The sequence below is a fragment of the Vanellus vanellus genome, assembly GCF_965231255.1.
Source record: "Vanellus vanellus genome assembly, chromosome: 1".
In the NCBI taxonomy this organism is placed as follows: domain Eukaryota; kingdom Metazoa; phylum Chordata; class Aves; order Charadriiformes; family Charadriidae; genus Vanellus; species Vanellus vanellus.
This window is the reverse complement of record NC_138905.1, coordinates 120,210,952-120,762,177: the sequence shown is the minus strand read 5'-3', so window position 1 is coordinate 120,762,177 and position 551,226 is coordinate 120,210,952. Positions and strand designations below refer to the sequence as shown.

General features: G+C 39.3%; 6 protein-coding genes across 7 annotated transcripts; 3 read left to right on the top strand and 3 right to left on the bottom strand.

Moving 5' to 3' along the window:
- Window positions 1–32,126: 32,126 nt before the first annotated feature.
- Window positions 32,127–52,933, bottom strand: DYRK1A (dual specificity tyrosine phosphorylation regulated kinase 1A). The gene is made up of 10 exons (XM_082479434.1): window positions 52,790–52,933; window positions 43,261–43,353; window positions 42,211–42,399; window positions 41,308–41,455; window positions 38,275–38,561; window positions 35,680–35,826; window positions 35,156–35,296; window positions 34,536–34,842; window positions 34,061–34,185; window positions 32,127–32,984 (listed from the first exon to the last, which is right to left on the bottom strand). Exons 1-10 carry the CDS (start codon window positions 52,916–52,918, stop codon window positions 32,361–32,363), a joined length of 2,190 nt encoding a protein of 729 aa, XP_082335560.1. The 5' UTR covers window positions 52,919–52,933; the 3' UTR covers window positions 32,127–32,360.
- Window positions 52,934–146,998: 94,065 nt separating this feature from the next.
- Window positions 146,999–175,072, top strand: VPS26C (VPS26 endosomal protein sorting factor C). The gene is made up of 8 exons (XM_082497454.1): window positions 146,999–147,068; window positions 155,240–155,383; window positions 156,655–156,804; window positions 162,696–162,776; window positions 165,298–165,372; window positions 171,501–171,651; window positions 172,627–172,779; window positions 174,399–175,072. The coding sequence occupies exons 1-8, from the start codon at window positions 147,012–147,014 to the stop codon at window positions 174,479–174,481; spliced, it is 894 nt and encodes a 297-aa protein (XP_082353580.1). The 5' UTR covers window positions 146,999–147,011; the 3' UTR covers window positions 174,482–175,072.
- A 1,680-nt stretch (window positions 175,073–176,752) lies between these two features.
- On the bottom strand, window positions 176,753–246,495 carry TTC3 (tetratricopeptide repeat domain 3; the record flags this gene model as incomplete). Its single annotated transcript, XM_082489473.1, has 45 exons — window positions 176,753–178,040; window positions 178,592–178,681; window positions 178,899–179,126; window positions 179,279–179,399; window positions 179,863–180,284; window positions 183,170–183,268; window positions 183,787–183,880; window positions 184,540–184,640; window positions 185,585–185,681; window positions 186,412–186,480; window positions 188,972–189,111; window positions 190,389–190,538; window positions 191,235–191,300; window positions 193,174–194,083; window positions 194,447–194,599; window positions 195,361–195,437; window positions 196,036–196,092; window positions 197,779–197,825; window positions 198,247–198,510; window positions 199,332–199,646; window positions 202,359–202,495; window positions 203,898–203,962; window positions 204,668–204,760; window positions 205,454–205,555; window positions 205,737–205,859; window positions 207,475–207,601; window positions 210,682–210,794; window positions 211,508–211,588; window positions 212,628–212,765; window positions 215,537–215,603; window positions 217,996–218,056; window positions 222,732–222,786; window positions 225,956–226,115; window positions 227,168–227,216; window positions 227,335–227,497; window positions 228,169–228,223; window positions 231,581–231,643; window positions 234,839–234,933; window positions 235,690–235,775; window positions 236,735–236,858; window positions 240,252–240,305; window positions 241,552–241,639; window positions 242,048–242,180; window positions 243,794–243,947; window positions 246,421–246,495. The coding sequence occupies 45 exons, from the start codon at window positions 246,493–246,495 to the stop codon at window positions 177,930–177,932; spliced, it is 6,072 nt and encodes a 2,023-aa protein (XP_082345599.1). The 3' UTR covers window positions 176,753–177,929.
- A 1,087-nt stretch (window positions 246,496–247,582) lies between these two features.
- On the top strand, window positions 247,583–252,376 carry PIGP (phosphatidylinositol glycan anchor biosynthesis class P). Of its 2 annotated transcripts, XM_082494841.1 has the most exons (5): window positions 247,583–247,637; window positions 248,156–248,256; window positions 249,510–249,582; window positions 250,106–250,224; window positions 251,657–252,376. In XM_082494841.1, exons 2-5 carry the CDS (start codon window positions 248,175–248,177, stop codon window positions 251,785–251,787), a joined length of 405 nt encoding a protein of 134 aa, XP_082350967.1. In that variant the 5' UTR covers window positions 247,583–247,637; window positions 248,156–248,174; the 3' UTR covers window positions 251,788–252,376. The 2 variants fall into 2 exon arrangements, with proteins under 2 accessions (XP_082350967.1, XP_082350966.1); XM_082494840.1 differs by lacking the exon at window positions 247,583–247,637 and having other exon boundaries at window positions 248,128–248,256.
- A 21,168-nt stretch (window positions 252,377–273,544) lies between these two features.
- HLCS (holocarboxylase synthetase) lies at window positions 273,545–397,722 on the top strand (the record flags this gene model as incomplete). Its single annotated transcript, XM_082479920.1, has 11 exons — window positions 273,545–273,775; window positions 278,871–279,023; window positions 284,653–284,815; window positions 287,539–288,488; window positions 291,889–292,071; window positions 320,277–320,548; window positions 388,597–388,664; window positions 389,664–389,824; window positions 392,922–393,036; window positions 396,783–396,996; window positions 397,478–397,722. The coding sequence occupies 11 exons, from the start codon at window positions 273,545–273,547 to the stop codon at window positions 397,644–397,646; spliced, it is 2,679 nt and encodes an 892-aa protein (XP_082336046.1). The 3' UTR covers window positions 397,647–397,722.
- Window positions 397,723–405,278: 7,556 nt separating this feature from the next.
- Window positions 405,279–466,001, bottom strand: SIM2 (SIM bHLH transcription factor 2). Its single transcript, XM_082493722.1, has 11 exons — window positions 464,332–466,001; window positions 455,544–455,626; window positions 452,526–452,615; window positions 446,037–446,145; window positions 431,022–431,107; window positions 428,574–428,773; window positions 424,728–424,834; window positions 418,613–418,760; window positions 416,557–416,725; window positions 415,012–415,420; window positions 405,279–406,278 (listed from the first exon to the last, which is right to left on the bottom strand). The coding sequence occupies exons 1-11, from the start codon at window positions 464,504–464,506 to the stop codon at window positions 405,551–405,553; spliced, it is 2,304 nt and encodes a 767-aa protein (XP_082349848.1). The 5' UTR covers window positions 464,507–466,001; the 3' UTR covers window positions 405,279–405,550.
- Between the last annotated feature and the right edge of the window lie 85,225 nt (window positions 466,002–551,226).

The following is a 551,226-nucleotide window of genomic DNA, read 5'->3' as shown; positions in this document are numbered from 1 at the left end:
AATCCATTTTTGCTCATCTTTGCAGATAATGAACAAATTCGCACCATCAAATTAATGTCAGTTTACCTACTGTAAAAATGAATAGGTATTAATATTTTTTAACAAAATATACTGCAGAAGATACCTAACAGTGAAGATATCTGCCACCAAGCTCACCCTTACAATATGAGTCCGTCATCACCATGACTCCGATTACAGATAAAATTAAACTATTCCCAATATGACATTCTGTACATTTTCACAAAAATGGACTTGTGAAGAGTTTGGACCAAAATGTCAAGGACCCACCTGGGATTTGGTAAGTGTAGGCTCAATTTCCTGCTGTAACTGACTCAGACAGAAATTTTTAATCTTAGATCATCTTAAATACGGAGTTGCAGAAGCTCAAGCCAGATATCCTTCCTTCCCTGGCAGCTTCCACCCATCAGGTTACAAATTATCAATCTGTTGCAATCTCTGAAGAGCTATCCAGAAAAAAAAAAAAAGGGGGGGGTTAAGTTGAAAAAATTCTGAGCATATTGACCATAAAATTCACAGGGAGATACAAAGACTTTTTTTATTTACTGGTTGAAACTGGAGCTGTGCCTCTAAAGGCTGAAAGGCAATACTCTGTCCTGGTCTACCTGGAACGAGTGGATAGCTGTCTAAGAAATGAATGATTAAAAAATCATCATAGCTGACAGCCTGTGAGCAGCGGGAGAAAGGGGAAGGGTTACACAAGCACAGGAATGGAAATGCTGTCATGTTCCAGCAACGGCCCCTCCGAGTCACAACCCAAACACCAAGGAAGCACCCACTGCTTTTTTTCTGCATTGCAGCAGTCCCACAACTGAAAAATGTCATTGTAGGGCAAAAAAGGGAAAAAAAGACATGAAAAAAAAAATAGAGGGGGTGAAGGGGAAAAAAAGGGGGGTAAAATGGAAAAAAGGGGAAAAAAGGAGAAAGGGGGGGGGAAAAGAGGAAACGGGAAAAAAGGAGAAAAGGGAAAAAAGAGTGGAAAGGAAAAAAGAAAAAAGGAAAAAAGAAAAAAGAACCAAAAGGAAAAAGAGGAAAAAGAGGAAAAAGAGGAAAAAGAGGAAAAAGAGGAAAAAGAGGAAAAAGAGGAAAAAGAGGAAAAAGAGGAAAAAGGCTTGCTCCCACTTCTCTAAACGATGCTCTGAATATCTCACTAACTTGTATACTTTGGGGTTTGGTAGCTGGGGTTTGGTTTTTTGTTTGGTTTGCGTTTTTTTTTACCACCTCAGCCTGATAACTGTGTTCTTAATGTTGCTCTTGACAAAGGCTGTGAGAAGAGAAGCCCGCTTTTCCTAAGGAACAAGCACCCGTCTGATGGTGAACGCTGTGACTCTAGAGTACCTTCTGCAATAATAAATTAAAATTGATGTCAAGGGTTTTTTTTCTTGACAATTCAAGTAACCAGTAGCAAATAATAAACCCTTTTCACGGAAGCCCTGGGTAGAACCCTCCAAACAATGAACATTTTTCTCTCAGCTGACCGGCCCTTTGGTAATCTGCGCTGCAGGCAGCCAGCTGGTAACAAGCCCTCGACATTGCCTTCCTCTTCATGTTTTCCATGTGGCACAAAAATAACCTCACCTGGGTACAGTAAGGAGAAAGGCAAACATTTTCAAAATTATGTGCCCCAAAATCTACAAAGTATGGATCAACAGTGTCCACTTGACACACAAAACCACCTAAAAACACTTTTCTGTTGTTTAGTATGGTCATTTTACAAAAATTAGCTATGAAAGTTAATTTTTATTACCAAAATTATAAATAACTGCTAATTGAACCACCAAATGACAGTATTTTAAAGGTCTGCAATAGTATTTTAAAGTTTCCTGTAAGTAACATTGCATTTTAATATCACCAATGGCTAGAGTCAGAGCCTGAAAGGCAATCACTCCCATCTTTCCTTCCATTTAATCCAGCAAATGGACAAACAGAAATTAAAGCAACTATTTTAGATAAACATGAACAAAGATGTTTTACTTTGGTTGAGAAACCACTTTATTCGTAGTCACAGATTCCAAATTTTTCAAAGCCTGAAGCCTGCTGTATCATTCCCAGTAGAGTAAGAAATAACTTAATCAACACTTCAGTTTAATGGTGTTGGTGGAAATTTTATTCATTTAAAAGTGAAACTTTTCCCACACCTCTTCATTTTGAGACATATTTATAACCTTTGGAAGCTTTTTACTGATAAGCAAAACATGCAGGCAAAGACCTTTTTTCTAAACCACTTCAAGGCACAGTCCCCTTTCTTGTTATTCAAATTTCAAATACATTTTGTCTGCATTTCTGCATCAATCTCAGAACTTGAATGTTAACACAATTAGACTGAGAAAGTTTATCTACTCTAAAATACTTTCATAGAAGTTTATGAATAAATTAGTAAAACTGCACTTGCACAAATCTTCTTAGTCAGTAAATAAGGAGGAATCAGAAAAAAATCTGTGGAAGGTGCAGTTACCTACTTGCTGTCACAGAATTGTCTATATCATTATTGTGTCAGATAAGAGAAGATATGCAAAAGTAATCGTGTGGCTATTAACCTACTTTCACATGCTTTTATCTTTCCCTAGAAACCGTTTCAATACACCTGTGAATGGGTAAGGACGAAAGCATATCTATTAAGAAAGCACAAGAAAATTTGACTATTAATTATAATTTTAAATAAAATATATATGAACCTACTGTCTAGGAAAATTGTTTACTTAAAAAAAAAAGGATACAAATAAATAAATTCTTTCCTCTGGAATAATAAACAGCTTTGGACATTGTCTTGATTTAATTTGCCTGTGTTTAATCCACTGAAATAGCACTGTGCTATTGACAGAAAGGACGGCTATGGGAGAGAGCTCAGAATGAGGATCTGCTTTCCGTAGTTCATAGCCCAGGGTCCAGGCTCCCTTTTTTGCATCTTTGGCTTTCCAGAGTATTTCTTGCAGAATTCCAGGACCCAGGGGAGAAATTCGCACACCGATTTTGAAAACAATTTTTCACTGGACTTTGATTCATTGCAGTATTAATTAAACTTGGTGTGAGTACGACTAGAGCTGGGATTTCTTCCCATCCCTATCGCAGACCAACCAGAGGCTTTGCGAGCCTGCGTTCACCTGCGGGTAGAGTACCTACAAGGCTCCACATTTTGAGAAAAAATGGATGTTGCAGCAGGTGTGGGTGAACAAGGACCTCGCTGAAGCCTCAGGTCTGGAGGGGGGCCACAGCCAGATGCTTTCATTGACCCATGTTCTGCCCACCTCAGCCAAAGGCAAGCCACGTTCCTTGTCAGTACATCGCGTTCTGCTCTCGATCGATTTACAGGCTGCCCAGGGAGGTTGTGGAGTCTCCTTCTCTGGAGACATTCAAAACTCTCCTGGATGCCTTCCTGTGCAACCTCATCTAGGTGTTCCTGCTCCGACAGGGGGATTGGACTAGATGATCTTTTGAGGTCCCTTCCAATCCCTAGCATACTGTGATACTGTGATACTGTGATTTGGCAATCATTTTATTGGGAAATTGGCAAAATGTCATCCAAGGAGATGCATCCAGTTTGCCTGCAAACTTGCTTTCACCTGGCCTGCAAATGCTAGCGGTGTGCACGGCTTAAACACAGACTGCACAGCTCCAGAGGTCTCCACGGGCCTGTTCCTGTGGGTGCCTTGCTGGGACTCCAACCTGCCAGTTCAAAGCTGGTGTAACACATGTAGGCATACATCAGTCACTGCTTTCACGGCACTGCAGGAATAGGCACCAGCATTTGCCTGAAAACAGAGGATACTCAGTCACAGAAATTGTCTGTCAGGAATCTATGTGTAGTCAAAACTGATGAGGTTTGAATGTTGTGCTTCCAGGTCACATCTCTGCTATAACACAGTTTATCAGCAGCAGCAGCCACTGGGGGATTGTACCACTTCACACAAACATTGGTAATTTGATGAAAGAAAAGCAAGGTAGAAAAAATGCGTCACTCTCCCTCTAACATTTAAATAACCTGGTAGTAGATGAAATACAGCCTCTTTTGTTTTGTGTTTTTTCCATTACCCAGCATTGCAAACTCCAGTTTTTAAAAAGGTAAAGAATTACGAACTTGTCTTAACGAGCATAATATTTAAAACGGTAAGACACTTTTCAATAGGTCTTGTGCTCCTGAATTGGTAAGATGGCTATAAAAGATCAGCCTCCAAGCACTGTCCTAGTAAGAGCTTCATTATTGCTACCAGGATATTTGAAATTTAATAATGCTGCATTAGGTTATAGGACAATAGGATAAAGATATTTTCTACAGACCCTATGTCTGTGGAGTTCTGCTTTGATTTATATGGGAAAAACAGCTAATAAACTGTAAATCTAAAATTGTAAATAATGAGGTTTTGTAGGTAATGATCTGGGTCTCTGAGACATTTTGAAACTACTTTTCAACAGTTTCGGTTTCATGTGACACTTTCTTACATTATATCCAAGTATAGTTTCCTTTATAGTTTCTCTAAATGTTACAGCACTAGATTATCCCGTAACATACTATAATCAGATTACAAATGAAGATACTTCTTTAAATGTGCTTTATACTTAAGCAAATTTTAATTTACCAGAACTCAGTTTTCTCACTGAGAACTCAGCTTTCCATTCCATACCCCGTCCCTTGCCTCACTGGTCATTTTGCCATACTAAATCCTGACCACCCACTGCGCCGCATCCCAAGGCAAATCTCTACTTCTCGTTGCTCATGTTCTTTAGAATTCGCTTCTTCTGGAAAGCCTGTAAGAATTAACTCTAACCAAACCTTGTGTGATCATAATTTGGAGAGTGGAATAAACTGAATCAAATTAAAGCCATTTAAATTTTAAGTACTACAAACTGATTCAGTGCAATCAAACTAATCCACTTCAAATTCTACCATTAGCTAATTTAGATTAACTTCCTAAGCAGACAAGTCTCAGCTACGAAGCTAGAGACAACAGACAAACATGAAGAGAAAAGGAAGCGATGCAGCACTATTGTTAAGTTGGATAAAGTGAACACATGGACTAACCAGTATTAAGGTTTTTGTAACTGTCACAAAAAGAATAGAAGCTACAAGGAGGAAAATTAAAGCTATACATAAAACTATTGTGTTACTGTATATGGAGAGTTATTCTCAAATGTAGGAGTGGAACCCAAGGAAAACGAGAAGGCTTTTGATAATTTACTCTTAAATTTATATTTAGAAATTTGCATTTAAATATAAAATTCATTTAAATTTTTGGGCCATGTGTCTGAGTTTTAGTGAAGTTGACCCAAGGGACAGACAAGGCAGGACTGGCACAGAGAGGTAGATTACAGAGTCTTCCACACAGATGGCTGCTGGTTTTTTGTCTAAGTACAGGATGGGACAGAAATGGGGATGGATAGGGAGAAGAGAAGGGGTCCAAGGACAGAGTCCCCGTAATCTCCCACAGAAAGTCCTGGAGGGACTGAGGTAAACCTTTGTAGAAACGCTGAAGAAACAACTCTAGAGACAGCAGGAGGGATAAAACAAGGCTATGGCAGTTTGGCATTTCAAAGGCTACAACGTGCCTCCAACGTGAAGGCTGGAGGCAGATGGAGCACCCTTCCAAGAGCTGATTGCAGAGCAACATCCCCACAACCCAGCAAGGGTGCTTCTGCCTGAGGCCGAGACTGGGATGAGGGACAGCACAGAAAGAAAAAGATGCCAAACAGCGCACTCAGCGAGTCTGGAGATGAACAGAAGGAGGAAGATGGGCGAGAGCAATCGTGCTGTGAGAAAACATTTGAAAAAAAAAACGGTGAGGGAGAAAAAGAGGAAGAAGGAATAAAAACGTGTCTGAGAGATCAGAGACAGGAACCCTTTTGGGGGCAAGGGAAGGAAGAGAACAAAAGCAAACGTCTTTTTGCCTTTCTGTAAGATGTTTCTTCTGTTCCCCAAAGTTCTAGCTGGTTTGCACCTTTCTGCAAATATTTGGTTCATATGACAAGGGAGTGAACTTCAAACCACTTGATAGCATCATGTCCCCTCTAAACCAAATATTCAGATTGAATGATTGGATTCAAAGTATTTTTTTAATAAAAATCTTGAAAAGCAGGTAAGAATTTAAGCAAATTTAATGTACCAAAATGAATGGAGGAGCAAAAAATGTCAGTCCTGGGAATATGAATCATTAAAATACATATCAACTCCCACACCTGACTTCTAATATGCACTGCTTTCTTAAGCTGGTAAATAACTGAAAATCAATTTCCATTATTTTGTTTTGTTATGGAAACAAGAGGGGAAACAGCATTATCCATGATTCAGTCCCCTGCTGGTATCAAAGAACTGAGTATACTCAGATAGATTTTTATATGGTGTCAAAAGACTACTACTCCCTTTGTGCCAATTTTTACATCACGTTAGAAAAGGACCGAGCATATCAAATAAATTATCTAACTCTTGAGAGGAAATTACATTGCACAGACTCAAGAAAACAGTTGCTGCTACACAAACTAACCACGAGCCTACACCCTCCAAACAGCACGCATATTTTATTAGCATAACAGGCAGCAATAAGGCTGTTTGTGTTTTATTAAAATGTGCTGGAAGAAGAACAAGATGGTCACGTTTTCATCAACATTTTCATTTTAATTCTGTGATTTTTTCTATAAGAATTGGAGGTATTGCGACGCCGATGTAGGAAATTTTGTCTTTAAGCACAGGAATGGAGCTGTGCGCTTAAGGTCATGGGTGTGCACAAATACCTTTCCCAAATTAGAGCCTATGAACATTATAAGAGCTACTCAGCACATTGTGGGATCATCTTAAAACCACTGGGTTTTGTAAATGACACATTGTTGAATTCCATTTAACACGATGGGCTGCAAAACTGTTATATTTACTCCTCACTGAACTGTAATAACCAAGGCACACAAGTTACCAGCCTAATTCCAGAGATGCGCTCAAACTGCTGCCTGCATGTGGCTCTTTGTTGCCCAAGAGATCAGCGAGGAAAGCCACATCTCCCTCTGAGGGAGGGATGCTCTTATGCAATGACCAGTAGCCATCGGCATAGGTGGTGGAAGCCTTTCTAGCCAAATTTTCTCCATTTGAACCTGAAAAAAAAAAAAAATTCTTGCTGGTTTGGTAAAATTCTCCTGGTTCTCAGTGAACAGAAGCAAACACGACGAGTACTCATGTGAAAGACCCCATTTCATAGGGGGATTTTTTTATTTTGCCTCGGTCTTGTTGTGATCTATGAAAATTGATGCTTCCTTTACATGTCTTAAGACTCAGGTTGCTTGGAAGGTGAAGGTCCAAGGGACATGTAGGAAGACCTTTATGCCATTTGATACCCTATGTCAAATGTTCATGCTGTTGTTGGTTAACAATTTACCATAATGGCATCCTGTATTTTTATGTTAATACTGAAAAGGAGATGAGTGATTTATATTTTTTTTTTGGTAAATGTTTCTCCTGTAAACTGCAAATCAGGTCAAAGCTGCTCAAATACACGCAAAGAGATTTCTTTAACTTTCACTGTGAAGAAAAGAGGGAGCTATCGGCCATACAGCTCTTCCTTCAGTTGTACTTCATGGAAAAAAAAACCTCAAACCAGTCAGCACGATACCTTTTCCACTGAGCATGCACTATTATTTTTTCCCTCCATATTCTTGCCCAGACTCACTGACTAAGAAAAAATGGTTCCTGCCCATTGAAAATTGTAATTGCATCAGAAAAGTAGATGGATTTCATAGAGGTTTTATTTCTTTATTTTTCTTCTTTTTGTTTGTTTTTTTTTTTTTTTGCTAGCTTAAATTCTTTACTTTCTTTGAGCTTTATCCACTCCGCTTTCTTCCTGTCACGTTCCAGTCTTGACTGATGTGTACAAGTGTTTCTGCTTTCCATGCTATATCAAATGCAGTCTAGCTGCGGTCATCTGATACAGCAGTTCAGCTATTTCTGTAAGGTTTTTTCTCTGGCATGGATTTTGGTTAGCTCCAGAAATCTAACTTGCTTATGGGCCTCCAATGCGCCAGCTCTAGAAACTTGCATTTTATATTCCATTACTCTGCCGACATGACTGAGAAACATCCCCTGCATACATATCTTACTATTTTTACAAATCCTTCTAATAGCATTACGTTCTCAGATTTCTTCCACCGACGGCTGTGGGATTTTTTCAATGTCTCATTATTATTAATAGCTGTTCATCCTTCATATCTCTTACCTCAAATTCACTTTCAGTTATTTCTGTGTTGACAGTTGCAGCCTCTGCACTTTATTTAATCTACCGTCTTCCCTTTCTTGAATTACATTCTCCTGAAGTATCATAGACTGAGTTAGCACTTTAGTCTTTCTGCCTCAGAAATACAGCATAAATTCAACCTTCGCTACTGTGTAGCAAATGGCTTTTTTAAGCCATTTAAGTCAAAATACCCTTTTAGTTTTCCCAAGTTGAGGAATTCAGCCTTGTGAGGGTTTTTTGCTCATGGTATACCTAGACAAAGTCCGGAACTGCTGGACTCAAGTGTACTTTCACTGGTTTCCCCGTTTCTCCAGCTGACAGAGTACTGTAAGCTTTTGATTTGTCTCTTACTTGAGACTGGTCACAAACTACAAAGTGTTTGTCCTGTTTCCAGAGTGAATGAACAGAGATATCCATTCAGGGAATGTATAATATTTTGCCTTATTTACTATGTCAGGTTGTGCCCGTAAGAGAAGTTATTCCAGTTTCATGAAGAAACCACAACCAAAAAGATGCAAGACTGAAACAGTCTTTTCTAAAGAGCTCCATTATTGCAGATTTTTGCAGGGTGCGTAACTCGGAGACAGAAGAAATGAAGTAGCTGGTCTAAAGTTACACTGAAAACCTGGCACAGAGCTGGGTGTAGAGCTTAATTTTCAAGAATCAGCTTAATGCCTTAACCCTCATCCCCCCCACTCAAAGAATAACCAGGGGTCAGCGTTGCTTCAGTGCAGATGGGAAGGGCACTGCGCACACGTGAATTTACTCTCCTGGCTCGTAGCCCGAGGCAGGTACCGCTGTGTTAGCGGGAGAATGAAGAGGTTACATGTCAGAAGATATTTCCTTCCCTCCTCTTCAAACCCATGTTTAAGAAAGATTATCTCCTTCTTCTAAATTAATACTTGAGGCGAAATCACATTGAATTCATGAGAAATGTACTAGATTAAAAAAAAAAATAGGCCTTTTTAATAAACGCATCTTCAGTGTACCGTACAGAAATAGAGTTCATTAAAAATTTCCTTTAAGAGAACATCTTAAAATGAAGTAAAATTAAAAAAAAAAAAAAAATCAAATGCTGAGGCACTTGTTTTAATTGGCTTTAACTTCTGCAGTCTCAATGCAAAGTATGAGGCCCATTATAATTTGGATGGCTGGTGCTTCTAAACATAGTGTCAGAATTCAGTGAATGAAGAGAGGGGTGACAGCCCAGCACACACGCTGCCAAGTGAAACAGCCACTCCAGCCATGCTGCAAAAATCAAACGCACACGCACAGAGCAGTAGCTATAATTAGACATGAGCAAACCATGTCAGATGTGTTAAGAGGCCACTTTAATTCAAATATTTCTTAAGGTTTTTCAAGTACGCCCTTCTACTGAGTTGGACCGAAATCTGTTTCAGATAATGATGAAGAGTTACCTTGTCAGGATTTTCTTTCTAAACTAGAGGAAAAACAAGTCAGTAGAAATGTGCGTGTTTAGATCTACTTTTTCCTGGTTCTCCTATTACCCTCCTAAATCCTTCTCTCTCTCGTTCGGATTTTAAAACACGCCTTCTTGAACTCACAGCTGTGTAAGTTTGGCCAACATTCAAAAAAAAGGGACAAGGAGCTTTTTATGTAATACAGCTGAAGCCGAATGTGGATTCGGCGGTGAAGGAGAAGGTTGCAGGACAGACAGGCTTTGACAAAGCCCTTAGATGGTCACAGGAAAGATCTTCAGCATCTTGTCTCCAACTACAGCAAGCACCCAAGTTTCAGAGAGCGGCTACAGCGGAAAGCAGCACAGGCAGGTTGTTGTACCAAGAAGTAGCAAGGAAGTTTTCTCCTACCTTTCAATAATTAGAACTGATTAATGCCTGTCACGCTGAGGATTCATTTTCCTCTTCAATATCTGTTATTCATTTTGATAATCGTTATCCATATGCTATCTAATGCTTTCTTTTCAGTCCTTGGTTCCAATTAAAGTTATGGAAATGAGCTATACTGGCTTAGCAAGGCAAAAAATAGAAAAGCCTTGACTTTCTCGCTTTCAAATTCAATTCTATTTCAATTTTGCAAGCAAAACAATTTCAAAATACTTCACCTCACAAATAAAAATGTGAGTAGAAAGTTCCACTATGCCACGTTGGGGTCTATTTTTAATTCTTCTACGTGCTTTTTGCCCCTTCTCATTAAATAAACAGCCTGAGTCTTTTCAGTCTCCCTCCATGAGAGCTTTCCCATTCCCTTCATCTTTTCTTCTCATTCCTCTCCAAATCCTTCCCCTTGGACCTTTTTGCTGACCTGCAGATATCCAAGCGCAGGCTACGTCCCATTCAGTGAATTCCCCAGCTTGCCGAGGTGCCTCTCAAGTTTCTCACAGCTTTCATGAACTTTGCCCAAGTTTACCACCCCGTGTCATTTACGGGATTTGCCATTGTGGTCCTCACCCTCTTTCCAAATGCCTAGTAAGGATACAGGTCCTCATCCAGGACCTTTTGCTTGAACTTGAAATATTGTTAATACTTTTATTTGCATTGCAGTAACTTCTGCCCTCTAAAACAGAGTCCTGCTGTCCCTCCCTGCCCTCAGGCTTAATTTTTTTAGCTTAATTTTCCACATGCGTTTGCATCATATCACAGAGAAGGTACCACTTGCTGCCTGAAGGCAGGAACAGAGCCTCTTTGAGCAAGAGGCTCAAAACTATTCAGACCGCAGGTGAAAACTGGTGAGCTCACAATGGAAATACGTCGGGTTCAAGTCAGTAATTCCAAGACCAGTCATCAGTGCTAAGGACATACCATATTCTTTTTGCCTTGGACATCCATATATTTCAACTGAGAAGAGTCACGGAAAAATGTGAAAACCCTGGACTTCAGCACTTCCTAGGTTAGACTATTACAGACAGCTCTACTTTAGACCACAACGGATTGTGTCTCCCAAGTTTTTCCCTGGGCAAGACTGGCCTTTTGCTCAGGGAAGTTCCACATCAGTTCTCTGGGAACAAAGTTCTCTCAGACTTTTTCACACCTGTAAAACAAAATGCTATGCAGACAAAACTGAACAGAAAACAGCAAAATATTTGAAAGAGAACTAAAAAGTGTTAATGAAGCATTTACAGTGCTCAGAGATGGAGCTGAAGTGTGCCTGCACTGGTCAAATTGGCAACACGTGGAGGACCAGAGTCTCACCACTCCCAATCACCCAGCAGTAGAAGCAGGGTTCTTCTCTAGCTAAGACATCTTTACCAGATCTGCTTTCACATAACACCCTGTCAGCTAAGAAAGTGCAACTACCTCCACTTCCCAGGGGAAACAAAAGCATGGAAAGTTTGTTGTAACATAAGCCCAATGCCTTAGACTTTAGGATGCTGCCTGATTGTTTAACCGTTCCTCCCTCAGGGGAAGGAAACTGGGTCCTTTTGGTCTTCCAATATTTACTTTATTAGTTGTCCTTGTTCAAATTACAGCCAGCTGCAGAGGTCATGAGCTACTTGTTCGTACTCTTGAAAATTTTTATTTTCAGAGCAGAAAATAGACAGACAGGGCCAAGAGGAGGGGTGAGCTCAGGGCAGCATCAGCACTCACTCAACCACAGAAGAGGATGTTCCCTCCTTCCTCAGAAGTGACAATTAAGGAAAGGGGTTTTGGATAGATACCAAAACTAGTTTTCTCATTCCAATTTCCTTAGAAACAAGATTTTTAGAGTTTCTTCATGATAAAAGATTACCGTGTAAGTTATTTATAATCGTTTTTACTTCTGAGCAGGATGAAATGGGGTGATTGCTATCAATCCAGACATTACCTTCCAGAAATTACTTGTGCCTTTGCTTATCTTCTAAATCTACAGCTTTGAGTGACAGAAAACCGCCTCTGATAGCAATCGACAGAATTTCTAGAAGCCTCACAGAAATGGCACACGCACAGGATGAGTAGTACAGGCACCAGGAAGCCATGGCGCAACTGCAATAAGACACAGTGCGCGCGATAGAGTCAGTCTTTGCTTAAGTCACTCTGCCGGCCTGAGGCATTCTGGATGCTCTCAGCTTTCCTGTGTACGCAGGAAGAACAGCACAACACATGAAAGCGAATCGACCCGTACAAGCGCGGCAAATCTGATGTGCACGGCGTGTGCAACAGGCTGAAGACACGTGCCTGACCTGCCTCGCTGACTCTTTACAGGCTACTTGGGCAGTTTTTTGTACCAAATCACAAGGCGTATAGTTTTAGTATAGTTTTTTAACCTTCGTCCAAACTCCAGCCTGGAGGCTTGAGTTTCTTTTTCAGAAACATTCGGAAGAAACATTCAGTAAAGAAACAACCAGTAAAACATGATCTGAGCAAGGCAAAGAGACTTCCCAGCCAGACTCCCCTGCATACTAGCCACAGCTGCTTGTGCCTATCATAACAAAAAAGCAAATTATGTACCTCATAAGACAATTGCCACCATGAATTTTTCTTTACTTGGAAAAATAAAATGTTACCTCAACAGAACTGGTAATAAATGATATTTTGGATTACATTGTTGTCTATTTTTTTAACTTTAAACACTGCTGAACGGTGCACTTGTCCCTTTTGGTCTCCTATTTCTCATCCTGTCCTCTCCCTCTATTTTTAAAAGTCTAAAAAGACAGTATATGGTGGTACTTATGCTTAGAAATTATGGATAAGTTTAAATAGAAACCATTTGCTTTACTTGATAATCCATTTTTTCTAATGACTGATTGGTTGGAAGTATTTTTTACGATTTGTGAGATTCAACATTTATTCCAGAATTCTTATTTTATTATAGTTGCTGGCAATGATTTTGTCAAAAAGCAAAGTTGTTGCTGGTGCCATCCATAAGAAAGACCACTTTAAGAAATGTAAATTAATTTCTTGCTTGTAGCAAAGATTTTAAAACTTGAAGAGGACTTTCACTCTTCAAGATAAATGGCTTTACAAAGATACTGAATGGTTCCAACTGTCACGTGTATCTTGCAGCAGGAGAGAAACTATTATATCACTCCTTATTTGAGATTCCCATCTAATTATGGTCACAGATAACACCACAGTGAGCTGTTCTGGACTTCACAGTTGTAAAGCCAGAAATACTAGCTTAAAAGTTGTTTCTCCATTTGTGGTAATTCCTAACATATTTCTGAACATCTCATTAAAAAATTGGTGGGGAAAAAAAAAAAATGCAAACTATACTATAAAGCTCCTCTGGAAATGCAGCTCCCATATAGACCTATTAGCTTTCATGGATGATCTCTGGAGAATCTCACAGCAGCAACTAAGCACCTTTGTTGCAGCTGTCTGTCATAACGCTGCCAAAGCGTTATGTGACTACACATCTGTCACGATTTACTGCATTTAATCATGGCTGCATTAACAGTGTGAGCACAGGTCCAAGTTTCGCTCTGGAAGAAATCTCCACTTTGCCCAATTCTGGTCCAGGAATGCACAACGTCTGGCATATCCTGTGGAGGGGCCATCTAAATTTGGTAGAACTGCTACACGACTCACTAGCAGACTTTCAACAGCTCAGGTTTTCACATACTGCTCATCCGCATGCTATAACATTTATTTCCACAGGCTGAAGAAACCAGTTAACTAATCTGCCAAAGGAGTGCTTAGGGCTCTAAGAAACCCAACAGGGAGTCTCGAGAGAGCCTTACCTTGAGATGCCCCTTTCACACCAGACTGAAAGTTGCTGCCAAGTGCTCTATTTTCGGGGAGAGGCATTTCCCAAAAGCAGAGCAGGCAGACAGGAGCCATGCAAAAGTTTTCTGGAAACCTTTCACAAAGTGAATGGGGTGAGGAGGGACCTCTTGGCAGTAAAATGGGTAGAGTTACAGTCCAAGGGATTGCAGAGATTCTCAGAGGCATTGGCTGGTTTGGAGTTCTCCCTAAATTACACCAAGGACCACTAATATCTACCCGATCCAGCTTTTCCCCCTCTGTAATGATCATCTGCAGGTGCCTCAGTCGGTGTCCTCACCATTTCTACTGCAACAAGTTCATAACCTTGGACACAGATGGCGTGACACAAACACAGTATCGCAATAGGCAGATCGGCAGATAGATGGGTAAACATTAATGTAATTAATGAATAACTGCTTGGTTTCTTCCTCCTTTCCTCTTCTCCTGCTTTCCTCTTTGGCTCCTCAGAGCTTGGGTTCTCTGACGACTCCTCTTTGAAAATGAAAGCGGAGCACTCGGGTAAGTAGATTCATTGTGTCCCTCCATTTATTGTCTTCTGCCAGAACTAGAAAATCTTGAGAACAGGAATCCTTTGTGGAAAGGAAAGTGGGAAGACAGTGCAGAAAGACTTCCTAACTTATAGTAATAAGGAAGAAGATGTGAATGCAGAAATATGATCCAAGTAGAGCATAGTTTTTCCAAGGATGATCATGATACAGTTAATTACATTTTCTTCTCCGTGTTTCTTCTCTTTGTTATCATTCTTAATGCACAAGAAGCATCAGTGATTATAAGCAGCCACAGGAAGGCATAAGTTTTCAACATAGTTAAAGCAAAAAATATATGTATTTTCATGTTTCTCAACCACGTTTTCATTGTACAGCTCAAAGAAGATAAGAATCAAATTAGTACTTCTGCTCATGGAAATTATTACACTACCTCCTCAAGGTATTCTAGACTGTTCCACCAAAGCAACCTCTAGATACCACATATGAGAATATTAGAACTGCTATCAGAAAAGAAAAGCAAGTTTGTTTAAACTCTTCAGGTGCTGAGAGGTATATTTTGAACACACAGTTACAAGTTGCAGTCGTTTTATCAATATGTGTTAAAAACCGCATCATTCTTGGTCATGTTCTTTCAAGTTAATGACTTCTGTTTACAGAAACATTTTTGTATCTTTCTGAATTTAAGTGCTATACTTCATCAGAGAAAAAGTGACTAAACAAAACAGAAAACAAGATGCCATAAAAATTATTTCATCTTATGGCATGATGTATAATTATAGATAAGGTTACACAAATTATCTCTATCCTGAGTTCCCATTTTCAGACATTTATTCAAATTATTGATAACTACTGCATTTAGCAACTAAGCCACTCAAATCACTTCCATTTAGAACAACTAAAATCCTAATGTTTTCCGCTATGAGAAAAACATTTTCTTTAAGCATATGCTTTGCATCATTTTTAAAACACCTATACAGCCAAAAAGTCCAGAGCCAAAAAACTTTGGAACATTGGAACAGGAAACATTTTGACATTTGAACCAGGAAAAGCCCTTACTGAGATTAAATTGCTCATGCTGTACTTTGTGAAAGAGGTGATAAACAGCAAGGCGTAAAAATCACGACATCAGTTCTCTTATCAAGGGAAACTCCTGTCAAACTGGCAGAGATTTGAGCAAATGGATGGATTCTTTACCTGGAGGTAATGTTAAAGTGGAGGACAATGTTAAAGTCACTACAGTCATGGCCCGTGCAACCGGTACTTGGATGAGAGCAATACGTCTTCCAGAGGTTAATCTCTAAAACTGAATGATTTCATTACTGGATACTTTGGGTTTAGAGCTGATTTCCACATGGTATAAAGTAACTAGAGTAAGAACCTTGGCACAACAAGCCTTTCATCATTACAGAGAAAAAAATAGGCATTTTTTATTATTATTATCAACATCAACAGGAAGAAACAGTGAACAGGCAGATTCATTTTCAGAAAGACAAAGACTGGATATGTTCACCTGAGGGCACAGGAAGATGAGAGAAAGATAAAACAAAATGGATTTACCATAGATGCCAAAAGCCCTTGATGAGAGATACAGCACATACAAAATATCAGAATAATTAGATCTGTGTAAATGCCAAAGAGCCTTTTCAACAATGACTTGTTAGATCAGAGCAGAAAACTTGTTTCAGATGATTTCGTGTCTGCTCTTCTTGAACATCCAAGCAATCAAACTTTGTTCCAAATGTGCTCCTGGAAAGCAAGCTTTACGGACATATGCTTAACTATTTGCACAACTTGTTTGAATACTCATCACAGAAAATCTCTCACTCTGCTCAGGGATGAGATATTGTTGCAGAGGCAACACTGAATTCTTCAAGCAGAGACAAAGACTGAAATTCTGTGCTGCATCGCAGAGGCAGAAAAGAAAGGCATGGGCAGGGGGAGGACTGACTCTCCTTTAAATCTCATTAATTCATAGGCTGCCTCAGGTCTTCAAGGTTAAATAAGTTGTGGTGACTTCCAGTACCTACAGGGAGCCTACAGGAGAGCTGGGGAGGGACTTTTTACTAGGGCATGTAGTGATAGGATGAGGGGTAATGGCTTCAGACTGCAAGAGGGGAGATTTAGATTACGTATTAGGAAGAAATTTTTCACTCTGAGGGTGGTGAGACACTGGAACAGGCTGTCCAGAGAAGTTGTGGCTGCCCCATCCCTGGAGGTGTTCAAGGCCAGGCTGGATGTGGCCTTGGGCAGCCTGGTCGGGTGGGAGGTGTCCCTGCCCATAGCGGGGGGGTGGAACTGGATCATATTCAAGGTCCTTTCCAACCTAAACCATTCTATGATTCTATGACTTCTCTACACTGATTATGGGCCATAAAATTCTACATGATCTCTGTATCTCCCTTATATGCGGTATATGCTTTACTAGAAGCTGCACTTGTCATTGAAAGACTGGTACCAAGGGAGGATGCCGGAAGACAGAGAGTGCAAATCAGGTGCATGCCTTAAACCACAATTTGAACAAATACTGTCTTGAATTGTCAAGTCATAATAGATAGGTGAACACCACCTTTAAAATAATCTTACAAATCTATCTAAATAATGGATTTTCTCAGGGTCTTTACACTTCATTGGTAGATATCCTAGAAGAAAAAAATGCAGGATAAACACTATAATACACTATAAAATAGATAAATGTTGACTGGAAATATGGCAGGGTCCTCCAGCATCATGTACTAGTAATTCAGATTATAAATCTGAACTTCAACGGCAGAAAGCTAGTGTAATAATTCAACCACCACTTAGCAGTGCTTACTTCCAATTAATCCAAATATAGTGAAACTTAATCAACAAATGATTTCATTTCAACAACTGGAAGTTGAAATTCTCAAAATCAGCTCATGTTGCCGTCTCACACTCCAAAGATCATAGTGACCCCGTCCTGAATTTAGGTTTTTGTTATTACTATCTCCTATCATGCTTTGCTCCAGCTCTCGGTACTTTCTGCAGTCTAGAGAAAAAGAAAATGTCAATCTACTGACAACAGGCTTGCTTCCTATGGTTAACTTTACAAACTTTTAAGTAGTTCAGTTTCCAGGCATCCACAGGTTGAAAGTCTTCTATTTTAAACACATCAGCCTTATTGACAAGCCTCTCACTCCTTTTGCCTTTTTCAGGTGGCAAAAAAAGACAGTAAGAAAAATGGTAGAAGGTTGAATAGTCTACCCTTTTCTGCCCTTTTCTCTTAATTTTTTGCCCCTTTTTCTAAAGACTAAATTAATAAACAAGTAAAAAATCAACAAGTCTTAGGAATTAAGATGAATACAGGTCCTCTCAGACTCATTCTCCCTTTTACTTTACCATTAATGTTCCTTTATTTATAATTACTCTCCTTTGAAAGTCCTCACCTTTTCTGGTGCATCATCTCAAATTATCATTTTGTCATGGCGCTGTGTCTTACTCCTTCTCCAGTAGTGTTCTCTTTTTTTAAAAGACAAATTATGCTATAATTTTTATTCATTTCATGTTGTTTCTTTGTACTACCTTTAGTTTTCTTTATTCCACCTGTCTCATTCTTCTTCCTTGAACTATATGTTTTATATTCAAGTGTTTGCTTTCAAACTGTAACTAATATCATCTAAGGCCTATATCATGTTTATATTGATCCTTTGATTCCTAATAAAAATAAAATTTTAAAATAAAAAAAAAAAAGTAGAGGCAAATGTATCCGCTGGCTGTTTCATTGCTGCTAGCTTTTGGAATTTGTTGTAAAATATACCTAAAAGCCTTGGTTTAATGTCTTTCCCCCAAAGAAATTATAAATCTGAGAACATGACATTAGGCGTATTGTAAATATCACATGATGCTCAAATACTGTCATAATATGGTCCCTACAAAAAGCCAGCAAGCAGATAGTTCATGATGATATTGTGATGATAGCCAAATAGCGCAAGATTAATTTTTTAGTATGTCTGAAAGGTTTTTTCATTACCATTGCACCGTTTTATCCTTTAACTAGTAACTTGCACCCCTAGCACATTTATAGAAAACACAGTGAAAATGAAAGTTTCTGGCAAATCTTCATGAAACGAACCCCCACCGGTGTAAAACCAGTATGTGTCCGTAGTCCCCACAGAGATGAATCTGCAGGATGCACATAAGCTCTGCAGAGCTGCCTCTAGCCATCGGCACCATTTTGCCGGCAACCCAGACATTTGAAAGCACAAAGCGCTACTGTAGAGAATATCTGGACATTTTCCCTCCCTTCACAACAACCCAGAGTCCTGCATTAACTCCCCACCAAGGTTTTTTCTCTTTGCCTTCCCCACCCTTGTGCTACCCTTCTGTTGTTTTCAGATTAATAGAAGATACTTGATACTCATTTCACATCACTCTCTTCTACATACGGTCTTAATCCTAATCCCTCTCCTTTTCTAGGAAACGCTAGGAGGGAAAGAGGTGGGGTGCACAGTGCCTCTTCTTCCTTTTCTTTCACCTTCCCTTCTATCCTGAAATCACATGAAAGAAGTGATACCCCTATAGCGGTATTGGAGTATTTCTTTGAACCCCCTGCGGACAGGCAAAATTGGAATCCCACTTCTCTCAAAACTCAGCTGAATGCTTTATTCAAGGATGAAACCTTCAGATGTTACATCAGACCTTTTTTTCCCCATGTGCCCGTTTGCAAGTCTGTCAGTATAAACAGCACCATCATATTGTTTCAGCAAACTACAGTATGCGTTCTGACTCCTGAGAGCATCAGCTCCTTGCTACAGTCAAGGGATCGGAATGGATTTCACTGAAGAGAAAGACACAGCAATAGCTTCAACTTGTCAAAGCGACAAAGTAAGATGAGACGTTTTCACAATTATCAGCGCTTGATTTTTCCCTATATACTTCATATCTGTATTTTATTTCCTTTTCCATGTACCGAAGCCAACAAGAGAGGTTGACTGGAATGCTGACGAGGACAGGAGGGACGTGAAAAGGTGGGAGGAAGGAGGGAGAAAAGGAAGGAGAGGGGGGGAGTTGATAAGGAGAAGAAGAGGGGAAGGAAGTGAAAAGAAAGGAAGAGATTACAGACATCAAAAAGTGTGAAAATTGGTGAAAAGAAAAAAATGTTAAAGTGAAAGAAGATACAGAAGTTGAAGTGAGGAGGTGAGACATGAAAGAAAAGAATGTAAAAAACCTGAAAGATGTGAACATTTGAAAAGAGAAGTGAAAACAAAGACAAGACATGAAAAGAAAGAGTAGTGATAAGGAGTGAAAGAAAGAACTGCCAAAGGAAAAGTGAAAAAAAGAAGAAAGAAATGAAAAAATAAAACAGAAAAGGGAGAAACAAAATTGAAAGAAGCAAAGCAAGAAAGGAGTCAGAAGTCAAAGCAGTGACAAGCAGGAAAAGAGGAAAAGGAAGAGACTGGAAAGGCAGTGAAAAGAAATCAAAGCAGTGTGTATCTTGGACAAGTACTGAAAAGGTGAAGAAAGCAGCAAAAAGGCTGAAAGTGGGGAGCAGAAGGGAAGGGGTAAAGCAGGAAAGGAAAAGAAGGGGTGAAAGAAGTCGAGGAGCAGTGAAAAGAAGTCAAAGCCTTGAAAAGCCGGGGAGAGCAGGAAGAAGCAGTGAAGGGAAAATCTGGGGGGAAGAGACAATGCGTGAGAATTGACAACGTGAAGTCACAGCAGGGAAAAAGCAGGGAAAAGCGGTGAAGAGCAGGAAAGGAAAGGGGAAACAGAAGGAAGAGGAAGAGGGAGATGGAGAAAGACTAAGAGGAAGGGGGAAGGGGAACGGGGAAAGATGACAGACAGGGAAGAGTAAAGAAGTCAGGCCGGGGTGGGGGTGGAGGGGGGGGATAAACAACTTGAAAAGCAGTGATAAGAAGCCAAAAAGGGGAAAAAGAGAACAAGGGAAGGGAAAAGAAGGGTAGGAAAAGGAAGGGAGGAGAAGACCTGAAAAGCACCAAAGCAGTGAAAAGTAGGAAAAAGCATTCAAAATAGTGTAAAGCAGGCAGTCAAAGCAAGGAAAAACAGAGAAAAGAAAGGGGGGAGGAACACAACAACACGAGACCTCACAAGACATGAAAAGCAAGGAAAAGCAGTCAAAGCAGTGACAAGCAGGGAAAACCAGCCTTAAAAAGCCGTGAAAAGCAGGAAAAGGAAAAGCAGAGAAGGGACAGGGGGAACAAAACAAAACCCGCCTGAAAAGTAGCAAAAAGGAGCGCATGAAGTGAAAGCAGGAAAAAAAAAAAAAAAAACCAAAACACAAAACCAAAACGAAAGAACAGGCAAAGGCAGCCAAAAGCAGGGAGAAGCAGTGAAAAACAGGGAAGTGGCAAGCTGGGAAGGGAAGCAAAGGAAGGAGCGGTGGGAAAAGATCTAAAAAGCAGCAAAATGGTCAAAGAAGTGAAGCGAATGGAGAAGCAGGGTACGATGGTGGGGGTAATGGCCTGAAAAGCGGTGGAAATAAGTCAAAGCAGTAACAAGTAATAAAAAGAAAGGAAAAGACCCGACAAACGGTTGGAAACAGTCAAAGCAGTGAAGAGGCTGAAAAGCAGGAGAAAAAAAAGAGGAGGGAAAACAGGGGAAAGGAGGAAAAAAGAAAATGAACCCAAACTAAAAAGCAGTGGAAAGCAGGGAAAAGAAGGAAAAAAGCAGAGGGAAGACCAGAAAAGCAGTGAAAGGAAGTCAAAGCAGTGACAAACAGGGAAAAGAAGGGGAGGGGGGAGACTTGAAAAACAATGAAAAGAAATCAAAGCAGTTACTAGCGGGGGGGGGGAAGTCAAAGTGGTGAACAGTGGGGAACAGGAAGGCAAAAGCCGAGGGGCGGCGGGGTGGGAAGCGGGAAAAGCCCTGAAAAGCAGGCACGAGAAGTCAAAGCATTGAAAAGCAGTGAAAAAGTGCCAAAGTAGTGACAAGCAGCAAAAACAAGTCAAAGCGGTGACAAGCAGTGAAAGAAGGGAAAAGACGGAAAAAGAGGTGAAAAGCAGACAAGTCAAAGCAGCGTAAAGCTGGGAGAAGCAGAAAAAGTGTAACAGGGAAAAGAAGTCAAAACATGAAAAAGCAAGGAAGAGAAGTCAAGCAAGCCAGCGAAATGCAGGGAAGAGAAGGAAAAAGCTGGGACAAGAGGCGACACAATGAAAAGCAGAGAAGGAGCAGGGAGGGGGAAAAAAGACCAGAAGAGGAGGGAATAGAAGTCAAAGCAGTGACTAGCAGGGAAAGTAATGGAAAAAGAAGTTAAAAGATCTGAAAGGCAGTCAAAACTAGTCAAAGTAGCAAAAAGCAGTGGAAAATAGTCAGACAACTGAAGAGAAGGGAAACACAAGGAAAAGAAAGGAGGGGATGGGGGGCGGGGGGTGGGGTGAAGAGGCCTGAAAAGCAGGAAAATAGTGAAAGCAGTGAAAAGCAGGAAAAAGGAGAATGGGCAGGGGAGACCTGTAAAGCAGTGAAAATAATTTGAAAGAGTGACAAGTACTGAAAAGAATGGGGGGGGGGGGGGGGGGGGGGGGGAGAAGTAAAAGCAAGAAAAGTAGGGAAAGATCGAGAAGCAATGATCAAGAAGAGAAGGGGAAAAAAGAAAGGAAAGACCTGAAAAATCAGTGAAAAGGAGGTGAAAGCAGTGGCAAGCAGGGGCAGTGGGGAAGGAAGGGAGAAGTATGTAAAAGAGAAGAGAAAAGCAAGGAAGAGACCTGAAAAGCAGACAAAAGTCCATAAGTATGGCAAAGCAGAGAGGTGGTGGGAATAAAAGCGTGAAAAGAAAAAGCTGAGGTTAGAAAAGCAAGGAGAAGACAAGGAGGGAAATGCAGAGGAAAAAAAGTCAAGCTAATGAAAAGTAGGGAAAATGAATCTGGATCATATCTGAAAAGAAGGGGAAAGGAGGTCAAAGCACTGAAAAAAATCCCACAGCAGGGAAAAGAGTACCAAAACAGTGAAAAGAAATGTCGGGGGGGGGGGGGGGGGGGGGAAGATGAGAATCCATGAAAAGCAAGGAGGAAAAGGCAGGGGAAAGGTAAGAAAGCAGAAGTGGGGAAAAGATGAGAAGAGAGAAGGTGGTAAAAGACAAAGCAGTGCCAAGCAAGGAAGAGACCTGAAAAGCAGAGAAAAGGCCAGAGAAGACCACAAAAGCAATGAAAAGAAGTCAAAAAAGGGAAAAGATGGGAGAGGATGTCAAAGCAGGAATAAGTAGGGAAAACAAGAGAAGGAGGGGGTAGGGGGGAATAAGAGACATGAAAAGCAGTGAAAAGAAGTCAAAGCAGTAAAAAGTAATGAAAATAATATAAGGGGGAGGGGATGTGAAGAAACAAATAGGGAAAAGAACTCCAAGCAGTCAAAAGCAGGGAACAGAGAAGTGGAGGGGAATGAAATGACCCCAAAATCATGGAAGAGATGGTAAAAGAATGGGAAAGAAGTCAAAGCAGGAAGCGGGGGGGGGGGGGGGGGGGGGGGGATGAGTGAGGGGAAGAAGAAATACACCCATAAAGCATTCGAAACAAAGTGGAGAAAGAAGGGGGAAGAAACCTGAAAAGCACTGAAGTGAGGAAAGGAAGCAAACACCTGAAAAGCATTGAAAAGAAGTGGGGAAAAAGAAGGGGAAGACACAGAAAGCATTAAAAAGAAGGGGGGGAAAGGCCTGAAAAGCATTAGAAAGAAGAGAAAAGCACTGAAAGTCAGGGAAGGGAAAGCAAAGGCGGGTAAGCAATACAAAGCAATGGTGGAAAAGGAAGTGAGAAAGGCAGGAAAAAACAAGTAGGAAAGATCAGAAGTGGAAAGGGACACACACACATACACAACAACCACCTGAAAAACTGGAAAAAAGAATGGAAGAGAACAAAAATGAAAGCAAGGGGGGAAAGTCAAAGCAGGAAAAAGAAGATAACAGCGCCAAAAAAGAGAAGGGGGGAACCTGAAAGACTTGGGAGGAAGCCGAAAGAGCAAGAGGCAGTGAGAGGAAGGGAAAAGCAAGGGCGGGGGGTGAAAGACCTGAAAAGTATTGAAAAGGTGATGGGGAGACCAAGGCAAACAGAGAAAGCATGGCAGGAAGAACAGGCAGGGAAACAAAAGCAGGGAAGACGAGACAGGAAAAGCTGTGAAAAGACAGGAAGAGAACAAGCAGGAAAAGGAATACAGTGAAAAGAAAAAGCAGAAAGACTGGAAAAACAACAGAGGAAAGCAGGGAAAAGCAGTGTGAACAGCAGGGAACAGAAAGAAACAGAAAGGGCAGGGAAACAAAAGAAAAGCAGGGGAAAAAAATGTAAGGCTGAAAGATGGGAAAAGGAGAGAAAAGCCAACGTTGAAAAGTATGGCAAAGCAGGAGAAAGAGTCAGAGTAGTAGTAGGGAAGGCGGTGGCAGTGAGAAGCAGGGAGAAAAGACGGGAACTTCTGGGGAGAGAAAAGGCCATGCAATGGTATTGCTCCTGAAGAGAGAAATAAACTACAGTTTCTACTGAAAAGAATATTAAAATTATTTTAGCCAAAGTTACTACGTTTGACCTTTTCTTCAGACAAAAAACTGTCATTGTCCCCATGAAAGAACTCTGAATATAGTATTTCTGATTTTCAAAGCTCTGGCTCCTGAGATTCCTGGATTTGTCTTCCCAGGTCACTGAGGTTATGTCAGGACACAAACGTTCACACTGTCACTATATCAAAGTGACCTCTGCGGACACACCTGATTTCAAAGCAGTGACACAGTAATGTGTTCTACTCATAGCATGTTTTGTTTACAGACCCTTCACAAACACACAGAACAGTATAAGCTCTGTGTACTGAAGTCACCAAACTGATGTGAGATAGGATACGTAGAGAAGAGGACAATAAAGCGGGGATTCCCAGAATAAACTTATGTACAGCATTTTTCTTGGAAGAAATACTAACTTAGGTAGTGTACAAAAAAGTGATTAAATTTACTCATAGACAAGGTGAACATTTTATACAGGCAGGAGAGCAACTCAGATGAAAAGAGAAATGCACAAGTGCCCTGGCACACTGCAGCAAAGAGGAGGAATCCCACCGGTACTAAACTGCGCTAGCCCTGCATTGGGAAAGAGGATGAGTGAGACTGAAGCTTTGAAAACTAAATTCTCCCAGCTTATTCTTGTCTCCAAGGTCTCTGAATGGAGTTTCCTTCGAGTCCAAATTATGGAAGGGTTTGTTGCACTGAAAATGCAGAATAGCTCAGAACGTGCTCCATTCAGGACTAGCCTTTCTGCCTGCTTTAGGTAGAGAACCCATCCTCCTCCTCCTCCTCATCATCATCATCATTGCAGTCTCAAAACGATTACCTCGATCTACCAACTGTTGACATTTTATGCTGGGAAGGATTTGTGAAAGGAGTCCTGAATGAGCTACAAGCTGGCAGGAAAAATCTGAAGAGAGCGGCTTTGGAACACGGCAGCAAATGGTACGTGAGAGACCTCTTCTACCGGTGAGGGGGAAGAGAGATCCTGAGGAAGGCAGCCTGGGCAGAGAGGTTTTCTGCTTGACATCTTCAATTAGTTTCTTCAGAACAAACAAGCTCAGCTTTTATTTTTTTAATGTATTCTTTTCCAATCACTAACCAACTACTTGTCTTTTGAAAGTCAACATCAATCACATTAATCTAATCTCTTGTCCTCCAACTTCTCAAGGGGAGACCTACAGGAGGTGGATTTGGTTATTAATTTCTATTGGCTCATTTATGCTATTGTCTTTTTTTTTTTTTTTTTTTTTACTCAAAACCATACGGAATACCTGTAAGATCTGAAGTTTCAATAAATTCTTGAAATCCATGGGATTTTGCAAGAGATTCTTAATCTAGTGCTCAGCAGGACTCATGTCTGTGATGACCACACAAAACTGGATTTGAGAAGCAATGTTTTTAACCCTTTCCTCACTTGTAGTTATTTTTTTTAGGGACCAATGTGAGGATTGCCTTGAAAATTAAGTCAAATTTCTTTACATACACACTGCAGAAAGTCAGCACGGCAATAAGAAAGCCAGAGTTCTTTTTGAAAAACCCAAAAGAAAGCTACTAAGCCAGATCTTCAAAATTATAAGCTTCTGCCATACCATTGCTTTAAGCAGTGCAAACAGGCTGACACCATGCAGAAAAAATAAATGGAAAACCACAATGCAAACATGGTAAGACAACAAGTGTGTCCTACGGTCAAACATACCAACTTTCAACACCCTTCAACAAATGCTTTGAATTAAAATGTTGGTATCGGTACAAATCGTAAACAGCAATGCATACATGATTTAAAAAAAAAACAAACACCAAAGAACAAAACCCAATCCTTTGGACTCAAACTGTTTTTTCTAGAAGGAATAAAATTGCTTATCTGTTGCTCCACTGGTAAAACAATGTCTTCCCAGAAAGTTTTTATGATAGATTCTACCAGGAGGCTGCAACAACAAAGAATCCAAATGGCTCGTATATTCAAGAGAACATTGCTTGTACTATAAAAGCATTCATTTTGGAGACCAACATGTTTCTAGGAGATGCTGCAACACTGCCTTGCAGTGCACAACAATCCATGAGATTTGTCCGTTTGCACGCAAACAATGATGGAAGCAAAACGCCAAAACGGTTTTGTACTTTCTTTGTTAACTGAACAGCTTTAAACCAAATTTGACACGTTAAGATGCAGTGTTCTAGAAAAAGTAATGCCCTTATAACCAACACATATGCCAAGACATCATGACAACTGTATTCCAGGACGCTGGAGTTGGCAGCAGTGGGAAGCAGAAATTCCTGTTGAAGCTGTTCCTATGGAGTACTTGGAGAATAAGAGCTGGACTGCACAACTTACCGGAGATAACAAATGCCTCTTGTGAAGATGTACAGGAAAGAGAAGAAAATTCCAGTGTACTACACAAGAAGTTTAATTGCATTGCCTCGTTTACCTAAAGCCACATTACATTCTGTTGTCCAAAAAGCATGATCTACATGCGAGTTTCTCAGTACTGGCTCTACTGAAATTCAGACCAACTTGCCCCAGCCCAGGATGCATCTGCCCTTTAGGATTACTGGAATTTGGTTTAGAAAGCCAAATCTGGTCCATACACTCCTCCTGAAAGGATTTATGACATTCTTACAGTAACAGTAGTTCTGTTTTACCAACAAGAATGTCGTTAGCCTTTATTTTCAAAAAATAGCTGATGCTTTTTCTTATTTAGGCTGAAAATACTGGGCCCGTTTCACTTACATGCCAGTTTTCTGTTTGAGGTTTGCAGCTTTCCACTATGAGACTGTTTATCATCATTTATCTGGGATACTTTTCACTGTTGCTCACTGCGGAAAAATTGCTTGTTGTCAAACAGAGGATGTCCTGCCTTAGGAAAGAGGACCTAGGTGGATCCACAATAAAACAACTTTTAGGTTATATAGATCCTGTGCCCTTTCTACTCCACGGCAATAATTTTTTTAAGGATGTCTTTGGTCAGTCTCATTTCCATTTTCATCCTACTAAACACACGTACAAGTTTTAATAGATAATCACTCACTTAAAAACATACGCTACTTGTGGTTTGGGGTTTTTTTATTCCTACAGTTCTGAAACTCCATTTATAACATTTGCTGTGGTTTACCTCTTTTAAGGTTTCACTAGGCTCTGCTTTCAGCTCACTTTAACCTATACATCTCAGCCCAATTAGTAAACAAATTAAAATCCCTTCAGTTGCGTACGTGCAGACAATCCACTCTATCCATTACTGCTGCTTCTGCCAGTCTGATCTCCCCAGCATATCCTCGCTTGGTCTGCTGTCAGAAATCAAATCCTCCTCAGTTTAGCCTTTCTATATTGCAATAAAATCATCCCAACTATTCATTTCCGCTCTCTTGCAAATTCCAAATTTGTCCCAAGTCTTGCCCCTTGATAAACAGTCTGGATTCAAACCCACCTTGAAACAAAACACATAGCTACATTCTAAACATCTCTCACGTTAATTACTGGAATCCAACCTGTGAAAAATGCATTTTCCACTCAAAATAGTTCTGTTAAGCCTCATTCAACATGGCCATGAAGTTCTTCATTTAGCTTCCCTCACATGCCTTCCTAGGACCAGGACCACAGAAAAAAAATTTTCGGTCTCACTTTCAGTTAAGGTCTGCACAATTCCACTCCAGCTAAGGGTATTTCTCTCCCCTCCCTATGCTATTATTCACATTGGTTAGACTCCTTCCCACACAGAACATGTTTTCAATTCCAACCCTTACCCTCTTCTAAATCTTTGATCCTCACTTTCCCTCTAGAATCTATGAACGTTGCTTAGAGTGAATTAAATTTTCCCTATGCCATTCAGCAGAGGAGCCTGAAGTTTAAAACTCTGAACTACCACCTTTGTCTGGCTTATAAAGTGCATCACCTTCTCAAATCATTCAGGGCCCCAAAGACAGCCACAGTAACCATCTTCTGATTGAACTCTGTGATGCTCTCTAGCATTTAGCATAAAACATAATAAACAACAGAAACTGCAAATCCTCTCAGGTCTAGGCAGATCATATATATTTGATAGGGCTAGTATGGAAAACTGTTGAAACAACGACAAGGCATCTTAATAAATAAGGAAAAAATAGTTCAGCTATCATCATGAGGTGGAGAAACAAATACCAACTGCAAACTTCTCAACATGAGAAGTTCTGTAGAACCCCACAAACCCAGGGATATATAACAGAAAACTACTATTTTGGCAAGTGAGTTTCTTTGCTTGACAGATGCAAGATATTGTGCAATTCTAATGTCCATCCTTCTAAGTAGAGTAGACCACTTGCCAAAGTCATGTTGGATCACATACAAACTATCCTCATGAGATCAACACTCAGCAAGAACTCTACTTCGTAGTCAGTTACTTGTGTAATCTGGACTAGAAAGATACTTCCATACTACTCCGAAGGTCAGTATAATGATCTTATTGAAATATATCTGTTCTATAAATCAACACAACTTATGCACCGCTCCGTGTCAGAAGGTCAGAGTTTTAGACTACTTCCTCGTTAAAAAAGGATGTTTCTGATGGATTTCAACAGGAACTATCTTCAAAGGTATTTAAGATTTTTCAGTCATCGAGAATAAAATATAAGCACATTGATGGTTTAATGAAAATAACGATGGTAAAGTGATAAACAATGAAGACAAGTCACATCTATAGGTGAATCCAACCCTTCTGTAAACCAGTCCCATTCAGACATCATTATACTTACAGGATGGAAGACTACATCCTGGAAGAGCAGCAGTTCTGAAAAGGATTTAGGAATCATGATGGATAATCATCTAAATTTACAATCTTTTAATGCAAATAACTGAGACTGAAAGATTTAAAAATGCAATCCTCGGAGGTATAAACAAACAAGCGAAGATATAAACTGAAAGGTTCAAGAATGTACCTGCACATACTACACGCACACAGCAATACTGAAATTACTACCAGATGCTGTATGCAGTTCTTATGTCCACGCTTTAGAATGGATTTCAAAATATCTGAAGTTTCAGAAGAGCCGTAAAAGCTTTACAGTTAGAGATTTAAGGAACTCCATCTACATAGGTTATTAAAGTTAACATATTTTTATGTGAATAAAGTGAAATAGTTTAAAACTAGAGTAGTTATTCATTATTCTAATAGGCAGCTAGCTATCTGATGGCCAGCAGCTGTAACTAAACAGTCCTAAAACTGAAGGAGGACTAAGAGTATGGAAAATAATCTAGCTGAATCACTCAAGAGACACGGAAAAATCCTCACACTTGAATAATCTATATGAAAATCAGTTATCTTTTTCAAAAGTATGCTCTACTGCACCAAAAAGATACGGACTTCATGATGCAGAAATAACTAGACTGAATTCTAGGGATAACGGCATGCCAGTCAGATTATTTCATTACCATGGTCACTTCTGGCCTTAAAATCAGCTACTCTGTAATAGGTAGAAAGCTGCAGTGCATATAAGAACATTCAAACTAACAGATGATAATATAAAGAACTCAAACTACAGGTACAGTCCATCAGAATCAAGCAGAGCTGTGTTCATACATCAATGATTTGTATACCTTGCTGTTTCAATTAAAAACTCAAAATTATCTGTTATGCCTCCAACTTTTACTTTCATATTTTTAAGTCTGTTTCAATGTATCTGATATTTACATATTATAGTATAATTATACCTACCATACCATGGCTTGGAGTAGGTTAATTGCATAGGAAGATTTACTATGTTTACATTTTTTCTTAAATTACTCTTTTTTTAAAAAGCACAGTAAAGAGTCTGAGGACAAATTATTCAACTGTTTATCATACATAAGACTGCATGACTATAATACAAAGGGCTTGTCTTTTCATTTAACGTTACAATATACACAGCAAGTCCGGACTAGATCTTACAATCTGAACACAGGTATTTAACCTTTTCCATGCTGTTTATGTTTACAATGCACAGAAGTCCTGTAACCAAACTGTGTAGTAAAGCACACAAAACTGGACTGTAACATAACACAGTATGCAGAAGCACTGGATTTTATGATTTCTTCTTTATGTAGATATTTTTCTTTTAACTGCTTTATTTTTTGGCGCTTGCTAAAGTGTGGCAACCCGCGCACACAAAAAAATACCCAGATTTCATATTACCCTTATATTCCTAGACAGCAGTAAGTACTGGATTCCTTTTTATATTGCTAAACTCAGCATCCTGTTTCTAAGGTGACAGACTTCCAAATCCTGAAACTTCTCTGAATTACTGAGCTTGAAAAAAAAAAAACCAAAACCAAAAAACAAACAGAAAAAAACCACTTTCATCCACAGGGTTGACGTGTCAATACAAAAGAAATATGGATCGCTTGATTAAAAAAATCATGATTTACAAAAAAATGGTAATCCCAAGTATTCGTTCCCATTTACATGGTAGTCGGCTGCTGCGTTGCCACTGTAAGTATAAAAAGTTCCACCTTTTAGTCTGAAAAAATGACTTAGCCGCATGGAATTGACCAGTATGAACTCTGAATTTTCTGCTAAATTAACTTTTAAAAGGGCTTACTGGCAGAGGTAGATCACTGCTTCTGTAATATATAATGGGCAAACAATGTTAATCTGGGATGGGCAATCAATGAATTACCCTTACTCTTTCCAAAGTTTTTCACGGAGCTTTTACTTTTCTTATAAATAAATCTCTTAATGGGCCCGTAAATTTTGCAACTGCCAAGCTGACTGTGTTATATTAAGGCAGCATTACCCAAAAATTAGGCACCTGTTAAATACAGCCTGCTAACCTCAGGTCTCATGTGAGTGTTTTGCTTTACTCAGACTATTATTTTGGACCTGTTCATGCAATCAAGGTCTTGCCTTCAAGTTTACAATTATGTTAATAAGGAATACAAGAATCAACTGCTGGTTTCATAGCTTCTGGATCTAGTGTCCCTTTTACCTTCAGAAGCCTGAACACATTTATAATGTAACAGATGTTATAGTCTCAAAGTAGGTGTCAATCTATTATGTTCAGTACACAGATTGCTGTAAATGTATTGGCTATGAATTCAACAACAGTTCCAGTTTTGTTTAAGCAATAGTACAGCCATAATTTTCAACTGACATTTAAAAATGGTCTAGTTACACCTTGTGTCAAAGTGCAGAACTGCTACATTATTGGTTACAGACATCTATGTGCTATAAAAACAGCTTTGGTACAATAAATTATCAAAAAAGAAAATAAATTTTTGTAAAATTCACAGCATAATTGTGAGGCAAAAAAGCAGTCACATAAAATTCTGCATTTTTAAAAATGTTCAGGATGAACAGAAGACGTCTTTGTGCAGAAGTAATGGTGGAGAAACCACGTGCTGAGAAAAAGCAAAAGAAAAAAGTAAAAAGCAGGAAGGGACACAGTTGTAGCTATTTCCATCAAACGCAAACCACTACTCCTGTGACCTTCAACCAATAAGGAAGTCAACTTTATGACACACGCAAAGTGACCTTGCAATACCTTACAATAAGTGGGTCACAAAAGTCTATTTTAAAAGAAAGGCCTCTTGAATTACCCATTCTCTGTGTTTTCAGCATTAAGGACTGTCTGCAAAAGCATGTCCAAAAGTGATTGCATCTGAAATGGTAGGCTCTTCTAACTTAAGAGTCCAAATCCATAAGGCCAAAGGTTATCCCAAAGACCACCACTTAGACCTCCCCAGGACTGGCCAGGACCGACCCGTTGATTGCTTCTCAGTGCACCTCAGTTATGAAACCAGTCATATTTCAATACTAACTGACTGCGGTCTCCAAAATATGAGACCCAGAGAATCCCATTACAATTGCTGCTTTGATCCTCAGTAGATTCAGAAAAGGAGAGTTCTGATCACCGCCACTTAGCATGCTTAATGTGCCTTACAAACTCCATTACAACCGTCCCTTTTTACAGCTGAAGAATATATATTTGTGTAATCTGAAGGTCCCTCTTTCTTACAGTACTGCATTTCTGTGCCCATGTTTGTTTGGGGAACTAAAAAAAAAAAAAAAAAAAAAAAAAATATATATTACTTACTCCCCTCCCACCCAAAAACTTCAAAGGGCCTTTTTATAAATCATGTGCAATGCCTTTAAAAAGAAACTAGTTTGCAACTACAACTAACATTTGAACAATAACCCCTGTTGAATGAGACCAAAAAATAAACCCCTCCCCCAAAAAAGCAAACTATGACTAGGTCGTGGCAAGTTAAAATGGGAAAATGGGGGAAGCAAAAGGTGAACACCACTAAGCTATCCATTAAGGTGGGTCCGGACATGGCTCTTAAAAAAAAAAAAAAAAAACAACCAACCAAAAAAAAAAACCAACCCCAAAAAAACAACAAAAAAAAACTTCATTGTCCCTTTGCAATCTTTTCAAGTTTAAAAAAATAGTCAGCTTTGCCCTCCTGTAGCGGTTCAGTGAGTTTATCTCCTTCTGATTCAAGCAGCTTTGCACTTTGTTTTTGGAAAAACACCACTTCTATAAAAACACACAAGAAACAAACTTAGTTTCAGTTTAGTCACGAGCTAGCCACAGGACTTTGCTGAACACAAACTCCTGTCATGGGAGACTCTTCTCTATCAATTCCTTGCCTCATTGCAAGGTGTCCTTCAGTCATGTAATGAGCAGGACCTGTATTAGCAGAAAACTGGTATGTTGGATGTCCAGCTATGCCAGTTTCTTGGCGCGGATTAGAGTAGACTGTTAAATTCATGTCCATAGCTCCATTTTGTCCAAAGTCCAAGGTATTAGCAGCCACTGGGCGGTTCTGATAGGCCTGATTGCCTTGGTTACCAGTAGAGGAGGAAGATGTAGAGGAAGAAGTAGTTGAGGAAGACAGGGATGTCATGGAGTGGTGACTGTGGCCCACCTCCATAGAATCCTGGGTGGAGGAGCTGTTTGTTGGAGAATTGTAGACTCTCGGCCTGGTCCGGCTACCCAAGGCTTGCTGTCCATGATGGTGGTGGTGGTGGTGATGGTGGTGGTGGTGGTGAGAGCTATTTCCGTGATGATGATGTAATGCATTCTGTTGTTGAGGGGTTACATGGAAGGTGGTTTCTTGAACTGGATGGTTTTCAACAGTGACCTGTGTAGGAGCTTCAGTAGCTGTCCAACCAATTGGAGGAGGAAACTGTTGTCGAACCTATGTTAATAAGCAAAATAAAAGTAAAAATGCTTACTCAAATCTGTCCATTTGCAACATATGAGAGATTAGGTTATTAATGTTTATGCTAACTTGTAAAAAAGTTAACCAAACCTTGCAGTTGCAAAATTATTCTAGAAATGTACACATGTAGTTAACAAGCATTTCTAATACACTTTTCTAAATATACCTTAAGAAAAACGAGTTCACATTCTGGATGCTTTTTTTCAAACAATTGAAGTAAGTCCAATATGTGACCTTACTGTCAAAGTTACAGAAGCAGCTTTATGTAACAGTAGTAATAAACAACATAATATTTGTACAACACTTAGAACAATAAGGCCCTGATCTCTGACTCAGGCCGCTGGACACAATAAGCATACTAAGCTAAATTAAATATGTTGTAGTTCATATCTTGAACAGTGTCAACAGCATTACAGGAGTACTACCCACACCTCTGTAAAAACACAGCTGATTAAAGGTTACTAAAATAGCAAGATCTAGCTACACACCAATTTGTTGCCTAAACTAAATTGTCTACTTGGAATAATTTATATTTTTATCTGTTCTGTACTAAAATAAAAATATTACTTAATTATTTGTAGTTAATAAATGAGCTGTTGCTTCTTTCCAAGAAGAACTATTGAATAAATATCACCCATGATAATGTTGATGAGGTACTTGAACACCGTAAAACGGAAGAACTTCAGCCAGAGACCACTGAAGTACAAACTAGTTCTTCACTGGGTTGGAAGATGGATAGTTATGTGTACCCTTATGCCCCGTGTAAGGTGAAGCACTGACAGCTCCACCTGACTTACTGCTACTGATACAAAACCTTAAGCTCTACAGAATCTAAGGAAATGTTTACAGCTGCCTGGAGTACTTTTGCCTAAGTGACTGACCTAACATACAAAGGACTATAAAACAGCTGGGGGGTAAAAAATAAACCAAATCTGTCAGCTAGCTCCATGTCTAAACCACTGTAGTCTTGAAAGTGTTAATTAGTTTTAGGGATTTAATATTCTCAGAAAATTCATATAAATCAAACAGACAAAAGCACTACTTAAGCATACCTGCGGGCTGTGTGTTTCACAATCCATAGCTTGAACAGCAGCAGTGAAGTGTCCACCACTATGCCGATGCTGGTGTGTAGGATCTGACCGTGCCCTTCCACTGTTGCTTGTTCCAGAAGATCCACCTATAAAATCATAACATGCACAATAACTAAAGAGACACAAAATTTAAAGTAAGCTGTAAAACAATGACAGCATGAAGATATTTAAAATGCTTCAAAGTAAAAATACAAGACCTATGGTAATCACTCACATTTTTGCTTATCTACTTTTTAGTTTTTGTTGGAGCTGTTACCTGTTCCAGATGATTAAAGTTTGGGTTTTTTTATGACCATGACTAACACACTTGTTTTTCAACACAAAAAAAAAAAAAAAAAGAAAAGAAAAAAACAAAACCAGACCATTTATCTGGGAAAGACTCCTTTGATGTGATTAGGAAACAGAATTTTGTTATTTGTTACTGAGAAAAACTTACCTGAGCTTGAAGACGTACTAGAGGTGGTTCCTGAAGACTGTGACTGCTCCATGGCAGGACTCGTAGACACACTGTTACTTGTGTTTGTACCTTCGTCTGCTGTTTTCTTAAAGAAACTATGCTGTAGGGCATAATAAGGTTGAATTCGTGTCTTAGGGTCATAATCAAGCATCCTTAAGATGAGGTCTTTGAACTTCAAGTAGTCAGCTACAGTATGACCCGATTCCCCAGCACGGCGTCCACCTGGTCCTCCTGTTTCAACTCCTAGTATATTGTGAAGTTTACGAGTTCCAGGTGGTTTGTATTCCTGTTGGAAAGTCAGAAATTGCTTTAAGTCAAGTTATATATTAAGCCTTGGATGTGCATAGTTTAAACATGCCATAAAAGAAAGTAGGTAAAATAAAAGTAAGAAACTGTTCAATACTACAGAAAGTGTTATTTAATCAACTGTCTTACAACATGGAATAATAATAAAAATAAAGCTACCTTTTCAGTAAGGTGAGATGTAAAACAAAGTAACATCTCGCCATTTTTTATGGGTTTTTTTTGTTTGGTTGGTTGGTTTGGATGTTTTTTAATAAACAGTCCATGACAATTATCATCCCAGTTATGTAACCTACCCTTTTTCCATCTTTGGTCTTCTTCAAGTTCCAAGTGCCCTCTGGCAACTTCTCAAAGAACTTTCTTGCTTTTGGTGCTTGGTCAAGGATGTGGGTAGGTGGTATCCCCAAAACTTCCACTATTTTATTCATTTGATCCACCTGTTCCAAACAAAGAATATTTGTGAAGAACATGTGACAGACAGCTGAGCAGCGTAACAGAGTGAGATTCTAGTCATATGGGAAGCAAACATTAACTACCCAGACAAGTTCTAAAGTAATTGTTAGATTATAAGAAAAATCCAATAGGTACAAAACAAATTAGTGAATAAGGAGGAAGAGGGGGGGACCCAGAAACAGAAAATTATTAACAGGCAATTTAGAGTTCTGACAAGACATTGCTGTCATTGACATTTATTCACTTTAGAATTACTATACTTCCCTAATTTATGCATTACAATTAAACAGATGAAAGTCATGGTGAGAATGAACAAACAAACAAAAAAAAAAAATCAAATTACTTGTATCGTAACATAGCTGCATACCTCATTTGCCCCACTAAAAAGAGGCTCTCCAGTGTGCATCTCAACTAAAATACACCCAAGGGACCACATATCAATTGCAAGATCATAAGGCATTCCCAGTAGCACCTCTGGTGATCGATAAAAACGACTCTGGATATATTGGTATATCTGAAATAAAAGCATCTAAAGGTAATACACAGCATCCAAAGAGCGCTATTATGATTCTGTATTACAAAACAGAACTACCATGAAACACATTTTTGGTGTAGCGAAAGCCTAGGTATCGGTGATACTAAAAAGTTATCTATACATTACATTAATAAAAATATGTAAGTGTTAATTCTTAAGAAAATATTAGCATTCACACTATTTCACAAAAAAAAAAAAAACAAAACACCAAAAAAAAACCCCACCAAACAACCAAAACCAAACAAGTGCAGATTCACTCATGATGACAGTATTTTACACGTTAGGGTTGATGAGTGTAATCTCATGCAATTACAGGTAATCATACAAAAAAATTTGAGTCTGGTATCACCCTAAGAAAACTATTCCACAAGCCATGTTGGTAACACATTCAGAAAAAACTGATAGTAAAAGATCAAAAACCACAATTAGCATATGATGAAATGATTCTAAATTATAAGATGATTCCAGGAACTAGTAAACAACTAGAAAAAGCAACCTCCTTCCACCCCCAACTATCCTGCCCATTTCACAAGATAATACTATCTCGATTCTAAACCTGGAGACTGGCTTAAATGTAGGCATATAAAAAAAAAAAGCCAACCACCCAACCAACCCACCCACCCAACCCCAAAAAGCTTAACAAAAAAACCCCAAACCAACTCCAAAACCCTTAACAAAAAACCAAACAAAAAAATACGCCAAACAGAACCGTACTTTATATTCTAAGTAACATGCAATTTTATCCAGCACTTTCCACAAAGGTGCTGATACTTCCTTACCACTTTTAAGTTAACTTCAATGCGTAATTACACTAGGGGTTTGTATTTGTGTTTCTTAACATCTCAAAATTGTCCTATTATTGACCTAGACAATCCAGATCTCATTTCACCTCCTGGTGTCTTCCATCACCCCAGGCTGAAAAGTTTCCAGTTTACAGCAAATAGTCCTTTTATTAATCTAAATATATGTATCACCACTGCTTTCAATACAATATTCAATATTCTTACCCAAACCTATTATTGGAAAAAGGGACAAGGTGCTACTAGCCAGTCCCAACTCCTCATGAGAGAATTAGGGGCTTTCTGTTAAAGTTAGTCCACCAAGTTTCTTAATTCTTCTCATATAATGATCCCATCTGCAGTATTAGGAGTCATACTTCATCTCTTTTGCAAATTTTGCATATTTTGGGGAGGTTTCTTGGTTGGTTTGTTCATTTTTGTTTGGTTGGTTGGTTTTTTAAATCAAGCTTTCTCAAAGCAGAAAGGTATCATTCACAAAGTTATAGGTAAAACTGCCAAAGGTACAAAACAGACACGTGAAGGTTCAAAATCCGTTTTTCAAATAAACTAAAGTCTAACTTTTATCTATAAAGTCTTCCTTACCTCTCCAACTAACAATTTGTTTTCAGTGCAGACAACTAAAGCAAAGGTACCCTGAACAGAAGTGGTCATTTGCTCAGCCAAATAGAATTCTTTCCACCAGGAAAGAGTCTCTTTGTACTAGGACTATAAGGCTCAAGCTGAACAGGACATCCTGATAAACTTTTCGGTGAGTAAATTGTCAGTACAAATCAAACACTTGAGGAATATGATTCAAAGCTTTTCCTAAAGAAAACAAGCTTTGGCATCCAAGTGGAATTATTTATGATCTTATTAATAGTTATTGAATGTATTTTAACATTTCTTAAAGCAAATAGAGCTGATTGGCTATGTTGGATTGACCATGTTCAACAGATTCTAACAACTCAAATAAAAAATGCACTCATTTTCAAAGTACATGAGTAACGGGACATAATTACAAATTACAGATCTATCCTAATCTGAAGAACTGTTGACAGAAAGCAATTCGGCCCTTCATCCTGGAAATGCTTTGCACATATGCATCTTTACTCATAGTAATACCACCACTAAGCCCAATTTAGTCTTTCCACAGTTGCTAAAAAGTGTTTGTAAAAATGGGTTAGTTATAAACGGTATCTGGTTATAGTGCAGTGCAGTGTTACTGCACTGCCTCAATCCTCAAATATCTCCAAGGCACACTAAATAGAGGACATGAAGTGAAGGAGTAATATGTATGGAATAAGAAAATAATAAAAGAGTGTTTTATTTAATAGCACTGCAGACTTCTACAATCAAGTGCTCATACATTCTGCATTAACATAGCATAAAAACACAACCAAGGAGAAAAGAAAGATGGAAAGTTTATCACTATGGTGAAAGTTTATCTACTATGGCACTAAAATCCATATTTAAAGGTCCAGTGGACTGTCGATCTCTAAAACCCTATGTAAAATTTGTTACTATTTCATTTCAGTCATCATTAATAAAGTTTAAATTATCTATCTAGCTATTATGACTTAAAAATATTAAATTTTTCATATGTATCCAACAGAAGCATAAAAAGAATTTTTACTAATACTCAACTCACCCTCTGTCCAAGTTGACACGAACTGCCAAAATCAACAATCTTGATAGCGCTTCGTTTAGGGTTACAGAGCAGTATATTCTCAGGTTTTAGGTCACAGTGAATGATACTAAGTTCAGGAGTCGCCAGAAAGAGCAGTGCAGTGCACATTTGCTGTGCAAATTTTCGTGTCAGGTTCAATGAGACACCTCTGAAGTTGGTGTTCCGCAACAGATCATACAGATTGTAGGACAGCATTTCAAAGACTAAGCAGAGATGGTTTCGGAACATGAAGTGGCGCTTCAAATGCACTTTAAAAAGGGGAAGAAAATAATTAACACGTATCCTGTGTGGTAAATCTTAAATAGTAATTACAACACAATGCTTAAATATTTTAATAGACACATAGGAAGCTGACCTGTAAGATAATACAGTGTTACTTTTTTTTTTTCTGGATCTATGGATATTTACAGAATATTGCTCATGCCTAGGGTAAAGGGGACATGTTACACATCTGAAGTGTCCTCAGGTGTGACTCACTAAAGCTGTATTAACCAAAAAAATTATTTAAAAGATAGAAAGGATAGCTTTTCAAAATAAGGTATCGTTCTCCTATTAGCAAAGGTAAACACATTTGTGGGTAAATAAAAATACCAGCAAAAAAGACAAGTGCAAACTGTGCATAACGCAACCTTTGTCAGAACACTCGAGCTTTTGCAGGGGACAGTTCATTTCTCTACCCTCCTAAAGCTAAAATTGTATTCAGGTCCAAGCAGATTGGAAAAAAGTGCACATACAGTGACATTCTCAACAGTAAAGCAGGTATTGCACTTTAGACTGAATTATGTATCAGGAATTTCTCTTACATTTACAGAGAAAATATTTGACTGTCAGATTCATTTAAAATCTACTAAGACATTACTGCAATTTATATATATTATCCATTGTGACTTCAATGGATTACTTCAATTAATAAAACTGATGAATATCCCAAAGGCATTATATTCATTTTAATCAGGCATAATCTCAATTTATGAAAGCAACCAATCCAGTCCAAATCCAATGAATTTTTTTCATGATATAGGTGAAAAATTCATTGCATTAATCTGTTTAGAGGCAAGCAGTTTGCCAGTCTGTCAATCATTCAGGTTGAAATTGAAGAAATACTTCATCCCTCAGACAAAAACCAACACACTCCACTTTAACAACACACTCCCCTTTTTGTCATAATAAAATCTTGAACCAATATTATCACAAGGAGAATTCAGACTTTCAATTAAGGTCATTACTTGGTGTCCTATGGATTTTTTTTCCTCCATTATCATAGGCCAGTTCTTCACAACTTACCTGTACAATACCATTTGCTTCCACCCTGATGCCAAATTCCTGCAATACATCACTGTCTAGACCTTTTATATTTTCTCATGTTTGCCATATTTCCACTATCCTCCCACCATGAAAGTATCAGCACTTATTCATGTCCTTGTGGTCTTCCTACACTTGATTCCAATTCCTACCCACACCACCTAAGCTCACTGGACCTGCCAACTTGACTAGAATCACTACTTACTCCACCTGATTTGTAACTGCCAGCATGCTACTGTCCAGCTAGTACCACCTGCAACCACCACATAGCCCAAACAATTTGGATAAGAGCTGGACTTGCCACATCTTTCCTTCACTGAAGACATGACATTTGAACATTTCTCCTCCAATTTTCACAAAACTTGAAGACCTTAACACATTCTTACATTTGTGTTAGATCTGAAGGAAACTGGTCAGAAGGTTTGAAAGCACTAGAGGACATCTGACAGAAATGTAAGTATCACAAAATCATAGAATGGTTTAGGTTGGAAAGGACCTTGAAGATCACCGAGTTCCAACCTCCCTGCCATAGGCAGGGACACCTCTCACTAGACCAGGTTGCCCAATGCCTTAAAAAATCAGTCTATAGCGTATTAACCATGTTCTCCCTGAAGTCTACATTTTACATCACATGATACATATTGTAATACTTGCAATGATTTCAGCATTATTCAGCTATTCTCAGCATCATTCCTCTGAAAGCCTATGAGAGGGTGAATTATCCACATCCTACAGATTTATTTTTTACATTAATATGCTGAATGCTTCAACTAAGTCTTGTTGCAAAAGCATAAGCAATTGTTCCTATACATATAAATATTTTCCAGTGAAGTGCCTAGAGATCTCAGTTTTCCATGGTCAGCTTTTGTACAGCATGCAATACAAGGTATGCATTCAAAACAGTTCCATTTTCCTTAATCACTCTTTTTCATACTTCTCATCTCTCTTTACACCATACTGTTGCTCTCCTTCTATCGTCTTTTTGCCTAATTCCTTCACTCCAGAGGATAGACAGGATTGAATAAACTTTAACATGAGCTGACTTAATTTCAGCATTATTATGAAGTTTAAACAGCATTATAATAACTGAAGGGAATAGCATTCCAATCTACAGGAACCGTCAAAATTATAAGCTTTAGAATATTCCTGAGCTATAAATGACTAAGTCTTAACATTTACACAAGTCTTACCTCAGCTCTGTTACACAAAGTTTTGAGCTTTTTAAACACACACAATCAAAAAATAATGATTAAGCTAGCCATAAAAGTACCGTATAATGCTGGTTTACATTAAATATGCATGCTCTTATCCATGACAGTTTTGAGATCACTTAAAATATATTTGAAGTAGTGAAAAGAGATGTAAGCTACCACAGATCACAGCTTCTGTGGAAAAGCTGGTCCATGGCATGTTCTTCAGGCATCCAAATCATTAACTGGAAAAAGAATATTCTACAAAAGATCTCAACGCTACAAAGTAACAAGTCTTTTATCCCAAATAATGTCATAAATTCTTCTGGATCTGGTCCTGTCGCACAGCAAACTGGAAAATTTGCAATAAATAATATTAATAATTTTAAAAGCTGTATCATTCTTTTGTTTCTGTAGCACCACAAGCATCCTACACTATATAGCAAGATCTAAAATATTCATAATTTGAATAAACGAATATTAAGAATAACTATTCAAATACCTATGTAGTACTTCATTTCAGTGTCATGTTTGTTCATAAGCTCGAGCAGTCGCACTTCAATCTGGGCTTGGTTTAAGAAAGCCTTCTTGTTTTTTATTATTTTGATAGCCACCCACTCCTGTTCCACTCGATCATAAGCCTTTACAACCTGAAAGAGAAAAGTCAAACGCATCAGTAACATCTCTCAAGCTTTCAAATTACAGTAAAACTAGCTTTCTAATCTTTCTTCACTTTCTAAAGTTTTCTCTGAATTCAGAGCTTCTGTTCTTCCCAGTTATATTTCTTAAGTTTCTTCTCTTACTTGATAGTACAATAAAGCCACAATTGATCACGTGACATTTATTATAGTAATGTTGCAAAACAGAATGGAGGCTTCACTGAGCTTCGCTGAGGCTTCACTAAGGCAAGCATTATATCCAAATGAAATTATCAAATCATCAAAAACAATACTGTAAAACGGCTGACAGAATCCAAGAAAAACTAACAAAAGCAACAAAAGAAAAGCTCCATCCTCCTTCCAGCCTTTGTCTCAAGCCTTGGCTACAGCTACGAAAAGTCAAAACAAATGTTACTAAGTAACATTTATAATGGGTAATCCCCAGCGCTAGACTACTGTTTTAATTTAAAAACCCAAGCCAAACAGCTAAAAATGTGAACTGACAGCAAAAGGCTGAGGATTTGCTCATTGCAAAATGCCTTACCAGATCTACATACTAAAGTATATTCAAATGTTATCTGTAGTAACAAGCAACAGCACAAAATATGAGTGCCTTGAGCAGGCACTCAGTATAATAGGATTAAGAAAAATGAGTTTAATTTCAAAATGAAAGAGGAATACCACTTCAAATGAAATGCATATTATGATTCAAATGAATTATGGGTTGCTCAGATCATTCACATTACCTGTCCAAAGGATCCTTTGCCTATTAAAGAGTCAATTTCATAACGATCCATCCACTTCTCCCCATTTTTTACAATATAGTCATAGTTGTCATCATCATAGCCATCATTGTAAACTTTTCTCTCCTTTTTGTGACTGGAATCATCTCCTTGTCCCTGCTGATGCCGCCGTTTTTTTTTTGCATAGTAAACCTAAACATGAAAAGTAAGAGCGCTTTTTACAACATCCGTTCAATAAAGAATAGAATCAGCTATTATAATCATCATTACTAATCCTGTGATTTTAAAATGCAACTTCCACTACTGGAAAAACAAACAATCCTCTCCTGCTATCACTCTATTTGAAGTCAAGTCATTATACCAAAGCAAAGTCTTGATGAATAATTTAAAAACTCAGAAAGCGGAGCTAAATAAATGCACTAATAACACTGATCCCTAGAGTTCATAGGTGCAAAAAGAAAAGATACATCACAGTACACTATACACACAGAAAAATTAAAAATGGTAAGCAGCCTGGAAACCAGTTACCAGTTGCTCTTCCCGCAAGACTGGAAAAGAAGAATTCCAAGGAAGTCAGTAATCACTGCAGAAATCCATTCACACTCCCTACAATTGCCAAAGAGTTAGAAACTAACCGATGCTTTCCTATATTAACCACATCATTTTTATATTTTGCATTTGCCAGTAATATTTCATTAAATAATTTAAGCAAAACACTTCACTATTTTCCTTAAGAGACCTTAGACATATTCATAAAGGTTCATAGCATGAGCTAAAAGAGTGTTTGTACCGCTCATATCTCCTTATCATGCAATAGTAAAGCCCAACATTTGTTTATAAAATAACAGAAAAATAAACTCCAGGATAAAAAAATTCCTATGTGCTGGACAGAAAGCATGACATCCATAATCCCATATGAGATGTGAACAACAGACAGAAAGCGTGAATTTTCTTATCTCTTCATGAGATTATTTATAGAAAATACACTTAATAATGTATTGTAAACAAAAACTTCATATCGATACACATTAAAAAGATAGATGGAGCCATTACCTCATTAATATGCTTGTATGTTTTGATCAAATCTACGGAGAGTTTCCTCAATGGAGCAGTGGCTGGATCACGGAAAGTTTGGGGCATCCGCCTCTGTAATATGACCATATCATAACTTAGGAAAAAAACTAGGACTTTAACAATATAGTTACTACACCAAATTGTGATATTCCTCACAGAAAAGAGCTATTTCATTGCAACATTTTTTTTCTTTAAGCCAATGTTAAAAAAGGAAAAACAAATATAGGAATAAAAAGAAATTAACAGTTTAGTTAAGTTACTTTTTAATAGATTTAATTCATCACAAAATAAAAAAATAAATCCCAAGATTCCTACCTTTCCTCCTATTATGCTTAACGGGCTTAATTCCAATAAACAGTTTTTCCCTAGTTAAAAATACAGCTCCTTTGACAAGACACTTGCTGACGTTACTCCTCTACCTCCTGACTGATACATAAACTGTAACCATATTTAACGTACAGCTACATTAAAACCACAAGTGGAAGTTAACAGTAATAACTACTGGAAAACTGTAGCAGTTTGCCACATTTGAACTGTATTAAATTCCAAATAAAAAAACCTCAGGCCTACCATACTGTGCAATATCCAAGCCTAAATCTAAATCCTAAAGAACATCTACAGAAATATAAAGCATGCACGTTAACACCATACCTACTTTCAAAGTTTTAAAACAATGTCCCTGAAAAGGCAGTTATGTTCCTTATTTGTTTTTCCTAAAATTGACTACATTTAGAACAAAACCATTTTTAACAGCAGGCCATTTTTTTATTGGTTTCCTGAAGAAACAGGACTTAGGTGTGATAAAATTATTTGCGTGCCTCTTTTTTATTACACATGCGTGCGATGGAAATTCTGGATCTACCAATCAACTTCTATTCCTCCCTTAAGATTTATTTGAAATCTCCAAAGATAAAGTTCCTGAGAAGGTAAAGTTCCAAGTGGCAAGCTGGAGGTGAGTAGTATCCCCAGTGAAGGCAGAAAAAACTAAGTTGCAAACTACTTCATTTGGCTACAGCTGACTACCTGGTCAGCAGACATTCACTTAACAGCACAACTGTACCACCAGACAAGCTCTGGCAACTTCTCTGTCTCACCCAGTAAGAGTGTCAGATGGGGAGCTAGGAGAGAGCGGTGAGGTTAGTGGGACTGCTCCCCTAGCCTGCCTCTCTCTATTCCCTCTTCCCAATGACAGAAATCCACAGGTCAAGTTTAAGCAATACCACTGGAGAAAAGTTTGTTTCATATATGCTAAAGTTTCTTCTACTTCCTTACTCATTATTAAGATGGTTAGGTGATCGAGCACCACCATCCTCAGCCTTACAACTCTCATCTCCCATTATCTCATCTCGTGCCATCAAACACACTCACGCTCATAATACTCTTCACTTCCAAGTGCTTAATTTCATCTGCTGCCTCCTATTAACAGCTAAACTGATATGCAACCTCCTGCAGAGCTGAGGGAAGAGCATAAGCCATCAACAATATACTGAAACTGATTTTTATATCAGTAGTGCTGAACTAATAAACAAACTGGAAAAGCGTAACTGCTTTTCTATCTTTCATGGTATTACTTAATAGTCATAATGGTGGCCATGCAAATAGCTCATTTTTTTTTGCTCAATGACTGAAAAAAAAAAATTAAGTTGAAGTGACCCAAAAAAGTTCTTACAAACAGAACTGATAAAGAGAGTTTGTGCTTCTGAAATTGGACCTGAACTCAGGTGCCAAAGGAACTATACTGGAAAGCTCAGCTCACCCTCTCCTCTGGTAGAGGCACAGACCACATGGAGGCGGGTGGGAAAAGGAGAGTGAGAGTAAGAACGAGAGAACAAGACAGAGCACGAACAAGGGAGACAGCTAAAGACTGGGGGGAAAGGCAAGACACTTCCAGTAAGCTTACTGCATCTGCATGAGCCTGGGACTCCCAACAGGTACAAAACCCAGTGGAGCTGAAGGCTCCGGAGAAACAGCAATTCAAAGCTTTGATGCACAAATATGACTCCAAATATGCCCACTTAACACTTTTACACCCCTGAAAGACTGCTTACTTGTGGTCTTTTTGATTAGGGAATGTTTCTCAGAGACAATACAATACAGTTAAAGTTCTCCCAAGGAATTTTAACCCAAGTCATGCCCTAGGTGTTTGTTCCAGTCAATTCACTTTTGGATATGGCCACTACTATCAATTTCCCTTGAGCAGTTTTACCAAATTAATTCTTTAATTCTTTTTTATTACAAGCATGACCATTTTGCAATTAAAGTTTCCTAAACAGGAGATCTGACATTTACAAAACATTTTTGTTTTCATCTGTCAAACAAATATGAACCATTAAACAAATCACCCCTAAATATGATCTCTTTTGGTTCTCTCCCACGGCACTGTTAAACAACTGAACAGCACCAAGTCCTAATCCCAACTGTCACTGTTACAGGCTTTTCAAATGCAAGTATTTCTTAACCTGACTTAAAGAGGTTATTGGAGCACCAAAACATGGGTAGATTTTGCTGGTAAAAGAAACCATGCCGAGGTGCGCGAACACTGGTAGAGACCAGTCTCTGTCCTAGGCTGACATGGCCAGCACAGGGTCTCCGTTACACAGGTTATGAGTTTTGAGGAAAGAGCCTTAGTGTGGAAGAACTCCATAGTTCAGATCAACTATTCAGACATAAGGTTGCTCGAATTTGGCAAGAGAATTTGTCAGACAAGTATTCATGTTTATTTTCCAATTTATAAGTCAAAGTTGCTTGCTTATTTAAAAAAAAAAAATCTCTAATTTCAACTCTGAAATAAGCAGCCTGGTGGGAAAAAAAAAAAAAAAAAAATCTGATTTGTTGTTGTTCCCTAATCACAAATAATTAAAATTCTGCAGGCTACCCCTATGTTGCTTGCAGCCAGTACCTTATTTGAAAATTGTGCTTTTAATTGTGCATTTAGGCAGTCACACATTTCTGAGTACACACTTTAACCTGTATGAACTTTTTGACAGGTAAGATTTTTCTATCCTGGGTTCATGAAGCTTTCGGTGGGAGAGGAGAAGGAATTGACCTCTTCTTCCTCCCCTGGTTATATTGCAAAATTTGATACATTCTCTTCTTTTTCCAAGATTCTTTTGGAGACTATTGTTCCCTTCTTCTTGATGATGGAAGACTATGGAGCAAAGTGGTCATTATCCATCTGATATGGTAACACAATAATACTCAAATTCTTTATCATTGGGGTAATACTGATTTCCCTCTTGGCTTCAAAGAATGCTCAACCACAACAACAACAAAAAAAGAAAAAAAAAAAAAGAAAAAGAAAAATCCTATTGCACAAGCTTCAGTCTCTATCTGGTGGCCAGACAGCAACACTGCAACCTCAGATCTTCCCAAAGACAGAACACAATATCAAAAGACATGCTTGTTTTTCAAGACTGAGAGACAAGAAACTACTTTCATTACAATTATACATGTCAGTAAATACCCATTACATTCTGACTGGTCCACGCTTATGCCTCAATGAAAACAGTACAGCTACCTGGGATGGTACCATGACAAAAATTACATTGCAAGTAAGGAATTGAAATTTTATTTTCTTACCTATTAACCAAACACACATAACATAGTGCTGAGAAGCAGCCTGTAACTATTCTAAACAAAGAAGAATCAAATACAGAAAAACGCAACAGAGAGCCCCACTTATGTGTACTCAACACATTTGAGACAAACCATGTTTAAAGGAAACTATGACTTTTAACTCAGGTATGTTATTTTAACTAGCACAGTCTTTGAGTTTTAATGAATGACAGAACAGATAACATTTCTCTCTCTTTAGACATATGCTTTGTTATCTAAAAAACAGATGGCACTGTTCCTTACTAAATGCATTTTATTTTGATTACAGGAAATTCTGAGCAGGGATATATGTTCTGTTAATGGAATGTTTTAATTCAGATTTTTTTTAAAAGGAAAGATACATCATCATCCACATTCATTAAAAAAAGGAAGAAAAAAGAGAAATTCTGCTTGTGTATAGTACATGTTCCATTTTACAAACATAATAAATAATGAAGATTTTTATATTATAAGGGTAACTTTTAGCAAGAATTCCAATTGCAATGACCACATATATATATATAACCACAAGCCACAGTACCACTTCCCCATAATACACAGCAAACTTCAGATTTTTAGAAAAATGACCAAAAAGGAAAAAGCATATGTGCCAGAGAACAAAACAAGAGAAATCTAAGACTCTTCTTCTAACTGACTGTACTCAGAATTAGAACTGTATGCAGGTAGGGATAGAATTTCAGTCCAATTACTTTAATCATTGACTTGTGTTCTGTGAGTATTTCTCTCCTATTCTGGCTTCCTTCCCCAAATAAATAAGGTTGCTGAATAAAAGTAATAGTAAGAAACAGATAAGTTTAAAATTAAATAAATAAATAAAACCAGCAAGAAAACAAGGGTCATCTGCCAAGATTTCATCCTGCCTGATTCAGCCCAAGCATTTTTTTAAAAAAGCAGTGAGGAGCAGGGGGAGTAAGAGAAAGTGAATGAAAAATCCCACTCTGAAATTCCTGTTGCCAGAGCGAAACATATTTTTCTAAATAATGTCCAAGATAAATGGAAAGTGAAAGAAATGCTTTTACTTAAATTAATTGCATGCTCACATTCATCACAGAGTCCAATGAAGCTTGACCATCACCAATAATAACGTTGCTGATTAGGTAACTAAAGTAACTGAACTAAGGACTTGCTGCTGCCTGCTAGAACACATTAACTTTGCAATGATCTAGTTGCAATCAATAAAATCTCTGGCCAACATCTGCTCAGTAAAACCTAAAATTTTGCAGGTGATAAGTGATATTAGATACATACAGAGAGAAAGTTGTTCAGCAGTCAGCCTGACCTTTGAATTCCAGGTGCTGCATTAAAGCTAAACTGTTGGAATTTCTTACCAAAATCCGCCCAGGAATCTCACCTCAACTTCCTTGACAGGTAAATGAATTTTCTAATTTTTTGTACTTAACTGAAAAAAGTTCCAGGCAATCTGAGTATCTATGATGAAGATAAAGGTTAGCACAGCACAAAAGAAATGCTTGTTTGAAGCTGTGAAAACTTTGTAAGCTTTTATCTTCTATTCACATCAGGCTATGTTGAACTCACAAGATGAAACCAGTTGAAAGAGGAAAAAAGAAATATTACTGTTTGTTACTGCTAAAGGAGAGAGGGCCCACAGACCTCATCTATTCTGTTCACTCTAGGCCACACGCTTTTACTGCTTTCCTGAAGCTGGCTCTGGCACTTGTCAGAGAGGTGAGACCACACAACCAAGAGCGCGACCCCATCCTGCCAGCAGGCCCGGCAACGGTGAATCACAGATTTAAAGTAAACCCTTACAATCCAGCAGTTTTCGGGAAACAAAAGCCTGCTACAGCCTAACTACTGAAGAAAAAAAAGAAAAAGACGGAGCTGGAAGTTTTTAACTGTAATTTAAAACCTCATAAATAAGTGAAAAACAAAGCAATCTGGTTGGCTTTGAAGTATCTTCCTGTTATTTGTTTCTTGCCAGCGATGAGATGAGTAAGTTTTGGTCACCATAGCCCAAAAGCAATAGGTGCAAGAGAAGATTATACAAATAATATTTTAAGGGTAACGTATAATATAAATACACATAACTTGTAACTTTATTACAAATTGTCATTACTGTTTCCCAACCTTTAATCTGCTACTGCAAACGATTCATAAATCACCAGAATATAGTCTGCAAGCCATTACAAATCAAAAAACAAGAAGGACAGAGTGGGAATAAAAACAATAAATTAACATTCAAGGCCTAGCTTCCCCATTATTTGGTTATGAATGAAAATCATTATGGAACTTGAACAAGACAATACTCCTCCAAAAAAGGAGTCAGCCCTCAGTAAAAAGACAGACACAAAAATAACCTGAAAAAACATAATAAGGCAGATCATCTTTGCTATTTATCAAAATGACAGAAAATGCTGCTGTTCTACATGCTAAAACTTAACAGCTACTCTTAGCAACTGACAAGCAGTACCCTTGTGTGTCCTGTTGCAGCCTGAAGAAATTTACTTTCAGGAAGGAACTACCTGATATCTATTATTCCTATAAAACTTCAGCATTCCAAAAGCTAAGGCTCCATCCTGGCTTTTATTTTCAAGCAAGTCAATTTTGTGTGGATTTGGACAAAATATTCTGTTTACAAATTTCAGCAAATTTAGCCATCAAGAAAGTAACCTTTGTAACACTAGTATTCTCGATTCCATCAATGAAAGATTCACTCAATGATGTGCTAAGCTGCTCTGCAAATTATTTAGCAGAAGCAAAGGTAGTGAAACGATGGAGTATTTCAGAGAGGAGAGGGAAGACCTTCCTAGCAAAAGGCAATTAGCCTAAGCAGAGCACCGCCTTGCAGCAAGGCTGGAATTGTAATTCGGCACTCTGGCCAGCAGATGGTGGCTGGAGCTCGGGAAAGAATTTTGCCTGGCAGTCCCGGCACAACCACTGCCGACCCTGGGAGATTCCTGCCTCGTTGACCCATCTGGCTACTGAATCAACAAGGTAATGGAGCACTCTCAGGAGCAAAGGGGCTGGCAACTCGCTATTAATCAACTGTTGTATGCTTGCACCCAAACGGGCTACTTATAGGCTGTTGAAACCGGTAAGCACCAAAGCTGACCCAATCGTCCAGGCTGCTGACAACTACTGTTGTATTAGGAAATGATGGGAAACTGCAGCTCAGAGACCTAACTTCTCATCTGTTTCACTAGATGCAAGACATAGCATTAAAAGGATTTAATCCTTAAGAATTACACTTCCTGCATCTGCCAGAAGTCACCTTTTTCCTCCTATTTTTTATGGCTATTAGAACAATCTAATAAGCCTTCTACAACATTCAGCCAATTCCTTTTGCTGCCCAAGCTGAAAACATGGTCTTCTTAACCATATGTACTTGCAAACACAGAAGTTCGTCACCTTATGTGACTGAAGAGAGTTTGTCATTACTCAAAGGTTAGTCTGGTGTTACAACCCTTAATAACAGACAAGCATGTAACAACAGAAAGAACTAGTGGTGGGATTCCAACAGAGGAATGAAACAACCACACAAGGATGGTTCAGAAAATTATCTCTGTGAGAGTTTTTCAGAATTGACATATACAGGACAGAGCTGCTTTATCAAGGACAGAGAGAAACAAGTTGCAGCATATTCAAGGCAATACCTTGAATAAAAAGGATTCCTGTAGAAATGTCATAAAAGAAAAAAACCTGTACAATGTATGTATCTTTAAGACATGAAAACCTAGATGGTATGCAGATTATACCTGGAGCGAAAGGCAAGATGGTAGTCCACAGCAATGGAGAAACGTAAGACAGTACTAAGGCTTCAACAATAGAGAATCATGGCTTTTACAAGAAGGAAAAAAAGAGTAAGAGTTACGTTTTAATCAAGATGAACTAGAGCTGACAAAAGGGCTATTGAAAGAGAAAGAAGAGTAAAATTTTCCTGCACAGAAACAAGGTCTAGAGCAGATGATCTGACTCACTAGCATAAAGATGTTAGCTGGATTTGGTTTTGCAGGTAAGATGAACCAGAAGTGCAGTGCAAAGGCAAAAAGCAATTGAGACTCCCTAACAGAGGCTCATATAAAACCTCCATACCAACCTGGAATCTGGTGAGAACTCTTTAAGGGGCTTGTTGATGGGAGAAGCAAAAGAACTCAAAGGCAGAAAGAGTCATGAAAGGCAAGTAGTAAGAAGACTTTAAAAAGTTGCCCACCATCAAAGTCAAGGGTGCTGAAAGCAGCTGACAAAGGATAAAGGAGTAACAATTCTGAGCTGCTTAGGCAGAGGTCTATAAAAGACTTCAACAATGCTATTACAGTAAAACAGGAAGAAAGAAGCTACAATGCAGAAAAAACGATGCAACTCGAAAAATAAAAACATTGATTCTAAAATAGTATTAGTGGTGCAAAGACAACTTGATTGCCGTTATCAAGGTGGTGAGCTGATCATTTCTTCATGTGGATAACTTTGTGGAGTCAACCACAGCTTCTTCCTTACATTTACATCTTCATCTCAGTGGGCTGCATTCTTTGGTCAACAATTCTTGGCTATGCTCCGAAAACTATACTTCAGCTACCATTTTAAAGCCATTGTGACCACAAACAGCAATGGATGGTTATAACCCTAAAGTTCCTTGACTTTCCTTTTTGGAACAACTAAGCACTAATATACACTAAAGATCATAAATGTGATGCCAGATTGTGATGCTTAGCCAAGTATCTTGAAAGATTTAAGGAACACAGCAACTTTTCTTAATTGGAGGACGGATTCACTAACCTCATTGTGGAGGTTTTGGGAGACCTTTAACCTAAAAAAGTCACATAAAATACTTTTGTAGATTTCTGAAGCTAAATACTATTATACATGAGCAGATTTACTCTTCCTACTGAGTGGCGCTCATGAAAGTAAAATCACCCTTGACCAGCTCCATTCACTTCGCCATTCTTCACAGAGCCCTACTCATAACAGGTCTCCAAATCCTAGTATCAAATATCCTAGCACTAAGCTTTACCATTCTCATCCTCTTTAAACCTTCCCTCTTTCTGCATAAGTGCCTTTCTACAGAAGAATACCAACAGAGCATCTTGATGGTACTGTAGATTTTTCGATCAAAGCCATATTGAACACAAGAACAGACCTGAATCTGGTAGCAGCAAAAGGCTTCACTCTCCATCCTCTTTAAGTGGAACATGTCTCATCAGCCTGCATCAAATTTTGAAGCTGTGACTTACAGACTTTTGGATTTTAAGCTTTTAAACCTATCTGTGTTCATGTCTCCACAACTGGGCTATGCCATTTTTAAGAAAGAAACAGAATTCTCTCTTACACAGAGCAATACTAGCTCTTGTGGCTAGCCACCTAGGACTATTAGTTAGGAAGCTACTACAGCAGTTCTAGCAACTCAAAAGATTTTGCTTTTTTGCTTTTTGTTTTTAAAAAAAAAAAAAGCATATCTTCCTTAATAAAAAGTATCTATTGTGCAAAACTCTCTATTTCAAATACACTAACCAGTGACTCTACATTAGAACACTGTCCATTAGAACCTCTAATAATGCAATCACATTCTAACATCAAGCAGCCCTAAAAACCCAAACAACTATTATTAAAATCTCTTTCCAACTCTCCACTTAGACAATCTTTCTCCCCTCTCATCTCAAAAATGTTAAAAGTAGAATAATCACAATAAATATGTACCAGATGTTTAAAAACAAATTCCAGAATCTTATTCATCCACCCATCCTTGAAGAGTCAGGAGTTAATTAATTAAAAAAAAAAAAAAAACAAAAAACAAACAAACAAACAAAAAAAAACAACAACAAAAACCCCCCAACAACAAATCCCACAAAACCATTCCCTGATCTTGTAATTTATGGGTGTATAATATATATAGAAAAATACTTATTACATCTACAATGACTTTTTTGTTATCACTTACCTGGTTTGTTAATAATACAGGTGGGTCAAGCTGTTCAGCATATAAGGCAGAAGAAACCTGTTGGTCATTTATGTTCTGCTGCCGACGATCACTGTACTGCTGATGCGAATGGGACATCTGTCCAGCCATCTGAAGGCCAGTAGCATGGAATGAAAACGATGGTGCAAGCCGAACAGATGAAGGTTTGCATGCTGAAGTCTCTCCTCCTGCAAAGACAATGTGAGTTTTTAATGTAGTTAATGGCTTGAAAGTATTTACCTCAGTTAGCCTCCACCTCCTAGCTTACAGAGCTTATAAACACTAATAGCTTCACGATTTTAACACACACAAGAGGTTTCATACACAATGCACCCAGAAATCATCCTCAGCTAAGGATTACCTAGCTGAAGTGCTTCTTCTAGTTGGCACTAGATGATCTTGAAGGTCCCTTACAACTCTACCCATTCTACGATTCCCATTTCACTGTGGCAACTTACTCATTAATCGTTTATTCCTATTTATCTGTAACATCCCTCTTCTAACATCTTCACCTATGTGTCATAATTCCATCGGAATTTGACAGAGGTTATTTTCAAAGATATGAATTTTGTGGATGGATTCCATGAAAGCCAGAAAAACACACAAGTTCTGCCTTTCAAGGTTGCTCACAACAACTTTTTCTACCAAAAGAAAAGCAAAGGTAGCGCCCAGCCTCAGCAGCTCATCTTCCCTGGCCTCAATGTTTATGCCTTCCTAAAAACTGCTGAGGTTACTAGACTACATTTTTAACTTCCACCCATCTTCCAATGCACACTGTACTTCAACTCAGCTTCCTGACTCCTACTGCTGAGTTTCATAAAGTTATAGGTAGCAAGCACTGCAATTTGAATTTATTCCTTTTTTGGGAAGGTGAAATCAGACTGCAAAAAGCAACTGCCGAGCAACTGCCAAGCAAGAGACAAACAAAACACTTGGTGTCAAGTTGCAGGAGAATGCCAAACTGTATGGCCGAAGTACTAGATTCGGTAACATCCTGAAAAATGCCCAATTCCACAGGCACAGAATCTGCCTCTAACTGGGACAGATCCCACACCTCTCAAATCTTGTTTCAGACATCTGTCAGATGGCACTTAATTGGTTCGTAGTCTACTTGTATCTTCATTGTCTTCTAACAGTGGAAGACAGATTAAAGTACAATTTGTTTTTCTCTCTTTGCTAATGAAAGTTTAGCATGTTCCACATTCAATATCCATCCTTTTGCATTTTGCTGACTATTCCAGAGGGGGGAAGTTCTCTAAATGGATGCCACGTTGGCACAACATAAAGAGTCAGAGCAGGATGGGACAAGTAGCCAGGCACACTGAAGCCAACATTGCCATTGAAGGAATACGTGTGAAATCAGAAGCTGAAATCTGGAACCATGATTATTGGTAAAGATCGAATTTAGAAGCGAGATGTGAAATAATCAAGCACTTTAACCAGCAAGGGAAATTCCCATTTCCTTTACAATCGAAACCTTGCAAGAAAATACAATCGGTAGAAAACAGTAGATGAACACCGCCCATCAATTTGACTTTCTTAAAAATAACTGACTGCTCAATTTGCTACCTATTCTGAGTTAAGAAAAAAAATACTGACAATGATACTGCGTCATTGACTCAGCACCTATCAGGGCAGCATGAGAACGTCTACACTAAGATCATGGGTTTTTAGAAAAATATATTCAATAAAAGAAGCCAAAATAATATTCAAACAGCTATAAATAAGAAAGCGTATATATAGTATAATCACTATTACTTTAAAAGGGGTGTACTAAAATTGTGCTGTGAAATACCCACTGACGGACGACTGGTATTTTTCTCCAGTGTTACAACTCAGTACTACTGAAAGACTAACACAACAAACAGCTTCAGAAAATGAACTGGTTGCCCACAAGCACCCACATATTTTCACAATGTTTCATTAAATCTTCAAACATTTTACTTCAAAAAAAAAAAAAAAAAAAACCAAACCCACAGAAACAAACAAAAAAATCCAACCAAGAAACCCCCAAAACTTTCACAACATAACTATGATACACGAAAACTCTCTTTTTTGTCTGCATTATGGTGCCTCTGGTAACATGATAAAGTATCAAGATGACCTTACAAATGGAAATAAAATAAAGAAATTCCTGACCTCAAACCATTATAAGCTAAGTCAACTTAACATTGCACAGATAATTATTGTAACTCCTGTAAACTGTCCACTAAAAACTGCTTTGTGATTTTTAACAGAAATACAGATCCTAGTAAGCTCTGAAAGTGAAACTGTCCTCCAACATTTAAAGATACAGTGAAAATATTACTTAAATATCTGAGTGTAAATGTTTTAAAATGCTTGCATCTTTTTCTGTTTTCATTCCAAGTAACATCTTATGTTCACCTATAAATTGGGCAACAGATTGTCGCCTTCTTTGTTAAATTTAAAATTATGTATTATGAACTTCACAAGTTCACATTTAAATACAGGGGGAAAATATGTGCAAAGATTCCAATGCATCAGCTGATTTTTCTCAAAGATATCATGGTTCCTTTATATATACATATATGGTTCCTTTATATATATTATATCAGGTCATGTAAAAACTGGATATTTTTTTTTTTCCTCACTACTGTATTTTCTTAAGATCTAAACTCCATTTCTACTAGAGAATCAATCTAGAATCCATCTATACAACTTGGTAAATTTAGCGTATGTTTACTTTTCAAGATATACTGAACACTCCTGTAAGAATGGGTGAACATACATAAGACATTATTTGGTATGTCTACTTTCTGCTCTTTTAATTTCTTCTGATTTTCTGCTTAACATGCAGAAAAAATAATCTCACTTAGTAACATTATGGTGACTGAATTAAAAGTCAAAACAATATCTAAATCAGATAGTCAAAAAATACCATTATTCTAAACTGTAGAGCCAATTACTTTAAAAGTTTTATTTCTTATATTTTTTTACCCCAGGCCACAGTTTCCCAATAGTATACTAGATACCTAGCAAATGAGATAACTTAATAAAAACAAATTTTATTTTAAAAAATTATGCACTTGCACATGTCCCTAAAAAAGCAGAAAGCTCACATATATATACAAAAAAAATCCTGGTAGCATGGAGTTCTCATTTACAATTTGACTTCATAGTATCTTCTGACACTCACTCAAAAGATCACAACAGATCTGAGGATGAACGGAATAATGCACTACACACACTTTAAAAAAAAAAAAAAAAAGGAAAAGTAGGAAAGGATTAGAGGTATAATTATCTCACAAAAGAACAATCATAATATTAATATTTCACTTCAGCTTTAAACTTTTGACACTTGCACACCCTTTCTCTCCTGAGTCCACTAGGCAGGACAATGAGGCTGTAGATTGCCTGGTCTTCCAAACTGACGATGGTCAGTTGGACCAACTCAGTTAATTCACCAGCAACGCCCCAGAACAGAGCTTCATGATTTATAACAAGCTGATTGGACTGCAGAATCACAAAGAAAGTTTTTCCAAGAACCACAGTTTGACAAATAACTTATTTTATTCATTCAATTTAGCATCTTTTTGAAGACTCAATGTTTGTGATTAACAAACCTTTTCCTGTTTGCTTGGAGGCAAGTCATACACAACCTACGATGTCAACATACATGATTGTATCCAACAAGAAACTTTTTATAAACCACTGTTCTCTGGTACAAACGTAAATCAATTTCACAGAGCAGCACTGAATCTCAGAAATAAGGACATTACTAAACACAAGATCCTGACTAGAGTCTCATGACCTTAAGTCTGTTACAAGTAGATGGATGGAAAGTGGCTAGTTCACACAGCATGTTCTTATACCAAATAGAAAGGCATTTTAATAGTCTCTGTGAAGATGGTGGTATTTACCCTTAACCATGTTAGCAATAAGCAAGAGTTACCTGGGTCAAAAGATCAGTCGCCAAGTAGTTTTCCTCTTTACAATTTCTTACTGTCACTGAAATGGAGATACCCAAGTTCACAGGTTTCTCTTGCTGAAAACAGCCTTAGCTATCAACAAAAACAAGTAATGCTCAAGTTATGGTCCCTGATGAAATACCTGCCCTTGCCACATTTCAGACTTTGTTCCATGACACCTGCAATCCTACCCCAGTACAACTAATCCCAAGAGAACACTTGTAACTTCTATTAAGAGCCAAGAAACACCCAATGACATGTTAGGAAGGAATGAGGGGAGAAAGAAGAATTGGCTAGAACAACAATGTTGACCTCCTTTGGTTTTAGGCCGAGGAGTCAGTCAGCTATAGAAATAGAAACATTTGTGTACACCCATTAATGGAGGTTCACAAAGCCCATGGTGGCCGAAGCTCATTTGGAGAGCTCTAGACATTCAAAAAAGTAAGTGATCTCCTGGCCACCATGGGAGTACTAAAATCCACCGGAGCTCGTTACCACGCCACATCCATAAATTCTACAGGATAGAAACATCTAAGGAACAAGGTCTAGTCAATCATCAATCTTCCTTTCTAACCACTGTAAGTTCAAATGATTACATGTTGTGAAGCACCTTGGGAAGGAAACAAAGTGACAGAAAACAAAAAGTATGCCAAGATCTCTATGCATGAAGTACATCAAGGGAAGAGATTATCTTATGAATGGGCCTTATCTAATGTGTTAGTTCAGGGAATGGCATTTTTATACAGGTTTATATATGTTTACAGTTTAAGTTTTCACAGCTTACAACAAACCTTTACTTGCCTGCAATGAGATTAAATCAGAACTTGTCATAAAAGTCCAGCTACAGAAGGCATCCCTTATTTCAGCCTTGAGAGTGTATGTCCCATTTCTAACAGCTCTTTTAAAGTGAAGCTGTTCAGAATACTGTTTCATTAGTGACATTCCATACACCATAATATAAGCAAAATATAAATGATAACAACAGTAACTTCTTGACTTTCGTAAATCTACTGTCTCTAGAAAGTAACAAGTGAGGACACAGTGAGCATTAACAAAATGCTACACTACTGTATGAGCAAACCACTGTTAACTATAACCAGAAGAAAATGCTTAAAAGAGGGCCAATAGCATAAATGTGATGATAGAAAAAAATTATAACCTCAAAAGAGGTTCATAACTCAGAACTATCTGAAAATACAGATACTGCAAAAATGGATTGCTCTATCATATGGAAGAAGGTAGGTTTTCTTTCTTTAAAGCATCATCTTAACACAGTGGAAGAGCCTAAGTTCAAGAATATACTTCTTTATTTGGTGAAGATTGCAAGTACTTCTCTGATTCAAAATAAGTTTGTTTTAAATTACTTTTCCAAGCATCAAAAAGATTAGTATCTCAAAGTAGAAAAATTACTTGAGATGATAGTTACTGAACAGTATAGGAAAAATTTTAATACAATTTTGCAAAGATTTTTAAAAACTCAATGCAGTTTCAAAATTCAAAATTTCCTACCTCATCCATTTTAGATTCTGTTATTCCCATTTTGACATCAGTCTACATAACTCATTTAAACACCACCTCCTCCCCAAAAAAGTATCATAAGGTAACCAAGTGGTGCAATGCATTGCTGGCCTTGCATAAAGCAAGGCACAAATATTCACTGATCGACTGCAAAGAGTAGCAGGTGACAGTGTGCCACCCCAAGAGTGGATCACTGTTTCAAAAAAAAAAAAAAGTGTATTGTGGTCATTTAAATTTGGTATCTAAGGATATGAACACTTCAACTGAAGTATTCCCTACAGGTGGGCCATTGTGAAGTCTCTTCTCTGGACAAGACTGACTGAAGTCTAATGAAATTGGAAGCCGTTCTACAGCCTTTCCCACAGTCCCTGACGGAGCACTGGCACAGCTTGCCCAGAGAAGCTGTGGATAACACACCCTGGGAAATACTCAAAACCCAACTGGGCAGAGTCCCGGGCAACCGGCTCTAGGTGGCGCTTGAGCAGGGGGAGGTTTGACCAGCTGACCTCCAGAGGTCCCTTCCAGCCTCAACGGTTCTATGATTCTATGCCACAAATGTGGCACAAAGTAAGCGACAGGATTTCTTTCTTTGAATCAGGGAGTTGTTAGATGCGCTCCTCTGTCATGTGAGACTGCATCTGAACATCCCCATAGCAATGAGATAGTTTCTCTGCATTTCTGTCACCCAACTCATGAAATATATACCCTGCTTCTCAAGGTATGTATGTGACTCTCTTGGTCCATCTCTCATGGTTCTAAGTAAGTATTCTATTTAGGTATACTTATATCAAGGGATAAAAAAGGAGACAAACTCAGACATTAAAGTCACTAGAAAATTAAAAGAAGTGACATTTCCTTAATATCTCTTCATACCTACTTATTTCACACTTAAAAATTAAACCCAAAAAAGGACCATTGTAACACTTCTGACCCCATGAGTTATACAAGCTTGCCTTCAAGATGGACAAGAGCATTCTCCAGAGCAGCCACTGATCTTGATTTCATGACACCAAGAGGTAAGAGAGTTCTTTACTAGATAGCATAACCTTTGCAACAGCCTTAAAAACTCTTCACTGTCTATTGACTGTTGTGCAAGATGAAGCAGGTGAAAGCAGTGAAAGTCACATCAGCATTCTATTTCATACTTCAAAAAGTTCAAATGTAGTCATTCCCCATGTTTCAGAACTTACCACTAACCTGCTATCTGGATAATTGATTTCATTTAAATGTATAACAACTACATACTCCCTTCTGTACCTAAGTCCTCTGTATCTGGCTTCCAGGTAGTGATTACTACTTCCGCAGAGCGCTTTGGTTGTTTCCTAATAATGTCACTGTCCCCATTTTCCCACCTCTTTGTTCAACTCAGCTCAAAGAAGAGACAGAATGTCTTATCGGATCCATAAATTAAAGACCCATAAATTACGGCACAATAGCATTTAACTGGTAGAAATAACACAGAACTAAATTGGAATCAGTGGCAAAATTCCTTGGGGGTTTTATCCTGGACTGTGGGGTCACCTCAATTTGAAGTATGAAACTTTCTCCTCTGCACAACCCATCCTCTGTCATTCTCTTTGCATTGCTAGCACTTTTCTTCCAGTTCTTCAACATTTTCCCCATAAAGATCATTGCTTTGACCCTAAATATTTTGAGCTTCCTTTCACCTCTTATCCCTCCTGTCCCCTCCTCCCTTTCCCTATCCTATCTCTGCTGTCTACTATTTGGGTCATTCAGCAATGTGCAGAGGTATTCCATCTCAGTGATATGTTTGCTGCTGAATGAGAACCTGCCAGAAAACATGACCTGAGAAGAAAAGTGTGAACTGTATCGTTCACCACAACGGGTATTGTCATTTCCACACTCAAGAGTTCAACAGCTTGTGGGCCGACACCACAGACCGAGTATGGTAGTTCTTAGTACTGCATATGACTGGTTCAGACTTCAAATCTTTTTATTTTCAATCCCTGCCCTGCCACCACAGATGAAGGCATCCACCTTCTTGTTATACTCTTTTTTTCTGTATTCAAATTACTGAATGTGAAAACAGACAAATGTCTCCTCAAAGAAAATCCTGTATTAGCTGAGGAACTGTATAGCCCTCTTCCTTCACGTAAGATCCACCTTTTTTTGCAAAGTTCATAGTTTCGCAGAGTTCTGGTCAACCTTGTTTTTCAAAATCCATGCTCAGAAAAGTTCTCAATACCAAAGAGCACTATAATACCTCAGCTATTACATTGAGTGTACCTCTAAGAAACAAGTTTGGAAAAGTGAGAAGACTGACTTCTGCATTGCTTTAATACCCAACCACCTCTGCACTGTATTAGCACATCCTAAAACAGACAGTGAGCAATTAGCAATAGAGACGAACACTTGTATCTTGAGAACTCTGTTCAACTAAACCCACATTTAAGACAAGTTAAACCTACCCGAGTTCTGCCTAAGCATAATAAATGTCAAGCACTTGAGATTTTAGAGTTTAGAACAATCATCTTTTAAGCAATAAGCAAATGCCAACCTGAGCTCTAAGTGAACTACTGCTCTACTGAACATTGCTTTGCCTATTGTCCTCATGCACTACATTTAAAATGACTGCATGAAAACATGAAGGTACATGGACTTCACTCAGCTTGCTCTGGAATGAGGGAAGTTGTGAGAGAACCCAGGGAACAAAGGGAAATTACCTGTAGCAGCTACTGTAGAACAAACAACTCCGTTATAAATATCCCACACTAGTTCCTCCTCTGGAAGGAACTGTATTATTGTGGAGGAATTACATTATTAAGAATGGCTACTTCAGAAGCTTTTCTACAATAACTATTCAGTTATTATATAACTTCCCTGTACAGAAATGCCAAACTCTACTTTCTCTCACAGCAAAACTGAGCCCTAAACTTAGAAACAACCACCCGCTCAAGTCCTGTTCACTAGGCCAATACACCCAGCCCACAGAATCCTCCTGCTTGTGCTCCTTCCTAAAGGACAAATCTGCAGAGAAGATGAAGTGCTTAGGAGGTGACATAAAATTACTTCTGGGTGCCATCCTTCCCAACAGTTTGCAGACCTTTGACATGACTTGTCTGTCATGTGTCTGGTCATATGGCAGAGATGGAGCAAGACACCTGGAAAACAGGCAGGCCAAGCGTGGGCTTCATAATGTTTCTGACAGTATTGTGTCTGTCTTGGCTATCCTCTTCCCTGGATAAGCTGCAGCAGGAGGTGGACTTTGGACAGGACTTGCCCGCACACAGTTTATTGCTTTTGTGCAGTAAGGCCTGTACTCAGGGGACACTAGTTCCCTCTACTGTAGAAATACAGTGGCTAAGATCTGTAATGGAGAGATTGTGGTATGTATCTCTCCTTAGACACTTCAAAAATCTGGTACCAGAAAGACTAAATGCCAGTGGTCCCTGTAATCCTCCCACAACAAGAGAAGGAAATTTCTAAAGCTCATGAGCAACTTAGGATTGAATCCACCAACACCACTATATAACTTCATTAACATACAAATATTACTTTGAGTATACTCTGGAGAATCTTTAGAAGTAACTTTGTGAAAGTGAAACTACTTTTTTTATAAATTAAGCCCAAGATTGCCAAATTTCTCAGCTAAAACCTACAGGAAACACAAGTACTCTAACTTTCAAAGTCAAAACCTTAAGCTCTATGACAACTCTGCTTTCACATTTCTATTCTTGAGAAGCAGAAGTAGGCTCCCTAAGAGCATGTCTGAAAAAAACCTACAACTCCACAAGTAAACAGTGAGAACCGAACCTATGTACAGGCCTTCACATAGACCAGAAGCCTCCACCTAGGCATACACTGGACTGAAAGAACATTAAAATCGAAGAGTACTGTGCAAAGAATTTCAGAAACACCAGAATGCTTCCCTGGTTTCAATTTAGTGCCTCTATGTAAAAAAGTTATGATACTATTTAGTTACATGAATACCCTATTTATTTTAAGGGACAGAATGGAAGTAGTGCTCACTGAATAAGTTGCCATACAATAGAACTTTTTATTTTCATTGTATTTAACATAATATCCTTTGACACACCTCACACTGTGCTCCAAATAAAATTACTGTCTGCACATATATTCTATACAGTAGTCATTGGTTTTGTATCCATGTAATTCAGAAACAACAATTTCCTTCCACAATATTCTTATGAGACTGGATTTTATCCTATTCTGCAGAAAAAAAGGGAGACACAGGTTAAACACAAAAGGGTTCCATGATTTTAAATTTCTAATTTTGTATATATAGAATTTGAAACACTTCACAAAGACAAGGAACACATACTAGTAGGTAAATCTCTGTTTTACAGAGCTCCAGAGAGGAGCAGCTTTACAAGTTAGGCTTCAAGAATTTGGGAAAAGTAAACCAAATGAGAGAGATCTGAAATGGTTGTTCATTTCTGCTTGCAAACAAAACCAAGCAAGAAGAGGTACTTGATTCATGTTGTACTAAGGACTAAAAAGCAACACAGTTCTTTCAAGCAACAGGGCACTAACATAGAACTTACTCGTATATCAAACCAAAGATACATTCAAATCAGTGTCCTGTCTCTGAAAGTGGCCAACAGCAGTCATCTTGGAAGAGAACAGGGCAAGCATACAGCAGTAGGTGCCTGGCATATTCATCTCGTCTCCAGTCCAGGAATCACATGAAGCAGAGTCTTTGTCATTAACATATGTGTGTATCCATTAACTACATATGTCATGCATCCTTTCTTCTATGAACTTTCTGAAATGTTTTTTGCTTTTCAGCTTTTAGCATCCAAAAGATTGCACAGCAAAAGGCTCCACAGCTTACTCACAGGCGGCATTAAGCACCACCTCCTTTTGTTTGTTGTGAACTTGCCCTTTTCATCTGATGGCCTCTGCTGAACAGTAACAAAAATTAAGGCTGCCCTCCTGCAAAGAGGCAATGATACCGACATGAAGAAATGAATGAGAGGCCTCACATCAGCAACTTTGTTTATTCTACTGTTGGGTGATTGGTTTGGGTTTTTTTTTTTAAGCTCCCTTCTGACCCACTGCCTTTATGTGATCTTCCAAAAGAGGGTATTCTAGTATTTAGAGAAGAAACATTCTCAACTATGCAACTGTATAGAAGCCAACATATTTATTACTGAAGGTTTGATCATTTCTAATACACATTTAATATTCTTCAGAAATTTTCCTACCACATTGTACCCCTGTCCAATTCTTCATCATAAACCTGTTGCTTGAGAAACACTGTTCAAATTCAAGTAGTTTGGCTGATGATTCAGCCCAACATGGTATTTATATTATGCCAAATAGACAAGTGAAACCTAAAAGCTCAGCAATCAATACTTAATTATTGAGTATTTCATAAACCGTATTTAAAAGAAGAGGACTAACATTTGCTTAAACACTGGGAAAAAAAAATTATTAAAATACTCAAAAGAATAAACCACTCATTTTTCAGAGGACACCAATGCTGGTGAAAACATGCCAAGGGTAGCGTTCTGACACTTCTTTTTTCTCTCCCCCCTATAGATTTATGTTTATCTTATGATCTTATGCAATTATTCTAAGGTCATGCAGTTTATATGTTTTCGAATTTAATGAAAAGCCTGCCATTTAAAGAGGGGGAATAGAAAGACAGAAGAAAATGGAGATCTACTTCTTTTATGATCAACGTGAAAGTTCATAACAGCTCTTAAAATAGAAACAAAGAATGAAGAGTGAGTCTTATTCCAAACAAAGGTTTGAAAACAACTACTTAATTCCAACTATGTAAGCATATTTAATCTAGGTAAAAGGCCCACACCTGTCCTTCAGTTCCCAGTGCAACCTGTGAAAAACACAAATACAAATAGAAAACACTGTTGATACAGAAAGTTCTGTCAAGTTTAGTAAGTAAAAAAGTGTAAAGGAGAAAAATACTTTGTATGTCATGGTGATCTCATAATATAGACAACAGAAATTTAGTGACATAAAGTTTAAATCGACATGATTTTATGAAAGTTGTTCCATTGAACATGCTATAAAAGAATTTCTACACTCACATTTCAGAACGCTTCAAGCAAACTCCACTTCAAGTATAAATTATATTTTATCTTAGTTTTTAGGTTCTAAAATGCACTAGAAATCACTGAGTTTCCCTATTAAGAGGAAATATTTGCCTTATTCAAGAGCATTTAGATTTACCTCTGCTGTCAGTCTTCTGAAGGGTTTACAAAACAGTTGAAAAATTAAAATTCCACTAAAGTAAAAATCAGATTTAATCATAGGCTGCCTTTTAACAGTAAGCTTTGGCGTTCGTGATGAGCGCAACTTGTAAATGGCTGCACACTATCACTCTGACTATCTGAACTAATGTGCTCCAATGTTTAGTTTAAAAAAAAAAAAAAACACAACTTGTTTAGCCCTAAGTATAAGCACTAAATCATGAAAATGCTGTCTGTTCTCTTGGTGTTAAAGTACCAATTAATCCAAATTTGTAAAAATTTTTTAAAAATACATATTTTGTGCACAGATGTTTTTCAAAAAATATTTCACAAAAAATAGTTGTCAAATGGAACCACTTTTACCAAAATTTCATTTCCAACTGAACTCAAAGGATTCAAAATCTGCTGACACCAGGGTTATATCTGGTTAAAATATGCCAGTGAAAGTAATTTCCACTGCTACTAGCAAATGCTAGGTGGTATCAGACCTCAGACATATATTGATACCTATGCTAAGGGGAAGGGGGGAGTGGCCGCGGGGGGAGGGAGGGAGGAGGGCAGGGGCGAGGAGAACACAGAACCTATGTAGATAGATTTACTCAGTTAAATAATTCATTAACCTTACAGTCAGTTTTACTGAGTTGGCCAGAAAGAATGTGAGTAGTTATGCAAAGAAAACCCACAATTTGGACAGCTAAGGAAGACGGAGGGACTGGGGAAGAGGAGGACTGAAGATAAACTAATCCATGATTAAACAGCAGAAAAAGCAGGTTTGGAAAGCAACAAAAAAAAAAAAAAGAAACAGACACAGATTTAGGCAACAAAGATATTTTTAAGATCAGATTTCCCAATATTCTTAGGCAGGAATGATATCTAGGACAGAAAAAAATCCAGACTCAACTGTTACAGCTGAGGTGGGCTCTGCATTTTGATGGTGGTTTGTGGTTTTTGGTTTTGTTTTGGGTTGTTGGTTTGGTTTTTTTTTTTGGGGGGGGGGGGGGGGAACACGTGAATACACCATTTTTAAAAGGCAAATGTGCGTTCTAGAAACAGATTATTCTATATTCACACCAGCTACAGATACTTATCTCAGATACAGAGGTTATTGCATATTAGGAAGTACTGATATTAAAGCTGACTTTATTAATGTTCCACAGCCATGCTTTCTGCATAAATCCGGTTACTCCAATAGGAGGCACTTCTAATTATTAAAAAAAAAAAAAAAAAAGAAAAATTAAGCAGGGAAAGAGCGAGGAGAACGCTCCTCTTCCATCTCCGCAACACTCTTTCCGGGTTTCAAGCTATTCCAGTGAAGGGTTTTGGTTGTTTCTTTTATTTAATTAACGTGGTGTATATACACACACATTTTTTAATATACACACACACACACACGTACACACACGCACATCTATTCACACGGCCAATACAGAGAGAGGGCGAGATTGAACAGCAATTAAATCCTCCTTTCGCTGCTGTTCTAAAAATCCGTGCCCGCCCGCAGTACGCGGGCGCTGCTGCAGATCATTAACTGCTCATTTATCAACGCCGCTCACCAGGCAACACAATGCAGCAGAACGGCGCGCGGAAACCACCCCGAACCCCAGCAACAGCGGGTAATTAGCATAGCCTACCACCAAAACCTCGCCGCCTGATTGGGCGAGCGCGTCAGCCAGGGGGCCAATCAGAGCGGGCTATGCAAATCGCGGCCCTCAGTTGCCAGGGTAGAGCTGCTGCCTATTGTCCAATCGGAAAACAAGCAATAAACAAGAAATGCAATTGAGCTTTGTCACATTTTCAAGTTGCTGTTAACACTTTCAAGTTTAAAGCAAAATTAGCTCCATCCACCGAGGATTAGACTCATGTTCTACATTTCACCCCCACAGCAAGGGCAGGGCCGCGCCGTAATGAGACACGGGGATTACGGCTAAGCGCTGCATTAGGATTTAAACTTCCCTTCCCGCAAAACGGCTCTGCCGCGGGACGGCCCGCCGAGCGCCCGCCCGAGGGCCCCGGGGCTAAAATAGCCCGGGAGGACCGCATTCAGACACCCTTCAGCCCGACAGCTCTCTGCTGAAATTCCTCAGAGGGGTTTTTAACGCAGCGGCGAAGAGCAGGAAAGTTGCCTTCACTGGCTCGGTTAGCTCGCCTTGCAAAACGATGGGAGCTGCTATGCTGTATCGGACGGTACCTGCTACTTGTAATAGACCATCCCCTTTTTCACAGGTACTAGGTTTCGGTTTGTTTGTTTGTAAGGAAGAGGAAAAAGACTAAAGAGGAAAAAAACCACCTCCTTCCCCGTTTACCCCACTGACAGATTTTAAATAAATGAGTTTCAGTTCATTTGACCGAACTGAACCACCAATAAAGGCTGAACATAAGAAACCGAAGTATTCCTACAAGAAATAAGCAATTTGTTCCCACCCATTTCAAAAAATTAAGCTTATCTGAAAGACTATTTGCCGTTAAGTGTCTCTGCACATGACAGTGCGAATATACAGAGGCGTAGAGCAGCTACTGACCACCACCGCTTCCAAGGCTGCTCGGGAGGTTCCCTTCCCACACACGCAGATGTGCATTTTGAAAACCGGCATCACTCAGCCCCCTCCAAACGAAGCCTGGAAACGCAAAGACTGACAGACTTACTCTGGAAGCAACCGCCTCTCCCTTCAAAAGCAGAACGCAGCTGCACAGCCTCCCTCCACACCGCGGCGGAGGCAAGGGATCCTGTGCATGGCTTTACTTCACTTTCCACAGCCCGACAGCACAGGGGAACCGCTGCCGCCCTTTCACTCACCTGGGAGACCGGCGTTTGAGCGTTTCTCGTTCTCGAGCGCTTGTGGAAGGTGCCCGACACTGGCAACCCACATCTCCTGTCCAGGTACACACCAGGTACAGGATGTAAAGCAACGGCAGTGGCAGCAGCCTCTGTGTCTTGAACCCTCAAAGGATCGCGGCACAATTCCGCCGGCCGATCGGCTAAAGCAGGGCTATGACTTACTGTCAGACACTAACCCGGGTCATTGCTGAAGAGGACAGAGGCTCTGTATTTCTTTATCGACCCCTATGACAATAAAAACTTTTCAGACCTGAATCACGGAACCTGCTTTTTAAAAGCACCCAAAATACCAGTTCCACAGCCTGATGCTAAGAGAAATTAAAGTTTTACTGGCTCCCTCATTTAGAATATTTAACAACTTCCTTTTGGAAATTCTATCAATAGCAAAACTATGAAAATATCTCCTTATATGTCCTAAAATACATACATTTATCTTAGTATGTGCACCAACCCCTCTGACACATACAAAAATCAATTCCATCTATTCTTTATCTCATGCTAGCTTTTTAAACTAAATTACTGCTTTTTGACTTATGATCATCTAGCACACCCCGTAACAGCACAGCAGCAACAGCAGTAGCAGCAGCAGAGTGTTATCTGACCGTAGGCTTACAAGATTTTGCAAGCACTCCAGCCTGGGCCAGTACTTCACAGCACTAATCCTTCTCCTGGTCTGCTCAACTGTCCTCTCAAAGTAATACTTTTATCAGTGGTTAAGGAAGAGTTTCTTGTATTGGCGCAGAGCCTTCTCTTTCCCCCACCTCCAAAGAGAATAAAAGTAACATTACTGACAATTTTCAGTTTACAGTGCAAAACTAATTAAGGACTCAGTACAAATTACCTGCTACATGGCAACACAGCAAACCACACAATCCGTACAAGAGATGAAAAACACCGAATATTTTATACCTAATCGATACCTGTGGCTAACAGCTAGCCTAACATCTAAACTTCACTCTTCAGATTCCACATGCATTTCCAGCTGAACATAATAAAAGGTTAGCATAAATACCTGAATCATTTTTAAAGCTCTCCTTTAATCTATTGTACAAATACATATATATTAAAAAAGGAATCTTTTCCTACGCATAAAACCCATCAAGGGAAACAGAATAATTCAAGTCATTTCCCATTTGTAGTTACAGAGGCACAAGATATATTTAAACAGCTGGTACAGAAAAAATGGAAAGCATCTACCATATCAATGTACAGCTAGCATGCCAAACCATTAATGTAAGAGCTAAACAAGGGATGAATACATCATGTGCAATAGTCTCACATGATATAAATTATTCAATACCTGACCAAAGAAAACAGCTTTCAGGAGAGAGGGGGAGGATCTGAAAGTACTTTTGCAGTTTGAATAAATACAGTATTATGAATTGATGCAAAATCTTTCTAACTCTAAACCGCATCTAAATAATCACATGTATTTCACTATGTTATGCCAACCCAACTTACATTCTGATGTTTACCATAAAGGTAAATTTCATCTGATACGGTGCTGAAAATTTCAAAATAAATCTTCAGAATTTATGCTATGTCTACTCCTTCCACTTGCAGGATTTGGATAATGAATATCCCTGTTGGTACTGCTAGTCTTTTTGCTTAACTAATTTCAAACTGGCTATACAACACTTTATTTGGGATTGCTATGCTGGCAAAAAATTAACATATAAACTTAATTCATGTCAAACAAGCCTTTGTGACTTAAGATACACACATAGAAGGCTTTTTAAGTGACAAATTGAACAACAACAACAAAAATCTACCACTGTAAATTACACTTTGATTATGAGGAATCTGCTGGTGTAATGATTCCAGGGAATGCCTTCAATGGCTGATTTCATATACGACCTAAAATAGTTAATTTCACTCAAACCGAAGTTTGTAGTACATACTTAGTTTTGGCAACTAACAGAGCAGTTATGTTGCATTTGGAGACAGTACACTGTTTTTATACTCTGTGTTAATAACAGAAATTCTGATAAAGTTTCTAAAAAACAGAATACTTAAGGAACTCCTAGGCATGCTGTCTTTATTAATCCATATTACAGTTCATAAAAATACTGTAATAAAAGTACCATTCAAAAAGGTTTTTTCTACACTCCAAAGCAGACTGGAAGCACCAGAACTATTTTCTTCTATAAAATATTCACAAGCTGTAAATTGTAACTAAATCATTTTTCTGCTGAGTTCTCAACAGTTTGATAACTGATATTTTGACACTGGCATTTTACAATAGACATCTCAAGCCAGTCCTTACTTCCTGACAAACTGCATTCAGGCGTCGTAAGTCATTAAACAACAAATCATTCCCCAGTAAAAGTTACATTTCCATATCTAGCTACTCCTAATCACAGAGAACTCCAGCTAAAATCAGAAATAAAACCAAGCTTTCACAAGTACAGTGAAACCTCACGATTCCAAAGCACTTATTTGAAAGACCAATTTCCTGCTTTTGTAATAACTTCTGTATTTAGTATACATACATTTAAGTTTAAGTAATTGCTGCTTTTGATTTGTCTCAGTTTGAAGTACTAGCTTTTGATGAGAAAAAACTTAAGTATGGTTGAATACATCCTTGCAACTAGCAACCACCAAAAGAGTGATGCCAGGTTTTATTAATCCAAACAACAATACAACCTTAAAGCAGAGCTTGCTGTAAACTGCCTTCATTTCTTTTAAGTAGCACAAATTTTAAAACATAAAAATAAAAAAAAAAAAAACACAAAAAACCACACACACAAACCAAACCAAAAAAAAAAAAAAATGTATCACTATTCCTTTAGGATAGTACCATGATTAAGAAAATTACTTTTGAAGTGGAACTCACACCTTTCCTTCAAAGGCTTTACTGTTTCTAGTATAAACTAAGCAGTATATATTAAAACATTACAGCTAGGTATTAATTTTTTTTTTTTCACACCAATAATAACAATGAGAGCAACATCATTTAAGTTCCAGAGTCGTGCAAATTTAAAATGTTTAAATTTTGTCTACATCTTCAGCTACATGGATCTATAAATCTTATTCCCCGGTTACAAAAACTCTGTAAGCAGAGACTGAAGTTCACGTTTTCCATGACTGGGGTCCTCCTTTCCAAAACATGCCACCTCCCTCCTCTAGGGGCATTATGGAAGATACATAAATCAAAGACAAAGTGTTCCAATTGCCATGCTTAAACTGTAACATTTAAGCCTCTCTTTCCATCAGTCTCTAGTTTTCCATGCCAATTCTCACAGCAAGCTACTGAGAGAGCTGCCTGCCACATGCCTCTCTAGCATGAACACGGGGAGCAATGCAGAGATAACAAGATACGCTCTGGCCACCAGGAAAGACAGGTTACTTCAGCGGGGGTGCAGAAATGGGGCAGGGAGGGAAGAAATCATTCTACCATTCCCTGAAGGATATGGAAGCAAAGCCAAGGAAAATCTGACCAGGTGGTTAGACATTGTTTTGGGTTTGGTTTGGGTTTTCTTGCCTCCACAGAGATGCAGAGAGAGAACGTTCCACCTAAAGAAAGAAACTGGAATGCTTTTAAGTAAAGGAGATGATGTAAAAATATTAATGGGATCCAAACGCTAAACAGACAAGCAATTCTTCAAGATTCAGCTAACGACTGTGTTCTGTGAAAAGATCATCGCAAGTTCAGTTCATAGCATAAATGCTAACGAAGTTCTAACCCCTGCAGGCTTTTAATTCGTACAGAGTTTCAAACACAACTGTGCCAGTGGTCTGGTCAGAGTATACTTCCAGTTCACGAGCACATACTGAACATTACATTTATAGGCACCACACACGACTGTACTGTAATGCAAAAGAACCACAATCTCCTAACGTGTCATGTTACCAAGGGCCTAGGCATTACAAGTCAAGAAAAGTAAAGAATTAACACACAATCTCTTTATCTTAAGAGGTTACATATCAATGCATTTTGAAGCTTCAGCATTACGGTAAATTTGAAAAGTGTGTTCTCACACACAGTGAAGTAAGAATTTTGCCTGATTTCAAAACAACAAAATCTCTCATTAACTTAAAAAAAAAAATATACAGAACAGGAAACTTTCTAATCCAAGCAATATTGTAGTAAGGCACGTTATCTCTTCAGCTTTACGGAATGAATGGGCATATATAGCCAATGCTTATGAAACAACCTGCTTACAGAAGGAATGTTACCGACAGCAGGGCATAAACTAGAGCGGTTATAAAACAGTCTTCAAAGTAATAGGGCTTTGTGTTACTCGAGTGATGAATTTTGGGGGGAAAGTATAAAACCAGTATAGTATCTGTCACCTATAAGATGTCTGTAAAAGAAAATGAGAGTTGGGTAACTTATTATCCTCATACGGTAGGCTGCCATTGAGCTCAACTTTTTACCAAGTACACCTAAGAGTTTAAAATCCTTACCAGAAAAAAGAGCAATGTTGTTTATTGTGCTCCAAAGCCACTGCAAAAAACATAGGGACTTGGTGCAGAATGAACAGAAAAAAAATCCAAACCACCTGCTATTGCTTTGTAGCATCAGTCACTATGCCAAGCAGTGGCAACACATGAAGCTGCCACTTGCCAAAGCATCTGGGTTGAGAGCAGTACAGTGTTGCTCACTGGCACTGCTATACAAGCTAGCACAAAACTGTTTCAAAATGTCAATCTCAGACAGACTCTTCAAGACTTCCTATGGGAGTTTTCAGAAATGCTACAATTCTTAGCAACTTCAGAGAGCCCTATCATGTACAAACAGAAGATGCCAGAGGACTCTTTTCTTCTGGCCCACAAAAGGATAAGGGGAGACTTCCTATTCCTTACATCTCTAGAAACGAAAGAAAGTGGACAGAAATGGCAAAACTGCCTTTGCCATTATTTGCAAGAAGTAAACATGGTAGACTTGACAGCGCCATAGTACTGGCTACCTTTAGCCAATAATCCAGTGTTTCAAAATCTCAGGAATGCTTAAACGTTATGCTACAAAATGGGAATTATATGGAAAGGTAGAGCTGCACACAGACTAATGATTAAAAAACAATATTAAAAGGACTCAAGTCAGAGATAGCATTCTTTATGTGCTGATAATTATTGCACTGTAGGTTCCACAACTGTAGAGAAGATGGAGACTAACGTAAGCATGTCCCAAAGGCCATGGAGGGATTTCCCTGAAACGGTTATGTTACCAAATAGGGAAAACAAGCCAAACCATCTTCTTGGGCATGAGAAACAAGTTTGTAGTAGCAATGAAGTCCTGAATCACCTCCATTTCAACCTCTATAGATTTTTGAGGGAAGCAAAGTCCTTGGTAGTGAACCACTAAGCACATTCATATTTGGCCATAGCACTGTGTTTTCTATAGACACAGTAACTGTCATCAGGTTGGCCCAGCATTTTACTGCAGAGACTGCAGTTTTGGTTGCATATGCTCTGTTTATCTTACAACTTTTCTAAATGGTCTGTCTCTACCGTACCCATGGGTATGACATTACGGTGAACATCTCTTGAATTCTCAGCGGGCCTAAAAAACTCGAGAGACACCTCGCAGGAGAACGGGAGATTAGTCTTCTGACCACAAAGCAAATCAGAGGTCTGCACCTGGGCACACTGCAGATGAATGATCAGGAGCCAACTACCCGTTCTCAAAAGGCACAGGATTCAAGATACTTATCTGTCTGCTTGATTCTGAGGCTGAAAAAAGTGATCTGTGGATAGAATCTTGAAACTTGGTGCTCCTGTCTTGCCTAAGGTTTAAAACTCCAATAAACAGAAGACGAAGCTAGATTGTGCTCATCATCCAAAAAGAGGCAGTGCACCTTCCTATCATGGGGAGAACCCTTCCACACAACGATGTGACCTGGTAAGTTCCTACAGCCTTTTCTAGTCTAGGCTGAAGCATTTCTCTTCACATTTTCTCTTCAAAGTTTCTAATACCCTATTTGATGAGGGAATAGGAAAGAACTCTGCTGTGGGAAGCTACAATTCTTTTACTTACAGAAATGCAGCATCAAAAATTTCAGCATACTGGCTTAGTGATGACAAATGCTCAACTATCTAACCTTGACGTGTTAAAGAAATAACAAAGTAAGTGAATATGTCTAAGCTAATGCGTGCCAAGTAAGAATGTAAATTTTGTATTAAACACTATTATGATGAAAAGGGGGACACACACACACCAACTCCAAATAATCATAGATCAACTGAAGTCCCCCAAATGAAAAGAAATTATTACACTTCCACTTTCCACTATTATCTCTCACTGGACATTCTCCTGTCTTTCTTTATCAAGGAGAATAGGGCTATCATAATTTTTAAGGAAACCTTGCAAACATGTTTCTGCATATAGAACAGAATTTTTAGAAGTTTGCACTGACCAAAATTCCTACTGAAATAAGAGAACTTTATCATTTGGTTATCACAGACAAATAGCTGTGCAAACAAAGCTTTTGAAAAGCTCTTAAATACGAATACAAATTTACGCACATATGTCCCAATCTGTTTCTACTTGCCTTTGGTGTAACAGAATATGCTGCCAAGAGTTAATATATTTACTACTACCAAATATTCTTAATAGCTACCTATGTATGTAAAGTTTGCAGAGCTACACTAAAAACTAGAGTAAATTCCAAAACTAGGGAAAGACAGAAGCCTTCCCACCTTCTCTCATTTTGTATGTTTGACTGAGTTTCCCCAGCAAGATTAGTCTAGTCTTTGACAACTCTGATAAAAGAAGCTAGTATTTCTTAATGGTCCTGCTTCATACTCCACTTTACTCTGTTCAAACAAATAAGGAAAAGCTTTATGAGGAACACTAGAAGACTTTCCATCTTTCCTTGGTTTATGTGTATCCAAACTGGCGGATATCTGAGTTCAGCTCATCCACTGGGAACAATTCATCCAAACTATCTCCTCTATGTTCATCAGCAGAAGGGACAATTTTCCCGGAGGAAACGTGTGTGTGTGCATGTGCGCATCTACTACTTTATTTCTGAATTCCGAAGGAATGATCATAGTCTCAAAGAATAAGGTTGAGAATCAAGGACTGTAACTTGAAGAATGATCAATAGTCAGTGGACCCATGCATACAACCCCCTTCTGTAATCAAATTAGATACTACAGTTATTCTGTCTACTCAAATGAGGAACTAGACAGACAGGATTTAATTACTGAAGGGCAGAAGCATGTTAGGCATACAAATTCATATTTAGAAGTTAACATGCTTGTCCTGTCCCCTGTAACTGTACTGAGAACACCCAAACGAGCTGGAGAAAAGAGACTCCCTGACTCTTCACAATGAGCATATTGATGCTTCTCCATGGAGTACCTTATACAGACATTTGTAATATTTTTCTAAGGCATTTCAAAAACGGATCAACTCTTGCAGATAGTTCATATCTTTGAATGGACTTTGATAAGGAAATACAGAAAGGGAAGACAGACTTCTGTGAGAGGTCCCATTAATCCAGAAGGTGGAATACCTGTCTAATTTCCTGGTCTTTGATGAAATTCAGCAGATTCATTAGATAAATAACCATGAAACTAGTCTTGAAAGGAGACCAAATCACTTTAAGTAGCCTGCTACATAGACTTGCTCATAAGAAACCAATTCACTTTTCTCTAAATTGATCAAAAGGCTTAGATAAGAACGAGATTAACCATCTTCCTAATGGTTTACAGCAGCTTCTTGGAAACATGAAACTACTGCTAATCTGTTATCGAGGATAATGTGGATTTTTGATGGCAAAAAGATACTGCTAATAAACTCATATCTTTCAAAAAAATGTGATACAAAGAAAAAAATAAAATACTGTATTAAAATACTCTTAAACTATAACCAATCGTGAGTAAGCGCATTTGTGCAAAGCAAGAATTCCATTCTCTACCAAACCCTTCCCCTCCTTCCCTGAGAAAAGGCTAAAGTAGTTTTTTCATTCATATTATGTAGGCTATAGATCAAGGATTTATAGGACACAAATTATTCTCGAGCTGCCTAATGTACATTGAGTGTTTACATGCATCCGAGTTGAATACCTGTAGCCAGAGTTGAATACTTCAAGTAAAAAGACATCACTACGGATCTGGTAGTGTTTTTAACCCAAATCATTGCTCTAGACGAAGTTAGCTCCCAAATTCTATTTAAGGAAACTGCCTTCTATTGAAAAAGTGGAGTATTCAGCTAGCTACATTTTGGTGGCACTTTTTCTGAACAGAGAGCGTCAGAATTTTTGCATTTGGATGGCAGCCTATAGAGTCTGGATTTCTCCCAAGAAAAAATGAAGTTTCGCTTCTTGCCTTCCCCTGGAGCTCCACATGCCTCCAGACATAGAGTAAAACACCAAACAAACAAAAAACACAACAACTGATTTTTGCCTTTCTTAAGATTCAAACAGTTGCTGCCTGGGGCCTTTTGCTACCAGTATCTTTGTAGGAATACAAAGCTGAACAGAGCATTCTAAACTAAAGTTGCAAAATCCTCACTTGAAAATTGACCAATTGATTTGGGTGTGAAACAGCCCCACTTTCTTAGGAAAATCTCTTTCTTCACAAGAGAAGCCATGAAGACCCATGAGTCCATAAATGCAGCCTAAGTGAGAGGACAAGAATAATTTTACAGCTACAATTTGTCAGAGGATGGAACAAAGAACTTTCGAAGAAATCCTACAGGAAAGCAACACAAAATTCTCTCAGGCTTTGTAAGTGAGAAGGACGCAAAGAAATATTCCCGCAGCTCCAGGTCAGGAAAAGAAAAGTTGTATACATATACACACACACATATACATACATATATGTATGTATAATGTATACATAACGAAAGGTAAAACAACAGTGTTTTCTTTGTTTTGACCATAAATAAAAAGGAGCTGTCTTCTTCTGAGACTACACTAACTCCAAAGGGAAAGGAAAGAGGATTCTACCAGTCCTTCCTCAAGGACTAGTAGACAACAGAGGACTTAATATTACAGTAAACGTGGAACTAGCAGCTGTGTACATGTATACTAACAGATTCAGCTGGACCGAGGAAGGTTCCCAAATGCAGGACTATGATCCTCTGTGTTCATAAAATGTTAGAGCATTCATAGCATCCGTTCCAACTAGCACTCTTCCACAGTAACTCCTGGGAATGTGTGGCAGTCAGCATGTTCCAGGAATCCTTCCCAATAGGCAGCTTTCAGGCAGCCACCCAGTTTTACAGGCTAGGACAGTTAACTAGCACAGATGTGTGCTGTTCCATGTGATCAGCTTCAGTGGCTGGGAACATTCAATTTACTAACAGAGAAGTGGGCTTTTCTGTCTGTGAAATTTTATTCTTAAGTCTCTTCTGACTACATCTGCTCTTGCAGCTCTCTTTTGGCATACTTTACAAATAGTGTCTTCTACCTGCCTTGAGAAAACCTCCTTCCAAACAGTGAAAATGGCAAAACAACCAGAAACGGTTCAACTGTGAACACTTTTTTTGTAAAATACTGGGGTGCGAAGAAAGGAGGAGGAAGACATGTCAAAAGCTATCATGTAAAAACTTCATTGCTTTCTTGAAGATTTTGTCCTGGTGAATCTGTTTCTTTGCAAGGTGCTTGGTTTAAAAGAAGCTAGTGCTCTAATCAGACGACTGCACATCAAGATCAAAGGACAGGAACAATTAGTTGATATTGAGGATCACCAAGTACAAAACATAAACATGCAACGATCTGAAACTAGTCTAAATTAAAGTACACAAGACTACCTTATATTTTTTCATTTATTCATTTATCAGAAACATCTTAATCAAAGTTGTCCTTCAACATCTCAACATGTTGATTTTGAAAAACTGAATTTTGGAGAACACTCCAGAGATGTGAACATTTAGCTTAAAAGAAACACTAGCTTTTGTACACCACCCTCTGAGACTAAGCACCAGAAATACACTTAAACTATATGCTATGTATACATAATTTTACTCAGGTAAGTCTCCAAGAATTACACAGTGCTGTAAAATGACTACTTAATTTTACAGCAGAAGGTTTTAGAAAGGTATAACTTCATAAGAAACAAATCAATTAATAGATTACTGCTTTTTTACAATCTTTAAGGAGTTAACACATAGATCCCTTAAATCATCACCTTCACATAAAAATGTGGAACATTACCTAAAACAAAGTTGTAAATGAAAGTACAATGGACATCCGTTGCTTTTCACAGACACTTTGATAAACTTTAGTAAGCAAAATATTTCAAAGGGCAAACTCACCCTTTCATTCCAAGCTATCACAAAGCCTCCATATTACTGGAAGGTAAACAAATATGTTTACCATGTTCTGTCTTTTTGTTTTTAATATGTTTTTAATAAACTGATCTAATACATGTAAGCCAATGTTCCATACCTTATGGTATGGATATCACTTATCAGTTTTATATTCAATCCAACTCACAGAGAAGGATCTGATCTACCTCTGTTACTAACAAGTCAGAACTCATATTAATATATGACAGGTGAAATCGTATATACTTTTAGTAATATACAAAAACTTGCAGTGTCAGTTCCAGCCATCTAGGCATATTCCTCCATGACCTTGGAGGAGCCTGAAGATGGATTAAAGTCCTACTACAGATAAGCTAGCATTTAAAGAAGAATCCATCAAAATATGGTTGTGTTCATCCCGCTTCTTGGGCTTCTATAATCACTGCTGTCTGTACAAGGATCTTCATGTACTGCCAGAAATAGTTATTTATTCCTCTGGAATGGTGAAAGAGCCCTGAGGAACTGTGGACTACAGTCACTCACAGTATTACAATGCCTCTTCTCTATTCAAATGCCTTACTGCCTGCATAACCAGGTAAAACATCACTTGTGTCCACAAACCAGGTAAGAATGAAATCAACTTCACCCACCTTTGCAAACATGACCCTTCTACTTCATTTCCTGGCAGAGCACATCTATCGATCCTTCTATGTTACATTTCAGAGCTAGCACAATGTCCTGGTTCGAGGCAAGTTCACTCCAAAATAATGACCTCAAACAGGCAAGATGCACAAATATGAAAATTCTCTGTGATGTTAGTAAAGGCACTGTGAGACAAAGTAACAGTGTTGGGTGGTGTACCAAACTTTAGGTTGGATTCTCTGTTCACACATAAAATGTATTCAATAAGACAATGAAATAGAAGTCAGGAGTATGCAAAAGAAGGCCGCAGTTAGAAGAACCAGAACTAAGCAGTACAAGTAGAACTTAATACTATGCTTGCATCCTCAGTTTTTTAACAGACCCTTAATAACCAATTTTTTAGGAAAACACAGGCACCAATAGATTTCCATGGAGGACAAGGAAATCAGGAACAAGTCTCTCTTCTACGTCTGGAACAAAACTGCTGTTACCTGTTCCACCTTTACAGCAAATATGTTCAACAGCTGTCCCTATCTGCAATAGACTAAAATCTAGATCTTCAAAGATATTCAGGTACTTAACTCGGCAAAATGTCAACAGGAGTTAGATGTAAGTATCAGTGAAGTGCGGGGCCTCAGAAACAAGGCTTCACAATATCACTTTGGCTGATCAATACATGTTGTGCTGCATATTACCCACTAACTCTGTTGCCAGGATAACTGAAAGGTCAAAACTGTAAATTTGATGTCTCACCACCACTCATAAAAACAAATGAATGTTTCTTGCTCTCTAATCTAATCATTGTCCGTAACAGCTTATCAGCAAATATGTATTTTTGAGAATAGAGTGTCAAGATGAAAATCTGAGAACTACAACATTCTCATTTTTACGATATTTTCCAAGCTTCATTATGATCCTTAGAACAGAAGGTTTTTACTAGACCCACTTAGATTATGTCTGAACTGCATCTAGTGACACAAAACGACTGACAAGTATGTCCTTAAGTTGTCTTATGAAAATATCCAAGCTAATAACCATGGATAGTTGATAGCATATTAAGACATGGAAACTATCATAAAACCTGTTGAGGGGAACACTTACTCCCCTACAGGCTTGTCATACCAGTTAGACATCAAGCTAACAGAACATGTGGTCACCACTGTCTGGAATAGCATTTAATATAAACATATTAAAGCCCATACATATATCAAGGGATGAATTGAACCAAATAGGAAACAGCAAGCTGACTAGAAACAGAGAAGTAACAGTTTTTAAGAAGTCATAATGTCCAATTTCACAAGATTTATGAAAAATATTTGCACAGTTCTTGCACCCTGCCTACCTGATAAAGTATTATCAACAGAATTGCTACCAAGAGCTATCAGGTACTCAGGACTGGCTGTTAAGAGAGCCATCCTGTGGCCTCTCTCTCTGTACCTTAAAACCTAACCCCAAAAGAGTCTTACTGTTCAGGGATGGAGGGAGAGGTCATTTACATCTGACTACATGATTTATAAAATAGGATGCCTCCTGCAAACATTTATTCCCCTGCTTATGGATTCTACATAGGATGGATGTTAATACATTTAAGTTAGCCACTATTAAGCTTGTTTATTGCTAGGGCTGGTCAAAACTGATGAATTTCAGGTAATCTGTCTCCACAGATAGCAAATCCAAATAAAGCTATTGCTGTATGCAATGAATGATTTGCACCCTAGGATGCATGACTTCAGATGTGATTCTTAGAAAGCTGTAAAGGGCAAGCTCTTGAACTGGTGCTGTCCGCTGCTGAGTTCCAGGGGAGAAGCTTCCTCTAGATAGAAACCGATGGCCTTCCCCCAAGAAGTATAGGGCTAAGATTCACTTCAACCCCCATCCCTACTCATAGCTTCACTCAAAAACCTCCCAACCCAGGCAAACAGTATCACTCCGTGAACACAGTTTGCTACTAAAAGCACACAAAACAGGACAAAAAAAGCTGTCTGCTCTACAATATGATGCATAAGACAGGAACGCTCACACTAGCAAACACCTGAGCCAGTAAGTCAACATGATACAGCACAAAGCCGAGACTATATTAGCAGTCCTAAATGGAGTCTAGCCATCCGATTACTGTGTTACTCAAGAGAACCTTTACTTTTCATTCACATACTGAACACTCTGACCCCACAGGGGCTTTTTCATTACAGCTGCTCATTTGATGACTTTAAGGGCTATAAGAAAGACTCTGCATTTGTAGTGTTATGTTCATTGTAGACCTCAGACATTCTCAGTGGACTGACCAATAATTCTGGAAATGTATAATTTTTTTTTATAATAGTTAAGATTGTCATTCTTAATCTGAATTTGATTTTTTTGTTCAAAATCAAAATTTTCAAGTCTAAATGAGTCTTTGCTCTTAGAAATACGCAACAGAAATAAATTCCCGCCTTGCAGTATCGCTGCTGGAGCTCTACTTTTCATTAAAAAGAAATGTCCTCATCACTTAGTATTTTTTGGAAGTTACCTCAAAAAAAGTTTTCAAAAGAGGACCACATAAATCAGAATACAAATGAATAGAAATTACTTTTCCAAACTATTAAAACTACAGATGTGTATCTTTAAGATACTTTCATTTCAAGCATTATGCACCAACATAATGCTTTTGAAAGTGCAGACCTCCTATCTCCTGATGGTCCCCTGAGCTGACATCTCAATTCCACCAATACAGGAGAGGGAGACTCTGCTGCAGTGGCTGGAGCTCTGTGCCCACCTCCCTCCCTCCTGAAGAAACAAGCTGCTGTTGACGACTGCCACCCAATGCCTCCGTGAGCCTCACTGAGCATTCTTATGAACAGCCTGAGAAAGAATATTTCAATTACTTTTGCTCCAAAATACAAGTGAAACTTAAGACATGAAAAAAAAAAACTAGACAACTACTAACAGGGCTTTCGACAGGAATTCACACCTATCTCTCTTAGGAGGAAGAGAGTCGCCCTCTCTTAAGATGAAGCAAGTTAAATAAAAACAGAGACCTCTCAAGATTTCCTGGTTTAGATGCTTCAATTTGTTCCTGAATAAGAAAAGTAGCTAGACTTCCATGCCAAAACCCTGGAACAGTTTTTTTGTCATTTGTTTCCTCTTAGATGAGGACTGAAGCTGTAAACTTAATCTTCAATATCACAGGTACTAAGCAATTTTGGAGGAGGGGGAAAAAAAAAAAACCCCACACTTGTCTTTTAAATAGGCAACTTCTTTTTAAATATGGATGCATGAATCTAACTTTAGCTGTCAAGGTTTTCACATTTCTGATCTCAAATACAGAAAGTAGAGCATTAATCTAGTCTCTTGACTTCAAGGTTATCATTCATTGAGGTCAATGACTCCATCTCTGAAAAGCAGAACTTCCACTTTCAATATGATAACTGTTGCCCTTCAGGAAGCAACTGTGTTCAACTCGTTCCTGACTGCTTTCTCACAACTGCTGACAAAAAACTAACAGCCAGAAAGACCACATGAACAACTCCTGCAAAGAGTTATCTATGTAAAAATAGCAGTTAACCCTAAAAGCATTCTTATTCAAGCAAAGTGCTCACTAGCTATCTATATTTAAAACTTCCATTACTAATGAGCAACCCTGTCTCTTACATTATTTTCTTGGTATCTTCTGTTTATGTTAAACTTCTGTTTATCTGCCCAGCCAAGACCTCAATATCCAACAAAAACTGCCTGTAATGATACAGTCAAATATGTGAACGAGTTACTGAGGGACAGAATCAGTCTAATTGGAATGAAAGTCACTGACCAGAAACTAAACCAAAACCAGACCATACCATGCTTAACTATGGAATTAGCACAGAGGCCAATTGTTTGCGCCTTTACAGCCCAGTTCTGGTTTTATGCCAACAACATACATCTCACAAAAGACACTCCAGGTATGCAATTACTTAAGTGGAATCATGGATAGTACAGTCATCATTTCCACAAGAAGATACAGGTAGGTGATAGAAGCCCCAGTAAGTCTTTGGAATTCCCTAGTAAAACTTAAAGTAGTTTTTAACAAACTAGTTCAAAGGCATATCAGTAGATCTGGTATAACGTAATACAGATGAACTCCAAAATACAGAGCAGCAATATTGGACACAGTTTTTTCTGACTACAGAGTAACAGTGGGTTGGGTTTTTTTTTTGCTTTGGTTTGTTTTTTTACTACTGACACATAAAAAACATTCTTAAAAATAGCTACAGGCTCAATGAAATCAGTAGCTAAAATATTAGGAATATGAGACATGACAGACATGGCCCAATTCTAAACTGTCATTCTACTCTTACATAAAACTAACACCTGAACATTTGCAAGACTATAAACTCAACCCAGTCCAAGAACTTCCCAGAAGTCTTTACTGTGCATTTGTCATATTTCAGTAAGCAATGCAGCCGGGGGACAGGGGGCGAGGCAACTATCTATGCAAGCATTTTCTATTTCATTATTCTTGCACTATTCTTCTTGAGTGGTATGGGAATGGCTTTTTTTTTTTTTTCTTTTCGAAACATGAATTGTTTTTCTTAAAGCTAAGAGCAATATGATCACTTCCAATGTTTTATCAAACTCAAATACACCATTTTCACATTTTATATCACTTGCTTGGTTCTCAACATCTTTGGTACACTTAATACATTATCATGATGAAGAGAAAAATTTGAAATAATTATTATTTTGATCTATTTTCTACATTCAGATCTACCCATGAAAATGTGAAAGTGTTAAAAAAAATAAAGTTAATACATGATAAATTCTACCACACGATTAAAGATAAAGTAACCACCCTACACTTCTTTTTAATGATTTTACATGATCAGATCTCTGGATCAGTTTATACAGGCACAAGAATTGGACAAAAATACTACAAAACATATATTCTAAATATGTCTATTTAAGAGATTACTGGTAACAGTTACCCTGTTTCCATGCTGCCCTTAGTATGCAGAAATGTCCCAAACAATGTTGTTCAATGGTCTTGTGGGAGATCTAAATCAGGAAGAGATATCTGTTGTGTTTTAATATAAAGTGCATTATCATCAAAAAGCAGTTCAGGACACGCAGCCTCTTTTTCATTCCCTTCTGCTTTCAAGAACAATAGTTCAAGAATAACTGTTACCAGTTAATCTCCTCTGAGAGGATCAGCGTGTGGTGTTAAGGAATGGATCCTTCTGGAACTTGTACTTTTGGTTTAGTAGATCTATACCGGTCCCTTATACTCTCAACTGAGATGAGTCCTTTCCTTACAAAAGTTAAGAAAAGACAAGAAGCTTTAAGCTCTCAAAAAGCTTAAAGACCAGACAACTAATTATTTTTAGTTACATATTCCTAGGCTGCAGCTAACTAGAAAAATCAAAGCCCAAACCAGAAAGTTTTTTGTTATAAAACCATTTTATAAGGTAGCTTACAGGAAGGGGAGGAAAAAAAGTAACAACCAACCACACATTTACACTCTGCTTAACAGGTGCAGGATAAGATGTAGCAATCACTTTGAAAACATGAACTTTTAAACATAAGATGAATCCTTGCTTGTAAGCACACAGCACAGTCTGAAATTTGATGCTACTACACCATAAAAAGTAAACACTTGCTAGTATCATTATCAGCATAATAACTATAACCATAATGGTAGTAATAGCATTGGCACTTACGGTTCCTTCCTTTCAGAAAATGTCCCAGAGAGAGTGACTTTCAAAGTACAAAGAAATAAAAAGGAAAAATTCGCATTCGGAAAGTATTTTTTTATCACAAACCACATTCTAAGGCATTAACTTTGTTATCACAACATGCATTTGTAATGCACAAGCTTGTCTGAAATATAAATTTAGTTTTTCCTACAATGAGCTGAACCTCCAGCTTTGCTTTTTGCAGTGTTTCACAGAAAAACAGTACAGATCCTATAAAATCTATAAGTTAACAAGACTGACAAAAAGCAATTACTGAAAATCTTTCAGTCCTCCAAACAGTATCTTAAAGAGCCCTTCTCTATACGTGTCCTAGATATTAAAGGTTCTAAGAACAGGGCAAAAAGAGAAGTCACACATGTTGCAAATTTGTTTTCCTGGTATAGTCAAACTGGAAAATAAGATTCAATATCACTTTTTTTAAAGCAGTGGACCTTAATACATTTTTGTGTTTTCAGCTTTAGCGGTGATCTAAAATTCAAGTATTCCAAGATAGGAAAAAATGAAAAAATCCTCTTCCTCAAAAGGATTGTTTTTCCCATTATGCTGTGGTTAATTTTAGGGTTTTAGAGTAGGTCAGTTTCCAGTGAAATGAAGTGATGCACATTATAACAAAGAATTTTTTTTACCCTATAGAAGCTTCCATCCTTTAGCCAAAGGTAGCTTAGACATTACCAGGCATCTCTGATCAGTCACCCAGATCAGTCACCCTCAGAAGCCAAGCCTTGTTGAAAATGCAAAAGAAGCGTTCTCAATAACCACAAAACTTTTCAATTTCTGGCCTGAGCTCTCACCAGTTACTTTGAACTTGGGAAAGATATCAGCAGAGTCATCATATGACTCTTGCTGTTACTGCATTACAAAATAATTACAGTACATTTTTTCATTTTAAGGCATGCAAATCATGTTTATTCTCAGAACCTCAGCATACTAATATTGGCTCTCCTAATAAACAGAAAATTGCAAATAAATCTTACTCGCCTAACTTCCAACTTATATGAAACATCAGAAGCCTGAAAGTCTTCATCAAGGTACCACTGTTTTTCACTCTGTATTTATCATGGGTCTTCTATATTTAGAATTTGGGATTTAGAAGATAGAATTTTTTCTTAAAATTCCAAATCTTGTATTCATTTCTATTCTTTAGGCTTGTAATTCTACAAGCTCACCATCACCAGAAATCCTGACCAAAACTGAAAGTGCTGAAGTTTTAAGTTTTAAATCAGATTAATGTATTACAATATGAAACTTAATTCTCTCAAACAGTGCAAGATACATAAGGTACTATCTCACAGTTTAATCTCTCTTTTCAGTTGTGGGATGAATATTTTCAAAGCTTTTAAACCATTTTCTCAATATTTAAGTTGGGCTATATTTTAATCTCCACTGCAACAAGCAAATGGCCTGCAACATTATCAATTGCAATGACTGCCTACTAGACAGTCCACAAATTTGACAGGACATTGAAAGATTCAATTTGGAGACTTTAAATCCTATTCCACTAGATTTATATATTTAAAACAAATTAAATATCCCTTTGGAATATTTTTTCTTTCACCTCTCCTTTGTCCCACCTAATTTTAGCACTCTCTTTAGACCCAGTTTTACTTGACCTATCAACATACAACTCACAAACATACGACTGAAATGAACGAATGTTTAGTTTTCACAGAATGAAATATCCACTTACAGCATCTTGGTCTTAATCCAACATGCTCCATGTAAATATACCCTCTAAAGCTGTTTATGCATGAACAGCTGATGCAACTGAAAACTGTCAATCAGGAGATGATCTGCATGCATAAGTAAATCTATCTAGTTTTTTTTCCAGCCTCAAGGATTCACAGGTTTTAAAGCTGAACAAGTAAACGACAGATCTCTTACGCGCACTTCACTGTTGTAGGCCTCAAAACCTAAGTCACAGAACTGTTCACTGCTTAAATAAGGACATTTGGGTATAAAGAACTACATCAATCCTCCTGTACAACCCAAATTTTATGCTACTTCTGCTGATCATGATTTTTCATGTCAAAACATTAACCATATTTCCAGCAAAACAGTATCACTAAAAGTAAACTATTTAATCTGCAAATACACTTGGCATTTACAGTATTTTGATTAGCAAAAAAATGGCAGAACTTCCTAAAACATCAATTTTAAGAATGGCTAGTGACTTTCAAAGATGTTCAAAGATCCTGTCCTCAGTTCTTGAGAAATCTTACAGTAACGGACATAAGTATGCAATAAGGCATAATGAACTTTTAGCTATTAGTTTGTTACAGTTTTTCAGATGGAATCATAACATTTCTTTAGAAGAAAGTTAATGAATGATTGAAATACTGTGTCACTAAACAGATGACCTACATCTGTTGGCAGGCAGGGGGGCATTAAAAGGGGGTAATAACAAGACAAGACTAAATGGAGTACATTTAGTTAACATCTTTAAAAGCAAACAATATTTTTTTTTTTGCATAAAACTTTGGAAACAATACTTCCATTCAGGAAAACCATTTTCTTCCTGGACAGTTGCAAAAGAGTTTCAAAGGGCAAAGAAAGATTTTGAAATTCCACAGGTTCTTAAATATTCTACTAAGGTTGGAATGACATAAATTTGGGGCTACAGAGTATGGAATAGAAACAAAAAGTAGATCAAGAACATAAAATATTTTCCCTTCTAAAACCCCTTGAAAAGAAGATCACCTGTATGCATCGTCTTCTTTCAAGTCTCATATCATCCTGCGGGGTTGTGGGGGACAGGGGAAGTCCAGCAGCAAACAACACTGCAAAATGAAGAAAAAAAAGAAGTAAATGTAAAATACACATTATTAAGATACCTAAAAATTGTAAACTTCTATTCCACTAGATCCACATAGTGCTTACTTCAACCCTAGCTCCCAGGTGTAACCACAGAGCTAAACCGAGGAAGTTCCAACAGAAAATGAAAGGTTCCAACATTAAAAGTAGAGACAGACACTGCAAAGACTATCTTCCACTGACATCTATTGCTAGAAAATAAAATATCTAAGTGTTGAAATTTCAGGGATTAACTTAAATTTTAACTGGTCATTGAACAGTTCTGAAAATCAAGGTCATTCAAAAAAAGCTCTTCTCAAACCTGAAAGAGTGAAATTTTTGACAGTTACCCATCTTTGCAAAGCCCTTAAAGATGTGAATCTCTACAGAAACTCAGGACAATATGTCTAAAAAGCAACTGAAGTTCCATGGGTTCTTACCAAACCAACAAACTACAGAACTAAAACTGCACATAAATCCATAAATGTACAAGTCCATTTTTTCCTCATATCTCACATGAAATTGAATTGGGTTCACCTTACACCAAATTAAAATATGCTCAGAAAAATTATATCTTTCTACAAAACAGAGAGATGAGTTTCTAGGAAATCACTAACAGAAGTTAAAAAGAACAGTGGGATTATGCCAAAAAAAAAAAAAACAAACCCCAAAACAAAGAAAAAAAAACACACCAAACACAACACCAAACAACTAACCAACCCCTGGTCAAAGTATTTTTCAAGTATTTGCTTTTCACTCATTCTCCAATGAAATATCATTGATATTCTACAACCCAGGAAAATATCAAAACCACCTACAAATAACTAAGAATTTTAGAGAACCTCTGCAAATTACCTAATAGCTCAAACCGTACAGTGTAGTTTATTACTATTTAAACATCTCCTGATATATGTAACTCCAAGAAAGCATGTCTAGCCTAAAATGCACTTAGATACTACAATTTTAGCAGAATTTTCACTCCATTTCTTCATCAACAGTGACTGTTTGAGCACTGCATATACCCTAAATTTTCTGCCACCACCCTGGCTTCTTCCAACTGCCACGCAAATGTCACACACACACACAAAAAGGGGTGGTGGGAAGACAAAGAAGAATTACTTATGTGGTACATGTAGGAGCATATGTTGCAGCAGTTCTATTGTTATTTTACAAGCAGGTGAATTCTTGCCGTCATGCCTCCAAAAGATGAAGGGGGGAAACAAAAACTGGCCATCCCACATCATGAATCAACAGCCTTTGTTTTTCACAGCTGAAGTTCCACAGAGACCTAGAATGTCACTACCGCATCCCCAATATCCATGAACTTGGAAAGGTCAATGCGTACTATCTACAGCTACACAAGATCTACAAAATAGGCACTCTCATGCCTAAATCACTTCAATTTGAATAAAAGATTCCGTCTGGTACGTATTTTATGTGTACACATCACAGAGACAGACACAGTGTCTTGCACTGAGCTTAGTCACACTAAACTCAGAAGAGGCAGTCACTTGTGTTTAAGAATAAGAAAAAAAGGAAGGAAGAGCAAACTCTTCTCTCCTTGACACTAAATAGTCCCTGGATTCAAACAAACAAATAACAGAAGTCCTGGAGCACCAGGTATGTCCAGCCTACATGAGTGTCTTAAGGCTACAGAGGTATAGTCCCATTTTTGAAAGCTCTCTCTGACCAAGATACTGCAATTAAAATAAAAAAAAAAAAAAAAAAATCTGTGGAAACTAAGATTATAGAAAGCCTTTTCCAGCAGCAGTTGCAAGGACTGAAGACATCACTCTTTTGTCTTTACCAACTCCTAGTTCAAATACATCAAGGATCACCTGTCATTTGCATCAGTACAAGGCCAGTTTCAATACTAAGCCAGCTTAGTTCAAACTATCAACAAACATAGTTTGAGCAAAGCTAGCTGATTTTCAGCCAAAATAGATTGTAGAGCATTCATACGTTGTCTTCTGCCAGTTCTACAACGGGAATGGTAAGCTCCAAAAGCAGTACATTAGCACATCTCCAGCGCTTTACAACAGCCTAATGTTGTATCAAACCAACTGCAACTCAAGCAACGTACAGCACTGTCGAGGGCAGCAGACTGCCAACTCTACTCCAAACCATAAGAGGAGGAAATCAGTTGATAAGAAGATACTGTCCAACAAACACAGAGACTACCAACTTATAGTTACAGAACTTGAAAACACACATCTGATTTTGTAAAAGCAATAAAGCAACTTCATACATATGGGAAGCTATGCTTTTTGCTGATTGGAAATTAATCTAGAATATTTTAAGATCACTTACAATACTGACTCTGAAAATTTATTTATCTTGCAAAGAATTAACAAAGGTGTAAGAAAGGAGAAACCAAACTGGAAAGGTAACTAACACACAGAGACCTGAATTATTTTAAAATTTAGAAGATGATGTTAGAGCTACTGGCAATAAGGAAGAGCTGCTAATGTATCTATAAAGTCATTAACAGTTTATTAACAGGAAATCAGTACGTCCACCCACTTCATAGCAAACCAGCAAAACACAGCCATCACAAACCAATGTGTTTCTTCAGTCTCCTTACAGCTCTCCAACAACTACATTCTGAAGAACTGGACAACTAGCGTGGAATTAAGACCCTGAGTAGAAAGGCAGGTGTCTATTGTAGCACTGTATCCTAAGAAGGGGTCCACAACATAAAAAGTAATTTTAAAACATTAGCAGAGAACAAAGGCAATGAGCTACTCTGATGCTAACAGTATCACACAGACACAACATAAAAGAGTAACATTTAAAACTTACTTTTTTTTTTTTTTTAAATAGATACAACTAAATCACGTATAATAGCTGCAGGGGCAACACATTAAACTCAATAACTGAGTGTCTTCTGTTGTGCCTCTGCATTGCCAAGTTCTTAAAACCAAAAGGCCTTTTACACAGCCTGTACAAGGGCTTTCTGGTTTAGATAATAAATTGATGCTAAGAGTAGGCAAGAACAAATCCCACTCATCACACAGTCTGTAAGATCATTACTAGAAGAATCCCTTCAGTAATAACATTTACTGGGCTTCACAAACCCAGTTTGATCTACTTACTGGTACAGAACAGAAGCAAACTGGAAATACAGGAGTAAAGGGAGGAAGAGACGACAAGAAAGGTGTTGAAAAGCAAATTACTAAAAGTGGTATAGCAAATAAAAGAATAAAAGCTGAAGTCTTTCATTTAAACAAAGACAGCAGTTCTTGGAACTGTGTACGAAGCTACCATGTTAAAACTTTACTTCATGATTTTATTTCCTATTTTAATTGCCATTGCTTTCTACTCTTCATCTTTCCTACCCACACAATGCTCCTCTGATCTCCTCAAAATACAGATAATGGGATTACCTATCCAAAACCACTCCACATTCATGAATAATTTCAAGTGTAGAGTTCAGCTTTACTACAAAATGTTTAGTTAAATACGAGAAAGATGCCAAGCACATTTTATCTCAGGTTATACTCCATCGTATTATAAAGATGGTGACTGTGAAAGACAGAAAACTTTCATATGCCTCTGACTTTTCCTTGCTTTAATTTTAAGCATATATGAAGAATTCTTTCCATGACAAATTTAAATAAGAGTTTTCAGAATATCAACAATAGCACACCTGAGGCTTGAATTAAAAGAAAAGTCTGCTGGGGAGAGTTTTATTTTTTGCATTTTACTAATTAAAACACTTTGTATATAGACTTATTTTCCTTATTCAGTATCCCTGTATTATAAGATTCAATATGGCACCTTTAGTAAAAAAAATTGAAAGAACTTGCAAACTAATCACAACAAAGTTCTGGAAGTTTCCTCTGCAAAAACGTTATTTTGCAATTTCTAAAGTCATACTCATGAAGTACCAAAGAAATCTCTGCATATCTCATGACTACACACACTGTTGTCAGAGATGAACATAATTCAGGTCACTGACCTTCGGCGAATGTAGGCAGGCCTGTTGCTAGCAACATAAAATATAAATACTTACTTAGAAGTAAAAATATTTATTTATTTACTAGGAAAATTATCCTGAGGTATACACCATTAAATTCAGATTATTAACACACTGCAATATAATGGATCTAGACATATACAAATCTATACAATAGCAATTTTTTAAGCTGTTATTATTCTGCATCTGAACAGCCTACTCTTGAAACTACACATGGACAACCAATGGTATTGCTTGACATAAGACATACAGTGCAAAAGATTGACCAAATACACCAGATTTGGTGTATTATTTAAAATACTGCATAATAAAATGTGAAGTGGAACCAATACTATTGGAATTTTAAATAAATAAATAGATAAATTTCGTAGGGTGCTAGCAATTATCAACTTCCAGGACTAGTTCCCAGACAGACATGACTGAGGAATTCCAAAATCACTGTTCTTAAAGCATCTAGCACATACAGTGTCTTTTGTTACTCGGTAAAATCCTGAGTGTTTACAGGTACAAATTAACACATACCTGAAAACCGAACACACACACACACACAAACATATTTATTGCTTCTATTCTACTTAGGACCAACAGACGTGATGTTATATACAAGAAAAAATTCACAAGAATGAAAAGAAAAAAAACCCAAACATCAGACTACTTTGTATATCCAATGTACAAAGCAGAACCCAGTACAACATCTCGGGTTCACCCACAAAATCACATACATAAAATTAAGAGCAGACATGGATTCAGCATGAAAACCCAATATATCCCTCCACTTTTATGGACACCTGCTGTTTCTATATCTGATAGCCAATATACTGAATACTAAGCAAAATACAAGTAATTTGTGATCAGCATCATATTTAGCATGTTCCCAAAGAAGTCACAGATCCCTGTCTCCAGTTTTAAGTGTCTTAGTATTATGGAAAACCTATTAGCTAAATGTTTTCACTGAAATAGTCAGCAACTACATTAAGACTATCTTTAGGTTTTAAAATTCATAATTGAATAATAAAAAATAATATACCTCTCTTCAGTTTAGTCTGCATATTCAACAGAACTATGAGCATAGTCACCTTCATATATGTCAGTTTACGCCCTGCTTAAGAAAGGGAATGTTAATATTTTGGTAAGAAGGCATTTTTGTACAGGACTGGTTTTCAAGTTAGGGTGAAGAGACAACTACTATCAAAACTGAGTTAATACTAGACTTCACCAATACACCATTCATCCTAAGAGCTTTATACTCCCAATGAGTTTTAAATGCATACTGCTGAACTAGAAGGCTACACTAGTTTCTAGATCAATATTTGTGAGATGCTTATAAAACAATTGCATCTAAAACAAAACACACTATCATAATTTTTCTTGTACACTGTAAAATTATTTTCAGTGTTCCAAACAGCACTACCTCCTCTAAAAAGAATATACTGCCTCTAAAAAGAATATACTGCCTCTAAAAAGAATATACTGTGAATGACTAGTTTCACTCTTATGCTAAATTTACAACATGTGATGCAAGAACCCATCTTTTAAGTGTGAAAGCATGTACAAGCAGCTTTACTGAAATCACAAAGTTTCTCACCCAAATTCAAACCTGGCAAAGGCAGAACTACAGTTGCAGTTGAGCAAGAATTTCTTTTCAGCAGTAGTACCTCTTAAGCAGCCTGTATCCATTCCACCACTACCTGCTTGCCTGACACGGTGCTGCTATTACACAGTCAACTCAGCAAACTACACTGGGGAACTGACCCAGGTGGAAAAACAGGGAGCAGGAGAAAAAGACAACCACTATTTTTTATCCTGTATCAGTTCTTTAATGTAGTCCACTACAGATGCAGTTCAGCCTGGCAGCAGGAACAAACAGCTGGGACAAAAAGGACCTTCTTAGGCCAGTATTGACATCAAAATACTAAACATCAAAGAGCACCTAATTTTACCATAGAAAGACCTACAATGGTGTCACACCAGTATGAATTCAGTTAAGACTTCAGAGTGCAATCTGAATCTCTGAAATTGCTGATTTATAACGTACAATTTTTTAAACCTATCATTTTTATGAAAAGAAATGCCTAACTTCTAAAAAACATACTGCTTTACTTGTATATGAAGGAACTGAACAGCGTAAAACTTATATTTGACGCATACAGCCAGACAACTCGGGATATTTTTTTAAGTATTTATTTGTTCGTGTCAACCCCAGAATAAAGCCTATGGTTTTAGGAAGAATTAAACTAGCACAATTTAGGAGGGGAAAAAAGAAAATAGAGAAAAAAGACCACACGCTAATATAAAAGTTCAAATACTTCAGATTTTTTAGATAATTTGCATACGCTTCTTTTCTTTCTCAATGACTAAAAATATTAATTTTAGAAGCAAAAACTTAAAATCTTTTTCAGTATACTGACCATATAAGGAACCACAAATTAGAGTTGGGAGGGGTTATTTTTGCCACCACCTAATAGTGTCACGCAAAACAGATGTGGTTATGTTTTAACTGTTTTGGAACAGCAAAGTCACACCGCTGTGTTTACATTCCCCTCCCTCATCCAAAAGAAGCAGAGAGATGCTACAGCAGGAGTTGCTCATTTCCTCCAGTATCAGCTAAAACATTCACAACTGTTGGATGGCACTGACCTCTCACAACCAAGCACTTCCTTCTGTACTGTTTAATGGCCTCACTGAGTATAAATGTGATTACTAAGGAGTCCTATTGATATGATCCTTGAAAATAATTCCACCTTAAATTCATACAAGCGTGAAGACAACAGAATTCCAGGAAAGGGAAGGATATTTATGAAATCCAGGTATTTTTTAATTATTTCTATGTCATCTTATGGAAACAGATGTATGTAACAATATAATTCTTTTTCATCTTAACACATGCACCCTACCTATGACTTCTTTAAAAGGTGACATCTGATAAGCAACTATTTAATTATTACCTTTTTTAATAAATAGAGCTATTTTAGTTAATATGTTAAACATGAACTAAACAGTAGCATGCAAATAAAGTCATATTTCAAAGTAGAATATCCATGAGGGCTGTAAGCTAGTTTATCCAGACTAATTTGCTCTCACAGTTGTGAAATGCTTTTCAGAGCTGAGATTTTTTTATAGATGTCCTCAAAAAGATTGATCATTTCATTTACAAAACCTGTTTCTATTCTGTGTGGTTGGGAAAAGAACTTTAAAAATGCAAAGCAAAATGTATGCCACTATATATTCGCATTCATCAGTTTAGAACTTTAGACGTAAAAAGTCTAGATAGAGTATAACCTTCCTACTTCTTCCTCATTTTTTTCAGCCATAAAGCAAGCAAGCAAACAAAGAATTAAAGGAATGGCTAAAACTTCCACAGAAAGAGGCCAAACATCACTCAATTTACAGGTCTTTACTACAATCTTGATATTACTACAGCTTACTATTTTTCCAATTTAGTGGTCACTAACTACTACTTCCACTCTTTGTAATACTCCACAAAACAGACTCTCTACTTCTCAGAGACCTGGCAAAAGAGGGTAAGCAGATGCAGCTACTTCAATTTTTTAACCCCAGACTAGAGCTGGGACAGCACTTGTAGTGCTCTCCAGACAAGGAATGCATACTGAAATGCTTTTACCTCTCAAAAACTGCAAGAGCTCAGACCCACATTATATATATATATATATATATATATATGTATAGATACACACACACATACACTACATATACATGGGAGGTAGCGGCATTGTTCTTCCCTGAAAATATGGATTTTTAACTGCAATGCCTTTATACTGATGAAAACATCTGATCTTATTTTTCAACAGGCGAAGACAACAGTTTCTGTCCAAAAGTTTGCTAAAACAGCTATTAAAAAAAAAAAAAGGGATTCTAAGAAATGTAAGAAAATAAAATGGCCATCTGAATGGTACAGTATTTTCACAGCTACCAGGGTTTTAAACAAAATATTATGACACATTCAAGAGACTTCAGCTTTCTAAGTGATCGATCCTTATCAAATTCAGATGTTACGAGTTTTTACATCATTACTATTTCCTTGTTTTAACTGTTTGCTTTTTCTTTTCCCCTTTTAATTCTGCCCTGAAGCACGACAAATTCCATATCATGCTGCAATGTACACGTAACAGGAACCAGAAATTAATAAGCTCATAGGTTATCATCGTTTCAGTAAATATTACTGTAAGAGAATTGATCAAAACCAGAGAGAATGTACAATCTTACTCAGACCACAACAAACTCTGTTACAAAACCACTTTATACACTTATACATATTCCTGAGAAATGATTTGTAAAGCTGTGATCATATATATAATTGAAATAAGACCATTTCTCCATTTCAATTTTGGCAGCAGATAGTTCCAACGTTACTTTCAAAGATGACCTAAAGTTATATATTTCAAGTACATTTATAACAACTTAGATGTTCATTGCACTGATACAGTAGTACCTTTCATCTTGAAGGCTATTTTAATACATGGAGATATGCACACCTATGGCCTTCCAAATTAAAAAAACAAAACAACCAACAACACAAAACTGTAAACTGTTGGCTAGCTCTGTAAATAGATGGTGCTTATTTATAACACTTTGGGTAAGTGGCTTGTTTCAGCCATACATTGGTTTGTGTGCCTTCTTAAATCACTTTTTACCTTTTCAAACATAGCATGGACTAACTACTGTTTAATTGATTCCCATATGGCAGCTCCCATTGACAAGTGCAATGCCACAATTTACCTTTGCCTTTCATTATTCAGGAGATTTAGACTGGATAGGCATACATGTAGCTAGGTACTCTCTGGTCATAGGTTAACCATATGCCTAGGTCTTAAACCAGACTTCACCCCATAAATCCCCATACCTTCTGCCAAAGCAGGTATATTTCTGATATGAAAAGTGATAATGGAGAAGTACTCCTGATATCCTTTCCACTTTAAGTTTCAGTTTAGGCTGAAAAATCAAAGCTTGTCTACTTCCACCTTGTATCCAAAGAAACTAAATGAATGTATTTCTTTCTCAAATATCAGAATTTTCCTTAATGCATCTATCAGGCTTCACCCACTTAGATATGTTTTTCTGGGGACACTTGTTCAGAGATTTTTCTGAGCCCACTGCATCTAAAAGGAGCAGAAAAAGGAAGACATTTCTTCAGTTAAAAATACATACTTTTACGATCCTAGAAATCCTGCAGAAGTCAATGTAAACCTTCTCTAAAAAAAAACATCACACAACTCTAGCCCTTAAAAATTAATCAACGAGCTAGCAAAATAATATGTCTTTCCAACAAGACTTCAGCCACAACATCATTCTGATGGTAAACTCACCAGTCACTAGGAAAAAATATTAACATCACTATATCTAGAGCGCAATCATTTTAAAAGCCTGCCATGGAGTATGGTCTCAGCTCGAAGCTTTCTCTTTTTTTTTCCTTCCCTCAGGGAAATAGACAAGACAGAGTCTGTCTTATCATCAGGTGATGATTTTTATGCAGGACAAGTTCACAGGCTTCACATTTATATTAAAATAGTCCAACTCAGTACCTCAGAAATACACTGCCTCTCCAGAAAGACAAGGGGAAAGAGACTGATTTAGCAGGTTGACAGCAGCAACCAAAGCAATTTTGGATCACAAATGGCTATTCCTAAAAGTAACTCTAGTCACACTCTTCAAAGTGGAAGGATATCCTTTTTCCCTATTTGCACAACTCAAAGTCCCAGCGCGTTATTTCTCTTTGTCTACATATCCCAAGCATAATACTAAAATGGAATATGCAGCCATGCAAGCGTAGTAAGTGGAGACTTAACCACAACTTAAGTTTGCTCACAAAACTCAGATTTGCCTTTTAATTAGATCTATCAATGTTAAAAGGCAGTTGAAGGGAATTTTAGGATTACTTCTAGGATTTTAGGATACTGACAAAGTAACTGGGACCCTAAGCTCACAGATGGGAAAACAAAGTTACAAGTTGTTTAAAGAAAAAGAGGAGAAATCCCATATTTCCAAAACTATGTACACCAACTACTTTTCCAGCTGTTTTCAACTTGGAAACCAAAAACCAAGCTCCAGCTTTCGCCAGACATGTCAGTACAGAAACACCATGTTTAAAAATCTTGTTCAACATGCTTTCAAATAGCAGTTCACATGAAGTTCAATAGCTTTGAAAATTGACAGTGGTCAAGTTCAGGTTCCATGACAACCAGATGCATTCAAAATTGATGGTGAATAAACCGAGTTATTTCATTAAAATAAGAATTCTCAGGCTGCAGAGTCCCCTGAAAGGCAAAGCTGATTTAGATTTGGCTGCTGTGTTCCCACCCACACCCCTCCTTGCCCTCAACCACTTAGTGCAGGCCCATCTCTTGCACCACATCTGGCACCTGTCCCAGTCTCGCTGAGTCAGTTCTGCAATTTAGCATGATGTAAAATATTCACCTTTTTTGATCAGTTTTCTGCTGACTCTGCACAGCTTCAGAGCCCAAGTCTGACTTTCAGCTTGAAAATCTACACAGTAAATAAGAACCTAATCGTTCTTTAGCACGTGCATACAGCTAACACATTTATATTCTGCATACTACTACTCAATCACAGAGAACTTTATTTGCATTTTTGTGCAGTCTTTGATGTTCTGGACCTTTGAAACTGACAGTTCCTAGGTCAGGGCCAGGAGTCCAAGTACTGACACTGGAAGTGAAGCAGCCATGCTCGAGGACAGTGCTGAGGTAATAAGCAGGGCATTTTGCTCAGAGGGAGAACCTCACTGCATTAGGTGGTGTGTAACACAACAAAATGGTGATCCTTGCCTAAAGCACTCACTAGCAAAACACACCATGTTTGTCCGCAGAACGGCTCACAAACTTTAGCCATCTGTAATAAGGTTTGCTCTACAGGCTAAGAATACAGCATAAGAGAATTAAAGAGCAACCTAGCTATATTTCCAATAGTTCTTGCCAAACTGCCACAGAGCAGTTTGAAGACCACAGCTAACATCTGGTTTGATATTGATAGTAATAGAACCCACCTCTACTTCAAGAATACAAGTGAAATGTTTACAGACTTTTCTATATATAGTTTGTGTCTGTCACAATAGTCTATATAAATAAATTTGAAGAAATAAATTTAATCAGGCATGCCAACTACAAATTTCTCTGATGTTGGAAAGCGAAATGAACCAAAAAAAAAAAAAATGGCTTTTCACCACAGTAAAATCCAAAATCCAGCATCCTTACTGTTGTGTTCTTACTGTCCCAGCCTCAGTATATATAAGAGATTTCATGATATGCTTTAAGTCCTAATTCAGGCTCAGGGTGACCAATGTAACAGTAGGAGAGAAATCCTAATTCCAAAGCAAAAATAATTCTCCTTTGGATTACTACAGCAATCACATAGGGAACATTATTTCTATTATCTTTAGATCCCAATTTAGAGGAGCTAAGGAAACGTATTGTTTTCAAAATTCAGGACACCTCTGGCATAAGCAAAATACCATCTATTTCTTAGGAACTGTGCTTATTACATACACTCAAACACATTTAAAAAAATATCATGGGGTATTTGTATTTCAACATATGACTTAACAAATGCGAAGACACACAATTTATCAGATTAAGGTCCTTCATAAAAGTAAATTAATTTCACTATAAAAAAAAAATAGTGTTAAAGCCCCTTAACAAATAACTGAAGAGTAGAAGATAATCCCACTGATACAAACTATTCTATGTTCCATCTATACTCTCCCACACTCTCTCTACTTCATTTGCATATCATTCCTAACTTGGTAGTTGTGCCACATTTCCATAATTCACATAATATCTTTCCACTGAGAAAATAAAACACTACCCAGGAGCCATTTCCTGTAAAATGCATAAGTACTGATTAAATCCCAGAAAGTTTCTTTTTCCTCTTCCCTTAAGGATAAGCACACTAATCACTGGATTGGACAATCATGTTTCCTTTTCTCTCCCTCTGTCCCATGATTCTTTGGTTCTTTTTTGTACAACAGTACAGATTACACGGGACTCAAGGACAGTTGCCAAGAACATTTTTAAAGCCAGGTGATTCAAGTATTCTCATTGGCATTGAACAACACGAGTTCAGATTCTCTCCATCTGAGGAACACGCTAAACTGCCAGGAAGGGCAGCAGTCCCCCTCCATTCTTCCCAACTCTCAGGTGCACGGTTGTGCTCCCTTTCTTGGAAGGCTTCAGCATTCACACTGAATATACGGTAAAACAAATCAGCTCAATGACCCAATTAAAAACTGTTCCCATTTTTGTCAGGTTTATTTCCTGCCAGTTTAGTAAACTGAACTGTCTCAGCAAACGGTAAGAAAAACTTAAAGTTAGAATAAAAAGGCTAACTGTGCCAAAAGAAGATGCTAACTCAGTTTATGCCACATAACACACCTTCCCACCAAGCGTATGCCTTCACAAGCTGACCAAATGCAGGTCTACTACTTATAAGAAAAAAGCAAGTCACAGATGAGGCTCATCTTGCTGGCAGTCTTCCATCTCATGATGAAACAGTCTAGGTAGCTAAATTGGCAGTAAGGTTTTTACCTTTACTTACATCATTAGATTTTTGTGCTTAGCTTTTAAGCAGGCCTGACATGGAAAAGTAAAGCAAAAATACCAATGAAGAGAACCTGCAAGTATGCTTAACCAAGGGAGAAAGTGGACAGAGAGTCTCTCGTGATCCAATTTAGGCTGCTGTGAAACAGTCATGTCATATTCCCCTGCAACATCCAGGCACTAAAGAGGTAGGAGTTACAATGATGAGGGCTACAAGTCCATCTGCAGCCCTAGCTTAATTACCCCATCTTGTAAACCCTCTTTGAAGGAGGAAATTATTGTAACTCTTATATCACGCTCATGAGGTAATCTCCAATGCATGTAACATCACAAGACACTCCGTAACTATGGTAGAGAAAAGTCACCGAAGTAGATCAACAAAAAATGCAGAAATGGGTTTTCGCCTTCTTTGTTCCTTCAATGTAGTAAATAAATAATGAATAAAGATTCCACATTTTTCTCACATCATTCACTCCAGAACTACAGCCCTAACATTTCTCAGAATATAGATCACTGTCAGCACCAAAATTTTTTAACAAAAAACGAATCATCCTAACATAATATTTTTTAACATAATTCAACATGGTTTTAAGTTCCATCTGTAGTTCATTTACCATGGCCTTATTTCCCAGTTAAGGAACCACTGACCTAGAAAACTCTCATTGAAGAAGGGGAATAAATTAACAAACTTCAGTAAATTTTCATATAATCTAGTGATGAAGTCAAAATACCTTCTTTTTCAGATTTAGAACTCTGAGCTCGTTTTATTATCTTGATAGACTCCATTCCTGCCGTTAAGCATAACGTTAAAGCAAATCTTGTTATATCCCAAGATATACCAAGATACTACTGCAGAGGTAGCAGGCTGCAAAATTTTGCCAAGTTTTAAACAGTATTATAATCCATTAATAAGAATTCAAACACCCTATTCAAGTTAAATATGCATGTGGATGCGCGCACACACACAGAGAAGAGCCAGCACAGACAGTGGGTACAGATCAACCAACACAAACTTTACTGGGGTACACTTATTAACACATTGAATAGAGATTTCATCAAACATTCATGGCAGCTCTATACCTCTACAAAATTTCGTTACAGGTAGCTCATCGAAGACTCTAGAACACGTGTTCTGCCAGATAAAATCATTGCCCTTTCTGCCCTAAATTTGGGGGGAAAAAAAAAAAAAAAAAACAAAAAAAAGGGAGAAAAAATCCCCATACCATTAAGCCCAGAACATAGTCATCATAATCTAATAGGACCTTCTACACAACATTTTTAGAATTTCATCCAGTAATTCCTCATCAGGCCTTAACCAATGTATGGAATACCCCGCAAAAAGACTTAATGATTTAAAAGCCTTCAGAGACCAAGAAACCATGACACTCTTCATCAAGCAGAATGGATTGCTAATCACCATTAAAACTGTATTATTTCCTGCTTATCAATATAGAAGACGAAGACTTTCTGGTGTCCAGTTTTACAAATCTAACAAGAGGTTGCAGATACCCTGGCATAAGGCAACTCAATCTGACTTTGACCACTAAGAGTTCAAATTCACAATCATGTTTACAACATGTTACTTTTTGTCAGTTTATCCTCAGCAACTGACCACACACATACCTACCTACACACACACACACACCCTTAGCCCACAACAAACATGAGAGGGTTTGCTTTCAGACAACATAAAAAGAAGGTTAAGGCTAAGGATGAAGTAGCACATGATTGCTAAGATAATCTAACCATTTGCTGCTACAAAAAACAAACAAACAAAAAAACAAACAAAAAAAAGAAAATGGGATGGAGGGAGGCTGTTCTGCCCACGTTCCTCCCTTTCCCAATCCTCACTGCTCTAGCACTAATTGACCCAAAGGAAAACCAACATTTTTCAGGTTTGCTTACTGGCTTTCTCACACACAGATACAATGCCAAATTATTTGAATAAATATGTCTTCTTTTTTTATGTATTAAAGGTTTTAATGAACTCAGGACATTTTTTTTTTTAAATAACTGTGTTATATTATGGTCCTGAATGTGTAATTCAAGCTTAGTCTGTCAACTTGGGATAATGTTGTTTTGAATCCCTTTTTGAGTACAGTCACTATGGAGATGTATGGAATTCATTTTTCAAAATATTCTCTGATGGCAGTCATAAGACAAAAGTCTAAAAGACATTTCTCATTGAGATAAAAGCCCAGGAAAATTCTCTCTAACAGAGGCCTTTCAGATTAATTTTGTCTAACTAGACTTTTATGAGGCTAAATAGAAAAAGCTGAACATTTGGGACAGTTTATATGAACTTCACCAATTCCAGCATCTGAATACTGGGTATAAACTGATCAATCTAATGCTCTCCGAGTTATTTGTTCAAGAAGCAGACATTGCACTAAAACTTCGACAAAATTGTCCATTTACATAATTCTAGGACATGCTAAGATTATGCAACTTTCTGATTATTTAATAGTGTCTCTGCCAGCATCAGCACTTGCTAGGGTTCTGACCAGGAGTTTGGTTTCCTGTAGCATTTTTTTTTCCTGATAAAAATTCCTAAAATGATTTTAATAAAGCAGGTTGCAGGAAGGAAATGAGGACAAATTAAAAAATCATTTAAAAAAAAAAAAAAAAAGGCTTTTGAATCCTGACCTTACAGACCTCCAAGCAGTAGTCAAGATCACGATGTCTGAGGTATCCAGGAAATAAAAAGGCAAGAAAATCTTTAGTGTCCCACCAAAGTCCTTGCAGACTACCAAGAATAGCTTGCTAGATGGAAAGACTCCAAAACAAAGCCACTTTTCCAGCAGATTTTTTCAACTAACATACTGAACTGGTATATTTAATGTAATTATGTGCTGTACTTTTTAAGAAAGATTGCTGTAAAAAGGTAACTTTTGATATAGATCTGCTCTTCTTCCCATTTCGTAAAAAGCTCAACAAGAAGGTCACGAGTGTGATCTGACACACTCCACGGATGATGCCAGCAGAGGTATCCTTAGGAAAAATACCATTTTTCTAGACACATCTGAAACAGAAGAGCAATGTATGAAATCACAGGAGCATAGCAAAAGGGATAAGAAAAGCAAGGTTCAGAGCTTATGCCAGGTGCACCAAATAGACCGATTGCAGGCTAATAGACTCATCTCTACAGCCCTTCATACAACTAGTTTCCAGAGTAAGGCAAAAAGGAGACACTGAACATGACAATGTAGTCATCAAGATGGTCACAACAGAGAAGTCTGTCCCAATTCATAACACCATATACTACACTGACATCTTCCTTTCCAACCTAAGTTAGAAGAAGCAAAGCCACATATAATGGCTTCAAAACTGGAACTTCCCCCTTCCCAACTTTTTTTTTTTCTTAAAAAAGGAAAGCTCAACCTTTGGAAATAAGACAGAACTCCACACTGCTAATCTGAGATTTTACTTGAACTGAACATAAAGGAGACCTAATAGCTTCAGATCTTTAGAGAAAGAGATCTCTATGGAGTTCAGTGATGCTACACTGAACCTATCTGAGGAAAGATGGATCCCCACACAGATCTAGCAGCCAAGGCCTACTCTCCCTTTTTTGCTCAGAGAGATTTTTATTCAAAACATTTCAAGTTAGCTTCATACTGGATTTACAGGAATTACTAGAAAGCATTCATGATGCCTCTGTGTTTAGGAAAGAGCAGAAGACATGCTAACCTGTACAGATTGTATCTGCCATAGACACTGCCTGAAAACACTGAGCAGCCTTCCTCCCCTTCCTGAAGAGGGCAAGGAGATAGATGACATCCTGAAGGGCAACAAAGACAACTAAAGCGGGAAGTTCTGAAATGCAGAATAGTCAACCCAAACCAAGTTAGGGAAAAAGAGAAACAAGGCTTTGTGAAAAGTGCAATAGATTGCTAAAGAAGGGGATGGGAGGGGGGAAAGACAGGCACTAAACATCAAAGCAGCTAAACCATTATTTGACTAAGGAACCTCAGCTACTCCTAGAAACTGAGCAATGCTATGTTGTTTATCACAAGCCAAAAGTCTTTAGCCATGAAAAAAAACCATGCATAAAACAAGCACGATGAACAAAGTTTACTGAAAAGTAGACTGGAACAGGACTCAAAGCAGAAGAGATTATGGATAGGATTAAAATAAAAATCAGACAAGCCACAAGCGACTGAAGAGATACAGCATTTATGAGTAATAATTTTATTTACTAACCGAATAATTTTATTTACTAACCGAGAAGGAACCAGCTACACCTTTCCAAAGACAACTATTGTAATTCAGAACATTGTTTGCCCTATTAGCATGAACATCCTGATAGCAGCCTGCTTGATAACCTGACCTAGAGCAGCTGGCCTCACGAACCAAAAATCTGCAAGCTCAGAAGGATGTTTAACTGCGCTCTCGTATAAGAATGCAAACGTAAGATGTTGTCCATCACATTTTGCATGGAGAAGGCATGCCTTGCGAGGTTCTTAAGGTGCTCCTGCCCTAAGTCCACCCAAAGACTTAGAGAAGCAAAGGAGATAGGCAGAAAAATTCTGTTCCTTTTTTCCTGCTATAAACAGCAAGTGTATTTTCCAATCTTCCACGTTTTTATTTGAAGTCACTTTGGATTATTAAAATATGGATGGATTCAGATATTAAGGAATCAGCACACCTGTCTACTTTCCCAACTAACAGGTACATAGTTATCAACAAAATTTAAATAACTTGAACAAAAATATTAGATATCTGAATACATGGAAGTGAAACAACAGCATAATCCCAGCAGCTCTGGTCACTTATTTAAGAGGACAAACAAGCATGTAATTTCCAAAAGAGTTGTTTCTTTGTTTTTTTAACATAACCAGTCTAGCTGGTGGTTACGTTAAAACGAGGCTATCAAGAGAAATGCTTTTTCGTGTCTCCTTTGTATAGCAGGAACAAGAAAACTAAGTCTCTTTACTCTGTAATTTAGCTTCTAGTATCAATAAGATATGCTCACACCTTATAAAGACAGCTGAAAAATATCTTTTATTATAACATTAACTTTAGAAACTTTGATTTACCTTTCAGTTTGTCCAAACAGGAATAGTATATACTTTGTGTGCACATACCTATCTTAAGGCAACACAGAATTCAAGTAAAAATTTCAGAAGTGCATGAGATTGAGAATAAATCTATATATAGTATTGTTTTGTGGTAATGTCTGGGGGAAAAAAAAAACACAGAAAATTAAAAAGTTTAAGATGTTTGCGTATTTAAAGCATGGATATTTCTTCCCCTCAAAAGCACTGTTCTTACAGGGGGGAAGAGAAAGTAAAGACAAGTGAGAAAGGACAAGGAGGAGAAAACACTAAGCAAGAGACTGAGCAAGTGACAAAAAAGAGGTGCTTGAGAGACCAAGCACTGGAAAGGACAGAGGAGAAAAAGGGTATGAGCAGAAATTAGAAAATTGTAGAAAAGAGCAAGCGAGAGTGAGGAAGAACTAGAAGAAGAGCACAAGTGAAAAGAGCACAAGAAAACAGATGCATCAGGAGTAAGCAGGAGAGATAGAAAGCAACCAGGAGAGTTGGAGAGAGGATGTTACCAAGTAAGACTGTGGTAGAGTGTGTTAACAGTGCACACAAGCAGGACAGCATTAGCGAGGGAAGTTTGAGATAGCAAGCAAAGTCTGAGGGAGGTGGGGGTGGGGAGGAGAGAGAGAGACTGACAAGGGAGTGATTTACTACAGGAGGGGTGGCAAAAATTCCTCAGAATGATGTTCTCCATTAAGTAACAGTGCTATCAGAGCCAGTTAACCAACCCCTGCCTCTTCTAGGCACCCTGTTCCTGTCCACCCACACAACCCATTCCATTATCTTGTCAAATGTCTGAGCAGCAGCACAGTGTACCAGGTCTGGGAACCGATCTGACTGAAAAGTAACCTGATTCTCCACCCCCACACACACCCAAATGTTATATATATAAAATTATATATTTCAGCGAACTCAGTTTCCAAGTCTGATTCACTGGTTGGTCTTACAAACAGCTGTGCCAACACAAAGCAGGTGGGAACAAGCAGCCAGAATCTGAAGAGAAGGGGAGCTGCTTAAGCTGTAACTGCCTTCAAAGAACTCCTTGTTGCACACTTTGCCTTCGAACGACTCTTTCAACAGTCTCCCTCAAAGTGCTCCAGTGGCTCTACATCTTGCAGCATGAAGTTCGCATCAGTTTGCTAACACTTATGCTGTAAAACAAACACATGTAGTATCATCAAATTAAATGAGATGTGAAAACAAAGTGTTGTTGCTTTTCATATTTTTTTTCTTCTTTTTTATCAATTATTTCAAATTTGGCATAGGTAACAGTTTTAGGAAGAGCATGGTAATTTTCACTAGCCCCAGGAAAACATTCAATTTGGGTGGGTAGAAAGAGAAAATAGTTTAGGGTAGAAGGAAAGGGGGGAGAAAATTCAACGTTGCCTGTGTTTCTCTCCGAATATACTCTTTGCTGTGCTGCCCTTCAGCATTCTCTCAGCACTGAAATTATGTACTAGCCGACAGTCTTATCTCATGCTAGAAGATGGAATTGATCTGGATGAAAGAGATAATGAAGTCTTCTCAAATTTCCCCCGAATTTAAGAAGGTATAGTACCAGAAGACCAATAGTTTAAATCTTTACTCATCAGCTTCTGTCAGTTTGCCTCCCTTCACTGCCACTACTACTGAGCAACATCTCAAGACTGTGACAAGTTTGATCAACTGAAACTAGAACACAGATTATTATTGTAGAAGAGTCATATTTAAGACATTTAGCCAATTTTCCCTTCATGAAAGCCAACCAAACCCAAGCACACAAAGGTGTAGTTTATACAACCTGTATAGGCTTACACAGGTAACCCATTGTTCCTCAAACTGTTCACTCTCAAGTGGTTGATCTACAAGTTTGAGAACTCAGCCCTGCCAGATCAGGTAGAAGAGATGGGAGCTTCTGTACTAGTAAGATGGAGATGTTTCAATCATAAAAACTAGGCAAATACCATGCATGCCTCTTTCTACTTCCATGAGAAAAAAAAAAAAATTGTAAGTGTCATAAAATCACAAACTAAGTTAAGAAATGTTTAAGGCAGGCCTGATACACAATTCTCTCTCTTTTACATATTTTGCAATACAATCTTTACTCGCCACAGTCAAATACCATTTTATTCATTGAACAGATGCTTATCATGTACCTCAGGAGCACAGTACATGGAAAACAAAGTTATACAGCAAATGCCAGCTATACTATAAATTATACTGTTCAGTGAAATACTCCATCAGTTCTTTCCGAAACTAAGGTATGCGTACCAAATGGGGCAAGAGATTGCAAGTAAAACATGGATTATTTTTTTTTTTTTTAAGACAAGCAAACTCCCTTTGGGAAAAAAGAGTTTGAACTCTAATTCCCCAAAATTTCAAAAGAAATCCTAAGTTCCTCAAGCAGACCTCTATCTGAATATGCTGAGTCACTCTCCAACCTTAAAAGACCGCTTCTGTGAGTTACAAAGCACTCAGAACATAAACTCAAGTCAAATGCAACTACAAATACATAGCATCCTGCCATTAAGACATAAGACACCTAAACCCTTAACCTCAGCTCCGCCCATTATGTCACTGTGCAACTTTGGGCAAGTCACTTTACCTTTTTTGCTTTCACTCCCCCTACTAAAAAGCAGCTTAGTAACATGCATTTATCTCCTGTTAGCAAGGCAAAAACTGCTTTGTGTATGGAAAGCAAGACGAAGTGCTATACAAAACACCTAAAATCTCTGAAATCCCTCTTCCCACCCCAAAACCAGGAACTCGGTGCCTTAGGTTAGGCTGCCAATAAGCAAAGTACATAAACATTTCTAGGTTTGGTGGGGTCTTTTTCTGTACGTTAGATCCTAATCACTGAAAAACACTTCTCTTCCACAAGATGCTAAAAGAATGTTAGAATTTGCTAGATTAAGGTATAAAATGTTACATCTGTGCACAAGCCTATGAGAAAGTCACAAATCTGAGACGAAGTGCATGGTCTAGGCAGTACAATTATTAATAACTTGTACCTACAAAAAAAAATGGTATTTACTGCACGATGAAAGATAGTTCAGACTACCAAAAGCAAGAGACAATTTTCCCAGTGTTTGAGTGCTTTACTTAGTTGGGGAATTTTTATGGAAATAACTACAAAGTCAAATGCAACTCCACAGAGGTACTCAAGATTAAAATAAAAGGAGAAAGACCATGTTTACCACATATGGAATATAATGCATACCTGTTTCCTCAAATACATAAATAAACTGGCACTGTCAATTTGGGAGCTCATAGGTTTCAGAATATACACAATGACTAACACATAACTTAGAAATTGTATTCTGGGCCCACTGTATGCTTGCTAAAAATGCGTCTTGAGCTTCTGCCTCACCTCAAACCACAGATCTCAGACTGTTTTGTTTCATGCAAACAGAACTTTGCTTTAACAATGATTAAAATCAAGATTTTGTTGAAGTAACACTAGTCCAAAGAAAGAGAATGAAAGCAACGTTTGTAAAGAATCCTGTACCAGAAAATACCACGGGAAAATTTTTCAAATATGGAAGTCTAAAAATTAAACTCTTCATCCCATATTCAAATTCTTATATAGAAATAATTGCATATTCTCACATTTCAATAAAATTAGATAGGAACTACAAGACTTAAATCCTTAACAAAAAACAGTGAGGTTAATAGTATGACAAAATATTGGTTTAGGCACGTAAGCCTAAGACGATACTTTTGAAGTAAAGACAAAAATATTGATAAAGACATACAAAATGATGAATGACATAGGGAAGGTAACAGACTTTGGAAATACACACTAAAGAAAACAGACTTTGGAACAGACTTTGGAAATACACACTAAAGAAAAACAAATGTAAACTAAGGCCAAGGAAATCTTTTTCACACACAAAAAATTATTTACTGATCTCAATCAGAACATGTTCCTGATAAAAAAAAAAAAAAAACACTACATTGGACAGAAGGGGAAGTAGAGAAAAAAAAAAAAAAAAAAAGTCCTACACTTCAGAATGTAAGTCTACCATGAATTTGACAGTACCAGGAAAATGTTAATAACATGAACCACTCCAATTTGGCGCTTCCTTTATCTTAAGATTTTTTTAATAAGCCTCTAGAAAGCTTCTTATTTTTTTTTCTGCTATTAAATTAAAACCCCACACCCTACAAATACTGATAGTATATATGCACACAAACCATGGATACAGACTGATTATAGTTCACTGATCATCTCTACTGTTTCCAAACGAAAAGCACCAAGCACCACAAGCATACACTAGCAGAGCTTCAGAAGACCTCTTAAAAATATCAGTTTGTCACATACATACATTACTTTCCTTCACATACAAAACAGAGCTGAATGTCCTTGTGTATCACTACATACATTTTTACCCTGACATTTCACTTCTACAAGAACAGTAGCTAAACTGAAACAAACATATTTTAAAATATCTCCAATCAAAGAAGTAGCATTTTTATAAATTGTGAAGAAAGAATGATTTCAAAACACAATACTTGAACCTTGTGAACTATAGGTAGAACTTGTTTTCTCATTTCTTGAAATAACTGGGTGCTGGTTAAGAACATCTAGTAGAAAACCAGAATGATACACCTGCTTTATGCAGGTATACAACTATTTCCTTGCATTATAAGAAGAGGGAAAAAAAAAGAATTTGTTTAAACTATACTTTAAAACAGAGAACTTGAGATAACACACATAACTTGGCCAACATGTTTTCCTTGCTTTACTAACTTCTTAAGAAATTAAACAGAAATATTTTAGCAAAAACTTGTATTCTGGTTTACTGCAATTGCTGGCAGTATGCAAATTAAGTAAAGAGGCATTAGGTATTATCTTCAAATCCATGTTTAAAAGTTGTCTCCACCCCTAATGGTTCCTTACACAAGAAAAGCATTACAGAAATTTCTCGTCCCCATCACATGAAACAAAGCCAATCTTGATTTAAGAATAACAACAAAAGTTATCTGTGTTATCACTTAGGTAAGGCAGCCAAGGACTTGTACTCCAACAATCTGTTTCCACATGTGCAACTGGATTTCTCAAGGTTTCAAAACTAAGCTCATAAAGTTTTAAAATGTCCATGGTGCGAACATGACTCTGGTTAATTTAACTCCATAGAGATACATAAATGAACGTTTTGATGGGTAAAAAGACTGAAAGTAGACTCATATGGACACCGTGAACTGCAGATCATGACTGCGCACTGTGTAAAATACACAGGTGAAAATATGCCCAAACAAATCCTACAAAGACAGGTGATAAACCCTCCTGTAAGGACTACATCAGATATCATTAATGATTTCCATTCACACCCCCAGACTATTAGTTTTTAGACCTTCTACCATTAAGGTTTTGTACAACAGACTATCAAATTACACTAACTCACAACCCTTTTTATTTACCCGAAGAAAAAACAAACCATAAAAACGTATGCATTTACCCAACACCGTAACAAAAATGCTACATAGTAGAACATTAGGAATGAATGGGTACGCATCTCAAAGTCATGAAATCCTGATTAAACGCAGAAAGTAGTATTTACTTCACGTTGCACAGCACAAAGCAAAATGGAAATCAGATCCCAGCTAAGGTCTGTAAGTAGTACAACAATGCAAAACCAAACAATTTTTAACTATGCCCTCATAATACAACCTTCAACTATAGTTTATAACACTGTATCATATATACTTTTTCCACTCGGCCTTCAACATAAATGAATCATTCATGATGCTGTCTCTAGTAGACATAGTTCACAGAAGACATTAATTCACTTAGAAACTAAGCTTGTAAAACGCAGCATGTATTAAAAATAATAAACCATCAAGAAAAGTTTGAGGAGACATAAGGGTCATTCAAAATGAAGCTGTAGCGACTGCATAGTCAACTGATCTCTCCTCAGAACTACAACTACTAGTGCTTCTGGTTTTTGGGGAAAGTGTAACATAAGTTTATAGCCTTAGCATATATAGAACTTTACTTCAGCAAAAATCTGATTTCAGAGGGAAGACACAGATAGACATGTGCAATCATGTACATGTTCAGCATCTGCAGTAATGCTCATTTTCCTGCATAGGGCCTGCCATAAAAATCTCAACTTCAGAAGGCACACTATGACATTGACAGAAAAGTCACCCTAAATACAAGAACACAGAATTGTAAGCTTATGAACATCTGATCATGGTGAAAAATGTACGTTCAGCTGTGTTTTTCCAGAACTATGACCCAGTATTTCTAGCATTTATGTGGAACTTCTACAGAAAGGGAAACGGCCAAGATATTCATGCAACAATCACTTCTTGCAACATTGACAAAGAAATCAACATATTTCAAACACTAACTTGCAATTTTTGGTATGCCATTAAATTAATACCTACTTATCCACAAGTTAGAAAGGATAACAACAAAGAAGCCAGAAACGGACACAATCCAGGAAAATTACTGAGCTTCTAATATCAATTGGATTTTGAATTATTAGTGTATTAGAAACTGATTTGTCTGTAATCACATACCCAATATGCATTTCATGTTTAAGTCCTGTTAAAACTGTATTTAAAAAACAATACACGTGGTTACATACTTACAAGTAGGAAAAAAAACATAGTTACAACTGGACAGACCAAATAGAGATCAGGGTAAGGAAATTCATAGTGTTGAGGATAATATAGAACTTCTTGAAAAGTGAGGTGAGGGAGAGCATCTATCTTTCGCCTCAGTGGTCAGTCCGGCCTGAACCATGACACTGAGTGTGTACTAATACACTAACTTCCCTATCCGACAATATTTTTTCCTTTTTACCCCTTCCTTCAGTTTAAACAGTAAACTGACATCACAGACACAAAACTATTTCCTCTACAAAGGAAGTGGATGTGCTATGCTCCAATTGGCTCCTTGGTGATAGGTCCACTGGGAAAGTAAATGAGAAGTTATTAGCAATTTACATAGTTGACAGGAATACAAATTAAGATTTAAGAATATATAGGTAAATACAATTTTGAATGGAAAAAAAAAAAGATACCTGCATTTGAAGCCAGGAAGCAAAAAACCAATGAACAATAGGTTTTCAGGACATTAGGATTTAAAAGTTTCACTGGTTAGTTTGATTTAATCACTAAAATGTATTTAACTATGATTGTGCCAACTAGTCATTCTACTAGTTTGATTTTTTTTCCAGCAACTCACCAAAATTCACTCTAAATTATTTCAATTATATTTTGAAAGAACAACTCTGCCATCAGAAATCAATTTGTACATTTCCATTCCTTTCTTATTTCACCATCCAAACAGTTATTAAAAAGAAAGAGGAAACTTTTCAACAGATAGATGTATTAATACATTATTAACTATTCTTTTAACTGACTTAAAACACAGTCTATTTTTATTTGCCTCTAGGGAAAAAGAAAAAGGGGGGAAAAAAAGAAATATAGAAGGTTTTGGAACTTTATGTAACACATAAATTGAACGCTTGGTTTCTCGCAGCTGGAACAAAACTGTCACTTAATGGAATTCATTTCACTTTCATTTACTCAGTTTCACTTTCAGATATTTAGTGCTACTAAGACCCTGGAAACTTTGCAAGGACTATGTTTACAAATAAGTGCTAGCTTATGTTATTTTAATTACAGAAACATTTTCACTGCTTTTAAGAAATGCTATATTCAGAGCTGAAATTAAATTGATTATGTCTTCATACAGGGTAACTGAAATAGCTACTGTCTACACTTCAGGGGCTCCAGAGTATTCACACTCTATGGAAATAAAGACTGTATGGACTGGGAACTATCTTCCACATTTCCCTAGCCCTTCAGTGTATTCTCCCTGTAAAACGTAAGGACAAGACATTTTGGAAGGAATAAGGATATGATAATGTGACTACCTTTCATATTGAGCCACCTCATCTGTGTCCTTTTCAACTGTGGAAAAACTCAGCTATCCTTTAGAGATTGGGGAGGGGAAAGAAAAAAAAAGGGGGGGGCGGCAGGAGCAAGAAAGGGGAAAGGAAACATTATTGAGACAATGGGACTTAGTCTGTCTCATCACTATGTGCTTCCCAGTTAAAGAGGAGCTCTTTTTTTGATCTGTGCTCTCAGACAATTAAGCCATAATTAAGCACCCACAGATACTGGACAAGACTCATATAGATGAGTATTAGGGGAAATTGAACTAAACTCCAAATAGAGCTGGAGTAAGTATGAAATAGAAACCTATTCTAAAATAATGAAATACATTTGTACTAGCAAAGGCAGTTATTTTTTCATTTATGCTTACATAAAACAGAATCAAACCCAGAATTTTACCTTCCTACCACATAAGGGAAAGAGATAACCAGTGGATATCAATTACAAACTGTTACATTAATTGTCACACACAACTAATGATTAGCTCACTGCAACTCTATTGGTATACTGTGTCACCTCTAAGAGAGAGTATTAGGTAACTGTACATATAGAATATGTCTTTCTGGAAGTAAGAATTGTTTCTAATTATCAAAAGTTTCCCCGGTGTTTTTACACCATCAATAGACTGCAGCTCCCATAACTCTCCTCTTGAAGGACCCACAGAGGCAAAGAAGGAAAAGGAGAGTATTCCTCTCTCAGAATGTCTTGTTTACTTTTTTTCCCCACTTGTAAGCTTACAAGAAAGGCATGTTTGCTCACAAAGTTTTTTTTTTTATTATTTCAGATAGTCTTAGAACTTAGAAAGAAGTTTCACTGCATAAACATATCAAGTAGTTTAGACTTAAAGTGTGATTAGCAAAAAGTTATTACATACATTTAAAGATGTTTCTTACCAAACTCTTAACAGAAAAAGAGATGAAACTGTAAACTTAACAAATAATCTATTGTACTGAGTTATAAAAACAAAAGCGGCAGTTCTCTGTAAATAATCCCATTCTACAACAACAGATCTATTTACAAAAGGATTTCAGAAGTTATACAAGTCTCCCGTGCTCCCATAAAACAGAGATATCAGAAAGTTTTTGACTTCACTTTGGAGAACTGTTCTCCAAATGGCATTAAAAATTACCATAGAAAGACTAAACATATACCAGTCTTCAATTCTTACTCAAAAACATTAGCTGTAACAACAACTTTCAATCTACAGTCCCATAGGCAGGGTTAAACCCACCTGAAATAAAGAGGTTTTAAGATGAATGCTGAAAAGAGAATCTAATTATAGCAACAAAATTGCTTCTTTGGTAACAGTACGTTTTAGTCTTCAAATCACCACCCATCTCAGTTCAGATGAAACCGTAAAATACTATCATAGCAAATAAAGGTACAGTTGTTCATGCATTTTATTAACTAGTCTTTTCACCAGATGACCAGGCAGTACGGTTTCAAACATGTTATCATAACCTAAAAGGGACTTTTTCACTTTAAGTTGTTGACTAATTTGAACTACAATGGCAAAAAATCTCACAGTAAATCCACTAAGGCAAAACCTAATAATACGGTTAACCCAGACACACGTTTCTATGCAAGGCCCCACCAGAATTAAGATTTTAAAACGTGGTATACATGTTAGCAAGTTTTGTCCTAATTAAATGTAACTTTAAAAGCTTAGACAAAGCACACAGTTTTTACTAGATACCAGTCATGTTTTTCTGGTCTGTGTAAACTATCAACCAGTTTGTTAGAAGTCATTTATGGTCATCACATATTAATTCCCAGTCTAAGCAAAACGCACATACTTTAAAAATTGATAAATTCCTGATGACTACCTCATTATTTTACACAAGTAAGAGAATACTACCCATAAATTGCCACTGAAATAGAGAACTCTTGGCTGCTATTAGGTAAAATTATCCTTGTTGCGGCTTCTCTGTCACTGTCCAATGTGGGGGAGGGGATTCCACTGACAAGTTCTAAAACCACCTAAGTATTGATTCAGGAACTGTAACATTACTGCTCATGTAACAAACTGTCTTTCTTACCTATTTGCCTGGAAACAGTATTAAACTATTGTCATATGTAAATGCATACACAATAATTCAACAGAAGGAATTGCCCTGTTTTCTTCGTTGAAGATGACCGTGCTCTTTATTCAACTGTGAACAAGATACACTTGCTTTACTCAAAGAATATTCAAAAAACATGAATTAACTCGATAAGCTTCATAAATTTTGACAGAATTTTTAATTCACAACAGAAAATGTAAATTTAACACATCACATATTCTACTTCAGACTGCAAATAAAAACACTCTAGTTTAAATAATTCATATAAGCCAAAAACATGAAGCATAGCCTACAAAATTAGTCTGCATATATATACACACACCAAGTTCACCAAATATATATAGATAATAGTTAACAAATACTAGCTTATAGTCAGAGTTATTTTCAGTGTTATTATTCTAATTCTGTAAAGTATAATTAATTTTCCAAAAATATCCAACCTAGAGGTTGGGGGAGGCAGGAGGGGCGTGGAGAAAACGAGAAACAAGTTTACCAAAACTTTTTAGGGCCATGAACTATTCCAATGAGGTAAGTTAAATTTTGTTTGGTTACAGGCTGATAAATAAATACTACTACAAACAAAATGTTTGCTTATTTATCACCAGACATCATCAACATATTCTTCAGCTTTACACCCCTTTTCTTAAGGAAAGGAGAACAAAATACCAACACAATAGTAAAAGAAGTCGTTCACCACTTATCTAGATCCCCCCCTATGACACTATAACCGTGCAAGTGTGATTATATACACCTACTGACCAAAGTTAACAGCACACTCACATTCGGATTAAAACAGTAGGTTGTCAAAAACATGCTTGTTGATTTATTTTGTAGTCAGATACTCTGTCTTTGTTAATTTTAAAGAACAATGAATGTTTATTTCCCCCAATGACTGTGTAGTAATAGGAGAACTAAGTAACAGCAGCAATCTAGACACATGATCAAAGAACCCCTACATAGTCTTTGGACAGACTAAACTGAAAACTTCAAAGCTGACTGAGAGTCAAAAATGCACCAATTTCGAAATTTCAAATTGCAGTATTTTTAATTGCGTTTTCTGATTTTGTGGTGGCAGGAGGGAAGGCCACTCCAGAGAAGGAGCACCCTACGTATCAGATGAGGTCTCCAATTTCTTCAGCAACACAAAGCTAAATCCCTAAAAGACTGCAGCCAGCTATTAAAATACAGAAGTGCCTGTGTGTCCCTGCACCTATTCCCAACTGCTTCTCCCTCCTCTTCCCCACCCCACCCTCTTCCCCCCCCCCCCCCCCCCCCCGCCCAGATGACAGTCATCTCGCACAGGTACTCCTTTCTACATCGGCCTCCAACTTCCTCACCTACCCCCACGAGTCCCCCACAGGGGTGGCGGGGCAGGGGCACCTAAAGCCTCGGCCACAACAGGTGCCTGCTCAGCTGATGGTTCAACTCCTGAACGCCCTCCTCGCCTCCCTTCTCCCTGCTCCCAGACCGGGGCGAGACCTCGCACCCGCCCACCGCAGGGCGTTGCGCATAAGAGCGAGAGGATCCAGGCAAGCTCCCTTCCTCCATCGCCGGTCCCGCCGCCCTTCTCGCCGCTTCGCTTCCCAACCCGCCAGCGACAGCCTCTCCCGGACGCCGAGGGGAAAAGGGCCGCAGAGGCCGCGGCGCCCGCCACTGCCCCCCCCGCCCCCCCCCCACCCCCCGACCATGCCCGGCCTGCCCCAGGAGGGGGCGGCGGTAGGGAGGGCGGGGAAGAAGGCCAGGTCCAAAGCCCGGTACGGGTCCCGGCCCTGCCAGCGCCAGCCCGCAGCTCGGCGGGTCCCTGCGCTCTCCCCACCTCCTCTAAGATGGCAGCAGAGCTGCCCCCTGCGCTGCGCCCCCCTCGACCGCGCCGGGCCGGGAGGTGGCACCAGCTCGTCCCGCTGCGCAGCTCCCCGCCACCGGCTGAGGCGTCTCACTTACCCGTGCGGGGGACGGCGGGCCCTGCGCTCCGGCCCGGCTTCTCCCAGTCGAGGCCTCTTCCCTCGGGCGGCGGGCGCAGGCAGGGCGAAGAGCGAGCGCTTCCCCCGGCCTCGGCCAGGGGCCCCGGCGCGGCAGCGCCTCCCTCTTGTGCGCTCCGCAGTCCGGCCGACCCGCCGCGGCTCGGGCCCGCACGGCTGGTTGGCGGTGCCGGTGCCGCTCGGAGCGCGGGGGGCACCGGCCGGCGGGGTCTGTCCGCTGCGCGCCTTCCTCTCTGAGCGGCGAAGACGACGGGGAGGGGGGGCCCGGCCCGGCCCGGCGGGCGGATCCGCGGCGCTTCCTGGCCGGGCTGGATTTTCTATCGCTCACAAAATGGCGCGCGTTCCAAACCTGCGCAGCGCCCGGCGGCGGCAACGGCAGGGCCCGGCCTCACCTCGGCTCGGCGCGGCGGCGGCGGCCTGAAGCCCCGGCTAGGCAGCGCGGGGACAGCGGCGGGCGGGCGAGCGAGCGAGCGGGGGGAGGAGGAGGAGGAGGAGGAGGTAGGAGGAGGGGGTGGGGGGGAAGCGCAGCGCCGTACCGAGCCCCCGGGAACTCCTTGCTCCCTCCCTCCCCCGCCTGCCAGCCTCTACCTCCTCCCCCTCCCTCCCTCCCCGCCCGCTCCTCCTTCCCCCTCCCGCCCGCCCTCACCGGCTTCGCCAGGGCGCCGCGCCGCCCCGCTCCCTTCACGGGCCGCACCGCTGCCGCCGCCGCCTCGAGTCTGGCCTCGTCCGCGCGGGACGAACCTCTCGCGTGTCCCCGACGGACCCTCGGGAGACAGTTTTTTGGGGGTTGTTGGGTTTTTTGTTGGTGGTGGTGGGTTTTTTTGAAGGTGTTTTTTCGGGTTTTTTTTGTGCGATAGCGTCCTTGGGGCGGAGGTGGGAAGGAGGAGGAAGGGTGGTGGGGTGGGGGAAATAATAATAAAACCCACGATTCGGGCGGGAAAGAGGTTTTTTTTTAAAAAAAAAAAAAAAAAAAAAAGCTAACTGACAAAATGGCGGTGGGGCGAGCCTGTTTCTATGGCAACTGTCAATCACGCGGCCCGGCTGCCCCACCCCAGGCCGGGCGGGAGACGGCGCTGACGTGGGGAGGGCGGGGAAGAGCGCGACGGGTGAAGGGCGGGCCCCGGTCGCCTGGGCAACCGCTGCCCCCACCCCCCCCCGCGCCAGCCCCTTACCCCCCTTCAATCCGCGGCCTGTGATGGTGTCCGTGCGGGCGAGCCGCTGCGGGCCGGGATGGCCCCAGCACGGCGGGGCCTGGGGGAGGGGGAGGCGCCGGGGCGGGGCGTGAGGCCGGTAACGGCGCCGGGGCGGGGGGGAAGGGGAGCGGGAGCGGCTGCCCTTGTCCCCGCCGCACGGCGGTCGTCCCGGGGAGAGGGAGAGAGCGAGGGGGAGAGGGGGACGGGGGACGGCCCGCCCTTACTGGCGCCCCACGGGGCTGCGGCGGCGCCTTCCCCGGCCGGCAGGGGGCGCCGGCAGCGCGGCGGCGGGGCCGGGCAGGGCGGTGCTGGAGGCGGGCGGAGGGAGCGGGGCCCTCTGGCCACCCTAGGCCAGGCCGGTCTTGGCCGAGCAGGCCGGGCCGCCTGCGCCGCCCGCCGTGTGGGGAGGGCCTACCCGCTCCTCCACCACCACCTCCGGGAGGGCCGTGGAGTTGTTGGAGGCCGCCCTCCCAAGCGGGGTGGTGTCACCGGGAGGCTCGGGCGGGTAGCTCTCCTCACCCCACCCCCCCACACCCCCAAAAATATAAAAATATAAAAATATATTCCGCAAAAAAGAGAAGGAGAAAAAAAAAAAAAAACCACGAAGTTGCGTCTTCTGGCAGGCGCGGTGTGGGTGTGCTCTGTGGAGGGAGCCTCGGGTTGCTGAGGGAAGGCTCCTTTCCACCCATAACTGTGGAGCGGAGTTGCGGCGTTGATGCAGCTAGCCTAAATCTGTGACGGGCATTTTTTAATTTTTTTTTTTTTCCTGGAATGACCACAAAGATCAAAAAGTAGAGTATGGCCTTTATCTAATACTTTAATTCTAACATGTGATACTTTAATCTAGGCATTTTAGTTCACAGCCAGCCTCCTTGAAGAAATTAGGACATATTACCAACACTTGTTCCATTTGCTTGTCTTCCTATTTTAGTATTTTTCATCTCAGCTTAAAAGGTGGAAATAAGCAGCCAAGGAGAAGGAGACAGGTGCTGCAACAGCCAAAGCCTTAAGTCCTCCAAATAATCTATGCATTGCTTTACAAATGCAGTATCACACACAGTTCAACCTAGCTAAAATTTTGTTGCAGCTGAAAATAGCAGTCCAGAGTTCCTCCACCTTCAGCCACACAGTCCTTCTGCCTCTTTTTTTTCTACATCAGAGGAATGCTAGCAGGATCAAACTAACCAAAACACCCATCCAAAATAAAAAGTTCTCTGTATGGCTGAGGAGAAATACTGATGCACAGCAGACAGCAGGAACATGTGGTGGGGGAATTGTGGGACCACCCCATTGAGTAACAGCACAGTGTTAGGTTAGATTAAACCATCCATGAAATGTCACCTTAAAAAGCTGTGGTAGGTGTCTGGGAGCGCCATGATTTAAGCAGTCATTTCTCATTCCCCTCAGAAAGCCCCAGAAAGACTGAGAGGTCACTTTGAGCGGCTTTTGACACTAGTCTCTTTGCCTTTGGGTATGACCAGAATGCAGCTCTCGCCCCGCGATGAGGAAAGCCAACACGTGTGTTCTGCAACGTAACAAAGTCCCACAGGATCACCTGCTTTTACCCAGGGACTCCCAAGTTAGTATCACCCTATTTTGGCCTAGGGTACCTGCACGCACAGTGTATTGTACAGGAAATCCAGAACATATAGAAAAGCATTGGCTGTCTTGCATATGCTCTGCCCAATTCACCTGCAAGGATGGGCAGCTCTTCTCTTGGGGACAGTCGGGCCCATCCCCATGAGGATTTTGTAAACCTTCATAAAATCTCTTTGGCATTCTCTGTGAATGGTGATATGCAGTAGTAGAATAATTTCTCTGTTGTTCAATGTAGGTAACTACAAAGCTCATAGAAAGTAGTCACACCGTTTACTGTATTAGAGTATATTACAGCATGTAACTTGTTGGGGTTTGGTTGGGGGTATTTTTGACTTTGTTTTTTTTTGCTAACACTTAAAAATATTACAGAGTTTTCATGAGTTTGTGCACTTGCTCAGTAGCTCTTTTATTTTGCTGGCTATACCCAAGCTTATGGTACGTAGCAACTTGGGCTGAGGTAAAATGTCCTTTAAAAGGGGATGGCCTTTTTTTTTAATTTTATTCTCCAGCACAAATAGGTAAATATTTTTGCCTTGTTAATATTATCTTGATAATGAATAAACTGTGTAGTTCTTCTCTTGTACTCTCTTAAATGTCCATTTCATTAAAAGCATGTTTACACACTACAGATGGTCTACAACATTTTCTGTTTAGGTCCTCAACAGCTGAAGTGTTGAAGCTGGTAATAATTAAAAATAAGGGAACAAGGCTGTTGCAAACTGCAGTTCTACCAGAATCCTGCTCCAGTCACAGAATTTGGGATTAGAGCTGGTGTCAGGATGGACTTGCTTGTCTGTATGCATTGGGAGGAGGTGTTGTATCCTCTGCCGCCAGTCAGTTTAGGGCTAGAGTTTGGGATCTGCGTGTCTCCACCAGAATCCTGCCTCACCTGGAAACCTAGCAGACAGGGTGGGAACAGGACAGAGCTTTATCTTAGCACTGGGAGCTACGAGTCCTCTTTTGTGCTGCAGATACAGTTAGGGTAAAGGTTGGGTCTAGCATTTGGGAAGTAAGGGTCTTCCGAAATGGGACTCAGCCAAAATCTTGCTCCATCAAGAGAAGTTTTGCTTTGATTTTAAAACCAGGTCAGCTTTCTGATTCATTGTATAACACACCCCACAAATAGTCGTACTGGAGTAACCAAGAAGTTGGTATTGCACAGATGTGGGGTAAGAGTAAGGAGCAGAAGATGAAGGTACACCTTAACTGGTTTTCCTAGTGAACTCCATACAACAGACCAAAAGAAAATATGACGACAAGAGATGTTACCTTGTAAGAGATCAGCTTTGGGGAGAAGTAGCTGAGATGGAATAATAACATAGAGACTGAAGATGGAGTACTGAAAAATAGCTTGTGATCTGGAAGAAGGGAATCAAATACTTGCTAGTTTCTTCTGCTTTGTTCAACATAATAAGTTACCACATTTTTTTTTTTTTTTTCTTTAGGAAGGGACTTTCAAGAGGGGAAAGACTTACATTACTTTTTTTTTTTTAACTCAACTTTTTTTAATCAAAAACTACCTGGAATAGGCTAGACAGTATTTCAGTGTCACACTTGAAAATAGGAGTTTGCATGCATTCTTTATGAATTATTAGACAGGCTCCTATGAAATACTTGGTTTTCTCTTCCTAAGAGACTAACCCCTCAGAAAGCTGAATATTTTGGGCCAAAAAGAACAACAATAAGCAGAAAACTTGAGAAAAAATAAGGAAAAAAAGTACATAAAAAATGAGGAGGAAAGAATACAGCATGGAGAAATAAAATCTAAGAGAGAAAATAATATAAAATTATAGAATCATTTAAGTTAGAAAAGACCTTTAAGATCATTGGGTCCAACCGCAAACCTAGCACAACAGTCTAGAGAAACAGAACAGATGTAAACAGTATAAAAGTTCTCTTAGATCAATAGGTACAAGGTGATGTGATATACAACATTCAAAACATTAAATTACAGCATCTTAATAGGACAGAAATTTACCTTACAATCAACCTTAGTTGACTATTCTGCCTTTTCTGTCTTTCAGTATGAATATGCTGAGAAATATAATCCTTCCTGTTTTCCTCTGGTTTTTTGGTACGCATTTACATCTATGTTGTCAACAAAGTAGACTTAGCACCAGTGCAGAAATGGTTGTAATTGGAACTTGAAGAATCCAAGAGTTCCCAAAGGTGCAGGACTACCACAGAAATTATGCTGTGGAAACAAAGGGTTTTCCAGGCTGATGGCTATTATTATTACTGGCATTTGGGGGAAAAAATACAGATTTTGTCATCTAAGTGAAGAATAATAGAATATGGCATGGCAGAAGAATATAAAGTAATAAGTATTTGTGTGTTCCTATTTACTTTCTGTTTTACAAAATGATTAAAGCGATCAATAAGTCAGAGGGAAAAGGTGACAATTACATAACATTATTTTCACCTTTTGAGTCTTCTACCCAGTAAAGATTAAAAAGGAATTACTCATTGGTTTAGAGTTGTTTTCTTTAAAATTTCTGGTAGTGAATGCTACTGTGCAAGAGACAGTACGGAAGGAGATGGACTATTGGTGTACTAAATGTGGCACTTATATCCACAGTGGCCAGTTCTGCTCATTTATTTGTTGGTTCATTTGTTTGCCTCTGGTTATGGGCATGGTCTACAAGTCTGCATATGATGCCAGATTTACTTACCTGGGTTCCCAGGTTCCAGAGGCAATAGGTAATTTCAGAACCACCCTTGCTTCCTGTCAAAGATTATCAGGACTTCATAACTTGAGTTAGGAATGTCTACTCACATAACTACTATTTTCAAATACCTTTTGAGTTATGCAACCCAGCATTCTGCCAGTCATAGGCTTAAAGCAGTATCGTTGTGTCAGTAGTCATTTTTGTGGCCTGAGTACACATTATATCAGTAAGACCGTCTCTACCATTTTGGGGATGAAGATGTTTTCCTAATTAAAGAGCTAAGTACTTCCCAAGTCTATGGAAGCTGTTCAGTATCTTATCAGCTTAGTTCCTTGCCACACCATTGCCTGATAGAGTGTGACCTTGGGTAATATGTCCCGTTTTTTCCCTTTTCAACCTTGTTACATCGAGTAGAGGGGTCCATACATTCTGGAAGACTTCATTCTGTGATCCAAACCTTAAAAAGCCCTTGTAGCCAAGCAGTTTTTCTTTTGGAGTGTGTGCATTTCTGGCTGAACTCCAGACTTCTTTCACACCAGTCATGGGCACTCCGACCTTTCCCAGGCTTAATGTTTGTGCTTTGAATAGATGTTTCAATCTAGAAGATTTGTTGTACCAGTAACGATTCAAATAATCCTCGGTATCCTGCACATCCTCTGCAAGAGTAGCCTTCTTAGGCCAGCAGACCCATCTTAGAAGATCTTCAGAAAGGATTTCTTCATAATATAGAAAAAAGATTATGTTGTCAACTGTTCTGTTAACTTGTGTTTCTCAGGCAAAGCCACTATATAACTCAATCTCTTTGGTGCTGGGCCACAATCTGAAGTTAAGTCCCAAAAGAAGTTCTTCGCTCTGGGTTACATCATTAACACTTCAGAGAACACCATGGCAGCACTCAGACAGACTTAATTCTAAATCAAACCATCATCTGGAGTGAGCAGCTTGTGTTTCGCCTGTCAAAAAGGTGCTGCTAAGTAACTAATGTGGTCCATCTCTTTTTAGGCCAGAGAGGTTGCCATGGTAACCTATTCGAATGTAGATAGATACGCTTTTGAGTCATCATCAGAGCCCGGCTTTGATAGTACAGGGTTTGGATTGACAGCCAGTATTGCATATTGTGTAGGTTGGCACGCCTCTGGACCAGAAGGTCCTGGAATTGCTGCTGTTGCTGCCGGATGAGGTTTGCTACAGAAAAAATTGTGCGACTCCCTGAGTTTTCTCTGATATTCTCTTGAATGGCAGTCATGTATTCCTTGGTGTTCTTGCTCTATAAAGAGGCAGGTTGAAGATCACATTCCTAAGTATGACAAGTTCCTCACTCCAATTTCAAAGTCCTTCCCTAAAACGGTGGAGTTTTTTGGGGGAAGAAACCTCTGGGAAAGAGAATGTGTTACTCCTTTTAGGGGAAATACATACTTTAAAGTTGTTTCACAGAAGTCCTCCTGAAAATCACTTTCCATGATAAATACATTTGTAGGAATGCAGAACTATTTTCTGTTAAAATCAGCCATCCTGAAGAACTGTGATTCTTTAAAAATTTTGCAAATCAAGTGCTACAATGTCAAGTATTTCCCCTCTGGGAACTCCTCTACATCCTCAGTTTCCAACTTTTAGAGGGATCTGGTTTCCCTGTGTTTGCAAGGATGAAAAAGACATTATGTTAATTTAATCACAAAGTTTCACTCACATCCAAAAGGACTAGTACAACACAACTTGTATCTCTTTAAAAATTTCTGTTTCGTTCTGCTGATTGTAACATAGCTAAGTTGAATCTATCTACACTTGTTCAATGTAAAGCTTTTGCTTCTCTGTAGGAATTCCTGGAAGAGTCAAAAGCTGTCCTCAGTCCTGTTAAAATTAGGTTCTTCATTGGCAGCTTCTTTGAAAGCTTCTTACCCAGTGATACAAAATACAATTTTCTTAGTCTGTAGTTGTGCAGCAGAACGTATGTCTTTGCTGGCTAAAATGAAAACTTTGCTCTTGATGTGAGGAGAAAGCTTCTTGTGCTCCCTCTGGGGGGATATTGCCTATGAAGTTCCAAAACATGACACTTGCAGTATCCTGACTTCACAAATCTGTTCAAGAAAGTTCTTTGAAGTATGTTCTGATAGGTGCCTACATGACCATAAAATCTGCTAGCTAAGAAAAATAAAATATGACAAGTTATAAATTACATTTTTCTAAACTTGCCATTTACAGCAGTTCACCATATTAAGAAATTGTCCTTCGAGCAGCAGAAGCAAGAATAGCTTGGTTGTCTATCCCTTTTTTCTCCCAGATCTTCTGTCCCCTCCCAATCCAATATTTTATTTCAGGTTTTCAGGTTCCCTTTGTACCTCAGATGCTGAACTACCCCAAAGCTCCAGCCTGTGACCCTGCACTCTCTGTTGAGCAAAGGGGACTGTGAACTGTGACTTATTTAGGGTTAAATCTGTGCAGCTTGGCCAGTTGGCTGACCAAACAGAAGCATTAACAGTTCATCTTATACTTCAGCTTTTCCCAAAGTGAGAAATGGTTAACTAATTAACCAGGATCGATCCTTGATCCAGCCACTAATTTTCACAAACTTCTTTGAACCTCTTTTATTTAAGATCTCTGCCCAATATGGGTCTGTCAAATTGTGAGGTGTCCGATCATTACTAGGAGTTAAAAAACTATTACGAGAGATGGACTGAGGCTGTAATCAAGAGGCAGTCCACTCAGCCTTATGAAACCAGAATAAAGAGTTTGTTTCTTTCCCATATGCATGTAAAACAAATCAGCTGTGTGTACGTTACCTTCCTACAACGTAGATTTCAGACTCAGTTCTCTGCCTATCCATACCGTTGTGGTCCTCGAGCATACTCTGTGGCATTGCTAATGTAGGCTAATTGCTATGTGGGCCAGCACTCTTTTTTTTTTGTAGGGCACGCTTTTTAGGGGCTTGTCGTTTCACCTCCGCGAGCTATTCCAGGGAACTGGCAAGGCAGGCAAGGTTGGGGCTGACCTTATGCTGCAAATGCCCTGCCCACCTCATCGTGATCACTACTGCGTGCCCAGCGGTACAGCCAACCATGCCTGCGGTGTCAAGTCCCACAGGGGTAGTCCTGCCAGAACAGAGCTACTAAAATAGCGCATCGGCTGCCAGGCAGGGTTTTTCTGCTGGTGCGAGGATATCCCTTAAGTATTCGCACTGTAACAGCCTGGGGAGGGCAGAATGCCACAAGCACCTCTGGGGGAAGCACACGTGTGGACACAGATCTGAAACCGACGTGGGAAGGATAATGTCATACAAACAACTTGGTGCTAACATGTCAGCCTGCCCCGCTCTTCCTGTGGTTAAGTCAGGTCCCAGTTCCCTTTAGAGTTATAATAGGGGGAATGAGTCCAGAAGGTCACCAGATGGTTTGCAAGGAGTTAGACTGGCTTGACTCTGCTGGACCTTACAGTTGTCCATCCCCATTCATTTTAAAAAGGCTACAGGGCTCTCTGTCTCCTAGTGTTGGTGTTAATGACTTCCACCCCAAAGTCCCTTGTGCCGGGACTCTAATATTAAACTAACTGCCAGCTGAACTGCCAGGATGAGCAAAAAAATAAGGTTGGAGAAATTATGGCTTTCAGGTCTCAGGAAATGACAAAAGCTTGCAAGGGTTCCAGCCCCCCAAAAAGAACCTGGAATAATGCATCCTTTTTCTTCCTCAGCTGCAGTCAGGAGGTCTGATTGTTCATTCATTTGGCACAGGTACATTTGTGAAAAGACCTCAGCGAAAAATTGATTGAACCATCTCTAAATCAGCTCAGGAAATCCTGAGCTGGGCCAGATGCTTGCGTTTTGGCAACACTTGCTGGGCAAGAACTGGCCTAGAAGCATTACAGAATAGATAGTCGGACTGTTCTTTATTAGTGGTTTTTCCTCTGCAGGAGTGTGTATTGTCACGTGTTTTTTTATTAAGGTCAGTTCCAGGCTTTGTACATTGAGTAAATCTATGGCAACAGAAGACGCACAGCTGGCACACTAGTGGGCTACAGCTGTCTGGAACTCCTGCAGTCACACTGATTTGTTTAGGATATGTTTACACACTGACAGATAATAACTACAGATTGCCTAAACTTGTGGTCAAGTGTTATCAGTGTCAATATGTTTGGAGTGCATTTCTGAATAAAGTCTTAGATCTAGTTTAAATATAAAAGTCTAAATCTGCATTTTGGATCTTAAACCATGGTGGTTTGGCTTTCAAGATGCTAAGCATGTTGAACTATGTTTGACTTTGTCCACCACTGCTGGCAATCTCATTACTTTTGTTATTTGTATGTAAATAGTATAGACCTCCTTCAGTTCCCCTATCTCCACCAGTACTAATTGTGTACGGTGGATACACTTATATGATGTGTGGAAAAAAGTGGTTTATATTGGGGATGATAGAATGTTGGCAAGCATTGGTAGCATAATTGAAGATGAGGTGTGTTGTTTGCATAAGTGCTGTGAAACCTGATTGTGAGTGGAGAAGAAAAAGGACTTCTGCTGCTATTTCATTTGTCACTGGGTTTTGCACATTTGCATTGGTGGTATTTCATAAATACTATTTTAAACTGTTTCACAAGAAATCTGTCATTCACAAGAAATCTGTCATTTTTTAAATTGTAGAATGGACTGGGTAAAGGTGGCAAATCTGTAGAGATGTGAAAGATTTCATTCAGCAGCAGCTGTGCATGAAACTCACTATGCCAGTGGTTGCACAAAACCACTTCTCTGTTCTCTGTTAAGTGGATTGCCCATAAATTCTTTCCCTTCTGGAGAATAAAATTAACATAACTCCAGATAGCTAATATTTTTAAGTGTAGAGCCCATCAAGTTTATGAATGCACAGGCTGTCATGCTTATGAGTGCACACGACATCGAGTTTATAAGCAGAGCACATAACACGTGCTCACATCACATAAAGTTTATCTGTTGGTGTATAAAACTCAGTTATGAAAAACAAAAGCTGAAAAATTACTTCAACCACCCCTTTTTTTTTTCACCTATATGTCATAGCAGGTCTTTTCATAATAAGTTTCAACTGAATTTTGTATGTATTGACAGAGAAGTTTTTTAAAGATATTACCTCAGGTATAAGAAAATGGACTACTGTAGCCAAATTTCAGGCAGAACATAATTTTGAAGACTTCCAGTTAAAAATTATAACAAAGCTAAATGAAAAGCATATAGAAAATTCAAAGTGCCTAAAAACTAAATTTTGAATGCTTATATCAAAATCCCACTAATTGCAGAAAAAATCCAAAACATGTTAATTTTTAAGCTGTTTTTGTTAACACAACCCTCTTTGCTGTAGCCAAGTTGCATCTATAGCAGTATAAGTATATAAAAAAACTAATGTAACATAACCTACTCTGACTTTTAAAGTTTATTCTAGATGTATCAGTATCAAATGTAAATCCCATATTTGACACCTAGAAATCTGAGTTAATAAATTTTCTGAAGAACTAAACTATATTCATTTAATAAAATACTAATTACACAGTGCCAATTATATACATGGGAGACTAATAAAAAAACAGTGCTCGAATTTACACAGAATTTACTCTGGAACGGACAGAATGTACGGTTTTCTTTCCTAGGTGAAACAGGTTACAGAACACTGTGTTACTTAGCTCTTCTCTTTTATAATTACTAACTCTCCCTTCCTGGTACTTAACTACTCTAAATACTACTCTTAATTGCTAGGTTAATGCCAGTGGCCACTGAACAGAGCACGTAGCTCCCCAATACACTGAAAAGCCAGCTACCCTGATCAAATGCTCAAATAGATGAAATGAGATGTCAAATTTGAGTTGTCCTATGGGAAGTTATTCACTTTTTATTAAATTAGGCAGAGTCCTAATACTACAAAACATCATAGGATGTACCTAAGATGTAAAGCAAGGGCTGATAGTACTAACTCAAGAAAGCACAGTGAGTCCAGTATTTATCGAAAGAAGCCTGAGGCCCAAGGCTAGTCTTTCTGACACTTCTTTTGCTGAGGCTGAAACTCCTGTCTCTACTGCCTGACTCTATCATCTCCTATACCCCAGAGATCTTTTTTCCCCCATTTGTGCCTATCCCCTTGCCCGCCGTAAGCCTGTTCCTTGTCCTCTCACATTTGTTGAAGTATGTGTCTCCTTTGGACCTCAGCAGCAGCAATGTTGAAGAGACAGAAAAGACATTCTACCCGCTGGAGGTGCAAGTGCCCAGAATTCAGGTGTCATCACATGCCAGAGCAAGCGGCTTCAATTCGCCTGCTCCTGTATTAATTGGAGAAGCAGGAACTTCAGGGAATTTAGCAAATTTTCTACTTTGCATGGGCAACTGTGATTCTTTAGACATCCATAATTTTGCTTGGGGAGGATAATAAGAAGGGTCAAGTCTTCTTAAGACCTGGGGTGAGAACCAAATCCCGGTTTCAAATAGGTCCCAAAGCCAGTGTTCAGTAAGTCTGACACTGAATATAATCAATTTATGGACATGTTATGTAGTCACTGAGACCAGACTGTCTTGTATGTGTGATGCAGAGCCACAGTCTACACATGTGGAATACATCAGGTGCCTTGGACATGCTGTACTTGCACGCGTGGGGGTCAGAGCCTTGAGCACTCATAACATGAGATTTGGTAAATCTGAAAGGACCAGAAAAACTCTCTCTGACACCAGGGCAGCACCTATACTGATTATTAAGCCCTGGTTCCACAGGACTGAGTTTTCAGTTAAAAGTCTAAGGGGTTTACAGAAATTTAAAAGAACGTATTTCCTCCTAACTTCATTCTGAGAAACAGCTGAAACCTTTCTGGCCTTGATTTTTGGGTTTTGGGGTGGGTTGGGGTTTTGTGTGTGTGTGTGTCCAGAACATTCAGGCTGAGGCAAACATGCAACTAATCCTTGTTTGTTTGTTTGTTTGTTTGTTTTCCATTGTTTATAGGTTTGCCAAGTTTTAGCTACTTGGAAGAAGTTTTCTGTCCTGGGTGTTGCCTCAGGCTGATTTTTTTCTTTCTCACTTTTTTTTTTTTTTAAGGGGAAGGAATAGGGAGACGTTGGGATTATTTTGGAAAGGGTAATATTTCAGTTTGGGAAACTTATAAGCAACTGCAAACCAAATGCAAGTTTAAAAGGCTGAAAACAGCAGCAGAAATATTTCTAGCTTAGATTTTCACAAGAAAGAACTTTTCATTGTCTTTTTCATGTTGCTTTTCAGGGCAGTGAAATCAGTGTATAATAAATTATGGTAAATATCCCAAGTCTGTGTCATTAATTTTTACCCAAACCCCAGATGGCCCTAAGCATCCTCTACTTCTTAGACAAAGAGACAACAACATACAATTTTTTACAGGCAACAGACAAGTGTCGCTGTTTGTGTTCCATAGCAGAAAAAAAAATTGCTTAAAAGTTACTTCTGAATTAGGGAAGTTTTCCAAGCATTTGTTGTTCTTTTTTTTTCCCAACAGAGTATCATAAACTATGAAAACAGGGCTTTCTGCAACAGCTTCCATTTGTATTGCAAAATTCTGCTAGTGACTTGGCCAGTTAGTTCTGAGAGAAAAGGTGTTAAGTCACTGCTTCTTCAGAATCGACAGAAGCACCTTATGGTTTTGATATAATTCCCAAAGTACATCTTCTTTTACATGTTTCATTTTATGGTTAATAGGAAGAATAAACATATTACTTTAAATAAAATTCATAAATTAATGAATTTATTCATAAATTCATAAATATTCATATATTCATAAATTAATCTTATTCCTAGTTAAGTGTCAAGATTTGTTTTCTGACACAGATTTTACATACCTGTGGTACACAGACCACACTTAAGTTCTGGAGCTGATGTCTTACTGATGGAGCTGTCAGCCCTGCCTAGCTGCCCAGTCTTCTAATACTGTCAACTTTCCAGTTCCCTACTTGGACAGGAGAAACATGGGGGCCTGGACCTACCACCACCGAAATGGCACAGTGCTTGCAGCAGAAACGTCAATGGCAGGAGATTTGTTTATGAATACTTAGAACCAAATAATCCTTGAAGGCTATTACTAAGGGTGTAAGGTAACTCTATGATGAGAGTAATCAGTACTACAGCAGGTTGATATTCACATATCACTAGAAACAATTTTAGCTATGTATCACTGAGAATGAATAGTGATTTTCACTGCATCAATATAGATATTTCATAGAATCACAGAATCATAGAATGGTTTAGGTTGGAAAGGACCTTGAAGATCATCGAGTTCCAACCCCCCTGCCAGAGGCAGGGACACCTCCCACTAGACCAGGTTGCCCAAGACCACGTCCAGCCTGGCCTTGAACACCTCCAGGGATGGGGCCTCAACAACCTCTCTGGGCAACCCGTTCCAGTGCCTTACCACCCTTAAAGTGAAAAACTTCTTAATGTTTAATCTGAACCTGCTCTCTTCCAGTTTAAAGCCATTCCCCCTTGTCCTATCACTACACGCCCTAGTAAAAAGTCCTTCCTCAGCTCTCCTGTAGGCCCCTTTTAGGTACTGGAAGGCCGCAATAAGATCTCCCCGGAGCCTTCTCTTCTCCAGGCTGAACAGCCCCAACTCTTTCAGCCTCTCCTCATAGGAGAGATGCTCTAGCCCTCAGATCATCCTCATGGCTCTCCTCTGGACATGCTCCAGCAGGTCCATGTCCTTCTTATGTTAGGGATTCCAGAGCTGGATGCAGTACTCCAGGTGGGGTCTCACGAGAGTGGAGTAGAGGGGCAGAATCACCTCCTTTGACCTGCTGGCCACACTTCTTTTGATGCAGACCAGGATATGATTGGCCTTCTGGGCTGCAGTCGCACACTGCTGGCTCATGTTGAGGTTCTCATCAGTCAGCACCCCCAGGTCCTTCTCCTCAGGGCTGCTCTCCAGCCATTCCCTGCCAAGCCTGTATTTGTGCTTGGGATTGCCCCGACCCAGATGTAAGACCTTGCACTTGGCCTTGTTGAACTGCATGAGGTTGGCTTGGGCCCACCTCTGCAGCCTGTCCAGGTCCCTCTGGATGGCATTCCTCCCCTCCAGTGTGTCTACCTCGCCAAACAGCTTGGTATCATTGGCAAACTTGCTGAGGGTGCACTCAACCCCACTGTCCAAGTCACTGACAAAGATGTTGAACGGTACAGGGCCCCAGTACCAACCCCTGAGGAACGCCACTCATCACTGCTCTCCACTTGGACATCAAGCCGTTGACTGCAACTCTTTGAGTGCGACCGTCCAGCCAGTTCTTTATCCACTGAGTGGTCCATTTGTTGAATCCATGTCTCTTCAATTTAGAGACCAGGATATCGCGTGGGACAGTGTCAAACGCTTTGCACAAATCCAGGTAGATGACATCACTTGGCCTTCCCTTGTCCACTGCCACTGTCACCCCTTCGTAGAAGGCCACCAACTTTGTCAGGCATGACTTGCACTTGGTGAAGCCATGCTGGCTGTCACCAATCACCTCCTTGTTTTCTATGTGCCTCAGCAGAGTGTCCAGGAGGATCTGCTCCATGATCTTGCCAGGCACAGAGGTGAGACTGACTGGCCTGTAGTTCCCTGGGTCTTCCTTGTTTCCCTTTTTGAAAATAGGCATTATGTTTCCCCTTTTCCAGTCGGCAGGAACCTCACCAGACCACCACGACTTCTCAAATATGACGGCTAGTGGCTTAGCAACCTCATCTGCCAGTTCCCTCAGGACCTATGGATGTATCTCATCAGGTCCTATGGACTTGTGCACTTTCAGATTCCTCAGGTGGTCTCGCACTTGATCTTCACCTACAGTGGGCGGTTCTCCATTTTCCCAATCCTCACCTTTGCATTCTGCGTCATGGGTAGTGTGGTTGCAGTCCTTGCCAGTGAAGACAGAGGCAAAAAAGTCATTGAGTACCTCAGCTCTGTCTCTGTCCTGGGTAACCAGTTCTTGCATTTCCTTTTGGAGAGGGCCCACAGTTTCCCTAGTCTTTCTTTTCTCGCTGACGTACTTAAAGAAGGAATTTTTGTTTGTCTTAATGTCCCTGGCCAGATTTAGTTCTAGCTGGGCTTTAGCTTGTCTAACCCGATCCCTGGCTGCTCGAACTATTCCTCTGTATACCTCCCAGGCTACCTGCCCCTGTTTCCACTCCCTATAGGCCTCCTTTTTCCTTTTGGTCACGTCCAGGAGCTCCTTGGTCATCCATGCAGGCCTCCTGGCTTTTCTGCCTGCTTTCCTCTTTGTAGGGATGCATTGCTCCTGAGCTTGGAGGAGGTGGTCCTTGAATATTAACCAACTTTCTTGGACCCCTCTTCCCTCCAGTGCTTCATCCCATGGCACCACACCAAGCAGATTCTTCAAGAGGCCAAAGTCAGCTCTCCCAAAGTCCAGGGTGGTCAGCCTGCTGCGCACCTTCCTCGCTGCCTCGAGGTTCTCAAACTCGACCATTTAATGGTCACGACAGCCCAGGCTACCCTTGAGTTTGACACTGTCTACCAGCCCCTCCTTGTTGGTAAGAACAAGATCCAGCATAGCTCCTCTCCTCGTTGGCTCCTCAACCACTTGGAGAAGGAAGTTGTCCTCAATGCAATCCAGGAACCTCCTGGATTGCCTATGCCTGGCTGTGTTACCCTTCCAACAGATGTCGGGGTGGTTGAAGTCACCCATGAGAATGTGATGCTGCCCCTAGCTGTCTATAGAGGGCTTCATCCACTCGGTCTTCTTGGTCGGGTGGCCTGTAGCGGACCCCCACTGTAATGTCCCCTGCTCCTGATTTCCCTTTAATGCTGACCCATAGGCTCTCAGTTGGCTCTTTATCCATTCCTAGGCTGAGCTCCTTGCATTCCAGATGCTCCTTGACATATAAGGCAACAACGCCTCATTTCCCTTGCCTGTCTCTCCTGGAGAGCCTGTAGCCTTCCATGCCAACACTCCAGTATAAGGAGTCATCCCACCAAGTTTCTACAACGCCAATGAGATCGCAGCCTTGGAGGCATGCACACATCTCTAGCTCCTACAGTTATTTCCATTTTAAATAACTGCAGCATCAAAATAATGATTTTATTTTCTTCAGACTTAGATTGTTTTCCTTTTCTTAATGGCCCCAGAAGCCAAACTTCATCTTTTGCATTATGATTGTGCAGCATTTCAACTGGAGACTTATAGAAAACTTATTTTCCTTTGTGCTATATAAGTAAAAAATCACTGATTTTGCTAAAATTTCCCAATAACTCTTTGAGTGGAAACAAAACACACAAAGCTTCAGTGCAAAGGGATTTTTTTAAATTATGAAAAAGGGAGATTAAAAAGGATACTCAACTACAACCCTAGATAATACTGTTCAGTGCAGTGAGAATTATCATTTGGTGAATGTGCAAACGGCTGAGGTAAGATGAGCATCTTCTATACAATCTGTTTTCAGGTTACCTTTATGCAACTGAATAAAACTCTTAATTCAGGCTGCACTGTAGTATTATGACATGTTCTACCATACATCTAAAAAGAGAGAAGTTCTAAGTATAAAAATACGAAGGGAGGCAATTACATTTTCTTCTCACCTGAAGGTCTTGCTCCCACTTGCATTACTACCTCCCACATTTGCACTCTTGTCTTTTCTGTTTCTCACAATGGCAGTAGCCACTTGAAAAAAAAACCAAAATATTTTTGACAATTCATGGAGATTTTCCTTTTCTTTTTGGAGAAGGATTTTGAGGTGGCCTCTTCTCCTACAAGAAGGTAGCCTGCCTTTCTTTTCTTGCTTTCTAAGTTAATTCTTTCCCTCTGCTCAGTGATACGCCTTTGTAGCTAGCAGCTGTCCCAGTCATCACCAGCAGAACCCTCAGACACCAGCATGCCTTCCCTGCAGAGGGCTGGTGTTAGGTGTTTACACACGGGTGACCTACTTCACTGCCTAACTGGTTTTGACACTATTTTCCAGCTATATGGATTAAGATTTTTTCTTCCTGAAGTCATCGGTCTTTCTCCTAACCTTTCATGACTCTGAATCATGTCATAATGGTAAACCTCATGGCCTCTTAATCTTCTCTTTTCTGTAGTATTTGCATGAAGAAATTCTGTACTGGGAACTTAAAACTCACCTAGTTTTGTGTTTGGTTTCCAGCAGGAGTTAATAGAGGATGCCTAAGGAAGAGCTGATGAACAAGGTAAACGTGTAGTTTACTCAAGCACTCCCTGTGTCCAGTAATCTGTGGTTTGGAGGCTTCCGCAGTGTGGACGGTGGGTGATGTTTTTTTTATTTAACAGCCTTCATATTGAATGGACTTTTCTTTGTTAATTTGTTTGGTTGGGTTTCTCTCCCAAACCTTTATCATCTTGCAGTATATTGCAGAAAAGATTTCTACAGCTTAAAATCATGTGGAGCACCCATTTTTTTGTTTTGAACATGCTTTCTACCAGCTTCATTAATATTCTTATTACTCATATTGGAAAAAGACAGTAACAGTATAGAATCATAGAATCATAGAATTGTCTAGGTTGGAAGAGACCCTTGGGATCATCGAGTCCAACCATCTACCCTACTCTACAAAGTTCTCCCCTACACCATATCCCCCAACACCACATCTAAACATCTCTTAAACACAGCCAGGGATGGTGAATCAGCCACCTCCCTGGGCAGTCTATTCCAATGCCCGACCACCCTTTCTGTGAAAAATTCTTTCCTAATGTTCAGTCTAAACCTACCCTGTTGGAGCTTGAAGCCATTCCCTTTTGTTCTGTCATTAATTACCTGTGAGAAGAGACCAGCACCAACCTCTCTACAGTGTCTGTTCAAATAGTTGTAGAGTGATGAGGTCTCCCCTCAGCCTCCTCCTCCTCAAACTAAACAGTCCCAGCTCCTTCAACCGCTCTTCATATGATTTGTCTGCTAGGCCCTTCACCAGTTTCGTTGCTCTCCTCTGCACTCGCTCCAACACCTCGATATCTCTCTTGTATTGAGGTGCCGAAAACTGGACACAATACTCGAGGTGTGGCATCACCAGTGCTGAGTACAGGGGCACAATGACCTCCCTACTTCACAGAATCACAGAATTGCAGAATTTTCAGAGTTGGAAGGGACCTCTAGAGATCACCTAGTCCAACTCCCCTGCTAAAGCAGGATTCCCCAGAGCACATTACTCAGGACTGCATCCAGGCGGGTCTTGAAAATTTCCAGAGAAGGGGACTCCACAACCTCCCTGGGCAGCCTGTGCCAGTGCTCTGTCACCCTCACCGTAAAGAAGTGTTTCCGTGTATTTGAACGGAACTTCCTGTGTTCTAACTTGTGCCCATTGCCCCTCGTCCTGTCACTGGGAACCGTTGAAAAGAGCCTGGCTCCATCCTCCTTCAAGACACCCTTTAGATACTTGTATGCCATAATAAGGTCTCCCCTCAGCCTTCTCTTCTCCAGGCTAAAGAGTCCCAGCTCTCTCAGCCTTTCCTCATAAGGCAGATGCTCCAAGCCCTTAATCATCTTAGTTGCCCTTCGCTGGACTCGCTCCAGCAGTTCCCTGTCCCTCTTGAACTGGGGAGCCCAAAACTGGACACAGTATTCCAGTTGTGGCCTCACCAGTGCAGAGTAGAGGGGGAGAATGACCTCCCTCGACCTACTGGCCACACTCTTCCCTATGCAGCCCAGGATTCCATTGGCCTTTTTGGCAACAAGGGCACATTGCTGGGCCATGGATAATTTACTGTCTACCACTACCCCCAGATCCTTCTCCTCAGAGCTACTTCCCAGCAGGTCCACCCCTAACCTATACTGGTGCCTAGCATTCTTCCTCCCCAGGTGCAGGACCTTGCACTTGCTTTTGTTGAACCTCATTAGGTTCTTCTCTGCCCAGCTCTCCAGCCTGTCCAGGTCACGCTGGATGGCAGCACGGCCCTCTGGGGTGTCAGCCACCCCACCCAGTTTGGTATCATCAGCAAACTTGCTGAGGATACACTGTGTCCCCTCATCCAGGTCATTACTGAATATGTTAAACAAAATTGGACCAAGTATTGACCCCTGGGGGACACCACTGGTTACAGGCCTCCAACTAGACTCTGTGCCGCTGATCACAACCCTCTGAGTTCTGTCCCGCAGCCAACTCTCAATCCACCTCATAGTCACCTCATCTAGCCCATATTTCCTCAGCTTCCTAATGAGGATGTCATGGGAGACAGTGTCAAAAGCCTTGCTAAAGTCAAGGTAGATGACATCTACGACTCTCTCATCCAGCCAACCAGTTATAACATCATAGAAAGCTATCAGATTGGTCAAGCACGATCTACCCTTGGTAAATCCATGCTGACCACTTCCAATAACTTCCTGTTCCTCAATGTGTTTGGAGATGACATCCAGAATGAGTTGCTCCATTACCTTCCCAGGGACAGAGGTGAGACTAACTGGTCTGTAGTTCCCTGGGTCCTCCTTCTTGTCTTTTTTGAAGATTGGAGTGATGTCAGCCTTCCTCCAGTCCTCTGGAGGACTTCTGCTGGCCACGCTATTTCTAATACAAGCCAGGATGCCGTTGGCTTTCTTGGCCACCTGGGCACACTGCCCGCTCATATTCAGCTGCTTGTCAATTAGAACCCCCAGGTCTCTTTCTGCCAGGCAGCTTTCCAGCCACACTTCTCCAAGCCTGTAGCCCTGCATGGGGTTATTGTGCCCAAGTGCAGAACCTGGCACTTGCCCTTGTTGAAACTCATGCCATTGATGTTGGCTCAATGGTCCAATCTATCCAAGTCCCTCTGTAGAGCTTCCCTATCCTCCTGGGAATCAACACTCCTGCTTAACTTGGTGTCATCTGCAAACTTGCTGATGATACACCCTATGTCCTTATCAAGATCGTCAATAAAGACGTTAAACAGAAATGGTCCCAACACTGAGCCCTGAGGCACACCACTTGTGACCGGCCGCCAGCTGGATTTAAATCCATTGAGCACCACTCTTTGGGACCTTCTAGTCAGCCAGTGCTTGATCCAGCGGATCGTATGCTCATCCAGGCCGTGCGAAGCCAGTTTTTCCACGAGAATTGTATGGGGGACAGTATCGAATGCTTTTCAAAAGTCCAGGTATACAATATCAACAGCCTTTCCCTCGTCCAATATTCTGGTTATCTTGTCATAGAAGGAGATCAGGTTTGTCTAGCAGGACCTGCCTTCCATAAACCCATGCTGACTAGGCCTGATCCCCTGGTTGCCCATTATGTGGGTTTTGATGGCATTCAAGATGACCTGCTCCATGACCTTCCCTGGTATCGAGGTTAGACTGACAGGGCTATAGTTACTTGGATCCTCCTTTTTGCCTTTCTTATAGATGGCTGTTACATTTGCCACCCTCCAGTCCATTGGGACCTCCCCAGTTAGCCATGATTTCCTGTAAATGATGGAAAGCAGTTTGGCAAGCACGTCTGCCAACTCTTTCAGCACTCTTGGGTGTAGCCCATCTGGTCCCATAGACTTGTGTGCATCCAAGCAGCATAGCAGGTCACTGATCTCTTCCTCTTTAATCGTGATGCCAATCGTATCTCCACCTTTATCTCTTCTCTGCCACTGGCGATTTTGTAGACCTCTGTTGTATCTCCCCTCAGTGATCTGTTTTTCAGAGTTAAGAGCCCATAAGTATACCTCATGCAGAACCATTCTGTTTCTTTGGTTATCCTTGTCAAATGTTTTCTGAACAATTTCCATTCATTATGCCCTTTTTGAGATGCGAAGAAAAGAAATGTACATACTACTCAATAGACAGAGAACTATGGGTTGATACTAGGCTGGATATATTACAATGTTCTCTGTTTTGTTCTCTTTTCCAAGCTTAATAATTCCAAATATTTGATTCGTGTTTCTGAGTAAAAAGGAACAATGTTTTGATTTTTTCATAGAAATATCCATCAGAACCCAAAGATCACATTTGTGAGTGGAAAACCAGCTTACAGCCCATCACCGTTTATATAATTTTTTTCCCATGTGCATTACTTTACACTTAACTACATCAAACTTTATCTGCCATTTTATTATCCAGTCTTGTAAGATCTTTCTTCAGTTCTTCAGTCAGCCTTTTAACTGAATCACAATTTGTCCTCTAACTTTCCTTTACCTGAATAGCTTAATATCATTAGCAATCTGTGATATCTCACTGCTCACCCTCTTTTTCCAGATCATTTATGAATACATTAAGCAGCACAAGTCACAGCACAGGTCCCTGTAGACTCCTCTTGTGATGTCCCTCTTCTATGAAAACCAACCTTTTAGTTCTGTTTTATTTCTGTTTCCTGTCATTTAGCCATTTTTTGATCCATTCCTCTTGCTTTTTACTGCATAAAGGTGCTGCTTTTCTTTTTTTTTTCCTTTTTTTTTTTTAATGAAGCTTTGTCTAGGGACCTCATTGCCCCTGGAAATCCCAGTAGCCCTTCAACATAAGATCTCCCTTGTCTACGTATATGTTAATATCACCAAAGACTTACAGATCTGCAATACTTGATATAATGTAACAAAAGCTGTATTGTCTTCCTCATTATGTCATATTTATGTATGTGTCCAGTGATTCTGCTCTGTAGAACACATACAACTTATTTGCCTGGCACAGACAACACAACAGGCTCACTCGTGTAGTTGCCTGGGTCTCCACGTTTGCCTTCCTGGTTAGCAAGGGAAGGGGTTTCAAAACTAGGGTTACACGCTGCAGTTAGTGCTTCAGCTTTTTGACACCCGAGTTTTATTAGAACTCCTGGATGGAGGCCACCTGATCCCCATAATGTCTTCTTATTTTATCCACTTGTTCTCTAACTTTCTCTGCTCTGCACTTATGTTGAGATAGACAGATCTGCTAAATTCCCCATAATGGAAAGTGCTGGCATGGATATCTCTGAGCTCTTGCACAGTGAACACAGATGCAAGAACAGGACTGTAGTCTTTTATCCTATGGTCTTGCTTGCTCTGAGCATTCCTTTCACACCTTGATGGTCTTCAGGCCCTACCCACTCCGTGGCAAGCCTCCTGTTCCTGATACTTACAGAAAAGGACTTGGGTTTTGTTATGTTTTGTTTTTTTTTCCCATGCCCTTGCAAGTCATTCCTCAAGCTGCACCTGGGGAGGAAGAATGCTAGGCACCAGTATAGGTTAGGGGCAGACCTGCTGGGAAGTAGCTCTGAGGAGAAGGATCTGGGGGTAGTGGTAGACAGTAAATTATCCATGGCCCAGCAATGTGCCCTTGTTGCCAAAAAGGCCAATGGAATCCTGGGCTGCATAGGGAAGAGTGTGGCCAGTAGGTCGAGGGAGGTCATTCTCCCCCTCTACTCTGCACTGGTGAGGCCACAACTGGAATACTGTGTCCAGTTTTGGGCTCCCCAGTTCAAGAGGGACAGGGAACTGCTGGAGCGAGTCCAGCGAAGGGCAACTAAGATGATTAAGGGCTTGGAGCATCTGCCTTATGAGGAAAGGCTGAGAGAGCTGGGACTCTTTAGCCTGGAGAAGAGAAGGCTGAGGGGAGACCTTATTATGGCATACAAGTATCTAAAGGGTGTCTTGAAGGAGGATGGAGCCAGGCTCTTTTCAATGGTTCCCAGTGACAGGACGAGGGGCAATGGGCACAAGTTAGAACACAGGAAGTTCCGTTCAAATACACGGAAACACTTCTTTACGGTGAGGGTGACAGAGCACTGGCACAGGCTGCCCAGGGAGGTTGTGGAGTCCCCTTCTCTGGAAATTTTCAAGACCCGCCTGGATGCAGTCCTGAGTAATGTGCTCTGGGGAATCCTGCTTTAGCAGGGGAGTTGGACTAGGTGATCTCTAGAGGTCCCTTCCAACTCCGAAAATTCTGCGATTCTGTGATTCTGTGAAGCTCAGTTGTGATCTGCCTCATTGCATTAATGTAACAGAATCTATGAACCCATCTGTTTTCTGCATTTCCAAAAGTTTCCAAAGGATACCTTCTTGCTTCTAATAACTTCCCTCACCTTGTTGTTTAGCCATGCTGGCTTCCCCTTCTTCTGTGTCTGTCTTTATAATGTTCTGAGAAGCTGGAGTACCCCATTATTAGCAAGAGGATGAAAACTAGGTTTCTCTTGAATACCAGAGAATAGGCCTAAAGGCCAGAATTTACCTTGCAGAAGAGTTACTTTGCATCTTCCTATCAACAGAAATTTTCTGTTCCACAATGAAAGGATTCTTTCTCCTCTGACATTCTTAGTCCATGCCAAGTCCTGCTCAACCAGTAGCTGAGGATCTGTCTCTACAATGCTGAAAGAGATCTAAAACTGGACACTAGTGTGGTTTTTAAGCAAAATCTTATACATAAATGTGCTTTATTGCCTTTGAAAATTATTAGATAACTTTACTGTGTACATGTGTGTATGTATCTATATAAAAGTTAAAAATAATTTCCATACTGTCCCTTACCCCATTGTAAAATATTACTATCCAAACATACAGAAAAGTATGTCATTAAAAATGCATAGTGTCACTCAACATTTTGTGATGGTACCTCATTGCCACCATATCTATAATAGGCCAAAGGAAAAAGCTACTTTAAGGGACCAAGTTACATAGTTTTATGTGACAAGAAGAAAACTAAAAAACTGTACTACCTCAGCTAGTTCCACAGTCCAACAATCAGAATAGTAAGGTTGTAAATACCCAGTTGTTAACATACCTTAAATTGCATGCCTATTTACATACTCCTTAGAACTAGCAGAAAGAAACATCAGTAGATAAAAACTAATCCATAAATTGTAATTTTAGACTTGAAGTTTTAAAAGCTATTTATATCACATTAAAATGTAAACAGCTGAGGGTATTGATATCAGTTACTGATATTTTTATTTTCCAGTCCCAAATCAGTATTTTAAAAAAATAAATTTAAAAATTTCTGTTACAATCAAGTCTCCTTTGAGGCCACTACAAAACTTAGATATGCAAAGTTTGTTTTTTATTTGCATTATTAGCAAGTACACATGCTTTTTTCCTGGGGAAACATGGCAATTTCTGCTCCTCTAAGTGGCTGCTCTGACCTAAGTACTGGGCTTAATAACCAAAGGAATAAAAAAATTACCAAGTGAGATCAAACTAGTGGGCTGATTGATCCAAGATTTTGCAATCTACGTAAGACTTGTCATAAAAAAACATCATGGAGAGTTATGGAATATCTAGCTCTCAGATAAATTTTGGGCAATACATTTTTTGTTTTATATGAACTGTGGGTGTTTTCAATATCTATGTAAATATCAAATTATTTTTAAGTGCTATCAGTACTTAGTCAATTTTTCACATTAATTACGTGTGATTATTTTAATATTATTTTAACATTCTTTTAAAGAAAACCATTTTTTTTAACACTGCCTACTTCAATTTATTGCTACTGGCAGAATGTGTAAGTTACAGTAGGAGTGCACAACTTACTTTCTACTGGTTTTATTCTACATGCTTGTATCATGCCATAGGCTATCTGGCAACTTACCGAACAGTTCCCTTGTATCAATCAGTTCTCACACAAAAGTCTGCAAATTTTACTATTTTCTTAAGAATTTCTATTTCCACAATATTTTAAAAGATATCAACTTGCACATCCTCATAGAGAATCTCACAACAACCAATATCCACCTTTTGCACTAGGAAAATTTAGCATTCAATTCTAGTTTTCTCCTGATTCTAAAGTACTACTTATTCAGGATAAGGCCTCGCTTGTCACTGTTTTCTTTTCCTGCAAGACTCTTTCAATAATTTTTTGAATGTCTAAATCACTTGTTTTGGTTTATTCACTGTTGGTTGACCCCCCACCCCCCCCATGTTTCATAATGTTATTTTCCATATTTGCTAATTCTTTTGAGAGGGAAGTAAAGCTCAGTGCAATTTTCAGTCAGTCCAAGCCCTTTTAAAACTATCTAATGACATTTACTCTGAGGTAATCCCCTTAAAAATTGTGCATTTTTGCTGGAAAATGAGTTAGTTCATTCTTAAATACCTTCAGAATTCCTTTAGTTTCCTTTAGTTTCTTGCCTTCCTATCACCACTTCCTGCTTTTTCAACACCTCAGCTTCCAGCACTGCTTTGTCACTTGGCACAAATAAAATTAGGTATCTCTACATTTCCTGTGACTCATCAGTTTGCAGTGGTTTTACCCTCTTTAGAGGAGTCCTCATCATGCTGCCACTGAAGTTAACTCTAAAAGCTCTATAGGTTTCAATAGCACAGAATCTAGTCCTTGTTATTTTTACTTTCTAGTGGCTGAATATGGTCCTCTAATTAACATGGACAAAGAATCTACATCTGCATTCTTCTACTCTACTTATGTCTCGTGTTTCCAATTCTTTGAGCATTTACTTTTATTGCACCTCTTTTAATTTTAACATTAAATACTATCTGGCTTTCTTTAGACCTTCTTTATGGATTTTGCTTCAACTTAGTTTAATCTTGACTACCTTTTTTCACCTTGACATTTGAATAAATAGGTTTATTTTGTTGTCTTCTGTAGCCTTTTCTCATTTATATACATGCATAGTTCTTTTAAGTCTGATATACTCTACAGGATAAGTTTTAATGAAAAAGAAATTTCTGCGCTGGGAAATGTTTTAGAAAACATTGATAAGATTTAATATCTCTATAGCCCCTATATGTGGTACAGAGATTTTTTCTATTATCTTCCTCATTTCTGAGGCACTCAGAAACACTGCCACTTACGTATTACAGTGCTGGGATTTGGTATGATTTCTCCACCAAAGATAATGCATTTCAATATGCTTCCTGTTGTTTAGCATATCTGTTACAGCTATTTATTTCTTCAGCTAACTCCTTTGTATTACTTAGGAGTAAAGAATAGCCTTTCCACTCAGGTGCTCTAAAAAACCAATTTTCAGTTTATCAAACATACACTTATATAAACCATGTAGTGCTCTAAAAATTGTCCAATACATGAACAATATTTGAAATTACTGGTTTATTAGCCTTAATCATCTCTGATCTCTTTCAGTAGTATTTACTCCGTATTCTTCTGATGGCAAGTAGTGAACTTTCAAGCACATTTCTATTGTCGTGACTTTGTATTACCTGTACAACTTCTCCCGTCGAATTCCTTAAGTATACCAGTGTTTTCTAAGCAAAGATTTCAAAACTATGAAAAAAGCAGGAAAAAAGTATGCTTCAGCTTCCCTATGGACGTTTACCCAATTTGCATAGACTAAATTTTGCTTATTCCGAGTTTTGAATGCTATCATTCTATACCAATTAATGCATACATTTCAGCTCTGGCTTGAGGCAAATATAGAAGTCTGATTATTCTAAACAATTTAAACATATTTATTAAAATAGTGTCCCAAAGGAAATCAGTTACATGCAATAAACAAATGTATGTATTATTCTACTGAAGTGAATATAATTTCTCCATTTGGTTTCAGTTTAGGTTCATCTGTTACCAGAGTTGTTCTAGTTCAGTTCTAGTTCAAGCTCAGCAAAACTTGAAAACAACGACTGAAGTTCAAAGCCAAGTTTGGTTTCAGTTAACTCCACATATAGAATAACATCCAAGATGAATTCAAGCAAAATATCTACCCTTTTAGTCTAGTTCTTTGTGATAAATTCAGGAATAAGCAGAATATATTTATTTAATCCTATCCTTGCAGTTGAATGCAGCACTGCATGAACCATCAACAGTAACAATCATATAAATTAAGTAATAAAGAGCTGTCATATCAAAGTAGCTACTGTTTCTAAATTAATTCAGATCTTCTAAATACAACTATGTTAAAAAAAAAAAAAAACCAAATCAAAAAAACCTATAAAAAAACCTATCACCAAACCAACCAACCAACTAACCAACCAAAAAAAAAAAAAAAAACCAGAAAAAAAAGGGGAATAAAATAACTACTTTAAGGGAGATAAATATTCGGTATGATTTTGTCATTAAAATGCATATACAGAGAGAGCACCTGAGGATTGCAGACTAACCCTAACATAATTACCTAACCTGTGATTTTTTACCTCTGGTATCCACCTCCAAATTCCTAAAACCTGAAGAAAGCAACGAAAATATCTCCCAAAATCCGCTATATGGCACAGTAGTGACCCACATAGCCATCATCTCTATCGGGGAATATCTTAACCCCCATCAGAGACTACCACTACTTAAATTGCTCCAGAGCGATACAAGCTGTCGCCGTGTGCCTGGGGCTGCCCTCAGTGGGAGTAAGCCCTGTGTTTTGCCCCAAGTGCTGCAGGTAGTGGCTGTCAGCCCAGGCATGGTGACAGGTGAGCTGCCTTCCCGCCTCTAGACTGTGGGCACCCCTGAGAAGCCCCATACCCCCTTTTCCCTTTTCATTGCTCCTGCACCTTCACCCTGGAGTGTGGCTGGGGCAAACAAAACACAGTTGCGATTTTTTGAAAGACCTCCCGTTGGCCAAACAAAGCCGAAAATTTTCAGTCTCACCATTTGTCCAAATTTGGAGTGGATTTTTCAAATGGACAGAAGCAACACGCTCCTGACAATGAGAGGACTCAGTGCCAAAATTAAAGCCTTTGCTCTGAAGCTTGAACTGTTTAACTGATTTTGCTGAAATCTTCCAAAATAATTCAGTATGAGATGGATACTTGGTAAAGAAAAATTTGTAACTTGGATCAATCAAAAGAAATCAGTTCCTATGAATGGTTCTAGTTAGGCCTGTAACTCATAACATAACAGAAACAAATAACACAAGAGGTGATCACTTGGTGACTCATGATCTTCCCCTCAAAGAGTTGGATTTGACTCTGATAAAGTTTTTTTTTAATATTGGGATAAAAGTGGTTAAAAGGGGAAGTGCCGATCACAAGAAAGTAACAGTAAAAATCAGTGTCAGATTTTGGCAAGCTGAATTGGAGAGATGAGGTTGGTATTTGGCTTGGGCATCTTTGATTGTTATAACCAGTATCAGCTTGGTCCAGACATTTACAAACACTGATGGCCACATCTGCAAATCTCTCTATTTTAGCCAACAGCCTCACTAGTCCACCAGAACATACCTTGCATCAGAAGTCATTGTCATGAAGGAGAGATCCAATGCTGGGAAAAAGAACTGCACTAAGAGTGTTGAACTGTCAATACAGAGACCGTATTTGGACACCGCACTCCTTGGGAGCCAGGGTGCTCCAGAGCAGTTTGTTTGTGATGAACTGTGTTGCTAGGCAGATGGGCAGCTACAGCTTGTACCAACCAGAGCTTTTTCTGGACATAAGACTTCAGTTCCTAGAAATGAGTAACTGAAGCACCTTTAAAAAAGTTCCCTAAGAATGATAAACACTTGATTGTGAAAGTGATGGCAGAAAAATTTACATATGCAGAAGGCAATTATACTGTCTAGGTATAGACAGTATAGATTTTTTTATCTCAAGTTCTCCTTTGTTGGGGTAAAAAATAAAGATGAAAAAAAATCCCTCTTTACCTGCCTCACAGTAACTAATAACAGTAACTAGCTATTAAGGCATGGTACTAATGTTTAGTAATCAAAGTTAAATGCTCCTTTCTCTTTACACTGACTGCTTTCGTTCTCTCTTCTCTGAAACAAACACTCTGCAGACTGTGGAATGCCTTAGGTATCTCCCTTCTTTTCCCAAAAACACAAGATGCTCCTCATTACAAAAGTGTGCACCATTTTTTTGCCAAGCTTTCCATAAGGGCTCAAGCAAGAAGGGGGCACAGTGATGAGGTGGCGTTCAGTACTGAAGCATGTGTAGGGGTGAGGAGGAACAGGACAGACTCATCTTCTCAGCTTCACATAGCCAAGAGGACTGAATGCAGACTTGGGGCGCTGCAGGCCACTTCGTGTAAGCTGCGAGTGCTTCCCTCCTCTCACTTCTAGAGCTCCTTCATGCTCAGGAATGGTCTCTCTGCACACTGTCGCTAGGGCATGGCACTCCCAGTACTGACAGGGGTTGTATGGTTTTTTTTTTTAACTGTGTGAAGCTTAAGAAAATGTATCTTTAGATTGCCACTTCTAAATACCAATCTTGAAAAAATGCAGTTATTTATACTAGGCAATAAAATTAAAATGCAGAGAACTTTAGAGTCCATGAAAAGTTTACTAATTTTCTCATGTCTTCTAGACTCATTTGCATTACCTGTTTTCACTGTGAACAGTAATAAAAATGCTAGGAAACTAGTCTTCAAGCTCCATTCAAGAGAACCAGCTCTAGCAATCAGGCTTCAAAGATCCATAATGCCACCAAGGAACAGTTCCCCGAGTGTCTGTCTTGGGCCATCTAAAGGCTTCTTGGGAGACAGCATTCCACAAAGACAAATTTGTCTTGACCCTTCAGCTGTGTGCTTTATGCACATTTGCTACAGTACAGCCAGCTTACGGTAGCTGCGCAGTCCACTGCCAGATTTTCTTGTTCAGGCTTTCAGTGGTTATTTTGACTGCTAGTGCTCAAAACCCAGGAGTCTATCACGATCCCCTGCTCCCCCACCAAGCTGCAGTTTAAGACTGAATTAAAGAACTCCCACCTTTTAAAATGAGGTAAGAATGGTGTTGCTAGACCCTGAAGCTGGCTCGCGCTTGTGATATCTCAGTGAAATGGCTGCCCTCGCTTTTTAACACGGCAAGAATAATGACTTTAGAAAAGCATTAAAATTCATAACTAGATTCATGCTCCATAGGTTTTCTTCGGGACTTGAGACGCTGCTGGCAGACAATTTCTGCGCCCACTGAAGTCACAGGAATTACGTTTTCCACATCTGTAGGAGACGGAAGCATTTCTCTCCGTACTAAAACGTGAGCGCAGGCGTATAGTTGCGCACCGGCAACGTTTTCCAGAGCGGCTCATTTTCTCTGCTTTGGGTTCGGCCGACGGATTTTTCTCACAGTGGATTTTACAAGGCGTTGCCTTCTGACATTTATCAGACAAGCGGCAGGCAACTTCCAGAACGCAGGCTGGCACCTATTTTGAAATTCAATATGCTGAATCATACGTGTAATCATAACAGAGACAAATCCAGAATTTTTTTTATATATATGTGTGTGCGAGGTTCTCCTGACTGTGAGGCCTACCTAAGACTAATCCCCTTCAGCCTGGCCAGAACTACGAATGTAAAGACCACCAAGCCTTTCCCTATCGCCCATTGTTACGTCCCCCCTCCCTCCTCCCTCTTGTTCCTCCTCCCTCTCCCCCCCCCCCCCGGTCCACCCGTTGCTATGACTACCCGGAAGCGGGCGGAGCCGACCGGGAAGCGGAGTCACCCGGCTGAGAAATGACGCCAGCGGTGACCCCGGATGTTCATGAGACAAGACCCCACGCACTCCCTTCTGCTTCCTCCTTCTGCTTCCTCCTTCTGCTTCCTCCCTCCTTCCCCCCCTTCCCCCCCCCCGACGGAAGCGGCTGGCTGCGGAAGGACTCCCCCTCCCTGCCGGCTGGGTCACGTGAAGGGAGGAGTAGGGCGGGGCGGGGGAGGGCGCCGCTGCTGCCACCGCCACGTGACGGCGCGCGGCAGCCATGGGGACGGCGCTGGACATCAAGATCAAGCGGGCCAACAAGGTCTACCGCTGTGGGGTGAGTGCGGGCGGGCGGCGGTTGGGGCCGTTGGGCGGGACGGGCGTCCCGCCCAACGGCCCCAACCGCCCCGCCGCCCCCGTTGCTTCTTCCTGGCGCCGTTGCTGCGGGTCCCCGGCCGGGCTTGAGGCACGTCTTTGGGGTGAAGGGCTGCTTGTTGTCCTTCTCTTTTTCCCGTGGCGAGCGTGGCGGTACCGCGGGAGTACCGCCGACCTGTCTCGGGGGAGGGCGGTAGGGCTTCAGGAGGGAGCAAGGGAGGCCCCCTGAGACATGGTGGTTTGGAGTTCACCTATAGGATAGTGTCGCTTCAGCTATTTATACTTGTGTATTACAGCGGGACTGCTGCTTTGGTACAGTACGCAGGTGCGGCCAGTTGCTGTTACAGAGTGTCGTTCCGTTTCTGTGGTCTGCGAGAAACCTGGAAGGGTCTTAAGATGTCGTTCGTACCTGATAGGAAGTGTCCTCTTAGATGAGATTCTTCTTCTCTGCCAAGAAGGACTTGGGGGTACTGGTGGATGAAAACTGGACATAAGCCGACAATGTGCACTTGCAGCCCAGAAAGCCAACTGTATCCTGGGCTGCTTCAGAAGAAACATGGCCAGCAGGTCGAGGGAGGTGATTCTGCCCCTTTACTCCACTCTGGTGAGACCCCACCTGGAGTACTGCATCCAGCTCTAGAGCCCCCAGCAGAAGAAGGACATGGGCCTGTTGAAGCAAGTCCAGAGGAGGGCCACAAAAGTGATCAGAGGACTGGAGCACCTCTCCTGTGAGGACAGGCTGAGAGAGTTGGGGTTGTTCAGCCCGGAGAAGGGAAGGCTCCAGGGAGACCTCATTGCAGCCTTCCAGTACTTAAAGGGGGCCTACAAGAAAGATAGTGACAAACTTTTTAGCATGGGTTGTTGTGACAGGACAAAGTCTAATGGTTTTAAATCAAAAGAGGGTAGATTTAGACTAGATATAAGGAAGAAATTTTTCACTGTGAGGGTGGTTAAGCACTGGCACAGGTTGTCCAGAGAGGTGGTAGATGCCCTATCCCTGGAAGCATTCAAGGTCAGGTTGGATGGGGCTCTGAGCAATCTGATCTAGTTGAAGATGTCCCTGCTGCTTGCAGGGGGAGGTTGGACAAGATGACCTTTAAAGGTCCCTTCTAACCCAAACTATTCTATGATTCTTTGATAAATTAGTTAGGCATGACTAGCCAGATCTCTCCCCCTCCACCCCGGCAGGATTCTGATTTCTTAACTTTTTTCCCTGTTGTAGTTGTTGATAGTGATAAACAGATTGTGCATACTTCAGCTTTTGCAGCTACTTAAAAAATGCTGTGCCTTTTTTCATTGCTGAAGACTTCAAGTGCAGTCAGAAAAAAAAAAAATCGCCTGGCTCATTTTTATCGCTGTTTTTCTAGAAATATTATTTAAGCAGAAGTTTTCAGGTCCTTTTTTTTTTTCCTTTTTTTTTTTTTTTTTTTGCTAACCAGCCACCCACTTGTGTTATAAAAATCCTTTTCATACACAGCTTTCCCATACATTAGTAGTTTGGTTGTTACAGTGTATAAAGCATGTTTCAATTGATTGAATGTTTTTAATGCTGGAAAACTGCTTTAAACGGATTTGAATGGAAGGGTATGCAGCATCTGTTCTACAATTGTCAAATCACCTAGAGAATGATTTTCATAAAGCTAAATTATCTGTTTGTGAACGATACGTCCCTTCCTCCCTTTAGGTATGGTGTCATAGTGGTAAAGAGTACTTTCTGTATCTCTGTATTTTAGTAATGCACATTATTAGAAGGTTCTTAATTATTTATTTTCGTATCATAATGCTGTGCCCATTTTCAGTTTCTTCACTTGGCTTGCTTTATATCACTTTAAATTGGATTATTTTTTTTTTAAGTACAGGAAAGGGATATTTCTTCTGTCTTCAAGTTGAAATTAAATAAGATATTTATGGTTAATAGATCTGTCAGTATTGTTTGTTTGCTTCCACTTTAACTCCATGTGAAAAGGTTTAGAAGTGCAACATGAATTTTTAATAGAAATTTCATAGGAATAGAAAGGAATTACAAGTCTCTTTAATTAGGCATGGAATATATGCGGGTTTGGGTTTGGGTTGGGTTTTGGTGGTGGTTTTTTGTTTTTTTTTTTTTTTAGAACTTTACTGATTGTTGTATACTTCAGTCACAGTAGTTATGCTAAGAATACCTTTGGTCTATGGCAACTTTCATCCAAAATATGCTTACATCAATGCTACTTGAAAATAAAGGAATTCCTTTAGTAAAGGCAATAGTTCATCCCAATGTATATGTCTAGGTATTCATTTGAAGACAATAGGGATACTGTGTCTAGATTTCACCTGTTGTTTTCTGAATTTATTTAAAGCTACATTTGCATATGGAAGAAGGTGATGTCTAAACTATGCTCTGGTATAATAATAGTCTTTTTGTTATGCCTGTTACATTATAATAGCACAAAATTGCTGAAACATTACTGAGCTTTCTAAGTCATAATTTGCCCAAGACCATGATTAATCCAGCATAACTCCACAATGCCACTCGCCTCCCTAGCCGTTTAATTTCTGCTGCCTTTCTTGTGCTGATAGTATTGGCTATGCAGTAAACTAGATTAGGGAAATGGATAGTATTTGGTAGGTGTGGCACTCAAAAAAAGTAAATAGTAATAATATAAAAATCAATCTGTTGAATCATGGACATCCTTTTTTGTTTTTCTTATGAATGTGTTCTTAAGAGACAGAGAATGTTTAACAGTTAGTATCTGAATGGTCCTGTGCTGGGTGGCCTACAGAAGGGAGATTAGACACAGTGGAGCAGCTCCAACAGAGCAGGAAATTGGACAAACAAAATAATGTGGGGTGGATGAAGAACAATCTGAAGGATCTCAGGCAGTGATTTTAAGTGATAGTAGGCCAAAGAACTGGTAGTAGGAATGGCTGCTGATTCTTCCATTCAAGCTCTTTTTTTTTGTATGTTTTGAGAATGCACAGTCCAGGTGAAATACTCAGGGATTTTTAGCAATCAGCATCTCTCAATCTGTTGCATGTACGTCAGCCAGCATCTTTACATCTGTTAAGTGTACTTGCTATACACTTTTATTCCCTCCAAGAGAGAAGAGGTGAGGAGAAACAGATACAGGAGAGACCGAAATTTAACAAGTAACTGTTCTGAGAATCTCTTAACAGTAAATTCCATACTGAATAAGGCCTTGAAGGTGCAGGAGTTTGTAATATAAACTCCTCAAGAAGAACTCTGAAAGTTAACAAACTTATCTTTAATTTAAGTGCAGAACTGAATTTGGGTCTTGTTAGTGGAAAATATTGTTGAAAGTACATATGAGAAGGCTGGTGAGTGGAGAAGTGTGTATCTAAAGAAATATCTGACCAGGAAAACAAAGGCTGCATAACTACTTGTTTTTTGCTTTTTGTAAGGTCAGAGTGATGCATATGTTTCATTATAGGCTTTCCCCATCAGGCCAAGATCTTTAAAATTTCTCTTTGGTGCTGAAGTATTGTATACTCTTTTCAGTGGTGCCCAGCAACAGGACAGGAGGCAACGGACTGAAACTGGAACACAGGAAATTCCATCAGAACATGAGGAAAAACTTCTTTACTTTGAGGGTTACAGAGCACTGGAACAGGCTGCCCAGAGAGATGGTGGAATCTCCTTCCCTGGAGATACTCAAAACCCACCTGCATGTGTTCCTGTCCTGTGAACCTGCTTAGGCAAGGGAGTTGGACTAGATGATCTCCAAAGGTTCCTTCCAACCCCTACCATTCTGTGATGACAGAACCTTCAAATACTGTCCCCTGCTGTCTTGGGTTGGGTCAGACTACTTCTTATCCTGGTACGGTGACCCTGATTATACTAAATCCAGCTGAATTCACTTCAGGCACTTCTCATTATTGCAAAGCAATCTCCTATGCTAAGTGGAAGACACTTCAGTTCCTAAAACTTTTAGTTCTACATATTTGAGTACGCAACTATTCTGTGCTTTTTAGTTGTTCTTTGCTTCTGCGTTGACTGTTCTTTTTCCCTTGGGAGAAATTACACACAAATTTGTAAAATAGTCACGCATCATGCAAGCCTGAGATTGTGTTCCTGCTTTTAAAAAGTAAGTTGGTTAACATAACGTGCTGTGATAAACAGTAAGCAATTTCTGTGTTCAGTAGTTATAATAATCAGAAACTGGAGGAACTAAGCAAACAAAGACCTTTATTTTGTCTGGACTTCAATTTGAGAAAAGCTGGCTTAAACGGACTACTTTAAATTGTAAGTAAAAAACAAGTTTGCCGCTTCTTGGACCAAAAGAGTAATAGCATTGTTTAAAAAAACAAAAAAAAAGTGATAGAAGATTTAAGAACAAAAAGACAATAAAATGGATCATAATAGTATGTCTTATAGTAGCAAAATAAGACTTATGGCATCAAAACTCTGTTTAAGTTCCTAGAAACAGAAGGTCTGCATTCAGGAGATTTTTTTTTTTTTTTTTTTTAATTGGATGGAGAATTCTTGAGCCATTGAGGCTCATTTAATAAACTCAGGAATGCTAGAAGAATGAGGGTAAAGGCACAACTAATGATGCGTTTTATTTAGAAAACCTAAACAGGATGACTGGAGTAACTGTGGCAGTTAGTCTGAGACTGATAATCAAAAGAATTCTAGGCTGAAAGACCTGGAAAATGCATTGTACAAAGAAAGGTGCCATAGTTAACATCAGCCAAGGCTTTTAATGACAAGTGAATCTAAAATATATGTAAGTTGGAATTTGCCCATAAGGAAGCCTTTTTCTAAAAAAGCGAACTAATTAGTAAATCTGAGCATTGAGATTTTAAAGCATCTAATGACTAGTTAGTTGGGTCTAGCAGACTTTCTCCATTGAATGTGGTCAGTTTCTTTCTAAATAATCAGAAGAATACATAGTTAAGACTTCCATGTGGTTTGTGTAGAGGAATAGATGTGGAAGAAAATGATCAGGAATATTTAGTAAATGTGACTTAGTGAACTTAATGTGAATTTTTAAATTGCCAAATATTTTACCCTTTGTCCTAAAAGTGGATGCCTCTGATGTGGAAAGAGGAATCTAAAAGGAACCTAAGGTGTCTTGTTGGTAACCAACTGACTGTGGACTTCCATTCTACCAAAACATGAAAAGCTTAATCCATAGATGCATAATGCATATCAAATGGAACTAGAGAAATGTTAGGCATTAGGTATGATGTCCTCTGCTGTTGTCTCAAAAAGTGTGATGACAGATTTCAAGTGGTCTTGAAAACCTCCTGTGTGGTTTGTTTATTATTTTTTTCAAAGCTACCTTGCATTTGAAAAAAAAAAAATTAGGCGTTTTTTTTTCTTATCAGGGATGCTGTCAAGTGATTAGATACAATCTGAAAATACATAATATCTAACTGAAATAATTTTTCTAGCTCCTTGATGTAGCAACCAGACCTGACAGTGTAAACAGGCAGATTGGAATTGGTATATATTTAAACACTAAAAGTAATTTTCCCAACAATTTATGGGACAGTATAGCGTGCACTTTGATCCTTCCAGTCTTTACATAAAGTTATAGATACTGAGTAGCTGTCTAGTTCAGTCAGAAGTCCAGATGTGACTTAGGATTCTCAAGATCAGATTCTGTGACCCATGTTATGCACCATTTCATGTTATTGATTGAAAATCATTCCAAATTGTCATCAGCCAGACTTGAGTAACTCTGCTCCACAACCGGAGAAATGAGGCATTGTGCTGCTGGACTAGATGAAGCAGGTGTTCATCTCAGTTGTGACCTTGAAAGTGACTGAAACTTTGAAAGTGTCAGTCTTTCTGACAGTTTCATGCACATACCTGAATAGTAAGGAACTGACAACAGAAAGCTAAAAAGCTTGTTTGGGATCCTTAACCTGGGACAGTCATCTTACAATAATGTTTTGTTTGCAGTTTAGCATATGTACTTCAATTCTCTGTGTCACATAATACACTGGCCTTCCTGTGGACAGATACTATTGTTTAGATGAATAATTCTGTGTAGAACTGTGTTAGCTTAGTTCCATCTTGCAAAGTTTTGTTATTACATTGTGAAGATGTGAAGAGTTCCTACTAAGGGAGAAGGTAAAAAGTGAGTGAGAGCAATTGATTGTAAGTTGCTACATTGTAGTACATGGGGATTAATTCCAGTGGTGACTTTATTCTTTTAGTTTTGTGGTGTTAAAGGTAGATGAACCCCTTCTGATATGGACTGAAAACAGTACTAGTTTAGTATTAAGTGCCACGTAACTTTTACAAACTGTACATGTTTTCAAATGTTTTACAGAAATAGTTTTCTCATAAGTTGTGTGCTAACTATAAGTGTTTGAACATCTTGGTAAGCTCATGTTCTTTGATTTGTACTTTTAGAAGGATAAGTATCCTGACAACTTTGTATTTAGAGAGGACCCTGGTTTTACACAAAGAAGGACAAAGTAGCTCTTCTCCAGAAAAGACATAGCCAACTTCCCCTCACACATCAAACAGAAATAGAATCTGATTGCATATACACAGTTTAAGTAAATATTACAGTATCTTTTTCATGGTACTTCCCTCTCCCGCACACTAGTGACCTTTACATGTTTTTGTTAGAAAGTAATTTTGAGGTGTTTTTTTTTTCATTTCTTAGGAGACATTGAATGTTATAAGAAAAATTAGTATTTAACTTCAAGTCATTCTCCTTTCTGCCCCAAATGCATATGTCCTTATCGTGTGAAAGTATGTAGGCAATAGCTCTGGAATAGGTTGTTGCTGTGTGGTGGGAGACTGTTCTCATTTATTAAAGCAGTTCATATGTTCAGGATTGTCCTTGCTTCTTATAGTTCAGCTGTACTCATTTTTCAAAGCAATAACCTAATTGCTTGTACTAATTAAAGCCTGTTAGCAAAGCAGTACAGTATTTAGGTCAGCTTTTCTTCACTGTCCTTTTGTGCTTGTGCCTCCTGTTCCTGGCATTTCCCAATTGCTGCAGGTCCTCTTTTCAGACTGGCAGCATGTCAGCCTTCATGGTGATGCTCGATGTTCTGCTGCTGTCCTGTTTTGCTTTAAACTGCCTGACCCATTTTCTATATTGTCATCCTGTACCACTAGTAAAGACAAAAGGCTGGCAAAATTCAAATAGCATCTGTCAGAGATGTACATAGCTAGACTGGTTTTAACTGGTCGAGTGTAGAGTGGGCAGTCTTGAATTATCCTTTGGTTGGAGTGATCTGTAGTTTGGTGTCTAGTTTGCAAGCCTAGTGAAGGTGCAGAGCATTACCATCAAGCAGAAGAGAAGGATAGCCCCAAGAAACTTTCTTCAGGTTCTCAAATCACTTGCTGCTATTTCCAGATGCATATGAATGTTTGACGTGGAACTCTGGATTGGAGTGGATTCTCTGTTGTAGGAGAGGGGAAAGATAAACTATGGGGTATGTAAAATGAACTGTGTGTTGCTCTCCTGCAGGTGATCTCTTTTTCAGTATTAGAGCTTCTAAGGTGATACTTCCAAGATGCAGTGTTCTTGTGCAAATACAATTTTGTAGACAAAATATTCTTAATGGGATAAGTGACACATCTCTTGAATCATACAACATGTGCCTTCAATTCAGATACACTTTTAAACTATTTCCCATGTAGCATAGAATTTGTTTGTGTAGCAGAACAACTATTTATTTATTTATTTTCCATCTATTCCACTCCATTCTTGAGGTGAGTCTTATCCTCAGCTTGGCCATCACTTTTACAGTTATGCCTTCTCTTCCATCTCCCATGGCTGGTCGACCCGCTCTTCATATAAAAATTCCTCTTGGGCTTTCATTCTAACATGTGAAATAGAACTTGTTTATTGCCAACTGACTTGATAACTATTTAGGAGGATATTTTTCATCTTCCTGGAGAGGAAGATCTTGAAACTTTGCGAAGAAATAGAACCTCCTTCTGCAAAGAGGAGGAGAATATTTTTAAAGAAAGGAAACTAGAAGTACAGAGGTCTCTTCCCCATATTGCTGTCATTATCAGTATTTGTCTTTTCGGACAAGGTTAGACTGTTCTCTGGAAACAGTTTTCTTGAGTTTGAAAATCAGTTAGCTGTTACTCAGATAGTGTGCTATAAAAGACATTTTTTTATGTTTTCGTCTTGTTTTTTCTCCTATTAGGAAGTTCTTTCTGGAGTCGTTGTCATAACAAGTAAGGACACAGTCCAGCACCAAGGTATCTCGTTAACAATGGAAGGATCAGTAAATCTGCAGCTTAGTGCCAAAAGTGTGGGTGTGTTCGAAGCTTTCTATAACTCTGTCAAGGTAAGACCTGTGCAGGTTAATATTTTTAGCACAAAACCTTTGTCTCTTCTCTCAAAATAAATCTTTTCTTAATGGCTCTCAGGTAGTTACAGCACTTCATGCTATGTAAATGACAGAAAGCAGAGAAATGCTCAGCATTATCTGGTGATGTATGATGACACTTTGGGGGAGGAACTTGCACTGATTGGAGAGTTTTCTTTAGGGCTGAAGTAAAGTAACATAAATAGTGTGGTTACTGGGTGATGCATTGAAGGACCAAGTTTTAAAGAAAAACAATAAACTGTGTGATTTTTTTTTTTTTTTAAGTGACTCGTTTTAATTGGACCTTTGTGCCACATCAGTCACTATCACAATAGTCTCTGCAGGGGCCCTTGAGTTTGTGTTACTTACTAGGCGTAATACAGGACCTGCACAGATTCTTCTGTGCAGTATGAGGCTATGTGCAGACTGACTGTGGAGCTCCTGGAAGGCCTCTGTACTGCTCTCCAGGTTTGGAAGCATGGGGTTTAGAAACTAGCAGGGCAAGTTATCTCAGGCTCCACACAAACATGGCTGTACCAACTGAAGCAAGGCTGGCTCTGTCTAGAGGCAGTATAGCTACATGTGCAAAACAGTTTGCTTAAGTTAGGATAGCCTTGGTGCAGGGCCTTTTAAGGTCTTCATTTGTAGTTAATTTGTTTACAGTATTGTTTACAGTATGAATAATCTGCTCATGAATGATTGAAAAACAGAAAAAAAAAAAAAAAGTAGAAGCAACAATTTTTTTTTTATTCCTGTCTAGTAGAGGGAAAATAATAGCAAAACTACAGAGAGAAAAGAAGTGTAATCTTCAAGCAGGCTTCCCCAGTTGAATCATACTTAACCATTGTTCCAGTGAGAGACTAGCCCTAAATATAGATCTTTATGGTGGGAGAAGGTAGGAGGGAATGGCTAACTGCTCAACTGTTGATTCCTGCTGCTACTATTAAGGGTCATAATTTAGAAAATGGACCTCCACTTTCCAAAGCGCTTGAGACTGCTGTTTAGCTCTCTGAATATGTTTGGTCATTAGTATGATATAACCATAACATAGATCACAAATTGTATTTTTGAGGAAAGCATTCTTAATGTTTCTTTTCATTGTAAGACTGGAGAGAGTGTGTCCCGAAGAAACACCCGAGTTTCTGGAAATTCAGGAAGTCTTAATAGAGTTTGGTGGGTGTTGTTGGTTCTTGAAATGATGGGGCTGTCGCTCTGCTTCAACCTAAACTTCTTAATATTTATCTTTGCAGCCAATTCAAATTATTAACAGCACTATTGAAATGGTAAAACCAGGAAAACTTCCCAGTGGCAAGACAGAAATTCCGTTTGAATTTCCATTGCATATGAAGGGGAACAAAGTTCTGTATGAGACATATCACGGTGTCTTTGTTAATATTCAGGTAAGGCAGTCATATCCGTAAAGAAAATCTGAACTGTTGTTATCTACAGGCTGTATTCTAAAGCATTTTTTATTCCATGGAAGCAGAGGGTAAAGTTGTGTGATAAAGTTTTCTTTTCATAGTGCAGTATGTTTTCTTTTCTCAATTTGAAGAATGAGCAGAAAGTTTAGAGATCCTTTGAAGTAAGTAGCTTTTAAGCTTCCCTTTATTAATTTAGCATTCTTCTGGTGTGTACTGTATTTTCTAGATATAACTTAAGATTAAAAATCATGATACACATTAACCTTTAAGTACTAGTTTGTAGGTAGTTTCTAGTTGACTTTTTCAGTTCCAGTTCCTGGGAGTCAATGCTTTCTGCTTCTTAAATGTGGCAAAAGAACTATCCTGATATCTCAGAATCCCAACAGTATAATGTTGCTTTTAAAAAATCATTGTGATGTCTGTTCCCTTTTCTTTTCCAGCAAGTTTAGGCTTTTCATTGGAAATAGTTGACAGTAATGAAACTGATCAAATGTCTCTTGTACATCCCATGTTACAATTTGAAGCATACTGGAAAGAGGGGCTTGGGGTTGACAAAGGGTAAAATGTATTTGCCATTCTTGCTAAATCTTGTACAGTTTTCTTACAGGGTGGTGTTTTCATCTAGTTCTGATTTTATTGTGAAAAAAGTTGCATTTACCATTTTGTAGATAATCTGTAAAGTAGTATGTACCTAGAGGCAAGTGTGTGTATTGTTAACCAAGTACCAGTGAGACTTTGTTAGCATAGTAGGCAACCAATTAACGCTAATAATACTTAAATATGAAAAATGAGGTGTACTGACTTACCAGATCTGTTTTAAGACACAAGGATAAATCCTATAGGAACAAAGCTACCTAGTGTTCACAGTCTGTTTTCCTGCATTCATTTGTGAGAAGGAATAACTAGAGGAAATCTTTCCATCACTTATTGTTTCAGGCCTTCCATATGCAATAAATCTTTAAAGAATGATGGCATAAACAGAACAGTAACAAGATGACTTGCCTGAAATACCTTGTCAGAACCACTGTAACATATGTCTGATCCTTACTTATGTTCCAGACAACTACATCCATTCTCTTCATGAAAAAAGACTGCACCACAGTGTCCTCTTGTTCAAAGCAAATGTGGCTGTGTAATTTCATAATGAAAACTCAAACCAAAGTGTTGAGAGCTTGTAGCATCTTCAAAAACATAAATTGTTTGCTTTCCTGTGGAGATGAGTAGTAACATTTCCACCCAAATCTGTATGTACTACATACTTGTAACAAAATCTTGTGGAAACACAAATTTGAAATTTGAAGTTTTTTGGTTAAAAATTGTCTTATCATAGATGGGTTCATTTGGGTTGGGTGTTTGTGTTTTTTTGGTTTTTTTTTTTTTTTTTTTTTTAAGGAAAGTCTTTCTTTGGCTATCTCTTGAATGAAAATACTGTGTTAGACAATGCTTTTTCTTACTGAGGAGTGGGGGTTTTTGTTTGGTGGGGTTTTTTTTTTGTTTTTTTTTTTCTTCAAGGAAAAAGTTGAAGGAGCCACTACATGCAAAAATTTTCAGACCAGTGCTGATGAAGAATCACTGAGTTGTAAACCCCCCCCCCCCCCCCCCCCTTGTAGCTCACTGATAAGAGTATTGGATTTGATGACAAAGTATAAAATTGTTAGCTATTTAGCTGATCTGGAAGTCTTAGTCTGGGCTTTAAAAAAACAACAACCCTAACAAACAAACCAAAAACCCACAAAAAGACCCCCACCTACTAGCCTATCAGAAGTAACTAAAATAAAATTCCCTTGTTTTTTGTCTACATTCAGCTGTTTTTTTAAGTATTTCCCATATCTTATTTCAGTCTTGGCTTTCTTCCTAATGTAACATCTGTTGTTTGTGGTAGGTATGTAAAAAACGGTGCAAAACTGGTTAAGTTGTTTTCCATAATCCAGATAACTTGCCTATGATTGATGTCAGTTGTTTTAAGGTATACTTTAATGGTGAATATCTGTTATGTTTTGTCATTCCCTCCTTCATCTACCTAGCTTCTATTTACAAGCTGGGGATAAAATGTAATTAAAACGTTAATCATTAGATTTCAGCCAACCTTTGACAAGTCCTACTGTCCTGAAGAGGAAAAGATAATCTCTCCCAAGGTTATTTAAGGTGCACTGATACCTGATAAAACAGATACATGGCTATAAATTGTGGGACATTAAGTCTGTTTTCTAGAAAATCAGACTTGAATTGCTTAAAAATGCTAGTTTTAAATAAATCACAGAATGATAGGTGTTGGAAGGGACATCTGGAGATCATCTAGTCCAACCCCCATGCCAGAGCAGGTACACCTAGAGCAGGTTGCACAGGAACGCATCCAGGCAGGTTTTTAGTATCTCCAGAGTGGGAGACTCTGCAACCTCTCTGGGCAGCCTGTTCCAGTGCTCTGCCACCCTCAAAGGAAAGAAGTTCCTCCTCATGTTTAGATGGAACTTCCTATGTTCAAGTTTGTGCCTGTTACCTCTTGTCCTGTCACTGGCCACCACTGAAAAAACTCTTCCCATCCTCCTGGAACCCTCCCTTTAAGTATTTATAAGGGTTGATAAGATTCCTCCCTCAGTCGTCTTTTCTCCAGACTAAAAAGATCCAAGTCCCTCAGCGTTTCCTCATGAGAAAGATGCTCCAATGCCCTAATCATGTTTGTAGCCCTTTGCTGGACCATCTCCAGCAGTTCCCTGTCCTTCTTGAACTGGGGAGCCCAGAACTGGACACGGTACTCCAGACGTGGCCTCACCAGGGCAGAGTAGAGGGTAGGATGACCTCCCTTGACCTGCTGGCCGCACTCTTCTTGATGCACCCCAGGATGCCATTGGTCTTCTTGGCCACCAGCGCACATTGCTGGCTTACGGTCGTCCTGTTGTCCACCAGGACTCCCAGGTCCCTTTTCCCAGAGCTGCTTTCCAGGGGGTCAGCCCCTAACCTGTACTGATGCATAGGGTTATTCCTCCCCAGGTGCAGTACCCTACACCTATCCTTGTTGAATTTCGTTAGGTTTCTCTCTGCCCAACTCTCCAGCCTGTCCAGGTCACGCTGTATGACAGCACAGCCTTCTGGCATGTCAGCCACCCCTCCCAGTTTCGTGTTATCAGCAAACTTGCTGATGGTACACTCTATCCCTTCATTCAAGTCATTGATGCATGTATTGAACAGGACTGGACCCAGTAGCGACCCCTGGGGAACACCACTTGTCACAGACCTCCAACTAGACTCTGCACCACTAACCACAACCCTCTGAGCTCTATCTGCCAGCCAGTTTTCAATCCACCCCACGGTCCATCCATCTAACCCACACTTCCTAAGCTTGCCTGTGAGGATGGTGTGGGAGACTGTCGAAAGCCTTGCTGAAGTCAAGGTAGACAACATCCAGTGCCCTCCCCTCATCTATCCAGCCAGTCATGCTATCGTAGAAGGCTATCAGGTTAGCCAGACATGACTTCCCCTTGGTGAATTCATGTTGACTACTTCTGATAACCTTCTTTTCTTCCAGACGCTTTGAGATGATGCCCAGAATGAGCTGTTCCATCATCTTTCCAGGGATGGAGGTGAGGCTGACAGGCCTGTAGTTTCCTGGGTCTTACTTCTTGCCCTTTTTGAAGACTGGAGTGACATTGGCTTTCCTCCAGTCCTCTGGCATCTCGCCTGAGATGATGAAGAGTGGCCCAGCAATGACTTCTGCCAGCTCCCTCAGCACTCATGGGTGCATCCCATCAGGACCCATGGACTTGTGGATATCCAGTTTACTTAATTGATCTCTAACTTCATCCTCTTCAACCAAGGGAAAGTCTTCCTTCTTCCAGACTTTCTCTGTTACCTGCAGAGGCTGGGATTCCTGAGGGCTGGCCTGAGCAGTAAAGACTGAAGCAAAGAAGGCATTCAGTACCTCAAAGAAACTGTTCATTTGCTTCTAACTTGTTTATATTTCTTCTCTGTCCAAATCAAAAAATGGAAAAATAGACTACAAGGAGTATGCCATCTATGTATTTTTTCATTTGAGTAACTAAAGGTGTTGTTTAAGAAACACTTCTTAGACCTCTCTCCAAGTCCTGTGCAGTTTAAAAGCAAGCCTCTAGAATCATAGAATCATGGTTAGAGTTAGAAGGGACCTTAAAGATTATCTAGTTCCAACCTCCCTGCCCTGGGCAGGGACGCCTTCCACTAGACCAGGTTACTTAAAGCCCCAACTGACCTGGCCTTGAACACTTCCAAGGATGGGGCAGCCATAACTTCCCTGGGCAATCTGTTCCATTGTCTCACCACCCTCAGAGTAAAGAATTTCTTCCTGATATCTAATCTAATTCTACCCTCTTTCAGTTTAAAACCATTACCCCTCATCCTATTGTGACACTCCCCAATAAAGAGTCCCTCTCCAACTTTCCTGTAGGCCCCTTTTGGGTACTGGAAGGCTGCTGTAAGGTCTTCTCAGAGTCTTCGCTTCTCCAGGCTGAACAACCCCAAGTCTCTCAGCCTGTCTTTATAGGAGAGGTGCTCCAGCCCTCTGATCATGTTCGTGGCCCTCCTCTGGACTCAATCCAACAGGTCCATGTTCTTATGTTGGCGGCCCCAGAGCTGGACACAGTACTCCAGGTGGGGTCTCACCAGAGTGGAGTAGAGGGGCAAAATCACCTCCTCAATCTGCTGGCCACACTTTTGATGCAGCCCAGGATGCATCAAAAGATTTCTTGATCTCAGTATTAGTATGTTAGCTGCGGATTCAGTGTCAAGACTCAAGTCTCTGTTCTCATGCAGAGAACTTCTAATTAGACACTGATGAGGAGGCTGTGGGCCAAATTGCAAGACATGCATGGTCTTCCTGCCTCATTGTACTGTGTTCCATGGTCTAAGTGAAGTGTAGTGCTGTAATAGAAGGTTTGCTCAACAGTGATCAACTTCAGTGGAAACCATAGTCTGTGATGGGAAAAGAGAGATACTCCCCAATCTTGCTCTTGCATGCATATTCAGGTTGAGTGCAGAGAAACACCATGAACTAGAAGCTATGAAGCTAAGTCCCTAGTCCGAGTACACCTGGTTTTGCCAATTCCTTATCTGTAAAGAAGGAATTAAAAATGAAACAACAAAAAAAAACCAACACCCCAACAAATTCCCTATTTTGTAAGGGCATTGAAAGGCTATGTTATAGATGCTGAAGTGTATAATTACTGTGATAACCAGGGTCATACTATTTTTCAGTCACTGGTTTATGGCACCCTTTTTAGGGGAGAAAGGAGAGGAAATCGGCAGCAAGTTTTTGAACAGTGAACACCAAAATTAACCTTGTTGCGTGACTTTACTGCATGCTGCTACTTCTAAGTTCAACTGCATGGTCAAAGACAGTTCTCTGTTAAATATGCATATAACTGTTACCACCATTAAATTCAGTCTTACAATAAATTTAAAATTAGTGGGGCTGTGAATATATCTTACGGAGAATCACTTATCCAAAATATGGTGCAAAGCAATACTGTGATCACTCTTAACTGAATGTAATTTCAGTTCTGAAGCCATGCAGGAATTCTGCTCTCTGTCAGTGAATTAGTCCCTCAATCTCATAGGTTGTTACATAACGCAGAAGATACGGAAAGCATTTGCAAATGACTATGGGGCTGTAAACACAAAGAAAAATCAGCTTTCGTTTGGGAGCATCTAAAATCACTGTATACCTCTTATCTCCTTCCCCTCTCTCCATCCTTGCCTACTAACCTGTTTTAAATAATGCCTTATACATTAATAACAGTAACATTCTGCATATATGCAATAAAAAGATGGAAAATTAAAAGAGACAGAGGAAATCTTAACTAAGCCTCTCTTCTTTTTCTCTGTCATCCTGTTCTTGCCAGTATACCCTACGGTGTGATATGCGACGTTCTTTGCTGGCAAAAGACCTAACTAAGACTTGTGAATTCATTGTCCACTCACTGGTAAGTGTGGTTTGTATTAACTATACAAAGTGAGATTGTTTTTTTTTTTCCACTTCAAGTGAAGTTTGGCACTAAAGTTAGAAGACGAGGTAAAACTATGTAATTCGTAATAGCAACACACAGGATATGTAAAGGAAGCTAGCTTCAAAAAAACCACCATCCAGAAGAGCTAGGGTGTCAGTTGCTTCTCTTTAGAATAACACATCTCTCTCTTCATTTAAAGAAAATAGTACAAAGAGGACTTAAATTATAAGATGTTTTCATACTGCACTAAGTTTATTCTCTTATTCATCCTTTCAGTTCTGAAACAATGGTGTGGTTAGATAAATATTACGATATTCTTCTAAACACTGTTTCAGGCTATCTGATCATTTCTTAGCCAAAGGTTCCAGGCACCCACAATGCCTGTCCTAGAAATGAAAGTTTGTTGGTGAAGGGAAAATACCTGATTTCTGTTCTTTGGATGACTAATTATGGTTTAGAGCCCTGACTCAAAGTCTCAAAGCTGGGACTGCATCAAGTTGGAAATAAGAAGCTTGGCAGCTTAATCACCTTTGCTATTAAGTAAGCCCACGGTTGGCAATATGCTAAGATAACTAGGTTAAAAAATATCCGCATCCTGCGGTTAGCAACATGGGGACAGCCTTCCTCCTGGGGAGATATCATTGTGGGATGAGACTGTCTCACAAGAAATGCTTTGCTGCTTTTTATTTGAAGTTTCTGTATCAGATTGGTTTTTAGTTTATGTTGACTTGTACGCATGTCCAGAACATCTGATGTCAGTACAGACTGTGCCGGCCTAATTAAGTATCTCTTTTTTCCACCCACAACTTGCTAGAACATACTGTTTCTATCATTACTTTGAACTCTAACAGGACAGTAAAGTATTAGACGCTTGTCTTATTTATGAATAATGGTGGAAATATGTTATTTTAGTTCTATAGTACCCTTTTTAAAGATTTAGTACCTTTTTTAAAGATTTAGCTAGATGCTATAAAGAAGTTTCCTGTTGGTAAGATTTCATTATTTTCTGAAATATATTATGCTACATTTTATTAGTCCATTATTACATTGTAAGTAAGCCACACTTGTCAAAATAGTGAACAAATTACATATTATGCAGTTTCCTGGTTTTATTTCTTGTTCCCACTACAGCACTTCTTAGATCACAAGTCAGTAAATCATGAATCTCTCAGTCAGGGTGAATTAATGAGGTTTTACCGAACATATAATTCTCACTGTCAGTGCTCAATGTACCATTTCCCTTAACCTTATTCTTTGCCAGAATTTGTCATTTATGGGAAAATACAGTCAGTCTTCCATCTTGCAGCTGGGCAGCAGAAGCTGTTTTGAATTCTTAAGTAGTGAGGGTAGATCCTAACTAAGAGTTCAAGTTAAGCCCATTGGTGGTGGTGGTGGTGGCGTGCTCTGCCAATTCAGAGTTAGATACAATGGAGTCTCTCATAATTGATGCTGTGCTGCCCACTTATTGTAAATATGTAGGGAAAAGACAGTGCATCTCACCGAGATAAGGAAGAAGAAAGAGGTCAGTGAATGGTGAGCAAAGCTTGCCTTCCTGATGCGGAATACAGGCTGCCATCTCAGCGGAGCTCGGGGCCCATTCAGCCACTTAAGGAAAGACTCAACGTCTTGTTTTAGTGATAAATGGTGTGAATAGATTCTGAAGAACTGTAATAATGTGCCTCCAAAATTGCTTCTCCAGGGTGGAAAGCTAACCTGGACCAAGTTTTGGAGTTTTACAGTTAAAGAAGCTGGATGACAAGCCTATTAAATCAGTGCTACAGTAGATTTCATCAGCTGAGGATCTAGTAATATGAGGATGGCGTAGGAGACCTGAGCTGTTATTGCAAGGGCAGCAGAAGGAGTTCAAAGTGCTCAGCAATAGCAAGAGGGAGGGAGAGTTTATAAAACATATTTGAAGCAATGGAGCAAGTTCATTTATAATCTCCCCCTCTCTCCCATGCTCAATTTTACTAAGTATTAATAATGAAAGAAAACATTGCAAGTGACACATAAAATGTAATTATTTGTAAATACAGAAATGTGAAGTTTAACTTTTTTCTCTAGCATACCATATGTTTCAGATAGGTAGTGTATTCTTTTCCAGGTGGTTTAGAGTAGTCAAACACATGTTTTGGTTTTGTTATCCTTTGGGTTTTTTCAGTGTAGGTAGAGCTTATGCCAAAAACTTAGAAATGGAGAGCTTGTTGTGGTTTATTGCAATGGCAAACACAAAGTAACCAAAAATTGACATGGTTCCGTTTCTACAATTGAGATTTGTGATGCATTGTGACTCATATTTAGACAATATCATAATGTTATTCAATAACAAAGGCAGGAAATCTCAGGGGTTTTATGACATAGATGCATACTTTCAGTATGAAGCCAATCGTGAAAACTAACACGTCCAACAGTTGCTTGACTTTGTTGTCTTTTTTAATGTCCTCTCTGTGTGTTTTTTAAATCATAATTTACAGTTTAACTCTTTCATTACTTGTAGTCACAGAAAGGGAAATTGATGCCAAGCCCAGTAGACTTCACAATTACTCCTGAAACTTTGCAAAATGTTAAAGAGGTAAGGGTTTTCTTATTATTCTATTTTAAATGTAATACTTGTGTGATTCTGAGTGAGAACAAGAGAGGAATAATTAAATGCTGCCCTGCAGATAATCAGCTCTTCTTTTTTTTTCCTCCCTTTTATCCTTTTTTGCTTTTGTAAGCAATAAAGTGATTCTGCCTGATCTCTTGTGATAGTAGTGACTAATGTAAGGTGGAACCTTGTTCAGTAATGGTTAAACATTTTTATCATTCTCCTGAGTGAAAGATGGCAGTGAAGCAAGGGAAAACATTCTGTACCACGTATAGCCAAAAGTATATTTAAAAAAGTATATTTTGATCCTTCGTTACGTCTTTTTTTACAGTCCCATGTGGCTTTGGGAAGCCTATATGAACAGTAGTAGCTGTCTTGGTCATTTACCTTTCTGAACACTGTTTTCTGTTTGTCCACTGAAAGCAGTGTTCTGTTTTTCCAGATTTTCCTGTTAATAAGATTACATTCCTGCTTTAGGTCTCCCTTCTGCATCCCCAATTTGTCTTCCATTGCTCTTAGTCCCAGACTTCTGAATTTCGACCTACTCTTCCACTTGTTTCTGAAAACAGACCTCATAACCAGCTATTTGATTGTTTCATGCTATTGTTTACCTTATTACCGTATATTCACAGAATCATTGTGGTTGGAGATGGGTTAGTCCAGCCCCTCTGCTCAGAGAAGAGTCATCTAGAGCAGGTTGCTCAAGGCCATGTGTAGTCAAGTTTTCAGTATCTCAAAGGATGGACACTTCCAGCCGCTTGGCAATGTTACAGTGTTTGACCACCCTCACAGGATTACAAAATAAATCAATAAATAAAATAAAAGTAATTTCCTTTATTTTTATTAGTTTCCTTAGCCTCTTGTCATTTCACTAGATACCACTGAGGAGTCTGACTCCCATCTTCTTTACTCCTTCCCACCAGCTGTTTATACACATTGATAAAGTCCCCCCGAGCCTTCTGTTCTGCAGGGTAAACAATCCCAGCTCTCAACCTCTTCTTGTATGTCACATGCTCTTAACCATCTTCATGGCCAAATCCAGCAAAGGCTGGACTTGCTCTGTGTTTCTTGTACAAGAAAGTCCTGAACTGGACACATTATCCCGAGTTTTGTCTCACCATTGCTGAAGAGATGGGGAGAATCACCTCCCCCAACCTATTGGCAACACTTTCTAATGCAGCTCAGGACCCTGTAGCCTCATTTGTCCAGCCTGTTGGGGTCCCTGTGAAGGAACTATCTGGTTCACCAACCACTCCTTCCAATTTTGTATTATCTGCAGACTTTCTGAGGAAGCGCTCTGTCCCATCATCCAAGCCGTCACTGGAGATGTAAAGTAATATTGACTCCAATATTGACCCCAGTCACTGGTGTACACCACTAGTGACTGGCCTTCAGCTGGACTTTGTGCTACTAATCACAAACCTTTGAGACCTGCAGTTCAAGCTGTTCTCAGTCTACCTCAGTGTCTAAGCTCTATGTCTAGTCTGTACTCCCATCAGTTTGCCAGTGAGGGTGTTAGGAGAAACAGTGTAAAAACCAGCACTGAAGCCAACATAAACAGTGTCCACTGCTCTCTGTTTGTACACCAAGCTAGTCATTTCATCATAGAAGGCTATCAGGTTGGTTAAGCATGATCTCGTTTCCATAAATCCATGCTGACTGCTTCCAATCCTTCTTGTCCTTTGTATGTTTGGAAACGGCTTTCGGGGTTATTTGCTCCATTGCTTTCCCAGGGATTGAAGCATGGCTGACAAGCCTATAGTTCCTCAGGTCTTCCTAACAGAAGAGTGACGTTTACTATCTTCCATTCCTCAGGAACCTTCTTTGTTCATGACAGCCTTTCAAAAGTAATCAAGATTGGTCTCACAGTGACGGGGGTCAGCTTCCTCAGCACTTGTAGGTGCATCCCATCAGGTCCCATGGACTTGTGTACGTCCAGTCTGTTTAAATGTTCTCTAACCTGTTCCTCCTCTACCAAGGATAACTCTTCCTTGCTTCAGACTTTCCGTGTGGTTGCAGGGGCCTGGGGTTCCTGAAGACAAATCTTATCAGTAAAGTCCAAGACAGAGAAGACATTAAGTACCTCTGTCTTTTTCATGTCTTTTGTCACTAGGTCCCCTGGCATATTCAGTAGCAGGCTGACATTTACCCTTGTCTTCCTTTTGCAGCTGGTAGACTTATAGATGCCCCTTTTTGTTGCCCAGCTTGTATATTGATTGAACTCCAGGTTAGTTTTGGCTTTCCCAAAACCATCCCTGCACACTGGGATAGTGTTTTTATGTTCCTCCTGGGTCACCTGACCCTACTTCCATCTTTTGTATTCTTCTTTTTCATGATTTTATCAGTAGCATCTTGTTCATCCATGCAGGTCTCTTCCTACCTTTGCTTGACTTGCCGCATGTTGGAATAGAGCGTTCTTGAGCATGGAGGAGGTGAATCTAGAAAACCAAGCTGCTGTCATGGCTGAACTCTAACTCCAGCTGAGTTAGAGGTTGTGCCCAGCAGCAGAGGATGAGCAGGTTATGCCCAGCGTACTCTCGTGTCTCTGGAGACTGCTGCACACTGAAAGCATGTGTTTTTTCCAAATATAAGCATATAATAACTATTCTTGGTGGTAAAATTACTTTTGAGACTACTGCTAAATACTAAGGTCTCAGCAGTCTGCTCTTCCTATGAACTGTGTTTCCATATAAGTTATTTTCTGTTATTATTATACCACTTAGGTATAATAGCAGACCCTGTGCCTTTCTCTGTTTCAAGTACACAACCATAAAAGTAGGTTCTAAAACTTCTGACATCTCTGATCCAGCACCTCTCCTATGAGGAGAGGCTGAAAGAGTCGGGGCTGTTCAGCCTGGAGAAGAGAAGGCTCCGGGGAGATCTTCCAGTACCTAAAGGGGGCCTACAGGAGAGCTAGGGAAGGACTTTTTACTAGGGCGTGTAGCGATAGGACGAGGGGGAATGGCTTTAAACTGGAAGAGGGCAGGTTCAGATTAAACATTAAGAAGTTGTTTTTCACTTTGAGGGTGGTAAGGCACTGGAACGGGTTTCCCAGAGAGGTTGTTGAGGCCCCCATCCCCCATTAAGTGGATTCTTAAATGCCTGTCTTCCCTCCCAGTAGCGGCTATGAGAGATAAATTTAAAAAGGTGAGAAAATCACTGAAACGATAGACTATATTGGTAACCCATAAGAAAATGGGATCAGAATGCAGCTCTCCAGGTGTTCAAGGCCAGGCTGGACGTGGCCTTGGGCAACCTGGTCTAGTGGGAGGTGTTCCTGCCTATGGCAGGGGGGTTGGAACTCGATGATCTTCAAGGTCCTTTCCAACCTAAACCATTCTATGATTCTGTGATCTTCATATTTAATTGTGGAGCTGTCTAAAGAATGGTATTGAATGTCTATGGTAGCACAAGCAGTGGCCTTTTTTTTTATATATTATTTTTATTTATTCCTCTCCCTGTCTCAGAAAAATGTATGGGTCTGAAGTGACTACTTGGTGGACAGGTAGAAAAAGTCACTGTTTTGGTATAATTAAAATATTAAAATTTCAATTCTCTGCTTGTCTGTAGATTGTGACAAAACTATAATTTCTGGTAGACTACTAGAAAACTGATGAGGAGGTTTCCAGTAGCCAAGCAAAGCACAGAGAGGTTAGATTAAAAACCAGGATAGATTTGCTCTTATGTTCTTGATTCTCGTTTTTGAGGGATTATGAAACAGAGTGTAAAAGATACATCCTATGAGAGAAGATGTAGCTAGGATGAAAATATGAAGAGTACTGTCAAGAGTAGTAAGGCTGTAGGGGAAATATACCTTTAAAAAAAATCCCGTAGACTAGGATTGAGGAAAATGGCCTCGAGTTTTTATTCCGCAAGTTCCTTTTATTTCTGTCTCTTAGATTCTGACCACTATATGTTGAGGGAGATAGCTATATGATGTCCCTGTGAAGCAGGGACGCAACCCTGTGTTTACTAATAGTGGTGATGAGAAGCACCTGCTAGGGATCATACGATAAAAAAGCATTTTACTTATACATTATTAGGACTCAATATTTCATAGGGTGCTTTTGTCAGGGACGTAACTTCTGTTATTTAAGTTAGGAGAAAATACCCAGGTGAGGTCACGTTTACCAAACACATGCAAATTCCTCTCTTTTGTATTTCCCCCAAGATTTGTTTTGAGTGGAACAGCTAAATTCTGCAGAGCTGTTGGGTATCTGAGTGAACCAGTGTAAACAATAGCCGAGGACAACTTTTCTGCCATTGCTACTGGCAGCCAGGACTAAGAAGCAAAACAAATAGATTGGGAGAAAAAAGTTTGTGACAAGAGAGTTGGTTTGGAAGAAGGGAGAATTGGCTACCATGGGCAAGGACATCCAAGGCCACAAGCAAATGGGAACAGATGGTTGGAAGGTAGGGACTAACATCAAAGATGTCAGTAACAAAAGATGAAGGAGGGAGAGAGGAATAAGGCTTGCAAAAGAAGGGGAAGGCTAGAGCAGGGTGCTCGAAGGGTTTGAAGAAAGTTGGATGGTGAAGATGTGGGTAGAAAACTCCACTGTTCCAGTATGCCTCCTGCCAGAACTTGACACGTAACTGGAGCTTCTGGCGTATGAGTTCCTCTGCTGGCAGAGAGCATCTGTGATGTCCGCTGGCCTGAAAAAGGGGTGGCCAAGGGGAGCAAAACTCCTGCTTTGGTCTTTTACGGAAACTGATTTAGAGACTGTCATCCCTACTACTGATTTAGAGACTACATCCCTACTGTCATTGTAGACAGTAAATTATCCATGAGCCTGCAATGTGCCCTTGTCGCCAGAAAGGCCAATGGAATCCTGGGCTGCATAGGGAAGAGTGTGGCCAGTAGGTCGAAGGAGGTCATTCTCCCCCTCTCTCTGCACTGCTGAGGCCACAACTGGAACGCTGTGTCTAGTTTTGGGCTCCCCAGTTCAAAGAGGGACAGGGAACTGCTGGAGCGAGTCCAGCGAAGGGCAACTAAGATGATTAAGGGCTTGGAGCATCTGCCTTATGAGGAAAGGCTGAGAGAGCTGGGACTTTTTAGCCTGGAGAAGAGAAGGCTGAGGGGAGACCTTATTATGGCGTACAAGTATCTAAAGGGTGGCTTGAAGGAGGATGGAGCCAGGCTCTTTTCAATGGTTCCAAGTGACAGGACGAGGGGCAATGGGCACAAGTTAGAACACAGGAAGTTCCGTTCAAATACACGGAAAAACTTCTTTACGGTGAGGGTGACAGAGCACTGGCACAGGCTGCCCAGGGAGGTTGAGGAGTCCCCTTCCCTGGAAATTCTCAAGACCCGCCTGGATGCAGTCCTGAGTAATGTGCTCTGGGGAATCCTGCTTTAGCAGGGGAGTTGGACTAGATGATCTCTAGAGGTCCCTTCCAACTCTGAAAACTCGCGAATCTGTGATTCCGTGATCCCCGATCAGCTATTCTTACTGCTCTTTCCTTAAAACGCAGGAAATGTGCTTGCTGTTAAAAAAATTTTAAGTTGTGTGATGCTGTATTCAAATTAAGCTCTTTATTAATTGTCCTCAATTGATGTCTTGGTACATAAGCAGTATGCTACAGCTTGCATTAAATGTAGATTCTTAAATGCCACTCTTCCCTCCCAGTAGCGGCTATGAGAGATAAATTTTAAAAGGTGAGAAAATCACTGATACTATAGACTATATTGGTAACCCATAAGAAAATGAGATCAGAATGCAGCTCTCCAGAGCACTGCCAGCTGTCTTAACTCGACCATCCTGTTAGTTGCTACCAGCCTACCTCCTTCACCATGTGGTTCCTGACTTCTGGATTAATTGTAATAGCCAAGTTTTGTCAGTTCATCCCAGGAAAAATGCTCCTGTGGGTGGAATGAGTAAGGGGATGCATGTCAGGGGGGAGGGTAGTGAGAGGTATCTTAATGCATCTGCATAAGGATACATATTTAAAGAAAGAGTTATATTATTTAAGTTACATGAGGCATTTCTGAACTTTTGAGTTTGTAACTTTGCAACTTTTGGGGCTTTCCTATATATTTTGATAACTGTCTTTCTATGAGGTATTTTTTTCTTAGTCTGCTCTTACAGTTGTCTTTCCCCCCATCTTTTCAGAGAGCTTCACTTCCAAAATTTCTCATCAAAGGTCATCTCAGTTCTACAAACTGTATCATTACACAGCCACTGACAGGGGAGCTGGTGGTGGAGAATGCAGAGGCTGCAGTCAAAAGTATTGAGCTGCAGTTAGTGCGTGTGGAAACCTGTGGTAAGTTTCTCTGTAAACAGAATGTGTATAGACTGTGGGAATTACCACTTGCACTCTTTCAGCTTAAATGTGAAAGATTGACAAACGCCATACAATTAAAAAAGACTTGCAAAAAATTCTTTTGCACTTCAGGTAGAACAGTCCAAACATTAATTTAAATAACCTCTATGATCCTGAACTCAGAGTGCTAATGCAAAAACTTGCAGGTCAAAGGGCAAAATGTTTTTCCCACACACACCTCCCCCCTCAACCACACTATATCTTTGTTTTAAATTTTGGCCACTGCCTTCTTTTCTCTCTTTCCCTTCCCCTCATAGAATTGTCTAGGTTGGAAGAGACCCTTGGGATCACCGAGTCCAACCATCTACCCTACTCTACAAAGTTCTCCCCTACACCATATCCCCCAACACCACATCTAAACGTCTCTTAAACACAGCCAGGGATGGTGAATCAACCACCTCCCTGGGCAGTCTATTCCAATGCCCGACCACTCTTTCTGTGAAAAATTCTTTCCTAATGTTCAGTCTAAACCTACCCTGTTGGAGCTTGAAGCCATTCCCTCTTGTTCTGTCAATAATTACCTGTGAGAAGAGACCAGCACCAACCTCTCTACAGGGTTCTTTCAAATAGTTGTAGAGAGTGATGAGGTCTCCCCTCAGCCTCCTCCTCCTCAAACTAAACAGTCCCAGCTCCTTCAACCGCTCTTCATATGATTTGTCTGCTAGGCCCTTCACCAGTTTCATTGCCCTCCTCTGCACTCGCTCCAGCACCTCGATATCTCTCTTGTATTGAGGTGCCGAAAACTGGACACAATACTCGAGGTGTGGCATCACCAGTGCTGAGTACAGGGGCACAATCACCTCCCTACTTCTGCTGGCCACGCTATTCCTAATACAAGCCAGGATGCCGTTGGCTTTCTTGGCCACCTGGGCACAAGTGGCCCTCCTCTGTCTCTGACTTCCCCCCTTTCACCAGGGTGTGCAGAAGGTTATGCCAGAGATGCCACGGAAATACAGAATATTCAGATTGCTGATGGGGATGTCTGCAGGGGCCTACCAATTCCTATATACATGGTGTTTCCCAGGTTGTTCACCTGCCCTACCCTGGAAACAACAAACTTCAAAGTTGGTAAGTGCGTAAGACTTTATGCTGTGTTGGCATCTTCCATATGAGAGAAGTTTCTCGTTTCACTTTAGCTTCTGGCATCGCTGTTGGCGCTGCAAGAAGAAGGAAGGACATGCACCTGTTTCCCTGTAAAGGTTTCCTGAAGAGGATTGCAGTCTGCTGTATTTCATGGAGGCTGAGAAAATACAGCCCAAATACTTCTATACTAAAACCAGTTGTGCACTATTAAGCTACTTCTGACTAATAGAATTATATGGTAAAAGGACAGGAGCAGCAGTGTAAGGGCACGTGACATTTTGCTGCCGAAAAGCAATGTGTGATTAAACACTTGAGTAGTAGCCCAAGAATAAAACACCAAGATGACCCCTTCCTGCTTTTCATCACCAGCGAGAACCCCTCTTTCTGTTTCCTCTCCTTTTTGTTTCCCATTCTGCTGCACAGACTCAGAAGCAGGAAAAGTAAGGTTAAGCTGTATGTGACTTTGCTTTTCTTGATCTACACCAGCTGCTTCTTCCTGCTTATTGCTGCCAAAACCCAACATTTTTCTTAACAAACACCTGAAATTTAGGATTTTCCTCACTTGTTCAAATAATTACTGTAAAAATTCTCTTTGCTAGCCTGTTTTTCTTCGCTTTGTCCTGCTGGAATCTGTTGGTTCTTTTTTTTTTATTTTACTGTATCAGATTGAATCTACAAGTCCCCTGCCTTTAGGACCCTTCCCAACTGAAGTCCCTTCTACTTTTCTGCTGTCTGTCTTGGACAAATGCGCACAACTAGTTTTCTAGCTTTGCCTACCTGTTTACCTGTTCCCTCAAGAGCATTTTTGCACCTGATATGTACAGTGATTTTCCCCAAAATAATATTCGTCTCTATTTTTTGCCATTTCAAGCTACTGAATAGTAATTTACAGTGACGAACAGTTACTGTCAGTGTAGTATCTACTTCTGTTTATAAGAACAGTCTTAATATAGTTATGAAGACTCTATAAAAGGACAGTTATTTTCAGTTTATTTGGATCTCTGGTACCCTTCATTTATTAACTCTACCTGTCTTCATTTAGGATTGATTAGAGATCTGATACTGATTTTGGTTTTGAACAACACAGTATAATATCTAAAGAGTAGGCTTTTCTGTTGACTTTTTTTTTTTTCATAGTTTGCAGGTATATTGTATTTTAGAGTTTAATTTCATAAGGCCACACATAACAGGATTCTAAGGCTGTGTTACATGCTGAGAGCAGGGAAGGAATCTGTTCCCTAACTCTTCCACTTACATGCTTCTAAATGTGAGGTGTCTTTCCCAAAATGTTTTAATCTTAGATGTCTGAACTCTGGCTGTTGTCCAGAAGACCGTATGTCGTAGTTTCTCAGTGATACAGAAATTAATCCAGAGGAACCAGAATGAGCCAGGGTTCTCTAAGAATGGCCCAAGGTCTGGGATGCCGGTGGTAAGGATCTGCCTGGAGCACCTTGTTCATCCCTGTCATAGGAAAATGGTGTGTCAGAGCCCTGTAAAGTGCAGTGCTGCATCTGAGAACAGGAACCACTTGCCTCTTGTCCTACTGTGACACTTCAGGGTCATATGGAACTCCTTATCTTATTTTTTTTGTTCCCTTCTCCCAGAATTTGAAGTTAACATTGTTGTCCTTCTGCATGATGATCATCTCATCACAGAGAACTTCCCACTGAAGCTCTGCAGGATGTAAATAGCCAGAAGAGAATCACTTAAGGATTTACTGAAAAAGGACAAAATTCTTCAGAGGCAAAGTAAAATTTTGTCCATGTCTTTAACTGAAAACACATCACTTCCTTGTTCCAGCTGGTTGTTGTGCCTTTCAGTTCTCTGTAAATCTTGGTAAGACTTTGCCTGCCTTGCAATAGCAGACGTGGCTGTACCTGTCCAGACAGCTTTGTCAGGTATCTTTCTAACTTCAACCACCATGTTTTTTTCCCTAGTTTTTCTCAGACAAATCCTGAAGGAATGATTCTATATTTTTCTACATATGTAGTAAGTTTCTCTCCTTATTTCATTTTGTAATACTTGTTCCAAGGTCCTTTAATGACCTCTTAAACCTTGTAAGTCCTCTTATACATGATGTATATATAATGGGGGGAGGGTAAGGGACTTGTATTATAATACTGAACAGTGTCTTTGAAGGTGTAAATAAATGGTGCTACAACAATTTGTGTAAGATGAATGTGAAATAAGTGATGTAAAATGAATAATGAAGTGAAATAACACCAAGTGTATTTTGGTCAGATTGGGAATATGAATCTGTATTGGAAGAATGCTTAGAACCAAAGTTGTTGTTTTGCGTGTGGTTTTTCCTGGGGCTCTCCCCTGGATTAGAAAAACAACGCCATTACTTTGTCTTTGCTATTTGTGTGAAAAAGCACTGAAAAAGACCAGCCAAAGGTTTTTAGCTTGAGAATATACTTATTCTTTGCATTATACCATCTTCCCTTTTATAAGACTTCTACAGCTCAGTTTTCATGTGAAAAAAAACATCTGGCATGACAAACAGCACCCCTCAACTGTTACAGCCCCCCCCCCCCCCGTAGGGCCTGCCCTCGGCAGAGGCGAAGCAGTGGAAAAACTGCATTAAAAAACTTCTATGTTATGGCACCGTGTGCCTTTAGGGGATGACTTGGCATTATATGAATAACCACTCCAAAGTCATTCTTTTTACTTAGATGTGTCAATATTGTCACTCGTTCACCTTAAAGTATAAATGTAAATGCCAGGAAAGGAATAAGTTAAGGTAAAAACATTTAAGATGTATAGTTACAAATACTTTAAGGAACTAAGTAGGAAAACTATTTCAAACAGGTTGTAGATTCTGATGTTGTTTTACGTAAAAAAAACAGCCACAATTTCATTTTAATTGTGAATTTTCCATACACTACTATGTGGGGTGGAGGCAGGCTAAGTATATAAAATGTTACATAAACTATAAGTGTAAAGATGACAACCTAAAAAGACAATTAAGAAAATTGCCAAAAATTAATTTCCTTCAGCTTTATCCAGCAGCATTGCCAAGCAGGAAAATGTAATTCTAGGTTTGGCCCTGTTTCTCCATCATCTGTATTTTAATAAACATCTGAAATTTTTATTTCAATATCTTGGCGGGGGAGAGGGGGAGGGGGAAGCTCTTTACTAGAACTTAACGCTTCTCCGAGATCAGGAAACCACACAGGATGATATTTGGAAAACGTAAGCTGCTCTGTCTGGTCTAAGCGACGTTACAAGAGTGCCACCTGCTGCTCGAAGTAGCGCTGTCACCTCCTACCGTCAAAGTTACTCGGAAAGATGGAGTGGCGTTCATCCTGCCTGGGGCAACCGGAGCAGATCCGCTCCCTTCGCGCACCACTGCTCCCTGCCCAGCCGCCCCTCGCCCGGGGCAGCGATGGTCCGGAGGATCGTCTGCTCTAAGGCTTCCTTTTTAAAGGTGTGAATGACCTCTCTCCGGAAATCACTAAAATCCTTCCAGCTTATGGGAGTCAGGGAAGAGAAAAGGAATGTAGAGCAAACCCCATCCTTCTTTTAGCTGGGAACCTGGGCTCCTGTCTGTGCTGTGAGAAAAGGAAAAATAAGATGGGCTGATAGCAAGCAGGCATATGTAAATGTCAGTCCAATGCACTAACAGCAAGTGCTTGCTTTCTTACCTGTTTGCACAGCCAGCTCACCCTTCTTACCTCAAGGCACTTTACGTTCTGTTTGGAGAATGCTATCAAATATGGCACGTGCGCGACTGCTTTGCCACTGCTTAGCAGGTCAAGGATACCTCTGCTCTGGAACAGTGTCCTAGGTTGCTTTTGTGAAAAGCTAAGAAGGTGATATATACATATCCCCCAGTCCAAGGAAGTAAGGGCAGCTGAAAAGGATGCAAGTGCTGTAATGCTGAGCAGTGCAGGACCTAATTAGCTCTCTAGTATACAGTAGATTACTCACCAGTAACTCAGACTTAGCAAAAATATTACACAAAAACCCCACATCAGCTGCAGGAGTATTTTATTTTTGATCCAGGTGCCAATTAATATACTGATGAATCACAAAGTAGTTTAAAACTTCATCTGGAGGTACATACTCACTTGGGGGAACAAATGATCCTTAGAATTAGCTAACTTAATCTCATATAATCAATACTGCTTGTATCCAAACAACAGTCACATTTTGTTTTCAGAGTGGTTAAGCTGTACAGGCTCTAGTCCTGGTCTTTTGGCTATTGGAGACAAATTTTACAGCGATGAAGGTACTCTGGCAAGGCCAGACTTTTAAAGCAATAGGATAACTGTTCTTTCAGCTGTTTGTATTCTGCACCTCACGCTGTTGATAAGCATTCATGCACAGAATACAGATGCAGCATTGCTTTGTCAAAAATAAAAATCCTGTAATTCTGATGGAAACAAATCAGCTTTTCAGCGATGAGGGAAATTCAAACCGTATTTCAAGATTAAAGAATTGAGCCGTGTATTCCAACTCAATGATATGCAAACAGAAAGAATCACATGAATACTTAAAAATTCTTGCTTCAAAATATTACTAAAAGTCATTATTTAAACAATTTGAATTATTAGCTATGGATTTATGCAGAGAAAGGAGCTGCAATTATACGAGCTACATTCATAATGATCACGAGTCCAATTTGAATCCTGCAGTTTACGCCAGAGAAAGGCAATGTCTTGGCTGTTCCAAATTCTGCTAGTCTGTCATCCAGGTCACCTACTTGTTTGATATTAGAATTTATGTTCAGTGTTGTGCAAGCTCTGAATGAAAGTCCCCTCTGTGCATGAATTATGCACCATCCTTTGAGAAAAGTAGATGCAGTAGATTAAATATCCCATAGCCAAAAAGACCCTACCCTAAGTTGTGTCTGCTGCCGACCTCTGAACTGCATCAGCTTCATGCACTTTAGGCAACAACCAGGAAAAGTGCTGGATCTTGGAGTATGCTCACTTGATTCTGCAGGTGCCATGGCAGCTCCAGCATCTTGTGGCTTAATACCAAGTGTTATATACTGAATCAGTCCGAGTCCTACTACCATTGTCAATATGTTCTGTCTCTTTCTAGGCATCATGTTTCTGTTCCTCACCATGGTGGTTATTCTGCAACTGCTTTGCATCTTATTATAATGTTGTCACATAAAACAAGGTTTAGGCGTATCTGTTCCGTGCAGGAAGCTCAGGAAAGTCTTCAGGTAACAGAGCATGAACGCGGCAGATAGGGCAGGTACTCGAATGTTGCTTAAGCCATGTTCTAATGCACTGCAAGAATAGGGAGATGATGTTGAGGAAACAAAGTTTCAAAGTTTAAAGAGTTCAGCTTAAGTATGTTAGTTATTGTCACTAATAGGTAAGCAATTTTTCCGACATGTTCTAGGTTACTAAAATTTGCCATTAGAAAACTGTTCTCCAAATCTGACACCGTGCTGATCAATTTACATTTGCACCTATTCTGCAATAACAAGTAAGGTAGTGGGAAAAGGTCACGGACAGAAGTACCAAGTTATTCTAACATAATTCTGACTTTCTCACTACATACAGTTATACATGCAACCGCTATCAGGCAGTAAATGCAGGGTTTATAGTGAGTTATCATTTTAGTTCAAAATCCCAAACTGTAAACTTTCTGACACAGTAAGAGGGCATATATAGCAAGCCTTGGTGTACAAAGTATGCAAAAAAGAACTGTGCACTGTTCTTTAAGCACTGAAGGATAAGGGGGAGGAGGGTTACTTTTAGAAAGTGGAATGATGGCATAACTGAACAGAGTTTGTAAACGTTTGCATCTTAGTGCTAAGAACAAAAATCCTTACTTCTCTGTGAAAACGATGCCCGCATTCTAGTTCACATGAGTCTCTGCTTAGTTCATCGTGACATATTGTACAAGGATCATCACTGGAGGCCTACACATAAAATGTTAAGTTATTTGAAAGCTAGCAACAACTGATCAGCAAATTCTAATAAGTTAATAATGTTAATAATTTTAACCAAGTATATTTAAGCTTTTGTACACAAAATGAACAAGTCAGTTATTTTTTTCAGCAATACTTTGATTATTTCATGTCTTACATGAAGTACATGACAATCACTTCACATTCATTGAAGCAGTGGAGAACTTACTGTATAGTCTAGTTTTTTCCATTTAGATTTAGGTGTTGCTCCAACATTTCCCCAGGGCTGGAGATTTGTCTGAGATGGACTTTTACTCGAGGTGTTTTTATGCGTTGGTCTTGCCTTGGGCGGGCTGGGCACATTTTCTCCTGCAGGTACTTCCTGATGCCGAGTTCCAGTCTGCGCTGGTGAAGCAGAGGCCACTGATGTCACAGGTCTCCCTGTTGAAGTTGGTGCCTGGACAGGTATTGGAAAATAATTTTGAGTAAGTTTGTATTTCAGAGCTTGACAGCAGAGGAAAGTTTGCATTCTTTCCTGAACTGTGCTGCACCGTTTCCTCTGTCAGAGATGCACAGCAGAAAAGGCAACAACTACATACACCACAGTACCTTATTTTGCTGGTCCAGAATGAGTTCTGTTACTCTGCTTAGAATTTCATCGAAGCTCAAACCTGACAATGTATTCCCATTTCTTCTTTGTACGTCTTTTATGAAGCTAATAAAGTCTGAACTGAAGGGAAAAAGAAGAAAGACACGATTACTGACTGGCAATACTATGGCCATGATCAACATTAGAGAACGCTGTAGCTTCCATGTTTGATTCACAGCAGTAGGTGCTTTAAAAGATACTAACAGCTCAAATGAACTATAGCAAATACCTGCTTCCAATACCTCTGAATAAACTAGGATCTAGCTATCTGAATCACAAAAAACCCCAAACAATAAAATTTATTGTTATTATGTTTGCTGGTGGTTCTAATTGGAAAAAAAACCCAAAACACATAAACCAACACCGTAGGCCTATTCCTTTAAGGAATGTCTCTGAATGGGAGGGGAGGGAGGGGAACAACTAATATTACTGTTTTCATGAACTAGAAGCCACCTACTATGAAAGCAATTGTTTTTGTATTTTATCATTGGATGTTCGGAACTCCTGTTATCCAGCATAACATTACACGCATTAAAAAACATACCTGCTATAGTCTGGGAATATACTCTGTAGATGCACAATAATGTTTTCAAATACTTTTGGAAGCGTTTTGTTCTTTGGAAGTCCAGAAGGCCTTTGTTGTATAGCTGAGTCATCTCGGTGGGTCTGGTTTAGCTGGACATTCTGAGTATTACTTCCAGAAATCCCTGATGGGCAACTTGCTGAAACTTTATCAGAATATGAACATTCCAGAGGTTTGGAGTGTGTTTTCAGTGACCCACCACTTGCAGAACAAGACTTAGAATTTGCATATGCTGCCTTAACTCCGGCCTGTGCATTAAATGAAGCATGTGTTGGACCTGAGTCTTCAGAACTTGAAAATGCAGGAAGTAAATTAGGATGTGCGGGTGCAGAGGAATACATGACAACAGCTGGATCACCGATGGGAGGTCTGCCTTGTTTTGCCTAGGAAATAAACAGGTTTCACAGGAAAAAGAGTGATTAAAATAAATTGAGCAGAACTCTCAAGCATTTGCAGCATGAATTATGACGCATTCGGTCATGCTAGGGAACTGCAGGGTTCTATCAATTTATCTTAATTTGCTTTACCTAGGTAAAAGTATTGCACAAAGGTGCTCTTTAATCTGTACTACGTATAGACAACCTGTTTGAAACAGCACATATGCAAACTGTTCCTTTAACTTACTCTTGCTTTGCTAAAAAAAATGCACAGCTGTTGGACAGCTCTAAGTTGTACAAAAGTATAGCTTAAAGTTAGTGGTAGAAACACGACTGCTTTAAATAAGTGCCATCAGTCTGAAAATACAAAATTCACTGCTTTTAATGGATTATATAATCTATACATAATGCAGTGTATTTTTTTTTTTATTTTATTTTTTTTTTTTTAACAGAAACACGTGCCGGTTATAGTCATTAGACTTCTTTTTGCACAAAAAACTCTTTTCCATAAATGGAAAGAACACCTTAAAATAAGTTCTGTTGTTTGACCCCATGACTCGTATTTGTTTCAGCACTTGACTGCTCTAGGAAGGTTGCTTTCTAACAGAGACCTAAAATTCTGCATTTTTTCATAGTCAAGCCTGCTGGTTCTTTGTTCTGTGTTTTTTAGTTTAACACCTTTTTGAAACTATTTTACCTTCTCTATAAAGGCATTCAATTAATTAACGGAATTAAACAGGGAGAAAAAGAGCTTTCATCAAGTCTTTTTCATTTGCGCTCACTATTTGCCTATTAAAGTCCTCTCAAAGCTGGAATAATTACAGATCTGTCTTCTAAAAGGTTATTCTGGTATTACTGCAGTAAAAACAGATACCAAATGCAGAACAAGTGGCTCAAAAAAAAAAAAAAAAAAAATCACTCTTTCACAACCTTTAAATTGATGTTAACCTAAGGCTGGTAACAAAGTTATCTACATATTCTTAAGAGTTCTGTACCAATAAATAGAAAGGAGATACCTCAAAATGAGTGAGGAAGAAAAGGTATGCAGGAGACTAAGTGTAACTATTACTTGTAGAAGTCCATAAAAACTGTAGTAGCAGTCATAAATACACAGTATTAGAACAGACCCCTGAATCTAAGTTATACCACAAACAAACTGTGATGAAACGGGAAAAAGGACTTCACTGAGAGGTTCAAATTAACAATTTATTTGGACTTCACTCGCAGGTCCAATATGTCACTATTGCAAGTTCTATGAGTACAATGGCGATTACACTGTTGCAGTTTAAAAGAAATTAGAGAATACACTATTGCAACCTACAAATGATCCTGACAAGTAACAACACAAACCACAAGCGCACTAGACATTAATACCTCAAAAGAGTGCATCAATCACAAACTTAATAGCATGCCATATACCATATGTATGTTTCTTCGTCACTTACCCTCTCTCTCAAGTAAGGTCACTCAATCCCTGGGAAGTTACCCTGTACAGCGTCCTGGACAAGGCAGGGGACAAATCGCCTAGTGGCCAGCTGTATCATTGGAAGATTCCTCATTTTTCTCCCCAAACCTTGTGGTTTTTATTTCTTGATTCTGTGAGGGTGCAGGATTATGCCTGAGTGGATTACACTATCTGGGATGTTTACCTCTGGTGGTGTGTTAGCTAAATCTCTGTTGCCAATTTGTGATGTCTAGCGCTCAAAGTCACAGGAATAGTGATGGGATGGGACTCAGGGCATTTTGTTTGTTAAGGGCCATTTGGTTTCAGTTCTTATCATGATGCAGTCTTGAGACAACCCCGGGCTGAGCTGTTTTGCAGCTCCCCCTAAGGTATCTCTGCATAGACAAGGCAAGGCGGAGATGAAGCTGAGTCGGATGACAACTTCCTGCATCTCACCTATAGCGCTCTGAAACCAGTTTGGCTGGGTGCTCCCATACACAAACAAAAGAAAAAAATGTGACTTTCTGTAGAGAATATATATTAAAAAGTTGTGTGGCATCTTCAATGAAATCAAGGATTTCATTTGTGTGTGCACTATGACTGTGTTTTACTTACTGGGTGAATTATCTCCCCCATTTTGAGAGATGACTAAACCCCTTCTTCCTCACTCCAAACTGTCCCAGGTCCAGTGGTTTGTGAATGCTATTTGTCGTCAGGACTGGGCATCAGCTCTGTGCCCTGGTTTCAATTTCACCATCGGTGAATGGCAGCACGTAGGTTGGTTGTGCCACTGCTGCAGCTAGCTTGACTGTAAGTAGTTTTATCACTGTCGCATGTCTTCCCACCACTGCACTGATGAATAGTTCAAGGAGCATTGACATGCCGACCTCCCCCTTGCACCAGGAACAGTCACAGGGTTCAGAAGTAATTGACATGATTTGAGCAAAGCATCTGTGGAACTATTGGCTCATGAGAAAGTGGTTTTAAATAGTATTTATCTGGGATGTAGTCATTACAGATTAATTTCCATAAATGGCTATACTCCATCTAGTTCATAACAGATATGACTGGAAGTTGATTTTGGTATTCGTAATCAGTTACACATGATGGTGCAATGGGGCCTTGTCCTTATGGATTTTGGTGCTATAGGAAAGTCACAATATGCAAAAGTCTTGGTCTCAATTCAGACAGAACATGAAGCATTTTAAACTTGAACATCTTAAGCCTCTCAAAGGACTTGAGAATGTGCTTCTCACTGGACTTTGCCATGCTAATCTGCAGTCACCTTTTCCTTTTGAACATTACCTGGACATATGGAGAGCCAGATCCTTTTGTCTTCAAGGCTATATATTCAAATTCTTTACGTACATGTCCTATAACAGATAGTCATACCAACGCAAACTTAAAGAACTTCTTAACAACCTGCTATCAAAGATAAGATACATACTAAGACATTGGGAGGAGAAGGAAGATCCACGGTTTCCGTTTTAGTAAGGCAGTTCCGTGCACCATTTTTCACCGTCTGAATTTTTTCTTCATACTCAGCCTGCATTAAGAAAACAAATTATCCTCCACATCAGCATTAACTGAAGCTCACTCCTTAATTAAAATGGCATTAACATGACTACTTTTTTTGCAAAACACCAAGGATACCAGGCCTTTCAAATGAAGACGTAAGGCTGAAAACTCAGCCTAGACATTTTACATCTTAACTTTTCAGAGAACTTTCATTTGTTTTTCAAGAAGTTGCATGGATTTCTAAAGCTCAAAAAATACAAAGAACCAAGAGACTAGACTTGTTAACGTGGGACACAATTTTGAAGCAAGTGTATAAAGGACACATCTTTGCCTTTATAAAATTGAAGATACTCACTGTAACTTAAGTATAGTTAAGTAATTTGGACTTAAAACTGTATCTTTCTTCTGTTATTAAAGAAAATGCGGTTCAGTATTCAGAGGACAAGCTGCTGGTGTTTTAAAAAAGGAATGCAAAATTATTGAAGGTATTTATTCTGGTTTCATTTCTGAAGTTTAACTTAGAGCTTAAGAGAAATTAAGGCGTACCTCTACTTTTTCCAGTCGTTTCTTTACATTTGAAATAAATATTTCCCAAGAATCAATCTGTGACTTCAACTTAGGTGCTGCTGAAGCTGAGCTGCTGAAGTATTCAAGATTATCAGTTAAAATCCAACATTCCCATTATTTTTGTTTAACACCAATGGTTTCAGTACAGCAGTTCCTTCCCCTACCAACTAAATCACAGTCAAAGACTTCAAGCAATTTTAAGTTAAAAATCAGTTGAATTACTGGTACTTAGATCCTATCCAATCTCAGAAGTTGACTCCTCAAATGTAAATTAGTATTTTGCAGTAACATAAACACAGGGAAAGAGAAGATGTCCTAAGTTTTTAAAAAGGTAACACCAAGGGCTAAATTAGTTCCTTGTAGGGAAGAAAACAATGTTGTTGCATGCCCAGCAGTTTTGTTGCACTCTTTTCTATTTACATTGCAGCCCTTTCCCACTGATACTATGCAGGAATAACTGGGATGTTCCCAGTAGCCTGATCTTCCCTGGCTAAGAAAGACTAAGACAAAAAGCTCACTCCTGCTTAAGTATCACACATCTTGGTAATTTAAGAAGAAATTCACCTTCAGGAAAGCCACATTTAACTATTACATTTCTACACACCTTTCAGGCTAGCACCTCTATGTGAGCAAAACTGACTTGTCTAGTTAAATGATCGTGATTAAACATTCAGTAGTTACTCGTATTTAGCAATGAGTAGAACTGAAATTTTTGGTGTAAACTCTCCATACCTGCTCAATGACTTCAGCATCCTGAGATTTGCTTCTGCATTGGCAGCTATGCCATTTAACTTGCATACTTCAGTCTCCTTCCAGTTTTTGAGTACTGATATCTGTAACAAAACATAACTGTGTAAAAAAAGAAAAAAGTGCAGTAAAAGCACAAGGAATAAAACCTCAAAACAGATTTTAGTAAGTACCCGAAACAATAGTTTGATACAGAGTACCATATACACAGAGTTCCTACAATGAGAAATTTCAAGTGGAATTAACAGCCCTGGCAGGCCTTCAGGAGGATGAAAAGGCTACATTCACTTCAACTGACAGTAGAAAGCATCCACTGCTGTTCCATTTGTAACTTATCCTATATATATATATAAAAATATACACACACACTTAAGTGATTAAGGCAGCTTTTTAAATACTGCACGGTTGAAGACTAATGTGGACCAACAATCTAATCTTTTTATAGAATCCCACTGCAGATAAGACAGCCTTCAAGCCCTTCTTAAGACGGGAGAATTGTTCATGAAATTCAAAGCATTTCTAGTATAAAACATACTGGTTTAGAAAAAATCTTGGTATTTATCAGTACTCCTCTCCTTTCAGTGAAATACATAAGTCAGTTGTTGCATTCTGATTCTACCTGATAAAGCAATAGCTATATATTCACTAACCGTGACTTTTAACAAGGAATTTTTTTATGTTCCTATGGTTAATTCTTACTAATAGATAACAAGGATAAGTATGAAACTGAAATACTAGTTGAATTTTGTTTGGAACAACACTACATGCCCCATATTCTGTGTACTTTTAATACTGGTCAATAATAATAATAATGTGCCTGATGACCTGCAAAGTTTAGTAGGATAACATCATGAATAGCACTTGCCAATATTTGAGTAACACTTCTGATACGTGCTTATGAAAAGTTTTAGATACTATTGAAACAGTACATTGCTAGATTAGACTTCACCAGTTATGTTCCCCACCTACTATCAGCACAAATGATTCAAGCTCTAGCAAAAGCGTTTTAAGAATTTTTTTTTGTTTGTACCTCTGCTTTAACAGCTCTTTTCACACACTCCCTGCAGTCATCTTGACTCTTCTGTATAAGCTCTTCCAATTTTACTTTCTCATTAGCAAGTTTATTACTGTGAAATAAAAAGAAGCCAAATACTTGAGTAACATTGACAACAGAGTAGAATTCAAAATTTATGGCATTTTAGAGGCTTTCTACAGCTATTACTTCTCTCTTCTTTGGAACCATGCATCTCCATTTATATTGTACAGCTTGTGCCTTCAGGTAGAGTATCCTGCTTGTGTAGCCGTACTGCTGGATCCATGGACACAACCTTGGGATTCCCTAACCACATTTCATTGTGCAACCTAAAAAAGCTTATAGGAGTTTGACTACCACAGTCATGCAAGTATTATTGTTCTGAGCCTGATCATATATATAAAGATGTACGTATAAATGAAGCCTTGACTTTATACTATGTGCATATGAATAACTTTTAGAAAATGTTTAGATAACCTCATATACATTTAGGACTACAAGTGTATGAAGATCCAAAGCTACATACAACAGTTCAGTATGTCTGTACCACACCTAACTTCTAACGTTTGTTCTAGAACACAGTATCATATAACCAAGGGAAACGTATGAGTATTTTGAAAACCCACAATTTTATTATTCTAAATATCTACAATAAAAAAAAAAAAATATATATTTACTTATTATAAGTAAAAGTAAACTGAGAATAAGAGATATAGGTTAAAGTATTTATTTTTTCTAAACCTCCACCCAGAGTGAAGCAGACAACTCCAATAATGACAAGTTAATAGAAAAATGTAAATATTGCTGAAAGGTACAAGTTTTACCTGGTCTCGAGATATGTATTTAAATATACATTATATTGCTTTTCCTTCTCATCAATGGTCTTCAAATACCTAGAATAATCAAACATTTATTAAGCTTGTTCTGAAGAATGTTCACAAGCAAATAGGTGACATTCCACTATAACCATAGTGCCAATCATGCAGCAGTGACAATTGTATGTTTTATATGGTGTTTAATACTATAAGTGCATTTAACATATTCCTAAAGAAGCAGTAACTAACATAAAAGCAGGCCAATTATTTTTCAAGAGACGTTTGGCCCAAACTACTCAGACTAACGATGCTACAACAGCATTCAAGGACAGAAATCTTCTCAGGTCTACTGAGAAAGAACATTATAAATACAGTAGGAATTACCAAATCTGATTAGAAAAGTTATTGCTAAGTCAGTCAGTTTCATCGGTTATCTAGAAGCTAGTTTAAATGTTTACCTGTAACTTGTAAAAAAAATCAAAATACAAAAGCAGACATGTACATATATTGAGGGTGGTAAGGCACTGGAACAGGTTGCCCAAAGAGGTTGTTGAGGCCCCATCCCTGGAGGTGTTCAAGGCCAGGCTGGACGTGGCCTTGGGCAACCTGGTCTAGTGGGAGGTGTCCCTGCCTATGGCAGGGGGTTGGAACTAGATGATCTTTAAGGTCCTTTCCAACCTAAACCATTCTATGATTCTATGATATTCAGCCTATCACTGTGATACAAGATCTACCTGGCTACACAGACAATGATTAGGTTACTTAAGGATTTCTAAAGTGTTTAGAATGTTTCGGGGAAAGCTACTGATAATACTTCATCCAATGACACACAATTTATTTTTCAGTACATCAGTGATGTGTTCTCATGGATGCTTGTTGACTATGGTAGAAGTTGACTGAAGTTGATTCTTGCTCCTCCATAACCAGGAGAGCTCATTGCTAGGGGAACAGCTGGGTTTACTGCACACAGGGTCATGATGGGATCCATACATTGATATTATTGATTTAAGTTCCATGGAAAGCCCTCCAGACTTCTGTTTTAGGGTGAAGGACAGGTAAAAAACCCCACCACAGATACATGCAGTTATGCAGTTCTTGCAGTTTTACTTGAATCCGAGAAACGAGCAACAGGACTAGAAAAGAAGGAAACACGTGTCCTTGGATGACACTCAGATAGGCTATATGGCAGAACAGACAAAAAGCGTGTAAGAAAAATAGATGCAGACCAGAGTTTGGTTGGGCTGACTGTATCATAGAATCATAGAATGGTTTAGGTTGGAAAGGACCTTGAAGATCATCGAGTTCCAACCCCCCTGCCATAGGCAGGGACACCTCCCACTAGACCAGGTTGCCCAAGGCCTCATCCAGCCTGGCCTTCAACAGCTCCAGGGATGGGGCCTCAACAACCTCTCTGGGCAACCTCTTCCAGTGCCTTACCACCCTCAAAGTGAAAAACTTCTTCCTAATATTTAATCTAAACCTGCCCTCTTCCAGTTTAAAGCCCAGTAAAAAGTCCTTCCCCAGCTCTCCTGTAGGCCCCCTTTAGGTCCTGGAAGGATGCAATAAAATCTCCCCGGACCCTTGTCTTCTCCAGGCTGAACGGCCCAACTCTTTCAGCCTCTCCTCATAGGGGAGGTGCTCCAGCCCTTGGATCATTCTCATGGCCCTCCTCTGGACACACTCCAGCAGGTCCATGTCCTTCTTATGTTGGGGACTCCAGAGCTGGATCACAGTATCACAGTATGCTAGGGATTGGAAGGGACCTCAAAAGATCATCTAGTCCAATCCCCTTGTCGGAGCAGGAACACCTAGATGAGGTTGCACAGGAAGGCGTCCAGGCGAGTTTTGAATGTCTCCAGAGAAGGAGACTCCACAACCTCCCTGGGCAGCCTTTTCCAGTGCTCTGTCACCCTCACTGAGAAGAAGTTTCTTCTCAAATTTAAGTGGAACCTCTTGTGTTCCAGCTTGAATCCATTACCCCTTGTCCTATCATTGGTTGCTACTGAGAAGAGCCTGGCTCCATCCTCATGACATTCCCCCTTTATATATTTATAAACGCTAATAAGATCACCCCTCAGTCTCCTCTTCTCCAAACCAAAGAGACCCAGCTCCCTCAGTCTTAAAGAGGGAGTGCTCCCTCTTTCTATAACAGAAGAAAGAAGAATGAAAATGGAAATGAAAATTGAAAGCTAATCATAATGCAGTAGAGGTAGCACACTGGGAAAGCAATGTAAGTCATGAAGGACAAAAGTGAAAAAGCAGTGCAGTTCGAAAGGATTCTGGAAAACATGGGAAGATCTTAAATAGTGGAGGAGTATCATTTGTTAATTAGGTTAAATAATGCTTTATGTAGATCCTATTAACAGGAGCTCTAATCCAAGAATTGCATTTAACTCATTTCAGAATGACACAATCAGGGCAATAAGTTTGCGTTTTCACTCTGCATATATCTTGGAATCAATAGATACTGAAACTTATCATAGTCTATCAGAAATAACTGTACTTACTGCTGCTTTAAAAAAAATCAAGCAAAGGGAAAGTTATGTAAATCTGTATATAAAATTAGTACCTATCATTGGTATCTGTATGCTTTTTAGCTGTGTTCCTTAGTGCTTTTAAGTTATCTTGGTTTTCTTTTTTCTCCTGTTGCCATTTTTTCACTTTGATTTCTAAGTCTTGATGAAGCCAGTCCAGTTCACTCTTTGATACCTAAAAGCATAAAATAAGATGTTATTTCTGAAGATACTATTTTATTCAAATGCAAGTTAGAGCAGATTGCTGACACATGATCAAAATCTAAGACTGAAAATTACAATAACAGAGGTTTACTGGTTGCTTAATTTACTGTTAGTTCAGGTGTTCAGCATGGGCAACATATAAATGCTTTCCCACAATGATCTGCACATCTGATTTACATGGATTCAGAATACTTGCCACCCTGTTTTGCAGTCAGCTAAAAGAAGAAACCTGGTTTCAGTGTCACACACAAATACATATTGAAATCCAACTCAAAATCCAGCTCATAATCAGTACTGACAATGTTGTATCAGTACTAACAACCGGGAAGTTACAAATCATAACAGAGCAAGACAGCAGTGAGTCTTATGGCTGCCATAACTGCTTAAAAAAATGAAGTAGCATCAACGAATCATCAGGAAATATAAAAAAATATTTTTTAAAAAGTGCCTACGACGCCCATGGAAAAGTTCACCCACCCTGCATACAGCCATACTTTCAGCTCAGAACTTTTTGAGCTCACATTTTTACCAAATATTCACACACACACCCAAAAAAAATACAACAGATATGAGACTCCATCAGCCCTTAGATGAAAGTTTGCCAGGCTACTTGCAGCCAATAGTAAATCTAGAACTCAGGAGCTCCCAAGCTGCAGTACACAAGTTTACTCCAACAAACCATTGAAAGGAAAACGTATATTAAACTGAGATTGAGTGACAGGCCCCATCTTACTAAAGATTTAAGAGAGGGGATGGGAAGAGATGGCTTTGGTTTCACCTGAATTACTTTGTTTTTAAATGAAAAAAATCCTTTTCATGTAGACAAATGGGTAGCCTGTATACATAAAGCATCTACAGCTTTAACTATAAAATTAATCCAGTCAAAGTTATAATAGGCTGATAGTGTTGTTTGGGGACTACTCCACTTGCTCACAAACATTTCAAGGAAATAAAGCCTGTTAGCATACCCAACAAATCAAGAAGGAGGAAAGAGTCAGCAGTGTTGTGCTTATTTGTTCTCAGGTTGAATCAGAACCAATACGTATCCACTAGATGGAAGCATCCAATATCCAATGTGTTTAAGTGTGTTCAAAGGAAGATGACACACAAAGATTGTGAGGTTTGCTGAGTTAGACTTCACATCAATGAGGACTACCAGTCAAGTTTCAAAAATACTGTCGATCAATTACAGCCACTCTTGTGAGCCACTGCAGATTGTCCCACTGTTGCATGAATAAAAACCATTACCTCTGTCTCTTCAACACTTTTTTTTAGGAGCTCTTTTAAAGCACTGATTTCCTCTGAGCTTCTGCTTTGTAACTGGTCGTATTTTTCTTGTGCTTCTTTAAGTTGTTCTTTTAACACCTGATGCTCTTTTTCCATACGTAGAATATCTCCCTGAAAATAAATGTTATAAAAAACTAGTGTCTGTTACCACAGGGCAGCAAACACTCATGACGTCTAAAAGGAACAGTTGCTGTTCGTTGAGATTCAAAGTCTTCAGTGTGGTTAGAGTGGGGTTTTTTTGTTTGCTTGTTGGTGAGGGGTAGTTTAAGAGAAAGTTGTAAAAAAGTTTCAATCCAGCTCAGGCAATGAACATTTATGTCTGACCATGAAGGGAATATGATGAGGTCAAAGGCCACATTTTCTCACTTTTATCTCCCTGTACAGACACAAGACTACCATTGACCTCAGTCTGAGATGTCTATATGCCCAAATGGAGTATATAAATCAAAACTCAAGATTTTTGGAAAGGAAATACTAAATTTCCCTAAAACACACTCCAACACCAGTATAGCTTCAGAACAAAGCTCCAAAACCTCCTTTTGTGGGCCCATGTGAAGTTTCCAAGAGGAACATCACAGAATATAGCCCAACCTGAAGAGGGGACGGGGGAGAACCCCAGAAACCAACAAAAAACAAAACCCAAAACAAAACCACGAGCCACACACACACACCCCAAACAAACCAAAATAAAAAATATCTGTTAAGACATGTCATTTGCAGAGCACCTTTATCTTTTCACTACTAAATTTCTAGGCATTCCTTTAACCTTCTTCATGAGAAATATAAACAAATATGCAGATAACTTACTTGTTGCATTTCAAATGGATGAAAAGGCAAGGTATTAGTTTCCCTATCAGCTACTTCATGATTTACCTAGAATACAAAGAATTATTAGTTGCTTAAAAAGCTTTCCAGTTTATACTAGTAAGTCAGCTCTGTTTTGGAGCTTTTGTACCTACCTACAATTTCACAAATCAGACCTACTTTATGAAGTAGGTCTATCTACAGTGTAAAAAGAAATAATGCAAGTGTTTCTGAAATGAACTTCAATCTATAATGAAAGCAATTTTTTTGTTGGGATCTTTCTCTAGTTTAATTGACCATGAAGTATTTATTTTCAGAACATTTCTCAGAGTCTTTAAACACAGCTGTGTTCTCAATATCTGAAAACTTAAAACTTGCAAAACCAGTGTCTGACAGCTCGCTGATGAGTTGTTTTTTGACTCCTCCTAAACTCAAGATGTACTACATAAGTGCCTCGACTCAGAAGGGACTAGATTCAAGGACCTTCAGAGTCCCTGCTTGTCTTCCTCTAAAACCAAGGACTTACTGAAAGAACTGAGATTTAAATCTAATCAGGCAACATATTAAAGATCCAGTTTATGATGTTACCTTTCTAACAGGCTATTAAAAAATCATAGTCAGATAGTGTTAAATGCCTTGCTCTACCATACTTTTGGAAACGGAAATGTATCTGTTGCCTAACACTCTTCTGATCTCTGCTAACCAGAATTTACTAAATTGAAAACTGTTGCCTCTTCCATTATCTTTTTGATGCATCTGTTTAAGAACCAAACAGAAATAGCATTTTAAAAGCCCAGTCAGCCACGTGATGAAATTCATCTGCCAAGACTGATGGGAAACTAACTTTCAGCAACTGGTCAGGAAAGATTTAAAGTGAAGAAAAATTTTGTACTCAAAACAAATTTGAAAAAAAAAAAAACAACAAAAAACTATGTTAACATTTTCTTAATTTAGAAAGCAGTAATAAAAAGATGACTGTGTCTCACCGCTATAAAAAGTTATTCCTCCCTTAATGACAAGAAATAAATGAAGATGAACTTCTCCCCGGCAGTCCCTCTAGCATGTTGGATAATCTCTTACAAATGGATGTGTGAAACTGCCATATCTGTAACTCTGAAAACCCGGCACCTTAATCCAAAATATTTTCTGTAACAAATGTGGATGTGACCATTGTCTCCCTCTGTTACTTGAAGTTTGTATTCATGAGTGGTGTATGCTGATCTAACTCTGGGGTACCATTAAAGGGTGAATGTTCCAGCCCCTTTTCTGTTCAGCTGCATGCTCTGCCCTTTTCAGTGTTCGGCAATGCTTTCTCAGGAGGGAAAAGGAAAACATGAGGGAGTTTGCCCCTGCCTTCGCCCTACTGCTGGGATGCCACTGTAAGACCACAAGGGAAGCATCAGCCAGCAATTGTTAGACTGTATAAACTATCTAAATCCTCAAATATTGTGAAAGTTAAAACAAATAACTGAACTAATTACAAATACAAAAATGATGGAAGGTTAAGTAAGTTTACAGTGATATGCGTCAGTTCCCTCCTTTGATCCTGGGTCCAAAGATCTGCAAAAATTTCAGGCAGAACAAAATCCAGTGACCATCTCTTTACAGAATTATTAAAAATTAAAAACAAGAGTAGTTGTAGAAAGTATCAGCAACTTAAAGTGCAAGTTTTAAGGAAGTTCCTAGTCTGATAAACACCTCAGTATCTTCCAACCTGTGGCCTTTTTTGGGGGAGGTAAGTACTAGAGAATGCTAAATACTACTTACATAAGATCCCTTACATTTGGGTGGCTGGAAGTATTACCTGAATATTTATCCTTGAAACCCTATACAACATTTGACACTTTGGGAAGTCATAAAGAAATGATTCACTTTCCAGTGCTTAGGACTGTCATTTATCAACTAAAAGCTCTCAAATAACTGTTCCATTTTAACTTCTTACCTGAACAGCTATCATCCTTGTATGAGGATTGGTTTTCATTAGAGGTATATCTCTGCTTTCTTTTTCCGTCTTAATAAACTGTATACCACGTTCAGCTTCATTTGTACTATTTGCAACAGCAGAATTGTCTTCATAAAATGTGCTATCCGAGTTCTCCGGTTGGCACTGAGGGTCTTCATAGGTTTCTATTTCAGTTGGTATAAAACTGCTGAAGACATATTTTCTGTCTGAAATTGCTGATTTGTCATTATCCTGATGAGCTACATTATCAGCATAAATATAACGAGGTTGCTCGGTAACATTTGACATGAGAGGCATTTGAGAAGGCACTGGCAATATTCTTCCATATTGATAACCCCAGGCAGTCTGAGGCAAAAATATACCAGGATTTTGAGAATCAAAGCACTTTACTAAAATGTTTGAAAATGACGACTCATTTTCTATGGTACCAATCTTCTGACTATGCAAAGAAAGCACAGATTCACATGAAGTAGGAAAAGACCAGGGCAAATATTGTGGAGTCTCATAACTTGCTACTGTTAAGTCAGTAGATGTTGATCTATAGGGTTGCTTAGGATAAGACAGTGGTTTGAATTCCTTAGCAGCTGGATTTAACTGTAGCTTGATCTGGGAAGAATTTTCTTGCACATCACGAACTATATAATTTTCTTCTTCATTATCTCCAGTCTCATTTCTGTTTGGATTTTCTTTAAAAAGAACTGCGTGCTTTCTTAAACCAATAAGATTATCCGCCATAATGAAACGAAAGGATTTAAGAAGAAAAGATTTCAGACCACCTTCATCTTCTACAATCTTTCGAGCTTCTTCAGGGAAATGTTCATATTCCCCAACTAGTAATTTATTATTAATTTCCATAGGGCCATGTGCATCCAAGATTTGAGAGAAATAACTTAAAGAAAAAAGAAAAAGAGCTGTCATTATTAATCAAAGTTTTTTTCATGTAATTCTAAAATCGTATTCCACACATTGTATTTTCACAATAACACTTAGAAGCAAAGAACCTCTACAACTACTGAAGAACTATAATTTGAAAGATGGCGTTATAGCCAAGCATAAATTTTTTTCTGTAATACTCTTGCTTGTCCACATCTTATTAAAAACATGCAACTATTTAAAAGCATTAGTACATACCTTTATGGACCATACATATACCAGACCACCAGGACTCAAATACCGGACTTAATACAGTATGTTATAAAAATCATGAAGTAATATTAAACCCTTTAAACTAAGCACAGAAACGTATACATACTCATATAAGCTCTCACAGGTTTGATCTGGGATATTATCTAAAAGTCTTTCATAGCTGTTACTATTTGAAACATCACGGAGAGCTTCAAATTCCTCTAGTTGCCCCCGAAGATATTCTGGGATTACAAATGGTTCATTAAAGTTTGTAAAATCTCTGTAGCATTAAAAAAAAAAAGAGATATGGAAGAAGGAAATAAATAGCACATATGAACAATAATTGTTATCTCTGAAAAAAAATGTATTTTTCTCATATTCTGAGAACAGTATACTGTATAGTAACTACATAGTGCTAAAAATATACCCAAAGAGCAAACTTTTTTCTAACGAGCAGAATAAACACTACCCCAAAATACTTAACTGCTGAACTTCCTAATTGGCCTGGCACTAGCTAATAAGAATAAGGCTTAGCTCTTGCTAGCAGCTTTCACATCTATAAGTAAGGGCAAAACCGGACTCAGAATGCAAGAGTTTGACTCCTGATTAACACACAAATTCTGAGTAACGCACTACAGATTACCTCAATTCAACATCACAATTTACTTGATATGGTGTGGATGGCAAAGTTCAGTTGTGACTGATGAAGTACGTACAAATTTATCTACTAATTTCTTGGTACATTAAGATGGAACACAACGCAAGTAAGATCTTACTTGAAAGAATAGCTCTTGGCCTAGCAGGTGTATTGGGCTGCAGCCTGGCAACGATTTGGTTACTTCCTACATTGTTAAGAACCTTAAAATTCTAGTACACCTTACACCTGTCCTAGAAGCACAGAAGCAATGGCTCTGTACAAGCTCATATCAGAAACGCTTATACGTTAACCCAGATTTGGTGTTTCTAAGACTGTCTTCTCCAGTACCTACAAAGCACTTTGGGGTTTGGGCAATAAAAGCAAAGATGCATGATGGTACTTACAAAGCATTTTCTTCTATAAATATCTTATCATCTTCTCGTGGTGCTGTACTAACTCCACTGGATAATACTAAAATAGGCTAATTAAAAACAGATTATTATTTTTTTAATCTCACAAAAGTATATGCAGAATGATCACCTGTAAAGACTACGTGTAACTTATTTACACTGAACCTTGTTCTGTACCTTTATCATGTTCAGATGCCATATTATGAACTGCAAAACTTTTAAGTACAATTATCAGTACCAACCCATAGCAAGAAAGTTCTTAATTTAAAATTATTAATTTCTTCTTCAGAACTTATTTTGGAAAAAGAAATTGGGATATTCAGCCCAACCTCTCTCTTTTTTACCAGTTTCATCAAAATCCAGTGTACTATATTCACATTTTCCCACACGATAAATTAAGATCAAAAGAGTCATTTAGAATTAAGATAGTGGGTAGACTGAAGGTATTGGTATACAGTCAGAGCCAAAGTTATTAATAAATAATTTTTTTTTCAAGTTCAGAAATACTTTTTATATTGACAAATCCCTATTAAAAAAGACCCAAAACTGTATTAATAGAGTCTTAACAGCATTATTCTACTTCAGGAAAAACAACTTCAAGAATGTGTGTCCGCAACATATTTAGGAAAACAGCATCTAAAGCAGCTAAACAGTTACTCAGTTACTGACCTTTAAGTCTTTTGAGTTCTTCTTCCTGTTTTTGTTTTTAACTTTGATACCATTAGTCTGAAACAGAAAAAATAAAGTCACTGGTTTTTTGATTAGAATAAAATTATGATGCATTTCCAAAACCAGTGTGTACATTTTAAGAAGTTTCAGATTAAAATCCTCATTCTGGTTTGACCAGCAAGATTTAAAAGGTTAAGCATGCAATCCCCATCCCCAGCTGAAAAACACAAAAGGAAACAGAGCTTTGCAAGACTTTATCCATTTTGTTCCTTTTCATGATTTTCTTCTTTAAATGCACATATTTTTAAAACCAGAATATTCTATCATTTTAGTATTTCAGATGCTTACTTATTACATACAGATGAAATTGCATATTTAAGCAGCTATGACACAACGCAGTTTCGTGTGGGGAACAAGAAGCAAAGAGGACTGTCAAACGTTCTGGTCACTTCGATTTTCTAAGATATGCAGTGATGAAGTAACTAAAATGCATCTTCACTTAATAGGATTGTGATTATAGATTAACATAACTCTACTAACAGTAACTTACTAACAGTTTATTTTTGGATATAAGTAACATCGAAACAGAAGTTGTTTTATTCTAAGGGCTTTCATTTCATTATTGGATTTCCATTTCATGAAACAAAAAAAAGCAAAGGATTTCACATCTTATTAAGTTATGTATTAATTAACTCCAAAGATTTACTCTGTATCAAAAGTAAATCATCTTGGTTTGTACAGACAAATGTATCTGCAGGCTAGAATAATTTTAAATGAGAGTGACTCAAACACATCATTAACCAAAATACATAATATACTTCTGCAAATTAGAATGGATTTCAATTAAGATACTAATCAAAAAGTGATTCAGAATGATGTACAGTTTAAGACTTATGGGTTGAATCTGAAAAGCATCTATAAATGGTAATGAACAAACGCAAAATATGTCTAATTCACTTCAAATTTACTTTGCTTATTAGCAGAACAAACATCAAATTCCTAGCCTTACAATTTGATGACATCTGATGGTAAAGCTGGGTTACACTACCTTCCAATTTGTTGCTTTGGACTGTAAAATGCACAGCACGTTTAAGTGTCCGAAATTATGCAGATTCAAATAAAGCACACTCAGGGAAGAATCACACTTCAGATTCGGTTGTCATGGTAAATATGCAGATAAAGCAGTTAGGAAGAGTCTCTCTGTAAATCATGCACTTTTTGTTTTTTTTTTTTTTTTTTTTTTTTAATTCCCTGATGATATTTTTAGAGAGACTTTTTTTAAAGTTAATACCAAACTGCTGTTATCAAGTAATATGTAAATGCTATTCCCATGCACCTTATTTGCCCTATTTTCCCTGTCCAAAGGAGATGATACAGCACATCACTGTACCCTCATCCGCTTTCACTACAACTTCCTCATCTGCGTGAAATGCTCATAAACTAAAAGGTATCTTGTTGGTTTATATTTTAACTAAATAGAAAATCCTAAACAAGTATTTTACTGTCAGAAGTTTAGGAAAAATGGTACACAGTCTTCAAATGCCTTAAAGAAAAAGGGGGGGGGGGGGGGGGGGGGGAGTAGGACACAATAAAACAAAAGAGCAAATCTCCAATCAGGTCTGAAGGATGATGATGTAAAATAAACCAAGAGATGCACATCTCTATTCACTTTTGCACATTTTTAAAAACACCACACTCAACTTGTTTCTGAGCTTATACCAAACAGATGTTAAGTTCACTTACCGATATATTTTCATTTCCTTGCTTCTTTAATATAATGGTAGGGTCATCTATTGAAAGGATAACAAAGACACATTCATAAACAGAAATAGTAATATTTTATGTAACTTATAATAATGAGCTATGAAATTATAGTAATAATTATTATAATCCTTTATCAAATACCACCAAAGCATCTCAAAGACTGTAGTTGCAGAATCTTTATGGTTAAACTGAAAGATAATATTCATTTTGGTTGGACATCATATATGCTTAAAGGTAAACCCACATGCTGATTGTGGCACATGAATCAAAACAGCAGAATGTAACTTAAAAAAGGGTGGCTTGCCTTTTAAGCACTGAACACAGTAGATCCCATATAATGAGGCAGTTAGTTTGCTGAGGTTTTGGCCATTTACACAGCCCATCAAATGTGGTGTAAAAACAGACAGAATATAGCACTTGCAAGAATGTTGACCTTTGAATACTAACCCATTTTATCAAAGAATTCATCTAAAGCTTGATGAAGAAATGGAAAATTTTCTCTGTTGTCTTCTAACAGCCATATAAAACAACGGGTTTTCTCTAGGGGTGGTTTTAAGAAATAATCATGAATTTCTTTGTCTTCAGAAGTAGTTGTCACATAGTCAAATTTACTACCATACTTCTCATTCCAGAGTGTGGTTAAAATAGAAATGTCAAGCTCTTTTAAAAATTGTCCATATTGAAGGAGAAAGTTCTTCGTAGCGGTCAGACCTAAAAGAGATGAAACCCAACAACATTTCATTCCGGCTTCACAGTTTTAGTGCTTACAGCGTGATATTCCTCTGCATAGAGGAACAGTTTGTTCTAGAAATTAAATACACAGTAGCTGAAACAGATTATGTAAATCCTTTTGTATCTTGAAAATGCAAATAAAAATGATAAATGGAGTTTATATAAGTTTTACTCTTACTCAACAACAGATTATTATTCGTATAATAAATATATATACATTCCTTAAAGGACATCGATGCAACAGAATAGAATTACGAACCCAAATCTTGCCCAAGGCTTTGGCATTTTATGTCTGTTTTGCCTGCAGATATAAACTTCTACCTTCATCCAATTATAAATTCAATAGGAAATTGCACAGCAAAGCAACACTACCAAAGAGCACCAAGTTAAATCACTTGCAAGTTATACAGTCAGCTAAATTTTTACGACAAAAAACCCACCATGATTTCCTTTACAGAAATAAATTATTTATACAAATATAATCATTTAAGCCTATTCTGGAATTTAAAGACATTAAAAAAAAAAAAAAACCTGTTCAATTTTCTCTTTCCTACATGGATAAAGCCCTGCCCACATTAGAATGCTTTACTTGCAGAGAGGTTGTTCCTGTGTTACCAATGGTCATACTTTCTTTCTCTAGAAATCCTGGCTAAAAACCAAGTAAATGAAAAAGGGGAAAGCTTTACTTAACCATTTAAAGTTAAGGAAGCAAGACTGGAAAATGAGGTTATGTTTTCATCTGTAAACCAAACAATTATGACAGTGTAAGGTCTTCTGCTATACATAAACATATAGCCTACCCAAGTTGTTAAGATGTTTCAGCCACTTGTGTAATTTGGGATCCACTTCTTCCAGCTCACTCAGCACATAGATAAACCCCCTTGTTTTTACTCTGTTTTTTTCCTGAATTAAGTAACCGATGAGCTGCTCCATCACTTCATGTGACAGGCTACTAGTTTTGGAATATGACGTGTAATCCTCCTCACTGATTACAAACCATGAAAGTAATTCCTTTAATAGTTTGGAAGCATCACGAACAGCTGTTTTTATTTGCTCAGCATTTCGACTGATATGCTGCAGGACTCGATCACCAGCATATAAATCCTGAACATAACCTATAATGCAATATAAAAACAAAGATTTCATGCCTGTTTACCACAATTAAAAACATCAGCTTTAAAGTACAGATAATTCAGATTAAATGTTTTTTTTAAACTATTTGCTTTATTGCAACACTGAAAGTTACAGAATACATAACTTTCATATAAACTAGGCTTAGCATTATGAATTTAACACAACATTGTTTTAAATTTGGTTTACACAAAGAAACAATCCTTAGCACCTTAACTAGATTTCAGAAAGAAAAAAAATATAATTATTACCTGCCAGTAATAGTAGCTTCAAGCAATTGTCTATACAGAATTATCTGCATGGGCTGCATGCCTGCTGTGATGCAGAAACAGAATTCCCCCAACCATCTCAGTGCAAAGCCACACTTCTGAATGCCGGAGCATACACATAGTAGCAAATCTTTGCCCTGACCCTGTCACTGGTTCTTTGTAGAATGAGTGAAAAAGATTACTGGCTCACATCAGCCTTCACCTTTCATTATTCTTCAAGACCACACATTTATAGAATGCCACTGTCAGAGCTTAAGTGACAGTGACTATAGTCAAAAAGTGTAGAACTGAAAAGATTTTTTTGAAAATAAAAGCACTACATGTTACACGTAGAATAATTAAGCACTGTAACACAAACAGGTCCATGCATACTAACAGATTCAATGACCTCTACAGGTATAAATCACTCCTGAGTTTATCCTGCAGGAGTCTGCATTAAAAACCTCTGTATCTTACAAACGTGCAAACAAACATGTGCTCCTCTCATTTGCACTCCTCTCCAAGTTACAAGTAGATTTGTTCTTATTTAAAGGTAACTAAGGCTGCTAATAAAACAAACAAAAAATAGCTCTCTATCTAGCTCTCTGCTGAAATTGGCATCTCAACCTCTCAGACAGTTTTGGAGATTAGATGGGTTTTTTGAAAGATTTCCTCACAAAATTTCCCCAAGTGAAAAAAACAGGGTAATAGTTTGTCTACAAAGACATGCAAGACTTCAATTTTATTACTGAATTAACTCAGGACAAATTTAAAATGTTGGCCAACACCAATGCATAGATTTTTGCAGAACTGTATTAAGTTGCTTCATGTTGACATATTCCTGCATCAGTGTCCCAACTTTTATTCACAGCACTTCAGGGTGAGTGGTTTTGTCACATCAAAGGCATTTTTAGTTCTTAGAAGTTTTAAGGGCATTTAGGACAATCAAATGACCTGCAGTGGATCCAAGGATCAGAACTAAAGATAAGCCATAGGAAGGGAGAAGGAGATAGCCTAGACATTAAAAAAGCCGACACAAAGTCAACTGAACGTGATTTTAGAAAACCACGTGGAAGTAAAAATACTAATCTATGGTGCTAATGGAAAGGATCACTCTCAAACAAAACAGTTAAGAAAAAAAAACCTAAAAGGATTAGCATCTGAGAGCTTTGTAAAGAGAAAGTGCCAGATATGCCATTGAACCACAGCAGTGAACAATGTGCCTTAGCTGACACCCAAGATGAGATCCAGATGGCCAGCAATGGTGTGTATGGCTATGGTGGATCCTCTTGCACCCCTCCAGGGAAACTGGCATGCTCGATTACCTCTCTGAAATGCCCGTACACCAACACATGCAGCATAGGGACCAAGCAAAAAGAACTAGAGATCTGTGTGTGGTCACAGGGCCATGATCTCATTGCAATTACAGAGACATGGTGGGATAGCTCGCATGGCTGGAATGCTGTCATGGATGGCTATGGACTTTTTAGGAAAGACAGGCCAGCGGGGGCAAGGTGGTGGAGTTGCTCTCTATTCGAGAGAGCAGCTGGAATGTATTGAGCTCTGCCTAGGGGTGGATGAAGAATGTGTTGAGAGCTTTTGGCTAAGAATTAAGGGACAGGCTAACATGGGTGATACTGTTGTTGGTATTTACTACAGACCACCAGATCAGGAAGAGGAAGTCGATGAGGCCTTCTACAAAGAGCTGGAAATAGTGTCATGATCACAGGCCCTGGTTCTCATGGGGGACTTCAACCACCCTAATATTTGCAACAAAAAAAAAAAAAAACCCCAAACAAAAACACCATCCATTTTTCTTTGCACTGTTGCTTGCCCTAATACAAAATGCAGTGGGAGTTCACACTTCTGAAATACAGAATGCTGCAGACCAACATAACTGAAACACAAAAACTGAAGCATTAACTGACTACGTACTTATAGGTGCAAGTATTTTATTTTCCCCAATCTTGTGAAATGTACTTTTCAAGTCACTGAAGTTTCTGCAGTTAGAATATGGTTCTTTTTTATCTGAGATGCAGTTTTGGTTTGGTTTGTTTTTGGTGTTTGGTTTGGGTTTTTTTGTGGTTTTTTTTTTTTTTTTTTTTTTTTTTTGTAACAATGTCCTAACTTGTTGGGGATAAAGCTTTTTCTGAAATCACTTTTAAACAGATTAACTGAATTTGAGCCTTTGCCCTCTTCAGGCTGCTTCTTCATGAACCAGTGAAGCAAGAATAAAGGTTTTCTACAAGGAACTTAATCATACACTAACATCTTACAGTTATTTAGAAATTTAAAACAGAACTGAAATAAAAGTAATCTTAAGTAAAAATGCAAGAGGGGGATTCAGTTCAATATTAGTATTCTGCTGTAATTTGACTTAGGACATTCAAAATGCTAATTAATGCTACCTCATAGTAACTTAGAACAATAGTCTATACTTCCACATACCACTGTGATCACTGCATTGAGATGGTTCGTTTCCCATCTGGTTTTCTTCCATTTTCATTTTAGCAGAATTCTGTGCCTCTTCTCGTGCACGTTTTCTTCGTAATTTTTTTTCTTGTTTCATTTTCAACTTCTTAAGACTGAAAAAATCAATTATGCAGTGAGCCTAACAGTTGAGATAAGTTGTCAAAGGAGTTAGGCACATCTCGGTTATTTTTCGTGTCTTAAAATAGCTATAAGCTCCATTCTACTAAAAATTATTATGCTGAAAAGTACAAATATAATAAAGCTAGTTTTCATTTACAAGTTAAGAGACAACAAAACTTCATAAGTTTCATAAAGATCAAGTATGTAAGTGTAAGAATATCAAGAAGCAATAATTTTTACTCCCATTAAAGATGTCTGAATTAGAAGTAACTTAAATACTATTATGTTTTCTTCTTAATTTGTAACTCAGTATTTTGAGCCAAACATTAACATTTGATTTCCTTAACTTTTAAAAATCAATTTTGTTTATCCTCTCAGCATGATTCCTCATTATTTATAACCTTACTTGACCAAGAATTGTAACCTCCATTATGTCAAAGGTATGTGCATCAACAACTGAAGTAGCATCATTATATAGAGTTTTTATTTACACTTTCTAAATATTCACACAAAGTTGGCTAGATAGTAAATTCTGTGGAACAGTGGTGTTGAACTTATGCCACACAGCGATACCTCTTCCATCCAGCTAAAAATCTTGCCAAATTTCTTCCCTCCAGCAAGGGGAAGGAATAGAACGATGCTTGCATCTCAAACTGAAAATAGAGGTGGTATTCTGGTCTAGATAAACATGCACTAAAATTTGAGTGCAATTAAAACAACCCATTAAGAAGAATTACAGACACCTGTTCTTTTAGTGTTCCAACTGTTAAGTACCTTAGCACAAACGAAAGACATATATGAAGAGCAAAAGTAAAGAAACAGTCCTCACATTCTGCACACAGCCTCCAAATCACATGTTCCCCAAACATGTTACTCCCCTGCGCACAGATTTCACAATGAAATTAGGTTTCAGGTATAAAGACTTAAAGATGACTGCAGCAGTTTATATTCAAAAACTATGGGTTCAAATCGCTGGGAAGTCAATGGGGCAATGGACAATTTATCTCTCAATACAGAGGTGCAGGAAATCAGATTTGCAACAACTCATATCCTGTATATTTGAAAACAGTTTCCTGTGGCCAAACTGAAAATGTTGTTTTTAAAGAACTGTATGACCACTACAGACCTACCAATAATTTATTCAGCAATACCAATTAATGCCCTCCTGTGCTCCTGTTATAAATCCTCTTTTATAAGTTAATTAAATGCTTTATAATTGGATCATAACGTATTTTAGCAGACTTTTTAGTTTATCAGAAGCAAAGGGCAAGAATAGCTTTCCACAGTATTTGTGGTATTTTAGCAATTCTTAAAAAAGGCATGAAAACCAATCCTACAGAAAAATGTTTTGTTCTCAAACTGATTCAACTTATTTTTAAACAGTAGAGAGCTTACCTTGAACATTTCTGTTTAATACTGGCTCTTGGTGGTTCCTTGGGTTTTGTGATTTTTTGTTCAAACTACCAAAATAAGTGACATCATATTAATTAAATTTGGGTTACAATGCAACATTGCTGTACTCAAAACCCAGGAACATTTGATGCTTTGGAAAGCAGTAAAAGTAACCCTATGAAAGAGATAATGCAGCCTACATAAGCCTCATGAAGGTCTACCTAAACTTTCTTCTACTGCTACAAGTTGGTATATAGCAATACTTCTTTATCTGCAGAAAAGACAGGTTGAAAGATAACACAAAGTCAGGAAGAACTGGAGGCTGTTTTGCTTTACCAGTGGGCAGGAAGCAAACTTTACAATAATTGATTTTTTGCTTCTCACAGATCAATACTGCTCCAGGAAAAAGTATCCATCTTGCTGTGATTCTGTAGAGGGTAAAAGCACTCTTCCAATACAGTTATTTTATTTAGCAAGATTAGCTCCGAGTTGAACTAACAGAGTTCCTTTCCTGTTGCACAAACAAAACATAAAACAAAACTCCAGTTCCCACCCATGACAATTCTTACTAATACCATACGGTAACACCCACTCCACCAGAAGAACAGGTAAGAGAACAGGTAATTAATATTCCTAAATAATGCTCAGATTCTGTAGTTCAGATAGCATACTACTTATCAGTTTGCAGTTACGTTCTTATCTTCACTTTATCTCCTTTACCAGAGTAAATATTTTAAAGATTATTTTCGTATTTTATATGAACATTTACTTACTTCACATTTTACCAGACCCGAAGAACTGAAAATAACTATTTTTGAAATAAGGCCTGTACAATCAGGAGTGAAACACAGTTCTTGAAGAAAATCCTGTAGGAGAAAATGATGCACACAACAAAGACAGTTAAATTCATACAAAATATATACTCTTATACAGATTACATTTTCTTAATTTGAGGTGACCAAGGTAATTAAAGCTAGCACAGTCCTAAAATCTTACTGGATGAGAAAAGCAAGTGACAGCTGACTTGGCAAGGACTGCAAATCAAAAGGATCCTAGATCTGTGGCATATACTTGTTATTCTCAAAAGCTACAGCAAAGCCTCTCCTCCTCCAACATCTCATTCAAGAGTCAACTTTAAGAATATTCTTTTATGTGTTCATACGCTGCCTGGATTTCCCTTAATTTTATACTAGCTGCTGATATTGTATTTTGTAAAATTCCTTTAGATGTACTCAATGTCGAACTGTTGCTTCAACAGCAAGATTGTAGAAAGAATAAAACTTTCATATGGGAGGACACAAATGATGCAAGACAAACAGGCTAAGTATACTAAGCTTTCACACAGACGGGCCTTTCTTCTGTTGACAACAGTAAGCTTTACCCACATTTGCACGTCAGATAATTTAGCAAGAGACTCCTCTCTCCAATCTCTCCTCCTGCCAATGTCATGTGGGTAGAACATCAGGCTGTAGCACTGCACTTATCACAAACCAAAGGAATACTATAATCCTGACTAAAAAAGAAAACATTAAATGCTTATTGTCTGATGCAGCTCTTACCTTATCATTTTTATCACTGTAGTTTGTTGTTTTCAACTTTTTCCAACAGCTGATATGAAACTCCACTCTACATTGCTGACAGCAAGTAATACGTATAAAACCCTAATGTTGAGAAACAGTATGAATTTAACATCTTTAAAGAAAAACAACAGAAAATAGCACACAACTTAACAGTAGATAGGGTTAGATGGTATGTTCCAGATAGCTATTTAACATGAAAGGGGGCAGAAAACATGTAAACATGAAGTTTTAGTTCCCAAACCCCTTTAAACTAAAAATTTACCTTAAAGTCTGGGTCTGTAAAAAATATTTGGATTTTGGAGTGGCCATGGCATTGCTGATACCGACAAATTGCATCTGGTTCTGGAGGGAACTTGCATTCCTCAATACAATTCTTTAAAATCAACTGAGAAGCACAAAATTATGTAAGACAAGTTGTATAGCAAATCTTTTCCTGCTTTCTATCTACTTATACACTTCTAGGGAACTCTGCAGTGAAACACACATCTCTTTTTTGAACAGCAGACAACTAATACCAAAAGAACAACTCTTATCTAGTGAAAGCTATGGAAAATTGTCCTTTTATGACAAAATATTCAAAAGCTTGTTTGAACTGCTATCTTACTCATAGCTTCCCTGCATGCAGGTTTATCTTGGACCAATGTTTACAAGCTAACCAATTCTGAACACATAAGAACATAGTAAGTTTTCCAGTGCCAAAATGATGAGCCAGATTACTCAGATAACGATGAAAATTGAGTCTCTGCTCATCTCCACTGTTTCCCAGCATTTCAAGAGGGCCTCACCTGGGATCAGGGTTACACAATCAAGTACATTCCCAGGGACCACTCAGACCTGGCCCTGCACTGGAGCTAGTGAGATCTCCCAGAATAGCATCTGAGGTACAGACATTACAGTGGCTTTATGTAAAGTCAGTTCAAGTCCCACAGGATTGGCATTGAGCCCAGATTAAGAAAACATTATTAGAAACAAACAAACCAGATGTTACAGTCTTTCAGATATTTGCATTACACTCTCTACAAGTTCCACAGCACTCATGTATTAATGTGGCCAGACTACTGTGGTATCAGCTGGGGTCTATAAAAAAATCTTTAGGATAGTTTTTATTTAGGAAACAATGGCTCTGCTGCTTCTACCAGAAATGTAACAGGTCAGTATAGTACAGCCAAGTTCATACGCTGAATAACCCAGTATGTTCTACTGTGTCAAACTGCCTCCATGCGGAGGACCTTATCCATCTTGCCTCTCATGGCATGGTTTATCCAGAAACTCTTCACAAATAACAGTGACTCAATTATAGTTTAAAAACAATAACAATAGTAATAATAATTATTTTTAAAAAAATCTGTTCAGTGTGAGAAAGCAATTTGTAGTGTCAAAACCACAAGTTACATTTTTCAAGTCAAACAGGGAATTTTACCATATAACTCCCACTGCCTTGATCAACAACTACATGGTCAAACTTTCTTATTTGGTTTGAAATATAGCACCACTTCTGCAATTTTCAACTTCACATTTTTGCCAATTCAAATTTTTAAACAGTTCTCTCCAGCTTTATGTTGTAAATAGTATTCACATATACTTGAAGTTTGGAAATATGCAACTAAGAAGTTAACACAGTATGAAACACTTCATTAGCAGATTAAAAGCATAGTGTTTGTTACACAGAAATACCCAAGCACAGAGCCTGACACAGAGACCCCGCCTCTGTGCTGTAAATTGGATGCTTCCCATGTATTCAAATTTGTCGTCGCAAGAAGAGTTCTCCTCTACAAAGACCAGGACTTGGGGCTGATGACGCTCTACACAATGAGCAGCACTTCCACTGGCTGCTTAAGGCTAAAACCTCCCTTTTGCCCCCCATCTTTCTTTGGCCTTGACAAGGCGGGGGGGGGGAGGGGGGGGAACGTGGGGGGAGGAAGATAACAACCTTTTTATTTTTTGGAAAGGCCATTTGACAGAACAGGGTTTTATGCCTTTTTTTTTTTTTTTAAACATACCTGTAAATTCTCTGTTCGTGTCTCTTCAATGACCCAAGATGTTGTGGGCCAAGTTAATACTCCAGGTACAATCTTGAGATTAACCATTGTTTGCGATTTCATGAACTGATCAAGTGCATCTGAAAACCTGAAGTTTGAAAGTGGTACACGTTCAGATCATATATGAATAACTCCTATACAGCCTGTAATACTTTCACAATTTATGTTATGATCCAAGGGAAAAAAATCATAGCAGTAATAGTATGTGGTTCATTAAGTTATCTGTTTAAGGACTCTTCACTATAAAAGCCTCAAGGTGTGAGCCAGTAAGCCAGCCTGGGTAAGGGGCCCAGAGTCCAGGCAGAGACATAAGGCAGACTGAGAGCCTGTACTGATAATCAGGGGACCCATGAACCTAGGTGTGCTACTCAATTCATAGACTGTGGGCATGCGTATGGTCACAAATGACCTTCAACCCTGATCAGCCAGGGAGGAGGTACAGGACTCTGCTACCTATACTTTTTACATGAGTTCAGGTAGCGCCATACATGGGAGCTGCTCTGCCTGGCATAGTCTGGGTGTCCAGCTGTGTTGTCGTGTGTACGCACTTCTTTGGGATACACACACAGCCTCACTGCCAAGGTCAAAACTGCCAAGGGAAACAACAGCCACATCTGTGGGACTGGAACACAGACACCCTCTGGGTCTCAGACTGTACCAGGCTACGCTGCAGCAGTGGGAAGGAGGAATCCCCTCTCAGCATCCAACACTACGACCAGGTGCTTCTAGATATACTACATGAGAAGGGTTTAAGGTTTAATATCAAACTTATTTGGCATTGTATTGGAGTTACATGGCAAAATTGGGCAGAGAGGTGGGGACAAGTCCTGCAGGGGCAGTCTCTGTGCTCCAGTGACCTCCCCACAGGACACAGCTGAGCCCCTCAGGCAAGATGGTGGCACCTCAGGGAAAGCATGGCTAAGGAAGGAAAAAAAAATGTACTGCAGAGCTGTGAGGAATAAGGGAAAAAAGTGTGAGAAACAGCCCTTCAAGCACCAAGGTATGAAAGGAGGAGGGGAAGAGGTGCTCCAGGCATGGAGCAGAGATAACCCCGCAGCCCCTGGAGAGGACCCCACTGGAGCAGGTATCCACACTGCAGCCATGGAGGACTCCTGCCAGAGCAGGTGGACAAGCCCGAAGGAACTGTGGCCTGTGGAGAGGCCACATGCTGCAGCAGGGGAGGAGTTCGTGGAGGAAGGCGTGGCAGAGAGGAGCTGTTACAGACTGATCACAACCCCCATTCCCCATCCCTCTGGGCAGCTCAGGAGAGGAGGAGGTAGAGGAATCAGGAATGAGGGAGTGAAGTCGAGTCTGTGATAAAGGCAGGGTTGAGGAAAGGCGATTTTCATTTTTTACTTTGTTTCCCACCATCCAACTCTTTTTTAACAGGCAATAAATTAAATTATTCTTTCTCAAGTTGAGTCTGTTTTGCCTACGCCTGTCATTAACAAGTGATTTTATCTCAACCCCTGGACTTTTTTCATCTTATTTTCTCCCCCTCTCTGGTTGGGGGGGGGGGAAGTGGGAGTGCAGCTGGATGAGGGTCTGGCTGCCAGCCAAGGTCAAGCCACCACAGGCGTTACTGGGGATTTTGATTAAGTAGAGCAGTACAGTGATATACCGAAATCACAACACAAGCATAACATAGCAATTGCAATACACAGTTTAATCAATACAAATGCGATTTCTATTACCTGTCTTGATATGCTTACCGTCAGGATGCCGGGAAAATATACCACCAGGAATACCTAGGTTGAAGCCAGCTCAAGCTCTTTGCTCTCAAGTTGCCCAGTTTCTGCACTTTCTGTTCAGCTGAGCCATGTATACACTCCCCCCTCCCCCCATGCTGGTCTGGCTAGCTCAGAAAAACATTACTCTCTATCTGTCTCAGGGAACCCGATGACTCAGTGGTGCAGCTGCCTTATCTAAAACCAAGGTTTCTCTCCCTGGTGTTGAGATAAGCTAAGCTTTCTTTATGATACATTTTTCCCTCAAGATCACAATTTTTTGCCCTTCTCCTATGAGCTCTCCTCCACTGCTGGGGTGTGCTGGTCGGTCATATCCCTGTGCCCTGGAGTCTGCTTGATGCAACGGCTTCCATTACATCCTTAGCAGTAACAAACAAAGTTGTAATAAATCAGTTAGATGTATGAATTTAGTGATTAACAAAGAATAATTTAAGGAAACCCACACATTGTTTCTCAAATGAAAATATCTTTTGTATCAAATATTGAAGCTTTATATTATACTGTGAAGGACGCACTGAACCCCTTAACCAAACTAGCAGTAGTTTGGTAGAAGCTCCAAAGGAGGAAAAGGCCTGAGCCATAGCTGGGCCAAGAACTCTAGTTCCAATCTGTTCTCTGAAAACCCACATAGGAGCAGAGTGACACAGTGAGCATTGATGCATATGAGCTTGGAACACCAATCATGTAATTAACACATGAATAGCAGGTGGCTTTTCCAAGGCTCATTTATCAAGGAACAAAGAAAGTTGTGGGTACAAGCAGTCTCATGCATACCTTTTCCATTGCATGTAATTTGACTACAAGCGAACCGCTTTATCCCATAAATATGACAGCTTAAGTGAGCCGCCTTTGAGCTCTTCCTGCTAGGCAGCCTGGCTGCACGGCAGTGATCTCCCCTTGAGCTGGGGCACCTCTCAAGGTTGCTCCTCAAGGCAGACAGACATTTTACCAACAGCAGACCTTTGGTAAGCAACTGATATCGTGCATAACCCTGTAGTATGATAACTTCGATTTTGCCTTGGTAACTTTGATTGAATGCTGAATTGATGCTAATGAAACAACCACATATAATCCTTTAGACATAAACCACTGACCAAGTCTGGGATTAAGTCTGGATCCAGCCACACCTAGATTCCTCTCTGAGAAGGGATTCAGAAAGTAAGGGGGTCCACTCTGAACCTCATGATGCAATGGGAGGGCCTCCCTTACCCTTTGCATCCCCCGTCTCTCTGTGAAACATTCTAACTCAAGTGTAACTCAATTTTCCTTTGTGTGCTTTCCCATGCAGTAATTGAGTGAACCTTGCCATCGAACCTCATTAAGTTGCACTTCTACAATATCATATTAATACCGCTTTGCTAACACCTTTGACAATGGTTCTTCAAGCGACCTAAATCACCCATTCACAACATATACCAACCTGTTTTGTCTGAGGTATACTTTTCCAATTCCATAGTAAGCCAAACAACAAAATCTTTCTTCCTGGTACTGTTCAATTATTTTCTTAAACTGGTCTTCAGCCTTTGTCAATGCCTTTAAAACAAATTTAAGACAAAAATATGTGACACTTTGCCAGAAGCTTTTCACTTTTCCTCTCCTTTCTTTGCTCCAGTAGAGTGGGTCAGTATGCCCTATACTTTGATCAGTCTTATGAACAGTAAATGGAATTAAGCAACCTTGTGATCACACACAAAGGTTTCCCTTTTTTTTATAAAAAGAAACTTGTTCTGTAAACATGGTCTCCCTCTGAAATAATGACATTAAATGATTGAGCTCACTGAGCTACAGACACTCAGACATTTTTAAACTCATTGTAAGACATGGAATATTTTTAAATACTGCAGGAAAAGACCCAAACAATTCTAAAAATCCCCCCAAATCCCACACTTCTGTTTTGGTGTTTTCCAGAACAAAAAGCATTCTCTTTATCTTGTTTTAGAAGCAGAATGTTTGTGTTGGAAAGACTAGTGCACAACCAGATTACAAAAAAGTAGAAGAAAAATAATTGATTATACTTCATTAGTACTTAAGAATCTCATTTGAAAGAGTAAAAAGAAATTTTATTTGGTAGCTTAATTTATCCAAAACCATTAAAAACCTAGTCCAAGACAGTAAACCGTAAGATAATGTGACAAAAGCTTTAATTCCCCACTCATTTTATGTCTGTTAAAGAGAGACAAAAATGGATGTCCGACTACCTGAACTAGAATTTTGAATAAAAGCAATATAGTGGCTTAATGTCATACCTCAGGTTGTCCTATTCCAAGAAGAGCAGTGGCATGTCCATAGATGATTACAACATAATTAATAATACGAAGATTCAGTTGCTGCAAATAGAGTAAAATTATAGTAGTATCACGCACAAAACCACAACTAGAACATTACTGTCTACTGTGAATTGAAGATCTTCACTACAACAGAGCCAGGAAATGCTTTTCTTATCCTTCTTATCATAGCCTCTACCCATATTTATGTTACAATTAGCATAAAAAGTAAAGGTTAACTACACCTTTACTGCTGGTCATTTGGCACCTGTATATTTCAAAGTGATACAACCTGAAATGTTTGCTTTTAGAAATGCTATAACTACAGGTCTGACTATGGTGAATTCATGCAGTGCAGTACGTCTTTGCTATATTTCATGTTCAGAATTAAGCAGATTTTTTTCTTTTTTTTTTAAATAATAAAAAAAGAACCTTTCTCAACCTTTTTCTTCCTAATAAACTAGGTCACAATTCCAGATGGATTGGTGTGTTACTTGCTTGGACAGACTTGTTGGCACTCCAGCAGCCTTTACTAAAACGGGAGCTTGAAACACAGCAACACATGTGCACATCACTGTCAACCAGAACTTAATACAACATTACAATAATTTAAAGAAATCTAGGACAACAACTGGGTCAATGGCTGATTGGCTAGATACATATACACAAAATTTCACAGTATTTGCCCTCAAAGAGTTATCTGACCTGAAGAATATAATTTTTTTTTACCCTACATTATTATGAAAAAAGGTTAAGCTGTCAATGGACAGTAGTTTTTTATCAAATAATTTGATGAGTATCTTACATTCTTTTGATAATAATATTATTTTGGTAAATTTTTTTAGATTGCGTCTAGAAACGCACATGTATGCTGAACGTTACAAAAATACACCCTATGCTACTATTTTTTTTTTTTTTTAACCCTGTTCTCATTTGTAAGTTTCTTGTCATACTTATGACTGAAACACTTGGCATTGTAGTCAACATCAGAGGCAACAATTCAATAATAACGACTATTTTGGTGGAAGGAAAGAATGAAACACAGTACTGAAAGCATTAACTTCAATTACTCTAATAAACTAAGGTACTCCACTCAGTTTACCTTTAATTCTGAAGGATTTAGAATGCTCAACAATTGTGAAAAGGCTTGTTCAGCACTATGACACCGCTGGTCCATCAAGGCTATATAACCATCACGAACAAGGGATTTAACCTCTTCTGGAAACATAGTTAAATCCACCTAAAATATTCAGGAAAATAGTAAGTCCAAAATAAAACAGTCTTTTCCTTTTTTTTTTTTTTAATCTTAAAGCAAGCAAGCTATTTGCTAAAATACTCATCCAACAGACAACTGTTAGAATTCTGTATTTCCTACAGTTTTATCACAATTCCACTTTTAAAGTAGCAAATCAGGTACATTTTTATAAAACTCTGTTTTAAAGTCAACTTCTAAAAACTTCAGGTTTTCATGAACCTACTGCTGCTAATCTCTTAAAAAAAATCTAGGTTTTGGTTTAAGTTTAGATCCTTTTCTCTCCAGAAAGTTTCCAGTTTAGTTCAAACATCATTTTGATCCTTACACATTAAAAAAAAAGCAAACCCAGACTTATGCCTTTCTCACTTTTCTGTACAAACATTTTTGAAAAACCCGAGAACTATTTCCTTCTGCCTACAATTTCTCTCCATCTGGGTTACTAGTTAATGCTACAGGGTTTCAGAATGCATTTTGTTATTAGTCTTTCACTACAGTTTCTTCCTGAAGCTTGTGAGAATTTCCAGCAGTGAGACTGTAAATCAAGACAAGCAGTTGCAGAATTAGGAATTTCTATTCCCTTGATCTGTTAAAACGCTAAAATAAAATTAGCTTTCGGAAGCGGATCATCATGGCAGGGTAGAAGTAATTTGACTATTTAAGAAGCTGCTCCAACACTTACTCCTGCAATCATAAGCGAAAAAGAGTAACAAGGAGGCCCAGCTATGTGTTTGAGGCTGCTACCTCATTTCCTTATGAATTCATCTTCAGTATTAAGTAATGCTACTTTACAAGCTTTTTGTGAACTGCCCCTTTTTTTTCCCCTCCCCATATGTTAACATCTGTGGTTGGGATTCTGAAGACAGGGTCATGGGCAGGGAAAAACTGAAAGAACGGGAAGGTTTGGGAAGAAGGAAACAACTTTTGAGTTACCTGATGTTTAAAACATTATTCCAATAGTATACTTAATTGTATTCCTGTGAACTGAATTAGGCCTTTGACATACTAAATTTAATGCACGTCCAAAATGTATTTTCCTAAGCATCTATGAATTTCCATCTTATTTTGTCTTCATCCGGTCCACTGACCAAAAAGGACAAACATAAGAAAATATCCATAATCTAATGACAGTTATAAAGAAAAATGTCAGGAACAGTGGAAACTACAAATACATATAGAAAAGACCAAAATGCAGAAATGAGTTAATGAAAAAATGATTAAGACTTATTTTAATTTCATAGAACTACTGATAAAAGGTAATGCTGTCAGAGCATATAGTTAGAGAACAGAACAAATTATATCAATGTAATGTTAAGCAAATAATGTTAAGCTACATGACATATGAAGCTGATTAAGTTAACTAAAAAGTTACTTTCAATACAAGTAATGTATTAACCTTACAAAAATAGGTATTTTAAAGGAAAGAAGGTGTCTTAGTGCAGGAAGAACCCACACCTTCTTATGAATCCATTTTGTCTTATGAGGTAATTAACCAGAATAGAGATTTCTGGTATCTACTTCCCCAAATTAACAGAGAGGAAATCATGATTTCATTCAAGAACTTTGGGATACTCATTATTCATTGCTGCTAAGACCTGAGAAGGAGAATTCTCAATTTATGAATTTTATAGCATTTTAAACAGTCCCGCAGGGTAAAGGATGGCAAACTAAACTATATATATTTAAGCAAAGTAAAAAACTTTATCATAATTGATAACGGTGCAATCAGGCTAAGAGACATTATTCAGAACATCTACTACATGGTATAAATGCTATACATGGTACAAATGTTATAGCTACTACCCATTATAATTATCATTTACTAAATCAACAGTTCAAAGCTAGCTTAATAAGTAATTATTTTTGTAGAGATTCATGTTACTCACCCATGTTGATAACTGTGGGTAGCCCTCTTTCACTCAGCCTCAAGGGGTAACCTTGAGGGGCGTCCCCACTCAAGGGAAGAATTCCAAACACACTCCTAAAGAGGGGGGTGTACTAGAATCCCTCCCATTCAAAGATGGGACTGGGCTTTTATAGTCTAAAGTGATTGACTGCCAGTCATTTGTTGTTAAGCCAAACCTTCTAGCTCAGCAAAATACTTATTTTATCATTCTTTTGTTCCTCTTGGGAACATCTGGTTTCACATCCTATCCTGTTCTTGGGGCTGCCAAGTCAGGCTAATCCTCAGTGTCCTTCAACACTAAGGAGAGTATGACCTCCCTACATGTCTGGTAGTTTTCTGCCATAAAACTCATATGAGTAAGGCAAAGTTGAAGACACCCCCCCTACACACACACATCTAGGCAGAGCATTCTGCTACACCGTTCAACAAAATGATCTATGATTATTTACAACTATATGTACCAAAACCAAGAAAACATATTTAGTCAGAACTTTGGGAGGGGTATTAGAAATCCCCAAATGATTCCCAGTAATTTTTGTAGTTTTTCTTAGAAATTAGGATAAAAGGGAGCTTTATTACTAACTCATGGTTTTATCTAAGTTATTCTATGACTACATTTGAGTTTTATTACACTAGTTTCCAGTGTGAGGTCTTACAGGAGGGGAAGGAGGAGAAGGAAAAAGACGACTACCAGCAACAAGACTATATAAATCAGTGTAATCACATAATATTTGTCTCCTGATAAAGGTTGGGCCAAGAATGAAGTGTTAATTTTTTTATGAAATGAGGTTTTGGACTAAAAGGTGACAGATCTTTTACACTTAAGTTCATATGTTAATGAATTCCCAGTTACCTGTTGCATGGTACAGAAGAGTTTATCTTGGCTGGCTTTAGGCTCTATGTTCAAATCAAGGTGATCTCTACAAATAACAGAACAATGGCATCATGAGTTTGCACATGTACTTTACATGTAATCTTATTTCCAAGAAACAGAAATTTCTGTGCTTTTTAATCAACCACATCACATTTACCTATACGGTAGAGATTACTATGGCACACTTTCACAATCACATGTACCATAATGCTATCAAGGGTTACGATGTTATTCATGTAGTTCACATACTTCTGGCTCTGGAACCACTGGGGCTTCAGGGAAGTAGCAGTCTTCCTCTTTTTTTTTTTTTTTTTTTTTTTTTTTTACCTTCTCCACCTTATTCTCAGCTAAATTGGTCTTATGAAGGGGTGGGACAGGTGACTGGAGAACTTCCCTTTACCAAAGGCAGCAGTATAAGAAGGTGCTTAAGCCTTTTTCCCCTTCTCTACTCTTCCTAAGAACGAGATCCTCCATGCTAGCACAACCAATATGTAAAATCAAATACATGTAGCAGCTATGCATGGTGGGGGCAGGGAGAGCAGAGAAGAGAGGAACAGAGTTGTTCTTCCCAGCTCTTCCTTTCCACTACTGCAGCACAAACGTCATGCACAACTAGAGAACAGAGGAAGTATAATGAAGAGGCAAAGCATTGCTTCACACTCTAAACTAAAGCCTCAATGCCAAAATTGCTACTCAATCCTTGATGCTACTGTATTGCTAATACACATTCAGTTCTGTCCCACATTCAAAGGCATCAAACACTCATCATCTGAGATCAATTCTTGACAGTGTCAGAGGATTCCCTAGATTTTTGGAAGCCCAGCAACCTACCAATTACAGAAATGGAGATAAGATTGTAACTGAGCATGCACTTCACTTGTTGAGAAATACCGCGTTTTTTATAGATCTAATAAACTTCCCCATGAGAGAAGAAGTTTTGTAGACAGTTCCATTGCTTCAAAGAGGATTTGTTCCCATAGTGAATTCTAACTTCTCCCTCGCTCCTCTTAAATTGAAAGGAGAAAGGCGGCAGAGGCAACCCAGTTAAATAACATAAATGCCTTCTCCTGTGGCAAAGTTTCAATTGTCCTAGCTACAGTGGTATTCAAGAAGAGTCATGGAAAAAACAAAAGGATTGTATGGTATTATATAGATTAAAAATGGTAGGTTTTGTGGTCACACTTAGATTTGGGGATAATCAGGTTCAACTCTCACGTTTCCTGAAGGCTTCAACTTTCCTACATGAGAAATCTGCCTTTGAAAATTACCACTTAATGGAAACTTTCCCATTTCATTGTAAACCGCTTATTTTGACCTACCCCTCATCTGTTTTTAATCATCCTAAACACAACTAAAAATCCCTATCTGGAGAAGCATACAAGCAAGAATGTACAGTCAGAGCTTAATTTGTCTAATTTCACAGCTCAGGTTAAAACACAAAGCCTCCATCTCTGCGTGGCCTTACGTAGTAAGTCATCATTTGCCTCAGTGGCCTTATAAATAAATCAGCAGTAACAGTTCCTTACTCCTCAACTATCTATTAGATGAAGAAATATGTTGGCGTACGGAACCACCTATAAATGCAGCCATTTCCCCAAACCTGTTTAGAGCACGCTGGCCCCAGTATCACTGGAAATAATTATTTCTTTTTTTTAATCTTAGTTTTAAATGTTAAAACAGATTGAAGCATAAATTTTGCCTATACATCTGTAGTGCTTTTTATCTCAAATAATTTAATTTTGGCCCTGAACTGTCAAACATACCGATTTACATTCAGCATGTTCTATGGGGAGTATTGATGTACTTAAGATTAGACATCGATATGCTTTAAGTGAAAACTCAGATCTACAAACAAATAAAGAACTCTCTAAGTAAAAGTTCTTTACTAGTATTCAATTCTGAGACTGACTTACAATGCTTTCCTCACAGTCAGATCTCTTCTTAATAAGCATATAAAGTGTCAGAGAATTTCTAAAAATTATTTGGTACAAAGAATAGAACTAGCACAAAGAGGCCTTGAAAATAAGATGGAGGGTGAGTTATGTTGCTGCGTAAGTTTGAATGTAACAATTGGAACAAGATTCCCATTATCTTCTGCTGTAAAGTAAGAACATATTTTGTTATGGCTACACTGTGTGACTTGCTTTTTGGCAACAGTTTTTAAACAGTGTTTATTAAAATTATGCCTTCATTTACTGAAATTCAACTAAGCTCTGTAAATATTTATTTTTAATGTAATTAACTCCGGCTCTTCATGAAAACTGAAATTTTGTAAACTTTAATCCGCTATCTTAACATGAACTATATTGTGAAGGGTATGTAAACAACATAAACATAGCAATTAGCAACAAGCAAGCAGCAAGTTTAAGTTGCATTAACTCGTTTTTAAGTGCTACATAAAATAACCCAAAATAATAATACATTAAAAAGTAAGTTACTTTGTTTTTTCAGAGTCACTGGGTTTGGGTTTTGGCCTTCCTTTGTTTTGATGACTTTGGCCTGTAATGAGAAAAAGTATTTCAAACAAAACAACCATCACCTAAAACAAAAGAAAAAATGCACACGGAACTCACATTTTGCTTTATAAATAACAGTTTTTAAACATTTGTAATATCGGAAACAAATACAACTGTGAAGTTTTTAAAAAAGCCACCTGAGTGTTACAGCATGCATTTGGTATTATTTTTATTAAATAGTATAAGATTTTATTAATCATATAGAGGGGACAGATACTTCAAATAAACAGAGGAATCTTAAAATTCTGGAAGATATGAACTGATTCTATAATATGTGTAACAACTATTAAAGTGGACTCCAAGCTAAAGAAATCAGTATGTTATACAAACCCATGGTTGATATTATTCACTATTAGTTGATAACTAGAGTTTTTAAAAGGAATAATAAGTCACTATGGATGTTCAAGACTGACTACAGAAATTTTACAAAGTCTGCTACTTCAAAAATACATTGCTAAAGGAGTTAAATTCAATTCACATTAATCTTAGAAATATAAACATGAGTCAGATCAAGATAAATGTCCCTGATTGTAAAATAAGTGTTTGACGATGTGGAAATACTGGATCACAAAGACAAGAAAGAATCTATCATGTGATACTGATTAATTTCTAACTCCGAAACATAATGTCAAAAACTTAACACAAAACTTTACAACTTCAGAGGTCTAACACCATCATTGAGTAGTTACAGGGATCTACAAGCTGAGTAAACAATTCGTTAGTAACAAGGAAGAAAACATGTTTTAATACTTTATTGTAATTGGTCAAACCCAGAAAGCCATGCCATTAACTGCAAAATAATCTCTCAAACATTTCCTGTGGAATTAAAACATAACATTAGGCATCTGAATGTACACATGCATACTCACAATTCATGAAGTTTTTAATTTTCAATAATTTCAAGGTTAGAACTCTACGAGGCGTTAATGACTCAACAGCAACAGTGACAAAATCCACTTATGGAAGACCTGCCTTCTAGTAACCAGATGATTAGACAAGCAAGGCCAAAAAATAAATAAATCTGATAAGGAACCAACAAGCATCTGACAAATTCAGTTGCAGAACTGCTGAGCATCATATTGCAGGTGTTCCTTATTACACATGGTCAGTTGAAGGGGTGCAGAGCAGCATATTTTTTTCCTAGTTAAACCTAATGGATTTTACAAGGCATATAGGGATGCCACCTCTGCCTCAGCTACCTGTTTCAAGAGAGGACAGTTCCAGCTATGATCTTTCAGAAGTAGTTTAGAAGGTAACTGTAGCTTCCTGATATTGGACACAATCACACATACAATATACAGTCCAGCACCTGGATTCAAGCTACTTGAGCACTGGAGCCCAGACATAAGGCACTACCTAAATCATTAAATATTGCTGGATTTATTATTACACTTATGCTTGACTACCATAAAATAAAATTTGAAAAAAAGGAGTTATTCATTTTTATATATAAAGTTTCAGTAACTACCTATGCTTAATAATGTTTATTTCATGACATGCAGAGAAGTATTTTATACGATTAGATAAAAAATACTGAAAGACACAAGTCTACCCATTTAAGTAATCTTACTCAAGCCAGTGGGATATCTCATGTACTTATTTCTCAAGTTAAATCGCATGCATACGCACTTCATGCCTTGTGCCACAGATAAAACTACTTAATGACATAAAATTTAAATTAATCGGAACAAAAATCAAGTATCATGAAGACAGAACATGTTCAGAATTATTTCATGAACCATTTCTTAAAATTGTCACAAAGGAGTCTGAATGGGTGTCTGCTAAAACACTTCATATGCATTAAAAACTCTAATAATCATCACAAATTCCTCAAAATAGAGACATTTAAATGACAGAAGACAATAATCCTTTTGAAAGCCAAGAAAAACTTCAAGCATATCATCATTTAACCATTTAGAGACAGATATATCACCTTTTCTTCATTATATAGGTTCCCTTCCCTTAAGAAACCAATTTATCATTCAAACCAAAATCTTCATGAAGATAAAGAAATATAAGCTTTCCCTCTCACCAACCAAAGAAAGAACTGATCAGCACTATTTTTTCATTGAATTTTAAAAGCCTTGCAACAAAAATTATTTTAGAAAAATTTCCTACTTAAACTATTACTCCCATACACCATGCAACTTAAGAAGATACTACTTTCAGATTTTTAAAAACTACTTTCAAATAAAAGTAACAAGCAAATCCTGCTGAATTAAAGTTAAAATACTTAGGGAGATACATTAATTCAACAGCAAACATGATTCACTTACCCCACAAACATTTTAAAATATTAGTAGGAGTATTGCTTTTGCTAGACATTCCCATTAGGAGCAAACAAAGATATTTAAAAGAAATGTACACACGCTCAAAAAAATAGTACATGCAGACAGAAACTGAAACTAAAAAGGACAGTAACTTTAAGATAAAATACAGTGGCATAAAGTTCCTTTACATTAAATCTCCTGCAAGCCTTAAGCCCTTAAGTGAACAAAGGCTAAGAAAAAGAAAGCTATTCTTCCCCACCCACAGTAACTTGTATCAGCTAGTCATTCAGAGCGTAACTCCTCCTTTCAAATCAAAGCCAAATCAAATATTTTCTTCTACGTCAGTACCGACATAATAAGTAGGAGGGGGAGAGGAGGAGGAGGAAAAAGGAAGAACAGAAAAAAAAAAAACATGGAATCAGCGCAGGTTTCTTTTTTTTTTTTTTTTTCTTAAAAAATTACTACATTTAACACCACATATCATAGTGCTATGATCTCTTTAGCCTAGAAGAATTTTCAGTTCTCTCCCAATATTCAGCTTTTCATTATCCCTCTTCCCTCCTCAACCTCAGCTATCCTTCTGACACCCCAACACTTCACCAGTTATCAGCAGCCTAAACAGCCTGCAGACACCCTGCCCTTGACTATCGGCAGCATAGACAGACTGCCAACAGCCTGCCCCCAATCAACATGTGCGGCAGGGCGCTGCCCACGTTTTTCATGTAAAGTACAATTCCCTCAAATCCCACTACTGTTGGTGGAGCCAAGGGGCAGCACAATTCTTCCTTGCATTCAAAAGGCATTTGCATGATTTGGTCTTGCTGCCAGGTGATCTGGACACCAAGTGTCCCTAACAGTGTGCTCGAGCCAGGACATCACTTACAGTCCTATGTTTGCTATCAGTGATTGGGCAGGTCACTGTATGGGCACGTAGTTGCTGATCTTTTGCACTGCCTCAATAAAGCTTTGTTTTGTAACGTGTCAGACTTCATTACTATTTGGGACACACCTTCTTGCTCAGGAAAACATCTGGATTCACTTAGTTGTCACTTGCTTCAACCTCATTCAAAATTCCCTCTGGCCTCTGTACATTTCTTATTTTGCCCCTTCGCACCATCTACATATAGTTCCTCAAAACTGATTTGCCTTCCAGAGCTTGACTTCCTATTTCTAAACCCCTTCCCTGATTTATGCTTTCTGCAGTAAGTTCCTTCAACACTTTATAGTTCCTTTTCTTTTTTTATTACCCTACCACATAAAATCTTTTCAACAAATTCATCTTGACTCTTCTTTTGCAACCTTTCCCACATTTTCCATCTCCCAATACATCCTTTAATTCTTCAAGACGTTTTCATATGTCCAAAGTCCACAAGAGAAAGATCACTTCTCCTACTGCTCATTTTAAAATAATATTTTGTAATATATTTTCACTGGCTTCCTAAAATCAAATTTTGAAGTGCTCTGCACTTTGGCACCTATTCAGCTAAGTATTTAAGTATGCGAAGTAAAAACAGCAGTACAGCTGGCCACCAAGGACTTCAGACTGTTGCATGGTCAGGAATAGGAGGACTTGGAGGTCACAACTTTAGAATACAGCGTGAGCATGCAGCTGGTCCAGATCCAGTAGCAGCATTCCATACAAACATTATTTATAAAAACAATTTCTGAATGTCAGAGAAATATCTTATGCTTTCTTGGTTACAGTAGGTTTAGCAGGTGATAAAAAAAAAGGGGGGGAGCAAACAAAATTCAGGAGAAGATTTCACTTTGAAGATCAGAACTGCTAGCACTTCACTTTCACCACAGAAAACTAATTCTGGCACTGTAGGAGTTTTGGGAGGTGGGAGTTCTCTCTATAAAAGGGTTGGTTTTGTTTTGTTTTTTAGTTCATTAAAAAAAAAAAAAAGATGAACAATAAATCACACCAACTTATACCTCTTAAAGTTTGTAGCTAAAGATCCACGCTGACAAATATTTTGCAGTTTCCTTCCTCTCTAAGTACAGGATTATTTTCTAAAGGATCTGTATGGAGCTTTTAGTAATCACAAATTTATTATGAATATTGAAACTACCCACAGACTTCTCTTGAATTTAGATCCTATACCTGTCTCAGAAGGAGGGAAAGCATTTCTAGCCTGTGACTCAGCATGCTACTTTTTAGTTCCAGTTTCAATTCTGAATTCATCCATGTAGATTCAAACTACAAAAGCATGAAGGAAATAAAACAGAAATATGGAAGAGAACTAAGTAACTGCACAGAAACAGTGAAACATGATAGCTTACTGTTGTGAAAATAACACTAGATACACTTTTGCTTATTAATAACAGCAACAGCAAGGGAAGAACGGACTCAGACTTGATATTGATAAATAGAAAAGACGAACTCACTTGGTGGAAAATCCAGAGACCAACCTCTGCTTTCTGTTCTTCGGATGTCAGTCACCTAATGACAAATAGGTTAGTTTGGTTCTTTTACAGATAACAAAAAACTAATAGATATTACTCAATAAATTTAAGCAAAGAAAAAAAAAACAGAAACACTAAAATTTAACAAAGAAATGACAATGATAATGCGGTATATTACATCCCCAATCAAGAGGTAAAGAAAAATAATTGAAGTGTATTTGTACATTTATATTTTTTTCCTCCCAAATTCATATAAATTTGTACCATCTACTAGTCTGACAAATAATAGACTTTTTTGCAGTAATATTCATCTGGAAGGAAGATAAATTTACACAGACCTACATTATGAAGATTTTCATAGCATAAAAGCAGATGAAAGTTTTTGTAAGACAGTCAAAAATGTTAAAGTGCTTCTTGTGCGTTCTAGAGATGGCTTTCTTTTTCAAGTTCTAACTTTAATTTCCTTCCCTTTGCCCTTGTACCTTGGTTTCATTTTCCCCACTAATGAGTCTTTTCTGCTGCCCCGCCCTCCTGTGAAACCTGAAAGGGTTTTTTTAACACATGCATGCTAAATTGTTCTGACCTTGCTAGTAGATTCATATTCTTTCTCATCTTGTTTTCTATATTATATAGCTTATTTATAACACACTTTACAGGCTAAATTATAACAAGTTATTAATTAGCTTACAATGATGATGGTAAAGACAATCAGGAAGAGGTATAAATGTTTCTTTTAAATTAATAATCAGTGTGAAAGAGAAGAACTGTCTGTAAGCAAACTGGAGGTTCATTATTAAATGTCACTGTCTGCATGCATCTAGCAAAGCAGCCACCTCAGGATTTATATACAGGAACAGTTTACAGGCTCCCCATGATACTGCACATGAGATAGGCACTAAGACAGCAACGGCTGGGATATACCACTGACATCCACTAGCGAAACCCACCTAAGATAAGTTAAGCACCAATGAAATCCTCCAACTGCCCATTTTTTTGGGAGAGTATGTTTGTTTTTTAAGGAATAAAAATCTATGTCCTGGTTTTGGCTGGGATAAAGTTAGTTGTCCTCATAGCAGCTCGTATGGCACTGGTTTGGATTTGTGATTAAAACAGTGTTGATAACAGAAGGATGTTCTAGCTGTTGCTGAGCAGTGTTGCACAGCATCAGGGCCTTTTCTGTTTCACACACTGCCCTGCCAGTGAGTAGACTGGGGGTGCACAAGAAGCTGGGAGGGGACACAGCCAGGACAGCTGACCCCAACTGACCAAAGGCCTATCCCATACCGTATGATGTTGTGCACAGCAATAAAAGTTGGTGAAAAAAGGGAAGCAGGGCCAGGGGGCGAGGGGAGGTGCGGGGAATTCTGAGTTATGGCATCTGTCTTCCCAAGAAACCATTACGCATGATGAAGCTATGCTTTCCTGGAAATGGCTAAACATCTGCCTGGAAGTGGTTAATGAATTCCTTATTTTGCTTTGCTTGTGTGTGCAGCTTTTGCTTTGCCTGTTAAACTATCTTTAACTCAACCCATGAGTTTCCTCACTTTTACGCTAAGGATTCTCCCTCCTGTCCTGCTGAGGGACTTTCAACAGTTAAATAACCTTCTAAAGGGCAGAATTAGAGTCTTTTGTTGGCCGATTTCTTTGGTCACCCTTAACTAACATGTATCCTTAGTTTAATTATTTTTCAGGAACAAAAAAATCAACCATGAACAGAGAACAATTTATCAAGCTTCTGTGAAGGATGTACTCAGTTCCTTGACAAAACAGGTGGTAGTTTGGTTCAGGCTTCAAAGAAAGTAAAGGCCGAGGCTGTGACCAGGCCATGAACTTCTCTAATCCCAACCTGTTCTTTGAAAACCCACACAGGGACAGGTTGACACAGTGAGCTTTGATGTACATGAGCTTGGAAACCAGAAGACCCATCATGCGATTAACACATAAATAGCAGATGGTTCTTCCCAAACTGAATTGGTCAAGTAACAAAGGAAGTTGTAGGTACAAAAAGTCTCATGCTTACCTTTTCCATCACGCATAATTTCACTATGAGCCAACCACTTTACTCCGTAAACATGACGGCCTGAGTAAGCTTTTTTTGAGCTCTCCCTTCCTAAGTCGCTAGCAGCATGGAGATGATCTCCCCTTGAGTTGGGACTCCTCTCAAGGTTACTCCTCAAGGTTCAGACACCCCTTATCAATTGCAGATATTTGATAAATGATTGATACTGCCCTTGTATCACAGGGCATTAAGCTCTTGTATTGGTAACTTCAAATCATTATTATATCCTCTGTGCAGTAGAGTAATAGACTGAACCTTGCCATCAGACCTTGTTAAGCCTTTACAACATCTTACTTCAATAAAAGCACTTTTGCTGCTCTCTTTGGCAGTAGTTCTTTAGCAGTCTAAAGTGAAGTGATAGCTTCACTTTCTCTTTTAAACATTCCACACCAAAAAAGTTAATAAAAATAATCTAGCAGAATATTTGCACTTGTAAAAATTCTTTTAAATTGAAAGAATGAATCTAAAGAATTACAAAAGACTACTAAAATAACGCGAGTCCATCTTGCATTTTACCACTATACTACACTTGTTTTAAACACACAAGCCAAACAGATATTTGAAAACCACAAAACCCTAGTTTTAATTACAATGCAGTTAAGCATATTATTCATAGTATTTACCCAACATTTTTCCCCATACTAAAGAAATCTGTTTACAGAGCATGAAAATAACAGTCTATAATCATGCAAATACATTAAGGTCACAGCATCAGTGCAAAACGATGCTCTAGAATAGCAGATGCCCTGTATACAAATTAACTTTGGCTAAAGCATCTCCCACTGAACTCCATTACACCAGTATGCCTTAACCGAATCCTCTCCTGAAGCCGAAGGGAAGCCCACATCTGAATGCATATTGATAGGGAGGACTGGACAGCTGATTAAATCAGACACTACTTCAGTCTCACTTTCAACAACCCTGAAGAGACCCCTCTCCTCCTCACAACATGCAGCCTCCACCTTCTCTTTCAAGCAACCACCTCCCACCTCTTTTCAAATCCAAAGCTCTGAACATAGATTTGGTAGTTTAATATTACAGGAAAAGTGCAATTGGCTGAGAAAGTACACAATTATTAAAACAGTGGCTGCAAAATTTCAGCCACACCATTAAATAACACATTCCAGGACGATGAAAATCAACACACAGTTAGTCTTGTAATGCCAGATGTAGTGTAACTTACCCTGGTATCATGTTTTTGGTGACAAGGTTGATCTTTAGGATCAGACTGTATTCTCTTTCTGTCTTTTTCTATTTCTTTTTGTTCTTGAGAGATTATTAAATGAGATTCTGGAGAACTGCAGTCTCTGATATGTAAAAAGAGAGAACCCTAGTCCTTCCAATGTTGATGTCTTTTTCCAACATTTAAGACATATACCATACATGTATCATGAAAAAACTAAAGACGAATACAAGAAGTCTACCTCTCATAGAAGTGTAATGGCATAAGCATATTTAAAGGATTTGATCACACAGCCATTTTTTATACCTTCAAATTGCACAGTCCAAAGCTATGCAAATATTAACAACGAAAAAGCACTGTTTTCTATAAAAGGGACAGGAACTGAATTACTGCACATTTAAAAAACAAAAAAAAACAATCTTGCCCAAGGCCACATTTTATTTGTGCAATATAGAAGAGAAACAAATTTAAGTTCCTCCAGAATTTTAAGGTTTAGAAAAAGCTGTTTAGTAGCTTACTTACTGTGCTGGTTTTGAATGACAGCACATCACTACAAGTAGACCAATAAAAAAATCAAAAAGATCTTTCAGAAAAATGTTTCATACAAAAGTTACGGCATATATTGTAACTTAGCTGAATCTTTGAATATGGAAACTCTCTTATTCTTTCTGGGCAAGGCAACAGCACAGAACAGACATGGCAAAACCAAGTTCCTACAAATTAGCATACACATTCAGTTTTACCATTGCCAAAATGCATTTGCCAGCATTCAGTTGTTCAAATCAGCTTAATCTCCTAGCTAATTTTATATAGCAAAGTTAACATTAAAAAAGTGGGTGTGATTGCACTGACGTTTTCAGGCACCAAATTCACTTCAAGCTGGGAGGACAAAAAACATGAAAACGTAACTGTTTTCTGTTATTTCCAACATGGGTAAAACAATACTGGAGGGAATTGCCTGGAAGTGGAACACATCTCAAGATAGCTTATTTAGTTCCTAAAAGTCCCCTTTACTCCTACACTGCACTCTGGTTGCAGTTCTGATCAGTTTATTCCTTCCATTTTTATTTACTGACAGATAACAAAATTTAAGCAATATCTGTGCTATGTATTACTTAAATTTTATACTAAGCATTGCTAAATAAAAAGAAAAAAGCTCACTTGACAATTGCTTACTTTTTCTCAAGAAGCGACTTCTTTGGTTTCTGTTTATGTTGTTTAATACCTATATAAAATTATATAGAAAGGGAAAAAAAAAAAAGAATTAGCTAGTTTCAAAGAAAAGTTACCAATGAAGGAATTCTGCTACGTTCAAAGTAGATCTTGAAATCAGAAAGGGTTACCATTGATTTCTTCTAATGTCTTCTTTAACTTGTCATTTTGTTGAATAAGATCCTTAAGTCCATCAAGAATATTCTTGCATAGTACCTGAGCTCTTTCATTAGCTTCCAAAGCCAGCTCATGTTCCCCCAGCAATGACAGTGCCTTACAGAAGTGGTAGTGACCCTACACGGACATAAGTTTGAATTTCAAGCATTCATTCACACAAATAAGAAAACAATTTATATCCAAAACAGCTGCAGTAGACAATACAAAGTAAAATTTTACATACTCAAAAGTTATCTACCCCACCTGTTTCAGGTCAAATGATGAAAAATCAAATTTTCCCTACTTAGCACACTGAAACAGAAAGATAATTCACTGGGAGTAGCATCTAGGCTTTGGAAAAGAGCAAATTTGTCTTTTCCTGTAATTTCAAGTACTACTTCACAATTTTGTAACTACCCCTTATTTACTCTTTGTGAGGCCAAGAATATTGGCAAATATATGTTGGTCATTAATCAAGATTTTTTTTATTGTAAGGACTATGTATATTCTTTTTATGTGATAACATAGCTACACACAACAATGTAATAAATGTTTTCTTCTGTCTTTACACATGCAGAACACCATGTAACAACACTAACAAGCATGTCAAAACAACATTTTTAATACAAAAAGATAATAAAATATGTACTTGACTGACTGAAGCAGAATTCTTAGTCCACAAGGTACTGTGTTCATTCTACTGTCATTAGTGATAAACACAGATAAGAACCTGTAATTAAGATTCCTGGGTTCTTATGTTGGTTTACAGTACCAACAAAACACAATTTTTAAGTGTGTATCAGACTAACCTTTGGCCAATTAGGCTTCAAAATAGTGGCTCTTTTTCCATCAGCAAGGGCTCTCCTTAGAGAAGGGAGGGAAAAAGGAGAAGTATTTATTATTTATACTTCAGAAAAATCTACAGACCAGATGTACAAGGCACTATAAAAATACAAAGTGAATAAAAGAACAGTTAATTCACCTTCTTAGCTGAAACTTACCTGGGTTAAAATGTTATGGTCTCAACTATTTCAGGCATCAGATATTGATTCCCTCCCTCTACCTACTAGATTTTCCAGCATTTCTGCATGTGCACCTACCCCGTAACTAGGTTCTAACAAAATGTTCCTTTAAAAAACAAAGCCTTAATAAAAAAGCCTGAATACCAAACCTAAATATTTTGACAGAAATCATATTAGGATTAGTTACATAATCATAGCTAGAGATTTGAGGATGCAATTATTAACTGCTAAGCACTGAAAGACAGTAGCCTCTGCAATTCCCAACAACTGAAGCCTGCAGAACATGCTCAACTGACTTTTTATATACAAGGTGTCATGGAATAACCAGAATTACAATTTTGGTCAGGTCAGAAAGGAAGCAAACTACCCTCACAGCTATGGGAGAGAACACAGAACAGCAGTGACGGCCTCTGCTGATACCAATACTGCCCAAAGAGGGCAGTTACAGAGTTCATATACCTCTGGGATATACCACTCATTCTTCACTGAACTACAGCTATGTGTCAGAATGTAGTAAATTACAACAGAGTGATCACATATAGATTACTTCAGATGACAAAGCTTGCAAATAACTCACTCCTTTGATAGCTGGGTCATGCTGACTCAGTGAGGCCTTCGGAAAATGTCTGCAGCAAGACCTCAGTTGAGAGGCCTGCAGAGGCCTATGAGGCCTTAACTATTTTACCTCCACAAAGGGAAGGAATATGGAGAAAAGAAAAAAAAAAAAAAAAAAAAAACAAAACACCACACACCTCGTTTCACATGAAAGTGTTCACAAATTGCCTAATCACTACCACTGTTTTTTGTAACCGTTATAGCAGGAAAGCTCGTACAGAGGGATCTGAAGGAGGAGAATGAGATGCTCTGTGGTAATGAAAATGTTATAGTGGCATTTTAGTACTTAAAGGGGGCTTATAAGAAAGATAGGGACAAACTTTTTAGCAGGGCCTGTTGTGATAGGACAAGGGGTAATGGTTTTAAACTAAAAGAGATTTAGATTTAGAATAGATACAAGGAAGAAATTTTTTACGATGAGAGCATTGAAACACTGGCAGGTTGCCCAGAGAGGTGGCAAATGCCCCATCCCTGGAAACATTCAAGGTGGATGGGGCTCTGAGCAAGCTGATCTAGTTGAAGATGTCCCTGCTCATTGCAAGGGGGGTTGGACTAGATGACCCTTAAAGGTTCCTTCCAACACAAAACTATTCTATGATTCCAAGAAAGCCAGATACTAAAGAAAACCCTGGAAGAGACAATAATTCCAAGACAAGGAGCATGTTTTACAAAACAAAGTTCTTCAGAGATTTCAGGAAGAATTCATTCAGTGAAATAAAAGCAAAAAATCCCTCCCACCCCAAATTAGAAAAAACTCCAGGTAGTAATAACAGAATTTAGAGATGTGGCAATACATTTAAAGAAAACAGTAATAAAATTAAAAAAAAAAAAAAAACACACACACACTACAACAGAACTATTGATTAGAACGGGAGAAACTGCACCATATTCATATTGCAAAGGAAGCAAACACAAGGAAAAATGCTTAAGTAAAAGACAGATAGTGGGGTACAGAACCTCAAGATACTAAGATATTACAAAAGCAGTTCAGAAGACCAGAAAAAATTAAAGCGCTTGTCTTGTTCTCTAGTGTGTGCCGTTATGCTTTGTTTTCACCCACTCAATCCTTCCTCCAGCGGCACCTTTCGACAGCCTGGTGCACTGCTAGGGAAGGTGCCCCTGAGTGCTGTCAAAACATCAGGACAAGAGGCCGACCTGTCCTAAGGGTCCTGTCCCGCATCAAACCCTGGGAGGGAACATGAGTACTGCCTCTCACCAGGCTCTGAAAAAGGAAGACATGCGCCTTGGGTAAAGCCACGAATGCTTCAACAGATGATCTGGAGAACACTATATAACTGCATAGTCCTGTAATACAGTATCACCAACAACAACAGCAGGCCAGAAGCTCTGTACCGAGTGTGCAAAACCTCAGGACTGAGGCATCGCGGTCTTGCTCAGCCTGCAGCTTCACCTGCCAGCAGTTTTCTTTTACTTGGTTTAACTTTGACATCAATTTCTCTAATTGACCAGGTGTTTCTGGCTAATTTGTTCTACTTTTGTTTATCTTTGTGTGGTACAGCCATAGATTTAGATGGAATAACTGCTTGTTTCTACTATTTATACAGAATGAGGTATTTAGGACTCCAAAATGATGACATCCTGTAAAGAAATAAGCCTGATATGACAGCAGAGGCCTTGAGAAGTGGAGACACAAGGCGCAACATAAAGGAGTACAGGCACAAGCTGACAAGGTATGGGGCACAGAATTGGCACATAGCTATAGACAATTCACCAACCGTCAGGTAAAGACATGCCAAATCTATACAAATAGACCAATAGAGTAACAAAGGAAAGTAATATCCATAATAAGTAACATGGATAGTAAACTCAGATGTAACACAAAGCTGCAGACAAAGACAGAGCAAAGGTGTAATAGCACATTAGCAAACACTAAAGTGACCCCAAGTGGATCCCAGAGTGAGGAACAAGAAACCATCAGCATGAACCTCACTTTCCTCCCACAGAAGGACTCTGCGACAGTTCTCCCCCCACTGCTACAGCAATGGAACTGCCAACTTCAGTACCCGCCCAGAGGTGCAGTAGAGGGGCAAGAAAAAACACCAGGGAAATGGCCAGAAACAGAAAAAATTTGTATCCACACGATACTAATAATTACATTGTTATTATTTCTTTTTATTTCAACAATTAGATCTGGACTAATAACAATTAGACCCTTAAGACTTCAATTATACTAACAATAAATTATTGGGTTGGCTTTACATAAAAGGTGTACATCCACCTTGCTCATAAACAACTTTTTCAGCTTAACAACTGGCTTGAGAAAAATAAACCCTTTACCCACACTGATCTCTTCTTCAAGAGGTTTAATAAAAGTCACAATACTCACTGTTACTGAGATTTTTTTTCTGTTGTATAACCCTGCCACACACAAATTTTAAAATGGTATTACATATTGGCAACAGATAGAGCTAGTATTATTAATTTTTCTTAATATCAGTTTTATGAGGTAGTATTTTTAAAACTTAAGTATATAGGAAGACAGTAATATCACAATTACTAAGTATATTGCCAATTTTTATCTGCAGATCATCACATTTCAGATTATAAACAAGGGATTACTTACTTGTACTGCCTTGTGAGAATTAAACAAAGAGCTCGGTTTCCATACAGAAGATGGTTTGCAGGACTTAAAAAAAAAAAAGAAAAAAAAAAGTATGAGAAGTTAGTAATGTATATTACTTTTGAAAACCTTAAGGCAGAAAAAAAAATTACGTTTTCACAATAATTGTCTGCAAGCACTCCAGTACCAACAATTATATACAAGCTTCCTTGAATAGTTGCATTGATTTACAAGTTAGGTCACTGAGAATATTAGTGAATATTAGGTTTAATTATGTAATAATTTGTAAGATTTGGGCCCACTAATGCAACTTCCAACCAATTAATCAATTGAAATCACTCTCAGCCTACTTTAAATCACTGTTTGTTTTTTTTTTAAACTCCTTCCCCAAGTCACTAGGCTCTGACAAACATATCAAAGCACACCCCAAACTGTGCAAAAGTATGGCTAGTATGTTCCCTACAATCTCAGTTATGTTTAAAAAAGAAAAAAAGACAAAACCCCAAAAACAAACAAAAACAAAACAAAAAGGCAAAAAAGGTGGAAAAGCTAGTTTGACTGTCATACATCCCATTTTATTTTGTTCTGGAATTCCTATTTTTGAAGGCCTGATTGAAATCAAACACCTCACAAATGCTTCTGGATCACTGGGTTTACAACTTTTTCATAACCCTCTGCCTGACTGGGCAGACTAAGCAGCAGTTCTAAGGAGCTAAAGCATTTCCCCCAACATACCTGATGGAGAACCAGAGAATGGTTTGGGTTGGAAGGGACCTTAAAGATCATCTAGTTCCATCCCCCCTGCCATGCCCACGGGCACCTCCCAATAGACCAGGTTGCTCAAAGCCCCATCCAACCTGGCCTTGAACACTTCCAGGGATGGGACAGAATGAGGGGGGAATTGTTTTATGTAATCCAGCAACCACTTGAAAGGAAGCCAAGGGAGGATCACAGAATGGTCAGGATTGGAAGGGACCTCTGGAGATCATCTAGTCCAACCCCCCTGCCAGAGCAGGTTCACCGACAGAAGGTAATGCAGCTAATTAGGGGAGGAGTGTGATGATGAAGCAGATGAAAATCAGCTCATGCTGGGCGAATGAGAAAGGGAAGACAGCGCAGAGAACCGATGAAGAAGGATTCCCTAGCTGTTAGACATCACTGAGCCATCCTTCACCTTCCAGCAGGGTCTTAAGTACAAAGAATAATTTCTGACAGATAGCTGTAACAACAGCTCAGTTCTACAGCCCCTGGAAACCATGAGACTTCCTTTGCCCTTCCCAAGCCATGGGATTTCTTTTGCTCTTTCATTGAATTCTGCTCTGGCCACCCCCCCATCAGCTACCCTGAGCAAAGCCTTCTCCAGCGTGCTCCATCATCTCAGATACACTCACTTAACCAAAGTGCCCAACTTTTCAAGGAGACTAAAATCATCTTGAATTTGGGATTGAAATGTATCCTACTATGTGACATAAAATCTGAAGCAAGACATCAGCAAAATGCTAATCCTTTCAACTGCACAATTAAAGCTCTAGATTTCAAAATGAAAAAATAAAAGTTTGCACAAAACTTTTTATGAAAGGCAGGACTTTATGAATTTCACCATATTTCATAGACATCAGAACTAGTAAAGCATTTGCATAACTACAACACAAGTAGCAATTACACCAAACCAGTGTTCTGTGGCTAGTTCACTTACATGTGGACTCCAGGAAGGAAGCAAATGTTCTACATGCATAAGACATAAATACTCATTTAACCTCTGTCTCTTTGCCCCTTTAGAGAGCCCAGGAAGGTCTCCAAAGCCTTTCAGCAAATGACTTTTTATGTCTTGTTTAATTTCTTCCCAAATGAAATTAAACCTGTTGCACACAGAGTTGCCAAGAGCAGATACTTAAAAATAAATACTTGTTCTTATTCACTAGTTCTGCATCATAGCAGAGATAAATATTTGCAACAGCTGGTCATGCTGTTCTGCTGGAAGAATATTTAAGAAGGACAATACCAAAAATTGTTTAATATATTCATTAATGACCTGGATGAGGGGACAGAGTGTATCCTCAGCAAGTTTGCTGATGATACCAAACTGGGTGGGGTGGCTGACACCCCAGAGGGCCGTGCTGCCATCCAGCGTGACCTGGACAGGCTGGAGAGCTGGGCAGAGAAGAACCTAATGAGCTTCAACAAAACCAAGTGCAAGGTCCTGCACCTGGGGAGGAAGAATGCTAGGCACCAGTACAGGTTAGGGGCGGACCTGCTGGGAAGCAGCTCGGAGGAGAAGGATCTGGGGGTCGTGGTAGACAGTAAATTATCCATGGCCCAGCAATGTGCCCTTGTCGCGAAAAAGGCCAATGGAATCCTGGGCTGCATAGGGAAGAGTGTGGCCAGTAGGTCGAGGGAGGTCATTCTCCCCCTCTACTCTGCACTGGTGAGGCCACAACTGGAATACTGCGTCCAGTTTTGGGCTCCCCAGTTCAAGAGGGACAGGGAACTGCTGGAGCGAGTCCAGCGAAGGGCAACTAAGATGATTAAGGGCTTGGAGCATCTGCCTTATGAGGAAAGGCTGAGAGAGCTGGGACTCTTTAGCCTGGAGAAGAGAAGGCTGAGGGGAGACCTTATTATGGCGTACAAGTATCTAAAGGGTGGGTTGAAGGAGGATGGAGCCAGGCTCTTTTCAGTGGTTCCAAGTAACAGGACGAGGGGCAATGGGCACAAGTTAGAACACAGGAAGTTCCGTTCAAATACACGGAAACACTTCTTTACGGTGAGGGTGACAGAGCACTGGCACAGGCTGCCCAGGGAGGTTGTGGAGTCCCCTTCTCTGGAGATTTTCAAGACCCGCCTGGATGCAGTCCTGAGTAATGTGCTCTAGGCAATGCTGCTTTAGCAGGGGAGTTGGACTAGATGATCTCTAGAGGTCCCTTCCAACTCTGATGATTCTGTGATTCTGTGAAAAATGGCTGTTCATACCAAATAACTTATTTCCTTTCAGGTATACTATATTACTGTTAGTCATTTTAGATCAGCTTTAAACCCTAACAGGACTTTTGGGACAGTGAAAATGCAAACAACCACTAGTAACAAGAAATAATATAGAACAAAACTACGTTATGTAGTGGTTTTGTTTTGTTTTTTTTTTTAAATTAGGTATCATTTGGCCTCTAAGTAGAGCGGCTCATGCAAAACTATACAAAATCAGGATAAATCTGAATAAGCTGAATACATATGCTATAATACAATCTAGTTAACATGTGTAATTCTTACCAAAACTCTATGGCTTTAGTGTATGACATGATAGCATGATCAAAGTTTCCTTGGGAAAATTCCTCATTTCCTTTCTGTTTCATAGATTCACTGTTCTGTGAAATCAAGAAAACAATTCAGCAACAACTGTAATTAAACTCAGTTGCAATGAGAAGTAAATGAAACATTCAACAAGAGGCAGCTAAGTTTTTATGCTTGTAAAAACAGGTTACATATGCACCATTAGTTGTAATTAAATACTTTTAATTCATTGCAATTAACAAGCTTAAAAGTGTACAAATGAAAATGTTATGAAGACAAGAATACAATGAACAATAATTAAAAAGCAGGACTAACCCACGTCTCCTGAGTTCCATAATAGAGTTGTCATCAAAAGCAAGAATGTATCAAATAGCAAAGTAAGCTGAGGACAGACAGCGCAGCTCAATCAGCTCCCTACTCATGCCTTTCAGTGTAGCTCCTGAACTATGGCATTGTAGCAAGGAAGACACCTGAACTAACCAGACTCCCATAGAAAAAAAAATGGCAAAGAATTTGAAAGCATCTTATTTCTGTTAGAAGGGTCAAGTTGAACAATCCTCTATCAATATTAACTTGCATTTCCCTGAGGTTTTTGGGGAGATGAGGAAGTGAACACTCTCCAACGTACACCGGCAACATAAACAACTAATGTTCTGTTTATTAAGCCAGGATTTCTCGAGGTAACTAGTTATATCAGGACAATTACTCACTCAAGCTTTTGCAATCTTTATCTTTGATCATTTGGTCATTTTATCTTTGATCATAAAAAACCCACAAAAAATAACAACAAAAGAGGAAAAGCACAAACACATTCTGATGTCTTCTCTCACCTTCCTACAGTTTTCACAGGTCACAGCTTTAAATTCTTCAACTAAATTACAATCTTCCAAAGCAACTTTAGTAATATAACGTTTGCCTGCAGAAAAAATTCAGAAAAATACAGTGGGTGAAGGAGTTACCAAAGACAAGAAGTAGGGTTTATCTTCTGCTGCTAAGAATCATGCTCTGTTTTCTGATTGGAAGCAAAATTTGACATACCAACTAATAATAGAAACAAATTAAGCAACAGTAATGTTCAAAAGAAAAGGAATTATTTGTTATTTGGTAAGCCCAAAATAACTGGCTGCAGATCAAACATTGAAGTGCTTGCCTAATTTCAAGCAATCAAGTGAAACTCAATTGTATTTTAAAGAAATTTGCATTTTAAAGATTTGTTAAGATTTGTGTTTCAAAGAATTTGTACTTCAGTACTTAACTATAAAAAGATTCTTCTCCTCATGTGGAAATTCAGTTTCTACCACCCTGTTACTTACTGCAACAGCTGAGTTAGAATGCGTATATGCAAAAAGACAGACCAGAATACAAGCCATTTAACACACGTTAAAAACAGCAGGCCTGGGAGCTTTTTGTAATTTCAGAAGTTCTGCTGCTAGTGTGAATGTCTTAAGGTAACCCCCATGAGCTGCATAAGCTAATTTTTGAAATATAAGTAACATCTCTATTAATATTTCGACAAAATCCTCTGCCAAACATTTAACAGAAAGACTCAAATAATATTTTGGGCAACTTTCAACTTAACCCTAAGTTAAAGGAATAAAGGGCACACATACAGCCCATAGTGGACACTAAAGTGAAAAAATGTTCTGACCTCCTGTTCAGAAAGAGCACTACGACCCACATACACAGATTCAAGGAAGAATTGGCTGGTTCAAATAAGCAAAAAACAAGGAAGACACCCACACCACCACCACTTTTTTCCAGTCACTCTTCCAGTCACTTTCAGATTAATGAAATACACACAAACATTAACTATCTCATAACTACAATACAGGTGACTTTCCTCACCATTGTTGCTTCAAAAGTGTTCATACTTACATTCAGCAAAGAAAATTTCAAGATAGATCCAACCAAAATCACCGAGTTTCTCAAGCCTCTGCAGAATACTGACATCACCTGTGTATCTGACCCAATCAAGTGCATCCCCAACATCAAAGACACCCTATTTCAATTGAAGAAAAGGAAAATTAAAAAAAAAAAAAAAACAAACTAATTTTACACAAAGCAAAGTCTTAAAACAAAAATAACAAACACCACACAAAACAACAGCTATGGCAATATAGTGGAAGCATTCCATGTAAATATAACAAACAATACTACTGCAGCACTTACACTATGCACATGTTCCCAATTTGTTAGCCTCTGAAATAGACAACAGCTCAGAAATATAAGTATCTGAATAACCCAAGCACAGCATAATACAGCATATTCACAAAATTAGAACAGTCATGCTTTCAACAGGAGACAAGGGAGCCATTCAAGTTATAGATGGGTTAGATGAATGGACAATGGGGTGGATTGAGAACTGGCTGACAGATAGAGCTCAGAGGGTTGTGGTTAGTGGTGCAGAGTCTAGCTGGAGGTCAGCAACAAGTGGTGTCCCTCAGGGGTCAGTACTAGGTCCAGTCCTGTTCAATATATTTATCAATGACATGGATGAAGGGATAGAGTGTATCATCAGCAAGTTTGCTGATAACACGAAACTGGGAGGAGTGGCTGACATGCCAGAAGGCTGTGCCGTCTCACAGCGTGACCTGGACAGGCTGGAGAGTTGGGCAGAGAGAAACCTTATGAATTCAATAAGGGCAAGTGTAGGGTACTGCACCTGGGGAGGAATAACCCTATGCATCAGTACAGGTTGGGGGCTGACCTCCTGGAGAGCAGCTCTGTGGAAAGGGACCCGGGAGTCCTGGTGGACAACAGGATGACCATGAGCCAGCAATGTGCCCTGGTGGCCAAGAAGGCCAATGGCATCCTGGGGTGCATCAAGAAGAGTGTGGCCAGCAGGTCGAGGGAGGTCATCCTTCCCCTCTACTCTGCCCTGGTGAGGCTGCATCTGGAGTACTGTGTCCAGTTCTGGGCATCCCAGTTCAAGAAGAACAGAGAACTGCTGGAGAGGGTCCAGCAAAGGGCTACGAAGATGATGAGGGGATTAGAACATCTCTCCTATGAGGAAAGGCTGAGGGACTTGGGTCTTTTTAGTCTAGAGAAAAGAAGATTGACGGGGGATCTTATCAGTACTTATAAATGCTTCAAGGGAGAGTGCCAGGTAGGTGAGAACAGTCTTTTTTCAGTGGTGCCCAGTGATAGGACAAGAGGTAACGGGCACAAACTTGAACATAGGAAGTTCCATCTTAACATGAGGAGGAACTTCTTTCCTTTGAGGGTGGCAGAGCACTGGAACGGGCTGCCCAGAGAGGTTGTAGAGTCTCCCACTCTGGAGACATTCAAAACCCGCCTGGACGCTGTCCTGTGTGACTTGCTGTAGGTGACCCTGCTCTGGTGTGGGGGTTGGACTAGATGATCTCCAGAGGTCCCTTCCAACCCTGACCATTCTGTGATTTAGAAACCTTTTTTTTTTTTTTTTGGATGACTGCACACAAAAATGCTTCAGTGCAAAGTGACAAGCCTGATTAAAAAAAAAAACAAACATTCTCCCAACTGTTAGACATACAGGCCAGGGCTAAGACTTAATTCTGTAAATTATGACTTCCCTTCTATTCAAACCAAATTTAATTTGTTTGAGCTACAGAGCTTTATTTGAAGGAGAGGGATTGAGTAAACAATGCCCGTTGCCTGGGATACTCCCCATTATTTGGGCCTACAGATTTTGAAAGATAATTGAAAAACCACATGACTAAGACGAGTATCACTAAAAATACAGGAACTAGGTTATCCAGCAGTAACATACAGTTGTACCTATTCTGCTTCTCCTGTTGCTACTATCAGTTATGACATTGTCTTCTAACTTCAACGTTTTTATTTTAGCTTTTGCATTTAACCTAGAGAAAGCAGCAGAAACCGAAAAGTGACAGACACAGGAAAATTAAGAATGTTCACAGTCCCAAGTTTACAAGCTGAAAAATGTAATGAGTGTAATTCTACTGTATGCTGAATTGGATAACAAAGATGGATCAGCAGGTTTCCAAACCACAGCTTTACTTAGCCATTCACAGTCTTTCAGAATGAGTCAGTAGCACTATTTGAGAATTTCATAAGCCTTGAACCTGTCCCCAAAGACAAACACTTTTGCATCATTTCAGTGATCAAGCTTAGCTCAACTTGTAGCCCTGTAGCCCCTTCATACAGCATTACCATTGCTAGTAATAGGCCACAGGCTTTGCACAGAGTTTGCTCTGCCATAGGGCTGTGAATTGCCAGGCTTACTCTGAGCTTGTCCTGACCCACTTAGAGCTCTGCTTTAGCTTGGTTTTAACTGTAACGCCAATTTTCTTCTGACAAGGTGGCTATGACTAATTTGGTTTACTTTTATATGGTACAACAATAGCTTTCATATAGACAGTAGTAACAAGTATTTAATGCTAGTTACTGACATAATGATGTGGCATAGAGAAATGCAAGCCAAATATGATAGAGCATAGGCCATGAAAATTGAAGACACATAACGCAGTTTAGAGGTGTACAGGCACAGGATAGTAAGAGATGGGACACAAGCTGACACTGGAGAACCAATGGCTATAAACTATACCCTACAAACGCAAACACCAAAACAGAAGCCATTCACTTTAGGATCCAGAAGAGCAGTACAAGAGTGAGCACAACACCTGGAAAAGGGTCAGATACTAGGAAGAGTGTATATTACAATTTTAACTGTATTATCATTAAAGAGTTTTTCTGCTTAGTTGTATTTGTTTCTTTGTTTTCTTTCCTTTTCTGCAATAATTAATTCTAGAAGATTTAAATTATACTAACAATAACTTCTTGTCTTTACATAAAAAGCATGTTTGCCTTTTGTCCATACCTAGACTTTTAGCATAACACACCAACACCGGGACAGAAAGAGAGGACAAAGCAAAACACACCACAGAGACAGAACTGTGTGCTTATGGGATGGAATCTAGGAATCTTCAAGACTGAAGGCAGAGAGAGCACAGAGAAATCTCAAAGGAATAAGGCTTCAACAAGAAGTGGCAGGTGAGAAAGCAACAAGAAAAGCCACCAGAAGGTACTAAAGCTGATATTGGAAGGCTGACCTGGGCTCCAGCTGCACAACCTAAACCCACCTACCACACTCCAGTAATAACCTCCAAGAGAAACCGTTTATTTTCACCATGTGAACTACCCCCAATGTTCTCGTGCATTTCGGCCATCTTAGACAGATATTTATTTCACAGTTCCTGTCACACACAGATTTTATTTTGTGGCTCAGAGTTGCAACAACTGGCAACCCCAGACCTATATACTTCATATTCCAAAAACTACAGACTCAATTTATTTTTGCAAGCATTCTAAAATTTTGGATGTCTGAGCAAATATTTTGTTTGGATTCACACATAAATAATCATTCCTATTTAAAACAATTCGAGAAACTTACATTTTCTATTCTGCTGCCAATTCTCAGTATGCCACTGATAAAAGGTGGAACGTTCTGGAAAAGGGACAGAAAACAAATAAAAACCAACTTATTAAGATCTGATAAATTTAGTTTCTATCTAAAGGTTTAACTCAATAGCATTTTCTGTTCTGCTTGAATACAGTATCATTTGGACAGTTGCTCTGGTCCATTTCAAAGTATCAGAAAATATTCTTGTATTCAGTCACAAATCCCCTACCATTTTTGTTGAAAAATAAATAAATCTTGATGTGGAAATAGAGAATGCATGGATGCTATGACATCTGGTTAGGAAAGTCAGCCACTTTAACCACTTCTGCAGTTATCTACGTACCAAAGACCCAGCTGATACATCCAATGAAAACCATCCAAAACAACAGTACTTCCTCTCCTGAGATCTTCTGCTCCTCCAAGTAAATTTTACTATTGCATATACAATCTTTTAAATGGAGGAGGAGATACAGGCTGAGGAAGTAAGAAGACGACAGAAGCAGAGGTAAATAGGGGAATGGGAATATACACAGACCCTCTCGAATAAAGATCGAATGGGAGACTACCAGAGGAGGAAACAGCCCAAGAACCCATCACATGTGACAAGTAGAAAAACTGCAGGGACATTCTGAAGTACATGGAGGTGAAAATAGAGCACTTGGATAGCCTGAAGGAGGAAGCAGCAAAAAGAGCATGAGGAAGTATGAATCCACAAGATCAATAAAGTACACGAATACCTAATCAAAGAAAGTCATACAACAGTCAGGTGGACTGGAAAAGTGTAGCTTGGGGTTGAGCACAGAACTTCAACAAGCCAATTTTTTTAAAAACATCTCATACCTAAATTTAAAAAAAAAAAAGTCTCTTCCCTTCATCTGCTGAGAACATTTCTTATATCATTCTCTCCTCTGCACTGTTATGTTTCTGTTTTAAGTCAGCAACAATAGCAAATTTTAAATATAATTTGTTGAATAAGGGGGAAAAAAAGTATTGAACTTGTTCATCAGGGAATAGCGCCATTTTTCTCACTGATAGGATTCTCTTTCTTAGCAATTTACAAGTGCTCCAGTCAGTTGTATTATTGACTCTGCAAATATTAAGTTAACCCAACTGCAATAAAGTCTATGACACACTTTCTTTCTAGATAGCTGCAACTCAACTATCAGATGATTTATTCAATCCAGCACAAGGAAATGTCTAATTTAGGATACAATCCCAAGCTGCATAAGGTACAGAATTAATTAACCTATTATACATGAAAACTTACACAAAGTTAAAATATAGTACTTACAACAACTTTTTTAATTAAATCAACAAGGTCTTCCAAAACCTCTAAATCACAGAGTCTCTTCCAATTCCGGTCTAAAATCTGCGAACTGCTTAAAAACAGAACAAGTTATTATTTAGAAAAATAACACTGTGTTACATGGACTTATTTACCAATATTTATGATAATTAGATCTAAGCAAGAGCATGGTTACAAACTCAAATCAAACCTTTTGGGGGGCGGGGAGGAAGAGCTGTAAAGCTTTTGGTACTTTTGAAATATAAGGCATCCATTTAAGTACTTAAATACACTCTTAGATTCCAAACTTCAGAAACCTATTCTTAATATTTTCTTCTGCATATTCAAGAACTATGCCTTCTGACCTTAACCAACTCAGCCCACTGGCAAAAACATTCCTGCAGACCGTTTAATCACTACTGAAAGTATACAATGATCTTTCACAGGTAACAAAAAGAAATGTAAAGGCTGATGAAATCACTTCAAGAACATGACTACTTACCTCCAATCAGCTACGAAAGAATTACTTTCACTTTTGAAGAGAAGAGGCCAAAAGATGCGTATTTTAATAATGTTGCAATATTCTCTTAATGTATCAACTGGCTGACTGCACCACACTTCACAGGGATCAACATCTTCAAGAAAACGGTTAGGAATTAGACTACACAATTCAGGCATTACAAGTAATCAAAGTCCAAATAAACATTCAAAACCACCAGTTATTTCTATACTGTATTCCTAAGTACTATCTAACCAAAACAAGAAACCTTGAACACTCTAAATACATCTGACAACTTGAGGTTTTTTTATAAATTGAAGGGGGAGAGGGAATTTATGTGGAGGTAAGAATAGGGACCTGCTCGCAGGCTTTACGTTTCTTGCTCAAGGAATTGCATATGTTATGAATTGTACTGCTAGAATACATTATAAAGGAATAAATTCAGCCTGCTTCTAATGAGGAGCCTAACAATGGATATGGCTATAAGGGATGCTATTTTCAAGATAAAACATGAGCCTCTTCTAACTGTACCCATTTAATAATTTTCTACAATAAATCCAGAGTAGTGTGACATACAGCAACATCGTACAAAAAGATCAGCAATATTCTTCTTTTTCCTCCAGAGGCCATGATGTGTGTGATACGTGGCTCTTGCAAAAATAAATCCATTTCCCCTCAGAGACTGTCTTTAAAGGGTAAAGATCCTTATTAGACTATTAAGGTGGCATCAAGTACTCTCAGTGCAGAACCAGTATTATCTGCGAGTCTGAATATATGCAAAAATTCGTTTTACACAGCTGCCTGTGTTCATCTGAGTTTCCTACATATTACAGGTTTCCATTTGTATAGTGAATACAGTTTTGAAGAACTTGACATACTGTTGAACCACCTGCTTTTCTGCACCTACTAAAAAAAAAATTTTAAAATATTATAACTGCAAAATTTTATCTACAAAGATCAACCTAAAGATGTCTTTAGATATATACAGCTAAAACATAGCTACAATTAAAACACAGGTAATTAACACAAGCCTTAAATCTCCATCCTCATAACATTAATTTAATGTACGTGTGTACTTATTATTGACTATTTGAACTCTTCTCACAAATCTATAGCAATCTTCTGCACATTACATTAGAACAAAAATATAAGAATTCTTCCAATGTAAAAGAACATACCAATGCTTCTGCTCAGAAATATTTTTTTACTTATTCAGTCAAAATAAGGAAAAAAGTGAAATAGCAAAAGATGCAAGCATAGCACAAATAGTGCATTAGACAGTTATGTAATATCGGTTTAGTTTACATACCTGTTTTAGGCTTATGCAGTGATCGCTGTATAAACACTCCATGACCCTAAAGATAAACACATTTTTTAACACTGCATATCTTGCAAGTGCATTGCACTAACTAAAGTGACAATTACTTAACTGTTTCTAAACATTAAACAAATATAAACTATTTACATCAGAGGAAGGGAGGACCGGAAGTGATTTTTATGTTCCGTCACCAATTCCTTTTCTTGAGAAAAGGTAATTATTGCACATATTTAGACCAGTATAAAAGATGGCATATAGTTATACCTTCATAAGCAAGCAGCATGAACAAACAGGAAACAAATCTTTAAAGCAAAGAATTTGGTACTGAGCAGGCTACTTTTCCATTATATGCTTTTCAAGTGGTTTTAGTTTGCATTGGTTCAAATCTAGTCCTATAGACAGAGCACCCATTCGTGGTTGATGCACATTACCTATACTCTTAAAAGCACTTTCTAGATCAGTTTCACCCCCAACAAATCCCACTAGCACACTCCAAGAGCTCTCCACAACATAAGCCAAAACATGAAAGATAAGGACAATTGGGGTATTTGCTTCAAAAGCATTCTTCTGTTCCAAACTAAAATACTAATGGAGACAAAGTAATTAACAAAATTAATTAATAATTAACTAAAATTATTTAGTTAACTATTACCAACTACAATTGTTTAGTAATTAACTAAAATACTCATGCATACACCGTGGACCTAGACAGAAAAATTATTTCTATGTACCTACTCACTCTGAACAGAAGCTTTTTATAAAACGTTAATAATACTCATTCAATCCTCACCAGCATCTCATTATCTTCGAAGACCAATCTGAGCTGGGTGAATTCCCCATGCTTTTTCCCCCTATCCCATCTCCCCAGGAATAAAATACTGGTTTTTTTTTTCCCCCCATTCTCCCACGTTTCTGCCATTCTGCCAATGGTTTTCTGAGGGAAAAACAAGGAAGCTTAAAGTCTGCAATATTCTGCACTACCAAACAACAAACCCCTTTGGCTGCAATCTTTATAATTCACATTAAGCACAGCCAAAAAGCAAACAAACCAAACAAAAGCAAAAATGGGAAAAAAGCATGTTTACTAGAGTTACCTAACACAATGGTTTAGTTGCTGTCTTATAAAAAAAAAAATGTTTACCTGCATATCCATTAAAAAAAATCCATAGATTAATAGTTATGAATGGATGGGAAAACTTTTAACAGTTTAAACAATATATTAAATCATACTAGAATAGTATTCTAAAAATTAATAATTCAAAATTGCGTACTAGGCAGCAATATACTGTTCAAGAACATCTATGGAAATGTTTAAGAAGACAACATAGGTTTTCAAAAAATAACAGTGTTGAGAGCTAGTGCATGTATATTTAAATAAATATATATATATATCAAAATAAGTGGAATGAGTGGTTGATTTACTACTTCATGGCAGCTTACTGTATCAATGCTTTAATGGGTTTAAAACATAGTACTCCATATGAGGTTCCCAAGTTGAAGAATGAATTACTTTGTTCTGTTTCACAGATCCCTACAAAGTCTATTATTTTAACAAACATTACATATGTGTCATTTAATAAATACTACATATCATGTCCATGTATTTCTGCATTATCATTTCAAAGACATGGAAAGCTATTTCTGAATACGATTGGAAAAAAGTATAAAAACAAACTAATTACCAAACACATCTTTCATGAAGTTTCTTTAAGAGACCTTTAGTCTTTCAGTGGCAGACTTTCTGGAAATCCTAGTATGCTGTGCAATGATGACTTACTAACTTGACCTAAGGTGATGACAAGCAATCCCATGATTTCATCCGATGTAGCATTTCTGAACTATTACAACATCACATGTAAACTAAGACTTCGTCTCAAAAATAAGTTACTATAACACTTACGCATTTAACAGACCAGGACAATCGATAAAAAAGAGAATAAAAATTAACTATTATTTTACAATCAGCTAATCTTGAAAGATGACTAAACATCTCCCTTCACTCCACAGTGTGGATTTGCCAAAATATTTAAAAACAAAACAAACTGCACACGTCCTCTCTACATCAAGCCCAAGGTGGTATTTCCACTAAAGCAAATACGAAATCCAAGATTTAGCACTTGCATAGAATCAAGGGCTTTCTTTCCATAGCATAGCACACACATCACCTTAAGGAATAAAATGTCTAGCATCTTATGCTAACATAACTGTTACTTTATTTTGTCCATAGTACACAAAAAAAAAATATCTTTATCAATATAAATAATTTCCAGTGAGACTCGCTACTCCACTGGTAACGGTCCCTTGTAAAGATACAGCTTTATGAATAAGAAATTCAATTTACCTGTACTTTTAATTTCTGCATAGGAAGAAGAATAGTAGGCCAGATAGTTAGCATTTGGCAGCAGCAACATTTAGGATAAATAACTCATAACTGAGCTCTCCACGCAGCAGAAAGATTAACTACCACAGTGTTTTCTAAAATTACTTAAGCATAGCAAGAAGGGGAAAATAAGAGTCAAGGAAAGTATTCTTGGAAATATTAAAACAGAAGAGTGCTACAGTTTATTTGATAAAAGCAACAACTAAAAAGTAGAGAACTTATTGGGCACGAAGACCTAGAAAAAAATGTAAGAGATGACAAGAACAAAGAACAGGTGAACACTCTACAGTTAATTTGTAGACTTGAACTTTCACGAACTAAGTTGTGATTGCTTTGCAATTAAGGGAATGGAGTCTGTCACTCTGAAGTATATCATCCCAAGCATGGCCTGGATACACGGCCAACAGGCTGGTTGAGTTCTGGTAACAGGACTTATGCACCACCATCTACTTTTACATAGTTGTATATGCATTCAGTAAAGCTTGCGTTAGAGAGAATACCGTCTCTATGTTCTACCCCTGTTTAGTACTTTTGCAAGTGAGTAACTTACAGTGGTATAAGGTATCTTTGCACCAGTTTGAATTAATCAACACTAGCAATTACTCTGTAGATCAGATCTGGGTACAAACCCCACTCAAACATCTTGCAAGCTTTTCATCTAGTTTCAAACCTGCTTACCAATTCACAGCAAGATTTATCACCAGCATAAAAAGCCAAGGCTGCAAACTCTGATTCGGATATAGGTTCACCCATGGTACATGATCCTGAAAGAAAAGGATTATGAGAAATACACGAGAGAGAGGCAAAGAACATGTGCTTGGCAGGACTGAAAATGAGCCCAACATTACACTTCACAAAAGTTCCATAGAAGATACGTGTTCTTATTTTTATATGGCATAGATTAATCTTGAAAACAGTATCCTAAAGCACTAGTGGAAAGCTGGTTACATCGACTAACTCTGTAACGGTCCTCTAAGTCCCCGACGCCTGACAGCACCTCAGCACGCTACCTCACACCGGGCAGGCAGGAGCGGGAAGGGCAGTTTCGACCCGCCAGGTCAGGGGGCAGCATCTCAGCGATTATTGCCACATCCCGGGGGAGCCGAATTAAAACACCCCGCCCGCTCCGCCGGGCAGTCCCGTCTGACAGAACCCAGCGGCGCATCCACCGCCCAGGCCGCACGTCCCTCTCCCGTCCCGTCCCGCCCCGGCAGCTCGGCCAGAGGCGAGGGCGGCGGCCGGCCGGGCCCCCCGCTGCCGCCAGACCCCGGAAGCCCCGAGACTCGCCACTGACGTGTCCCAGCCCGGCGTTTCCCGCCGGGACAGCCCTGCCCCTCCCCGCGGCAAAGAGCTCCAGCGGACCCGGAAAGATTCCAACATAGCTCCCGCGGCCGACAGCACCGGTCCTCACCCAAGGAGGACCGGACCGGACCGGGCGTCACCCTGCTGGGGGTTCCGGAGAAACGGGTCTTCCCGGACCCAGCCCCACCGGCGGAGGGGAGGTCACGGGTTCGGCGAGACACGGAACGGAAAGGAAGGGAAGGGAAGGGAGAAGCGCCCACCGCTGCCCCCGCACCCGCCGCTCACTCACCGGCTCCCGCCTCAGCCGCGCTCCACTTCAGCTCCACAGGGCCGAGGCGGGTCCCACTCTTCCCCCCCTCTGCCCCCAGACAGCACCTCCCTCCGCGCGCGCCAGCACCGGGCCCAGCCTACCGGCTCGCTACCGCCTGACGTCAAAGGAACGAGCCAATGGGAGCCAAGGGGCCAGCGGGCTCCGCCCATCCCGCCAACTCGGAGGGTCTGCGCCTGCGCCCGCTGCCGGGGGCGCTGGAGGCGGTCGGGGTTCTCCGGTTGCGCATGTGCGAGATGCGGCCCGGCGGGGAGGTGGACGCGCGGTACTGGGGGGAGGGGACGGGGGTGGGTGTGTGTGAGGGACCGCGGCTGGGTTCCTCCGCACTCTTCCTCCTGCCGCTGCGGGGGTGGCCTGGGTGTGGTTTCCTTCCCCAGCCAGGCCGTGACCTCGAAAAGAAGGAGAGAAAGCGGTTTGGCCGGCCCCGGCGGAGCCGGGGGTGGCTGCGGGCAGGGGGTGCGTGCGGAGGGAGGGAGGGAGGGAGGGTCCGGTGTGTCCGTTGAGGGGCGAGTGAAACGGCCACCGCGCGCGCCCACCCGCCGTCCGCTCGGCGGGCGCTGTCGTGCAGGCGTATGGGCGCGCGCGTGCGTGCGTCCGTCCGTCTGTCCCGGGGCTGAGGAGACGGGGGCGCGTGCCCGTGGGCTCGGGAGCCAAACCGGCAGCGCGTGCGGTCTCGCTTCCCGCGTCCGCCAATACCGGGGGGTTCCGAGAGGAATTTGCCGCGAAACTTCTAATGGCTTCTTACCGTGTTTCCCCCACCACCACCACCCGCTCCCCTCGAAGTTAAAGGGAAGAGACCGGTATGGTTGAAAACTCTCCAGCCCCGTTGCCGGAAAGAGCAATATATGGTTTTGCTCTTTTTTTGGGATCGTGGTTTGGCTTTAGTAAGTATACTGGGTACCCAATACCTCACCGTAAAGTGTTGCTTTGCTCACGAGACAGCTGTAATTCCGATGAGACCATCTGAAAAGGGTCAAAATTGTATTATACCGCCTATTGTAAGGGTGTGTGAGGAAGGACTAAGTGAGCATTACTCGCCAGACCTGTCAGTTGTTTCACAGATCTGTCATTGCCTTTTGTCATTTCCTCATGTTGTGTCTTTAACCTTATTGTGGGGTTTTTATTGCTCTTAGGGAGTCAAATTATTAAAAAAAAATCCCTGCATTCTCATTTTAGTAACTTTTTTACTTGAACTGGATACATCGTCACTACTCAGTAACCACCGAGATAGTAATACTGCAACCTTCCCCACCCAAATACTGGGGGGGGGAAGTCAACGTGGTCAACAGTGAAGGAAAATGGTTAGGGTTATACCAGCATTTCCTTGCTGATGTGACAGGTGCTTTAGCATTTCACTGGGGATATCTTGCGTGCCCACACAGGACCAAGGCTTGAGAGCATGAGAACACTTTTTCAGCACAACAAAAGCTGCTGCAAATATACTGTAGTCAAATAATAAGCCAGGATCCTACTGTAAGTTTTTCTCACCCTTAGGAATTAAGTAGAAATGAAAGTAAGTTGGTTGCTGTTCCTCTCACAGGAAGGTACTGCAGTTCCATAACTTGTGTCACTATTTGCCTGCTAACCTGTTCCCCTCAAGTTTTGTTAAATGTTTCTGTGGTTTTGCTGTTAGGGAGGAACACTTCTCAATATTGTTTTTGTTGACGTGAAAATGAAACTTGACAAGTATCAGAAAGTATTCCAGTAACTTTTTCTAACAGTTCCATCCAAGCACTGCAATTCTACCAACTTTCCCTTCAACCGCATGACCCACTGTGTAATCATTTTCTGCTTTTTTTTTTTTTTTTTGCATTCAGAGTCATTTGGCATCCTTTTACTGAGTGGGGTTTTTTTGTTGTTCTGCAGTTCAAGATGCAAGAAATTCTTGTCTGTCTATATAGGAAATCAGACTAAATGTTAAAGCAAATATAAGCAAATATTGCCGCCATATTGGGCAGGTTTTGTGTCCGAGAGGCATATTCTACAATGTTTTGGTAGAGCTATTTTAGTTTAAAAAGTGTAAAAACAAAATATTGTCTCAGCATGTATCAGCAAGGAAGTATTGCTCTAAAACTTAGAAAGGAAGTCTGAAACAGTATCAGTTGTACTCTTATGACTCTTTAATTCTTTTGTGCAGTGTTGTATCTTATCTGGGCATTTGTTCCTGAGACTTGGCTGTTTTCATTGGGACTAACATATTGGCCTCAAAAGTAAGTTCAACCAATTAAACTCTTTAACCTGTGTAAGTCTAGCACACCCTTAATTATTTTCAAATTACAAAACTTTTTTTTTAAATAGTCGCCTTGTATATAATCCAGTTTTTCCTGATGATAAAGGCCTGTAGTCTTTGTGAAACATTTTTTTTTAATGTAGATAAGTAACTATGATGAAAATTTTGCCATTGTGTAATGAAAGAAATAGTATTTGAATGTTTTCGGATAAATTTGATATTTTGTTTTCAGGAAGTTTGCTGATAAAAATACAGTAAACTTTAAACTGTAATTAAAAAAAAAAAAAACAAACACCTTCTGTAAGGAATCTGTTTGAAGGTTTATACCAAACGACAGTGACTCTGCAGCCTCTTGGGAGGGACCAGGGTCCATATTCAGAGATGCTGTTTCTTTTCCGCCTGGCTAAGTTAGTGCTAGATACAATAACGGTGACTACATTAAAACTGTTATGTCATTAGGTGTTGTTATTATGATATGTAAACTTTAAATTCTTTTTCCTCAGGTACTGGGCAGTTGCTTTGCCAGCGTACCTACTAGTTGCTATAGGAATTGGTTATATATTACTTTTTGGTATTAACATGATGAGTACAGCTCCACTTAACTCCACAGATACTATTACAGGTAATTTTATTGGTGTGGGGTTTTTTTTTATTTTTTTGGTGTTTTTTTTTTAATTTTGACACGTAACTGATAATTTCTGTAAATATGTCTATGTCAGCATGTATAATATAAATCAAATTTAAAGTCTTTAAATATTTTGATCTAGAAAAGGAGTTCTTGGAAGTACTGAAGTACTAGAGTGAAAAGATAGCAACAAGCCTGACTCCTCCCTCTTTGCCATCTTATGGCAGTGGTTTCCAACTGGTAGAGCATACTTTGTTAGTAAAACAGACCACATTAGAGGAACAGGGGTTATACATATGAAGATCTCCCAGGTGTGCACCTTGCATTACAAACCAGTGAAGAGTGTCATGGGAAGAAGGGCGTGAGTACCTACCTGGTAGGGGCAGAAGTGGGAAGGCATTCAGGAGTCAAAAGTGGTGCAAAGGAGGATGTTGCAGTATTGAGGCCAGATCAGGTATGTTAGTGATTCCCTATCTAAAAAAGCTGTTCTTCATTTTATTTCAACTTTTGCATAGCCTTTACTCCTGCCAAGGAGACACCTTTTAGGCATTCACAATATTCTCCAGGCAGCTGCATCTTCCTCCTCGTGAGGAATTCCACCACTGTTTGCAGGTGGCTATTTTTATTAGAAAAAACGAAGACTGTAAAATTTGGCAAGAACGTTACCTATTGCTAAGACTACTGAAGTTGCATAGTTTTAACAAACTATGTACATAGTATTACATTACACGGAACCCCTAAGGAAAAAAATCAGTCAGGGCTGTAGTTCAAATGCATTATTCCAACGCTTCTGTCAAGAAGTGCCATTTAGTCATCCCTATGTTCGTATCCGCTCATTCTCCTTTTCATGTCACCCTCTCATTTGGTGTCAGCCCAAGAGTTTGTGTGGCTATGTGGCAAGTGGGATGGGGGACCTACTCTGTTTGAAAAACAACTATATTTGAAATTTTCTTTGTCAAAAGGAGCAGTTCCATAATTGTGTTCAAAGTGCACCTGTAAAAATGTTTATGCCGTTATAGAAATGGGTGTTGTGTGGTGATGGCCAAGATAAAGGGAGGGTAGACAGCACCTCTCAGCAGAAATCCTAGTACAAAGCATTCAAACTACAGACTGAGCTATTCACTGTGGGGTTTTTTGTTTGGTTGGTTGTTCTTTTGATCTTTGAGTAGTTAAGGTTTAATGTCATACAGCATCTTAAACCAAGTAGAGTCACAGACTGATTTCAACAGCAGGGTATGGTTGACTTCTTCAAGGGCTCTGCTAATATATGTTGATGCAAAGCGTTTCTGATGGCCATCTCATTATACCTCAGCAAGATGGGGTTTTCAGCATCACTTACAGTAGCTAAATTTATAGTTTTGCATTACATAACATTTCTTGAAAGGAAAAAAAATCTTTAATACATTAAATGTTCCATTATCTCCTGTAGATAACTATGCAAAAAAGCAGCAACAGAAGAAATTTCAAGAAGAAGCAATTCCAGCATTGAGGGATATTCCCATCAGTGAAGTAAACAGAATGTTTTTCCTTCCTGAAAAAGGAATCTGCAATAGCAGATAGTTGTTATTAAGATCTGATTGAATAAAGGATTAGTAGAAGTGTTACATAAGGAAAATCAAAACCTCTCCAAGCTAAAAAAAAAAACTCTTTCTGCTTGTAGAGCAAAGTTTATTTTTCTGAATTTCTAACTAAATTTGTGTTGACATGTTGCATTCAGATGGCTTGATTTTATTATTATGCATGCACTTTAATAACCTGCATTGGTATAAGAATTATGCCACTTTAATTTATCTAACCATTCTTGTGAGTTTAAAATAGTGTTCTATTACTTGTAGATATCTGTTTGTAATTTCCCTCTGAGAGTGAAAGAAATAGCTTTTGGATGTAGCTTAACTCTATTTCCCTTTGAATTCAGGGAGAGAAAAAGCGTTCAACTGGTCAAATGCTTGAGGATCTTTGGGGGGGGGGGGGGTGTTGGCGTTTTTTGGTTTTTGGTTTCTTTTTACAAAGTATATTAATGTGAAGCATCTACATTGTAAATATACAGTTTTCATCTGTAAATATTAATAAAATTTAGCCAATTTTTACTTGTTAAAGTTAGCCATTTTTCTGTGGTTCTGTGATATTTGTCCTGGTTAGAGGTGTATAGTGGTCCATTTTTTTTACACAATTCTTTACTCAACAAAATATGTTGATTTCTCTTCCCCCCCCACCCCCTCAAAAAAAAACTAAAATGGTGGAGTTAATGAAATACCAATTGAAATAAAGAAGGCCGGTTGTGACAATTTTCTGAAACAAGTCTTGAAATTACTTTTCTTTTAATCGTTCTTAACACTATTGAAAACTAGGTTCAAGGAAATTTCTGAAAGTACAGGAGCTGACAGGTGCATCTTATTATAGGCTAGGTTATAGCACAAAGTACGATAACCTGTTATGGCAGCGGTTCAGATGTTTCTTAAACAGTGAATTTTCTTTCATGTATGCATTACTGAGCAGAGACACAATTTTTATCTCCTTTCTTCCCATAGTCACAAACCCAGTTATCTTCAGTAGTCAAGGTTATTTAGCTTGGTTATAAAGACCAGTGAATAGAGCCTCATTATTGTTTGTTAGGTCTATAAGCCAACTTCTGACCATCAGAGAATTTAGTTAAAAACATCACTATTTCATTAAAAGACAATAAGAATTTTTTGAAGATTTGTGTGAAGAATCTTATGCCGGTTCTTTAGAAATCAGTCAAAACAACCACGAGCTTTGGGAAGACTTGAGACCTGGTAACAATCAATCTGGTATGAATATGAAAATTGTGGTTTCTTGGTCCTCTAGTCTTTAGTAGTTTCCTATTTTTCCACTTGCATTTGAAGAAAAAACCAAAACATGCCAGATATCATGGGTAGGAGAAAAATACCTTCTTAAGGAAGGAAAAAAGCTTTTTAACATTTCACAATGAAATACTAGATTTTAGGTATATTGTTGTTTGGAGGCATTTCATAAGAATGAGTATTTGTGCCTAAGCCTAATGACTGTAAATTAGTACAATGTTTATTTGTTTGATAGTTGTAGACTTTGTGAAGTTTTATTTTCTAGTTTGCCCCCAGTTGCCATTTTTTTTCCCTCTCCTGCCACATTTTTTTCCCTTCCGTTAATTTTATTTTACCTGCTCAAACACCCACACATAGGGTGAATTCAAGTTTTTATGATCAACAGACATGAAGACGTATTTACGCTTTTGTCAATTCTATAATCACACTGTAGACACTGAAGTATCGACTGTAATCTTTTTTCCTGTGTAATTTCTACCTGTGTTCCATGTTCCTTTTGCTTCCTGAGAAAGCAATTTCGTTTTTAATTCTAAATTGACAACAAGTGAAGGCCATGTTTCTGGTATCATTTGATGTAAGGATTAATTTAGTCCCCTGTTAAGGGTACCCAAATCCCTTCAGGATAAAGAAAAGCCACTGGAAAATGCCCTCAAGCCCTGAAAGCACACAAATTAAAGGACTGTAAACCTTGGACAAAGATTGTATCAGTGATGAATCTGCCATTTCATTTAACTGCAGACCTCACAATTATGGGAAAACTAACAGAGGAACCTAAGTGAGTAGGCAAACTGGGGCCATTTGTTTAAGTAAAACTTGCAGGCATGAAACTCAATCTTTACTTTTCTGTCACTACTGTGTAGCGGTGCTTCAAAGACACTGTAGTGACCTTTTCTTCAACTTAGGAGTAATGTTTGACACTTCAGAAATTGCCTCTGTGATCAAAATAAAACCAGGTAACATGGTGTCTGTGGGCTAACAAATACATTGTAGGGAATTGCAGGTGTTTGGGATCCATCATTTCACAGTCTTGCTTATGACTGTGATTAAGGAAAAGATGTGCAACTCTGCCAGCAAATAGAAGAGAGATTCTGCCTTTTGTAAATATACAGTGCACTTATAGCTATTAGTTATTTAGTGGGATCTGTATAGATCTTGCCTTAGATATTTTTCAGAAAAAAAAACTGAAATGATTGAGCTGTGTTGCTAGTAGTGCCTTTCTTTACAAAACATACCCGTTCAAAGGCTGGATATCAGGTATCCATTCTTCTTGGAGACAGAGGAAAAACTAAATAAATAAAGGCAAAAACCTAAATTTGCCCCCATTTTCACCCTTTTGACTTACTGATGTGTATCGTTATAGCACAACCAGTAGTGACCAGTAGAGTTAGACCAATTGCATTGTCCCTGCTGAAATAAAGCAAATGATGAAACTTCAGCCATGCTTTTTAATGCAGCTTCTAGGATTCTTCTGCAGTTTTTATCATATTGGAAACTGATGGTATTTTACGCATCTTGCTATAAACACAATCTTATAAGACAGGTTCCCCCCAAATGGTATTTGAATGAATGCGTGTGTAAGCATGTCATAAAAAAATAACAAAAGTGCACTGTTTCAAATGAAAAGGTTGTATGTCAAAGGAAATAGTAGAGCTATGGTTGTGGAATTTGTGCAAGGGTTGTACAGTGCATCTCTCTTCTTTCCATTTCAGCTATAAAGGGAAGGGTAGTAACAACACAGACTTCATCATGTTTATGATGTTGAAGTTGAGAAGTACTGAAAGAGAAACTTTGGGAATAGAGAGTCACGCAGCTGATTTAAAAGGGAAGCTATCTTGGATTTTGGTCTTTTGCATTGCATTGCCAATCAGCTTGGAGGCTTCAGGTCTGATACAGAGTATATACATATGAAGTAGTAGAAGAGCTAAATTCTTTGTGTTTCCACATAATTTCATTTTTAATGTAAGCATTAACAGAAGTATTTTGCCACTGTAATTGAGATCAACAGGGAGCTATAGTAAAAGAGGTAAATGCTCTGTTGTGAAGGTCAAAGTTATAAAGCATGTGGAGTAAAAGATGCAAGCACATATGAGTAAAAAGCTCAATTTTGTGTGTGTTTGTCTTTACTGTTCCTACTGATAGTATGACTGGTATAAGCAAAGGAAAGAAAAAGGAACATGGTATCTCAAATGTTATTTCAGTTTGCAGGCATGAAAGTGATGTCCTTGCAGGAAGCCATGTTGTGTGAAAAAAATTGTTTCAGCAGCAGTAAAATGGAGTTATCTATCTCTATTATTGAGATATGCAGGTAAACTTTTGCTGTCACCTAGAGCATTCTGAAGTGTATAGGCCATCTTAAAAATATTTTGAGCATACACGGAATGCTGTCAGCTTGATTTGATGATCTTTAAATTGTTTGTGATTGGGGAAGGATGAGAATAGCCTAAAAGGTGAATAACAAATTATATTAGTCTAGATTTTTTTTTATGGCGGAAGTTCAGACACCAGTAAGTACAATAAAAGACCCTCTCGTATAAATCAGAAAGCTCTAATATTAAATGTTTATACTGTTGCTAACAGGCAACATTTCTGTAAAGTTAGAAATTGGCCCAAATCAGGAGGGCTCACGCTGCCCACAATGCAGGTAGTGTGCCTGAAACTTTTTTGAGAGTAGGAGGGAAATTGTACGTATGTTTTAGTTCCGTAGTGTAGATCTCTTTCTGATACTCTGGTTGTTCATCAGTACACCTCTGTGCTAGGGCATCTATAAACATTAAAAATGCAACTCTACCACCAATGCCATGCAAAGTGTATACAAGGAAGGATGGTGGTAAAGTAATACTAATGGGTTTTGCTGTTCTTTTTAGTGGGCCTTAAGATGCTGTAACAAATCGGGAAAAGTTAGGTCAAAAAGATACCTTAATGAAGAGAGGACATCATAACTGTAGAAACGGTGAACTTTCCATTTCTGACAAAAATTAAATATGAGAATGGAGGTAATGGTGAGGTCGTTCAAATAGTGTTTGACTCTTCTCCCCTGCTCCAGCTTCTGTCCCAGGAGAGTGTAACAAATTAATGTCTTGGCTGTAACTGTAGCAATTCAGTTTTATAAGAGTGATAAGAAGCTATGAGATCTTTGCCCTATTATAGTGTTTCTCTAATACTTAATTCACATTCGTGCCAAAGCTCCCACCTACAGGTATAATGAGAAACTCGCCACTAAAGCTCTGTTGAAAAAGACTTTTCAAATACTTGATTTCTTTACCAGGTAGTTTCTCTGGACTTCAGTTTCGTTTGTGGGTGTAAACAATAAAGTATTTCTGACTTACAAACAGAATAGTTAATAAATGATTTTGTGTAAATACTTTTTGTTCCGTAATGCACTTTTTCCATGGGCACTTGAGTCTGAGTGGCTAAAATATTTAATGCAAAGTCCTGCTTGCTGCTGCACTGTTAGATTTTCGGTCAGCTCTAAATCAGCTTAGATGAATGGGGTTTTTTGTATCTCTCCTTCTCTTCATAAATTGAACTATATTCTGAGGAGAAAGTTTTGGAAGCATTTAGTTTTGTTCTGCCAGTTTCCTTACAGAGAGATTGCCAAAGTAAATTTTGTTGGTATGCTGTGCAGTTTATGTATCAACTTAATTCTCAGCCTTTTGCTAAAAGCAGCTGATAGATTAATCCAGTCTGGAAATCATGATTATATGGAGTGTAATTAAATGGTAGACATTTCAGTGAATTAGATGGATTGATTTTGTCTCTAGGAATTATAAAACCACTATTTTGAAGATTGCCGTTTCTCAGTTGTGGTGATTTAGTCCTGCTACTGTTGTCATTCTCTCAGTATAAATGTAGCTTAGAAAAAAAAAATTGTTCCCATAGTAGTTCTTTTTGTCTTAATCCAAATTATTACTGCATCATATTTAGAAAGAACACTCAATAAACTTTAACGTCATGCGAGGATATGCTTCCCTTGGATATATGTATCCTTGAAGAGCTAGTCTTACAAGATCTTAGAAGTAGAATTCAAGACAGTTTTATGAACATACTTTAATTTTGATTTTTCACGTGACCACACACAGTAGAAATACAAAATTGTAGATATTGTTTAGATAACTCTCCAGCATTCATGTACCAGTGGAACATTAACTTTTCTTTTATGATCATAAATTTAGACAATGAAAATCAAAAGGTAGCATTTGCTGGAAATGTTACAGCTGTTAAACTACTGAGGGAAGTTCTGTGGAACAGAGATCCTAAGCCAACAATTTAATCTGTAAAATGCTATTTCTAGTCTTGTCTTTGAAGTAGTAAGCTCATGATAAACTCATTCTTTGGGGATGCTTTGTTATTGTCTTCCTGTAAACGATGGATGATTCTAAGGTCACTGAAAACTTAGCAAGGTCAAATTACAGATGAAGTAACAAACCAGAATTGAAAACTGAAAGTTAACTGCAGTTGAATAACAGAGATGCTATATTAGTTCACTTTAGTCTTCCCTTAATTATTAACAAACTGGTAAGGGATCGCAATGCATATTTTATTTAAGTGTGCAAATAAAGGTATGTTGACATTGTAACATGAAAGGGCAGTCAGTTATTCAACAAAAAAAAGAAATGCTGTCTTGACAGGAAAAGGATAATATAGTTTTGGCTTCCTCTAATGACTAGTTAAATATTGCCAATCAGGTAAATAGTACAGTAATAGTACCTTAATTTGAAAATGGAATTTGACAATACAGAGGAAACCAAATGGAATGCATAGCAGACACTGAGAAACTGAATCAGATTAGGCCAATACAATGTTGTCAGACCTCAGCAGATGTGCAAGATGATTTGGTTTGATATTTCTAAAAGCCTTTGCTAAGACTGTCATCCATTATTCAATTGTATTTTTCTGATAATGCTGTCTGTTCTACTGTCTTAACACACGTCAAGATTTTTTTTCTGTTTTGGAGGTGTGGATTTGGAACAGCACTTGCTTATGTCATTAAATCTACATCTGATGCATGCAGGATGTAGCCCATTTACAAACATTAAAAAGGCTGTTTTTTGGGAGACCGAAGACAAATATAGCTAATATCTTGCCTCCAACACCGGCTAATGGTGCCTGCCATAATAGTAAGAGCAAAGACAAGGGCAAGCAGCTAGTAAGTTTCCCCAGATTCCTTCCCCAGCCTGCAATAATGTGAAACTTCCGAGTCAAATGTTGTATCTTTGTATTTTTTTATGAAAATCTTACATTTACTTCTTTTTAAGTAGGTAAACTCTTAGTTTCAACAACGTCACAGTGTAATCACAAGTTGGGTTAAGTGCTTCCTTTTGTTTTAAACTCTCTGCTCGCTATTTTCATTTGATGTTCAATCATTCTCCGCCATCTCCAAGCCACTCAAGATGTTAAAGACTACATTTATATCTTCAATCATGTCTCCCGGGCTGAAAAGTTCTGATGTTTGTTGTTTGTGTAATCTATATACTTCATCATCCTCCCCCCCCTCTTTATTGTATTTACGTCAAGTATGAATATAGTATTCTAGGATACAGCAGACTCAGGGCTCGCATTCTGGGTAGTCGATCTGCATTTTTTCAGAGGTCACTTGACTGGGATTTCCAAAGCATTTGTCTAAAACTGCTCGTCTTTTCTGCCTAGGAATATTTTTAACGGAGCTACTGTCCCACTTGGTTTGCTGTAGGTCTGGAAATTCTGGACAAGTTCAAAACATTCAGATTCTGCCTGGACATGTTACAGGAAACTTGGAATAAGATGTCTCATCCAGCATTGATGTGGTAGTTCTGTTAGTATGTATGGCCACTGCCTACACTTTATCTGTTGCCTTGTGTTGTTTTACTAGTTACCCCATCTGAAGCTTCTTCTACTGACCAACACTCCTGAAAAATAGTTAGTACACTTAAACCAATGCTTTCCATTTCTCAAGATATTCAGTAGACTTCACCAACCAAAAATTGACTTAGAACTTGGCAGTGTTCCAGCACGCTGCTGCCAGAAAATCCAGGAGGCTTTTTCACAGATTTTGGTGAGATATTTGCCACTTCAGACTGGTTGACCACCATCTGGTGAGAGTACAGGACAGGATAGCAAAGCTCTATGCAAGTGGAGTGAGTGTCTGGAGGACGATGTGTTGATGCTGAAGATTGGGTATTAACTCCAGGCACAGTGCTTCAAAAGCTCTGTCTTTCTGAAAACAGGGTAACTTCTGCTGGTCATCCAAGCTGCAGTTACCGTGTATTCAGATAGAGCTTGAAGATTTCTGTCTGGAGTTAATAACCAGTCCTCAGCCTCAACACAGTCCCACCTGTTGATGCCAATCCCTCCAGCTCAAAACCTCTTTAATGCAGGAAAATCAGTCTCAGTTGCAACTGAAGCTGACCTCCATTTATGTCATGTGGTCCCGCAGATAATAGTTCCTCGTTGCTATCCTGCAACAATAGTAACACCAGCTCTTGCTGGACATCTGTGTCCACAAGCAAGCACTGGTCTCATCCAATGCTTTTCTAAAGAGTAACCACAGCCCACTGCTGAGCATCTGCAGGGCAGGCAGAGAAGGTGTAACAGGCTGCATGGTCTCAAGAGAAAGGTAAAGATTAGCAAGGAAGAACCTACAGAGTGTTCCTTTTGCATAATGGATCCTTACGTGGTGACAACATCTGTGTAAGGCAAATGGCTCTTCAGTGTAGTCTATGTGTTAGGGAGCACTGTGCTCTGTGGGGATTGTGTTGTAACCACTGTTTTCATAGGGGATGGAGATGGATGCCTCAACACATTCCTCCAGATTCCAGTAATCCTCAACGAGGGCCTGAGCAATTCAGCAGTAACTAGGGTGGTTTGTGTCATAGCACGGAGAAAAATGGCAGCACAGATGCACACAGAGGTGTCTTAAAAGGTGAGGAAAAGCCTGCTCAGGACTCGAAGGTGAGGGCAGAATTCCAAATGTTGAGAGTGAACTCAGCTGAGCATTGACGGAGACTAGAGCTTCTTGCAAGGAAGAAGTTGAGGCTTAACATACAATAATTTGACCACTGTAGGGAATGTCATTGCCAACCTGTTAAGTGATCTTGGATGCTTTTCTGTTTGCTTGTGCTACAGACTGAATGATGATGAAGCTGGAGCATAAATATTTTTAGGATATTTTGTGAGAGAAGTGAAAGACCTTTAAAGAAAGACCTTTAAGACCTGTATTTTAGTTCCATATGTTGGGAAGTGAAGATGTGGAGATGACAAATGAGTGAAATGTAAAAGCTGAATTTTCATGTGTCGCACCAGGGTTTACAATTTCAATTAGTTCTTGTAATTCTGTATATTATAGGATGCTGTCTCCTTGTGTAAATTTAATTAATAGATTCACTTTTTAGTTTGTAAATGGAGGTTTTTTAAAAATCCTCCATTCTAATATGTTCATTCATTTGGAATCCTAATTTGCTAGACTTATGCTATCACTTTGTTTGACAGTACATTGTACTAAGAGGAAGATCTGACACACACTTCAAGTGGCTCTTACAGCTGTCTAACCTTATCTACCACCAACAGTAGTGTAGAAAAGGTCAAGAATCTTGGATTCTGCCTTTGCCTTGTCTCTGGGGAAACTATGGCAGTTTTGGTTAGAGGTAAGATACCTGAAACATAGTAATTCTGACACATAGTGTGGCCAAATAGCTAATTCTTGAGCTAATTAAAAAATGCTGGCATAGCAAGACAAGTAATGACAAACTGTCTGAGCATACACAATTTATGCAAACAAAGGGTTAACCAGAACAGATTTTACCAATTCTCTGAATGAAATAAACTGTACTGAAAAAGCAGGTTTTGCTAGTGGAACAACATTGTTGGAATAAATGAGTCTACATTGTACATAACATGAAGATGCTTATAAAAATTAGTAACTTAAGTCTTCCTGAATATCAATTTAAAAGAAATATCAAGGTAGTATGATACATATCCAAACCCGACTAGATGGGAATCAACAGTAGGTCAGTTATATTAAAATCATAGATTCAAGCGTACTAAGCTATAGAAATAAGATTTTAATATTGTGGTGAAGAAAAAAAAGTAGCACATAATGCATGTCGCAATGTGTCAGTAAATTAAATCATAGTTTTTAATCAAGGCTGATTTATTTTGACTGACAAAAAGACACTTTTCTGATTACAGGGGGGAAGTCCAATTATAACAGAATGACAGAACCCCAGAAAATATCATGACTGTCATTCAGAACTTGTCTTGACAGGGAGTTATACTGGAAATGGATTAGGTCAATTTGGCATACAGCATTTATATCAGAATAAACATGCCCCTTGGAGCTAATAAGCAATAGTCTTTGCATTTTAAAAAATTTCTTGCTCAAATTCAAACACTGTGTTTCAAAGCTTTTGCATTACTTTGGGGCTGTACGTTATATTATTTTGCCTCATAATTAACACTATTTTCATTTTATCAGGGCTACAATGTAAAAAATAGTGAGCAACTAAGTACAAGTACAACTTGATTTAAACCTTATAATCTTTTGCTCAGCTTCAGGGTTTTATTTTAAAGTCTCTCAAAACACAAAAGGATTTCCTCTTAGTTTCAACTTGCATTGACTCATTCTTCTTGGTAAGATAGTTATAAATAGTTTTCTTTTGAGCTTTGGTGTATTTCTTTGATCAGTCAGATGTTTGTCCATACGTTTCTGACAGTTCTTTTTTTATCCCTTGATTTTTTAATTTTTATTTTGCGTTTGTCAAGGCTGACCACTGTTCATTATTAGGCTGAACTGATTTCTTCATCTTCCTCAGAGTCGGCGTCATCATTGTAGAAGTGAATTGTAGCTTGTACTGGAAAACTCGCCAAAACCTTCTCTCCGATGTTATTAAGAAACTTTTGGGATTTGGACTTGGGCAAATAAAGTCTAATAAGAAAACATATTTTAAAAGAAAAAGTAAAACTGTGTGACACTTTCCCACCTAAGCTAGCTTGAGTATTAAAACCGATTTTTATCTTTCTTTGGAGAGGGAAAAATCCTACGGTTCCTTGTCTTTTTAAATAAAAGTTGCTAAATAAAAGGTACTGTTGATTTTAAGTTACCTCAGTATCTTTGGGCATATTGTGTCTTGGATTTATCTAAGGTCGCACCCTGATAAAGTATTGGCAAGGCAATGATGGATGCTTGAGGTGGTTTGGTTTGGTTTTTAGCACAGTTTGGAATGGAAGTGTCCCATGCAACTGGGTGGAAGTTTGAGGAATGTTCTGGGATTCTGGAATTAAGATTAAGACACAAGGTTAAGATTGGGACGGGTTGCCTGTTGCACAGAGGTTGACCTTAGTGGATTTTGTGTCTCCAGGTGGAGGAGGTGTACACTGAGAGAGATTTATTTCAAAATTCATATTGTTTTGTATTGAAATCATAAATGTCTTAATTTACTTTTCAGGTTTTCACCAGCTTTCCCACTAAAGCAAAACTTATGTGGTCTGTATACATACGTGGTTTTGTGTGCATATGTATATACATGTCTTCCTCTTGGTTCCACTTTGTTCAGTTTTCAATTAAATTTGACAGTGACAGAGGTCATGCAGAATTTAAACTTCTACAACTTTTATAAAAACAAGTGCTTGTAAAGAAGAGAGATATTCCATTAATTTTTCTCCTCTAAACAAAAGTCCAAATCAGGAGTTTCTACATCATTAAGCCTTAAACAATCCAAATGTTGGTGAAAACCCTTATAAATCCCCCAAGCATAGGAAAAGCTTTACCTGGTGTTCAACTTTTATTCAAGAGCAAGTTTAAGCAATCTGAAGATACAGATCCGTAACAAGTCACATTCCATTAGCAGCTGTTCACATTCATTATTTGGGCTCTGTGGACTTGTTATTGTATTAATAAATGTAAATATAAATTAGATGAGGCAGAACATCTTTTAAGATTACTTTTTTCTTATTTTCATTATTTCACATATTGTTTCAGGTTCTGTTCAGCCTGGGCTTCTTTCCTTGTGGAGGGATAAAAATCTGTGGGGTCTGATGAATAACTAAACTGCATTACTAAAAAGGGATACTCCAGAGACAAACTGATACTTCTCCTCGGAAGGAATATGTCTTGTCTTAGAAGATGCCACTTTTCCTATATCAAGTGATAGGATTTAACTCACCTCACTGGATGTTGAAACCCCAGGGCTCCTTTTGATCTAAAATTTGTTAGTTGAGCATCTGGTTCTGGCTGTAGAGAGACATATTTATTATTTAGAATAGGCTAAAAATGAAGATTTCATTTTTTTTCTTCTATGGGTAACTGTAAAATCCTACAGTAATGTTGATTTTTTGCTGTGCTGCATGTTGTTTTACTCTAAGTGTACTTCAAAGAATATATGTGCCCACAGTCTGCCAATAGTTGCACATTTAACGAAGCATTTCAACTTGTACATTTTACGAGCCGTAAAGCCATGAAGCTGTACAGCTGGAATACCTATAGCAACTGGTGAGCTAGTAACACGACCAAATGGAAGTTCAGTGATGGGAAGAAGAAAGGATTTTCAATCAGATTAAAGGATTTGGAGGTTAGGGGTTTATAAAATACTTCTTCAACTACACTAACCAGTAGTTTGGAGTTGGAATGTTCAAGTCAGCAAGCTTAATTGTAATCAAAGATCACACAAACATGTTGAGACTCCAAACAGTAAAATCAAGAGACAACTGGCATCTCATATTTCTATGCAAACCATGATAAAAAAGTACGTATTTTTGATACAACAGAGAAGGTAGCAAAAATATATTTTAAGTATCAAAATTAAATTTAGCACGGAATAAATTCTGTAGCACAGAATAAATTCCTTCAAATTAAGGTCAATAAAACCTCCCAAAAATTTGCAAATGTTAATATTACTGAATCCTATTAGGATTATAAACCTCGACTGCAAAACTGAAAGCATCCCCCAAAATTACTGAGCCCTATCACTTCATCTTGTAAGCATGTATTCTGTTCCATATCTTAAAACAAGAAGACTTCTTTTTTCCTCCTATTGCTACAAACTTGATGGTGCATAAAATAGGAAAATTTAGCTTTGCTATACTAGAACTCCTAGTGACCAGAAGCTAGAAACCATGTTCTCTGCTACAAACAGACAAAGATGACTTTTGCCACTGTCAGAGCAATTCATCTGTCTTTCTGAGGAAGTAGGTTTCAGCATGGATATTTTGGTGGGCCCCAAAAAGCCTTTGGGCTACAGACTGAGCCAGGGGTCCTATAGAATTCTCCCTATACCTTTTATGTTGGCCTGTTTCTCTTGTACCCACCTGTTTGTCTTGTAGCCAAAATGATTTGTCTTCAGGCTGCTAGGGTTTTGTTGAGGTTTTTTTGAGTTTAATCAGGAGACTCATATACTTTGTTTCCACAGTACCTAGTGAAACGGACTCCTGATCTGGCTGAACATTGTAGATGAGATCATAATATCTGTGTTAAATACCATATGCTATTTTTCTCCTTTCATATTTACATTAAAATTAAAATAGTCTTTTTTATCTTTATTGACCTGTCTTCTTTTTGGAATACTTTGGTTTTAATGATTATATATGTAATTATATGTATTGATTAAACACACATTATGTGATCTTTCTTTTCAGACTACAATACAGCATTTCTGAAAACCAATTCTGATAAAAGCCAATTAACTGCAAAATCTGACTCAGTTGTCTGTATACAGCTGATAATGTTCTGTGTTAATTTGTATTATGTTGTATATATGGCAATAGTAACTTTCAATTACTTTTCATGGTTTTTCTTCGGTCATAAATAACAACATATTTGAATTTAGGTAGTAGGAAAAGTGTTACTTTTTATATAAGGAAGAGTATATTATGTATAGGTAACTATAGGATATATTGCAACACATGTTCTTGGCAATAGATGTAAAATTATTAGTTTAAATTTTTTACCAGTACTTTTCTTTTTTAGTGCTTTGCTCTGCATATTTCAGTTTCTCAGGTTAGATTCTTATATGTCTATTACTAAACATTTTTTTTAATTATACTGAGGATATTGAAACTTTTATTTGCTTCACTCTCCAGTGTTTGGAGTGTCCACCAATCTGTAAAGCATTGGCGTTTGTATGTGTACATTGAAGAAAATAAAAGTAGCCAGCATGCAACTAATTAGCAAAAACATTGTGCTCAACCCATCTTGGAAGGCCTGCTAGAAACCTCAGTAACTTTGCTGAAGAAGATACCTCTTGCTTTCCGCAGCTGTGGGATGTAGGTATGCATTAGTGAGCACCTCTTCCCACCTATGCACCACACAAAGTATCCAAGCATCTTTCCTCAGTCATTGTGACCCTGTTAAAAAGCATATGAAAGGGCTTCTAAAGCCCTCCTTCAGCCCTCATTAGGTCCCAAGCTACAGAGGCATCTAGGATGCTGAAGCAGTGTGGATGGGTCATAAGGTATGTATGAGAAGGATCTGAGAAGCTTCTGGCAGGAAGGAGAAATGTTAACAAGTTGAAACCAACTGTTTCGGTTATACTTGGCCTGAAACAATGCCAGGCTGTTAGCATCAATGTGGAAAACTTCATATATGGTTTGTTTTTCTCACACAAGTGGGCAGAAGCACAAGTGTGAATTAGAACTTTTGAGCTGGTTGAATATTTTTTTTTTTTTTTTACAAAAACATAACCTCAGTAATAAATCACAAGTTCCTGATTTCAGAAACCTTAGTTTCTTGAAATCACCACAGTAAGCATGTACTCTCATGGGAGTAAGACTCCTGTCCTCCTTAGGAAATTTACATGTGCCTCTGGCAAAGCCTAGAACACTGCTGGGAAGGACTTTCTTCCACAGGCTTTTCCAAGGTGCCTGCTGGGAGGAGTGTGGCACTCCCTCAGATCTGTACAGTTGCAACCCCCATCTTCAGTACACAAAAAATGCAAGGTAAAAAGTGTTGCACATATTAGACTATAGTAGCAATTGTGAGTCTTTAAAGGCTTGCACTAAGGAGAGTTGTTACCTTAACCTGCTGAGCCTTTGGTAAAAAGTTAAAGATGCCACTGTGGATCAGATGCTGCAAAAACTTATGCAGGTGCTTCAAACTAAATGTGGGAGTAGCACCGTTTCAATAAGTTTTTTAAAGTTTGAAGCATTGGGACCTATGTTGAATGTGCTTCAATCTCTCTATTTTTGTTCTTTGAGCCTAACAAGTCTTCCTACATGAGTAAGTAAAACTGATAATCGTGGTGCCTTTCAAAGGCACTTGGCAGTAAGAGCTGCATTAAAATCCAATTTTTGGTTGATTTCCTAGCTGGTTTAGCTATAGAAACTTCCCTCCCCAAAAAACAATCAATAAAATTGTGCACCTGGAAGTATGTTTTTTAGATTTCATCTTGAAGTAATTGTCACTCAAACTCCTCCTGTATACAAAATGTCAAACTGAGGATATTCTTATTTTTGTAATTAAGCAAATAAAAACTGCTGTTAAAATATGGGTTGTTTTGAGTAAGCAGTGCTTTCTGCAGCTCTTTAAGAACTGATAATGATTCTATATCTGATACCAAATTACAGATACTCTTAACTATTATCATGAAAAGAACACTAATTTGAATCGTATTTTCTAACACTGAAGAAATGCTTGAGAGAACAAATGAATAGATGACCAAGCCTCACTTCCTGTGTTCAAATAGTTTCAATTTCTGCAGCTGTTTTCTATAAGGATTATTTTCTCCAGAATTTAGTCTCACCATTTGTTGATTCTCTGACATCTCATCATCTCTTGCTCTGAGCATCCAGGGCCTCCATAAAGCAGGGCTGCTGAAAGATTGAGATAGAATAGCGCTCCCGCAGTTAATTCTTTGGGGTAATTTCCATACAGTACAGCTCCTTTTATTAGATTCTGCTGGTATCTTTTGAAATAACATGATTTTTTTCTTTTTAACATATTTTGATTTGGTAAATCTGATTTCTATGGCAATATTAGTCTGTCTTCTGTCTACAATCTGATTAAACAAACTAGAAAATAGCTTGCATATTTTGAACTGTGTCATTTCCCTTTAACATTTCACAACTCAGAGTGACTGCATTGAACTCCAAATGATGATGTAATTAATACTAAAATCTTTTTATTTATGCAGCACTGCTACAAAATAAAAAGTAAGCCTCCCTCCCTGACAGCATGTCTAAATATAGACTCCATGTTGTCATTGAGTAAGCAACTCCAGCATTAAACTGACATGGGCGTTCTGATCTAATTAGCTTAAGAGACCACATGCAGTGGTGGATGCTACATCTGCCTTTTGTTTGGGGAGGGGGGATGACTATAGTTATGGATACTCTTTCTAACAGTACTTTCCATCTCTGCTGCTGTGTAACAGAACCATACAGTTTGGGAAATGGAAGAGCGCTTTCAGATATGAAAGGTAAATAAACTTAAAAAACCCCAATAAATCAGTTATCACAACCATAAGTTTCATTTACTTCCATTTATAAGTACTGAAATATTTGACTGAAAAGGATAAAATATCTGCAAAACAAATAAAATACCTGTTCCAAGTGAAAAGTTTTCAGAAACATATTTTGCCCTTTACTTCTGAAGTTAGAAATTGTTTTCTGTTGTCTATCCAACCCCAAAATCGTTACATTCAAATGATACTTACAATTGGGAGTTTTGAAAGGAAGGCTGCTGAAAAAAAAAGTCTCCCTGTGCCTGCCTTACCTCTCTGGGGGCTCCCTTGGCTGGGGCGGGTGTCGCTGCAGCTGCCGGGCACCCCAGGAGCGATGGCAGATGGGGCCCGCTGCAGCCTGGAGCGGGAGACCCGCAGCTGCACCTTCCATGGCATTTGATGGTCTAAAGCTTGTGGCAGGCTGGGCGCTTGCCTGAGCCTTTCAGCCCCTCCTTTATCTTAACTCCCAAAGAATACTTACCTAAAACAAACACAGCCTCAGGTAAAAGGAGAGAAACGTCCTTAATGAGGTTTCTTTTGACTCCCCCAAACAGTTCACAGATAGGGCTCTCACATTGGTAGGCTGTCCTGGGGAGAGCACTGCTAGGGAAACAGAGGCTTTTGTTAAGTTTGGCTAGCAAATCACATGGAAAATAATTTGCACCCTTTATCTTTCTGTCACTGTTTTACAAATTCCATATTTGCTCTATATGAAATATATGATGTAAATACTCTTTTTGCATGGTTTGGGAAAACTCATTAACATCCTGTCCTAAGAAAGTGTGACAGAGACCCAAAGAGAATTTTAAATGTAAACTGATTTTTTAAATGACTGAAATCTTTTCCATGTACTAACTTTAAAAGAGAAAAAGATACCAAAAATCAGTGAAGGTGAGAGGGTTTAAAGACAGGCTTAGTGACTTACTCAAGGCTATGGGGATGTTCCTTTAATTTGATTCCTATTTGATGGATGGAGAAGAAAGTTCATGCCATGAAAGATTACTTTGTCTATCAAAGAATAAGGGTTATGAATGCCATCGTTTTGAGGAATCTTTTATTACAAAATATGCAGTGCATGCTTTAAGCCTACAAAAACTGAATAGAAACAGACTTCCATGCTTTCTTCCCACTGTTTTCATTCATAGCATGCATTACTCATAGCCTGTTACATTGTACAAGAAAAAATTATCACCTAGTAAGTGACATTATCTGATTTTCATTGTTGTGGTTCTTTGCTACAGTTCACTTTGTTTCCTTTATTTCCCAACTACTGCAGAGATGTAAGAGGATTATAAGAACCTAAAGCTGAATTCTCTTTCCATCAGTGCTGTTTACGCACACACATCAAAGGGAACAGATTCAGCTCCTAAATATAATTGCTTTCTACTGTGAACTTTCTTCCCAGAGAGAGAAAAATAATTAATTTTGTTTACTGAACATGGAATGTCCATTGGTTATCTAGTACAAATTAGGTCCCTTCTAGCAGACTTAGCTGAGGAAACCATCAAAACAGTCAGTTTGAGAGGACACTACAAATTCTCAGTGGGAGTGAGATCCCTCTGAGGTAAGCCTTGTGTCTCTTTTTCAAGTTATGATCCAGCTGGAGATACCACATGTCTGGTCAGCAAGAAGGAGCTGGACTCACAGACAAAGACCACTGCATATATTCCCTTGAAAGACATAATTTTCCCCTGAAATTATTCTGTATTGGAAGACATTGTATATATATACACACCTTGGCACATGTGGTTTTTTGTGCATTCTACTGATTTTGCTTAAATTTAAATGTCTTTTTTCCAACATGGAGGAGCTTAGGTCAGATTTGAAAGTCAGACCGATTTTCCTACATTGATGTAGGTTGTATAGTTGTGTTAGCTACTTGGGGCTTCTAAGACTGCAAAAGTAATAGTGTAACTCAGGTTCTGATGTTTTTGAAGTGGTATTCAGTAACGGCTTGCAGGATTCAATTTGTCGAGGTCAAATTCTTAGATTAATTTTTCCTGTTCTTTAAAACATCCCTTCTTGCTGTGACAAGTGGACATGGTTTAAAATCAAAGGCCAAAGCCATTAAATGCTGTTCTAGGAAGCACTGACAATATGCAATAGAGGACTCAGAGTCTAAATTTTAAATGTTTAAATGCTGTGTAATATTTGTAAATTTGTAACTAAGTAAATAATACTATATATATCAAAGAAGAAAATATATGCGTAATCTAAGAACTTTAAACATTTATGTATCAAAATTAAGGCAATTATTTGAACGAAGAATATAGTCAATAATATTCAAATAACAGATTATATATTAAATAGCAGCATGGGTCCTGAGAAAAAATGGCAAACTTCTTAAGTAACCTAAATTGTAATTAAATATCTTGCTGAATTACAGTCTTAAATACACATATATAATTTCATCAGCTTAGTTTTATTGAGACCTAATTTAATTTGATACTTGAAAGGGAAGTGTGCGTTACACAACTGATGTCTATGGTCCTGATCTTGCAATCAGATCCATATGCAAGGATAATTGATTTATACCTCTGGATAGAATCTGCCAACATGGTTATTAGTGAGGACCAAAGCCTAAACTACTAAAGTATAGCTCTCCAAAAGACAAAAAATTACAATCAAATAAATCTGTTGATAAAGCCCTGCAAGATCAATTTTATTACAAATTTATTGAAGATATAATTTTGATGATGAAGCTGTAATGTAATCTAATTCCATGTAACATTGTCGAAAAAAAAGTAAGTTAATATTACATTATTGTACTAATTAATTGAAGCACAACTTTAACTGGCATTTTCATGGAAATCGTTAGCTAAATTCAGGTTGCAGATCTGTGGAAAAAGGTTTATTATTTTGTATTAATTGGAAGAGGTTTTTTTCATTGTGGGAAACCTGTTTTACTCAGTTTTCTCATAAAAGCATTTGTGCATTTGCAAGAATAAAGAGTGTTTAATATAAATTGGTATAGTCAAGGAAACAGGATAGCTCTGCAGCATTTATAGTTTTCAATAATATCTGGTGTTAAACAACATGACATAGGTGTTTGTAGCCACTAATAGCATGCAAAGCTCCTCAAAGAGAAATTGTTGAAGAGTTTTTAGGGAACAGAGCCGGAGGAAACAGAGCTGTTCACAAAGCACAGCAAGGCCAGTCTCATAATACTCCTTTAAAGTCAAAAAAAGGAGACACTTATCTCTGCTGAGGTAGAGTTGGCTCCCTGTTCTGAGTCGCCTCCTTTGGGAGCCTTCTGTTTGAAGAGCTAAGGGAGATTTACCCCCCACTAGACCGAAGCTGGCCTTTCTCTCCTATTGTGGGGAGGGGGCTGGGGAGGTGGAATTCTCTGAGCTTGCAGGCAGAAAGTCAAAATTTAGCCTATTCACTTTCTTCGGGGTTTTTCAAATTCTTCTTAAACAATTTCATGTCTGTATGTGCATGTTCTGCATCTTGCAACATCTTTCTGCGATCTTTTCTCTATGACAAAACCCCAAGTGTTCTGGGAAGTCTGAGGACTAACATTACTCACTGTTTCTTTCCAAGGCTTCCTTCCACCCTCCTATAAAGAGGAACTGATTGACATAGTTATTTTAGAATACCTATTTTAGTAAATTTCCTGATGCATACAAGGCCTTGGCTTCACAGTAATGAAAAATGTTACCCAATCTAAAATTCTTAACCTTTTAATCAGAGCTTGTCATGATTAAGTCTAAGCTACACTATAATAGAAACTAGAAAACCTACAGCAACTTTATGGCTTCAAATTATGAGAATGTGCCAACATATGTATTAACTTATGTTAAAATGATGACTGTTTTTGCCTGCATACTGTTCTGCTTTAGATTCCTTTGCATCATGAAGTTTTGATTTAGTTTTCTTATTTACTCATAAACTTTTCCAGGCTAAGGTAACCTTAAGAAAAAAAAGGATCAAAATATAGTTGACTTCATTTGATGCCGCTACAGGATTAAGCAAAGCATGTTCCTCATCGTGCAAAGGTTATATAAACAGCTGTGTTTTGCAGTGTGTTCTGAAGGTCAGCAATGCATGTGCTGTTGAACTATTACAGAGAAAGTGAATTCCAAACTTGAGAGCTTTCTTTTGAGATTGTATACTCTGCTTGTTTTCTTTCTTTTGATGTGCCTGGGTAAGTATTTTGACTTCCTGCATAAGATAAAGTTACACAAAGAAACAGTGTATAGTGCCAAGTTAGGACCACTGGAGACTTTGTTCTTCTCTCTGTAGAATATGTACAGGATATAGCAGCAGCGCAAAGATGGTATTTCTTAAGCTTGAGGTGGAGAAGGAGAATTATTTAAACTATTTCACCCTCCAACTGAAACTGTCACCTGTTTCTGCCATGCATTGTGGAAACCAAAATTATGTCAGCAGTTCCTACCATTTTGGATAAGCTTCTGCTCTGGGTGCAGTTTTGAAGAAGTAAACATACCTGTCATAGTACTGATGGTGTTTTTTTTTTGTATTGATGCCCACTCCAAAATGTGCAGGGCCAGTTTCCTTTTTTATCTACAATGCCAGCGTGTCATTGCTGGAGAGCCATTTAGGAAATTGATCTTTTAGAATACCTATTTTAGTAAATTTCAAAGCGCATACAAGGCCTTGAATTCAAAATAATCAAAAAGAATGTTGCTTCACACCGTGTTCAGGAAATGATTGTCACGTTATCAGTCAGCTACAACTGTGTAGCATTAGTGTCTGCTTCCTTGTTCTAGTGTTTTTGCATTTTTCTTCTTGCCTTTTATTTTTTTCCTTCTCTTTTCACTCTAAATATCTATTTCACCCACTAGGATCTGCTAGGATCAGACTGATATGTGTGTTCTTTTCACAGAGCTGAATGTTGTGATTACTTTCCATATAAAATATAAAAATTATTAAATAACTTTTGTGCGTAGACATACCACAGGAATAAAGGATACCTTGTATGAGTTCTCTGTTGCAACTTCTGTAGTGGCAAGCTGTGTTTGCAGCAGTCATGGCACATGCAAATCCTACAGTTTTATTCCCGGACAGGCTGTTCTTCCCTCTGGCTTTAATGACCAGCCCCACCGAGCCCTGACCTCATCTTTCTTGTTTGCTGAATCCAACGAATGGGCTGAAATCAAATGCATCCGTTTGTGACCGCTTTGCCCTCTGGTGGCCACGCTGGAACAGGTGTGGGACCTGAAGACTGGTGTCTTCATCTGGTTTTGTGATGGGAGGGGATACTACTCTAGGGTACCATGGACCTTGAAATAAGGTCCGGTGGCAGAGCGGGGCCATTTCTAAGGAAGATGAGATCCTTCCCTGTTGCTGCATGGAAAGAAGCAATGAGTACTTTGGCTCTCGCTGTTTTTCCTACCGGATATATACTTTCCTGTGACCCACGGCAGCGAGATCAAATGTAGCTGACGAGATAGCAAACTGATCTTTATAGCAGAAACATGAGTTCAGGTCCCTGCATTGCATCCCCACCGCAGACGGCACCACGCGTGACATCCAGCTGAGGGGCACTTCCCGCAACCCCTCACCACGACACTGAACTGCTGCATTCATCCAAATCCGTTGCCCGTCAGCACCGCGCTGGCTTTGGAGAGCAGAAGCTGTAGGAACGCCCTGAGGGGCGGGAGGACATAGGCCGTTTCCCCTCACCGCCCCTCATGTGGGAGCCTGGGGACAACTACCGCGCCGGAAAGAGGGAACCCCCGGGCTGGTCTCTCTTTTATGACTTTTTTTTTCTCTCTCCACGTTGTTTCAGCGCCAGGGGCTCCTTCGCGTCAGCGCTCACCGACGGTCTCGCTGCGTGAGCCACCAACCTCCCGCTCCCGTCCAGGCGAGCAAGACACAACCCCCCTCACCGCCTCCCCCCGCCGGCCTTTAAAAGGAGCGGGGGGGGGGGGGAGGGAGCTGAGCGCGCAAGACCGCCAGCCAATCAGAGCGGCCGGCCGGCTCGCCCAACCGGCGCACCCCTTTCTCTTTGGCGCAGGCGGGGCGGGGAGCGGGGGCTCTCCTCGCGGCCGCTCTGCCGCTGCTAACGGCCGGGCCCGCGGCGGGGCGGGGCGGGGCGTGCCGGGGGCGGGGGCCGCGCGCGCCATGCTGATCACGCTGTGCTACCTCTACCTATGGGCGCGCTGGGGGCCTCGCTCGGCCGCGCTCATCCGCCGCACCGTGCGCCGCCTCCACCGCTCCCGCTGCTCCTTCACTTTCTGCCGCTGCGCCGCCACGCCGGCGCCCCCGGCTCGGCAGGCGTCGCCGCCGCCTACCTCCGAGGAGCAGGTCTGCCTCAGGATAGGGAACAAAGTCTTTTTCACGGACGAAACACAGGTACCGCCCCGAGCCGTGGGGCTGAGGCCTGGGAGGTGCTTCCCCGGGGCCGGGCGGGCGGGAGAGCAGCCGTACCGGGAGCGGCCTCCCGTGTTACCGTGGTAACGGCGAGCCGCCTTTCCCGCTGGCGCTGCGCAGTCTCCCTCCCCCTCTCCTCCCCCCCGCCCCGGGTGCTCGATGGCGCCTCCCGCGGCGGGAGGGGAGAGGCGGTGAGCGGCGGCGGCGGTGGCAGCGGCCGTTGGCGGGCTGAGGTGGCAGAAGCCGGAGGGAAAGGGGAGCTGGCGGTTGCGGAGCTCGGGGCTGCGCCTTCTCTTTCGGCGTGTGGCAGCGAGGCTTGCCAGCGGCGGGCTGGGACTTGTGACTGAAAAAATAACTGGTGTCGCTTCCCAGGCCTGTCACAGCACTGCTTGGCGTGGGTAAGGCTTAGGTAAGACCCAAGTAGAAAAATCTTAGGGCGGTTGTAGTTGCCTCTTTTCATTACTAGAGTTTGTTGGCTGAGGGAGCAGGCTGAGGAGTGGGCTTTTACTATATGCGTGTGAAGCGCAGCTTTGTAAGTACAGCGGTGGCAGCAGGAGCACTTGGCTGGGAGAACTTGATAGTATTTCCATATTAGTAATGTACTTCTAGCCCATACAAAGCTTCGGTCTAACAACGTTTGCCGTGTTTGTGTATTTAAGATTTGTGTCAGGGATTGAATGGGTTAGCTGAATCTGCAACGGAGTCTGAATTGAGCTCCCTAACCTCAATTAGAACTGCATGCTTCTCCCCATACAAAACGTTGTTTGAAGTGAGAAGAATGACACGACAAACACGACCCGTGAAAATCACTTTGTTTTTTGCAAATGGACAGTGAGAGAGGGTGGTGGGGGGAGGCTTTGGTAGCCCACGACAGTGGAAAAATACTGTGCCTGAACAAATTTCACTTGGCTGTCTCCTGAGGTAAAACTGAAAGTAAGCTTGCTTCTGACTTAAAGGTTTAGAAATGGAATTCCTCTGGCATCATCCACCCCCCCCACCCCCTCCCCCGGCCAGTAATCTGAATTATTTAATGTTGGATTTGTCTAAACTTGCCACTAAATACTAGAATTCGTGTGGATAAGAATCTTCTTGATTGCTCCTTTTTCCTGATGTTTATATGTGTGTTTGTGGAAATTACTTCAGTTACATGTTTTCCTTAAATGGGTGTTACTAAAATGTGTTTATGAAACGTCTCGTTGGGTAGGTGCTACTCTTCAGGAAGCAGAGAAGCTTTTCATAAATTCAGTGGGTAAAGATGTTTTCAGTGCAGTGAAAATAAGATCAAAAATGCTAATGGAGCTTGTTCAAAAACAGTCTTTTTGCTATCTAATGAGCAGATTATTTTATACTGAAAAGCTATCGTGACAATCTCAGAATGTCTCACAGGAAAATTAAGTACTTTATTCACGTTTTGATAAAGATCTTAAAACCAAACCAAATAATTGTCCATGTGTTTAGAGGAGTTCAGCCTCAAATCACCTGGATTATTGTTTTGCAAATAATATTTCAACTAATTTATGCTGTTCTTTTCTCCATTTCTGCCCATCTCTGAAATAGCTTTCCCTTGGTCCTTGCACAGTAAGCACATTTTTTTTCTGTCTGCAATGTTATGCATGCAGACTGACTTTATAAGTTTGTCAGTTTATTTGTGTTTATTGGGAGTTGGGAAGCCCTCTGGGGAACTGCAGTTTGGCTTGAAGTTTGGCATAAAGTCAGCTCTGTTATTCAAAATATATTTGTCTCTTAAAAATATGTATTGAAAGTGACTAGTTGCATTTGACTCTCAGAATCCCTGTGGAAGATGCCTGCCATGCTCCACCTCAGTAGTGTGGCATGTAAGGGCTCTGACCTGGCTGCATTAAAGACAGAGGCTGCGTCACTGTGCAGCTCTTTACAACATGTGAACAGTGTGAAAAGGAAAAGGTTAACTAGCATGCTTTTTTGGCTTCTAGGAAGCTAGCTGGGATACTTTGCTTTTTGAGTGGGTATAATTGCCTCTAGACTACAATCAGTAACTTCCTTAAGATAAGATAGTAGCAAGCCATAAACGGTAACCTGTAAAGTTTTTTATTTGATCTTTAATCAGATTGCATGCTTAAGATATTATAAAGCTTCATGAGTTCCATTCATGTTCCTGAGGAAGGTAGCGGTGTTTACTCTTGCAGCTTCTTGCTCAGTAAAGCTGGTTGGATTGGCAAGCTATCCTCATAGACTTAATATTGTGCAGTTTCATTTTAGATGTGGAGTGATGCACACTAAATGTGTACTATAGGGAAATTCTCTTATGTTTCTGCATAAACTTACCGAAGGTGTGCAAAGCACGTGTTTCTAGTATAGTGGTAGCAAAATACCTGTTTCTAATGTTTGCCACTTTTAAAATATGGCAGAATAATTAGTTTCAATGCAATATTTCCATAGAAGTTGCTATACTATCGTATCAAACCAGATTATGTATTGACAAACTTTGAGGTTCTTAAAACTGTTCTTTGGTCTACTGATTACAGCTATTGAACTTTATTTGCTCATTTGTGAGGACAAGAGGGGGAACCACTTTTACAATTTGATGAAGAAAATGTTTGTCCAATGGTCTGCTAAGTGGATAGACTACTTTAAGGACAAACTTATTTTGAATGAGTTATTTCTTTAAACTTAGAGTTGTGTAATGAATGAGTAATTTCGGTGCAAATGCATGAGGACTTAATATATTTTTTTTAAAAAGTACCCTCTCAAATAATTTTTTAAGATTTTTCAAATCACTTGTAAAGAATTTGTCCTGAGATCATACTTTTCCACAAAATATAACTCTCTTTATATAACTGGCTTTACAAAGGAAGTCCTGAAACTTTGTAAATTAGGTCTAAAAATCAGACCTGTGTAGTATATAGTTCATGGGTCACTTGTCGCTCACAGGTTGGTTGGTCTTTTGGCAGATGGGTGTAGAGATTTAGTAGTGGGCTTGAATGTTTCCTAGAGGATTGTTACCCAACTAGAATGAATGCCACCTGGACTACTATCCAGTTAGAGGGGCTGTGGAGACTGGCCAGGCACGCTGTGTTGTGACTGCATTCTCAGTCCCTGCCAAGTGGCAGACAGTACCCTTCAGCCACCAGAACTGAGGCAGCAGGACCACAGGTTTGCATAGTCAGGGGAGAAGAGGGAAGAAAGGAAGAGGCAGGGTGAACTGCAGTGGGAATGGGAGAGGAGCATCCAGTTGAATGAGGGATGTTGCCAGTGGCCCGCAACAGTTACAGACCTTAACGTTTCAGACCTTTACCCCCTTTTTTCCTCATGGTGAGTGTGAAATGGTAGGACCAGTCCTCGGGAGACCCAGAGTTTGCGGGTAACGAAGAAAGTTTGGAGGAAGCAAGACTTTCCCTTGGTTGATGAGGAACAAGTTAGAGATCAGTTAGATAAACTGGATATCCACAAGATCCTGGGGCCCGATGGGTGCAACCTCGAGTGCTGAGGGAGCTGGGGGAAGTCACTGCTGGGCTGCTCTCCATCATTTTTGAAAGGTCCTGGAGAACAGGTGAGGTGCCTGAGGACTGGAGGAAAGCCAATGTCACTCCAGTCTTCAAAAAGGGCAAGAAGGATGACCCGGGAAACTACAGGCCTGTCAGCCTCACCTCCATCCCTGGAAAGATAATGGGACAGCTTGTTCTGGGTGTCATCTCCAAGCACCTGGAAGAAAAGAAGGTTATCAGAAGTCGTCAACACAGATTCACCAAGGGGAAGTCATGTCTAACTAATCCGATAGCCTTCTATGATGGGGTGACTGGATGGGTAGATGAGGGGAGGGCAGTGGATGTTGTCTACCTTGACTTCGGCAAGGCTTTCAACACTGTCTCCCACATCATCCACATAGGCAAGCTTAGGAAGTGTGGATTAGATGAATGGACAGTGGGGTGGATTGAGAACTGGCTGACAGATAGAGCTCAGAGGGTTGTGGTTAGTGGTGCGGATTCTAGTTGGAGGTCAGTAACGAGTGGTGTCCCTCAGGGGTCAGTACTGGGTCCAGTCCTGTTCAATATATTTATCAATGACACGGATGAAGGGATAGAGCGTACCATCAGCAAGTTTGCTGATAACACGAAACTGGGAAGAGTGGCTGACATGCCAGAAGGCTGTGCTGCCTCACAGTGTGACCTGGACAGGCTGGAGAGTTGGGCAGAGAGAAACCTTATGAAATTCAACAAGGGCAAGTGTAGGGTACTGCACCAGGGGAGGAATAACCCTATGCATCAGTACAGGTTGGGGGCTGACCTCCTGGAGAGCAGCTCTGTGGAAAGGGACCTGGGAGTCCTGGTGGACAACAGGATGACCATGAGCCAGCAATGTGCCCTGGTGGCCAAGAAGGCCAATGGCATCCTGGGGTGCATCAAGAAGAGTGTGGCCAGCAGGTCAAGGGAGGTCATCCTCCTCCTCTACTCTGCCCTGGTGAGGCCGCATCTGGAGTACTGTGTCCAGTTCTGGGCTCCCCAGTTCAAGAAAGACCGAGATCTGCTGGAGAGTGTCCAGCAAAGGGCTACAAACATGATGAGGGGATTAGAACATCTCTCCTATGAGGAAAGGCTGAGGGACTTGGGTCTTTTTAGTCTAGAGAAAAGAAGATTGACGGGGGATCTTATCAGTACTTATAAATGCTTCAAGGGAGAGTGCCAGGTAGGTGAGAACAGTCTTTTTTCAGTGGTGCCCAGTGATAGGACAAGAGGTAACGGGCACAAACTTGAACATAGGAAGTTCCATCTTAACATGAGGAGGAACTTCTTTCCTTTGAGGGTGGCAGAGCACTGGAACAGGCTGCCCAGAGAGGTTGTGGAGTCTCCCACTCTGGAGAAATTCAAAACCCGCCTGGACGCTGTCCTGTGTGACTTGCTGTAGGTGACCCTGCTCTGGTGTGGGGGTTGGACTAGATGATCTCCAGATGTCCCTTCCAACCCTGACCATTCTGTGATTCTGTGACCCTTCACGCAAGGCAGAAGGGTCAGATTTGAATTTTGGCTGAGCATAATTTAAGAATGAATTATTAAATCAGTCCTTGCTGTACAGACTTATTTTTCTTTCCTGTCTCTTTCAGTTCCTTGATGACTTAAACAGATGGAGTCTACTTCTCATTTCTCCTTTTATTTATCCTGACAAGTTACTTAAAGCAGAACATATAGCTTTTGTGACAGAAAGCATTTCAGCTCAAACAGATAACTTGCAGAAAGTACCTGGCTCTTCAAAAGAGGTAAGTGATTCTCTTTGTTTCTTGCATAGAGAGTAGTATAGATGGGTCATTTGGTGGGTATAAACCTAAAACCCTTGAAGGAAAGAAAATCAATGTCAGATAGATTTTTGTATGTTTATAATGTTATTGGGAATAAAAAAGGTAATCTCTTCATTAAAATGAATCCCTGTTAATATTCTAGTTCTGTTTTATGCTTCAAATAGACCCATAGACATTTTACTGAGACTTTTTTAGTAGCACACTTTTCTGACTGTGGATGGGAACTGCAGAATAACATTGTGGCTTTGGATAAGACATGTATGGTTAGACATGCTGAGTAGGAAAAAAAAAAATGCTTGTCATAGTAAGGCAAATCAGAAGTCTGTTCAGCTCCATATCCTGTCTCTGACACTAGCTGAAACAAATGCCTCAGTAAGAATATACAAAGCAAGCATATGTTAAGATTTCTAAAAAGTTCTTCAAGCCTCCAGCCAAGTGGTTGGGAAAAGTTGTAATTGAAATAGAAGTCTCTCTTGGAAGCTTCCTTTCATTGTGATTTACAAGTACAAGTTAAAGTATTATACATTTGAATAGTTTTGTCAGTCTGTAGAACTAAGGCCAAAATCAAGCTTTCAATCTCTTTGCTTTTCTATAAAATGCAGTGGGGGTATGGCAATACTTCTTGGTTGGAATTTTATAAATTGTGTTTGCCTTTTAATGCATAATACTTACAAAACATTTTTGAGAAATCCAAGGATATAAATTAAACTAGTACTGAAATCCTTATGGCAAGCATACTTGCAAAATGTTCATGTCCTAGATACTTAGAAATCTAAAAAGTGCCTTTTCCACTACCATATCAAAAGTGCGAAGATGTGGATTTAAAAGATGATGTTCTAAAACTTGAAATACTGAATATATAGCATCTCTAAGCAGATGATGCATAAAATTAGTATCCAGACCCTATCAAAATTTACTATGAACTTGAGATAATGTCTCTCTCTCTCTCTCCTTTAAATTTTGTTGGTTTTCTAACTTTTTTCCTCACGTGAGGTATGTTTGCTGCCTAGGTGTCTCAGTTTGGATGCAGGTCTGGAGGGGAGAAATGTAACCCAAAGCAAAAGATAAATTTACCTTGCAGGGAGGAAAAATCTTCTAAGTCGTACAGATTGTCCTAGTTCCTTCCTAAGTTGCGTGTGCTGTATGCTCTCTGTAGTGAAGAGGACAGAATGGATCTCATTCCCTACTGGAAAGAGGAGAAGTGGAAAGATGTGCATGATAGGATATCTCTGGGTAGGCAGTAATAAAACATCTGGCCTGGTCGCTGGGATACCATAAAATTGACAGAGCCCTCCCATTAAACAGGCTATGCCACAAGCTAGGATCACCACCTGGGGACAGTCAATAAGGTGCCTTCCTGAATGGTCCCTACCTAACACCCATAAGAACCATCTGTCATCCTTGCTTTTTGGCATCAGGTTTCAAGCTCCTTTTTGGAGTTTAAGGAAACCTGTCACATACACAGGTGCTTGTGGCCTGTTTGTTTCCCTGGATGAGGAACATATATTTTCCAGGCCATTTGTTCTGGGAGATGGTCCAGGAGTCCTCTGCTGGAGAGAACATTGAGAGCAGAGGTGGTTGGTAAATAGACTTATCTAATTTGAGTGCAGGAACAGAAGGACAGATTGGGAATGGGCACAATTCCAGACTTGTGCCTGCAATCAAATTTTTAGTACCTTCACCCTCCACAGAGGCCTCTCAATTCTAGAACAGAACATGCTTTTGCGGCGTGTTAGTCTTTGCCCTCTAGAGGAATGATGTCCAGGTGAAGTGCTACAGTCAGGCGAAATCATTATCTCCATGAAGCTCAGAGCATGAGGACTGGTGCACTGAAAGCTTGTTGAGAACTCTGAGACCTTTTCTGCTGAAGTCTTCTGACCCTGCTTCCACTGGCCACGTGTTTCCTTGGAGCACACAGAAAGTAGCCACATTAGCTGGTTTGTAAATGTTTTTACTCCCTTTATTGTAAGACTGTGGAATCCATCCAGGTGGGCCCTCCTTCTAGGAGATAAACTAGATAGGATACCTGCTGTGTTCTCTTCTTGTTTCAGAGTGCACCTGGGGGGGAGTGCTGGGCCAACTCAGACAGAAGGCTAAGGGATACTTTTTTTTTCTTTTTTTTTTTTTTGTAGCAGAGAGGATCATGGAAACATCTGTGTAGAAGCTCTAGTTTGTTGTTCTTTTGGGGTTTATTGTTTGGCAGAGTTATTTAATCTTCTTGGGTTTATTTGAATTTTCTTTTAGAATGGAAAATCTTTGCATTCTTATGTAGACATTAATAATTAATTTGTCAAGCTCAAAAGTGATTGTCTAGGCAAAAGACCAAAACTAAAGAGGAAAAGGACTGCTGTTTTATTTTGTTTATTGTCCTTCTGTGTACATGTCACTTCTAGTGAAGTGCTTTTAATTCTGTTACCTCTGGCAGCCAGCTGTTGACGCAGACAGGGGGTGTAAAAACAGATTGCTCCTGTGACCTATGAGAATTTCTAGACAAAAAAGCCATTCTTTGTAGGGCTATCAGTGATCTGTGACTGGTTTCTGTTGAAACTGAGATGGATGCAGAAAGCAGGAGTATAAATAATTTCTCACCTCTTACTAAGAGCTGGCCTTTCATTCTATATTCTGACAGAATTTTGATGAAGATTTCTAGTTGTAGCAGGAAAGCTTGGTCTGCTTGAAAATATCCTCTGAGGATTTTTGTTCTGTTGTGAAGCAAATGGATTGTCATGTGAGCAGGATTGCAGGTCATACGTTTTGGCAGCAGCCTTACTTTGTGAGGTTCTTTTGTGTATTCACTTTATTTGCACCAGACAGTAATAACCACTTTTTACTTGTTAACATGCCTAATGTTTTACTTAGTGCCAAGAAAAATATCTCAAAAGCATCAATGTATCTTCCCCTCAGTTTCCAGGTGACATGTGGGTGTTACCTGCTTGTGCCTCTTTTCTGGATAAGAAAGGATATCTAAATACAGTGTGAGTCTCTTACCCTCCACTATAGAGAGTAACCCAAAGTCATAAGCTGAGGAAAACAGAGGAGGAAGCTAGTATCCTATATCATAAATGTATCTGCCATATTTGTTATAGGTGATCGTGAATTGCTAACAGTTAGCAGCAGGCCCTTAGAGTTTTACACCTTATGACTACAACTGGAGACTTCCGTTCCATTCCAGCTGTGGATGTGTTACCAATAGACTAAACACCTTCCATCTGGAAAGTGATGCTGTTGTCCAGGATATCACTCAAGGCAGTTGGTTGGGGCAATTCTGGCTGACTTGGTAACAGACTTCCCCAGTGACAGTAGGGTGAAGTCTGACTGATGCTCCAACTACAGTGATTCAAATCTATCAGGGCCTGGTGTAGCTATCTTCCAAAAGGAGATTTTGATCTGCTTCAGAACTGGTCAGCACCAGTGTTCTCAGAAATATAGCCTGTAGCTTTGGAGCTGGTATTTCTTTGTGGTACAGAGCCATGGAGATGATCTTGCAGGTCTTGGAGGTGGAAACTTTTACCAGTAAGTGGTCATTATGTCCAGGAGTCCACAACCTGAGTGATACAACTGTCATGAATTGGAGGGGTGGCTGTCACCAGCTGCGTGTTCTGGTGTGGCTGGTTTGAAGCTATTAGTTTTGTGTTACAGAGTTGGAGTTTAGCCTATAAGTTAAAGCATGCAGCTGATCTTGTGGTAAACAACACACTGCCCATGCACTGCTATCTTTTTCTCTTTTTGAAACTGAATTTGTTCACTAAGGGTTAGTATAGGTGATTTATCAGAAGATACCCAGCCAGTTTTCTTGTTAGGTATCCAAAGGCTACCAACATCAATATGGACTGGATGGTCTCATTTGGTTTGTGCTAAACAGAATGTCTTTAAGAAAGAATTAGAAAGGAGATGTGACCATTAAGGTAATAGGAAATCAGTTTCTTTCTTGTTGTTCCCTTGGGAAATACTGTAAAGTCAGAAGTTGGAAATAGATTTGTTTGGATATTATGTAAACTACTTAGATAAAAAGGTAAATTGAACTGCTGTAGTCTAATAAAGTTATGAACAAGTGAAATATCCAAGAGCTCACCCTCATTTCGTACATTCAAAAGAAAGTGTTTTTTCTTACTGTTTTTAATCAGTGTGTTTCATCTTGTGTGTAGTGATAAAAGGGTGAACTTCATGAAAGTGGTTTGGTGATGACAGCATCAAAGTGCTGGAGTTGCTATGTGGGACTTGTGCTTTGTCTCCCAGTGTTTGGAACATATTACATGGCGAAGGCTAATTTTTTTTTTTTTAGCTCGTGAAAACAGATGGTGCTTCCTTGTCTCTATAAATGCTCTCATAGGAGAACAATTGGTTTATGTATCCTATAAAGGATAAAAGCTGTGGTATCATTCACACAATTTTTACTGAAATTTGGTGCCTTCTTTGGTTTTTGCTTTCAGAATTGACTCTCAAATCACTGTGTTTGCCAATTGTATGAATATTGTTTTGTTAGGTACTGTTGGTTTATAAACATAAGGTTTAAAAGTGGCCCTTTTCAGTTATGAGTCAGTATACAGATTTGTAATCTTTATTCATGTGTCTGCCTTCCAGAAGGAAACCAAAACTTTTCGCTTTTCCTCCCCTTGTGGCTTTTATAGTCAAACTTGAAACTTGTTCTCCAAGATGTTACAGCTGTGTAGTTTGGGTTTAACAAACCTTCTTGAACAGCACAAACCCAAATGTGTCACTTGCATAATGTTTCTTTTCTGGACAATGGAATTTTTGATGTAGATAAGCAGCTTGAATCTTCCATGTTTAGTTAATGTTTGTGATAGTCAGTGTGTATTTTTATTAAACCCTAGTAGTTTACTTTTGCTCTTTTTATCACATTCATTTTAGAATTTGTACTGAAAGCCATGTCTTGGAAATAAAGAAAAATAGAATTTCACTTACAGAATGTGATAATGCTCTCCTGCTGTTTTGTGTGTTACTTGAAGCTTTTATAGCCTTGATGTTTGGGAAAGATGTATTTGAACAGTCAATTTGCTTTCAGCACTCAGTGTGGTTGTTGCTTTGTTTTGCTTCTCTCGGGACTGAATCTTGTTGCAAGTATTGCTTGCTACATGACTCTTCCTCAGTAAGTTCTTTTGGTTGTATTCAGTCTCATACATTGGCCTTTGTAGTCATAAAGGGTGCACTTTTGTGTGCAAGGAACTGTCAACTGAAAGTCTTCTCTAGGTGAGATGTTTTTTCTCATGATACTATTAAAAGTAGTAGTTGTTTTAAACAGATCAGGCATCACAGAAACAAGCCTTAAAAGTGATTCTGCCAATTTAGTATTCTATAATCCTAGTAGCTACATGTTATTTTATTCTTTTTTTAAAGTGCTTTCTGTAACATTACTTCCAATCCTTGGTGTTGCCAGTGGTGCCATTTTGGTTTGATGATGTCCTTCTGTTTGCTCTTGGTACTGTTGTGCTGCTTTTTAATAGCAGAATCCATCGGGAAGGAAGGGCAGTTTTTATTTGCAGTTCATCTTGCAGACTCATAATACTATTGGTATTTTGATAATTTTCTGTAACCTTTTCAAACTGAAAAACATGCATATGTTTTATTCTAGATTGTGAAGTGGTCAGACTATTGTTCACCATTGGCCTATAAACCTGGTGAGCCTTATAAGTTAATTGCTGAAGCAAGCGTAGATAATTTCAGTAACCTTGGAATAGCATTCATGGAAGACAGGCTTCAAATGGATAATGGAATGGTGCCACACAAGATTGTTTGTAAGTATCTTCACATTTTTTTTAAATGGTAGAACATGTTTGTTTTATGGTTATTTTAGGACTGTGCAAACAGTCTTTATAACTACATAAAAACCCATGCTTTTATTTTGGCACAATGTTTTCTTCCTGTTGTCATTCAAGGCAGTTCATCACTGTAGCACTGTATTTTGCACTGAATACTGTCAAATATAGAGATCCTTGAAAAGTTAGACCATTTTTTTTGAGTTTCTCTCTTTACAGAACGTCATACAAATTCAATAACAGAAATAACAGAAAAATGGTTCAAAAGATATTTGGAATAAACCCCCCTCTTTTTCCTTAATGCCTCATAAGCTACTGCCAATAATTAATGTTAGTATGATGAGATCTCTTGTCTGTTAGATTACCTAATCTATTTGAAAAAGATAGAGAAGGTTTTAGGCAAATGTTCTCTTTTTTTAAGATTTTAAATAAAAGTGTATTCAATGCTAAACATAGGTTGAGAAGAGTTGCTGTAACTTGAGCATCTTAAGCCTGTAGATCACTGAGAGAAGAGATCACAGATGCTTCCTAAACAGGGAGAGGGATAACCAGGGGAAGGAAGGTGGTGTCCTTGGTAATTGAATTTTGAATTTTTGGTGGGTGGTTTATTTCTTTAGGGGTGATTTTAATGATAATAAAACTGTGGGCCATTGTGTCCTCATTAGTTTAATAGTTTCAGCTAAGGCAGGGAGGGAATTCATGGCTAATCCCACAGAAAGTAGAAGGAAGTAGTTGGGATTGCATTTATAACACCATTCTTAAATAGAATTGCTGTCTGGGCTGTGAGAATTCCAAGTTTCACCTCCCTTTCCTGCATGAGATTTGAACTTCTTTTTTCTAGTGCCATTCTAAAAGGGCCATAATATGCAGTCTGTAGGGTATTGTAGAGTAGTGGGCTCTCACAGGAAGTAGAGCCACACTTTTTTTTTTGGTTGGTTGTTTTTTGTTGTTGTTTTGGGTTTTGTTTGTTTGTTTGTTTTTGTTGTTGTTGTTCCACAACAGTCTCATTTCTTCTAGTTGCATGTTCTCAGCTACGTTGATAATAACTGTGGATCATCTAGAATAATAAAATAATTATTTGGTCTACAAAAAAATCCTCGCTCCCCCACCCCCCAGCACTTCATGAAAAAGGGGGTGGGGTTTTGGGTTTGTTTTGGGGTTTTTCATGTTTAGTGGTGGGGTTGTTTGTTTGGGTTTTTTTTTGTAGGTCATAGTGCATTGGCAGAAGTCCAGGAACAGCAAAATGAACAGCTAGCTAGTGGGCAAGAGGGTAGGAATATGCTCACAAATGTATCTGATGTGAAACTCTGTCTCTTGGTGCTGTTCTGCAAAAACATTTACGCAAGAAGGGGATGCAAGCTGGGAGAGTGCCCCAAGAGTAATTTACTTTTCAGAATGATTTCTGGCTCATTTTGCTTCAGGTACTGTGTGCATACTAGAACTGCTCCAGGAGAACAGGCTGATGGATGCTGTTGATGGAATAGCATATAGACTGGTAGCTGTGAAATTCTCCTAGGATGTGAAAAAATCTTGCTTGAAATTTCTGCTCCAAATTAGGCAAAGGGGATATAGTTTCATGGGAATGCAGGTGTTGTTAAGTGAAGAAAGTGATTGAACTTGGATCTGGTGTATTGTGTGCTTGTTGACTATTTTGTTAATCAAGTTTCTCACTGAATTTCTTTGAGAAATCAGAAACAAAAACATAGTAAGTTTATTTGGCCTTGTGGGAATAGAGAGGGATTCAGTAAAATTTTGCAGACTTTGATTTGAAATATTTTCATGGCTCAGCAGCTGAAAAAAATTATCTTAAGAGTATTTTAAATCTCCTCTTTCTTATTTAGCTTGCTCTGCAAGTTTCACACTGGCAATAATCCTCTTTGCCCTTTCTTTCTTACTTGTATTTGCCAGATTTTTTTTATTTTTGCATTTCCATCCTTTTCAGGGGGAGAAATGGGAAGATTTAATAATTCTTCCTATTTGCTATTTTTCCCTTGGATTCTTAGCTCCCAAGTATTGCTATGGATGGATATGTCTCCCCTTCTGCAGACTAGAAGGAGTTCACCTTTTTTCTTTACTCACTTTTGCTTGTGCCAAACTTTTATCTGCAGCCTTCAGCAATGCAATAGACATGGTTCAATGTCTCCATCTTACCCAATATCATCACTTTATTAGCTTATTTCAAAATAGTTTGTTGCAAAATAGCAGCGAGCAATTTTCCACCCTGCCCTCCTTAAGAGACCAGTATTTTTCCAAAGATACTTCCATTGCTTCATTTTGTCCTTTGTTGGGGACAGAGGGACAGGAAAAATAACAAGCTGACAAGGTGATGCATTTATGAGAACTTCCTCACCTTATCACCCATAGACTATTCTGTTAAGAGCACATCTGCATTAAGTACAGTACCTGTCATGTTTTACTTTTGTGCAATATTTTTGTTGAAGTGTGCCCCATAAACATTGAGTCAGACTCAGTCTGACTTTCCTGAAACAGCGTCATTAGAGTAAATTACTTGTGTTATGAGTGCAAATTTATTGCATTCTTGGGGGGGATTAGGATTTGGTGTGTTGAACAAGTGAAATTCTTGCTATTTTAGATGATGTATATTGAAATTAAATCTGAATCCCACTACGGTAGTGATATTCATCATATCTCTTTTAATATCACTCTGATAACCCCTGTTTCTTATTCTTTAACTCTTCCAGCTGTCCATTTACAGGAATCTACTCTAAAGGAGTTGGCACAAGTGGCACCATCTGTAAAAGAACAAAGTGTAAGCAGTACGCAAATGGATGAAGTAACTCCTCCTGCTACTTTCAGGACTACTGTTAAATCAGGATTAGGAGTAGCTGAGTCTGCAAGACAAGGTGAAGAGGAGAAATCCAAGCTAGAGAGAGCAAGTGAGCATGAGGATGAATCCAACAGTCTATCTGACAAGGAGACAGGTTCTGGAGAGCATCATCACTTGCATCTTTCCAGTTGTCATGAATGCCTGCAACTTGAAAACAGTACTATTGAATCAGTCAGATTTGCCTCTGCAGAAAACATTCCAGAACTTTCTGATGATTGCAATAGTAAACTGGAAGAGAAGAATGATGATTGTCTAGCAAGAGGAATAAAGAGAGTAAACCTTGCTGGAAAGCCCCCTAATGTATTGATTTATCTTGGCTCTCAAACTGCAAAAGTGGAATTTGAGCAGGTGAAATCAATCCTTCAGGAATGCATTGATGCAGACAGCTACACCATCTACCAGCTCCATGAGGAACAAGTTCTGAAAGCTCCATGGATTGATAATTCACTGCTGTTGATCATTGCCACTGAGGAGCCTATTTCTGAGGAGAACCACAAACAGTTTATGAAGTTTTTATCTAATGGTGGAAAGATTCTAGGGTTTTCTTCATCTTTTGCATTTGATGGCATACAAATAAAAAGAAAAAACAAACTGGAGAAGACTGTTCATGAATTAGTGGTCTCTAAAATGGACAGTACTGAAATTAAGTTAAATCTTTTGGTCAGTGGCTGTATTTTTGAGGAAGTGATGAAGGAAGATATCAGCAAAGTGAAGACATTGAGTCGATTAAATAATGCTGATAAAGATATAGTTATTGTTCATCTGACTTACGGAGACAGCGGAGGAGAAGCCATTCTTTCTCAGGTACTGTGTATGGAGAAGCATTAATTTGCTTCTTGCTACACGATGTTGTGGTATGCTAAAAAAACTCACTTTTTCCCATTGTGTGCTCTTCTGGATGCTTGTCAAGGGGAGGTATAGATGGATATCACAGAATCATGGAATTTTCAGAGTTGGAAGGGACCTCTAGAGATCATCTAGTCCAACTCGATATCTTGGTACAAGGGCTCCAAATGCAGAATGGTTTTCGCTTGATCCTCAGGAAGCTTAAAGAATGGTAGAGAATTGTCACCGTCGTTCTTTTCACCATGTAGCCATGCACTCGTATATCATGCAAGGTCACAGCAGGTGGTCAAAAGCAGATTTGCATAGATCTTCAAGAGCAGAGCTATGCTTTTCTGCTTGCTAAAAGTTTTGCAGTGATCCAACTGTGCATTTTGCAGATTTTAGGAGGTGGGAACAGGAAGACCAGAGTTGTTGGTGGACTCAAGGTGAAAGCTTGTACTGACAAGACAAAAAAGAGACATTGTTACAAAAATATCAACTATGGTAAAACAGAGAGTCAGGAGGGGATGTAAAATAAACTTTGCAAGAAACCTGAAAGACATCTTTTAAGGTTAAGGTAGCGAGGACTCTCGGTAATCTGACTTAGTAAATGAGAGTCCCAGCCTCTTGTTGCATGCCTCCTCTAGGAGAAACTTGCTTGAGCAAGTAACTACATAATAAAGGTTAGTCTCCGACTGCATTGAAGAGCCATTGTTAATTTAGGTCTGTTGGTTCTTTTTTTGCTAGTATTGCTACCATTTTCTCAGTATATTCTGTTTGTATCTTACTGTTGTGAATGAAGTGAACCATTTTATGGTTTCTTTAGCAGTGTTTTGATTAAGGCTAATTTCCAGATGGATGTTAGGGTCACAATGTTGGCCTTGCTGTTCTGTCATTTGAAAAAAACCCTTTATTCAACTGTATTGCATTTTTTCTATTTGCAATCAAAATTAAAATTTCAAAACTTACTTTTTGTTTTCTAAAAGTTGACATTTTCAGTCAGTAATATATGCTCTTAGTTTTTGTGTGGTTTTATTTTTTTTTTCTTGGGGCGTGGTTGGGGTGGAGAATCTAGTCTATTGGAAACTTGTTTTTTTGTTTCCCAAGTCTTCCTTTGGGCTTTAAACTTTTAAATGTTTAACATTTTGCACCTAACAAATAGCTCGGAGCACCTGAGGGACAGAAGTGGGGTAGTATAGAATGAGCCAAAACTTTATTCATTCCACTTAAGAATAATGATATCCCAGCAAATAGATATCTCTCCAGTGTTATGATATTGTGATCACTGTTTAAAAAAACAAACCAACCACCAAACACAACAATCAAAGAAAACCCACGCCGCCTCAAATAGTTAAATAACAGATAAGTTCAAGGGTTCATAATCTTTTTTGTTATTGTCTTCTTCGGTAATAGGTGAGGAACCTTCCATGGCTGTGTTAAATGTTGGTCACTGATTATTTAAATATTCACAGATATCTGGCTAAAGTTTTGAGTGATGGAAAGGCTGATTAGAGGTACTATTAAGTTTATAAAATAAGTCTGTGCTCCAGAAGTATGCGTGTATCTGGGTGTATAACCTGTGCTATTAAATCTAGAGAGACTTCAGCCATTTCTTAATAAAACTTTTAAAGTGAACCTGAAAGCAACTTGCACGTTTTGGGTTAGCCTCAGTAGAAGCAGAGGTAAACATTTTTTTAGCATGGCTGTTCACAATTATATTACTTCCCTTACTCTTTCTTTGCTTTCAAGCAGCACATGGAGAAAAGCAGAGCAAGATTTATTTACCAGTGTTTTAGTACATGGGGAACATAATGGTGACATAGCTGAACGAACTTTATGGAAGATTCTAGGACCTATTTTTACCAATATTTTAGTTACTAGAGAACTTTCTTGGGAGCCCAGAGCACTCAAATTTAACTGCTCATATATCAGGTAGCATGTATTCTTCCAGCAATTACGTAATTCAGAAATATTCATTGGATTTCTTAGAAGCGTTTTCATCTCTTATTAGTTTATCAGATTAAATCTGCTAGCCTTTTGGAAACTTTTATACATAGTAGCGTGTTTATAGCTTTCTGTAGGAACCTTTGCCACCCATGTGTTGTATGGTTGTACTAGAAAATTGATTAGATACCGTTGCTATCCATTTCTGCAAGTTCCATGGTAAAACCTGCTTTGCCATACCGTTTAAATTGACACTTCTGCTGTAGTAAAACTTAATACTGCAGAGGTTTTCCCCAGAAAAAAGGCATTGCAGTATAGCTTCAAAAATCAGATTTAAAAGGATTAATGTGTCATTTTATAATTTTAAATGACTTCCAGTCTGGATTTGAAAAGTCATATTGTTTCTCTTCAGTGGACTGACAGTGACATCAGCCATTAAATATTCTGTCACAGACTTGTTGTTTCCCTTTATTCTGTACTCTTCTGTTTCTCCCCCTCCCCATTTCAGCATATTTCCCTGAATTTCAATAAAGTAAAACATATATGAAAGATGAAGAACATAATTAAAATGTGCAAAATTGGAGAAAGGAACTAAGATAATAGCTTGTGATTTTCATTAAATGAATGTGCATATAGAAGGGTACAAAGGCTTCTAAATATCTTGGAACACATGTAAAAAATGAAACAAACAAAAAGCCACAAAAAATACCAAACACACACACACAAAAAAATAATCACAAAACCCCAAACTGATAAAGAGGTCTAGAAGGGATTTTTTTTTCCTTCTGCATTTCACTTCTACTTTTAAGCATCTGCTTCAGCCCTGAGGGGTAATTCTCTGCAAAGTGGTGTTCTAGGGTTCTTAGTTCTCATTCACACAGAAGTGTTTCTTTATCTGCACTGATTGCAACTTAATTCATGTGACACAGTGGGGACATGCTCAGCCTGACTTCTACATACCTTGTGTAACCTCTGATAAAGCTCTTTCAATGTTAATGTAATTCTGCTCTTGTACAAGCCAGAACATGACCAATATTGCTGTTGGTTGTAAGTTGCTAGCAGACATGAAGCAGAAGTTTAAGTTAGTAAATACAAGTTTGAACGAGTCCTCTGGGAGAATACCAGTTTATTAAGGTGTATTTTGTGTAGGTTTCAGGGAAAATTGTAGTGTATTGGCACCTGTGGTCCCTGAATCGGAAATTATAAATATATAGGTATTCTCTAGTTTAGTAGGGTGATAAAGCCCTACTTGTAGATATGATGAAGACATAAGAAACTCTTAAATTGCACTAGTAACACTGGATAGTTCAGCAACCACAGTCAGGACAAAACTACTTTTGGAAGTGTTGTGCTTATCTCTCTCTGCCACACTAAAACGTGTAATGCCAACAAAATTTTTTTTTTTTTTTTATTCCCTTTGCACATATCCTGCCAGGCACACTTGGAATTGGATATCAATTCTATGGATGTCCAAACTGAAGTGGATTTTAATTTGCTTAAGATAAGCAATACCAAGAGATATGAAGTTCTCAAGGAGATCCTGATGTCACTTGGCCTGAGTTGTGAATTAAGTAAAACTCCTGTGTTAACACCTATTTACCTTCTCTCTTCTGATGAGGTAAGGCTTCTGCTTTGAAGTTGGCTGAAACTTACCTGAGAAGACAAATTCAGTCTTCACTTAAATACATCTTGTTTCTTATGTGGTATTTTTGTTTGGAGAGGCTTAGGTCTGTATTACAGGTAAGCAAAAAGTTTCATTTCTACTCTGTCACTATTTTATTACCTACTACTAGTAGTTTTGAATTCACGCATGGGGAAATTGTGCAGGGTTAACTTTTCAGATATATTTGCTATATTTCTGTTAAGAACTTTTATGCTTATTTGCATTCTTCTGGAATATCAAAACACAAGGCTGTGGTAAGCTACAGAAAGAATTGTTTTACAAGACAGGATTTGTTTTTATTTTAAAATGAGGTAGAAAGTTCTATATAGGCTGGCAACAAAAGATCAAACCCAAATTATGTAGAACAGTGTGGCAGACCAATACTGAAAGACCTCTGTGAACAGGGAAGAGTGTGTGATTACACAATGAGGAGCTTTATTCCTGAGGATGTTGTAATATTTTCTGGAAATAGAATAGCTTTTTGTAATTCAAATAGTCAGCTGACCATTCTGGACTTCTCAATTTGAGACATTGCTATGGATAAATTTGAAGAATATATAAAGCAGTAATTTTGACTTTTATTTTTAAACATGACTTCAAATACATGAGAAACGTGTTGATGTGAATGGGTGAAGCAGTAGGTAATTAAAAAGCAATACAGGCTACACAGGCTCTTTGAGGTTGTTGTTTCCAACCTATACAGCACTGTCACTACTTGCTCTTAGCATGCTTGTCTGATTCCTGCTCCTTTTCTCTACCACCCTTACATTAGCACAGAAATGTGATCTCTGTCTTTAGGGGAACTCAACTGTAGAAGCTCGTCCCTGGATGCCTGTTTCCAGCAGTATCATATATAACATCATTTTTTGGCTGCAGGATCAATCAATGAACAAAGTGACATATTACAGCTGAGTGTTTTTAAATAACTTGGATGATAGTTTAGATTTAGATTGTACTTTTCAAAACACTGTTCATTAATCTGGAAGGTGAGTGTGGTGAGCATTGCATGCTTTATAGATTGGGAATATGTGATACATGACTTCATTGTATGGCAGGCAGGTCGGTAGCAGATCCAGACAAACTGATTAAAATACTATTAATAGGTGTATTTGTAAATTCAAATCTGCATTTGTTTTCCATGTCTCTGAAGATACTGCCAAAACTTTCTACTGGTGCATTAAGTAATGCCCTCATGTAGCAACTTGGATTGGATGTAACAATTGATCAAAATTTGGCAGAATGCAAAGAGCTATATTTTTTTATTCCCCCAGTTTGATTGCCCTTTCCTGTGTGCCAGACCCTTGCCAGATCCATCTCCACTTTGCAGTGGTGAAAAGACTATTGGTAGTCCTTTTATCCAGCTGTGCTCTTTGTTTGGTTGAATCCTGAAAACCTCCAAAGGTGCGTGCTACAACCTGTCTGTGCAGCCTGCTCCAGTGCTGTTGTACCACTGTGGTGAATTTTTTTTCCTGATGTCCAGCGTGAACCTCTCAAGCTGCAGTTTATGGCTGTTTGTGATTTATTATATTATCTGGCAAACTAAGCATTTGGCTCTGTCATTCTTTTAATTCTCTTAAGTAGTTATAGGTTATTATCAAATCACTCCTTAGCCTCTTCCTTGCCAGACTGAATGAACCTAGCTTCCTTGTCCTCTTCCTATACGTGTGTTGTGTACACCTAACCCCTTTGTGATTGCTTTCCAAGGAATCCTAACTAGCAATTCCTTGCATAAGCTGAAGTCTGCTTTCCCAAGACCAACCTGCTGCTTCCCTTCTCGGCCTTCTTCCAGATCTTGGATTCTCATGGTTGCTACAGCCAATGCTGCTCTCCGTGACCAAATTTGAAACAAGTATTTACCTGTCTGTGGTCAGTAAATACCTAAGAATTGGTTATCTATTTGTGTGACAGATACAAAATTAAAACCCATTCAGCCTTTTTGACTAATATTAAGCGTGCTCTATGCAGAAGATTAGGAGCTTATTGAACTCTTCCTGTGTTTGTTCTCTTCCTTCACTCTTTTTTGATGATTGTTTCTTTCCTATGCACTTGCAATTTTCAAACATACAGTGAATAAAAAAAGTTAGCTAACTTCTGTCCAAACTTGCCATCTAGTGGCATATAACAGGTTGCAGGCCATTTATTAAAGATATTTTTGCAATATATAGTGTATGCTTAAAGTTTATACTAAAATTAGTTTTTAAATATTGTTTTTCCACAGTTTTTTTTTAAATTATAGTTTTTCTGTGCTTATATGTGTAATCGTCATTTCAATGTCTTTCACTTTAGTCATGACGTGGTTCGAGAACATTTTGTAAAAGGAAGTTGCAACTTATGTCTAAAAACTACAGTTAACAATGAAGAGATAGCATATTAAAATAAATAAGGAATACATAATAGTTGAGCTTTCTAACATGTTATTTATTTTTCTCCATACATCATGCTCTACATAGGTCTTTTTGCTTTCCTAGAGAGCAAGGAGATACCAGAAATGTGTCTGACAGGTGAATAATTTGAGGAAATACCTAAACTTGTTTAAGATCAGAGTGAGTCAGTGCTACTGGAAACAGCGATGGAGGAAAACTGTCTTGCAAGCTTTAGTACTCATTAACTTCCTTCTTTTTTTTTTGTCGTTATTTGTATGGATAGCTTGTCCAATACAGGTCACTGGGAGAGTATTGAATACTGTATACATTCCCTGAGAGATTATCAAAATAATGCTTATTGACAGCAAGTGGGTTTTGGATGATTTTCTTACACTTCCCTGTAATAAGAAATGCCATAATGAGTCCACTGATGATCAGGCAAGCCCAATGTCATGTTAGCAGTTATCAGTAGTAAATTGAAGAATGGCAAATGCTGTCATGCTTGTTTCTAAAAGTTGGCAGTTCACTGATGATTCTCCACCACAAGCTGGAGGTTGCATCTGTACCATTATATTTAAAATCCACCGGTAGACCCAACCTTGTTAGATTTTTCTAATTAATCTTAGAAACTACAAGTTCCTTTTGCTTATGTGGAAGAAGAAATAATTGATTTTGTTCTGCATTTTCTACTCAATTAAGAAAAAATGTAGAATTATTTTTTGTCTGTTTTTAATGATCTAAATTTAAAGTGCTAGTTTGGTTAGTTTTTTCTTTCTGACCTGTAAGCTTCAATTTACAGTAGAGTTGTACCCTCTTCTGTGTGACTTCCTTGGTTTCTCTTCCCCATCCCCTTTTTTCCTTTATCACTTCAGAACTTTCATCAGGCCTGTTTTCTACTACACTGTGGGCATCAAATAAAACTTAGTCAACTGTATTATACAAATAAATTCCTGAACAATCTGTGTCTTTTTGCATCATTGTTGCATCATTGTTGCGATGCTGTTAATAATCTCTTCAAATCTATTATGCTGACTGGTATCAATTTGATTATTAAGACTTTCAGATCTTCCTGTCTACTCTCTGGGTCTTGGAAGATGCCTTTTGTAACGTAATTTTTAGCTGCTTTTGAGGCATGGAGATTGGTGCGCTTTTTTTTTTCTTTTCTCCTTAGAATTCACATTTTGATTTGGTTTTCAGTTGGTTTCCATGTGCCGTAAAGTCACAGTTTTACTACATGGATTAAAAAAAGCCAATAAAATATGAGCAGAACTGGCATTAGCTTTCTGAAAATCGGTGTAACTTTAGAATTTGGGAAGACAATTTCTTTAACTCCTTAAAAAAACCCAGCCAACCAACAGCTAATTCTGGGAAGAAGAACTGAGTTTTGACTGTGTCCAGGATTTCTTATATGTTATCTATTACTTTTTTTTAAGTTTATGTATAGTAAAAACTGGGGGCTATTTTGATGTATGAAGAAATAAGCAAAAGTATAATTCACTTACACATAATTAAATTTGAATAGTATCCTTGTCTTTGAAAAAAGACTTGAAAAGGCAGATGTTAATATTTTGTGAGGAGTTCTGAACTTTGTAATGCAGTTTTTGCCTTTGGGATACAAAAAGAAAATTTTATTTTAGGGTGGAATGAGGGAGACTTGGGAAGACATATTTAAACCTTGACAGTTATTATGTTGAAAATTACATTTTATCACTCAAGAAAAATACATTAGGAACAGGATGGTCAGGCTTTTTTAAAGGTGATATATTGACTGTATATGGTTTAGCCAGACTAGATTTATGCTGCTGATACTATTCTAAGGCAGGCAGAGATTTCCAGCTGTGCTGTATTCAAGTTGGAGATAGGATGAGTTCGAGGCTGTGCTAAATAAGCACTGAATCTTATTTACTCTTAGCTGTTGAATATCTTTCTAAACAGTGGAAATTAGATCGCATTGTTACCGCTGTTGGGGTAACAATACTTAGGTTACTTCTCAATAGAAAATTAAAATGTCAGATTGAGATATCAAACTAGAAAATATGATTTATTAAATTTCTGTGTGTGGTGCAGTTTTCAAATTATGTTACTGCTGTGACTGATTCCCATGTCTCGGGGATTTTCAATTTTACTCTTCTTTTTTTTTTTTCCTTTTTTTTTTTTTTCTGTGTTACTTTTGTTCACCTGGCTTTTTCTTAAAATGTTCACAGGCTCTACTAGTCTGAAATTGAAATTCTGGTGATATTATGGCTTCAAATTAAAATAAAAGCTCTAATTTCTGTATAATGGATGATAATGTCCATCTGTTAAGTGATCTAGATCTTACCATGTAGAATTACACTAGTCAGTCCTCAGCTAGTGCTTGCTGCTGTTGGTGTTGAATGATTGCTATGACAGTGTGCACTTTTCGTTCCCGATCTCCTTTCTTGTAAATAGAGTATAAGGGGGAAGGGGGCAGGAAAGTAACAGCACTTGAGGCAACTCTTTCATCACAAGACTTTTTACAGTAAGGCTTGCAAGTATGGTTTGCTTCAGATACACACATATGGACATTTTTAAATTCAGTTTACTGGGAAAAATCCATATTATATTGATACAGTGCTACAACAAACAACAATGAAGGCAGTATTTGAACCAAGATCAATATAGTATGAAAGCAGGTTACTTGCTGGTTAAAAGTTGGGTTAAATCTGCGCAACATGTTGGTGTTAAATGTAATTTTAAGAGACAACTAGTGATACTGAAAGGCAGTACCTCTTTCTTTTCCCCTTTCCTTGATTTGGTGTAAAGCAGCTAAGAAAATTGTAGACTTGTACATTGCTGTAAAAAGAAAATTCTGTGTCACTGAGGTGCAGGGCAAAGTCAAACCGTTGAAATGAGTGGTGATCACTGTAAGCCTGTTGTCTGGCACCCATATGTTCAGTGGCAGCTTCAAGCATAGAGATCTGATTTTTTCTGCAGCTTTGCCTTTAAAGGCTCAAATATTTACTCTTTTGCATTGCCATCTTAAAGGATAATTTTTCAGACATAAAGGCTAGGATTGTGTTTTATTGCCATAAGTTTCAGTATAACATCTTCTAGGTTTCAAAACAAGAATTCACTACTTGAAAAATGAGAGAGATTTGTCAGAATAGTGATTATTTCCATTAGGAAGTATATTACACCCACACATTTGCTGATCTGAAGCCTCTTAAACCTCACTACTAACTCCTCAGGCTGTATTGGGCTGAGTCACTTTTTTCAATATCTTGCAAATGGATGGCGGCCAAATGATGAAATGTAATCAGTCTTCATTCCTTCAGCTCAGCTAGTAACCATCTTTTAAACAGTGCTTTCTTACGGAATAATAAACAGTCAATACAAAGCTATTGGCTGAAGCTTGAAGTTAAAACCCCTAACTTTTGTTTGTTGGAGGCAGAAGGAATAATAAAAAAGTACAGTGGAACGTATCTATTGAATTTCCAACTTTACTTTAAAGGACAGTTTGTGATACAGAATACTGAGCTCACAAAGGTAATGCAGCGCAAAGACAACTTTGTGCATTTGAATAACTCAGTACACTACAGCACAATCAGAATTCAGTTGGACCAAATTTACACGTCTTGAGATGCAGTTTTGATTCTGTGATTGGCATCAGCTGTTTTTAAATTCCAAGTCCATTATGTCAGCAAAGAGAGTATGAAGTTACTTTATGCTGAATAAGTCTTTCTTTGAGGATGGGAAATTTGAACTCTCAGCTAACGCTATACAGAACCTAGATTTCAGGGTTCATTTTGAGACAATTATTTCTGAAGTATTTCCATGCATATTAATGTGTATTGTAGAACTTGAGATTCAACTGTGAAACTTCAGAGTTTTTAAAAATTCCCAGTGCTAAAAGCAGGGATAGTTATACTGAAACTCCAAAGCTTTATTTTTGTTGCTATCCAAGCTTTTGTGCTTGAAAGTGAACCAAAAATGTATAATGTACAAAATAGGAGACTTGCTTATTTTCTCCTACCATCCGCAAAGCGTAAGCATCATCCCTGCTTTTTAGCCAGTAGGACAAAAAGCAAGAGTCATTTGGAAGTATTTATTCCAGAAAGGAAAATTGCTTTTTCTCTAGCTCAGAAGTAATCCAAGAGCTGAGAAAAATGTTGAATGAAAAGCGTGCCCTGTGAGTGATCTGAAAGGATTCTGTTGATCACTGATAGTTTGTGGCTAACATTTTTTTTTACTTTGGTTAATGTACTATATGTATTATTTCAAAAGGACAGTGCATTATTGCCAGAAGTCATTGTACTTGAAAACTTTTCCAGTTTGTCTCTTGGCTAGGAATGAAAATGTCGTTTATGGCAAAGTTGCTTCAGGAAAAAAAAAGTAGATACAGCAATGTAAATGCATCTGTACCAGTAAAAATGTGTATTTGCTGGAACACCATATTATTTTGGGGAAATAGATTTAATATATGCCATGTGTGGAAGTCTTTTTGCTGTTAAAAGCTGTGTTTCTACTAGGTTGGTTAGGCAATGCAGTGTGTTTGGCAAACCATTTGCATTCTGACAGGTAGTATGCTTTTTCTCTTAAGTAGCTTTCTAAAGAATTTATCTGTAAAACAACCCAAGGACTGATAACAAAATCCTATAAATTAAAAAGTATTAACTCCATGTGTTTAGGTTTTTTTTCCATAATAAATTCAAAGTTATTTCTTGGCTTGCAAGGCTTTGAGTTGCATGTGGGTATGGGGGGGTGGGTTTGCTTCTTTTTTTTGTTTTGTTTTGTTTTGTTTTGTTTTCTTTCCCCTCCTCAAACTAACTTTTATTTCTTTAAAACAAAAATTGCAAACCCAGAGGCATCACACCGATTGTAAACCAAAGCTATTTCAGTGTTGTTGTCATTCATTGAAAAGCTCTTTGTATCCATGTCTGGGTTCTAATAATAATCCCTACTGTTTGCTGGTGTTTAAGCGTGTGGTTCTGAAAGGGATGGACCTCTAAAAGGAGATGGTTATTTGACAGTCAGTAGCTCCTTTCTTTTCTCCTAGTTCCCTCCTCTTTCTTCTTCTCCACACTTCTCCCCTCCCCCCCCCTCCCCCCATCAGCACTGAAGATGTGAAGGTACATAGGAATTGTCTCCTGCTTTGACACTTCAGAGCTGTCTTGGTCAGAGAAAAGCAAAAAGTCATTCTTCTGAGAGCTAATGCCACCCTGAGTGAGGTCTGAGCCCCTGCAGATTCCTGGTTTGTGCGCACTTTCAGAGGCGAGAAGTTTGCCAGCTAAATCCTCTGCAGGTTCAGCATGGAAAAAGGCCAGTGCTTAGACTGGGTAGGGCTTTTGGGGCACCAGCTTCATGATAGCACTGCACATAAGAAGAGAGAGCTCAATGGCATGGTGGAATCAATTGCAGAGATTTAAGCTGATGTGTTTTTACTTCACACTTGTGAATGGCTAAGAGAATGATTATATTCAATTCCTGTGGTTTACCAAGCATGGGGTAATTTCTTAATCTGTGGTAACTTAATAGAGTACTTGAGAGGAGGGATGCTCCTCTCTTTTCTGTCCTTACCCTTTCTAGCATAGAGAGGGAGGATGAACTACAGGACTTGAAGGTAGGTGCAGCATGAGTGAGGATGGGTAGAAAGGGGAAGAGAAGGAAATCTGCTGATGGGAACCAAGATACTGGTTCTTGTTTCTCAGTGATATTTCTTCTTGTACCTCAGTTCTGTAAAACTTCATACAGTCATATGGTAGACAGAGGTGGAAAAAATACAGTATATTTTAGTGCATCTTTCTTCTTTCTCCTCAATCTTCTATTATTCTGCATACCTTTATTAGTGTAGTTGCCTAACAGATCTGCCAGTTCTTCTGTAAAATTTTTAAACTTTTGAGTTACAACTATTTGGTAGAGGTAAAAGCTTAAAAGAGGTTTTCTATAGCAAACTTTATACCATACAGTCCCGGACAGGATGCTTTTCGAAGCTGATTATATACCAAGGCAGCCCGTCAGTCTTACCTGGCAATAAAGAGATGCTAGTGGGACTATAATAGAGGCAGGGACTTGTGAGGGACTGAACGTGTTGCTGTGAAGGGAGGAAAGTGGTGTCACAGGGAGGTGACATAAGGGAGCTTATGGAGTGGTGGAGTGAAGCCAGTTCTATGTATAGCTGCAATAGGTGATTTTTATGGGGAGCCTGTTCTATGTATAGCTGCAATAGGTGATTTTTATGGGGAGCTAGAATGATATGACCAGTAACAGAGAACTGTAGGGTTACTGCCTGACACCTGTATTCTTCCCCATAGCCAAAAGAGGTGATAAGAGCATGACAAGGGAAGCAGCACACTGGTCTCACAGAAAGAACATCAATGTGGTATTGAATTGGCTCCTTCCTGTCATAACACCGGAGCCTTGCTGATTTCACTGCCTGGAAACAGGAGCAGTCCTCCCTCTCCAGAGGCTGAAAAGTGTGTCTTTTCTTGTCTCTCTTCAGGTACAAAGAGCTTGCTTGGATCAGTGAGGGTCATTAAATTGATAGGTTGTCTTGAAAAATTGTTTTGTTCTTAAAAAACCCTGTTGCCTGTGCTGCTGAGAAGCCTTTAGCTGGCCCTGTTGAGAAAGAAGAGAGAGAGAAGAGGTGGTGTAGGAGATACTGGAAATAGTAATAGTGACTGTACGTAGAAGGCCTGGAGAAAAAGACGATAAGGGCTATTGCACGTAAACTATGAGAGACAGTTACAGAAAATTAGGCTTTCCTGGCTCTGTGCTCAGAGGCTGCTTTTTTTTAACCAATGCTATAATGCAAAGTGACTGTGAAACTGTAGATGTTTTTTTACTAACTTTTGAAGCAAAATTAAAGTGTTCAGTAGAGATTGTTTTTCCTGGGTGCTAACTCAGTAGTCCAGGCTCAGGATCTGACTGACAACTGAGCTTTGTTCATGCTGGCTTCTGTAAGTATCAGAGGCTAAATTACCTCTTAATTTGTTCACTCATGAAAGTTTCTTCAGGCTTCTCCCTGTAGCTGTTTGAAGAAAGGCTGGCATGCTGCAGGTGTTTTCGGTGCATTCACCAGAACTATGAGACTCCAGTATTGATCAGCATACCTCCCCAGCTGAGCTGTGTTAGTGTTGGCATTATATTAAAATCACCGGGAATCTCAGTTGCTCACAAAAATTGGATGCAGTTGTGGCTTTTTGTACAGCTCCTTTGGTGAGGGAAGTTGTCATACCACTAGGGGTCACTTATGAGCTGGATTTAGAGAACACAGTAAAGCAAAAAATGAGAGGATGGAAAACATTTTATGCATGGGGTGTTGTATATAGTTCTGCATTGAAATATCTTTGCATGTTTGCAGTGGCTGCCTTGTGTATTTCCTCAATTTTAAAACTGTATTTTAAATTCCACAGGCATTGATGGTATGTAGTACCTAAATACAGTAAAACATTTTCAATTAAGAAATCTTGATGGGAGATGAAGGAGGCTCCATATTTGGAGTAATGTAATTCCAAGTGGCTGCTAAAGCTACTTTCTGCTTTTCTGTTGTTTATCTTCAGGGAATATTTACCATATATTTGGGCGAGGGGGGCAGAGAAATCTGGCAAATGTTTCCTTTATTTTACACTTCCCTAGTTAAAAATGTGTTTTCCTTCTTGCATGATAGCAGCAAGCATGCTGTTTATGTTAAACAACCATGAATCACATTTGTAGGCAGATAATAATGAAGAGCATACTTATGTTGCATTATGGTTTGTAAACAACTTTTTGACTATGTATTGATTCAATAAATGTTTTTGACAGTCATTTGGAAAATGCAAGAAGCTTTGAGGAATGAAAGAAAATATCTTGTTTATAGCAATCCCCATAAAAAGGGTCTTTATGCTGCTGTGAGAACTAAAAGTTAATGCCTTTTGTACGGAGTAGCATTTAATCTTATTGTAGAGCTAGCTCTGATATGAAATTATTATGTGCTGGCATCTAACCAAAGTGCAGCTCATTGAAGTATATTCTATCATGTTTCAAGGCTTGCTTCAAGTCAGTGTGCATGATACTTCACAACCACTTTCTTCAGTAGGCGTGTTCTTTCTGTGCTGTAGAGAATGGATGATTTTATTATCCTTTCAGAATGGCTTGTAATATATATTTAAAACATTTGTGAGCTTGATGGTCATGTCTTCTGCTAACTTCTTACTCCTGAAATGATAGAGAACAGCATTAGGGTTGAGGACCTTTTCTTGAGTGTAGGTCACTCAGCACAAAGCGTTGCTCGCCAGCATGCAAGGCTTTCTTAGTTTCAGCTTTTCTTGGAGTTGGTAATAGGAATCTAAATTGAAAAAGTAAAATCCACAGTGGCAGACTAATCCAAATTAATGTTGGCTCTGTGTCTAACACAGGCACACATTTTATCTTAAGTGAAGGTTGTAATTAAAGTGACTGGTCTTGGATTTTGTTTCAGCACTCAAAAGTTGTAACTGATAAAACTTTTCGAGTCAGGGTTCAGAGTACTTGCCTTTGAGCAGATGGGTGATTTTAGATAGCAAGAATCCATAACTTGTGACAAACGCTCCGGAGATCTGTGGCACTTTGGCAACCCTTCGTTTACTATGACCTCAGTGGTAAAGATCTGACAAAAGTGGAGTATTTCCAAACATAAAAAACTTGAGAATCTCTGACTGTCAGTGGGGCCTGTAGCTAATTTATGTAAGTGAGACTGGGAAAATGAAAACAGGCTTGGCATCAGCTGGAGTCCTGTGAGATGCTATCATGTTACCATTGCTCAGAAATGACGATACATTTCCACAATGAGAAATCATTATAATAGTTATCTAACAATTTAATTAGTGCTTCTTTTGTGTCTTTACTTTTAAACAAATTATGTATAGATGATCTAAGATTATAAATTTTAATTAAAGGGAGAAGTTGAATAAAAATATACAACCAAGAGGAAATAGAAGTGTCTCCTTATATTACTCTTGAAAAGAAAAACCTGCAAACTTTATCTGTTTTTGAAACAGTGCATTTACCACGTTAAGTCCTTATGGATATATTTCTTTGACTCTTAACAATTCTTTTACAGGAAGAAAAAAAATTGTCCACAACACAAAGCTTATTAGTTAAGTTTACCGAGCTGATTTTATTCTGGAAAATTAAGATGGGAGTTTAATTAGAGTTATCATTGATTTAAGAGACATTACAGTATTCTCAGAGCTTGTCATCGAAGAAGATGAAGATTGAAAAAAAAAAAAACAAAACACCCAAACAACAACAACAAAAAAACACAAACCCCAAAACTTTCAAGTATGACTTGTGTCAGTAGTTGATAGGGAATGGGCTGAATTACAGATTCTGTTGTATTTGTCATTTGACAGTTCATTTTAAGAAATGATTTGGGGTTTCTGAGATACTGAGGAAATCCTGAAATTCCAGGTGCAGTGAAAATGGAATTTGGCATGTGATTGTCTGGCTGACGTTATGCAGTTCTTATAGTGAAAAGCTGATTAAAGAACAGCTGTTAGCTTAAATCAGAAAGTTTGCTGTAGTTTCTACTACAACTTCTATGTGAAAGCTTTTTTTTATTTGGGTTTTAGTCGGTCTTCACAACAAGTGGAATGTGTTCCAGTTTAGTAAATCACTGTACTCAGTTATTTGGCAATTGCAGTGGTAACATTAATTGCAAAGGATTTACATGAATATTGAAGCAAGGTTTTCTCAGAAGAAAGAAAATCAGAATAAATGTTGTTCTGACTGTTTTCATGGTACATGTATTTTTCTTCTGCCAGTAAAAGTATCCTCTGTAAAAGTGCTGCGTAGCTAAGGGCAACGTATATTCTTACAGTTAGATTATACAGGGCTGTGCTTCACAGGATTACATGATTTAATTTTAAGAGTTTCAGCTGGTCACAGTTCTATCTGTGCCAGCATTTCCTTGTGCAAACACTAGAGGATCTATAACTGTGGTGAAGTTCTGTACTTAAGTTTGGCACTATGTCTGAATGTTACTAAATATAGACTTATACAAGTCTTTGCACATGTGCGTTAACATGTATATTTTAAATAAGTCTGTATATAATCTTATTGTATTAGCCATATTGGCAACCTCAAGTTTCAGAAATTAAGTCAAGTCTTCTTTCTTTACCCCTTCCTTAATAAATGCATGATACAGTAGAAATTATGAAAGTCACACAGGCCCAGAGAAGACAACTGGCCCTGGAGGAGAACTCCAGATTGAGTTATTCATCTAGTGTGTAAATTGGAGCATGCTCCTTAACTGATGAGGGTAAGAACTTTTTTGAGAGAGAAAAACCTCAGGAGGAAGAGCTAGTGGATCTAGTTTGATACCAGATGAAAGAGAAGACAGACACTGTGTGGGAGGAGGAGAGAGAGGGAATAGGGTAACAGCTGAAGAGGCAGAGGTAAGGAGGAAGACTTGACCATATAGAAAACAACTTGTATTACTGCATTTTCTAGCATTCCCTACAGCTGCTAGTTATTATAATGCATATCTAAAGTTTTTAGCTATAAAATCTGTGCTACTTTGGACTGATCATTTCACTAAGATGTAAGATATGGGACAACACTGGATTTTTATAGCTTGCTTTATTGAGAAGCGCTTTCCTTATCTAGTGTGTATTGTTTCTCAAGTATGTACTAAATTGTACTGTGGAACTTATTTAAGAAATATTTTAAGTACTTCAGAAAACATTTCAAAATACCCTTCTTAATTTCTAAAAAAATGAATAAATGTATAATTAAAATAATTGTTAAAGCCAAGCCTTAGCAGGATAAGTATTAAGGAGACTAGTGCAGTCTGTCCCTACTTGTTCTAATGTGGATAAGAATCCCTACGGCAGTTTAGGACTAGTAGTGGCCATAATAAATTTACAATTTTTGTACATGGTGACAACTAAGATTTGAAGACAGAAAAGTAGATCTTTTAATAACTTAAGTCTTTAGAAGTGGGTACACAGACTGCTGAGTCTCAAAACATTCTTCAAACAACCTGCGTCTAGATTTTTTTGCTCAGCTTCTTGCCCTTCAATATAGACTTACTAGAACGTAAATACCATGTTTTAACAACTTCAGAGAGAGAATCTAAATAAAGATAAGGTGATTCTTATTTGCTAAGATCCAAATGTGAAGGGGAATTATGGATATAATGTGTATTATTGAATAGTATGCATATATTTCGTTTTTTCTGTTTTTCATACCTTTTTTGACCGTACACTTGTGACAAAGTAAATTGCCATCATTTCTTTGTAACTTACCTTTCCAAAGATGAAGTAGGTCATAACTTCAATAGAAAAAATTATATTCTCATTATAAAAATTATTTGAAAGGAAGAGCAATGTTCAGTTGAAGAAAGTGTATCACCATCTTCTCTGCTTTAAAGAGCTGTGCCTGGATGCTCTCTACCTATTGTATAAATTTTTAGAAATTGAAAAACATCTTAAGATCCTCTGAATTTTAAGATGGGGAGAACTATTTTATGGGATCATGTCCCAGCATTTCCATGTAGTCAAAATCAATGAAAATTAATTCCAGGAGGTATTTCTGAAGTCCTTTTGCAAGATAAGAAAAAATAATTTTTTTTTATGTGTAATTGTCAAGATTTCAATTTAAAAAAAAATATATGGCATGTTTTGACTTTAGAACTCATTACACGAAATAAGCAATTATCCATGCATTTTTCTGGTCTGGAAGATATACTTTTTTTTTCTTTCAAAAATGGTATTGTTGGTATTACAATTAGTTCATGTACCACAGCTACCTGAGAGGAAGAGCAGCCACAGAGATAAAAGTTATGTAATTAGTTTTCCATTTTTTGGCTGCATTTTACATGTTGGTATATTAGTACACTATATTAGCTGATGGAAAAGAAAATATGGTAGCTGAAAGCGAATGCTTATTCTTATTTTTTGCTTCCTATAGAGAGAGGGGCACTTACCCAATCTTACCATAAGCAGTATGAGCGCCAAACTGCCATAAATATTTGAGTTGCTTGTTTGAATTCCTGAGGTTTTGTTAGAAATACCTGAAAACATTTAAAGTTGTACTTTTGCCTTTAGAATACTTCTGTCATTATTTTAAATGAGAACAGTTGATATCAGGAATGTTTTAAACTGAGTTCAAAAGAGTACTTGTCTTTCATGGGAGAATACTTCATTGGAGCTGTGAGGCATATATGCTCATTGGCTCACAAATCCTTATGATGTAGACTCCTAGAAGAGGAGACAGTTACCTTATGCTTGCTGTGTTCTTCTCTCGTGCATCTGCTTCTGGCTACTGTTGGAGAGAAAGTACAGATTTAAAAGAGCATATTACATTGATATGGCTGCTGCTTTGTCCTTGTATTCCTATCATTTGAGCAGCAGCGGCTTTTGATGAGAGCTGCTCCTTTCTGCTAAGCATTAGTTATTTTGTCATATGAAAGAGAAGTTCATCAGCCCTTGCAATTATGGGAAGCTTTTCCTTCTACCTATTTTACCCATAGGCGACATCTGGGAAGGAACAATGTTTAATTTGGTATTTCAGTCAAATGGTATGTATGAATAGCTAGTAATGAGAAGGATATGCTTTTATCTCTGCAGCAAGCATTTCCTTTTGGAGGTGAGACTGGACTTCTCTAAATATTTTCAAGCTTTTTTCTATGCTATGTGATCCACTCTGTCTAATGATGGTCTCCAATTAGCAGTCCAGGAATAGCATTTTTGTACTGCAATAAAACTTACTATAATTATTGCTATGCTTATTGCTCCATACGCAACAATTTCTCCATCTATTCAAGGATGTCTGTTCCGCTTAGGAGCATATGGTAATTTTCTGGTAGGTTGTTACTTTCACAGCCGCTGTTGTGTTCCTCGTTTACTAGCTTGACAAACTGAAAGTACGCATCAAACTTTAAACTCAGAATTAAATGATAATCGCTTTGCTCTCAGTCTCCTGCTTCCCCGGCTACTATGTTCAAGAAGCGGAGACCCAAATTGTCTGTATTTAACCAGGGATAAATTAATCACTAGGTGTTGCAGACTGAGTATACCGACTTTCTCTGTAGCTTGAGTTCAGTAGTTTGTGTGGAACTATTCTGGAAATATATTTTAAACTCTTTTATCGAATTTTAGTACTGATTGAAGTAGTCCCTGAAATGTTTTCTCTCGAGGCAATTTGTCTTTAGAAGTTAACCCTCTGGTTTGGGGCTATTAATTAAATCCTTCAACAAAGGTGGTTCATATTTAATCAGTTAAAAGTTCGTCTTTGAAGTGGATATGTTCAGAGCTCTTTTTCAGTCTTTCACAGCTTTTGCTTCATTCTGGCCAGGTCCTTGACTTTAGAAGTGTAGTCTGGGTAGAATGTTGTAGTCTTGGTCTTCATTTCTGTAAGACTCTATTGCCCAGACCTTGACTATTTTTCTTTTTAGTATGACAACAGGGTTTAAAAGTTCCACTTCTACAACTTCTTATGGTCAGTCAGAAGCTAGGAAATGCGCAATACAGCCGTATTCCTTGGGAGCCGGAATCCTCTTTCCCTCACTGGCTGCTGAGCTGAAATGAAAAATTACATTAAGCTCTACTGTTACTCCACTTAAAAGCTTTTATACTTTGTCAGAAGTTTGAGGCTTGCACTGCAGCCACAGCCTTTGCACATTTGTGCCCATATGCAGCAAGCGTTTACTGCTTACATAGTTTTCAACAGCTGTTTCCGTAAGGTTGTATTTTGTTGTCCCCTCCAGACTGCTACCCCCTAAGACATTTCCTTACTTGGGTTAATGCTACATTTTAATGGGAAAAGTCTAAAAAATGAAGCCATCTTCTTTTTCAGGTGTGCTATTCAGTTGAATCTTAAAATAGTGCAAGAGCATGTTTCTGAGCATTGCGGCTAAATTTTACTAAATGAGGTCTCTTTTGGGCTACATTCTGGCTGAAGTGTTAACCATTTGCATTAACAAATATTACAAAATTTTGTTTGACAGATTGGATCTTCTCTCAACTCTTTTAACGGTAATAGAGCATAAATATTCCTAATCACAGAAACAGGTGGTTGTCCTCAGAGACAAGTCGAGGGAATCCAGAGTCCTTCAGAATAAAGAATGTGCCATTGTCAAAAGTGCTTCTGAATGCCTGTATCTGCTTCTGCTGACCACTTCTCATACACTGCCTCGGTCTCCAGTCTGTTCTTGTTTGCTTCTTTGAGTGCCTTGTTTCCCAAAGTCACTCCTAAACCCGTAGATTTCAGTCACGAGCTTTGACTTCTGCTGCATTGTCTGCAATACTGTAAGTTCTGTATGCCAAGCGTGGTCTTTTGGAGTAGAAGCTAGTGGTGTATATGACTCGACTGAAGTGAACTCAGCCCTGGAGTAGCTAAAGGGTTTGTCTAGATAAATGTTCGGCCTTATCCCTGTGAGGGTTAAAGTATGTTGTGTATCCACCTTTAAAGGACAAATTAAATTTGTGGGTTTTTTCCCATTTATCCCTGACAATTGCAGAAATGCTTTCAGATGGCTGCTGTCTAAGGAGGTTGGCTCTGAAGTTCTTGAAGCTCTCTGTGTATCAAGACCCTTAGAGCTACGGGAGAGCGTAGTGTATGATTTGTTTTTTATCTTCTTGTTTTCCCTCTGAGGAAAAATTTTTACCACCTCTTTTGTTCTGAACAGGGTTTCAATCCCAGCAGAAGTCAGCAAGTGTTAAATCTGAAAGGGCTGAAAAAGAGAGAGAATAATTACAGTGCATTAGAAAACATGCAGCTGGGATAACTGTAAATGTAGTTTGTGTGATTCACTCTTAGAACCTAGCATTATAGTACATGTGTGTGAATACTGTCTTTTCCCCCATGTTTTGTAAGAAAAAAAATATTAATTTGTGACGAACTGAATATTATTGAGGCTTCCTTCAGAGTTCTCAATTTGATACCTGAATTTTACATATGTTTATATGTATATGACATATTTTCGAGGCATGAAGCTTAACTTTTTTGATAGACTGCTATATAAAAAGTATTTATTTACTTTTTTAAAAAAAATAATCCCATGCTGTCATGCTAATGTTTTTTTAGGATCCTTGATTAGTAAGGAGATCTTAGTTACAGTAAAAGTTAGTAGTTGTTATCTTAATACCATTTTTTATCTTTGGAATAGGTACTCTATAAATAACAGACCAAGCATGTTCTTGCCATTATAGCATATAATTTCGAAGAAATTCTTCCGTTCTAAGGTGTTTCTTTTAGTATCTTTTTTTTTTAACTTATAACTGTTACGTCAACATGAATATATTTTAGAAAGGATTATAAAATATATGATACATGTTGAAAATTAATTGTGCAACTTTAGGGACGTAACTGTATTGTCATCTCTGAGTTGTGGTACATGTGAAAATGTGTTGTGGTTTCACCCTAATATTTCACAGACATTTCTTTAGCTCAAAAATGCTACAGTGTGACAGAATTGGGAGTTCTTGCTCAGAAGAGGCAAAAATAAGGTTACAGCTGAAATCTTGTTGTTCAAGTTTAATGCATGTTTGCAGTGCTAAGAGGAGAATCTTTGGCTCCTGTTCTACTATTTCATATTCATGAACACTAAATCCACTCACATATTATGTATATAAACCTGTTGAAAGGCAAAACAAACCTGATGGAAAACCGTAAAATACGAACTGTGTATTATCAGTGCTAAGAAAAAATATTTTCTTAGGTTTTATTTATTTAACTCATTCTACTACTAATTCCAAGATTTTCAACAAACAATTTTATCCTCTGTTTAAAAAAAAAAAAGTTTTGGTACCAAATAAAAATACTATTATGTGATAGCTGTTTAACAGAGCCAGTTTTACCAGCTGAATATATTGCATTTAATTTATTGCCCTATTAGCTGAGAACAAAATTCTTCTGTATTTTTTTCCTAGTCAATACAGAATACATTTGAGAGTAATTTAAAATAAATGTGTACAGCATTTAGCGTTAGATTTATATCTTAACTTATTCTTCTAAACACGACTGTGGTTATTTTTGTTTTAAAACCCACTTTAATATGCATAACGTTCAGATTTGAGTGCAAAAGTGGAATGTCTTTTCCCTTCTGCCTGGTTTCTCTATACTTATTTTTAGCACGGTTGCACATATGCTCAATTTACTGTACACTTTTCTTCAAAAAAATAACAACAACTTTGTTACAAAGTAGGTGTCATGAAGAATTAAATGGTTGAACCGTAATTTATCACACCTTTTTCTGGTAGGATAAATCAACACCTACTAGTCCTCTGATTTATCAGCCCTTTCATTGCAACGCTCATTTCTGTGAAGTGTTATATAGTGATGTTATGTCAAAGGTAGACCTTGTTCTTATTGATCCTTTAGCCTCAAAGTCACCTTTATAGTCTGTTGCAGCAAACGCACCCCAATTACTGTGCTATGTTATGATACCAGTTTACCTTGCATAGGAGGTCATACACTGTTTAATTTCTGAGATTAAGAGCTACAAACTACTAAATGAGACTTCGTCCTGTAATTTTTAGGGTACTTTAGGTTAAACTAAAGCCTTATTATGGATCTTACTAAATTATGCTAAATACAGGGTGTGTGTTGATGCATACATTCTTTGTTCCTTTCTTTTGTGTGTGTGTGTTCACATGCTTAACTGTAGTTATAAGGTAACATGTGATTACAACTTTTTAAGTATGCTTGGCTTAAAACCTGCTTGAATTCAATCTTTCAGTGATTCTTGACAGAGCTGGGAATTCTGGAAGAGGTTTTGATATCTGAATATGGACTGTTGCATTCAAAAGTTTTCAAATAAGGTTTGAAATTGTCTTGGCAAGTGCTTGCAAAGGATTTAATACACTTGTTTAGTATGTCATCTTGCTCTGCTACCTGCATCATAAAACCTGCTTTTTTTTTTTTTTTTTTTTTTCAAAATTAATACTGAGCCTAAACCTTTTTTTTTTTCAACTTGTGTAACATATTGATGATGCATTTGTAATCTAGTAGAGGAGTACTAATTTTGTTGTTGTTGTATGTGAATACGGAGCTAATTTATTCAGTTTTAATAAATGTTAATTATTTTAGAATATTTTTAATACAACTCTATTATTTTTTTTACCATAAAACACAGATTGGATTTTAAATAACTTCTGTTTTTATTAGAAACTTTGCACAGGTCTCAAAATCAGCACAAGCCACGGCAAATTAGTGCAACGTTATAAAATACTGCTTCATCAAATTAAGGAGTTTTTCTTTTAGAAGACTTTTGGCCTTTCAGAATGGAATATGGTTCTCTTCCATATGTAATGTGCTTTTTTCATATGCGTGGACGTTTTCAGGTTTTTTTTAAAGATATGCTTTCAGTTCTGGATGACGTTTAGCCTTTGACCCAGCCACTTTCTTACAATAAACAGTTTGTTGATGAGAGCAGCTGCTGCGAAGATTGCTTCCAGACTGCTCTGTTGCGGCAGAGTAAGAAAAGCAAAAGCCAGGATGCACCTTACAGTATTGCTCTGCTGTCCTCTGTGTTCCTCTGCTCAGCTCTGGTTTGCGTTGAGGACAGTGCAGTGGTGGGGCCTTCTGTGGCTAGCCTTGTCCTGTGGCTGCAAAGGCTGTGACGTGGTCAGGGACAGTAAATAATAGTACTTTATCAAAACTGAGAAATCAAAACAAATGTGTTCTGCTTAGAGTTCACTCTTTTTTTTTATCATTCCATCCTTTTAAGAATTTTTTATACTTTTTTTGCATGTAACAATAAAGAAAAAATATGATTGCCTCATTTCCTGTGTTTGTTTTGCATGACTGAATGATGTGCCTTCTAGCAACCTAATGTCTAAGCTTAAGACTGTGTTAAAAACAATGGATAGATCCTGCTATAAAAATCTTGACGTGGAGACCATTTTTCCTTCTCATTGGCAGTTGATTACTTTTTTATTTTTAACCTTATTGACAGCATTCTCTTCTCTACAGAAGGTAACATCTGATGTATTTTTCATTAGTCAGTGAATTCAGACCTGGGCCCCGCAGCCTGTTTTTAGAATGGACTGCTGCACATTGGATAAATTAATTTTCTGCCTACATACGGTGCTTTTTAAAGCTAAATTAAATTTTGGATTCAAATTTAGGCACAGATTTATGAGCAGTTGCTGGACATGTAGACTGGGAATGGGTTGAAATCTAAGAAGCTTCATGTTCAAAGAAATGTAACTGCAATAAAAGGGATAAGGATACCTTGCAACACTTTGTTAAAAATCTTGTCCTTTTTTGGACTAGGTATTCTGCGCATCTGTTGGCTAAACGGACCCACTTCTATATATGACTGTTTCTACTCCCCTTACTGCTGAGATGATGCACTGTGTAACTGTTTATGTAACATAAAACTTGTTTTTAAAAACACACTGAAGTGTGGAGACAAAAAATAAGGCACTTGGTCTCTAGAATGATCTTTTAGAAATGATTAGCTTTTTCTGCCTCTCTTGAGAAAATGTCACAGACTAAAGTAACTACCCAAACCCTGATAGGCTCCTAAAATCCAGTTAGTTGTGAATTAAAAAAGTTACCAAACCCTGCCACCTTTCTAAATGCCCTTCCATATTTTATGCAATCAACTCATGTTTTGCACTGTATCTGGGTTTGGCAAATATAAAAAGTTTATTAATAAACTGAAACAGATTTCCTAGTTATGTAGTATCCTGAGAATGCATAGCAAATATCAGCCAAGTAACTACAGAAGTTCATGAGAACATGAAATGAGAATGCACCTCGGTTGTACTACAATAAAATCTTTATGAAGTTCTTTGGGGGATGGGGAAGTGAGGGAGTGGTGCAGTGGGGATTTCTCTCCTTCCTAAGATTTTTATACTATGAACTAGAACACAGAATCATGAAAATAATGGCCCTCTGCATGCTGAATAGAGCAAAACAGATGCACATATTCTCCCCTGACTTAACCTAGAGGAGTGACCTCAGCTAAAATAAGTCTTCCTATCAATAAAATACATAAAACAAATGAAAATATTATAAGTAATGTGAAGATAGCTTCCTTCCACTGCCCCACTGGCTGATTTTAATCTATCTAGCTTGCTCAAGTTTTATCTGTTCCCTCGAACAAGGACTGAACTTTGAAATTAATTATAAGCAGTTGATATTAAAAGTTTTATATAGGTGTTCTGAAAATGAATTCATTTGAGTACTTTATATATTTCAAATCAGATTTTGAATGCTTTGTAAATAGCCTTTGTGTTTTACAGTTTTGTTTAGTTTTTTTTGTTTCAGTTGTTAGAAAATCCATCTTCAGCTTACACTTAGCTTAAGTCTAAGGGCAACTATTCAGGACTCCAGCCACTGATGTGTGGTTTGGTAATTTTTTTACATATTAATGACATCTGAACAGTATTGAAATAATGATTATGACCATCTAATGAAATCTCTTAACCTGGTTGTCTGGTTAGAGATAGTGGCTGTGACACATAAACACAAATAATACATCTGCCATTTACAGCTTTCCTAAATCCTGCTGAACTAGTAGAAGATGGCCACCACACCTTAACTGCCAGTATAGTTTTCCTTTGGAGGGAAGAGCAACCTTCCTCCCATCTTTGTGTTTCTATGGAAGAGGTTACAGCAGGCCTATTCTTCATCCTCTTCCAGTTCCTCTGTCAAGGCTGTGATTGCCAAGAGATTATATTTTTTTGTTTGTTTGTTTGTTTTTCCCTCCATTGTACTGGGTTGTTCTCCCTCCCTCCCCTGGTAAAAGTAAGTAAAACATCTTAATGAATGGTTGTGGTACTAAACTTAGTATTTATAAAATGTTTTTCAAAGCCTCGGTAAAAGGTAATGTATACATGCTAGGGTTTGAGAGCAATAAGGATAGTATATAACTTCACATTTTTTCTGTATATTTACAGTAAGGTTTTTTGGTGCCATTTAATATTTATTTATTTTTTATTTTTCTATATTGACTAAGTATGAACATGATTTTAAAATGGGGCTATGGTTGTGTTATGAAACTGTAATCTGCTTCAGATCTCAAAGTATGGCATTATTACAGGAAGTAAAAACACAGGCAGTATCAGAAAAGCATTTTGTGTGCCTCATTAGTCAGAAATGTCTGCCAAAACCTTGCCCTCTTGTGCTAATAGCTGACTTTTCCTGCTGCTGGCCTCCTAAGTCGCTAGCATTCAGGGCTGGAGTTGCCACTGTAGATGTGTTTTTTGCTGGCGCCAGCCTACTGCTTACTACCACGTTGGACTTCAGTTTGTTTCTATTGGATTCAAGAGATGCTATGGAAGCTCTCCAGTGGCTAATTTAGCACCTTTAAACTTTTAGGGCTGTTGAGCAAAGCCGTGTAATACAAGGAGGGTGTATTTTTTGTGTATCTGTATATGCCAGTATGTATTTTTTGTATTCTAAAATTGAAATCAGATTCCAAAGGCTGTGCACTCTTTATTAAAATGTGTTCTTTTTCCATCAGTGCTATTATAGAATTCATATGAAATACATACATTTAAGATCATACCTGAACCGAATAATACTCATTTGAAAACACCCAATTTAGGAAAAAAAGCAGGTTAGAAGGTGTGATGTCTATAAATGTGGTTATGCTCCAAACGAGCTATTCATGTGCTTCTCTAAAGATTGGTACTTTACGCCTGTGTGATCTTCACTTGTTAGCAGTTAATAAACATATATGCATATATGTGATTTAATGAGTACCTCAACTGATAATATATGAATAAATACATCAACTGCAAACTTTTTTAAAGTACCGTGAAGCAAAAATAGAGTGACTTCACTGGAAACGATTATATTTTACGCAAAGGAAGGAGAAAAATGTTAAATCGTGTTCTAGCTGTGTATTCAGAAAGTGAATACTTGGCCTCACTTACTCAACAAGCAACAGCTAAAACAGAGTATTACATTATAGTCACAGTATTGAGTCATTGGGTAGAGCATCAGTAGTTAAAATTTTCCCATTTTTCCTCCCAAGGAGAGAGCTGACTGATGTATAATGTTTGTTTGGTGTATGGCATTATATTTTTAGCTTTCGTTTAGTTTCGCCTCCATGTTTTTAATAGAAACCAAATGAATTTAGGCTGTGACTGAATTTTGTCTCAACAAAGAATTCCATTGATACAGAGTTTAAGATCTATCGTCACAGAGTTTGGTAGAAAATAGCAGCTCTTGAACATGCCCAATGAGAGAGATACTTGCATATATCTCTCTGTGTATATGAACATACATATAAAAATAAGAAAATACATCAAAATTATATATATAACTAGAATGCAAAAATAAAGGCTTGGATTTAGGATTATTTTGAACCATTGTAACTGAAAGTTTATGTGCTTTGTGCATAAGTCTCATTGGTTGATAGAGCCCAGGTGCAAATAAAATCCTCTCCATCAGGAGCTGTAATTTTCTGTTATTTTATGCTACAACAGAGAAGGGGTCATATGCAGCTCGTTTTTTTCTCTTACGTCACCCTCTTTTCTCTTTTTTGTTCAATCTCGACTGCTAAGTAAGCATTAAGAAGAAGTGGAAACTAATGATTACAAAAATAAAAAGAATTTTAAACAGCAAAAGAAAACTTCTGTTCTAGCAGGTTCTTAACACACTTGACCAAATTTAAAATCGTAGAAAACAGATGTTAAGTCATAAACAAAATGCAGCTTTTTCTCTTCCTTCTTTACATTAAAATTACCATTTAAACTTTAGTTCAACAACTTGCAATGTTGGACCTCCGCTCCTTGATACAGTGACCCCTAATAAACCTTTGTGCTGATCAGTGGAGGAGCTGAGGGTATGTAGTATGCAGTAGCCTGACTCTCTATTTCTATGAATTTTGTGAATTAACATCCATTATATCTCCCTATCTGCTCAGAACAATTTTTTATTTAGTGACATTTTTAGTCTGACAATCAAAATTCTGCTGGTTACTTGGTTTGTCCCTGGGTACCAGTTCAGTGAGGCTGTCATTGCTCTGAAATTTCATATCTCTCCATGCTTCTGTGGAGGAGGATTTAAGTTGTGCTTTGGAGTGCTGGGAGAGAATTTCTTAGTGAGAAGTGATGGGTAGTTTCTCTTGATACGGTGCTTTTCTGCTTTTGGTAGTTGTTTTTTACTATGAATTGAAAATATTTTGTGCTTTTACCATTTAAAATATGGATAGAAAATTTTGTAGTTGGTTACTTTAACTATGAGAAAGAAGCTGATTAGCTCTCTTGTCACCAAGTTTTTTGCTTGACATGTCAAATTTAATTCTTACTTTAAGAAAGAAAGCACTAGCTTTGCATTAGAGAATGTACCTATAAAACGTGATTTGAAAAATGAACAGTTTCATTTCAGTGGCCAGTCCGGCCCAAACCACAACATATAGGAAACTTAAATCTGGCTTGACTTCAGTTCTCCTATCCCAAACTGATGCACTAATGGTGAATAACAATATCAGAATATATTTGTTCCTCCCTAAACCAAGTGTAGTTATATTTACAAAGTGTGTTACTGATAAGATGCGTAATACAGATTTTAGTATGATTTTATGTGTAAGCAGCTGCAGACATTGTCAGTGCCTGAATATATAACAGCTGCAGCATTTTTGATTGCACACTCATTAAAGCTTATACCTGCATGTTTTAGGATTTTGATAATGGTCAGGGTAAGCAGTGGCCAGGAGTTTGGGTATTCCCTTACCTTGTGTTGGGTGCCTTGCTTGACACACCTGATCTGGTCCCAGAGGTGTGGAAGGCCAGACAGTTCCTGAACCAACGCTTTTCATTTGAATGGCCACCAGAGGTTGCTGCAGAACGGCAGATGCAGCTGAGGACAGGTTTTGAATTCAAAGCTAAATCCTGAACTTAAACAACGAATCGCACAGTTCAGGCTCTGGCGTGATTATACTCCTTTCAAATGGAGTTGAAGCAGAGGTTAACCCTGACTTCTTGTATATGTTTATTTCATTATACAAAAATGTACTTCTCTGTATGCCAGTACAATTGTGGGGACCAAATTGCATTGGTTCAGCATCTGTGTTTCTGTAACTTTGTGTGAAGGAGGTTCTTAGAGTGAAAATTGATTTTTCTACCATGTACTTGGACAGTACTTGAAACTTTGCTTCATTAAAAATGCAAACCCATATTTTTTAGGATTTTTTAAAAATCAAATGATGTTCTTGATTATGTATTACTCATGTTTATGTTTTTGATCAGCTCAATAAATGTGTACATTATGGGACAAATTAGCTTCCTAATTGTATACATGTAACAATTCTTAAATGGTTCAGTATGCGTTAGAAACAAGAAAATTAAATCAAGAAGTAAACCTAAAAACTATGGGGGAAAAATCACCTGAAAGTATATACTCAAGAGGATAAATGGTAGGAATTGTGTGTAACATCACGCATAAATATGTGCTATTTCAGTCTTTTCAGAAAGTATGCTGTGGCAAAAGTACACCAGACTTTCTGACATGTAGTATCGAGCACTTTCATTGTTTGTTTAGAATGTAATAATACTTTAAGTACCTTTATTTTTTAACTTAATGTCTGTTTCTGTAAGTCTGCAAACCCATCCTTATGTGAGTTAAAATTATGTTTTTGTGTCTAGGACTTGCACGCTCAATTATGCTGAGTGAATTTCTGTGTTTGCAAAGCAATAGGAAAATGCACTTTCTGATTAAGCACAGTTTCCATATACTCCCTCAAAGAATGAAAGCTATAATTTTTCTAAATACCAGTTACAGCTAATAAGTTACTCTGTGTGTGTAAAATAAGTAGTGTAGTGTGTAAAGAATTTAGCAGCAGTCTGTCAAAGCTATGATATTACACTAAGTGAGGATACAAGTGCTTCATGCAGATCAAGTCAAAGAAATGCTCATAAAACCTTTAATGCTGCATCATCATTTACAATGCATATGCAAAAAAAAAAGGGGGAAAGAAAATATTTTAAACACATTTTATCCAAGAAGTTAGATGGAAAGAGTTCAGGTGGAGCTTTAAAAAAAAAAAAAAAAGAAAAGTAATTTCTCTGTAACTAAAATTTAGCTACTGAGTCACTCTTAAGCTGTCCTGGGGCTTAGAAGCTAGTGCCTGATTGCATTTGGAAAGAGACTTTTCCTTTCTTCCTGTTATGCTCTCCTGCACCTACTACAGGGCTGCAAACCAGTAAGTCTGCTGACATTCAGCGTACAAAGAACGTCACACAAGAAGCAGTGTCCATGTGAAATTTGAGAATGTGTAGTTTCTGAGGATGGAAAATCTATAGAAAGGTGTTAGGAACAGGACCACTTTTCTCATTCCTTCTTAAGATATAACAATGGGATTTGGAAAATTGGAGTAATTCCTTGGATAGATAACTATTTATAGGAAGTTTGCTTTTAATTGCAGTTTGTGGGTTTTAAAGAGTTGGGCTGGAGCTCAGGGACATCTTGTTCAAGGGCAAGAGAGCTTAGTCCTGTCTTCAGCACTTGCGTAGGAAACACCCATATTCTAGGTTCCAGATATGGCAGTAAAGGAAAGGAGGAACATGTATTTGGTTAGAAACTTTTTATTTAAAAGTCAAATGTCTTCCTCTTAAAAAATTGAGAGCAAGAATCTCTGGTGCATTATTTTCAGTAGAATAGAATATACAATTTTTGTGGTTTCATATATTGTATAAAAGACTACTTTGTCTCTTGAAGGAGAGCTCTACGAAATCTGAGATACACAATTAGCAAAAAGAAGTCCCAACATCTGTATTTGTGGGCTGTTGACTTATGGTTTCTGAAGACATGGCAAACATTTCATATCAAATCTCTCAAAACAGAATTAGATATCTCAAGAAAGAGTTCAATGAATGTGTTAACAGGTGTTTCAGGGTGTCACCAGACAGGTAATAATCCAAGTAATGAATCTTTTCATTTCACATTAAAAAAAATCTATTTCTAAATAATCTAAAATAAAGGAGAGAAAACGCAAAGTTTTGGTGTATAGATATATAAAATTATATATGTATGTACGTGTATATTTCACTTTTAAAATCTTTTGCACAGAAATGCGTACGAGCTGTGCCATTGGCTGGGACAAGGACAAGAGAGCATACATACAACTGCATTTCATGCATTTCATACATTGGTAGTAGAATTTTCTTAATTGCGTGCGTTCTTGAGTGACATGCTTCTCTTTTAGCTAGCTAATCAACAGCCACCTTTGTCTATATTTAAGGTAATAGTAGTGAGGCTTCTGTTAGCTGAAGGTGTGAGCCCTTTCAGCAGGTATTGCACTGACAAATCAGTAAATGTTTTTCTTAGCTAATGCTTTATCCTTCAAATCGAGTTTTAGCAATTGACTAAAAGGCTTCCAGCAAAGCATTGCAGAATCACAGAATGGTAGGGGTTGGAAGGGACCTTCAGAGACCATCTAGTCCAACTTCCTTGCCAAAGCAGGTTTACCTAGAGCAGGTTGGACAGGAATGCATGCAGGCAGGTTTTGAATATCTCCAGAAAAGGAGACTCCACAGCCTCTCTGGGCAGCCTGTTCCAGTGCTTTGTCACCCTCAAGCAACTTAGCCTGTTGGGAAACCTGCATAATGCGGACGAATGTATGCACTCCATGCTTCTGAACCTGTACAAAGCCTGTTACAGGGAAAGATTAAGCCTAAGTAAATTGCAAAGGAGCATGGTCTCAAGTCTAGGAAGAGAGTACCAAGTAGTCAGGACAGGCTGGACTAGAACAACCAGCAGAAGTTGGTCTTTGAGGAGGAAATTGAGTTAATTTTCCTATTTTGAAGTAGAAGATGATTGCTTGAATAAAAGTGTTCTCAGAAGAATGTTTCTATTGTCTTCACGTGTGGTGGTCTGTATTTCTATGCCTTATTTTATTTCCCTTGCCCACAGGAAATCCATCTTGCTTTCCTGAAATGGCTTGAGGGAAATGTAGATGCTGAAGGATTAAGAGCGTCCAGCAAGGTGTCTCTTAAATTTATTTCATCCTGGGAATCAAAACCAGAGATAACTCCATCTCTCATGCCAGTCATCACTGAGATGGGAAGCTTCTCATCAGAACATTTCAGCCTGAAGACATATCAACAGAATCTTCAAACAAAGAAGCTTGGAAAGATTCTTCTTTTTGCTGAGGTTACCACAACAACAATGAATCTTCTAGATGGGTAAGATAGTGATCTAGACAATACCAAAATAAGCTTTCTGGTCTGGGATTCACAATTATAGTAAGACACAACATTCAGAAAGAAACTTTTTTCTCTTTTGTTTATTTGTTGCCTACAAGCTAGCCAAAGTAAAAGAAAGTTGATTAACTTCTAGATAGGACATATTTGTGTTCACAGAATATTAACTGATAATGTATAAAACACCAAGCCATAAAGGGTGGGGATATCAAACAACTTTTTACTTGGCAGTGGAGTTTAATCATTCCTTTTGCAAGTCATGAACATCACCGCAGGAAAGTTTAAGGTATTAAATACGCATACTTCGGAGATCATATGCATTTTCTGATACAAGTTATTTTCTAAGCTAGTTACCTGAAAAAAGTGTTACCAAATAGATTGTGTCCTTAATTTTAACATTACTGTTTTCTCTCATTCCTTTTGCTGAATATTTCACTAAAATACTCTTTAGTGGTTTGGGTTTTTTTTTTTAAACATCGATTAAGGTTATGCTAGACATTCTTTCATCATTACATAGATGATCCTTGTGAATGCGTTGTTGGATACCTTTGAGAAGGTAGTTCATTAGAGTTTTGAATGAGATTAAGCGATATGAAAATCACAGTTACTAAATCTTAGGTTGGAGTCTATATACAAAGACTATACTGTTATGTTTCATGAAATAGTCTGATGGAAAAAACTGTCTTTGGGAAGTTGTTGCTCTTCAGGACAGATTTTTCTATGTCTGTTTCTGCCTGCAGGTATAACTTTTCTTGACAACTACTTTTGAGTATCAATGTTAATTTATCTGCAGAAAGTGCAGATGAATTTTACTGTTGAAAATAACCTCAGTAATTTTGTTTTGTTTTGTTTTTTTTTTAATCAACATCATCAGTTAAATCATCTTGAATGTTATTGTAGCTGATTTGCTAACCAGCAATAATAGCTGTAGTTCTCAGCTAGAGAGCGTAAATTGAGACTGATACAAGTTACAGAATATGCCTTCTTGCAAGTAATAGAGGTGATTTGGTTTAGAATAAGTGTGCACAAAATCTATGAATGAGGATGCATTATAACACTATTGAAGTAAAAAATTTTTTAGTCTTACAGTTGACACTGTGATAGAATTTACAAATGATAAATTGTGTGAAAATATTGCAATTTAGAGACTGTTGGAATCATATACAAATTTCTTTTAATTCTAAACTATTCTCTATGTGTGTATATGTACTCATCTGCACACGAATTAAAAAAATGTTGCTATCTAATTTTGCCACTCCCCTTCCCCCAGATCTGCATCCTTGTCCTGCAACAGATTTTGCAATGGCTTTTAGACGTACACAGACATGCTAGTTTGATGAGAGGCCGCAAAGAAAAGAGTTATTTTATTGAGGCATTTGTAGCATTTGCTTCTCTAATTTTTAGTATTTGCAGCATGTCCAGCTTGTTGGATTGAAAGCAGAAGTACTGTGAAGAAACTGACAAAGTGATCATTTGATAGGTCAAGATCTTTCTTCTCTGACAGTTGTTTTTGGTGGTGGTTCTCAGTAACGTTATTTAGCCATCTCAGTAAGTTGAAGTATATAATACAGAGTTTCGTGATTTTATTTAGATAACACAAGCTAAAGAGAATCATGTGTAGCTAATTTATATATGATTATATTATCAAGAAAGGCAAGGGAGCCAAGAGAAGTGATCTTGGCTTTTCAGTGACTGTGTAACCATTACTCTCTTATTTCTAAAGTGCTGTACCAGCAGAGTGGTCAGCACTCAGGTTGTTTTTTTACATTGAGTAGTCTAAATGTAATGAAGCGTTTATAGACATAGGTCTTCAAGATATTCCCCATCATGATACAGCTTGAGTAGTCAGTTTTCAGGTAAGATGTAAACTAGAAGTCCTGGCTCTAAGGAGCAAATACTGGGAAAATGATCCTAGTCAGATTATAATTTGAACAATTAAATTTATCTTACAGAAAGACCTTTGTTTTAATGAGTTAAAATATTTTTCTTAAGTATTATGGCTAATGTTACTGTAAATACTTTGTTGTCATGGATAATAGAATAATGTAGTCCATGGAATTTGCAATTCAGCTAAGTACCTTGAGGCTTCTCAGATGATAACATTTCATAGATCACTAGAAATTGATGCAAATACCTATTAGGTAATTTTTAATGAAAAAAAAAAAAAAGTTTGCCAGGTTTTTAAAATACTTCCAAATGAACCAATATGAATTTGTTAAGGTGTGTAGTATGTCACTTTTTTATAATTGCCATTTCTGAATGAAAGGAAACCATATCTCAGGAAAAAATAGTTTCTTTGCTTGAACAGAAGATAGGTACCTATTGATCATTTGTGATTCCCAGAAAATAAGTGCAATACCATGTTTATGTAATCATATATTGAAATAAGCACACGGTACATGATAGACCTCTTAGGTCTCTCCAACTTTACCAAGTTAGTGATGATTGAAAATATGATACAAACACCTCAAAAACTTAATTAGTATGGTCTCAAAAAATTAATTAGTATGGTTGGTCGTAAATTTAGTGAGTAAATGTTTTAGTTAGTAAATTATAAAGAAATCGGCATTTAACTTTTGTGACTTTAGATTTTCTTATACCTTTCCCACCAGCTGAATGTCAGACTTCTGTCTCTCTTCCTTTCCACTTCCCCAAACCTTCATACCCCCAAAAATTAAGACATGGAAGGAGAAAGTGGGCTGGAACTAATTTAATGGCTGAGCGACCTCACAGTAGAGAAACAGCCGGAGCCTAATAGGGGTCTTTGTCTGCATTTCCACCCTGGCTGGTAACGTGCCAGTCAAAAGTCAAGCACGAGAAACAGGTGGAAACTATTAGACCTGTCATAAAGTTTGAAAAATTGATTCTGGAGGCTAAGTGAATAGATTGAACTTGACAGTGTTGTCCTAAAGATTCTAAGAGAAAATTCTGTAGTTTAATTTGGGATCCCTTGATTGTTCATTAGCTCTCCAGATGGCAGGTCTTGGCAGTTTGCCTATTAACGTACACACTGTATTATCACTGGCGTACATTTATGTGGCCTAAGGTAACAAGCAAAGTGTGAATTCACCTGTAGGTATCTAACATTAAATGGCATTAGTCTAATTGTAAAATAAGGATTTGTTTAAATGACAGATTAAATGATCAATATTGCTTTTATGATTTCATGTTAAAAACTATTTGAATCATTTGAGACTATTTTTAAAAGCCTTCCCATTTTTATTTCTTAAAATAAAATTTAAAATCATTACCAAAGATTAGAAGCTCCCTTGTTTTTCCTCTAAAAGGAAATTCTTTCTGTAAGTTTCATTTCAGAAACCTTGCCTTCAAAGATCTTTATCCTAAAGCCACTTGAACAGGTAACCTTGCCAGAAGCAGTTCCACTTGCCCTGTCTACTCTCCTCAGAGCATTCCTGGGATTGCATGATTTAAGATGAAACCATTATTTTTGAGGATGATCTGGTATAGTGATATAAGCGTTACGTTGTAGAGTCATACTTATTAGACTCACAAGACCTGAGATAAAGAAATATTTCTAGCACACTCTAATAGGCTTCAGTGGTTTCACAAGCATTTCATTAAAAAGTAATTAGATATACATTTCAGTTTTATTCTTTACCAGCACCTTATATCCTGTTTTAATGTTTTAGTTGGCAGAAGATTTGATTTATTCATGATTAAGCCAGCATGTGATATATTCTGTATGAAATGCCATTGTGGATCTCTTTTCTCCAATATTTAAGAAGCACAAAGTGCTGTTGTTTAGGAAGAGTTTGACACAAAAATGGTGAATTTTAGTGGAAATGAAATGTGGGATGAAATTGCTTTCATAATTGCTGAGTAGGATATTTAAATAAAATGTCAGCTTAGAATAAACGATTTCCAAACAGTTAAAAGCTTTGAAAAAGAAAATCCTTTACATCATTGGTGCCCTTTAAGTTTTTCTTTATGCTTTCCTAGATTCATATTGTTGAGTTTTTAACAATTGTACTACAGCTCTAATTTTGGAAAGTGAACATCAGGACTCATTTTATTTTAAAACTCTTGTTTTAGTTGTATTCAAATATGCATGCTGCTAATGCAGTTAGGAGTTAGTGAAAAGTAAGAGTAGCATATAGCTGAAGGAGATTAGAATGGCACTTCAGAGGCACAAGCAAAAACGTTGAGATTCACGAACTGTATTTTGCACTTAGTGATTTATTTTTTTTCGCAAGTCCTTGTGATGTTTTACTCTATGTAAGCACAGTGGCCTCGTGTTTAGTCATTCCATGCACCTTGGTGATCTTCCTTATTCTCTGTTTAAACCATATTTTTTAAAAAACAAATTAAAATCAGATAAGTTGTGGGGAGTGGGTTGAAATGTGGTTTGAAGATAGAAACTTGACATTAACATAGCCTTTGCAAAATATGCTGTACAGTGCTTGTTTTCATTCCATCATCAGGTGTACCTTTTTAAAGCCTCCTGGCTCGGATAATTGCCTCAGAATTCCACTAGGACTGTAACTACAAGCCAGAATTATTCTTCTTACAGCTATTGGCTCAACTTGATCGACCGTTTTCTTAAAAGTTATGAAAATTGTCTACTACTTTTAATATTATTTTAGCTATCTGTGTCTCATAATGTAGGCTCGGATGGGTGGAGGAAGCTGTTTTGCTGTAATAGTCAAAACCAACTGCAAGCTGCGTTACTGACCTTGTGGTTTCCTCTCTTGAAGATGTATGGATTCTTGGAGTACAAAGTCTTCAGAGAGTAATCTTTGTCTTTTAGCATGGTGATACTGTCGTAGTACATTAATGGTCTGCTATAAATAGGTGTTTTATCACCATTGTTAACAGTTTGTAAAAACTAAGCCCCTACACCCTTCTCCCTCAAGAATGCATGTTGGAGAGCTGGAAAATACTATGGTGGGTGGGAAGGGTGCCTTTCTCTCAGGAAGTATGCATTGCTCTTGGGTATTTTAAAAATGTGTCAGTTTTGATGAATTGGTCAGTTGCATTTAAATGGTGTATGCATCTTATACATAACCAAAAATACTTTATCAGTTTGGATAATGAGTACCTCTGTGCAGAGAACTCTTACAATAGTTCCTATGCTTTTAAAAGCTTAGATCCCTTGGTTTTGTTTGCTTTTTAGACTGTGGTGTGGGATAGGAATGCTTTGCTTGATGAATGTCTAGCCTACAAACTAAAGTTTGATACTAGTGGCAATAGACCTTCTCTTTAAGGATTTTTATGCTTTTAATCTAGATACGTCTCATTTACGTTAGCCTTGATATAGTACCATATACTTGCTATAGTATCATTGGGGTTACCAACTTTTAAACTTCAATTTTTTTATTTATAGTGTTGAAAGGCTTTTTATTCTCAAAAGAAGAAAGTCAGTGCATTGGAATAGCTGCTTCCGTGCTTGTTTTCCTCAAGGATGTTTTTGTGTTCAGTATTTTGTGCCTTCCTTTGGTGATAAAGATTAGCTCAAATAACAGAATATGTTTGTTTCCCTTAAATCAAATCAAATTAATTTCAACAGTAATTTTTGATAATTTAGTTTTAAATGTATACTATTTCATACTTTATTCTTCTATTCACTTATTGGTAGTGTTTTGCATCATCCAGTGTTAGAGAAAGCTGCCCTTCAGCCTGATAACAAAAGATCATGCAGGAATTTTTGTAATACAGCCAAGAAGTCTGTTCCCTTCCTTGCCTGTAGAAAGGGAGGAATTCGGAAGTTTTTGGCACTGGTTTGGTTCTGTGCCATTCCCAGACTCTTCTCTGCAATACCATTTTTCATTACATGCTTGCTGAAAGATTTCTGTATTGGGATTTGTCATCTCCTTTGCGTCAATTTTCCGTGCCTTTCTTTCCACCTGTTGTGAACAGTTCTTGAGGGCGCTAAACAATTAGGTCCCTATTTTCCTGTCACGCACCTTGTGTGTCTGATTTTTCATGGAATTGAAGGCAAAATATGTTCCTTTTTATTTTTTTGTTATGTAAAATTAGTAGATTTTCTTCATGTTAATGAAATGGGCCCCCAGCTTGCACGGTTTCTGTCAGTGCAGGGGGAGGTTTGGCATTCCCAAGGGGGATTGAGTCATAAAAAAAAGATACCCGTTTTGCAGAGCAATTAACCCACGTTGAACTCTTACAGTATATTGTATTACCCTGCTGCTGGAAGTTCCTGAACAATTCTCATTGTCGTATGAATACACATGTAACTTTCGAACACTCATCATTTGTTAAATATGAGAGGAAACCCTGTAAGACTGCACAGTTAAAATGAAAGCTAAAGAATGGAAATGGAAGGGTTGCAATAACATTTTACTGTTGTGTTTTACACGGTGCTGTTTTCATGCATGCATTTTAAAACAGACCTTTCGTATTAAGATGAAAAAATTGAACGCTGAAGTTAGAATCATCACTTTTTTTTTTTAAGAAGAGGATTAACTTGAAAAAGCATATAATATATGTAATAGAATACAATATATCATAATAATATATACAATATTGTTATATATATCTATAGTATTAATTATAGCATATGACATGTATGTTATTGCTATTCATTTGCTAATTCCATGACTGTCAAGTCTGCCTTTGAATTTTAACTTTTATTTAGTAAAAACACGTGTTGCTTAAGCTTAAACTACCCAGAAGCACTTATGTTTGCACCTCAAACCAGGACAGCACCTCATTGAGGAAGAGATTTTCATGCTTTTTCAATCATCGTTTTGTAGCATATTGTTAAGTATAACAGTGTCAGTGCGAATGCATATCAGTTAGGGCTATCCTTGTGTTCATCAAATAGCTTTCTGTGCACTGGGAAACCTGCCATCTATTGCCACCAGTCTGAGCTCAGATATATACCGTCTAGTGAAGTCATGCGCTTATAGTAATAAGTTTAAAAAAACTCAGAGACAGGCATAAGTCAGTGTAGGACATGACCCATTGACTTAAAAAGAAAGATATGTTGATAATGTGGTCAGATGAAACAACTTCCCCGCCTCCCTAATTAACCTCATTGAGTGGCTCAGGACTTCTACAAGTCATGGATCTGCATTTCTCCCCCATAACTTTTTATTGTAATTGTTATAATCAACAGACTAGAAAAAGAATAAATTGAAGATGTTGTGTTCAAATAAAACAGAATAGCAGTTAGGTATCTAAGTGACTCGATAATGTCTTTGATTAAAGTGTTTGCCCACACTATGTGTGGCTGAGGAAGCCCCAGTTTAGAAATTAATAAAGAATGCACTTGGGTGGGCACTGCACGTGTTTCTTACACTTGATCTTTGAAGGAGATGTCCTGGAGATATTCAGCACTTGCAAGTTCCAAACTGACTCCCTATTTTTTCAGGAAACGGGAATTCTGGAGAAGAAGTAGAGCCTCGTAGGCGTTGCTTTGGCAACTCCTCTGCCCATTACACTTGCTTTAAGTGGTGCATAGGGACTACCTCAGCCTTGGAATTACATCTACAGAGTGATTTTTGTCTGATAAACAATCAGGAAATTGATGGGAAGAATCACTGTTGTCAGCCATGGAGATAAACATGCTGTGTGATAGGTTTTGACTTAAACCACTTTTATTTGAAACTACAACAAAGATCTGAACGCTGAACTACAACTAAGTGCAGTTGCAGAAAGTCTGAATTATTCTCTGGAGATGCCAGTTTCTCATTCTGACTACACAGGAAGAAGACCATAATCAGATTTCTTAGAAATTTGAAGATAGATCATGGCTTTCAGTTTCCATTTTGCACATCTCCATCTCTTTGCCCATGTTAGAAAAAAGGAACAAAAAGAGGTTGGATTTACAACAGTATGGGAGCTAAGGTAGGAGCTAAGAAACTCACGGCATGGCTGTTTAGGCAAGTTTAGACAGCACCTGTTCCGGTGCTGTTAAGAATAAATACACTGATTATTTTTTTTTGTTTATTCTTATGCTGCCAGTCATAAGATAGTGATTTAATTTCAGAATAATTCCCTAATTGTTTCCAGAGCCAAAAACTTTCAAAGCTTGTGTAATTTCTAACTTAAGCAGTAAACTAAGAAAATCTCACAGAATCAGAATTCTTTACCTAAATCCCACTGGCCTAATTTATTTTCACTTATACTCCTAGTTAAAATATTTTAAGAATCTGTTTGTATTCAAACGAAGGCTTGCATTTATCACACCTCATATCATTTAGCCTAGAATGTCATGGTGTGTAGAATGGTGTGTAAAAAAGCGAGGTTCCCCCACGGCAGTTTTGTGATGCCCAGGATTGCTATAAAATGCTGTACCTCGTGTTGCTTTCAAAAGAATTTACTGGCATTGTTCTTGTTGCTTAACTGTTAAACATGGATGAACTTCCAAATGTTTTTTGTAAACTTGAACTGACACTATTTTTATTGATGATATTATCTTACATAAAAAAAAAAAGAAGTATTTTAAAGGATTCTTTGCAAACACAAAGCTTTTATGGCATATTACATTAAGCAGTTGCAGAATACAACTATAAACTGTCCTATAGACATTTTTAATTTAATTTGATCTGTGTTTGAATGGATATCAGTCCGTCTCTTCATGAAGAGGCATACTGAAGAGAAAACAAGAGGAGAAAAAAAAGTAGGGAGGTGGAGGCTGAGACTTGGGAAAGAGGAAATAAACATAAGGTGTTCAAGGGAAACAAATCTGTATTTACTGAATATTTCTTTAGCAAATATGCTAAGCTTAAGGTAAAACAAGTGGGATGTAAGAACACTGCAATATTAATTGTGGAAAAATCTACACATTGTGTGAGTGCTTAGCAAACCAATTACTGACCAAAAGCCCAATATTCCCTTGTTTAAGTGGCAAATTGTCTACTGAAAGATAATTTACATGGTGTTTGGGTTTGATTTCTTCTGAAGTCATAAAGGCTGGTAATAACTCCACTTAAGCATGTGGTGGTTCCATTTCTAATTTTTTTTGTTTGAAAATTGGGGAGTATGTGGAAAGGGGAGCACTTTATTTTGTTGAGGCTAAATAATAATTTTGCTTATAGTAATAACTGAATCTGCAAATTACAGTGTCCTGCTTTGCTTGTTTATGTGTAGCAATCCTTTTAATTTTTCCTACCATCATAATAATTTTTGAATACCTAATCAGAATCCCACAAATTGCTTACATTTCATGCTTTTAAAAATGTGGCTTACAACATATTCCATTGTACTTTTTGGGTACTGTGTAACTTATTAAATTGCATGTTACACAACAGTAGAAAAGCTTCAGAATTCATTCCACCTGACGGTAATGCTTTCTATCCATTAATTTACTATCTTTATTCAAATCCTTGGATAAGCAGTTAAAATTTCAAAATGGAATTTCAGTGACCTGTTTCTAAGCCCCGAAAACTTATCGGTAGACTTCGATGGGCTGTGGGCTTAGTGAAAGAGAACAATGTATTTTTATACTGCTGCATCATCTTTCAGCTAAAATATTTCACCCATATAATCAGTTGCTTTGTTTAAACGTAAGACTTGATTTTTTTCATGTCTGAAGGAGAAACTAATTTGATTTTGCAAACGAGCTGCTACAGATCCAGCTTCCTTTTAAGGATGTGTACTGCACAATATGACTGTTGCAGTGAAACTCAGACTTATGAACACTGTAGGAATAATCACAAAATCACACAGAATCACAGAATTTTCAGAGTTGGAAGGGACCTCTAGAGATCATCTAGTCCAACTCCCCTGCTAAAGCAGGATTGCCCAGAGCACATTACTCAGGACTGCATCCAGGCGGGTCTTGAAAATCTCCAGAGAAGGGGACTCCACAACCTCCCTGGGCAGCCTGTGCCAGTGCTCTGTCACCCTCACCGTAAAGAACTGTTTCCGTGTATTTGAACGGAACTTCCTGTGTTCTAACTTGTGCCCATTGCCCCTCGTCCTGTTACTTGGAACCACTGAAAAGAGCCTGGCTCCATCCTCCTTCAACCCACCCTTTAGATACTTGTACGCCAAATATATAATAATAATACGCAGATAATACTAGTGGCTAGAAAAATGTTACTCTTCACTGGAGTAAACCAGGACTTGATGCCCTCAGAACAAATAGTTGTTTGATATACTGGTGTAAATGCAGGTGTCAAGGGTATCAAATAGGCTTACAAGCCATTTGAGAACTGTTTATCACTGGTATTGGATATAACTCTCTGATGAAGTACTGATCTTGTACCAAAAAACATTTGCTCTATTTGTTGAATATAGACACATCCCAGCCTTAGGAGAAAGAAAAATTTTTCTATCTATTTTCTTAGGGTTTTTTTAACCTTTTTCCTCCAATAAGCTCTGTGCTACTGGCTTCTGAAAGTTTTGTCAAGATCATATGTTTATGAAGTAATACAGAAGAATGCTTATATGATCTCAATAATCCACCCATCAGGCTAGCCTGAAAGAAGAACATAGTTTAAAATACTGTCAGCAGATGCAGAAAAAAAGAAAGAATATTATTTTACAGCTTTCAAGACTGTTACAAGTTTCAAGACTGGAAATTAGATAAAGGGCTCTCACTCAAGTCTTGATTTATTAGTAAAAGATAACATGTATACATTATGTGGAGTATGGTACCAGATGTGAGATATAAAAGAAATTGCTGGTGGCCACCTACTTTAATGCACATTTAAAATCTTGTGTGGTAGTTGATGTCATGTAGAAATCATGTGATAGAGAATAATTTTAAGTTAGTAGACCATGTCAGGTTAGCAAGGATCGATGCTTGTGGAATGTTTAATGTTTTCCATGACAATTTATCCATCCATTTGGAAAAAGAAAAGTGAAATAATCAGCTTTTGCCAAGGTTTTTGAAAAGCAATAGTGAGTGGCTTGGATATTTCTTGTGATAGCCAGGCATCACAGAATTTTTAATGGGAAGGTATTGGAAAGTCAATAGAGTGCTGTGACTTCAGCTTATTTGCTGGTTGTTTTGTTTCTGTCTTTGCATCAGCATCTGCAACCATTCAGTTGTTACATTTAGGTGGTTTTCTCTGGAACTAAGTGTGGATTTCTTCTTTTGGGGCATGTTTTCTCCATCAGAATACTGACAATGTGCTGACAGAAAAAACAGACGGAAGATGCCCTTGTGTGCCACAGTACCAGTGTGCTGTAAAGCCTCAAGTAGGAAGGAATCCTTATCCCAAGAGGCTTCTTGCTTTTAAGAAGCAATGGTAATTAAAGATTCTTGATGTAGCTGGTTGAAATGCCTGCTGTATGGAAACATTCAGCCTAGAAAACTACATTCAGGCACAGAGTGTCACCTTTGCAGTGGATCTAACAGACTATGCTAATCTGGTCCCTAGGAATTGAAGTTTCTTTGATTAACTCAGGTTTCCACAGAGCCATATGCTGTAGCCACAGAGCTGGAAATTGATTACAGAATATATTGTTATAGGTATTTCACTGCATGCCGTGCTCCTGAGGGGTTTTTAACCCTTCTGACAGAGCAAGATGAGGAATTATTTTGCTTAGCAGCCAGACAGGGCCTTCACAGCACCATAAATGGTATTATAAAATGGTATTAATTTGATCTAGTAATTTGTCTAAGTAGTTGTAGCTTTAGGTATGCAAAACATATTAAAATCTTCCAGGCAAATTTATTCTGTTTCTTAATCTGATTGCAAATTCATGCTTATCTTTTGGAGACAATAAAAAGACTTCTGCTTATATTACATTTATTTCTGTTCCCAGTAGTTTCCTCGCACATTTGCAGTATTTTGCTGTTATCAGTAACGTTTATTTCCTTATTTTTTAGTTTTTGGTTTGATTTCATGTTTGAGATGGATAAGGTAAAACTTACTGTTATTAATTTAATTACTTAGTACCAATTATTAAAACTAGAAATTGCAGAACTTGTGTCTTTTTTTTTACATGTAATTTCATTAATTAAAATAATTCTGATAATTGCTGACTGATAAGTTTAAAAAAAAAAAAATAGGAGAAACCAATCTTATTTCAGTTAGGAACTCGGATCTTGACCTGGTATATGCTGGGGAAAAAAATTTGTTTTGGTAAACTGTATTGAATTTAGCTTTTCACAGAATCACAGAATAGTCAGGGTTGGAAGGGACTTCTGGAGATCATCTAGTCCAACCCCCCTGCCTGAGCAGGGTCACCTACAACAGGTTGCACAGGACAGTGTCCAGGTGGGTGGACAGCGTCCAGGCGGGTTTCCTGTACTTTGTTGTCTTAAAACTCTTTGTTGGTCTGCTTTAAATCCTGCAGTTCGGAACACGGTTTGGAATGAGTAAATTGTAATGATTAAATACCTTAAAAAGAATGAGTAATATTCTAAATCTCCCCTTCCCTTTTTCTTAGAGTGTCAGCTGACTTGAAACATGTAAATTACACGTATTTCTGATGTGTGTCATCAGGAATTTTCATGCTGCCTTCTCTACCTTCTCTATTTATTTTTCATCTGCTTGTTCTCCCTTAAACCAGTTAAGACATTTTTTACACTAGAGAATGGATTCAAACTTCTGATTGTTTTCACAGTATAACTAAACAATAGTATCAAGGATGAAATTCAGCACAATTCCACCTTCTCTTTAACTAACAACATAAATATTTCAAAAAAGGTAAAACCAAAAGGAAAGAATGAACTCGTAAAATTCAACTGTCTTCAGCTACGGGTTGCAGAAATAACAATTATTTTTTTTCATAGTGTTTTATGCAGAAATAGGAGTACACAAGAAGAGATAGACATAAATGTCTTTTTGGGACATCTGCAAAAATAGGTGTAACACATTGTATACTTAAGGCAAATTGATACTATTCTGCAGGACTCGCCAGAAAATTCAACCCTGAATTCTGTGGAAACCAGCTAGTAAAGGGAACAGAGAAACCATTTGCTCTGAAGATTTTAGATACAAGACAGTCAGATTTTTGGGAGGAGGGTGGAAGGAAAAGGGAAGAATAAGTAAACTTGGAGTAAAATTGAAGATTTCTTTTTTATGAAGTCCAGGTTGATCAATAAGCAGGTCCTGTTACATGTTGGCTATAACGTAAGTCGGTCTGGGAGAAAGTCTGCTGGTCACCATTAGCTCCTTGCTGAAGGTATGTTACTATTCTGGACTCTTCTGGTTTTCATTTCAACATAGCATCGGGACAGAAAGGATGGTAGGCATTTGTGGGAGTGCAGATAATTGGAACATTACAGTTCTACCTGATAACCCGTTTTTCATCTAATGTACTATTTGGAGGTTTCAGCATTCAGTGGTCATCAAAACAGATAATATTTAGTCATTGACAAATTATATTTCACTAGTAACTGGGGAACAACTGGACAGAAACTGCAGCCCTTTACCTGTGAAGAAGGAATGAATATTCTCCAGTTGGCTGAAGCTGTAATACAGGGTGTTCATGACAACAGAATTATATTGGTTTAGAGGGAAAATAGTCATTTGCTATGACGCATTAGCTTAATAAACTGGTGTGCCAACAGGAGAGGTTAAGAAGGGTGACAATGTTCTATTTTGATGTTTTGCCAAGTTAAGCAGTGAAATATTGTGAACATGAACCAAGTGAAATGGAATGCTTTCTACTTGGATTTGAAACCAAAAATCTTGGTGAGTGAGTGATAATTCATAAGTGCTGGTGTGTAACAGGAGATAAGCAGATAAGTACCCTTCCTTCTCTGCTTCCTTTCCCACTGAGGAAAGATTGCTTAGCAAAAATCTGAAGTGCTGAGGTGTTTATTTTAACACTGGGAAACACTTATTACTTCAAATATTTGCCTGCTTGTATATCATATCTATTATACCAGATGTGCCACATACAAATTAGACATGGCTCATAAAGTGTGGTAACCCTAGATTTTTCAAGATTTTTGGATGTAAATTTTCCTTTTATTTAACTGTTCTCTAACTCACGTCAGGGAGGCTTTCTAGTGATAGAGGGCTATCACTTTTTAATTAAAATCAGCAGAATTTTTCCCATAGTTTAAACACATATGTTATTCAGTTCTTGACAAAAATTTTTTTAGGTGGTGTTAAAACAATAAATGTAGAAATGGAGGTTGCATTTACAGGATCTGGAACCAAGTTCTCTTAATTACTTGGCTAGGTTTGCAACTGCATTTATCTAGTACCTAGCAAAACCTTCTTAGAAATAGGGAAGGTTTTTTTTACAGTGATGGTAACAATGCAAAGAAAGCCTCAGCTAAATTCAGATTACAAAGTACTAGATCAGAGATGAATAAAAATAAAAAATAACTCCAAGAGTCAAACTATGCTATAATTTCATTTTCACTTTTCCTTGCACTGTGAGATAATTCAGATGAACATTTTATGTGTGTGTTTATCTTGTACTCTTTAATGGATGCTAGCATCAGAGGCTTGAATTTGGTTGGGGATTTTGTTATTTATTTATTTATTTATTTATACAACAGCAGTCCAGGCACTTTACTCTGGACTTCACAGAAGAGATGCCAGGCAGCTTTGCAGGCTAGCCTGCTGGGACTGCTCACCCATTCTAGCTGGCTGTGAAGTCAGCTGGCAATCACATCCACTACAACGCTAGGTGACATGAATGAACTACTCTTCAGTAAACTAGGGTGGTTTTTTTCTGTATTTAACAGAATCATTAAACACCGATTTCAAAAAAATCATGTTGTGAATGTCTGTACAAGCTTCAACCACCTAACTATTAAAAAAGCTAAATTGTGAAGGTTGTGTATTACGAACTGTCCTTCAATTTAAAAAAAAAAATCACAAACTTTGATTGTTTTGTTTTCAATCTGTCATGTACATCAGTATTTCTAAAGGTCTTTTTTTATTGTGGGATATTAATATTATCAAGGGAATGAGCTGTAAGGCAGAAGTATTTGCCTTGTGTGTGTTTTCAGTTTTATGTGTTCTAGTAAATCTGAGGTGCTTCGTTCTGGTTTTCAGGTTTCAAAATACATTAACCATCTCTCCATCTTACACAGTGGCTCATACCCACCTCATTACAAGAAGGGTAGGAATATGATCCCTAGATGTGGTTTTTCCTAAGTAGGTGATTATTGGTGTGTATGCTGTTTGTGCGTAGATTTCTGTGCTGGAACACATTACATAGTGTATTAGGTCTTCCTAGCATTAGTTACATTTACATGTTGGGTTTTTTTCTGTCTGAACACATTCTGGAGGGTGGTTTTGAAACACTGATATTCGTGTTACTAGGATATGTGTGGTGTCTGTATTATTTGTCAGTAATCTGAGTTGGATTTGATTTCAGAAAATGTGAGCTAGTTTTATGTCCACTCTGATTTTACCTACGTCTGTTTTAAAGCACCAGCTGTATGGCAGATGCTCACATTAGGTTTTGTGTTTCAAGCAGAATCAAGAAATTCTCAGGATACCTTATTTGCTTCTACTACATATTTTTCTCCTTCAGATTCAGCCAATCCATAATCATAAGTGTATAACTGGTTCAGTCTTTTGTCAAAATCTACTGACTAGAACCTATTTCCCTTCTTAAATTTCTCCTCTTCTCTGTACTGTTTCTCTTCTGCCAGAGCATAATCGGCGAGTTTGATCTACAGTGGAAAAGAAATTCTCTTCTGCTTGTTCATCTCAACGTATCAAGTCAAAATTTTGTCACTACCTGCAAGAAATTATATGTTTATGTTTTGTTTTGCTCTTCGCTATATCCATGTCCTTCATTCTTTTGATATTCAGGAGTCCAGTCTCCCGTTTGTCAGTCTTATGCAGCTTGTATAAGTAAATGGCACAAGTGATCTGATCCTCTAACAATAGATGCCCTTATCCTGTCCTTCTTGGAGAGCAGCTTCGTTTTTTGGTGACTGTGATCAATCTAGTTGGCTTTACTTTTTTTGTTTGTTTCTGAAATTAGAATCCCCTTGCCTTTAACAGTCCTGTTTGGGTTTGCTTGAATAATTTCTTCTTTCTTCTCCATTCGCTTCATAATTTTGCTTCCAGAACAAAAAGCACTAGCTCTCCAAATATATTTATTTTCATTGTGTAGATGTTATATTTTTAACAAATACACGTGGTAGAAGAGTTATGGTTTAGGATATACTCATGTAGACTTGAGTATATGAAATGTATTTGCAGTTGTGAGCTTTAATAATGTAAGCATATGAAGACTTATGAAAGGAAGCAAGTCTCTACTTCTAGTCTTTTATATGATAAAATTTAATCTTATGAAGTGGCTTTGTGATGTTTTAAGGCATCCCTTTTCATACATTTATATGAATAAGAGGATAAAAAATTTGGGATTTGAGCAGGTTTAGTCCTGTTCTGGAAACTAGCTAGAATACTTTTCAAGGGTCTTCCCAAGCCCTATTTATCATGTGACTATTATGCTGTGTGTTTTCAGGGACAAATTCCACCTTTCCAGTAAAGTTGAATTATAACGTATTTAAGAAAAATAAAATGTAATTTGTTCCTCATCCTTTAGTTCTCATAACTCCATGCATCCTTGACTCATGAGGTTTATGATAGGCTGAAATTGAAAAATTTTTGTGGGAGTTCTTTCTTGTGATGACAGAATGTAATTCAGAGAATTACTGAAATAACATTTTATTTCAACACTTAGGAGGCTTTGAATTGTTAAGTTTCATTTTCAAAATTAGCTAAAAAAAGAACTAAAATGAAATTTGTTTCTCAGATTCTTAAGTGATATCAGAGGAGTTGCCTTCTCTATGGGTGATTTTATAGCTGTATGTGTATTACAGGATATTGAATAAAAGTTGCAAAATAAGCCTGAGCATAAATAGTCGTGAAAAAAAAGTAATTTCTTTCATAGTAACACATCAAAGAGATTAAAAGGTAGAATGCCCTTTTACATTTGAATGTAATGGTCATCAAGCATCTTTCTAAATTGAATTTATGTTGTTATGCTGCATGTGTTGAATAGGAATGCTGCATGTAAGATGAGGGCCCTATGGAAACCAAAAGTTTATGTGAAGGGAATTTGCATCTTCTGCAGAGTGAAAAATGGGTTATATTGAAGTTTTCTTAATAGGACACAGTATGATACGTACTTTCTAGACCTACAGTACTGTTGATTCTACAAAATAGCACAGAGAAGATGTGAAACAGGTGATTTTTGATTTGTAATGTAGGAGATTTCTGATTAATTGTACTTAAGGGACTACAAAAGGATAGTGGCACTGTTGCTACAAATGAAATATTTGTGTCATTCACAACAGAAGCATGAGCAAGAAGAAAGCCTTGAAAGCTTAGCTACGAATACAAATTGCACCCTTTGACCCACTTGCCACCTAATTGAAGTGGGTTTTCTGGTAACAGGTTCTAATTTAATTCTACAGTCGTGTTGCAGAAAACCGCTGCTGGAACTGTTTCTGCAGTCATTCTGCATGCTTATGCAAGCAATAAATGCAGCTTTCTCAAAGTATCCTATATGTGCCTTTGGTCATTCCAAGCATCTTTTTAAATGTAGGTCCAGTTTCATCAGCTTTAAAATTCTGGTCAGAAATTATCCCCCAAATCCCTCGTGCATCAAGTTAGGCAAGGCAACACCTTGGCCGTACTACTGAGGGAAAGCATAACAGGTCTTCCAGGAAACTCTCTGGGCATTTTGAAATACTGCCTGAATTTTTTATACCATGTCATAATATCCCCTGAAATGTGCTCTAATAGCAGTGATGCCTAGAATTAGGAATATAGTCAGCAGCTACTGTGCTTCTGGCAAGTGTAGCTTCATGCCCCAATTGGATACATCTCTACACATACAAAACTGCTATATAAAATAGATGTCTCTGGAGGCCCAAGTTTCAGAGACTATAGTTTGTAATCTGGTAAGGGTTGCCATTCGTTATGTTTGTATTACAGCTTCTGCCAAGTACTTATGACAGAATTATGGAAGTATGAAGTGCTTAAACGGAGACTTTGAGAAAGAATTCCTCGGAGGAAACAATATTTCCTTACTGTGGTTAGGTGACTGGATGACTATAGACCACTATTTCATTTGCACTGCGTTGGGTAAGCGCTGGTTCATGTGGGTGGTTCATTGGTTTGTTTTGCTAGGCATGCAATATTTCCTTTACAGGCACTGCAACTCCTGATAGATAATTTAAAGGTTGATGTGTGATAGCTCTTACTGATTTACTGTGACATGAACACTACATGTCCTTTTTAGGAATGAATGTCACAGGTGAGGGCCACCATTTTGAAGTAATGCCCAGTGAAAAATTGCAGATTGCCAAAGAAACCACCTGTCTAGTTCTCTAGGAAAATGCAGCTAACTGAACAGAAGTCTTTTAACTGTGCCTTTTTTGTGGGTACATACGTAGAATGGACATTGATGAAGTTACGTATGAGAAGAGCTAATTCTGAGAAATTCCGCTGCCCTAAGATAGTAGAAGACCAGCCATTTCAAGAGGTGTAATGAACAGCTAGCTGCATTCCCAATTCAGACTGGTGTGAATAGTTAAAACTCTGTTTTCATGATCTTAATTCAAGTATGTTTCAGCAGAAAGTTGTCTTCTGCTTGGAAGATGTTGTGTCCACTTGCTGATTCTTTCCCAATGGAGATTCATGGGCTGTAATTTCAATGCAGTTGTTTGAACAGCTAGTCTTTGCATGAGCTTCCGAAGGTGTCTGTATTCCAGCTGGTCAACTACAAAGACTTTCACCTGCTTGATTTTAGTCAGCCTCAGCAAGAGTAAAATTTTCAACTGATGAGAACTCAGTGATCTTGTTCTCAGATAAGTGTGCTCAAGAAACTTGAACTAGAAGTTGAACAGATCTGATTGAGGTGAGAGTGAAGGACTCTGTGGTCCATAGGGGACAGGAAAATGAGGGACTGTATGTGTTGTGTACCTGGGCGAAAGCCTGATTGTTTTTCTCTTTTCTCCAGCATTCACAAATGTATGTGATTGTTCAAGCATGATAGTTTTAGCTGCCATTTGCATCTCTCATGTTTGTGAGTTGGTGCCAAGGATTGTATAGGACAACAGAAATTTCCCTTACTTACATTAGTTCCAGATAACTCATAGTTGTGACGTTTTATTTGAGAAGCTGCCACTTGTGCACCCATGTAACAAGCAGAAGACCTGAACTGACAAGATTATTTCTTTACTGGGATTAGAGCCATGCTATTTTAAAATGTTAACAGTGCTATGATGATAAAAGTCAATAGCATGAAACTTGGTAGCTCTGTAGGTGACAGTAGCAGATAACTTAGCAATTTTAAAATTCAGTTACTTTATTTCAAAAATTTGAAACAGAGCAAATCTGTATTACGCCTTTATGGTGGACTCTCTGTTTTAAAATCTGTTGATTTAGTTCATATTAAATGTGTGCGGATGAAAATGATGCCCTGCTAACATTAGAGGAGAGAAGTGGGGAAAAAAAAAGAACGAGAGATTTCAAACACATGTATAACAAGAGAAGAGTGAATAAAAAGATTATTGCTAAATTTCTAAATACTGACATGAGGGAATACCTTATCTGTCATAAGGTAAGCGTACAGTGAAATCAGTCTGGATAAAAAGTTTGTACAGATTGTCTGAACTAGTTTCAAACCGGCGTATGCAACGCTGTCGTACCTGGTTGAGCCTAAATTCCTAACCTGAGTTAGCTTGAGTATTGTGCTTTGCTGTCCATCTTACTATTTGCAGATACTTGAGCTCATTACTGAAAGCAAGTTTGGGAATCCCACGTGAATCTCAATTGCTGCTCTTAGCTTGCTGTGCACATAAAGTCTTGGAGTACTGACCACATCAGCTGTAAGGATGTGACTTGATTCTAGGAAATTAGTATGCTGCAAGAGAAACCTAAAAGGTCTACCTAGCAATGATACTTACTGACAGCCTTGTCAGTTATGCCAAGGATATCTTTCCTAATTATAAACAGATGCCTTCCTTTTTGTCTTGTCTTTAAGTATAGTTTTCCTAAAGTGGGACATAACAGTACATTAATTTTAACATTAAATGTTCAAGTCGGCCTTTCTAATAACTGGGAGGTAGGGTGTGTAGGAGTGGATGTGGGTATGTGAACCTGTGCGCTTCTGCAAAAACTTCTATTTGGCATTTGAGAAGAGAAGAAAATCCCACAGGTTTCACTGGGTTTAGCTTCTCTTAACTTTGTAAATCCCACTTAGGAATGCAGTTTCAAACGTGCAAAAGATAATAGTGGAACAGCAAAATTCAAAATATGGAAGATTTTAACTTCAGAATGTAGTTGTGTGTATGCAGCAGTGTATATACTACACTTGTTAAAACAAGAGGTTACATAAATATGTGAGTTTTTAAAGATCTATTGCAATCTTTTTTAAAACTAAATGGTTTATTATCCAAATTTCTGTATGATATCTTATTTCAGGAGTGATATTAAATAGGTAAATGGCAGAAATGTGGATTTGTCACATAAGTAGTCATGGTTCTCTCTTGTTTCTTCCTTGGTAAATCCAGCCTTGCCAAGAGACGAGGCCAGATTATTTTTGTGCTATAGAAATCGTTCCAAAACAAACCTTCGCTGTAGTTACATTATCCTTCAATGTAAGGAACATGTTTGGCTTACATATTGCTGACATCTGCCAAATGTTTCGTTACCAAGTGTTTAGTGTAATTTGCAGTGAGCTGGTGAATACTTAATAGTCTTTGTAGAACTTCATCTTTTATGTCCTCCTCAGCTAAAGCAAATCTTTTCATCATCAGGGTTACCTTTGTGCTGGTTTTTTGCTAGTTAGATCCTTGCATTTCCCATACCCAGTTTCTTTGGGATTTTTGGGATTTGATTTGGGAGTATATCCTTTTTTTTTAATTGAGTGGTCCTGAATAATATCCAACGAATATAAGTGGTATAATGAAGGGACACATTTTTCATTTAACTCCTAGTAAAATGTAAGGATTTTACCTTCTTTGGCATCCCATTTTAAGTTGCAGAGGTGAAGTTGGATCAGTATTGAAATGGGAAATTTAAAAAGTTGGTTGAAGTGGTAATGATAGCTTTTCTTCTCTTGTAAGTCTTTATGTATAGGTGCCCCTAGTTCTGTTTTTATTAGGAAATATTATTCCTTTTCCTCTCTTCTCTCTCCTTCCTCACTTCCCCAGGCAAGAAAAATCACAGAATCGTGGAATTATCAGAGTTGGAAGGGACCTCTAGAGATCATCTAGTCCAACTCCCCTGCTAAAGCAGGATTCCCCAGAGCACATTACTCAGGACTGCATCCAGGCGGGTCTTGAAAATCTCCAGAGAAGGGGACTCCCCAACCTCCCTGGGCAGCCCGATCAGTTCAGTAAAAGCAGTTTAGGCCTCTAAAATTAGCTTTACACTGTGAATCCAAACAATTTTTAAAGTAGTTGGAATTCTGAAGGGAAGGTTGGAGATGGGGTAATTTATGTCACTAAGCTTTTCCCTTTCTGGTATGAAATCTACCTGGAGTCTCTGGATTTGCCATAATGGGGTTGTGGATTTTTAAAAACAAAGAATAATGTTAATTCTATTACCTACTCAGTCTCAAGGATATAATTAATGACATTCTGCTCAGCTAAGTTTAACTCAAAGATTAAAAATACAGAAATCAAAAAGCTTAGTTTACAGATTATCAGTGGTAATCTCCAGATTCCTCAGCCCAACAAAATTAAGCTACCCACTTCCTTTACAAGAAATAAAGAAATCCACAGTCCATTTAGACTTTTCTAAATGCTAGATGAAGGAAAAATGACTTGGAAAAAAATTCCGTAAGACATTGAAAATATCCTTTCTAGTAAGTCACAGAGAAGATGGATAGGGTGATAAGTTTTTAAAGCAGGCAATATTGGGCCAAGCTGAGTAAAGACAAGTCTTTATTGATGGGAATGTTTTCTGAAAGCTCTGATGTTTGCTTTCAGATTTAGCTGTTGTTTGGACAAGAAGGACTCATATTACTTTTTCAGATCTATATGAGCACAGCTTCAAGGTTGTAGATATAAAGAATTTTTACAGATTTTACACTTTCATCTATATTATACTTTATTTCTTCTTAATAATTTCAACTGTATACTACTCCTGATAGTAGAAGGTTTAGTGTTTATTTCCTAAGCTGGTATTAGAATTGTCTTTTAAAATTCCTTATAATTTTTTTTACAAAATATTTAATTTTGCTTTTTAATAGACCAGCACTTGCCATAAAATTTATGAACTTTAATATAAGGATACAGGCTGTGATTTTAATAGTGACTGACCTCTATGTCAGACCATTTTTCCTCCTCCTTTTCATAAATGTCTTCTCTGTGTTAAAATCTGTAGGATTTTTGTATTACAAAGTTTTTCCCATGTATAACCAATACAGTTCCGGGTGAATTGGTTCAGGAAGCCTCTCAGCTGCAGGTTGCTACTCACAACTGGTCCCTTTTCACAGAATGTCCAACTATTACAGATCTGGTTTAGTGCAAAGTCACCTGGTTAGTTCAAGCTGTAACTCAAGATACCAAGTTCATTGGATGTCTTCTCAAAGAACCAATCTTGGAAACTCCTGTGCAAGTTAGTGTACCTGAATTTTGGAATACCAAATAACAGCTACAATGGAAACGTAGCTTCTTACTGCTGTTGCTGAGACTATGGTCAGGGGATTATATCTTGAGCAGTTCACCAGAAAACAGTGTTACTGGGTTGTTCCAGTTTGAGGAAGGCTGATGAAGAGTATTTCCAATCAATAACATGTTTCAGACCTACTGAACATCTGTGTTCTGACACTGAAAGGGGCTACTGACTCCAGTTGTTAAGAATAATTTGCATATCGTAACCATGCGTTGTAATCAAAACTCATTTGTCTTTGGTCCAACAAATGAAGATTTCCTTACAAGATTCATAATTGGTGTTTAAAAGTAAAATCAATCATTTCTATATAATTGCCCAATTTATAACCTTTCCTTTACCTTGTGCTTCATCTCATAGAACCATGGCAGTGTGCTGTAGGTAGAGAGGAAAAAGAGGAAGGAAAATGGGTTATTCGGTGAAGCATAGGGCATGCGATTGTTGTTTGTTGTTGTATGAAATCACAATCAAAATTGACACAAGTTGCTATTAAACTCTATTTCCTGTGTTAAAAAAAGTCAGTATTAGCTAAAAAGAAACCTGCAGCAGTAGATTTGCACATAGACCTTAATGAGCCCAATTGACCTTCTGTGCTGTATTTACAATTGCCTTAAAATTGTAAGCAGATGTTTGAAAAACTTTTGTTAATAGGTCCCTAACATCTGTTTCACCAATGATATTGCCCACCAAAGCAGTTGTAATTAGTAGAGCACCTAGTGCATGCATCTTTTTCTTATTGGTGCAGATGATCATATTTCTCCCTCAGGTATTAAAACAAAATCTTATTGGTACTTTTGTTTTAATAAATTCTACAACATTTCTTTTGTAAAGAGCAAAGTTTTTCCACCAAACGCAGAGTAATGTAATAGTTTTTCCCTATGAAGTCTTAAAAAATGCAGTACAGTACCGATACATCCACTAACACTAGACAAATGTAGTAGATGGTGGAAAAGCAGAATATGAAATACTGTGTGCAACTGAAACTTTTGATAGCATTTGTCCATTTGTGCGGCTCATGTGCATGATAGAATGTGTGTTTCAAGTGGAAAAAAGGAAAAATGAAAGGAAGAAAATCTTAAACTGTGCTGCAAAAAAAAAGCCAGTGTCATTTGCCCATTAAAGTTCTTTTATATGACATAGTTTCCATTTATGTGAGAACACAAAAACCTGTCTGCTTGTTCAGTTTATATAGCACTCCTTTCAAAGAAATTGTTATGACAGTCTGCAAGGGTAAAGGTTCAGCTTTAGCCTTGTGTTGGTTGCCAGCCTTCATAGCTCTCACGGCTTCATTTTTTTAAATAAACTACAATTTGAAAGTTATTCTTTAACTCCTACTTTATAAAATGTAATATGGAAAATACAACTGGGGAAGGGAGAGCTGTGCAAAGCTGCCAATAAAATTTCCACTCCAGTTGTTTCCATGTGAACCTCATTGGAGATAAGTCACTGACAGAGGAATAGCCCCTTTTCCAAAGAGAAGGATCTTTTTGGAAATGTTCTGCTGGTTGTCAAAGCAGCCACTAGGCTTTACAAAGTGCAGGAGCTTTCTACAACATCCCTCATCTTTTCAAACCTGTGAAATGAAGACTGCATTATGCATCAGTCAGAGTTTGTCGAAATAGAATGGATTTTAGCTACATCATTTGGACAATACCATAGGTACAGGCTGTATAGCGTTGTAAACTCTCCCTGAGAGTAAGGAAGGGAGGAATTTTAGGGAAGGGGGTTCTTACGCAATGTCACATCCCCTGATGGTGCAATGGTTGAATTGTGGAATATAACTTGTGGTGCAGGACTACATTATTACAGAGACATGTCTAAGTGTCTTTTGCTAGCTTACCTGTATGTTAAATTCATGCTTAAATAACCAAGGCACTAGTGTTATTCGTATGGAAGCTGTATTACTGAGAAATATTACTGTGACCATGATTTTCTACAGTTGTAAGGAGCAGCAAGAGTAGTAGACAGAGAGACGTTTTAGACAGATACAGTTAGAAAAAGATTTGAATCTCACGGTCTCACAATACATGGTGATTTCTACCAGACGTAGAAGGAGTCTGGGGTCTGTTGTGTTTTCAATCCAAGGAAATGTCCAGGGCTGCCATTAATGATAGTCCTTTACTTTTCAGCTTGTGTTATGGATTTCTGGATTGGAAAAAAAAATAACAAAAGGAACTTTCTACATCTTCCCTTCCTTTCCCTGTAGTCTTTGTTCACTTAACGAATTAAGATGAGAGTACAAGAATGTGTTACTTATTTTCTGCTAGCAACACCATTCTCAGGAATGTTCCAGTGTGGTGTTTTTTACAAAAGTTCATTTTCCACAAGAAATTTTTCAAAGTTCAGTTTCTGTAATGACTGTGCAGATGTACTGTTACTTTTTTAAAGAACTTGAATAATCTCTCAGGTCCCATTTTCCTTCCAAGGAAGAAATGTAAACCAGCTTATTTCCTATTCTTTATGTGGACCTGAAATGATGTGGATAGTAATGAAACAGGTTTTCTCTCGAGAAGCCAAAGAGAAACATATTTGACTTATTGCAAGAAAAACATTTGTTGATTGTTTATATAGACAAATGTAAAAATAGAGAACATTGTTATGAAAACCAGCTGATACACAGAAGCACTTTTGCAAGCCACTCCTTTTTTTATGTGGTCAAGATCTTTTCATTGATGCTTAGAGTTATGAAATGGAGGAACTGCACGTTTACTACTGTAAGTAATTTCCGATGTCTCTCTTTTCTAATTAAAATATATTTTTAAAATAAGCAGTAGAGCTAGTACTTTAGGTAAGTTGTATGTGCAGTTCAGCTTTTAAAACAATCTTTTAATTGTTATGTCAGAAAAGGCCTCACTTTTTACTTGCTTGGTTTTGTCAGCCTTCTGTTCTGAAGTAGGCTAATCTAAAGTTAATCAAAATTGTCAAGTAAAAACATTCTTATATCTAAAATAAGACTAGAAAGATTTATATTGTGAAAACCCCAAAGGTTGTTTTTTTTTTTTGTCAAGTTTGAATTCAGTGTGGTGATTACATAGTGCTTCTTAACTTTTAGATGTAGCCTTTAAGGGGGGAGGATGTATGCATGTGCCCAGGGGGTGTAGTGGGCTACAGTAAATTCAGACTTACTCATAGGATTTATTGGAAAACTCTTTTGCAGTTGATATTTCACATTTATGTGAGTGTCCTTGGCACCTGTGATTTTGTAATGGAGCTCATTCTAAATTTCAGTCTTCTGTAAAGATCATCAGATTTTAAAACAATGAACAACACACAGAAATACTCTTTAAAATTCCACTAAGATTTTTCAAATGTTTCCTTGTTTAGTTTGCACAAATACCATCAGTAAGTGGAAGCTTCTGCTGTGCTAGTGTCAAAAGAATACATTCCTGGAGTAAATTATTTTCTTTTTTGTTTTCTCTTTTTTTTCTTTTTAAAGAAATATAGTATCTGTGAATATTAGACTCATTTGATAGACACTATCAATAAGTGATCACACTCCAGATATGTACCAGACTGTAATTAAAAAATTGCACATTTTTTCTTGATGTGAACAAATACATAAAATCCTGTAGATATCCTTTAGATCAAATATTCATCTGTTCAACTTTTCCTCCATTAAACCTGAATGAGAATCAGATTTTTATATTTAAGCTTTATTTTTTTAGATTACAGATAAGTCATCTGAAATTATTTATGCTCTTGGGCAGCTCAGTGTACAGCCTGGAGAAGGAGTGAGAACATCTTCTATGAACATCATGTAGGCCACTAAAGATTCCAGCAGGGCCATTATAATTTTTTTTCCCCACCTCTAGTTTCTGTGGACGCTGAAGATGTATGTAACATGTTTCTTATTTTAAGGAAAAACCATTGCATGCAGGTTTGAGAGTTCTAAAATTATTTAGTGCGTGAAATGTAGAACCGTTTTAGTGTTCAAAAATAGTTTTTGCCAGAAAAATAACAGAAACAGGAACCTGTCAAATTTGAAGTAATGTAGGACAGTCTGATGGATTTTTTGAGACAAGACCATGTACAAGTTTTCTTTACAGTAGTAGTGTTATTGATGATAAGTATTTCCAGTACCAACTCTCAATACTCAGCTCCCTGTGAATGGGTAGGAGGTAAAAGACTGGAAACTGTTGGGGATCTGGGCATTGCACCGTGTTGGCCTTCCCTTATCTATCAAATTCTCATCTAATGACCAATACAGACATTTATTTACATGCAGGTGTTGTGCAGCCACTGCAATCATGTATTACAGTTTTATAATTGAAGCAACGGTCCTGTGTGTTTATCTTAAAGTAATGGCAGTGTTCAGCGTATAATTAACAAGTGCTAAATCCATTCTGACTGTAGTTTTTGAGTATGCGTTATGCTGTGCTAACTATTCTGCACTTTTTGGCATGAGCTACTTTAGTCATGTATATATTAAACCACTTCATTTTGGGATAATGCCAGTTTTCCCTTTCTTCCTCTATGTTTTCCTCTTTTCTGCTATTTCAGCAGTTGCTTAGGTAATGTGTGACATTGCTGCTGTTCCTGGGGAGGCCTGATATTTAAGGGTCAGTTCTTTCTTCGTGCTTCTAAAGGGCAAAAAGTTACCCACATAGCCAATCTTCAACTATGCTTCTACAATTCGTGACTTCACTAAGGAGTTTTGGCAATAAGGAAAAGCCAAAAGAAACCCAAAACAAAATAAAAAAAAACAGAATAAGGTTAGGACAGCTTTATAGCTATTCTTATTTGTCTGATAGGCAAAATGTTGAGCACTGGACACTTAGTTTTATTCTGAGGTATTGTTGTGGTTTAGGCCAAATCCACCACTGGGGACCCGAGGGACCCCAAACGGGACCGACAGATGCTCCCCTCTACCCCTCTTCAAAGAGAGAGGCAGAGGAGGAAAAAGAGACTTATGAGTTTAGAAGGAACTAAACTACTTTAATAAAATACTAATAATAAAATAAAAAGAAATAATGAAATATATACAAAACCGTATCAAGCTCCTGAGATGACAGTCACGTCACCGGCTGGCACTGGGGTAGTCCCAGACTGGACTCAGTGACGGACGGGAACTGGATTCCGGATCTGGATTCAGGATCGGGATCACAGGCAGACAAACAGAGTCCTCCTCAGACGTCGGCCATTGAAGGAAGAGCCCATGACCCTTTGATCCCTCAGCTTTTATACTGAGCATGAGGCAGATGGGATGGAATACCCTGTTGGTCAGTTTTGGATCACCTGTCCTGTCCGCTCCTCCCTGCAGGTGGGACCCCACTATGCTTTTCCGCTTCCGACCCTCCAACGGGGCAAATAACAAAGTTGGTTGGCCTTGGCTGTTATAGCAATAAGTGTAAGCAGGAGCCTCTCTGCATCCCATGCCTGGGCATCAGCTATAAACATTGGTCTTACCACTCTGAGAGAGTGAACATTGTCTGCACAATATGCAGTTAATTTCAGTTGTTAGAAGAGGCCCAGCTAAGAAGCGAAGTTACTGAACAAAATTGGTTCTGTTTTACCTCAAACCAGGACAGGTATTCAAGTTTAAAAAATATTGCAAGGCTTCTAATAAAATCAGAGGTGTTGGTAACACTAGTACATCCTGGTGAAAGCATCAGTGTATCAATGCATTTACAGGTTCTTGTAGCAAAATCGGCTACATAAGAAAAAACAGACAAGCTACATGGAAAAAAACGTGTTTTTATTATTCACAAACCTTTTTTTGTTATGAAGCTTTTTGAGATGAAGATGGGCTCAAGTCCCATTGCAATTAACTTTCCTTTATAGATTTACAAATACATCAATTCAGGTGGCATGAACTAATAACCGGAACTTTCTTTTCCTCCAAAGTCAAACATACAAGGTGAGATATTATTTTCAAAAGTTGGGAGATGAAGTACATCAATAAACAGTGTGTATGTGTTATGGCTAAAGAGCTTTTGGGTTTCTTAGGAGATAAACTAACTTTTTTCCAATTTATATGCTGTTTTCTTAAAAAAAAAAAAATGCTGTAGAGGGAATAACCAGCAATTTTGAGTGTACAGGGTAGAAAGTCTGACTGAATGTATAGAATTTCATGGTTTCATGTGGGCTGTATGAAAAACAGTAGCATTCATTATATAGTTTGACAAAATGTTCATGATTGCAGTTGACTTGCAAATTTCTCTAAAATTACACTTCTGTGAGAAAACAGCTCTTTCAATGTGTAAAAATTACCATTTGTTTCTTTAGTTTTGACCTCTGTTGATCTTACTAATTCTTAGTTATTCTCATATGTTCTAGTTTTGCTGGGAGGAAAAATGGGACTTTAAAATATCTTATATTCTGTCAGAGATTTGGGGAGATTGTTTCAGAGAGCACCCATTAGCTAAGGTAAGATTCAATTCCAGTTTCTGTGACAAATCTTTGAGAAAACTTTAAAACTCAGTTACCTGAATTCTTTTTAAAATTGAATGTACCAGCCATGAGGCTTTTTTGTACGTCTTTAAAAATTAACCCCAAATCTGGTTAAACATTTAAAAAATTGCATGTAAGAAAATTCAGTAAACACGCTGCTGTATTCGTGCTTAGTTGTTATGCTAATATAGCAGTTCTAAAAATCATAATGTGAAAATTATATTCTCTAAGGGACTAAAGCAAGATACAGTTGTTTCTACATTTTTAACGATACCTGAACTTTTTAACTCTTGTAGTTGACAAGTTATTTGGGGAGGTATTGTAAACTGTGGTGGATAGAGCTAAAAACTCTTAACTGGTCAGAAGAATTCTGTATAAAATCTGGTTTTCTGCAGCTTGCTCATTTTGTGAGCAAGTGGAGCCTTGATTTGGAAGAGCTCTGTGCCCTGGGAAGGCAGTGAGTGCATGTGTGTTACCTTTTAAGATCAGGAATGAGCTTCTGAAAGAAGTGCGATTATGCTCACTTACTGCACTTTGGTTCACATTCCATTGTCCTCATAGTGTGAGCTGGATTCCTCTCAGGTTAAATGTAACCAGAAGATGTGCTCCAGAAGTGCACCTAGTACATAGCAACCAGCCATTGGCATTCAGTCCTTGGAAGCAGGCTGGAGGTACTGCAAAATCCATCCCAACCCTTTTATAGTGTGGACGATGCATCCTCATCACCAGCTGTTCTGCTCTGCAGATCTGCTCCTACTGTGTTGTTGCACTGGTTGCTATTTACATGTAGCCAGGGTTACCTGCAATGATAGAGAGACCATGTAGTTTTGAGAGAAGTGAGTTTTGAGAGAGTTATCAGACTGATGAGCTTCAGAGGTTCATTCCTCTGGGGCCAGACTGCAACAAAACCTACTGGTCTCTCACAGCTGTGGTGGACTAAGTGACTTCCCTTACTACAGGTGGCTGCTGGAATAGGCCTAATTTTTAAAGACTTCAGTTGTCTTTTAGAGGGCCCATAAACTGAGGTAAAGCTGGATGAATAAATATTTACCAGTCTGAACATTGACTTTATTTATGTTAATTTGTTAGGTTTTGATACCATAGCTGGCTTCCTTTTGGTAAAGGAGCTTTTTTTCCATGTATTCATGTTTTTCAGTATGTATGAAGATTTCAAATGTCATGACAGGTTGGTTTTTTTTTCTGTATTTTGATAGTGTAGGATCTGTTGTATCTCAAGGCCTGTCGGTTCCATTATTTAGGGGTTTATAGCAAAGACTGCATAAAAAATATCAGTTGATGTTTACTCCCAGCTGGGGTTAAGAGGAGAGCAAAAGAATTGGAAAGAATTTTGCATTTCCCTGTAAAGTGCATTAATTCATCCTAATTTTTCTTACATTAGTGCCCGTCATTTATCTGTCTTCACTAAGGCTGCTATTTCATAAATTTTGAAGTGCAACCATTTCAAGTTGACCCATCACAAAACTTAGAATTGCAGATAAAAATGAAAGTTTGTATGCCATTTAACTTCTCAGTAAAAAGCTGTTACTTATAACTAGAAAAAAGTTCACTCTATTCTCAATTAAATCTCCTTATTTCTTTTTCTTTTCTTTTTAAAATTAAATACTATATCTCACTACCTGTCATTTTCATGCTTCAATTATTGTCAATTAGCAGTGCTTACGTACTCAGTTTAAAGTCTCACATTCAGTACTAAGGTTTGGTCTAAACAGTTTTGTACTATTTAAACCTGTCAGTCAGAGGTATGATTTATTTTTGTAACCAATGGAGTTGTATTGATACAATTCCTAGAATAAATATAGTTATATATGTATGAGGATATATTTCCACCGAATTATTTCCCTTTCCTGTCTAGCAGTATAGTTGCAAAGGAAGGTCTTAGGAAAAAAAAAAAAACAGAAGAGGTTATTGCCCTGTAATGTATTTCCACTGGCCAAGGTCACTGTGTGATGGTCCCATTTCTGTAGTATCAAGAGGACATTTCTTGATTTGTATATTGTCAGCACTGTGCCAGTGAAGTTTTGGTATCTCCGTAGGAATACATTCTTGAATGAGAAAATCTTGTTTTTCCCTTCTTATCTAAACACAGATATGATAGTTTTGAATTTTATTTTTTTTTTAGTAAGAGCAGGACTTTTATCATATTGTATTTGTAAATTATGTTTATAGAATACTTTAGTAAACAGGATTTACTCAATCAAATTTACAGATTAACTTATTGATCACAACTATTTCATGCTCGAGATCAATGCTAATGTACTTCAAATCTTTAATTGTTAATCCATTTTTGAATTAACATTGATGTTTGTTGGTATAATCCCTGCTCATTTGATATTTTTTTTTTTTGGGGGGGGGGGGGGGAGTGCAGAAAAATATTTTCTTATCCATTAAGGCATTTATGGGAAGAAAAGGACAAAAAGCAAACAATTCATTTTCTGCACATAATTGAAGATGCTCTTAGCTAAAGAATTGATGTTTGACATAATAGTTGTTAGATGTATAGAAGGATGTCATGTATTACTTTTTATACAGAGGGATATATAAGATATGTAAAGATAATAAAATATTTAATATTAATTAATTTTTCCGTGGGTGGGAGAATGAACTTTCAGGGGATCAAAAGTTAGACTAGCATGACCACTAAGTTATCAGCAGCGCAGCACATGCTATTAGATCCAGTCTGTTTTAAGCTCTTTTTTCTTTTTCTTTTTTTAAATAAATAAACTTTCTTAGCAATCATTTATATATAAACTTTTAAATCTGAAACTAAAAGGGGATTATTTGGATGGTAGAGTCGAGCACTTAGGTTAATAGATCCCACATATGCAATTTATTGCATACTTCTGTTTATTGCTTAAGGCATTAATTCCCTTAAGTGAAACACAGTATTTTATAGAATTAAATAAAATTATATAAATTGTTTCTTTACCTGCCTATAATGTGTTAAACAGAAAATCTCTCTAGCAGATGAACATTAAAGACACAGCAAAGTCCACTGTCGTCATTGGTATTGTTATTGCTGAAAACTTAACCATGAGTTAGCTAACAGAGAGCAAGCATCTTAGTAAAGGCAAGGTAGTTCTCTTACATTTTCACATGATTTAGCAGGTGAATTGAATGCCTTTTGAGCCAAGAAAATAAGGAGCATCTTTTGTCAGTGTGCTTACTTGAAGTATGCGCACACTGGGCTTCTATAGTCAAGGGGAAGCCTTCACTGGGCCCTGGTTCAGTTGTGGACTCCTCTCTTGGCATATGCAGTGCTAAATGGACGGAGGGTTTGCCCAGCTCGGTTTTGTCCTTCGACCTATTGTAGTCTTCAGCATCTAACAAAGAGCAATGAGTCTGCACGTGCAGCTTTGACAGATGGACTGTGGGGTGCATGCAGAGCACGCTTCAGCTGTTGGAGCCTCTGCAGATATAGCCTCATTGACGTCCCCTTGGAAGAATTTGCTGTTTTGCAGGATTGGGTGATAAACCGGACAGGTTTTTGCTCTGTTCTAAGAGCTGAAGTTGTAGGCCAGATTTAAGGCAGTGGAAGTGCCGGGCTCTTGTGGAATTGGATACGTTTTTTTAGATAAAGAGGCTTGTTCGTACTCAATTATTAAAAAGCAGCCAGGCCAAGCAGTAAAAATCTGTTACCATTTTAATATGGTTTATGCTATCATGTGGAAAAAAGTAACCTTTTATGATTGTTGTTTAAAGTAGATAAGAATTGAATGTGCTAAACACATGATCAGAATAATGTCTCTAAAACAGCTTAACTCTGGTGATCAGGAGCCGGTTCTCACTGAAGTGTCTGCTGTTTTTTTAATGACATACTTGTCAACATGTAACCTCAGAATATAGACACCATGGTAACAGTTTTAACACAGTCTCGTTAAAGAGCATAATTGTGTGGAGCACAAATAGAAACATCTTGACTCTTGTAGTCTTTTAATCCACTTAGAGAAATGCTTTTCAATCCATCAGACGGCATTTTCTGGATCTTGTTGAACATCTGTCTGTCTTGAAAAGACTTGGAATAAAAGTCTAAGCAGGACCATTTTTGTTGTAGACCTTAAAATGAGCATTTAGACAATGTTAGTATTTTGATACTAGATTTGAGCTAAAGAACACTGAGCAGACAGAATGTTGACATTCACTTGGCTATATTATAATAAAAACTTGCTTGCAACTTTCTGTACAGCAAAGTGCTTAAGCGTGTGCATTCTTTTAGGCGTGAGTGGCTCCACGTGCTCTCTATCTTGTACAATTCATACACTTAGGTGCATGAATACACTTATGTGCATTCTAGCACGCCCCTACTGTGTTAGAATCATGGTGGCTAATAATTGTCTGTGCAGGTTTTGGTCAGTAAAGGCAGCAGGATAACTTTTTCTGACACAGTGTGAATGCACAAATGGCTGTGTTTGTTCACAGCTGCATATTGTTAAGTCTTCTGCACAAAACCTGCCTTTCTGTTAAATATCAGAGCACCATAGCCATGTGGGTATCTTTGGGAAGAGCCAGTGCTTAGGGGCATTTGAGGGACAAGCACCAACTTTCCTGCCTTTGGCAGACATTTAGGGCTGGTTATAGAGGAGCCCTACGGGAAAGGTATTCAGAGTCTGTACTGATTATACTGCCCTTTGGAGAGCTTTCAGGTTTACATGTGAACAGGCTCTGGTGTGCAGCAATCAAAATGCAACAGAAATCAGTAACATTTTTGCTAGGCATAGCATAAACAAAGTGCCTTGATAATGGTCTCGTCTGATATCTTTTATAACTGTGAGTATCCTTTTACCAAATGCAGTTCAATAACTTACCCTTTCTAGGATGTGATGACCCTCTTCTTTTCTGTGATAGTAGTAGTTTATTTCCTATAACTGGCTTATCTTCATAACCTGATAATAATTGATATTCTGGTAAGGGAAGGTAAGTGCAAAGTGGCAGGCAATGCAAAAAGATGAGTCTTGAAAATTATGGTTTTGCCATTGTCTACATACATGTTTTTAGTATAGACTTAAATTTATCTGAAATATTGGGAAAGTGGGGAAAAAATTATATTGGATTTCTACATCTATATATGTAACTTTTTGTTTGGTATTAACATTAACCCCAAAACATTTGCTATAAAAGTCTGTATATACATGACTTTCCATGGCGGATTACTGTGGGCAGTATTTTCTAGACCCACTATATAGTATTGTTCAGTGTAGTCTTTACCTACACAATAATTGCATAACCTTTTTTCGTTCCTAATGGAATTTAATTTCGTTGCCTAATTTAACAGTTAGGATGTAAAAATACATTGTCAGTTTAGCAACTGGAAGCACTGTCAGGTTCCCAGCAGCAGGAACATTCCCTTCAAAATCTGAATTTCAGTCCAATTGTACAGAATTACTGACTTTTCTGTAGCATGACCTGATTCTGTAACTACAGGAACACTTTCATGTATTGTGTGTGTCTTTTAGGTCATAAAAAATAAACCACGTCCCATGAGCTCTCTTTCCAAGGGTGTGGCTTAGTTTTGCTGTAAGATCAGATTTAACACAAGTGTGTGACATACCTCTCGTCTTACTAATTGTGTGATTCAAAATACTGTTCTCCTTCCTACTTCTCTGCCTCTCTCTTAAAAAAACCCAAGTTTAGAATAAACAGTATTTTATTAGGAGAAGGTATAGCTTCTGATCCTTTTCCTTTATCTTTGCTTCAAAATAGACATTGAGACTCCTAATTTTCAGTTATGATCTTCTCACCTAAGCTTTATTTCATACTAGGAGTTGAACTGTGAGGTTTCAGTGCTACCCTGAAGAAAGCTATTACATCTTTTCTTTAAACTATGCAGGTTTGTGCAGGTTTTGTCACAGCATTCTTTCACAAATATATTTACATCTCGTGTTAGTTTCCAACTTTGTATCTTTTATGGAAAGCAATTGATATAAAAGGTTTTGCAGAGCAAAATTATTACTGAATTCCCCTTTAGAGGTATTTTAAGTAAAACCAATGCATGTTTGCTATGCTGTACAAATGAGTTACTTTTATTGCTTCCATCTACTTTTGGTCAAAAATACCTCTTTGGAATTCTTCTAACAAAATATTAAGGATGAAATCTAGAAATAAATTCTGGAAGACTGAGACGCATCAAGTTTCTGTATAATTATTTATAAACCTACATGAACATAAATACTGCCACAAAAATACCTATGGCACAAAAAGAGGTGAGTTGAAGTGGAATGACAGTATATTGTTTAGCTTGCCTTCACTAAATTGCCTTTATGGTTCTGTGATATAACTTGAAAATTACTAGCATTGTGTCACTTCTATGACTTTTTGAAGCTCTGTTGCTCTAAGTAATGCAAAAGACGTTACCTTATTTCCTGGATGGAAGTGTGTGTTAAAAGAGCTATTCAGCTATAGAATTTTCAGTGAAAAGTCCATCCTTATCCTTTAACTGCAATACTAAGTACTAAATTAACTTTTATTTTAGTTTTCACTTTTTACTTAATTGTTCTTAATGGGATTTTTTTGTTGCTGTTTCTTATGAATCAGTTATTTCTGTGAGCAGAGACTTTATCCCATTAAGCTTACACGAACTTACGCCAGTCCATTGTATTGTGGAAACTATGTGTTTGGGTCATTTCCTGTGATTTTGAAGTGTGAAACATTTTAATGTCAACATTGCAATCTTTCACTAGCCCTTCAGTTCACTTTTTGAAAGGCTAAATAGACATCATTTTTGTTAAGGGGAAAAAATGCATTAAAACACTTTTTTTTCATCTTTAAGTAGGTCAGTTTGTAGTAGTCAGAAACAGTGGAAAATAATAGTTTGGATTTTCCATCTACTCTTAAAGTATCTTCAAGATGGTGCTTGTGTGCTGATGGCAGGATTATTATCACAAAAGCAGACCCAACTGAAAGTTAGTTGTGTGACGGCTTAGCAAAATGTGGTGGTACGAATCCCTTCCCCCTGCTTAGAGTGAGAATTGCTCACTGCTGAATTGCTTGCTTGTCTTGCACATTTTATTCCGAGTTTGTTTACGCATAGATGTCGGCAAGGCATTTTAATGAATAGTGTTGACTTAAAAACAGCTAGATGAAGTATGATCTCAAACAGTCACAAAATTCTTTTTGCCAGCGTCTTTTGGCCTAAAAAACTGGATTCCATTCCTTTTCTGGATCGGAGGCTTCCAGTAGATACACATACCATAACTCTTGATCGGTTGTGCTAGCAGAAACACAGCATATTTTAATCACCATGCTAGACAGTGTCTATGTATGATGAGAGGGTGACAAATGAGTTTGTGGAAGTGACGCTCAGTTCTATTGTTTTTTCTTCATTTATCCTGTATCAGATTTTATCAGGTTACAAATGAAATGAGACTTTTCTTACCGTAAGATTTATTCTGTGATCTGATAATCGAGAAATGTTCTGTGAAGGATAGTTGACTATTAGTGATAAGTTTTATGAGATATGTAGTCTTTAATTAGGAGTGATGGGCATGTGTTTCACTGTAAAATTTGAGGAGTAGAAAATAATGGAAAATATATGTTTTTAATGCAGTTTTCTGAAATGTTTTGTGCATAGTGTGCTTTTTGTCAAGATATCTACTTAATCCAGTTTTGATGACACTACTGCACATTTCTTAACCTGATTCTATTATATTTTATGTGCTGAAAACACCAGAAGATTCTAGGTACAGAGAAGGCAGAGGGTTTGCTTTTTGGTTCTCCCAATCAGACTTCAACCTCAGGACAGCAATAGTGAACAAATTTGTATTGTCTTTTGGTATCCTCTTCATCTGGAAATGGATAATTTTGTTTCATAAGGATTAACATCATCTATATTCAGATAATATGGTTCCACTACCCTCTCATAATTACCCTGTCATAATTATTAAGAAAATAGAGCAGAGCAGAACGTATCCAAATGATATTTAGCCTGTTCAGAGGTTTCCTTGCTTTATTGCTTCTGGATGCTTAAATTGCTGATTCAGATACAATATCCAGTTAAAAATTCTGAAAATTGTTTAACCGTATCACGGTGTACAGACTGTATGTGCATTTGACAATGTTATTGACATATGTAAAACTCAACATTGATGTATTAGAAACACCACATTCTCAGGTAATAACTTGCTGATCTACTTTGCTTTTACTTCAAAATGAAATAAAACATACCTAAACATATTTGAATATGCTGCATTGCTGTAACAGATACTAAGTAAGTTTTATACGTAAATATTTGCTTAAAGGAGGCTTGACTGTCCTCTTTTGTAGTGGATTTGCAGTGTCATGGAAACTGTGACAATTTCTATTTACAGTGGTAGCATTAATATAAGTTTATTTGTTTGAATTTTTAACAGTTTTTAAGAGATTATGCTGTTTGCAGGTGCATTGGAAAAGATGCGTTGAATGTTTTCTATCCGACATATTGTAACAAAAGTCGGTTCTTTAAGACCTTGCACTTTTAATGAACCATCTTATTGTCAACTCTCAGAATCTACTAGTGTGCCTTTTGGTGACGTTGTTGAGAATTTTAATGCATTTTAGTTCTCATTCGGCACGGCCTATGTGCTCCTCACGGGAGGGTCTTTGGAAATAGGATTAACTTCTAGAGGAATGCATTAGCCATGCCACAGAAGTAGGCAAAGCTCTAACTAGCCTGATAGATTGCTCCACGCTTCAAATCCTTCTAACTACCCCCTCCCTCTTTTTATTGACAGCTTCTTATTGAGCGGCTAGAAGCATTAGTGTATTTAGGAGTTAGATGTTTTGTATGATCCCAGGCTGATCTCATATTCGCTTTCTGAAATTAATTCGACACTGCTTTACATGTTAATCCGCAAAGGATTGATTTTGGGAAGGTCAGAGCAGTGCAGCCTCAGAAAATGGAAGAAAAGCTCCACTTAAAACAGCTCATTTCAGTTCCCAGAAATAAGTATAGATGCCTTTTCATTGTGACACTTAGCCAGCTGTAGGAGACTTGGTCATCTTACAGAATACATCAAATAGTGGCGTTTGATGGGATCTGCAAGGAAGTTGAGCTAATTAAATTTAGCTTCATTAACCAATTGCAGTTTGCAAATGGGCCAACTATACTTTGAAAACCTGCGGTACAACAAAAAATTCCAGTCTTCTTTTAACCACTGACGTGACTGCATAGTAAGAGCCATCAGGAACACGGTTTAACATAATTTGAAGTCTTACATTTATTTTTTCTCTTATTTGACTGCGTATTTATAGAATTTTCAGAGTTGCTAAAACTGGCAATAAATACATATGGAAAAAAACCCTTCGTTGTGGGATATGCTGGTATTGGACAATTATGGTTAAATATTATGTTTTATTTGGAGCTACACAAAAGAGCAGGAGACTTGAATGCTAAAGTATTGTAGCAAGAGCAGGATAAGGACGTCTAATAGAAGAAAGTATTACAAATATTGGGAAAGTTTAACTGAGTTGCAGATGCAGCTTGCTGAAATGATTCTTTCATTTGAAAGCAAATGCCTCTGGGGTGCTGATAGCTTTCGGTATTTAACAACGTAGTATATTGGTATGAATTGAAAAAGTCAAGCACAAAACTGGATGGTTCTTAACTGTGTGAATTAGCTTAAAAATAAATACTGTCTACTTTATATTTAAATGCAATAGAAGTTTTCATAATAAATCACTTTTGACTCATAGATTCATTAAACCATCACAATTAAAAATACCAGGAAATTAAATATTTTACAGTTTACATTTTCACTTTTTCTACTTTAACTTTCATGAGTGCAATATACATATAACTATTTTACAAGAAAAAAATTTGGATTCACATTTGGTTTGCAAGAGTTCAAAATGTTTCAGGTAAAATTTGTCCCCCAAAGCCTATAAATACCTAAATTTGATTGCATTGCTCCCTGAAAAAGTAGTGAAGTCTTTTATGGAATTCAAATGTGCTCCTTTTTTGTTTTCTCTTCTTCTATTTTTTTTTCTTTTTCTTTTAATTTGTTTTCTGTTATTTCTGTTTTTCGGAGTTGAGCTTCATCCACATACATCTTTTTCTTCGGGTCAGAGATGATTAAAGGTCGTTGTACCCGTCCCTACCAAATAGGCCAAATCAGTTCAGCCATTGTGAATATTATTGTACAATGATACACACCCCATGGGTCAAATTTGGCACTGAATCTGTGGACCTTTTCTAACTTCAGTATAAGCTGATGCTTTATTTTTTCCTTCATTATCTGTGGGCTGTACCAGTGCTTCCTTTATCCAGGAAAGATCTGTTATTTGATGATTTCCTTTCAGAAAATTTCTCTTATGCAGAACTTTATGATTCCAACTATGTATACGTATAACTTGAATGTGGGTGTTCAGGCTGTCGGGAATTAATGTAGTGTCCATGTTCACCTGATAATATTTGGTCTGAAAGTGTAAGCTGCTTAATCCAATAACAGCTTCATATAAAGAGAAAAATTAAATTCAGATTTAAAATAACTTCAGATCACCATCTTTTGTGATTTTTTTTACAGCCTAATTTATTGGCTAGTTTTCTGAGTCATCGGTGACAGAAAGCTCATTGATAACTGGGGAGCATGTAGAATAACAATGATCCTGCTGTAGCTCGTGTATTGATAAAATAGGTAAGGCCAAACCTCAGGTGAAGTGTTTTTAGTGGGGAATCAAAGCCTTTGTCTCTGCACTTCTGTCACATAGGACGCTTATCTGGAAAAGAGTATTTATCATTGAGAATTATTTTTGCAGTGTAGCGTTTGACAGAATAAAAAGTCCACAATTAATACATAACTTGTTTTACAAACCTTGACAACCACAGGTGTGAGTGCAGACAGAGTGAAGGTTAGCGTGTAAAACACCCAGTTCGGTCACTAGAGTCTGTTGAACACTGTGTCAGTCCCAAAATGGCACAAAATGTTGATGATAAAGTAAGGACTATAATTCAGATCTGACAAAGCTCTCATTGTTTATAAAAATAAAAACATTCTAAATTAGCATTTGTAAAAGGAAAAAAAAGAAAAAAGAAAAAATTAAAAGTGGAATTGTCAGCCCAAAACATCTAACATTTTTTCAGTGTGATTTGAGAGTAACAAGTTTTGCATCAAAACTATAGCAGAAAAGGGCTGGTGATATTAAATGGGAAACTTGTGTCAATATATAAAAGTTATCATGCTAATAGACAGTCGTGGTATTGTCTCTTGCATGGTTTTTAGTGTTGCTCCAAACTACATTCTTTCTACACAGAAGTGCTAGCAAAATCCTTAGTGTGATACTTCTAAAAATGAGTGAAACCTCAAGCAGCAAATAACGCGTTCAGGGACACTAGCAGAAATGACTTATTAAGAACTGATTTTAAGAATTTTTGAATTAAGAATCTGTCTATATGAAAATGAAGGAAGAAAGAACAGAGTAAATCAATTTTTCTTTTTTTTCATGACTTGCATATTATTATTTACCGTCTACAGGTGATTCTCCACAGGTGCGTATAAGTGTACCCTCAGTTTAAGGTCATATTTCTTTGTTAAAAGAATGAGTGGGCTACAAAACTTGTTTTGCATGAGAATATTGTAGATTTCTTATACAACACTTTAATAAAAAAGTCCTCTACTACTGCAAAGTTGTTCACTTTGATAGTGTGAGAGATCACAACATGAAATTGGGCAATCTAATGTTATCATCCAACCTTTAGAAAATACAACTAAGTAAATATTAATTTGACAAAAATTAATTTTGCTATCAATTTATTTCAGTAGCAGACTATAGCAGAAGGTTAGCAGTGCAGATTAGAAAACTTGCAAATGCCTTTTTACCTGGAGTATTCCATTTCAGTGCAAAAATAAAAAATCCTTGTCTGCAAGCAGGAAGATAAGTCTTATTTATGACAGATTTATGACTTGATATTGTATCGTTTTTTTGGAGAAAGGAATAATTTTTTTGTTTGTTTAAGAAATGGTTTTGAGCTGTACCTCATCAATAGAAGTTATGGGGTTTTGGCTGTGAAACTCTATATGAAAGGTTGACACTTGAAAACAACTTAATATACACACGGTAATTCTTGGCTTGGCTACCTCTTAGGATGCTACTTGGTGTTATAAATTCATTGAGCACATCTTCCTGAAATTGATATTTATATACACCTGCATAAAGACAGAGAACAGTGATGGTAGTATGGTTAGATCATTTGTGATGGCAAGACTGCTGGTGCATGGTAAGATGCAGAATGAATTATAAAGTTACATAGTATGTCTCTTCAATCAAACTTTAAAAAAGCAAACAGAAAGATTAAGCAGACCTAAGTAGTCTTCTGAGTTTGTGTCGTTGTGTCCCATCCCTATCCCCCCCCCCCAGCCCTCCAGCCCTTTATTTCTCATATAGTGCTCAGTGGCATGAAGTAAAGAACAAAATTTCAGACTGACAAACCAAAACCCACAATTGAATGCTTTGATTTTAAATACTCACTTGTATTTACAGGAAATTTCAGTAATATTGACTAACATTGAAGTCAGCAATGTGAATCTTCATGGAGTACTTTGTTTTAGTAAATATACACATGGACTTGTTTGTGAAAAAAGCAAAGAAAACTCTAAATAGAAAACACTGATCTGGACTGACTCTCTGAAAATGCCATGAAAAGCATGGAGCATTTCAACCTAGTATAACTACTTGTTTTGTATTATGCCAAGGGAAGAGTTGTCATAACAAGTAAATATAGAGTAGAATAATTTTGTCATAGAGGATATGCATTATCATTGCTGTGTGTAGACCTTGACAGGACACTGTGGAGATAAGGTTCTCTCATTTTTTGGAGGAGTAAATTGTGAAATAAAAGTAATTCAGTCCTTGCTGATTGATCATATTCCCTGTCTGTGCCTTTCTAGCAAAAATGCTCCTGGAGTGTTTTGTATGGTCTGAATACTCATGAATGGAAAAAGATGAAAACAAACTCAGGGATGTTCAGAAAACAATACAGTGATTAGGTTGGTTGGGTTCAAACTGAAGGAAGATTGCACAAGCTGATTCGCTACATGTTGACCATGATGACACCTTCTGGGATCTACATACTATATGAAGAGAAGTGACTTAGCCTAAAGAAAACCAAGGTGTCTTGAAGAGAAATTAAGAATAGTATGGAAAAATAATTTGTAATATTGTTACGGTTCTTTGCTCTGATGGCCTAAGTGTTTGAGTTAGATACAGCATGCAAAGAAAGGTAGTATCTCTGTTAGACCACCTGTTCTTGAACTTCTTAGCCCTCTTGATCCTGTATCCCTCCCTGTGCCTGGGTGATGGCTACTGGCACTCTGCAAATTAAAGGTACTAAGCGGCTGCTGTGTTGGCTGTTGAGCAGCTTTCTCTCAACTATAAATTAATTCTGTCTTTAAGTCTCTCCTTTCCTTTTGCAACTTAAAGAATTAAATCTAAGTCTCTTTAGAGAAACATAATAATTATAAAATAACAATTATACTACTTATAATAATTGCAAGTTATCCTAAGAAAAAATGGTTATTCATAAAGCAGGATCTTGTGCACTACCACTGGTCTTCTGAGATTAACCTGTACTGTGATCACCTGCAAGGGCACCAACTGTTGATAGATGTCTTCTCTAAGGTTGAGTCACTTCCTCTGTCTGCAAAATAAAGCCATTTAATTTTTCTGTTTGACTTCTTTTAACTGATTTTTAGAATTGTGTGTCACATCTCCCATTTTTTTGAGAAAATTTAGGAGTGTGACTTAAGAGAAAAAGACTGTCAGCGTGTGAAGGAAACAGGCTTCAAATGAGAGATGAAAGATACGTAATGAGCAATGCGCACGTATAAAGTATACCTTTTCTCATGACAGAGTATATAATGATGTAAAAGTCATTCCTTAAATGCAAATAAGATCGCTGCACAGATGAGTTCATGAAAAAGAAATGCATTGAGAGTTGTTATATGGAAAGATACCGCCTTTGGCTCAGGAAGCCTCTGAGCTGCAAAATGTTAAAAGCGGGGAGACTATCCTGGAGAGCATATCAGCTTTGTGCTGGCTCTAATCAGCTTTTCTACCTTGACCATGCTTTGGGTCATTGTTGTGGCTGGGATGCTAACCTAGCTGAAGCTTTGCTCTGACACAGCATCATCTTTCTTTTGTTATTGACTCAACAGGTATTATGGCCAGGCTTGAAAGAATTAATATACAGCATGTAGCGCAGTTTAGTGTACCTCTTGGCAGATATTTACATGAAAGTTGAAGATGAAATTCTGCCTCAAGAAGGTCTTTCTGATATGGGAAGGAATTAAAGTTTCTCCCTTCAGAAGAAATGAACCTTTAATCAGTCAGACCAGAACGTGATCCTTAAACTGTGGTGTTGCCACTGTGCAACAAGATTTAGTATGAAAATTTTCCCTCAGAGTTGCTTTTATGTTTTTCCCCATACATTATTCAAGAAAAAAAAAAAAAAAACAAAACCTCTGAATTTCAGAGAGATAATTTTCAAAGTATAGGTGCAGTTATCCACATTAAATTTACCCACTTGCTATTAAGAGCCATTGGGGTTGCATTTGTTTTGTAGACTATCCATTCTGGTAGAAATTCATTGATCAACTAGCTGAGGCTGTAATTATTACTTTGCATAGCATTTTGACTATATATAGTGTGTGTGCAGTACAATGCTCTAACATATGGCGTGATATGGAGTGCCATAGTTTTATCTGGAATGCTTTTATCTGGAGGCATTTTTCAATCCCCTCCTCAAGCTCTGGACTGTACTTTCGATGTCTGCCACTCTAGCCAGATTCTGAATTTTTCCTTTCACAATTCCCTGCCTCTTATATTTGTTCAGAAGGCTTGTTTTAAGTCTGTTCTTTCTTTTAACAGTTCCAGGTTGTGGAATATACCTTCTTTTAGCCTGGATGCAGCTGTTTCCCATTGCAAAAAGAATTACTGGTTGTGTAGGGAGGCTTGAATCACCTTCTTCCCAAAACTAACAGATGGCTTAAAGATACCTTTAATTGAGGCTGTGTTGCCTTTGAGCACTTACCAATTGGTGATTTTTGAAAAAGGGCTTGTTTGAGGAAATCTGAAGCCCGGTACAACACATAATTATGCTCCTAACTGAAGGCCTGAGATTCAGTATGCAGCTTTCCCTTCCCCCTTTGCCCTCATCCAGAAAAGGCAGAGATCGTTTGACAGAACAGGAATCATAACGAGTAGGAAACATTTCCCAAAGCTGTGGTGGAAAAGTGGAAAGGGTGTGAATGGAAGTTACTTGTTAAAAGGTGATTTATGTGCAATCTTAAACTACAGTTACTCAGGACTTTAACAATAAATACTATCCATCCTATAAGCTAAAGAAGTTTTTTGAAAAACTAAGGTAAAAATCTTCCACACCATCTTCTATTGCTGCCCTCAAACATTGTCCGTTAGAGTTTAGTTTGGGATATGAATGTGAGAGCGAGCACGTAACCCAATGGAGAACCTTGGATTGAAAGATAGCTATCATACGCTGCTTCCATTCTTAGTACTGTATTTCACAGTTGAAAATGATTAGTGAAAACTTACTGTGCTTCTTTACACCTCTACCATAGATGCAGCTTTTAACAATGGCTCATGTTTTTCCTTTCTGATTCAACTGATTCATAGGTACTTGCTCTTTGCCCTCCAGCCCTTCTCCTGTGGCTCCACAATGCTTGGTTTCACATACAAGAAAAATTTTGAAAAAGCTGGAAGAAGACTGTTGAAACTATGCAATTAAAAAACGACAGTCAGCTGTCTCCTGTTTTTTACCAACATACAAGGAAAAGAAATTGTTGGTACTAGCTCTGTACATTCACTGATACTCGGATTAAGAAAAAATTTCTGTGAGGGTACATATTTGCCATTTGGACTTTTGGGTCATGTTTTTCTGACTAACCTATGGACCCGTCATGGTTGGTGTTTGAATTTTTAAACTGAAGTATGTATTTGCAGGGTTTCAGAAGCTGAGGCATCTTAAAAAATACTCACGTACCATAGCAGTGTGAGGTCTGCAGTAACATTTTACCACCATTAAAATATTGTGATTAATCTGAATGCTCTCTGAGTATGCTGACCACTGAGACATCCTTAATCTCAGTTTAGATTGAACTTTTGGTTACTTTTTTGAAGTAGAAATCATCTCAGAAGGAAAAAAGCAAATAATAATTAAGTAAGGATGTATATTACAAACTCTTTGGTTACACAGAACATGTGCAGTTCACATCTCATGTATATGTGTCCAAGTATTTGTTTCTGGTGGTATTTTTAATGCCAGTGAAACACATGTAAAGATGTCTTTCCTCAGGCACTCTATGAAAACATTTGCTTACTGTTCTTAGTATATTCTCACTTCTTTTTTTTAAAGTAAGCAAATATATGTTGCCCACTCTCAGCTTTTTTTCTAACAACTACCTTGAAATTAAGGCTTCATACAAGATGCGACGAAAGGTGGTGGGGGAGAAGAGAAATACAAAGACTGAATTGTTTTAAAACACATTTTTTTAACTGGGGGAACTGATTGTTTCCGATCATCATAGCTTTTCATATTTTTTGTCATACCTGATTGATAGTGTCTTCACAGAAGGGTGCAGTCAAGCACTTTGCATATGTAGTTATTTCTGAATGTAATTATTACTAATTGCTACTTAATATAATAGGCCATACTGACATAAATATCTTAAAGTAGTAATTTTTCTTGCATCTCCATAAGCTTCAGCTCTTAACCAAGTTAAGGCTGACAGCCACATAGGGTCTTTGTACAAAGGTTGGATTCTGAAACAATACAAAGGAACAAAAAATTGTTGTTTTGTGACTGTGGCATCTTAGTAGATTAATTGACAGTGCTTCTGCTACTTAATTATCAGCTCGGTATCCATTCTTGTTTTATCTGGAAGTCAATCCGTAGACTTCACCTTACAAATTTGATTTGGATGTAGTGTCTGCTGCCCTGAATTCTGAAATCCCATGCAGAGTAAGTACAGCAAAGATAATGGCGAGCTTCCTGCCATTGCTCTTCTAGCGTGTTTCATGCCAAGTCTTCAGGGAGAGCCTCTTCAGATGGACAAAATCATGCTAACCTGCAGAAATGTCAGCAGAGATGCCAGTGATTTGTCAGTTGACACTATACGCTGCAATATTAACATTGAATGGAAGTGGGTTGTATTTTGTGGAGGATTTAGCTCTGTATGTGTTTTATAGGGTAACCTGTACTATTTATATATGTGGAAGCTGCACTTCTGAATGCGTTCTAAAGATTTAGAGATGAAATATCAAATCAGTTTTAATAACATGCTTTTTTTCATGAAACCTTTTCCTTTTTCATCTTCAGCTTTTGTTGTGAAACTTTCTTTTTGTAGCCTGATTACCGAATATTCTTTATTGATTTTGAAAGCTCTGTGAAGAAAATTATATTTTTGCTTGCCTAATAAAATATTTCTTACAGAATTATTCAGTATCACCTCCTGTGATTTTTAGTTCTGTTCACACAGTTCCCAGCTGCATTATCTACCCCCAATGTAGAAAATTAAGTCAATGTAAAAGTATACTCTGTTTTTTAAAAAAAGGTCACGAATAGCCTTTCTTCCCTCAGTAGTCACCAGTGTTCTTATTACGCTTCATTTATATAGTTGGAGGATTTGGGAGAACCAGCTGGGCCCCCTGTCTGCACTCATCAAGAGTTAATTTCTGAAAGAGGTGCTGTTGTCATGAACAAGTGCAGAAGGTACTCTGGTGGTCCTGCCAAACAACAAGAGCTCTTAATTAGCAGCAATGTTCAATCAGACTGCTTAACCTGCCACAGAGCGGAGGAGGTCATGTTCCTTCCTGATGCACTGCCAGCCTAAAAAGCACCTAAGAACCGATCCCAAATGTTGTGGGGTTTGTTGGGGTTTTTTTGTTGGTTTTTTTGGGTGTTTTTTTTTGTTTTTTTTGTTTTTTTTTTGAAAACATGTACTTGGTTCCTAGAAGCAAGGAAGGCACGGCATGATCTGTTCTTGAAAACTGTCATCGGTAGACTGAAATTTTTTTTTTTTTTGAAGGATGTAAGGATTTCTTCTTCTGTATAGAATGCTCTGGTTTTTTGAGGGAAAAATATTTTTCGTCATAGTACTGGAGAATATGAAAATTTGTGGACTTTCTATGGCTTGATTTTGGTCTGGGAGGGGTTTCCCTACACTCCAGTTATTTTATAGAAGATTTGTTAGTCTACGAAAATAAAAGCGGAGGCCAGTGATGCTTTGCAATGCATTCTTTGTTGTCATCAGCAGGTCTTGTGCTATTTGAATGCTTAACTGCTGATGATGTATAATGCGTGTCTCTGAGTTGTTGGAGGGAAGTTTCTGAGAGCAGTATGGCTGCCTTGGAGGCCATTAGCTGTAATATAAAGCTCAGGATGTAAAGTACTAGCTGGTGAGTTCCTTTAAAAGTCAAATTCTTGAGTTACTAATTATTGTATATGAATTATGAGTGCTAGATGTCTACATATGTATTGAAGTATTTTGTAGAATGAAGATATATAGCACGTGAAACAGGACCCCAAAGTAAATAGTTTGTTGCTGTGTATGAGCAACTCCTCGTAAAGAGGTCCATTAAATAGGCAAAGTTTTTGAAAACAAAATGCAGCAAATGCCAGAACATCAGTAACAAAGTCTCAAGAAAACGTACCACTTGAATCAGTGAAACTGCTTGTTTGCCCTTTTCAGTGGCATTCAGTAGTTGAAATAAAAATAGATAAGTAAACAAAGTTATGGCTGAGCCAGACCCCAAGGATTCATATCTTTTTGTTTATATTGATTATTTCAGTTGATGGTCCTCTTCCCCCATAAGGATTTTGATTAATACTTGGGGGGGACCATTTCCAGTTTTTTATGCATTTACTTCTCTTCCATCTTAGTGTTCAAAAATTGAGAAGTGATGTATATGATACTGCATTGATGAATGCTCATTAACAATAAAATAGGGAACTAAAAGATGAGGCCCCATTTTAAAGTGAAAGAGCGTCAGTTTTTAATTAAAGAAATCATTATACTGCTTACATTGAAAAGTAGCTTGCTATTCTAGTAGTACAATTCCAGTCAGTTGCAAAAGATGCAAAGTTAAGGTAATATTCAGCAGGGGTAAAAGTTGCAGCTGCAGATGATTAACAAGGAAATCAGGGGAAGGAGGAAACTGAAACTGTAACTACTATTTCTATAGGTGTGCAGAAAACTTATTAGTAAGTTTGTTTAAGACATTTCATTTCTATACTCATTTCAATCCTCCCTTCTTTATTTGAAATATCTGAGGAAATTTGAATATGGACAGAAAAGATCCCAGAAAGCTTTTGTTTGTTTGTTATAGCATGGGAAGATGCTGTAAAGCACCAAGCTAAAAGAAACTAACTACTTGTAAGCTTAATTTAATAAGGAGCAGGCTTAATAGTGTAGAGATCTTTTTTTCTAAAGAATAGTAGTATTTCTTTGTTTCTCAAAATTCCTTATTTTAAATGATTGAGATAATTGTAATTCATTAAAAGAAGAAGTAAGTCATTAAAACAAGAAAAAGATTTGCAAGAAATGATAGTACAATTTATTTAAACTTAAAGGTAGGAAAGATTTTAATGAAAAATTAACCTCAATAGAATGTGAAGAAACTATTAAGTGAAATGTTAGCAGATTAACTGTACATTTTTGTGGTTTAATGGTGATGGGAATTTAAATGAGTTAATACTAGGGTTAATATCCCTCTATGGGAAGAATTAACTGAAAATATGGAATTCTTATTTAATACATATTTCAGACTTTAAAATGCATGATTTCCATTTTTATATTTGGAAACAACATGCACACATAGGAGTATATGCATACAAACACAATGGGACCAATTTTTATGGCTTTCTGGGAAGACTCCTGTGCTGAGAAGACTCTGATTTGAAGGTATAAATGGTTACTGTTTACAGTAACATTCAGGACCAAAAGGAGTGCCTGGGCTGAGATGAGCTAAGTAATTTCTTCAGTGTTGCTGTTTTGATGTTAACAAAGTCTCAGAATACAAAATTGTTCATTATTGCTAAAATAGTTATCTTACAAAACTATAGCTGTCTGACAGCTGTTTTCTACCAGTGTAAGAAAAAGTTGTTTCAGTGCTTGCGTTGATTTATTACTCTGCTAGATTAACTCCTGAGATTAATGCATATACTGTACACTATACCACATGTTACAACATAGCAGCGTTATGCCCAGATGAAATAAAAAGGACTGTTATGGTTGTAGAGGCTTCTTTTTACCCCCCTTCTTTTTTTTTTTTTTTTTTTTTAATTAAAGCCTTGGGGTTTTAGGAGAGCTGCCTGCATTAGTGATCATCCGACTACTTTATGAGTAGTTTAAGTTAAAAGAGCCTTTTAATATATTTCCAGTGCAGATAGTTGTATAGGTACTAGTGTAAGTCTTAACTGTATCAGAAATAACTTTTTAAAAAATTGGTTACATTCAAAATTAAGTGAAATTATAATAGAGCAAAAGAGTTCACTCTCTTTGAGGAAGAAAAGACAGGTGATTGCCACGAACCCCTTTCATAAAATCTTTGCTTTGGTGGGAAAAATCTGGCCCAAAGAGGCTTCTCATACTGAAGATGTGAAGATAGAGTTTCGTTTATGTACCATTTTTGTAGTCCTTTTTCATCTAATTTACATCTGTTGAAAATAGGACCTTTAATGTCACTAAACCCAAGAACGACTTCCATAAAAATTATTATATAAGTGTAAAAAATGCAACCTTTAATTTTTAACGTTGTACGTAGGATTGAAGCCACAGCATTCGGAGAGTAAGGATTTGTCTTTTTACTTTTTAATGATTTCTGCGATTAAGTAGATTAGAAGCGTGCTGGGACGTGTTATTCAGTATTTCTTTTTCAGCAAGGTTTGTAGGGGCCTGTGCTCTTGAAATAGAAACTAATAACTACATAACTGCCATCACTGCTGAAGAAGTGTCTAAGTAGAAAAGGTGGCTGGCTGTTAAGATTCTTGCATTAACATAATGCTGTGTGATGGCAAAAAGAGACCATCCATTTTCATAAAGGAAAAACGTGGTGGAAGTCTTTTGTGTTACTGTGTAGGTGAAGATGTTGCATTAATGGTTTTGTACATGTATGTTTAGCGTGATGAATACATTGTTCTGACGGCTATGTACAGGTCAGAAGAGTACAGTATATGTGCTAAGTAAGGATTTGAGACAAGAATGTCTGCTGTCTTCCTGAGAAGTATGAATGCTGGGCTCTTCCTGAAGCCAGTCAGCTTGTTATTTGTGTAGGATGCCAGTTATTATCTTCTGGGGTTTGTACCTAAATGTACCTATAAAATTAAGGTGACGAATGTGCAAATATCTCAATTTATTCTCTTGAATAAAGTGAGATGCCTCCCTTTCTAAAATGAAGGAAGGTATTCCATAAGCAGAAGTGGAGCCAGGCAAATGTTCAGGATGGAACATGCCAACTACCATCACTATTTTAGATAGGCAGAAAGTTGGCATTAAGCCAGGGGCCTAAGATTACTATTCTGTAATATCATGCATCAATTATTTCATAGAATGAAAATAGAATATTCTTTGTATTGCAGTGCAGTTAACAGTAATGACTTCAAAGGATATGTGCACTGTATTACGCCCGTGATTCACAAATAATTGAAACTTCAAGACCTAAAAGTGTCTTACAGCTCTGCACAGAGGTGAACCTCGGTTTAATTGTGTCTGCAATTTTACAGACTGGAGTGAGATTTAAGCATTTTTTGCAGCGGCTGTACACATTTTCTGCATCAGTGTATTGGAATGCACTTGAAATATCTTGGGTGGTTGCAGATGTACTTGATCGCATTTGCGTCATCACAAGCAGAAGTAGTCAAAATAATTCTTTCTAACTTGATTTGAAGAGCGTCAAATGCATATTTAAAAAAAGGAAAAGTGTCATGGAAGTTCACTGGTTTGATTTTTCAGCTTGAAAATGTTTGCACATTTGACTAGCTATCAAAGACCATATGTATTTAGAGGTGGGAAGGCATGACAAAGTCAATAATTTCTTTTGTGCTTGTATATCAATTAATCTATAGTTTAGCTTAAGCTGTTTCGCAGTAATCGCTCTTGGATCTCTACTGCATGGATATGAAATCTGGATGTTATATAGATACCACCTCCAGGACTCCAAGAACCTTCTAAAATTTCCTGTGTACCTTCGTCTTGGATTATCGGACATAATAAGTGCTGTGGTTTTACTGTGCATTTGTTGCATGACTAGTGAAATGTTAGTTGGACTCGACATTCAGTAGATGGATGGCAAATGAAAGTTCAGGTGACTCCTATACAGAGGCCTAGAACTAGACATGGTAATTTTGACACGCTAAAACATGACGCTGTTTCAGCAGTGCTTTTCGGTGCGTAGCAGTAGATGAGTTTATGGCTAGAACTTCTGTCAGACATTCATTGTACTCTAAGGCAAAGGCACAGCGTATTTGAATGTGTGCAACAATGTCATATTTCTGGAACGTAAAACCTTTTCTCATAATAATTTTGCAGTTATTTGCACACCCGCTGTTTGGTTTGTTTCACTGACACCCAAGTGCTTTCATCCCCAGCTGTGGGGTATGTGATAAACATGATGGCTACAGCTCAATCTTAGACCATCATACTGTTGTCTCTGATTTGTAGAAATACATATTACTGATCTGTGTCACCCGTGGGATTAGAAATAGTATACACAGGCCTTTCACTGCCTGTGCAAAGTCACAAGTTCAGAGCCCCAACACAGCACGCTCTTCAAGTCGCTCCCAATGAGGGACTTTGAAGATGCAAATCTCTTCATAACATTACTTATGCGGAATAATAACACAGAGTAGTGAACAGTAGTGCCTGATGTAGCTAAGTCACTAACCGTATCATTTTTCAGAAACGGTGCTATTATGCTTTTTGTGCTTTTATAGCATCATCCGTCTGTGGTTTTTGAAATGCTTTGCGAGTAGTTATTGTTTAGTTTTCCAAGATCTCTTAGGAACACAGTAGATAAATAGTGATTAAGTGCATACTAACATAGGGAAACAGAACCACAGAAATTATGATTTTGCTTTGGATCCTACAAAGACATACATGAAAAATTGTTTATGGGAAGATCCCATACCGTCAAAGTAGGATTGAATAGCAAGTAATGACTGTCTAGACAAATCAAATTGATTTTATCTAATAATAGTAGATTGAAACCAAAGTTTTAACTATTCCTTGCATGCAGTCTCGAACATTCAAAACTACTAGAAGGGGGGGACTTTGGTCAAAATTTCAGTGTTATTTCCTCTCCGCTTTGAGTGACATGAAGTTTTTCTTATCAAGTGTGGACTGATACTGATAGTTTGTCCTATTCAGCTTCTTGTTTCTTTTCTATGATGATTATGATTATTATTATTTATTATATTTTTTCATTGCTTTTGTAAGTGATGTCTAAACTGATCTCTGCCATGCCCATGTCATCCTCATATGATAGCCCAATACACAGCCCTAACACTGGTGTAGAAGAATGCTCGTCAGGACTGCAGAGCTTTTGTGGCAACAGAAACTTAATCCCAGTTAGTCTGGGAAAGAGGCAGCCGTGCGAACAGCTGCATTTCATGAGGCCTGATGGCAAACTGCCTTGCAGATAATGGTTTCACTGAGTTGCAAGACAACCAAAACCATCAATATATAATCCAGAGATGTTAGTCAGCCATGCAAATAACTTTGCATTCATATGGGAAAGCACATCTATAATTACTTATTACTTCTTTCAAGTCCTTCAATTTACAGTGAATGCTGTTTAACTGGATTATCAAAAACTTTTCGCTAGAAAAGGCCTGTGGGATTTTATTGACGTGCGTATGCACTGGCAACAAAAGGGGGGCTAAGGGAGTAACTTAATTTGACTGCAAACATTTTTTTTCAGTTGCTAGTATGAGTTAATTTTTGTGTGTTTATGTACGCCTATAGGATATTACAAGCGTTGTTTGGACTTACTCCTCACAGTGTCTGTTCCACCTGGAAAGAACTGCTTAAGTTAGAGTGAGTTTTGCTTAGTGGACAGATAAATAAATCAGTCTTCTGCTATCACATATTATATTTTATGATGTCCTTTCTAAAATTCAGTCATCTTTTCTTTGTGGAAGTATCGTAAAAGCTAATTAATGCAAGGAAACTCAATTATAGGAACTCTTCAATAACAAAAATAAACGTTCATGTCAGCGAAAGGATAGAGTGTGATAAGTAATCAAAGGAGTCTTTTATATTAACGTCCAAGAAATTTTTTTGGACAGTAGGGTTTAAAAAAAGCATTTAAAATTGAGAACTTGACAATGCATTTAATGATTTTGGAAGCTACCTTGCTGTGTCTGATATCGGAATAGCTAATATAAGTTTTATCATCTGAAATATGTAACTTGAGGGAAGAATTCTTTTACTATTGAAAAGATTTCATAGTAGCTTTTCAAAACGGATAGTCATATACATAATTTATTTAAAAATACACTAACAGGCAATAAGCAAATATAACTTGACATTATCCAACCATTCTGTTGCTGCATTAGATGTGAAGATTTTGGCTTATTAAAAAAAAAATCTTTTAATCTTTTGTTGTTGCTAGACCACTAAGAATTTCCAGGTAGTGTCACACTGTAAATATGTGCCTCGTACTTTCAGTTTGAAAGTTGTGCTCCTTTTGTTGTATTTGGCTTGCATCACTACACATCTCAGCTTTCAGGATCTGTAGAACAAAAAACCCCACTGGAGAATTAGGTTCTGGCCTGTGTATTGACAGAGGTCTATTTGATCATGTCTGCATTTGATTTTGGAATGAATATTCCATTTCTTGCTGCATAAGAGTATGTGATGTGTAAAAGTATGCTGCCCAAGTTGAGCACTTAGCATATATCTTGCCTGTTAGTAAATTTTGGGCTCTGCTTACGTTCTGATGTATAGCCATGGAATTAATGTAATACTTCTGCAACTCGATACCTGAAATGGTTCAATCTCTATACATGGGAAATACCCCTAGAATTCCAGAAAACCTGTGTGTTTACGATCTGAACATGTTCATTATAAGAACTCATATGTTGGGTGATAGTCAATTCATTTGCTGGTCTCAAAAGTCAATTCTTTCTGTCTGTTCTGCTAATATGAGTGGCAATTTTGTATGTGAAAAAGAATCATTTCCCCATGGTGGATGGACTGCAAAGGTGAAAGATGTGCCATCGCTGTCTGAGCCTTGTGTTTTACCTGTACTTGACATTGTCAACCAACAGTGTATAAACTCCAGCACCATTTTAATTTCTCTTGTTGAATCATTTGAGCCACCCTAGTGATGGCTTAGATGCTAGAAGTTATAAAAACACAAAAAAGATGATTCCTGACCCAGAACTTACAAATTGTGAATGACAAAAAGACCTACAGGGAAAGGATGACTATGGGATGTTAGGTTGAATGGTAGTGAAAAGGGTCTCAAAAGCAAACACAAGCAGCTTATATTTGCTGCAATAGAGAAGTTATCCCATAAAAGAAAACAACATGAACTTTACAGGTTTATTCTGGATGGATAGGAATATAGTATTCTGTTATGTTAGTCTTATGTCCATGGTTGAAAACTCAAAATTATTTATGGAGTACTTGTTGAAATATCCCCTTTTTAAAGAAACACCTGAAAGGAAAATTATTTCCTCACCTTATTCTTTCTCAGTTATATTCAACACTAAATATATTGTGAAAGTTAGAGGAGACAGACAGCTGCAAACACTTGACATTTACAACTGCAACTTTATTAATTCTGTGAAGAGTTTCTTGTTAAAATTCCATTAGTAGAGAAAGGGAAAAGTGATCATTTTTCCTTCAGTGATCTTTGTCCTTTTAGATGCTTAACTCCTTAGTATCACAGCTGAAGAGTTTAAACACCCTTCTTAAAACTAAGACCTATGTAGAGTGTGCATTACCCAAGATCTTCCAGGTCTTGCAGCAGATTAGGACCTGTTGGATCTTGTTTTATCCAGAATCCATGATTGTTTACAACATAGAGTTGCCTGTTGCATTAGAGCTTCTTGGGCTTGGGAGATAGCTCTAACTTTTTCCAGTAATCCAGATGCTTTGCCTAGGAATGGGATTTTTACCATTAGCACTCAGAGAGAGTGAAAAGTAGTTCCCAAAAATCATTATCTGGGCCAATATACCAGTTGTGCAATTGCTTTTAACTTTTTCTTGGAATAAAATAATTTAGGGTTGATGTTTTAATCTAAGGCTGATGTTTTAACTGTAGCACAAAGACCCATTTAATTGACTTGCTTGTTTCCATTTCTACTGTATTTTTAGTTGTTCTTTTCTTAGTCATGGTGTAGTTTAATCTGCTTTGTGCAAAGTGGGGGGCATCTAAAGGGTTGTTGAAGATTACAGTTATTGATCTTCCTGCTTGGAGCTTCAGCATCATGGATCATATTTTCATTATTGGATGCGTTTGAGAAGAGTCCTTGTGGTGTTCAGTTTTCACTTCATATTTGTTTATGTTGCATGTGGCTTTAGTGGTTCTGCTGATTCACTTACTAGGTCAGACTGCTGAGGTTTCATATCTGCCAATGCTTCAGCACAACTCAGTCATTCTCAATAATTTGGATGACAGAATTGTGGGTATGTATATTAAAAGCTCGAGTCTGTAGGGAGGAGCTATAAAGTTGTAGAAAGGTAGGTTTCAAACTCTAAACAATCTTGAAGAATCAAAGAATGACCTGAAATAATTAGGATTCAGCTTTTTATGGGTAGGCGTGACATAGAGCAATAATCAGATGCAAATTATTAAATGAACATAGGGTGCTTGGATACCAGTTTTTGAGAGAGGATCTTGGAGTTTGAGTCAGGAATTGAATATAGGTTAGAAAAAAGTCTTACTGTTGTAACAAAGGAGGTGAGGACTGAGACTGAAATTCATACAAAAGTGCTTAAAAATGTGCTACACATAAAATGTACGGAGTAATCCTTTCAGTTCTACTCAACACTGGGAGTGCTTAACTGGAGTTATTGGTCCCGTTTTCAGCACCAGGCTTCAGAAGGTGTGGATTTGCTGGGCACAGTGCAAAGCAGAGAAAAGGGAATAGTTCAGGGTCTAGGAAACATGACTCCTTAGATGGGGGAGTGGGATATAAAAGAACTGTGTTTCTTTCATCAAAAGAAGACAAGACTGGTGTAAAGAAACCTTTACTCAAGTCAATGGTCCCTTACGGGAGCAAAATGAAAAAGCATTTATCCATTTTCAGTTTTAATGCAGAAATGAAGACGCAGTAATTTTTCCTTTAACATTACTAAAGAAACGTCGTTTGCCTATGTAAGCTGTCATTTCTCCATTGTTACAAGGTTTTCTAGAGAAAATTTCACCTAACATAAAAGAGGAAGAGAGAAAGACTTAGATAGCACTTGTGTTTCGCTCCAACCTTCTGTGTCTGTGTATAAAATTGTATCTGAGACTTACACTGTAGCTGTCAGCATTGACCTGTTGTTAGAGTAGGGTTTCAGCTTGCTTCCACGCAGCTGTGGCTCATGATTACAAAGCTGGGTACTGGGAGATAGCCTTCTGCTGGTGGAGTGGATTTTTACTTTGCACAGATGTGCTAACTGCTGGGGTTTTTTTCCTCCACATATGCATTAATTTTATGCGTTTCTATTTCTGAGCATTTTTATGTAGTACCATGTATATGTGAGTGCTGATGCTTCCCATTTAAGACATTCTTCCCAGTGCAGAGCCAAAGGAATCATTCACTACAGACCACCCTAACTTTGGCTAAAACCTTACCGTTCCATTTAAAAGAAAATACCACCATGTCTGTCTCACTATTTCGGCTTGCTTAGTGTTAAGTATTGCTAAGAGTCATAGTATCGTATAACTAATCCTCCAAGTCTTCCTCCTTCTCTTTGATGCTTGCTACTATTGCATCTGATCCGAATGACCATGCTCATTCACTTATGAGCCCAGAACACCTCTGCTAAGGCTTCGCATCTGACTAAGCTTTAGTACAATTCAATTCAAGTGTCAGGGTCTACTGAACACCTGTTTTGTAAAAGTGTATCAGTAAAGCTGAATGAGAAACTTTCTTTTCTAAGCCTGTATTTTGCTTTCACTTTACAGCTAAAGAATGCACAAAAAATTAGGTGAAGGAGGACCCGGAGGTCTATCGGGAGGTTCAGAAATTATTTATGACAGATTTCAAGTATTACTCTATGAATACTGATTACATATCTGACAAACAAATGCGAGAATGGCATGTAATCAAACACATCCATGTGAGAGCTAGTAATGGACAACGGGACTTGTGGCTGCATCCTAGCTGTTGAGATACTACAACAGGGTAACTCTGCAGCAGAGATGGGGGAGAAGGAGGAATGGTAGGGGGTGAGCCATCCTGCAGTTTTCTTTCATTTTCATACAAGAAGATTGAAATACTGTTTATAGTGATATGTAGTTAGAATTTCACATGTTACATTTGTCACTATTTGCAAGTAATTCCTCCGTTTACTAAGGTAATGCTAGGATGAAAGGCATTTTTTCTTTGACGATATTCGGTGTATTCAGACTTCATCACCCACTACGTGCAAATGTCAGTGGTCATTGCTCAGAAAAGTGGCAAGAGGCCAAGATGCAAGTATAGATTTACCTGGGGACCTATATGGTTTCTTGCCCCTTACCAATTGCTGCTTAAGCAGCAGGCGTGATCCAGGTACATGATTCAGGATGGTTGTGCAGCTCTCCCTGCTTGGACGTCAGCTCTCTCCAGATCAGGCATTTACCCATTCATCCATCTCTGGTGGTAACAGGTATTTGTACCTATTTCATTGTCCTAAATTGGGCATTCCTTTGAACTTTACAGAGTTAGGAAGTTACTGCTTTTCTTGCATTTGAAGAATTTGAAGTAACAGGGCTACATGAGGACCTTTGGGTTTTCTCCTACCCGCCCTGACAAAGAGAATCCACTGTTTCGGGATTTAAATATCAGCTACATTTTGTGTTGAGTCTGTGGTTAAAGTCTACATTATGATGACTGTTTCTGGAGTCTACAGAGGATGCTGTGGCCAGCATAAAGTAACTTCCTTATTTTGAAATCCATTCTTAATCACCCATGAAATTAACTATTGGAGTCTGCCTTCAGGTTGGCACAGTCTAATACTTGGGATTTTAAAAATATTTCACAACATATTTGGAAACAGAACTTTTCTGTTCTTTATTTATATGTTTTTGGATGTTGGCTCTTGCATGAGAAAAGTGCTGTATGCTTTAATACTGAATTTAGAAATCTTGTGGTTTCTGTTGGCACTGTGAAGGGAGCAGCTAGTATAAGACTCCGGTACTCGATGAGAGCATTTTTGTGTTTTAATTATTAGACGCATGAATACAGAGCCAACTGAGTTCAGCTATTGTGTTTATTGCCTTTTTTTATTCACCATAAAAAAAAATAAGCAATAATTTTTCTGGATTACTATCTGTAACATGATCTGCGAATTGAAATCAGAAAAAAGCTGAGGTACCGTCAGTCCTTCTTCACATAGGGAACAAGAAATTGCAGGGAAATTCTATTTAGGGATGTTGAAGTGTAATGTTCAGGATTTACAACCCAGCTCAATGCTTCATTTCAAGTCAGCTCAACAATGAATTAGAAGTGCATATAGGACTTTTATGCCTTGTGAAGGTTCTAGTTAGGATAGCCCGTGTTGCTACTCTGGCTGGTGGGCCAGACTCCTCATCCAAAAGTGCGTCCCCTGTGAAGCATCACATGGCTTAACAAAGAGGAACCACAAGTTCCATGGCGAATGTAGCTCCTGAGGCTTCAGGGGGAAACTGAGGCATGTGAATATCCGGTTGTGGTACCATGGGTAGATACATTTCAAAGTTTAAATTATTCAAAACTTTAGCATTTCCATCTATTTGAAGCAACTTATGTGTTTGACTAGGCTGAAAATACCCCAAAAAAGTGTTAAGTGTTTTAAAGGAAGAATGACATTGTTTCAGACAAATTAGTTCCTCCGTCTGTTAAGAGAATAGTGGCTGTTCTGAATGTGTATTTTCTATGAAAAATTATGTATATGGAAAACATCTGATCGGGTCTAATAATGCCTTTTAAAAACTAATGTTCTAAACTGTACTTGCTAAACAAAGTATTTCAAATGATAACTAAAATTTTAGGGCTACATTGCCATTTTCTAAGATTTTTTGCAAAAAATGGCTCTCACTGGAACAGTTTTTCTTTAAACCAAAGAAATACCTTTTTTCCCCAGGTTCGCAATAAATTTTTCCTTTTGCATTCATCTCGCACATTATACTTAAGAAATTTCTAGATGCTGCACATCTAGGTTTTTTTAATGAAGAAAGAGAAAAAAACTGACATCTTTGTCTGTGAGAGCTTTCCAATTAAATTCTGGGCTTATTGAATAATACATAATACAGGAATACAGTGCTTTTGATTGCTTTTGCACAGCAAAAATATGTTAATAATACTTTTTTCAAAGATTCCGTATTTCACAGTGCTTAATGGAAAAAAATACACACCAGTAAAATAATTGTGCTTTACCTGCCAGTTTATGAAGCTATAGTTGTTTTATAATAGTTGTAACACCTGGGTAGAATTATGATTTTATTTAATGCCAAGTAACACGTCAAATTACCATCTTCATGACGACACTTGTAACATACATTGTACAGTGTACACTGTATCATAGAAATAAGAATATGAACAAGAGTTTAGAACTTAGAAGAAATTCTGTGCGTATTTTTAAATTACATGGTGAGAAAGGCACATGGAAATTTTAAAATTCAGACTCAGATGCTTTTGGCCAAGGAAAACAGTGATAACAAAAAAAAAATTGTGTGAAATTTTAGTTAGTTGTTTTTCACATTAAAAATATTTTTCAGAAAGAATGTTAAGCTAACCAAAAGGCCTCCCAAAAGTAAAATCTAATCTACAGACCACAAGAAATGACAAACAATGTAAAAATATGCTACCTCTTGTTTTAGTGTAGGGAAACCATTGTGTGTACCTTTAGAAAGAGGAGAAAAAATAAAACTTTCTCAGTTAGCATTGAAATAGGAAGACTAGAAGCTTACTACATCGTTAGATTTATAGTCACAACCACATTACCATTATCATAAACCACAGGGGCCTAAATTTGGAGCACAGGCATAAAATAAAAGAAACAAAAGCAAATTCACTGGCAGAGGAAAATTCACTGGCTTTTAGAGTATTCTTTTAACTATAAATTACTTTTGTAATTTTAAGTATGATTGGTGTTGATGGAACTTTCGATAGTAAAAGGATAAAGAAAAAATTATGAATCTAAGGAAAATAAGTGCTACTGCTAATTTTTTACTTAGTTACTTAGAAAGGAATGAATGGGTTTTTTGTTGGAATGCTTTCATTTTTCCCAGTTTGCAATGGAAACCTCTGTGAAGGATCTGGGGAAGGCAGCTAGTTTCTGCTTACATAGAATTCTTTTTCATGCTCACTTTAATTTACACGATGTGTCCAGTGTCTTTTGTTCTACATTAACCCTAACTGTTTGAGTGGCTACTTGGGAATAACTTCATCACTTCTCTAGTGGAACATGGCAACTATTTAACACCCTGTATGATTTAAGACAGGAAATGAAGTGCTGTCTTAGTAAATTGCAGAGAAATTTTCATAAGGAAATGTAATTACCCAGACTAGAAATTGGCCAGAATATCAAGTTAAAATCACTGTGTATGCAAAAAGTTCTGAGTTTGCTATTTTATCTGAGAGGTAACTTTAAGTAACATTGTATGAATTCAGAATCACTGTGGATTAGTTTTGAGATTCTAATGGTTGTGATGCCTCACACTGTAAGTTAGTGAATCCAATGCTGATTTAAAATATAATTGCCACCTTACTGAAATGCTGCTGTTTCTCGCCGTACTCTATCAGGTTACTTTAAGGTTTCCCTCTCAGACAGGGACCAAATGTGTACACTCTTATCTAATGAAGTGCAGTGAAATTACTGTTGAAAGTGACATCACTACAGGCTGCATTGGTCTGCATGTTTTAAGTTTTTTATAGCATCCACACTGTGCGTTACTTTAGACGAGAGTGGTTAGATCTGGTTTTGATCAATATGTTTGTAACCTTTTATTCCACTCTGAAGATTCTATTCTTAACATGTTATGATAAATACATTTCACTGCATTCCAGTAACTATTCTGTTTCTTAAATCTAGAGTTCATTTTTTTTAATGAAATCTGTTTCACTTCCATTTGTCCTATGTTAACTTTTCAGTATACTTCAGGTAGCTTTTTCAAATAAAGGAAGGTCACAAATTGAAAAGATTACTTATTATAGGAAAAAAAAAAATAAATTTTTCAAAACAGTACAGGTTTTTGCTTTTCAAATTAAAAATTGAAACAACTTAAACTCCTAAACTCTCCTCACATGTCCCTTGGAAACTCCCTCCTTTACTGTAACTTTGTGGTCTTGATGATATTCACAGAGAAGCTGATTTACTGAATAAAGAAGTTCTTTAAGTTTTCAGTTTTGGAACATTACCAGTGTGTCTGAACCCAGGTTTCAAATTTTACTGGCATTTTGTTGGCAAACCAATTTTTTGGAGTCCTTTCTTATTTGGGTATGTTTCCTGACACCTTTGGCTGTATGGTACTGTGTTTTAAAATTCTCTTTTTCTTTTTTTAAGAGGAAAAGCCTATAAACATATACAAAGGACTAATTATAAAATATCTGGTATAAAAATATAGAGACAAGAAAATTACCAGCTGAAAAATGCAGTGAGCAGAAAAAATGAGCATTTAATGGTAGAGTTTTACTCTGCCTGTTCAGCAGGCCTGATTCTCAAAGCAATTCCACAAGCAAAGCATGCACTATTCTGAGGCCATAATACCATAATTTAAATCAAGCATAAGTACATGGGTGGTAAGAAAGAGGTGGTTTGGTCTTCCCTTCTGTCTACTGGCCTCTTTTACTGTTGCTTCCCTTTTGCCAACAGCAGAGTTCATTTATGGTGAGCCAGATGAGAGCATTGATCCAGCTGAAAAATAACTCACGTGACTTTGCCCTACTTAGTCTTCCTATGTATTGCAGTTCTGTTGAAACTATATTGTTATTAGTGCACTTCTCTCAAAGACTAACTAGCCAAAATATATATAAGTTGCTAACCTATGTCGTTCATAATATCAATAGATTATTCCTTGCTGCAAATGTCATGACTAGTATAGGACAATCTTCTTTTTGTAGTATTTATTGAAGTAAGGTACAAGAAACTAGTAGTCCAAGGTTCCAGTACTTTTTTCGTTTTCCACAAGTCTGGGACATTGTAATCCCTTAACACTTTTTCTCACTGATGTAGGACTTTAATGTATCTAAGGAGTTCAAAGAGAATTTGACACTAAATGGTCCTTTCTGTACTAACATTGCTATAGGGAAACCCACTATAAAGTGAAAGAAGCTGTGAATTTTTGCAATAGAACAGAAGAGTGCATTCATGTAATAGTGTATTCTGGCACGTATTTTGCCTGCTGGATATAGTCAAAGTTATAACAGTATAGAGTGGTAAGATTCCTGTCATTTAAATAAGCCTCAGTAGGATTAACAGTTTACGTGTTCTTCTACCTGTCTCAGCTGCGGGAGTCAGTCTTTTGGGAGCCTGCGTATTGCCTCTGGTCATGTATAAAATACAGCATGGGAAGTGGAAGATGGAGAAAATTAAATATTTAGGCTAGTAAGAGAGTGTGAAAATGAGTTTAATATAGGATCCCACTTCAGATTGGGGATTCCAGTGATCAGCCTTTGGGCTAAATTGCTAATTTGGTAATTAGTAGCTAATGGCTAGTTTCTGACTGATTTCAACCAAACTTAAAGGACAGCTAGAAACACCAGAGATAACAAGTTTCTGTACATTCTGTACCACGTTCAAGACCAGGCTGGACATGGTCTTGGGCAACCTGGTCTAGTGGGAGGTGTCCCTGCCTATGGCAGGGGGGTTGGAACTCGATGATCTTCAAGGTCCTTTCCAACCTAAACCATTCTATGATTGGAAGGGATCCCTGAAGGTCTCTATAGTCCAACCTCCTTCTTTTAAGCAGAGTCAACAATGGATTCAGACCAGCTTGCTCAGGGCTTTTTCCGGTCAGATCTTGAAAACCTCCAAGGACAGAAATACTCCACAGCCTCTCTGGGCATCCTATTCCAATGCCTAGTTATCATAGTTCAGTGTTATTTTCCACCTTGGTTAATGTGCATGCCATTTCCTCCTATGGTTCATTGGTAAATATATTAAGTTACTAGATAGTATAGGTCTCAGGATAAACCCCTGAGGAACCGCGGTTGTATCCAACCTACAGGTAGAGTACAAACCATTACTTTTCAATCCCAGAATCCAGACACTTTTTGCTCATCTGGTAGTGCATCCATCTAGACATCAATGGCCAACCTTGGACACAAGGGTGCTGTGAACACCAGCTTGAAGGTGGTTGCACCATTTGCCCTTCTCCATTCATCTGGGACTTCCCCTGATCTCCATGGCTGTGATGACAGAAAACAGCCTTGATGTGCAATCAGCCAGCTTTCTCAGCACTCTCAGATGCATCTCATCTGCTCTCATGGACTTGTACAAGTCAAGATTTCTCAAGAGACTTATGAGATCAATCCTTTTCTCCTGTTGGTATTTCCTCTTCTTCTTGAACCCTGTCTGTATGTGTAAAAGCCTGGCAGACCTTGTTGGTGAAGACTGGGGCAAAGAATGCATTGAGTAACTCAGCTTTCTGTGTGTCTGCTGTGCTTTTGCCTCAGTCAGCGAGAAGCCCACATTTTCCTTGTTTATTCTGATGAGGTAGCAGTAGACGTTCTGGTGCTCATGTCTCTTGCCAATCTTTAATGCAGTTGAGCTTCAGCTTTCCTAACAAGCTTTGCTTGCTCGACAATGTTTTGCCATTTCTCCTTTGTAGCATTTCTCCTTGCTTCCATCGCTTTTGTACATTCTTTTTACAGTCATGAATTCCCTTTTTAGCGAAACCAATCTCCTTGTTCGTCTACTTATTTGCCTCAGTGTTGTGATGGACCGTTATTTTGTCTGTGGGAGGTTGTCTTTGAAGACCAGGTCTGTTCAGCTCCCTTGCCCTTCGGAGCTGCCTCTCATAAGATCCCATTTATCAGGTCCCTGAATAAACCAAATCCTGTTCTAATGAAATCCAGGGGTTGTATTCTGTTACTTGCCTTCCTCATTCCTCTCGGGATCCTGAACAGCATTGACTCATGTTTGCTACTGCCAAAGCTGCTGCAGATTGCCACCTCCCCAGTCAGCTCTCCCTTATTGTTAGCAGTATGAGTCTGTCACTCCAGTTGATCATCTGATAATTTGTGTTAAGAGCTTGTCCCTAGCATCCCCCACAAGTCAGCTGGACTGCTTGCATCACACTTTTTTTGCCTTTTAGCAGATATTGGGAGATGGGAGTCTCCCATAGAAATCAGGATCTGCAGATGTCCTCAAGTTGCTCAAAGAGACTTGTTCCACTTTCTCCTTCTGCTTATGTGGTCTGTAACAAACTCCCACCATGATGTCATTCTTGGTGGCTTCTCCTCTGTTCGTGGCCCACCAGCTCTCTGTCTCTCTCAGTCTACTGCCTGTTTTACAGAAGACCTCCATATCTTTGAGCTCCTTCAGGTATTCATGTTCTCATGAAAACACGCTTCCAGGTAGGAGAGAGGGACCCAGATCAGTGTTGCCACGAAGGAGTCTGCACGGTGGACTCTGGAGTTACCTATTCTGCTTGGCCAGCACACCCTCCAACAGGCCATTCATCACACAGAGCTTGGAATCAGACACAGCATCACGCAGTTGAGGACTATAGGGAGATGGAAGGGCAATGGAGGAGAGTTTAGGAAAAGTATTAGTAGGCACATTGCTCATTTTCAAACTGGACATAATGGACAGAAACAGTGGATGTAAAGTAGTAAAGCAAGTGTTCAGGGCACCTTTTTGTCCAAAATAGTACAAGAAACTGGCCAGAAGGCGTGTTCCTTTCCATTTGACTAAAAATGGAAAGGTGGTTTTAATGTTGCTTTTATAATACTCTATAAACAAGCTATTTGAGTGTGAGATTTTTAGACAAGGAACTTGAAGTGAAGAGAGAAATCTGGTCATAACTTACCCTCTTGTGCCCAGGTATTTTAACATCTGGAATGTAACACTGCCTGTTGTAATACCTCTGCAATACTGTAACACAGCAGGATGCATTAATGAGAGTTTCAACCTTAAACCCACAACATCAATGAAATTTATAGTTGTCAGGCCGTTAACATTATTCAAACATATTTTTTTGTGGTTTCAATTCCCATTTTACATTCATGTAGGAAGAAAAGTCATTGTGTTGACTAGCCATGAAGACAAAGTCCTCCTTAAACTTGAAATGTCTATAAAACAATTAAGTATTGTTTATTACTTTTGACAGCATTCATAGTATGCACTACAGGGTGGGGGTAGAGTATTTGTATAAAAAAAAATATGCTAGAATATCTCTCTCAATATTTCAGCTGATTTAATATTCTTGAATACTAAAAGTGCTTTGGTCACGTTTTGGAAAATACCACAGAAATGTTCAAAGCAGAAAAGAAAAATTTACATAAAATTCTAGTATTATCTTCTACATCATATAGACGCCATCTGATACTCTTCCTGATGGGTAACTTTGTCTTCAGATGTTTCATGTTTCCCTGCTCTTGTATCTCGGTGTGGTCTTTTGACTTAATATGAAAAGCAAGGTAGTTAAAGAGCACAAAAAAACCCGGACAATTTGTTGAAGGCAAATATTTCGGGGAGGGAAATGTGGTGAGCACTGTGATTAAGTCGCCCTGCAGAAAAATGGAATCGTTAAATCTGCAACTGATTAAGTTAAAAGAAAAGAAGAGAAGTCAATATGTTAAAAAGTGCATGTACGGTTACTCTTTCTGGTAAGGAAAATACAAGTTGTTTCTCCCAGAAAAAAAACTAACAAGCACACAAAATTCACAAAGCTCTGAAGTTTGAGGGGGGGGGGGGGGGTGGTTGTGTAGAGTTTTTTACTATCATAAGCTTTATGGTAACTCCAGCACAATCTCAGGAAGTAGTAAAAATAAATCTATCTGTCTCTTGCTGTATCAGTCTGAGTATTAACAACTTCCCCATGTTGCGTCTGTTAAAGAATTTCTTCATGGCCCTTAAAAGTACAAACTTGGTCTCTGCGTTTAATATGTTGTTACCTGCTGCCAAGCCTCTAAATAGCTGCATTCATACATTCTGTTAATCATATTTCTTTGTTCTAGAAGTCTGTGTTTTGGATTCATAATTAACTTTTTTCCCCGCTCTGATTATTTTCCTCCCATCATGGCAGCACATGACTTTTTTTTTTTCCTATTTAAAAATAAACATGTGAATGGAGAAGTAATAGAAATTGGTGTATTTCAACAAAGCCTGTAATATCTTCCTAACTGTGCTTCCAAATTTAAATTAGATTTTCATGTTGCAAAACCCATGAACTTGGTGTTGTAACTGAAATCACGCTGTTCCCAGAAGACAGGGCTGAAGCCTCATGGGTGTAAAGAGCTATGGAGGATTTTCGCCTAGGTGCCTGTATGAGAAGAGGCAACCTTTGCATGTTAAAGTTTGGTGGTAGGTGGGTGAGCCTGGTCTCAATGTGTAATCCATGGACTCCAAAGGAAGGAATTATCGAGCTGTATTTCACATGAACTGGAAGGGGCCCGGCAAAAAGATCTTCTGGCTATTGTTCTTTGAAAAGGTCTCTCTGATTCAGGAGTAATGTGGGAAAGCATCGTGGAGCCTGTTACAGCTTCTGTCAATTTGCGTTCAAGTATTTCTAATTAGCCAAGGCGGTTGTGGTCCAGCCTTTGCTTGGGCCCTCCAATAACCTCCCGTTTTGATCGTTCTGAAAGCAAGTCAGCCATTTGAAAGATATTCTGAAACCATGGGGATCCTAGGTGCTTTTAGCTACCGATACAGCCCCAAGAGTTACTGAAGCCCTGCTTTTCAACCTGCAAAGCAGCAAGGATGGATAGTTCCTCAGCTGGTCGCCAGCCTAAAAATGTGTGGCTGTGGCCGCTGGGGGGGACACTTCTGCTTGCAGCTGGTCCCTGCTGCCCGTAGAGACTCGCTCGGTTGCAGAATTTGAAACACCTTTCATACATATCTGAAATTCAGAGGAAATAATTTTGAACGGTACTTTTTGCTGATTTGGACTGCACTTGTCTCCAAGACAAGATCGCTTTTATATGAATGAACAGCATATTTGTGCCCATATTAGAAGTAGGTTTGTATGCCATAAATCACTTTCTGGGTTTACCTTGCTGGCAACATCTTGAATATCTGTTTTATCTGTTAAATAACTCTTCCTGAAAATGTGAAATGGAGGAGGATCATAGCGCAGTTCAAATCTGTTTTAAAGTGGCTTGTATGAAGTTCTCACAGTAGGGTTTTTTCTTCTTTTTTTAAGTCTAGCGTTGACTCATTTGGTGGTGTTAAAGTGCACTTTCTACTTATCCCCAGAGGAAAGTTAGTATTCTTTTAAGTGAAACTATTTTAAAAGCAGAACACAAGCCTAAAATAAGCCAGTGTTCTCTAGAGTTCTCAGAAGGTGTAGATTTATTTACTGTAGTTAAATCATAATTAGTTCTCAGGGGATAGTGTATCTTTTAAACTGCTTTATTGCCACCATATTGGTTTTCTAAATAATCAGAAACTGCTGCCTTATATTCTGTAGTATGAACAAAAATTTGCTGTAAGTAGAAACAAATGTCTAGAATTGCTAGTTGTCACTTACTGAAGATAGTGACACGCAAAAAATAAGCACTTCAAGAAAACATGAAGAAATACAAAACGTATGTTATCAGAAGGCACCTTAAATGAACTATGGCTCTAAGTTTTTCCAGCGTAATAGATATAGTAATGTTTTACATGATCATTTTTCAGTTAATCTTTTTTTAATATTCTAATGCTTTTCGGTCAAGAATAAATGTTAAGTGAAAACGGATAAATGGTAGTGCAATGTTAATGTAAAATATTACCTGATATGTAAGCCTAGATTTTCATGAATGTAGCTTAGTGTTCCAGCTGATAAGCTTGTTTTTTTTTTTTTCCTAATTGGCAGGTTAATGTTCGAGTTGCCTGAGGAGATGGGTTTAATAGCAATTGCTGTTCGGCAAACACAAGGGAAAGGTGAGTAAATTTCCTTCTAGTGCTAGTAAATGTGTATTAAATACATGAAATAGGACATTTTAATGTCACTTAGCTGCCTTAAAGATACGTTGCGAGTATTTTTGATAATATAATCTATAGAATGATCATGTCTTCTTCTCCGGCTTGAACTGTGGATTCAAACTCAAAACTTTAGTTCATAGAGACCAAAGTAAACATTTTCAGGATGTTTGGTGGCTTTTGCAGAAATGATTTAGTGGTCTTCTAGTTTCTGCCAAAAAGTCTCTCCAGTCATGGAAACTGCCATCACTACCTTCAGTGTAACACGAGTCAGACTTCCAAATCAGAACTCCTTTTTGACTTAACTGGAACAAGACTGGGTCTTGACTTGCTCTGAAATAAAAGGCTTCTTGAGTCTGCAAGACCTGCTTGAACTGTTATGTAGGCTTTCACAATCTTTTGCAGATAAATATGAGCAAGTTCTACCTCTTTCTGAGGAGGGAGCTAGCACTAATTTAAAAGCCACATTCATTTTATTAGAAGAATACAGTGCCCAACCTAATAAGCTCTTCTGAGTACAGATCTACATGAAGATGGTTATCTGGCTTTTGGTAGAGATCTAGCTTGTGTCAAGTTGATTCACAATGTGGATGGATTTCTAGATGCTCACAGAGTATCTTCACAAATACTTCTTCAGTTAAACAAAGCAAGATTTTTTTTTGAAATGCATATGTTACCAGATACCAGGAAAATCCTGGAAGCAAGTCATTTAGGACATTCTAGGAAACTGAGTAGCAGCATGCACATTAAACAACCTGCTGCTTTTTTAAAGAAAAAGCTTTGCACTTTAACCATTTTTCTTTCAAAATTAGCTTGGAAACTCCATTACAGGACTTACGGTAGATTCTTGGATGGATACTATTGAATCTCACTGTTTTGCAGTTGTCTACATTAACAAAGTGGTCTTTTTTATAAATATTTTTTCTCAAGTTGAAGTTAACTTTTTTTCTCCCTCCCCAGGTCGTGGTGGAAATGTTTGGCTCAGTCCTGTGGGCTGTGCACTATCCACTTTACATATCACCATTCCTCTACATTCCAACCTGGGCCAGAGAATTCCTTTTATTCAACACCTGGTGTCCTTGGCAGTGGTAGAGTCAGTTAGATCAATACCAGGATATGAGGTATCTCATTCTAATTTATCTCAAAATTCCTGTTTCGATTTTCATTAAATTCAGGTTTTAACTATGTCTCCTATGCATAGAATGACTGAATGGTTAATATAGTTCTTCAGCACTAATGTAGTGGTAAACTTAGCCTTCACACATGCTTGGTTATTTATGTGTTTTAAGAAATCTAGTATACATATGATGAATACTGTCTTTTATTGAGCTGATTAAGTATACTGCACTCATTTCACTCGTAATCTTATGAAACTTAAGACTCGGTTTTCAGCAGTAAAGAAAACGTCAATTTTGTTTGTCTAACAATTGAGTTAATTTGTTTTGATTTTGAAGGAGTTGAGGAAGAGGGAGTAGGGAAAAATGAATAAAACTGATAAATCCTTTTCTGCTTTTTTTGTTGGTGCTGTTTCAGTGGCCACTTTATCCCTTTTAAAGGATTTTTCCAACCCTTGTTTAAGGTTGAAAAGTGATTTCTAGAGCAAGAACTTAGGAGTATTGCTCTCAAGAGGGAATCAAGTGTCCTGTCATCAATATTAAAATGAAGAACCAGTCTTCTTCATCACCTCATATATCTTCTTTTTAATGTTACCATTTCCTAATATTTGCTAACTATAAAACTTTGGTATTTTACAGAAGTAGTTAACTAAAGCATATGTTTCCTATATTACAGAAAATCAATGACTTATACACATTTACACATGAACTTTATTATAGTGGCACCCAGTAGCTTTGCTGTAGTTTAGGGTCTGTCAGCCTTTCTATTAAAACCTTCTAACTTCAGTGCTTCATAACTTGACTATAAAAACAAAATGCTTCAGGCTAAAATTTGCAATATAAAATATTTGGCTAGAGTGAATAATTTAACCGTTAAAATAGAATGGACAAGAGTTAGTTTTATAAAATATGAGTCTGACTGGGGAAGGAGTTAATTTATGAATAGAGGTGGTTTTGCTTCTGTATGCCTACCCTGGTGTACTGTGGCGTTTTGTATTTTATTCCATTCAAGAGGAAAAAGGTGACTGAATTACTAAACACTAATATAAAAATAGTATGTATCAATAATACATGTGCTATACACACTGCATGTGCAACACGTAGCTTGCTATGAACAAGACAAGGCTACTGGATCTCTTTGACAGTGCCTCCACCCTAGACAACGGGTGAAACCAATGTTAAGGTTCCGGACTCAAATACATAAAAGCAAGGAAATTCAAAGTTTTGTCAGAAACTCGATGCTTAAATTTCCCCTTGAGACTTAGATAATGCAGGGCTTTTCTTTATGTCAGAGGGACATCTGTACCATACCAAGTGCAGTAGCTGCAAACAATGGGCTAATCTATAGATGAGGTTTCATCCTCTCCAAATTTCCATACCTCTGTGGGTGTATGTCAGAGTCTTAATAATACTTTAACGCACTTTAATGTCATTCGCTGTGCTCAAAGTCCATTTAAGGATTTCCATTCAAAAATCTGAAATACCCGTGTCTCAGTTTATCAGCCAGTCAAGATTTTTAGGATTGTCACGAATGTTGACTATGCCAAACTGGCAGCGAGTGAGGCCTTTGTTCTGGATCTTCACGGAGAAAATCTGACTGCTCAACTGGAAGTTTTACTGTCAGATGATAGTGCTGCAAATGCAAATGTGCCTTGTATCAAGAGAGTGCTTTGCTTTCCCATTCTGAGAACAGCAGACATCTCTCTCTAGCGAGTGAAGATAAGAAGGTGCTCCGTTCCCAGCATATTTTGCGATGCCCATCGTTTCTTTAACTAGCAGATAGTTATGCAGTACCTTGTCACTCCATTTTGTGGCAAAGTCTCTGCTGTGTAGTTTACATCATGAGAATACCCAGTTGACTTGGTTTTTCTTTATACTTGCTGTCATTTCAGTTGCAGAGCTAGTGTCTTATCTCTTACAGGTGTATGTTTTCCTTAAGTAAGATCTACTGAATAGCTCTTCAGAAGATCTGTTAACACCGATAATACTATTTAACTATCTCATACTTCGAATGAAGTCTCAAGAGTCTTCTATAAATCCTTTCCCAGTGTGAAGAGTCAAGTTGTTTTCCATAATGAATATGAATTGGTGATACTCTCTCTTAGAATGCTTTGATAGCAAAATCAGGTAGTATTTCCTGTCAATGTATGTGTAATGGACTCCTCTCTGGCCTTTAAATCTGTCAGGAAAGTAGACATGGACCCAGGTGCAGTTTTCACACATCCTGTAAAGGGATTTCATAATCTACAATAGGAGGGAATGCGACTCTTGTAGTCCTGGAGCACCTCCCATAATTTGCCTCTGGGGATACAGTCATATGCAGTTTTTCAAACTACAGGAAGCACATTTGCTTTCTTTTTGTGTTTAAGTAGCCAGTGCAAAGTTCACTTCAGTTCTGTGGTTTCAACAAAAACTTCTCTATTGCACTGGAACGGTGTCACACAGCACAGTTTGTGTTTCCAGCTCCGTGGTGTTGCTTGAGCATAGCTGCTGAAAGCGTGAATATATTTAGGACATTACTGAAGCATTTACATAGTTGTGAACTGGAATTTCTCCTGTCTGCTAAATTTCCTTTCTGAAATTCAAGATGTCATTGTCTCCTTGCCTGATTTCTGCAAGGATCCTCAAATACAGTGTTGATGTTATTGTGGGCTTACACTGATTGTTTATCAGCAGTGAGCCACAGTGGCTGCCATAGTTTGCATCTTTCTTGAATAGATCTTTTAAATCTTTAATAGGCACTTGTGAATGAAGGAAAGGAATTGTATAAAACCTCACGATTTTGAGACTGAAAATCTCTAGTATCTTTAGTCCCCTCTTTGGTCACTCTAAGACTTTATTATCTGCCTTTTATTTTTTTATTAGACACTTTGACAGCTTCCAACCTCCTTAGTAAACCGTTTAACCATGTTACTATGACTTTTTCGGTAACATTTGCGGAGCACTTAAATAGGTTCTCATTACGAAGAGCAGTGGGCAGGATCACATTCAGTGCGGCAAAGAGGTACAGAAAATACAGAATATGGGGTGATGAATAAGCCATGTATCTTATCAGTATCAGAGAGCAAAGTGTTTCTAAATGTGTATTGTTTTGTTTCTTTAGGAGATTGATCTGCGAGTAAAATGGCCAAATGATATTTACTACAGCGATCTTATGAAGCTTGGTGGAGTTCTGGTAAACTCTACACTTATTGAAACAACATTTCATATACTTATTGGTAAATGTCTATTTTCAAGTTTTTCTATACTTTTTTTTTTCCTGAATAAATTTGTTATTAATGTCTTTATGAGTTCAAATGATAAGGACAAGAACAAATAATGACAGCAGGCATAAGGAAATAAAGCACAGTATTAAATCAAAAGGAAGCACAAAAAGTAAATGTTTTCATTTTTCTTAATAATTCCATATGCTTGACAAGAAAAACATAAATGCAAGCATCTGGGCTAGTGTAGTGGAATTCAAAGAAAGAGCATTACGTGAGAGAGGGAAAATGTCCTTGATCTATTGCAAAACTAGTAGAATATACTGAAAAATATATCCCTTTTTTTCAGGTTTGTTTTTTTTTTCAACATGACAAATTGTTAAATAACCTGCCTTTTAAATCAGGAGAAGAAGAGCTACGCACACATAGTAATGTTTCAATTTCTCTTTTCATCCTTCAAACATGTATTCGTAACTTGTTTCTGTTGATACCTTTCTAAAACTGCAATATTGCTGGTAAAGAGGCAGTGAATTAATGTTTTGATTAATTAATCACTTTCTTTAGTTCTCTCAGAAATTAAAATTTGCAATGTAGTTGGGAAGGCTGGCTGAGGGAGCAAAGAGTGACAATCTGTTCATTGGGAAGGTGCACGGTCTGCCTGCAAGGCTGGTTCCAAAAATGCAGCACAGCCAATCTCAAAAAGACTGTACGTGTGAATTGCAGCAAGTCCCAGTGCTGTAACAGGGGAAGGCATTTAGGTGCACAAATAAATATTGAGATGCTTTTATCATTTCAAGTATGATAATCATCCTGTTATTTGTTAAGGAAAACGTTTCCCCTAACTGCCAGCAGTGCAGATCTGTCAGACGTGCTCAGAAACCTGCCAGCAGAGATCTAGGGTCCAGTCTCAAAAATAATTATCTGTGCTATGTCTAAAAAATTAAAAGAAAGTTCCTTAGCAAGTCTAAAAGGTTAAAGAAGAACATGATAGTATTTGGTTTATATTTGAATATAGCAGGGTAGATAAGTAAAGTATCTTGCAAAGAGTGTGGACGTGATATTGTTTCTGTCGAGGTCCTATAAATTTTAAGGTGCAAACAAGCAAAACAGTTGAAGTAGTCATCACCTCCTTCTGTGAAACATGCCCAGTCATTAAATTTTCTGTTCAATTGTTATATCCTCATTTTGTAAATAATCTACATGTACAGAATGGAACACTTAAAAGAGTCTTTCTGTGCCCCGTCAACCATTTACTGCTTCCATATGTTTTTCCAGAGCCTGTTCTGGTTAACACAAGAAAAGCAAAAATGGCTCCAAAAATGGTTCATCTTATCAAATATCTCTTTGCACATTACATATTTCTTTTGGACCTTGTGTTGCTTACCCTGAACACCAAAGCATTCAAATTCAAATGGAAACTTTCATTATGCATTCTCTCTGATGTCTATAGGAGTTAACTTGGAGGTGAAAGGTCTGAGGTATGTACAAAGATGTATATTTTCATCAGCTTTCTTTTGGCTGGAAGCTTCTAAGATTGAAACTTACTTGCCACATACTAGTCCAAGGATCTGTTCCATCATTTTGATGACATATGTCACTAAGAGTAGTAGGGGTGACTCACGACATCTAATTTGTGGTATTAGTAGTAGCAATGAAATCAAACTTCCGCAACAGGAAAGGTAAGCCAGACCTCCCCTTTCTACAGTCATGCAGATTCCTTTCCTAGACCTTAATGTTCATTTGGCACTCATGAAGAGTATTGCATGTATGAGGGTAATGATCAAAATCAAAGATCCATCTACATGGCTTCACTGCTCTGAGAAGTATTTCAGAAGAGTAAGGCAAGAGGCAAACCTGCCTTTTCTCCTCTACCATGTGCTTGAGACCTCACAGATGACACACTTCATGTTCGTCTCTAAATGCGTTTTTAAAAAAAATCTTAAGAACTTAGTTGTTGCGGGACTTTTGGAAGAAGAGTTCTGCAGAAGAATCATAGAATGGTTTAGGTTGGAAAGGACCTTGAAGATCATCGAGTTCCAAGCCCCCTGCCATAGGCAGGGACACCTCTCACTAGACCAGGTTGCCCAAGGCCACGTCCAGCCTGGCCTTGAACACCGGGGCAGACTCAGAACAGATGCAGGCAGTCAAACGCAAGTGGAATGCAAGGGACAGCTAATGTGCTTGACCGACAAAAGCTCTGTCTGCCTATGTGTGCAGCTAAGGCAAGTCCGAACAGTGCACAAATGCTGAAAGCGGGGCTAGCCCTCACATTTGAAGACGTGTTAGCCACATCAGCACACTGTGAGGTCAGTGCTAAATGTTTGGTTTTTGCTCTTCTCACATGGGCAATGCAGAGATACCTCAAGAGTCCTGAGCACCTAACGTTAACGTTTTTCAAATTAGCTGCCTACATTTTTGCCACCCTCTTTGTCCCCGAATGCCTCCGCCTCAGCTGAGCTCATCATCTCAGTATGTCTTTCATGTCCATTTCAGTTTTGGGGTTGCTAAGTAGTGGTCTCCATACATACATGCCAGAGTGTCCTGAGCCTGCAGAGGGACTCCAAGGCCCCATTATGCACTTTGACAGTACCAATCTCAGTATAACGGCTACAGTCACTCTCTTCATCGTACGGTGTTTGAGTGTAACCAGCTGAGTTGGGGTTTGCTGGCATGGCACATTATATTTTCCAGTTCATTTTCCTTTGACTCTTTCCAATAATGCATTTCTCCTCATTTCCATAGCGTCTATGTGTTGGTACTGGTGTCACTGTTGCTTTCTCTGCATGCGTTCTCTGACTAGTTAAAAGTCAAAAACTCCTTTTCACTGAAGAGATCCTTCTTCTCATAGTTCATACGGATTACTTCATATATGAATAGTCTCATTAATAGCAAATTTACAAAAAAAGTGCATCTGGACCTTCTTGCAGATGGAGGTGTAACATGTCTAAACCTGATTGACAGACTGGGTTTTTATCCCAAATGTCTGAGGAAAGCAAAATCTAAATTATTAGGAGAAAAAAATAAACAGGTAATACAATATATTTCTTTACATCCCTCGAAGCCTGTTTCAGCAGGCTGCAAAAAAGGCCCCGAGAGCCATATTTAAATAAGAGAGGCATTCTGCCAACATTATTCTAGCTGGAGAAATCTCCGCGAGAGACTTGAGGCTTCTAAGGGATATGCTGTGGCAAGGCAGATTAAGCAAACCGGAGTCTTACATGGCAAACTTAAATCTTCTGGGCTTTTCAGAGCAAGCCAAACCAGGCTTATCAGCTGAGTAAAAAGGCTTAATTTTCAGAAAATGCCATTGGCTAACTGTAGTAGGCAGAAAGGTCTCTTAATTAAATTTTAGACTGAAAGATAAAACTCCTATGATCGATGATGTACTCTCAATTAGCTAATGACCTATCAGCTTCCAGGGAGTAAAAGAATTTCTGGGTTTGATGTTACTGTAACATGCAAGTTACCACTTACCATCTTCCTAAGCCACTTTGATAGGATGGTGTGTTGTTGAAAGGACTGCACTAGTTTTGCTTCTCCAATTTTGAGGAGGCATTTTAAGGGCAAGAAACAACTGAAATCTGGACTGTGATTTGTAATTACACAAGTAGGAAGATTTAAAGGTGTAAGAGAGTGAAGAAAAACAGTTACTGGAAACATCCTTAGAGATAATTGTGTCAAGTAGTTGAATAAAGTACTGGTGGTGATAAAGAGTTTGTATTTACAGATTGTGTCCTCTTCTTTTGGTTTGTCTTCTTCAGGCTTTGGATTTAATGTGAACAACAGCAACCCCACCATATGCATCAATGATCTCATCACAAAATTTAATAAGGAAGAGGGGACAAAGCTGAAGGCTTTGACTGCAGACTGTCTTATTGCAAGAACTGTAACTGTGCTAGAGAGGCTTATAGATATTTTTCAGGAGAAAGGGCCCAACGGAGTTCTTCCCCGTTACTACAAGTACTGGATACACAGGTAAGAAAGTTGGAAAGAACTCATGGATATTTTGTATTTTTCTACTTTTTCTACCAGATTGCCTTTAGAAACTAGTGACTTAATTAAAATATACTCCCAAGTAGGAAGTAATTTTTTAAGGGAGAATAAAAATAGCACATAGTAAAATCAATGAACTAGCACGGGTTAAAGAATGCTTCTGGGTAATTTACATGTATCATCTCAAAACAAAGGGAATTGGGAATGATTTGTTTAGCTAGTGATGAAGCTGCTGTACTCATGTCTTTTATTAAAAAAATTGACAGTTTGGATTAACTCCAACTCTGTTAATTCCACAGAAAAAAGTTAAAACAGGTAGCAAATGCTGCTGAAAATCATTCTCTGTAAAGAACCGGTGAAGTGGGAAATAAAATATTCTGCTAGACATTAGTCCTCTAAGCTATTTTTAATTGTCTCTGCAGTGTCCACCAATTAATTCCTGTCTGTTTCTCTTTATTTGCAGTGGTAAGCAAGTCCGTCTCCACAATGAGGAGGGCCCGATTGCATGGATAGTTGGGATAGATGATTATGGATTCCTTCAAGTTCACGAGGAAGGCAAGGGTGTAGAGTCTGTGCACCCAGATGGCAACTCTTTTGACATGCTGAGAAACCTCATAGTCCCAAAGCATTAATAGTCCTCAGAGCTCACAGCGCACAAGGAGGCTCTTTAGTATTTGCCACCAAGTAGCTAAACCTGCTTAAAGGTGGGAAGGGTAGTTACTAGCTTGTTTGTTTGTTGGGTTTTTTTCTGATTTTCTGATATCTTTGTTCTTTGACATGGATAACTTCAACAGTTAAGAGGAGGTAGTTTCTCATTGCTGAAGGCCTTCATTTTTTCCTATTAAGTTTAAAACACATCTATGTTCCCATTCTTTGTAAGCATCTATTCTTTAAAAGGAACCTGATTGCAAAGGAATACCTTGCAATGAACAGAACTTTCTCTTCAATTACACACTGTTTTTGAGAAACTGAAGTGGCTGAATATTTCCTTTCTGTGTCTCTGTGTTTTTATTGTGCTTTAGCGCAATGCAGTACAATTTTTACGTTTTTATTGTGTTTTTTTTAAACTAAATTCTAGTTTATGCATTTCTGTGGTGGAAACAGCTGGAAGAGCTTATCATATATTTCTGAATTACTGGGCTTACCACTGTGTTTAGATTCAGATCTAAGTAGAGCCTTGCTGGTTTGGTTCTCCAAGTGGGCCTATACAACAGTTTACCATCCTGTGCTTTGGTCTCAGGTCTGCAACTCTGTCATGGCTGCCTTGAGTTTTTGGGGAGTTTTCCATCAGCACTTAAGAACTGTGGTCAGTTATCCAAATTATTTGTACTCTGCTTTTCTTAGTCAATTGGATCTGAGTAAAGTGTCTCATATCTCCTTTGAATCCAAGAGGCTTTAGCCCTCCCTAAGAATAGGCCACTGGAGTAGTGTATCACCTATCTGCAATCCTCTTATCCAAGTTATTGTAGGATCCCATGTCAGGAGAGGGAAGTCTAAATAGTTTACAACTTAATAGTAATTCTATTGTAATAGCAATGGAGTTAAGTGAATCAATAAGAGAAAAACACCCTGCTCTTAAACTCCCTGCCACAAACAACTACTATAGTGAAAAAGAGAAAACACATAGTTAACCTGCCTCCAGATTCTCTTCCATTGTTTCTGTTGTCACCCCCTTTCCCAAAGCATCTGATTTTGCTGCTAACCATTAAAAGCAAGAGGTTTGACATCTGCTGACCTGAAAGTAGCTTGCTTTGGGGGCTGACGGCACAGTTCCCAGGTAGGTGTAACAGCTTGGTTGTGTTTGGAAAGCAGCGCGAAGTCGGCATGTGGGAGCTTCCATGCGATGGCAGCTTGTCGAGTTTTGCTCCTGGGCAAGGCGAATTTGCGCCAGGAGGCTTGGCCACCACGGCGCTTCAAACAGTTCTCTGCAAATGAAAGGTTTGTCGTAGGTGTGATGTGGGCAGCTTCATTTCCTCAAGTAGGCAGCACTGCTTATTACCTTACCTCGTCCCTACTGAAGGGGGATCAGCCTAATTGGTTTCCACAAAGGACTTCTGTCTACTAGCCAGAAATGGGGTTTTTAGGTTAAAGTTCACCTCATAAACAATCTGAACATGTTAGTAGATTGTTTCAGTTACAAAGCCAAGGAGTCTTAAAACAAGAAAGCTAGTCTGTAATGGTAATTTAGAGTAATCCTCACATATTAGGGTTTAGGTGGTTTGGCAGCAAGTGCTAGAAATTAAGTTGTCCCTGTTACATTTAGGATTTTATGCTCCGTATCACAGTAGTTTTGTGTGTGTGCCTGGTTGTCCATCCCCTGCCGGTTTGTTTTCCCCCATGATCCACAACCTATGAGACTGCACACCAACATTTCATAGAACTGTACAGAGGAGTGTAGACAGCTGTTAATTGGCATAGTTAAAATCATGCACATGAACACCATTTTTTGCTTTTTCCCACCAGATGCTTTCAAAAATGCTTTGGGCTGTTAATTTTCGGCAGCTGCCTTTATTTCAGAATCAAATAATGACGCATATTATAATCGAATTAAACTTGAGTCTGAGTTAATACAGTTTAAGTAAAAAGAAGAGCCCATTTATGTACACGTATATAAAAAATGTGTGTGTGCATACTCACACCATCTTTCTTGTGCGTCTTCTCTCTACCTTTTCCTTCAAGCAGCTTATGAGCAACGTGTGCTGCTGCAGGTCAGCTATGGAAAGCATAGCCCTTTTTCCAACCACAGTTTTACAAAACTTTTGATCTGTACCTCAATCCGATATTTGTAGCTAAAACACTGTCTCTGCTTTGGTACTGTAGGGTGTGCCTATAGGAAGCGCCTTTGATTTCGCTCATATTCCAGATAGACTGATGAGTGCCTGTAGAGGTTTCTTTTAACAGCTGGGTCCGTGCATCACGTTTTGACTTGAATTGCTTCCTTAAAACATACTCTCCCTTCGCTAGGGACAAGTACTGTAAAAGAACGACAGGGGAAAATGGCAAAACATGTTGCAGTATGAAGAAGGGCAGAAGGGACCTGCAAACGTGTACTCAGCTACACTGCCACAGTGTCTGAGCAGCAAGCAGATGGATTTTTTAATAGTAAAATGCTGCAATGTTTCCTGGTTGCTGCTGTTCCTTTTGGATTTCTTCATAGCCTTCTTGATGAAAAGCTTGCTCTAGCCTCACTTTGACTTGTAAGATTATTCTGAAGATTTTTGCATTGGAAAGAAACTTAGCATTGAACTTCATTTCTGCAAATGAGAACTAACCAAGTGTGGGTGTGCCAGGGCAGAGGGGGGTGCTGTGGGAGCGTACCCCTTTGCCTCTACTGTTGAGTGGCCTATCCCGTGTGTATAAAACTACCTGTTGTCTTGAGAAAACGGCCTTGAGTTGGACGAAGTGTTTGTTACAAACCTCACCTTTCCTCCAGAAGAACCAAAGAACTTCACAAAGAAATTTCCCGTTGTATAGCGAGCAGCTGCAGAAGGTCCTTCTGACAAGCAGCTGTTGCTGCCCGGAAAGCCAGTGAACCTTCCTGTACCACACGCGCCCGAAGGTGGGTGGGGAGCACAGCCAGGACTCTTAGTCTTTAGATGCCAAACTTGGCACACCCAGAAAGCCACAACGGTTTTGTATGAAAGTCATTGTTATGATGGTTCTTTATGCAGGACAGACAAATGTGGTGTAGAGTGTCTCTGGACGTAGGTATGGAGAGAATCAGAGAGCTCCAGATCCAAAAATAATGCACTGGAAATGTTTTATTTCATTCAGCTGTCTGGATCAGTAAAACACCTCTTTCATTGTGAGGCTGATGTCATATCTTAAACTATTTTCTTGATGAAGTGCTTTCAAAAAGCATTCATTACGGTGTCCGTATTTCTGTGACTTCATTTTTTTTCCTCCTGGAGTCTGTTATAACATTTCTCATTACACATTGTGAAAATATTTGTAGAGATTGTTTATTGATAGGAAAACTTCTGCCGAGCAAGCTGGGTGTATTGGCACGTGTCTATGTTCAGAAAGAGTAAGCGGGTCGTGTCCAGTCAGCACCAATGCTGTTTCCAAAGATTTGAAAAAGTAATAATGTACTTAACATTTAAGAGTTCAAGCAGTACATCTCACTTCTAGTAAAAGGTTTTATAAGACTTTAGAGCATTTTTTAAAATATATCCAACAAATATAATCTACTTCAAGGGCTATTACCTAGAAATAATATTAAAGCATTAAATTCTTTATGCTGCTGCTTCGTTGTACAAACGATTTTTTTATTTCTTTGCTTTTTCTGATTGAGCTACAAGACATCAGCAGTCTAAAGAATTACTCTCTGCAACTACTTTGGAATATATAGTAACTATATAAAGAAAGAAATGAAGTACAGCCTGATATCTGTCATGAAAAAGATTTGTGCTGCAAAGAGCTGATTCCTGGGGGTAACTGGTTTGATAAAAGCATTTGCATGCGTGAGTTACTGCAGTGATGCACCGCACTGATCAGACACCAAAGAAATTAAATCTGGACTGAGGTCAAAGCTGAACAGAGGTCAAAAAATGATGGCGCGCCGCAGGCTGCGGCCGTGTAACACGCAACTGAGAAAAAAGAACGGCAGGGAGGAATTGTAAACTGATGTCATGTCTGAGCATCCTGCATTAGCACGTTTCATTAGTGATTCTGTGTTGTCTTCAGTTCCCCAGGAGTCTTCCTTTAAAATGCAACGTGGCTAAAATACAATAAATAAATAAAAAATCTTTGTATTTTATAGTACATTAACTGTCAAATATAGTACATCTTACAATCGAAATAAATTTTCAAATATGCAACATTATTCTTTGTGACACCCTGTGTTTTTTAGTAAAGAAGAAATCCAACTCACTTTTCCTTTGGCTACAGGATTTTATTAACATTTTAACAGTTTCGTTTTACATAATAAATAAGCAAAAATGCTTTACATTTTTAGGGAATACATATATAATTCTGAGCATTAATAGGTTGTTTCTTTTGCGTGCTTTTTCACCTACATTTGCCAAATAGCTTTTATCTGCATCATATAAAAAAAGCAAAATCTAATGTTCAGGAAAAAAATGGAATAATAAAATTTTCTCTGTTTTGTTTTTGAAGTATGGCTGAAATGTTGAAAAATCTTTGTTGTCCCGTTTTGTGATTTTTAGAGAAATACAGGTATTCCGGCAGGTTTCCCATTTGTTTGCACTTTCTCTCAGTGATACATTCTCCAATTGTAGATCTATTGTCCGCTGTGCTTAATTTCATTAGATTACTTTAATAGTCTTTTTTGAATTGCAGGGCTACTGCGACCCAGAGAGAAGTCTGTTCCCTTATCACCTTATTTACATGGTGGTGTTTCTATAGTAAGATAAAAACTTTTAGACCTCAGTATGGGATAAACATTTCCAACTTTACGTTTTGGTAAAATAGTCCCTCTCTGTCTCGCTTTCTCTCTCGCTCCCCATATTGTTTACTTGCTAGATCTGAACTCCCCTAAGAGTTAAAAACCTGTCAAGTCACATGACAAAGGTATCTGTAGTGGCTCAGACAAGTACGGTAGAGAGAAATGAGGTTATTTCTCATAATATATTCCAATTCACACTCCACTACTGTGCCATAATTTTTTCCAATTATTAAGACCGTTGCCGCTGTCAGTGGTGGTGCCGCATTCTGCAGTACGGGTGTGCTGTGAACATCTGTAGTTTAACTGACTAAAAGTCATATTTTTCTCTCAATATAAATTACTCACATTCCGGATGTGAACGTGCAACTGCTGTTTCTATTTTGGAATGGCAGGAAAAAATGTTTCACACATTTGCTTTTTAATCACAGCTCTTTTCTAAACCTACCCTGTATTATCATATGTGAATGCATAATTGATTCATTATTGCCTAACAGGGAAAGTTCATGTACCTGAATATCACATACTGGAAAACATCTGCGGGAGAATGATGGAACACCTCCTCTGCTCAGGCTCATTGCATAAAGCCTGGAAGTGTGAATAACAAGGTAGACTCTGGAAAAATATTTTGTGGTATTTTAGTGAAAAATATCAATGGTGGTTTTTTAACCAAAGCCTAATTTATACGTTCCTGAAAAAACATGTTTTTATAGTGAGAAGTACTTACAAGAACAGAAAAATACACCAGATCAACTTTGTGTGCAGCAATGCCACTAATGAGGTATAGAGAGAAGTGTGGTATGAGAGTTGTGCATCAGGTTGCTTTTTAACGATGCAAACAATGTCAGTTACTCCTTTATAGGGCATGGTTTTAATTTAACATAATTAACATACAAGCCTTAGCATAATTGTATCTTTTAAGGAGCTGGGCCCGTTTATTAGTAACACTGGCTGGGAAGGATATTAAGCAAAGCCACTGTAAAACCAGCTTGTGTCTCATCGCTTCAATTTATAAAGTCAGAATGACAGTAATGTTCACTCGTAACATTTCTGTGGACTTGCTAACTTCTCGAGCGTTAGATGAAATGAGGAGCGCGGTTGCACTGAGCGAGTGAATATGTGGGTTTAGTTCTGCCTTTTTTTTAAAGTCAGTATTCCAGTAATGGCTGATTAGGTCTTTTTTATTGTATTTATCACGAAAGGTATTTTTTTGCTTTTTTAGCAAATGAAAAAGTCAGACAACTGTGAGGTTCCAAGTGAACATCAATTTAACTTCATAATAAACCCTTCTCTGTTAACCTTTCAATAGGAAGCAATAAAACTACTGAAAATTGTTTTCAAACATATGTTTTAAAAGTATTTTTGTGTACTCACAGCAATAAGTATTCATATGTACAAGGAGGTGACTGAATATTATTGCTGCATATGAAAGATGGAGAATATGTAATTTTTAAAAGTGTGTATTTCATTACTTTTTTATCTGACAAGGTGCAATCCATGAGCAAGTGTTTTTCCATATTGCACAAGCCAGATAAGCATTTTCTTCATCGAAGGTCTCTCTAAAGAGTCTCCGATAAGAGAGAGGAAGTTTTAAAAGTGTAAATCAGCCTTGAATTGGGCTAAGAAATGTAACTGAGTTATAGCTGACTCAGCTGTACAACAACCAACAACCTTTATTGTTGGTATCTACAGCTATTACTTAGGTAATCATTCCTTGTTTTATCAAGAGCACGCAGCGTTTGGGGAAGTGGTTGAAAAACAAAGTGAGCCAATGGCTGTTAGTGAAACGCACACAGTTCCGTATGTCTCCTCATTTGTAAACTTTACAAAGAAGCAAAAAAAACCCAAAAGACAGGGAAATCTATTCCTGACAGGCTGGACAAAATGTCAATGTGTGCTGTATGCTTTTCGCTTGCTACAGTTTATTACCACAAATTGAGATGTGTGCAAAGCATTTCAGTTCCAAACCCCGATGTCCTCAAACTCTGCTTCACTTCAAGTGCAACTTTGGTTTTTGTGGTTGTGCAATGACTTTCGATTTTCCGTATTCGGATTGTCCGCTGACCTAATTTGTGAAGTGCATGAATCAGTCAAATATTAATCTTACCTTTGTGTTGACAATGGGATTTATGCTTAAGGAAGTTCAGCGCGTTAAAAACTGGACATTTCAAACTTCAGAAGTCTACTGGTAAGTTTAAAATAAAGTATAAACATTTGTTATTCCCTTGACTGTAGAGAAAACGTTTCTGGTGCTATTATTAAGGTGTATTTTTGACTAGCTGGTTTGAAAATCTGCACAGCCTTCTCCCAGAATACTCAGTGAAGCACTTATTTTAGAAGTTTCTTTTTCTTATTGCAATGTTTTTTATGGGGAATAGTCTTTAGTTCCTGCTACGTGATTTGTCCCAATTTGCCATGACAAGACCTGTAACCTTTTAATACATATTTTAGTATGTATTAATTTGTCATATTGTTCCTTGTCAAGATAAATGGTGGTGGTAACAATCTCAGAACACTGAAATCTATGTTAAAGAAATTAAATTTAGATTTGATTTATTTAGTTGAAAAAAATTTTGATAATTAATAAATAAGCTTTTTTCAAACTGAGTTCTTTAGTGCAGCTGTATTACAGATACTGAAAATCACCACTCTTTAATCAAAGTTCATTTGCCAGGATGTTTAACATGTGGGTGGAGAGTTGATGTCAGGTTTCACACGGTTTGTCAAAAAATACCTAAACTAGAGTGTATATTTATGGTAATGTTAAAAAAAAAATCTTGAATGTATTTTGAGAAGGAGGGGGTAAGGAAAAACATGTTCTTCATATAAATCTCTGCATATAACACCTATCATTTAATTTTGTTGCACACTATAAAATAACAAAAATAAGATTTGTAACTTGTCTTCTCACTGGCACCAGAGCTTAATCTGTGACAACGAAGCACTGAAGCTAGATGTAGGGTTTTTTCCTGACCTGGAAGGTACTGTTACACGTGGCTTGCCAGGAACACACAAGTCTGTCCCTCATTGACCTTCAGCTATGCTCAGTAAATGTAACCATGTTTTCTCATGCTTTTTGCAAATCATTACAGTTTGGCTTCTTAACTAAATGTAAATACTCCTCTATTACCGTCACCTTCCATTGGCTATTATTACAGAAGTTCCAATATAATGGGGTAGTGCAGATTCCTTGTGGGTTTCTGGAGAAGAAGCTGATGAGGGGCTTTGGTTTTTGTAAATAAATGTATTTACTTCCTCAGAATTGTATCCATAATTTTCTCCTACATGTCCTGTCGCTGTACATGATGAAGTTTGAAATGTACCGTGTTTGGCTAAAACATGGTGATAATTTAGAAGCACAAATGGAACTTGTCCGGAGGGTCTCACATCCATCACACGTTCACTTTCGGAGTCATGATTGAGCTTTACAGTCATTCTCTCATCGCTGTCTAGTTCATCTGGATTTGTAGCATGGTGATTGATGTGCCCGTATTTGGGTTCTTTCATACAAATCCTTCGCGTTTGCTCATATACTGAGGGCATTGGCAAGAGATGACTTAATTGTCCTATAGCTTTAGACTGAAAACATTCTGATTTTGGCAGCAAGGAGTTAGCTATTGAGTTTGAAAAAGAACTTTCATTAATGCTCATTTTTTCTTGTAGGTCTCTGTTAAAAGCTATCTTGTTTTCTTCTTTAATGAGGTGGTGGGGTGGCTGAATCCTGGTTTCTATTTTGTTGGGTTTCACGATGCTGGAATCATACATCTCTTCTTTGTATCTGCTGCCTGGCATGGGCGCTGTGCAGCTTGTAAAGTTGTCAGATAGAGCATCTTGGCTGTATCTTCTGTTTGATATGGGCACTTGCAGGAAAGAGAAAACATGTTAATTACTGACAGTGAGCTCATATAATAGACTCTAGCACTTTTTAAGACTGAACTTTAATACCCATTTGGTTTGGGCCAAATCCAAGTCCTAGTGAAGACAGCAGAGACATTCCCATTTGCCTCAGTGGCTTTGGATAAGTCTCTTTGAGACAGTGCTGAGGAAAAAAACAACAACCCCAACCCATTCAGAAGGGCCGACAGTGTTGAACAATTCTGAAAAGATTTTCCATGCCCATTTATTTATTTGACTGAATAATTATAAATCACTGTCATTACTAATATGGTTAAATCAGGAAAATTAAACCAAAGAAATGTTTGGAAATATGACCTCCTATCAAAAACCTTGGCCTTAAGTAAGCTCTTTTCAGTGATTTATCAAACAATTTACCAAAGGATGGTTGGATAACACTTATTACATGTCAATGAGTCACTGATTAGTGTAAAATAGAATTTATTCTTCCTGTCACTGTGGAAGTATATTGGACACTTGACATTGTAAGGAAAGAAGAGAGTGTGTAGTATTAGATACTGATGTGTGAGTATCTAATTTGTGATATCTATTTGTGATATATGTAATATCTAGATTGTGTCACGTTAAAGGCTTTGCTTTTTCTCTTTGAAAAACTAGCATCAGACTGAAAAGCAACATAAATACTTCTTGAGTAGTGCTGTATCTCTGCTTTTAAGATACTACCATGTAATAAGGATACATGTATAATATAAATGTAATTTACAACATATACTGAGAACATTTTGTTTGAATGTGGGAGTACTAAACTGGGTATGCATGGAAAATCAGAGGCTAGTTTCTTAAATTTTCAAGAAAGTATGCACCTAGGATTTCTAGTCAGGCTTTTCCTCTAAAATACATTGAGTAATCTTAGTTTTCTCTTGAGTTTCTGCATGGTAGCTGAACTCTTGAAACAATTTGAATTGTTTTTACCATTTTCTGCTTGGCTTATGCAGATTTTCTGTTTTGTACACTCCCATTGACAAATGGTAAAAGAAAAAAACACTGGTTAACTCCTATAGAGTATGGCTAAAATTAAGCGAGTACTGATTTTTTTGCACTGTCTTGCATGAAAAGTTTGACAGTTATACCAGTCCTCCAAGGCATATTTGAAAGTTTTATGTTAAAAGTTAAATGAGGCACTTAGCAAATTTCTCAAATTAAATCTGAACTCTATTTTGTGTTATGCTCACTGAAAGCCCTGGACACCTAAGTGCCTTTTGTAAAAGGGATTTTCTGTTTTTCTAAAAATTTTATTCAACATCTTCAAAGTTTTGGAGTTCCCCTGTAGTGGTTGCTGACGTAACTGTACCTGCTAATAATTAAATATTCCCTGTGCTATAGTAGACTGGCAAAGCCTTCATGTATAACAGAGGAAGCAGAAATAGCTCGATTGTACCTTTTTTTTTATATGCAGAGCTTCATTAATTTCAGAGGGAGTTGCACCACATAATTAACACCAGAATTTAAACCGGAATCTGGATGCAATTTCTTCTTGATCAACCCACCACCTTCCTAGAAACAACTACCTTTCAATTTATTCTTTTTAATTTCCATGTATATATTTTGTACCAAGAAGTATATGCAGTCCTAAGTAAACAGAATGCTCATCAGCTGTTGAAAAATGGCCTCTTAGATCACAAATCAAAACAGGGATTCAGCCACATGCTTGACTATTACTTGGAAATTTTACCAATGTAATTATACTTCTAAATCCACGTTTGGCATTTTTATGTGAAATAACTATACATGCTGAGAGCTACTCACATAGAACTAATATGGTGTAACTGATCTGGTATACTGGGTTTGGCGTTTTTTCCCACTTGAGACATCCACAGAAGCAATGGGTTCATTCTCCCACTGCAGCATGAAGTAAAGTTACTTTAGGTCTCTACTCTAATCTCTGAAGAAAAGATTGTCCTTTTCCACACTTTAGAGCCCACACTTGTAAGAAGCTGAAGCATCACAGCAACCAGTTGGCCCCATCTTATCTTCATTTTTATGATCTCAAATTCTGCTGGGCTGATGGCTGCCTTCTCACTACCAAGAAGTAATTTGCATACTTGGGAGATTTACAGGATATTATCTATTTTATTCTGTCCTGTTTCTCAAAGATGGTTTTCATCTCTTTTGTTGAGGAAGAAGGTAAGCATCTGGTTAATTGTTTGCAGGCTTCCATTAAAGTTGTCAGCACATTCGTGGAGTTAGACCAGACAGTTAAGCAAGTCATGTCTGTAGTGCAACAGAGCACAGTCGGTTTTGTTTGCTCGCATTCAGAACAGTTACTGGAGCTAGACGTAAATCTGCTTTTGTCTTCCTTTGCAGACAAAAACCCAAGGATGCCCTGGGACAGACTTCTCCTGTGGAGTTTTTCATACAGAAGTTAACAGAAAGCTGACTGGCTGCTTTGTGTTGCTGGAGAAGGGCAGCACCCCAGGATTGCTTCCACCCATCTGGCATGGGGGCAGTTGCCAGAGTACCTGCCTCAGCAGGTGCACGGGGATCCCATGCTTTCCACACTTCTCCAGCGCTGAAAACACTTTACAGTCATTGAAGTCAGTGCATTAATTTGGGATGCTTTTCAGGCCATTCTTCTGCCAGACCAACTCAGCTATGCTAAGTGAGGTAGATACACTGCACGTCTAAGGTTGTATATCATACCGGAGTGATAGCAGCTTTCTAGAAGTCCCTTTATACTTTCTTACACTGCCTCTGTTCCTAGCAGCCTACAACTGCAACAGTGAACTCAGTCCTTCAGGCATCATGTCTGTTAATCCTTGCCAAGCAGCTCTGCTTTACTACCTTGCGCGTTGGGTACAGCTCAGGCAAGTTGAGGGAAAAGCTGGAGATAAGACCCTCATCACCTGGCAGCCTGCTCAGAACTCAGCATCCAATGGTCCAAGTGGGACAGGAAGGCTACTTTAGCAGGTATTGGTCTTTGTTTAAAACATATCAAGTCTAGTTGTAGTTGTGGTATACTAGAGCGATCTTTCCCCTGTTAAAAGCAGTGCTGCAGTGAGGTGCATTCTCTCCTCACCTTTACATAGTGCAGTCAAAGATCAGATGGTGCTCAATGGACGAAGATGCTTGCAGAAAAGGTATTTCATTCACAAACATTAATAGGTAGAGCTGCTCCTTGTTCTCTTATTTCCCCTGTCTATTTCAGTAAAAATGAAAGAAAGGCATCTTAGAAAAGTCTTAAAGCAAATAGAGATTGGTACTCAGCGTTGCTCTTCATGCAGGGTTTTGCATCCTGTCTGTGAAAAACCTTGTCCATTTTTAGACCACAGCTGAAGCCTTCTTCATGCATGCTTTGCCTTGCATAATTTTTCTTGGGCTTTCTGATCTACACTAATCTTGGAAGAGTGTGCTTCTGACAGTTACTACATGCTCTGAAAAGACAATATGCCAACACTTGAATGCTGACATGTAGCCCATGATGTTTCAGTATGTTTCCTATTCCTTTGTATAAGAAGACCATCAGAGAAGAGGAGCAATTACTTGATCGCTCTGAGGTTTGCTAGAGACCAATGAGCAGAGCCACTGTACTGCTCAGGTCACGCATTCCTGTGTCACAAAAGAGTGCTGATAGTCCTCTGTGTCAAACAAGGCAAAGTTATAATACTTAATACTATCTGTGCCCATGAAAAAGACATTTTTTTAGATTAGCTCAATATCTGTGCTGTGTCCTGGTCTGAACCCTAACTGCAAATCACCTGAGGCATGGGCTGATGTTGTAATTACCATGTTCTCCAAAAACGTGATCTTCAAGACCCCTTTGCCTCTAGTGGAATACACTTTTCAAAGGTGACATATATTTCTCAGGAAACCTGAGAATATTGACCTCAGGAAAAAAAAGGAAGGTTTACATTCTCTGGAAAAGGGGGTTGGCAACTTATGAGGACTATCAAGATATAACAAAGCTATGTAGGGGGAAAATTAGAAGGGCCAAAGCTCAATCAGAACTCAGCTTGGCCACTGCAGTTAAAGACAATAAGAGATTCTTTGAGTATATCAATAGAAAAAGGAAGACTAGGGAAAATGTCGGCCCACTGGTGAATGAGACAGGTGCCCTAGTGGTGGAAGACACAGAGAAGGCAGAGTTACTGAATGCCTTCTTTTCTTCGGTCTTCACTGCTAAAGCTGTCCCCTCATGAATCCCATACTCTGAAGGCAAAGGGGAAGGTCTGGAGAGAGGAAGATTTTCCCTCAGTTGAGGAGGACGGGGTCAGAGACCACTTGGCCAAGCTGGACATTCATAAGTTCATGGGCCCTGATGGCATGCACCCACGAGTGCTGAGAGAGCTGGCGGATGTTATTGCTAGACCACTCTCCATCATCTTTGAATGGTCATGGAGAACAGGAGAGGTGCCTGAGGACTGGAGGAAGGCTGACATCACTCCAATCTTCAAAAAAGGCAAGGAGGAGGACCCAGGGAACTACAGACCGGTTAGTCTCACCTCTGTCCCTGGGAAGGTAATGGAGCGACTCATTCTGGATGTCATCTCCAAACACATTGAGGAACAGGAAGTTATTGGAAGTGGTCAGCATGGATTTACCAAGGGTAAATCGTGCTTGACCAATCTGATAGCTTTCTATGATGTTATAACTGGTTGGCTGGATGAGGGGAGAGTCGTAGATGTCATCTACCTTGACTTTAGCAAGGCTTTTGACACTGTCTCCCATAACATCCTCATTAGGAAGCTGAGGAAGTATGGGCTAGATGAGGTGACAGTGAGGTGGATTGAGAGTTGGCTGCAGGACAGAACTCAGAGGGTTGTGATCAGCGGCACAGAGTCTAGTTGGAGGCCTGTAACCAGTGGTGTCCCCCAGGGGTCAATACTTGGTCCAATTTTGTTTAATATATTCATTAATGACCTGGATGAGGGGACAGAGTGTATCCTCAGCAAGTTTGCTGATGATACCAAACTGGGTGGGGTGGCTGACACCCCAGAGGGCCGTGCTGCCATCCAGTGTGACCTGGACAGGCTGGAGAGCTGGGCAGAGAAGAACCTAATGAGGTTCAACAAAAGCAAGTGCAAGGTCCTGCACCTGGGGAGGAAGAATGCTAGGCACCAGTATAGGTTAGGGGCGGACCTGCTGGGAAGGATCTGGGAGTCATGGTAGGCAGTAAATTATCCATGGCCCAGCAATGTGCCCTTGTTGCCAAAAAGGCCAATGGAATCCTGGGCTGCATAGGGAAGAGTGTGGCCAGTAGGTCGAGGGAGGTCATTCTCCCCCTCTACTCTGCACTGGTGAGGCCACAGCTGAAATACTGTGTCCAGTTTTGGGCTCCCCAGTTCAAGAGGGACAGGGAACTGCTGGAGCGAGTCCAGCGAAGGGCAACTAAGATGATTAAGGGCTTGGAGCATCTCCCTTATGAGGATAGGCTGAGAGAGCTGGGACTCTTTAGCCTGGAGAAGAGAAGGTTGAGGGGAGACCTTATTATGGCATACAAGTGTCTAAAGGGTGGGTTGAAGGAGGAAGGAGCCAGGCTCTTTTCAATGGTTCCCAGTGACAGGACGAGGGGTAATGGGCACAAGTTAGAACACAGGAAGTTCCGTTCAAATACATGGAAACACTTCTTTACGGTGAGGGTGACAGAGCACTGGCACAGGCTGCCCAGGGGGGTTGTGGAGTCCCCTTCTCTGGAGATTGTCAAGCCCCGCCTGGATGCAGTCCTGAGTAATGTGCTCTAGGCAATCCTGCTTTAGCAGGGGAGTTGGACTAGATGATCTCTAGAGGTCCCTTCCAACTCTGAAAATTCCGTGATTCTTCCAGTAGTCACAGGCTAAAGAAGACAGACCAGAGGTTTTTCACAGATTTTCCTAGTATTCTTCATAATTTCCTGAGTTTCAGCATGATTAGGGACACTAAGCTTCACATAGATAGTACAGAATAGCCAACAGTGTAACTGACGAGAAGTGGGTACTGTGGTACCCACAGTAGTAATGTATCCATTCAAGAGTACAAAGGAAATGTCCCTGACTAAGAAGATGGTTGCCTTCTCTGAAGTGAGTTTCGTTTCTGATGACTAGGCCAGCTGGAAAAAAGTGGAAGAAGCTTCAAAACCAGATTCTGAGACAGTAGCATCTGATTTGCAGGCAGTTTTATCTGCTACGTGCTTTTCCAGAGCTTTGATGGCTTGGCATGATCATCTTAAAATCTCTGATCTCTCCAAAAGAAACTATTTTCCATAGAGAAAAATGTCTCTGGCCTACGGCATTTTTGGCAGATGCCTCTATGGATGTGATGTGGAATAGCCCTAGCATCCAACCCGGTTGCCAGATGTCATATTTGGCATTGTTTTTGTATTGAAGATAATGACACTAAGCAGATCCTCTCTGCTTTGAAGCTTACTGGCTGTCAGTTTTTCAGTGAACCACTGGAAAAAGCAGCAGTTTACAATGTAAGGAAGATCAGATGCCCCTTTCAATTCAAAGCAAAAAGTCACTTCCAAAGGTTCAGCTTTCTCTTCTGCCCCCAGCCTCAGAAAAAGTGCAACAGGGCTAATTCTACCTCAGGAGGAAACAAACTCTGGAACAGTTAGATATAAATCCTCTTTGCAGTGGAGGGTCTGGTTTTCTTTCCCCTCTTTTAACCCTGTGTATGAACTCAAGCAATGATCTCTGGTCAGGCCCGAGCTTGGCCTTATTTTTTTTCCTTCCTAAATAGTAAAGTTTTAAGTGCTTTTGCAGAGAATTAATTGTACCAAGACAGTTTTCGTCAAATGCCCAATAGCTAAACATCCAGTAAAATACACCTGTGCTAAAAAGAGAATGACATATTCCAGCTTAAGCAACAAAATCTCAAGTAGAAGTAGAACCAGAAGTAGGAACTGCTGGTATCACAGCTCCATTTTCCTGTTCATGAGGAAATGGTGAAGGTATGCATGCATGATAAAATTGAAAAATACCAGCAGTTGCTTGCAGGTTTTTGTTGGGATTCTTTTTCCCCTAACACTCTTAACAGCATTCCTGCAGAATCCTTCTGACTAAATCTATTTGCTAGGAGTTATCTTCCCATATCAACTGACTGATGGTAAATTACTTGTTTGCTGCTGTGCTCACTGGACTTTTCTGGCAAATTTTATGGCCACGATCAATTTTACAGACTGTTTTCGGAACCAACTGTTCTTTCCACACCCATTGTCAGTGTATCTGATGGCACCCGTTGACCAGATCTACTTTCTCTGTCAGTTTCATGGCATCTGCTAGTCTGGAAGTAGAGAAGAAAAACTGGGCACACTTCTGTACACCTAGAATAGCTTTGTTTCTGCAGACTTACTGGGGGTAATTTACTTCAGTCCTCAAAATATGAAGGTATATGAAGCTTTTTTTTTTTTTCTTTTCCACAAAGATACAACATCTTTAGAAAGGACAAAACTGTTTCTTATTTTTGGTCTGAAGATGCTCCTTTTCACATCCGGTCCACAACAGCAACAAAAGGAAACCAGTACATTAGAGGAGCATGAGCTCAGAAGAAGCATTTAACCTACACTAGGCTGTAAGAAGAACTTCAGTCTTGCTCATTTTCAACCTAAACACAGAACAGTAAAATAAAATGCTACAGTCAGCTAGGTGAGGTCAATCAGCTAGGTGAGGTCAAATGGTCCTGGGAAGGACAAAACCCTGGGCAGAAGTTATTTGCTTCTCTGTGGGAGACACATTCAGTGTCTAATACCGTCTTCCATCTGATGTAGCAAGCTCAGCTTTTAACATCTGCAGATATTCCCTTCAGATCTAGGATATCTAAAGCCATGTCCCCAAGTGAATAAATGCTTGTTTCTGTAGTCAAGATTCTTGAGCCTGTCTTTTCTAGCTTTTTTTTTTTTTTTTTTAATTTCCACTATGGATTCCTCCATCACGTCCTTAATGAAGCTAGAAGAAGAGTGTTTCCATCTAACATTATAACAGTATGTCAACCAGTCACTCCACATCAGTGATTTTTAACTAAAGTGTTGTGTGCAGATAAATATAAGGTATATGAGATCTAAGGATTAGAGTGTATCTTGAGCTTGTTTATTTAGTTACTTTATAGCTTCACAAGGTTATTTCTTATAGGTTGCCACCTCAGAGAAGTCAATGTCTTCAGTGCTTCCTTCAATGTATTTGACCTGACCATCTATATAGAGAGATGATTCAGTTAATCAGGGAGGAACACTGAAGACATTTTCAAATAAAGCAGAAGACAGTGCATTTCATTTACTCATTTGCTGTGGTAACTGTAAGGTAAAGACATTCAGAATGGCTTCATACTCAGAAAGGACAACCTTCAATTTTGATGGAAATAGATCACGTTTATTTTAATTTCTCTGTGTGAACTGAAGTACATTCGTTTCTTTCTGACTTCAGCAATGACTTACCTGAGCAATTCCACTAAATAACTCTGATAGTGCAAAACATGAAGTAAATGGTGCCAGCATTAAAGGAGGTGGTATCCCTGGCCTGTTCTAAAAGTGATCCTGGTGAATACATTTTTGCACCTGATGCTTTGATAATATTCCTAACCAAGTGCTGATGGTAATGTGAAGCAGGATGAACATATAAATACTATAAACACAGTGGTTGTTACACTTCACTGTTTCTGACTTTCCGTGTTTCCTAAACATCTTCTAATTCCTGTTTTCAAACTACAAATCTTTCCCAGACACCCCGCAGCTTTCTTTTCCTTTTTTTTTTTTTTTAAGTGACACCCACCTTCATAACTCTGTGCAAGATTATGTCGGATGATGTTCACTGGCTGATCAGGAAGATTTTTGGATGGTGACTGGCTGTTGGGTACCAGGGAGTTGGTATAATGCCACTGGCATTCTCCATTTGTCTGCAGCGTACTCAAGAAAAATCGAGCCACTTCACAGGGTGCTCCTTGAGACTGCCCAAACTTTGAAGGCAACATTTGCTTTTTGCTACTGAAGACGTGAGAATCTACAGGGAAGTGTCCATAATGGTAAGAGAAAGGCAAGCTATATGACGGGGCATATAAAAGTTCACTGTTTTCTGAATGGAAGTTTTGTTCTTGAATGGTGGCAGCGTTCACTGCAGGGCTGGATCGCCAGTTTCCCACCTGGCTGCATTCCAGTTTGTCTGTTTGGAATGAGCTGTATTGCTGGGGGAAAGAAAAAAAAAAAGAGGGGGGAAGAGAGTTATATGACTAACTTTCGTATGAAACCGTGTAACATATCATACAGGCACCCAAATGTGGGCCTCCTTGAACTGCAGTCTCACTGGCTAAAGGGACTGGCTTACCAGTGCATTTAAAGTTCCTTGTCTTTATGGTAACTTTACCTTCATTTTACGTGGGAACAAAAACCTATTTTGTCATCCTAATGTTGAGGGTTTATTTGACAATTTTGCCAGTTGGATTTTAGCTAGTAAGTGTAGGCAGTTGTAAATATCAGAGAGCAGAAGTTTGTTGCAAAGCACTGGAAGTCACTGATACATGGAGTAGCAGACCATGACTATGATTTTGTATATGTTGGCATATCCAGCTTTAGAATGGTAGGAACACAAAATCTGTCCTTTGCATCAGCCTCTATCACAATGATTTTCTCTTCCCACTCTCTCTCACCTTCCTCTCCAGACTACAAATTCTTTTTGGACTCTCACTGTTTTGAATGCTATCTGCGTTTGCTGCTGTTTTAAGGTAATAGTAGCCCCTTCCGGCAATATTCATTGCAAAGTCTCAGAATGTCTCATGGTGGGTGTCAGTCTCACCACATCTAGTTTTATGGACAATCTCCATAGTTTCCTCACACTTCTGGTTCTAGCCAACCCAGTGACAGTCAGAGGTATTCCAAATCCCACTCCAGTGCTCTGTTTGCTGGGATTCATTCTTATGACGCATTCTCCAGCATAAGGAAACTGCTAATACCTATGCGACATTAAGAACTCTGCATAACAGTGAAAGATGCATTCTACACGAGCGCAAATTTTCACAACACAGCTATTCTTAATACACGTTTTTCTTCTTTTTACCAAGAAAGCACATTGGTTTTGAAGTACTTTACATACTCCAAATCCAAAAGTTTTTGTGTTTGGATCCCTCACCAGAGTTGGTTAGTACTATTTGTCCTGCCCACCCCAAGAATGAAAGGGTCTAATTGTATTCCAGCCTACAAGGGAGTTCCTGCAGCAGGGCATACTATAGTCAGTTTTGCAGTAAGTTCACTTCTGGATGATCTCTATCCTGTCCAAAGCACCCTACCACAACAATTGGTAAGTAAATATTGCAGAAAAAGTTACCTGTTGTGGGTAAGGTGTTGTTCTGAGTTTTGCCTTCATTTTATTACTTTTGGGTTTTACTATTTTCCTTGTTTCCTGCGAGGTAGATACTGAGTTTCTGCATGAAAACTGTGACTTAGAAATGGTAACCTGGTCCAGTGACAACTGAAGTTCCTTATACTCAATATCTCTGCAAAAGAACAGTCCAATAAATTACATACTCAAACATACCACACAAATCCAAAATAGCTCCTTTGAAAATACATGTTAGCTTTCACAATATTTTTATTTTCATTCTTCCAAGATTGTCACTGAGTCTGCCATGCAAGGCTGGGCATGTCAGCAGGCAGTGAATTTTATCATCTGACTCGGTCCCCATGCAAGTCTATCACAAACATTCCACTGAGAAACACATTAATGTCTTTGTACTAAGTGTCCCCACTCTCTGAACCTAAGCAGTGCCAACTTCTTCTCAACCATCTGTGGCACCCTGCAGTTTGGAATCACAGCCATGTCAGCTGACAGAAAGACACAGATCAATTCATCTGTCTCCTCCTCAGTCAGGAATTGGTCTCTGCTCTGACTCTCACAATTAGCCCTGAGGAGAGGAAAAGGAGCAATGTTCCACTCCTGTCAACACAATGTGCTTGTAACTAGACCACAGGAGCTGCAGTATTGTTTTTCTGACAGTCTCTAGACTTTCATTTCTGCTCTGTTCTGTTCAGTTTTATCTGCTCCACAGACAGGGCAGATTTTTGTACAAAAGAGGCTAAAAACCAAATCAAGAACAGACCGTGGATTATATTTTAAAACATTAATTGATGCAGTTCTGATGATTAAAGGGTCTCCCCTGGTTTTGTCAGTAGCAACAGTGGAGCATATTTTTGAAAGGATAACTAGAAAAAAGCCCCAAAACTATTTCTCTCAATTTCTGTCTAGAACTCATTTCTATCGCTTTTTGATGGTGAATAACCTGGAAGTAAATTCAACATATGCTGTTATATGTGTGGCACAGTGTCCTCCTTTTTACTCAAATCACTTGCCCCAGCTAATGGGAGTCAAGCAGGTTGCATGGCTGAGCCTTTCCCTCATGGTGCTGGCTCTCACATCTGTACAGGAATGAAGGCAGCATTAGCCAGTGTGTCTAGGGCTGAGTACCAACTTCAAGTAGTTTAAGAAAACACCCTATGGTTTCTCAACTCATACGCTTTAACTCCCCAAAGTCAGTATCGGAGACAACATTGTAATATGCAAACACACATGATCCTACCACACACATCATGTATACACAACTTACTTTCAAGCCGCATAGGAAACGGGCCAGTCTAGACAAAAGAAAAAAGTGTCTATTCCTTGATTTTTTTAGACTATTCAACACAAAGGGTGTCCTTTTTTAGTTTTCCCCCACATAGAGTCTCTTCAGTCACAGTCTGTTTCACTATTACTTATCCCTCTTGTTCAATATAGATTTCTGTCTCTCTCAGGTTTATATTAAGATAGAAATTTTGTAGCACTGTCATGACTTGAACTAGAATTCATAAACTGCAGGTCCAAACCACTGTACATTCACCAGCTGAGTGGGAGCTACTTGCCATTGTGAGACTAGTTTTGCCCCGAGTGTCTGTGCAACCCAAGGCAAGTAAGGGAATCCTCAGTGATTCACCTCTCCCTGAAAGGAGTAATGCTTCCTACCATGTCTCTGTCTCCCAGAACCGACACTGTGACCTCTGCTGGGCAGCAGTAGATTTCACTGTGCCTGGACAGCCCTAGCATAGTTCTGATGCCAATTACAGAACTGGGATTCACGTCTAACACAAATGGCTACAAGTGGTATTACATTCAAGCAAGTGGTGTACAAGGTTATCTTCAGGAATACTAGCTCTTTTTGGCCCAACATAACTAAAAGAGGAGAATATGAGGAAAGAAAAGTGGCTGTAACATGCAAGCACAGAACGATACTGGAAGACACAAGCAAAGCAGACTTAAAGGATTTAATGAGTAATGAATCAATTACCGATAACATGCAAAATGAATCAATTACTTATAACACATAATGGTACAAAGTATTTTGACTTACGTAAGGACATAATTGACACTCACTATGCAGTGAGGCCGTGATGAACGGCTGTTATGCACAATAGTAGCGTAGCTCTGTAGCCAAACCCAACCTCCATGCTTGGACAGTAGTCGATAGTACTTGGTTGTGACTTGGCCTTTCACCAACACTGTGAATACAATAAAAAAAAAGCATTTCACTTTGCTTGGACTTGTGACCACTTCCTGGAGAGATTTATTTGCAAAGTGGGGACTTTTCTCTCTTCTCCTCCTCCTCCCTTAAGGCTCCTCCTTCTCCCACCAAACTTTAAATAGCTCCCCTGCAAAGGTATCTGTCCTGCCCCTTTACGTGGTTTCACAAGGTCACATTATTGTCTACAAATAGTAAGTTGCAAACTATTTAAGTTTGTCTTCCTTCTTTTCCAGTTCACCCTGCTCTCTTATGCTTAACACTCTGCAAAAACACTTACTGTTTCTCATCTAACTGAAAAAAGAGAAGTTCAAGGCAGCAAAAGTATTTTGAAAAGGACACAACAGCATTTTTCCAGTGTATTTGGGAGCACTATTGTCATTCATAGCTTGATAGATTGTTGTGTATTTTGCAATGTATTTTATGCTATGATACTTTTTCCTCTGTAAGCAGTACATTTTGAAGGTGGATTTAAAAGGGGAAAATTAAAATGCTATTTGGTTCTTAAGCACACAAATAAAGCCAAGGCCAGAGAGGTGAATCAGTTATCTGATAGATTTCACTCGAAATGTAATCCTCTGTACACCAGTTTCGATTCTCTGTGAACAAAGATGCTTTGGCATAAGGTTACGCTATAATAGGAGTTGTGCAGCATCTCTAAATATTTAATCTAGCCACAGATATTTCTGGTTCAGTGCCAAGCATTTATCTAATGATTCACTAGAAGATCATGCCCAGTCTTCAAAAGTGGTTCTTCTCCTGTGTGACCCTGGAGCATTCCTCTAGGAACTCCATCTTCTTACTCTTCTATACAATCAGTTATTTATTTTAAATTAGGAAATAAGGGACTGCGCTTGCTACACAAACTATGTTAAAAAAAAAGTGATCAATAACAGCAATACCATTGTATAATACATGATTAAGACATGAAATTACTGTGTGGTAATGTAGGGCTTGTACTACACTGAACTTAGTAGCAAAGCTCACTGTAATTTTGTTCTCTCATTTTAAATGCTTGCTGCAGAAGCAGATACACAATAAGGAAATCAAACAACAGCTTTCTTTTTCAGCCAACTCTAGTAGAGCAAGTGACCACTTGAAATGAAAATATATGGCCTTATAATCAGTATTGATAAAAGATTTTTCTGACAGGGAGGGCACCCAATGTTAAATTGGGAATTAAGGAGTGCATAACCTTGGGGCGTTTGTTTACTGTTTGGTAATTAACTATCAGTCATCACTGGAGCTAGCTTATTTTTGTTCAGTTGTTACTTGAGGTAGTAGGGGTTTGTAATTTCAATAGTAATCAGAGACTGCAATAATGTGAATAGCCCAATGTAAGACTGACAGAAATAGAAAAGCAAGAGTTCTTGTTCTTGCTAAAATGTCCTCTAAGTCTGTAGCATGCAGATCATCTCTCTGGACTGCTTACTCTCCTAGCCATCTGTGCACATCACAACATATTTAAACTTTTCTTCAAATCCAGTTAATCTCCCTAAGAAAATCAGGCTTTTACAAAATGGCTATAGATAACTGTTTCTGGAAGTGTCAGTTCTCCTTCCATTACAGGGTTGTTTAGCCTGGAGAAGAGGAGGCTGAGGGGAGACCTTATCACTCTCTACAACTACCTGAAAGGAGGTTTTAGAGAGATGGGAGCTGGCCTCTTCTCCCTGGCGACAAGTGATAGGACGAGAGGAAACGGGTTCAAGTTATGTCAGGGCAGGTTTAGATTGGATATTAGGAAGCATTTTTTCACTGAAAGGGTTATTAAACATTGGAATAAGCTGCCCAGAGAGGTGGTGGATTCACCATCCCTGGAGGTGTTTAAGAAAAGGGTAGATGAGCTGCTTAGGGACATGGTTTAGGAGTGGTGGTGTTTTTATCAGGGTAGGTTAATGGTTGGACTTGATGATCTTAAAGGTCCCTTCCAACCTCACTGATTCTATGATTCTATGATTCCATTTGTTCAGAAGGCAATAAGATAAATAACAACATCTCGCAGGACATTCAAAAACCCATCCTTGCTGACACCAAGCCACTACTATTTAGAGTTTGAAGTCTCTCTTAGACATCAGCTTTTTGCCTCATACTTGCTGGTGTCCTTTTTCATGCCTGCATTTCTACATGGAATATTCTATGGGGTGGAGGTGTGCATGTGTACAGATATTTAAGAAAATAATGAGGAATATGTGTGTAAGTATGTAAACACACCTACAAAATATAAAGTCATGTGTACTCTTAAAGTGCAATATATCACTCTAAGGTAAAGGTCTTGTAGCTGCTACTCAAAGATTCAGTGTAACAATGCCAAATAAGTCTGTTATAAAAATATTTGTTAGTAATCAGCTATATGCCATGGGATAACTGTTTCTTGGGGTTCTATAATCCAAATGGTCCAGTTTTAGGAAATGATGCTTACATTTTGGCCTAGATCATCTAACAGATATTTTTTGTAATGTGATCTAGGCTTTTCAGAGCTAAGTCTTTGTGCTAGTTTAATGGTCAAGTTTTCCTTGTATTCAAAATGCCTTGCTACTCCGTCTTCCAAAATAGAAATTAATGCTGCAATGGATCACTAGCTATAACAAAGCTCTTTCATGTGCTTTGGGACTAGTTTTAACTTTGTCTCACTGATTATTTTTTTTTAAATCCCCATTTTAGTTCTCCAGTTAAGACAGTACTTTAAAAGATGTGAAAACCACTGAGGACTATAGTGTTCAGCTTTCCTTCCTAATTATATGGGTAAACCAATATTTCTCCTGGGACAGGAGAGAACTCCATGTCTCCTGCATTTTTAGCAATCTGGAGAAAGTCTGACCTTGGCTAGGGGACAGTAGCTGCGCTTCCGATACAGTAAATGAGGTCAATTTCCATTTGGCTCTGTGTTAAATTACCCCGTTTGATGCTGATTGGAAAACCTCAGAAATGGGAGTGAGGTAAATCCACTACCAAGACAATCTGTGCAAGCTCAGACTTCTTGGTGGCCTCTGCTGCAATCAAATGGGGAGGATTCAGTGGCTTTAGCCTTGGCTCTTAGATGTGCCATTTGTAACTGGGTGTTCCGCTGTTGTGGTTCCCTCCTGGTTTAGCAGGCAAGCTGAAAAAGGCATTGGGCTGGCTGGGCTGGCCCTTCTGGTCTGTCATAGACTATATTGCTATTTTAAAAGGCTCCAGCAGGCTCACAGGCATGTGGCTGGGAGTTCCTAGCCTGCACTTAAGGATCCACTAAGAGAAATGGACTTCTTGGTTCCTCACTTGCAGCAGTTATTGTTTTAGCTTCCCTGGCACACACAACCTGGCATGTCATCGTTCCAGCCCTCAAGCAGCATGGTCAGTGGATGGTGCCCTAGCAAACACTACAATTCTTTTGCCCTCTTAAAAACTCATGCAGCTCTGATGGAAGGTTTGTTTGCTGGGGGAGCAAAAGTAGACTCAATGCCACAGGCAGTGTAAACTGCACTCTGCTATAAGGTTCTATAAATATATAGGTTGACTTCCAGGAAGCATCAGAACAGTTTGGTGATGACATCAGCTGGATCTGGGGCTTGCCTCACCAAGGCACAGAGATGTGACTCTTGTAAAATTTATGTAGGAAGAGCAACTTTACAACATGTGGGATGCACAAAATCCTCCTCACAGAGAGACAATGGTACAAATGAAGTGATTTCTCTGAGGCCAGAAAAATATTTTGTCTATACTGGAACAGAGGAATATTTTTTCTGTGCTGGAACAGCTTCTCTATCCCATCTTCTAGAATGCAAGATCCTCAGACAGGGAGTCGTTATTTGTGTGGCCACATTTACTCAATTGCAGAGCAAACTCTGTGTGTATTGTCGGTGCTATAAAAATAAATAACACTAGTTCAAATGCCAGAAGCTTTTTCATATAGCTGGAAGCTAATAAAATCCTGTTTAAAACAGGGAACTGTTTGCTGCCAGCATACCTTAGGAAAATACTCACATCTACATTTTCCTCATAGTCTGATGTTCTTGTTATATCCCTTCTAGCTTGTTCCCCTCACTGTTTCCTTTGTTTTGTTCTCTGTGTTGCCTAACTTAAAGATCAGTTGGTTTAGGTCTTCAGTTTGGGAATTTTTTTTTCCTCTTTGAAAAGGCAATTGGCTACCCTAGTTTAAGGTTGGCTTTTTTCTTTTTCCTTTTTTTTTTAATACCCTTATTAGGTGTAACATGTTTCTCTCCAGATTTCTTCATCAGATGACACTTAATCATCAAATCGCTTTCTAGAATGGTACGTCAAACTTGCCAGCCTTTTATTGTTCATGTTCCTGAGACATTTACTGATGGATGGTGGGGGAGTTATGACAGTGCTCCCCAGAGAAATTTTGTACACTTTACATCTGTTTTAATAATTCCTATTACTTGATATTCTGACTGTGATTCTACGCTGTTCCCACTGTTGCCCAAGCATTAGCCATTATTTTTTGCTTCTTAGCATTTATTTGCTTTGAAACTTTCATAAATTTCTATGCATATGTCTCGCATTTTTCTCCTGTTTTTAAACTTTACAATAATTTATCTTTGTAATTCAGATACAGTATCTAAACAACTGCTTTTAGTTATTCTGTTTGGTTGAGGGTTTTTTTTTCTTAGGGGGGAGGTGTGTGTGGGGGGTGTTCATTCAGTAAACATGCTGTGTCTCTTCATTTAAAACTCCAGTCATACATAGATCAAATTGGCAGCCAAAGCACAAGTCTTCTACCATGCACACAGAATTATCTATTGCTCTGCTCTAAAATGGAAAACTCTTTTCCAGAGATGATTGTGGCTATAATGGAATCTTCTCTATACTCATTGACATAGGTATTTCAAATAGTCTTGTGAAAATAACGAGTGATATGTTGTACAGGTCAACAGTCACATCCAGATACAGATGTTAACTCTACAAAGAGAATGCCTCCAACAGGACATTAGCATGTATCTATTCTAGTTTTTTAGTTTGTAATGGCCCAGAGTATTCAATAGTATTTTGGTAAATATGAACTTGCTGTAAAGATCAGTTTCTGCTTTCCCAGGTGTAGCACGCACTTCCAGCAACTGCATTTGGCACTTGGAATTTCATCACTGACTTGCCAAATACAGTTTCATCCTCCTTTATATTCCGATCCTCATGAACAGCACATATTAAGGTGAAGAACTGACTACTTTCCCCTTTCAGGTAGCCTAAGAGAAGGATTTGACTCTGGCTGCTTTCAGCCCACAGGAGCAATCTGGAAAAAAAATCACTGACATTGGTTTTTGGATGTCATTTTTGCATCATATGGGCTGTGGCAGACTAAGCCAAATCCAGAATTCAGCTATTCCCTCAATTTGCTTCACAAATTAATGTGCTACTGAATGAACTACTTCTCAAATCCAGATGTTTGAAGATATGATTAGTGTCTCTGTTGGCAGATGGGGAATTATTAAATGTGTAATTTTTTTCCCTGACACTCCGTTCTCCAAACCTCATCCACATGCTATTAATGAACATTCATCTAAGGATTCTTTGGGTTTGCATTCACTTCAAACATGGGATGATTATTACTAACATATTTCAGAGGAATTGGGAGCTGTTGCATAATTTTTCTTTTAACAACAGAGGCTAGTAAAGTTCAGATTTTCCCCTCTCACTCAATTGCTCTTTTGGATTTTTTTTCCTTCAAGAGTTCAACACCCAGAATCAAATCCAAATTTTCAAAAGAGCCTAGATCCTTTAAGTAGAAAGATAAAAGTGGCCAGATTATTTTTTTTTTTCAGAAGCACAGCATATTGAATATCTAACTTATTTGCAGAACTAATGGTTTCCTTAAGTGATAGCCAAGCACTTTTGAAAATCTAGCTCCAATCAAGATTTGGAAAGTTTTCTCTACTTTCCAGCATAGCGGCTGTTGTCTGCAAAACTTCTCACTCTACTTAATAAATTTCAGTCTAGCATTCTTTTTACTTACGCAGATGATGAGCATATCGTAAATGGAACACATCACAGCCATGAACATGGTGGTAGAGGGTTTTTTCTATCAGATCTTGGGGCTCATATCCAGTTAATTCAGTCACCCTGGAAAGGAAAGAGTCCATAATAAGCAAAACCTCTAGGAACATTGAGTTTCATTAACCTAACATTTGATTGTGCCAACAAATCAGGTGCCTAAAAACTGCTGGACAAAATGTTAGTTTTGGAAACAGAGTCCTCATCTTTATAAGAAAATAAACCCTCTCAACCCAGCCAAAGCAAGGTGCTGCTATTCCCTGGCCAGCCTCACACACAGGCAGGAAAAAGAGTTATTTCACTTATTGCCACTTTGGGCTTTTGCCACTGCCATGCATGATCCTTTGCACAAAGATCCATTTGAGGAGCCATTCACAAAACAATAAAACTGCTCTTGTGGACTGCTGACACATTTTCATTTGCTTTTGCAAAGATACAAGTGTAGCATGTATGTCAGTCCATAGAAGCTGTGATCATGGTCTATAAATAAATTCAGGCTAAAGCCTAACAGAAGAAGGAAGCAAGATCTTATTCCAGTTAAAAATGTGGAAAGACAAGGAGCTATGAAGATCACAAACTAAGAAAAGGAACGCTGAATCTAGACTTCAGAAAAACATCCTCACATGATGAGAAGTAGAATAATAGACCAAATTTGAAACACCAGCATCTCTGCAGATGTTAAAGAATCAAGCTACACTGGTCAGACTTACACTGGGTCAGACCTGAAGAATCAAACTTCATGGCTCAAAATGGACTTTTGTTTATTTAGCAATGTTTCCTGAGAACAGAAAATCCTTAAAGTACATTGTGCAACTCAGCCATAATGTGGCTTGTTTACCTAGTGTTGCTGGGGGTGTTTTATGCTGTCCTGGGATTTCTTCACCTAAAAAGGCAGAACAGAGGCACCATCCAAAGGCATGTCTACATTAACAAGCAATACAGTCCATTAGCAGGCAATCTGTAGAGTACAATTGTTACTGCTGAGGATCTACTTCTGCAGCAGCAGGAGCACCTGCATATTTTAATTTCAGGACTTTTACTTGGGACTAGCTCTAGTCTAGGCCTGTGGACTGAAAGCTTTATAATATTTGGAATGCTTTAGACATGCTCTTGGAGGTTGTCTTCCAGTTTAGGTTTGTCTGGAGGGAAGGCAGTTCACCTGCTTAAGGCCTCTTCATGACACAAACTGCGGTGCAATGAGTGGGGACGGTCAGAACATTCACTAAGGAGGGTAGACTGTATCAGAGAATAACAGTAGTCTCTACAGAAATGAATACAGGGATGTCAAACAACATGTGTCATTGGGGGCTGCAGATAATGTAAACTTTGATTACTTTTTTTTTCTTTAGTAAATATTATGCATCTTCTTTATTCTTACTCTAATGCTAAGCAAACACGTGGACCCCACAGAGACTTCACATTCTACTTGAGAGAGAGCACTCGGGGATGCAATTCTTCTGAATAAAATCAGAAAATAAAGAAAAATGCCTTTATGGTGTGATTTATTATAAATACAGTACAAATACATCCATACCTCCCCTAGCTATGCCTTTATCTGGGAAACTCTTGCATGCCTTTTCCTCAGTCAGGGACAGCCAACGGGGAGCGAGGACATGTGCTCTCTTTCTGCAGGAGGATATGTGAATATATGCTTGTATTTCTCCTCTGCAGTGTTTGCTGTCCCTTCTGGCATACAATTCTAGGGACCCAAATTCTCACTTAAGCATGGTGAAATACTGGTGAAAGATCCTGTTCAGGTTTCAGTGCTCCTTCTGACTTCAGTGGAATTAAAACAAGGGTGGCAGTTTCATCCTACTCACTTAATTGGTGAGTACAGAAACAGCTAATCCAAAACCAAACAAAATGCTGCAAACCTAAGCCAGGTGTTAATTTTTCTGGACGTGCAGCCTCACTTTGAAGCTGGTCTTCCCATGGGCCAAAACCAACATCATTAAGAGTTATGAGGACACCCAAACTTTTGAAAAGTTTCCCTTAACACAAAACCAACTCCTCAATAAACCACTGTAGAGACCCTGGGCTCTGAAGGTTGTTCTTTCCATGTGACAGGGCACACAGAAGCTTGCCCCAATGATCAGTTCTTCCCTCTGTAGTTCTCTAAAACCGTTATAAACCATGTAGCAATGAATGAACAAGCTGCACCACAAAATCAGAAGCAGCACTTTGGAGGGAAGAAACTGCCTCCTTTTTCCAGTGACCTTAATAAATGAACTCTTGCATGTTTTACATTGTGTCAAGTGTCTAGAAAGGCTTATTGAACTACTACTTCCTGTGCCTTTAATACTGACCTGTCTGCTGTGGCTGTTACCTCTAAAGATCTAGCAACACTTTTCCGTGTGTGGATACCAGAAGTAAGCCTGAAAACAGTTTTGTCTTATTCCTAATATGTTCCTGCTCTGAGCAAATATAATTTGGTTTGCTCAGCTGGGAGAGCGAAGGGCTTTGGTAATGCTTAATACCCCGATTGTCCTGTGTGTGAACGACACCCATCTGCTCATTGGTAAACACAGCTATGCAACAGTACTGGTTCTATCTGTGATCCTGTCAACACCTCTGGTTATACTGTCTGCTTTGAAGACAGGCAGTTCCTCAGGCAGTTCCTCTTAGGCACATCGTTTCCTTTTTTCCACATGCAAAGACATGTTGCTGAACCCTTTGTGCTTCTTTGTAGCTTTTACATTAAGTAAAGCATGCAAAAAAATAAAAGTGGAAGGATTCCAGAAACAACTAGGTCTTTGTATTTTAGCAGCTGATGATCCACTATCTCATTGAGTTAGCATGGAGAAAGAGCATGTTTTCGCATGGTTGACCTGCCATGCAAAACTTCCCCACTGTCTTAGATACAGGCTCTTTTTCACTGTTACACATGAATATATTTCCTGCTTCTTGCAAATCCAGCATGCCAGAGAAATGAGAGAGTATGTGACATACTGCTCCGCATGCAGGGATTTTTGAAGAATGATCATCTTGTCAATAGTCAAATCTGTTACGTTTTCTGGGAATTGGGGGTTTACCCTCGAGGTATCTTGAACTGCACTGTACAAAGTATCATTGTATACTAAAAGATACCATGTTTCAAAAAGAGAGGAATGAATCATTTCACAGCTCCTTCAGTTCTAGTTTTGTGCTCTTCTCACGGCTATGTGAGCTATATCAGCTGAGAGTGGAAGCAGGGTTCACTTTCCTCAGCAATAGCCATTTTCCCAAGTTTTGTTTACAAAGGCTGTGTTTTCATGTAGTAGTCAATTGAATTAATTTTCATTCTAACACCCCTGTTAGTAGGGTTGGTTTCATTGTTAAGGCATTACACTAAAGTGCAGAAGACTATGTTTTCTTACCACTCTATCAAGAGCTTTCTGGATGACCCCAGCAAGTCATTTGACCTCAGTGTTTCAGTTGTGGTTTGTTTGTTTGTTTGTTTGTTTTTATTATGGATAATGATACATCCTTATTCTTTTCACTGCTTTGTATGTTAAAATTCATGTCCTTTATGGTAAAAATGTTACTGCTTATCTGCCTGTTACTCACAGCAAGAAGGCTTAAGTTGACTCTCTGAAGCTGCAGATAACTATAGGTCAAATTGTACAGGCTCTTATATGTTGGCATTCAAGGCAAAGTATGGTCTACCCAGCTATCTGAAGGGCTTTGAAGACCCACATGGTCTTTGTGTTCCAGATCTATTTTGGACTGCTTTATTTTTTCATGGATATATCTGTTTGGAAATGACTGTAGCTTATAATAACACTTGATTTTGAAAACATTTTATGCTAGAAATGAAGTAGTTGCTTACCTGGAATCTAGGAATATTAATTTTAAGTCCAAACTTGCTCTGAACATAAACATGTTACTGTGAAGTTTGATCTCAGTGATTGCACTGGGAGGTAAAGATTGACCCACAGCCACCAGTCCAACGATTTGGTAACAGGAATCATACAAAGACATATCTAGCATATACTGTCGTATCTTCAAATAGCCACTGCAATGGATCACCTGGCATGAGAAGAAAACACATTCAATATCTGATGGCAATGGAAGAGGCTGCAAGTCAGCTGACCACCCAGTTTCAATGAGGTTATAAAGCAATACACCCTTGTAACACTTAAATACTACAGAGTCTGTTAAGGCTTCAGAAGTGCATTAATTTATAAATGGAGATTAAAACACAGTAAACACAGGTTTTGTGTTTACTGCCAACATGATTAACCCAGTATTAAAGCACATGCTCTTTGGGACTATCTTGATTGCTTTCTAGTTAGTACTTTAAACTCTCTTTGATATGGATATCTTATAGATACAGTCAGAATTCCTGTTCATTAATCAGAAAATCTGGAAGTTTCTTTTTTAAATGGCTCACTGTCTCTCTTTCACACACACAGAGGTGTATATATAAACAGTTACATTTCAATGAGTTATTATTCTGATGAAAAACAGACACTTTAAAAATCCAGTAGAGATTAATGCATCACATTTATAAATATGAACTGCTGTTTATGTAAATGCACTAGAAATTAGTTTTAAGTTCTCCAGTCAAGTTCAGATTATGTTCTTTTGACATGTGACCAAGCCCAGGGCCTTGAAACCAGATTCCTGAATCCCCGTATAAAATTCCTAATCACAGGAGTGATAACTTCAGTGTTAGACTGTAAAAATTCACAATGTCAGCCAAAGAGGGGGGAAAATTATAACCTGGGGACTCTTCCAGAATGTATGACTTATTTAATGTAGTGCTGGTGTTTAGAAATCATTTGTAGTCCAACCAATTTTCTAGTCCAAACAGCAGGAATATTACACATCCTTCAGCTTAATTTCTGTATTTGTTTGACTTTTAACTGTGTCCAATGGAAAGGAATTCATTTCCACTGTATATTTTACTCCTGAACAACCTACCAAACAGTCACCTATAAATAGACTCCTCCTGTTTAACCTTCCTTCCGCCTCTCAAGTCACCATGTGATTAGTATGTTTATCAAACGTACAGTAGCAAGCAAAACTTATTTAAGATCCTACTAACAACCCCCATACTATTTGATTCATGAGTTTATGCTGTGCTTCAGCTACTCAAGTGATTTTTTCAAAATTATTAAGTCCTGACTCTAACTACAGTCAAAGAGAATAAGTTTAGGCCAACGTCTCTCTAGATGAATGCATCCTTAAATGTTTCACTGTGTAAACTTTTAATAGTGAGCAAAAGAAGAAAGAAGGTGATCCCCCTGAATAGCAGTCATAAATGGGGAAAATAAAAAACATACAGAGATACCACCACTACAAGCTCTACTCTTCTACCTGATTTCAGATTCAGCCTTGGGACAGAATCATTTCTTGCTGGAAAGCAGCTGAGCAAACAGGGGTCCGTGTAATGAAGAATTATCAGTCTAACCAGGTAGAGAGCAGTGTAAATAGACAGATATATCTATCTGGACCTTGAACACATTCCATAAAAGATCTCTGCTTCTCTTGCATGCTTTCTTTTTGTTTCTGAATGACTCAGACAAAACGAATCCTCACCAGATTGTATGTGAAGTATCCTTCTCTCCTGATACTTAAGTGATAGAATTATACTGTGTAGCTCAAAGATCAGCAAATGCACGCTGTGAAGCTGAAAATAAGAACTACCTGACTGGCAGGTGTTACAGAATCTCAGCATTTTCTGTAGTGTCTGACTTCATGTAATAAATAGAAAATTATTACAAGTGATAAGATTTATAAGCAAACTTGCTGGTTTAGTACAATTCATCCCTATGTTGATATTAATGATTGGTTAAGGTAACATTATGGTCTCATTAATGTTGAGGTAATTCTGGTCAGGCCAATGAGGTGACTTGTGCAACTGGGTGGCTGCACAACCAGAGCACAGTTACACCGAGGCAAAGGAATGCAGAAAGACTTCCAAGTTCCCGTTTCTGGGTCCCTGCCTCCCCTGTCTCCAGTTCCACAGGGGAATAAGACCTGGCTATGCATTCTCTTTGAACCTCCATGGGTGTGCTCCAGCCAATTCCCCATCTGGAAGATCAGGGATCAGGATGCGGGAATGTACCACAAAACAAACTCAAACTCACTGTGAGAGTGTCTAGACTTGCATTACTAAGGGAACCTGCAATCAGCCATGGCATTTTCTATGTCTGTTCTGATTCTTTCCTTCACAGACTTTGCTTTCAGCTATGGGTACGTAAAAAAAAACTAAATAAATAAACTTGCCACTTACTGAATACTTGGGGGGCTGGGGGGAAGCATACATTACCTTGTAGCCACTGCATGTCAATCCTGCATTCCTCTTGGCTAGGACACACTTCATTCTCAGGAAAAATGATCTCTCGATTTCATATTCTGAAAGCATAAACCACACTGCTTATTTATTACTGAAGATTTCAAAACTATCCATAACATTGTCTTTCATGATTTAATAGATGTGTTTACGTCTCACTCTTAGGCAGCAATAGAAGTCAGCTATTCTACTTTCCCACTCAGTCTGTGCCTTATTTCACCTTCATGTTAGGATTCCCCATGAAAGCTGGACAAGTCAGCATGACCAGGTCTCCAAATTTCTGGTTTTACCACCCTTCACAAGGCAATCACCTTGTTTCTGAACAGCTAGGGACCAACCCATATTGGTAAAGGGAAGGAAATGTCTCCTTTGGAGCATAGGTAAGTGAAGGTACTGTCCAGAATAATAGCAGAATGGAATGCAAGAAAATTCATTGGTTTTGTAATAATTTGAGTGTACGTAGCTAGTCATACCCAGACTGCTGAACTTCTGTCCCCCACATGCAATATTATTACCTATTTCACTGACTTCCAAAACCATCTTGGTAGATTATTTTTAAACAAGTATCTATCTTCATGGATAACCTCCAGAAATGTTTTTAAGGTTAAATATTGGTCAGGTACATACATATTTTCTGCTAAGAATAAGTTACTATTCTCTTTAACATTAATTATTCTCGATAACAGTTCAGACATAGACTATAATAGTTTTTACTTTTTTTACTGAAAGTTGCAGGTTGGCAGAACACAACTATATTAGGAAAAGAAAACTCATTTGGTGCATTTGTGAATAGGAAAATCAAGGAAGCAGGGGGCATTGAGATTTGTTGTAATCTGTATGCTTCGGAACTCTCCACAGGGTTTGATCTGAAGTCCACTGTATTCAGTTGGAGTCTTGCTATAATTTGATTTAACTGTTGAGTTGTGTTCCCGATGTTTGTGCATCCATCACACAATCAACACCTCTTAGCCACACACCTGCAGTGGTTTAAGCCTCAGACCACTACCTGGAAACCAATAAAGTCTCTACATTAAGTTCTGAGTTTAAAAGTCTGAAGATACAACCACAGAAAAAGGATTTAGCAAGGAGGGAAAAGAAATGCAATATGTAGTGCATCTCAACTAGTATCAGCCTTCATGAGTATTTGAATTTTCCATTTATCTTCCCAATGCAAATTAGATCCGTATGGGGAAAAAAAAGGCACTTACATGAACTGGCACATCTACTACAGAGTTTTAAATACAAGTGTATACAATTTGGTGGGAGGAAGCCATACAGTATAGATTACTATTGCTGAAACATGATCTCATGAGTAAAGAATGGATCTGAGAGTTGGGAACATCGGTGTAATTCATGGCTTAAATACAGATTTTCTGTGTGACGTAACACTAGTGCTAGTTCTTCCGCTGCTGCAGTCTCATCCAAACAAAATAAAGGTAACCTTCTCCCTTCAGGGGTGTGAGAGTATAAAAATCTACTAGTAAGCTTTGAGACTGACTCACTGGCAAGGAAGAGCAGGACTAGGCCATTCATATTGTTGATGCTTATGTGAGTGTTATTAGTGTGTATGTGGTGCCTGTAAAAGCACTGTTCTGCTGTCCATGTTGATCTGTGATTGGTGGGCTCTGTGTACACATGTGTGTTTGTGTGCACCTACTGTGAATAAAACCATCTTCAGACCTGACCACAAAACTGCAAAATATAAAGGTGCAGGTAAAACCAAAGCCCTTGCATAAAGAATCTAGATGTGCAAGGCTGTGAACAGTGTGAATTAGTATTCATATTAGCTGATAGCTTTGCTAGTGTGGATCCCCAATACCCTTGAAAGTAGCAGAAGAGGGTAGCAAACCAAAAAAGAACGAAAGTAAATTTGTAATTTGTAAAGTTTATTGGAAAATAAAGTGCCCTGATATCCTGCTGGATGCTAATATATCCATCAATATCATGTAAAACTTAAAATATCACATCCAGGCTGTACCTGATGCAATTAATATGGTCTACTCTGATGAAAAGAATGTAGGAAGAAAATAAGACACTTAAATGTTTAGCAAGCAAAGAGGGAGGCACTGAATATTCAAATAAGAGAAATCAGATGAGGTGCGAGAAGAGTGATTACTAATGCATGCTGTCCTGCCGCAGAAGTTAATCACAAAATTGTGAGGAGATAGTAGGCATGAAAGTCCAGTTATAAAGCAGGAAAAATGCCTGTAGCCTAAATAGACAGCACCTGCTGTAAAAGCAGAATGACTGGAGATGTCCAGGGATGTAGTGAAAGTCTCAAATTAGGGAAGACAGAAAAACAGTAAATTTAAAATCAGCATTTCAGCCTTAAGTAAAAGGTGAATGTAACCAATTATTCTTGAGTTAAGTGATTTTATCAATCAGAATTAAGTTTTGAAAAACTGCAAAAACATAACACATAAGGCATCTAAACCTAGTAATGTAATTATTGGTATCATTAGTGTTCTTTCAAGCAAACATGTAAACACATCACATATAAATAACAGAAAGAATCTTAGGCTATCAAGAAGGTAAAAGAGGTTTGAAACAGGGAGGAAACCACTGCTGCCACTTCCTAAGTAGTTAAAAGTTAAGAGAACTCTGGGTTAAGCACATATATGTGCAACTTAAGAGAGAGAATAATGAATAGTAAAATATTATGACTGAACCAGAATATAAGCAATGCTGAAAGAAAATAGCCTTCTTAATTATTAGAGAATATTACAGAATCACAGAATTTTCAGAGTTGGAAGGGACCTCTAGAGATCATCTAGTCCAACTCCCCTGCTAAAGCAGGATTGCCCAGAGCACATTACTCAGGACTGCATCCAGGCGGGTCTTGAAAATCTCCAGAGAAGGGGACTCCACAACCCCCCTGGGCAGCCTGTGCCAGTGCTCTGTCACCCTCACCGTAAAGAAGTTTTTCCGTGTATTTGAACGGAACTTCCTGTGTTCTAACTTGTGCCCATTGCCCCTCTTCCTGTCACTGGGAACCATTGAAAAGAGGCTGGCTCCATCCTCCTTCAACCCACCCTTTAGATACTTGTACGCCATAATAAGGTCTCCCCTCAGCCTATTCATACCATCCAATAACTGAAGCTTAACCACTGTAGTTAATTATTCTCAAATGTTAACTATATAAATGCATCACTGTAAATGATATTAACAACTTTCCTTTAAGTGTTAAGAAAATGTTTAAAATCTATGTATAAACTATGCTTGTTCGTTATAAAGAAGAGGTGAAACCAACAGGCTGCAGACATCATCTAATGAAGGATGAGAAACAAAATGCTAGTAGACCAGAAAGCCTTATGATGTTCCAGCTGAGCTAACACACACACACACACACAAAAAAAACATTAATAACAATCTTTTGGGTTTTGTCTTCCATATGTATCACAGAAGAAAAAGTAATCGGTTCAAACCATATGGATATTGATAACTACATATCCAGGCACCATCCCTGGAAGTGTTCAAGGCCAGGTTGGATGGGGCTTTGAGCAACCTGGTCTAGTGGGAGGTGTCCCTGCCCTTTGCAGAGGGGTTGGAACTAGATGATCTTTAAGGTCCCTTCCAACCTAAACCATTCTATGATTCTATCTTGCTCAGCTTTGGTTTTGGTTTGTGGGTTGGTTTTTTTTTATGGAAAGAAATAAAACTGGATCCAATGTGAAAATGTTTTAATCTCTGACAAAAGAAACCCCATTTGTCTGCATGAAGATGTACTTCATATTATTAGCAGTAATAATGATTAAAAGAACACTATTACAGCACTGTAATCTCTGTGTGTGTTTGTATGGATGTACTCGATGTATTTACAAAACAGCATTTTTAGAGCTGCAAGAAACAAAAGAGACTTCATTAAGCATAACAATGTCTCCCACAGTAAACTGAAACAACTTTATCTTCACACAGTGTGGTATTTGGGATATTTTAGATTGGAATAAAACAATCTCATATGTAAATTCACATATGTCACTTCAGGAGATATTATATTGCTCTGTTGACTGCAGCTTCCAGAAGCAAGATGAAAATCTGGAAAACTGACAACCAATAGAATAGAATAGAATAGAATAGAATAGAATAGAATAGAATAGTTCAGTTGGAAGGGACCTACAAGGATCATCTAGTCCAACTGCCTGGCCAGTTCATGGCTGACCAAAGGTTAAAGCATGTTAATAAAGGCATTGTCCAAATACCTCTTAAAAACTGACAGGTTCGGGGCATAGACAACCTCTCTAGGAAGCCTGTTTCAGCGTTTGACCACCCTCTTGGTAAAGAAGTGTTTCCTAATATCGTCTGAACCTCTCCTCATGCGGCTTTGAACCATTCCCATGTGTCCTGTCACTAGATACCAGGGAGATCAGTACCTCCCTCTCCACTTCCCCTTCTCAGGAAGCTGTAGAGAGCAATGAGGTTGCCCCTCAGCCTCCTTTTCTCCAAACTAGACAAACCCAGGTTCCTTAGCCACTCCTCAAAGGACATGCCTTGCAGACCTTTCGCCACCTTTGTTGCCCTCCTCTGGATGCATTCAAGCACCTTCACAGCCTTCTTAAGTTGTGGGGTCCAAACTGCACACAGTACTCAAGGTGAGACTGTATCAATGTTAAATTGACTTGCTTCCCTCCCAAAGAACTTTAAAATATTTGGGAAGTTGATCCTTCTTTTCATAAGTGAGTTGAATAATTTTCAAAATTTGTACATTCTTCTGTTCAAGCTTTTTTCAGAAGATGAGTCAAGAAAATGTCTCAATAGCCGCTATAGTTAAAAAGAAACCTCTGCCCCGCTTCTAAAGTATCTTGAAAGGCTCTGATGATAGCTTCCTGAAAAGCAGACCAACCATCTTAGAACAGCGTTTAACATTTCCCAGAACTTATTGATGTTGTGTTTATCTACTACAAGAATTAGAGATGAAAAGCAGATCTTCAGGGTTCTTTCTAAATGTTTATCCTCCCATTTTTGCCATAGTGTTTTTCATTATCCAGCTATGTGGAACGTGGTTGCAGGTCTATTTTTCTATTCCAGCCACTCCCAATATTTGTTATAACTTGGATTCACTTACGATAGCAAATTTCTGATTTTGTTTGCCCTGTATCAATGTTTAACATTTGAAAGTGTTTGTCCTCACCCCACTGCTCCACAAACTTTTATTGAAATCTTTTTTCAGAATGACCTGAGAGACTCAGTTTTTGTCCTGGAATTACAATTTTCCATTTTTCCCCAACTGGGGGTAATAGTTGGAAATTAAAACTGATACAAGTAAAATACATGATTATATACTTTTGAGCAGATTTCTCTGTCTTTTCTGCTGCTCTTCTTTGGAAGGGTGTAACTGCAGTTACTCAGATCCTGACTTTTTCAGTATATCTACTAGCAGATATTTTAATAAAATTGAGGTATCATTTATAATGAGTTTTATAGGGGAAGGCACTGCAAGTCAGAGTCCATATCTGTGCCCAAGATGTCCATTTTAAATGTATCACTGTTTATTTTTTAGCCAAACTCCATGTTTCCCTTATCAGATTCAGAGAAGTTTTTCTGCTCTACTAATATATTACTGTACTGCCTGGTCATCTTACAGAGGCTTCCTCCCTAGAGCACTGCTACAATGTAGCTGGGTAGATTCAGTAAAAGCCATGAACAAGCCAGACAGTAAATTGCTTCATTCAAATCCCAGCCCAAATGTATCCGTATGTTAGCATCCTCACAGAGCTGAAACATATCAACCTGTGAATGAGAACACAGAAAAACATTGCTGTCTACAGACATACAGGAGAGGTATTTCTTTCTCACAGCACTAAGTACCATTTCTATAAAGTATGCCTTCTCTTTTAATCCCCTGTCTTTTCTTAACCTACTACATCATGCAACAAAGTTTGACTGCAAGCACTAATCAAGAATAAAATAGCCTGTTTATATTTTACAGACTTGTATTTTCTTGCTCTCATAAACAGAAAAAATGTCATGGTAAAGAAAATGAGTCTTGCTATTTTGGATAAAGAATTTGTGCATTTGTTCACTCATATTGCACATGACTGCCAAACAGGATTCTCCAAGCACTTCTGTGAAATTATGGTTAGCTTTATGGAAGACAGAATTGTCCATCCCTGGGGGTGCAACTATGAAATCCATTTTTGCTTTCCACTCCATCTTTCATCTCTTTTGAAAGAAAACAGTCACAAAATTCTGTGGTTTGTATGCTGCTTGCACAGTGAACTGAGAAAAAAAGATCATCTTTTTTTTTTTTCTACAGTTTCACCTCTCGTGCCTTTATTTTCTCTGAGGTAAAAGCTACTATTTTATATGTCTTTCCCAAAGCTCCCTTGTTCTGACATTAGCAAAATATGGCATCATTTTGTGCAGAACCACTTTGTAGATTAATATACACCAGTGTGCAAACTGCTCACTGCAGCACCATGCGCTCTTTTAAGAATGTATGTCTCATCTGTCACTACAAAAGATACAAAGCAGCATGAAAATTGGGAGCTCTTGACACAACTAATGATTCATGTTCACTCTACACAGCAGCTTGGGTGCAATGTCAAATTTCAACTATGGTGTAGGAGATGAAAGCTATTCTCAAAGGGCTTGTTTAGATCAAAACACTGTGCACACAGTCACCTGCTTCTACCTTCTCTCCCATCCAACTTGTGCAGAGACATGTGCCATCCTCAAGCTAGTGCATTCCTCTGGAGAGAAGGCATGCATGTGTGATAAGCTGTGCTCCATGTCCCTGCTGAACTGTTTTACAGGGTGGAAACACAGATACCACAAGTTCATCTCTGGATAACACTTTACTGCCCATCCCCCAAACACTGCATGTTTTTGCCCTTTCAGTTGGTTATTTTCATCTTACCTCCTCTATGCTATAAAGTCACACATGTTCTGCTCTTATTCTTGTGTAATCTGCAAAGCATCTGGGTCCCACACAGCACATTGCTGACTAAAAGAGCATGTGAGTATCTTGGCTAGTATCTTTTGTGAGCATAACAAGGCTATAGTTTTTGTGAGACACAGGAGAGGCAAATGCCACGACTTCTATCCCTTAATTCTGAATGTTGGTGACTCGTCTTCTAGGAAAAAAAAGAGGTGAAAGCACAGTAGGATCATGTAAAAGAGATGCTTGCATAATACCACACACTGTTTTAGGGTAGCCCTTGAAGCTGGGAATCCAGGATTAACCAGCAAGGCTAGCATAAGAAGAGGCTTGCAAATGCCCTTGGTGGACTGTCCTTATGACAAGTTCAGAAGCAGACCTGGAGATGAGCTAGTCAGATTTGTAAGCCTGGTGCATACTGACCATCTTTATTATTGCTATGCTAGAAAGAACAATGCAAAAGTAAGGTTGTGATTAAAACTATTCTACAAAGGGATGTATGAAAATAGTGTTTCCCTGTCCTTCCTTGATATGCATGGTCAAAACTGATCCAAGTAAGAGAGAAGAAATAAAACAGTTGGACGTACTTTCCCTTCTTGTTACACTGCAGCGTCATATATACACATGCAGGTTACAGGCTTAAATGTACACCTTTGAGAATACTACATTTTCTTTTTAGAGAATGAGTGGCACCAGTTGAATGACAGAATAGAAATGCCTTATATGGCGAAATTGCAAATTACATATACAGAGAGAGCAACTTCCTATGCACATACTAAGTTGAAAACCAAAGTTTGTGGGCTGCCTTGGTTTTCCCTGGCAATGCTCTTGCTGTGATATGAAAGAAATCAGTCCTAGTGTTACAAGCTTGCATAAGTTGCCCAAATTTCTTCCCCATTTTGACAGTGTGCTCTGTGTCCTGACTGTATTCAGAATCCTGTAGTGCTGCAGAGGGTAAATTGTCTCTATTATCATTCCTGTCATGCAAATCCAGCCATTTGCTAGCATTCGTCCAAATTTTCCCTTGCTCCTGTAAGCGGTGCTTCCAAACTTTTCTGAGAGAAGAAACTCAACAGGGCACTAAGTAGAAAGGAAAACAATAGCTTTTGCAGCCTGAGACTCTCTACACTCTTTAGTATACTTTACTGCTAATCATCAACGAAAAAAGATTTTTTAATGGCATGCCAGCAGTCTGCCCTCTTTTCCACTTTTGTACATCCAAAATAACAGTATTTTCTAGGTTTCTCAACTTTAAAATAACACTAACAAACTGTGGTAACATGATCATCATGTTAAACTGTTATCTTTCAATAATGGTTCTCCTGTAAAATGTTTTTAAATTAATTAAAAAAAAAATTGACAACAGTTGTCTTTTGTATATGTACTAGTAGAAAAATGTCTTTAAAACTTAGCGTAAAAAGGATCTTTCCAGATGTACAGTTTTGTATTCCCTTCTTTTAATATCACATAAAATGTGCATAGGGAAGATGTTCTTCCTTGAGAGGAAAAGTATGCACTGGTATTTAATTCTTAGCTGACTGAAATGGTGCCCTTAAAGCATTAAATAGGGTGGAGAAAGCCTGACACAGTGTATTCCACATTCCTTGTGTAACTTACATTAGGCTTACAACTAATCATATAAGAATTATCCAGTTGTTAGCAGACAACTGGAACATCTACAATAATAATAGTATTCCTTTTTTCCTTTGTCTGTTCTGGGGAATGTTAATAAACTGCTTTTAGTACACCATGCCTTGTGTGCAAGTCAGCAAAAGTCAGGATGCTATAGACAGACATTTTAAAGGATTAAAATCTCAGAAAAGGCATATGAAACCAATAAAAGACACACACAATGTCAAACCAACTGGCTCCAGATACACACATAACAGCAGCACACAATGTTGAATCCCTCTCAGCATTGCTTAATTGCTTGTCTCAGTCAACCTGCAGTGCAAATATCTATTTTGCTTGCTTGCTTGCTTGTATTCAGCTGCAGTGATGACAGATGCACTGAGTAGTCATACCCAGTTTGCACTACCCCCTTATTTCATACAAAAATATCCTTCTTTATTCTTATAGATATGGTTCAGGAGGTACGGCATTTCCCCAAAACCTCCAGATGGTTTAGAAGTGTTACTATCCTGCTACAAGCCTACCACTCTATGCTGCTAACTGTTAAAGAAAACTTTCTGCAAAATAGGTTGGTACAGACACACTTTTGACAACATCATTTGAGGGCTTAAGGTCCTGACTTATCCTGGTATGTGCATCCCAGCTTGTGTCAGTATGTAGTTTCCTCTAAAGAGCATGCTAGGGGGATCTGGGTGGAGTCAACAATCCTGATGTAATCCTCAACAGTCAGTCCCTGAAAACCAACCACTATTTCAGACACATTCAAAATGCTTATCACCTCTGGACAGGGCACCCTGTAACACTCACTTCACAAATCACTGCCAGCACTGCACCCCGCACCATGCTAGTACCAAATGATTTGCTGGTGAGCTGCAGCAGCTTAGACTTACTAGCCTGACAGACATTTAGTTTTATGCTGTATGTGAGGTAAGGAAACAGGCAAACTCCTCACACACTTCCATTAAGTTCTGGAACTATTGTTGGCTAGGCAGAATTTTGCATGGCATCACAACCACAACCTACTAGGTCTCCTGCACTACACACAGGAGATGTGCAGCATGCACTGAGTCAGTCATAAATGTAAGCTTGCAGTCTTCCAAAATTCACCACTTCATTGCCACAGTTTGGAGGCCAACCACCCTGCAGGATGACTACCTTCTGCCCCAGCAGGAGAATCTCATCCAGTGGACCCTGTTTGTTAGTTCCACTACTTGAAGAAACAGAAAAGAAAAGCTTTCAGAGCTGTAAGTGCTCAAGACATCATGTACCAAAATCACTTCTCTACATGCTAAGAAATCACTTTGTCAGCTCTACACCATGAAACAATTCCTGGGTTCCTGCTAGTTTAAGACAGAGGCCCAGGAAACTTGATATCAGCCTATGCCAGGCATACAGGTGGTATAGAGAGTGCAAAACTAGAGGTGTAAGGCTTCACAGGTACAAAACTAAGCCAGAACAAGAAAAATGCTGCAGACCAGAAATACATTAAACAATATTTGGAAGGGCATGAAGGGCCAGTGGAGTCATCTGAGATCTGAGCACAGCCAGTACACATCATTTGGAAAAGATATCAAATTATTATCTCTTATAGTTTTTTTCTTCTTTTTTTTTTTTTCCTCCCAATCCACCCCAGTTGAGCATAATGGATTCATATTGTTACAACTGGTGCAAAGTTGGCCTAAAGACTCATGTGAGTGTGAGAGAGATTATTATTTTTCGCCACCCCAGCCACCCTCAGAAAAAGAGTCCAGCTGTTGGCTTCTTTCATAGCAAGGGATCAGTACATATTGCTTTACATTTTCAGCACTGGTCATGCAAGTAAAAAGGCATCTTAAAGACTTTGTAAGTTAAAGATGAAATTCTCCAAAGCCTCCACAGATCGTGGGGCTTATGGCTTTCATTGAGTCATAGCTTATAGACTTTAAAGGCCAGAAAGAAGCATTAGATCATAGGTCTAACCTGTACAGTGCAGTTCATTAAACTTTAGTCAGTTATTCCTGTGCTGAGCTCGGTAACTTCTGTTTGCCTAAAGCGTATCTTCTATAAAAGCATACAGCCTTGATCTGAAGACATCAAAAGAGGAAGAAACCACTGCTTCCCTCAGTATTTTGTTCCTGTGGTTAATCAAACTCCTAGTTATAAATGTATGTATTATTCTAATTTGAGCTTTTGTGGTTTTAGTTCACAGACATTGGTCCTTGATATGTTTTTTCTTCTAAAACAGTCCTTTAGTTCCCAGTATTTTCTTCCCTTGGAAGTATGCACACACAGCAATCAAGTCACCTCCCAATCATCTTTTTGATAAACCAAACAGATGGTGTTCTTTTATCTCTCATTATAAGCCTTTCCAGTCCTTCAATCATTTTTGTGGCTCTCTTCTGCGCTTTCTCCAATTTGCCATTTTTTTTTCAAGTGGACAAAAATTATACAGAAAAATCCAGTGTCCATTGAACTAATACTGTATAAAGAATACAATTATTCATCCTTGCTATTTTTGTTCGCTATTCCTCTGTTTATATGCACAAGGATTTTCCATTGCCCCTCAATGCCGCAGCATCACAACAGAAGCTCACACCAAACTGTTTGTCCTTTATGATCTGTAAATGCTTCTTAGAGTTGCTGCCTTCCAGTTTCTTGCCCCAAAAACTTTCCTTACCATAACTTGCTGTAGCACCACATGGAACTTATCTAAAAGTGATGACACATCAGCTAGTTCACCAACAACAATTTTCCCAAATTTTATTACATTTAATATTGCTATGAAGTCCCAGCTTCTGGAAGCATGTTATTATTCAAGAATTTGCAATTTAAAAAAACGAAAACAAAAAAAAAAAAAAAACACTAAACAAAGTATGTACCCTCTATGTTTGAAGATGTGCCTTGTTGTACCTGAAACATTAGGAAGTGCAGGGCAGACTTGAAAAAATTAAAAAGTTATAATTTAAGAAGGCTTATGCCTTTTAAACTAATACATAATTTTTTGAGTACCAAGCTGGGATATCTGAAGAAAAACAATGCGTCAGTGAGCATTATGTAAAGAAATTCACACTATATCTGATTTTATGCAGTGAGCAACAACTTGCATTTCCCTGAGAGATAAAACTCAGGCAAATAAGGTTTCTAGAGCTTAACAGCCGCAAGGCTTCTACCTTTCTCATGTTGTTTTTTCTTTCAGAAAAGTTTCTATGGAACTGATGAAGCACTGGAAATACAAGGGGAAATTTGTAGAGAATAATGAAGGATAATGAGGAAAATTAAAAGCAAATGAAGAAATAAATAATAACATCAAAATTTACAAAGACTATAAAACTGGAGATGAAAAAATAATCTGTACTCTGGGTTATTCAATACCAGTAACAGAATACCACAAAGTATAGATATGTGTGTTCATATTCATTATTTTATTTCTATCATAACAGATCTTATCCAGCTAAAACTGCTGAAAAAGCAACTGAACTGAAAATATATACATATCTGAGAATGAGCTGAAGAACACATCTTGAACAAGTAAAGTTACATGAGCCAAGCTGTAAATTTGTGTTATGAACATCTGTGTCTGCAGTACAATATTGATTTTATTCCCAAGTAATACTACAGATTGGAGAGATCTAGAATGTAATAAAGTTATAAAAGGAAAAATTTTATTTGACCAAGTGACTTGATGATTCAGACATGTTTTAAAGGACTAAAGGAGATAAAATCAAACTGAAAAAAAAAAAAAAACCAACCCCCAAACCAAAACCACTCTTTATATTCTGTTTTCCTTTTTATTAGAAAATAAAGCTACTTTCACTCAATGTCCCTGTGTCCTAAGTTACTTGTAGGACTCTGTGTTTTATTTAAATATTCATAGTATCTACTAAGATACAGACAGAAGTTGCTTCATTCCTGTCATTTATGAATGACAGGAAGCTTCAAGGCTTCACTGAAGAAAAATAGGAAACCTGATTTGATTTCTGTGGGCCACGTAATTTCAGGTTATACCTCAATATTAAATGTGTACACTGCAGAAAAGGGAGCTACTGGCACAGGGAAGACAACTGTAAATAAATATTTGGTCACTCTGTTAATTTTAAAAAGATTTAGCTATGGATTCTGGATATTTTAATACACTTGCTCTGTGCATTTTATGGGGAAGAGATACACAGAAGTAAGATTTGCATAAAATAATCCCTATACCAACCAGAATACAGCTTAACTCCTTTATTTATCTCTCCAAGTCTAAGTATCCAAATAAGATACTGTTGTTTTGAGGTTTTTATCAATTTCCTCTGCTACACAAAATTTTACACGAAACAAACCATACGTAAATGCATCACATTTCAAAGTAAATTTTCCTTTACCTTTGCACTATTGAGAAACCAGAGCTTGAAGCTAATAACAAACAGCATCTATGTAGAATGAGGCAAAGAACACTACAGAGAATGAGGCATATATCTGGGGCTCATTATACCATCAGCAGAATTTCAGATTGAAACAGTTTCAAGAAAACTGAAATTAACAGTTTCAATTGTGTGTAAAGTCTTTTCAAACACAACCAGAACAGAACAGAATTACACTTCACAGTGAAGGGAATTTGTTAAGGAAATAAAGAATTTGACCATAAGTAACCAAAATGAGAGGGACACAATTGTTTCAGAAAATAAATGCTAACAGGCAAGATCCGAGACATCCAGATATAAGCAAGAAACAGGCAGCACCTAGTTCTAAACAAAAAACCCCAAACCTTCTGGAACTGCAGTACTAGCGTGCTGTCTCACTGCTTCTTAGTCATGACACTAAATAGAGAAGGGGAAGAACATTTGACATAGAAATTAGTTCAAATCAGTTGTCCATTACTTTAAATTTGTAAAAATCTCCATCTAACAAATTTTAAATATATATATAAGGTAACAAAACCAGGAGGCTATTGCCATTGGTGAGACAAGGGTCTAAAAACGTCTTACTACCAATTCTGGGTACCAGCAGAACTGCACGAAAAGTCGTGTATTTATACCAGAGGTATCCTCTCTGCTTATCAGTAAGGTAGGAAAAAGGAAAAAAACATTTTTTTAAGAAAATGTCAACATTAAAAAAAAAAAAAAATCCTGACAGAGGAACGAGGAAACTATGAAATAATCAAGTAACACCTAAAATCAGAAGAGTCCAAGAAAAATGTGTTTGTTTTTCAAGACACCAAGGGGTACACAAGACAACCTCTTTGAGGGGGGGGAAAGAGAGAAGGAGGCTAAGATAATTCTTCCATTTACACCACTCAGAGCAGTACATACGCTTCCAGGCACATTAAACTTCCCTGTATGCAGAGGGTACATGGTTCTGCGCTGATGGAATCACAGCAGTCAGAACTGTGGTGAGATCACCAAGTACAGAAAAGGCACAGGCACCAGAACTGCAAAAAAATGACAGATCCTAAACAGGAATGCAGTGCGAACCCAAAGCTCCCCATGCTGTTAGGAGCTGTGTCTTAAGAAGTCCAGTAAAAACTAGCAGGATGTGAGCTCCAACTAATTAAGAGTTATGAAATATATGTGGAATTATATTGTACATGATGGAGCCAGATTATTTCTGAAATTGTAAAGTTCAAATAATTGCCCCCAAGGAAACAGAAGCTACTGAAGAAGATAGTGCAAAGATGAGCATATCTTTGTTAGTTATATAGTATTTACAACACTGAAGTAACAACTTAATACACAGAGGGTTATGTTAATATTTATGTGTGGTGTCTGAGCACAGCCAGGGTGGACAGTCTGATCCAGGCGTTCACATAATCAATAAGAGTTCTGCTGTCTTCCCTGACACTCCATCCAGCTTAGCATCATGCTGTATGGGTACGCGTGGGTGAATCATCTGCAGCACCTGAACAGGATGTGTGGAGAGGCTTGGTGAATCAGTGATCCAGTATCAAAGCAAGAGGACATTATTTTCCTGGGGAGATCGCTTTTTTTTTTTTTTTTTTTTTTTTAATGAGAGTTTCCAAATGCAGGTCATTTACAAAACCCATTTTTAGTCTTCCTACAGTGGAGGCTATTAGGTCTGGCTTTTTGTCCAAACTTCAGATTTAGCAGTTGTTTTTAGAATGTTAAAAGTGTCCTCCTGATTTCCAATGCCTAATGTATTATTCTTTTTTTTTCCCACTAAGACTGCATAGCTGCAGCTGTGCACAGCTAGACCATTGCAACATTGTTGCAACCTCAGCAGTGATGACAAAATAAAAGAGATGAAATGGTTACTAGGCAAAATCTAAAAACCTGTTTAAAACTGCACAGACTCCATGGCATGAAAAGCATTATTTAATCTAGGATACCTTATTCCTTTTACTACAACAAACCAAAATCCTGGGTCACAGTTTCAAGTTCATGCTCCTCTTCCATTTGTGGACATAGCTTCGTATCAGATAAAGATGAACTTGTTACATTTCAGCCTAGGGTTGTTATTTTTTTTTTATTTTTCAATGGTAGTTTGACCACAGATCACACAAGTACCTTGTAAGAGGTGAGGATGAAGAGGCTGGTGAGCAGTAAGAACAGCTGTCATCTCGTCATGATCGGAAGGATGTATGTACTCATAAATGCTATTACCAGTAAGCTCCACCTGTGAAGAGACATGTAACACATGAAGCAGTGCAGGTGGCTTTTTTTTTTTCTTCTGTCCCCAAAGTCCTCTAAAGTAACCTGCATACACTGCATCTGGGTAACTACACACCATTTTTAAAACATAAGTTGAATGTATCAAAACCATGTTCCAAATTATACCAATCAAACCAAACTAATACCTTCTTCAGCAGGCACTAATATTATAAGGGCTTTGGGGGGGAATTTCTGGTGATGATCCAGATAAAGAAGAGCTGCTATTAGAGAAAGCTGGCAAATGAAGTGAGCAGCTTGTAGGAGGCTACTAGAGCAGCTGTAGAAATGTTAGATTGCCACAAAATGGGATAAAATCTCTGTGAACTGTACTAATGTCTCTCAAGTAGATAGATAGATAGATAGATAGATAGATAGATAGATAGATAGATAAATAAACTTTCTACAGGTTCCCAGAAACTATCACCTGCATTCAGCTGGCAGCTGAGCCTTCAGAGCCAAACCCCTAGACTTACACATTTCCTTTGCCTCTTTTCAAAGATGATCTACCACACTTAATGCACAGTAGCGCAAAGGCTTCAGAACAGTAGCCAATGAATTCAAAAGGCAGACTTCTGTAGATTTTCATGGGCACTGGATTGAGCCTTCTCTGCTTTAAGTACACAGGCACAGTAAAGACCAGATCTGTCTTAAATATCTGTGTGTTCCCTCTTCTCACTTGAACTTTGCTCGCACAGGAATGTGTTTCTGTCTTTCCCACTGTTGTACCCATAATAACTGTTGCACAAAAAAAATGAATGGCGTGCACCGTATGTCCTTTTTGCTAACTCTATTTGCCACGTATAAAACTCACCAACAAAAGTCTCCAGATAGACGCTGTAATTGATTTAAGGAGTGAACCAATACTTTGAGCCTGTGTTTTAAATTAGTGTCAGGCTGCCCAATTGTTCAGTGTGGCCTGATGTGCCTTGGGCCCCCAAGATCACAGACAGCTGAGAGGTGAAGTAATTTAACCTATTCTTCTGAGCCAATCCTACTGATTTGCTAAGATGTGTGGATTGCCTTTTCTTTGGAATAAATGAAGTTGTCTACTCCACAAAGCAATCTTTTTCCGAAAATGTTTCTCATCGTTCCATTTTCTGCATTATTCATGGAATGTCTCTTCCCAAGACTATGCAAACTAACTTTTTTTTCTAGTCATCTATTCCCCGCTTCTTCTTTCCAACAACCCCTCCCTGAAAAAACAAAACCACCAACACTAATTTGATATTCTAACCAGAATAAAACTTCACTGAATAAGGAAAAAAAGAGAGGAAGAAACAGAAAAAAGGACAGATGGAGAGAGAGAAAAAGGAAGAAAAAGAAAGGTAGCAAGAAATAGGTGAAGAAAGGGACAACAAAAAGAAAGGAAGAGAGAGAAGAGGAGAGGAGAGGAGAGGAGAGGAGAGGAGAGGAGAGGAGAGGAGAGGAGAGGAGAGGAGAGGAGAGGAGAGGAGAGGAGAGGAGAGGAGAGGAGAGGAGAGGAGAGGAGAGGAGAGGAGAGGAGAGGAGAGGAGAGGAGAGGAGAGGAGAGATTATCTACATTGTTTCATTTATATTATTTTCTCTAAAAATTCTCCTTAAAAAGCACTGGTTGTTCCTTTTCAGGATTGTAACAGGTGAGGACCTGTTATAGTAACACCCCATATTCAAGCTTTGGTGGTGGGGGAGGAAGGCAAATATACAATCTCACTGTGAGTTATGCTTCTGTGTCGTTTTTTTTTAATCACATGGGAAAAAATACATTGTAAATGCCCATAGCTATCTCCATAAACATCATAATCACCTACAGACATATAAAACTTATTTTAAAAAATTCTATTAATTCTATGGTAATAGGCATTTCATTGGTCTATATGTTTAGTAAACCAGAACATGAAAAAAATTAGCATTGCAAAAATGCAGTTGTGGTCAGCGTTCATACCAAAAGTAGTATCGTTTATGACCCTGTTCTTATTATTTTATCTTTGGCTAACAGTGATTTTGCTGAAGAGTATATTTTGCCTTTGAAATTAAAGCAATTCTATCAGATAATACGGCTTCTAAAAAAAAAGAATCATTCATGGGTGGCTATGTGCAAACAATCCCTTCCTTCAATATAGAGACTTTCTTACAAAAGCAACACCAACCAACCTGACCAGCAACATCAGCTGTAGTAATCCAAAAGATCTTGTTGCATCTCTGTTATTACCAAGTATAATCATAACCACATCAACATGCATCTACTCTCTTACAAAGTATAATTCATGGGTATCTCTTACTTCTCCAAAAGTCACTACCTGTTTCAAAAGGACTACTCACAGAAATACACATTTGTTCACAGAATTCACAGGACTGGACCCAAGGTCACAGTTTTATCCAAACTGTAATTTGTATCCCAGGGCTTAGATCTAAAATTCAAAACTGAAGTGCTTTGTTAAACTAATGACTAGTTTTTCTCGTTATACACATAGGAATATTTTCTGCTCTGATGTATGCATTTGCAAACCCAGCAAAATCAGCGGGAGGTGAACATACAACACTGAAACCAAAATTGACTGTAAAAATGCAAGTGGAAACATAAAGCCATCAGCAAAGACATGGGGGCTATGTAAGAGTCAAATAACCAAAATATGTATACATAATTTTGAAGCTGACCACAGTCTCCTGCTATGCATAGTGCATGCATGCTATTTTAAAGCCTACAATGAAACACTGAAAACTTAAAAAAAAAATAATTATATGGTTCAATTCATAAACTTTCTAAAATCCCATGCCTCGGGCTTATTAAACCAGCTTCCTCGATGCAGCTTTTTAATATCTGTAAATACCTGCTTACTACCAAATATTGCTGTTTCCTGCTAAGAGCTTTTTTATGTGTAACTCAGCTGCACATTTTTTTCCTGCCAAGAAACAATTCATAATAAACACAGAGGACTAAGTAGATGGATTCTAGAGCAAATAATTATATATTTTGCCTTTCATATACTTATTTGATGAAAGTAAAATAAACTCTTGGAAAAGTTCAGATGTTTGTGGTTAAATATTTCAAGACTTATCAAAAATCAAAGATAAGCTTGGCTCCCTCATGGACCCAGAAAATGGCTGGAATAAGCTCCAGACTTTCAAAATTAAATATATATATAACTTTCACCATTGTTTCCTAAGAGGATTTTCCTCTCTATTGTGTGTCTTTGGACTCTAAGGGGAAAAAATATTTGGGGAATTTGAACCTATTTGTTATCTGTGGAAAAAAAGAGGCAAGGAACTGGCTTTTTTAGCTAGTACAAGTCAGTTCAACACTGGTCTGAGCCCAGCTGAAATTAGATGGACGAGGGGGTCCTACCCACCAATATTTAAAATATTTACTGTTACAGTTGAGAGCAAAGGGAGATCAAAATCCAAAGCCACAAATTAAGTGATAGGTCCACAAATGAAGATGTAGTCTTTTCAGAAATACTGTGTCTGATTCTTTGATGCTGCTGACAGAAGTGAGTGCAGTAGTGCTGAAAAAACAATCCTTAATGTTTTTAAGTTTTAAACTAGCCTAACTACACCAACCAGCAAAGGGTTATTCAGAAGCTCTAATTTCTTTCTGCTGAAGTTAAATTCAAGAACAACTAGAAGATAAAGGCTACTGTAGTAGGTCTCCAAGAATATCCTGCAAAATATTTTTAAATGGATTTCTATTTAGTTTAAATATATATTTTTAAACAAATTGCACTTACACTGGAAATTGATGTGTGGACTAGTTAATTGTCGAATTATTTAATAAAAAGGCCTTTCTGTGCACACTTTAAAAGATTTTCTACAATCATCATCAATCTGGTCTCAGCTTTTATTGGCTGGAGCTCTATAAGAGCACTTGTTGAAGATATAGTGTGGGATTATGACTTGGCGAGGGAGACTTGCAGAACTTGCTTCTACAGACCAGTCTCATTCTTGTTATGTCAGTGGCAAAACTCCCAGTGATTTCCAGGGAAGCAGGAACAAGAACTCATTTAGAGCCTTGGAAACCTTACAGGAATATCCTAGTGTTAATGTATTAATATCCTAGTATGTAGGAGTAGAGCAGTATTAATTCTAGTACTACTTAAAGTAAAATTGTCCCTTCAAAAATAGAATATTGAGAAACAGCAAGAACAGCCTAGATGATAAAACAGTACAAGGAAAGAGGGAAAAAATCACTGCCTTATTTAGCTGGGGGTTTGTATTTATAAATAAAAAAACCTATGCACTGTGAAACTGCTGGACCACTTAGTGTTTTGAGAGTCTAAAACATGCCCTTAAATTTCAGATCCCTCTGTCCTCTCCAATGTACAGTTTTCTGAGGAGTTCAAGGATACAACCCATTAATTTACAAATCCCTGCTAAAGTTAAATATTTGTGATTTTGCTTATTAAACTGACTTCAATAAGCAATATGACCATATCCTCTAGTTTTCCTCAGCACCTCTTGCACTGAGGGTTTACAGATATTTACATGTGCAATGCACATGGAATTGTCTGTGAAGAGGGCTTTAATGGCATGAGGGCTAAACATGACTAAAGCCTGTATGACGTTTTCCATTGCCTCTCCTTGAATGTGGCCAAGTCTATTTAGTGGCTTACTGATCTGGTAGTTCTTTAATTTTGCCACATGACTGGATAATACTGAGACCTACAAGATCTGATGACTTGATATGCCTCAAAAAGAAAGAAAAGAAAGAAACAATTTCTGGACAAAACCTGGAAGGTCAGTTAGCACTTATCAAACAGCAAACAGTGAGACAATGAGACTCTACTTCAGGAAAGACAGATGGGAACACTCAGTGCTTTGGAATAATTGTACTGACTAAATGAATCTATTTAAGCAGTCAGCAGTGTGGTGGATCTTTTCAAAAGGTAGGGTGAGGAAAACTTTCAATAATGCTGTTGATTCAGAGTGAAAAATATGGCCATTCTCTAGGAAAGTTTATTCTAAAACAAAGTAATATTTAAAGCAATTTGAACGTGCATTAAATGTTATTAAATAATTAATAGTATACTGTAACAGACTCAATTGAACAAACTGGTTGAGCTAACAATGTTCCCTGGACACATTTTTAAAAGTTGGCAGAAAAAAAGTATCCACATAGAATATTTATTCTCAAAATTACCTTTTTTTTTAAAAGAGATTACAAAAACAGGGGTTGCAGTTGCCTCTGGATTTAGAAGTGGTGTTGATGAGATGATATACTTGCTTTTTCTAGCTATTTAGAATTGTATTTTTTCTCACAGCTACTAATTCTATATCGCTCTTATAAACACACATCCAAAGTACTTCACAGTTTTTCAATCAAAAATATTAGTTATTACCAAAGTTAAAGTACACATATAATCTCCACAACTCAGCCCCTTCTCTGTTTATTGGAAAAGCCACAGGGCATATTCCCCAGACTTTTTCAGAACATCCTGCACATCTCCTCATTTTTCTGCCCTCTGCTACTAAGTCTTTATTTATCTCTGAGAAGTGTTTGAGCTGCAACTGGTTCTGATGAAACACTTCTGTTTCTTGCAAGTCTCATCCAGGGCCCAGTGAAATTAATTAGGAGTTTTTCTAATGGACTTTGGCAAGCTTTAGGTCAGGTGTTGCCAATGAATAGGTGTAATACATTTACACACAAAGATATGGAAGTTTGCACTCTGCAACAAATTTGGGCTATTTGCCCTTGTGCCTATCCCAAGACGGTAAAAAAATTCGAAATGTCCTTCTAAGAAAAAAAAAAAACAAAAAACAAAAAAAAAAAAAACAATAAAAAACCTTATACTTCTTGTGCAGAACAGTAGTAAACTGAGTTTTATGAGTTCTATCACAACCATATAAAACGCTTTACTGAAAAGACCACTGAGCTGGAAAAACTCAGGAAAAACTACCCTGAATTCCATGTGAACACTCATAAATCTGCCCCCCTTTTCTTTTTTTCCTAAAGCACATTTACCATAAAACTCATGTTCCACATCAGATTTCCTCTCTATTTCATAGCAAGTCTCAATATCTTACACAATCTAAAACATATAGACTTGAATTCTAAACTTTATTTCAGACGTATAGTGTTACCACACAGGCAATAGGTTTGGGTTTCAAGCTCTGTATACATCTGCAATTTGCAATATCATATTATTTATTACCCTTCTTAAAGGTAATGAGGAGTAAAATACAATGAACAAGAAAAGATCGTGATGTGGCTGTAAGTAAAGGGAACTTGAATATTTAAGTAAGGCCATTTGCCAAAGAACAAAGCTGAAGCTTCAAATACCCCTAAAAACAATGACATTATATACATTGCAAGATACTAGTGTTGTGTCCACCATTCGTACTTAACAGATAGACAGAATAAATCACTCATACCTGAGATAAGCCAAGATGTACAGATGCTGTTTCTGAGATGTACATTATTTTGCCGTCTGATGCTACCACGAAAACAAAGCCATCCAAAGTCTAAAAAAGGGAAATATGTAGGGTAAAAAGCAAGCACTCTTTTTAAACCATTTACAGTGAAAAGTATTTGAAGTCTTTTGGAGGAAGATTGCTATCCAACTTCAACAGCAGCAAATAGAAGCAAAATTCAAGGAACAGAAACCTTTATCCTATGCTGTTCCTACAAACTCTATGACACACACATACATTGTGAAATCCAATTCATTCCACCTACAGATGCTAGCTTTACTGCTTCACTTTAAGTTAACATTCTCCTGTTGATTCTGGTTATTTTAGTGCTTAGTACAAATCCTGAGCTATGTGGTACTTAGGGGAAAGTCTAGTACTACGCAAGCCATTTTTTATGGTATAATTGGCAGACACAGCTTACTGCTATTTGCAATATATTTAATGGTACCGTAAGCAATGCCTTAAATTTATTTGACTATATTTTTAATAATGTCTTTCTGAACAGAGGGCTGTCTGCTATGTAGCTATGCAAACTTAGGAAAAGAAAGTAGAATAACTCAGCATTCAAAACTTTACAACACTTGAAGAGAGATACTTATGCTCATTATAAGTATCCTTACAGTTTTTGAATCTTGACTTGGTAGTATGTAAAGCAAAGTTGAGGTCCAATTCTACAAATTCTTATTGATGGGATATTGACTGGAAGGTAAATATTACTTGTGTGAGTAAAAACTAAAGTTTCATTTAGTCATGTAACATTCATATGAGAAAAAAATAATATGCTGCAAACGGCACAGGTTAGCCAAAACTAGCCATGATTTGGACATACAAACTATCGGCTTGGGGGTACCTTGATTCTTCAGTGCCCAATTTGAGGCATTTTTTCAAAAGTATCTGATATTCTGAGTCAAAGTATCCATTATCTGTAACCATTTTAGGAAGCCTTCATCAACACATACATATGAACATCATTGGAAAATAAATGTGGAATATAAAAAAAAAAAAAATACAGTCCACAGATAAAACAAACACCTATTTTAATTCATCTTTTAAAATACTGAACCAATAAAATCCTATATGCTTCATGTTCTTACAGTGCTGCTCCAATAAGAAAAATATTCCACATTATTTTCTGGCCTACTAACGATTCTACAACATGTAATTGAAACCAGATTACTCTTTCCCTTTACTATTTTCTCTTTTGGAACATAAATTAAATTTTGTAAAAGTATTAAAATGGGAAGTAAATTATTGCATCCTTAGCCATAACTTTGCTTTTAAACACTGTCATCTTGCAATTGTTCTGCCCAGTATCATAACTAAAACCATGTCAATGCATCCATTGCTGCATTACATGGTGCAGTAGGTCTCTAAATTTCCTATACAGAAAAGTATATTGAACTTCACATGTGAAGTTTCAGTCTAAGAACCCTTAAAAAAAGTTTACAGTAAATGTGGGTTTATTAAAAGGTTAAGCATTCATCATTCAGAAATGACTAAACTGTAAAATGAGCATTACAGGTGATTAGCATATAACATTACTTAAGTTCATTTAACACCAGACAAAATGTGAAATGGCTAACAGGGAGGAGGAGCAAGCGTAATAACTATTATTATCTTTATGATATAACTAGATAGGTATTTTCTAGGTAGAGCAGTCCTTCTGAAACAGCTGATAGGACATCAGCTACTTGAAACGGAATTTTCAAGGCTCGGAATATCTCTGTCTGAAGCCGTTTTGAACTTTATCAGTTGCCATTTACTACATGGGGCCAGTAACGCAGGCTCTAAACCGCTCTACCGAAAGCGTGCCCTCTTTTTCACTTGAGGAGAACGCATGATACTTTTGCAGGGGCTGGAGTGACAAATAAACAACCGTGCGCGTCGCACGGGTTTAGCCCACCCTGTCTCCGCTTTACCTCCCGCGGAGGTACCTGAGGGGGCTGCTGCACACGGCCCCTCCGGCCGCCGCTCAACGGCCGGGGCGCGAGGCGGGCGCGGGGCGCAACGGCCGAGGCGCGAGGAGGGCGTTGAGAGGGGCCAACCGCTCGGGGGCTACTCGCCCCGAAGGCCGCCGGCTGGCGGGGAGGAAGGTGGGCGAGCCCTCCTGGCGGCTGGGCCGGGGTAGGGGGGTGGGAAGCGGCCACAGACCCCGAACAGGGTTTCTCTTGAGTTTTTTATCCCCAGCCAGAGCGAGCAGTTAAAACAGCTCCAGCTCTGTGACCAGGAATTAACCTCCCACAATAAAAACGGCCGTTAAATTATTACGGTTTACTAGGTCTTTAAAATCGGGGGAGAAAAACCCTTGCTGTATTAAGTTTACGTATATATATATAAAAAAATAAGGCTAAAGGTAATTTTTTTTTTTCCTCCGGCTAGCACACACGCCCAGGCTGCGACTTCCTAAGCTCCCCTACCCGGGAGGAATTCGGAGGAATTCCAGACCAGATCGACGGGATTGGGAACAAGGGTATTTCCAGGTGCTAACGCCCACGGGAGATTTAACCCAGGTGCTCACCCCCCCACCGCCGCTGGAGCCCCGCTCTCCCTTACGGGTTTCCCTTCCCGAGTCACCGGCGGAGGACGGCGATCCCCGGGGGCCGGCTCCCCTCCCGCCTAAACGCGCTCCCCGCGTTGCCGCTGGCCGGCGGCTGCCTGCGGGGCGTCCCCAGTGGCTCTGATGATCGCTTTTACGGCTGGGAGACACTTTGCGTGCACAGAGAGCCGGTTAGTGCCATGGTAAAACTGTTACTTCTCCTAATATCAAAGGCGGGGGGGGGGAATAATAATTGAAGTGGTTGTTGTCTCAGTTTTTCTCCTCTCCCGGCCGGTGTGAGACTCGGGAGTAAGAGGAAGGCTTCACACAGGCTCCTCTCGAGGTGGGGGGGAGGAGGAGGAGGAGAGGCGGAAGGTTGCTCCCACCGCAATACCAGGCTTGCTGATGCGCAGCGCGTAGAGGGGGAGGAAAGCGTCCACTACCTGAAGCAAATGGGATCCGAGCTCCTTGGCCACGTTATCCAAGGGCCCTATCCTGCTCGGCTGACCCCAGGCGTCGCCCAGACCTGCAAGGGAACCAAGGAGCTGGTTAGAGCGGGAAAGCTGAGCCGGGCCCGCCCTGCCTCCCCCGCGGAACGCGCGCTGCCCGCAGCCCGCCCGCTCTCCCTCCTTCTCCCGCGGGGAGCGAGCCAGGCCGCGATGTGGGGGCACAGGAGGTGGGAAAGACCGAGTCCCCTCTACACACACGCGTGGGAAGGGAATTGCTCTTTTTCTAGAGGTCCCGGCCATGGCGACCCCGCGGACCCGCTTTCTCCCTCCCCGGAGAGCCGCCCTCCGCCCCGGACCCGTTGACCCGACAGGCCTAACCGGGCCCTGCCGCTCCGCCATTGCCCCCCCCCCGGTGGGCTGGGGGGAGCCCATGTGCCTGGCACTGCCTTGGTGACAGCGAAAGGTTATTGTTGGAGCCATGTTGTGGGGGGCTTGGAGCAGGGGAGGTTGGTCTGGGTTGGTTTGTTTGTTTTTCATTTCCTCCGTGCAAAGAAGGTGTGCACCAGCTCCCCGGTGGAGCTGAGACCACTAACCACTGCCAGCCGAAGAGCTGGAGGCTCGTGTCAGCACCTGATGTCAGGCTCTGCCTGCGTGCCATTGCCCGCAGGAGCGCACAGATGGAGGGCAAGGGGGGGGGGGGGGGGGGGGCGGGACCGCATCAGTTTAATGCCTCCTTTTTGGAGATAAAGGAGAGAAAAAAAGGCTTAAGCCCTCAGGGCTACAGCACAGCTTCTGAGAGGCCACAGAGCCCTAAGGGTATTCCTGACCGTGCTTCCCTGCAGCTGAGAGGCACTGCGGAAGGGCCGGTGCCGGGTGGAAGGCGGAGATGCTCGGTGCTGCCAGCCCGGCGGTGCTGACGGCCGGGGCGCGGCGACGCGGACTACGCAGGCCCCCTGGCTTGCTGTGGCCGGGGGCGCTGGGGGTCCCGTCTGTAGCGTTTCGCGTGGGCGCACACGCGTGCGATGGATGGGCAGCCGTGCGGCCTTCAGTGTCGCTGCAAAACTAATGTGCAGCCGTGAAACCGAGAGCCGCTTTTCCCCTCGGTGCACTCCCACCGACCAGGCGCTTTCAAAGAAACCTTTCGCTGCAGCGGGAGCCCCGCTCGGCTCCGTTACGGGAGGGAGAAGAAGCTGGCACCCAGGCGGAAAGCCGTGCCCTAAGCTCCAGCTCTCGAGCATGTTTCTAAACGTCTCGCCTGACGCCCTCCCGGATCCATGTATCCTTTGGCTGAGTGTCCGCAGGTAGCTCTAGCCTAGAAACGATGGGAGCCTTTCTCCCCGCTCTTGGGGCGTCCCTTGGGGCAGACAGGATCTCCCTACTGGAGGAACGGGGGACGGCGGAGAGGAAACGTGGCGAAGCGCGGCTGCCCGCGGTGCCTCCCCCGAGTTTCGCCTTCTCCCGGTGCCCCAGTGTCAGCAGAGCCCCACGTCCCACTCCCGCCGGGCAAGCAAGAAGGAGCCTGCGGCTCCCAGCGCCAGACACGGAACCGCGGGGACCTCGGCCGGCCCTGACGCCTCCTTTCCGCCGTCGCAGCACCCAAGGTCAGTCCCAAGAAGAGGCGTCTTGTCTCCCCACCCCATGTCAGTCGCTCCGGCTGCCCCAGCGGGTCTCTCCAAACCGCGCCACAGAACTGCACAGTATGAGGCTGCGCTTTCTTGTAGGTAGAGGAAGGACACCTTTCCTTCGCTGAGAGAAGTGTTTGGCCACACATTGGGAAATTTGCTCTGAAGAGCCAAACGAAAAGTCGCACTTTTCTACTGCCGTTTCCCAATTCTCAATTTTAGGAAGGCTCTTAAATTTCCAGCGACCCATCAAAAGGTTCTTTCTCCTGAAACCCTGCTTCCCCTGGGGCATAAAGTTTGAGGATCGCAGAGACATCCTGCAGTCTCTTTCCCGAGACGGTAACAAATGCAAACGATGGAGTCAGTCCCTGGTGCTGAGCGGCTTGCCCTTATTTCGATTCACTAATTGCAAATCTCGAAACATGGGATTGTAACTCTACAAAGGAGGTTACGCATAGAGGTGTAAAAACTATCCTGAAACGCGCCCTAACTTTCCGAAAGATGAAGCAGATTTACTCTTTGAGCCACTCACGAAGAAGCTCATCAAGAACGAACCGTGCCTCTGCCACACCCGTGCGTGGCAGTCTGCTCCGTTCTGTCCATCATGACTGGCCAGGTACGGTTTCACAGCATCCCCCAAATCTCAAAATCTCCACTATTTTTGAGGTTCTTTCCTAAACCGAACTAAAAAAAAAAAAAAAAAAAAAAAGTCGCTTCTGCAGATTTATTCTTTGAAATTGTAAATTGGATTTGCAATTGTGAACTCGCATCAAATGTATAGGCGTTTGGTGGATCAGTCTGGCATTCGTCTAAGCTTATTTTAAAGCCAATGATTTTATCATTTAATCCACGAGCAGATCGCTTTAAAGGTGGAAACGAAACAAATAAAACCTTACGTTCATATAAAGGACTAACGCCCATTAACTTGTCTTCCGAGAGGTTTGCAAAGGCGCGGCGTTACGTCCTGTAAACATATGGATGCAATAGACTCAGCCGAGCCTCTCCTGCCCAGCCAGTAAATAAAGCACATTTTCACTCACTAGACTGGAGCGAGGCCAAAAGAGCTGCCGATACGAAGCGAGCGCTTCCCACATCGCTCAAACGCGGTGGGAGTTTGCTGGGGTGGCCCCGGCCGGGAAGGGGTCTCCGGCGGGGAGGGCTGACGGGTCTCCGACACACCGACCGTGCAGCCGATGCGGTGCCAGACGGGTCGTTTCGAAGGAAACATAAAAAAAAAAAAAAAAAAAAAAAAACCACAAAAAAAATGCCCCTTTGCAGCACGAATTACCTGCAACGCTGGCCCAGAGAGTGACTTCGCTGCGAACGAGCAAGCAGCTGGTGCATCCTTCCTGCAAATGCTGGGGACACCCGTGGGGGTGGCCTGTCCCCCTTTGCCGTGCTAGAGGGTAAGGGGTCCCCTACAGCCAGCGGCTCGGGGCGACTCCGGGCGCTGCCGGTAGCGTAAAGCCCGGAGAGCCGGAGTCGGGCTCAGCGGCAGAGCCCGCCCCGGCGGGCAGGAGCTGGCACGGCGAAACGCTGCCTGCGGGGAGGGTGACTCTACGGGCCAAGGCGCAACCTCCTCTTTCCTGGCATCCCGCCGTCGGCAAACATGGATGAGATGAGCCTCTCTCCTTCTTTTCACTCCATTTACTTGTGTCTGTAACGACCGCTGGTCCCGTCCCGACCGGGACCGTGCTGGGAGGGCAGGACGGGTACAGCGGGATGCCTGGCAGGCAAGGCTAAGGGGGAAATAACAGGCCCTAATCGCAGTGGTGCCCGCCAACCCCTCCTCGGGCACGGGGCGGCAGATTCGGCTCCGACAACGGCGTCCCAAGGACAGAGAGAGGGGTTTTGCACGGGCACCCCACAGTACGTGCTATTTTACGGATGAAAGAAGAAGGGGTTCCCGTACGGACGCGTTCCCCTCCCTTCGCCAAACCTGGACATGATTTCCCCCCCACCATCTTTTGACATCTCTGGCTGTTTTTCAAAGTACTTCAACGTTCACTTTGTACCATTTCCCAGTTTCCAGGGAGGCGGGGGGGGGGGAGTTAAACTGTAATAAGATCTAGAAATATTTGGGAACAGCTCCCACCTTTGCTCTCTAAATATATAAATTCGTACACACTCACATTTGAAAGCCCAGTAGCTTTTCTGCTTGCGATTCTGCTAAAAGAATTACTTAGCGATGTATTATGTTAAGTATCGGATTGCCCTGTAACTTGGAGTATTTCCTTTGTGTCTACTGTATTGTTCCCCGGCTCCCCCGGAGCGCACGGTTCCCCCGCGTTATTCAATAGCCATCCTTCACACGGAACCCGGGTCAAATACAAGCGCCCGGATTTTCAGCGCCGCCTCTCCTGGGGGATTTTCCCCCGGCGTGGTTATGCCTCCCTCGGCCGGGAGAGCAACGGGGAAATTGCCGGGAGGACAGCGAGCTGCCAGTCCCAGCCTCTGTCCTCTGTCTAGCTTTGGCTCCCTCGTTTAGGCGAGGCCCCGGGTTGGACGGGGAGGGGGTGGCCTGTCAGCCCGGTGGACAGCGGGGCGAGGAGCAGAGCTGTCACCTAGCCCTAAACCCCGTCTTCAGCGGGGGTCAGGTTTCTCAGCCTCGATGGCACAGAAGGTCGCACCGCTTGATGGGTGGGTCCCAGGGGCCGGGCCCGGTCTGGAGCCGACGGGGAGCCCCACGGCACCGGCGGGGGTCACCTGTGCTCGGCGGGGGAAGGTCCCACGCTGGGGTCGCTTTGGGAAGGAGCAAGGCTGCGTTAGACAAACTTCGGCGGGCATGTACCGGCCCTCCCGCTTCCTCTCTGCGGGCTTCAGCGTCACCGGCTGGAAAGTCGGCTGAGGGTTGGCCGATGGCAGCGACGGATGTAAAGATCAAGACTTTAGTTAAAAAAAAAAAAAAAAAAAAAAAAAAAAGAAAAAAGGCCAAGTCCCCGAGAAGAAAAAAGAAAGCAGCAAAAATGCCCTCCATGACAGCCGGACAAACCCAAACCCGGCTCATCCCAGCGAGCCAGAAACACCAGATCGTGCTCACAGGCCCGAAAGCGGGCGCAGGACAAACAGCGAGGTCCCAGCCACAGCCACGGCTCCCACGGCAGTGACCCCCCTCCCACCTTCCCGCCCTCCCTCTCCGCCGGGTGGGAGAGGCCGCAGCGACCCCACCGCCGCCCGTCCCCACACCGAGCGGCTGCCGGCTCCCGCCGCCGGGGAACGGCCGCGTAGCTCCGGGGAAGCCCTAATGGCACTTTTGTTTTAGTAATGCCACTATTGTTTTTTAATGCCACTATTAGCGGTTAGCACAATAGAGGCACGGTTTCGAAGAGGGATTACTCGCGCCGCCAGCTCGGGCGCTATTTATTTATTTATTTAATTCATTAATTAACCTCTTCCGATTGCGTATGAAAATTAGACGAAATACCTGCAATTCGCCTTCATTTTCTTAAAATATATATTCACAGCCAGCTTTAAATAGGGACCGAAAACTCTGTATGCTCCTAGTAATTTCTATTGTCTGCGTCTCGGAATAACGAACAGGTCTAAGATCTACCGCTGAGCCATTTTATTCAGATTATTTTGTATAGTGCACATTCAGGTCATTTATTAATTAGCACGTTCCCATCCCGTTTAAAGATCCATAAATGTGCGGTTTTATAGTCTGTTTTGGAAACTGTGTCAGGGATGGTGGAGGGAGAGAGCCGCAATTTAACCAGTCTGTCATAACCGGGAGGCAGAGAATCGCTGTTTTTAAACGCTATTTGTTCTCGCGTCTCTTTCTTTCATTTGCTCATTTTTAGGAAAAAAAAAAAAACACCACAAATATATAATGTGACAGTCAAGACAGAAGAAGAAATCCCGTGGTGTATTTTTGTTCTACAGTAATAAATGCCTTGGCAAAAAATCAAAACACAAGAGAAGACAATCTTACAGAGCGGGAGCGTGGGGGAGGCTGTAGGTTGCTGTCTCCTCGACTTTAATTCATGAATCTGAAGGTCAGAGCGAAACCGCACGGCAAAATCTGTGATACCGGAGCACGAAATTGTGCTTTCCAGGGCTTGCACTTTGAGGGGACAAGGGAGCTGGAGTATAAATCTCCTTTCACTCTCACTTCTTTGAGCCTGATCGGGCGCCTCCGCGGGGGGATCTGTGAGTTCAGTCCAAAATGTGTATCTTCGGGAAAGCTCTGGCCGGGGTGAGCAGGGGGAGACCTGCCTGAACCCCCTTACAAGCCCTGTGGAAACGCTGGGACCAGACACCCCGGTGAAGGTCTCAAACTTTGTTTCAACTATTTGTCAAGTCGCTCTGGAAATAAAGCGGGTGGGGAAAGACATCCACCGGAGTTTTTAAAAACACAGCCCTCCCTCTCTCTCTCTTCGCCTCCAGTCTAGACAGACCTGGAAGCCAGTTTTATAGCTGGACAACATTTCTGATTACGCTGTCTGCAGCTACCCCGGGCCTACCAGGCATGCTGGAGGCATCTCAGGCCTGTCTCCCCGCGCCACCGCGGGCTGGAAGAAGTAAATTCCCTCGAGCGTTACGGGGGTGATTCCTCGGTGCCGGCCGGGGTGCTGGACCCGCGGCAGCGGTCACCCGGGGGAGAGCGGGCGATGCGACTCCCACCGCCTCGGGAGCAGAGGCCGGCGGGTGGGGAGGGGGCCTGTTACGCGCCCACCTTTATTTCAAGCCGCAAGACCTTGGACGTGGGTACCCCCACACCCATCGGGTCCAGCATGCTCCAAAGGTCGCCTTTCCCAGGTCTTGCTGTCCCCAGAATTTAAGATGCCGTGCCGGGCAGCCCTCTCGGGATGTTGGGTTCCCCCCTCTCCTTTCCCAGTAAAGATAACTGGAAATCACCAGCCGGGGGGGGGGGGGGGGGGAGGGGGACGGGACGGACACACACGGGGGGACGGGGGAAGACAGGACTCCCCCTCCCCTCCTTCCGCAGACAAATCCCGAGGGAAAGGGAAGTTAGGGTAACGCGGGACTGTGTGCCGTCGGGCATCCCCCCTCCCCCGCCCGGCACCAGATGCCCTACTACAGCCAGCGGGGAGCGGGCACTACCCGCAGCCGCCTCTCTCCGGCTCCCCCCTCTACCCTCCACGCTCCCAGGCACTAAACGCACGGCTCAGGAGATTGTTCTCCCGGCCTTGTCATCCCTGGATGCAAAGCGTTGGTTTTAAATGTATTTCCATCCGTACTTCAGACGATGAAAGATCAGGAATTCGCCGTATGCATTTAAACGTTACTCTTAATAAGCAGAGTGTGCGGAAGCGCACGCCCGGCCTGTTTAAGGAAGACAGACACATAAAACACACCCGAGCTGTGGGTATAAACCTGCTCTCGGGGTCGTCTTGTGGCCTCTTGACGATCAGTAGGGCTGGAAAATCAGGGACGCATTCGGCAGCATCTCGAAACGTGCCACTTTTCTTCCCTCCTAAATCAAAGCCGTTCGGGGGCATATTCCCCAGCAAGGGCCGGCGAGCGGCCCCCCGAAATTACGACGCGCTGTTTCTCATCGGGAAATTTCCCGATGGGGGATAATGGCTGGAAATTGCAGCGGAGCAGCTCCTCGCTTCCCCTTGCTCCGCTAACTCGGCGTGCTCTGGCAGCGCACGCTGAAGGATCCCTGGCTTTCCGTAGCACTGCTAGTACTTGCTCTCGAAATTACTGAATTAAGATGGCCATAACGGTAAGCTTTCCTCGGTATGGGAGTGGGGATTTCTCGCTCCACAGCCTCCCCTCCCCCCCCTTTATATATAGATATAATTATTATTATTATTATTATTTGCAGGCTTTTAATAAACTTCCTTAGAAACCGCGACGCAGACCAGACTTTCCACTCCGGAATTTGCTAATTCCTTCACACACACACACACCCCTCCGTCCGGAGAGGCACAAACAAATGACAAAGGGGGGAGCCGGGCTTTATTTAGCCACCCGCAGACATTAACCAGCGTTTTATTTCACGCCTCCCATCAGCCCGGCGGCAGCACGGGAAGGACGGGCGGCCGCCGGTTCCCCACGGGTGCCGACCGGCTGCTCCCCCTCGCCCAAAGCGGCCCCAGCCCCGCGTCCTTTCGGCGCTCGGGATGTAGGTGGCAGCCTGGCCGAGGGGGGGATTTTTACCAAATCCCGGGGAAAGAAAGGAGAGAGCGGTGTCAGGCCTCGTTGCTGCCTATCTCCGAGAAGATCTGCAGGAGCCTCCGGCGCTCGCTGCCTCCACACGGCGCCGGCCGGGGGGCAGCGGGGTCCCGACCCCGCTCGGGGGCAGATTGGGCTCGGACTAGCCCTCCCCGCTCTCCCCGACCCCAGGAGAAGGCGGAGGGCCTCGCTGCGAAGCCGACGAGCCTCATTTTCCAGCCTGCTTCCCAACCTCCAGAAAACTCCAACCAAAGCAAAATAATAATAACACCCACACTATTTCCTCCTCTCCCACCTCCAAGACTGTGCCTGGGCACCGGCAGGAGCGCCGTGCCGAGGGGCCTCCCCCGGGGCCCGGGGCGGCTGCCTTCCGGTGCCGCGGACGCCGGGCACAGCGGAGAGGAGAGGAGCCCGCTCTCTTCGGGACGGGACCCCCGAGCAGACGGAGCTGAACCGGCGGCAAAGGAGGAGCGGGGAGAAAGGGGGAATTAACCGGAGGGCTCTGCCTCCCCCTCATCCCCGCCGCCGCCGGCCGGGCTGCCCGCCCCTCGCTCCGCCGCCAGCCCGGCGCAGTCCCTGGTCGTGGTCCCGGCGCAGCCCGCACCCCCAGGCTCGGATCCCGGGGCGGGGAGGGGGGGGTTCGTCTTCCTACGCGCGGCCGCAGCGAGCTGTTTTCGGGTTTAGGCCTCACAGGACCAGAGCTGCTACTTGCAACCCGCGCTCCGCACTCCACTCCCGCGGCAAGCCCTGGGTGTTGGGCAGCGTCCCAGGGCAAGCGGGCTCCTTTCCACCCCCGGCGGCTCGCCCCTTGTTTGCCACCCGGGGCTGAGACCCCTGCAAACACCTCCATCCCCTCCCCCCGTTCCTCCCAAGACGTAGAGGCGATGCGGGCTCGTCTCGGGATATGTACCCCACCCTCCCCCCCCCACCTTTCGGGTCGCAGTGCTGCCCCGTCCCTCCTGTGCGGGCCGGGAGGGGGGCGGACGGCCCCTCTCGGGGAGCCCCGGGGTGGTTACCTTCGGGGAAGACGGCTCGCATTTTCAGGTAGCTGGTGGTGAGGCGGATGATGGACGCCTTGTCCAGCTGGGAGGTGATGGCCGAGGGCAGGGGCAGGAGTTTGGCCAGTTCGTAGAATTCTCCATTTTCTTTTTCCCGTCTAGTCTTTGCCGCGTTCTTGGATTTTTCCTTCATCGCGACTACTGCAAGGCGAAGATGACACTGGCATATTAGACCCGATTCTTCCGAATTGCAGGGGGCATGGATTTCGGCTTCAGAGTTAGTATTTTCGTTTAAGGAAGGGAGGCAGGGAATTCACCCAAATCAAATAAAATACTTAAAAAATAAAATAAAATAAAAAGGGTCGAAAAAGGGGGCAAAGGGGGACGGAAAAAAAGCCAAACCAACCAAACAAAACCAACACCAACAGAAATGGTGCGAGGAGGGGGGAGGCGATCTCTGAGCCACAACCACGACAGGCAAGCCGCTCGGGAGAAGGCAGTTCTGCTCTGAGCCTGCGATATCGAGCGCTTCGAAACCGAGACTGAAAGATCTACACGAACCACCGTCCTGTGCCTGCAGATGGAAATCGGGTCTTGTCTTCAACGGGGATCAAAGCACTGGGTTCCCTTCACTGAAGCATTTCTTCTACTCAATCCTTCCCCGTCCAAAAATAATAAAAAAATATTAAAAGTAGAGCAAGAGATCATTGGGCTAAGCAGGGTGAAATAATTTTTGGATACTTTGTCTCTCAAAAAAAAAAAAAAAAAGAAACAACCCAAAAAACCCCAAACAAACAAAGAGAAAGAAAATGAAAAGGAAAGGAAAGACGGCGTTGTTCGTTTAACGAAGTGCAAAATGATCTGGTCCCGCAGCCCCAGGTGCCGAGGAGACGAGAAGCCGGCAAGGCAGCCCCCCCGCTAAACGAAAGTCAAAGCCGGTGCGGAGGGAGCTGATAGAGTGCTCCGAAATCACAAGCTCGCATTTCTTTCCGACGCTTCCCTCTCGGCCAGGTCTCGGCGGGCGGTGGCTGGGCTTGCGGCAAGAAGAGACGTTTCTTTCTCCCGTCCCCGAGGGGCTGCTTCAGCGCCGGGGCGCAGGGGGAGGCGGGCCCGGGGGGGCGGCGGCGGCCGTGGAGGTGGCGGTGGCGGGGCCGGGCTGGCGGCGGGGCTGTGGGCACGGGGGGCTGCTGGCCGTGGGGCTGCTCCCGCCGCTCCGAACGCTGCGCCCAGCTCCAAATGTGGTTCTCATGCGGAGTCAAATTAAAGGATCCGTTTTCCTCGGGACCAGTGCCACTTCAGCGTTGTCTCTTTCCAAACAAGTCCGAGCGCTGGCAAAGGCGCGGGTTTGATTTTGTTGGATTTATTTATTGGTTGGTTTTGGTTTTTTTTTTTTTTTCCTCCTTTTAAAGAAAAAGAATTTGCAAGATCAGGAATTGTTTCTTTTTATTATTGTTATTATTTGTCACGTATTTAAAGAGCAAAGCAGTGTTTCTTCCGCATAGACATGCCTTTCAAAGGCGAAGGGAGGGTTTGCTGCATTCACCTCCCGCAAGGAGCAGCAATCCTCACCATACAGCAAGGATCGAAGGTAAAATTCCTCTCCTCTCGGAAATCCTAGCCGCCACTCTCCTCGCCTGAAAGCACCGATATCTCCGCTTTTTTTTTTTTTTTTTCTCCTTCTCCTTCCCCTTTTTCTTTTTTTTTTTTTTTTTTTTTTTTTTTTCCTTCTTCCCAGGGGCAGAAGGAGCTCTGAAGTGGACCCCTCGGTTAATTCTTTAGCAAAGGCTGCAGAAAGCCAGGAGAGTCTCAAGAGGGGAGGGGATAACGTATCCGTGACGTGTCCTCCCGCGCAGCGCCCTCCGAGGGACCCAAATACAGAGAAGCCAGAAAAGAGCCGCAATTAGCACTTGCGATGGGACGGGAGGCCGGGGCGGGGGGAGCCGGGGGCGGGAGCCGTTTACTGCGGCAGCCCGAGCCCGCTCCCCCCGACCTCCCTAAGCGGCCGCGGAGCGCCGGCGGAGTCCCGCGGCCCCCTTGCCCCGTAACCTGCCGTCCCTCACGTACGGGCTTGGTACACCGGCCGTGACCCTACGGCGCCGGGGGGGGGCCCTCGTATCCCTAACCGGCACCCGGCTGCCCTAGAGGGGGCCGGAACACGGACATGCTCCTTCACCGGACCCACGGCACCGCCATTAATTCACCCCAGCGCTTTCCCCTGTTGTTTTTGCACTGAGTAAAAGGGGGAAAGTGTACCTGCGTACACATACACGTGTGTGTGTGTATCGCTTGTACACATGTATACGCATATATAGCACGCTAACACTATATATACACATTATATATATTTTGCATATACGTGACGCGTGTGCGTATGTATGTATACGTACATGTAGGTACATGAGTACATTTACAGAGGCATACGCACACATACATATTTATACATGGCCCCTGGCACTGCTGCCCACGGGGCTGCGCTCCGGAGGAGGCGGCGGGCGCTGCCGGGGGACCCCGCTGCCCTCCCCGCCGGTGCCGTGCCGGCAGCCGCTGCTCCTCAGCCCCCGACGTGACTCTCCGCTGCCCGGCAGGATGCGGATGATCAGGGCTTTAACCCCGCAGCAGCCGAAGCGGCTCGCCGAGGGAAGGTGAAGAAACTCTCCGAGCGCCCGGGCTTTGCCGGCGCCCCCGGGCCCCCTCCCTCCAGGCGGCAGAGAGCCGGCGGCGGCCCTACGCATCCCGGCGTGGGCAGAGCCGAGTGACACGGCGCTCATGGGTCTGTAACCGCAGGGCTCGGGGCCACCTTTGCAGAGGTTGTCACAGCGGCCGCTAAAACAAGCGCTTGTCCCCACTCCCCGCCAGCATCATGTCCCGAGCGACAGGATCGCGCCTGGCTTTGGCGCGGCCCCGACCCGACGGGACCCCTTCGCGCTCCGAGGGTACCGCCGGGCTGCTGAGAGAGGCACAGGCGTGGGGGCGCACAGGCACACGTACACACACCCACCCCCACGGGGAACCGGCCCTGCTCAGCGCCCTTTGCAAAAAGCCGTCCCGCAGGCCGGCCGCGCACGGACACGCGTGGCCCCATCAGCATCCCGACTGTGCGGGGGGAGCTGGGCTGCAGCCGGCGACTAAAGCAGCGAGGAGAAAACATTCGGTGCGAAGAAAAACGGCAAAGCCCGGCGAGACGCGGCTCCACCACCGCGGACGTCAGGAGGGCGCCGAGGGGAACGGGATCGCCCGTTTGCAAAACACAATGCACCGGTCCTTAATATTAATCCCCGGGAGAGGCCTGGCCGGCGGGCGAGTGTGTTTGCTTAAGCTCGCCCGCCCCTCTGTAATTATCCTATTACACCAGAAAGGGCCCGGCCCGGCGTTGTCGAGGGAAAGGCCACGCTCTTTAACCTCCCCGCCGCCGGCGGAGGCCCCCGTCTCGGGCGGGCGGGACTTACGCGGCCCCCCGCGCCGGTACCGCTGCCCCGGCGCTCCCCTCCCGGGCAGCCCCCGCCGGGCCGCGCCGCCCGGGGGAGCCGGTTTCCTCACCGCGCCCGGGGGATGGCGAGCAGGGAGGCTGGCGAGCAGGGAGGCTGGGGCACCTTCTGCATCTGCTGGGGGGAGGAAGAGAGGGGGGGGAAGCAGCGCCCCGACGGGTTCCGGGCCCTGCCGCACGGCCTCTTGCCCCGTCCCGTCCCAAATCCGCCCCCCTCCCGGGTCGGGTACCCGGTTCCGCGCCCGTCCCTTGGGCTGGCGCGTTCGGGGGAAAGGAGTTTTTGCCGGGAGCGCATGGGGAGCAGGCTCTCTGCCCCCGCCGGTGAGATTTAGGCTAGAGCTGGCTTCCAGGTCGAGGAAACCTGAGCGAAACGGTTGCACGGGGGAGCCCGGGCGACGTGACCCGTTTTACGCTCCTGCGCAGCCCTTTTTACCCGCAAAATAGGAACAGCCCCGTACCCCTCACGCAGGGGGACCCCTCTCACGGGGACACTTGGCGCAGGCTTGGGGACGGCAGATGTAGTCGCCGATAAAACGCGCCGGCTGTATTTTTCTTCTGACGGACTCATGCTGCGGCTGGGACTTTTCGCCGAGCAAAACAAACCAAATAAATCTAGGGAAAAAAAAAAAAACAACAAAACAACAACAACAACAAAAAAAAAAAAACCCCAAAACCAAAACAACCCACCAGTCGAAAAGATACTTCAGCCTTTCGGGGAAATTCTCAAAATTCAATACAACCTCCGCACGCCGCCGAAACTGGACTCATTAGCAGAGGTAAAAAAAAATGTATGGGGAAAAAATATTATATACATATATATATACGCGGAAAAGTAGCTATATTTCAATGCCTAACGGGTTCGATGCAACCAGCTACGCGTTCGCTAACCCCGAGAAGGAAACTGTATGGGACATTTCTATGTCCTGTAAACAATATATAGGGACGAGCGATTTGGTGTTAAAGGAAAGCGAGAGGAGAGCATGTCTCGTTTCTAACAAATTGGGGTGGTTTGGAGAAAAGGCAAATTTGCGAATGTTTGCAACATAATCCCGACAGAAAAAAAGAAAAATCACGCTGCTGCAAGGGTGGCCCAAACCTATCGAGGTGGACTCGCAATATTCAACTCGGTGAGTCCGAAGTGGCTGCAGGGACCTTCGGGGAAGGGCTTCCCTCCGTTCGTTTTAACAAGAAACTCCGCTCCAAGGAGGAAAATAATTAGGGAGAATAAATAAAACAATGAATTATTTAAATCTTCAGATCCTGTTTTCACTGATACGTTATTATTGAATCATAAATTGGGCGCACATAAAAAGAAGTGTTGTTTAACAACCCTTTTCCTTGGTTCGAGGGAGAAACTCTTCAGCGGGTGGGAGGTGAAGAGAGCGCGGTTCTTTCTCAGGTGAGCTCTACTATGGAGGAATATTCCGCCTATTTTTCCCCCCAAGGGTTTAAACTAAAAATGGAAAATAAAGGGGAAAACGTCTGTATGTGTGTGGGGAGGGGGGGACAAAAAAAACCCACCCCAAAATCCAAAAAACCCCTAGACAAAAAAAATAAAACAAAACCAAACGCCACTTCACAAAGAAACTCTGTCGGCAGCTCCGCCGCCGCGAGTCGCGTATTGCCGGGCTGCACCGCGCTGGGAGGCACCGGGGCTTGCGCGGAGGGGCCGGGCCCTTGCGCGCCCCGCGGGGTGCGTGTGTGTGTGCGTGTGTGTGGGGGTGTTACGCGGGTGGGCGACCGCGGGCCATTGCCCCGCAGTCCGCCGCGGAGGGAGGCGTGTGGCGGAGGCTGGCCGGCGCGCAGCCCACGCGTGTCCGTGTGATACTGGGGACAAGCCCCAGGAGCTTATTTTACGCCGGGGCGTGTAGGCGAGATCTCGGTGGGAAGGAGGGGGAAGGAGGGAGCGCTAACGAAGGGGAAACCTAAAGCGAGAAAGCGAGAGATTTAACGCCTTTTTTTTTTTTTTTTTTTTTTTTTTTTTTTTTTGGTAATCCTGAAGGAGACGCAAATAGCCTCTCGCAGGCGGAGTGGGTCCCCGGCACACGCGGGACCCCCCCTCCGGTGTGCGGTGGGGTGGGCAGCCCCATCACCGCTCTCCTCCCGGCAGCAGGAACCGGGGGGCTGAGGCGCCGGCTGGGAACCGGAGCCAGGGGGGCTTCCAGGGGCGCTTTGGCCGCGGTTTGCAGAAATTGGGGTGTTTCTGCGGGGACTGTGGCGGGGCAGAAGGGCCCAAGGCAGGGGCAGGCGGCAGGCCGGGGCTTGCGCATCCACCCGTGTCCGTGGAAGTGGTGCTGGTGCCCACCCGGTCAACTCTTGCCACAAGCGCCTTTGCAGGGCCGTGGGTTTGGTTTTTCACGTTCGTGTAGTTTTCCCGTGGTTCTCGGTCTCGTACGCCGGTGTGATACAGGCAAGGCTGAAGGGGTCCAGGCTGGGGCAAACAGGGCTGCGGGGCCAAGCGCAGTGCGGGTCTTAACTTTTGTCTGATGTGCTTAGCTAACGTATGAACTGTGAGAAATACCACCGAGTTCCTCAGGAAAGAAAATATCATCAGATATTTTAACATTTACAGGCTGCAACATCGGCGCTGGTATGATCTCAAGAACTAGCAGCGCTTATCGTCCCCGGAGGAATCCCTTATATTTTTTTTCCCCGTAACTACTGTTCCCAAGTGTGGATGTATACACACACACGCTCACACACACAAATCCTATAAATGCTAATAAAACAGATTCCTCAGGATTTGTTTAACTTTCCCTGGCACCACAATCTTATATTGATATTCAATGGGGTTACTAGTGTGCATGAGGATTACCAGTTAAGTATAGACCGCAGGATCAACCTTCTAGTATGCCACTTGAACATGTCCTTACAAATAAGTAAGGTAGGAAACGTAAGCATTGACAATACGATTAATTTGTGCAGAATACTTGAAAGGGAAAAAGGAAGTTAAATCATGGTGCTAGAATTATTAAACTATGCAGAATTGAGGCCTCCGGTTGCAGGGGATCGTTTTCAGCTCTTTACTTGAAGCTGTGTTACTGCTATTGTCCAACCTTTGCTGGCCACATGGGACAACGTTTGGCAATCGGACAGAAAATTATTTCTACTGGGCATGAACTGGAAATATCCAGCTGGGGCGTGGATCCCATTTCTAATCAGAGTGGAGGGAAGGAAAACTCAACGCTCTTTCTCGTTACACAGACAGTATTTTTAGAGTTTGTCAAAAGTGGCTTGAGCTAACTACCCAGAAAAATACCTGCTGTTTAAAAACAAAATAAGAGGATCTTTTTTTCCCTTAGAACTAGTAAATGCGTTTATTTTTTTTCTGTACGTGATGTAGAAAAGGGTACAGGGTGTACATAAATGTACAGTGCCTGCACATAACGTACAGTGGCAATATAGGCGTGCAACACTGCAGGAGCTGTCAGGGTTGATGGACTGATCCAAATGGATGACATTTGCAAAAAATATGTCTAAGTTCAAAACACTGAATGCTCATGTTTGGGTCAGGTTTTCAATTTCAGTTTTCTAAGGAGAATAAAGTTATTTTGTTAAGGCCAACTTCATTTTTTTTTTCCAACTGGAACTGGAATTTGATGAATTTTCTGAAAGTATTTTCGTAAAACTTAAATAATTGATATTAATTATGATACCCAAACTTTCATGACCAAACATTTGCTTCTGTTAATATAAGCCGCAAACCATATTTCTTTTAACTACAGTAGATAGTTTAAAAGCTGAAATCTGTCCTTGGAAACAGGAGAGGGAATGTATCAATCACAGAGAGGAAGCTTCTAGGCTGAAGAAATAGAAAAAACCTAGTATGAAAAGCACACACTGGAGCGTTTTTGCTCTGTTTGTCTGAAATCCTTTGAACATTATGAAAGTCAATGTAAGTATTTTTATTTACTTTTTTAAGTTATGTTCAGTGACTTGAACTGGTTTTCTCAGTGGCCCTCAGCTTATATGAATAGTGTGACTAATCTAGTGGAGATGAGTAATGGATCTGTGAGGAATAGAGGAATTCTGATGCAAAAACATCTCTCTGCTTTTTGGTGGTATTTTATGCTGCTTGGCATTCAATATATTATATAATGGCTGTCAAAAGAACTTTGGTAATACTTTATGGTAAAGTTTATAAATACTTCAGACATGATTTAGAAATGATGAATCGAAAATGCTATTTATACATAATTATGTGATGTTTTACTATGTTCTAAGCCCATTCATAAGCAAATGTATATGCTTTTGTTAATTACTGTACTTTTGGTTTGTTGTAACATCCTGATTCAGTATTTTTGCATTTGTCCATGTAACACTTTGTAACACATATAATAGCTTATTTCTAAATAGGTATTTTACCATGCAAGGGGAAAAAATTTAAGTCAGGAATAAGCTATTCACATGGGACTGGGACTGTAGTTATTGCAAGGGAGAGGGGATGGAGAGGGGAAGCAGAAATTCTAGTGAAGGTTGTTTTTGAGGACTTAAGACCTCAGCCCTGCAAATGAAAGTGTATCAGCCAGCTCTCCAAGCCAGAAGCTTAAATATAATTAAGACTTGAATACTTACAGCAGTGTAGCCTCAGCAAAGCACAACAAGGCACTGAGAAGAGTGGGAAGAGGGGGTCTGTCTCCTCACTATCGTGGTAGAGCTGATTGAGAAGGTTTGGCATAGGGATGGGAAAAGCGAAGGTTCACAAGCTCAGCTATTGGGGAGGTGGTGGTGGTGTGGTTTCAATGGACGTGATCCATTTTGGTTCAAAAGGCAGAGCAGAGAACAGCCTCATATCATGTTGTCTTGTTTGAAATGGGTTGCAAGTCTCCCAGCCTTCATCTTTATAGAGTCAAGGCTTTGCGAGTGTGTGAAGAGCCCATGTGAGCTGACTTCACCGAAGGCAGAATGCAAGAGGTGTTCCTCATCTCTGCTCACGTCTTTCCAATAAAAAACCAGACAGCTGTTTTCTTCTGGTCACCATGAGCTTCCCCAGTGGCAGCAAGATGGAAAAGTTATGCCATTTGTACAGTAATCGCCACATATTTGATGCTGAAATGTTTCAAAAACTTCCTGCATTGGGCACACAAGGCATTTGCTTGTATCAGTAACTCACCCCTCAGCAAACACCAGCAAGTTTTGTGGCTACACTGCTGGTCAGTCAGCCTACGTATCTGAAAGTGTAGCTACTCTCGGTATAGGAACTTACTGCTATTTCTCGTTGTTGTTTCCAGCTTTGGCTATAACTTAGCATGTGTTTTTCCTTTTGTCAGGGTTCATATCACCGAGGTTTCCATGCTTTTATTATGGGAACTTGGGATGTGTCCGATCTTAACTGAACAAAGATGACCTAAGTTCAGTCTCTGTTAACATCAGAAAGATACTCAGAAGATACTGCCCTCTAAAATGATCTGTTTGACCTTTAGACACTGATCCTGAAATTTGATCCCCAAGACCCACCAATACCAAAGAATTAGACACTTCAGTCTCTGGATGCCATTTGAATGTGCTCTCAGTTTCGGAGCTCAAGGCCAGATCCAGAAAGGGACTCAGGAAGAATGCAGATGCTGAAGTCTAAAATGGGAATGCTGAACGCTTCCACTCAGTTGCTGGCTAATTATGGATATGTCTAAAGCCCAATTTTCATCATTTCAGCTCCCCAAACACACCCCCAGTTGCACCTCAGCCTCAGCAGGGCAGAGCTAGCGGGGTACCTAACGCAGACCTAGGGAGGAGGTATTTCTCTGCTTCTCTCCTTCGATCTGTGCTCAACACAGTCAATGAATACTCTGTGAAAATGTCCTGAAACGTTCTTCCTCACCATGATCAACAGGAGAACGTGTCCTCATTTTATACACAGGATAGATCAGTCAGATATGATGGTGAAGCTCCAGATTCAATTCCCTTCTTTGTCCAATGGGATTCAACTTCAGGTCTCTTGCCCGGGAAGAGTAGTACGTTTGAGGTATCAGACCATTGTCCACTTGAGTGTGTGTGTGTGGGACTCTCCTGCTGGATTGACTTCATTGTGCATAGAAGAATGAAGATTTACTGGGGAAGGGACAAACCTTTGATGTCTTTCCAAAGGTTTTTTTTGCTTGTTTTAAATGTAAATTGTTTGTGAACAGACATTGCACACAAATGCATTAAAAGTCTTCAGACTAGGGTGAGATGCAGGATTCCCTTCGCCCAGCTCACTGCCCTGCCAAGCAGGCTACAGTCATATTCTTTTTCCCCCTTTCCTTTAGTTTTTCTAGGCAGAGCAGCCTGGTGTGAACAGGAGCAACTGCAAGTCTCAGCCCCATTTGCACCCTGCTGTTGTTGAAAAGATGGAGACAGAAGTTTGAACTCCCTCAAAGGCACTTGAACTTTCCTCTTATTTCATGAATGCAGGACCATTGTGTGGTATGGTGGGGAGGTGAGGAAAACTGGTGTTCTTCTCCCAGTCTTATAGCCTGAAGAGTGTTTTCTTTTGCTTTTTCCTCTTAAAAATCCAAACTGAAATACTGCCCCACCACGCCCCCCCCCCAAAAAAAAAGAAAAAAGAAAAAACAAAAAAAGAAGAAAGAAAAAAGAAAAAAGAAAAAAGAAAAAAGAAAAAAGAAAAAAGAAAAAAGAAAAAAAGAAAAAAGAAAAGGTTAGAAGAATATCCAAGTCAGGGAACTTCATGATGAATCTGAGGTAAGAAGAAGGCTGTAAGAACCAGCCTGCTCCTTTAACATCTCTTTCATGGCTAGTGTACATGTTTCGCTGCTCAGCTTTTTTATGCATTCTCTTAGGAAAAGTTCAATCCCACAGCAATTTAGGTAGCTAACCTATATATAACCTATATATCCAGTGTTATATATATATAACAAGGAACTCCAAACCCCAGTTTTATGTTCTCCAAAGCTGGTTTTTTTTTTTTTTTATATATTTTCCTATCTAAAAAAAAACAAGAGAAATCTGTTTTCACACTGTTATGGAGCAATGCATGAAATTATTCCATTGTTTTCTGGTGCTACTTATAAGAGTCTCCAAACATTCTTGAGATCATCTGTTCTCATATAACCATCTCCATACAATCAACCTCAGCCAAATAAGATTCTTAAGTCTCTTAAATCATGGCCACCATATGCAATGGAAAGAAAGACACCCTCCCCACCTCTCCCTCCCCCTAAACCTGTGTAGAATTTTCTTGCATTTCCAGAAATGCAATGTATTCCTTTTCTGAGAGAAGAAAACAGCAGATTCCCTCCATCAACAGAAACTGGTACATACTGTTGTCTTCAAACACTCCTTTTATCACTTGAATGGTTTCAGAAAGTCTTTTCTCTCTTCACCTCCTGCTATTCAAGATAAAAGTCAAATTCTGAACGTACTTTTCTCCTCTTTTCTCCCTTTCAAACCCAGAGCCTTTTCTGTTTTTTTTTTTGGTTTTTTTTTTTTTTTTTGAGCTTGCTCTACTTCAGGATTTCTCCAGGACTGGAGACGTGCTATTAGCATATCTTGGGAAACCTTCCTGCAGTGGGGATTGGCAGACAACTGTTTACCCTGAATAGATTGCAAATATCGGACAGTGCAAATACTCACAGTGGGATTGATTACACTGATGTCTCTAACCCTCTGAACACAGGCAGCATGGACTAGATAGTTCAAAAAATCAGAGAGGATCTTAGACTGAGCTGAATATTTGTGCAATTAATACAAGATAAATATTCTCTCAACTGCCTACCCAGTGTTTTAGTGACTGTTAGAGACCCGTCGCTGAGGAAGTTTGTACTCTGATTCCACAAACGTGGAATTTCAGGCAGGCCAGTAGGACAGAATTTAAACCAAGACATATAAAAGCAAAGTGAGGGGCAATAGGAGCATGAAGAACACAGAGAATATTATTTATCATGAATGCCTGAGAGAATCAGCTAGAGAGCTGAAATGAATTTAGGGGGAGATAAAGCTGACAGATAAATCTTAGGCAAATCTAAGATGAGAGAATAGCATGATTGGAGAAATAAAATAGATGTGGTGATGATAGCTGCTAGAGGAGAAGTGAAGCTCTGCAGAAGTTCAAACCCATTTTCAATAAGACGTTTTATCTCTAGGGATTACTCAGCCAGAAACTACAACTCCTCTGAGATTTGTCCCAACACCAGTAAAAATGCACAAGTCTGATACTGCAAACAGGGTTCCTGTGAAGAAGCTAAACTCCTCATGAATCAACATCATGGTCTTCAGTATTAACATGGCTTTCAGTCAGTGGAGGCTTTTTCAAATGATGTAATGTTTGTAATTTGATATCCCGCTCCTTAATGCTAGCGAGGACAGAGAAGATGTGGAACCCAGCCATACTGGAACGATCTTGGCTTCTCTATGAGTTTTTGGTTAAACGGTTTAATAATTTCTTAGCTTCATCACCTAGGACACGTAACTTGTCTCAAGAGCCTGATGTTTACTGTTTAGCGAAATCAGACCCAATGCCGAATTATTAAGAAGAACTTCAACCCCGCCTGCTTCTGTTCTGGTCCACCACAGACATACACTTTCAGCTTTGATGTCCTCTATTTTTGAAAACTAAATGAAGAAAATAGTCAGAATGTTTGTGTATGCACATCTATGCCTGCATATGCTTACTGTAGGACTTTTGAGTTTAACAATAAGACAAGTTAAGGAAGGAGTTTCCACTCTTAACTCTAAATTTCCTGGGGTTTGACAGATTAAATCAAATCCTTAAGGCCATTTTACCATAGTTTTTCTTCTGCATCAGTGTGTGATTTATGCCTTCTTTTTATTGCGTGAACCTTTGTCTCAATACTATTTGATTTAGTCTACTCATGGCTCTCAGCTGATTTTATTTTAGTATCTGCAAATTTTTGCACGCAAAGCTAGACAAATGCAGTGGAGGGGTAAATTAAATCGTGTAATTTTGTGAAAAAGCAAGTTACTAAGCGAACAAGGTTTTAACTGTTGATCCAAACCAGCTCTGCATGTAAACAATGGATCCTTGGTGTTTACTGTATACTATCTGTCTAAATACAAGGATTACTGTTTCCTCTGGTGTAGCAACTGGCTGGAGGTTCTCACTAGTAGCTGTTATTAGTAGCAATGACACATTAATTGAACTTCACTGCTTCCAGGTGTGTGGCACACTCCGGGGTCACCCAGTGCACTACAGTTTCATGTGTATTCAATTACTGTAGCGTTATGAAGGAATGCAACATGTCATGCATTAAAATGTCAATTACCACTTTTTATGGGATAGAGGGTAAAATACACCAATCGGCTTTTCCTAGCATTGGTTTTGTCTGCTTGGTTGCTGTAAGCATCCAATGAGGCACGCTTTTATCCCCTACCTCACCTATGCAACCAGAAGAGAAAGGAAAATGTGTTTAGAAGTTACTGCTCACTGTTAGAAATGATTAGATTACTTGTGTATAAACAAGTGGCTTGGATGGATCATGCCGTGTTGATATTAGTGACACATCATAGAATCATTGTTTGGGTTGGAAGGGACCTTTAAAGGTCACCTAGTCCAACCTCCCCCTGCAATAAGCAGGGACATCTTCTAGATGAGGTTGCTCAGCGCCCCGTCCAGCCTGACCTTGAATGTTTCCAGGGATGGGGCATCCTGTTATGAACAAATCAATAACGGTCTGCCTCAGTGATTTCGTCTGAGACATTCTTCAAGGTCATGGGCACAAACTCTCAAGTGTTTTCAGGGACACAAAACATTTGACACACTGCACTTTATCCAAGTCAGCAATAGCATTTTTGCTAGAGCAGATCCAGTTGAGCGTCATAGTTTTTTTCCAGCACTTTTTACAGTGCAGCGCTTCACCCCACAGACACCCTAGGAAATGTCCCCTTCTAAAGAGAAGAAATGCGTTCTCTTATCAAGGTGTTCTCCTCAAGAAGTTCTCTTGCCTGCTGCCCCTTCAGACGTGGTGATGTGGTTGTGAAATCACTTAAAATCCAACCTGGTGGATTAGATGGAAGGCGGAATGTTTTGAAGCAAATTTTAGCTAAAGGAGATGGAATAAAAAATATCCTCGCAGTATTTTTATTGGAGAATATTTTCACATCTCTAATTATGTTCCATGAAATTTTAATGCTTACGGTCTTTTCTGGTCAAATATTTTTAAGAACTCTTTTAAAAATTTTTGTTGGCCTTGAAGTTGAGTTTAAAGAGTGAATGATTACCAAGCCACATGGGCATGTCATGGTCAGCTGAATATTTATCAGCAGCATTTTATTGTGTTGTTGCTTAAGCCTTACATTAGTAAGATTTGCATACATAGCCTCATAAGGATCAAGATAAATATATTACTAAATGAAGGTAGAGATTTATTTAGAATTTAAATTGTGGAGCTTTTTAGTCTCTTTTCATGGACCTTCCTGACCTTGGAACCTGGCAGGGGTAGAAACTTCTGCAGTGCTTGTAAGCACACTGGACCAAACTTCTACAACAATAACATCCTGAAGAAACATCGTAACTGCTCCTAACTAGATCTTTTAAAAGCTATTGTAAACTATGAATTAAGAGAGAGAACATTTTATATGGAAGCCTGGGAACAGTGGAAAATAACGTGGTCTAAAGTTGTCCTGCATTCATGCCTGATTTTTTTTGTTCCCCATTACATTTCAGTTGAATATGTTTCCTACAACTACAGTAGGTTTTATCTGGGATTTTGAAAGTAATTTTGAAAGGTGTCAGGCTGGGATCACAAAGACGCAGCAGACCTGAGACTAAGAATAATAACTGAATCTGAGCACCTTATTTTCCCCATTTCTCTGCTGGAAATGTGCTGTTAGAAAATGTAATCCCAGGGAGGTTCGTTGTCTGTCATACCAAAGGCACGTGGTATTCGACTGCATGCTGTAGAGCTCTACCTAGGAATAAGACAATTTTTACTAAGGAATATGATTAATTTCTCATAACTTTATGCCTTTAGAATTAACTTGGGTGGCATGTCGATTTAAAAGCCCAAGTCCTATTTCTAGCTCTTCAAATTTCATACCACTCCCATGAGGCTAAGTACACACAAGTCACGTAAGTGGCATCCTCTGGCCTGGATCTCACCAGAGATTCAGGGTCATCTCTGAGAAAGAGAAGAAAAAATTTTAATGATCCCTTCCGAGCTTAAAACCTATGAAATTTTCCCTGATCGTGCAGGAAGTTGCTAACAAAGTTCAAAAAGCAGTAATTTCCCAGTTCCCTTTTTTTGCCATAATCACATACAATACACAGTTGCCTATTGGGACAGAATATTTATAAGCTAAATAAGTACATCTTGCCAATTTTGAGCCAAAAAATGTTAAAAAAAGACCCACAAGCACACTAACAGTTCTTTAAGTCCCTGAGTGTCAGAAACAAATTCATTTTAATGGCTTCTTCAAAAGAATGCAGACGCCTGAAGAATTGTGTAAATCCTTTCTGTTGTCAGCAACCTTTTGAAAGATACACTGATAAATACACACTCACAATATAAAAAAAAATCTCTACACATATATACGTATATAAATACACGTATGAACGCTTATGCAGAACATTAAGTTGCACATCATTACTTTAGAAACAGCATAAATGGCTCTTTCTGATCTCTGTGTTTGTGAAAAAAAACCCCAAACCCCTCATCAAATTCTAGATCACACAGCATTTAGAAATGAAAGTGCAAAATATGGACTGTGACCATGTTTTATTTATAAATATGTGCTATAAAAAGCCAGAACGTACACTTTATTTTTAAATTCAGTACACAAGGGGATATTGTTTTTAGTAGACATTCGAAGTAGCTCCCTTGAAAGATTAAGTCTTAAAATGAAGAATAATAAAGCTAATTTGAATAGCGTCATTGAAAGGAAGGCTGTTCTGAAGCAGCCTTTGGCTTTGCACGGTTGTGGTGAGTTCTTTGATGCAATTATTTATTGCTGGCACAGATGAATGATAGGACACAACACATTGTACTGGGGGGTAGCAGAAGACAGATAAACCTCTGTCGAAAATGTTCATGCCCTCTTACTTTCGGTGTTTAGCCTAGACAGTTAGGAGTGTGGGTACCCAGTAAGAGTCATCAAAGAGTGAGATGCTTGATTCCTCAGAGCAACTACATTAGGGATTTTGCCTGGGCTTCTGTCCTAGTCACTCTAAAATATACGCTTCTCAAAGGACGAGACTCTCTGCCCTCAGTGAAATCTCACCATCTCATTTCACTCACTTCAGCAGAGAAGTTTTTCTACTCCATTAAATACCTATTCTGTCATTGTGTTTTGGGAGAAGACCATCCATCCATTAAGAACTGGGCACAGGCAATTTGGACGAGAAATGGTAATGTATTTTGTACTCTGTTGACTGAGGCCTCCGTGCAGGCAGAATATGCCTAATTTTAAGTGGTCTCACTGACTGCTGGGACTGCTGACATGATTAAAATTAAGCGCATGTTTCAGTCCCTTCCTGAATCAAACTTTAAACGAGATTCGAAATGGTTGCTTGACTTTACATCACATTAACATTAGCAATTTCCTGGCTATTGTTTTTCTTCCCCCACAGTGGTGACTTTTCCAAAATAGATCCCTCATCTGACTGTAAAGGTAAATGAAAATCAGGCCCATTAAATTTACTGTCTGTAAAACACTAATGCCTAACAAACAGTATCTTTACATTTAGATGGCATTTTTATCCTGAGGAATCTCAAATCACTCTATAAACCCTGACCTTGATCCTAAAGTCACTTACATACGTGAGCAACTTTATATTGCATATCGAACAGGATTACACATAAAAGTAAAATTACCCATAAGCTTAAGTGTTTTCATATTGGAGACCTTACTGTGTAAGTGTCACTCTGGACAACTGTTATTAAGATTGCAGTTTATGCACAAACGATTAATATGCTCCAATTCAGTCAGGTTTCAGAAATGCATGCTGTTTACCATGTACCAAATAATGTTTCTTGTCTGCATCCTCACAGCTGTTGCCTTCGTCCTTTTAAAGGAATGCAAGTAATTCGAGGATTTATTGGCAACCGTCACAAGAAAAGTGTTAATGAAAATCAGTACTGCAAGTCACATAAACTAGGCATCATTTAGCGTTTTTTCACATTATATTCTCAAATACTGTAAATGCCAGATTAAAATTCACTAAGCATGTGATGACATCTGGCTGTTTTGCCAGATTTCACAGTCCTATTACGTTAAGTGATCTGATGAAGAGGTAAGTTGACCAAGCCCATAACAATATCATTCATAACTGTAACTCCTATAAATTCTCCTTGACTGCAGACTCTACTTAATATCCAGACAAGGCATTCAGATTTAGAAAGAAGCTTCTCCCAGGATGTCCTATTTTTTTTTTTTTAGTTTTATGGCATTCATCACCCTCTTGGTAGTTGCTCTTGCCCTTATCTTATAAATAAACTTCTAAACAACCTACCGTCTTTTTTGAATTCTAAGTTATACGAGCACATGATTTAAAAGAATCTCTTGTATCAAAAGGCTGAGCCTTTTTTGTGGCAGACACTCACATTATGTAGCCTTTTCACAGGCTGACCACGCTGCAGCTTAAATGCAGCCAGCTAACGATTTAGCCCATTTGCGATGCACCAATTCTTTTGCCAGTAAATGCCTATCACCTTCTAGGTACAAGGCGACAGCATATTTACACGGGACACAGTGGTTCTTACATGCCAGGCTCAGAGGGAATTGCCTTGTAGGCTGCTACTTAGATAAACCTTTATGGGACAAATTTTTATATACTGTCTTCAGGGTCTTTTCGAATGAGCGAAGTATCACAACATCGTACCCATCTGTTGAAAGTCCTGAACATGCTGTAAAATATTTGTTGACGTACTCAAAAGAAGTGTCCCGATGAAGGTCGACTTAATAATTTTAAAGCAAGATATAAAAGACAGATTCTTCTCTCTTAATTTCTTTCATTCATCTTGACACTTGACAGTCCTGCCTCTGCTAGGGTCAGCATGGGATTTGCTGTTTTACTCTTGTTGGACAACATTGCTCATGGTGGGAAAGATTCTGAGATTAGAAGCTGCCTTTGAAAAACAAATACCCTTCCCTCCCTCTGCTTCACTAGGTCAGTCAACCTTTTGTTTGGTTCCACATATAACCAAAACAGCGTGACAATAGCAGAAAATATTCTATATCACATGTTTGTCTTCTAGAAATTCAGTGGAATAGAATTTGGTCATTATTTAACTTGTATAACTTAAGATGCAAAGAACAAGGGCACTCATACTTTTATTTTACTAAGCTGTTTAAAAAAATCTATTCTCATCCAAGAGAAAATATTTGATGTTATTATATTCCCTCTATTTTCTTCAGCAGAAAAAATAATTTGTCAAAGTCATCCAGATAAAGTGTCTTCTTCATTTTCCTTATATTACATGTAATTTCATACACCACATAAAACACACTCATATATCTGGAGGGCTCTGTCTGTATTTAGAACTGGTACAAGTGCTAGATGCTGATTATTCTACTCAAGCACTTCTCATTATTCTATTTAAGTACTGATCACTCAGAATGGTTCAAAGATAAGATAAAAATCAGCTTTATTTCTTATTCTGAGAAAAGCTGACATCAGGATCAATAAATCCTGACAGAAGCTATTAACATTTTAATGAGTTACTCAATAATATTCTAAAGATGTGCTGGCAAGTCAAGCCTCCTTTGATTAAGGACAAATTTCTTAGACTACTGTAAATATATTTTTCAAGGTCCAGAATGCAAAGCTGTCACTTATCAATCAAGAAAAAAGGGCAAAAGTCATGACTAAAAAGCTAAGGAAGGGGCTGTCCACATGATTATAATGATTACTGTACATGATGGAACTTTTTAAAATGCCGTTCATCTTAACCAAACAGAGCCAAATATTAGTAGTGGGGTTGTGTGTTTGGTTGTCATACAATTGAAGAAGCGTCCATGACTTCCTCCTACAACGTATAGAAACCCCACAATGCTGGGAGCAGTTAGACATGTCTATGCATGGTTGAATGGAGCAGCAAATACGGGCAGTAAGCCAAGCGAGTGGGAAAGCGAGTGTCTGTGCAAACTCTGCTGAGCCTCAAGGAAAAGGCACAAGGGGCCAACGGTGAAATATAGTTGTCTAAGGGCAATTTTTGCCCTTTAGACTGCGTGATTTAATTGCACTAAAATGGATCTGGATTTGACCTAAGAAGGGATGTTACCTAACATAGTGTTAAATGTTGCAATAAATCTGTTGTCAGGATCACACTATCGAACATAATGCCAATAGGTTACAGGAAAATCCTGGCTGAGTTGCCATGCTTACAGGATATTGACTTGAGTGCAACATTTTAATAAACAAATATGAGTCTCTGAACACAAAGTCAGGCATGACTTTTCTAACGGAGGCAGTCCAATAGAATCCAAAGTCCTGCAAGTAAAGCTGGACGCAGCAAAGGGCTGTAGGGGATCTCTATCAAGACATAGGACAAAGCTGGGTAGGTCACATAAAATGACATGAGCAAGTCTTCCCTGTAAGCATGAACATACAGAAACGTGAATCATGAAACCAGCCAAAATGTAACTCATCAGATAAGCTCCTCCGTGGGTCTGCCTTACTCACAATGAAAGCATTCATTGAGTTCAGTAGGAGGTATTGCTCTGAACATGAGAAGAAACTCTCATCAAAACACAAAAGAAAAAAGGCTGCAAACTCAGAAGTGGCAGCAAAATGCTCTCAAATATTTTGTGTCCTTGATGATAAACTCCTTGAAGATGGCTCATGATGTTCTAACACCCGAGTTTCCATTTCGTAATGTAAAACATACATTTAGATGAAGGCTCAGAGCTGTCTCACCCAGTGTGGAGCACTGATGCTTTATAATGAAGAAATCTTCCTGTAAAAGAGAACAAGGAAAAGGAAGAAAAATGAAAAAAGGAACTAAAAATTTGAATATGCTTCCAACTCTACGCTCTTTTATAATTGCCTGTATTAATGGGTTTAAAATGCTACTATATGAACATGCTCTATTAATTCATCTCTTGATAACTTCTCACAGACATCATGCTGAGAAATGCAAAATACTAGGGCTTCACAAGCAAGCAGGTCATGCGACCGTTGAGTAAATTGAACTCCATCACACTGCAGAGGGAAATATTCCAGATTTCTTCTCTTCATGCTTTCTATATATATTATATATAATGTGTGTGCATGTGCATAAACAAAACAGAAGAGATTCCATGATTCCAGGAGCAAAATGAATAACGTTGGTATTCATAAAAACATTCAACAACTGAGGCTTTGTTGCGATCAAGTTGCTGTTGGCACTCACTAAGAGACATGACATTTATTTACTTCTCTGACGGCCTCAGTGCTTCATGACATAAAACAGCATTTACAGGACTAAGCCTTGAAAACAAAACCCCTAGGAGATTCGTGAATGCCACTTCAGTATATTGGGCAGGTGGCAAAAGGATGGATGTTACCCAAACCCATTGATACTCTCTTATTTTTTCTTTATTTTTGAAACTTTGGTCAGTCATTCATGGCGCATAAATGTCAACAGTCAGGAATAACTTAATACACAGTTGTATTTTTTAAATTACTGTGTTGACTGAAAGGATTGTCTTGCAGTCTGTACATGGATGGTACCGAAGATTTGCTTTGTGAAGCAGAACGTGTTGTGAAGACTGCTTACTCTTTTTTTTCTGTTGTAGGTCTTGCACTGAATGGGGTCATCCATGTCATCCAAAAGTGAGGACCCAGCCCACGTTCATGTAGAGGCTGGATAATATAAAGTTCCTCCCCACATCATTTTTTAGGTGCATAAAATCTTCAAGACCCCTAAATCCCATCTGCAAATGGCCAGAATGGCTGCAACCCCCACAGAGCTGCGCAGGTTGAGTTCAGGCCCTTCCTAGGAGCTACTGAATAATTTTATCCAGTGCAGGCGTCATGTATAATGTATAAGCAAGCCTAAGAGCTGGGCTAAGTCCTTGTCTCTGTCTTCCCACGTGAGGAGCCCATGCACCTGATTAGAGCATCACGGTCCTTCTTAACACAATGACTCCTGAAGGCTTTTTGTGTGTGTGTGACCCGACAAACAGAGGAGTGCCCAGACTCACCAGTAGCTCTGTCACCAGGGTACCGTCTTGCGAGAGCCTTGAACAACCTGTGTCCTGAGAAGTGCTTTAGCCGCTGAATTAGAGGACAAAAGGTTATTGTGATGACCGCAACCTCTTGCTCTTTTTTAGCCTGTGTGATAAAAGAGGAGAGTGACCTCTTGCTACGTTATTGAAAGGAACAACAGCCTGGGTTAAGAGCCTAACCTCCAAAAGAAGCAAAATGCATGACATGCTGCTCTTTAAAAGCATTCTTCACGAGCTGACTTGTGAGGCTCCCCCGCTCAACCTGCTGGCTGCGGCGAGTCCCAGACAGCACACAGGGGAGGGAGCCAGGCGTGTAACCAGGGCTGGGCCTGAGGCGCGAGGCAGGGGACACAAGAGCATCTGCATCCCTCTGTGGGCCTAATCTCCAGGCCCAACTCAGATGTCATTTGAGACATGCGGGTTAGATTCAGTTTTGGTGCAAATGGATGCTGGCAACTTCACTGTAGCTGCACAGATATGAGTAAGTTCTCGTTTCCCCTCACAGCTTTATAGGTTCTTATGAAAGGCATGTTTTTCAAAAACATCTCATTCTCTTCTGAGGAACTTTCAAAGGAGATGAATCAGAATCTTCCTCTCAATTATTTTTTTTGAAGCTCTCTCAAATCAGGTAGGTCTAATTTATCCGTTAAACGTAAAAAAAAAAAAAATTGGAAATGAAAAAAAATTCTTATTGATGTTAACAGACCTTTTATAAAGGTCTTTGAAGCTCTGAAATATCTAACAGAGTATTATGTTTATTTCTAGGCTTTTTTCCTAGATATTATTTCCATTTTTTTTTTTTTCTCTTGTCCATTCAAATTTTCCTTCACAGACCCTGCTTTCTTTATATCTGGTTATTGACATTTCTGTTTTCTGAATTCCCTCTGACTCCTTCTGTGGTGGAGGGGATGGCTCACCTCCCTACCCTGCAGGCTCTGCTCCTGTCCAACCCCTAGATGACATTCACCGTTAGCAGAGTGGCCCATGGCTCATCTAATGACCTATTGTAACAACTAGGTCTGTTCTTAGAGAGCTAAAGTCTATCAGCTTGTTCCCTGTCTGGTGCCTGTGCCACCCCTGCATAGCACTCTACCCTCATTCTTACTGAATTAAATATTCTCAAATGCTATTTCTCAGTTTCGTAGCCATCATGTAGAGTTCAATTTCATTCTTTTACTGTTTACAGGACTTCCCAAACTGGAGTCATCTGCAAATGTGATTAGGACATTGTTTATTTAACATCCAAGTCAGTAAAGAAAATATTTTTACCTGATCCCAGGACAGACTGCTGTGAAACGGTGCTCCCCACAGCCTCCCACACCATTAGTGACCACTGACAACTACTGCCCAAGTACACCTTTGCATGCACTTTATAAGAACCCCTATGATGTTTTCTCCTTTTCCAGTGCCTTCCAGCACATCAATGGTCTTCCCCAAATGTCCTCTGACAAGAGCTTTCCCATTCCATTCTGCCGTCTTCCTTTTGCTACTCCTCTAGCAATTAGCACCCTCACTGCCTACCACCTGCTCCTCACACCCTCACTGCCAGGTTTGGAGTTGGAAAGGGAATTTCCCTCCCAGAGATCAGACCGTCCAGGTCCATCTCTCCTCTGCTCTCAACAGCATGAAGCATTTTCGTACAATGTTCTGGGAGTTAGGAGACATTTTGTGCTATCGCAGGCCCCCAGGGCAGAGGCAGTATGCTTTATCCTCTTCTGCCCTCTTCCTGCGGCACAGAAATAACTGTGAGTATTTCGCAAGGGGATCTAGTTTTTTTTACAGCATTTTGGGTAGAGTTTAATGGCTTAAGGTTGGTGCATCGAATCAATGGTCTGTGTATTCTTTTGGAGTTGACATCTGTTACAGGACAGGGAAAAAAACGATCCTTTCCTGCCTGTGTTCCTCTGCGATAGTTATTCTTGGTGCCCCAAGTGAACTGCATTCATTTTATGCCTTGTTCTCTCTGATTTTGGCACCACATTCTCATGCTGTGTTTCTGTGAACTACCTGATTTCGTTTCCAGCTTCTGTCCACTCTCTCCTTGTGTTTGAGGCCTATGGAAAGAACTCACGATGTAGCCATCTTGGTCTTTGCTACATCATTTTCCCATTCCTTTCACAATGAGATAATTTGTTGATGGGTTTGTAACACCTTTTCCCTAAAAATCCTTTCCACTCCTTTGAATCAGTTTCCTGGGAGATCAGCCCTACAAAGTCTCTGACTTCTCTGAAGTCCACTTTCTTGAATGGATTTATGGTTTCTCTTTTGTTGCCCTTCCTTCTCCTTGATTTCAAGCTCTGTCATTTCAGTCATCCTTACTCAAGTTAACTTGTGAGTGAACCAGTTCCTCCTCTGCAGTTAGGATTGCATCAGAAAAAGCTTCCTCTCTAATGCCTTTCTTCATGCTTAGAATATACAGATTAAAAAGAAAATGGACAACACTGCATCCCCTGAGTTTTCTGGACAGTCAATTTGCCTTTCTCTCCCAGGAGATGTTTGGATAATTAAAATCTGCATAGTCACTAAACTTGGTGTCCTGAATGATTTTGTTAGTTACTCAACAAAATATTTATCCACCTGACCTTCCAAATTTGACAGCCTAGGTTGGATCTGCAGATCCGTTACTGAGCCCAGTTCTTTTCTGATTTTATAATTACCTGTCTCAACCTCTGCTCTGCTGGTCACATTAAGTCATACCTCTGAGGATATTCCCTTTCATTCTTTTGTCCCAGTTTAGACCTCTCGTCATTAAAGTAACAAATTGGGGTACAAAGATGCAGTTCTTTCTCATGATGTTTACTCCATCCATGCTCAACAGCATCACACGGGATAGGATGGCCCCTGACAACGTCATCTATGCAGCCACATACGAGCAATAGCTCCTGGCAAGGGAGCTGGAAGTCCATACTGAGAGCAACACCTGAACCCCTAATCCCAGGGCCTTGGGAGTACTCTGATATGCCTCGGGTGACTCCTGATAGTGTCATTACTGGTGAGAAAAATGGGAAGCAGAGGTGCCACAGAGATGCCTGATGTATTCACAACTTTTGTACAACTGTTTCAGATTTGAGCTCTTTGCACACAGCACACCTCCTTGAATGTGAAGCTTGGTCCATTAGTGTCTGTCTTTGTTACGTCCTTCCTCAGAGCAATGACTGCCATCACCTTGTGCTTCTTTTTGAGAGTGGTAGTGATGAGTCCCATGGTCTTTATGGCACATGACTTTTGCTTTTCCTGTCCTCTAGCAGGGTTCATTTCCTATTGGAACAAGAGAATAACCTTAACATGCAGGGGATGCTCGTTTACAGGTCAGTCTCAATCCTTTGAGATTGACTAATTCATATTAATTACACACACACACGCACACACACTCTTATGTAATACGCACATAAATTCGGTTATGAAATAACTTTGCTGGTTGCTGGTGCTTCTGCAGGCCTCACTCACTGCTTTTTGGGTATAACCTCCTACTTGGTGCTGCTGATGGTCTCATGATTGTAATTACCTCTCAGCCTGCTTATTCCTCCTACTGCTCCCTTATTTGCCTCCAGTGACATTTCCCTATGCCAGCTATCATTCCCAGCCTCATTTCAATGCAGTGAATTTGGACAATCCCAGCCCACTGTCTGGGTCCCGTCTCTGGCTCTCAGAGGTGCAGGAGAACAACACTTCCAAAATATAATTCTCTACTTAGACTGAAGCCATTGTGAACCATCCCTTAAAAACACCATTTGTAAGCCACTCAAACAACAGGTGATCATTAAAACAGTGTCTACAGAGGTGCCAGGACATTGCTCAGTAGCGTTTATGAAGATTTGTGCCAGAAACTGTGTGTAAGCTCACTAAAGCCAGCAGCACTTCATAGTTGCATTGACTGATGATATGATCTGTCTCTCAGGAACAGAAACAAAAACTCTCATTTTAGTACACCACCACCTGTAATAATAAATAAATGGCCGATGCCTGGGCATCGGAGACATGGCAATCGCAGCTTCAAGGATTAACAGCAGCTCACAAAATACCTAAATCTTTTGCTGTCTCCATTTTGAGGAAAGGCTTCGGTAGGCTGTAATTACATTTCACCTACTCTGGCGGCTGCTCTCTGAATTTCCCTTCTCGCCACCCTCCAGAAGGGCTCTTTGCTGTTTTTTAATGAAGTAGCCTGAACAAACATAAAGCTTCCAGTGAGGCAATGCAATGTTGGTTACTAAGCAGCCTTTGTAAGGAGCGGGCACTGCTTGAACCCCCTCCCCCTTTTATCACTTAGATGTTATCTGCACAACAGGCCCAGTTGTAAGTAAATGCTGACACTATAATATGAGCATGCTTTAGCTTTCTGCTCCCACATTATGCTTTTAACACGCTACTTATTTTGAGGCAACTGAGCAAAATTATGGTGATGATTCTTAGCTAAAAATACCTGGTGCATACTATCCAAGAAATCTAACAAAAACATTAAATATGTCCCAGGAAATAAAATTTATAGTGCAGGAAAGGCTTAGTGACTTCATTGATCAGGTTACCAGTTGGATATCAGTTTCATCATCAGCAACCTCCAATTTCCTGGTTTGCTTATCATAGAATTACTGTTTTCTTTTTTTAATGTTTGCACAGCCCATATGGCAACAGCTACACTAAGATTAGATACAGGAGTTTTCTATGATGGATTAAAGACCATGTTTGTTTAATGATATTTTAAGAAATAATAATAATAATAAAGTCAGGAACTGAATGCATGTAAAACACAAATAGTGCTTATATACTTTTCTTTTTTGCCATTGGAAAAAGTATGATTCATGGCAGTATGTGCATTAGTATTCTGTAACCATTGCTGATTTGTGTCCTGCTTTGGAACCGTTCTTCCTTGCTGACTAATAAGTGCCACTAGAACTTTGGCAGTTCATAATAACATTATGTACTTCTAGTCTTTACAGAAAGTTGTTTGCCTCTTCTGTCTTTACCTGTATGAATCAGACACCGTGTCATCTCTTTGTGCTTAAAAACTTTCCTATTAATCTTACAAGCTGCCTGGTCTTGCAAAAGCCTGACCCATTACATTGTTTCACTCGCCTGTGAACCTCCCTTATTGCAGCATGTTTTTTTTTTTTCAAGGATAAATGTATTTCTTTGTCATTCCCAGTCATTGTGTGAATCTTTTTCCTCTGTGTAGCTTTTTCCTCTAATGCAGAGCTTCAAACCCAATTGATAAACCTCCTCAAAACACCTCTCAAGCGTCATCTCATTGGCCTCTCTCAAGTTCCTCAGGAGGTTCCTGAGCAAAAGATCTGATGCTGCCTGGAGATGGACCAGCCAGACTCACAAGTGTTGCTGCCTGCAACATTTGGGCTGCCCAGGAAAGGACCTTTGCCTGGGATCGCTGCACCAGTTCTGCGTATCTCGCAGCTTTAGGCTGGGCCCATAGTTACTTTTCTGAATTTTAATCTAACTTTTGAAAAGTGCCGCATGCTGCATTCAAAGCAAAACAAGAACTTCTCTCCAAGTGACTAAAATCACAGTTAAGAGGTCTCTATAGTGAAGGAAGAAGAAAGCAAAAATCTGTGATCAATTTGTGGGTCAGCAGGTGGTGACAGTGTGGAGTTATTAGATAATGCATATTCACCGAGTATGTGTATTCACCAACATGTGTTCTCTACTAGGGGAATAAACACATTTTCAGTTGTTCCTTGGGATTAAAAATAGGAGGATAATAAAAGTAAAACTGCTTACTGAAGAAGTATGAACCTGACTTAAAGAAAACAAATCTTTTAGTCACCTTTACCGATTGATTGGCAAGTTTTTTAATGCTGTATTTTTCATTTGGAAAATCACAGTGTAAGATACGCTGAGATGCAAAAGCAATATTAATGCACAAAATAAATTCAGCTTCATGACCATATTAAGAAGTTATAAAAATGCAGCAGATTTATAAATGCAAAAGACTACAAGAAATTTCTCTCATCCTCTTGCAAGCATTAGAATCTCCTGGTGGAAAAGTAAACATTAGCTAACAGACATTCAAACTAAAACAATAATTACTTGTACAAGTAATTATTTCCTATTTGCAAGATCTGACTTGTTGTCTCCTTAAGCAGTTACAATACAGTTTTGAAGCTATCTTCTACTTCTTTTCCTTGAAGAACAATGCAGCAGTATTCAGATAATTTTCCCTTCTGGTGTAGGTGAAGTTCAGTTCACGAGCCTGTGTAAGTACATAAAACTTACACATTCATTAGTTCGGGAAACCAGGCTACCCTTTCGGATGCTCAGATAACCAGGATCAAGAAATTTTGAGTAGAATTTCAATTAATATCAGTGCAAATCCTTCTCCTGTATCTCCTTTGCTGTTGTGAAAAGATGGACTTCCCAGTGGGCATTTTGCAGGCAATGGGGATCAATGGGGGAAAATAGTAGCAATATTTGAAAATCTGTCACCTAGGGTCCCCAAAAAGGCCATCTCTGCAGCTTTCATTGCCAGCACCAAATAATACATTTCATCAAAGAGGGAAGAGAAACCACATTTTTACACGTCTGCAATTTTCCCTGTCTTCCCTCACTCAAACATACTTCTCTACCCTGTCTGTTATGTGAACATAGCATTTATGCAAGTAGGAAGGACCTGAGCCACAAGTCATCCCAATGAGGATGTTGTTAGTGTGTATGACAGAAAAGGGATTAGAAATGATCTGGCCTACAAAAGAAGGTTCCTCTCCTCTCCTCTCCTCTCCTCTCCTCTCCTCTCCTCTCCTCTCCTCTCCTCTCCTCTCCTCTCCTCTCCTCTCCTCTCCTCTCCTCTCCTCTCCTCTCCTCTCCTCTCCTCTCCTCTCCTCTCCTCTCCTCTCCTCTCCTCTCCTCTCCTCTCCTCTCCTCTCCTCTCCTCTCCTCTCCTCTCCTCTCCTCTCCTCTCCTCTCCTCTCCTCTCCTCTCCTCTCCTCTCTCCAGCAGTGCTGAATCACCCTCAGAAACCTACGCTCTACTTATTAGGCGAAAAAAACCAAAATCATATGCCTCTCTACTGTGTAAGTGCACCACACGTGCACAGGTCTTTCACAGGCTCTGTACATTTTCCAGCTCTGAGTGAAGAGGAGATGCCAAAGTGACCACGTTGAGGTTTCCACGAGGTACCAAATACCTCATGAAAAAGCTTGCTTGCCTGTTCAAATAACTTGAAACCAGATCAATGCATCAAAACACTGCTTTTAGTATAGACTAGCCCACCCATTTGTTCAGTAACATTTGGCTAATTCAGATGCTGTCAGATCCGCATGTTGCCCTCTGGCCCCTCTCCTCCCCCAGCCCATGGCTCTCGTTGGGGACCCAACTGCCCCCTCAGCCTGCATGGAAAGAAAATGATCCCTGTTTTCACGTGCTAAACACATGCACACGTTCAGACACGTATGTGGTCTTACCTCCACATTGCTACTAAGGATTGCCACTCCGACATAGTCTCTTTTGCTCTTTAACTGTATTTTATTTCAACAGGTGCCTTTTCAGCGGAGCAGCAATTCAGCTAGCACTCACCTCCCGTCATGGCACACGTCTGCAGACCTGCAGCTGCTTATGCCAAGCCACATTTGTCCTACTCACCGTATATTCAGATTGCATTTCTGGTAGGACTTACTACTGAAGAAACGGGTCAAGCACACAGGAATTTTTGACAAAGACTTCTTTAAAACAGCCCTATCAATCTATTGTGTACTGTATTTCACTCACACGTTATGAAATAAGACTGGGGAAAATGTTCATCTGTGAAAAATTCCCCAGAGAGGCACGTCAAGACCGCTAGTCTTTCCATATTGTTATGAATGAAACTCAAAGTTTCAAGTATCAGCCCCCAAAAGAAATCGCTAGGGATTTCCACTGATTTCCACCCCCTCTCAATTTTGAAGTAACTGCATTAAAAATATGTGTATTTATACATCGAGGCATAATGCACACACACACACACAGAACAGCGACTGCTGCTCCTGATGCAGTGAATGACCAAAAAATTGGCTGTGGTTCAGAGAATACTCCATGTTTTGGAGACTGTCATGACAGGCAGGGATTAGATTTTACATGAGTGGCGATGAGGATACTTCTACTGACATGTGGGGGCTGTATGTTTTCTTGCCAGCGGGGCTGAGCCACATAATTCATCTTTCTCACTGAGAAAGGAGCACATCGGCTACAGAGACTCCCTATTTACACAGGGAGGACTCCGCGGTGCACAAATGGAACACAGCTATATAGTGAACCCCACACAACAGATTATTTAGGCTGCTTTTCTCCCTGTTAATTATTTGGAATTTCTTACCTTCTGCAGCTGGGACTGGTATTGCTACAGAGCAACTGTGCTGGTTTGTCGTTAAGCACACGTAGCAGAAAATCAACCCCTGCAGATGTATAAATATACTGGTTTGAGATATTTTAAATGCACGTTTTGTTTCAAGAGTCATCATTGCTTCTTATTTAGTCGTTATTGCTGGGTTATAGCAGACCTATATAGGGCATGTTTCCTTAGTTTTTCTACAATCACTCCAAAATTTATTTTTTTAAATTTCTATTTTTCATACCTTGAGAATGTATTCTTGTGGGTCACAGCGCACCCAGATAGTATGGGAGGAGCTGCGGCATCAAATATCCCAACAGAAGTTGGTTATCACCAGTCAATATGGTGAATGGTAACTTCTAGTTCCCTCATCTATAGAATAGTAAAATATATAGAATAGTAAAAATAAAAAATAGTATAATAATAATAGTAAAAATATATAGAATAGTAAAAATATGAAATTATAAGTGAATATATAAGTGAAATGTTTCTATTCCACATTATATTGGGTATATCACTTTAGCATTAGTATTTTTAAAGAGTTTATTTAAAGACAGTTATTGGCAGTACGTTGTTTTTGTAGGATGTAGATTGAGTAGATTAGACATATTTTTATTTTAAATCAGTGTATGTTTTTAACTCATCAGCACTTGTTATTTTTGCTGCTTACACATGTAGTGCAATACTTAATGAAGCTGGCAAGCAGTTAAAAACCCCTGGTAAGCATGTTTCAGTTTCTGTCAGAGTCACTGTATGACCAGGTGGGTTTATGTTTTGGAACCTTCCCCCGAGCCATGCAAACCATGACAAGGATTTTGATCTGTGCAGTATATAGGTATGCTCATGAACAATTTCCATGCTCCCCTTCTTTTTTATTTTTTTTTTAAACCAGCTCAAATAAGATAAGAACGAACCTAAACACTTATGCCAAACAATAAAAACTTGGGATTAGCAGGCTTTAAAAATGTTGTCTGCCATTCCAGCCCAGCAATTTTGGATTTCCGGGTTTGAGTAAGACCACGAGTGATAAAACAGATACAATAAAAGAGACTGTTCTCATGCTATTTCCAGAATGGCCAGACAGTAAATCTCACTAGACAGATAGATTTCCAGCATACCTCTAATGTCTAGAGGTCTGAATAAACAGAAATAATTTATTAGGATCCACTCATCACTTGGGCTGAGTGTGACCCAGTGCTTGTGTTGCAAATGCAGGCATGGCTTCTAAACGTTCTTGTAATCTTCAGTTTTGAGTTTGTGGTTCAAATGAAACCAAAACTTGAAAACCAGAAACTCAGCTATTATCTTGTTTTGTTCCAGTTTCCACCCCAGGTGATGATTTAGCTCATGCTTGCTTGAACCTTAACCTATGCTTACCAAAAACTTGCCAAACTTTGCTCAAATGTGGAGTTCAGCAGCAGCAGCACGGTGGCAATCAGAGTCAGGATGCAGCGCCATGGTATTAAGCACTATAAACTAAACAATCCCTATTTGAAGAATTTTAAAAGTACTGCTACACTTCTTTTATTAGAAATGGCACGAAGCTTACAACAGGAGGAGGACTGAATTCTGCTCGGGAAGTACAGGAGACCTGAAATATTTCCTAAGACAGTGAGAGCATGTTCCGGGAACGTAGCTACACGTGGGGAACACTTTCCTCTGATTCCGGTAGCCAAGTTTTAAAAGGAGTGAGATTCATTTAATATACCCTGTGAAAGCATCAAAAGGGAAGATTGACCCGTAACAATAAGGGCATGTCTGCACTGGAAACTGCCTGTGGATTCAGTGCATTAAAGGATCCACAGCAGCTGCTGTGCAGACAGTACAGTAACAGACCTCGTATTCCCATCCTTACGGGAATAGTGCTTCTAGCGCTATATCTTTGAGTGGCTCAGAGAGAAAGGGGTATTTCTCTATAGTGCTGCAAAGCCTGGTTAATCGCTATGGAAAATGTCCCCAGTCAGGTTTTTGGGGAAGATACCACCAATACCACCATCCTTACAAGCCTGAATTGCTTTCTGCCATGAGAAACAGGTCTGCTATTTCTCCAGTCCTTTGGGTGAATCCCTTTTAATGTTTGCTGTGGAGTCCTGAAGAGCTCTTTATTGGACTCTGAGGCAGAAGAAGGGAGTGAACGGTACCTTGGGGAGCCACAGATTTTCCATGGAATGTATGTTTGGGAGCCTGAAAGGTTTGCCTTTGAGGTCTGAGTTGGAGGCCAATAAATCTCTGCCTATTACAGCAGCTGCTTCAAAAGGAGAAAAGACCATGGGGTAATCAGCAGGAAAAAGGGACTGTGGTACGTAAGCCGACAGAGAATAGTGCCCTAAGAACTATTGCCATCGACTCAGGATCCAAGACACTGTAAACATCGCCTGATGTATGTGCAATCCAAAACCAAAGGTTGTCTAGTCTGTGAGATTAACAGCCCCCGGATCCAGCTGAGAGCAAGCACTGCTGGTCACGGCCCCGTTGGCCACAGTCAAAATGGTTAGTAGAAGATGGTTACTCTCTCGAGAGAAACCAACAAAGGAGACAAAAGATGCGAGAAAAAAACAAACGCCGGTGTTCTCATTGCCCCCGCTTTGCAACTCGAAACCCGAGGCAGAGAAAGGTCAGTTTGATCCATATCATCTATGGACTCTGCTGTAGACTTGAGAACCATGTCTGGTATCTAAAGTCTGGGTCCAGGTTCTTTAATGTAATCCCACTTCCTTGCTTCCTGCTTCATTAAAATTGCTTGGTGGAAGTCTGAAGTACCATTGCCAAAACAGCTGCCTCACTATGTATTTTTTATTCATTCATATTTCACCCTTGAGTTTCACTAGAAACCACAGCTTCTCCAGCCTGGGGATTCCTTTTGACACTGCAATAACAAAACATATTTCGCTCATCACTTTCTCCCAATGGGAGTATCGTGTACCGCGCTTGTATCTTCTGCGTGCTGGAAACACTCTGCTCGAGATTCAGAACTCGCAGCTCTAACGCGCGCTTCTTATCTGTGTCAGACTGGATAGACAAGACCCTATGAGGAAAGAGATGCAATATTTTTTCTCTTTTTTTTTTCATCTTCTCTGCCTCCAGCTCTCACCTCCTTGTCCTTACAGGCCGTGCAATAGTAGTGGGAGAAAGAGGATGTTGTAGGATGGCTGTTGTGCTAAAAATGAGGTGTCTTTAAAAGGAAGCCCTTTTCACCTTACAGTATTTGCTGGTTTTGTCCACTAAATGTACTGATGCCACTGAGAAAAATGCCAAAATGTATTAGAACAGCCGCAGTCATCAGACTGTAAGACAAGTAGGGATCCTGTTGAGTTCAACGAGTCTTTTGTGATTTCCAATGCACTATGAAAAAATGCCTTCAAATTACCCAAGAAGTATGTTAATAGCTGACTAATGCACAAGCTGGCAGGAATCTTTGCTGCTTGAGCACGGCTCATTAATCTTACCTTTCATTAAAAAAATTCCAAACTTTTTAATAAACAATTTTTATTTAGGAAGTAAAGAATAGCGGAGAGCACTTTTTGGTAGGCAAGTGAGCTCCCTCTGAAAAGAAAACATTTCTTTTGCATGTAAAGCCATCTTTCTTCCATCACCGTGTTTGGAAGTGCACAGAGTACTTTCCACTTCTGTAAACTTGCAGGACTAATTTTTTAATCTTTCTTTCCACCTTTGCAAGGTTGTCCTTCCCAAGCCGAAAACCTCTTGCCACTTTCTGCCCAAGGTGGGCAGCTTTTCTGGTGATGGGCTGCTGGGGAACAGAAATGAGAGGAGCGTGCTTCTTGCTGACAGCTGGACAAGACACTGAATGCTGGCCCATAGCCCTCGAAGTGCCACTTCACATCAGTTCAGACCCACCTGTGGTCCTGTTTCCACACGAGAAGAGACCTCTGGGCCCTCCTGTTTCCCTGGCCTCCTGGGAAGTACTGGACTCCGGCTTTGTGAAACGGATACCTGGGACAATTTTTTATGCTGGGGCAATTGCCGTCATGTTGCCTTTTGTCTGTGGTTGTGGCCTGAAGTGTTGTAGTCAAATGGATAGCTCTGTGAAGCTCTATTCTTTGGGATCCCTTCATCTGTACAGCATGACTTTAGTGAAAATGAAAGATAAACTGCATTATCACTAGTAGTTATAGAAACATGACTGTTTTCAGTGATGTTTTGTCAATAAACACTAGGGCAGCACAACTTCACATCAGACGTTGCAAAGTCCTGATTGCACAGAACAGAGAGGTAGAAAAAACACGAAAAAACATCTGATCAGTGTTTTCACTGATATTTTACATTCATGCACATCTCAGTACAGACATACGCTGACTTTTCTAAGTAAATGCTCTTCAAGGTTTCTACAATAATTTTATTTGCCTTTCAAAACAACCCAGGCTTCAGGATTTATTAATGCAGCAATTAGTATGCTGATCATGCCCAGCATGCTTAAATCTTTATTGGCTGTATGCACCACCGAAAGTTTTAGTTTTATTAAACCTGAGCCTCCTACATACTGCTGTTTAGTGTGTGTTACAAAACTAAGATCAGCTCTGAATGTAATGTAACCCACATGTTGGATTGCTTGCTTCAGTGACTTACCGAAATATTTCAGGTAGCAAGTATTTTCTTAGTACTCTGTTATAAAAATATGTCAGGCACACAATGTTTGCATTATATGTTCCTTTTCTGTTATAGAAAAAGAATTATGCACGAAACCCCTGTACTCCATTCTGAACAGTCATTTGCACCAACTGTGTATCAAACTATTGTGAATCATCATGTTTCAGTGAAAATTTTGCGGTGAGATAGACAATGGGTTAAATTAGAGTACAGTTACCTTCATCATATGTAGGCAGACAGATAAATCGATAGATAAAGTGCATATTATATCTGCAAAGCAAAAACTAGACATGGGTTGTAGGTTTTACTCTCATGAAGGAAGGGGCAAGAGCAGCTGAGATTTCCCCCCCCCCCCCCCCCCAGCCAGTGCCAGAGGCTGTAGGAAATCTGCCAGGCACGATGCTAGGCATATTGATCTTTGCAGAATCATCTTTCTTCAATACCCTGAAGACAAAAATGTCAGCATGATGGAGCAGCCTCCTGAGAAGCCCCGGTCTGAGCCCCTCAAGGCAGCGCTGTCCTGCCCACTCACTTGCAAGTACCAGCTGGACTCTTCCTACAGGACAGTTCTTCCCCTGTCTCGGCATCCAGCTGCAGCGCTGGTGTTTACACCATCCGTAGGAAAGAGAAGAGCCAGGGCCGATATGATCTGTAAATATAACTGTAACAGGTGACGCAGAGGCTTGGCCAGGTGGTTAAAAAGGTTTATTCCCTTACATCATACAAAGAAAAGGCAATTTGCCAAGTTTGTTTCAGATTAAATCTGTGGCAATTTATACAATTAATCTGACTAATGGAGGTAGTCTAGGGAGACTTCTAAGAACACGAGTTGTCCCCTGTAACGTACAGTTTAGTTTTGATTCCAACAGACGAACTCTCAGACTTTAGCTGCAGGTGACATCCCCAGCTACCGATCCCCTTTCCATCCCAGGTTACCACCTGCTTTAGAAGTGGAAGAGAAAACGGGTATGCTGTTGTGTTACGCTGTTGGCTGCCTGGCACATTGACCTGATACGACGTGTGGGCACTCTGCTCTCCTCCGCCACCTTTGCCGTGGCAAGAGTCTCTCACCTGGGTCTTGTCAACACTAACATCCCCGGGGCCCTGGCTAGTGCCTGAGATTTCTCTGACAGGATTTGCCGAAGTTTCTCTGTCAGAGCCCCCTTGAGTGCAGGATTTAGGACTGAGGGCAGATGGAGAGCTCTGCATTTGCAGACCAAGAACAGCACAGACAGTCCAGGATTCACCGAATTACACCGGCAAAGGAACCTGAAGCTTGGCAGAGGAACCCCACCACCCCACTGCTGAAATTCTGTGTTTAAACATATTGCACTTATTCTGTTATACTGAGGCAGCTGGCAAAGATGTTCTCCAGGGGAAAAAAACATTCAAAAATTAGATAACTGTTGAAGCCAGCCAACACATTTCTGCTCCATCAGCTGAATACATTTGAAAGTCAACACACTCAGGCTTTGTTGAAGCTAATTCCAGCACTTAGGATTTAAGTGCGAATCCCCCTCCCTTACCCATAAATACACACATTTAAATGTGTTCATTTGAGTGTTTCAAGTCATCTCAAATTCCATGGCATCCACAGAAAAAAAAGCCAGACTAAAGTCAACAAAGCCCACAATGATGTTGTAAAAAAAGGTGCTATTGGGAATTCATTTCTGCTTTCCTTGTTATATCCACCACTGTTTGCACAATTGCTACCCCTGAAAACACAGGCTTAAAGTTAAATTGGGTTTATCTTCTTTGTTAATCATCACAAGCAGAAATACAGTTTTTCAGATATAGTAGAGCACTAGTCAGGCTAAACAGATTACGAAAAACTCTGAAAAAGTTAAATTTGATGTAAAACAAGTGTTTTGGGGATATAAGTACGTGTTTTTCTCAAAATTCACAATGATTGAAATCCACATAGTAGGAGCGGACAACATGAACGAAACCCCAGAACCGCTGAAACCAATGATAATTTGGTTGCCAACTGGAGCAGGATTCTACACGCTGTACCTGCTCCTACTTCAGCATCTTCCCTCCAATCTACTAGATTTATTTCAGTCATATCTGTATCGAATCCAGGCCAGTTAGCCCACCTCTTTTTCTCTTATAAAGCACATGCACTACCTCTGCTACCACAGAACAAGTAATTCATAGATCAGGGCTACTTTCCAACCTTCGCACAGAGCAACAGGGCTCCGAATGGCTTGGTGGCTTTCCAAAAACTGTGGAGGGTGACTAAATAAGCAAGAAGGTAAACCTAAGTTCCTCCAAAACATATGCTAGTGCCTGATACCCCTTTCTTGCTGAACCAGTTCTTCATGGTGGTTGCACAGTGAATACATGCCTCAGATAACGCTGGGATGATCCCTGGACCTGAGCTGGGTGGCACCCACTTGGAGGTGCAGTAACCAAGCCCGGGCATCCCAGGGATGGGGATGTGCTGCAGAGCCCAGCCTCGGAGCAGCATACCTGAGGAGCTGAGCTAAAGCGATGAGACCAACATGGGTGGGGAGGAGGAGGAGGAGTACAGCTGGATGTGAGTAGTAGAGTTCAGAACATGAACCTCCACAATTGTGTTGCTGTTACTGATAGCATTTACTATGGGACGACCAGGGGACCCACCAAAACGGACGGTGTCTCCAGCAAGGGGACACTGGCTGCTACAGTCCCTATAGTAAAGGTTATGTGATTCTTCAGTTTGATGTTTTGGGGACTATGACAACCACACGTGCATACTTAAGTGGAAAATAACCCTCTTCACTTTATTCCTTCGCATATTTAAACATCCCACTCATCACCAACAGCTTTGAACAACTTCCTCTCTACCTACCCTTTCCTTCCCTCTCCACCTCCTCCCCTTAATACAAGGGAGTCCAGCTCCACCGGTGTACACAGTTGTATAATTTTTCCCAGGGTAAATATCCTGGAGTTTTACATCTGTTCCTGACGTTCCTGGTACTGGACACCAGGAGAGAGAATACTGGGACAGCTAATGATCATTCCCTCAGATATTTTATTAGACCCTTTTGAGTGTCATACTGAGAGGATACTTTCAAGCCTCATACTCTGCTGCTTTTAATACCTTGCCTCATACAGTCCAAAAAAGTTTAGTATTAAAAGAGAATAATAATAGTAATAATAATAATAATAAGCGTAGAGATGTTGCCACAAAACCATCTGTTTAAACAGCATCATGAAGGGAAATCCTGAATTTAAAATAATACTTTCCACAGCCTGGCATCACCGAACAGTCAGGCTTGCCTGCTGAAGCAGGTAGGGCTATTGTTAGAGAATTTTCTTTAAATAAATAAATATCTGTTTGCAGCTTGTGTGAATGAGCTGAGTCATATTTAGTGGTTTATCTGGTTTATGCCTGAGTCCTTTCAGGATTCAAGTAGAGGCCGAAAGAGAAAGAGAGTTATGCCTCACTCTTGTTTTGTTCAACGTAGCTTTTGTCTAAGAAAAACAATTCTCCACCCTTCTCAGTAAGCACTGAAATTTTAAACTGTTGTCTTTACATCTCTCATCGAACCTTCATTGTATATTTGTATGAAAGCTGAGCTGAAAGTGCACTTCTTCAGAGAGATGCTACCAAGAGTCCAATGAGTTTGCATTAAAGCCAAAGACTTTGTTTCATTTTCAATTACCGTGCAGAATCGTACATGCTCTCCCCTTTTTTATCATGAGAGCAGAAGAAGGAGGTGAAAATATGTTGGCAGCTATAGGATGCGCAAAATGCTTGACTGGTCCTGCAGGAGGGTGCAACTTAAGTCCTGCTTAATAACAGTGAAGCAAGTTCACTGCTGGAGTGACCTGTGCAGCTGAATTCAGCCTCTCTTGTCTTTGTCAGCACTGGGAAAATAATTCAGATTAAGTGGAGTGTGACTTCGAAATAGCGTAGCTTGGCTGGTGCCCATTGCCCTGTGCGTACACGGGTTCGTCCGTCTGGGGCTGGAAGCAAATGGCTGAGCCCAAGGTGGCGGTGAGGGGGACTGTGCAGCCTCTGCAGGGCAGCAGCTCCGCAGAACTGACCTTCGCAGCAGGAACCTCCTCCAGTGATTGCTGTTAGCTTTTGGGAGCTTTGTCCCATATTTGGGGCCTCACACAGAGCCACCTGCAGAACACCACTGGCTCTCCATCGCCAGGTGAGGAAGGAGACGGTGGTCAACCTCTCCCTCCGATGCTGTGTGCCTGCCCATGCAGAAAGCAGGCGAGAGTCTTCCCACCACTCAGCGACAGGCACCAGTCACCCTGCACTGCTGGTTTGTCCCTGCAGGACAGGCTACGGGAGCACAGCTTGCCCCATGTTTCAGTCTGGCCTGCCCCAAAACATTGGCTGTATTATAAGCATCATTCCTCTTTAACTTTTTTTTTTTAAGAAAATAAAAAGTGTTTTTATCTAATGTATGGCATACTTTTTTCCTCCCACTGAGCGGGACTGGGATTTGAAATCACAAAAATACTTAAATATCCTCCAAGCTTTAAATACCACAGGGGATTTATTCAGCACTCAAACATGTATTCATGGGTGAGTTTAAGTACGTGCCTAAGCACATGGATGAATTGGAGCCTAAACCAGCATATTTTCATTTTGTTTTTGTTTTTATGAAATTTCTTTAAATATCCATGCAAATAACTTGGTGAAACTTGACTTCACTGGAAAAACATTTGCTAGAAATTATTTCTTAATTAAAATCTGAAACTATAATTTTTCATCTACAGATGATGTACAAAATTTTTCCAGTGTGAATTTGATGAGGCACAGAATTTCAGGTACAGCGAAAAGAAGGAGGGGGAAAAGGTGGGCAGTCATCTGGAAACTGCAGGGAAATACGACAGAGGGAAGGAAAACCAGCAGGCACATATAACAAATATTATAAAAAGATACCCACAGGTTTTAATCGACAATCGCTGGGAAGACAATTCCTGGGAAAAATAATTGTTGCGTTGCTTCACACTGAAACTTCCGAACAGGTTCCGCAAGGGGTTTTTAAATGTAAACTGTCCTTGGAAATTAGAGTTTCAGAATAGATACAGCACAGCGAGCAGCTGGGAAGAAACTCCGTTGCCTTCTGTGAGGTGCAGAGCCTGAAATGTTGACTCTGGTTCAACATCTTGCAGCCCCTGCCTCCCCCACCCTGCCGGGCTATTTCCTGGCTGCTGCTCACCGGCTTGAGTTGGAGCCCAACAAACCGAACAGTCACAACAATTGTAACTCAAAACCTGCGTATTTCTCAAAACTGTGTTGCACTCTTCTTTATTGCCCTGAGCTGCAAATGCTGAAGTGGAGTATAATTTGACTGCCGGCCTACAAGACAGATGTGAGGAGGTGCAGCTTTCTGCATGCCTAAAAGAAGACTCGTAGCGAAGAGTTCCCGTCTCTACGCTGGGGAAACTCCCATGTCACAGCTGAAAAACGGGAAATAAAATTACAGGATGAAATCTCCTCACGTGCAGACAGCACGCTGGCAGCCTCTGACATACCCACGCATGAGCACTTCGCAGCATCTGAAAGTGCAAGAAATCAGCACCAACTGCCACGTTCCTGGTGCCAGTGGGATGCTACTTATGGAAGTATTTAATCCCTCTCTCCAGCACTCACCTTCAATGTTACAGCAGGAAAAAGGTACCTGCCCTTACAGATTTTTATTACCGTAACAGCCCTGACATCTGCCGGGAGCATCAGCGGCCGCTGGGGTTTGCCGCTGCCGGCGTTCGGTGTGAGCAGAGCCTCGTGGCAGCACCACAGCTGGTCCGGGGTGACAAAACTCACCTGTGCGCTCTGTTTTCGTACTTCTCCAGCACTCCAGTACTTCACTGCAGGGCTGAACCGAGACCCATAAACACACTTTAAGAGTTAACATCTGCAGAAAACTCAGAGTTTATGGTTAGAGGCATTTTGGGGTAGGTTACTGCTTGTTGCTTCACAAAACCCTCACACCGCCCTTTTTGAAGCTCGGTGACGGAGCTGTCATCGACCACAAAAGCCATCCGAAGCGTGTCGGCTCTGAGGATACATTTACGCATCTGATTTTCCTATACTAAGGAAATCTTTGGGGGGGTGGAGGGGTGGCGGAATTGCACGTGCCAGTGCCAAACATTATGGAGGCCATCCCAGGGGTGTCAATCGCAGCCGGCACCTGGCCAGCGGGAGCTACCCTGGTTTTAGGGCCGGCGCCTCTTGAGGTCGGAAGATCCTTCCCCTTGAAAAGCGAGAGGCGCGCCTACCCCACACGAGGATGTGTGAGGATTAGCTGTCTGCAAAAACAGGCCGTCTCCTCTGTGGATCACAATTTATGCTGTGCGAGAGGCCTCACCCAGGTCTGGGTATGGCTGCCTCCAGCCCTGCGCAAACAGGCGGGCTGACAGACGGGCTGTGACAAAGGGCTCCCAGCCCCAAAAGTGTTGGGACAGGTGATGGAGACAAACATGCAGATGGGAGAGGGGGAGGAGGAAGGTGATAGACGGCAATGCAAAAATAGCAGGGTGCCTTTGTGCTTAATAGCTGCCAAGGGCTCCGCTAGGGCTATTCGGCCGAAGTAAAAAGCGTTTGAACTCTGCAAAAATAAAAGCAAAATACTGTAAATGCAATACAAGAAGCCAGAGATACATACTTATAAAAGGAAATAACATTTAAAGAGATTTTTAAGCTTTAAGTTATTTTCAAATAACATTTAAACCTTTTAGTTTAGAGACAGACTTTTGGGGAAAAAAATAAAAAATAAAATTGATGTGGACTTCAGCAAATCCCAGGAACTTGCCCTCTACTCTTCTGTCTCCCGGTGGGAGGGCAGAAACTTTGTGAGGACAAAGTTCAAACTGCCTGTGCGAGGGCAGCAAAACCCATGTAGAAACATCTTCCTTCCTCCACGAGGGTGCAGGTACCTCTCCTTTATCTTTCTAGACAGGATGTGCCCTGGGGCCAAATGAGGCCAAAGAAGAAACTGGCCTCTCCGTGTGGCACCGTGGCCCAGGAGCAGCACACCCCAGCATTTTTCCAGCAGAAGATACCAACAGGGTTCAGCGCACAATCGCCAACTCCCACAGCCTTTGGGGGAGCCAAGGATATTGAGACTTTTAAAGGAAGTTTGCAGCAAGGAGGAAATTAAGGTTATGGAAGAGGGCCAAGGGAGCAGCCTTAGAGAGCACACCCTCTATGGGATCGATTTGTGGGCTGTGGGGTTTATGATGGATTTCCCCATGAATCCTTATGCTCCATGTGGCTGGAGGGGCAGATCCAAGCCCAGCATAGTCCATTTCTAGTCCACATAAGGGAGTTGATAACTGAGAAACTCAGTGTTGAATGGGGCAAAAGTTACCTAGAAAGTTTCTTGTGAGAAACAGCAGTGAGACTGAGTAGTTGAGGGATGTGTTGTAGTTAAAATAGTACAATTATTCCCTTTCTTCTTTCATTCTACTGTTTATTAATCTTTTCTTTCTCCAGTCCCATAGGCTGGTTCTCCTCTTGTGTAGGAAATGAGAGTCAGGAAGGGTGCCACTGAATTCAGTGATTTGTCTGGACTCCATGTAGTAAATGCTATATTTGATAATTTCCCACTCAATGAATTTCTGTGCAGGAGAAAGTAATAATCTCTTTCATTTTCTGAAAAAGTACTTGAATTAATCATTCATTTATCTTAATTGTTTTTATAAAAATCTTTCCAGAAGAGAGCTTGCTTACAAAAATATTTCTTTTACTTCTTACCTGTGACCATTACTTAAGTTCAATGCAACAGCTAATCCCCCATGCCTGATGATAATTTATGTTCAGTCAAGTTGCCTTTACAATCATAAGAAAGATTCCTATTGAGTCCAGTGAGAAAAGGCACCGAGCCCCTAATCTACTGGCAGAGACCCTGGCCGAATTGCTGCACCCTTTGCAAGGGCCAGAAACAAAGTGAAAGAGGTGGGACATAAAGAAAAAGAGGGAGAGCAAGCGGGCGAGGGGAGGGGGGGTGGAGAGAAGCTTCCAACGGTGTTTCCCTGGAAGTCAACGGCAACACTCGCACTGGCTCTGTCTGCAGGAACATGCCTTTAAGCAATTGAGCTGAACCCTGCCTTGGCGTCGGATCAAGCCCCACAGACCCCCATCCAAGTCTCCCATCCTCTTCTGTGCCGAGTCTGATCTGACAGCAGGTGAGATCCTAGTGTTAACAGGCCACTTCTGCTGCCGGTTCTATCTCCATGCGAATGACTCACAAGTACTTCCCAGCCGTCTTTGCAAGGAAAAGAAATAAATGCACGTTGGTTTTTTTTTTTTTTTTTTTTTTTTTTAAGGGAATAATTTTAAAATAACAGGTACTTAAAACAAATGAAAGGCTAGAGCTGTGCATAAACCTGCTACTTGTAAGCATTTTCATTCACTATCTAAGCGAATCTAACTATGCAGAGCCGTTAAAATGTTTTCCTCTTTTGCCGTGTGCAAAGATGAATATTGGGTGGGGTTGCAGTTTTAAATCAAACTGGACTTTTTCACAATTGTGAAATGGGAGGAAGGAAGAAGAGATGCTAGAAATAATAATAATAATAATAAAAAAGCCAGAATCACTGACCTTGTACTAAACCGCTCAAATCACGTTCACTCAGAATAATTTCTCAGAGGTGCCCCTGGGTGGTCTTGCTTCCAAAGACACAGCGAGATCTCTGCGTGATGCATTTTACTGTATTAAGCTTGGTAAGCTTGGGGAAATGAAATATATCTGGAGGTGGGAAGTTGCTTTGCTTGCAGCCGTGTCCACTGGGCTTCAGGAGAGTTTGGGACCGGCACTTGGGAGTTTTCAGTCTTAAACTGTGAAGGCAAAGGCCCACCGCTAATGCCAGGGGGTTAACTTCATGATTTCACACATTAGGCCAGTCTCCATAAAAGAAAATGCCCCTGCATGGGGGGCTATGTGAGCTTGCGTGTTGCGAGTCTTTTACGGGAGGGTTGGGTTGCGTATCTTGCACATAATTCAAGAAGAAACGAAATCTAACTGATGTAGGCATGCAATTTCTGCTGCCTAATGCCTATTGAAGTGCAAAACTGGAACACGGAAATCCCCAGGGGAACTTGCACACTAATCTACGGTCTCCACTCATATCGTAAGTGCTGCTGTTTTCCTTCTTGCCAGAGACCTGTTTCTGAAATGAAAAACAGCATTCTGGAAAGCAAACGTCACTGTCTCAGGTGTAGAGCTTTGCATATGGAAACCCCATATTTTGGGATCAGCTCTTCTAGAAACACACACACAAAGCGTTTGGACAGAAAAAAAGGATACTTACTGTGCTATTCACTTATTAGAAATGTAGGCAGCTATGTCTCCCATACACTTGATTCCAGATATGCAAAACAGTCACTTTCAAAACAGCAGGTGGCAGGACGAGCCACAGCCCTGCTGTAATAGATTTGTCACAGGCTTATGGGTACATCACCTCCCTTTTGCCCACTTACACTCCAGATCTCCAAGTGCAAGTGAATTAACATTTTAAAATGAGAAACAGCTATGTGAGCTTGCCCAGTGTGATGTCACCCTTCAGAAGCCTAATTTCCCATGAACGGGAAGAACAAGCAACGGTCAGTTTGGAAAAGCCAAACATTGAGTGATGCCTGGGACAGAAGTCAGTGCTCATTCATCATCCTGTTAGTTTCTCTCTCCAACAGGCTGAGGAAAAAAGCCATAGTGATGGAGACCAAAAGGATTGGATTTACATTACCAGAAAATGTCTGATATATTTTGCACTACAAATCTGTGGCGACTGCGGTGCAGTAGCTTTGTACATCTCGCAAGCCCTTCAGGTACCAAAAATCCTCAGTTAGCAGAGCTCTAAACAGAAGAGAAAGATCTTCTCCCTTACATACTTTTGAGCAACTGAGCAGGTCAGACTGCAAACAAACAGCAATGCGTGTGGGAACAGCTCTGTGCTCTCACGAGTCTTGCACAAAGAAAAGAAGTATTTTTTTCTTCCCATGAAAGTTCATTAAAAAGAAAGCCAAAAGCCGTCAGTCTCCACTAAACTACACCTTTGGGTTATGTCTTTATATGAACAGGCTGCCCTTTTTGCAATACCCTTTTTCTCACCTTCTCCTTTTGTTACCTTGATTTTTCTTGCCCACCGTTTGGTCATCCCTGTTGGCTTTAGCTCCCCTCTCTCACTGCTCCCCATCTTGGGGCGCAGGGCATCACTGTGAGGGTGAGATGGGTGTACTCCGTGCTTCCCGGACCAGCGGTGGTCTGCAAGACATCCTAACACAGGCAGACCCTCTCTCCTGCCACAGCAGAGCCTTCCCACACTGGCACGTGAAATAGGGCTGAGACTGAGAAACACCGAAAGAGGTCTCCTTCTAACATCTTTTCCAGCCTTGTGTTTGCCCAGATGGCCAAAATAATAATTCAGAAGTGAGAAGTTGCTGAAATGTTGCCTACAGAGGTTAGGACGCACCTAAGTCCACCGCTTCTTTTCCCAATAGGATGAAGTGAATGCGCATTTGGTGTCATGGCTCCTGCCCTGAGGGAAAAAGTGAGGAAGAAGAGAGGCTGTGCCAGAGCCAGATGGAGAGGCTCAATGTTAAACTCTCAGCCTGTTCAGACTTTCGGCATTGCACTGCCTCTTCATGGTGAAAACTTTCACATTTAAACCAGGAACCTTTTATCCAGGGAGCTAATTTCTTTTGTTTGCAATGCCCAGGAAGCCTCGCGGCCCGGCGTTTTCACAGGGTTCCCTCCAAGTTTTCACTTTGGTCTTAAGAAGATTTCACCTACAAGTGCTTTCCCTTTCGGATAGATCCAAACAAGGCTCCCCACTTTCTACGAAGATTAATTTAGATTTTCTATTGCGGAGGCATCCACCCCCCAGCCACGTGATTCGCCTCCTTTTGAAAACTAGGTAAAGCCTGTAAAGAGGCAGCTGTGTTTCAAGCTCTTTGAACAGTGTCTCTTATAGAAGAGGAGAATAGATAAGCCGTCTTGCAAACACTGTTAGTAGAGACCAGTAATCAGTGTAGAAGAAGTCTGCGCTGGGAATGAATGTATCAATTTACCTCAGGCTGTGCACTTCAGAGATGGGCTTTGCCCTAGATTGGGTACATTTTAAGCTTGGCCTGTAACTAAAATTAAACCACTTTGTTATGACAGGGGTTTGTTTCTAAATTGCAGATTTTCCCCTTTGTATGAAAAGGCACGGCGATGACCCGCCTCTCTGGAGGTTTTCATCATAAGTACATACATTATGCACATGAGCACTCATTGCTTATATAGCCCTGTGTGCGTGTAAATATATCTATCTATATCTAAATAGATGAAACAAAACGCAATTCAAAACTTGCCTCTCTCTGTGCGCATAAGCTGGCTATAAAACAGTTCTTAAAAATGACACATAGTACAATACATAGATTTCTTAATTTGCGTGTTTCCTATCAGCACTGAAGAAGGGATTCCTGGGAGCTGTAAAGCATCGTTATTTGCATTACGCCAACGTTTGCACCTTTTTGTGTGCTGTTTTTTTCTTTCTTTTTTTTTTTCTTTTTCTCCAGTGCTTGTCAGGTTAAACCCTTAACTCTGTGATATACAAAGCTAAAAGCAGAAGATTGCAAAATGCTCTCTGCTAATCTAACCCCGTGCAGACTGAGGTGAGATGAGCACGCTGAGAAAGTCAGCTAAAAAAATTAAACCCCTGTGATTCCTGCAGAATGAGTGTTTCACCACCGGCTGGGAACACAATCAAGTTGCCTGTAGTTGACTTTCAGAAAAAAATATTTCAGATCCTGGAGGACGATAAGCACATCCAGTTCTGGGAGTGCATGGTGAGACACTGAGATGGGGGAAAAGCTCCCTGTGCTTCTTGTTCCATAAAAGGAGGGAAGGCTGAAATACAGGGTAGAAACCTTCAAGAAAATAATGAAGGAGATCTTGGCTACTAAAAGATCAGCGTTTCAAAGTGACTAGCCTGAAACTACTCAGTGAAGCCACTTCAGTTGAAGATCTCTGGGACTTCAGTATGGAGGAGGCTTAAAATTTCCTTAAATCAAAGGTGCGAAAAAGTGGCCCAAGTCTGTATTCTAGTGAAAGGGAAAATATTCATAAGAAAGACCTTCAGACCAGATGGCTAAATAAAAGAATTGCTTTACAAAATGAGAGTAGATGCAAATAACTGCAGAGATGGAGAGTAAAGAGCAGGGAAAAAAGCTGAGAACTGTGCTCTAAGTAGGAAAGTGTAAGTATAAAGCGAAAATTTCCAAGAGTCAAGCTGAGGTAAATTTGGGGGGGGGGGAAGGGAGCGGTCAAAACAAGTAGCAAAAGATTTATCCAGAATACCTGTTATAAAAAAATCACATCCAGTGAAAATAAGTCAGGCATTAAAAATCACTCATTTGAGATTCAGATAAACTTGACTATCTTGCCTTATCTTTGAAGAAATAAGCTGTTGTTAATAATGAGAAGCCACATGGGAAGATGACTGTAGAAACGGAAATGACCATGGCATTGAAAATGAAACTGCAGTTCCAGTGGAAGAAATTTTATCAAATAGATTAAATTAAGAAGTGGAACCACAAACACAGGGATTTGTAATAGCGGCATAGGTATTTTAGAAGAGGTGGCAGACCCAGGCATCTTTCAGTCCATTGGTTTCATCTCAGTAACACATAAGAGAACAAATGCTGAAAAAAAAATAATTAAAAGGGAAGTGCAACAACATACAAAAATGTGTGACAGAGGTTTATTGAAGAGATCATGACAGACATTTTAAATTCTTTAATAACTGATTTTTTAGACAAAGGAAATCTATTATATCTACTCTGTCTGGCCTTTGTAAGGTATAAAACATGATGACACATGGGAAATCTTTATAAAGTAGAAAAGAGAGGGATGGATTCAACTATTGAAAGGAAGCAAAGACTTACCTGCCAGAGAGGCAAAACGAGATTGCAATGAAAGCGAGTATCAAGCCTGAGGGAAAGCACTAGGATAATTCTTCAAAGATGGATCTAATGTTCATGCAAATAACTATGTCACAGAAAGCACGAACTTCACCAAAAAGTCAGTATGCACTGCCAATACATAGGAGGGACACAATATTCAAGCAGAAATGGAGAAATAAAGCTGGATTAGTAGTACAGAGCAAAAGATCCTGTATTTTGTGATCCATAAGTGCTAAAGGCTCTTCTTATGGAATACTGACAGATAAAGAGAAGATACTGTTGTTGAGCAATAGAAAAAGAAAATATTTTATTTTAATATTAGCCAAATGACAGTTTTATAACAAAACTACACTCATAGTACATCGGATGTGCAAAGCATTTTCTATGAAATAAGCAAGTTGCTGGGAAAGATTTGACATATTTAGTTTCCCGGCGTTCCTGAGAGCTAAGGAAAAGATCCTCAACTTACACAGCAGGACCTGAGGGTGCTCCAGATAGAAGCAAATAGATATCTTCAGCTAGATAGTCCCCCACGTGAATGGCAAAGCTGAGCTGGTCTCCCATGTCATAGGAGAAGGAGTTGCTGCAGTTGTGGGGTGAAGAGAGACCCAGTGCTCTGGAAGGCCCCCGCCTCCAATAGATCTGTGCTTGCACTTCTGTAACATTTCAGTAGATGTGGACATGGCTTAGTGATTCAAATGGTTTAGCAGATTTAGGATCTTTCCAGATCAAAATAGAACTGGGACCATCTCATCCCCATGAGGAGGAAACCAATGAATTTGATTGATAGAAATAAACATAGTTTGATACAGGCACGGCTGGGGTTAGAGAAGATCCTCTCCTATTCCACGTTCCAGGAGAAAAGAAAGATCTCTCATCTAGGCAATCTCTGTTTTTCAGCCATGCAGATGATGTTTTGCTTTCCACCACAAATGCTGCTCTATTCAGTGATACAGCCTGGTGTGGAATCCTTCAGGAGTTAAAAATACACTCTGTAAATGCTGTTTTTAGAGAGTCTGAAAGTCTTTGCTCTTAGCACTTTCCACACATCAGAAAAATCACCGATTGCAACAAAAGAGGAGACCTATATGCAAAATTGGCAATGGAGAACAGGAAGGAATCTCTCAGTATCGGTCCTTCTCTGCTTCTGTTAAGTTAAAATTAAATTTACCACTGGTTTAAAGAGAAGCATTCAGGCTACTGCTTTCACTTCTGACATATCTGACTTCTCCTTTGTGCGTTAGACCTGATTCCAATGTCTTATTCCAGACAAGGAAAGAGTTTTATGGCAGATAGCCTCAGTTTCTCGTAGGCTTAGACTACGGAGCCCTACCAATGGTGTCCTGACTATGCTAACCAGTGCATTAATAACATGCCTTGATAGGGACTACTTGGATCCATGCCAGAGTAATTACTGTTACGTATAAACTTCAGTCTGATTAAAAGATTACACGTTTATTTTAAATAATCATTTGAGAGTACTCTTTGTAATGGTTATACTCAGCACAAGGTTCATTTGTATTTATGTTGCTGAAAATGGTATCTTAGAAGGGCCAGTACTTCATTTAAACACTTCATTACAATAACAGCAATAATGAAGCCTCTAAATAGCTCTCTTGCTCTCTCTTTGTCTCTTTCATCCCTTCCACCACCAAATAAAATAGAACGAGAGAACCAGGAAGATAAATAAGCTGACCTGGCATACAAATTCTAGCAGAAAATACACAATATATGAGGTTGCAGCAATTGCCCTAAGAAAACAATGTTATAGCTTTTTCCAGAAATGTTCCCCTGTCATATCTACATTAAGCCCTCAGCTTTCCATGTCTGAAAAAAACACATTAAAAAAGCCACAGTTTACTGAAATATAACAAAACTGTAAAAGTGAATGATGCGTAGATTTATTGCAAGACAAGAAATCCTGAAAACATTTGGCATGCTTTTCAATTCAACTAAAAAAGGAGGTGTTTTTGATAAACCCGACATTTACCCCTTGCACATTGCATTCCTTAAGGCACAGCTCCAAAATAGCTGAAAACATAGATTTTCTTCCAGAAGTCAAGGAACTTGAAATAGACAAAAATGGAAGGTACTAGCAACCACAAATAATTAAAGTGTTTTGGAAATATGCTGATAAGAAATGTTGCTAGTGAAATAAAGGAGGAGTTGAACAAGAATCGAACATCTTAGACAGGGATGGCAAATATATTTGCAAATGACATACCACCAACAGAAGTCTGTGGAAACAGTGGCCATTTTTGTCCCACCAGATAAACATCTACCACCACAAACTGAGAGTCCTACCTCGGTTACTTGAAATGAATACCACAGCATACCAGAATGGCTCCTGGACCTTTTCTAGTTCATTTTGAAAGTGTGATCTCCCAGCTCAAGTTGAAACATCCTTCCTTCTAACACAGGTGACCAGCTGTAGTTATACGGCCAAAACCATTGAAACATAACATAAAAAAAAAAAAAATCTTACTTTCTTTGTTGCAAGTTTTTGTTTAAGATTTTTTAAAAAATCAATCAAGAAATCATCGAGGATGCTTTAAGAATTTTTGCCATCTTCAAAATGCCTGGAAGGGCTTTTGAATTGTAGACTATATATTTTCAAGATCTTCCTCGTGTGCTTATGCTTCAAGTCACCTTTCATATCACAGCGATGGCTATCTACAACTGGAAATTCCAAGGCCTTCACACGTTATTTTTACATTTCATTTGTTTAACATGTTTTTGTCAAGTGTTGTTGCTAAAGAGTAATCAAAAAGTTAAACTAAAGCAATTTTCAGATTACTTCTCATTCCAACCAGAATTGGCTTTATGAATTAAATCCTTAGGCCTTTAATGTTATTCTGTGTGCCCTCTGGAATTGCTAGAGGAGCATAATGTAATTAGGTAGAAGATTGTTTCATTTAGATTGAAAATTTCATTGCTCCGGAAGAGGAAGCACTAATCAAACAATGTACTTTAATACTAGAATCATGAAAACACCACCCGTAGCATTACTATTACTTAAGCACATCAGCCAGGCTCATTAGAAAGAACAGCTCTAAGATAAAGATATGCCAACTTACTTTTTGTTGTTATCATTGTACACAGTAATACACTAATTAACCACAACTGTTAAAGAGAAAACAGCTTAGCATGGTAGAATTAAATGACACAGTAAATTTATTTTCATGAAAACTACATTTGGTAACCAGATTTGTCCCATGACCCTGACATTTGCGAATCACTATTTTCTCAAGGTTATGCTAGCTACATCACATTACAACTTAAAGTCCCCTCCCCTGCACTTTTTCCACGAATGCAGTTATGATTCTTCAACTTGTCTTCAAAGACCTTCATAGTTCTGATACTTGATACTCCAGATGTGATCCTCTCCCCTCTGCCCAGGGCTCTGCTGTTGACTACCTGCAATGTGCATCTCACGAAAGGCCTACATGTACGTTAATGCTACTTCAGAGGCCTGTAGTAGCAGCTGGGAACAGTTTTGCAAGATCACCATCCTCCAACCACTATGATAAACAGACCTACATGAAATCTGATTAACTGGCAATAAATGATATATTAGAAGAGGCAAGGAGCCCTTAACCCAAAACAAGCATGCCCCACAAAGAAAAAACCTATTTGGGTTGCAAAATGCATTTGTTTGATCACCCCATGACTACTGCTTGCATGTCGAATATTATCTTCCCCATGCCCCTTTTCTGGCTTTCTCTTTTTTTTCTGATTGAACTTAAGCAAGGGATACTTTCTTCTCCTGTGTTTTGCACTACTGCTAGTAGAATCATAGAATGGTTTGGGTTGGAAAGGACCTTTAAAGCTCATCTAATCCAACCCCCCTGCAATGAGCAGGGACATCTTCAACGAGATGAGGTTGCTCAGAGCCCTGTCCAACCTGTCCTTGAACGTTTCCAGGGATGGGGCATCTACCACCTCTCAACCTGTTCCTGTGTTTCACTACCCTCATTGTAAACTTTCCATCTTTGAAGAGAAATTAATTGTCACCAACATTGCTGCAAATAAAGGAGAACAGACTACACATAGCATCTTGTTGCACTAATCAGTCACTTCCCCAAATTCTGGCTGTGGAAATTCATTCGCCGTTTTCCTTTCTTTCTCCACCCCCTACCGAGTACCATTTCAGCACAGTGAACGTGGTCATTTCTGACTGGAGGAATCCAAAGTTGCAATAAAAACAGATAAAAAAACCCTGTATCATAAAAGAATGGATATTAGACGTATTACTGCTTAGATATTAAACTGGGAAGAAAATATAATGGAAACAAATACAAATAAAATTCTAATTGAATTTCTTAAGTCTAGTTCAGCAACACATATTTAATTGCTAGTCTGACTATACCCAGTGGAAAAGGAAATATGTCCAGCACTCCTTTGACTTTAACAATTTTTCAGATACATACCTCAATGTAACATCAACAGAGACAGTAGACCAATGTTGTCAATTGGTCATATAAATTCATATTAGACGTATATTAGAAACTATGTGGAATGAGTTCACATTTCTTCTTCAGTTTACAGGCACTAGGACTTTCAGTGAGAAATAGAAGATTATAAATTCTCTTGAAGAGTTTTGGTCAGAAATGGGAGGTAAGTAGCTAAAGCTGCTATCAACTTTACATCAAAACATTAAACTAAAAGAAAAGAATTAGTGGATATATGCATAAATGGTCAAATGGATAACTTTTTTCTTAGGAAAGAGTCAACATGACTTTTATAGTGAAAAGTCATGTTGTTGCAGATCTCTTAGAATTACCTGAGACAACAAATGTGGACAAAGGAGATACAGTTGCTATAGACTGCCTGGATTTTCAAAAGGTTTTCAACAATATTTTTACCCAGGTATTCTTAGACAAAATCAAATTTCGATGGGACAGGAGGGAAGACTGGGACGTGTTTACATTACTGACGAAAAGGTAAGGAACACAGAAAAAAAAATATCTTTTTTTTTTCAGAGGAGGAATGTCAAGTGTGGAGTTCCTCTGATTTCTGTGATAGGGCCTGTGCTCTTCAGGAATAAGATGAAAGAGGGGATGAAGATTAAGATGACAAAGTTGGCATCAAAGCTAAATTATTCAGGATATTAACAAGCTAAGTCAATTGCAGAGCTCCAGAAGGACCTCACTATATTGAGTAACCAGGCAATAAAATGGCAGCTTAAATTTGATGCAGAGAAATGTAAAGTGATACTCTTGGGAAAAAAGCCATGCAAGTTTTGCATATAAAATTAGAGTTTTCAGACTGTCTACTACTATTCAGGGAAAAGATTTCTGAGCTCTTATAGATAGTCAGTTCAGTGCTTAATAGTGGTCAAAAAGCAAGTAGTATAGGAAAGGAAAACCATGCCAGAATACCATGTCCCTAGATAAACCCACAACACACCTGCCTCTTGATTACAGGGGTAGTGTTGATTTCTAGCCTTTATTTCTAGGCAGATATTTGAGAACTAGAGATGGCTTGGAGAAGGTCAAGATGATATGGGAGAGTCTCCTCATGATGAGTGATCATAATCTAGTTTCAATGAGCGAGGAGTGGAGGGTAAGGGAGAAAATGAAAGAGTTATCTTTACACAAATAATATATAAAATTCTAGGTGATATGGAGATAGTGAATATGGAAATTTATTGGCTGCCCCTGTAATACAAGAAAAAAGGGTAAAACCAGACAGGGTTATAATCACAACAAAGGAGGTATTTCTTCACATGACCTGCAGGCAAGCTGTGAAACGTGCTGCCATGTGGCTCTGTGGGAGCTCTCAAACTAACATGGTTTCAGAGATCCATTAGACAATTTATTGGAAAGAAAGTTCATCAACCACAACGTTGATGGTGCTACCTTTGGCTCAAAAATTCTCCAAGCTGAGACTTCCTCAGGCTTGAGAATGGCCCAGGTGTGCATCCCTCTGGGATTACACCACCGCGTACACTTTGCGGGCATCTGCTAGGGGCCATTGACAGAGGTGGGAAACCAGGCTAGGCAGATCTCTGGTCTGCAGTGGCTCTTACGTGCACATAAACAGGTTTCCTTGTAAGAAGGTACGTACATTTGATAAACAAATGTGTCCTCCAGGTTGCAAAGACACATGGTCAAATCTGTAAGAGAAGATGCTGATTTCCAGAACTGAATGGGAATTGTTTTTTGCTTTGGCTCAGGCTTCATCTATAGGAATGTTTTTCCCATTGCTTATAAACTTACTAACTAAATGGACAGCATTGATAATGTCCAAGAAAATTCTTTGATGTGTACTCTTTACACTGTGCAATTTCAAACAGGAATTTCATCCATTATACTGAAAATTAGAATGATCTCCTGGTTAAAGTTAAAAATTAAGGCTTAATTTAGACTTGTTAAGAAGAGAAAAAGGTATTAAATTTTCATGGAAATGTAAGTCAGTAAATAATGTTACATTATTTCAAATTGACATGCAGAATATGTGCAGATGTGTGTATATGCGCCATGCATGTATAAAGTTAACAAATTTACATATGGGAATGACAAGAAAATAATTTAAAGCAAACCAACTAAGAATGGAATAAAACTTGCCTCTAACTTTGTTATGATTTGGGAGTTACCATCAGATAAGGGATTCATAACACCTGAAAATACATGAATTGCCATTCCCGTATTTTGAAGCAGAATTTTTTTTAAATATCCATTGATCTGGCAATGGTGGCTCTCAAAAGAGATACAAGGTGCCATAAAGGATGCTATATCTTATCGAAACTGTTCTTCTGGGGGAATTATCATTAAAAGATGTCTTAGGAGAAAATAGCTTCTCCTTTTCCTTCAGAATGAAGATTATAATTTCTGTTGCAATATGGATGTGTCTGAATGCAAATCAAAAGATTTGTAATACACACTTACTACAGAAGCAGAGCCACTCCCTGGGTTTAGGGGAGAACAACTACTTCAGGCTGCCTCCCCTGCTTCCCCGTTCTTTTCTGTGAGCACGTTGAGGATGAGGTATTATATTTGATGAAATCCAGGACTGCAGATCAATACACTATGGAATCAAGATATGCTCTGGAAAATGTAGCTCCTGCATCTTTAATATTCTCCATTTCCTTTTATCCTAACCTTCACACTCCCAGGAGCTTAATAGCTCTTAGTCAGCTTGGTGGTTCCAGTGCCCCTCTTCTTCCTGCTGGCAGACACATGCCTTCCGGCTGGAAATGGCGGTGCACGTCGGACAATCTAATTTATAATCTTAAATCTTCTGGAAAGGGCTGCAGAGGCCAGGCCATACAGGGCTTTCCAAATTAATTCTGAAAGGAAAACAGTATATGTAGCAGGCGCGTAACTTTATCTAGATTTCAGAGATTTAGTTACATGAAAGTGAGAATATAAAAATGCTCTTGCTTGTAGCAGAATACTGTTGAACACATTTGGAAAGGATCAAGTCAAGACTACCTAAATCATTCAATAAAATCTGCTACATAAAACATCTAATAAATTGTAATGGCAAGGACTTGTGCAGAGAGGCTGAAATTCCAGCTATGCACTGAAAATAAAAGTTTGGTCACATAGTCACTCTCTTTTCTTTTCTTTGCTGACTTTACTAGCCATTGGGCTGGAAGTGTCCAGTTTCACTGGAACACCACAGAAAATGTTTGGCACCGGTCTCAAAGGAGAAATGATTTGGTATGCTGTGATTTGCTTTATGATTTTGGGGATAGTTTATTAATCCCTGAAGTTTCAAATCTCTTAAGACCATGATTAAATAAAAAAAAAAAAAGTCCCTTGGTGCAAAGGCAACTCCTATCATTAAGAAAAACGGTCATAAACCTCCTGTGACAAAGCAATAAGGATTTCATAGTAAATTACAGAGTTAAATAATGATAGTATCTCACACGAATGTAGAACGTACTAATTCAGTTAAGCACTCTGTAAGTAAAACTGGAATGCTGCTAATACAATAAGATTTTTGTAATCATGTTAGTAAGAATGATAGCCTTACGTTCCATATTCTGTTCCTCAAGTTCAGTACCTATAGGATGCAGTGCAAGAAAAAACCCCACAGAATACATACGAGGAATCTGGAAGCATCGGTTTCTGTTACTCTTTGTTCTAGCCATAGGTATGTTGGTTAAATCGTATTTATCTGCATTTTTGCTGCTGAACTGCCTTAAAGACATAACAACCAAGACTAGGAAGCTATTCAACATACGCAATACCAAGTATTATGTATTGTCTAAACCAAACTCTCTTAGAGATGGGGTATAAGATACTTGTTATTAGTTTCTAGTTGTCATGATCCAGGAATTAAGTTCAGCTTAGGTGTGTTTTCGAAATTGGACATGTTTTCTCTTAGTAATTTTTTTTAAAAACGTAACATTGCCCAATATGTTCTCATTTTAAATGTGACCTGTGATGTCCCCATAATTTTAACTACTAATTTAAACTAGTTTCAATGAGCACTGCAGAAGTTAGCATGGAGGGATTGGGAGAAATCTTTGATATATCAGTACAGCCTAAGCAGGAGCAAAGGTTTCCTCAGAAACGCCTTCCTCTTCACTATCTTCCAGACTGCTTTCATCTACACTTTTCAATTTTAATGTAGATGATGGCCTTGTGCTGCATTTAGACCTGCTAATTTTTTGCTTACTAATGGCTAATGAGCTCAGTGAGGCAATACGTCTGCATGGTCCGTGCAAAAGGTGGCACACAAGTTCAGTTCCCATGTTGTGAGTAAGATACCTCTGCCTGGACTTGAGTTTCTTGGGGATGGCTGCAAAGCGAACCATTTCTTTTCCCTGCAGTTTCCCTCCCTTGAGGTCAGGCCAGTGACTTAGATTAAAAATAGTGGTCAGATTGTGGCTGTACAGTGGGAGAAACTATACAGTGTAAAAAGACTACGCACTGGGTCTCCAGCTTGCTGCTTGCACTAGCTCCTCCAAATAAGATGAGAGTGGTATGAAGGTTCGACCACAATTCCATGAAGTTTCAAGTAAAACCAGCTGCCCAATATGGAGGGGAATACAAAACTCACATTAAAAAAAAAAAAAAACAAACCAAAACAGGTGGCATGACTACTTCAGCACAAAAAGCTAAGGAGCCGAAAGCTACAAAACCATTCTTTTCTGGGTTGTTTTTTGCAATAAGGCTGTTATTTCCATGAGCCAATATTTGACATAGTTTTTAGCTCACTAATGTCTGCTTCACTTTTGATTGGGGCTCAATTCCAAGCACTCTGATATGACTGAAGGTACTTGTATCAACTGTAATGGGGATTTGATTGGAACCAGAAGTAACAGATAACAAGTAGGGGATTGGAGAGCCCTTTAATGTAGCAGGAGTACCTGAGCAGAGGGGAAAACCAAAAAACACCAAGTGATAATAAGTTATCACAGGGTCAGAATACCAATCTAACAACATCTGGTTAATACAGTCCAAATCAAAGAAGACAATAATAGACAAAGTCTTTCCTTGAGCTATAAAACAATACATCTGATGAAGAGAATTAGATGAAAAAAATGTGCATCACGGGTAACAAAAGTTGAGTCATAATTACCCGGAGCCAACTGCACATGCACATCCCACATATTTCCAATACACAGATGAGCTTGTACATATTACTTGAACTATTCTTTACTACTCTAATTGTGAAGTATGTCCCAAGCCTGATCCCACCCTCTTGGACTAGAAATGGTAGCATAATTTACTAATAGCACAGGGTAGGAAGGGTGCAACCTAAAAAGTATCAGCAATTTAAAACTTTCTTCCACTGAAGCAGAACAGACAGAAAACAGCAACATCCTGGATCTCAGTGTCCAAGAAATGCTGCAGTGAGACATACACATGGCTATCGTCCAGGGAGGTCAGCTTTCTCTTTCCATCACTGGTGGCAATGCAGCAGGGCACAACCAACCATCAGGAGGAAAAAAGCGCGTATGGTACAAAGTCTGGATGGGAGTCTGACATTCTTGAAAGAGCAGTAGGGATGAGAAGGAAGGAGAAAGAAGGTGTAATAGAGTGGGGAAAGGGATGAATGATGTCCAATGTGTGTGGTAGCAAACCTTTTGAAGAAGCCAAGGCATACCAGACATGAGTCACAAAAAGGAAAGAGAGGAGGGAGGAAAATGTGTTGTACTTGCAGACCACCATTTGTGGAGACTCTTGCAATAAACCCTGACTGACTATTCTCTCTCCTAGGAGAAGCCTTCAGGTTCTGGCACCTCATTCTCATGACAAATATTCCAGCAAGACCAGGAAGAGACACAACCTGACTATAGTTTAACAGCAACTGGTAGGCAATAAAATAGGAAATGGTACATACATGAGATATTTTTATTATGGCCTTAGTTTTTGTAACTTTTTGGTCTTCCTTGAATAGCTTATTACTTAGTCAAAACCTATTCCCATACCGTTGTCCTAATTATTATTATTATTATTATTATTATTATTATTATTATTATTATTATTATTATTACTACTACAAAAACAACAACAAGAAAGTTTTTTTTCTCAGCACATTTCAGAAGTACCTTCTAGTTTTCCTACATTTGGCACAATACACCATGTTGCTTACAAGGAACCTCACGACTCTGAGCCAAGTTTTGAAATATATAATCAGTTGCAAATGTTTTGGGGTGGTTGACTGATGAACGCAGTAACTTTACCATTTATCCCATTTTTTACCATTAGCAAATTTTAGATATTTTCAGGACAGCAGCACTTTCCCTTTTTTAGGATTAAAAAAACTCAAAAGCTTGAAAATTATCAAAACAGCTATTTAACACATTGATTGGTCTGCTCCTTGTAATAATAAATACAGTAGTGGTATTACAGTGATGAACTTTCATAAAAACTGATGTAATAGGACAATTTCTACTATAATAAAACACAGTGTCAAAATATAGTTACCTGCCATTCTTTATACTTTATAAAAAACACTTTCTTTCCTGTATTCTCGTTTCAGCTTCTTCTCATAATGATACACTTCATCGTTTCAGGAAAAAATCAGTGACTCACAGAACAGTCCCTACACTGGGCCAGAAGGCTTTTAATTCACTCACCCTCTTTTCAGTTCCAAACTTTTTTATCATTTAGAGTTGCTCATTTTTTTTCCGTTTATCATGCCACCTGTGATTTACATGAATAATAAAAACATTCAGAGGCGCATTAATGAGGAATTGCACGTTTTGGAAGGTATATAAAGCCTTGTATTTCAGAACATAAGCCAAGGTAATAAGGACCTGTTACTACATCAACAGCTTAAGCTAGGATATTTTGCAGCTCCTTCATGCTGTTGGTCCCTGACCACTCTCAGAATGAGAAAGGACAAGAAGGACCACAGGTCTGCTCTGACACAGAAATTCCACAAGAGATTAATCAGACAGTTACAATTTATTTAGGCTGTGTGCGTGTGTGTGCGCGTTTTCAAGAATTTCTTTCTAGGATTGCCAATGAGGACTGAAAAACAAAATGGCTCTGAAGAACAAATACATACTGTCACATCAATGACTCTGGTGAGTGTGTTTTCAGACTGCTTCCATGTTGGGGAAAGAAACCCCTGGCAGAACACCTGCAGGAATTGTTTATTGAGGACCTACCCCTCCAGTTAGTAAAATTATCTCACCTTACTTTGAGGACTGGAAGTCAGAGATTTTTCTCCTCCATCCATATTTCAACATGAAATAAATCTTTCTGATTTTGCAGCATTTAAAATACAATTCTACTGCTTCAGGATCTGAACGTATTCACAATGCATTAACCTGTATTTTCAGAATTATTAAACACTGCTGTAATAATGCAAACCAAAACCATCTCTCAGGCAAATAGTTTTGATTTTGTGTTCCCTCATGTCCCCAGATAAAGACATGAGTGGTCTGAAATACAACTCAGCTCAAACTCAGCTAACACAGGCTGTCAAAACTTTATTTATGTCACTGGTACCATGACAGTTCACACCAGCTGAAAATCTCTTTTGTTCATTGGAGCTTCCACCCTGTAGACAAGGTTCCATAACTTGCATAGCCACGATAAGATTTTCAAAAAGTTATGCATCTAAACCGGGGCAAGGATAACCCAGAAACAATGTGATTACACTTACCACACACTCTTTCCCTGTAACTGTGCTGAAACTCCATGTTTTTAGCCAACAAACTTCACAACAACTTTTGTAGCTATAGCTCTGAAAGGTGTAGAAGGAAATGGCTTGTGCTTTCAGTTTTTAAATACAGATCAGTGCATGCCTATCTCAGTTTTATTGCTATCAATTCTTGAAAGAAAGGAAAAAAAACTATTTCTTTTGTTGGGAAATAAAAATCTTCAGAGGCTTCAAATTCTTCGTTTCCTACCCAGGATTGAAAAAGCTGCACTTGCTTACTGATGTAACAGAGAATATACATTAATATAAGCGCTAAGTCTCGACTGCTCTGTAGACTTCAGATGTTGAAGTATCTGTAGACTTCAGATGTTGAAGTACTGAAAGTCTATAGCAAACTCTTCAAGAAATCCCATGACTGCAAGAAACACTAAAATAGTTGTTGAGCAAATTAGAACAAGTAAGGGTTATATAATTGCAAATTGCTAATAGGGAAGCTAATAAACGAAGTACATTTTTCATCAAGTTTTATTTGGTTGCTTCTAATAAAGAACTAAGAAATCAGTATTCCTGTTGAGTACAGCACCGGATGACCTGTAGGGTTCAAAATCTTTTGTCGCCCACAGTGCATTGCAACTGTTTAGGAAAAAAAAAAGGTTTTCAGTAGTTTGGGTGACTAAAGGTTTTCAGTAGTTTGGGTGACTAAATAAATGCAGTTTGGGGGCCACAGTGGTGGGACTAGAGCTGACAAAAAGCCCATCCCAGGGACTTTTTGCAAGAAAATGGCAAATTGGCACATCATCCAAGTCTATACCAGGGCTCTGTGTGCATTATAAAGGCTGTAGAGAAAATATTTACTGCTGTGCTTTGAGGATGTATTATAATAAAGGTCTGTCTCCCCACAGACTAAAAAAAATGTGGACAGCGTTAGCAATAAAGGCTACAGTAATATGGCAAATAAAAGAACGATTTTTGGGGGTGAGTGCCACTACTCCAGGATGTCACTGGTATCCCAGAGAGTATCTGTTGGTCTGTGTGGTCTCATCTCTGCCCCTTCAGATACTCTTCCTGCTGCTGCACAGTTTTAGAGATACTCTCTTTTCCTCTTCCTCCAGCCTTCGCCCGTCTCCCTCGGCTGCATCCAATGACTCTTCCTTCCGGCTGTATCTCTGGAGCCTCCCAATTTCCACCACCACGCACGGTGCTCAGTAGCTGCTTCTGGAGCCTTGCCTTCCCTCCTTCATGTAAGTCTCAGATCTCCACGGGAGAGCAGTTAAAATGACCATCCATTACTATAAAATCCCTGGAGACCATCTGGGCAACCAAACTTTCCATCTGCTCTCTCACATGGAGAAGATGCTTTGTAGTGGAGATGGTTGAATTTTCTTCAACTGACAAAAAACAAAAACCAAGCCCTAAACATTTTTATTAAAACCAGAAGCATGTTCAGGTCCTGGTATTTCACCAAGACACAAAACATATTTCCACAGGAAATTAATTTTTTTCAAAGTTTCCAGCACCCCCCTCCCTTAAATCAGCCCTGAACTTCTTTAGCAGCCACATGAACTCTCTGATAACCTCACTGTGCTGTCACTGTGGAAAAGGCAGATGGAAAAAATTCTGACCGACACAAAAAGGAAAGGATGCCTCTCTACCAGGGGCGTCCAGCAGTGGTTGTCTGCTTAATCCCCTTCTGTGCCTCTGGAAACCTCTCCCCTGCTCACCGCAGAGCCAAACAGAGGCTCTACAGCTGTCCTGCTTTGCTTGGAGCTACAGAAAAGAGTGGGTAAAGACAGCCAAGACACTGTGCGTCTCCAAATGATGGCTATCAAGCCCTTGCAATTTTCTCAAGTCAAAACAACTTTTGAGTGCAATGGGATCTTTACTGAAGCTTTTACGAGCATGGCAAAGTTGGGCTTGCAAAGGAACTAGCACTCAGGAGTGTTATGTGTAGCAGTGGTTCTCCACCTTTTTTTACAGCCTAAAACTCACATGAAAGAGTTGGAAACTCTCTGAGACTCACCGAGCTCAGCTTTTTTCCATTCTCTGCCATGTCTCTCCGTTTCCATTGCCCCGCTTTGCCTCCCACTTCTTCTGCAAAAGCTGGTTTTCATGCAGGGATAACTCACAGGACCAGCACGGATCCGGGCTCCACCTCTCACCTACAGTTTATCCTGTCTTACCCATTTGAAACTACGGTCATTTTTAAAAAGGCCTTTTTTTTTTTTTTTTTAAGGCTTAGATCATTATAACTAATGTTTGTAACTTTTCTTTGGAAAGTTAGGTTCAGGCTTTGATCTTCTTTAAGCATATAACTTAGACAAAGTTGTTCTATTGAACTGAAAGAGACTTACATTCCTGAAGTCAAGCATATGCACAAGCGTTTTAAGAATTATGGCTTCAACCTAACTCAATCCTAAACCTTACATGAATTTTGGATATTAAAAAGAAAAATGTTTTTAAACCCAAGTCTCTAGGGAAAGAAATAAATACTTATATATGTCCACTATATTATGAAAACTACTGTACTTGAATAAGACAGTCATGAATGTTTTTTAGATTTAAGAAAATAATTTTGAAATAAAATATATCCATACATACATGATTAATGTGGCTTCTCTGTTCTCTTCTGCTCAAATTATTTATATTCCTAGTGAGAGGGAAATTTTTTTTCCAACTAAAGAAGCAGCCTCTTTTATGAATAAAAATAAGCTTTTTTTTTACAGAAAAGTGGAAAAAGGGTCTCCTTTCAGTTTGATTTTCTGACATCAAAATAATATGGTGCCACTCTGCATAAGATCTTCTCTTCTCTTTGCTTTCTACCATGTCAAATTTTCATAACAGACGTCAGCAACACTTAGAGACTCCGACGAGGTATTTGGTAAAGTATACACAATAAGCAGGTAGTGATGGCCCAAAGAGCCTATAAGGAGAAGACAGGGATGGAGATAACACAGACGGAAACAATAAAGTAGCACAATCCAAATACTGTGCAGCAGTCATCCCACACCCATTTCTTTGCCATCGTAACAGAATTATTTCCTAGCATATACATTTATCATAAAGACTCCTACAGACTCCTGTGGTCAGCAAGATACCAAAAATTCAAGTCAAGAAAACTAAGAGGCCAGATGCTTAATGAGCAAAGAAAGAAAACTGGATAGAAGTGTAATCCACATGTCAAGTAGCCACATTGCAAAGCAGACATTAGCCAGGAAAGAAATGTTGGAACAAAAGGTTTTTGTAGGATCGGGTTACTAAAAAGTGGAGAGCTCTTGAGACAACCCAGCAATTTGGGCAAGCTCCAGAAAGTGAGGAAGGCTTCCTCCTGTAGGGTTCCCTTCCTCGCCAGCTCAATACATGGTCCACTTCAGATTATGGAAGGTTTTCCACTTAAAACAGTGTCTGAAGCCATTGGCAATGTCCTCATTCTCTTCTTGGGACACACTGTAATACCTGAAGTTGCTACAGGTCTCTTGCGCTTCCTTATGAAGTTTGCTAAAGGGTCCTGAGGAACATTTTGGGGCTTGCAGGAATTTTTTGGTTTGGGTCTCCAGACCAAGTTTCTATTTCATGCATGCTCATAGCTGTGGGGGTTTGGGCTCTGTGATCCCAGGGGTCCAGTCCAGCCAGTCCTTAGAGCTGTTACCAACAGATCAAAGGCTACTGATTGCTGAAATAGCATCTTTATTCACTTTGCCAAAGGATGGAGGTCAAATAGAAAAAGCAAGAGTTTGCAAAACTAGACTCATATAGAACAAACATGGGTGTAGGAGCCTTCAACCAACACAAAGAGCCCAGAAATGAGGCAACAGGGTCAAACTGGAAATGGTATAGAGACAGAAAAGAAAGAAGGTAGAGGAGTGTGGATCGAAGGAGAATAGCAGGAACAGAAAACAGTTTTTTTATTTGCCTACAGATCCGGCTCCTGGTGTGCAACTTCTGACTGCACACAGGCGAGACTGTGTTTTGAAACAGCATTTTTCTGAATGTCTCCTCAAAAGTGGCCTTTTCCTGCTACCCCCTCAATGCTGAAGATCTTTGTTGACAAATAAAATACTGATAGGTCATCAGACAAAAGGACACTGGGTATCTAAAAGGTCCATTTGTAAAAGCAGCATAATGAAACTTCCCAGTAAAAATAAACTATTAAAAAAACCCCTGCTTAAATACTGCCCATTGGAGACAAAGATATGTTTGGATTATGTGTTGTCCTCACCTCCCCCCTGCTCAAAAGGCACCAAAGGCGAGAGGACCTCTGTTCCTGGCTGTCTCCCAGCAGCTGAGGAGACAGAGAGAGGTGGTGCCTCCCTACTGTGGGCAATGCCCTGAGGTGGCTCTTGGTTTCCAGGAGGCTGACTTGCAGGAGCTGAAACAACACGGATGGTCAGGGAAGCCAAAGGAGAGGGGAGAGAGGTGCCTTGACCTTCAGGAATTGAACAAATAGTACATTTTTCAGAAACTATTGAATGAACTATTCAGCTATTCATGGCCTCGCAGTGAACTACTACTTCTCCCACCTCCACCTGCAGAGCCAGAGGTTTAAAAGCGTTTTCAAATGCTAATGGATTCTTCATGATTTTTTTAAAAATCAACCTCGGGGTAGCTATCCAACTGTCTTACTTGCCAACTCATCTCAGGCAAAGCCTGATAAAGCCCAGTTTGTTTCCCAGGATATGTTCTTAAATCATAAAAAAGCGAGCAAGTTATTTGCTTCGATATTGTAGACGTCAGTACTGATCCCACTCAAGGTAACAACAAACTCCCTTTCAATTTAACCTTGCTGAGCCACTTGGCCATGATTCTTTAGTGCAGGTATACAAGTGAGTCAGTCATAAGTTACAGCGAACAGCGAATCAAATTGTATCGCTTTCCATTGGTGAGTAATAGACAGGAAATGTGAAATGTCATTACAGGGCTGGTTAACCATCTGGTAAAAGCTCCTGTATGAACAGTGCAGATGAACTGCATTGAAATATTAAGGAAACATCAACTGAAGCTATTTAGCCCCTCCAGAGACCTATAGTTCACGCATGGTGGGCAGGTAATAATGTCCAATTATTCTGGAAACAACTAAACAAGTCACTGTAAAATTATCTCATTTGCACTGGATCTAACATTAAGTATTTTTTAAAATATTCATCATTCATTCCAGGTAACAAAACAAAACAACTAATCAATCTCCAAGGAACTACCCATAAATCAAAAAGCCATACTGAGAAGCTGGTAATTTTTCATTATTCCAGGAGTAATATTTTAAAGTTGACAAGCTGACGGGGTGGTCCAGGTCTGTGACATTATCACATCTGTGATGAACAACCAAGCTTTACACATTTACAGTCATAATTGTTAAAGTTACTCTAAGAAGTTATCACAGAACTTGTGGAAAAACAAAGACTTTTTTTTTTTTTTTTAATATACACTGACTTTACTCAGCAACAAGTTATTAAAATCAAGTCTTGGCCAAATTAAAGGCATTTTGTTATTACTACATGGAGGAAAGGATTGGGTTTTGCAGCCCCTTATGGCGGTTAGCCACACCAGTTCACAGAAGACTCATCTCCTGAACAGAAGTGTACATTCACCTCTATTTCAGAGCAAGTTGACATGAAAAGGTTAAAAATACCTCAGTGGATGGCAAATCGGGTAGTAAATTTGAGGTTATCTTGCTCACAAGTCATGCACATGGTTTGATTAGTTGATGGTGGTGACAGCACATAAAAATAAAGTTGTCTGTCACTTTATAACCCTGTCTGCTGGGTATGTAGTTCAAGAATCTATCAACATCACCAAACTGCCTACTGAAACTGGTAAAATCAGGGTAGAGCTTCTGGTGAGTCATGTTGGATGCCCATCTTAAGCCCCTCGTAACTGCTGCCATAAGGTACAAGACAGAAAATCCTGAAAGTCATTCAAACACATGGCCCAATTCTGCACAGTCTGGGGGTGATTGGTTACGTATGCATGAGGAAGATTTGAAAGAAAGCAGGCAAGGCAAAGAGCACAGAGCCTAAAAGCCTGGCTTAGCAGAGCAATGGTACCCAAGCATATGGGTCTTCTGGTAGACACGCAATTTATCTTTTTTTTTTTTTTAATTTTTTAAACCCAGAGCAAATACCACGTTGCATATCTAAATGGTTTGGGAATGGCTTCTGTTTTTGATAGTTTAGTTTAGCAGAAAACTTAATTCAGGCTTGTGCTGCAGTGTAGTTTGCTGTTTGGAGACTCCTGCACAGCAAAGTGAGGAACTGCAGAAAGGAGGCTTTGAATGTGGACCCTGAGCACATAGAGAATCATACACATGCAGGAGCATCCCACAAGACAAGCCAGCTTCCATCGGGCATGAGGTATCTCCATAGAGCACATATTAACCAGGGTATAGTAATAACGTGTTTAGGAAACACCCGTTGCACTTTCCTGGCAAAAGGCTCCACTATAGCCAAGTATGGGACAGGGAGGCCACAAAAGATTTGGGTGATATGAAGAGAAGAACTGAATGTCTGAACTACCCACTGTTTTACCCAGTTTGCTTAGTTCATAAAACAAGGAATTTCACTTATATAAGAGCTCAAGATGATGTCTAGTCACATGGGCAGAAAGACTTGACTGACTGATTTGTCCGAAAGCTTCTGTATGCAGTGCTGTGCTTAGATTTGACTCTTAACTAGCTCAAGTATTTGCTAACAAAAATTTGGGACGGGTCGAGGAGTGTTATTTTTGTTTGCATTCAGATGCACACTAAAAAAAGCAGCAAAGTGCTGCTTTTGCCTATGGTCTTTTTAGTTTGCCGCAGTCCTTTTCACTTTAGCAAGTTTACTATAAGATACAAATGCCTACTTCCCTCTTTTTGTCCCCTTTCTTCCCTTCCTTCTCTCCCCATCATCTTTTCTCATCCATAAAAATACAAAGGATTTGTATGTTTTTACAAATTATCTCTGTCTTTTAAAGTTTTGATGATACAAGAAAAGCAGAAGTTTTAGAAAGTAAATTGCTATATATTCAGATGTGGCCACTCGCTCGACACAGCCTCTATTTTGGGACACTTATCATCTCTATCCAAGCCTTTAAGCTTTGTTTACATGCTGAAATCCTGTTGGGCTTCTCAGGCACCAGTGGCAAAGCAGAAGTCATTAGGGGATAATACATTATCAATTTCCAAAAGACACAACTTGCAAATTCACCCAAACTTCAGTTCTGGTTCCTTCAATCTTCAGCAAATTCTAAGAAAAAACGCCACAGCCCAACTCTACATATTTTACAGACAGCTTTTAAATCCCCAAATGCTCCCAAAGGCATACGGCTCCATAGCCAAGAGCTTCGTACTGCTGAATCGGAGGACCTCTCAGAAATATTCTCCAAGCGATTTTTTTCAAACTCTCAAGCTGCCAATCTAAGGCTACATCTACATTAGCAAGCATGTGGCCCGATAAGAGTGGATTTATAGAGTGAAAAAATGGTGTTGAGTATCTGATGTGCAGATGATACATGCTTCAAGGGAATTTACTTCTCAGGTTAGTTTCAGTCTGGGCCTCTGGACTGAATATGTAGAAATAATTGGAGGGCATTAAGAGCAACACTGGAACACATTGTCTGGTTTCATTTAATCCAAAAGGAAACCAGTTTGTGTACTCAGAGACTGCTCTGTGCTGTGAGCCAAAGCGTGGTAAGTGGCAATTATGAGAAGATCGCTAATGTAGCTGCGCCCTAATTAAGTGCCAGTCTGATCTACCAGGAAGGTTCAAATTCACATTTCCTAAGACAATCTTAGCAAATTTAATAGGAATACTTATATTTATGGTCCTAAAGAAATCTCAGTCATAACAGAACTTGTCTCTGAGTTGCCAAAACTTTCCTGTCCCATTCTATGGATACTTTGATCAAAAATAAATTGGAAATTCCAGTGTGTCCTTGCAAAATTCCTGTATATATCAAACCTAATGACTGAGGACTAGGGAGAAAATTTGAGCCAAGTCATGGTTCATAACTTGATTTTGAGCCTGTTCCAGTAACACCACCCTGCCTCACGCCAGTTTGATTTAGAGATAGGCTTTGTGCCCAGCATCTAATTTTGTATATAATTACAGATTTAATGTTTGTAATATGGTCTTTGTAAAAGGAGGAACCCTCTGAGGAACCTTCAAACTACGCCAACAGTCTGAATTGCTGCTTAGGTTGAGACTCAAAAGCTTAAAAAAGAAGACAGAAAAAGTGAAGATAATGGATTAATACAGCTCAAGCACGCTCACACTCCTTATCTGCTGCAGTACCAGCCCTTGGTCAGTGCAGGCTGTCCTCTATACAGACGTGCACACAATGTTTAGATGTGGAAGTGGTGGACTGAGATTAGGATCACAATAAAACAGGCTTGATTTCAGCATGTAATGCAAGATTATTTGCTATACCTCAGAAATGTGTTTTCTTTTTGTGACTGCTCCTCCATTGACATATGGATTGCTGAAAAGCAGGAATTAGACCCTGCTAGTCAGCAGCACTGATTCTGCCGTTACTTTTGCTCCCTTCCTTCCTTCATCCTCAGCAATCTGTAGCCATGCTGTGTTGGCTTGTTCTCAATAACAAACCGAAACGACTGGCAAGTTTCTGTACAAGATCCACAGAAAATAGGCAAGTAACTATCAATTTCAGACACAGCGATGCAATGATTACAGCATTATACCTTTCCATGCGCCTGTATCCCTTTGTGGAAGATTGCTCTGATGATAAAGCTGGCACTATATTTCAAAATTATTCAATAAGCCTTAAGAATAACCCAAACAAGAATTGAATTTTTGCCTCAGAAATTACTCACAGAGGAGAATTCTGCATAATCTTGATCACAAACGGTAGCCAGATTGGTATCTTAAGATAATATAGAAGACCATAGTGCTGCAATTCTCAGAACTGGAATTGAGACCAGTGCCAACTTTACTCTTTCAAGTTTCTGGGTGATACAGCTTGACTGGTTGTGTATTTAACAGGCACTGCCAACCTTAACATGTACATTAACTTCTGGGACTGGTAATATAACATACTTTATTCTCTGGGCACTTTTCAGAAAGTAAATCAGAAACTCTTGGTTTTACTTTTTAAATAACTTGCAAGGACATTAAATTATTTAATAAAATATATAAGATCTTCACCTACAGATTTCTTCATAGTTTTGATACCCTGAGGCAACTCCTATTGACATAAAAGCTATTTTGCTAATAGTTAGCTAATAGTTTGCCACTTCTTGTGGAGGGAGGGAAATTGGTGACTTAGTTACCACATGACTAAATATGTGCCGCAGTCTGTAAACCTGTGTTGCATCCCAGAACTCATAATTGTTGTTATTAGTATACCGTTCCATTTAGCTGCAAATTATATTCTTCCATATTCTTTGAAGTGCCATTTTAAAGAAATTATGTTCTATATCAAAGCCAGCACTCAGATATTCTCATCCAAGCCAACATTTAAGATTGATGGTCTGCTCCTATTAGGAAAGAATGGATTTTTCTTTAAAATAAAACATTTTTTGTAAAGTCCTTCACTTCAGGCTGTTGCCTGAAAATGGACCTCTTTCACACAAGGTCTTTTGCACTGTACAAGCACAGGGCAAGAGGCCATGCAGCTGAGAACAGATTTTGAGTTGAGCCACATAAGCTCTTTCTCAGCTGCAGGACTTGGGATTGCTCCTCAGGAGCTCCTTGGCTAGGCTTTTACACCACCCAGAATCAGGTAAGACCAGGGTATATGTCAGCCTGCCCCAGACCCCACTTCCAGGAGAAGAAAATGTGGCTATGTGAGCCAAAGGAGAGCCATGGTGCAGTACAGCCGGGTCACTGGATTAAGTAGGGTGCCAGGCACTCCACGACAGCACGCAGCCTAAACACAATGAGAAAGCCATTTTAGGAGTCGTACCTAGTAGGAATGTGAAAACTGGATGGGGAGATGTCCATGTACAGCTCTAACCTCTCCCTGAGGGAAAATTGGCTATGGAGAACACGCGCAGGAAGAAATATCAAACAGTATCTCCCTCCCAGAGCAGTAAGTGCTTGAAGCGTACAAGATCGGGCACAAGGGCTCATGGTGGGCGAATTAGGTCAGTGAGATGCTCCTGTGCCAGTAGTCTCCTGAAGGAAAAGCCACCTCCTTGCACCACTCTCCTGGTTTCTGATCATCCTTCTCACAACCACATGCTCTCCCGGATGCAATGCAGCTACCGTCCGTGTTCCCTGGCAGCTGCCTCGCAGGAGCCTCTGCAGGACTGAGTGTTGCTGAAGCCCAGCAGCTGCCTTGCCCCACTCCCTTCTGATGCTGTTTCCAGCCCCCAAACCACAAGGAACCACTTTACACAAACCGCAAGCAAGGAGAAGATTGTACCGCAAAGACAGTGCTCCTTTTGCTGCAAGGGCAAGGGCAGAAGAAGAGAGTGCAGAATCAGAGCAACTTTGGCACTTTGGCGGTGGAAAAGGACATCTACCACTCCCTCCCTTCGTGAAAACGTCAATTGAAGAGTTTTGCTTTCGTAAGATTTGATGTTCTCCCTCTCCACCTCTGTTACCAATAAATAAATAAATGTCAGGGGGAAACGTAGGTGAAGTTTTCTTCTTACTTTGCAACCTAGAAGAGCCCAGCCTTTTTCATTTTAAAAGTTTATTCAAAGCATCTGACCAGCTCCACTACTGGACTGCTGTCACCCATATGACTGTGACAATGCAGCATGGCTAAGGGCAGCTGTGGTCACAGGCCACTAATGGCATGTTATAAAAATCCATTTTTGCAACAAAATGCATTTGGTAACAGAATGTTCAGAGCTTATTACATGTATGTGGAATATAAGGGCTTAAGCAATGCCCCAAAGGAGTCCTATGAAAGATTAAGTACTGTTCGGTGGGGAAGAGGAGCAAGTCTACAACAAACCGGGGATGTCAAAGGACGTGCAAAGATCACCCATTAGGTGCTATCATAGAAAAATGGTTTCAATCACTCAGCTAGCAGAATGACATTTTTTCATTTTGTTTTCCCCGTCACAGGACCCTTTTCTTTTACCTGACTAAAATAGCTGCGTATTAATAACTTGATCAAATACAGGTCAGAGGTTGACATTAAGAACTTATTTGCAAGTAATGCTTGGAGCTAGTAGAAAAACCAAAAGGATTTGGAAGGAGTCAATCAACAGACATCTGTGAAGATTACTTGGCTGTTTTAAAGCAAGAGAGAGGTCTCAGAGTGAATGCAGCTATTTCCATTCCTCATTAACTGAAGATTCAAACGTATGTGCTACAAAGCTCACTGAGCTTGCCTGCTTTCTAACTGGATACAGCATTAAAAAAAACCCAAACAAAGCACACACACCCCTCCCATTTTTGTGTACACATGTGTGAGAGATTGGGGTTCTTCACCTGGGATTCATGTAAATAAAGATTTTTCAAATCTTGAACTAGCTGCAGTGGTGGTTGAGCAGAGCAGATTAAAACAGGGTGCTGCACAAGGCTTGTCAAACATGTCCTTTCTAAGATAGTGCAATATGGTGGTTCGAAGAAGCACTTCAGGGAGAGCGTAAGGGGAGGTTAGCCAAGATGCTGTCCATTTTAAAGTAAATGACTCCAAATTAGAGGGTGGAAAAGGCTGGGGGAAATAAAAATCTCTTAGCTCCTTACATGGAGTTAGATCCTAGATAGACATCTAAGGTAAGTAGAGAGCTTATGGGTAAGAACTGCTCCATTTCTCACTTCTTCCCTACTGATGACATTCAACGGGTTGTTATGTCTCTCCTATAAACAGTTACTTCAGATATTTTCAAGATCAGCTGTTTCCATGTGCATGTGCCCTCTCCCTTCCCAAATTCCACAGGCATAGATGGCACAGCACCGTAGACAGCACTCAGCTGGAGCTCCTCGGCCAAGGTACAAGCCTACCAGGTGAGGAGGGATAGCTGTCACCCAGCCATTGTCCTCACGCAACATATCCCACTGCAAACCACTTGGTTTCAGCCAATTTCCACTTTCCTGAGCTACCAGTAAGATTCAAATCAAATAAATTGAATGTACGATGGGAGAGTACTGCTCTTGTGCAATGTCTAAGTTCCTCCAGAACCTTTCCTCTAGCAAGTTCTCCAGTCAAAGATGCAGGCCACAGAGTTTCAAACACAAGTTTCTTCAAACCCAGAATCCATGTATTTGGGCTTCAGCCATTAGAAGAGCCTCTGACTTCCAGTAGCTTTCCTGAGCAGCCCCATCACTGACTGATTTGGCACACCCCAGGGCTGTGAAACTCCCCCATTCTCCGTTTTAACCTCCGTTCTTGGCAATAGCTGGAATTGGTTTTCAGAAGCAGAAAAATTCATTTTGGCAGCATCCCAAGGGCAACTAATGAGAAGTCAGCTGAGCTTGCGTCTCAATGCTATCACCGATTACCAGGGTTTAGTGAGTCTGAGCAGACAATTTGCCTTGGGTCACAAAACCATTAGTCCTTTCACACAGTGAAAAATACTACTGTGCTTTCTCCAGCTTGACTGTCCATTCTTGACCTTACTAACAATTATGATTTATTGTTATAATTATTTGTAACTATTCCAATATCAGCTGTTTCACAGACACTGTAAGTCAACATCTGTAGCCTATATAATTCATAGAATTCCCCTGCATGAAAATCCCCCCAAAGGAAAATCCTGTCACAGCAACACTAGGAACAAGAAATATTGTTGTATTGTATTAATTGTACAGCAATATGGCAGTGCATTGCTGTGGCTAGTAACACACACATGCAAATGGGTTCAGAGTTAAAAAAAATGAACATATCAGTCTTATGATGGGCAGAAGAGGGTTTCTATGCCTCATGGAAGGAACAAGTTTTAATGAGATATGTTAAGGAATTATTCTTTCCTAATGTCCTGTATGTTTCAGAGTACAGTCAATTGTATGTTTCTAGAAATACCTCTGCTGTTTGCTGAAACAGAAAGCTTTTCAATCCAAATTTAGAGGCACAAAAGAAAAAGACTGTTAGATCATCTGATCCACCCTCTGCCAACCCAGAACCATTCCCCAAGTTTGCTAGTGGTTTGTCCACTGCACTACTCAGTGAGTCAGGCAGTGGGACCTCGTGCATCACCTTGGGGAGACTCTTGCACGGTTCAGTAGGGCTAGTCAGCTAAGAAAATTTTCCTAATATTGTTTTATGTAATGATGAGATCAATAGGGTGGATATCTGGCTTGCTCTAGTAAGAGCTGTTGCTGGGTTCCCTGCTGCATTTCAGTTTTAATTTACATCCTCTAATCCGCTTTACATTGAACAGCACTGTGCTTCCCTTAAAAAAAAAACAAAACAAAACAAATCTCATGCTAGCCCTGTACATCCACCATGGAATAAATAAAATAGATAAATGCTCAAATACCTGACCTACTTGTTCAGGCTTTGTGAAAGCTCTGCCAAACTTACAGTTCAGATATATATCAAACATCTGAAGGAGGCCTTCTATCTTGCCTCATCACCTACAATGGTTTGTTCCAGATTTTTTTGTTAAATACTAAATCTCAGGAATATTAATACTCCTTGCAAGAGACAGTCCCTTGAAACAGTATAACAAATAGATTTTTATATATCTGCCAAGACTTGATGATATAGTGGCAATGGGATTTTTTTGTATTTTTTAAAAATAAATCAAGAGTGAAATGTCTGTCATTGAGATAGCCCCAGAACATGGGATCAGGAAAGCTCCAACAGCTGTGAGCACGGATGGAGAGGCTGGGTGACTCTGAATCCACATCTGGATTCAATGTTGGGCTGGTTCCTCTCTTTCCAATGATTTGCACCAAACACATCAGGCCAAAACATCCCTGACCTTTCCAGGGAGGCAAGGATAGGGAGCTTAATGGCTAATGCAAAGATCTGCCTTTTGCAGACTTGGCACTTCCTAAAGGATCTTGACTGGGGACAGCATTCACAAAACAGAGTGAAAATTTATAGCCTCATATTCAAGAAGAAAATTGGATAAGTCATTTAATAAATGTCTCATGACGAAGCGGTCCGGCAGCAAACAACAAGTTTCCGATTCACATACTGATGTCTGCAATGTACCCAAGGCAATTTAACTTTTCAACCCCATTTTCTCTGGGAAAGGGTGCGCATCTACATGACTCGACCACCCAAAGGCATCACCAAGTCTTTACGCGTCCCTCTGGCAGCCCCCCACCGACGATTCCCAAAGGCGCGTACACAACAACCGCCCAAGCTTCTTTCCTTGAAAAGCGGAGGAGCTGGGCGGCGGGAGGGCTCAGCTCTGGGGGATGCCCTGATGCCGACCCCCAGCCCCGGCGCCCAGGGGCGCTCCCCCCGCCTGCGGGCAGGGAGCCTCCGCGGCCGGAGCGGGGGACAGCCCAACCGGCAGAGCACACTGCCATCTAGTGGGTATTCGGGAAAGTACTGGATTGTCTTCTGTACTTGGAACGATTAAAAAAAAAACAACCAACAAACCAACCAACCAACCAAACAAAAAAAAAAAACAAAAACAAAAGTACAAAGAAGCGTTTTGCATGCCACTCATTTTCAGCCATTGGGCAGACGTCTGAAAAGGGCTCTTGAAATCCACTGAGGCACTTGGCTTTGCTGCTCCCACAGAATCACAGAATGGTCAGGGTTGGAAGGGACCTCTGGAGATCATCTACTTCAACCCCCCTGCCCGAGCAGGGTCACCTACAGCAGGTTGCACAGGATGACGTCCAGGTGGGTTTGGAATGTCTCCAGAGTCTGAGACTCCACCACCTCTCCGGGCAGCCTGTTCCAGTGCTCTGCCACCCTCAAAGTAAAGAATTTCCTCCTCATGTTTAGATGGAACTTCCTATGCTCAAGTTTGAGCCCATTACCTCTTGTCCTGTCACTGGGCACCACTGAAAAAAGACTGTTCCCATCCCCCCGGAACCCTCCCTTAAGTATTTACAAGCATTGGTAAGATCCCCCCACAGTCTTTGTCTCTCCAGACTAAAAAGACCCAAGTGCCTCAGCCTTTCCTCATAAGAAAGCTGTTCCAGTCCCCTAATCATCTTTGTAGCCCTTTGCTGGACCCTCTCCAGCAGTTCCCTGTCCTTCTTGAACTGGGGAGCCCAGAACTGGACACAATACTCCAGATGTGGCCTCACCAGGGCAGAGTAGAGACGGATGCGTTGCAAGAGAGCACCCATCCCCAGCTTCTTGTGGTCTTGAGGCCAGTGGAAATTCTCATTGCTTGTCCCTCTCCACAGGTTTGCCTTTCAAGCCACAACAAGAAGAAATTGAAAGGTATTCTGTATGGGAAGGGAAAGTGTAATTTTCTTTTTTTTTTTTTTAGGAGATGAAGTGTTTTAAAGGTAAAGATGGGAAGTGCTAACCATGTCTACAGGGAACCATAGCTGCTGGGAACCTTCCAACACTTTTTAGGTTGGGAGCCATTATGTTCACCAAAGTCCAATCCTACAACACAGGCCATTTTGTCTTCTCCCATTGAAAGTATATATTTAAGAATTAGGGGTTAGAAGAAAAGAAAACCTTTATTCCTCAAGGACATTCATCACTATACCCATAGTGTTTCATAAGTGCCGATGTGGGATTGACCTTCACCACAGTTTGCCGCAGAAGCAGCTGCCAAAGGGAGGAAGATTGCCCTATACCACCAAATTATTTTGCAGCCTCCTCCTGCTCCATCCCCATCATGTCCAGCTCTCAGAACACTAAGACAAATGGAGAGTCTGGAGAAGTGTTTTTATACTTGCCCAAGGTGTGCTGTTTCTGAAACAGCTCTGGCATAAGAAGAGAGAAAGATGATCCTCTTCCTTGCCCCAGCTCTATTTCAGCCACAGTTCCCATCTACTTCCCAGGCGCAGTCAACAAGTCCCCTTTTGGGGTCTGAGAGGGAAAAGACAACTCCAAAGGCTTTAGCCAACCCAACATACCTTCTGGCAAAGGGAAGTGGCTCCCTGTACAGGTATGTAGCAAGAGAAAGGGACACGGAAAAACAGAGATAAAATACTTTGTTACATACTCCTAATATGATTTTCTTCCTTAGTTTAGCTACGTCCCTCCAGGTTCATGTTACAAAAACCCAGGGGCTCCGGTGCTGCGTTTGAGGGGGGCGTGGGATAGGAAAACCAATTAATTACCCATCCTGGTCTGACACTGAAGGCTGAACTCTCACTCTGTAAAGCATACTGCTGTAGGTAAAAAAATGAGTTAATGAGGTATATTAGACTGAAGGGAACCCATATTAGCCAGTCATGCCCAGCTGCAGTGTCGTCTCCGTCTTGGTGACCACCACTCCAAAACTCACAGGCTCCTCGTCTCTAGGAGACTGCAAACAGTCAGCTGAACTCGATGCTCCTGTTCCAGCATTGCATCCTCCACCAAACGGTTAGGCACGCTCTGTTTTCTGACACCTCTCCTCCCATGACAAATTTAGACAGCTTGGGTCATGTACTACCAGCTGGTTACTGACACAAGATTCCCCCTAAGCAAAGGATCTGCCTACAGCATTTGTACGTGGGAAGACGTGTTTCTAATTCCTGCTTTCAAGGTCTCCTTGAGCACTGCCCTCTGGTAGTTATTTGGCTTGTCCTCTGCAGCATCTCCTAGTGATCCATGTCAGACGACATGAGAGAGCCCTGTAGGGAACCAGCTGATGCAGAGAGCGGATCAGGTCTTCACTTAGCATGCGGCAGGACAGCCCTACTGGGTGAGCATGTCACTCACTGCCGGTGGCTTCCCAGCAGCGGGTATACTGTTTCCCTTCGCGACACAGTACCTCTCAGCTCTAATCAAGTGTGTGATGGTATTACCCTTTAGTACTTGTAGCCCACCAGGGATTATCACCACGAGCTTCTGTGCTGATGTTTCTGAAGCATGTAGAGGCAAGTTGCTGGGATGTCAGAGCGCTGTACAGAAAGCGTAAGTCACTGCGGTGGAAAACAGGCACTTCTTGTCTTTCCTATTAAACGCATGGATGAGAGAGAATGAATAATGAAGTTTGCTTGTCGTGTTTTCCCAGGCAAGGCATATAAAGCTAATTATTTGTAGAACGAAATATGTGAGCTTAACCTATGTATCTGTCAGGATTTTTGAATCAGCCAAGGTTTAAAAAAAATTCAGCTCCTGCACCAACTGAGTTTATAAGAGCAGTATGTTTATCTAGTGTTGCTCCAAATGAAGATTTCCCCTACCCCAAGTTATTAATAAATGGGAACAAAGTTGGAGCAACATCATGCTTATAGAAGGAACGAGACTTCAGGGAGGGAGGGGGGAGAATGATTTTAGAAAAAACAGTCTGTTCTAACTTTCTGTGAACACAGAGGGTTGCTTTAACTGTTTGGCGTTGTTGCTGTTGTTTGTAACTGAATAACACTAGCAGATGAAATCTTTTGATACCTTACTGATTGCTTCTAAACAGCTTCCCTTCCATGGCTGCAGAAGTCAACACCAGAAGTGTACACAGAATTTTAGGTCCAGCAGTGAAAGGCTCAGACTTTTTAAAGAAAGAAAGAAAAAGAGCACGCTGTCCCCTGCATCAAAATGGAAATCAGGCCAAAGATGCACAGATGTGCAAAGTTTCATTTTGCAGTAATTGTCACATAATATTTACGTTGTTTCTGTACAAGCTTCAGTTTTGGAGGACATTTTCTTGTTCACTTCACATCATCATGTGTTGCCAAAGGTCCACGGAGCCTTCCTAGCTTTTGGACGTGTGCAGACAGTTCTGACTAGCAGAAACTGTTCGAAAGGAGCCAAAACACCCATTCACAGACTCCTCCTGAATACATATTGAACACATCTTTGCCAAGCACTAACCTAAACAGAGCCAGCCTGTAATAAAGCCCAAGAACTTATTAATTCACAGAGTGCAGAAGCAGGTGCTATGAGTCTGCTGCTTCTGCAGCTTTGGTTTGTGCTTCTCTTGTGATAGTTTTTCCTACTCTCGTTTAACGGTTAGGGTAAAACTTAACATTTCCAATACACAGTGATGAAGTGAGCTGTAATTAGCAAGGGAACTCAAGAACCGAGGATATTAAATTCACACTCTTGAGCCATAAAAAACTGCCTACCTTTCTACAGTTATTACAGAAGCCAGCGAAGGGGAATAGGGACATCTACCTTATTAAGATCCAGTGGCCTACATTTTTGCTCGAGGGAAGTGCTGATGCAGTAACCCGAACCCCACCCCATTATTTTCCTAGCTCTCTGCCAGTGCAGCCTTTTCGATATAACGTCTTGGTGGTGCATATCGCTCAGCTCGTGGCTTGCATTCATGCAGCGATGCACCTCAGAGTGGTGGTGGCACGGCGAGACACGCACAAACCCTCCTCCGTTAGGAGAAGTTTCCATTTTTCCTGCCCAGATGAAATTCCACTTGCAGGTGTGGGATGTTTATTTGTGAGAGAGGGCTAGAGAGTAGTAATGCATACTGTATAAAAGGTCAGGCAAAAAAGTCTCATATAAGAAGCAAACAGGATGAGGGAGGATTTATATCCAGGATGAAAACTGTAAAACTGGCTTTAATATTGCTATTATGCTTCCATGGGAGGGAGAGAATATGTTAACAGTTTTATATTAGAGGCAAACACAATACAAAATAAGCCTCTGAGAGATCACCAGGTCTCTCCTCTCTACTCAGGCCATATTTCTTTTTAAAGTAATAGCTGAACTTCCTTCACTTAAAGAAAACCACTACACAGCTGCATCTCAGTTCCTGGGTTGTATACATAATTATATGATTGAAATAGCAAGTGTCATCAATAAGGCTTCATTTGTCTATTACAAGCATTGTCTGTCAGATTGTTGTTTGGTATAAACCTATGACCTGGATGTTGCTTCTCCCATATAGTGACGCAGAGCAACTGGGGCCATGTTTGAAATACTCACTGAAGGTTTGTTCCTCTGAGGGTTACACCATCACTGTGCTTATGCGCTACTTCCTCCACATTAATTTTGAATTTATCAGCCACCTTCAACCAGACTTGAGAGAGAAGAAGCTTTTGAGATGTTTGTTACCTAAACATTTTATGAAAATAAGCAGCTAGAGAGGGAAACTCTCCCTATGAATGCTTCCAACTCCTACTTTAATTGGAGTCCTTACAAGGAGAAGTAAGTAAATGGCGTAATTTTTTACATGGTCTACACTCTCCCTCCATTAACCCTCCTTCCCCCAAATATACAAAGACTGAGTCTCAACCTGGTTTTCGCCACTCTCTGCTGCATCTAAATTCCCAGTGAGGCAGAGCTGGGGACTCTCCCCACTCCATCTTAGCAACCCAAACAGGTGGCGACACCTCTCTGCCTGCTTGTAACCTTGACACCGAACCTTCGAATGTTGTAAGGTCTGTAACAAAGTTAATAACACTTGAACTTCATTTCTGGTGCCTCCCATGTTGCATCTAATCTTTCTGTGATATTGTCTGTTGAAATTCTTGCTGTGGGTTAAAAACACCTGCTGCAAAACTTGACATTTTCTGTTTGCTACCAAATTTTCAAGATTGTGCTAAATTCTGTAGAAACAGAACATTTATTCATCAGCGCACTTACTTATGCTCTCATGTAAAATCAATGTATGTGATATGAACTGTATGTGGTTAAAGTTAGTTACAAGATAATGCTAATGGAAATATTTAACCGGCTATCATTCCATACCTGGATAAAGTGTTCAAGGGGAGGAAAACTCGAACCAGTTAGTTCCTGCAGAGAAGACTTTAATTCCTTTCACTGTTCATCTCGGAAGAAAGCAAGGGGAAATAAAACCAAACCCATTATTTCTGTTCATCCCCCTGAATATAGCACATCATGAGCTTGGGTGAGAGCTATTATTCCCTACCCCTCCTTTTGCAGGCAGTAGGTGCTGTCATAAATCCCTGTGTTTGACTGATGAGGTAAAGACAGCTTTTCAGCCTTCATTCCATATTGCTTGACTTTTACAGCTTTAAAAATTATGTCAACATTGCCTTTGCAGTATAATATTTTTGTAGTTCTCCTTGGGTCTATTCTAAGTTTGCTTAAAGATAAAAGAGACGATAATTAATTTGTGCGAAAGACAAGGCAGATCCTTAAATCCTTTCCTGTTGGAAAGCAAACTGACGTGTGTGCTTAGTAGTGGTGGTAGTTAAGGGGTTTCTCATATTCCTCCTTTTCCCAAGAGGAAGAAGGTGATTTGTAAAAGCCTTTATTATATAGGAGGATCCACTTACAGTGTTTGAGGACATGAATTCAATCCAGGGCTGTGAGTTTTAGCATTCTTGTAAAGATTCCCTTATTAGCACTATTTATCAGCACCATGCTACTAGAATAAGAACTGGCTCAAAGCCTCAGTGTACAATACTCAACGATCAACAAAATACTGCTATTAGTCCCACAAAACCCCTGCCATATTTCAGGATGGTAAAACCCTATTTTTCATGTTCATACAAGTGCCTAATCAAAACATCTTTCTGAGAGGGACCTGGGAAACATATCCTCTTGAGTTTGAAGGCCGTCCTTCACATTTCTCTCTACTCAGTTTGAGCCATGGCAATGGTGATACTTTTGTGCCTGTTGGTTTTCAAGGTGTTTCAAATTCAACCTGTTATATGAGGAAAAGACCCTCAGAGAGAGGCAAAAAGAGATGTGTGAGTCACGGGGAGCAACTGCAAAAAGGAACCAGGGGAGAGGGAGAACATCTTTGCAGGCCAAATGTGTTTCATGCATCTTGAGCTCTTGCCCTCCATCCCCTGTATCACTGCACATCTCCCTTCCCTGTCTCTCTGCTTCAGAAACTTCATCCTCTTTTCTTGTGGCAAAGGCTCTGTACATCCTATCACATTCCCCTTTCACTCCCATACGGTAGCTTTCATTATTCCTTATCCCAGCACTGTTTGCTTCGTATTCGAGTTCTACAATCCTCACCTACAAGGAGCTTTATTTTCTTTTCATCACTTCTTCTCAATACGAGGAGTTGTGTGCCTCTGTGTTCATCCACAACTCCTTCAGTTGAATCTCCAGATAATCAAAAGGGGAAAAAAAAATGCTGAATATAAGGAAAACAAGAATATAATTTGCTGTGTGTACTGGAGTTTTTATGGAATATTTGCTGCTTAAACATACAGTGGGAGGCACACTGTGAATATTTCTGCTGAATCTTGTGGTACAGACTATTATGGAAAGGATGTAGCTCCTACAGTACTTAACTGTTTTGGAAAAAATTTAGCCCCTGTCTTCTGGGATACTTCCACAAACAAAGGACTTTTTGTGTTGTTTTTTTCTCAGCATGAAGCAGAGAGGCCAAGTAAACTACTGAACCCTCCACAGTGAGGCTCTGAGTCAGCTCCAGGGAGAATCTAATCAACAACCTGTCATACTGCCTGGGCTTTAGGAGGATGGGGGAGGTTTCAATACTTTATCTCCTCTCAGGGAAAGTGCCTATCACCTGGTTTCTGATGCCAAGTACATCACAAGAAGATGGGATACTAAGTCCTTGCTTTTAATTAAACCACATTCCTTTTTGAAGCTGAGCCCAGCAATTGGGAACGCCTCTTCCCTGCACATAAGATCAGTGCACTTTAGACTCTCAGACTCCTTTTGTGTATACAATTTTCAGAAATGTACAAGAGATGCAGGAGGTCAAGCAACAGCAATGTAAAAAGATAAAGGCTCCTAAACCTCTTTTGGTGCTTTGGAAAACATTAACTTCTGTCCCTACTCATCATAGTGAGAGGAAGAAGGAAGAAAGATGGACTGTGAGCCATGCCTGGGCCATTTTAAGATTTTACAGCTGAAAGACAAGATCCTTGAAGCCAGTTGTTTAACTGGACCAGGAGTCCAGAGGGAGTGCAGAGCACTGGTGTGAAGTGCTTTCTTTGGCATGTCTGACTCAGGAGACAAGTCTCACGAACCAGTTACAGGTTCTGAGTGCCTTTTTGTGGTTAACTCCAGCTTGAGAATGTATTGCTTGCAATGGTCTAACTTGAAGGCGATGAAAGGATAGTTTGCTCAGCCAAGTTCCACATCCAAATGTGAGGGGCACAATTTCCTGGCTAGTTTCAGATGAAATTAGGTGTTCCTGTTGTTGTTTTGGTTTCCTGAAACAGAAAGAGCAATGGGAACCTTAGGTCCACATCTGTCTTAGCTGCAGGAGGGCCAGTCCTTCCAACAGAAAAGAAGCCACAGCTCCTGCAGACCTGTTGGTTTCTCCCCTTTTGCTACACCCAATTGCTTTCTCCCAGTTATTCACCAGAAGAGACTTCCTTGTATCTGGTTTTCAACTTTCTTCAGACTGCAGACAGCTAGGAAAAGTGTTGCCAGGGCATGGGAAAGAGCAGGGAACTAAGGCTGCCGGGATAGCGGGGGCCTATAACTCATGGGGTCTTGTTCTCTTGGCTCATGGTTTGACACAGCCAACAAACAGGAGGAGGGCGATGAGACTCTGAAGAATTTCACAGCTAAAGGTCTGAGAGAAAATCAAGAGGCATAGAAACTTCTTCACCAGTGCCTATTTATTGTGAGACCTCTGAGATGGCATATATGGTCAGTCCCTGGTGTCAGATTCTCCCATTCTGGAAAAGGCACCTGTTTCTCTGGGCCTGGTCACTCCCACCAGCTGGCTTTCTTTTACTGCCAGAGTAGACCTCTTGCTTGCTGCTGAGGTCCCACCAGCTCCTATAGGCTGCGTGTCATGGATCCCTGATAATGCAGCACATTTCAGCAGCTTTTCAAATTGTTGATTGCAGATTGTTGTTGGCAGTTTTTCTCTGAAACAAACCTTACATGGTTTTTAACACTTATGGAAGCACTCATCACTCAGCTGAGAGTCACTGCAAGGCAGTACTGACGGATGAAATCTGGCCTATTTCTGGCATTTCAGAGTACTTTGTGAGGCCTTTCTCTCAGAACATACTAAATATGGAATATCTTATCAACACTGATATTCTACAGCTGAGCTCTTCTGGTGGAGATTCAAACGATATCATTCTCTGGGTTCAGAAGACCTCCCATGTTGAAAAGACAGGTAATGTAGAGTAAATGCAAATGAGTAGGGTGATTAGTATGTATCTGTTGTGTGTATTAGAAGAGAATGTAATTTGAAAGTGTTAGTTCTAGTATTATTAACTTGGTTACTTTTGATTCTGAGTTCTTGCTGGGAAGACATGTATTGGATGTGTCATGAGAGTAGTTTTGTTTGCCCCTTTTTTTTTTTTAATGTCAGTAAAATTTGCAAACACCGTATGCACCCTTATTTACTTTGCAATTATCCTGCAAGAGCAGTGCTTGCTCTCTCGGCCTCATTTTTCAATTACTGTAATTCTCTTTTGGTAGGCTTCCCAGAGGGCAAAAGATGCAGCCACACAGTCTCAAAATGCAATGGGCAGCCGCTGTCACAGCACAAAGCCTTGCTTTCCTCATATTTGCTCGCTTTGCTGATATTCGAGACCACATCATGGAGCCTGTACTGAAGACTTGCTGCTAGGGTGTGAGGAAGGAGATTTGGGCTTAAATTGATGCCCTCAGAAGGGATTTCAGCTCTGTCTGGAGAAGTTTCCTCTGCAGGAAACAGGAAATGTGGGAGTCTGCTCCAAGTGCTCCTCCTAATCTGCTGTGTGACCAAACATCCCCATGCCCTCATTTCTCCTTCTGTCTGACGTGGGTCATACTATATGTCTTCTTATGTAATCTCTTTGAGATTGGGGATCGTCTGTAGGCAGGTAGCGAGTAAATATTACTGTGTTCACTGAGGTGAACACAGAAAGACTCCCCTGACAGCAAATGTGCCTCAGTTCTCCGTGGGGGGAGAAGGGGTACATACCCCTGTGTTCACACACCCCGTGTGCCCAGCCTGGCTCACACAGCCTTTCCTTTTCACCCCAGGGTGGGGAGCTCCCCACCACATTTGCTAGCATCCATTTAGTGTGCTCTATTCCACACGGCGGCTATCGAAACCTATTTCTGCTCACCCGACAATATCATTTTTAAAATTAGTAAGATTGAAGATTTTATATTCTCAAACAAACAATGGTAAAAGCTTTTACTGACCTACTGCCACTTGCCTGAGGACCTGGAAGCCAGCTAAAAATTACATGTCGCTCGGTGAGCCATTATAGATTCTGCGCACATCCTCCGGTGGGTGAGAGAGCTCCCGTGCTGCTGACAGTGATGGAGGGAATTGCACCCCGCTCCCCCTTGCCGGGGGTCCCAGCTAGGACACAAAACTGTGTCTCGACCAACCCCAGGCATGCCGAGCTGTTTGCTCCTGGAGAGTCAGTGGTAATTTTTCTAATCTACTCAGAGAGGGAAAGAAAGAAAGGCCCTAGCGTAGTGGCCTCTCCTTTAGTAGTCAGAAAGTGCCCGACGCCCCGATTTCAGCAGGCACTCAACAACCTATGAGTGATGGTGCCTGATGCACCATAAGCCTTGCTTAGATTTTGCTCTTGTCATCCTCAAGTGCATATTCATTTTGTTTAGCTGGTTAAAAAATGGTGCCATGTTGTTGCTCCATTCTGATTTATGCCGGCAGCAAGTATACCACTTTCTGCATAGGAGTCTCTCTGGGTTTGCGTCCTGAAGGCAGCCAGGGGTAAGAGGTTGGTTTTACTCTCTCACAGGTGTGCCTCTCTCTGCAGTTCCTCTCTGAGAAGGAGCTCCGCGGTAATGAAAATCTACTCAAGCAACATCCTTCTTGAGTTTTTGCTTTTAGCATATTTTTAGTATATTTTTTTTTCCCCAAAAGTGATTTCAGCATCTGGTACTCCCAGGACCAAAGTGGATTGCTCTACAGCTGAAACAGAGCAGTATAATAACAGAGGTTTGAAGTTCAGATTGCTTTCATGGTGTGCCCAGAAGCAAGCCTTGCAACTGTAATTATTGTCAGATAATTTTTCATTTTATTATTTACTTTTTCCCTATATCACTGATTGTCAATAAGGACTTGCCCCCCCCCCCGGACCATTGGGTGTAAGGTAAAATAACTTGCAGTCTAGTAAAACAGTAATAATTGAATGGTGATATACACAGATGTGGCTGGTGAGGCTTCAGGGTTATTTTCTCAGTGGAAGTTACACAGTTCCAAAAGTCTGAGTTTGTCATTTACTATTCAGCCTAAGAATATGCAGTTTTTACAAACAGAATCTAATAGAAATAACATATCCCTTTTTTAAAACAATGTTTGGTAATAAACCCAGACCTCCAGTATTTTGAAGATATATGTAAAACCTTGGTGCCAGCTACTCAAAAATCATTTAGAGACCAGCAACACAGGATCAGATTCTGCTGCTGTTCCTCAGCATGAGTCTTTTTTTTGCTTCAACTCAAATCTTTTGAGGCTAATTTGCAATCAGATAAAACTCAGTGTGAGAAAGAGCAGCAGAGCTGGACCCCAAGTCACCTGGTACTTAGTAGAAACTGAAAAATACCAGAGGCACCTAAAATTTTCACCGAAGACTGGTGGTCACTAGCAAATAATTATTATTAAAGTGGTAACAGTGAGTCTTGGCTTCACTGGTCTTTTACTACTTTAAGTAAACAGTTACTTGCCAGATTGTTATTATCTTGGCACTTGATGCAAAAAAAAAAAAAGTAGTTTTCCATGTTTCTTAAAGCTGAGTATACATTTATTGAATGAAAGCATTTATTAAACGTATGGGGACAGATTCTCAACAGGCATTAAATAACTTACCTCCATTTGCCAAGAACTCTTGCTTGTTATATTTTATTGTGCTGAGAACTGCAGGTTGCATAGGTGGAAAATGGAAATCGGTGGAAACACAGCTTCACTATGAAAAGCCAAACAATTTTATATCTCCTGATGTCATGTAGATCTGACCTGCGTGGTTTTGGATTGTCCTCACAGTTGCATCTATATTACAAGGTCGTGAGCAGCACAGAGAAGTTAAATAGGGAATGACTATCCTAATATAGGAAGAAAGGAGCATGCAATGAAACTAAGATATAGCAGGTTAAAAACATAAAGAAAAAAAAGAGTGCTTTACCTCCTGCCACAGGACACTTGATATTAAATGCTTTCATGGACAAAATAGTGAAAAAAAAAGTCATTAAGGTGAAACACTAAGATAACATTTTAGGGTCAAGAAATCCGTGATTGTCAGCTTGCAGGGACAGTATTCTGGAAAAGCAGTACTATATGCTTATTTTTAATCTCTTTCCTAAACCTCAGCTATTGGCATTGTTGGGACAGACTACAGGAGTGGATGGATCTTTGATCGAACTCAATACAATTTTTTACATTCCTATGTAAAACACATTTTTTGAGCTAAAGGATGAGAAAAACTTGCACAAAGAAACTGCTGTATATTGAGATACACATTTAAGCTGTAAACTGGATCTAAACCATAACCTAAATCTCCCCAATTAGATGTCTTCAGGCATAGGATTTGGTGTAATCCCATCACCAGACATATTGATGGCACACAGAATTTCTGGGTGTAGAGATGTCCTAACTTCAGAATTCCAGCTGATTAGAATTAGATGGGCTCTTTGCAGTATCTGGTAAAACTTTGTCCATTCCACACATAATGTCTTTTGATCTTCAGAAGAATGGGGCAAAACCTGAAGCCCTCCTCAGCTTTCCTTACCCTGGCTCACCTTCTACCAAAACAAGTAGGACTTTTGCCCACATAAAAGCATTTGGACTTTTTCCAGCGATGATAAATAGCAGTAGACAGACCATCCTCCTGGCTGAATATAGGGTGCTCTTAAGGGCCAAAACTAAGATATTGCAATGAAAAAGTCCTAACTGCGTGACTGGGATTCAGAGGCATGAGTTAACATGCACTGCTGGTTGCTGGCATACCTTCCTCAGCTCAGGTAGACATCACCAAACAAAAAGGGCTGAAGACTGTTTTTGCTTAACACTACCTTGTATTAAAATCATCTGCTGGCCCAAATTATGTCTTTCATTTGTTCCTCTCTGAGTTTTTCATCAGCTGAGGTCACCTGGCATTCACTCTACTGATCACGTCCTCTGAAAGCTTATTGTTGTCAACAGTGATGAGAGAATAATGTGACACCACCCAGAATTAAAATCTTGGCCCAGGACTTACTCAACTGAATGGTAACTTCAGTGGGTGCTGAATTCAGGACTGACAGTTTTCTACCTTTGTTTATTTGTCCCGTTCATGTAGTGAAAGAAACCCAGGTAGGTAAGTCAGAACACATCCAGGAACAGATTCAGATGTTAGTCACAGCAAGGTCACACGGATGTCACCAAGAGGGCCTGTAGGCTTTTATTACCTCCTTTCTCTTTTGTAATAACTACTTTTTAAAATCATTCACCAGCCACACAGCCCACCGCACTGCACTGCTTTGTCTATCAGCATCCAGATGAACTACTGCTACTGGGCAATCCTGGAGGATGATTATTCCACAGCATATATTAAGCCCCAGGAAAAGGAAGGTAACTTTGTGTGTGTGGAAACAGGCTTATATCCATATCCTTAATAAGACTTTAAAGCAGTTGTGGAGAGCCAGAGGGTTCTTATGGAGAATCTGATATGTAACATAAAGAAAACTTGACCCTTTTACCGTACCTTGCATCCTGGGACTGAGCAGCTGCTGGGATCTTCACAGGATGCATGATATTCCAGCAATTCATGGTAGAATGGAGGACAAATAAAACAGAAAGGGTAGGGATTAGACAGTTTAGGTCCAAAAAGCATTAAACGGGTCTTGGTAACTCCTGGGAACTATTTATTGATTCCTTCTATGAGCTGCACATTCCCATTAAGTGATTTCATTTCCTTATTTCTCCTAATCACATCACTTGGTTTGAAGTCTTTTGCTCTCTGAAACCTGGGGGTACACAGATAAGTTCACTTTCTCATGTGGCTATACTTTTTATTACATGTGAAATGTTGATACAGTAAAAGAAACTCTTTGGAGCCAGCAGGTCTGGAGCTTTCATCATTACGAATCGCTGCCTCGAGGAAGCACCAGCAGGTTAATTGCTGTGCTAGTCTCAGTCAGACTAACATGTGGCTTTTTCCATCTCTGTAATGGGCACTGATAAAGTCCTCGGAAGATGTGGCTGCCTCTGAAAAGTATATTGCTGCTTTGAAAATAGTAGTAAGAGACCAGTAATAATAATACCAATCAGACAGTGATGCTATAATGGTCAAATCCTTGAGTCGTCATAATAGCTGACACTGCAAATAACCTCTACCATAGAAAGACATGCTCCACACTGGGGTACACTGCTCGGAAACACCACCTTCATTTTGTGGGGCAGGGAGAGGCTGGAGAAAGAGAGAGGGGGTGCTGCTTTGGGGTTTTTTTCCCCTTTAAAAATAAAGGAAGAAGTGGAAGGTCTTAAAATCTTTTAGTTTGGCAAGAAGGAAGAAAAGCACTCCTTACCCTAGCTGACTCTCACATGTCATCCCAGGGCCATGCAGTGCTCTTACTGCCCTTCCCTTAAGGAGCCGCCAATGCCCCTGGCTTATCACTAGCCAGCCTGATGGCACCTGGAGCACAGGAAGTCCC

Coding starts and splice junctions, on each gene's coding strand:
- DYRK1A (XM_082479434.1), bottom strand. CDS start 52,918: ATGGCTGGACAGATGTCCCATTCGCATCAGCAGTACAGTGATCGTCGG. Junction 42,400..43,260: donor CATACAAGCATATTAATGAG/GTAATGGCTCCA, acceptor TTTCATGTTTAG/GTTTACTATGCAAAAAAAAA. Junction 35,297..35,679: donor TTTTTAGTGGGGCAAATGAG/GTATGCAGCTAT, acceptor TGTTTGGAACAG/GTGGATCAAATGAATAAAAT.
- VPS26C (XM_082497454.1), top strand. CDS start 147,012: ATGGGGACGGCGCTGGACATCAAGATCAAGCGGGCCAACAAGGTCTAC. Junction 155,384..156,654: donor CTTTCTATAACTCTGTCAAG/GTAAGACCTGTG, acceptor TTATCTTTGCAG/CCAATTCAAATTATTAACAG. Junction 171,652..172,626: donor AGTGCGTGTGGAAACCTGTG/GTAAGTTTCTCT, acceptor CCCTTTCACCAG/GGTGTGCAGAAGGTTATGCC.
- PIGP (XM_082494841.1), top strand. CDS start 248,175: ATGGTTGAAAACTCTCCAGCCCCGTTGCCGGAAAGAGCAATATATGGT. Junction 249,583..250,105: donor CTAACATATTGGCCTCAAAA/GTAAGTTCAACC, acceptor CTTTTTCCTCAG/GTACTGGGCAGTTGCTTTGC. Junction 250,225..251,656: donor CTCCACAGATACTATTACAG/GTAATTTTATTG, acceptor TATCTCCTGTAG/ATAACTATGCAAAAAAGCAG.
- SIM2 (XM_082493722.1), bottom strand. CDS start 464,506: ATGAAGGAAAAATCCAAGAACGCGGCAAAGACTAGACGGGAAAAAGAA. Junction 424,835..428,573: donor TTAATATTCCTAGATTCCAG/GTAAGCAACTAC, acceptor TTTCCTTTCCAG/GGTGACTGAATTAACTGGAT. Junction 416,726..418,612: donor AGTGTCAATTATGTCCTTAC/GTAAGTCAAAAT, acceptor GTTCTTTTGCAG/AGATATTGAGTATAAGGAAC.